At 43.7% G+C, this 574066-nt stretch overlaps 15 protein-coding genes and 1 non-coding gene across 42 annotated transcripts; 9 read left to right on the plus strand and 7 right to left on the minus strand.

Moving 5' to 3' along the window:
* Window positions 1-216: 216 nt before the first annotated feature.
* PTGR2 (prostaglandin reductase 2) lies at window positions 217-20506 on the plus strand. 3 transcript variants are annotated; one of them, XM_014559050.2, is made up of 10 exons: window positions 218-372; window positions 4982-5066; window positions 6059-6177; window positions 12398-12589; window positions 14773-14943; window positions 15698-15907; window positions 16702-16823; window positions 17652-17739; window positions 18516-18555; window positions 19496-20506. In XM_014559050.2, the coding sequence occupies exons 2-10, from the start codon at window positions 5030-5032 to the stop codon at window positions 19570-19572; spliced, it is 1056 nt and encodes a 351-aa protein (XP_014414536.1). In that variant the 5' UTR covers window positions 218-372; window positions 4982-5029; the 3' UTR covers window positions 19573-20506. The 3 variants fall into 3 exon arrangements, with proteins under 3 accessions (XP_032338244.1, XP_014414536.1, XP_006184556.1); XM_006184494.3 differs by having other exon boundaries at window positions 228-316; XM_032482353.1 differs by lacking the exons at window positions 16702-16823; window positions 17652-17739; window positions 18516-18555; window positions 19496-20506 and adding an exon at window positions 16093-16674 and having other exon boundaries at window positions 217-372.
* A 1043-nt stretch (window positions 20507-21549) lies between these two features.
* Window positions 21550-54906, plus strand: ZNF410 (zinc finger protein 410). 3 transcript variants are annotated; one of them, XR_004320826.1, is made up of 12 exons: window positions 21550-21711; window positions 30359-30544; window positions 31523-31658; window positions 34480-34698; window positions 35921-36112; window positions 39012-39162; window positions 39661-39842; window positions 44304-44393; window positions 46772-46897; window positions 47638-47778; window positions 48075-48279; window positions 49225-49355. XR_004320826.1 is itself a non-coding variant. In XM_032482342.1 (12 exons), exons 2-12 carry the CDS (start codon window positions 30512-30514, stop codon window positions 54173-54175), a joined length of 1437 nt encoding a protein of 478 aa, XP_032338233.1. In that variant the 5' UTR covers window positions 21550-21711; window positions 30359-30511; the 3' UTR covers window positions 54176-54906. The 3 variants fall into 3 exon arrangements, 2 of the variants coding, with proteins under 2 accessions (XP_032338233.1, XP_032338234.1); XM_032482342.1 differs by lacking the exon at window positions 48075-48279 and adding an exon at window positions 54137-54906 and having other exon boundaries at window positions 49225-49352; XM_032482343.1 differs by lacking the exons at window positions 34480-34698; window positions 48075-48279 and adding an exon at window positions 54137-54906 and having other exon boundaries at window positions 49225-49352.
* FAM161B (FAM161 centrosomal protein B) lies at window positions 47764-66930 on the minus strand. 2 transcript variants are annotated; one of them, XM_032482339.1, is made up of 9 exons: window positions 66776-66930; window positions 64305-64624; window positions 63032-63582; window positions 61116-61462; window positions 60508-60635; window positions 58963-59127; window positions 58625-58724; window positions 57085-57227; window positions 47764-47945 (listed from the first exon to the last, which is right to left on the minus strand). In XM_032482339.1, the coding sequence occupies exons 1-9, from the start codon at window positions 66827-66829 to the stop codon at window positions 47873-47875; spliced, it is 1881 nt and encodes a 626-aa protein (XP_032338230.1). In that variant the 5' UTR covers window positions 66830-66930; the 3' UTR covers window positions 47764-47872. The 2 variants fall into 2 exon arrangements, with proteins under 2 accessions (XP_032338230.1, XP_006184657.2); XM_006184595.3 differs by lacking the exon at window positions 47764-47945 and adding an exon at window positions 54484-56379.
* A 142-nt stretch (window positions 66931-67072) lies between these two features.
* COQ6 (coenzyme Q6, monooxygenase) lies at window positions 67073-79926 on the plus strand. 2 transcript variants are annotated; one of them, XM_032482346.1, is made up of 13 exons: window positions 67185-67323; window positions 69595-69710; window positions 71345-71479; window positions 72491-72549; window positions 72854-72977; window positions 74832-74962; window positions 75652-75759; window positions 75846-75908; window positions 76097-76204; window positions 78457-78659; window positions 78738-78853; window positions 79020-79186; window positions 79638-79926. In XM_032482346.1, the coding sequence occupies exons 2-13, from the start codon at window positions 69596-69598 to the stop codon at window positions 79665-79667; spliced, it is 1359 nt and encodes a 452-aa protein (XP_032338237.1). In that variant the 5' UTR covers window positions 67185-67323; window position 69595; the 3' UTR covers window positions 79668-79926. The 2 variants fall into 2 exon arrangements, with proteins under 2 accessions (XP_032338236.1, XP_032338237.1); XM_032482345.1 differs by lacking the exon at window positions 69595-69710 and having other exon boundaries at window positions 67073-67323.
* ENTPD5 (ectonucleoside triphosphate diphosphohydrolase 5 (inactive)) lies at window positions 77040-113560 on the minus strand. Of its 5 annotated transcripts, XM_032482348.1 has the most exons (18): window positions 113495-113560; window positions 111541-111619; window positions 107463-107527; window positions 99099-99160; window positions 97386-97671; window positions 96655-96734; window positions 94888-95031; window positions 92358-92433; window positions 92049-92084; window positions 91613-91701; window positions 91230-91309; window positions 90464-90525; window positions 89441-89542; window positions 88329-88472; window positions 87346-87402; window positions 86531-86646; window positions 77646-77783; window positions 77040-77288 (listed from the first exon to the last, which is right to left on the minus strand). In XM_032482348.1, the coding sequence occupies exons 5-17, from the start codon at window positions 97600-97602 to the stop codon at window positions 77685-77687; spliced, it is 1302 nt and encodes a 433-aa protein (XP_032338239.1). In that variant the 5' UTR covers window positions 97603-97671; window positions 99099-99160; window positions 107463-107527; window positions 111541-111619; window positions 113495-113560; the 3' UTR covers window positions 77040-77288; window positions 77646-77684. The 5 variants fall into 5 exon arrangements, with proteins under 5 accessions (XP_032338239.1, XP_032338242.1, XP_032338238.1 ...); XM_032482351.1 differs by lacking the exon at window positions 77646-77783 and having other exon boundaries at window positions 77042-77288; window positions 113495-113559; XM_032482347.1 differs by lacking the exon at window positions 77040-77288 and having other exon boundaries at window positions 77382-77783.
* Window positions 113561-113603: 43 nt separating this feature from the next.
* On the plus strand, window positions 113604-147162 carry BBOF1 (basal body orientation factor 1). 2 transcript variants are annotated; one of them, XM_032482340.1, is made up of 12 exons: window positions 113604-113821; window positions 117196-117424; window positions 123327-123392; window positions 124831-124974; window positions 132129-132209; window positions 133472-133542; window positions 134300-134444; window positions 135527-136020; window positions 138048-138149; window positions 141408-141482; window positions 141651-141765; window positions 146209-147162. In XM_032482340.1, the coding sequence occupies exons 1-12, from the start codon at window positions 113748-113750 to the stop codon at window positions 146218-146220; spliced, it is 1608 nt and encodes a 535-aa protein (XP_032338231.1). In that variant the 5' UTR covers window positions 113604-113747; the 3' UTR covers window positions 146221-147162. The 2 variants fall into 2 exon arrangements, with proteins under 2 accessions (XP_032338231.1, XP_032338232.1); XM_032482341.1 differs by lacking the exon at window positions 141408-141482.
* Window positions 142180-159366, minus strand: ALDH6A1 (aldehyde dehydrogenase 6 family member A1). Its single transcript, XM_006184487.3, has 12 exons — window positions 159216-159366; window positions 154026-154085; window positions 152918-152992; window positions 152591-152752; window positions 152284-152362; window positions 151578-151880; window positions 150464-150585; window positions 148930-149119; window positions 148537-148718; window positions 146843-147022; window positions 146348-146446; window positions 142180-144209 (listed from the first exon to the last, which is right to left on the minus strand). Exons 1-12 carry the CDS (start codon window positions 159264-159266, stop codon window positions 144105-144107), a joined length of 1608 nt encoding a protein of 535 aa, XP_006184549.2. The 5' UTR covers window positions 159267-159366; the 3' UTR covers window positions 142180-144104.
* A 335-nt stretch (window positions 159367-159701) lies between these two features.
* Window positions 159702-251662, plus strand: LIN52 (lin-52 DREAM MuvB core complex component). 7 transcript variants are annotated; one of them, XR_001366011.2, is made up of 7 exons: window positions 159717-159872; window positions 164625-164699; window positions 165877-165914; window positions 169737-169803; window positions 171463-171546; window positions 248904-248974; window positions 249417-249546. XR_001366011.2 is itself a non-coding variant. In XM_032482355.1 (7 exons), exons 1-6 carry the CDS (start codon window positions 159842-159844, stop codon window positions 173680-173682), a joined length of 324 nt encoding a protein of 107 aa, XP_032338246.1. In that variant the 5' UTR covers window positions 159718-159841; the 3' UTR covers window position 173683; window positions 249417-249515. The 7 variants fall into 7 exon arrangements, 5 of the variants coding, with proteins under 5 accessions (XP_032338245.1, XP_014414656.1, XP_032338246.1 ...); XR_004320827.1 differs by lacking the exon at window positions 248904-248974 and adding an exon at window positions 232318-232501 and having other exon boundaries at window positions 159718-159872; window positions 249417-249539; XM_032482355.1 differs by lacking the exon at window positions 248904-248974 and adding an exon at window positions 173654-173683 and having other exon boundaries at window positions 159718-159872; window positions 249417-249515.
* Window positions 177235-177341, plus strand: LOC116664634. The gene has a single exon (XR_004321152.1). It is a non-coding gene; the product is annotated as a U6 spliceosomal RNA (small nuclear RNA).
* Window positions 251663-282387: 30725 nt separating the features above from the next.
* Window positions 282388-301676, plus strand: VSX2 (visual system homeobox 2). The gene is made up of 5 exons (XM_032482924.1): window positions 282388-282797; window positions 284074-284158; window positions 288099-288222; window positions 298739-298919; window positions 299735-301676. Exons 1-5 carry the CDS (start codon window positions 282428-282430, stop codon window positions 300058-300060), a joined length of 1086 nt encoding a protein of 361 aa, XP_032338815.1. The 5' UTR covers window positions 282388-282427; the 3' UTR covers window positions 300061-301676.
* Window positions 301677-321100: 19424 nt separating this feature from the next.
* ABCD4 (ATP binding cassette subfamily D member 4) lies at window positions 321101-335590 on the minus strand. 6 transcript variants are annotated; one of them, XM_032482357.1, is made up of 20 exons: window positions 335391-335581; window positions 333149-333267; window positions 332865-332992; window positions 331470-331609; window positions 330131-330247; window positions 329505-329630; window positions 328771-328821; window positions 327130-327303; window positions 326781-326832; window positions 326611-326702; window positions 326347-326436; window positions 325875-325937; window positions 324586-324794; window positions 324344-324435; window positions 323890-323926; window positions 323437-323486; window positions 322934-322986; window positions 322541-322617; window positions 321784-321899; window positions 321101-321608 (listed from the first exon to the last, which is right to left on the minus strand). In XM_032482357.1, the coding sequence occupies exons 1-20, from the start codon at window positions 335438-335440 to the stop codon at window positions 321540-321542; spliced, it is 1905 nt and encodes a 634-aa protein (XP_032338248.1). In that variant the 5' UTR covers window positions 335441-335581; the 3' UTR covers window positions 321101-321539. The 6 variants fall into 6 exon arrangements, 5 of the variants coding, with proteins under 5 accessions (XP_032338248.1, XP_032338249.1, XP_032338251.1 ...); XM_032482358.1 differs by having other exon boundaries at window positions 326781-326902; window positions 327130-327224; window positions 335391-335576; XM_032482360.1 differs by lacking the exon at window positions 325875-325937 and having other exon boundaries at window positions 335391-335582.
* A 27565-nt stretch (window positions 335591-363155) lies between these two features.
* VRTN (vertebrae development associated) lies at window positions 363156-365297 on the plus strand. The gene has a single exon (XM_032482925.1). The coding sequence runs from the start codon at window positions 363156-363158 to the stop codon at window positions 365295-365297; it is 2142 nt and encodes a 713-aa protein (XP_032338816.1).
* A 20945-nt stretch (window positions 365298-386242) lies between these two features.
* Window positions 386243-404532, minus strand: SYNDIG1L (synapse differentiation inducing 1 like). Of its 2 annotated transcripts, none has more exons than XM_014559060.2 (5): window positions 404355-404532; window positions 390374-390546; window positions 389675-390168; window positions 388089-388229; window positions 386243-387949 (listed from the first exon to the last, which is right to left on the minus strand). In XM_014559060.2, the coding sequence occupies exons 3-5, from the start codon at window positions 390089-390091 to the stop codon at window positions 387791-387793; spliced, it is 717 nt and encodes a 238-aa protein (XP_014414546.1). In that variant the 5' UTR covers window positions 390092-390168; window positions 390374-390546; window positions 404355-404532; the 3' UTR covers window positions 386243-387790. The 2 variants fall into 2 exon arrangements, with proteins under 2 accessions (XP_014414546.1, XP_014414545.1); XM_014559059.2 differs by having other exon boundaries at window positions 389675-390171.
* A 39290-nt stretch (window positions 404533-443822) lies between these two features.
* Window positions 443823-451881, minus strand: NPC2 (NPC intracellular cholesterol transporter 2). The gene is made up of 5 exons (XM_032482362.1): window positions 451700-451881; window positions 448479-448586; window positions 446702-446874; window positions 444597-444714; window positions 443823-444136 (listed from the first exon to the last, which is right to left on the minus strand). Exons 1-4 carry the CDS (start codon window positions 451779-451781, stop codon window positions 444628-444630), a joined length of 450 nt encoding a protein of 149 aa, XP_032338253.1. The 5' UTR covers window positions 451782-451881; the 3' UTR covers window positions 443823-444136; window positions 444597-444627.
* Window positions 451882-452161: 280 nt separating this feature from the next.
* On the plus strand, window positions 452162-454847 carry ISCA2 (iron-sulfur cluster assembly 2). Of its 4 annotated transcripts, none has more exons than XM_032482363.1 (4): window positions 452162-452296; window positions 452496-452598; window positions 452736-452866; window positions 453278-454847. In XM_032482363.1, the coding sequence occupies exons 1-4, from the start codon at window positions 452226-452228 to the stop codon at window positions 453450-453452; spliced, it is 480 nt and encodes a 159-aa protein (XP_032338254.1). In that variant the 5' UTR covers window positions 452162-452225; the 3' UTR covers window positions 453453-454847. The 4 variants fall into 4 exon arrangements, with proteins under 4 accessions (XP_032338254.1, XP_014414538.1, XP_014414537.1 ...); XM_014559052.2 differs by having other exon boundaries at window positions 452736-452851; XM_014559051.2 differs by having other exon boundaries at window positions 452165-452296; window positions 452499-452598.
* Window positions 454848-457255: 2408 nt separating this feature from the next.
* LTBP2 (latent transforming growth factor beta binding protein 2) lies at window positions 457256-557855 on the minus strand. The gene is given in 36 exon segments (XM_014558981.2): window positions 457256-459505; window positions 459956-460105; window positions 461092-461373; window positions 461669-461836; window positions 461919-462056; window positions 462387-462515; window positions 463190-463273; window positions 463391-463582; window positions 464493-464636; window positions 465081-465206; window positions 466282-466404; window positions 466805-466930; window positions 467036-467158; window positions 467917-468042; window positions 468479-468604; window positions 468809-468931; window positions 470007-470126; window positions 475655-475774; window positions 479767-479895; window positions 480635-480763; window positions 482935-483048; window positions 483949-483988; window positions 485207-485226; window positions 486232-486462; window positions 486716-486880; window positions 489781-489903; window positions 493018-493092; window positions 506078-506180; window positions 507232-507518; window positions 508323-508371; window positions 508373-508530; window positions 509022-509192; window positions 511374-511564; window positions 536735-536981; window positions 550413-550483; window positions 557127-557855. Coding segments are annotated over 36 exon segments (5328 nt in total). The 5' UTR covers window positions 557606-557855; the 3' UTR covers window positions 457256-459359.
* Window positions 557856-574066: the final 16211 nt, after the last annotated feature.

Consider the following 574066-nt stretch of genomic DNA (forward strand, 5'->3'; position numbering starts at 1 on the left):
GTCAAGGTTAAACAATTTGCTATTTGGGTACAAGCAATAGGGGCGGCCATCGGGCAGCAATCCTGGTTAACTTATTAATACACTTTGCCGAGACAGGTGACCAGTCTTTAAAGCTCCGCACCTTCCTAGCCTCTCACGGAAACGTGGTGACCGCGAGATCCAGCGTGAACTTCAAAAGCTCATTCGTGGGAGGGAGGGGGTGAGGAGCAGATGTATAGTTGTGCGCCTGCGTACTGCGGTCGGAGGGCCGAGGCGGAGCGCGAGCCCTTCGCAAGCGCCGCAAACCGCGCGAGACTTCTTCCGGAGCTCCTCGGCGGTGAGTGAAGCGCGAGGGAGCGCCGTCTCCGGCTGTTGTTGCTGGGGAATCCGGAGGTGGGTCGGGCCTTCCGGGTAAGGGAGGGTCAAGGAACAGGGTGACCTCGAAGCTTCCTCCCGGAGCTACCGGAGACGCTGGCGTCATTGTCTAGGTCACTACGATAGGGAAGGCTCGAGAAGCAGTAGAAGCAGGGCCTTTCTTAAAAAAGAATTATTGGTAGTAAGCAACCTCAAGTTTGGACATAGTTGTGTTTGGAACGTTCATTTAACACCTATTTAATGGCACATTTTATGTGCCGGGCATAGAGGATGACTATAAATCATTGAACAAAACAGGCACGAGTCCCTGTCCTCTTGGTGCCTGCAGTCTGGGAAGTCAGTTTGAAATTCTGGGCTGTAGACGCAGAACTTTAGTAATTTATATATGAGTGGTGAGTAGTGGGAGCCATAGAGGAAGGTGAAGTCACTGAGAAGGGGAGAGCCAGGCAGGAATACCCACACACTAGACTTGGGGAAAGGAAGGAGGAAACTAGAAGTCTCAAAAGAGAGAAGAGCGAAGCCGTCCAGAAAAAGTGGAGGAAATCCCAGAGATTTGCATGTTTTGTAACGAGGCAGTGGTTAACAGTCATTTGTGGCAGAATAATTGAGCAAGATCAGGATAGAGAATTTTTTTTTTTTTTTAACTTATAAGGAAGCTCATATTAAGGCAGTGGTGTGTGTGTGCTGTTTGCCTGTGGGTTCTAGTGTCACCAGTTCTGCGACCATGGGCAGGTTATTAAGCTTCTCTGCCTCCTTTTCCTCTGTATGCCTCTAGCCTCTCGTGGAAACGTGGGGACCCCGAAAAGGGGGGCAATGACAAGTACCACCATCCTCATAGGGTTGTTGGGTGGAGGGGTTAGGAGACAATGACTATTAAGTCGTAGGCTGAGTTCCTGGCACTTAGGAACATTCAGGCAACAGGCTGAGAGAAGGAACTTTCCAAGATCCCACGTGATTAGAAGCAGGACTGTACTCTGCTCTTCTTAGTTGGGTGCCCTTTCCCTTACATTAGGCTGCAAAGTACACATTCAGGTAACACACTCTTTTGACCGGCACTAGAGTTTTTTGGTTAATCATTGATCTTGTATTATTTTGGAATATTGCTTACACCAATTAGGAACACAGTATACCAGACAAATGTGGTTTGCTTAATACCAGTCAATAAAGACTTGAGGTTTTTAATCCCACTTGGGATGAATTTAACACATCACCACCTCTCCTTTTCAAATTCAGACTGGTGTATCGTATTTTAGATTTTAATTTTCTGGTTAAATTAAGTTCCTTACATTTTAAATGTGTTTGTTGTGCTATAGAGGGATATTGGGTGATTATCCTACAGTAGTTAATTGTAGGGTATGATACTTAAAACTTTCTAATTTAATACAGAGGGAGAAAACTTTAATAGTGTACTTTTCATGCTGATAAGCAGTATTTGGACAGATTTACAGTTTGCATAATTTAAAGAATTAAAGCACACATTGAAAGTAATTAGAGAAAAGGGCAAATATGAAACTTCATTTGGAAAGACTCCTTTCATTGAAAATTTAGCCATCCCGTGATGCTGTTAATCACCACTTAAGATCCATTATCTTTGGATCTGGCATCAATTTGGAAAACTTTGCTTTTTAACCCTTATGTAATTTATACACAAGGTAATTCAATAAAAATTTTTCTTTAAAAATTATATTTACTCCTACAAGGCATTATGGATTTCTTGATATGATGAAATAGGATGCACACAGCACCACTTTTAAAGATTCTTGCCTAAAAAAATTGAACGTGCATCTAACCAAATCTTTAGATCTAACTACCAACCAAGGATAAGAGGAGAAATAGAAGAATGAGGTAAATGAAAGTAGGAAGAAGCGATCAAAGGACAGTCTAGACAAAAGAATGAAGAAACAAATGTTCAACAGTCAATGGAATGAAATAAAAAAGAAGAGACTCAAAATATAGTATATAGACTTTGATTCTGATCATTTTTTTAAAAGTTATTTTTATATTTCTCTTGAGGGTAATTGGGTTTATTTATTTATTTATTTTAATGGAGGTATTGGAGATTGAACCCAGGACTTTGTGCATGCTTAGCATGCACTCTACCATTGAGCTATACCCTCCCCCCCAATAGACTTTGATTCTAATGAACCAACTGTAAACGACATATCTGAGATAATCAAGGAGTTTGAATATGCACTAGGTATTAGATAATGTTAAGGAATTACCTAGACTTAATTCTGTTAGATTAACAGCATAGTGTTTATGTTTAAAGCAATTTGTTATTAAAGGTATGTAACTGAGGGATTTTGGGGTGAAATAGGGTAATGTCTGGGATTTGTTTTAAGGGGAAGCTGAGAAATGCAATCTTTAACTGGGCAACATGGTGTCCAGAAGGAGAGAGTAGATACTGAGGGCAACTATCCATAATGTCATAACCAGTGAGATTGTAAGTGTACACATTATAAAAAGTAAGGAAGCAAATAGGATGAATATCCATAGTCTCCTATTTTACAGAATGTCAATAAGTCAGACATTTAGTCCTAAATTAGGAGCGAATTCCCCTCCTTTAGGAAAGGGTACCTACAGGAGAGTTGTACATTATTATATGGCTGAATATGTAAAAACCCTGTTTGGAGGAGATTATGGGGCAATAGTGGAAAGAGTGAGGACAGGTAAGATCTGGGATGAGATTTACATTTCAGTCCCAACTCCTCTGCTTACCTGCTGTATGATCTTGGGTACAAACTGGACCTCAATTTCCTTTGTAAAATGAGGATAGTAATACATTTGTCTATATACTTTGTTTTAAGAAATAAGTAATGGAAATTGTGTGGAAGTTCTCCATAAATTATCTCCATATAAATACTATATTAAGCAAGATTTGAAAAATACCCCATGATAATTATGTAACATTTTCCTGAGCATTATGTACAAATCTCAGGTATATATAGGATATGCAGATACTATAAGGGATACAGAGATAAATGAAGAAATTCAAGGATCTTGCACATTTAGAAACTAGATTAAGAGTAGAGTCATGTGTAAATGAAATTACTCAGTGTTGCAGGGAAGGATTATTAAATACCAGGTCGATTTACAGATGGTTGTCAAATGTCTAAGTGTGCTGCTGCTGTATTAACTTGGAAATGATGCTAAGAACTAAATACGGTGCATTTGTCAATAAGCAATGAGGATATATTGTATAGCACAGGAAATTATAGCCATTATCTTGTAGTAACTTTTGATGGCATATAGGCTGTAAAAAATACTGAATCACTATGCTGTACACCTGAAACTAATATAATAATGTAAATCAACTATACCTTAATAAAAATAAATTTTAAAATGTTGTAATTGTCATAAAAAGTAAATAATATAATTGTTTTTCTTGGACTTCTCAATGTTATTAGGTACTGAAGATGATGAAACAAAGTAATGAGAGAAGACAGAAGTAGTAAATAAATATATTAATTTTAAAAAGGATAATATTAGTATCTTAAAAATCAAACAACTTAGACATAATAGGATGAAAATTTTTGTGTAATAGTTAAGAGATTGGCTCTGGAGTGTCAGCTTGGGTTTGAATCTCAACTCCACTACTGTAGGAAAGTGCTTAAACCCTTTAAGGCTGTTTCCTCATCTATAAAATGAGGATAATAATATATATATATTTCATAGCACTCACAACTGCTAGGCACAGAGTAATGCTAATGGTCTGTTTTCATTTTTAGTGATGGACAAAGTAAGCAGGCCCAAATCAGATAGTGCCAGCAGTGGAACTTCATTTTGCTGGTTTCATTAGCTCAGATTGTAAACCAGAATAAATTAATCCTTTATTTATTTGTTTTTTTAACATTTTTTTATTGAGTAATAGTCATTTTACAATGATGTGTCAAATTCCAGTGTAGAACACAATTTTTCAGTTATACATGAACATACGTATATTCATTGTCACATTTTTTTTTTTGCTGTGAGCTACCATAAGATCTTGTATATATTTCCCTGTGCTATACAGTATAATCTTGTTTATCTGTTCTACATTTTGAAATCTCTGTCTGTCCCTTCCCACCCCCCGCCCCAATTAATCCTTTATTTGGCCATTCTTTATTACATAAATTCCTAGAAAGTGAGGATTTAAAAATGCTTTTGATGTATTACTTTTATAATCAACAAAACTATTAAGAAATTTCCATTTTGATAAATGAATAAAAAGGAACTTTTGAAAATTTTGTTGCATCTCAATTTAGCAGCTCATGTTTTATTTTGCTACTAGATTAGCTGGCTAGCTCTGGAGGAATATATCATGTTGTTTTCTTTTAATCAAGCCACAGTAGGAAGCTTAATCATGATGGCATAAAGTTGAATGTGCTTGAATTATGAGGCCAGAAACATTTTTTCCCATTCAGTCTTCAATAAATTTTTTTCCTATTAGCCAAAAATTCTAATTAGATTTAGTCTTTCTTCATATATTTGCTTTAGGAGACAAGCTCTGACAGGAGACTGTCTTTTTTAGATCCTAAATATGATTTTTCCTCTCCTTGTTCAGAAACACAAGGGCACCTTTTAAAAAAATTTAAATTGTTGAATATCTTATAACTTAATTGTGATTAAACTTTTTTTCTGTTTATAGGAATTATTTTATACAGAAGTCTTGTGAAACCACTGTGCAAACAAGGTGATGATTGTGCAGAGAGTAGTGTTGAATTCCCGACCTGGTATGTATTTGTGATGAGTGAATAGCTGTGGTCTTTGATAATTATTAATGCATATAAAGGAACAAGAAGCGATGTGATGTCAATGTGGTAAATTAAAGTAGAAAGATATTAACACTAGTAGAGATTTTAGAAGCAACTCTAAACAATATAATATTCAAATTTTTAGATGATAACTTGTCAAGGCCATCTATTGAAGAAGTAAGTTATTTTAAAATTACTGTAATATTAAGAAGGTATATTACAAATATATGTGGCTTTTGTTTTTTCTTTATAGTGTATATCATTGATTCTTAAAATTTGCTCTTCTGTTTTATGTGAAAAGCACTGCCCTGTGTCATCATAGGTCATCAAACCTGAATCATAGAAGCTTAGGTATGGAAGTAGCTTGAGAGCTTTGGACCCATGTTGCCTTGGTTTTGATACTTACCAACTGTGTGGCCTGGGGAAGTCACTTAGCTTTTCTCAGTTTTAGTAAAGTGAGCAGTTGGATTAAAATGCCTACATTCTATTTTCACTTTAGAAATTTGATGATTCAACAAATAGGAAGTTTTAATTACATTCATTTAAGTTTCTGTTTTCATCTTAAAATGAGGAAGGATAGTTTACCAATTTACTTTGGCTAATGTGGTGTTTCTGCTACCTTGTAAATTTTAACTTTCATGGTTTAAAAAAAAGCTGGCTGTGATTTTTCACTTTTTGAAATCTTCCTATAATTTTAAAACAGATGAGTTGATTTACTTGTAATCATCATAAAAAAGAAATGTTGATGTTGACAGCAATTTGCCAGAGAAACTTCTTGGAGAAAAACAAAAGCATTTGAAACTATTTGAAGAATTTATGCTGAGTTACAGAGAAATTACAAGACAATACAGATTTATTTATGCCTGTCTTAAAAGGGAGTACTCTGAATCCTAGAGTGACCTTTTAAAGAATAATAAATAATTCTATGGGAACGTAACTCTCTGATTTTATATTTTTGCCTAATACTTTAGGAAAAAATGGTAATCCAGTGGCAGAAAATTTCCGAGTTGAAGAGGTAAACTTACCAGATAACATCAATGAAGGACAAGTACAAGTCAGAACTCTTTATCTTTCTGTGGATCCTTACATGGTAAGAGTCAGGATTTTGTGATTTAGTCAAAGTAATTTTATTTTCATATTTTTCGTGTTGCTTCTAAATTTTATTGTTCAATCTTCATGATTAATAAATATTTGAGCAATTATATCTTGATACCTGTGAATTATGGATTGCCTTTGCTTTTATTCACTGTTACTAAGGAATGTTATGGAAGGAATGTATTGCAATTAGTGCATATGGTTAGTCAGGTTCCTCCAAAAGTCCAGATCTCTTCCCAGTAGTAAGTAGAGCTTGAAGACAGTAAATTAAGATTGGAAACCTCAGATTGATCTAGTTTACAAGGCAGACCCCGTACAACACCTTTATTCTAGTTGGTCTCTTTTAAAGGAACAGACTCACTTACGCTATTTCTAGATGAAGGAGATTTATTTAAAAGAAGGTATATGTTGCCTGGGTCTGCAGCTGAGAAGTCGTCAGGCACATGGACTTAGGCTCCATAAACACAAGTAGTTTTACCTCTTCCTTTCCTATGCGGATGCTTTTTATTTCATTTTCTTGCCTGTTATCCTGACTAGAACCTCGAGTAAAATGTTATACAGAAGTGTCAAGAGCAGACATCCTTGTCTTATTTCTGATCTTGGGGGAAAGCATTCAGTCTTTCACCATTAAGTGTGATGTTAGCTGTGGGATTTTTCTAGATGCCCTTTATCTTCATTGAGGAGATTTCCTTCTATTCCTGGTTTGTTGATTGTTTTTATCATCAAGGGGTGTTGGATTTTTAAAATTGTGGTTAAATACATATAACATAAAATATGCCACTTTAACCATTTTTAAGTGTACAATTAAGGACATTCATAGTGTTGTACAGCCATTACCACTTTCCATTTCCAGAACTTTTTCATCATCTTAAACAGAAACTGTGCCCATTAAGCAGTGAAATCTCCATTAACCCCTCCCCTCAGAAGGGGTTTTGGATTTTGTAAAGCATTTTTTCTGCTTCTATTGAGATGATTATATAGTTTTTGTTTTTTAATCCATGGATATGATTCATTATATTAATTGATTTTTAGACATTAAATCTTGCACTCTTAGAATAAATCCCACTTGGTCCAGGTGTGTGATTGCTTTGATATGTTGCTAGATTTGGTTTGCTACAATTTTGGGGGGGATTTTTGCATCCATAAGATTGTAAGACCATATTCATTGTTTTCTTGTGATGTGTTTGCCTGGTTTTGGTAATACTGCCTCATAGAATGAGTTGGAAAGTGTTCCCTCCTCTTCTGTTTTTGGAAGAGTTTGTTAAGAATTGATATTAATTCTTCTTTAAAAGATTTGTAGACTTCACCAATGAAGGCATCTGGCCTGGGCTTTTCTTTTGGGGAAGTTTTAAAATTACTAATTCAATATCTTTATGTGTTACAGGTCTCTTAAGATTGTGTATTTCTTCTTGAGTCAGCTTCAGTAATTTGTGTTTTTCTAGGAATTTGTGCATTTCATCTAAGTTGTATACTTTATTGGCATACAGTTATTCTTAGTATTCCCTTATAATCCTTTCTTATTTCTAAAAGTTTGGTAGTAGTAATGTCCCTTTTTTCATTCCTGATTTTAATGATTTAAGTCTTATCTATTTTTTTCTTAGTCAGTTTAGCTAAAACTGTCGATTTTGTTAATCTTTCCAAGGACCAACTTTTGATTTTATTGATTTTCTGTATTGTTTTCTATTGCGTATTTCATTAATTTCTGTTCTTCTTTGTACTAGTTTTATAGTACAAAATGAGTACCTGTGAGTCTTTATTTATTAAAATAAAAAGTTAAGAGAAGATCAGGATGGCTTATTCAGTAAGCTGTGTTGGATCAGTTGACTATATACTTCTGGGAAAAGAATTGTATCTTTGGCTCAACCCCTGCACCAGAATAAATTCCAACAGATAATAAAAAGTTAAAGAAAAAAAGAAACTATAAATAATTTTAGAAAAAATATGGCTGAACAATTGAATGGTGTTGGGGAATTAAAGACTTTCTAAGAGTAACAGCAAACCCAGATAATATGAAGGAACATGATTAATAAATGTGACTATTTAAAAAAAAATACTGTCTTTTGTAAAACACAATAAAATAGCATGTACAAAATGAAAAAATAAATGGCAAGCTTAGAAAACCTTAGAATACAAATAACAAGAAAAAAGATAACGTCTAATATGTGGAAAGCTCCTATACATTAATCTGTGAAAAGTAGAAGTTGGGCAAAGACTACTAATAAGCAATTTATAATCTCTCTGGATTACTGTTTCTGTGTATATTCTTATCGTCTCTTTGGCTTCTAGAGCCTCCTTGTGGGAGATAAATAGAACCCTGCTCTATCTCTCCTTAGGCTGCACTTAACAATGGAGACCCAATGGGCAGTACCACTTTCTGCCAGGACAGTTGTAGCCTTGGGAGGGCCCCTCTTCTTTCTGATCCATGATTACAGTTCAGGCTCTGTCTTCCAGTGAGACCAGTCACACTTGATTACACTTACAGTGGAATGCAACTTGATGACTTCATTCAAAATTCTTCCCAGGGGTAGCAAGTTTTTCTTTATGGGTGAGGGAAATGAGGTGGTGCTTGGTCTGAAACATACTAAATGGGCAAAATTTCAAGTTGACACAGAGGGGTAAAATGGGTCACTGATTACCCACAGACCTGAAGATTCTTCTGCTTTCAGCCAAGGCAAGCTCATTCAAGCCATGGGCCTTATCACTCTAGACGGTGCTGAGCAGATCATGTAAGGAGAATAATTATCACAAATTCAGGAGAAAAATGACTGTGAACTATTTAGTATTCAGAATTAATTCTTGATGGTGACTGGTTTGGATTTCTTAAGACTTTGACACTTCAATGTATAAAAACCTAGCTCAGGGTATCTAAGGATTACACATGCCCTAATGAGTGCGATATTAAAAATATCACTTAAACCCAGGATAATAAATACAAAGTAAATTAAGAGAACAAAATTTATCAAAATAAAGCCAAGATTCAAGGTTAGAAGTGTTTTAAAAATCAAACAGAGTAGACAAAAGGAACACGGTTGAACTTTGAGCAACTTGGGTTTGAACTACAGGGGTCTACTTACATGGACATTTTTTTCACTAAATACATAATATAATACTACATGATCTGAGGTTTGTTGAATTTGAAGATGCAAAACCACAGGTAGAGAGGGCTGACTCTTAAGTTATACCCAGAATTTACATGGATTTTCGACATAAAGTTGGTATCCCTAACCTCCTGTGTTGTTTGAGTCAGCTGTAGATGAAAACAAGCAAAAAAAAAAAAAGATATGTTCTTTATAGAATTCTTTAAGTTGGAACAAACTTCCCCATTCAGCAGAATTCCCTCTGAGAGTCTTACAATAAGAGAAATTTATGACCCAAAGATTTTAGGAGTGGAGAAATGATGAAACAATGAGATTGTGACATGAATTGGATTCATGGCCTTTACTTCTAAACACCCCTAAGCTCAAAACAACAAAAAATTTAAAAACCCTTTTTCCTCCAGGGAAGCAAATAGCTCCTCCATTCACTCATTTCTTGCTGGGAAGCACTCAGCCTTTCTTGAGCATTTTGTCTCTTCATTCTCTATATTCTGTCCTTCCATCATCAGATACCGTGGACCCCGCTTCCTAAGTACTTCTCAATCCAGTCCATTTCTCAGTTAACTCTGAGGACATCTACCTAGTCTGAATCACCATTGTTTCTCTCCTAATGGGGTATCCTTGTATACACTCTTTGTCCCCTTAATCCATCTTTCACACTGTAGCCAGAGTGATCTTCTTATAATAGCAACTAATCATGTCACCTTGCTTAAAATCCTTTAATGGCTTCCCATTAGTCTTGGAAGATTAAGATTAACATTCTGGATGTGGTCTAAAGTAGTCTGGCCTGTTTGCTTGCCCAGCCTCACTATACTCTGGTTTACCTCTTAACCTTGTACCCTGGCCTCAATAGACCTCTTTCTTTTGTAACAAACCAATGTCCCTTTTTGCTCAAGCCTTGTATAATCGTGTCTTTTATTTTCTGTGTTTTATAATGCTTTGATATTTTAGGAGCGGTTGCTAATTCAGGAGAGCTGCCCCTCCTAGTGCTAGCTGACTTGGAGATAACAAATCTTTTCCTTGGACACACCTTTCATATGTAAACTAATCTACCTAAAGCCCATATTTCCAATCACCTCCTTTATCTAACTTTTGCATACCAGGCAAATATTTCCCCTGCCCTAAACCACGCCAGGGCTAGGTACCAGACAACTAGGGAACACGTCCATAAACCAGAGCCCACCGAAATTATTCAATCAATCCAATCCTAAATTTACTCAAGTTTGCCTACTCTGCCTTGCCCATTTCTTTTCCTGGAAACCACAATAAAGGCTCTGGGCCATGCTCTCCTTTTGCTGCTTTTGCCCCCTGACTAATTTCCCCATGTGGCTCTGTGTCGTATGGTGTACCTTTCCTTTTGGGAACTGTAATAAACTATTCTTTCAAAGCAGTTGTCTCTTTGTCTGTCCTGTTACCATACTTGATTAAAACAAAATCCTGGGTACAAATTAAAACAAAGCTTCATATCTGAAAACTTCCTTTCCCTTTACTTGTTTTTCCCTAGAAGCCTGCTTTAAAGAGATTTGCTTTGGTAAGTCACCCTGAACCTTCAGACTAGTCCTCTTTGTTCTATTTTCTCAAAACAGTACCTTGACCTTCAGCATATATCCCAATTGTAATTAATAATTATTTGTATAGTTATTAGATAGTTGTCTTCCATAATAAAAAGTAAACTTATGAAGACAAAGGTCTTATTTATCCCTGTATCTCCAGTGATTAGCATAAGTACTTATTAAGTATTTAAGGAAGGAAGAAAATCACCTTGGTTGCTTCCACTAGACATTTTTGTTTTTTAAAGCAACTTCAAAAGGAAAAAAAAAGAATCTGATGAACATTAAATGACTGAAATTTTAGTATCATTCCAAGCTCACAACTAATTTAATCACTATGCATATACTGTATTTTATAAGCTTATATTTAATGTGTATGCATTATTTGGATTTCATATTTGTGACTTCATATGAAAAATAAGTGCAAATACTATTATTTTGGTGGTTATATGACATTTTATTGTGTTATACAACATCATTTGCTTACCTATAGGGCATTACTTATTCCTACTTCTCCTTCTAGCCCTAAGCATCAGGTTTGGTCTGGCCAGTATTCAGTGGCTGCTGCACTTGCTTTTCAAGAATACATGGGAAGGGCACACAGCAGAAATGTAGTATATTCCCATAGAAGCTTCTGCCTCAGTTCCCTACGTGGTCTTTTCCCCTGGTAAACTGAACTAGACCATGTGGGGCCCCTTAACCAAGCAGCCAGATCTCTTCCATCTTCTGGACTACACTGTAGGCTTATACACCATGGCCTTTCATGAGAGAGGAGGCAACAGTGAGCCACAGAGAAGAGACCCTTGATTACTTCACAGAGAGGTCTTTAGCCCTATAGTCCTATGGAAGGGTGTGGTGCTATTGTGACATTTTGTCTTTGCAGAATAAAGAGAACATCCACGTGAGGTTATGGGATATGATGTAATGCTTGGTCTGAAGTTGTGATGAAAAAATGTATAAAAATTGTTTCATTTCTCTTTTGGGTTATTTCTATTGAGGAAGCAGTATTTCTAGGCTGAAGAAATGAGTAATATTATGGTCTATGTGTTGCTGGTTTGTTCTCTATTAAAAAATGGACACTTTTATAATACCAGCGGTACGTAAGTGTACCTAATTTGCTACAGTCCATTGAAACCATTAACACAATATCTTGTATTTTTGCTAGCATAATTTGTGCAATATTACATACATTTCTTTAAGTAATTATTTAAAATTTTTAACAGCTTTATTGAGCTGTAATTCACATATTGTACAATTCAAACATTTAAAGTGTACAATTCAGTGGTTTTTAGTCTATTCACAAAGTTGTGGAACTATCACCACAGTCTAATTTTGGAACATACTTAAATTTCATTTTAATTTCACTTCTTTACTTGTTAGAGAGGGGATGCATTTTTTTCAGGATAAAAAATAACTGAAAGGAAGAGAGAAATTAAGATAAACTTTATTTGTTTGGCTAACTGTATGTAACATTACTTATTATATACTTTCTTTCAGTCACTGGGTAAATTAGTAAACTGGCTCAGTATCATCAGTCAGAAGTATCCTAATCCATGTTTTCTTTTTTTAGCGTTGTAGAATGAATGAAGACACTGGCACTGATTATATAACACCTTGGCAGCTGTCTCAGGTGGTTGATGGTGGAGGTATTGGGATTATAGAAGAAAGCAAACACGCAAATTTTACTAAAGGCGATTTTGTGATTTCTTTTTATTGGCCTTGGCAAACCAAAGTTATTCTGGATGGAAATATCCTTGAAAAGGTGATATATAATATAAAGTATTTGATTTTTCCCCCTATAATTCTTTCTTTTTGCATTTGGCATTCAGTTCTGTTTGTTATCAGGGAAAAAATAAAAGCATACTTTTTCTAAGGTATTTGTTAGAATGTGGAAGAACCTTTATTCCTTTTCCACTGTTTGGCTATAACTTTATATGACAGTTCTTAGCTTGCCAAAGAATGGTGTTGTTTTCCATATTTACTTCTCATATTTTACATATATAAAATAAAACCTGAGCTATAAGCATAAAAAAATGTTTTATTCTAAGAACTAGAAGGCCCCTTATAGTTGTATGCTTTAAAGTTTCCTGAGAAATTACCACTTGACTTAAGAAATTCATTTCGTTTATGCTTGAAATTCCATCTTGTGTCAGAGAAAACAATAGCTATCTCACAAGTGAATGTGAAAATTAAATGCTATGGTAAATGTGACTAAGGCTTTGTAAAAAGCTTTATAAAATTTTAGTATTTTTTGTGATTATAAATTCTGAAAAAGATACAAGTGATAGGCAGGGGACATTATGCAGTCATTTGTCATCTTAATGGTACTAGTAAAATATATTTAACTAGTAATTGCTTAGCAGGAAGTGAAAAAAACATTCAGCAGTTTCTGGTTTTCCCTGTCATTGTGCTGTAGTGGGAAATGGAGCAGTTGGGGAGAGTTTAGAAATGTTTGAGGAGTAGATATTAGAAATGAGGAAGAGGAAATTCAGAAGGGATGGAAAAATGATATTTACTGAACACAAACTTATCTCACAATGTTTTTATATTGGCTTTACTAATGAGTAACTATTACCTGCAGGATACATTTCTGTGTAGTGTGCTTTAGACCTTTCTGTGTACTGTAGACTTACCTTTAACCACACAGCAGATTTAACTGACAGCCATTTAAAAGTGATGATTACAAACTGCCATTTTCTTTCTTTGTGGCAGTTTAACTACGAATCAAAACAAGGTGGTAAATTTTGATTACTTTTGGTGGTTTATTAAATTTTTCCCAAAATTATTCAATTCCTTAAAATTATTAATTTTTTTTGATTCACCCTATGTTACAGATAAGAAAACAGACACAGAAAATATAAGAGAAGTATAGTTAACTATTGCTTGGGCCTGGTAAACATATAAATAGAAAATGCTAAAAAGCTGAGAGAGACTTCATTAAATTAAACTAGAAGAAATTGTATCACACCTTCCTTACATTTCTATGGAACATTTTAAGGACAGGAATGAGAACTATTAGAGTTTAAGCTGATTTTTATATAGATAAATATTTACTTTGGAATTGCTCAGAGATTTTAAAACCTTTTAACTTCACCTAGTGTTTTCCTATTAAATAGTTCCTCTCTTTTGATATATTTGGGGCACTGACAGAGAATAGTGTCTTATGTGGCAAATCTTTTTTAACAGTTTTGGGTTTTTTTTTAATAACTATAATGAGAAGTAATATTCATTTGTTTTTACTTTGTACAATTAAATTATAGAATTTTAACAAGACTCAAGAATGGTTTACTGTTTAGAAACCATATTGGGTTGTTTATTAGTCTGCTTGAACTGCCATTACAAAATACCATAGACTGAAATTTATTATTACAACAGAAATTTATTTTCTCACAATTCTGGAGGCTAGAAATCTGAGATCAAAGTGCTAGAAAGTTTGGTTTCTGGTGAAGCCTCTCTTCCTGGCTTGCAGATGGCTACATTCTCACTGTATCCTTACAAGGCATCCAGCCTTTCCTCTGTGCACTTGCAGAGAAAGATTGATCTCTGGTGTCTCTTCCTCTTTTAAGGACACAAGCCCTGTCAGAGTAGGGCCCCACCCTTATGACCTCATTTAATCTTAATTATCTCCTTAAAGGCCCTATCTCCAAACATAGTCACACTAAGGGCTAGGTCTTCAATATATGAATTCTGGGGGGACACAATACAGTCCTTAACAGGCTGTGTCTATCCTCTTGACTTAAAACAGAACTTTCTAATACTGTTTTAATTTTTTTTTTTTAAGTTAGTTTTTTTTTAGGGGGGAGATACTTAGGTTTATTTATTTATTTACTTTTTAGAGGAGGTGCTGGGAATTGAACCCAGGACCTCATGCATGCTAAGCATGCGCTCTACCACTTTGAGCTATACCCTCCCTGCTCTAGTATTATTTTTAAAATTTTATTTTAGGCAGACCCACAACTTGTGGATGGACACCTTTCCTATCTTCTTGGAGCTGTAGGGATGCCTGGTTTGACTTCCTTGATTGGGATACAAGAAAAAGGTCATATAATTGCTGGATCTAATCAGACAATGGTTGTTAGTGGGGCTGCTGGTGCTTGTGGATCCTTGGCTGGACAGGTAAACTTTCTGAGAATTATTTGACTTTCTGAAAAACTAACCATAATTGAATCTCTGGATATGTGTATGTAATTTAAAATATACTATTGAACAAATTTATAATGTTATTTTACACATCTGGTAGAAATGGTGTTATTATCTGATCAGGTAATAACAATATGAAAAATGTTACAGATTTTTGTATTTTGTTCTTTTTTAGCCAAAAATGACATGGTAAATGCTGGAGCACTGCTCTAATCAATATGTGGAAGAAAATCGTAGAGTACCTACGTCTATAATTCCATGAATTTGAAGATTTTTTAAAAATCTTCAAATAAGAAAGCATTTATTAGGTTTTAGAAATACAGTAAATACAGAATTTTATAAAGCACGTTATTTTATGAATAACAGCCTTTATAGTATGAAACCCTTGAAACAAAACATTTTATCCTAGTAGTAACTTTAGTTCCTCACAGCCCTCAAAAATTGCGAGATAGAGATGTTTTGGGTCTGACTATTCCTTTTATGAAGTCAGCTTTGATTGTGAGATTTTAACATTTAAACTAAGTCTAATTTTATTCTAATTTAAAGAATGACATTATATCTGTTCTCAATTCTCTTGGTTTCAAATAACTTTTAGCTGAAAACCCTATAATCTAACCTGAATTGTGATCAGCACTTTCATATACTTGTATTATCTTGCATACTTTTACATTTTTACATTTAAATTGTGATAATAGAAAGCTGTTTAATTTTCAAAAATTTCCCTCCCTAGATTGGCCATTTGATGGGCTGTTCCAGAGTGGTGGGAATTTGTGGAACACATGAGAAGTGCCTCCTCTTGACCTCAGAACTAGGCTTTGATGCTGCAATTAATTATAAAAAGGGGAATGTGGCAGAACAGCTCCGTGAATTATGCCCAGCTGGAGTGGATGTTTACTTTGACAATGTCGGTGGTGACATCAGTGATGCAGTGATAAGTCAGGTTGTTTGCCGATTTGTTTGTTTTAAATTTGAATACTACATTTTATCTGATGTGATATCTTTTTACCTCATAGTAAGAAGGAAAAATACTTTATAAAATTGTAGGGTTTGTGAAAAACATGATGGTCAGTATTATAATTAAGTGATACAGAAGAGCTTGCTGAATCTACTTCCATTTCTTTGCAGATTTGCACTATGAGCATCAATTTCAGTTCTTCGCTGGCAGTGTTATATTTTCACCTGCAGTTTATTTTTGTGAAAAATTACATTTGTATTGTTCAAATGAAGTTCTAACCTCTAACTCACTTCTAACCAACAACCAATTCATGGCTATGGCCCTCTGACTTTGGGTAGGAAAAGGATTTTCATAGATTGAAGGTATTTGCATATTTTAATTGACAGTATTATAATTTATCAACATTAGCTATTAACGCTGCATTGCCCTTTTATATATGTAAAATAATTTGCAACTGAGGTTAAATTATTTAAACCTAAAAAATTTGGATTTTAGAGTTATCATTAATAATAAAAGTAGCAACAATGATGACAGTGACAACTAATGCAGTTCTTTTGCTGATTACCACCAAACTCTACCTCTATGTTCCTTTGTAGTAGACTTATTTTCTAGCTAATTGAAACTAATACATATAATGGGTAAGTCTTCAAAGCAAAATCAATTTGGCACAAAGGATTAAATACCATAGTCAAGGAGGCTTTCATTGAGGCAGCCATAAAATCAATAAACATAGAAAAGGTATATATCTTAGGGTATATTCATAAGTTTTCTCTGAACAGATGAATCAGAACAGCCACATCATCCTGTGTGGTCAAATTTCTCAGTACAACAAAGATGTGCCTTATCCTCCTCCACTATCCCTGGCTGTAGAAGCAATCCGGAAAGAAAGAAACATCACAAGGTGTGTTCTACCCTTTCCCCTAATTACCAGATTCAAAGGGTTTAAAGATCATAGATGTATAAGAAATACATTATTCTGCATATATAATTTTTTTTATTAAGTAAAACTTGAAAATGTACATTTTAAGGTGGTCCAATATTTAGGTTTTGGTTCACTAGCTCCCTGGCAGAAAACTTTAAAAAATGCCCCTCTACTATCAATCTTCTGCAAGTCTTTTTTTGCAAGTGACAGAAACTCAACTTACATTGGCTTAAGTGCAAAGGAAATTTATTAGCTCATATATTTGAGAAGTTCAATATTAGTACTGACTTAGATTTGGCTGGATAAAAGGTTTGCATAGTGGTGTCACAAATCAGTTTTTCTTCACCCCTGGGCTGTTCTTTCTTCTGGGTTGGCTGGGCTCCCTTGCAGGCTCTCCTCTTGCAACAGCAAGAGGATGACTGCTCTCTTTACTCTTATATTTTACTAAGTTAGCAATCCAAGCAAAAAGAGAACAGCTCCCTTGAAGTTAATTATTAAGACCCATGGCTGATACTTACTGGCTCAGACTGGCCTGGCTTTGGTGGTGGGGAATGGATGCTACCCACAAAGTAAAATCACAGTGTTTTTACCAAATGACATAGATGCTGAGAGACAAAACAATAGAAGTCCACTTAAATTAGAAATGTACATTGTAGCTATACCTAAAGCTATATCTGACCAGACTCTGTGTGTTTAAGTCCTAATGTTTGAAAGATTAACAGATATTAGAGTTCTGGAATGATTTGATTTGGGCTCTCTCCCTCCCTCCCTAGTCTCTGATCGTTACCCTTTTCTTCCCCACTACAGAGAAAGATTTCTGGTGTTAAATTACAAGGACAAATTTGAGTCTGGTATTCTACAGCTGAGTCAGTGGTTTAAAGAAGGAAAGCTAAAGGTAGAACTTGCTTCTATTCTTTATCAATATCATTCTTCCTGCTACTTGATACACTTTTGTATTATTTGAATTTAATATTAAAGTTTCATAATAAAAATTCTTACGAGAGAAAAATGTACTGAATATTACAAATTAACTTTACCTCCCAGGTGAGTATAACCTCCTGATTGAGAAGCCCTCTCTTATTATTCCCTTTATCTAAAATTTGATTAATCTTTACTTTTCTTAGATTATAAGATCAATAGGTTTTTGTTTTTCCAAATTATAATATTCATTAACAAAAATTTATGGGATGTTACTATGTGTAAGAAGCTGTGCTTTCTCAAAAATCTTATACACACCTCCTAGTACCCCTACCTCTCCACCGCCATACATCTTTCCTGCCCTCCCTGGACATTCTTATAGATCTCATGGTTGTGGTTGCAAATCAGGAGTTACGAGTCTGGGGGCCGGAGACCCTGACCTAGGATGTTCTTGAAACCTGCAAATGATAGGCAAAGTTGTATGTGTGTGTGCTTATATACTTTGTTTTCTGAAAGAGGGTGCATAGCATGTGATGTTACCAATTGAATTTTAGACCATGGGAAAGTAGGATTTTATTTTAAAAAACAAATTTGTAGCAAACTTTTTTGAGTTACCTACAGGAAATGAAGAATATCTATTTTTAGACAGAAAGTGCTAAATAGTATTGCTGCCTTTTGCAAAATTGAAAACTATTAAATAATTTGAAACATTGAAGTCTGAAGAGTATGAAATATACTTATTTTAATTTACAGATCAAAGAGACTATGATAAATGGACTGGAAAACATGGGAGGTAAGATGAACGTCAATTTATTATATATGTGAGTTCAGCACAAATATTCTCTTTTTTCTTTTGTTTCTACTTATCTATTGTTTTTTTCTTTTTAAATCATTTCTTTTTGTAAAAGCATCCTACAGGTGTCCATAAATATCTTAATCACATTCCATGACAGTTCAATTTAGTGGTATTTAAGAGGTATTGTTTTCACATTTCAAATCATAAGTGGGTTTTTTTTGTTTTGTAAACTTATGAAAAAAATTAAGAATTATGAAAGTCAAAAAAAAAAGAATTATGAAAGTCATTTAGCTTCTAAGTAACTTTTTCAGATTGAATGGTTCTAAGGTATCATGAGATTACATTAAGCAAATTTTTAATATTTAGGGGGTTTTTTCCCCTAACATACACAGGTTTCAGCATTGTTTTTTGTTGGTTTCAAATGAACAGGATTAAATCAAACTGATAATTTTTCCTTTTTGAGGAAAAAATTTAATGTATTTTGTTAATGTCTACTAAACAGAAATATAAATTTCACTTGCCTAACAGATATGTATTTCACTTAGTAAAACTTTATGATTAGATTTTTAATATTTTAAGTTATTTAAAATTTGTTTTTGCTGATTTAGCCTCATTTTTAAAAACCTGTAGTCCATTTTTCCTTCTCATACTTATTTGCCTCTAGTCTCAGACTCTGTAACAGTGAATGTTGATGTTGACACCAATGAAACATTTCTAGTTTGGGTAAAAACAAATTTTTAAGATGTTAATTGGGTTGGTTTGTCCTGTAACTTTGCCAGAGTTATACTTGAGGTTTCTTTTCATGACAGTTTCCTTCTGTAATTAATATTAAAATCATTGAAGAAATTATTCAAATTAATTGTACATGCCTGACCTACTGACAATGTTTGACAGTGACATTTATGCTTTCAGATAATCTAGTTTTTTTTCTTTCCAGCTGCATTCCAGTCCATGATGACAGGAGGTAACATTGGAAAGCAGATAGTTTGCATTTCAGAAGATACCTCTTTGTAATCTCCTCATCAAGGAAATACACAGATTTCTTTCTATTTTGCACAAAGATTTTCAAGATACATTAGTACAGATACCTTTTGATTTAAATGGGCTCATAGGTGATATTTTCTTAGTTGCACAAGATAATTCTTTCCTATGTCTTCTTTATCATATATATACTCTACATCTAACATGATTATTTATAATTATAGAAATAATATTTTTCTGTCTTTTGCTAAAACTAAAATTACATGATATTTATACCAGGTATTCTGAAACCACTGGAAATTTGATACAGCTGTTTAATGGATCATACAAAATAATTTTTTTAAATTAGTTACTTTTATTGAAAATAGAATGCATGAGAAGGCACTTAGTAAATATATATTTAACTAGAAATACTTTAGATAATTCTTGAACTGAACCTTGGTGTAAGAATAGAATTGGGATGGTCTCTCCATATTGTAGATGGAAAGGGGGCTTAATGGCAGAATGTGTGTATAGGGCCTTGGAGGAATTCAGAGCTTGTGGAAGTTTTTGGGATAGGAGAGCAGAGGCTTTGTGTTGGGAGTAGTATGAAAACTTAAGTAACTGAGGTTGGTTGGGTTGATGAAGGGGCTAGATTTACTACAGAAGATGATCTATTTGTGTTTTGCCAAATAGTTCACTGTATAGCCTCAAAACGCAAATATACATTGATAAAACCATATTTATTTTGTTAGCAGGCATATACTGTCAAATAGTTATAAAGATTTTGAGGGCAAATAGACATCACTTGGAGTTTTAGATGAAGAAAAAGATTTAAACAAGTACAGCTTAAGGTAATGACAGGACTCGGCAAATTAAAAAACAGTTGTAAACACAAATGTTCAAGATCTACTAATGTACCTCTATATAAAAGAGTTTGTTTTGTTAATTGTAATCAACTCTTTAATACAGTATAATTGGGTCTATTTCTCTTGAGTGTTGGCTGATTTATGGTTAGCTGTTTACACATTGCAATATACTTTTGTGTAGATTCGAACTGTTAGTAGTCAGTCACTACAGTTGACCTCAGTAATCTTCACTTATTATTTTATATTATTTTTCCTGGACCATTTCATTTTCAGAGAGGGCTTCATCTTTTGTATGTATGTTGGTAACTTTCAAATCGGTATCTTACTTCTGACCTCTGGAGCTAGGGAGCTTTACTTCCAAGTAAATACCCCGTAGGCACCTGGGATTGATAAACTCTGCTTATCTAAAGAGGAATTATCTTCCCCTGAAACGTGTTTCTTGTTTTTTAAATCACCATCCTTTGTGCCCCCTAGTTTCTTCAACCTTGTCTTTAACCTTGAAAATGCTCTTTTTAGAGAACTCCTTTAATTCCCACTGCCACTATCTTAGTTGAGTCCCTCCCTTTGGCGCCCAGCAAGTGTTCAAAAATTAGTAATTTCAAAAAGTCAAAACACATAAAGCTCTAATACGTTGTGGCACCCAGCCTGAATCTCAAGTGTTCTAGCCCGTCCATACACCCTAGAGTATATTACATCGTAATATACTGACGGAACGCATACTCAAGGTAATTCATATTCCCCAGAAAAGTTCCATCACTGAGCCTCAGTTCTTAATCTGCCCCGTGTGTAGTGCAGAATTGGATTCTGCAAGTTCCCTTCTCGGGCAGTGAAGCTTTGAGGTCCTCTTCACTGAGAACTCTGATAAATGTTTCAGTAGTCATCTTTTTCTTTCTCGCTCGCCTCCACTGCAACTTGTACCGATCTCCTCAGCTGAGAGGAAAAACTACCCCATCCTCTGCAGCAGGGAAGCAGTGACGTCACGGCTAGAATTCACTGACACCGTTTTTCGGGCTTCGCAGACCACGGAGCTCCAAAGGCCGGGAGTGAGTGGGAGGAGGGAGCCCGCGGTTCCTTCCCTCCCGGAGCCAAGCCCTGCGCCACCAGCCCAGCCCCCGCTGGCTAGTGGCCCCTGGGGCTGAATCCCCACGAGAAGCGACCGCCGCCCGGCTCGGAGGCGAGCGAGTGGGTGTGTGCGTGGGGGGGGGGGGCGGCGGCCAAACTTCCTGTCCCGCGCTCGAGCTGCTTCCGGCGGGAGCCGGAAGACGCTGTGTGCGGACGGAATTCGGGACCGACAGACGGACGGACGGCTGCCCGGGACGGGAAGGTGAGCTCTGTGGGTGGACCAGACCACACCCGCTCGGCTCGGTGGTCCTCGAAGGGCAGGGAGCCAGTGTCGGCTCCTCGGGAGCTCGGACCGAATTCGCCCCCGGAGAGGACAGGGAAACCGCCCACCCCCCCTGGGGGGGGGGAAGCACTCCACCCGTATCTGGCGCGTCCGGGAGCGGCCGGTCTGAAGCCCCAGGGTTTGGGCTCGTCACCCTCGCAGAGTTTTGCGGCCGATGTTTCGGCTCCTTTGCTTGGTTTTGGGGGCAGGGGCATGGGAAGACCGAACTGAGAAAGCTGGAGTCAGCGAGTCCCAGGTGGGGGCTCCCGGACTGCACCCGCAGCGGGGCCTGCCTGTGGACCTTGGGGCCTTTTCCTCCAAGGCCCTTGTCATGGGGGAACGAGGGTGCCAAGAGGATTCTGCCTTGGACATTTCAGCCCTGATCTACCCTCTTCTTTCATACGTCCACTTTCTGCGTCTAGAAAAAGGAAGGTTGCCGACTCGGAGGGGCTGGGTTTCTCCTTCGCCTGTCATTTCAAGGCGAGGGTGTGGGCTGTGAGTGTTTACAGCCTGTATGCATTTCGTGGGTTGAATTTATCTTCTAAAGTTTCTTCAGAGAAAAGAATACAGTTAGTTTATTAAAGTTTACCCCACTTGTTCATGAGACTGTGAAATGCACTGAGGAACCATTTGAAAGTTAAATATTAACTTGAAATTTAAGAATTTATACTTCTTCACTTTGGCACAAGGGTCAATGCAACATTTACAAAGAGAATAAAAAACCATTTTGAAATAAAACTAGGGGTATTTTGTTGTCGTTAGGGAATGAGAAATTACACTTTGTGTTATCTTCACGCAGGACAAAGTCAGGTCAGCAAACTAGCAGTCAGAAGATTTAGGTTCTGATTTTTTTGCATGTAAGTAGATGTCTAATTTCTGGTAAGTTACTTAATCTCTAGCTTTGTTTGTCTTCCTCTGTAAATGAAGGGGCTTACCTATTTTGGGCAAATATTTCCTGAATACTTAGTTTATGCAAAAGCATCATGCTGAGTTAATGGGAGAAGGATGAATAAATTCAACGAACCTTAATCAGTAAGACTGTGCAGGTAGACAACCAACACCCAAGGCAGGATGAAATAACTGTTAAAGAAAGGTTAAACTGTGTTGTGAGAACACTAGGGAAGGAAAGATTTATTCTGACTGGAGGGAAGGGATCAGAGTCTTCATCGAGGATGGCATTTGAATTGGATTTTAAAGGCTGGAAAATATTTCAAAAGATGACAGCTGGACTTGGGGGGCGGTATTACTGATTGAAGAGCTACTCCAAGCAAAGGCCTTGAGCGCTGAAATAGATTGGAGCGTTCATTTAGTAGCCAATCCAGTGTGGAGTGAAGGGTTCATGGAAGAATATAGTGGATGCTGCAACAGGGACAGTGTTTGAGGACATACTGTTGAATATTTAAGATGCCATGCTGAGGGATTTGACTGTTGCTCTGAGGCACTGAACTTTGAGTAAGGGAGGTGACATAAGCATTTCTGTGTTTTGGAAACATAACTCGAATGACTGCATATAAGATGGATTGGAAAGGAGAATTTTAAGGGTAGTGTGGCAATTAGAAGGCAACTTTAATGGTCTAGTTGAAAGATAATGAAAAACCTAAACAGGACATTATGGTAAGAATAAACTTGGGGGAATCTACTAGGATTATTTAAATATGGAGGACAAGAGAGATTGTTTAAGACCTAGAATTTGCAGCTGAGTGAAAGGAAAATTGGGCAATAATTGAAATGGATAATACAGGAAGGAGAACAGGTTTGGTAGGGGAGATAACAATCTGGATTTTGGACATTGTTAAATTTGAGATGGATATCCACATGGAGATACCTAACATGCAGTTAGAAATGAAAGTTTGGAGTTCAGAAGAGAGGTCAGGAATAGAGACAAAAATTTGCAGTGCCATTCATTCATCATACAAATATTTATCGAGTGCCTACTGGCTGCTTACAGGGAATCTTGTATAAAAGCTCTTTAAGCTCATAGTAGAGACCATCTCAGAGCTTCACAGTAACAGAAGAGACTCTTGGAGAACCAAGTTCCTTATGAATTACATACAGTACTTTGCCAGGTGACGGGTTCTTCTGGGAGGGACAGTAGTGAACAAGGTAGACTACTTCTTGGCCTTGTTTATGGAGCTTGCAATTTAGGGGGTAGCCAGACAAAAAGTTAATATTATATAAAAACAGAAGAATTAGAAATTGTGATAAGTGCTATAATGGAGATAGTAGAGATAGAAAATAAAAGTGAGAGTATGGGGAACCTTCCTTGGATAAGGTGACTGGGCAAAGCCTTTCTATATGAGTTAATAGTTAAACAGAGCCCTGAAGGATAAAAAAGAGCTAACCAGTGGAAAAGAAAGCCTTCCTCGGTAGAGGAAATATGCATGCAAATCCCTGACATAAGAAAGAGCTCAGTATGTTCAAGTAACTAAGGGATATTCATCTAGCTGGAACTTAGTGAGCAAGTAAGGGAGAACAACTCTGGACTGTTTTTGGAGAGGCAAGAATGGATTGCGTATGTTCTTGTAGGCCAGGATAAGGAGTTTAGATTTTTCTAAATACATTGGGAAGCCACATGAAGAGTTTTAAGCAGGAGAGTGATATAATAGGATTCACATTTTAGGATGATCTTTGCTGCTGTGAAGAGAATAGAATGGAGGGAGGTAAAGAGTAGAAGCAGGGAGACAAGTTAGGAGGCAGTAACAGTACTTTAAGGTAAGAGGTGATGGTGGCCTGGAGTAGGGTAGTGGCAGTAGAGATAGAAATAGGTGGATTTGCAGTCTCTTCTGAAGATGAATCTATAAGACTTGCAGCTGGACTGGATACTGGGAGCAAAGGAAAGAAAGGAGTAAGAATGACTCATAAATGGGTGAATGGTGGTCCTCCCTTGAGTAATAGGTTGTGGTGAGAGGGGCTGGCAGGGAAAGATGGGAAAGAGGCTTGGGAGGGAATTCATTTTGAACATGTTAAATTTGAGATATCAAAAAATTAGATAGGAAAATAAAATTAGAGATGTCAAATAAGCAATTATATATATAACAAATCTACAGTTCAGAGGAGATATCTGGGCTATAGATAAAAATTTTGGAGACAGTATCATTTAAAGCCATGAGTTCACACTAGGAAGAGAATACAGCAAGAGGAGAGGACCTGCAAACTATACTGAGGAACATTAATATTTAGAGGGTGAGTGGAAAGGAATATAGAAGATACCAAAGGAGACTGGAGGAATGGCCAATGAGGTAGGATTAAAATAAGGAACATTTATCTTGGAAGCAAAGAGAGTAAGTAAAATGTTTGAGAAAGGAGTCAGTGCTTCTAAGGGAAAATACCAGTTACGATTCTGGTTACAAGTGACCAGTTTACTTGAGAAGACGAATTTATTACAGGGATGTGAGCAGCTTACAGAATCCAAGGAAATGCTGAAGGCGCTGGCTTCATAGAAGACAGGAATCGGAGCAGCCCCAGAGGGAGGCTGCTAACTGCAGTACTGGAGTGAATGGGCTGCTACAGCAGTTTTCACCTTAGTACTTCTTTTCGAATTCACATTCTGAGGAAGAGTATCTGATTTGTTCATTATGAGTTGAGTTTCCAACAGTTGGTCAGGGTAGGAAAGAACACCTTAATCTACAGTCCCACCAAGAATGTATCCGGGGGGGAGTGTTAGATCCCCAAATTGTGGATCCTGTCACCCAAGCAGGGAGAATGAATGTGGGACAATCAAAAACAGTAGTTGTCCCTGCAAAAGTCAAGTAAGATGAGGACAGCAAAGTATCCATTGGATTTGGCAACATGAAGATCAGTGGCTTCAAATTTGTCTCTGAAGAATTGCAGAGAAATGGAGAGGTAACTAATAAAAGGAGGCTGTGGGAATGGAGCACCCTAGACAATCCTGGGAAGAGAAGAGGGAAGGGCCAGGATGAATGCTACGGTTTCTGAGATTCTGGCTTCACAGTTCTGTATTCCAAATTTCATTGATATCTGTTACCACTTTATCATTAGAATTTAATCAACTCTCATGCTTTATCATATGCTAGGTATGATATGAAATGAAAAGTTACTTGGCTTTTCTGTCCCTTGTACTACCATTTTATACCAAAACTTAAACCTGCTCTTTTAAAAATTTTAATTTTTTGGTCTTTGTAATTCACTTAACATTAGTGGAATTTTTGTTTTTGTTTTTTAAGCATTATTGAGTATTGTTTGGGTCTGTATCTGTGATCAGCCGCAGGCAGAGGTGGAGAGAGCTAAGAAGCAGATGGGCCCACAGTCAGAGAAACTAGTCCTCTCAGTTGAGATTATGTGCTTTATTTTAACCTTTGTGAATAGTGACCAATTGGAGGAGCACAATGTTTTGCAATTTCTTCCCTCTTTTTTCTCAACCTCCCTCCCCACTTCACCTTCTTTCCAAAACTGTGTCAAGGTCAAGGCACTTTCTACCTCCCTCAAGTAAAAGCAATCCTGGTATTCTGGGCTTTGTATTCTAGGTTGGAATCACATTGCTTTTCAGAGGTTGACACAGTGATTGATGTTCTCTTTCATGAGATGGCCCATGGTATCTTTCTGTTTGGAATGTACTCCCTTTGGTGTAGTTAGGACTAGGGCAAGAGACCTGTATCAGCTCTGTTCCCCTATTGTTTGTTTACTTTGGATTGGTTTTTCCTCCCAGTATTTCTCTATGTAGCCTGCATTGATTTTAGGCCTTATCTACTCTAAGGAAATGGTGTTACTGCTAATTCCTGTGTAGTATGTGAGAGTTCTATATGGTGGTGTGGAACCAAAGTCTAGTTAATTATTAGAGATTACTTTGCCTTTCTTTGCTGGTAGGTGCCTAGTGTGTAATATTTTACTCTGCAGATCTCAAGGAAGAGCTTCAGGACAAGATTCAAGTAATCTCAGCTTCACCAAGATTTCTATCAATGATAACTGCTGATTGTAATATATATTTATAGCAGGTTTATATCTATGGCTTTATATTTAATGGCTGATTCTGTGTTAAACATGCATTATTTTAGACATTTAAAGATACTTCATAGTGGTTTTCAGTCTATGGGCCATAACCTGTTAATAGCCTTTGAGATCAGTTTAGTGGATCTTATTTAAAAAAGAATTCAGAGTGCGTAAGATTAGCATAAGTTACTGTTCTGTTTTATGAAAATATGTTGTTTGTGTGCATCTCTGTGCATTACATTCTCTGGGTTATGATGGAAAATGTATGTTATGTTACTGTGGGTTGCCATCAAAAAAGTTTGAAAACCACTGCTCTGTAGGAAATTTGGACTTAGTAACAAAAAGCAGAGATCTTAACTTTTCATAGTGTACTAAGTGATAGATTTACTAGTTTCTTAGGCACTTAGGCAGAACTTTGTTTATGAAGAATTTTGTAATTATTTCTATTGACTGATATATAAATAATCTTAGGGTAGATTTATTTCATTTCTGTATTTCAGATGAGTTTCCCAGGGCCAACAAGATGAGTAGCTTGCCCAGGTCGCAACCAACAAATCAGAGGCAGAATTTAGATTCCTGCTTTAGAGACCTTGGGATTGTTGTTGTTTCAAATATAGCTCAGCTTCTTTATTTGACTTGTTCAGCCCACTTAGTGTTAATGCATAATTTGCTGGATGATGTTGAGTGTACTGTAGAAAAAGAATAGTTTATCAAACTTCAGTTCACAGGGTTTGTTTATTTGGCTAAGAACTAAAGGAGTGTTGTTCTCAGGATGGTCCTGATCACAGAGATCACTGTTGTCCTAAATCTGCTTTGCTATTGTTATGAGTTCTCTCATTACTTATTCCCAGAACTTTTCAGGGCTTCTTGTGTTCTTTGCTTTGGTTCATGCAAAGGTTTGTGTTGCCTGCATTCTTTTTAACCTGTAGACTGACTGTGGGATCATATATTCAATAATAACAGTGTCAGCATCAGTGGATTTCTAAAAAATACAATATTTGCTGGACCAAGATTGTTTTCTTTAAGCAGTATAATATGCTTTGATGGCCACAGGGAACCATGCACACAGTAAAATTCAGTTTTTGCCGAGGGAAGAGGAAGAAAAGGGTCTGAACAGTGAGGAAAAATGTTACTAGACCAATTCTTAGGTTTCTGATATCAGTTTGTTTTGTTATGAACTCTATCTAGAGCCAAGATTCCATTTTTATGATTTGTGTAAAATATGATTTGATTGGCTTGACCTTTGTTGCTGATAGTTAAATATCATTTTCTCTTTTATTCTTTATGGAGCTAAATTAGTACTTTTTCTATTTAAAAGGAAATAAGGATATAAATTTTGCCTGTCCACCAGCTAAAGATACAAAATAAAAATGAACAAGTATTACTGTCTGCATTAAAGGACTTTTGGTGATATAGGTGACTTTTCTGTATTGTGTCTCTAATCTCTTATCTCAATTAATAGCATAAGAAAACCTGGGAAGAAATTTCCTCTGAGATCTATAATTATCTTGAAAACAGCTTTTCTTTGAGTAAGAGCAGTACCTTTCGCTGTAGTGTCATGTAAATTGCATTTGAAGGAAAAACATTGCATTGGACACCCCTACTCCAACTCTGGCAAATTATTTTTATTGTAATTGCTCTAAATATACTCAAATATAAAGCTAGGCAATACTACAATGAACCCCTCCTACAACGAACCCCTACAACTCTTAATCAACTATAAAATCACACTTCCAGCGATGTACGTATAGCAAGTTGCTGTGTTAAAGATAAGATCCACCTAGTACACTTGATATGGTACTGAGTGCTCCAATATAGATTCTTTTGAGGTCATCCTACCTTTTCGGCATCCCACCAGTCTCTTTTTTGTTCATGCAGCACACATACACAAACCACAAACTGGGCACCAAAATTGTATGGCAGAACTAAGTTGTTATATGGATACCCATTTGTTTCATAAGATGCATGTGTTAATTTTTTAAAAGTGAAATGAAAACACTAAAATAAAAAGATACCATAGATAACCATGAACTTTTGAGAAATAGTGATCTAGAGGTGGCTCTAAACTATAAAAGAGATGGCAGTTCCCGTCTCTAAATTTTTCTTACAGCTTTGCAAAAATGTCTAAAATCTAGTGTATCTATTTTCCCCCTTGTTCCATGCACAAATTCATGTACTTAATTTTGTTCATTTTTCATTAGGTAAGGCTAACAGAAATGGAGCCAGCGCCATTAGTTTCTAAGAAACCTAACAAATACAAAGGACAGAAGATAGTTGTCTAGTTTCTTAAAGATTTTACAGTCCTGGAATCTCAAAGTTGGAGGAACCTTAAGGATAACCTAAACAAACATTTGGTGATTTCTTGGCTTCTTGAAATGAGCTTGAATTGGGGAAAAGGAATTTAAAACCCTGATAATTCAAGATCAAACCTAGAGAGAGATAATCACTATTCAGGCTAACCTTTGTTGGATGGGAATGCTGGCTCTGCAGCTTAATAACTTGGGCAAGTTATTGTACTGAGCTTTGGTTCCTTCTTCTGTGAAAGAGGGATGGATAAACCACATTGAGCTATTACAGTGCTTGAATAAGAAAAATGAATGTGAAAGGAAAAATCAGAGATTTATAATACTTTATTTTATGTGATAAACTTAAAATTAGATGAGCATTTCATTTATATCTTGTAATTTTTTTTTTGTGATGAAAATGAGGGTTTCTGGAAGCTAGCAAGGGGAGAGGGTTGAACCAACAGGACAATAAACATTTATTCACATACTTCTAAATGCCCTTTTTAAAAAGTCTATCTGATTCTAACTTTCCATTCTACCGTGGTATTAATTTAAAAATCCCATCTTGAGTACGCTTTACACTGTATGCTTTTTATATAATAGTGCTCCCAATTTTAGCAATAATTGTACAAAATAAAGTAGACTCACTTGCCAAAATCCTGAAAGAACAGTTAAGCTTTAAGAAAGTAAGAATTTAAATTAAGGGGGGAAAATAGCTTCATCAGGGTCCCAGGAGTACTACTTTTGGGAAACACTGTTCAAATTTTGACTGTATAACTACCTTTGTAAAAAATTGGGCAATCAAGAAACGAAAAATGTTACACCAGCCTACCACCCAGTATAGCTACTATCAGTAGCTATTGTGAACTTCCTTTTACCTTTCCTATGCATATCTTAACTAGTTTGATAACAGCAAGGATATAATTTTGTATTTTGTTTCTCTAGTTGAACATCATTAGTATTTTTTGTTGTTGCAATCTTTTCATAACTTTTTAAGTGACAATGCTGTGATCTAATCAATCATTCTCTAATTGTTGAATACATATGTGTACTTATATGTTGCTTACAGTTGTTTTTTTATCACAGATGAAAAGATGAAATTCTTTGGGCATACAGCTTTTTTCATATTTAAGGCCTTTTCTTAGAATAGATTGTTAGAAGTAGAAATTCTACATCAAAGTACAACTTTTTGTGGGTGTTGGTATGTATTGGGCTTTTTCTATTTTAAAACAGGTGTTTGGGGCTGAATTTTTCATTTGCTTTCTTGGTGTGATTTTTGGATATGTAAAGAAGTACCTTTGTTTATTTAGCTACATTTTCCTATTGCTTTAATTCTCTCTTTTTTCCTTTTTTAGGCTAAATTGATTATCCACTCAGCCCGGCATCTTTCGGGAAAAGCATAGCACTTCCTAGAGGAATATGAAAGAATATGAAAGAGGGTGTCACTGACTCTGAATTAAATTTTTAACCTGTCCTCTGAACAGCTACAGGATTTGGAAGCTGAATCAATGTTATCAGATGAGTTAGAATCCAAACCAGAGGTGAGCCCAGGCATCTTGTTTTCTTTTCTTTTGGTGGCCTATTTACTCCAGAGTTTGTTCTTAGTTCAGAAATCAGCAAACTTTTTCTGTAATGGGTCAGATAGTAAATATTTTAGGTTTTGTGGGTCATATGGTTTTGGTTGTAACTACAAGATTATTGTTTTCTTTATTACTAAGTACTTTCTCAGAGATTTTAAGGTTCAGTTTTTACCTTTTATGGCTTTTTATATTTGTTATCTAAATAAATCTAGCTTATTATACATTTAAATAATCATATAATGATGAAGTTGTATTTTATATATGGCATATGTGTGTATACATATATAAATATTAACTACCATAAACTGCTTTTTTAATTAATTTTGTATATATATGAAAGTTTTCTTTCTAAATGTGGTGAGAGTATTTACACATTTTAACTTTTTATTCATTTTTCTCACTTTAATTTTAGAACATCTGTGTCGCTTAGTGGAAAGATCACTGGATTTGGAATCATGTTACTTAAGTTTGAAGACCAACACTGATTGTAACTAGTGATGTGACCTTAGACTAATCATTTAGTGTCTTCAAATTGATTCCTTATCTTTAAAACACATGTTCAGTCTTACTGAGTTACAGTGAGGATTACAAAAGCCAATACATGGAATAGTGCTTTGTAAAATGTAACCAGTACAATGTAGTTGAATTTGTAATAGCCACCATTTAAAAATATGATTTTTTAAATTGTTTCTCTGTTTTATGGAAGGTGATAGAAGTTAATTATATAACTAATTTTAAAATCTAGAACAGAGCACTTGATAAAAATAATATAAAATACTATTTTATACTTAATCTAGTTTTTCTGTGAATAAGACTGAGACTAGTGAGCAGTCAAGACTTAATTACATCACCATCTTTGGTAAATTCAGAAGTATAGATTCATTCCTAACTACTGTATTATTTATTGTCTCCACACACACCCCGCCCCTTTCTCTCTAGCTCCTGGTACAGTTTGTTCAGAATACATCCATCCCATTGGGACAGGGGCTAGTAGAATCAGAAGCTAAAGACATTACTTGCTTGTCCCTTCTTCCTGTGACTGAGGCTTCAGAATGCAGTCGGCTAATGTTACCAGGTAAAAATTAAGATCACCAGAGATAAGATAAACAAGTCTTAAGAGTTTAGCCTACTCTATAGTACTGGTGGAATGGGATAACTGACTTTTTATAACTGACTGGTGGAAATCAAAAATTAGGAATAATGGAGAAAGAGCAACCATGGGACTCAGAAATGCTTAGGAATGGATATAAACACATGTAGAGAGTGAGAAGAAAAGGAGGCCAAGACAGAACTCCATGGAACTCCCCATTCAGGGTACAGGGTAAGGCAGGAGAGCCTGTGAAGGAGGGAAGGAGGAAAGGATAGAGGAACAGGAGGAATACTGTCATAGAGTGCAGGCAAGGGACCCAAGGGAATAGTCTGTGTGATAGATGCTTCTACAAGGCACAATGAGATACTGACTGTCCTAGTGAGATGGGTCACCAAGGTCATTGTTGACCTGTGCAGGACCTGTTCTTGGAGAGGGAGTGGGAAGCCAGGCTACAGTGGGTTGAGATATCAGTGCAAGGTGAGTATAGTTGAGGAAGTAACTAATTATACTTTCTAAAGGCTCTCTTACTATGAAGAAGGAAAAAGAGAAGGACATAAAGTAGGTGAAAGAGTTCTTTTATAAGATCTGAAAAATTAGAGAGTTGTTTTATGCTAAGAGAAGCTGCAAACAAAAAGAGTAGATAATAGCAGAGGAGGGTCCAGGAGAGCTAGGAGGAAGTAGAGTGCCAAGCATGGGTAGTGAGATGAGCTTTGGATGGTAAGAAGGAGATCCTATCGCTTGACTATTAGCAAGGAGAACATTATTTTTAGATGCAGTGAATTCTTTATTTTCTGGAAATTGAAATATTTAAAATTTAGATTATCAATGTTAAATCAGGGGAGGGTCACCTGTTGGTGACAACTTGTTTGTTATAAAGTTTTCTGGTTACTGTCTTCTAGTGGTGGTCTTTTTTCATTGGTTTTTGAAGTGACTTAAGGGTAGATATACTCAACCAACCAATATAGATTTAAGATTTCTTTACCTATCTCCTGACTTTCTGACATCTTCCATCTCTTAACTCCCATTTTTCTATTGGTATATTGGGAGTTTTTCCAAATGCTCATGGATTTTCCATATGTGAAAATTCCCATGTGCTGATAAATTTTGATCTTCGGTAGGTGTTTTTTCCCCTGAATTTTCTTTTCCTATTTTAATTTATTGAATAAATATTTTAATAATAGTAAAGGAAGTGAAAACAGAAACAAAAGAATCCATCTTCTTTTCTACATTATCTTCTTTTAGTTTTAATTTTGATTTAAAATATTTTAAACAACCAGTTATAGGCAATAGTAAATTAAACCCCATGTACTCCCCTCCCAACTCATGAAGCATGTATTACAAACAGAAACGTATCTTCATATAGCTGACTTCATTCCCCTCCCTCCTAGATATGTGTGTATCATTTCCTGCATGGCCTGCAAGTTTTCTTTTTAGTTGGGATATATGATAGATAGAGAAAAGTACAAAACCATGTGAGTATACATTTTGAAGAATTATTATAAAGGAGATATCCACTAACCAATCGAGATAGAACATTGCTGGTTCCTAGGCCCTCCATGGGTTTCTGATAAGGACAACTTCTGTTCTTCCATAAGTTAACATTGTCTTCAATTTTTTGACAATTATTTCTTTATTTTCCAAGTTTAGCCACCCAAGTCTAAGTAGTACAGTTTAATTTTAACTGGACTTTAGATGAATGGAATCATTTGAATGTATGTGGTACCTTTCTTCTTTTCCTTTTTATTAGATTCATTCTTGTTGTGTGTAGCTGTGGTTTGGTTTCATTGCTGTATGTATAGCATTCTGTTATATGAGTGTACCACAACTTCTTTATCCATGCCACTGATGATGAATGTGTGTTTTCCAGTGTGGTATTTAACAAACAGTGCTGCCTGAACTTTCTTTGAGAACATTGTGTGTGTGTGTGTGTGTGTGTGTGGTAAAATGTATGTAACCGGTTAAATATATCATTTAATGAGTTCTATGGCATTAAGTACATCTACATTGTTGTACAACTTCATTAGACTTTGGAATGGCAGTACCATCCCTAGGCTTCTACTTTATTCCTATAATCTTAACTTGTTTTCTCCTTAAAAGAAGAAAAAAAACATAACCTGCCTTTTATGAAGATGAATAAGACCCCTGAAAATATTGGATGCTTCAGCACTGTAGTGCAATTCATCATTATATTCCAACTAAAACCTTTGGTAATTCATCCCCTCCCTTAGAATAAAGTTCTTGAGAGCAAGGCTTCTGAATTATTTCTTTATATCCAATGTAAACCCAGAACTGAAATAGTGAATAATGAAACATAATGATGATTCTATAAAATTCCAGTTATTTCCCAGGCTATGATTTTTTTTCCTAATGACTCACCAGAAATGTCACATACATGTTATAAAAATTAAAGGAAGGCATTTTTTTCCCCAAGAAAAATAATTTAAAATTTAGAACCTATTCTTGAGTTAATATTCATTGTATAACTATATTTTTCAAGGGAAAGATACTGATTTTTGCCTTAGAAGGACAGAGGTCTATAATGCCCAAATGTGGATGGTTTGTCCTTGGTTACTGCCAAGTGTCAAAGGAGTCTGCCCTTCACATTTTGGTTGACTCTCTTTGAAGCTTTAGCTCGCTTCAACTCTTCTTTTCTGAGGCAGATTTTGTATTTGTAAAAAATACTGTCTGCTTCTATGAGGGTATTAGATACTAAGGGATGTTACAAGGATATTAGGTGCTATGTATCAAAAGGTGAACTCCTTGGAGATAGGTGCTACATAAAGCTGTGGTATTTTCCCTTTACTAGATGATTCTCCGAATCATACTAACTCCTCCAAGGAGGTCCCTTCCTCGGCTGTGTTGAGAAGCCTTCAGGTGAATGTGGGCCCAGACGGAGAGGAGACAAGGGCACAGACTGTACAGAAGTCCCCGGAGTTTCTGTCCACTCCAGAGTCTCCTAGCTTGTTGCAAGATCTACAGCCAAGTGATAGCACTTCTTTTATTCTTCTTAACCTAACAAGAGCAGGTATCCTTTTATCTTTTTCTGAACTCTGCTCATGCTTAAAAAAAAAAAAAGAAAACTGGGGGTGAGGAATCATTAATTCAGTCATACTAAAATGGAAAGAAACTTTGTTTTATTATTTTGGAGAATTGGTGTAGTTTGGTGATCAACTGAATGTATAGAGAGAGATTGTATGATGACTCAGAAGTTTCTTGTTTGGGAAATTAGGTGGTGTCATTGACTAAGATAGTGCACGCAGGAAGAACAGGGCTGGAGGAGGATGGTAGGTCTAGTTTGTGCCTGTTGATGTTGAGGTTTCACAGGGACATTTAGGTGGATGTGTCCTTTAGAGAATTAGAAACAGGAATCCAGGATTCTAGAGATATTTGGTGTGAAATACGTAGTTTTAGTCCTTATCAGCATTCAGGAAATATATAAAACAATGGGCATGGATTCTTTGATTCAAGAGTAGTCTGGAGCATAAACAGAAAAGAAGGCAAATCTAGGACCCTGAAAAAAAAATTTAAGAGGGTAACAATGAGAAGGAGCTACTGGAGAAAGAAAAACAGTGAGGGTGGTGGGGAGCCAAGGGAGGAAACATTTTTAAAGAAGAGAAGTTACTAAATCATGCCAAATCCCACACAATGGGCCAGTGAGGTGAGGACTGAGAAGTATATGTTTGGTGAACTAGCAAGAGCAACTGTTATTGAGGTACTAGAGATAGAGCCCAGGGTTTAAGAGACGGGGAGTGGATGGCAGGTGAGAAGATATATACACAAGTTAGAAGTTAAGAAACTTCAAGAAATGTGACTTTGAAGGAACAGATGAGAAGGTGATATTTAGAGGAGTACTTGGGATTTTCTACTCTTTTAAAAAATAAAGATGGAAGAGAATTGAGTTTAGACAGATTTAAATGCTGAAAGGGAGGCAGTAAGGTGGCGGCTAGGGAGGAATAGGTTGAAGATGGGAGAGAGGAGATAAAGGATTGGACTGGAATCCTAGAGCTGAGGGTTGGCCTGGTTGCTAGGAAAGACGCTTTGCCTCTGAAACAGGAGAGGGTAAGCTAAAGACCAGCCTATCAGCTGGGAGTGGAAAGGTGATAACCTAATCTTCTATGAGAACAGAAGCTTGAGGTGAGAGGTGAAAGTCTGGAATAGCTGATTCAGGACACGGAGAGTTTCTGAGCCAGGGTGGATCAAAGGATTACTTGATAGCTAATTTTCATATATTCTCTTGCTTCTTCCAGGTCTGGGCTCTTCAGCCGAACACTTAGTATTTGTACAAGATGAGGCAGAGGATTCAGGGAATGATTTCCTCTCCAGTGAGAGCACGGACAGTAGCATTCCATGGTTCCTCCGGGTTCAGGAGTTGGCCCATGACAGTTTGATTGCTGCTACTCGTGCACAGCTGGCAAAGAACGCAAAAACCAGCAGCAATGGTGAGACTCTTGTGGCATTTTCCTTTCCACTGTTGTGTGCAGAGATTTTGGTAATAAAACGGCTGTATTTTGAGTTGCATATAATCTGAATTACTTTACTGGGGAGAGCAAAAGCTAGAAATGTGTAAATTGTCTTAGTTTCCATAGAGTAACTCAGCTGTGCCAGATTCACGTGCAGAACCAACTAAACTAGCATTCTCAATTGTCAGCTTTAAATAATGTACTGAGCCCCTTTTGAAGGAAAAATTTTTTTGCGGATTTCAGTGTTATCTTGAATTGTTTTTATTGTAATGTTCTATACCTAGAGCTTTTACAGCATTATGAAATTATAACAGTTTTATCAATTAATAGAAATAAAGCTACAGAACCCATGAGAATAAAATTGTCAGCATGGCAAGTGATGATGTTTTGCTGAAATTAAATTGCTGCTCATGGCAGTTTAGCAATTAGCAGCTACCATAGTTCTCCTTTTTTTGTGAGGGGTTGTGAGGAGGAACCAATTCATTAGAAGACCTCTAAATATCCAAGTAGGGTATAATATGGTTTCTTTTGAGTTCAGCATGCCTGTACTACTTACTCTGTGCCACTTTTTCTTTTCTTTTTCTGTATAATTTTTAATATTATTTTTTTTTTAATGAAAGTACTGGGGATTGAACCCAGGACCTCACACATGTTAAGCATGGGCTCTACCACTGAGCTATACCCTTCCCCTGTGCCACTTTTTCTTTATTCAGTAATTTTCAGTGTGGTCCCTGGATCATTAGCATCAACGGTAATTTAGAAATGTAAATTCTTAGACATCATCTTACTGAAGCAGAAATTTGGAATTTTTTAGTAAGCCCTCTTTATGGTTATGAGCATGTTAAATCTTAAGGACTGTGGCTCTATTCAAACCACTCCCACACCATTGCAAAACCTTTGCTTGTGTAGCATGCCATAATACTTTTTGTTTTAGATCTGCCTCTGTATTTCTTCATTTAATCTGTGACAATTAAGGTTATACCACAAATTATTAAGGTAAGGTACATACTGTCATCCCCACAAATGATCACTTCCATCTAAGTTGGTTGAGATACAGAAATATTTTAATTTTGTATGTGATGCTGTATATCAGGGGTCAATAAAGGGCCAAATAACCACCTGTTTTGTTAACAAAGTTTTATCAGAACATAGGCATGCCCATTAATTACACATTGTCTATGGCTGTTACTGTGGCAAAGTTGAGTAATTGTGACAGAGACCATATGGCCCTCAAAGCCAAAAATATCTGCTGTCTGACCCCTGCTCTATACAGTGCTCTCACTGGAAATTTTATCCCAAATGCAAAGACGTTACCCACATAACTGTAGGATCTTTAAAGTGTTTACAGTATTATCCAACAGGTAGAAATATGAGGTATGGAATTTCTTTGTCTAGCTCACTCATTTTTTTTTTGGAGCAAGTTCATCAGATGACCTCTAAATATCCAAATCTGTCATTGACTGAGGTCATTTTAAGCTAATCTATCTTCTGCAAACAGTGCTTTGGGTTTTTTTTTTTAGGTGACTTAGGGAACACTCCTTTGAGAGATTTTATAAGGACTCAAATACAAGGCAGCTCACTCTTTTCTGAGGGATTTTTTTTTTTTCTGTTTTATGGTTATATCAGTGTTCTCATTGTATCTACAAAATTGAATGTAGAAAGCTCCAGCTGTCACTGGTTTAAATCTTGGATTAGCGTGGGGTTTCTACAGACCTTTCATTAGAAATTAATTAGCTGAGCTCTGGAGTTGGTGGGAAATTTCTTTTACAATATATGCACTTCTGTGCTGTTTAAATTTTACCCCCTTCAATTAAACAAATAAAAACTATGTGGAACAATATTAAAAAAGAACAAGTTAATTAATATTAACAGTGGGAGAACATAGGGCAGGAAGAGAATAAGATTAATAGATGGGACAGAAACTGCCTTTTATCAACTGTCAGTTTCCAAGGAGTGTGTAGGTATAACATATTATCTTACTCTTGGCTTTTGAGAGGGATTTATATTTGGAAATATCAATCTTATTCCTGGTGTATGTGAAGTGAAAAAATAAACTCCATATGCTTATAGTGGATTTAAGTGGTTGTGAATATTTTTCTCTAGTGATGTCCAACTGTGTCCTGAAGAAAATGAAAGGATGCACCACCTACTAATCTGGAATTTATTTAAAGTTTTAGTTAATTGATGTCATTTAACTTTAAGGGAGGCACTGCGCTGTATGCTCCTCTCCTCCCCTTGTTTTAGTCTATTGGACAAAAAATTTGAGCAAGTATTATCTCTGACTTTTAAAAATATGGTTAGAAATTTTAAAATCATCTGAGGTTTTGCATTCTTAAATATTTTGTAACAAAGGAGGGTTAGAAATTAGAAGGTTATTCTTATTTTTTAGAATGATAGAAACCTGTAAATTGCCTTCAGAAGATAGAAATCTAAGAATGGCCATCTGCAAAAGAAATGACTACTGTAAGTTCACTACTAAGCCAGACTAGCTGCTCCTCCTTAAAATACAAGTTTTTATTACCTAGAACTTTAAGTCATCTTGTGTAGCACCTCACTCTGGGTGTTGGTATACCTACTTTCTCACTAATTTGTACTGTAAAATAGGTTTAACTGTGCTTTTTGGTATGAAACCATTTTGGACATTTCTTACACTTGCCAAAGAGTTGTAGTCTCGTGAAACAAAGCAAGGTGGCTTTTGGTAGTTCTCTGGAGTAAGAAGATGGGGATGTGGAGCACTCTCACTTCTGTTGTTAAATGGGTACAGAGAGACCTGGGGAAGATTAAGATAGATATCTGATTAATGAGTGGCTTTATTGTTTGAACCAAAGTATCTGAGTGGAATCTTTCCCTAGATTACAAATATGTGACTCTGTTACAGGAGAAAATGTCCACCTTGGTTCTGGTGATGGGCAGCCCAAAGATTCTGGGCCCCTTCCTCAAGTGGAGAAGAAGCTCAAGTGCACAGTTGAAGGTTGTGACCGGACATTTGTGTGGCCAGCTCACTTCAAGTATCACCTCAAAACTCATCGGTGAGCAAATCCTAGATTCCATACTTGGAGCTCAGGAACATTAATGCTTCCAGAGGAACTTGTCCCCCAGCTTCACAAATTAAAAGAAAGCAGGGGCTCCAGATCACTTGTGGTTAAGATGTTTTTGTTCTTTAATAGAAAACATTTGCATTATGTCATTTACCCCATTCTTGACAAATACTTAATAAGACATCTGGCACCTAAATGTCTTAGAGCAAGAGTTCTCAAATCTCATTATAAAGCATAATTTCTTGGAGAACTTAAAAAAAATAATACATAAGCTTAGACTCCACTCTAAACCTATGAAATCAGCATTTCAAGAAGTGGGGCATCTGTAATTTTAACAAAGTTCAAGTGATTCTGTTACATCCAGTTTGGTATTTGTTGTCTGTCTTGAGACTAATAGGAGCTTTGACTTGTCCTCTCTAGTAGAGAGCATTTTCAGGTATTGTTGCATATGTGATTCTTTTTTTTTTCTTTTCTTTTTTTTTTCCCCAGAAATGACCGCTCCTTCATCTGCCCTGCAGAAGGTTGTGGGAAGAGCTTCTATGTACTGCAGAGGCTGAAGGTGCACATGAGGACCCACAATGGAGAGAAGCCCTTTATGTGCCCCGAGTCCAGCTGTGGTAAGCAGTTCACTACAGCTGGAAACCTGAAGAACCACCTGCGCATCCACACAGGTGTGTGCAACCCCAGCATTCCTGCAGGCAGTCTACTGCTTGGCTCAGCGCATGCTGGTTGTCCTTAGGAAAGGCTCTGAGGTGTGACTAGACTTGAAGGTTGGGGTTGTTCCTAGAACTCTGAAGATGGAATTTCCTTTCTTCAAATGCCTCATGGCACTTTTCAGTTCTTCCAATAACATTTGTCACCTCTGTGTTGGACAGTGTTGATTTCTGCCTCTAGGAAAGGAATATAAGACCTTCTCTGATAACAATGATATGATGAGATACAGACAAAAATGAGTCTTTCTAGAGATCTTTGAACATTGCACAGTTGTAATTTTAGTCATTAACATTGACTCATACAAACTGCACAGACCCTGTTCCAGGCACTAAATGGGGTAAGGTGAGGGGAAATACAAAAACTAAGATTAATCCCTGGCTTAGAGTTTACTTTCTTGTTAGAGTCTCACAACCTGAGAAACAGAATGGGTAAGTCACTTGTTCTGGGTCAAACAACATATTAATATTAAAGGAGCAAAGTAAAGATACCTGACTTTAATCTAAAAGTTTAAAGGTGACTTTCCAAGCCACTGGGCTGAGCTGTGCTAAGTTTCTTGCTGGAGCTTAATCACTGAACCCAGACTACTACCTTAGGATATATAATTATTCTTCCCCACTTTCTTGCCACTTTCTCTTTCTCTTCTTTGTTTATTCATGCATTGCTAAAATGACAGAAAGTACAATTAAATGGCATTTAAAAAGTGAAACCTAAGCAGAAGCACATTTGTTTCAGGCATGTCCGTATGATTACTTCTAGATTGACATTACCACTGGATGTGTTTTAGAGCAGAATAGCTCTGTTCTCAGCTCTTTCTTTAAAGAGTAAATTGTATTGGTCCAAGAGAGCAGTTTGAATAAGAGAATAGGAAAACCACGTATCTGAATAGATAAGGAAAGTAGTAGAGGTCACTATGCCTTATTAAATTCAGTAACCTCTTCATTTTTGTGCTGCTCGTTATCTTTGTAGCATTTGATAAAACTGAACATCTTTTTCAAATGCTTTCTTTTATTCAGAGTATGATGTCATTTTCTCTCTTCATTCTGACTCTTGCTCTCTCTCTCCCTTGTTAATCTCCTAATTGTTGACCAATTTCAGAATTTCAGGTTTCTCCGATTTTACCCAGTGTGCTGTTTCATTGCAATCTAGGCGTCAATTTAATCATTTTTCCTGGATGCCTCACAGATCTGAATCTCAATATTAATATAATAGTAAAAGTTAGCATTTATTGAGGTAATTTAATATGTGCCAGGCACATGTACGTTGCTTTTCATTTAATCTTCAAGATATCTTTCTCCTTTAGATACTGTGTTTATTGACAGAGAAACAAAGATTAGAGAGTTCAGTAACTTGCCCAACGTTATGCTGCTAGGAAATGGCAGAGCTGGGATTTTTTTTTTAAACTTTTTTATTGATTTATAATCATTTTACAATGTTGTGTGTCAAATTAGAGCTGGGATTTTAATTCTGATCTGACTCCAGAGCTCTTCTAAGGATTTTATTTTCAAATGCCTACAACTCATTTTATCTCAAGTGTCAAAACTGACCTCACATCTTTATTAGTAGTAACAATAGTAATTCAGTTTTACTGCCAATTTTAGTGGCTTCCTATGAGGACTTACTGTGTGCCAGGCACAATGCTTAATATATTTAACCTGTATTATTTCATTTAATCCTCAAAGTAATCTTTTGAGGTTGTATTACATTAATTTTATAGATTAAAAAGCTGATTCTCAGATTAAATATCTTTCCTATACTAATAAGTGGTAGTGCCAAGATTTGAACTCAGGGTTAACTGGCTTGTGCTCTTAACTATTATGCAGCATTGCCTCTTGAACCTCCTCTTCTTCTGTCCTTTTATTTCAGCAAAATCAGCATCCTCTCTATTTCCAAATAGAAAGTCAGCTTGATGGAGAGGTTCATGCTGCTAGATTCTGATGCATATTTTTGGAAAGCCCCTTTTTCTAAGATTCTCAAGTTCATCTTGCTAAACATTTAACCTTGTTTATTAACTGGAATTTTCTGTTTTCCTAACATTTATTCTGTCATGTACATGAGTATATTGTTCATTCATTTGGTAACTTTTTGAGTGCCTAGTCAGTGTGAGTATACAGATATCTTTCAAAAGTTACAGACCACTGGAAAATCAGAAACATTAGACTGTGTGGTACAGTCTGAAAGAACAGTATCATCTAGAGCTGTGCTGCTCCCTCCTTCAAGGCCCAGCTCCCGTGTCGTCACCATGCCAACCTTACTTGCTGAATTTCTTGTTTCTGTTTTACTCTCTCACACTATGACACTCATAACAGTTCTGACACCAGATGTGTTTTTCCCGACACCAAGCAATTCTGTGCAGCACCAGCTGGGTGTCTCCAGTGTAACTCAGTTCTGACAGTGTCTGGAGATAGCATCAGATCCCAAGGTTAAGAACTCAGTCCACAATACTGCCACCCACTTCAGATACCAGTTGTAATAGCAGGTCTCCAAGTTATACACAGCTTCTGTCTGACTTGGCTACCAACTGGAGGTTCCCACAACCCTCCCTTTTGGATTTGATTATTTCCTAGAACAGCTCACAGAACTCAGGGAAAAGCTTACTGTTTACTAGTTTATTATGTGATAAAGGATACAGATGAACAGCCAGGCGAAGAGATACATAGGGTGACGTTTGGAAGAGGCACAAGTGCAGGAGCTTCTGTCCCTGTGGAGTTGGGGTGTGCCACTCTACCGGCACGTGGACGTGTTCACCAATCCAGGAGCTCTCTGAACCCTGTACTTTTGGGATTTTTATGAGGGTTTCATCACATAGACATGATTGATCATTAACTCCCATTTCCAGCCCCTCTCTCCTCTCTGGAGAATGAGGGGTAGAGCTGAAAATCCCAAGCTTCTAATCCTGATTTGGCATTCTGGTGGCCAGCCCCCATCGAGGAGCCCAGCAAGAGTCACCTCATTAGAGCAAAAGACACTGCTGTCACCTAGGAAATTCCAAGGGGTTTAGGAACTCTGTCAGAAATCACGGTCCAAGACCAAATACCAGAACAAAAAATGATCCTAATGCTCTTATCACTTAAAAAATTACAAAAGTTTTAAGAGCTTTGCATCAGGAACTGGTATCTAAGAGCAAATGTTAGAACAAAAAAAATTCTCCTAGCATCCCTATTTACTAGGATTTACTAGGGTTTCCTGTGTCAAGAACCACAGACAAAGACCAAAATGCATACTTATTATTTCACAGTTGTCATTTTCTGAACTTGCTCTTGGCACTCTCAGTTTCAAGGCTGTGCTCATATTAGTCCTTGTGCCTGAAATTTCCTTTCCTTGTCATCTTGTAAGTTCAGCTTAAATTCAGCTTCTTTTAAAAATTATCACAATAATAATTCCTCCCCTTTTTAAATGCCACTTTTTTTTTGTACAGGAATTTGTATTAAAGTTACTTATGAATACATTTATCTTTTACTACATTGTGACCCTTGGAAGATAGGAACTTCATGTCTGATTTTTTTCACTTTTTAATAATTATGGACTCATGAGAAGTTGCAAAAAGAGTACAGAGAGTTCTGTATGTGCTTTACCCAGCTTCCCCACAAAGTGCCGTCTCGCGTAGTCATAGTACAACATCAAAATTGAAAAGTCAGCAGTACTGTCAGTCTACAGGCCTTATTCAGTTTTTAGCATGCATCTTTGATTTTTAAAATGACAAAGTAATACTGTAGAAAATCAAAATTACAGAAAAACACAAAAAAGAAACTGAATCATCCTTAATACCACTGTCTGGATATAACTACTGTTAACACATTGTTACAGATTTTTTTCTGCGTGCCTCTGACTAAACACCTGTTTTTGTTTGCTTTATAAAATGGAACTATGTAATATCTATTTTATAACTTCTAAAAATCTGCATTTTATTATTTTGTTGTTGTTGTTGGGGGAGGTAATTAGGTTTTCATTTGTTTATTTTAATGGAGGTACTGGGGATCAAACCCAGGACCTTGCGCATGCTAGGCACTGAGCTATACCCACCCCCCTGTACTTTAAATGAATCTAGAAACTGAATCTTAAAGAGAATTGATGTAAAAATCCTAAGAGCATATGCAGTGTTAATCTTGATATCCCCCAAAGGGATGAGATCACTGCAGAAGGTAGTTCAGTGTAGCTGGGGCTCAGCACTTAGTCAGGAGAGAGAAGGAAATATGATGCTCAGAGGCAGCCACTCTAAAGAAAAGAGCAGGGTTGTCTGGAGGGCTGTGTACCAGGCGATCACTGAGAGGTGACACCTGCTAGATACCCTGGTTGAAATTACGTAGCATGAATTCAAGAAATCAGAGTAAGCCATTGGAAACAGGAAAAGATTGATGGGAAAAGAGAATGATAGTTAATTCATCAGAAGACTGACTTTTTATCTCATTTTCTGTCTCTAGGAGAGAAGCCTTTCCTCTGTGAAGCCCAAGGATGTGGCCGTTCCTTTGCTGAGTATTCTAGCCTTCGAAAACATTTGGTGGTTCACTCAGGTACTAGAACCTGTTCCATTCATAAATTTCAGGGAAGGTGGAGAGCCAAAGGAGTAAAAGGTTAGGATAGTGGTATAAAGAAATCTAAAAAGAAAGAAACTGTTCATTGTAAAGTTTCCTCCTCATCTTGACAGAATCAGAAATCAAGGCCCTTGATACTTGTATTCAAAGGCTTGTATAGTGAGGGAGGGTGGAATCTAATTGTTATTATTTTCAACTGAGCCATTGAACTGCTTTCTAATCCAGACCTTTTTTTGAGGAGATCAACAAATTTATTTGGCACTACTCTGGGTGCTTTATAAGTTACTTCAGATATGGCCCATGGAGGTTATTCAGAGCAGAGACTTGCCAAGGCAGGGGTGAACTCAAAGTGGAGAGATTCTAGAATGGAATCAGGTAATTGTTCAAGTGGCTAGCCATGGAAAGCAAAGGGAAACCAGAAAGGGAGGAGCAGAGAGAAGGAACTGGAAGTTATATATGATGAAGACAGCAAAGCAGTTCTGTGGGAGCAAGGGAGTTGGAGAGGTGTAATCAGTCAGGGATGAGGAATTTCAGAGCTGAGATCCTAGGGTGGAGCAACTTTTTTTTTTTGTGATGGTGATTCTAAGCAGAAGTGACAAACTGATAGCCTGTGGATTAGATGTGGACTTCCCGGTGTGTTTTGCTTGGCTTGTAGAGTGTTTTTATTTTCTTTATTTTACTATGTAAAATTATGTCAAATGTAGTAAAAGTAGAGGAAAAAATGCTTTTTTTACGTAATAATAATACTATTACTGTACCTGTCAAAATTAACAATAACTCCTTGGCTTTATCTCAGACCTGGTCTATGTTTAAATTCTTTCCAGTTGACTCAGAATGTCTGTTCAAGTGGGTTTATTTAAATCAGGATCCAACAGGGTCCTGTTGTTGTATTTGTTAGTAAGTCTTCTTGAATCTAGATCTGTCTACACTTAAATTTTTTTTTCATGCTGTAGACTTACTGCACAACAGAGTAACAGATGAACTGTAGTTCATCCCATGTTTCATGTCATTTAACTTGTTCCCCTATATTTCCTATAAATAGAAGTAAGCCCTAAAAGCCTCTGCTTTTGGCAATGATTTAATGTCACATTAGGAGGTACACGGTGTTTGGTTGTCAAAACTGATCTGTTGGTTCAGGTGGTAATACCCTTGAACACCATTGTAAAGTTCCCTAGCAACCTTTTGCCTTATGGTTTCATCTCTGAATGATGCCTGAATTCATTATTTCATTAGAATTGTGAAATGGTGATTTTTCTAATTCTATTATTCATCCACATTCATTAGCTGGAATTCTTCTCTATAATGAGTCTCACTAGGGCTGTTTGGTAATTTGCACAGGAAAGGCAGGATAAATGTGTAATTCTTTCAGTTGTGTTTTCAGAATAAGATATTGTGTTCTGGTTACTTCTAGTAGTGTCAGATAAGTGGCATTTTCATTGCTTTTTTCCTCTCTCTCAGTATTGTATTGAATTCATGGATTTCTGTATATTCACTGTATTTCAATCCATTGCAGTTATTTTTCAACAGCTTTTGGACCTATAATGCATATACTTTAAAATTCACCCATTGTAAGTATACACATCAGTGATTTTTAGAAAGTGTATAGAAATGGACAGTCATCACCACAATTCAGTTTTAGAACACTTGTGTCACACCACAAAGTTCCTTTGTGCCCCTTTGCTGTCAATTCCTCCTCCCACCCCAGATCCAGGCAGTCATTGGCCAGCTTTCTGTCTCTATAGATTTTGCCTCTTCTGTGAATTTTCTGGCCATTTCACCTAATTTTTGCTGCCTACTAGTCCCCTGTAGGCATGCATTTTTTACCCTCCTTTGGGTGTGGCTGTCTTAAGTAGGTGGAATGGAGATTGAGGGTTTCAGACTTCAGGACTTAGGGGATAGTTCAGATCATTGTATAAAAGAACCACCATTGCGAATGTTGAAGACTGAGAGTTGTGGCAGGATTGGAATCCAGTGTTGGAATCCTTGAGGATAGTACATGTCCTAGAGGTCATGGAAAACTATCTGAAAAGGTAAGTCAGTATTCTGTGTGGCTGCCATGATCTTATACCAAAGAGACTGTTTTGTGAAAGCAGCACTACAGTGGGTCTGGAAAGAGCTGGAGGCTGGGAGTAGTGAGTGTTCTAAGCCTTCTTGGTGTACTCTTCTGGCCTTCTCCCGTGTGCTGAAGGTTGAGAGAGAGGCTGAGGGGAGGTGCACAATGGGAGAAGGACCAGCCTCTTAATGTTTAGTTTAACATTCTCTGGGCTTCTTCATGTAGGGCTTGAATCCATTCTCTTGCTGTCAGAAATATACCCTGTCTTTTTGGTTACCCTGTCTTAACCTGGTGCATGTTTCAGGAGAGAAGCCTCATCAGTGTCAAGTCTGTGGGAAGACCTTCTCTCAGAGTGGGAGCAGGAATGTGCACATGAGAAAGCATCACTTGCAGATGGGAGCAGCTGGGAGTCAAGAGCAGGAACAAACTGGTAAGGAGAAGAGGGTGTAGTGGAGGACTATATTTTGGGGGTTCAAAAGCCAAATAACTGGCCTGTCTGATAGGGAAATTTTCTGTCTTTTGGGTAGAGAGACTGGTCTCATGTAGCCGACTAGTGGTTTCCAAGTGTAGCTGTACAGTAAAATCGTTTGCAAGCTTTAAAACATGTATTTTGTATTGCTTGTCCACCACCCTCCCCCCACCACCACCCCATCCTGCTGAGCAAAACAGCCAATAAAGGAGATTACTTGGGAGCAAAATCCAGAGTCTATAGTTTTAAAAGTTCTCCTAGTGAGTTTGATGGTAACTAGTGCTGATCTATGAACCAGCATTTGAGTATCACCGTGATTAAGATTTTTGTATGACAAGGAAGTTTTTTACTTTCATGACTCCTTTTTTTCACCCTAACTTAATACATTTTTATTATTCCTTTCCATGTCTTTCCTTAATCAGTTATTCTATTCCAAATATTCCTTTCTAAGGATGCATCCATCCCATTTCATATGTTAATTATCCAGATGCTGATCACAAGCAAGGATATTTATCCATGAGGCTCAACTCTCCCTTCTAGGTTTATTTTTGTTTTCCAAAAGTAAGTGAAATAGGAGGTGGCATCCAAGATACAGGTTAACTTCTAGTTCTGAAAGAAAAAGCCAGCTTCCTGTGAAGGAAAACGGGGACCAGGCATAGCCTTGACTGCTGTATGTCTTTCACATCCTATTCTCTGTGCAGCTGAGCCACTAATGGGCAGTAGTTTGCTTGAAGAGGCTTCAGTAACCAGTAAAAACCTGGTGTCTATGAATTCCCAGCCCAGCCTTGGTGGAGAGCCCTTGAACCTACCAAATACCAATTCTATCTTAGGAGTTGATGATGGTAAGACTTTCAACTCTCCTTTATTTGGGGAAAATGGACTGCAACCAGGGACTAAGAAATGGGATTGTCTCTGAAATGGAGGTTTTAATTAATTTCATTTCTTGTGAGTAGCAGTAGTATGATTGAGTAGCATTTGTGTTCTTTGTCTCTGGGGTGGGTAAGTGAATCTGTAAAAAAAAACAAAAAAATTTTTTTTCATTGAAAATGTAACAAAAAAATAAAGAGAAAAAAAAATTAAGAAAATTATCCGTAATCCTAGCATCCTAGCCCAACTATTTCTATCTTTCCTATTGCAGTTATGGAAGAACTTAACTTTTAAAACATTTATACAGACCATAACCAGGTTTTACAGAGGAGAATTAAGGCAATTTCTCCATACCTTCAAAAGCCATATCTTCTGGAGAAAAGAAAGGGCTCTCTAGGAAACAGTTGCTCCTCTCTGGTATAGAAATTTCACCCAAGTTACACAGGCCAGGCCCTCTTCTCTGAAAAACTTAACAGGTGAGGTCAGCATGCATTTATTCAGTGCCTACTGTGTACCTGGCACCATGGGAAAGATAAAAGTAGAGGACAGGGACCTTAAAAATCTAGCTGAGAGGTCAAAGCTTACATGTGGGAAATGGCATCTAGGGAGTAGGAGATAGTACATAAGCCGATGTTGTTATGTGGTATAGTCTGGAAGGGCAGCAGCGTAAGCTAGAAGGCCCCTTAGAAGATACTCTTTGAGAGCTAAGTGGTATATGTGTGAACTATTTCCAGAAGATTTTCCTGGTGATCCCACTGATGAACACTTAATAAGTCTGAGGTCCTATGTTTTAGTTACTTACATCCCACTCAGTCAGTTTTGGGTGGAATGGCCATGTTTTTGTAGCTAATATATAGAGCCCACGAGGCCCAGAGTGTGCTTCCACAATAAGCCTCCTCTGTTTCATAAATGGTACTAGCGGATAACTAAAGCCCGAGGCACAGAAATTGCATGGAGCTACTTAGCCATAAGGAAGAAAGGGAGGAAAGGATAGTGAGTAGGAACTTTAAAGCCAAGTTTAAGGTCTTGACCTGCACGTATTGCACTCTTTGTATCACTGGTGACTGCTTTTAGCATTGGCTCTGGTTCCCTCATTTGCCTGCCTGAGAAGCTTTTGACCTGTTTCATGTGCAATTTTAATCCAGTGGATAGTGCTAAAGCCGTATTACTTAAATTGGTATAGTGAAAAATGGGCAACTCTTATATCAAAATTTTTTGCCTTTTCTTCTCATACCAGTTTTGCAATACTTTCCAAATTCACTGATAATGATTATTAGTCAGAAATTAATTTGAAAGAAATACAGGAACGTGGGATTTGGTTTTTTGGGGAACAGTTTTTAGTGTTCTTAATGAGAGACTTGGTAATTCACGTAGGTATATCTGGATTCACTTTGCATTGAAACATTTTTCTGCTGTTTCAGAGGTGCTTGCTGAAGGATCCCCACGTCCCCTGTCTTCAGTGCCTGATGTGACACATCACTTGGTGACCATGCAGTCAGGGAGGCAGTCATACGAGGTTTCTGTCCTAACTGCCGTAAATCCACAGGAGGTAAATCTGTCTGTTGCTGTTACTTTGTTTCTGTGGAGATTAATGTGGAGAATGATTGAGAATCTAGTTTAGAGGCGCTGAAGAAAATTCTCCAATTTCCCTTTCCTGGAAACTTTGACTAGAATATCTTCCCTTAAGCTAAGCATGAGTCCAGCTTTGAAAGGAGCCCTAGTGTTAGGGTCTCCTGAATTGGGAGCTTGATCAGTCACAGCTGGGACCCTCAACTCTAATTTCCTTTATACACATTCCTTAATTAAATGAGATCAGCTCCTACTGCTCTCTGCCTCCCTTGCGATGAGGATGCTGCTTTATAGAGAAAATAACATCTTGAGACAGAGTGCTCCTTGAGTAAAAAAGGTAGTGACAAAATCATTAATAATTATCATTCATTTTACTAGGGTCATGTATTTGGGAGATATCGGGCTGAACTAACTGGGCATATAGGAATGTGTTTACTTGCTTGTTGTTGAGTAAGAAACATCATTTAAATCTAAGAGGGCTTTAGGTTGATTCTGAGCACTCCTAACCCTATGGTTTTGGCTCTGACCCAGAAAACAGAATGAAAACCAGTCAGGCTTCTAAAATCTTAGGATATTTCATTGGCCCACATCACGGAGACAGATGACTTCATCACCTGCTTGTTTCTTAGGCACAGGCTTTTGCCAAAAACTTGTGTAGCCTGGATCCTTTCAGTATTATAGTATCTTTCAGGGTGCATGTCTGTCTTTTCCCTTTTCCTTTCATTATAACCTTCAGACCACAGTTAGCTGTGGCTGACTATAGCATTCAAATGACTCTGCATCCTATATTGAATATTCTCAATTTTTCTGTGATATTCCTGAGGATACCCAGGATCACAAGGCTCTGGGTATGCATGTTAATGTGTCTACCAGGACCTGTCCTTGTATTCATCATTGTGACACACTGTCTCACTCTTGCTTGTTATATTGAAAGTTTTTGTTATTGGTATCATTGGTTCTTTCCTATGTTGCCTTCTCTAAGTGCTTTGCCTTTATTTTTACCCCTCTTCATTTATCTGTTTAAAAATCTTTATTATGGAAGTTTTCAAAGAGCATATTTAGTGAGAAAGAGAATAGTATAATGGACCCATGTACCTGTCACCCATCGTCAACAATTAACTCTCTATTGCTCTTGTATCTTCCCTCCTACTGTTTTTGTTGCTGTTTTGTTTATGCTGGAGTATTTTAAATCAAATAACAGACATAAAATTTCATCTGTAAATATTTCAATATGTACCTCTAAAAGCTAAAGATTTTTTCATAACTATAGTTGTATCACACCCAACAATATTAACAATAATTTACTGATTGATATCCTCTAATACCTTGCCTTTTCATTTTTTTCTCAAAAGTATCTTTGTATGGTTGGTTGGTTTGAATTAGGATTCAAACAAGGTCTATACATTGCATTTGGTTAATAATTCTCTTTATCTCTAATAGTCCTCCCCCTCTTTTTTCAGTGGCTATCTATTTAAGGAATTAGGTTATTTGTCTTGTAGAATTTCCCACATTCTGGTTTTTGGCTGATTAACTCCTTTTTTATTTGATATATTTCTCTACCCACAGATTTCCTAAAAACTGGTGGTTACATTTAGAGGCTTGATTAGATTCATGATTGTTTTTATCCCTTGGCAAGAGTATTTCATGGGTGGTACTCTTCCTACTACATCCCATCAGGAGACACATGATGTGTCTTACTGATCTCAAGGTTGACAAGTGGGTTATGTTAAAGTTTTGACAACTGTTACTGATCATGGCCTAGATCTGTTTTTTCATTAGGGCTTGCAAATGGTGATATCCTAATTCTCTTACCCACTTGCTTTTATTAACTGTGATTTTTCTATAAAAGAAATACTTTCATTAACTATTGGGTTGCTCTGAAATAGTTCAGAAAAATCATCCCCCTCTCTTTGTACCTAGTACAAATTATCCTGACAAACCAATCCACAACACTCAGCATTTTCTTTTTTTATATTTGAAATCTTGGAGATTTTCTCTCTCAGACTGCTAAATACCTTTTTTTATTGAAGCACTCCATGTTACTCCAAATAAATGCCAGATTTATAAAAACTTAATTCAATGAAAACAAATACATGTATATTCCTAGATGACTGAAGTATTGTGCTGTACACCAGAAATTGACACAACATTGTAAACTAACTGTACTTCAATAAAAATGTATATTAAAAAAAAACTTAATTCATTCAACAGACATTATGTACCTGATGTGTGCAAGGCACCCTCCTGGGTACTAGTTATACAGTAGTAAACAAAATACAATCTCTGCCTCAAAGAGCTTACAGTCAGAGTTAGGACTAACTAACTTCTACCTTTTATAACTCTGTAACTACATAAATGGTGCCGCTGGAGAAGGGCAACAGATCAGTAAACTGGCAATTTTTATACAGGGCAGTAATGCTAGTCTTGGGGGAAATCAGGGAATAAGTTTTAGAGTTTAACTTGAGACCTGAGGGATGACTAGCGATCATCCTGATGGAGAAGTGGGAGGAACTGGAAGAAATTCAACCAGCATATAGGTAGCAGTGTATACAAAGGCAGAAGTTAAGAGGGAGCAGGGCATGACTGTGGAATCACTAAGGGTTGAGTGTGATGGACATGGAATGGAGAGATGGGTGTGGAATGGGAAAATGAGAACAGGAAAGACAAGCTGGTCCCTCTCTTGAAGGGCCTTACAGGACATGACTTAATCCTGGGGCATTTGGGAGCCACTGCCTGGTTTTAAACGGGGTATGACATTGTCAGGTTTGTGTATACAGAAAGTCCAGTAATAGTGCATTTATTCTCTTGAACCTAGAATTGGCTTCAGAGTGTCCTTGTCTAGGTGATGCTCACTCACAGCCTCAGGCAGACACAGTAACACAGGCTACCTAAGAAAAAGTAAACAAAAGAAAACTTGGTCTTCACCCTAGAAGGATACAAAGGGCCTCAGACATTTAATAGAAAAAATATTTAACAACCCAGAGAGGAAAGTGCTGCCCTTAGATGTAGCTGAAAATCCTGCACTATCACTTCTTCCTCTTGGGTCCCTGTGTATTTACAAATACAGCTTCTCTCAGCCTCACTCCTTTTGTGTTTCCTTTACTATTACCATTATTATCTTCCTCTTATCAAGGCATTTCCACTGCTCATCTCCTCCTTTTCCTTCTCAAGGTAGGCTTATCACATCCTCCAGTACCTTCACTTTTTTCAAACTCTAAGCCACTGAAGGCTCCAGGCTTTGTTTCCTCATCCAGGGTCTAGGTACTAACAGACCATTCCTTCAGTGGGTGAGGAATGTTGATTCCTTAGGGTTTCTCAGATACCAGAGAAGGAGAAGGCAGTAGCATCCCTGAAGATGCCACATGCCCATTCAGAATTGTTGTTTAAAGATCACCAGGCATTGTAGGTCAGACCTGTAAGAATCTGCTGATGCACTTCTAATTGGACTCCTATAAATACGCTCTAAAAGTAAAAATAACTTATTAAGAATATCAGAGAACGAAAAATCAAGTATCAGAAAATATGGAAAATACATGAAAAACTGCAAGGTGACTCTCTCTCAGATGGCTCAGACTGGACAGTTATGATTTCCCCTCAGTGTGGCTGGTCTTCTGAGAATCAGAGGACTCACTGTGCAGGCCCAGCTGAGACTCTGGGGCTTTTGGATCTCCTGTGGACTGAAGGTCATCCCAAATAGGGTTCCATAGCCACACCGAGTTCACATTCTTAAACTCAGGAACCAATATAAGTGATTGCCAGGTAGCTTTGACTGTACCATAGAATATTTCCCAAATAAAACAAGGAGGAAAACAGAAATGACAAATTCTTTAACAGTTCTCATAGAGTGCCATTGCTAAGTTTGAGTGCAAACATCTGGATCTTGGTCTAGATTAAAAACATTCCATTCTTACATCTTTACCACGCAGCATCAGATGAAATCTGTGGTTTAAGTTTTAAATTTTTCTTTAAATTAAAAAAAAATCTGTATCATTAAATTCTACTATATAAATTACCTTCATCTAAATTAAGATCACCAAGTAAATACATCTCAGCACAAGAATTTATCAGATTAGATTTTAACCTATGTCATTTTTATGTTTACACTGTATTATTCCCATCTCATTTTCTTTTCATAATAAAATGGAACCAAATTTCATCAATTAGTATGCAAAACCACCTTTCAGCAGGAACCCTGAGTGTAAAGTAGAATGTCCATGGTAGCTACCACCCTGTTGGAGACTCTCAGGCTTGTCTTGCCTCATCACGGGAAAAGTTTTTTTTAAGCCCAGGGAACCCCTGAATTTTTTTTATTTATATTTTTTTCTCTCATAGAGAACTCATTGAGAGTAGCCTTCCATTCCTTTTACTTCTCCTTGAGCCTTCAGCTAACACAGACTGATGAAAGTTTTTTGGTTCCACCATTTCTGATTTCCCTGTGAGTTACAGATTCCTCCATCACTGACTAGTGAGGATGTGATTACACAAACAGTAGTTTGGCTTATAGACTCAGGATATTTTTATTGCCCTAGTGGAAATGCCAGCATCGTAAAGTGGCCCAAGTGCTGTCCCAAGGCCAGTATATAAATGAGAGCTGTTAGTTTATGCATGTCTCCTGCTTTGGAAATAGATATCCTTGACTCACCCCTGCAGTGCATTCCTCACTTCTAATTGTAAACCTAATTGTAAACCTTTCATTTTAGTATGACCTATTTTTCTTATTATTCACTGGTAACCTACTCTGGATTTGTTTTTAATCTCTTACAGTTACTAAACCAAGGAGATTTAAGTGAAAGACGGACATGAGCATGGGTGCTGACTGCTGGAAGAGTAGCTCTGTCTGATCCCAGAGTGCATATAGTGGGAACAGGATGCTTATGGCTCACACTATGCCGGAACCAAAATGAATCTGTGAAGGATAGGACCTTGTTTTTGCCTCTGCTCATCTTTCCTGACATAGAAGATGAATGTAGGAGAGCTTCTCTTCAACTACCATTTCATTCAGACAAGGAAGAAAGCAGTGAATATGGGCTGGGTAAATGTACCTACCTCTCCTCCCACTGCAGAATTTTTGGGATGGATTTCTCCCAAAAGTGAATTTGATTACGTGTTGGCTGAAGTTTCCCAGTATGACTGTTGAGGGGTGGTTTTCCTATGAAGAGTTTTCATATGGGTGAACTAAATCCTGCCACCAACCATAAAACTTCACCAAGAAGTTGAGCTTTCAAGATGCCTTGTTGCTTTGGAGAAGGGAGTAATGTCAGTTCTGTTGTGACATTCTCCCTTTAGCAACCTGAGTAAGAAACTCTCCGCCACTGGGCTGCAAAAAAATTAATTACTTGAATCCCTGCTTGGCCCAGGCTGAGGTACTATCTTGTCCTATACACCTCTACTTGGCCATTTTGCTTTCTTTGTTTATGGAACATGGAACATACAGTAGCATGTTAAGAGGTTGTTTGTTTTTTGTTTTTAAGTTAAAAATCAAATGATTCAGAACAATGGTTTTTCCTTTAAATAAACAAAACAGTTGGTCAGTTCTTTGGCTCCTTGTTTTAAACAAAATTTTTCTTAGGAGATTGAGAAAATAGTTCAGTCTTTCCCTTTAATGTAGGGGACTGATTTACCCTTAGGAGTCCATGCGGGTAAAAACTGAGCTCAGGAGTCTTAGGGAACATGGCATGAGCATCTTCATCTCCAACTAGCAAACCCACATGGTAGTTACCGGAGTATCACGCTTGTCATCACCAGAAAGGACCATCTGGTGATTTTTTTTAATATTGCCAGAAAGACAGTTTAAAAAGCATGAGAAAGGTTATTCTGTTAAAGCAGGCACTCTTGCTATCATCCTGCCTTTAGAGTTACTGAGAGAGAATATCTAATTATTGGTGGAAAGAAAAATAAAGATCACTGACTAGTAGAAAATCATGGCTGTTAGAGGTTTCAAATTTATTAAAATAAACCTCATGCTGATACAATACACACATGGACACTGTGGCACATTCTAAACAGATTAACAGCAAAGAATTAATAATTGTTTTAAATAAAATAATTATAGTTCTTAATTTGTTAATGACATGTATTATCATCCTGTCCTACATAGACTGAGTTCATATCAATTACTTATATTCTTAAAATGCCAGTTTTGGCTTTCAGTAACCTTATTTTATACTAGAATAGTGGTTTTCAACCGAGAACATTTTGTTACCCAGGGGACTTATGGCAATATCTGCAGACATTTTTGGTTGTCACAAGTGGGGAGGGGGTGCTACTGGCATCTAGTGAGTAGAGGCCAGGGGTGCTGCAAACCATCCTACAGTGTATAGCTCCGTCTCCCAACACCCAACAAAGGCTCCTCTGGCCCAAAATGTCAACAGTGCTGAGGCTGAGAAATCCTGTATTAGGGGCTGCAAACTTGTCATCCCCCATGGGCTAAACCTGATATATAAATGTTTTGTTTTGCCCACACATTATTTTCAAGTAATTTATAAATTAGTTGCCAACATGCAGATTTCTGGTTCTGTTGAAAATGTGGTTTATCTGGCAATTCTGGGTCTGTATTCCAGCAGGGTTGATAGTCTCCAGTCTCTGCTATCTCCTGCTGTCTTACAGCCAGCTGTTTCGACCCATCTGTTTCTTGACCAGCCCCTGTAGGTACTGGGCTTGTGCCCTTTTTTCTGGACCTCTACGCTTAAGTGTGAGGCACAAAGCAAAAACCCTTAGTCAGCTCTGATTCTTTCACTGAGCTGCTTCACTTTGATTTACTTGAACCATTCTCTGTTATCTACTTTTCTTTTCCCCATTCTCCAAAAGTAACCATGACTCAAAACCCAAGTTTTGCCTGCCTTGACTCAACCCCAAGTTAGCTACTTGATATTATTCAAAAGCGGAGATTATCTGGTAAGTCCTAAGACAGCTCCTCCAGTTCTTTCTTGGGGTTTGTAGGCGGTTCTAGAGATTCTTCTAAATCCTGCTGTGGATTCCTGATGCTGAGTTTTGTAGTTTCATTAATGCTGCAGAATAAATTAGAGCATTATAAAACTTAAAAATTTTAAGAAAGCATTATGTCAGGCTTAAGGATGGTTTCAACATTATCATTATTTTGTATGGGGTATAAAGGCGAATTTCTAGGAGGAAAACAGACAGGAATTAGGGGAAGGGCTATTAGGACTTAAAAAGAAAAAGAAATTGAGAATAATAGAGATACTGTACTTTTCTCCTTTTGCCTTATAAGACACCAGTGGAGGGGGTGGTGCTAATGAGTTAACTTTTAAAAAGTGCTTGATTTTAACAAGCCATGGTGACCAAGCTGAAGGGAAAAGGAAGACTTTGTTCAGGATATTCGAGCTTTTATTGTGGCTCTATAGAGAGTTTTGTCTTTACTTACCCAATAAATAAATAAAGTGTACCATTTTAGAGGAAGTAAAATATATACACGATTTTTCTTCAAAGGTGAAGTGGAAGTACTTTTGACTGATGGCATTGGACTGGAATTGGAAAAATGATCTGTTTCAAACCGAAGGAATCTAAACCTAACATCCAGTGGTTATATTTTATTCACCAACTTTAAATGTGTTACTTAGAGATCTCTTGATCAGTACTCAGTACTATAGGATTGTGACCTCAAAATATGAGTGACTGTTCTAAAGCTTCCTCCCAGTGGCATTACTAGAGATGCAGTTTAAGAGCTGCAGGATGACCACAGTATCTGCAGTTACCTGGGACAATCATGGACTTCTGACTGCTCCCTCCGTTGTAAAGCCCGGTGACCCTGACCCTTGTTCCTCACAAAGTCTTCGTCCAGCCCAGCCTGCTTCAGGGTGTCTCGATACCGCTGTTCTGCTTCCTTCCTGGCAAGGTCCTGAGGAATGGAAGTTAATTTGCCATAGGTGAATTACCAGATAATTCTAAATTGCTTGCTTAACAATACTGGTTTCCCACCCCACCCCAACCCCCATTAGTGCTGGGCACAGATTTGCATGAAAATTACTTGGAGCCTTATTTTCAAGCTTTAGAGTACAAAGGAACTACCTGAAGATCGGGTTAAAATTAGATTCTCATTTGGTAGGTCTCAGATGGGGCCTGGAATTCTGTGTTTCTAGTACTCCCAGGAGATGCCAACTGTTGATTTGGGAGCCACACCTTTGAAAGGCAAGTATTTAGATTTCTGGAAGACCAAGTGAGACCCAAATGAAAAAGATGGACTAAAAGCATTTTAAGATTTAGAAGCAACCACACCATCATTAGGAACATTAAAATATAACAAATTGAAAATACAAAAATAACACTGCACTAGTGACATTAACAGGATGGATGGTCTGCATGGTAGACCAAAAAAGTTTGTTTAAAGTGTTCAAGAGCAAAGTCACATAGAGTACTTTGTATTTTTCCTAGAGTAGTGAGATATCTGTTGAGATCTGAGAGTGAGCTTGCTTTAAAAAAGCTAACATAAAGAGCAAAGGTTAGTATGAGAGAGTGCAAGTTGCTAAGTAAATCCAAGACAGTCCAGCATGTGTGTGAGTGTGTTGGGGAGGACTGGACCCAGGAAATGCCTAAACAATGCACTGGCTATAAGACAGATAATGCCCAGCATTTGGAACCAGGTCACTAGGGAATCCTAACTTTTTTCTGAAACTCTGGACAGGAGAGAGATCTACAGAGCCTGATGCAGCCCAAAGCTGCCTTGAGATGGTGGCCTTTCTAAGGCTGTTCAAGTAGTCCCTAGCTTCTGTAGGGATGTCAGCTGAGTCCGACTTCCCTAAAAGTCTAGGGAATATCTTAAAGGAATTCTTCCAGCCTGAAAGCCACTTATTCTGGAAAAGGCCTTGTTGGGTGCTTGTGAGCACCCCAACCCCTGGAGACATATATGTGTGCCACAGCTGTAGAGGCTGGGGATGCCCAGGGCACCAGCACTGCAGAAGAGAGATGACATTAGCAAGTTAAAGATACTCTTAACACAGCCAAACTGTCAATTGTGTTTCTGGGATCTAACCTCCACTCTGATTCAAACTGAAAGCTAGGCTATAGTGAAAACCCCAGGAAGTAAATTATCCCTTTATAGATGCCTTTGGAATCCAGTCTCGGATAAAATCAGTCCAAACAACGTTTGGGGATAGACGGTAGTAATAAAATGAACCAGATTTAGAATCTTTCTGAAACTAAAGGAAATCTCTAATATCCAGATATTAAACTGTTTCAAAATTTCTAAGAGCCCTTTCATCCAAGACAGAAAGAAAATGAATGATGGTTTAGATTTACCTTGGTAACTTGTTCGAAGAGATAGGGCCTTACTTGTATTCTCTTCCTCATTTCCTCCAATTCTTTCTTATACTCTTTTGCTCTTTTATGGTCATTGTTCCTGGAATTAGCAAGATTTTTAGAACAAATTCTGGCTTTTGCCAATCCAGAATGCCCTTCATTCCAGTTAAGCAGAATAACTCCCACAGACATTGTACATTCCTAACTGTGCCTGGAAAAATCCTTGGTTCTGTGAGATTACAGGAGCCTGATGTAATAATCCCATTTTGCCATTTTCAAGGCCAATGACCTGTTGGCTCCCAAGACAGTTATCCCTTTGACACATGGAGGACACTGACCGATTCTCTTTCAGCTTTGCTTTGAACACCTCCTCCAGACTTTTATGGGGATCCATGGCTTTTGCACGCAAGGTCACGGATTTAGATATTGATTGACACTTCTTTTTGTGCATCTCCAACCAGTGAGTACTCTCATTTGCTTTGTCCTTTTTTTCAAGTGAAATTCTAATGGGAAGAGGTCGGGAAAAAAAAAAAGAATACAGATGACCAACTTGAGCATACCCAAAAGCAATGTAAGTTACCTCTCTGGAAAGTCAGTTGGTGTTTTCTATGAAAGAGTGAGTAATTTACCACACTGGCATTTCAGAAAGAATTAAGATTCTGGGATTATATGCACTGGTAGATGAAGCCTTCCCAGCACTAAAGACTGAGTTTTTACCCCAGGAGAAGTTCATTAATTGAACTGAAAAACATGTAACTTAAAATATTCTTACACGCATTTGGGTGTTTATATTCAAATGGACCTACTGGGAAGGAGGGCACAAAAGTTTAATCTGCTAATATGTCAAACTCCCTATCGCTAGGATGTGGGTGTGGATATCCTCTGTAGGTGGGCCAACTTCTGGTTCATGAAACCTATCTTAGTGGGACCTCTGAATACTGATGCATTTAGCCTTGATTTAGAGCTCTGGCTATGAAATTTGAGGAAGAAGGGAGTATCCCTTGGATTCTAAATTCATTTCTAAAATCCCTGTTGTGGGTCTTAAAGAGCCAAGTAGATTCTGTGTACTCCTCTGTGAGCCCCATAGGAAGGCACTGAGACGCTAGTCATCTCTCAGGGCCAAGCCGCTTGTTACACCATGACCTCTTCTTCTGACTTCAGCTTAGAGGCCTAGTGGAGGAACTCTTGTTGGAAAGCTGGCTGGATAAGAACACCAGTATGAGAGTTAGGTCAGTTAAAGAGTTAAAAATAAGGAGGCTCCTGCTTCCCAATCAACTTCTAATAGTTCCCCAAGATGAATATCAAGAGAATCTCAAATATATGCAATGGATGCCTCGCCTTCTTTGTAGCAGGGTCAGCCCTCTGCCGTTGTGCTTGCTCTGAATTCCTGTTCCTAATGGCTTCCTTCCTCTTTCACCTATGGGTCTTCACCCATGTTATTCTGTTTGGAAATTTCTTTCTTTCCAGCCTTTGGCTGACTCCTTATTCTTCAGGTTTCAACTTAGACATCTATTACAAAAGACTGCTGCCCTAGGCTGCCCAATGCCCCCATGGTTCCCTGTGTTGCCCCATCGTTGTACTACTCACAAGATATGATATTGCTTTTTTGCTTTTCTGTATTTCAGACTAGGTATTAAACTATAGGTTCCATAAGGTATCATCTCCAGCCTTAAAACTGTGCCTGGCACAAAGAATATTTGCTGAGTGATGGCTAGGTGTCCTCCAGCACTGAGCGTGGAAGGTCATGTACATTCCTGATCAGAGAATCCCCTTCACCCTTTTGGTCTCTCTGATAACAGGAGAGGAGGTCCAGCAGCGGAGTGCTTTCCAGTATTTGGGTCAAGATCCGAGCATTGTGAGTCTCTTGCAGCCTGACCACTCACCTGACTGCAGATTCCCTCCTCCTGGTGGCGTCTGTGATGTGCACAGGAAGGGTGTTAGCAGAGAGGGAAGCAAGGCCACTCAGAGAATGACTCCTTGGCAGGGGTGTGGCAGGTGGCTGTGGAGATTCCTAGAAGAAATGAAGGCTGATATTGGTGGGACAGCCTGGGCAATTAGTTTCTATCTTAACTAGAATTTAATTTCAGTGAAGGACTAGGCAGACAGAATCTTCATTTTTTTCTTGGGATTAAGGCAAAGGCAGTGTGATCTTGAATTTAGTAACAGGGCCAAGACTTGGATATCAGTCTCAGAGTTTTTGATCAAATGAGAAGAGTTCTTTGGAATTGGTATTGGGACATGGCAACTCCCTACTCCCAGACTTGCTTGGATTTATTTCTGAAAAATCCCTCTTTAGAGAGGGAAGGAAGGGAAGTATTCTTGTGGTCTTAAATTTTTAGGAACTGTGAATCTGCTTACAGCTGAGCCAGTGTTTTTTAAAAAAAATTAAGACAGAAAATATCATGAGAAGTGCCCTCTACCCTGGCCCATCCTGTATCAGCCTGTGTCTCAGCCTCAGCCCTGACCCTCCCACAGCGGCCTGGCCTCTCACCCTCCTTCCTTCAGAGGCAGCGGCATCACAGGGCCTCTGAGTGCGACGCGGGCTGGCGGTTCTCAGCAAGAAGGGCTTGTTGCGAGTCACCTCCCGGGTGTCTCTTCTCTTGGCAGCTCTTTTCTGGAAGGCCTTGTAAAGGCCCTCATAGTCAGGAACAGCAGGATTCACCCGAGGCTGGAATCCAAAGTCAGTATGCAGAAAGCCAAGCTTTTCCTCCTGGGTTCGGGAGGCTGTTCGAGGCCGTGGGTCAGTCCGGCTCCTGGAGGAGGCAATGGGGGAGGAGGCTGTCTGGAGCATGTCCAGGGCTCTCATTTGGATGCGAATTTTCCTCAAGAGCTCAGCTTCTGTGGAGAAGAAGTTGTAGTGATGGTGGGTGAGCGGGGACCAATCCTCATACCAGAAGGTTTAGAGAACTTTTCCTCTTTTAAACACTCGCAGTTAGTGTGCTGGCTGGAGCCAATCAATCACTTTTCAGGAATTTTGTGAGCCAGTTGGCATCATGTTGGAAGCTTGAAATTGGCCAGGATAGGAGTATTTATACCACAGAAAATGGCAAACATTACAAATCAGCTTGCTTTGTTTTTCTTTCTGGAGAGCTCCTTAATGAATGACCAGGACACCACTGCTATGTGCCAATCAGGCTGCAGAAGCAGCTACTATTTACACTTACTGAGTGCCCTCCATAGTTCTTTCTTCAGAGACAAAGCAGGAGAGATGGGCCAGTCACCTGGTCCTTTCCCAGGTCTCTCCATCTCAGGCAGAGGCCCTACCATACACCCAATTGCCCAAGCCCACTGCCCACATCATTCTTGGCTCCTCTCTCTCTCATCTCATCAGTCACAGGTTCCTCTTTAACCTCTCTCTGGCCCAGGCTCTTTTCATCCTCTCTGCTACTAATTTCATAATTTCTCAATTGAATTACTGAAATAGATCACCATGCTTCCCATTGTGCCCATCCCCCTTGAATTATCTCCACAGCAATCAGAGTGAGCTTTCTGAACTGCATATCTGATTATGAGCCACTCTACTTAAAACCCTTCAGTGACTCCGCACTGCCCTTGGGATGAAGTCCAAACTCCCTCCCATGGCCTACAAGGCCCCAGGTCTGGCCTGTGCCAGTCTCTCCCTCCCTACACTCTCCTTATTTCTACCCTCTCCTTTTTGTGCCTTGAATATGCTCAGCTTTCTCTTCATGCTATTACCCCTGCCTGATATACTCTGCCTCCCTCTTCACCGAATTCACCACAGCTCATCCTTCAGGGTCAGCCTTAGTGCTCACTTTCCCTGGGGACCTTCCCTAACCGTTTCCACGCCACACCACACTAAGTCAGGTCCCTGTTACATGCTCCATAGGATCCCTAGGCTTCCCCCTTTAATCCCTTTAATCCCTGCAAGCGACTTACCACATTTGTAATTAGTTGTCTATCACCTGTCTCCCTCCCATGTCTGTTTATTCACCCCTGGAGGGTAGCACATTTTACTGAATGAGTGAATAGAGCCTGAGCCCTTTAACTGAGCTATACTTTTTGAAATGAGTACCTCACAGGATGGGGGAGGGGCTTTTCCTGGGGGCAGCTGGCTGGTGGTGGCACTGGCCTACGCTGGCCCTCGGATGTCTCATTGGTTCTCTGCTCTGGCACCTGTGCTGCCAGAGGCCTTTCATCCACTCTGAGACAGAGGTCACAGGATGAACTGGGGGTGCTGTAGGACCTCTCACTCCTCTCTCCTGACTAGGTGCCCCCACTGTACAGAGACCCCAACCCTAGCCTGTGGTCTGCACTGAGTGTAGCCTTTAGCGGGTCCACCTGAACAGCTCATCTCTAAGTCACGTTGACCCAGAGCCTGACTAAATCTCCACAGCACTGCTTGGTACCCCCAGAGAGTAGGCAGTGGGGCAGGAAGGATGTCTTTACCCTGGAGTTTGTCCCCGAGGGCTGGCTCCAGAATGGACTTGGGGATCCTTCTGGTGGCCTTCTGCCTGGGGACTTTGGCCTTAGCTGTGGTGGCCAAGTCCCTCTGTTGAGCGACTTTCTTTCGCTGCTCCTCCTTCTCCAGGAAACTGAAGGGCCTCAATGAAGAGAGAAGCAGCTCCTTCCTCTTCTGGATCCCTGCCTGCCTTCGGGCCTCGCTGCGCTCCATGATCTCCTTGTAGAGGGGCAGGTAGACGTGCGCAGGCACAGGCTGTGCCCGGAACTGCCGGTGGCACTCGGCCTCCTCCTGGCCCTGCTTCTGGGCTTGCTGCCTCTCATGCTCAAAGGAGGCAGGAGAGGCCAGCCACTGGGCCTTCTTCCTGGCCTCACGCAGCGTCATGCGGAACGGTTGAGGGACGGTGATGGATGAGGCCCAGGAACTGATGCTTCTGTGCTGGGAGGGAGGCCTGGAGCCCAAGGGTGGCTGAGCCTGAACCTTGGGAACGTTGGAGGGCAGGTTGCTCAAGGAGCTGCAGCGCCTCATGGAGCCAGACCTGGGGGGAGAAGGCAGCTCTGTGCATGGAGGACAGGGCAGCCAGGCCCGGCTCTTCCCAGATCCTTCTCCCTGCTCCTTCCTTCCAGTAGATCACAGTTACTTTCTCATCACAGCCCCACAGGCCTCTAGGCCTGCATGTTTTTCAACTGGGCCTCCCTCTCTCCCACAGGCCATCCTAGCCGCCCTAGTAGGAAGTCTCTTCTCAGAATTGATCCAAGAATTCCCACATACACTCTAATATTTTTAACTGGTAGAGAGAAGAGAGCAATAATGCAGAGGAGGGCTTTAGAGTCAGGCCCAAGTTCAAATCTCACTTCAAACAATTACCAGCTGTGTAACCTTGAGCAAGGTTCTTTTGGAACCTCAATTTCCTCAACTGTAGAATGGCAAAAATAATATTAAATGAGATAAAGTATACATGCATATAGCAGGGCTTGGCCAAGGAAAATGGACCTGGTTACCATTCTCAGGGAGAGACTTGGGAAGGGCATCTCTTAAATCGATTCCAAAGCTTCAGGTGACTAAGCGTTACCCAAAGTGATTTAGGACTGCTGGGTAGGCATCAGAACACATGTTTGGCTGATTCTGAGCTGGAGCCTGGGTAGGTGGCAACTTTTAGAAGTGGTCTTTGTTTTACTGAGGAAGAAGATGAGGCCCAGAGTCACGACATGACTTGGCCAGAGTAGTACACAGTGAGGCAGCTGAACTGCAGCGCCTTACCTTGGAGACGGAGGGCACTGCACCTGCGGCTTCCCCCTGCCTTTGTCTTGGAAGAAACTCTCCAGGTCCTCATCATCTTCAGAGAGGCTCTCACCACTGCCTGGGTCAGATGGACAAAGGGATTCCAAAAGGCACCACCTGCCCTTTTGCCTTAGAGCCTGCAGGGTCTCGTAAAAGCTCCCACTTGAGTCAGAAGTAGAATCTGTTTCCTCCTCTGAGCTGAGGAACTCACTGAGCTTGCCAGCCCTGGGCAAAACCAGCCCATCCCCAGACAGCTCCTCTTCTGCCTCTGTGTCTGAGGAGGATTTGGGGGGAAATATCTAAAATGAAATAGAATAGACTGTGAGTCAAACAATAGTTTCAAAACATAACCATTAATTTCACTTTAAATAAGCCTCTGTATATTAGGGACTGGGGAGAAACAAAGAAAAATGTGTTCCCTGCTTTAAAGAAATTTCACATATTGGGATGTGCCTGGTGGAAGGACAGGAAAGGGAAGCAGAGAGCTAAAGCTGGTTCATGCAGTGTGGTGAGCATTTACAGAGTACCTTCTTTCACCATGCACCCCTGCACTCCAGGAATCCTACCTGTGACCTTGGCCAGGTCTGGGACCGGCCCTACTTGGGTTTTACCTACTTGTTGCCAATCTTCCTTTTCCCCCTTTCGCTGTCTACACCTCTGCTTTCCTCATAATCTGGCTAATTTCCACTGTTACTATGAATGAGTAATTAATAGGAGAGACAATGTGGTATAGCCGAAAGAGTCCTAGAAAGTGGGAAACCCAACAGAGTTTAAATGCTCCATTCATTCAGAAAATATTGGGTGCCTAATGTGAATTAGGGCATTAGGCTGAGAACAAGACAAAGAAAGTTCTTACTCTCATGAAGCTTACATCCTAGTGAAGGGAGACAGACAATATAAAATGATAATAAATTCAATGGAAGCTATAAAACTGTGAGATTATGTAGTGATGGAGTGGCTATGAGAAGCCTTTCTGTTGATAGAAGCACATCACATAAAGACCACTAGGAATGTATCTGTAATGTATACATTATACAGTACACCACAGGAAATTATATATAGGGAATATATATAGGGAATTTGGTGGGGAATGGGGGCTTTTTTCTAGGGTTGGAGGTTTTTTCCCAGGGTTGGCTTGTCCTGAATGATTCTAAGGAGTGTTAGGGGAAGCAGGGATCAACTCTGGATGGACACTGTCATGAAGAGGGCACAATTTAGTAAGTGGGTGACTGAGCAATTTTTATTTGAAAGGTGACAAGAACAAAGTAGGTCTGGGTAAATAACTGATAGGTAAATACAATTATTTAAAAGGAAGGGGTATTATATTGCAGATACCTTGTGGCCCTGTGAGAAACACTTTTCTGCTGATCTTGCTGCTGGCCTCATCTGGGTCTATTACAGTCTGAGTTGTACTTCTGCAGTCCTGGTATGATTTTTACTTTCTCACTGTGGAGGAGTTTTAGACTGACGTCTGATGAAAAAGCCAACCTTACTAAGATCTGGGCCAAGAGGATTTTGGGTTCAAAGAAAAGCAAATGTGAAGGCCTTGAGGCAGGGACCTGAGGCCGGAACAAATCTGACTCATGGAGAAACAGAAAGAGGGCCAGTGTGGTTGGAGGACAGTAGTGAGAGATATCCTTAGAGAAGCAGGCTGAGGCCAGATGGGACTTCACAGGATGACTGGTTGCAGCTGGAAACCAGTTGGGGGCAGACCACTGCAGGCCTCCAAGTGACCTATGATGATGGTTTAACTGGGTTCTTTAAGGTCCAGCTCTAATACTGAAAAGAGCACTGGATTCTGAGTCAAAGATATGTATGTACTCTAGCCCTTACTCTGCTACTGAAGAGTGTGATTTTAGGGGAAAAAAATTTAAACGACTTTATTGATATGATTCACACACACCATATAATTCACTTAAAGCGTACAATTCATTGTGTTCCAGTATATTCAAAGTTGTGCAAGCATCACTACAATCAATGTTGAATAATTTTAATCACCCCCAAATGAGACCCACTTTCAGTTAGCAGTCACTCCCTATTTTCCCCAACCCTCCTAACGCTTACTCCCTTCGCCCCCGGCCCTAAACAACCACCAATCTACTTTCTGTCTCTATGGATTTGAGAGCAAATTTCTTAATCTCTCTGTGCCTCAGTTTTCTCTTCTACAAAATGGAGACAACAATCGTGCTGTTAGTCCTGGGGTGGCTGAGAGGACAAGTGAACACTGAGGGCCATCGCTATGGTTCTATGAAGAGCCTGACGTAAGGCCCTAGCGGTTCAGGTGCCAGAGTTGAGTCCACCTCTGCGCCCATAAAGGCTGTTAGTTTCAATCCCACACCCCTGTGACACGCCCGCCCGTCTGTCTCCAAGGCAACGTCAAACAGTTTCCTTTCGTAGGGATTCCTTTCCGGGCGCAGACCTGATTGCTCCCCTTCTTTTTCTCTCCTCACCTGACGGCTCCACTGAGCGCCGTCGGAGGCTCCCGCAGGCCTCCCCACGGTCATCTTCTCAGCCAGGCAGAGACAGAATTGGCGGAGATTGCAGCAGTGACTGCCGCTGTTGCGGCGCTGGCTACGCGAGTCAGGTTCCACCCCTTTCTAGCTTGGGCCTCTGATTGGCTCCCAGGGGATACATGAAGTCTCCTTCCCAGACAGCCTCTAATCCAGCCCGCCCAAGCAGGCAAGGATCGTTTTCTGATTGGCCTACTCGCTTGCATGTTCTACTTCCGGTTTTGAGGCGGTGGCTCAAGCGGTGGGGACTGGAGGGTTCTGCTCCGGAAGAGCGACCGGAGGCGGGCCTAATCAGGTCCGAACTACAGCTCAGGTCAACTCCATGGCGGCCTGGCTGGCTGGGAGCCGGTGGGGGGCTGCCCCTGCTGCTGCCCGGAGAGACCTGCTGGTCTCCTGCCGGAGATGGGCCGGCACCTCGGCAGACACCGTGTATGATGTCGTGGTGTCGGGGGGAGGCCTGGTGGGCGCCGCCATGGCCTGTGCCTTGGGTAAGCGCATCTCCACGCTGGTAGTGGCGGGGAGCGGGGCCGTGGAGGAATGATGAGGGCCGTGGGAATCCTGGCACTGTTTGCCTAATGTTCGAGCGTTTCGGATCTTGTGGTCCATTCCCTAACCCACAGGAGCCCCGGGGCAAGCGTTTGTTCCTTCAGAATTCTGAAGGGTCAAAAGTGGGAGGGACCTTAGGAGTCCTTCCAACACGTGGGAAAACAGACCCGCCCAGGGCTGTTTAGTTATGGGCACCATTGGAACGAATTTTGAGCTAGGTGGTGCTGGTGGTTTTTTAAACAGCTTTATTGAGACATAATTTGCATACCATAACGTTCATCCATTTAAAGCATATAACTTAATGGTTTTTAGTTTATTCAGAGTTGTGCCGCCATCACCACAATACATATTAGAACATTTTTGTCACCCCCCAAGAGAAACTCAAACCCATTAATAGTCACTGCCCATGTACCCTCAATCCCTCAACCCTAGGCAACCACTCATGTACTTTCTATTTCTATAGATTTGCCTTTTCTGGACTTTTCCATATGCATGGAATCTATAATGTTTTCAAGGTTCAGCCAGGTTGTAGCATGGGCCAGTAATTCATTCCTTTTTATGGCTGAATAATATTTTGTATGACTATAGCATATTTTGTTTATTCATTCATCAGGTGATGGACATTTCGGTTGTTTTCACTTTGGGGTTAGAACAAACAATGCTACTGTTATTTTGTGTATAAGCTTTTATGTAAACATATACTTTTGGTTATCTTGATAAATTTCTAGGATTGGATTTGCTGGGTCATATGGTAACTCAGTATTTAAAATTTTGAAGAACTGCGGGTGTTCCAAAGTGGCTGCACCATTTATCATTCCCACCTGCCATATATGAGGGATCCAATTTCTCCACATCCTGGACAGCACTGTTACTGTCTTTTTGTTGTCATCCTGGTGGTCGTGCAGTAGTATCTCCTAGTTTGTATTTCCCTAATGACTAATGATGTTGAATATTCTTTCATACACATATTGGTCACTTGTATATCTTCTTTGGGGAAGGTTCTTTTCAGAACCTCAGCCCATTTTTAAATTGAGCTATTTGTCTTTTTATTCTTGAGTTGTAGGAGGTGTTTTGTTTTGTTTTGTTTTAATATACTCTGGATATAAGCTCCTTATCAGATAAATGATTTACAGATATTTTCTCCCATTTTATGGGTTGCTTTTTCACTTTCTTGATGGTATCCTTTGAAGCACAGAAGTTTTTAATTTTCGTAAAGTCCAACTTATCAGTCTTATAACCATTTTGGTAGTACCTGTTAGTAAGTGGACTAATGTAGTGGTTCTCAAGCTTGAATGCATTTAAGAATCACCTGGGTTTTTTGGTTTTGTTTTGGTTTGGGGTTTTACATAACTAAGACAGCTACATAACACATAGAAAGAATTTTGAAATACAAAGTGGTTAGGGTATATTGTGTAGAGTATATAAAGTAAGATTTCCATTTTTGATTGTTAGCCACCCAGTTCTCAAAGACAGTCATTGTTACCAGTTTGTGGCGCCTATTTTTAGAATCAGGATCCCAGGTTTCACTTCCAGTGACTCTGATTTGGTTTGCCCACAGTGGGCCCAAGAGCCTGTATTTTTAACAAATACCTCCAGAGATGTATGCAGGAGAGCTGAAGACCACACTTTGAGAATGAGAAATGCTGGGAAATGAGAGAGCTTAATTGTCTTGTAGTGACTTTACCTCTTAACTTTTTGTACAATTCTGTATGATATGTACCTGAAAATTTTTTTAGTCTTACTAAGACTTTAATGTTAATATGGGTATTTTGCTGTCTTCTTTGTAGTAACTTTTTTTTCTTTCCTGTTTTGTTCTTTTCCTCACCCCTCTACCCACAGCCCAAGGAGGAAAAGCAGCAATTCTTTTATAAACTTAAACAGAAGATTCTGTTTTATAATTGTTTATTTTTCTGTCTTTTCCACAGAAGTATAAATTCTTAAAGTCAAGGCTGACTTTAAGCAGATACTTGTAATACAGAATTCTCTGTAAGTTTACCAAAGAAAGATCATGGGCTGAATACATCAGGTTGTAAGAATCACTGCCTCTAAGTCAGTCAAAACTACCAAGAGTGGGTTAAAAAAAAAAAGTCACACACCAGCTAATTTCCTTGAGGGGGAAAAATGCTCAGAGAACATACTGAATGTTAAAACATGAGGTTTGGATATTTTTCATGCAATTTATCCACTAAGCAAGCCTCTGCTTTTCCCCATAGAATGGATGGGACTGAACAATGTGAGGAGACTCTCTCCCTGGACAAGTCCCTGTTGAGTCAAGTAAACTACCTGCTTGGGATTTTGTATATGCTAATGTCTCCCCTTGATCATCATGGTGTGTATCCCAAAGAATATTCCTTGTCAATAGTTTATATGCCGATTGACCTTTATATTTCAACATCGACTAAATTTTTGACAGCTGCTTTAAATGTGAAAAATTTCCAGTGGGCTCTTCATACTTCCCCATAAGTTAGTTTATGTTCTCCTTGATTATTTTCGCCTTCAAAATCACATTACTTTATGTTTTAGACTTGAAATAATCCGTATTTCCCTCCCACATTGTTATTTGTAAATGATACTCTCTAGTATTTTTCTCTTGAGTTTCCTAAAACATTATATTAAATAGCTAAAAAGTAAAATATTGAACCTGGCTATATTTTATGTGTTTGGAAATCTGACTCTTTTCCTCTTAATTTTCTGGTCTCTCATTTAACAAAAATGTCTGTTAAAACGTGAGTATATACTTTATGGATGAGGAGGTAATAGCATGTGGTTTTGGGGATAGATAGCCATAAGGAAAGAAGTGATTCCTGGCCCCCAAAGAATTCAGAAATCTAGCAAAGGAGGAAGATTTATAAATAACTATTAGAAAAAAGAATGAAATGAAAGCTACCGTAGAGGAAGGAGCAGCGGATCCATCCCGGGGGTGGAGGTGCGCCGGCGTGCTGTGAAGAACCCTGCCGCGGGGTGAGGCTTGAGCGAGCAGGACCCGTAGGGAGGAGGTGGCAGGGGACACTCGGCTGGAGCCGGGACCGTCAGTTCCAGGCCTGGAGGTGTGATGGACCACAAGGCAGTCCTCTGCGGGGCTGTTCTGATCTGGTGGGTTCAGCGCCTCTCGCTGCCTCTCCGCCTGGAGCCAGCCTTGATCTTCATACTTTGTTGTGTGTTAGTAGTGACTTTCTTCTCGTTTAGATGCCAAAATAGAAAGAGGGGTCAGGATTTGTGGGGTTTCTCTCACCATGACTAATTAAAACCTGCCGTGTTTCTACTTTCTGGTAATCCCTGTTGTTTTCTTTTTTCTTGGCAGTAGCAACAGTAGCAACTCTCTGCTTATCTTTTCCCTCACCGCTGTCTTCCTCTGAGACTCTGTGGGAACTTGTGTCTGTGCTGTGGTCACACAATAACAAAGTCCCCAAGTCCCCTTCTTACTTTCCTATACAGGTGTTTTAGGACCAGATTTATAGACACAATTGATGTGGGTTTTTTTGGCCCCCTTTTCATTTACAAACTCTTCTGATTTAATTTTGAGACAATGAATTTTGCTTATTAAGTCCATTTTTCTATTGAACAGGATTTTTAATTTTTAGTGACTTTATACTTCGCAGATTATATGTATCTAGTATCTAACTACTGCAGCCTTCCTTTCTTCATTCTTCCTTTCTGGGGCATTCTGTTCACTCATTATGAGTTTGGCCATTATTTGCTTCTTTGCACATGTGATGGGTGTTGGACTGTGGGAAGAGGCCCTTACAGCCGAGGGTGCAGTGGTTTGTGTGGCTGAAATGGTGATATCCGTTACTGCTTAGGACTCCACACAGTGTTTCCTTTTTGTGTGTTCTGTAGGAAATTTGTATCCTAAGATCTAAGGAATTAATCTGTTGCTTCTCTTGTAAATGTGAAAGAGAATAAATTCTGATTTTCCTGAAATGATGTAACATTTTGCTTCTGCCTTTTTTTTTTTTTTTTCAGGGTATGATACTCACTTTTGTGACAAAAAAGTCCTGTTGCTAGAAGCTGGTCCAAAGAAAGTATTGGGGAAATTGCCAGAAACTTACAGCAATAGGGTCAGCTCCATTTCCCCTGGCTCTGCAACCCTTCTCAGTAGTGAGTAGAAGATCCTTTGTCAAAGAACCAATCTCCTGTCTCTCCTGACTTTCCATTGTGTCCCATAGGGCTGAGTCACCAGAGCATTTGGTGAGGAGGGGGCTCACTGAGGTTGGTGGGGCAAGAGGGTGGGTTTGATAGTCTAGTGCATAGTTGAAGATGGGGACCCCAGGAATTGTTCATTTGTCAACTCCCAGTCTGAGGAAGACATCCTTGGGACATGTGGGTCCATGTGGACTTATGATGTTGGGTCATTATGAAATGGTGGAATATGGGAACTAATTAGGATTTCTAGGAGCGGCACTCTCTTCATTCCCTTAGGGTGCCGAGGAGCCTGAGTACTGAATGCTTTTAGGGTATAGACGGGTGTGTGCACACGAACCAGTTAGCAGATTATCTCTGCCAAATGTTATTCCTGCAGGCCACCTTATCTCGAACTACCCCATCTAAAATTAGACTCTTGCATCACTCTCTAGCCCCTAGTACTGCTTTGTTTTTCTTCATAACACTCACTACCTGATATTTTATTATGTGATTTTTTTTTATTGTCTGTCTCTTCAACTAGGATGTCAGTTGCTGAATGGCAGGGGGTTGTCTGTTTGGTTCCCACTATGTACTCAGTACCTAGAAGTGTATCTGGTACATAGTTGGTGCTTAATAAATGAATCTGTTTAGTGCTGTGGACAAAAAAAATAGTCTTTATCCAGGGAGTTTGTAACCTCAATAGGATGATGAAGAAAAGGACACTATGGTTTGGTTTCCTATTTTATTTCCCCCACTTTAGTGTGATTTGACCTTTGATCGTGAAAGCTGGGTCTTTTTTGTGCTGTATTATCTGAACTGGGGAACAGAGTGATTTAGCTCCTAGCATCAGACAGGATAGAAGTGGAGAGTATTCTTCTATTTTTGGAGAACACTTACTTAATAGGAAGGAGGGACAAAGAGGAACCCAGGAGAGACGCAGGTCCTTTGAGGTTGCTCTGGTCTATATATAGATCTTTTCTTTTGTAGGTTTTGGTGCCTGGGACCACATCTGCAACATGAGATACAGAGCCTTTCGGCGAATGCAGGTGCCTTCTTTATCAGTTTTGGCAAGACATCTCGGTGTGTCTTATGTTAAAATATTTGAAGTCCACATTCTCCAGGTTTTCTGTAAATGTGGGAAGAATTCAGACAGAGTTTACACTCAGTCTAAGGAAGTTGGGGGGAGCATTCCCAAGAGAATTTTCTTCTCACTTTGTGTCTCCTGCTAGGGGGACTGACAAATTGTGATTTTTCTGCTGCAGTCACTTGGAAAAGCAGTACTCAGTTTCTGAATGCAGTAATGTTTTCTTTTCGTTAGGTTATAATGCATACTTTCCCTGTGGTTTCCAGGTGTGGGATGGCTGCTCAGAGGCCCTGATAATGTTCGATAAGGACAATTTAGACGACATGGGCTATGTAGTGGAGAACGATGTCGTCCTGCATGCTCTCACCAGGCAGCTGGAGGCTGTGTCAGGTGAGGCTCCTGTCCCTTCCATCTTCCCTTCACTCCCTGGATGGTGAACTGCTTTAGAATTATTCTGGGGCTTAGTGGAATGGTCCCTTCCTTCTACAGATGGTAATGTACACCGTAAGTAAACTCTCTGATGGTTATCTCAGGGTTATTCTTTCTCTCTTTTTTGTAAAGAATGGCTTTATTCAGGTATAGTCTACATACCATGTAATTCACCCATTTTAAGTATACAGTTCGGTGATTTTCAGTATGTTTATAGGGCTGTGCCACCATCACCACAGTATCATTTTAGAACACTCCTATCACTCAGAAGGAAACCTCGTGCTCATTTACACTCGTCCCCCCCGCCGCCACCACTAATCCACTTCCTGTCTTTCAAGATTTGCCTATTCTGGACATTTCGTATAGCTAGAATCACTCAAAATGTATTTTTTTGTGTCTGACTTCTCTCACTGAATGTATTTTTGAGATTCATTCATGTTGTAGCAGGTATCAGTACTCCAGTCTTTTTTTAAGGCCCAGTAGTATTTCACTGGATATGTCACATTTGGTTTATCCATTCATCAGTTGATGGGCATTTGGGTTGTTTCCACTTTTTGGTGATTATGAATAATGCTGTGAACATTTGTGTATAAGTTTTTGTGCGAACATATGTTTCATTTCTTCTGGGTGAACACTTAGTAGAATTGCTGGGTCATGTAATAGGTTTATGTTTAAATTTTCATAAACTGCCAAACTTTAAAGAGGCTGCACTGTGTCACTTTCCCACCAACAATATATAAGGGTTCCAGTTTCTCCACACCCTCGCCGACACTTATTTCCTCCCAACCCTTTTTTTTAATAGCCACCCTAGAGACTGAAATGGTATCTCATTGTAGTTTTGATTGCATTTACCTGGTGACTAATAATGTTGTCTTTTCATGTGCTTGTTGGCTGTTTGTATATCTTTGAAGAAATGTCTATTCAAAATCTTTTGCCCATTTTAAAACTAGATTATTTGCCTTTATTTTTTAGTTATAAGAGTTCTTTATATGCTCTGGATTCCATGTGTATATGATCTGTAAATATTTTAGGGTTCTGGAGAGAAAAATCGGAAGCAAGTGAAATGCTTTTTGATATGGGATAATAGTTCTTCATCCATGGAATGAACTTCCATGTAGCTTTTAAAGATAATGTAGATCTAATAATCACTTAGAGACGTGTCCCATAATATATTGGTGAAACAAAGTATGTGTCATATGATCTCACTTGTGTGTGTGAGTATGTGCCGGGGGTGTGTACGTGTGCATATACACATGTAGAAGATTGTCTGGAAAGCTGTACAACAAAGCTTCACTGTATTTGTCTCTGAGTGGTGTGATTAAAGGTGATTTTTCCCTCCTTTTAAACATTTCTTCTTGGTTCAGACTTTTACAGTAAGCATATAATTTTTATGATCAGAAAAGTAAAGTGACTTCCAGTGGGAAGAAAAGTCTTGTGAAACCGAGAACTTGTTTGAGCCTGTGGTGTCCCTGCCCTGTTTGCTCTGAAAGCACGTGTAGGGTTAGGCTGTAGAGTGAATCTCAGGAGCAGGAGCATGAAGACGGGAAGAAAGTTCCTGTGCAGGTGAGAGTTCAGGGAGAGCTTTCTCCTTTTTTTGACACTGATTCATCCCTGTGGCCTCTGTCATTTATCAGCTCTTAGACTGTAGCATTGATCACATGAGTTACTTTTTAGATCTTGACTTTCCTTATTTAGGAGTAAATGATAAGACCATGATAAGCTGTCCTGGGGCCTTGCTTTATTCAATTTTTTCCCTCAGCCTGTATGGGCCAACTGTCTGATGTTTTGTTTTTTTTTTTCTTCTGACCTCCCTAGACCGTGTGACCGTTCTCTACAGGAGCAAAGCAGTCGGCTACACCTGGCCTTATCCATTTTCCATGGCAGACTCCAGCCCTTGGGTTCATATTACCCTAGGTGATGGCAGCACCCTCCAGACCAAATTGTTGGTAGTTGAAGATTCTTATTTTGCCAGGGGTCTTGCATATCCACATCTCATTAGATTCTGGGGTCTCTAGTTTTAGATATATACTGTAATTCAAGTTAATTTTAGGTAAAGCTTTTGGTTATTAGGACTGGTACCCACTCCAACCAGCTCAAGTTAAGATGGTCCTGTTGTAAATCCTGTACAGGAAGCAATCTCCTGGACCATTGTAGATCTTGAAATAAAAGATAGCTGGCCTTACAGGGACAAGAACCAGTGTCAGAAATTGAGGCTGTTCTTTCCCTCACAGGAGTCCTGTAGGCACTTGTCTTCTTGCAGCTCCCATTTTTTTCTCTCTCTGCTCATCAGCTGCCCCTTTTTAGATGGCAGCCATTCCCAACCTTACATCAGGACTGTTCAGCTCCAGTGCCTGCCTTATTGCTTTCTAGTTCAAATATCGAGAGACTTTGGCTGAGTTTAACCTCTGGCTGGCACCTCTTGGGTCAGATGCCCAGCTTTGGTCTGTTAGCTGAAGCAGGGATCACATATGTAGGCTACCCCTCTAGGGGCTGTGAGTGAGGCAGGCATGGTAAAGAGTTGCCTGCCACAGATGGGCTTGCCAAGAGAAAGCTTTTAGGAGGCAGAGACAAACTTATGGAAGAGTTTCTTTTATTAAGAAGTTATAAGACTTAGTAGGCGCTTGTCTCCATGCAGATCGGTGCAGATGGTCACAACTCGGGAGTGCGGCAGGCTGCTGGAATCCAGAATGTTAGCTGGAACTATGACCAGTCTGCTGTTGTGGCTACTCTGCATTTATCGGAGGTGAGAACCTGAGCCCACCAGCTAGAGGCCCTGCTCGTGTTTTATCGGCTAGGTACTTCTCACAAGAACTCCTCTCTCTACTGTAGGCCACAGAGAACAATGTAGCTTGGCAGAGATTTCTTCCCTCTGGGCCCATTGCTCTGCTCCCGGTAAGTCCTTCTGCCTAGGCTGCTTCAACGTGTCCAGCTTTCCTCTTTTAGAACTTCACTTTCTCTCAGCCCTTTTCTGGTTTTGAGGGAATGTGCCTTTGTTTCCCCTCCTTATCTTCCTTAATGCTTGGGAGCTCATAAGAACAGAGGTTTTAGTTAGCGTTTGGTATCAATGTCTTTTGACACAGCTCTCAGACACTTTGAGTTCCTTGGTTTGGTCCACGTCCCATGAACATGCAGCAGAGCTGGTCAGCATGGATGAGGAAAAGTTTGTGGATGCCATTAACTCTGCTTTTGTGAGTATCACCAGCTAATGATTTGTTGCAGGGGTAGATACAGAAAGGTGGTTTTGAGTAAGAAAAAAGGAATAACCAACCAGCTGCCCCTTTGAATTTATAACACTTGATCTGGATTATGTGGAGGAGGAGGTTCAGGGAAATTGTAACAATAGGAATTAATTTTGTGTACTCTCCTGAGGGTTGTGGGCTGCTGTTACGCTGACTTGAAAGTGGTAGTTACTTGGATAAGAAACTTTTTTAGGTTAGGGTACTTGAATAATTTTGAACAACTCTACTAGATTCTAAGTACCTGAACCTTTGAGGCCTGATTCTTTTATTTTATTTTTTTAATTGAAGTATGGTCAGTTATAATGTGTCAATTTCTGGTGTACAGCACAATGTCCTAGTCATGCATATATACACATATATTCATTTTCATCATCTTTTTCATTAAAGGCTATTACAAGATACTGAATATAGTTCCCTGTGCTATACAGAAGAAATTTTTTAAAATCTTTTTATGTATAGTGGCTAACATTTGCAAATCTCAGACTCCCAAATTTATCACTTCCCACCCCTTTCCCCTAGTAACCACAAGATTGTTTACTATATCTGCAAGTCTGTTTCTGTTTTGTAGATGAGTTCATTAGAGTCCTATTTTTTTTTTTTTTAGATCCCACATATGAGTGATATCATATAGTATTTTTCTTTATCTTTCTGGGTTACTTCACTTAGAATGACAATCTCTAGGTCCATCCATGTTGCTGTAAATGGCATTATTTTATTCTTTTTTATGGCTGAGTAGTGTTCCATTGTATAAATATATCACAACTTCTTTATCCAGTCATCTATTGATAGACATTTAGGTTGTTTCCATGTCTTGACTATTTAAGTAGTGCTGCTGTGAACATTGGGGTGCATGTATCTTTTCGAATTTGAGTACCCTCAGGATATATGCCCAGGAGTAGGATTGCTTGAGGCCTGATTCTTCAGAAGTCTTCCCAGGGAGGGGCTGAGCACATTTCAGTGCGGGGGCGGGGGGATGCTTAAGACTAAGCTTTGTAGACAGACGGGTTCAGCATTGGTTCTACTTGTTAATCTCCTGAAAAATAGAAGTAGTTATCACTAACCTCTCAGGGTTTAAAAACAGTAAAAGTCTAAAAACTTAAAATGAGAGAATTTATGTAAAAGGCTTGGAACATACCTAGTACATTATAGGTACTCAACAAATGGTAATTATTCTGGAGTAGACACAGCCTGTAGATAATATACACACCAGTATTTTTGGAGCTCAAATGCCACGTTATTTAAATTCACTAATAATAATAATTGGTAACATTTATCAAGCACTTACTGCGTGCCAGGTACAGGTGAAGAGTTTTACATGTTTTTATATGTTTAATTCAGTGAACCATTGAGGTCAGTACTATTATTCTGCTCCTTTAGAGAGGTAACTTGCCTGAGGTCACATAACTGGTGGCAAAGCTGGGTTCTGAAATCAGGCTGGCGCTCTAGCCTGTGCTTTTAACCACCGAACTCTACTGCCTTCCTGATGACTTCCCACCGGTTTACAGTGAAGAACGTAGGCTCCAGTGCTCTACAGTGACAACAAGAATAAAAGGAATTGAACATACTGAGGTAGCTTCCAAGATAAATGATGACCCATTCTGGGTCATTTAGTATATGTTCATTCAGCAAGTTGCTAGTGCTTCTATGTAGAAGGCTCTGGAGATAGACAGATGAGACACAGTCCCTGCTTCCAGAAAGCTCATAGTCAAGTGAGGGAGAAAAGTAGACATGACAGTTTTGGTACAGTGATAGAAGTATGCATGGGATGCTGTGGGAGCATGGAGGAGGAAGACACATGAAGGAAGGTTTGGAGGGAGGTTTGCAGAAAGAGGTGACAGCTTCTGGATGCTATGAGGTGTTATCCTGGTGAACTAGAAGTGGAAGGGCATCCTAAGCAGAGACAGCGTGGAGGCAAGAGGATGTTGTAGAGCTACTTTGTGACTGGCACGTGCTTTTTGAGGGTAGGAGTAGTGAAAGGTGAAGCTCAGTGGTAGACGGGGCAGCTCATGAGCAGTTTGGCTTGATCCTAAAGCCTGTGTAGAGTGACGGGAAGTTGCATTTTGCATTTGAGGGACTTGTCGCGTGTGGTCTGGATCAGTTTAGGCATGTTAGATACCATTACCCGTGGCTGTGGTTATAGAGGGTTGCCTTGTTGAGTCACTTATGAAATTTCACTTTGTTTTGTGGCTGATGCTACTCAGTGGAGTGATGCTAACCACACGGACTTCATCGACTCGGCTGGCTCCATGCTGCAATATGCAGTTGCCTTTCTGAAGCCCACTAAGGCCTCAGCTCGCCAGCTGCCCCCAAGTGTAGCCAGAGTGGACGCCAAAAGCCGAGTACTGTTTCCTCTTGGATTGGGACATGCTGTGGAGTATGTCCGGCCTCGGCTGGCACTCATTGGGTAAGACTGTAACAGAGCGGGGCAGCTCCCTTTTCACTCTGTACTGGAGGCCACACCTGAACTCTGCTTTATTCTTAGGGATGCAGCCCACAGAGTCCATCCACTTGCAGGACAAGGTGTCAACATGGGCTTTGGGGATATCTCTAGCTTGGTCCATCACCTCAGTACTGCAGCCTTCAATGGAAGAGACTTAGGTAAGGATTCAGGTAACTGAGAAGGGAATCCTGAGGTCATGTAATTAGGGGCGATCAGGAAAATGGCCCGCAGTAGCCAGATGTGGTGGACGTAAATGAACCTGGTTTGCTAGGAAAGAAAACTTCACTACTGGATTAGGGATTTAACCTTTCTTCTTTCCTCCAGGCTCCATGAGCCACCTCACAAGTTATGAGACAGACCGACAGCGTCACAACACTGCTCTTCTAGCTGCTACTGACCTACTGAAAAGGCTCTATTCCACCAGGGCCACTCCGCTCGTGCTGCTCAGGACGTGGGGCTTGCAGGCTACAAATGCAGTGTCTCCACTCAAAGTAAGAGATTGCTCCCAGCTTTCCAAGAGTCTTGCTCACTGAGGAATGACTTTTGTCAATAAGTCTTATAATTTCTTTGAATTAATTTTCTTGGCTGTAAAATTATCATCTTTATCTGAGTACTTTCCCCAGTTATTATGAGCAAAAATGGCCCTGCTGGACTTGTTGGTACTAGGGCCACTTTTAAGCAGTAACTGTACATAAGAAGGGCTTATAATAGTGAATAGGGACTTTTAAAGATAAGGAATGCTTAAACTCCTTTTGCTGCTTGGCCAGCTTCATTCCTGAGAAACTTCCATTTAAAGACAGTTTGGAGAGACTCTTGGGAGGAGAATCTATCTGGGACTTAATGCTAAATTTTTGCTTTAATTTTATTTTAAAGTATTATCCTTACCCATCCTCATGCCTTACAGTGTCAGAGTAGCACTCCCTTTGTTTGATTTTCCTCCAGGAACAGATTATGGCTTTTGCAAGCAAGTGAATGCTCCTCTTCTGCAGATTATGTTGATGAAAAGTCAACATATTTCCCCAAGACCGTCACATATTTTCAAGATTTAATTTAATAAATTTACTTTACACTAGAATTCTGCAGTCTCTTTTTCTTCTCTGCTTAGTGGACCTGTGGAGCCCAAATGATGAGTGATAGATAATTTGCTGTAAAGAGGGCATATCAACTAAGCCAAGAAAAAACTCCAAATGAAGACTATGATTTGACTGAAAAGAGCTTTTTATTACTAAAACAAAAATTGCTAAGGTGCTGTCTCATTCATTTTTACTTGTTAGCAATCCTTTCTAAAGAGAGGATTTATACAATTAAAAAAAAATGCTGGTTGTAAATTTATATAATTTTTAGATAAAGAATTAGAAATAATCAATTGATGCATTTTTGTTAGAACTGCTGTTTTAAAATGTATAACATTAGAGTGCAGAATCAAACAGAAATTGCTTTAACCTTTGTTATAGGTATACTAGACTTTCTGAAAAGAAAACCGGATCTTAAAATGCTAGTTATTACTTCCCCATCACAGCACCATAGTTCAATTTTATTTTTGTTTCCTCTGTGGGACACCATTGTCTGTTCAGTAATAAGACAATAAATAATTTCATTGCACAGGTTTAAAGACCTCAGGAACCAGGTCAAAAGGAAAAACATGATTAGCAGCAGAATTTGTTCATGTTTGGTTGCAGATTGGTGGCTGACCTGGCTGGGAGGTGGGGGTTGGGTGGTTTTGCTGTGCATTTTTGAAGCGCTTACCTCACAGTACCAGAGATGCCTCTTGAAGAGCTTTTTGGATCCATTAGATTTGTCTACTATAAAGAACATCTTGCCCAGAAGTCTGATTTGAAGATAAAAGGAGAAGATAACAGTATGCTTTTGAACCAAGCTAAGCTACTCTTGGGAAATATTTTTGAAGGAATGGGAAATTTTGTTAATTTTCAGGTAAATGCAGAAAATTCATGATACTAGAGTAAAAAAGGTGTGGGTGTGACAAACTTCCCTGGAATCTCAGGAAAATTGTGCCCAGAATGAAAGATGGCAGCTACAGGGAAAAGCTGTTTGACTGCTGGCAGAGTCCAGGAAGGTCACTGTAGTGAAAAAAAGGCCATCTTTCACAGAAAATGAGAAAGTAGCCCAGACAAGGAGAACATGGACTTCAAAAGTATGCCAGCAAAATCAGACAAGACATGAATTTTTAAGGCACACCTTGCAAGGACAACCAGAACCCACAGAGGATGTTCTTCATATGGTGACAACAAACATACAACATCCACTACGTGTCAGGCCATGTCCTAAGTATTTGAAATATATAACATTTACAGAAAGGAAATGTAACCACCATCATGAGACCCTGTAGGACTGTAGGACCCTTTAATAAGAGGCCCAAAAGGCATACCAAGGGATAGAAAGGATATTGTAGACAAATTGTTTTTTCTAAGAAATAAACATTCTCATTACAAACTGCTCCTAAAAATGGATAAATTGGTTAATTCTCCAGTTGGTCTAATCAAGATTATCAGAAAATATGTAGATATATTTCTGAAGTTACAACGCAGCTACCCAAGTTCTGAAAGTATCTGGGGTGACTGCTGAACAATATGTGGCCTTTATTTACAAGGAAATCTTCAGAGATGTGCTGTGGTGATGAATACCAGGGAGTCTCACCTCTCTGGAGCCATCAAGCTGGAGGAGTGTTCAGTGAACACGGCTAATCTATCTTTTGGGACAACAACTTGGTTTCTAATAAGAAATGGTCTCTCTCTAATCACGTGGAACAACATTTAGTGTGTGATGACTGGCTCTAACACCCTACTTTTCTGACAAAGATGGGAAGGGGTCCAAAAGCCATGTGGTTATGTTAAAGAGGAGACTGAAAGTCTTGGGAGTTTTCCTCAAAAGACTGAAAGTCTGTGGAAGGAGGGATTAGAGCAGAACTAAGACCACTGAGAAGATTGGTAGATTTCAGCTCAACAGAGGGAGGGATTTTTAAACATCAGTGCAATCCCAAAGTAGAATGAGTAATGTTTGAAAACATCCCTAAATGGAAGCTGAATGACAACCAGCTGGAAATGTTAAGGGAATTCTGCAATGGGTAGAAGACTGGATTATATATCTGGGCTGTTTCCAACTGTGAAGATTCTATTTCATTATGTATTAGCATTTTTCAAGGAAAAGACAATAGGTTTAAAGGTGACTTCAGTATAATTAAAAATCAGTGTGTGTTGCGGGGAGGGTATAGCTCAGTGGTAGAGCACATGCTTAGCATGCACAAGGTTCTAGGTTCAATCCCCAGTACCTCCATTTAAACAAAGGTGTGAAGAATGAAAAAAATTTCACATTGAATTGAAAAACTAAAATTTGGGGGATGAGGATATAGAAATTTGCCTAGTTACTTGTACACATCAGATGTTAAATACAGACCCAATGGAATACCTTTAAAAATAAGGTTCCCCAGGAACTGGTGTGAGGGCTGGGTGTATTTTGTACCTTTTGTGAAAAAGCTGAGAGAGTCCACTGTGAAAGCTACAAGTCTGGGGAGATATATTCTGCTGGGAAGAAGCTGAAGGTAAAGAAAAAAGGCAAAGGAGCCAGACTACAGGAAGATCTTTCACATCCAAGAGCACTTGAATGGGCAGACAAGAAGCAAATGATGGTCATGTGGAAAGTACAAGGTAGTGAGTTTTGGGGGAAAGAATTCACAAAATCAAGAGCTCTGAACATTCAAACTCAAAGTGAGAATCCATTGTACTGATGTGGGCCAAAATGGCCAACCAAATCCACTGTCAGGTATCCTCCAAAGGGTCTCAGAAACCCTGGACCTAGACAAATAACTTAGATGATGGTAGTTAAAATGATCAGGGGCCAGGGAAGAAACAGAATAAAAGGGCAAACTGAAAAGGGCTATTACCAAAATCTAGATCCCTGACCAGCACAGCCACAGGCCTCTCTCTACAGACCAAAAGTTAAGGTATAGATGCATTTCTTAGAAATACAAAGCAAACAAGCTTAGGATGACAAATTACTATAAACACATTAGCCTGGGAGGAGGTACTGGCACTGAACACACACATTCCTATAAGGCTGGATATGTTCACTAATCCCAGGGTTGACTGATAGAAAGTTGATTAAAAGAAGGTGGTCTACACAAGGCAGCCACACACTCCCAAAATATGTCCCTAGAAACTGGATGTCCTCCTATCTTAAGGCTGGGATCTGCCCCGTTAGGAGTTGTTCTCCACCCCGCTAAGATCTGGGATGGCTCTCCGCTGGCTGATTGGAGCTAACACAAAGCAGGGTCACAACTTCAGATATGGTACCTTTTTTTTTTCTCTTTAAATTACACATGGAAAGCAAAACCATGTATTTTTTCTTTCTTTTTTAGGGCAGATGAGTGTAGATAAAAGTGGGACAGGGCAAAGATTCTGGAAGAAAGAAATACTGGTGTTGATAGGTCATGGGATTGTAGTCAATCAGCTTAATTTAATGTGTAAGGGGAAAATAAAAACGTTCAAAGGAATGAGGCACTAAAAGAGTTGAAGTGAGATTTTTCTTTGGTTCCCAGGTTTCTGTCCCTGGGTTCTCCAAGGTTAGGTTCCAAAGCTATTCCTTTTGGCTCTTGTGAAACACAAGGAATCTCAAAGATGTAGACACTGGTACCAGCTGTGCACGAAGAGTGGTTAGGAAAACAGTTCACATTAGATGTGTAAAATTAATTAAACCCAACTCTAGACTCTACAAAAGCCCCTTCCTCCTGATGAAACCAGCTGCTGGGCTTCAGTCTAGGCTGTCCCTAGCCCAGCTCAGAACATGACTGAGTCCTCTCCTTTCTCGTTCTTTCTTTAACAAGGTTGTTGGCAAATGCAGGCCTCAGAGGAAGGGCGTGGCCTCAGTGGGAGATGCCTAGAGACTGCAGCAGGTGAAATGTGGCCCCCAAGGCCCAGCCCGTCTCTATGTTGTTCACTTTTTTTGTGAGCTGTTGGGAAGGAGAAAAAAAAGTCTTCACATTTTCATTCAATTTTCAACTCTAGCAAGTACAACATGGGCAGAGAATACCTGCCAAGATCATCCATGAGGCCAAAACCAAGTCTCTGGAGGCTTCCCCAGCCCTCTCTATAAGCTTCCCTCCTGCCACTGCCTATTGCTCCTCCACCTGCCAATCTGATCCCTGAATCTTCTGCCCCAGGAAGTGGTCTCAGACAAGACTTCTAGAAGGACCTATGAGACAGGTTTCTGAATGCTTTCCCTAATCCTGAAACTAAATATAGCAGGTGTCAGGAACAGATTTGGGGTAGGAAAGAACATACTAAGCTTCCTGTTTTATACTTTGTAAGCAACTGCATCTTCTTAAGCACCAGCAATCAACCGAGGCATCTGAGGCATTCTAGGCCGGGTCGTGCTTCGATTGATTCAGTTAGTTCAGTGACCTTGGGCAAAAGTTTAAACTCAATGTCCTCAACTATATAACAAGGGGATTAGATTAGTGTTTATCAAATTGTTTTCTTCAGAATCCTAGGGGTTCCTTAGAAGTGATTCAAAGGAGAAAAGAGGGGGAGGGTATAGCTCAGTGGTAGAGCTAGTCCTGGGTCCAATCCCCAGTACTTCTGTTAAATAAATAAACCTAATTCACACCCTTCCCTCCCCAACAAAAAAAATACAAAGGAGAAAAGGAGACAAAAATTGTGAAGGAGTTTCAGGCCCCTTACCTCTGCTTCAACCAGGTAGCTCCATTTGTATCATTTTACTGGCATTCTGCATAAGCTATTGTTGAATAAAGACACCACCATCATCCCCCACCCCCACACAAAGGTTTCGAAATCCGTGGACGGGGTTTAGTCTTTCCGTCTAGTACTAACTTCCTGTGACACAATACTTCTGTGTTGACCTGATGAAATCTGGTCTATAGTCACTGTGTTAAAAACTGGGAAGAACGGCATGGGAATAATTATCCTGAGATTTCAGTCTGTGACACCTGAGTCAAACCAGGTGTCCCCATCCCCATCCCCAAACGCTCCTCCTCTGTCCTCAGGACTTGAGCTGACAACCTAGGGGTGAAGTGATCTCTGGAAAAGGGGATTGCCCACCCCTGATTCAAATTCTGCTGCCACTGAAATAAAGACTAAAAGGATGCTAGAAATGGAAATAGGAGAAAATTGTCCTTATATGACTTGGTTATTGTTGATGCCTAAGCAGAGGAAGTTGTTAACTTAGTATGTTTTGAGGGCTTAGGATGACCTCTCTTATCCACAAATCCGTCAATGTGAAATGCCTACACTAACAATCATACCAATATTAATAATTTACCATGTGCCAGGCATTGTGTTTTATCTCAATTTTCACAACAGCCCTATGAAATAGGCACTCTAATGTGTTTTGAATGAGGAACCTAAAAGTTAGAGAGGGGAAGTAGATCATCTAAGGTCACAGAGCTAGTAAGCTTGCAGAACCAGAACTTGAATCCACATCTGATGGACAACAGAGCCCATGCTTTAAACACTATGCTACACACTCTACTGGCAAGTAACTCAAATTCTCAGCAGGTGTAACAACACACTAAATCCAAATACCTTTGTAGAAATGAATTTATGAAATCTGTGTAACAAGAAATGGGGCAATATAATATAAACTCATCTGAAAATCAGGACCCAGGAAGGGGAAGTGGCAAGAAAGAAGGAGGAGGCTTTGTAAACAAGGTACAGTCTACTTACTGGACCCACGTTCAAAGATGCCTTGTGCCATAGCTATGTTTTTGTCACATCTCCTCTAATAAAGTGTATGCTATTTGAGGACAAAGATTACATCTTAATCATCTTGATAACTATAGTGTACAATTATTCAATTATGCTATAGAAGATAAGAAAGTGTATGGGATGGATGAAACTCAAAATGTGTTTGGAATAGATAAATAAATTACTATAGAAAAGGCTGGAAGACAAAGGGGGACCTAAGACCCAAGAGGCACCAAATATATGAGGCACACATAAAATACACATGACACATGGCATTCAATACTCACAAGGTCTTAAATAAGCACTCGCTGGTGATACCCTTCTGGTCCCTCATGTCCTCTGCCAAACAAAACCATCTAACGGGCTAAGGAGTGAGCTAACGCTACTGGCCAGTGTACTCGTGCCTGTGCTGCTCCAGACAGAGCAAGTCTGTGTGATGGCCCCAGGCACCTCTGTCCTCGTTCCCCCTCAAGCAAACTGCAGTACTTGTAATGTACTATCAGCAGTGGAGAAGAGGCAGGACATACGAACCCAGGATTTGGGAACTAACGCACTGCTGTCCTGCTCGCTCCCTACCCTGTGCGTTCACCTATCCATTTCTTTTCCCTTGCTCCTCAACTGAGTTTTGAAATTGATTTAATAAACCACGTGGCCTGGGGATCTTAATTTGGGCTGCAAGCCTTTCTGCTCAGTGACCTCTGGGATAGCTTGCCTGGTAATATACAGTATATTAACAACTTGAACAACTCAGGGGGTTATGGGTACAACCCCCAAGCACCTGAAAACTGGCATATAACTTTACAGTCATGTCTCTATATCCACAGATTCAAGCAGCCGCTGACTGTGTAGCACTGTAGTATTACTACCGAAAAGAATCCACGTATCAGTAGACCCAGTTCAAGCCCATGTTGTGCAAGGGCCAAGTGTACTTTGAGGCTGCCATTCCAACAAGGTAATTTCCCACATCATGGTGACTTGTACAGTGCCTTGTCCATAGCCTGAATAAAAATACCTCATAATTCCACCTATAGCCACTCTGATTACCAAACAAGTTTTTAACTCTTTCTTTCCAACTCCCAAATAAAAAGACTGTTATGTGACTCTGGTGTCCTCTCTTACCTGTAAGATAGTGCTTCCTGCAAAGCCAAAGCCATCCTTCAACAAGGCTGTGATGTAACTAAGATCCATGCACAGGAAAGGACTGCCTGAGGTGAAGTTTTCCAAGTTATCACATACTGGAGGAGAGAGAGAGTGAAGAATGGCATTCAAGTCTGCAGCCAACTGAGAGGTATATGATTTTCTCTAAATACAGACTGAGAATAAGCAAAGCAGAATGCTCCAATCTCCTGCTCCCAGATGCCTGGGAGTCTCGGAGGTAGAAATGTGCACTGACAGCCTCTGCAGGACCCCAGTTTCTCAAGAACTTGCATATTTATGATGTGACATCTTATCTACTCAAAGGTAGACAGGTTCTAGGTTATTTGCTAAATTTCTATGACCTATTGTTAGGGCTTACTTCAATTAAGTCCCTTAGATATTATTAATGCTGGGGCCCAGAAAACAGGGAAATACCAGTTAGCCCTACTTCGGAGCCAGAGGATGAGATCATTTATTTTTATTTTTGATGGACTCTTTCAAGGAAGCCTCTGTGGCTATTTCCCATATATTTTGGTGCTCAGTGTTTCAGTAACACTGATAACATTCTATTTCAATTTTAAAAAAAGGAAGAAAGAAATGAAGAAAGAAGAAAAGGTCTTCACCATTTCTCCAAAGCCCCTCGTATTCTCATATTTTTATTTGCCACTTAATGCTTTTAACTCCTGGCAAAGACAGGAAAGCAGCCTTCTGGGAGGCTTTCAGCTGGCTGAGACACGTCAGATGACTCTGGGCGCAGTCTCGCAGGCTCGCCTTCAAGGGTTTCCACTGACACTTACCTTCCCTTGCTTTTCTTTCAAAATCTTCAACTTTTAAAACACCTCCTTTTTCATAATCTGAAATGAAACAAAACAGTAGTTGACGTCAAAAAACCTTCAAGGAGGGGGAAGGGTATAGCTCAAATGGTAGAGCGCATGCTTAGCATGCACGAGGTCCTGGATTCAATCCCCGGTACCTCCATAAAAAAACTAACTAAATAAATAAAACCTAATTACCTCCCCCTGCAAAAAACAAAACAAAACAAAACAAAACAAAACAAAACAAACCTTCAAGGAAACATAAGAAAATTATCCTAGAAATGTTTATAGTCTATTTTATATTATGTATATTTAACCACAGTTTAAAAATTGGCCCACTGAAAAAACACATTAGAAAATATCTCAGGTCATGACAGCTGACATATATACATTCTCACAGCTAAACAAAATGTATGATTATGATTAAGAAAAAAGTTATAAAGGGGGAAGAGGAAACTTTCTGGGGTGATGAGTATGTTCATTATCTCGAATTTCACAATGGTTTCATGGGTGTATATATATGTCAAAACTTACCAAACTACACTTTTTTTAAATTAAAAAATTATTATTTTATTTATTTGGGGGGTGGTGGTAATTAGGTTTATTTATTTATTTATTTAATGGAGGTACTGGGGTTTGAACCCAGGACCTTGTGCATGTTAAGCATGCATTCTACCACTGAGCTATACCCTCCCCTCTTGTACACTTTAAATGTGCATTTTATATCAGTTATGCCTCCATAAAAATGTTAAAAAAAAAAGAAAAGACTGCACGTATATTTGTTTAGGCTATCTTCCAGCCCCCAGAGATTCTCAGTCATGTTCACTCTCACTTAGGTGACTAGTGTCACTCAACTAGGGTGACACACAATCAACAAAGCATGTCCAACACTCCTTTTGTCCCATTCCCTTTCCCACCACAGCTTGCCCAGTTTCCTCCCTGGACGACACCTGGAGTGAACTTACCAATCATGTCTGTGTCAACAGCTCGGTCATAATAGTAAGAGAAGGCATAGAAGGAGCTTCTCTGGACCTCATCTGGCTGATGAAGCTTTCCTTGCACCACCCTCAGCACTTCAGCGTAGCAGGGCTCAAAGCCCACCGCCCCTGCTGGGGCAAAGGTGCACAGGAACAAGGTGAGAACGTGAGATGCAAGCTGCTGAAGCCAAAGAAGAAACAGCAGGAGGATCAAGGCGAGCTGAGGCTCAGGACAAAGGGCTCACAGACAAAGCTGGGCAAACTTCTGCAGCCTCATCACCCTGGAGGAAAGGACCCTGCTTCTCCACAGCGGCTCTGTCTCTAAACTGTGTTCACCAAAACCAGCCACAGCCGACCTCAAGCTGCTGCCAAGCACTACGTGTCACAGTATTCATGAGAACGGTAGGCAGAGGTCCGTCTGCTTCCTTCGCTAGAAACATCAAGTTCTTTCTGTGAGTTTAGGTCTATGCCTTTCTTAATACCTAACATCAATTATTCTTCCTGTCATCTTAATTTCCAGTTTTACTATAATTGAAATAGCTAAACATTAATTGAACCCGGAACAGTTTCACCCTGCTGAGGGGCAGGGACTCTGAATACATCAGACTAGGGTGAGAAAAGGTTTCTAAGGGATCTACGATACAGGCAAGGGAAGAGCTGAATGCAGAATGACGGCTGCCTGTTCGCAGTCACCTCACATCACTCCTCAGGGGTATACCAAGATCTATTAGAATTAGTTCCTGCAAAAGACAAGCTTCCCGGGGGTGGAGGGTGGGAAGGGGTAGATGGGATTTCAAAATTGTAGAATAGATAAACAAGATTATACTGTATAGCACAGGGATATATACACAAGATCTTATGGTAGCTCACAGAGAAAAAAATATGACAATGAATATATATATGTTTGTGTATGACTGAAAAATTGTGCTCTACGCTGGAATTTGGCACAACATTGTAAAATGATTACACATCAAAAAAAAAAAAAAAAAAAAAAAAAAAAAAAGACAAGCTTCCCTTGAGCTCTGGAAAAAGTTTCCCATGGGACTTTTCCAGACTTGTACTGTAAAAGTAACTTCAACCAGTGAAAAAATATCACTTGCCTTCTTGGTTGCCACCATACTGGTATTTCACGCCCCCAAAGATCCACTCTGCTTCCAACCATCTCGGTAGACAGGCACTCCGGAAAGTGTGTCCATCGATTCCTGAAAGAAATCAGACCACAAAGAGGCAAGGGTGGGAGAGAGAAAAAGAGGAAGGCAAGCAAGAAGCCAATAAGGTTGACAGGAATTATCAAGGTGGCAGGAATTCTTAACTCAGGGTTTGTAGATGGGTTCTGTGGGGTTGGTGGACCCCCTGAAACTACAGATAAATTTCTGTGCATATGTGCATTTGGCAGAAGGGTTGATGATTTTCATCACATCTCAAAGAAATCTAAAACCAACAATGGGAATAAGTTACTGCCTTTCTAAAAAAAGGAAAAAATACTGTCCTACTTTTCCCATTGGTTGTTGTGAGATTTAAAGAAAATACACTTGAAAATGTAAACTCTGAAATACTATACAATTATCATCACAATAATACCTTATTGTGAACCATGCACCACACAAAGTACATTAAATGCAAAATCTCTTTTATTTTAAGGTAAAGAAAGGGGCACAGAAAAGTGAGCTAGCTGGCTCCAAATCTCAAGACTGGAACTGACCCTAGTTCTGCCTGACCCCAGAAGCTGAGCTCTTAACCCTTTTACCACCAGTGACGAGAGGAATGGAATTGTTCAGTTATTTCACTTTGTAAATGAACTGCTGCTGCCTGTACCTCCCAGGTAAAACGAAGGGCTTGAGCAAGCTCCTGAGCCTTGAATTTCTACAGATACTTCAGCCTCCTGGCTACAGACCGTTCCTCTATACAAACAGACTTCATGTTGTAAAAGGCTAATAATATATACCCAAACATCTGAACCCATTAAGTAGAAAAGGAATTTGTTATTATTGTGCTCATTATACAATGTTTATTTCCTACTTCTGCATAACCCTTTCTTCCACAGAATCACAGCAGAGGACGGGTAAAGGCAAGCTGAGCACTGGTGTCACTCTCACCCAACCAGCACCGGTACCCAGACGAACCTTCCGTCTCCAGGGCTCCCAGGGTTGCTAGTCTTGCAGCTTTCAATCCAAATCCCAAGTAACTGTAAAATATAGGATTGACTAATTTTATGCTGGTCCTGAATTCTCCAGCCTAAAGGTCCTTCATCCAAAAGTAACATGGTTTCTCTGTCTCCCTCTGGAGGGAGGGAGCCCTCTGTGACCTATTCATTTCATGTGGACAACAAGCAGTAACTTCTGCACAATTCAGATCAAGGCCATGCATGAACTTTCCACTGTTATGATTTAAAGGCCAGAGATAGTGACACTTCCTAGGGTCCCACCCTGGGAACCATCCCCAGGAAATCTCTTATTATCTTACCGCCCAGCCCCACTCTGATCAAATTCTAGGCTGGATTTTGAACGTCTGAAAGTCAGCTTAAAAGGAGCTGATACAGAACTTTGGCCAAACCTTCTCCAAGCATCTCCTTTCTGGAGAAAACCTGACTTACATTGCTTTTACTCCTATATTATTTATCTTTTACTTTTACATTACCTTTTAAAAATTCTTACATTACTTTTTGCTATATCATTGTTAACTATATACTTTTGAGGCCAAGAATGGAGAAATCTCTTGGGTCCCTTGGGCTTTGGTAAGTGGTTTGGGTTTCAGTTAACAGGCCTTCAGGGATTGGCAAAGACTTTGTAAGACTGGTCAGATGCAATAACAGATGTGCAAATGCATTGAAAAGTTAGGAGAATCATACAATGTGAAGTATTATTATTTTTCCCTTGTCCCCCTCCTCACCTATGTGTATAGAGCTTATAAGTGCTGTTAAACATCTCAAAGGAAGTGAGGTAGTCTCTAGGGGTTTGTTCCAGGGTTTTCTGCAAATCAGAAAAAGCAAAAAACTATTCAGGATCGCAATTATCTGAAGATGTTATCACCACTATCTGCATTCCTCCCCCCAAAAAATCAGAGATGAAGGAGACATTAAATTGCTAAACTCACAAAGCTCGAGGAATCAAAGGAACTCTGAACAGTGAGGGGAAGTTCACTCAGTCATTAATTGACTCTACTCAGCCTTTTTGTGGTGGAGCTGCTATCTGAAATGGGCTACCATTTTCTTAGCACCTTGATACACCTGCCAAGTGGGTTGCTAACCAGATCTTCATATGTATATGACTCACCTCAAACTGGGGCAGGAATGTGATTTGGGTAGAGGCCCCCCCCAGGTCCAGGGTCCCCACAGTCTCCTGGCTGTGGCTATGCAGCTGACCTGTGAATGAGAGCCAACTCTGAACATCTTTGCCTCCTAGACAGCCCAACGCTCCTCTGTTTCCGATTTCTCCTGCTTTTGTCATATATTGGAGGAATTCTGTAAATATTCCACTGTTCCCCAGCCCCAAACGCTGCAGGCAAATGCTAAACTACAAGGACTCTTGCTGCAGCTGAGGCCTTGAAGGCAGGTAATAAACATTAACTTCCTGTCTTTCCTCCCGCACCACTTTTTTGTTTCTTAAAAACAAAAGAAAGAATACAGGGGAAAAATTAAAGAGGTATTTTTGTTCCCTGATCATGTGTGAAACCCAGTTAAGGTCTTAGATAAACTTAAGAATGTATTACCTGTCAGAAAATTCACAGTAACCCAAGCTAATATGCCTAAAAAAGAAAGACAACGATCACATCCAGAGCATTTTCCCCTCTTCCCTGGCCCTATCTTTGTTCTTTTTCTCTCTAAATTTCATGTCTAAAGCACACATTTCCCTATCCTCATCCTTCCATTCCTGCTACCCCGTTTCTCCTTGCTTATTTGTTCTCCTTACTTAGTTCCTTTTTCTTCAGCCCCTCCATCTCTGTTCCTGGTTCCTTTAATCAGATCTTTTATTAACCCTGGCCCTCCCCTGCTGGAATATATAACAACACCTCTCCCACCTTCATAGGATCCATCCATGATGCTAACACTGTCATCTGGTACCAGGAAAGGTGACTTCTTGAAGATCTCTTTTACCTAGAGAGAAAGGAAAAAATCTGGATTCCCTAAGGCAATAGAACGGATCTCCATATTCTGGCTGTATCCTATAATGCTTAGAAAATTACACTCTTCATTTTTCCTAGATAAAAGTTTAGCAGAACTCATTCCTTTTCCCTACAAAACTAGAGAAGGAACTAGGCAAGCCATTATTGGTTTCTTGTAAAAATAAAAACACAGGGATTCTTTAGATTTTCAAATAAATCTCAACCAAACCACCTACATTTATAGGTGAACTGGACCTAGAGCACACATTTGACCTTGTCAACTCAGAATCAGGACTCTGTAATTTTTTTTAAACACCTGATTAATTTTACTTGAACACATACTGGAGGCTATTGAGGACCTTTTCCCACTCCATCTCTTAGATGAACAGATAAATTGGGATTGTAGAGAAGCCTGGCCTGGGTGGCTCCTGAGGATACAGGAAAGTTTCTGCTGCTCTCCTATCAAATTCTACAGGTCTCTGCCCTCCTAGTAAAGGAACTCATGCCCATGAGCTGAGGTACTCTGCTGTCAGCCAGACAGAGCCTAGCATGTGGCTGGGGCCTCAGGAGTCTAGAAAGACCCCAGGTCTAGATCTGTTTATCCTATTTTAGGAGCTGGGAATGAGATCCTACACAAATGCTTTTGACTCTCCATAAGTATAGGCCAATGATATGGGTGTTATCTCTTCTTTTTATATGAGTATCATGGCAGGTGGGAGGATTTACAGCTAGGAATAGGAGGAATTCTAGTCTTATCTGCTTACATTTCTGATGGGATGAACACTTCATGCAGGGACCTCTGGACCTTGTTTCTATGAGGAAAAGTCAGTTAAGTGATTCAAAAACAATCTTTTAAGAAGAGGATAGAGAAGCACATGGGGCTAAATACAGAAGGACTTTCTGCTCTGGCTCCCTTCACCCTTCACCTCTCTCCCCTGCCCACAAGTTTACTCAGTTTACTCTCAACATAGCAGCCAGAGTGGTGCTTCTGAAACAGACGTCAGATCATGTCTCTCCTTAGCTCAAAATCCTCCAGTGGTTTCCTCCTTAGAGAAAAAGCCAAAGTCCTAACACCCGCCCTCATGTGTCTCCGACCTCACCTCTTACCTCCCTCCCACCACTCACTCCCCTCCGGCCGCGCTGACCTCCTGGATGCCGTTCCTTGAACACATCAAGATCGTTCCTGCTTTAGGTTTTTGCACCAGCTGCTTCTTTAGCCTGGAATATTCATCCTCCAAATGTCTTGTATAGCTTGCTCCCCATTCCCCTCAATCTCTGATCAAATGAATCTTACCAATGAGGTCTTTCCTGACCACCGTATTAAACAGCATCTCCACTGGCCACCAGCACCAGCATTCCCCATCGGCCTTGCCCTGCTTTATTTCTCTCCATAGCGTCTATAGTACCTGACATACTTTGTATTCACTCATTTTCTGTCTCCTTCAACTAGAATCTAAGGTCCATGAGGATGGGGTCAGTGACCCTTTTGTTTCCTGTTCTCTGTCCCCAGTAACTTCACCAGTGTCTAGTACATAGTAAGCACTCATATGCTGAATAAATGAATGAATGAGTACATGAATGAATGATTAATCAGGACTCGGACTCTCTTGTAGACACGTTAGGCAGTTTGTCCGTGAACAAGGGACTGAAGGCCTCTGTGCGGACAAAACAATGGATTTGGAAGACTGAATTAGCATACTTGTAAAACAGAATCCGTTTCTGCTGTGACATTTTTGTTATAACAAAATTTTGCCTATAAACATTCTTCATAATATTAAATCTTATTAATTTACATGTTCTTTGCATAATAAAAATGTACCATAAAGTCAAAAAAAGTCCTAAAAAATTCTCTGTAAAGTTTCGGTCAGAGAATTGAAGTAGGCAATCTTTATAAATATTTCACTTTTAAATTCCATTATTCTTTTCAAAAACTTTATGCTGAGAGGAAAGTGTCACACAAAAAAGACAATATAAACTATATGATTCCATTTATATGAAACGTAAGAAAAGCAAAACGAATCTATAATGACAGCAGATCAGTGGTCACCTGGTTTCGGGGAGGGGGAAATTCAATGCAAAGGGGCATAAGGAAAGTCCTACATTTGTAAACACTCATTTAACTGGACACTTAAAATGGATACATTGAATTGTATGTAAGTTATTCCTCAATAAAGCTGATAAAAACAACTTCTATAATTCTGCTTTAACAAGTTGGAGAATTAAGAATATCATGGACAGGAAGTACTTTCAACTTTTTAGGAAAAACTCAAGCATTTTTTAAATGTAAATAACCAGCTATAACAAGAGCCCAGAGTCACCACAGTGCTTTAGCAATGGTGCAATACTGAAGGTGGCAGTAACACTCCAAAGGGCTAAATACCCATAAAGAAAATATTCATATAGGGAAAAAGAATTATTCAAGATGCAGAAGATTTCCAAAAATTACCTCAAAGAGCAGAGCCTGGGCTTTCTCTTCTGGCAGTAAGCGCAGTCCCGCTGTTGCCTTCAGGACCACCGGGGTCCTCTTCCAGTGACTTCGGGGGATGGAGTCTTTGGCCACTTCTAAGAGTTCTTGAACAGACTCCGCACCCTTCAAAAGAGATGACCCACGTGTCCAGTGGACAGTCCATTCAGTGGAGCTTGTCTACCCCTCAACATGCCCTCTGTTCCAACCCTCCTCTGCTCTGAAGAGGAGAGACTGAGAGAAGTGGATTCTTTGAAGAAGGAGAAGCCATTTCATTTTAAGTAATAATAAAAATGATTCTTTTGTAGTCTGGTCACTTTAATTGTTATTTTGTGTCTCATACAAAAACTAGCTTCAGGCCAGAAAGTTGGTGTAGCGAAGGGAACGAGGTTTGGAGTTAGAAGACTTGGTCGCTAGTCCTGTGGGCTAACATAGGTCACATGGCCTTCCTGGGGCCTGGCTTCCTCAGCTGGGAGATGGAGGTATGCCTCGTACCATTACACAAGACTGCTGTGTGCACACGATGAGGCGGACCTTGCAGAGCTGCTACACAGATGCTAGCTGCAGCTGTTATTACGCTACACCTTTTATGATCTCCGTAAGGACAAAACAAGTCAGGTTCATTTTTGCATTACCAGCATGTACATGCGTGGTACACAGCAGATGCTCAAATTATGATAAATTAAAAATTATTATTTTAAATCCATTGTTTCTCTTAAGTAAACATCTGTTCTGACAATACACTGCCTCTTAATCATTATAATTATTAGCAACCACAACACAATTTTATTCTCCAAATGTCAAGTCAGTTTCTAATAATGTAGTTATGTTCAACAGCTCCTAATTTTCTAGCACATTTGCCACTTGTCAATGGTGAGCTGAGAAAACAAACATCCTCTCGATTTTTCAAGTTTAAGCCATTAAAATTTTTTTTTTCTTTTTTCTTCTTGTTTTGGGGGGGGTAGTTTGATTGATTGATTGAGTGATTTTAATGGAGGTGGTGGGGATTGAACCCAGGACCTCATGCATGCTAAGCATGCACTCTACCCATGAGCTATATCCTTCTCTCCAAGTTCAAGTCATTTTTACCATCAGGTTTTCCTTTGGTTAATGATTACACTTGTGACACTGAACAATACCTTCATGTCTGCTACCAAAGTTCAACATTCCACCCTATTCTATTTGATTTTGGTGTGGCCTGTGACACCCTGGGTGCTGCAGGTTGTGAGAGCTCAAATGTGAAATACAGTCACGACAGAACTGTACATTTGTCCTCTATTACTGAAGATTTCCGTTGTCATGGATTCTTGCCTAATTGCTAGAATATGGTCCTGCCCTGTGTCAGGGCACTCTGAAATGGAGTTTATTGGGTTTACACTCCCTCAACTGCCATGTGTAAACCTCCTGCTTTATAGAGAACTTCATATCCATCTTCTGCATCTATATTAATTGATGCAGTTGATAGCTTCAGCTCAAAATCTTTAACAGTATATACAAAGTGGGTAATCTCTTTAAAGATGGTGTTATCCCTGCATGGCCACAATCTACTTTCATACCTCCTTCCACCCAAGCCCTGATCAGCCCAGGGTGTACAATTACTGTGATTCAGGAGATTAGATGAGGACAGAAAACTGACTTCATACACAACCTCAATATCACTAGTGAACGGCATGAGATATTTAACAGCAGGGGTGTGATAGACTTAACAAGGCATTCGTGAATCTAAGCATCTAATTGTAAAAAACTCACCTGCTTAGGTTGATCTACAAAAGCAGAAAGTCCTGGCTTCACATAATCAAAAATTTCCCCTTCCAGAAATGGAAGCTGTCCTATTTTGTCCATGGAACAAAACAGAAAGAGATGGCTGAGTACCAAAAATTAGGCTGTTTCGGATACTGGGCTCTGTACGATATGACTATACTAGATTAACCTGCTGTTTCCTCAAGCTATTCCAAGTTATTCCACCTGTGAGGAGTGGCTTGCAGGAGTACTGGGTAGGGAGATAGAGGATGAAAAGTAATCACTGATGGTCCTTCTGCCATTTCTCTGCTGGACACCTAGCTTCTACTCCTTTCCCTAGACTTGTGAGTAACCTGAGGATAGAACACTGAAAATTCAGAAAAAGTTAATCTTTAGGATCCCCTCACTCCTTCTCCAAGGATGGTAGTGATCTTTCTTTCAAGACCACTCTCAATATTTTGGACCTTGGAGTATTAACCACCCTTATAGAAAAGGAAAGATAAATTACAGCTATACTTCTTGGACACATGAGTTTCAGACTACAGGCAGTCCAGATCTCTCTTAATTTCACAATGAATTAAATCATCTGTGTTCAGTTATAGTCCAAAGTGTTCTCTGAAGAAAGACATTCAGTAGCCATAAGACTCCGTAATTGACATCACACACTCTCAGCACGTTTCTGGGAGGAGATGCTAAAGTGTGGATTTATAGGGTCTGGTAAGTGTACCACTTGCACTTACCTGGTATCTTCTGCACAAATGTGTAAACATGAATTCGAGTTCCAGTGCTCCCTGCATCAAACATAATTCCATACAAGGTGCTGGCGCTGACATTGACAGGACACATGGAAGACAGGAAGACACCCTCAAACCAAGTCTGCTGGTCTCTGTGGAAGACAGTGCTGCAAACACAGGATGCCACCAGCACGAAGAAGGCTGCCCCCCAGGAAGTGGCCATTCTCTTCCCAAGATGTGGTGAGTGTAGGCTTTTGTTACAGAAGCAGTGCTGTGCATACACCTGCAGTGGCTTATAGGACAGAGGTACACAAGGTTAGACCAACTGGCTTTTTTGTTTACACCTGTAAAAGAAGAAACACCCATTACAGAAATCCCACCCTCTTCCCCAAGGTGCTCATTCTCTATTCCTAATAACCAGCACAACAAGCTGGACAAGGGAGGCATATGCTCTTAGCACCTTTTCTGAAGGATATCTGGTTGCAAAAGGAAACTGGGATTGAAAATGTATTTTCCCATACTCTGCTTTTAACTGTAGGGTGGATCTCACTTATTCAAAGGCTCTCTCTGCTACCTTGCTCCCAATGTTGAGCCTAATTTTCTTCTTATTTTTACAATTTTGTCTTTAGATCATATACTGACACTCCTTCTCTTTTTTCTTTCTGATTAATAGGTAAGAAGCTTCAATTCCTGAATTAAAGTATAGTTAAAAAAAAGTTATAAAGTCCCTAACATGGGGTGTTCACAGACTTTAAAAATCAGGCCACTGGACTGCCACCTGTGACCAACAATATCGCCAGTGGCTTGCACATTCAATGACATTTTAAGGGAATAAATCAACTTAATTCAAAAAAACTTAAACAAACCATTATGGTTTCTAAAACATCCTTCACAGGTTTCAGGCCATGCTGTCCCCGTAAGAACTTAGAGCAGATGGGGAAATTAAGACAGAAAGCCTCAATGACTTGCTGAAAGTCATCAAGCAGGTCAGCGGAGAGTTATGGCAAATTACTGCTTGTATTTCTTAAAGTGCCCTCAGCAAAGACAAAAACCTTGTAAGTGCTTAGCATTATTTGCTTTGGATTTATATATTACGGGAGGTTGGAGACAAATGATGCAGAAAGCCTAGAGTAAGGTTACATGGAAAAATGTCTCCTGGATAGGCTGTATTTTCTCCTGGTATTAATGAAGAATGCCATGTCTGTTCTCTAACATTTAATTGATGTTTTGCACTTTGGTCAAAACAGTTTTGGGTGTTCTGACCCAGCTTTCACCTCTGGACTTCAGTGTAAGTCATAGTTACTTGTTAAACAAGATCTAACTCTAAAGTCCCCACTTCCCAGTCCCCTTATCTCTAATAGATACTTGGTGTATTTGGAGTATAGAATGAGAATCCTTAATCATTCTCAAGTTTGTTGATCTCTCGGGGTTCCTTTTATCAGAATGTCTCCCTCCCCCATATTACATAAAATAAAGCAAATTACAGTTAATTGCATTCGTAATGTAAGACTATTTAAAATAACAAGTTGTTCTGAGGTAGTACGAAGGCAGAGTTAGAATTATCTGTCTGAACACTATTCAAGGCTGAACTTCTACCCTGTAGTTAAGAACGAGAGCTACTGGCTAGGAAATGAAAACTTAGAACCTCAAACAAAGGAAAGTCATCCCAGAAAATCAACCACAGCAACAGGGCAGCTGCCTGGCCAGATTCATACTCACATCTTAAATCACTCCTTTTGGCTGATTCTTTTGCAGCAACCAGGTTGGTCATGTAGATTAACCTAAATAATTGAAAACAAAAACCACCTTTTCAGATTCTGAGTATTAACAAATCATTGCCTTCTCCAGAGCTCAAGCCGTACTCCACACTCAGTCCCTTCTCTCCCTGAGGAAGGGTATTATGGCCCCCCAGTCACCGGCCTGCTTCCATCGCAGTGATTGATTCCACAGCAGCCTCTTCAGGGCTCACTCATATTTTCTCTATTATTGTGGCTTCTGAAAAAACCTCTCCAGCTTCTACTTCCTTTAAGCAAATATTTGTTTTTCTTCCAAAAAAAATTTCAAGGGAAAAAAATGTGTACTAGGTATCTGTTTTCATGAGGTGAAAACTGCAGAGTCATACCAGGTGTTCCATGTAAAACTAAACAGTAGATTTTAGAGAAAGCAAAGGAACACAGAAAACGCCCCTTCTGCTCTCAACCTCTACCTCCTAACCCCACTTCCAACCTCATTTTTCTTCAAGATTAAGTATTTTAAGAATGCTATTAGAAAGGCTACAACTTAGAGCATATAGAATGGCGCCCTATTTCATGACACCAGCCTACACTGCTTAGTCTTTGCTCAAATATCACCTCAGTGAGACCTTCCTTGTCTACTATATTTAAAATCGAAACCCACCTGGTCACATACACGTCTTCTGCCTTCCTTCCCTGTTTTTTTCCACAGCACTTCTCACCTTCTAGTACACTATTTAATTTACTACTTCTGTTTTTTTTTCATATTCCCTGTTCCAACTCCCCTCCCTCTTGTGAGCTATACATGTATGAGCAGGTATTTTTCTGTTTTGTTCACTGATGTGTTCCTGGCATACTGCACGTGTTTGAGTATGTTAAATCCTTCTGGAGGGATGAACAGTGATCTAGTGACTCAGGGACTGGATCTCACCCATTTAATAAGAATATAAAGTTGACTTCTTTTCAAAAGGAAGTTAATTACCTACCCATTGAAGCGAAGTTTTACACTGAACATCCAGTATGACTGTGCAGTTTTTACTTCATGAAGAACATGATTTCAAACTTCCAAGGAAGCATTGTTTCTCCAGTGTGTCAATTATATAAAAAGCTTTCTATGCTATTCAAAATAACATACATAGTTTTACTTTCTACAGACTGGAGAGTATACATACCAGTATGTTAAAATCCACTCCCTTCAGAATTGGTCTCCTCAGTATCTCTCATTCACTACCTCCTTATTCACTCAACAAAGCCCCCTCTATAATTCTTTAGAGACTTTGGTGCCAGCTAGTGTTTGTCACTATGCCCGTCTCCTTCCAAGGTCTTTTCAGTGTATCTTTGTCTCCGCAGTAAACACTAATCCTCCCCACTTAGCCGTCCCAGAACTGCACACTCTGGATTCCCTCCCTCCTTGTCATCCAGAGCCTGGGAGGCCACAATCCCACAGGACCTGGGCCCCATCTGGGTGCTCACCTGCTTGTGTCTGCCCGATCCCTGTGAAAGCTTGCTTTCACTATTGATGTCTTTTGCTCTTTGCTCCTGTTTCAACCCTTCTGAATCAAACTGGCTTCATGAACCACATTCACCTTTGTGCTAGTTTGCAACTAATTGTGTAGCATTTTGCTAACTCACTCCCTTCTTTATCCTTCACTCCTCCCGTACCAACCTTTTTTCTAAGTACACATGATTATCTGGTTCATCTACTTTCATGTTAGTTAACTAACTGTCAACTAGTAGAATTATTGCTTATTGGGCTGAAGTTGCTCAGGAACTGAATTCTGTGTTGTTTTTACACAGGAGATTATAGTGAACAGCACTCCTTGATAGCTTCTTCCATCCTTGAGATGAATGCAGAAAGCTGGCATTGAATTGTCTAGTAAGCACTACTGAGTGGCTAATATATACCAGACACTATGCTGGCTTCTACATACAAAAGAAAAATCAGATATAGTCCCAGCTATTGGGGAGATTTCAGCTTACTAGAAGAAACAAACAAATAAATCAACAGCTATAGTGTACTGTGGCAAGTTCTCTGACAGAGCTATGCACAGGGTGTGACAGGAATGGACGTTAAGAGTACATAACTCATCTTAGAAGGGGAAGGCAGGAGGTGCGAAAAGACTGAGAGGCTTTCCAAGGGATGAGAGGCATAAGCGGGTCCTGAATCAGAGGCAGGAATTACACAGGGGAAGGGACAGGAGAATTCTGAGGACTTCAAATATTACAAGTTCTGTATGGGTGGACTACAGAGATGTACCAGAATAGAGGTAGGTGTGGGAAAGAATGGTTCTGGAGGCATCAAATCAGATTTCAAAATGTATGGACTTGCTTTCCTTATACAGTTCCATGGTGACACCTGACTGTTACTCATATCTTTCTATTCCTCCCAAAGCAAACAAACATAAACATTGATTGACTTGAATAAAATGACAGTATTTTCCTACAGTGTAAAATAATGGAGTGGGAGAGGTGCCTAGAAAGGTCTACCAGAAAGTCTGAAAACAGTGAAACGTAAAAGCTCCCACTGCCGGTTCTTCTGAGTTCCATGGCAAAGCTGGCTTTAACAAAGTTAAAAATTAAACACAACGCAAGTTTAAAATGTAACTAGAATGAAAATTTTAAAGAACAAGCTGAACCATGGGAATAGATTAGTCAAACCACCTACAACATAAGTTAGTCAAGCAAAGTAAAACTAAGGTGGGTCCAATAAGGTAAGTCTGAGGCAGATTTCAGCATAGTGAGCAACACCTTATTTGAGGATGTAACTTAAGACCTACATATCCAATACTGAGAGCCAGAGCCCCGGAACACCTTGTTATTTGAAGAGCATCTAAGGTGAAGGTACAAGGTATCTTTTGTATTCCCAAAGCTAAGTACTGAGCCTGGAACATGTCAAACATCAGTAAATGTGTCCTGAATAGACTTGGTGCAGCTGGGCTAAGGGTATCTACAGACAGGAGCACTGGGCAGGGAGTACCTGTTTTCCTAGTGTCTTACTATGGCCAGGTATCACATCCCCAATTCCCCACTGCCCCTCCAAACCAGCCCAGAGGAGTGCTATTCTAGGAAGTCTACTTAATCACATCATTCATTTATCCCATTCTAGAAATTATCAGTTGTCTAACGTTACTCATAAATGCAGCATGAAAAGATGAATCATCTTAGACCTGCCCTTTAAGAGACTGCAGGAAAACAGGAAAAAGACACATGCCCATTTAATTACCCCTGTAAAGTTAAAATGTGACAAGTAGCACAGTTCTATGCTCTGAGAGTAAAAGCAAGGAGAGATTACGTCCAGCTGGATGATCAGAGAAGGCTATGTGAAAGGTGGCATTTGAGGAGGGTAGTAAGGAGGAGAATTAAAGAGGAGTGATTTCCAGGAAAAAGAAATAATATGAACCAAGATATGGGCATAGAAAAGGGATGGGGGCCCTTGGGGAATAGTGAACAGATCAGTTTAACTGTAGTAGGAAATAAAGTTGGAAAGCAAACCTGAGATCAGATAGCAGAACACACCAAATACTAAGGAATTTAGACTTCACTTTGCAGGCAATGGGAAGCTATTCAGAAATCTGAGTAAGAGAGTGTCAAAAATATGAATCTAGCAGTTACATGTAAGAAGGATTGGGGTGGGGCACCTTGGTAGGCTCCACCCACTTGTCTAATTCTACAAATGTTTACTGACGCCTACTAAGAACCAGCTGCCTGAGAATTAAAGGTGAATTAACAGACTTTTTAAATTCAAGATGCTCAGAGTCTGGCAGAGGTGACAGATATACATACAAATAACCACATCTTTTAAGTTAATCATAAAAGTGCTAAATGAGCCCAAAGCACAGATGATTAGCCCTATCTAGAGGATTAAGAAAGGCATGAGATGACATTTGAACTGATCTGAAAAATGAACAGAAGTAACTACATAAATAACAGAGACACATAAACAAAGACCAGAGGGACCATAAAAAGATGAAGACAGGCAGTAGGGAATTATGGATAGTTTGATTTCATTTTTAAATTTCTTCAAAATGAAAACAAAAAGGAGAAGATTAGAGTGAAAGAGGGTATAGGAAGGTTAGCATTTAATGCAGAGGGAAGACTGTGGCCATAGGAACATAAATCTGAGCTAATAACAATAATATCAGCTAATATTTATTGAGACCTTAATAAATAAGTGTGTGAAGTATTTTACATGAATTCTCATTTTATCTCACAATACCACTCTGTGAGGTAGGTTCTATTATTAACATCCCCATTCTAGAAATAAGAAAACAGGCCTAAGTAATTTAAGAGCACACAGTAGTTAAGTGAAGAAAGTCAGAAGTCAAACCCAGATGGTCTAAGTCCAGAGTCCTACAGTTTTAACTGCTAGGTCACAGGAAGAGTCACCAGTATGGACTAGGGAAGGTTGAATATGGGGGTGGGGAGGAGAGTGTAGAGCCGAGAGGGATGGTTAGAGATGACGCTGGAAAGTTAGACTGGCATCAGGATGTGAAAGTCTTAGTGGTTTGAGCTCCTTTCTGTGCATGACCAAGAGGTTTTGATCTGTTTCCTGCCGGTCTACCTTCACTGCATTTCCAGAATCTGACCATTTCCATCACTACCACCTTGGCCTGAGCCACCACCATCTCTCATGTGATTTACTCTAATATTGTCCTAACAGATGTCTGCTTTTACCCTCACTCCTCTAGATTCTGTTTTTAACAAGCAACTAACATCATCCTTTTAAAACCTTCGTTAGAATAAGTCGCTCCTCTGCAAATCCAGCAATGGTTTCTCATTTCCCTCTGGGTAGAAAGTCCCAACAACAGCCGTCATGGATCCACCTGTTCTGCCTCCCACCCCATTACCTCTCTAATAGTTTTCACCTCTCTTGCTCCACCCACATCGACGTTTGTGCTGAAATGTCACACGTGTTCCTGCCTTAGGCCTTTGCTCTAGCTGTCCCCAATGTCTGGTACAATCTCTTCCCATACATCCACTTGATCAATTCCTGTAACTCCTTCAAATCATTGTTCAAATGACACTTCCTTATTGAGGCCTCTCTTTAATACCATAACCTCCCTCCTCATGTGTCCCCTATCTGTCTGCTTTCTCAATATCCCTTTTTTTGATCTACTTTTTTTCTCCGTACTACTTACCAATTCTAATATTCTAGACAGCTTATTTACTATACTTATTATCTGTGTTTCTCTGATAGAATATAAACTCCTTGAGAGCAGAAATCTTGTTTTGATGCCAAAGCACTTAGAAGACTCTCCAAGAAGATGCTCAATACAAAGTGACAATAGGAATAAACTGCAAAGTGACATAAAAAGGGAGAATACTTTAATAAGTAAACAAAATGTTAAGAGAGAATGTAATTAATTAATATCTAATCTAGTCAAACTAATTTGTTTTAGGAGAAACTGTAATTTTATTTTTCTGAATCTACTGGTTCTATAGCTAAACTGAATTTCTTTAACCAAACACATTCAAATTGTTAAAACTATGATAAAGTAACTTTCCAAAAAAAAAAAAAAAAAAAACCTAAAGGGTACTAAACATTGTTTACATTGTCCAAATTCTCTTCTGTATATCAAACCAATAAATATTATAATATGCTGTACATTAGTTATCTATTGCTACACAACAAATAACCCCAAAACTTAGTTCCTTAAGAGGACAATAAATATTATCTCATAGTTTCTATAGTTCAGGAAACTGGGATTGACTTAATTGGACAGTTCTGGTTCAGGGTCTCTCATGATACTGTAGGCCAGGGCTGCAGTCATCTGAAGGCTTGACTGAGGCTGAGGCTCCACCTCTAAGCTCCCTCACTCAGTGGCTGGCAAGCTGATCTTGGCTGTTGGAAAAAAGCCTCAGTTGCTTCCCACTTGTGCTCTCCACAGGGCTTTGAATGCCTTCACAACATGGTGGCTGGCTTCCTCCGGAGTGCAATTCCAGAGAGCAAGGCAGAGGCAGCAATGCTTTGTGTGACTTAGCTCTGCAGATCATACACTATTACTTTCCCCATGTTTCACTGGTCGTACTGACTAACTCTGACACAATGTGCAAGGGGACTGAATATTAGGAGGCATAAATATTAGGAGGTGAGGCTCACTGAGAGCCATCTTGGAGGCTGGTTGCTGCAAGTTATAACCAGTGTTTGTATAATATTTTGTGTTCAGCTTCCCCCCCCCCAGCTTATACATATTTCTATTAACACAACTTATATATTCCTTGTTTTAGAAACTATGTTATTCCAATATTAACTCTTAAAAATTAAAAATATAATGCACTTTAAAACTCTCTGAAAATATCATATCCCACCACTGAAGCCTTCCATTTTTTTCTGTTACAGTCCCAACATTTTACTTAAGGAAAAGAATTAAAGTCAGAAAAATAACTCACACAATGTCCTGCTTGTTCCTAAGGATGACAATGAATTTAAGCACTTTAAATAAAAGTCAGATAATTTCAGGAAAGAGTGGGAAGAAAAGTAATGAGTCATTACTTTTAAGACTACAGACATCAGTTAATAATTGAATAATAAAAGTTAATGTGGTTGGCTGAAATCTGACCACTTTGTCCAAAGTGATGAACTAGTAGTGCATCAATTCTAATTCCTTTATTGATTAATAAAAATTAAATACTAAATCAAGGAAGATATAGAGTGAAAATATGTATATTAACAAAATAGCAAAAATGTAAAAAATGTAAAAGAAGAAAACAGAATAGCAACTTTCTTCATGCTAAATGCAGGAAAAAATTTCTAATCATACAATGGTTACTGAAGAGATATTTGGTAGAAAGGGATTAAGACTGACAACTGGCACAGGTTTGAAAATCACTGAAAAGCTTTATAACAAGCATTTTTCAAATATTAACTAGACAAAAAAGGTTTATTAAAAAATCAATTTTTATGAGATCGTTGCCAAAGAGCCATAAGATCTGTGAGCACGGACACTACAAGGGAGCAACTGAACAGGAAGAAGAATTTCCCAACAATATGAGCTGTCTCATAGTGGTGGGGAGAGAAGAATTCTTGCCCCAAGGGCTCAGCTGAAATATGATCACATTGTCCAAAGTGGACACAATCACAATTCGGACAGCTGGTTTAAGGTCCCTCCAACACTAACATCAAATACTCTGACTCTCAATAAAGGAATTAGAACTGATGCACTGGTAGTTGCCAACAAAAATAAAATTATTTCCTATAAATAGATGACTTCTTTCTGTACTTTTCTCCATTTTAATCAAAACAGCATTAGACATGTGTCAAAAGGCCCATTCTGAACAATGAAACCATCTGAGTCTTATTCCGACATGAGCTCAGGCGGTGCATGATTTCATCCTTCATTGTTTCAGGCTTGACTTAGCTACAATAATCACTGCACAGGAAAAGCTTTTGCTATTGCTGCCTCTCCTCAGAAGTCACAAGGCCTCTTCTTACTTATTCATTAAGGGAAGAAAGTCCTTTAGGGAAGAAGATACTATTAATCAGGAGGGGATTAATACTGCCCCAATGAGCAAATGTAATGAAAAAACAATGATAAACTCTCTCTGCCTCCAAATCCACATTCACTGTGGGAGGCACTTATTTGCAGAAGAGTAATTGCAAGGATCAGTGCCATTTGTCACTGTTTATACTGGAGTTTGTGGGAAGAGAAGTGGAAACATATTTTCCCTTTCTTGTTATCAACTGAAAAACAGCTACTCCTTCAAACATGTTGAATTAAAATGAAAAACATGAGAAAGGCAAATATTATAATCATACCCCATGTATAAAGCAAAGAATAGTGACTCCAGATAAGTACTGGTCCTCAAATATGTCTTTAAAATGCTTCCTCTCTAAATACCATGACATTTTAATTTTAAAAGTGTTTGGTAACAATGTTTCTAAAGTGACATATTTTATTTATGGTTCATGGTTATGATTATGATCATAAGTTAAACGTTTTTTTCCTGTAAACTTGGGATTCCTCCAGGGACTACAGGTCTACAGGACTGTTTGCCCTTCTGCCACCCAGTCATCCCAGAGCTATGCTTTCTGAGACAGTTTTCCTCAACATGATGCTATCTATTGTCACTGATCAGGGTTGTCACATGCCTGACTTGTTCCATAAGCTGCCACCATCTAATTAAAAATCTTTTGTGGGATGTGAATCAGAGAGCCATAATCATTAGACTTTTATGTCAACTTACACAAATGAGGGCCTCTCCAACAGAATAAGGATAGTGGATACTGGGATAGCTTTTAGCAGCTCATTGATCCCTTTCAATTTACTATGAGCTCTCAGCTAGCAACAAGAAAGCAGTATTTGCAGAAATCTGACTGTAAATGGGGTATTACTTTATATGGGTTACTTACCAATTTTTCCTTTTTCTTATGGGCTCTCCCCTTTTTTTCTTTCAATTAATGTGTCACTTTTCAACCTGCAGAAGATGGACATGGATACTCATAAGAGCTAGGTTCTCTTTTCTCTCTTTTGTCAGTATGCCTATTTTGATGCAATTATCTCTTTTCACATTCCTGTTTCCAATCTACTCAGTCTTTGGAAAGCAGATCACCAAGCTTATCTCCTAACTTGCTGTGTAGAACTCTTGGGTTCTTTCTCCTCTTCCACATTTTCTTTTCATTCAAACTACAACCACAGCCATTCTTCATCACTTGTTTACAAAATCAGCAATAACAAAGGGAGGCATGTCACACTCCCTCTAAAAGGCAGTGTATGTTTTTGTGTAAATGTATGTGTGCAAATGTATTGGGGTGGGGAGCAATGACTAATGTATAAACAAAGGGCATAAGTTTATGCATTTTGTGAAGTCCTTTTTTGGCTGTGAAAAACTCAAATACCAGTTGTATGTTCTACAGTGTGACCAAGAGTGGCCATTTCCTATTACATGTATGAATATGTGATTAAAATGGACCAAGTTAATCCCAGTCCTAGGTACACAGCCACAGGAATTAAAAACAGGGACTCAAACAGATATTTCTACACCAGTGTTCATTACAGCATTATTCACAACAGCTAGAGGTGGAAAAAATCCAAGTGCTCTATCTGTATATATAGAAAATAGGATACATACACACACAATGCAATAATATTTAGCTAAAAAAAATCAAACAAGCTACATGCTACAACATGGATGAACCTTGAAAATGCTATGCTAAGTTAAAGAAGCCAGACACAAAAAGACAGATATTATATGACATTATATTTCACTTATATGAAATACCTAGAATTGGCAAATTCATACAGACAGAAAGCAGAGTTAACAGGGGTTGGAGGGAGGGGAGAATGGAAGTTACTGCTTACAGGTCTAGAGTTTGTGTTTGGGGTGATGAAAAAGTTCTGAAAACAATACCGCTGGTTGTACAACACTGTGAATGTAATTAATACTATTGAACTGTACACTTAGAATGGTTAAAATGGCAATTTTATGTTGTAAATATTTTACCATAGTAGAAAAAATTTCTTAAACAGCAGAGGGAACCAAGCACTGCTAACATATGATCATAACAGGAAAACCTTTGGCTACTGTCTTAACAGAGCAACAGTTGTGATAACATTTCTCCCTCGGCTACTTCATGAGCACACAGCCAATTATGACTTAAATTCTGGATGGTAATGCTGATACTCAGAAAGTGTCTTTAAATATTTGAATTTATATAGTATCTTAGATTCTCCTAGAAAAAGTTAAACTTACCAATGCAACATAAACCTGAAAATTATACACTCAAGAGAGGATTTGAACAATGCTATAAATTTTAACTAGAGGGCCTCCAAAGCAAACATCTTCAAGAAAAGTCTTCCTAAATCTTGTTGACTATAACTTAAACACTTCTCCAAATATTCCCTTGGTATCCTAGGATGGAATGAGTGGTATCTACCCCAAGCATGCAATCTTGATGACATTTCTATTGTTTTCCTTTCAAAAAACACTCATATTGTGTATATGCCAATACAATAAGCTCAAAACAGGAGACATCTCCAAACGTCCCTCTTCCTCAATGTCCCTGCACCAGAGAGTTAAATGGATTCTCTTTCTAATTTCCTGTTTCTGTTAATGGCATCATAAATTTCCTAATTCACAACTCAAAATCTTCATCCTTGAATTCTCTCTCATGCCTTCTATACAGTCCAATCTCTTATAAAGGACTGATGGTTTTTGCTTTGCAGCATCTTTCCCAACTTTTTCTCTTTTTCGCCTCCTAGTCCCCTGCTGATATCCACAGTATGGCCTTTATTACTTCAGGATTGGACTGTTATAGCCTCTTAACTGGTCTTCCAGTCCTCAATGTCTCTCTCCTCAACTCCATACACTACCATCCTCCTAAAATGCAATTTTCATCATTTTCCCACTAGATTGTAACCCACATCATGGAAGGTGTCCATTCATCTTTGAACACTGTACAACCTGGCATATATGTTCAATTAATCAATGTTTGTTGAGTGAATTAATGAATATATAAGTCACATCATTTTCCTTCTGAAAACTTTCATCGATTTTCCACTGTCCATAACAGAAGTTACAAACTCAAATACTGAAATGCCTACCTGGGCCAGGCAGAAAATGTAACACCTGAGTAAACATGTGTGTAAAATAACAGGAAGTGGTGGGGACTGTGCAAACTGGGAAGCACATGTCCCACCTAAAAGGTCAGTTGCTTGCTGTTCCAGATTGCTACCATCCTGAAATATAGGCCCAGTATTGCCAGGTCTTCTCCTTTTTCAAGATAAGCTAAAAGCACAGATTTCTAAATAGAATCTGGTTTTAAAACAGTGACAACTAATTTCATTAAAAAAACAACTAAAAAAACCCACTGTGCAGAACAAATAAAACATTATTTATGGGTTGAATCCAGCCCTCAAGTGTCCAGTTGCTCACTCTGCTCTGTAGGATAAAAGACAAACTTCTTGCCTATCATTCTGAGTCCTTCACTGTGAATTCCCAGGCTACCTTAACAAAGTTTTTGCCCACTACTTCCATATAAGAACACTCTGCTCTAGTCTAATGCTTCTCAAACTTTAGCATGCACCTAGAGGGTTTGTTAAAACACTGATTGCTGGGCTTCAATGCCAACATTTTGGATTCAATAGGCCCCAAGTGGGGTCTGAGAATTTGCATTTCTAACAAGTTCCCAGGTGATGCTGATATGTGTGGACACTTTGGGAACCACTGCTCTAGTTAAATTTGTCCTTGTCTCAAGCACACGGTGATTTCGCCCATATTGCTCTACCTTTCCAGAAAGCCTTCCTTTTGACTTTTAGACTACCTCATCCTGAAAACATTCTCTACAGCAGTCTTTTCATGCCTCCAAATTCCTGTAGCACTTAGAGTCCATGCCATCTCCCCTTTATCCATCACCACTTGTTGATTTTTATGGTTAACTGTTTGTGCATAGCAGCCAATGAAGTTCTGTATTCTCAGAGATCAGTGTCCAGGTCAGTACCTTATACACCTGACTGTGAGCCACTTGAAGGCAGGGGCCCTGTCTTGTCCCACATTGTACCCTTCAAGCTATCAGTGCCTGGTATACAGTTGATACTCACTAAACATTTCTTAAAAGAATGAACATTTGACAGATCCATGAAATGGAAGTGCAGATAAGTGGGCCTGAAACTGGGTATAAAACTTTTCTTAGAGAACTGACCGTAAGTCCTGTGTGATGGTTTTATCAGAATGGACAACTAACAAAAATTGAATATTCTGCAAATAAATTGCCAGTAAGTAATAATTATCTGTGGCAACACATTTTGTATACAAATAAGTGAAAGCTAAAAAAAAAAAAAAAAAAAAAAAAAAGACTTGAAAATTGGTAAGACTAAATCCTTTATCTCCAGGATTCTTTATCCTCTGTAGGGGTATGAATCAGTCATTATATCACAAGATAATACCTATTTAATAACATTCTATATTTGCACCACATGCAATAAAAATGTAGGATGAAACTAACTTCCCATAATAGTCATAAATACTGATCAGTCCCTTCGGTTATAGTTTGGATGACAGTATCTTTACCCAGGATTCTAAAGGCTGTGTGAAAACAAAACCAAAAACTGTTCACCTAGTCTCTTCTACTCATAGAGTAGCATCTGCTATCGAGTGAGTACCAGGATGATTTAAGAGTAGAAACTTGGTCTCCCGGCCAAATCAGAATAAAGCCACAGATGACTTTACAAACTAAACCCCATTTTGGAACTACTGGAAGAGGAAATCAGAAATGATGTATATCTTGAGATATAGTCCTTATTTGGCTTCTTGAGCAACTCCACACTTGATGGTATTACAATCAATGGGACATCTGGCAAAGATAGAAAATCCAACTCAGGAAAAAACAAAAACAAACAAACCAAAAAAACCAACTCAGGAGCCCATGAAGTACTTTACAGCTTTAAGACAGCAGACATGTTACCTTACATCCAGATACTTGCCCTACCTACCAGGACCATAATGATCTTGTTTGCACGAGGATTCAGCCAATACACTCCACATTTCTATGATGATGAGGAACTATGTAAACTGCACAAAAAAAAGAATTACAAAGTCAAGTCAACAAAACACTAAGTGCTTATGCCAAGTTTTAAAAGTATTAGCTTTTAAAATTCTAAATAATGAAACAAAGCGAATTTATTCAGCAAAATAAGCTTCATAGTAAAACTACCTACCAGAAATTATGGAAGGAAATATTACCAGATGAATTGCTAAACAGGAACTTCATCCTCTACTATCTGTACCATCAGATGTTTCTTACAGAGAGATGACTTAACAATAACACCTAGTTCTTTCACAGAGAACGTGGAGATTCAGAGGACTGTGGATTCTAGAACTACCTCTACTACAGCGTGAACCTGGGTATTTCTCTTAGCCATATTCAAGTTACAAGAGTTTTAACTACAAAGTCAAATTTATAATCAATAAAAATGTTGTATGATAAAATAACTATACAGCACATGTAACTAAACTATTATGCATATATATTAAGAAATAATTTTGTTACAGTTTTTCATGTTTAAGTGAGTCTGTAGGCCTACGTTCAAACAACAAAAGTCTTGGACTGACTTTCATATTATACAGTAACCAATTTTTAGAATGAATTTCAAATATAAAGCCTCTCATAGAAGATTCCCTATCCTCTCTTTTTTGCAAGTTATCAATAGGGTGCATTTCCAGAACCCTAGACGTATAAAATCAATCGTAACTTTATAGATTTCTTTCAAAATAAACCCCTTCAATGTATGGTGATTCCGCCATTGACCCACGGAAACATGACATGCAAATAGAGGGGGAAATGCACTGGGAAACAGAGTAAACCACAACCATGCTAGAAGACAGTATGTCTAAAAAGATTTTCTGTGCTCATTAACAAATCAGCATGTTCCCTCTAACCACAGAATTCAGAAACTACAGAAGTGAAAAAATAAAAGGGGGTGGGGTGGGGATTGCAACAGCGGTCAAAGATCTCTGGAGGGGGTGTGGGGATTAAATCCTCCCTAGAGAAATGGAGAGGGAAGATGGAAAATGAAGTTTTAAAAAGACATTTTAAATTCAGTTTGAAATGGAGGATAACGCACAGCAGGGCTTCAATCACAAGTTTCCTAACTGTTTTCTTGGCAACCAGAATTCCCTATCTTAGGAAGCTCAGTGACTCGAGGACTAACTCACTGAATGAAGACATAATCACAGAGCTCCTCCCTGAAAAGGGGAAACGATTATTTTAAGTAATACCTCTTTTCATAGATGTGCTCAGGGAAGAAAATAAAACAAAAATCCAAGACCGAAAGACATGAGCTTTCAACTTCACGCAACGTGCAGAAAAAAATGGGCTGCGGATGCATGAGGTACTAGCAAATGGGAATCTGGGGCCGGGTCTGGGAAGGGCAGCGCTGGCCACAACAGGACTCCCCTCTCCGAGAACTCTCCCCGAGGCCCCGGAGCCTCTCCCGCCCCAGGTGGCAACACTTTTCTCCTCGCCGAGCTCCCAGACGCCGGCACGCGCTGCCCGCCTCACCCCCAAACATCACTCTCGGAAAAGTCCTCACACTGCCTCATCAAAAAAATGTTTGGCTTGGTAAATCTCCTGACTGCGCCATCCCTTACAGAATTAGCAAGAGTCAGAAGCCAAGAGAGGGAGAAGGAAACCAAAAGAGTCGGGCAGCTTCGGGAGAGGCCGCGGCCACGCTGGCTGCGGCGCGAGGGAAGGGGAGAACTTGAGGGCGAGACGCGAAAGGCTGCAACCCCGCGGGGGGCGGTCGGACCCAGAGGGAAACAAGCCTCCTTAGGCGAGGACGCTCCGACCGTCACCATCACCGCCCGGGGTTGGCCTGCTCCCTGCCGCCTGCCAGCCCAGCTCGGACGCTGGTCAGGCTCTGGCGCCTCCGCCGCTCGCACACTCACCGCGCGCGCGCCGCCCCGGCGCGGCCGCCCGCCGCCCTCTGCGCGATCTCCGCCCCGCCCCCTGCGCCCGGCCGGAGGGCGAGGCTCGCACAGTGGCGTTGGGGCTACGTCCCCGGCGCGTGCGCTCTCTGCGCGCAGAGGACGGCCCGAGCGGAACGTTACCCGCGCAGCGTCCTGGTGTCCTTGGAGACGGAGCCCGGCCCCGGCTGCGGCGAGAGGCCACGACTACAGCGGGGGCCCTGAAAAAGCCAAGATGCCGTCGAAGGAAAAGGACAAAAAGAAAGGCAAGAGCAAAGACAAAGGCAAAGATAAAGACAAGAAGAAGAAGTAAGGAGAAGCACCCTGGGGTCCCTGCTCCCTGCTGGCCGACTGGCACCCTCCCGCTGGTCCTCCTGGACCCTTCTCTCTCTCACTCTTCCTCTCCCTGATTCAGAAAAGGACAGCTCCCATTGTTCAGAAATTTCCAAAATGCATGCCAAGCCATACTGCTTCGATTAAGACAAGAGTATGAGATTTGGAACCCAGAAGTTATTTAGACACAGCCTCTGCCTATGTGTAATGCACTAACGAGGAGACAGATAGTCCTCAAAGAATAGAAGTAACACAAGATAGAACGGAATAGGTGCTAGTGCAAGAACACAGAACTGAGAATGAGGAGAAAGAGTTCTGACACTGGAAATAAAAGTCAGGATAACATGTCTTGGGATGTTGGAGGTCCTCTAGACCTGTGCTGTCCAATAGAGTGGTCACTGGTCATGTGTGGCTATTAAATTAAAATTAGTTAAAATTTGAAATTCAGATCCTCATTTGTACTAGCCACATTACGTGTACTCAATAGGCGTTTGTGCCTTGTGGTGACTGTATTGGACAGCCCAGATATAGAGCATTTTCATCATCACAGGAAGTTCTATTGGACAGCACTGCTCTAGATCAGTGATTCTCAGGCTGGGGCGATTTTGGCTTCCGGGAGACATATGTCAACATCTGGAGACATTTTTGGGTGTCACATCTGGGGATGTGTGCTACTGGCATCTAGTGGCTAGAGACCAAGGATGCTGTTCAATATCCTGCAGTGCACAAGACAACCAAAGATCATGTGGCTCAGAATATCAGCAGTGCCAGGGTTGGGAAAACCTGCTCAAGACTTTAAGCGTCTCTGGAATAGGCACTGAGCATTATTCACCACATTTCCAGCACCTAGCAGAGAGCCTGGATCATAGCAGATGCTTAATATTTGTTAAATAAATTAAGGTGCCTGCTTGTATATGCTTCAACTTGGATCTTTTTTTCCCCCCACAAGAACGGTGCTCTGGGTTTGTTGCTTTATGCTTGTAGCCTGTGAAATTTCTGCTGTGTGGTTGAGATCATCTTGAATATCCAAAGGCTCTCTGGGTAATTGAAGTAGCTCCTTGGGCTTTTTCAGGGACCCTTTTGGTTCAAAGGAAAACCTAAAGGAGTTGACCAAATTGGGTTATTCAGGTTTCCCCAAACTGATAAGAATTTCTGAACTGAGTAGTATTGTTCTAGTACTAAACCTTTGCAGGCTTGGAGTTGCTGCTAGATTGCCACTGAACCTATTGAATGACCCTAGTTGTTCCTAGACACATTGGAATCATACATGGGTCCAACAACACAGTATGTGGGACCGCAGGGGAATCTCCTAAACTTGTAAAGTTTATAAAGTAACTTGTTTAAGAGAGTAATGCATGCTCAGTACAGAAAGTGTAAGAAACATGGAAAGTCAAAGGAGAAAAAAAAAAAATCACCTGTAATCCCATCATCCAAAGATAACCACTGCTATCATTTTGGAATATTCTTTTTCTTCTTTATAAAATGATAGCCCAATATACAGATTTATATTTGTAGCTCCCCTACCCCAGTGTATTATTATAAATGTTCTTCTACAGTGTGATTTAAGAAAAAATTTTTTTAGGCTAACTAGTCTGGCATTTTAATTTTAATTCAAGTATAGTCAGTTACAATGTGTCAATTTCTGGTGAACAGCAGAGTGTCCCAGTTATGCATATACATACATATATTAATTTTCATATTCTTTTTCATTAAAGGTTATTACAAGATATTGAAAATAGTTCCCTGTGTTATACAGAAGAAACTTGTTTTTTTTTAAATCTATTTTTATATATAGTGGCTAACATTTGCAAATCTTAAACTCCCAAATTTATCCCTTCCCACCCTGTTTCCCCGGCAACCATAAGATTGTTTACTATGTCTGTGAGTCTGTTTCTGTTTTGTAAATGAGTTCATAGTGTCCTTTTTTTTTTAAGATTCCACATATGAGTGATATATGGTATTTTTCTTTCTCTTTCTGGCTTACTGAACTTAGAATTACCATCTCTAGGTCCATCCATGTTGCTGCAAATGGCATTATTTTATTCTTTTTTATGGTTGAGTTAGTCTAGCATTTTTTAAAAATGCCAAGGGCTTATCATTCCTGGAACTCCCTGGCATATGTTTTCCATTTTTGACCATGCATCTACAGTGAGAAACACTGAGGGTAACAGACCTTTTATTCCTTGAATTTTCCATGACTCATAGTTTGAGAAATCCTGCTTTGTTTCTGCAATCAGTATTAGTGGTCTTCCTATGACAAATACTATCCAATTTCTTGCATCAGTTACTCTGAGCAGCTTAGACCTGATACTTCCAGAGAGAAATTGGATTTTTGTAGCAAGGCAGTCTGTCATTAATGCCTAAATCATGCTGGAAAGGGAGGTCAAGAGCTATAACCGACTGAGGGGTTGGGGATGGGGCTAGCTTTAATTTGAAGAGAAGAAAAGGTGAGAATGGGACTGGAAAGGAATCAAGAACCAGGAGTTAGGAGGTGGGATGGAGAGTGACAGTATAGAAAGGTCCACACATACGAATGTGTGAAAATATCTAGAATTCAAATATAGGTGAGGTCTTATTTATTATCTAAATATGTATATACCCAGTGCCTGCCATATATGGGGGACAGTGTTTTGTTAATGCTCATATAATAAATCTTTATTTTGGAAAATCTCCCCTTTTATCATTTTAATGTTTAAAACCATCATTATTTTAAAATTTCCTCTCCACTTCTATATAAATGATTATGGTTTCTTTCTCTGCCATCCTTGAAGCCTGGTGTATTGTGGCACCAGCTGGTTAAGTATTTAACATACTTACCCTAGTAACTTAATCTTTTGTTCAGGGTCTAGCCAGCCCATCACTCCCTGCCAAAACAACCTAAAACAAAAACAAAACTGGGATTAGGGGTGAATGGAAGATTACAGAAGTGTGGATTTAAAATTAGTTACACTAAAATACATCATCATGCAGAACGGGAACTAAGGTAATGGATTTGCAGTGGAGAGAACCAAGATCTAAGACTGAGTGAGTAGGCACAGAAAAGACTGCAAATATGAGAGAATCAAAGAAGTAAATGAAAAGATGTGAAAGCTTTATCAAATGAATTTGACTTATCATGCCTGTTTGTTTTTCCAGTCCTCTAGAGTTATGCTCCACAGCTCCCCTCTTCCAGGAAGAGGCACTTAACTCTATTGTCAAGTAAATATTTCTTATTAACTCATTCATACGATAGTATTTGCTCATATGAGCCAGGCAAATACCAAGCAAAACAAATAATAATAAAGAGAAAGGTGTAATACTAATATAATAGAGAAATAGTTATATGCTGTCAATGTCCCCTTCCCGTGCAGGAAGCCAGTAAAAGTTGAGGAATCTGCCGTGGACAGAGCCAAGGCCAATGCGGCCCTTTGGGAGGCCAGGCTGGAAGTCACAGAACTCTCTAGGATTGAGTATCGTGATACTTCCCGGAGACTGGCAAAAAGTAACGAGAACTTAAAGAAACAGCAGTATAGAATGGAGAGAGACACAATGTCTGTATTAAGCTACCTGAAGAAGCAGGATCAGGAGAAAGATAATCTGGTAGGTAGGTAGAAACCTTCCTGAGCCTTAGTAACTACCTCTGTGGTTATATTGGTGTGGTTATATATTTCAAGGATTTTAATTCCTTGAAATCTCATCACATAGTTAAGACACTTCAATTAACCTTAACTCTCCTTGAAGCAACATGTTATTTCAGAATGGCTTTACTGTCAAAATTGGCTCTTTCTTGTTTACAGTCCTTGTCCCATGTTTTCTTGACTGAAACAAAGATTGATGATCCTAAGGGAACATTATGATCAACTTATTTTAAGAACAAGAGCATGGTGTAAGATCTATATATTCTTTTGATATTGACAACTATTTAAGTTTTAATGATTTGTATCATATCAGCATTTCACTGATAATCCATGGTCTCATGATTATGAACCCAGGAAGCTGATTCTCTTCTTTTTGACCTGTTGAGTCTTGAATTTATCTTATTGTACCTTGTTGAAATGTTGGGAGTAGAGCTATTGTTTTAGGTCTGGAAAAAAAAAGGGAAGGGAACTAACATTTTGGGGCCCTTGTTTTGTGCCCAGCACTATGCTAGGTAATATTTACCTCTGCTATCTCATTTTGTCCTTTTAATAACCCATGTAGCTACAAATTGTCATTCCCGTTTAACAGATAAAGAAATTGACTCTCAGACAGGACAGGTATTTGTCCAAAATCTCACAGCTCGTAGGTGTTAACGTGGAATTTAGGTGTGACTTAAATTTGTCTCTTTCCCATCTGCCTCGGTGAGCCCTATGAAGACCCAAGAAAATTTCCACCATGCTTCATTCCTATGTATGTTTTTGTATTTTTATTATTTATGTAGTATATATCCACACATAATACATATTATAGTCCTGTTTTGTTACGGAAACGACAGGCCAGCCAAGAAACAAGCACCACTCGGAATGTTGGAGTACTCAAATGTATTACACCAGTGGGCTCAGAGGGGCTTCTGCTCCGAAGCTCTGAGCACCTCCAAGATGTGCGCATGAGGTTTTATAGGGTAAAGTACAAGCTTGGGGTATTCGGCCAATAGGCATGGAACAGCTTTAGCAGCATCATTATCACAAAAGTGGAGGCAGGGAGGCAGCATACCAACATTCCAAAGCCAGATATATCTCTTTGAAAATCCAGCTGGCTAGCAAAAAAAACATGAACAGCAAACCAACACTAATTAACTTAGATTTACAAGTTAGTCCAGCAGAACTCAGATCGGTATTCCGATACTTAGATTTGTGAGTTATCCTGTTAGCCCAGCCCAGCCTCTCCTTCACATTGCTAGACTTGTGAGTTATCTTGTTAGACCAGCCAGGCTTTTCCTTCACAGTTTTATATTTTACGTTAGTAGTGTCATATTGTATATATCTTTTGCAACTTGTTTTTTAATATAACGTTATTTTTTGTGGTATATTTATAAAAATCACATGATTCAGTTTATTTTACAAAAATTTATAATGAGCATGCTTAATTTTTTTCATTCATTCTTAGCTACCTTATAATATTCCATCAAATAAATAAACCAAAATGTTGTTCACACAACCCTGTGGGTTAGTCAGACTCCATTTTTTCATAATTACAAGTAGACCTTCAGTAAATATTCTTGGGTATGTCTGCTTGTGCCCATGTCTGAGAGTTTCACTAGAGTAGACACTTAGAAGTTAAATTACTGTATTATGAGGTATGCATAGTTTTAACCTTACAAGGGTTTAAATTGAAGTCCAAAGGGGTATACCAGTCTTTACTGTCACAAGCAATGTATTACAGTGAGTTCCTGTTTGTCTACATTTCTGTGAAAACTTGATATCATACTTAGTAACTTTTGCTCAGTTTTATGGGTGGAAATTGGTATGTGGTTTTAATTTGTATTTTCCTGATTATTAGTCACTTGAGCACCTTTTATATGTTCCTTCATCCATTTTTAAAAATATTTTTTATTAAATGTTTGCTTCAGTACACATATTGGAGTGATGCAAAGCATGGCTTCTACGTAAGGATGACATGCAAATTCATGAATCATTCCATAATTTGTTTCAAATGCCACATTTTCGAGGAGACCCTTCCTCACTACCCTCTTAAAAATTAAAACCATCTCCTTTGTCTTATTTTCTTGATAATATTTATTAACTTCTGTCATACTATATGCATGTTACTTATGTATTTGTTTATTTTCTCTTCTCCTGATTAGAATGAAGCCTCACAGAAGTAAAGAATTTGGGGGCCTTTTTAAATTGTTAAATGTTATATCTCCAGCACCTTATTATGGGCTTGGCACATAGTAGGCACTCATTAAAATATTTCTGCATACATGAATGAGTGACTTGTGACTGCACAGATGCTTTGAAAAAGTTAATAGCAATCAAAACAAGTTCAAGATGATATTGGAAGCATATTCGAGAAATCAGACAACTGAACATTAGTGTGGATTTTCTGTGTCTTATTAAATAAAGTGTAATTTTTTGTGCATTTTTTAACCTTCTTTCCAAGGCAACTGCCATTTTAAAAATTACTCTGAATAGTAGGCATTATCAAAATTGTCTGCTATGAAGTATTATTCTAAAATAAGCCTTTAGTCCAATTATACAAATAATTTTCAAAATTCATTACATAGAAGCTTTGTGGTTTGCATTAGCTAATTGATACTGGACTACATTTATTGCTATCATTTGTATTTCCAGATTTTCATCTGCCTTTGTGTATCAAAGGCCAGCATCTGGCTGTAGCAAATACATAATTTTCTCACAATCAAGGATACCCATTAAAACCAAAAAAACTACTTCGGAAGGAAGAAATAAAATAGATTCAATATACCCTGGTTAACTAGCTCTCTTATAGTTTTTTTACGCATTATACTGTATCCTAGAAATGCATTATTTACTTAAACTTTATTTAAACTGTTTATAGTCTTCATGTTAATTATAGAAATATTAGAAATGAAATGTGGGGGGTGGGTATAGCTCAGTAGTAGAGCACATGCCTAGCATGCAGGAGGTCCTGGGTTCAATCTCCAGTATCTCCATTTAAAAAAAAATGAAGTGTGTTTTAAAAATTATTATATCTTGGACAAAATTAGGAGATTTTCCTTAAGAGTGGGTTTTTGTGTTTAAGATTTTGTTCAACCAACACAAAATAAATCTCATATTTTATACCTGTCCTACATGACTTAGGGCTGTCTCAATTTATTTAAAAATTATTTTGGTTTCTTTAAACTATTCTAAGATTATTTACAACAATATTTCACTTCTGTATCTCTGATTCTATAACCATATCAAAGAGTTTTTAGTTTAAAAAGCTACTCAGGCTTCCTACTAAAACATACCTGTATCCTTTGAGAAATTATTGATTCTAAGACTGGAGCAGGGAGAGTAAAAGATGAACTTAGACTATCTTACTGTGCCAGGAAGTAAGTAAAAATAATTAAAGGACACTGGAGGTAGCTTGAAGGGACTCCCACTGGCCAGATCTGGGACAATCAGAATAAAGAATGACAGTAATATATTATAACTCATTGAATAAAATAAGTCCATGAGTGCATACAACTAATAGATAAATATATAGATTAATAAATAAGGGAGAAGGGAAAGCCTTTCCTTACAGTGGAATGCAGTAAATTATTAAATTTCCAAAGAATGATGGAATTAGAAAAATCACCATTTGGCATCAGAGTTGTAATTGATTCAGTCAAGAATCCACAGTGGATGCCAAAACAAGTGGGTGAAAGTTTGATGAGCAGAAGGATATTTGCATAAACTCAAACTATCTTCCCACAGATTACTTAATAATTTCAAAAGGAAAAATAGTAACTTTTAAGTGGAGAAACCTGGCAGACACAATCTTAACCAGTTGATTACAATGAACACCAATCACCTCATGGCATGGTGCAGTGAAAAGGATATTTCATCACCTAGGCAGTGTATGCTTGCCAAAAAGGCATAAACTCAATCATCTCATGAAGAAACATCAGACAAACTGAAACCTGGCCAGTAGTCTTCCAAAATGTTGGTATCATAAAAGAAACTGCTCCAGATTAAAGAGACTAGGATATATGAAAACTAAGAGTATAATATGTAATCAGGGATTATATCCTGGATAAGAAAAAGAAGTTACAATAAAAGGACACCATTGGGACAATTGGTGGCAAAATTTGAATATGTACTGTAGATTAAATAATAGTATTATATTTATGTTAAATTTCCTGATTTTAATCATTGTACTATGATCAAACTCTTTTAAGAGACTGTCCTTTTTCTTAGGAAATACCTACTGAAATATTCAGGGGCAAAGGGATTTGATGTCTTAAGCTTATTCTCACATGGTCCAGAAAAAACAATTTAAAATATCTATCACCTGTGTGCATAAAAATATTTATGTATTTAGATAGACCTATCATATAAGGAAAGCAAATGTGGCAAAATTGGATGTAGTCTATATAGGAATTCTTTGTATTCTTCTTGAAACTTTTCTTTAAAAAATTACTCATTTAAGAGAAATACAAATCAAAACTCTAAATTAATCACTTCACACCCATTAAGATGACTACTATCAGAAAAACAAAAAATAATAAGTGTTGGTGGGGATGCAGAGAAATAGGAATCCTTGTGCACTGTTGATGGGTATGTAAAATGGTGCAACCAATATGGAAAACAGTACAGAGGTTCCTCAAAAAATTAAAGGTAGAATTTCATATGCTCCAACAATCTCACTATTGGGTAGATTTCCAAAAGAATTTAACGCAGGATCTTGAAGAGATAATTGCACATCCATGTTCTTGAAACGTTATTCACATAGTCAAAAGATGGAAACAACCCAAATGTCTGTTGACAGATGAATGAATAAAGAACATGTGGTATATACATACAATGTCATATTACACAGCCTTAAGAAAGAAGGAAATCCTGTCATGTGCTATAACATGGATGAACATTAGGGACATTATGCTAAGTAAAATAAGCCTGTTACAAAAGGCCAAATACTGTGTGATTCCACTCATGTGAAGTATCTGTGGCCAGGGAATGTTAACTGTTTCAGTAAACAAAGAATGTTGCCCAAGATTCTAGCTCTACAAAGATCAAGCCATCAGCCACTGCAGTGGCACTACCTCTGCCTGGACTGCCTCCCCCATGGTGTGTCCTGAGGGGAATTCAGGATGGAAAAAAACAGGATACTGGCCCTCAAGAGTTAGGATGCATCTAAGGAATAATTTCAATGAACCCACATCTTCCCATACATAGAAAAGCACTAAAATCATTAACTTGAGTGTCTGTTCCTTGTGACTAGTCATAATCTTTTGGTGTTTAACTACATGTTTTTCCCAGGAAAAAAGTCATAAATATCTTGTCTCCTCCCTTACCTCTTCTGAGCAGTTACTCAGGGCTATCTGAGAGGCTGTTTCCTGGGATATAGCCCTCAGTTAAGATCCTGGAATAAACTTAATTTGCAACTTTTAGGTTGTGCGGTTTTTCTTCAGTAGATGTATCTGAAGTAGTCAAAATCATAGAAACAATGTAGAAAGCCTGGGGGAGGTAGGAGAAGGAATCAGTGTTTCATGAACAAAGAGTTTCAATTTTGCAAAGTGAAAAAGTTCCAGAGATTTGTTGCACAATAATGTGAATACATACTTAACACTACTGAACTGTACACTTAAAAACGGTTAAGATGGTGAATTTAATGTTTTTTACTATACACAGATAAAAAAAAATTTACGCTGGCAATTCTGATGATAGCCAAGTTTTGAAAACTGGCAATAGCAGATTAACGTATGGATTATATCCTCTCTCCTCTTCTTCCCACCTTACTCTGCCTCTCCACCACTACTGGTTTTAGTATCGTGTCAAAACTAGGCTACTTAATTAAGGTGGGACATAGAGAAATTTCTTTACCTTCCTGACTCTATTTCCATTTTCTACAGATTGAAAAATTGAAACAGCAATTGAATGAAACAAAGGAAAAAGCCCAAGAGGAGAAGGAAAAATTGGTGAGTATGTATACTGTCCCTTCACTTCCTGGTGGTCAGGTTTCTGGCAAGTTCAGATATTTAAGACACAAGGGAAAAAAGTAAATAGGTCTTCTGAGCAGCTCAGTGACCTTAAAACTCACACACTTGATTGTACAGAAGCTCAAAAATAACATAAAATTATGTTACTGTAGAAAACCATCTGTAGTAGTGGCACTTACTTATCTTGGGTTCTACAGCTTTTCAGTGGACAGAGCCAGGAAATATATAATATATAAAAAAATACATTTAAAGATTAAAATATATCATGAGCCCATACTAATACTTTAAATTCAGATGCAGTAGAACAGGATTTTTACTTAACTTTGTCTGTGTCTCCTGTCTCCCTCACCCAAATCCTAATTCTTAATGATACCAGTATAATTGTGTGTTTTCTTCAAACCTCAATACATCAATAGGCATAGAGCACTAATATTAACACTACTAACAACACAAATTAGTGGATACAGTGTAAGATTTTAGGGGCCACTTCCCCCCTTAGGTTATATACCAATAGGGATCTACAATCAAATTAACAAGATTTAAAAACCATTTGACACATTTCCTTTCTGTGAGATTATGCCACCAACTCAGCAACACATTTTGCTTTTGATTTTTAGATGTTGCTTTAAAAAAATTAATTGTGCATGTAAAATCATGTAATTACTTAATTATAATTATGTGAAACATTTATGTGGGTCAAGTCTATCAAACATGGTATATTCTGAGAACTCTAACTTCTGTCTATGTCTTTGCAATATACTATACTGTCAAAATGGATTTTTGTCAACATGATAGGTGAGAAATGGTATTTTAGTGTACTTCAGTTTGCATTTCTCTTACTATGAGCTAGGTTGAGCATTTTTTAAATGAGTTTGAGGGTCAGTTGCATTTCTTTTGATATCTCTTGTTCATTTTTAAATTGTGGTATTGGCCCTTTTTTTCTCTGCTTCCCTCTTTTTTTTTTTTTTCCTCCTTTCCCTCTCCTTCTCTTCCCTTTCTCCTCCTCTTTTTTCTTCTACTCCATCTTCCCCCCTTCCTTCCTCTTTCCCCCACCTTCTTTATTTATTTATTGGAGATATGGGCCCTCCGTTTGTCTTAGTTTACTAATTTTAATTTAGGATTAGGGATTTATTTATCTTTCCTACAGATTAAAGATTTGTTTAGTCTTCTCATACCTCTTTTTAATAAATACCTGCATTTTCTATGAGAGATCAGCTCATTTTAGAATTTCTTCCTTATTCAAGGGACTTGTTATCTTTTAACAAAAATTAAAACTATATACAAAAATAAAAAGGGAACATTTCTTCAAAGAAGATAGACAAATGGCTTAAGGCTTCATATGGAACAGGACTCTGTGTGACCTCTGTTTTTTTCTTAACTCATTTACCTGTTTTGTTTTTTTTTTTTTCATATACAGGAACAAAAATATACTGTGCAAATAAATGAGCTGGAGGGACAGTTCCATCAAAAAGCCAAAGAAATTGGAATGATTCAGACAGAGCTCAAAACAATAAAACAATTCCAGAAGAGAAAAATCCAAGTGGAGAAAGAATTAGATGATGTAAATTTCTTTCTTTCTTTCTTTCTTTCTTTTTTTTTAAAGAAGATTAGTATTAACTACTTATGTTTGCAAAAGCCTTCATAGACATTTACCCCTGTTAGATGGTAAAGGATTCCCTTTGACATTTTAGAGATTATTTGAGAGAAAAGGGGAAGATACATTAGTGTAGGACTGGATGCAGAAAGTCTTGATAGACAACTTTTTCCCCTAAGCATTCATTGATTTCTTTGTGAATTCACCAAATCTTAGCCAACACACCCTCCCACACTTATCAGCAGTTAAACCTTTGGAACTACAGCTGTGGAAAACATTAGGGGCAAAGCAGCAAAGTCCTAAAGGAAAATATGTTTAGACTGATGAATGATAATTTTAGAAAATTTTAAAAGACACTCTGGGTGGGGGTGGATGGGATGAGGAAAACTGAGTTTTTCAGAAAGTTTCTCTGACCTTGCTATGTTCTTTCCATTCCCTCAGTTCAGAATATAGTTTTACTGCATTAATGACAATGCAATAAATGGCACAGAGGAGGGCTGGGCACAAGTAGCTGAAATCAACTTTGTGACTTTGGACAAGTTACTTATCTTCTCTTTATCTAGGTTTCCTCATCAATAAAATGGGGATGATAAAAGCTACTGGTTCATAAGGTTGTTGTAAGATTAAACAGAACTCATATATGTAAAGTGCTTAAAATAGTGTATGCCACATATTGAGAATTAACAGTGGTATGTGTCTGTCTACAAAAAAAAGTCCTGATTTGTAGCATTTGCTGATTTCCTTAGTGTAAATACTTATATTATGGCCAATTTCAAGCTACCAATGTTCTAACAATGTGCTAGCAAAATTCTTAGTCTCAGCCAGCTCTGACACAGAACTGAATACTGCTACTATTATTAGTAATAGTGGTAATAGAAGTAGTATTGCCACCTAAGATAACCATTCACCATGCAATGTAGGGGTTAAAGCTGGTGCTCTGAAGTCAGACTGCTAGAGCATAAATACTGTCTTCACTACTTGGATATTTTGTTATGTTTCTCATCTATAACATGGAGGTGAGAAGAATAGTACCACCTCTGAAGGGTCATTGTGAAGAATAAATGACATACCGTTTTCCCTTGCTATCTGAAAGTAGAGTGCTCCTATGAAACCTTTCCTAAGCCAAGGAAGCAATTACCTTAGGACACACCTTGCCAACAGATGCACAAAATAAATCTAGGTAAAGCACAGATGCTCACAGAGACAGTTCAAAGCTATGGCAGTTTGATGCTGAGTGTAGTTCCTGGGGGGATGAGCTTGGTGGTGCCACTCTCCTCGCTTCTGAGGGTGCCCACTGCCTCTATAACATGGCTCACTGCTGAACACTATTTTTGCTTCTCACCTTTTTTTCCATAAAAATGAAAATTTTCTTCAGATTATTTTCAGTTAGCGAAAACAGGTACTGATGTAGATTTTTTGTGAAACAGAGTGGTGTAAGCGAACTTTCAAAAAATGGGGATACCTGTAGTCTGTTTTAAATGCTTAGCCTTGTGTGATAAATATTACCTGCTACTGTTATTACTCCTGCTAATATTATGGTTATTACAATTAGTATTATTTAAGGCCCTTCCACTATCCCTTTCAGTGCCTCTCACTCACAGTCACAGCACGTCTTCCAAGCTTGCAGTATCTCTCAAGCTCTCCTCTGGCTACCCTGGGCCCTACTTAGCAAGAATAAACTTTGATGGGAAACTAGAGTTCCTGCATCCTATTTCTGTTTACCTTTAGCTAACTGCCAAATTGAAAAAAAAAAAGAATAAGGTATATAGGACACAGGGAATCAGCCATATTTTATAACTATAAATGAAGTATAACCTTTAAAAATTGTGAATCTTTATATTGTACACCTTAACTTATGTGATATTGTACATCAATTATACTTCAATTAAAAAAAGAGTGTCTTATTTAGCAACACTTAATGGAGTATAACTGTAAAAATACTGAATCACTATATTGTACACCTGAAACTAATATAATATTGTAAATCAGCTATACTTCAGTAAAAAAAATAGGAAAAAAAAAAAGAAAAGAAAAAGAAATGAATAAGGTAGATAATAAGATAATGTAGTGGTTGGGATCATGGACTTCATGTCCTGGCTCTGTAGCTGATACCTGTGTGGCTTTGGATAGTCTGATACCTTCTCTGAGTCTCAGATTTCTCATTTGTAAAATGTAGCTGTAACACCTGCTATCTCTTAGGGATGTTGTATGGATTAAATAATGTAATGTGTGTAAAATACTTAGCACATTTGCTCCTACTAATGCCTAGTAAGAGTAGTACCATAGTAGTTATTGACGTTTTGATTATTGTTATGATTATATAACTTTTGAAATCTTAATAGAGGAGTCTTAAAAACTCTAATTAAAGGAATGACTTGGCACATTTCAGGCAAGGTGGGGATTGGGAAGACACTTTCTTAAACTGGAAGGAATGTGTTTTAACTCTTCTGATCATAATTGCACAGTTACAGCAAAACCTTCCCATGAGGCTGACTTTGTTCACAAGCATGATTACTCATTGCTTTACAACTGTTCTTACAACTGTTTTAACATTATTCTTAATTCCTGTAGCTCACCATTATATAAACAGTATTTTCTGGGGGATTCTTTCTTCCTATGAGTTTTAAGGCCTTTAAAGTCCTCAAAATACTAGTTATGTAACTATCTTCCCTAGTTATTTTTTATTTGGGTTGTTATGTAATCTTTGTAAACTAAGAATAGAAAAGAGCCAAATCACCTACTTTGTATGTACTTGTCACTCCTCACTAGTCCCTAGACTAGTATTTAATAATAAAACTTGCTAAATGAGTGATATAAGACAACCATAAAATTAAAACCTCCCATGGAATTTATAGAATCTTAGAGCTGGAAGAAACTTTAGGGCCCATTTAAGCCATTCTACAGATGAGGAAGACAGAGACAAAGGTGTTAAGTGACTTACACGGAAAGCTGTAGAGCTGGTAGCAAAATCCCTGTGTCCCGAATCCCTGTCCAGTAGCTTTAGTCTTGATCCTTCTAACTACTTTTTCACCTGTATTAGTTACCCATTACTGAAGAACAAATTACCCCCCAATCTACTGGCTTAAAACAACAATAAACATTTGTTAAAAGCACAGTTTCCATGGAATTTGGGAATTCAGGAGTGGTTTAGCTGGCGGTTCTGGCCTAGGGTCTCTCATGAAGTTGCAGTCAAGATATCTATCAGCCAGGGTTGCAGTCACACAAAGGCTTGATTAGAGCTTGAGGATCTGCTTCTAAGGTGCCAACTCACATAGCTATCAAGTCGGTGTGATAATTACTTGGAGGCCTCAGCTTCTTCCCACATGGACTTCTTAAGCTGCTTGAGTGTCTTAACAACTTGGTTGTGGAGATGACTTTACCCAGAGTGAGTAGTAATCCAAGAGAAAGCCTGACTGAAGCTATCCTTTTCTTGACCTAGCCTTGGAAATCATATAGCATTACTTCTGACATACTCTATTAGTTAGAAGTGAATCCCTAAGTCTGACCCACATTCTAAGGGTGGGTTCCATCATTTGAAGGGAGGGCTGTCAAAGAAGATATGGACATATTTTAAATCCACCACACCACTACAGTCCTAATTACACACTATTGCAGGAATAATCTGAAAATATCAGTTCTGATGATGTTCTGCTCACCTCCCTCAAGAAATGTCTTTAGTATTTCTCTAAACAGAATATTGTCCAGACACCTTAGGGTGAAAATCAAGACGCTACGCCTGCTTTGGAATATAGTATTTCCTTTTCCTATACTTTCCCTTACATAACCCCTTTAATCCACCCAACCTGGATGCTCCCTGAAGTCTTTTCTGCCTTTTTCATGTTTACACTGTTTCTTCTATCTGGAATATACTCCTGATAGAATGCTGTCCATTAAATTTTACTTTTTCTTCAAAGCCTTGGCACAAATTCATGTTATCCATGAGGACTTCCCCACAGTCCTGTTTAAAAGTAATAATTTTCTTCCTGCTATTTGTGACAACTCAGATGAAACTTAACGGCATTATACTAAGTGAAATAAGTCAGAGAGAGAAAAACAAATACTGTATGATATAATTTACATGTAGCATCTTAAAAAAAACTGAACTCAGAGTGGTGGTTACCTGAGCTGGGGGGAGGGGGGAAATGGGGAAATGTAGGTCAAAGGGTACAAACTTCCAGTTAGAAGATTGACAAGTTCTTAGGAATCTAATGTACAGTATGGTGATTATAACTGATAATACTGTATTATATACTTGAAAGTTGCTCAGAGAGTAGCTCTTAAATGTTCTCACCACAAAAAAGAAATGGTAATTTTGTGACATGATGGAAGTGTTAGCTAATGCTACAGTAGTAATCATTTTGCAATATTTAGGTGTATCAAATCAACACACTGTACACAATATCAGATATCAATTATATTCAATTAAGCTGGAAAAAAGTGAAAAAAATTTTAAAGATTATTAGCAAAAAAAGTAATAATTTTCTTTTTTGTGTATTTCCATGGAATTTAGTATTTCTTTTATACCACTTAGCCCATTCTATCTTGATATTATATTTATAATTTGTCTTATCTCCCCTGCTAGACAGTAAATTCTTTGAGGTATCTACAGTACTGTCCTTTGTATTCATCAAAATACAAATACACAATAATGCTCAATAAATCTTTGTTAAATGCTGAGCAAATCTTTTATTTAAAATGTAATTGAAGGAATATCAAGTTTTCTACTAACTATATGGGGAGAATCCTTTTACAATGTATACATATATCAAATCATCATGATGTACACCTGAAATATACATTTTGTCAGCAATTCCTCAATAAAACCAGAAAGTTTTCTAGAAAGAATATCTAGTTTTGTTTTATATGAAAATGCTACAGATTGAATCAAGTTAAGTTCCTTAACTTTTCAGGAACTCTCAAAATAGCCATCCTAGGTGTAGGTATACAGTCTGAAAGTGAATTAGTAGCTAATTATTTCTATTGGGCCTTAGTGTGATTTTTTTTTAAAGGACAATGTTGCCACCTAGTGGAGAAATAGATTTCAGACCTTTCAAAGAGGGCTAATGGTCCAGGAAGACTTAAAATGCAAAGGTAAAAGACACCGGCTTTATGGGAAAAAATAAGGTGGTTCTGTAGAATCTCAAATATGGAAGAATTAAGGCATGTGTAGGGCCCATGAACTTGGAAAAAGGGAAGAAAATTTATTATACTGTGCATATAGAATTTATTCAACAAATTGAAAAGAGGCTAATTAAATTTAGATTATCCAAAGGTATTAAAAGCATAAATTCAAAGAAAAAATGATTTCCATCTACCTGATTAACAGAAGTAGGATACATTGGTAGGTTGCGGTTAGTATTTTTAAAATAAGTTTTTTTAGTCTTTCTTGTTTTGACAAAGTGATAATACACGTTTCATCAAATTTAGCTGATAAAGAAGAAAATGAAAAGCCTCCCAACAACTACACTCCCGTGAGGTAACCATGGTTAATATTTTGCTGTATTGTCTTTCCTTTTCTCCCCTCTGCTATGCATAAACATATTTTAAAGTATCTATATGCTATTTTTACAAAAATGAGGTCGTTATGTACAAATTGTTTGTTAACCTGATTTTTTCACTTTATATATTGTGAACACTTTTCAATGCCATTACGTATTTTTCTGTAAAACCTTTTGACTAGATGAATGGAATTCCATCGGTTAGATGTGTCATGATTTATTAATTGGTCCCTTTTTGTTGGACATTTGGACTTTCTAATTTTTTACTACTATAAACTGAGGAACATCTAAGTAACAGAGTATTTTTTCTGTATTTTAATTAGTTTTTAGGATAAATTCTTAGAAGTTATAGTGGAATTTATAGGTTAAATTAGAACATGAACTTTTGAAGTTTTTGATAAGCATTGCATAATTACCTTTCAAAAGATTTATTTATTAACTTATAGATTTTTGAGGGAGCCCAATGGAAAATGAAAGGTCCACCCCCCCCCCCCACTGGGATGGTAGACTTTTCCATAAATTTGTGTATTGATATTAATTTTAAACATCTTTGACAATGTAAGAGGCCATTTTTTAAAACTGTGTAAGAAATACATGGATAAAGAAGATCATCTGAAAGAGCTCATATGATATGGATCAAATGGAGATTTAATACAGTTAGAACAGAGATCACAGTAAGGAAAAGTGTTAAGTACAAGGGAAGACAATATTAGACATAATAATAACTAACCTTTATGTTACATGGTTACTCTTCTAAGTACTTTACATGTATCACTTGTTATTTAATCCTTGCCACACCCCTGTGAGATAGCTACTATTATTATCCTCTTTTTACCCTGGAGAACTGAGACTTGGAGAAGATATTTGCCCAAACAGCTGGTAGCTGAGAGAGGTAATAGTTGAACTCTGGTCTGTCTGATGGAAAGCCCTTCTCTACTGTCTTATTTGTGGCATGAATGTTAGATTGAGCATGCCTATTTCAATATGATCGGTTCTTGCTAGTAAGTATAGCCTTCAGGATCATAGCTTTAACTTTCTTTGCTTAGAAGATTTTTATGTCCTTTTTATTTGATATAGTTTTAGAGGCTAGAAGAATCCATCTGTAGGAATCATGGGGAGATATTTTTTAAATTAATACTAGGAAGAATTTTCTAAAAATGGAAGCTCTTAAAGGGCAGCTTAGTGAATCATTAAGATCTGAATTAGTGATACTTTTGTCTCTAGATATTTTTCTCATAGAAGAGAGTCCTATATTAGGTGGGAGATTTGTATAGTCTGACTCCTAAGTTCCTTTCAATTCTTAATATTATGTTTCCGTGAGTCCACATGTTTAAAATGAAGATATTTGGAAAATATGATTATGATAATAACTTATCTGAATGTTCTAAGAACTGTTATTCAGGAAAACCTTTTAAGAAAGGTTTTCTGATCTTGCAAACCTATAGCCAGTTGTGAGAAATATGGTACTCAGAGGGAGGGACATGGAATTTTCTTGTGTGTTCAGGATTAAGAGGTAATGCACAACAGAAAATATTTCTTGATTGAGAATTTTCTAGGAATATGCTCCAACCTCCGCCCCTTTCCTATTGACCATTTTTGGTTTTTATGTTATTTTAATTTTAGCTGAAGGAGGATTTAAGGAACACAGAGCAGAAACATCAGGAGACTCTTAGAAGATTGGAAGGCAAATTTTTTGAAGAAAAGGTACGGCATATTTGCACTAACTGATAAATATTTTGTGTACTAGAACAAAGTGTATTTATCTGTATTCCAAGACATCAACTTTCCATTGTTTTTCTAGTCACTGGTAGAAGTTGGGAAGGAAAAAGGAGGATGAGAATGAGTGTTGGGCTGGCCAGCCACCGTGGTATCTGCCTCTCCATGTTAGGTACAAACTTCATGGTTAGACAGAAATTCCTACTCTGGTTTGAGCCCCAGTGCTGCTGGTCCATGGCAGTGAGCTTTCCAGTAAGCCCTGTTCATTCATCTCATACCTCAGCATATTCCACCTGATTATATAAAGAACTTTCCTCAGGTTACTGGTATTTTGTTTTCCCATGTAACCCTTTCCCACCCGGGTATTTTTGTGCTTGCTCTTCCCTCTTCCTGAAGTATTCTTCCTCTAGCTCGGGCGTATCCTCATTCTTACTCTTCAGAGCTCAAATGTCATTCCTTCAAAGAGATAGTCCCTAAGCCCCAATCTAAAATTACCTCCCTCAGTTACTATCTCATTTCCCCATTTATTTCATTTATAGACTTATTACAGTCTACTCATTCTCTTATTTGTTTACTTGTTAAGGAGGCTGTATAGCATCAAATTGCCTGCATATGAATCCCTTCTCTGCCATCTACTAGCTATATGATTTTGGGCAAGTCACTAACCTCTTTCCCTCAGTTTCCTCAGGCCTTGTCTTTGGGGATAACAGTAAGTACCTAATTCATAGGTATCTAATTACATTGTTGTGAGAAGTAAATAATACATGTGAAGAACCATGCCTGGCACATAGTAAATGCTCTATACATTTTAATTATTATTATTATTTGGATCTCATCCTAGAATATAAGCTCCATGAGAACAGGAACCTTATCTGTTTTATTCACTACAGGATTTCTAGTATCTAAAACATCTGGTACACTATTAGTGCTCAATAGGAATTTATTGAATGAATAAATAAATGATTCTCATCATATTGTATTTAGCAGAAATTTCCAATACTGATGTAGATTTTATTTCTATATATATGTCATTTTCCTTCTTTAATGGGGAAACTGGGAGGTACCCGTAGGTTCCTATTTTCACACTATCCTCTTTGCTGGCTCCTCCGCTAGTACATAGAGTACTTCGCCTTGGGTCATGTGAACAGGAGTGTTTTATTTGACATTATAAGATACATACTTAACTTTTGATATGTAAAATTTGTGGTTAGAAATGTAACTCTCTATTAAAACAGCCTATTTTTTTTTAGCACCGTCTAGAACAAGAGGCTGAAAAGAAGATAATAATGCTGGCAGATAGAGCCCACCATGAAGCTGTTGTGTAAGAGATTGCTGCCTCCTTTTTCTTTCTAATAGCCTTTCTCACCTCTTTGCTAGTCTGTTTTGTTCTTATGGTGTCTACCCCCTTCTCTCCTGGTTTGATTTCTTCAAGTTTTCTGGTTTACTTTTCTTCACTATTTCTTTCTGTTCATGTCCCACCCCTTTTCCATTCACCCTTTTGGTAGCAGCATGGTGTGGAGGAAGAACCTGGGCTTTGAAGTTACACTTTGGATCTCAACATGCATATGAATTGACTATAGGAAGATTTCTTAACTTTTTTGAAATTAAATTTCTTCATCTAAAAATGGTGTTAATGATAGCCACCATGCAGTGTTGCCATGAGGTATATCAATGAAAGTAACACTAATCTGTGTTGTGTTACTAAATAAACTAAGTCTCAATGGCTTATTTCTTTCTTATGTAACAATCCAGTAAGAGTCTGGCAGCTCGACTCCAGTTACAATTCAGGAACCTGGGCTGCTTCCATCCTGTTCTTCACATCCGGTCACATGGGCAGAGAGAGCATGGGAAACTCATGCCTGCTCTTAATTGCCTTGGACTGGAAGTAACACAGTACTTTTTACTTTCCCGTTGGTGAGAACATAGTTCTTAAGATCCATACCTAATGACTGAATACCCACCATAGGCTGAGTAAGTGGTGGTCATTATTATTAATGTCAGGGATAAAGCAGTCTTTATTCCAGTTTGGTAATGTCTAAAACTCAGATCTGTGTTTTGGGATCTTATACCTATTTCAGGCAATTGAACAATGCTGGAAGAACTGTTTTTAAAGAGAATGTTTATCTCCAGAAAGCTCTTGCATACCACCTGAAGGAAGCCGATGCTCTACAGAAAAACTCCCAGAAGTTGCAAGAGACTCAGACTTTCCTTTTACAGCAAAAGGTTCGCATTCTCATTTAGATCTTCTTTCCTAACTTTTTAAAAAAGAATGGGTTGGTGAATACTAAGAACTGAGTATAGTAATGTTACATAAGGACAATAGGACCTTTTTTCTTCTGTCTGGGTGATGTATTTTTTCTTGTCTGAGAAGTTAATACTGAATGGTTTGTAAGAAACTTTCAACTTGGCTTTATAAATAATATACCAGAACTTTAAATTAACTCCTGTCCTCTACTACCTTGCTATTTATTTTACTTTCCCTAGAGTTGGTCCCTGAATCACTCAGGAATAGGTTCTCAGCTGTGAGTAGAAGCCCTGCCCACAATGGCTTTACTACGTAAGGGTTTATTCTCTCCCCTAAAGGAAGTCTGGAGGTAAGCAATTCAGAGCTGGAATGGTGGTGCCACAAAGTCAACAGAGACGCAGGTTCCTTTACTTTGTTCTGCAACATATGGCTTATATCCTTGGATATAATGCCTCATGGCCCCCAGCAGCTGCTGGAGCTCTAGCCATTACTCAAACAATAGGAAGGAAGAAGGACAAGAAGGAAAACAATATGCCCCTTCCTTTAGAGGTCTTCCTGGATGTCCTGCACAGTTTCTATTTGCATCCCTTTGATCAGAACTTAGTCACATGGCTTTGCTGAACTACAAGGGAAACTGGGATTTTTCAGTTGCTTACTGCCTTTCTGAATAAAGTTGGGGTTTTATTAGTAAGGAGGAAATGGAAAATGGACATTGCAATAGGCAGCTAGCAGACTGCTACAGCTTCCAGTCTGTAGTTGTTAATGTTTTACTGTATAGTCTTACTGATTTTAAAATATCCTATTGATAATATAAAATATTGAATAATTTCAGGATTTTAGAGGAAGGATGCTTTCTTAATTAGCAAAATCCATGGCCTTTGTAAGTCCAGACAGTGACTCTTGATGTTTCTTACTCTTTATGCACAGAATACGAAAAATCACCATTTCAAGCTGGCATCAAACTCAAATCTCATGAAATAATGGAAATTAGGAACTTTTAAGTTCTGAAATTGATCAAAAAAAAAAAAAATCTCTCACTTCTCTCATCTTTCTGTTTTAGGAGATCAATGATCTGTTGGTTAAGGAAAAGATAATGCAACTTACCCAGCAGAGATCACAAATCCAAACTCTTCAGAAGAAGGTGGTGAACTTGGAGAATGCCCTGAGTTGTATGACCAAAGAGTTTGAGACTGAAGTTTTAAAACTGCAGCAGCAGTCAATGATACAGAACCAAGCGGGTCAGGTTGAAATTTTCAAGCTGCAGCAACTTCTTCAGATGAAGAACAGGGAAATGAATCGAGTGAAGAAGCTGGCCAAGAACATACTAGACGAGAGAACAGAAGTGGAAAGATTCTTTTTAGATGCTCTACACCAAGTAAAGCAACAGATCCTATTTAGCAGGAAGCATTATAAACAGGTAGCACAAGCTGCTTTCAACTTTAAAATGAGAGAGGCATGTGCAGGGAGAACAGAATACCCCAAAATCCGAACATTTGATGGCAGAGAGCACAGCACCAATAGTGTGAACCAGGATCTTATGGAGGCCAATAAATGGTACTAATACTGCTTTAAAATTTTATCTTCTGTACTGCTGTTTTTGTGCTCTTTAGAGAAATAAAAACCCTGAAAAGTTCAGTTTGATAATGTCTAAGTACTGAATAGATTACTCAGTAAGTTACTTGAGAAGAGGAATTACCTTACTTATCTTTGTAACCCCTATGCTTAGCATAGTGTGTGGGGCTTAGTAGGTATTCTTAAGATGCCCCCCCCCCACTTTTTGTGTGACAGACTTGTTAAAAGGACTAGATTACTTGTTCCATTTTGAATGTCATTGTAATATCTTTTAACATGTTCCTTTGTTTCCTATATATTCATTATAAAAGTTTGATTAGATTCAAGTTAAACATTTTTGATAAACACACTTCCACAAATATTTTGTAGTGTTCCTTTTACTATTCTGAGATAAAATTCATAGGTAATAATATCTAATTAAACCTATAATTTAAAAAATCAAAAAATGAAAGAGGACAACTTTCTTTGTAACAACTCTATTGTACAGAACTGTCCTATGGATTGGAGGACAGCCAGTAGTGCCCCTTCATCACTGTATTAACCAAAAGTCCCCAACAGGGTTCTGAAATACACTGTATAGATCTACTGCCACTATGATAAAGTAGAATTATTGAGGCAGTTGTAGACTATATACAATGATTTTTCTTGTTAGCATTTTTATCTGTTAAAATACCTTTCCCCCTGTAAACCATGGATTAAATTATAGTGCATTTTAAACGTTATTCTTAAAAAATTTTTTATATCCCAACACAATTAGATTCTTCAAAGGCCTTAAGAAACTTAAAAGGACTCCCTACTACTATGTACTTAACATTTTATTAAGAGGGCTTCCAAATGTGCTTTCTGCTTTAAATTATTTTGTAATGGACTAATTTGTGGGTTCTTTAAAGTTATATAGCTGTTGCGAAGGTTGGACATGGTCAGTGGCTTTTGAAAGATAAGACTCTTCTTCAAAAAATGTCCATATTATAATTTTTTTACTTTCTTGCCATATTCAGAAGTCTGTAATAACACTTCTATTACCAAGAGAGTCACTGTAATTTTCTTTTTTATTTAATAAGTCAAGCAAGTTGAGTCCCTACCATACATAAGGCAGTTTCTTTTATGTTTTTAAATGTACTGTATATTAAGTGGTATATAAATTTTCAGAGGAAGGTTCATAAAATGATTCTCCACATTGTTATTCCTATTCTGCCTTCTGAGCAACTTATCACCTTAACCCCAGTGTCCTATTGGCTCTACCAGGAAGGCAGAAATGGTAGTTAAAATATTACATTATCTGCTTAGGAGGCAGATTGGGGAAGGACAACCAAAGCGCATGGTGATCATAAGGCAAAACCTAAACTTAAGGAAAACCCAAATGACCCAAATGCAAAAGTATTTCTTACATTGTACAATGTTAGTACTCTATCTGCATGTCAGTCAGCTTTTGTAAATTAGCAAGTAGACTTATCTATACCATAACTTTTCTAAGGGATTCAGTCTGTACCTGCCTGGGAGGCTTAGATGCAGCCTTATTTGGAGATAAGAAATAGACTAGATAAGTTACATGCTACTTTATAAATTTACCTCTTATCACTCTGTTTTCATAGCAAAATATCTAATGCTAAAGAAGTGCTAAAAGGAATTTATCAATAATTTCACCAAACAAATGTTTTTTTCTTGTTCCTTTTGTCTTTGTGTGTATTTGGGTAGATAACGTTGCATTACAACTTTCTACTTTGCTTATTTGCTTAATGTTTGAGCGCAGATTTTTTTCATGTTGTTATAGTTTTTCTTACTTTCATTTTGATGACTACACAACACTTCAGATTGGCCAACATATTGATATCCTTTTTAACTTTGTGATTTTGTAATGAAGATAGTTTGCTTTGGAGTCATTACATTTGGAAACCTCTTAATATTCAGTTATGGTTTGGAATTTCTCTTTTCTCATGTTTGAATATTTTATATTTTTAAAAAAGAAGAGATGCTTACTTTGACCATATTTTTTCTTTGAAATTCTTTAGGACAGATATTCAAGGAAATGTGGATATTGGAGATTTGACCTGGGAGCAGAAGGAGAAAGTCTTGAGGTTGCTGTTTGCAAAAATGAATGGCTTTGTTCCTAGGTAACTCCCTATTTCAGTAGTGAAATACCAAGTAGTTATCAAACCTACAACCACATAGGAACAATGAACATATTCTCACTTAGAATTAAGGGAATGGGAAAGGACCAGAAAATATAAAATGGTCATACTGCTTAGCTACTGCAACTCCCAGAGAGAAAGAATGGGAAATGTGTAAGTGAGCACAAAAATGCAAGAGGAATTAAAATTAAAGGGGGGAAGATCCATTAATCTTAGATGTTTAAGGTAATGCTTGCTAAGAAGGTATAGCATTGCTCAGCTGAAGGAGTGGTAACTAAAGAGAAGCATAACAATTGTTAAGGTTTTGTACTGGCCTGCAAAGATAAATAAATGATTTTAAAGCTGATTATTAATCAAGGGAATCTCTAATATGAAGAAAAAGACCTAGAAAGGAAAACTGAAATCCATGGGTATTCCCAATAATTCTTTTTAATGATGAGTTTCACTCTCTCTTTTCACTATGTTTTATCAGTGACTATAACCTTGGTAATGAACTATAAAGTGGCTAAAATAAATCAACCACCTATGGATTGCTTGTTAAACACATGGCACCATGGTACCGTGGGGATTTAAAAGAATTAAGAGACATTGCCCTTGGTCTCAAAGAGCTTACAATTTGGTTGCCCAAACAAAACCAAGCATAACAAGGAAAAAATTAGGTGGCAAAATAAAGTATAATTGGAGTTCAGACAATGTCAGTGGGCTAAAGTAGTCAGGGAAGACTGAAAAAGGGTGGCTCTGTGGGGTACCCTGTAGGATGGTGGTATAGTAGAGAAAGCAGGAAGGGCACATTATGCAAGGGGCTTAGCAGACAGAGAAAAAGCCCAGAGGTAGAAATGGGTGTGGGGTATTTAGGGAACATTAGGAAAAACTGCCTGGTTTGAGGAAATTTGGTGATGCTAGAGAGTAATTAGTAGTTAGAAATAAGGTTTAATCTATAGATTAAATTATGATGAGTTTAAAAAACTATGCAGAAAATCCTAAACTTACGCTATTATAGATTCTAGAGTAAAGTAACACACTTTTCTTCTCTGCCTTGAAGGAATACCAAGAGCAGTAAGCTTTACTCTCATACTCTCATTGGAAGGGTTCACAGAGTGAACCTCACACAGTGAAACGTATGATGGACTGGAGGACAGAAATAGATTTGGGACCAGCAGAAGCTGCTGCACTACTCTGGGCATGCAGTGGTGAGGGGTTTAGGCAAGAGTCGGGGCAGTTAGAGTAAAGGTGAGAAACTGAAGGACACTATGGAATGAGAAACAGGACTTGGTGATAAAGGACAAAAGGAATAAAGAAAAGGAAGAGTAAATGTTCAAGTTTTTTAGCTTAAGAAATGAAGGAATGGTGGTATGAAAGGCAAATGAAAAATCTGGAAAGCCAGGATGAGGGAAGTGTTTAAATTTCATTTAATCCATCTATTAATTCATTTAACACACACATATATATATATATATACTGAGTGCCAACTATTTATTGAGGATATAGTGTTGAGCAAATAAAGACATGCTTGATTTCAGGGAGTTTATGGTCTACGTGGGAAGAAAAATATTCAAATCATCATACAACTGTGACATAGGTTCTAAGTAGTGGTATATAGAGATAAGAGAGCCTAGATTAGGGGAGTCTGACCTAACGGGGAAGATCAGGAAAGTTTCTGAGTAAGTAAAAGCTTGAGCTGATTTCTATAAGGTAGACTGGAACAAAAGAGGGAAGGAAAAAACATTCTAGACAGAAGAAACACGAAGTTGTATTTTCAGTGTTGACCCAGGAATGATAGCAATGTACTGAAGTGAAAAATACTTAAGGCATTTGTAAACAGTGATTTTACATGAGAGGTTACGGAGGGAGTTTGAGAATGTTTAGTGAAAATTGGTAGTGGAGTCTAGGAGAGCAGATGAAGGTACAAGAATAGAGGCTGAGGCTAGAACCTTTAGGAATAACCACAACTTATGAACAGGAGAACAAAAAGAAGAGTACAACCAAAAAAGGAGAGTTTAAAGAATTACAGAGTAACTGGAAGATGGAGCATTTTGAAATGGTCTTTGTGTCTCTGGTAGCCTTTCAAAGAGTTTTATTAAAGAGATGGGGTGGAATCCAGACTGTAGGTACTGAATGTGTGTCTCATTGTGAGTTGACTTTTCTGTACCCCAGGAAATACAGCTAGGGTACCAGGCCTCAAGTTCCACACTGTTGTTTTCAACTCTGGAGAAACAAAGGAATTTGGGTGAAATCTTTCATACAAGAGCAATGAACTTGGACCTGGCTGTAATGGGATGATGGCTAAGTCTGTTGAATGAAGGAAAACTAAGATAGGAATAGGATGGTGAAATGTTGGGATGGAGATGAGATTAAATGAGAAAACTCAAACCAGATGGGGAAGAATTAGATGATAAAAGGTCTTCCAAGGCAAATGGAATAATTAAGAGGTTGATAAGATTTCAGTTGGTTGTATATGACTGTGACTACAACAGTACAATATTTTTCTTTGTGATTGAACTAAGTCAAAGGAGTGTAACCAATAACCTGTCCCCTTCAATGCATTGGCAATCACTCTGGCTATACTCAGGCACCAGCATTATCTATAAAGTACATTTTTTTGTTTCATGTCCTTGTCATTGTCAAATTAGTCATTATGTTTGGACTATTTAATATAGCCAGATTTTGAATGGGTTATGCTGCTTTCTTGTGCACCTAATTGAGGACAAGTTTTAGAAGTGGGGTGTGTCTTTATCTGCTGGCAAATCAACTAACTATACATTTTGTAACTCTGTTAAGCTCACTTTCAAATTCGAGAATTGTGTTAATGATGTTTAGTTCCTGTTCTTAAACTAGACTTTCCAAAGTATAAGGGAAAATTTTCATACTGGGTCTATCTCCATTGGGCAAGTTTCCTGTGTTTTGAGATTTTTTTTTGTGGGAAAGGGATTTTTTGGCTTTGCTTTTGGTCAGTACTGATTCAACCTTGCCTCTCACCATTAACAGCTATTGTGTGAGTATCATCATGATTATCTTCATAAATATTTCCATTTCTTAAGTTCAACATATCTCAACTTTAAGAGAATATAAGTTTAAATTAACTTGCCTAATATTATACTACCTCTATGTGTGTGTAAAAGTTCATTTTTGAAAATAAGATGCCCATCCAACTGAGGCATTTCCATTTAGCAGTTTTAAAATGCAGCTGAAGTACAGGGCATAAGGAGACACTGCCTCATTGTTAACTTACACCCACCACAGGAAATACAGCCAGAGTTCTAGACCTCCAGTTCCAGACTACGTTGTTCCTGATGATGGAAAAACACAGGAGTCTGGGTAAGCTCTCTTGACAAAGCAATGAACGTGAGCCTGATCACAGTGGTTGTTGTTGGCATCATATGCACACCAGAACTGAGTGAGAGTAATATAACAAGTCTGTTGTTCTGAACCAAGTTCCATGTGTGTATAGTTGTTGATAAGTCTGTTACTTTGTCATTATTGCAGGGATGAAAGTAAGCCTCAAGATCAAACCTTCATCACCCAGCAAGTGCCAGTCTTCGACTCCTCTGGTGAACTGGTGTTACCCAGTATTCAGGAAGGATCACAAGAGTCTGACATAGTAAGGCGTCTGTAATCTAACCAAACAATACACATAACTGTTCCCCTTCCCCATGCGGTTTCTTGCTAAGTCCCAGTTCTTTTCTCTATTAGCCAGGAGCTCTGAGGGATCCAGTGAAATTGTAATAACATTAGTATGAGATCATGGACATTTTAATAACAATATCCACACTAAGGAAGGCATATTATACTTAATGCAAATGCACAAGTGTGCCTCTTTTAGTGTGGAAAACCTATAAATTGCCTTTTGAAATATATAGCCTAGCCAAAATATATACTATCCTTTATGTAAGAATAAATATAATGACCATGTAACTCTTGGCTTTGGACAGAGATGGGAAGTCTGAGAAACTATAAGCTAGCAGACAAAGGCATTATAAGGAAGTATGGTGCCATAAAAAAAAAAAAAGCCAGGTTTTCTTTTTATGAGCGTTTTATTTGTAATTTATTATACATGATCAGTTAGTACAATATAGAATCTGAGAAATTTCAAATGAGGCCACATCAGAGCAAAAAGAAAATAAAATATTGAATTTTTAATCTGCTACTAGCATGAACATAATTGTACAGATTTTTTCCATCTAAGAAATACGAAATTCTTCTGAGTAGCAAGTAGCCAAATAAATTGATTCTAATTACAGCAACACAATTCTGATTAGTTTTTATTTCTTAAGAGTGATTTCCCTTAAATATAAGGAAAACTTAGACGTCTCTGTGATTATATTTAATTCCATTTGGAATTTAGACAATATGACCTTTTATTCAACCCAGCCTGTAACTGTTGGATTGGATTAAACATCACTACCAGTTGCTAACTGATAAGAGATAAAACAAAGGGCATTCTATCAAGAAATTATGAATTTCTATTGCCTCATCTTTAGGAAGGCAGATCCAAAAAAAAAACGGTGTCTGTGTTGGGGGTGGGTGGCCAGTAGGGTCGTAAGTGTATTTTATCAAAGTTCAATCACCTTAAGTGATCGAAGATTTTGACATTCTATCTGGCAGGTGGTAGTAATAAGCCTAAAATCTATAGAGTGCACAAACATTTTCAAGGTTTTTACCACCCTTAATTAATTGAACACCCCCGCCCCCACCGTTGGAACAGGTTAGCATTATCCACGTGACCAATGAGGAAGCAGAAAAATAAATGACCTATGTCATCTGGCTGAAGACCAGCAATTACTCTATCACATCCAGAAGCCTTCTCCTAGTTCACTGGGTGAAGGTCATATCAGAAACACAAGATTCAACTGGGATGGTACAGCAGAGAGACAGAATCTATTCTGTTTAGCACAGAAATTTCTGTTCTGACTATATCAAAGAAACAAAAAACATACAGACAGGTGAATTAATGGTACCAGAAAAAACTGTCAAAGCATTTCTTTTACTACTTCACATATAGAAAGCTTTGAAATTTCTTAGGTCCCAATCAATTACTTTAAGGTTTCTTTCATGAAAAAGTGTCACAAATGAGAAATGCAGGCAAAAGGAAAAAAACAACATAAAAAATTTGGCAAATAATACCAGGTTAGACTTACTTTAGGCACTTACTTTTGCCCACTTTCACGGCTGGAACATCCCTTAATTTCTGGGCCTAAAATAACTATTTATATAGTTTCGTAAAAAAAAAACAAAAAACAAAACAACTTATTGGCATCTGAATTAGTGACTGAAGCATTAATGATTGCTGAAGAAATCCCTGAAATTTAACACTTGGCACATATAACAGAAAGTTGATTTATCCGGTGTCTACTGAGGGATCCTCGAGAAGTGGTTTTAAGAAGCAGGAACAGTGACAATGATAAAATTAGTGGTCAAAAATCACTAAGACAAACTGGCATTCAGCAGGAAACAAAGAAACAGTTGTCCCAACTGTGGGACAAGTAGAAATGGATTGTATCTTGTGTAGTGTGGGATAAATGAGAGGCTCAGGAGAGCTTGGCAGAGGGATCTCACCCACTGCCATTTACGTAGGGCTGTGTTTGAGGATCAACAAAAGGGTGAATTATTTTTGACTTATTTCCCCATCTAAGGGAGCCTCCCCCAAAAAGGGAAGAACTTTTAGAAAACAGGTCTAAGCTCTTATTCCAGATAAGCATTTCACAGTTAAAACAGTTACCTCAAAAACAAAATTACGAAGAGCAAATGAAAATCTGATTTCAGAGTTACACTAGGAGTTTCCCTATTGGCATCTTTGCAGGCGCTAACAGTCCTGAGACAGATTTTAGTTACAAAGTATTCCAATCCCAGGGATCTGATCTGAGCAAAGTTGGCAGCTGGAGTTGTTCAAGAATAAAGGGAGATTACTCAGGACGGACTGAGTCTGCAACAAATTTGTTTCTAACGGCCCATGGTAGGCATGACTACAGCAGGTGAGAAAAGAGTAGCATCTTCTTCTTTCCACTGAGAAGTGATAGTTTTTAGCTGAGTGTAGAATTGGATGCCCTAAAGAGAATAAAGGAAACAAACAAACAAAAAAACAGAGTTAGCATATATTCCTGGGGGGGTCTCACGATTCCTCTTCTAATCAACTTTTGAAGGAGGTGCTGTGAAATGTTATTCACAATCCTACTTGAAGAATAGTGCAACCAAAACTCAATATATTGTTCATGAGATTATCTATGTAAAACATTTAGCATGTTACCTGGCACATAGTAAATAGTCAAATCTTACCTATCGATGTGCTGTAACTAGCCAAGATCATCTAAATGCAAAAACTAAACAATGGAAACTGTTAAAATTGTGACATAATGCGCAGCTCATAGCAATGTTGCGAGGGGAAAACAAAACGACACACAGACATTCCTGCAAAGCAACTGCTGTTCAGTAATTGTTATTTTGTTGTTTCTTCTCTCCTTCGCATGGAGAAGAAAAAGGAATAAAGGAATGAAATTTATATTAGGCTGTTTCTGATATTTGTCAGTGATAAACAGCTCTATACTGAAATAGTAAAATCCGTAATATCTTACAAATTCAAAGTAAAATTTCTGATATTATTTATACACATTCATTAAATCACCTATAATACATGAGTCAAAAAAATTCAGCATATTTAAGGCTTTATACATAGTTTATAAGAATAGGCTTGAGCAAAAGAAAATAGACTGCACAGATCTAACACATAAAATCACTAGCAAGCTAGAAAGATATTGTTAGGAAAAGAAAAACACCAGCTTGATTAAAATACTCTTCTAGAACTATTTGACAAAATCTGGGCCATATTAATATATTGAAAACAACTTTAGAGATTATTACATACTTTCAATATAAGATGCAACTAAAGTTTACACTTTATTACGTGAGAATGATTCTTTCATCTCTTCTTTCCAAAATGCAAAATAGCAATTTAATTACCTAGGGATTTAAGACTTCAAACTGCATATAAGGTCAGTCTTTTACTCCGAGAAGCCTCATTTAGCAGAGTAACTTATAGTAATTAAACAAAGACATAGGAGAAAAATAAAAACAAAAACAAATCCCAACAAACTATTTTAAGCAATTGTTTTACTCTGCTTCCTTTGAAAGAAATTTTTAGTAATATCAAACTAGTCAGTTTTACAAAAACCATGACTAATGCACAAACTGGATGATCCACCTCCAAAAAACCAAAGTGTTTCTTAACCCGTTGGCCACACTGTTATATTCTGCTATGCAATCCCACTGTTAATTTATTATTAACCTATAAAAGGGAGACGTATATAGAAAACAAGTCATTTATTACTAAAGGTTCTAAAATGGTGTGTTTCTATGGGACTACAAAGAACTTCCACTACCCCATCTGTCCAGCACACATTTGGGTACTTGCTCTGTGCCAGGTACTGAAGATAAGTAATAATTACAGTGTGATGAGGGCTTAATTTGGCTTAAATAGTCCTACATGACTTTCCTCCACCTAACCTCTCTAACCTCATCTCTTACCACTCTCTTCCTCATTCACTTACTGTGCTCCAGCCCATTTCTGCTGTTTGAACATGCCGAGCCTATTCTTGCTTTAGGATATATGCACTAGTTGAAGGATGTGGTAATAATGGTAATCTGGTTTCAGATCTACTTTTTGTTGTTCAGTGCTGTATTTATAGCACTTATATTATAGAACAGTGTTTGATACACAGAAGGTGCTTAATACAATATTGAGTAAATGAGTAACTATTACAGGAGAAATGTGTGCAGTGGAAGCACATGAGGATATATTCAACCCAGTCCTAAAGGGGATCGTGGTGGTCAGAGGTGATTTTCTGGAGGAGTTCCTGCTTTAAACTGGTGGTTAAGAGTTAGATAAAAGGGGGAGAGAGGGGAGTCAGGAAGAGAGGGTAGCAGGCAGAGGAAAGGGCATTTACCAAGGCATGGACTTATTCATGCTCTTTCCCCAAAATTCTGTTGCCTTGAGTGATTCAGGAAGAAACAGCTTCGGCAAAATTCTGTTAGCTTTTACATTTTTTTCTAGGGGACCTACTGACAAGCACTGCTGAACAACATGTGACCTCCCAGAAGCTTCTGGCAGACTCTTCCTTGCAGAATCCTTGTTCCTGTATGTTCAAGAAGGTCTCTTAGAGGAGAAGATATTTTTTTAAACTTGAAGTTACCTGTTTGCCATAGAAATTGGTGTCTCCCCTGAAGGAAGATCGAGAACCGGTGAATGAGAACATTGGCAAAGGCACTGGAATGGGGACATTCACCCCCACCTAAAGCAGAACAGATACACATCAAATACTAAGAAAAAGACTCAAATGAAGGAGCTCTCCATTTAGAAGCACAAATGCTTGGCATCAGAGAGACCAATCTTTTTTTTTTTCCTTCTACTTTCTTAAAGCCTTTACTTTTGAGACATGACAGGAAAATGTCTTACAGGAACACATGGAAAAGTAGTACATGATCACAGTTGAAAGTGAAGACAAGAGAGACCAATCTTAACTACCCACCTTCCACCCCATCCTCCATCACATGAGCTTTTATTCCTAAGGAAGAAATGGGGCATTGAGGGACATGATGGGGCAGTGACTGATCACTATTTACCTTTTCCCCTTACACAGGAAACAGTAAATCACTACAAGAATCTCCTAGAAATTCTGTTCACAGACCTGTCCGACATCCACCAGGTGGGAATATTTCCGAGCAGTGGCTCCATTGGTGGTGAAGATGGCAGTTCCATTTCCATATGGGTTGTTGTTCACAATCTTGATGGCTTCATCCAAAGTGCCTGTTTCCAGAACCACAAGAACTGGGCCAAAAATCTCCTCTTTGTAACAGGTCATATTTGGCTGCCAGGAATGACGCATTCAAAAAAGAAGTCAGTATTTTATGCTTATTTGGTACTTTATTATCCACTGCTTACATGAACAGCTTTAATGTTAGTAATCTCTTTTCATTTTAAACCACCTATTAAAAAAAGTCATTTCTTGCTGTGTTCTATCTTTCAAGCTACCAGTCATACATATAACTTGAAATTCCTAGTAAGTATAACTATACTCCTTTCGTTTAAGCACTGTATTTTTAGGTCTCTTGACTCATCACTAGCTTCCTCTTTTAGGCCTGTATTACTTGTTTATACAATTGTTATGTTATTGAAAATAACATATTTAAAGAAACTCTGTGCTAAGTTTTCTGTAACATAAACAATCCATTTTCATTCATTCCTTTGCCCCCCCAAATGAGTCTGTTTTTTATATTGATATCAGGTCACATTAAACATTCAAAACATCCTTCACCACTGTAGCGGGTCAGCTGTGTTAGTTGCTGATAAGTGGATGTTTCCTTAATGATTCTGTGGCAAGAAATTTCATAATTTCTACTACACTTACATTCAACTCTTGATCATTCAGGATTATAGTAGGATTAGTGGAGATGTATGAATTAAAAAAAAATTAAAAAGCCTCCTAACCTCAATTTGGTCATTAAATTTAGCTGAGTGACTTAAGTTTTGATAAATAAAAAGCAACACCAATTCTTTTTCTTTTGTCACTTTCTGGTGAAGATAGAGGTATTCAATAAATATTGGGTGGTTGATACTGATGGAGACACTGCAGTAGCTATAAGGTCAGCAGCAAGAAGGAGAGGGAAGAAAATTAACATTAAAAAAGTAACAAGTATTGGAGGAGAGGGGATAGCTCAGTGGTAGAGTCCTGTGCTTAGCATGCACGAGGTCCTGAATTCAATCCCCAGTACCTCCATTAAAAAAAAAATAAAACCTAATTACCTCCCCTCCACTCCCCCAAATAATAATAAAAAATAAAGTAAAAAAATTTTTTTTAATAAGTAACAAGTATAATGTACGATAGGGATTGACAAAATAATGGCCCATGGGCTGGATGTGGCTTGCTGCCTGTTTTTGTACAGCCCACAAGAATGGTTTCTACAGTTTTTAAATGGTTGAAAAAAATCAATCATGACATATAAAACTATATGAAATTCAAATTCCATTGTCCATAAATAAAGTTTCACTGGAATATAACCACACAATGTTAATGGCTGCTTTAGCAGTAAAATGTCAGAGTTGAGTAGTTGTGACAGATTATTTATCCCTGCAAAGCCAAACATATTTACTCTTTAGCCCTTAATGGAAAGTTTTCCAGCTACTGGAATAGTTGGAAGAGGTTGGGAGTCAAGAGGGGAGACTCATTCAGACTTGAGATAAAATAACTGAGTAATCTTGGCAAGAGATGAGGTCTCTAGTCATTAAATATCTTCATTTATAAATTGAAGGGATGAGATTCCATTGCCTCCAATGGTGCCTTAGCTCTCATATTTGTGAAATAAATAATCTAGAGTTGTTCACCGTGACATTTGAGATGATGGTTGGTCCAACAAAGTTCCCATTTTCATAACCTTTGACTTTAATATTTCGACCGTCAAGAAGGATAGAAGCTCCCTCCTTTGTTCCACTATCAATCAGATTACAGACTCGCTCTTTTGCCTGGGGGGTGATCAAAGGGCCAAGATCAGCTCCAGGCTGGTCTCCTGTAAAACAACACAGAAGTATGTAAGGTCTTCACTAACATAAATTATGACTGCTAACTAAAGATGAACCCAAATGACAAGCAGTACAGTACAAAGAGAGGCAATGGTAAGAATAAACATGCTTGCTCCCAATGGGCAAGGCCAATGCAAAAACCAAGAGCTTAGTGCTACAGACACACAGGCTAAAGGAGCTAGGCAGATAACAGGTTACCTGCATTGACTCTCAGGTTTTTGGCATGCTCTACCAGCTCTGGGAGCCACTTCTTAGATTCTCCCACAAGGATCACTGTTGAAAGAGCCATGCAGCGCTGACCAGCAGCTCCAAATGCTGCCCCAACCAGCTGGTTCAGAGTATTTTCCTTATTGGCATCTGGCATGACTACTCCATGGTTCTTGGCTCCCTAAGACAATACAGAAAGTACATGAATCTTCCTTGGCAAATACAATTAGGCTAAGAAACAAAAGAATCTGAGATTCAAATGAGAATTTCAGGAAAGGATTAGAGAGTTTATCTTTTGTTACTTTGAAAACAGATTTATTATCATTTTGATACTGCTGAAGTCTTGGTAACATTAAGCAAGTCTCCAGGTAACTTCACTTTCTTAGCGGAAAAGTTGATAGATGTTTATTTACAACAAAACCATTATCAAAACCAAACAACACTGCCCCAGTCACATTCAGTCCAACTGACAGGCTAAACTTCATCTAGGAACCAAGGAGAACTCCCTTCTCTTTCCCAAGTTAGATAGGAAAGCATGTGTTGTCTGTCAGGGTTTCCAGTTATATGAAGAGCAATGTAAACCAATAGCTGCTAGTAGCCAGCTGAAAGGCAAAACCTCCTGATACATAATTTCTGGAAAGAGGTTCCCCCAATTGGCTTGCTTCTGGATATACAGCCTCATAAACTTCTATATAGGATGACAAGTGGTCATTTCCACATGTTTCCAGATACAACTATAGCTAAGTACATGAATATAGACCATGTCTGCTACTTAATTGTATCCTATTACATGTAGTGTAATGTTAGACACAGAATACATTCAAGAAATATGAAGTGAACTGGGATGGGAGAGGTATAATTCAAACGAGTCAAAACACATTCAGCCATGAAAATAAATAAGTGGACATATTATAAGCAGTTTCTAAGCCTGTGTATAGATGGCTATCATTTATGCAACATTAGTGGAATGGTAAGAAAATGGCAACTGGATATTATATTTAGTATCAAAGAATTGCAAAGTATTTGGCAAGGAACTGGTTAGTAAGGAACAGCAAAACTATGCAACCAAGTAAATCACACTCATTTATCATATGCGGTATTTGGCTCTTTTCAGTGCCTTAAATAGCCTTGACTTTTAGGGAAGATCATATATTTAACAGTAGTGGTTAGGATATGCCTTACAAGAAGGAAAGATAAAGGGCTAAAAGCATGGTATGAAGGAAGCAACAGGGCCAGAAACAGAATTTGGCTGTTATTGCTGAAGCCCAAGGAATTTGAATAACATTCTTAAGGAGAAATGTGACTTCTGTCACCAAGATTACCCGGATAAGATAAGAGGTAATTAAAGTGACTGAGAATAAAACTCATCACAAGGTTCGTGCTTAAAGGGAAGACAATCAGGATGAATTGTGAATAAACAAACATTGACATTAGAGTGGGAAGCATGGCCACTTTGCTGAAAGGCTTTTTCAAGGTAATTTTAATATACATAACAGACTTTTGGGGAAAAAGAATAAGAAGTCACCATATTGGCTTGAACTCTCTTGCCATGTCTTGACCCTCTCTCGAAGATGTACTCTCCTGCCTGGTTGGAGCCAACAAAGCTGATTGCTTTGATATCCGGATGATCGCAAATGAAGTTCACAGCTTTAAGAAGAAAATAAATGATTACCACAAAGGAACAAAGGGTTATGGGCTTCTCAACACAGCAAATGCCCCCTTTTCCCACTGTTGTGAGTGAGAGGTTTCATACTTTTGTTTTTCTACCCTGGATTCCCATTTTGGAGTCCTGTCCTTGTTCTCTTAAGTTCTTAAAGCTACAGATTCTATTTAGCCTCTCTTTATTTTTCTGATTTGCTAGTCTAGAATTTCCACTTCTAACTCTGAAGGCTACAATTGCTATTTTCCAGCAAAACAACAGCCTTTCAATACTCGACTCTTCCTTTTGTTGTTTAAGAACGTGATATTTCCTCAATTGTCACTATATCCCGGGGCTCCCAGATACTATTGTGCCCTCATGTGAGAGGCAATATAGCATAATCTTTAAAATCCAAGGTCAGCCTTCCTAGGTATACATATCCTAGCTTTGACAGTTTCTAGCAGCAAATCACTTAATTTCATTCTGCCTCAATTTTCTTTTATCTGTAAAATGGGAAACTAATAGAACCTACCTCAAAGGGCTGTTTAAATGAGATAATATATAAAGATTAAATGAGATAATATATAAAGGCAATAGGAACAGTGCCTGAAACACAGAAGCACTTTTTAAGCGTTAGTATTATATGAATTAGAAGGACTTCAGTACCACTGAGGTCTATAAAATCTGAGTTAAATATCCTTATAAATTCTCTCAATACTGAAGTGAAAACTTCCTCTTTAGTCTTAACTGTGTCTTGCCCTAATCATATTACTTTGTTCTAATGTATTCTGTAGGGCAAGAACCACAGCTACTCCCTAGAGAGTTACCTTAGCACCCAGAGATGGCAAAACAGTCAACAAACATTACCTTCAAACATGGAGGTTACTATTAGTAAATCCTTTCCTCCCTAGACTCTTCATCCTAAAACACCCCATCACTGACTCAACACCCTGACCTTTTTGGTAGCTGGATTAAGTGTCACGTGCAGAGGGGCAGTTACCTTCATGTTGTCCATGGATGATATTCAGTGTTCCGTCAGGGGCACCAGAGTCCTGGAGCAACTTGGCGAGAAGCATGGTTGCTCCAGGGACTCGCTCTGATGGTTTCATTAGGAAGGTATTTCCACACACCATGGCTACGGGAAACATCCAAAGGGGGATCATGGCAGGAAAATTGAAGGGAGCAATGCCTGCACACACCCCCAGAGGCAAACGGTAGGAATAAAGGTCCATGTCTTTGGTGATAGATGGCATGGTCTCTCCCAGCATGAGGGATGTCACACTGCAGGCATGCTCAACCACCTCTGGAACAGAAAAGAAGCAGTCAGGCCACCAGCCCTGCACACTGTGCACTACTAAGCTTCATCATGCTCTAGTTAGCTCTGCGTGGCGAGGCCAATGCAGAGGGAAGAAATACTAACTTGCTATGTAAAGGGGCTGTGTAAAATGAGATTCTCTGGGGAAAAAGACAGTGAAATGTATATACCAACTGGAAGATCATCTGAGTAAAATAAAGAATGAAGTAAACCAATCGCACAGATATCTGAGAAGTATTGTCATTTTCCACAAGTATTAAAAAAGATATCATGGGATAGCAAAATATACATCAAGGAAGGAGCAACCCCTCATTCTGGGATCTTTGCCTCTAATATTCCTTTGCTCCCTCCCAAAGGTCCCTGCACTCCCGACGAGGGACTCTCAGCTTACGAAGGCCTCGAAATACATCTCCTTCGGCATCAGCTAGGGTCTTCCCTTGTTCCAGCGTGATTATCCTGGCAATTTCTTTCTAGAGAGAAAACCCATAAATAGAAACCAATGCAAGAATGTGCCTCCTTTTAGTCCTCAGGCAGCCAAAAAAGAATAAAGCTGGCGGAGAAGTAGTATAAGGGAGAGAGCCATGCTCTCTGTCTCTCTGGATTGTAGAGTCAGGGAAGGCTGCTATAAGGGCCTCTGAGGGAGTGACAAGTCTCCCCTAGGCAACAGTTTAGAAAATTATACCATTCAGATTTCTTACCAAGTTTTCTTTAATAAGTTGTTGATAGCGGAGCAGGACCTGCTGACGGCTTAATATTGAAGTGTCTGCCCATGCGGGAAAAGCACGTTTGCAGGAAGAGACTGCTGCATCCATTTCAGCCTTGGTGGCATGAGGGACCCGACCAATGACCTCATTGGTGGCCTGATGGGAAAAAGCAGCACATCACCCTTTGCCCCTGCCTCACTTTCTCCATTTTTCACACAGGCACCAGGGCAGACAGGTGTGCTTCATAATAGACACCCAGATCCCGATTTTCCCACCATGTTCCCAGAATTCTAGGCTAAGTCCCAACGCAGCTTAGCTTACTGGATTGTGGATGTCGATCCATTTGTCACTTTTGGATTCTACAAATTTCCCATCAATGAAGAGCTTTACAGTTGGCTGTGGGGAAAAATAACCCACAAAACTTTGTGTTAGTTAATTGTTTTACTTCTCTCTTTCTTTTCAAAAAGAAGGAATTGGGGTTGATACCTGAACCTTCTGCTCTTCAGAAATGTTACCACTAGGAAAGAGATACACAGTACACTTGTCTATAGTGCTTATTAAGATGTGGCAGAGCCCCTCAATACCATGATCGCTCTGTAAATGGGAAATGCTCTGCTAATCACACAGCAGAACTTCATAAGTAAACACATATCACTGAGAAGCTTGTGCTGAAAAGCAGCAGACTCTGTGAACAAAGATTAGCTACTGTGACTCATTGGCCCAGCTGACTTTCTGTCACATTACTATGAGCATACATTACCTTTATGATCAAAGGATTTTTTAAAATGTTTCTATCTGTGTAGTTTTTCTGAGAAGTAGCTTGCTTTCATTAAAATTGCAAAAAAGGTGAAGGACTACTATGTTACAGCATGTGTGTACTTTCACATAAAAAGGATTTTGAGCACCAGTCATTATTTAGTAGATTTTAGTTACTGCAAAAAGCTGACAGATAAGTCTGTAAAAACAATCCTAAAGGTCTGAAAGAAGAAGACTGTCAGGATCAACAAAACCTCCAGAAGCCATGAAAATCTTTGTATCTTTTCACACAGTAACCCTATTTCAGAATGGAAATAATAGAAAAGAAGGAAAAAGACTATATAAATAAACATTTGCTTTATAATATTGAAAAATGGAATCAATGTAAATGTTATTTGGGAAAATTATTAGTTAATTCAGGCTGCATCTACTTGATGGAATATTATATAGGCATTAAAAACCATAGTTACAAAGACCATCATATAACACTGGAAATGCTTGCAACAAAATAGGCATAATGCTTGCAACAAAATAGGCATAATATGAGATTAAAAAACCAAGAAAATTTCACATAAACTCTGACCACAATTATGTAAAAAAGATAAATGGGAATACCCCAAAATTACACTGAATTCCTTCTCAGAAGTCAACCTTTACTGCCAAATAAACTCACCACTGAAGAAGAAGAAGAGGAGGATACTAGATGCCACCTGGAGTATACCCCAGAAGAAACCTGTGAGGAAAAGAATGATTATTTTGATAAATGAGAGCAGAAAATTATTAAAAATTTAGTAAATGGCTACTAAATGTTTAACATACTAGTTATTGTGAGTATATGAAAAAGGACTTGGTGAGTCTTTAAAGAGAAAAGTTGGGAGACTATGACATAGCAAACTATGGGAGAACAATAAACCATAATGATCATGTGCTCAATTTCCAGGACTATCCTGATTTAAAAAAAAATTTTTTGTCATTAGACCATATTTTCCTAATGTTTGGCCTGGTAAGGTAATCACCATAAATCTAATAATATGAAAACAGTTAGATAGTATATAATTAAGTGTCAAATGTATGTATAATATGCCCACATAAAAACCTAAACATGAAAATGTTCACAGTAGCTTTATAACAGACCCAAACTTGGAAATAAACTAAATATCCACAATTGGATGGATGAGTAGGGAAACTAATATAGTATAGCCAAATATTGGAATACTTCTCAATAATAAAAAGGAACAGACTATTGATACATGTAACATCACGGATAATTATAATTATACTGAGTGAAAGAAATCAGACATAAAAAAGAGTTTATACTGCATAACTGCATTTATAAAAAACCCAGAAAATGTAAACTAATCTGTAGTGTCAGAAAGTAGATCAGTGGTTGCTTAGAGACGTGGGGGAAGGGGATAAAATGGAAATTTTTAGGGGGGTGGTTATGTTCATAGTCCTGATTGTGATGTTTTCACAAGTGTATACAAATGTTAAAACATCAAACTGTATACTTTAAAATATGTAGTTTATTTTATGTCAATTTTATTTCAACAAAACAATTTTAAAAAAATGCTACATGTACCTAACAGGAAAAGAATGTGTTGTATAGATAATATTTGAAAGGGTAGAATCAACAAATGGCAGGGGATGGGGTTATAATAGTCTCTTAGAGTCACTCTCTCAAAAAAACAGTTTGCATATATGCTATGGAAATTGTTTTAAGAAATACTGAAGTCTAATCAAAGTGAGCAAACTGAAATACTCAGGACTGCAATATAAAAGGAACCTGCAATCTAATAATCTATTACCTTGTCTGAAGAGATGCTGTGTTAACCAAAGGGTACAGGGCTGTATGAAGTACAAGAATCTGTGTGCCAACCGCATTGCCCAGAGGAAAGGGTGCTGGTCCTTTGGGCCAGCAGACAATCCTTCCAAATGCCTAGTCCGCTTCCCCACCCATGCCCCACAAAGGCTATTTCAAACTATCAACTCTCCTGGAGACCACCGTTATCTTATTAATAGTCATGTTCCCAATACCAACAGAGTACCTGGTACACAGTAGGTGTTCAATAAATATCTACTTGGGCCACTTTTTCTCTGCCTTCTTTGCTGGTTCATTCTCCTCTACCTGGCCTCTAACTGCTCAAGTTCCTGAACAAGGAGCATTCCCAGCTCTCCTTGGGTTATTCCATCAACTCCAGTGGCTTAAATATTTAGATCTCAATGATGCCCAAATCTATAATTCACCAGAATCATCCTCTTCAGGTAATACTCACAAAACATCTTCACCACATTTCTAGTTGGATGTTATTTAGAGACATGTTGAAAAAGCTGACCACCTCATCTTCCTTCCACCAACTGGCTCTGCTTCCTATAGGCCGCTTTTCAGGGAATGGGGCTCCTATCCACCTAGTTGCCCAATCAGAAACCTGAATGTCACCCCAACTCCTCCTCCCCAAGGAGAAAGAGCTCCTCAGTGAATCAAATAAGTCCTGGCAATCTGTCCTCCCCAAAGTCTTTGGAATGTACTCCCTTTTCTCTACCCCTCCTACCATCATCCTAGTCTACACCATCATTGACTCTCACCTGGACTTCAATAATAGTTTCCTAACAGGTCTCCCAGCCTCCAATCTTAAACCTTCTGAATCTAGTTTCTGTCCCATTGACAGAGGGTCTTTGTAAAACACAAACCTGGTCAGATCACTCTTTTGTTTAAAACCCTTCAATGGCTTTCCACTGTCCTTGGGATAAAGCTCTTAATGTTGCTTAGAAGACTACATAATATCTTGACTTTTCTAGTTTCCTAGCCTGCTGCTTTCCTCCTTGCTCTCTCTATGCTATAGCCATTCGGAGCATGTTCTGTGCTCACACTGCCCTTGCACATGCTGCCCCCTCTTGCCTGGAACTGTTTCATCCAAGCTGCTTGGCTCGCATCTATTCCTTAGCTCTCTCTCTTTGGGTGCAGGTGCAGGTCAGTTCTGTAGGCTTCCTAGCAGGAAGTTGAGGAAGTTCTCATCTGATAGTTTTTGTTTTCTCTGAAGTAAGAAAAACAAGGTTAACTCCTGAGAGTGAGAGGGGAAGTAGCTGAGTTGGAAGTTCTTAAATCTCAATCTCAGACCTAGGCTAAGTACTTGATTATGGAGTTCATAAAACACCTGAATTCCTCTAGTTTTCATATCATATTAGGAATAATAGCTTGTTTAAGTCTCTCTCCCCTTAGATCACTAGACAGTTGTGTTCTTAGGCCCTCATACCATTCCTGGACTAGACTAAGTGCTCAGTAATATTTTGTAAAATGAAAGAATGAGCGCTCACCAAGCAATTGCTTGATATTAATTTTGTTTCATGTAAATTTTCTTATAGGGCAGAAAATGCATGGATCAGCCAACTTGAACATTCTAGGCTACTTAGTTTTATTCTGTCCCTTGCACATAGGCTCTCTGCTGTCAAGAAGGCATAAAAGGCACTGCATCTGGTATAATAAAACATTATCATATAGTTTTGACAGGTTAGATCTCCTCTCTTTTCTTCATTTCCTGAGAAACACTCATTAGCACTGTTGCTGAAAAAGCTATCCTATGTCCAGTTCCACAAACTTCTCACTCTTTAGATGTTTATTTTGTACTTGCCATTTCCTTTACCAGGAACTCCCTTCTCTGGCTAAAGCCTCCTGGTCTTATAAGACTCAAAACCAGATCATCCCCTTTGGGAAGCTTTTCTTGAATTGCACAGGTTTCCCAATGTTCCTACAACACCCTGTGCACACCTATTGTTTAGCATTTATCATTGCATTACAACAGGGGAGCTTTCAAAGAGTATTTTATTTATCTCTCCTTTCCCAAAGTTTGGGACAATGCCTGACACAGAAAGAGATTCCAAGACTTAAATCCTGAAACCTCAGCCCCATCAGTTACTAGTTGGGAGACTTTGAATATCTTTAGTATCAGGTAATTTACTTCAAGAACATTCATTAATTCTAATCTTCACAAATATTCTTAAAATTAGGGAGTGGTGGAGCTGGGATTGAATCCAAGGACGACAGTGATGCCTGTGCTCTTTTTACCACATCACGGAGGAAAGTCATTGAGTCACTTTCAGACCAGTTTTCTTATCTCCAGGTAAGAGTGACAATATCACAAGGAGCAGAAGTTTTAGGTAAGTTCTACCAGCCACCATAAAAGATGCTGAATAATTAAAATAATTGAAAACATGAATTCTCTCCTTTACAGATCCTTAAGAATTCTCCAAAATTCATGACCGCCAGAATCTAGTCTACTCTTTATCAGAGTGTCATGTTACAGCAACTTCTAGTTGGCTAAGAATGACTATTTCTGTTCTTTTCCAGGTCAACTCAGAGTTTCTTCAAATGAATCAGAAGATAGTGCCTATTTCCAAAATAAAGTACTTGGGAAGGCAGATTCTTCTCCTTGATGCAAAGGACAAAATACCTTCTTAAGGCTCTCAATGATGCATGATGGCAGCAGGGAGTCAAAGGAAAAAAGTCAGTTTCAGTAAAAGATTTTGAGAAGTTGGTAATGGAAAATATAGGGTGGAAACTGTTTCCCTACTACTGCAAAAAAAAAAAATTAGATAAACAAAACTAGGATCACATCAAGAAATATACGAGTAAAGCCAGATCATTTGACAAAACTTCCAACCCATTCTCCCCACTGTCCCATGAAATAGCACATTTAAACAGGAAGCTTTGCTGACTCTACTAGGAATCTTAAAAATGCGGTCTCTGCATTAGAACTCACTGAAACCTGGTAAATATTAATATTATCTACAAGTCTGGCAATATAGAAGTTCCCAGGCTGGATATAATGAGTAAGATAAGCAAAGTTGTTTCTTGCAGGTTCGAGAATGTAGCCTGCAGTCAATCTTGCCTCATAATCTAAGTCCTTGCTAGGCTGTGAACAACAGGAGAAAGAGTATGAGCAGAGTTGGAAAGCACATGCTTCAGGCATGCAGCTCTTGTAGCTAGACCACCTATCCTTAGGCCTTTCAGAGAAGACCTAATACTTCCACCCCCACCCCCACCCCGGTGGGCAGAGTTGAGTCACACTATGAGCTGACTTTGGAGTGGGAACGTGGAACTTATGCTTCTTGTCTTCCTTGGCTCCCATTTTCTATCACTTGTTTTAGAGACCTTTAGTCCTTTGCATGTGCTTGGAGCAAACTGGTCACATTAATATGTGTCCTTATTCATGGCCGACATAAACACTGTAACTTTGCTGAGAGAAAGTTAAACTGGAAGTCTTGGCAAGCAAGGGGACAATCAACAGCCTGTGGAAAATACAAAGAGCCACAGCTGGGAAAAATAGCTCAGCAATTTTCAGCAAATGGCTGCTTTGGGGGAAAACCTAGTGTACACTTCCAGAAGGAGATTCAAAGTTCATTTACTGACCCTCGCCCCTCGTGTGCCTCCTCCTCCCACCTTTACCTCCGATAGTAGACAGTGAAGTAGGGTGGGGGAAGGGAACAATTTGGAAACTTCTATCAGATAAAGAACGCTAAGAAAGGTGACGAGGAGAGTTTCTGGGTAGAGAGGTGGCTGGTGCAGAGGTGAAAGGGAAAGACAGTGGGCAGACCAAGAGAGGTGAGGGCAAGAAAGTGACAGCAGGGACAGGGCAGGGCTGGAGGAGGAGAGTGGGCCAAAGCCAGAAAAGGGGAGGCTCAAGAAAAAAAGGGTCAGGGGTGATAGTCCCCGGTTGGATCCAACGAAGGTGGATACTGTGAGTAGTGGGCTAGGGCCGCACAGGTCCGATGGGAACAGGAAGGTCGGCCAAGGAGGGGTTGGCTCAGAGAGTGGACGCAAAGGACCCAATTCCTAGTTTCGCGACCCCTCAGCGCCATCCTCACTCGCCTGCAGGATCCGGGCCCGCACTGCCGCCGCCGCCACCACCACCGCCGCCATGGTTCTCGGGTCCCTCTTCTCAGCCCCTCACGCCTCTCCTGCCGGAATGCGTCCAGAAGCGCTACTATTGCCAGGCCTCGCCCCTGCATCCTGCCGCACCTCCTCATTGGTGCAGAGGACTACTTCTCCTAGCCAATCACTCGCCCTGACACCTGACTCCACCCTCTCAGTCCCAGTCCTGGTGTATACGATTGGCCAGAAGTGATAGAGCTCTCGCCCCCTCCCACTTCAACAAATTCTGTTGGCGGAAGTAGGGACGACGCCCCTGACTTGGGTACTCTATATTGAGCACACGGGAAGACGCCCCCGCACCCGGAACTCCGATTGGCCACAAGCAACTGCGGCCCCACCCACTCACTGAGGAAAGTAAATAAGACCCTCCAAGAATTTTGCAGTAGCTCCACCTCATCCACTGTGCGAGGGGGTGTGGCTAGCCTTAGAGGCGGGGCTAAGGAAAGATTGCCCTATAGGACGGGGAAACCAGACGCGGCAGCGGATGGGGGATAGGGTTTCTCCTTGGGGGCGTGGCTTGTGGATCCTAGCTTTCCCGCCGACGGTTGGCCACGTCACGTGACATGGGTTGGAAGATGGCGTCTCCCACAGACGGTAAGAGCCGGCTTAGAGAGCCTTCGCCTGCAACCTCCTTCTATGCTCTCCTGGGAACTTCCACTCTCCGTCTGCCCCTAGGACTTATACTTCTTTCTTGGGCTCCTCTCCTTCCCCTTCCACTTCCACTTCTTCTCCATAGGATGCGGGTATGTCTTCAGCCCTCCGGTTTTTCACAGCGGTTCCGGAGGTGCCCAGTTTCTCTGCAGTGTACAGGAGGGTAGAGGAGGGTACCCGCTTGGGACCCATTCTGGGCAAAAGGAGGAGGGTCGCCCTGGCCCTCCTTTAGCCCCATTTGGGTGAGGTTGAGGGCCGAGAAGGAGATACTCCTGGGGGAAAAGAGATGCCTTAGTGTAGCGTTCTCCTTCTCAGAGGGCCCCATTGAAGGGTCGATTCCCTTCTCTTTGAGCATCTGGAACGATTCTCTTAAACCCTAGCTAGGGTTGGTAGCTGACTAAATCCTGGGACTGAACTGCAAGAGAAACGTGATTCTCTCCTGTACTTAGATTGAGACCGTTGCCTAGGAAGCAAGAGAAGCAGGAGACCCTCTCGGTCCCTTGCAATGAGAGTCCCGAGAAAAATGAGAATTGAGCTTTTTAACGTAGTCGTGCACACGTCTCAGCCTATTTTGCTTCATGTGTTGTTTCCTAAGGCTGAGTGGATTAACGATATCTTCTTATATGTTGTCTAAGATGCAAGTCATCTCAGATAGCAATTGAATGGTTTTGATATACCCACAGGGTTTTGCGCTCGGTTCTGCTTTAGGTTTCGGGTCTTGCAGTCATTTCTGAACTCACTTAATTTTTGCTTTGACCACCTCCATCCCCATGTACATTTCACTAATAGGTAATTTACTGTCAAACAAAGGCATTTTGTGTTTGGGAGGAATCTTAGAAGTTCATTTCAGGAATGAGGAAATTGAGACCAGGAAAGCTATACTGAGTTTCTACTATATGAAAGGCATTATATTAGATGCTTTGGGAGAGGAAAAGATTAGTCAAACAAGTAAACACTTGCAGTTTCAGGCCTCATTTAAATGTCACCTCCCAGAGAGGCTTTCCCAGAACACAGTGTCTGGAGTTGCCCCTCTTCACCATTATTTAAGAAAGTCACCATATTTAAGATAGACACCATTAAAATTGCCTATCTCAGTACCTTCATTGACAGCGTAGGTATTCTGTTAACTTTGCCCCTTTCACAAAAGATTATAAATTCTAAGTCTATCTTTTTCATAGTTGGATCATAGGGCTTAACCGAGTGCTTGGGAAGCAATAGGCCTTTGATTCACATTTACTGAAAGAATTATTAGCTATATACATAAATTGCATATTAGTCTAATTTTAACCGAGTCTTAAGTGTTTTGAGTACAGGTACATACTGTATAAGAAATGGGTGTTGGAAAAAAAATTATGGGGCTTGAGCATCAAAAGCGATTCTTTCTTCTACTTGGATGCTCTCGTTTAAAATGTGCTTTTCTTGCCAGAAAAAAAAGCATTGAAGATGTCAGCCAAGGGAATGGGGAGTTATTGTTTAATGGGTACAGACCTTCAGTTTAGGAAGGTGAAAAAGTTCTGGCAATGGATGGTGATGATGGTTGCACAACAATGTGAGTGTACTTAATGTCACTGAACTGTACACTTAAAACTAGTTAACAAGGTAAATTTTATGTTATGTGTAGAAGTAGAAGTAATTACTATTAAAATTTTTAGTTTATTACTAAGTTGTTTTTAAGTTTTGTCCCTTATGTTTGATTTTCGCTGCCTTCTCTCAATTTCTTTTCTTCATCTAGGAAGAATATTGGAAATATATATTTTTTCCTTTGGCTTTCTAACCATCTCCACTGTCATTCTACTTACACACTTGATTTTTGAAAATTTTCATGCTAATCTTTAACAGAACTTCACTTTTCTCTCCTTAGTCTTTTTAATCAGAGAAAATTGAGTTGAGCACTTTGAACGTAAATTTAGCTTCTAAATAAGTATCTCAAAGTATCTCATCCTAAAATATCCCACTGCCTAGCTCTTGCACTTCTATTTTTAGTGTTCCACCTGTTTCTGTCTTTAAGATTTAATTCAAATTATCTTGGTATAAAAATAAATTTAGGTCATTTACTATTTGTCTGTTTAATGCCAAATTTGCTGGGATTTCTTTGAAAAGGAGAAAATGGAAATCTAAGTAAAGCCATTAATTACTTAATGTATGAGAATAACACTATAAGCAGAGTCTGAGTAATGCCCCAGACTGTGGTATCATAAGGCCATGCCTGTTGGTTGTTTCATCCTACCCTTGATAAGTTTATTTTTGTTATGATTGAATTTCCAATCAGTAATATTCCATGGGAATTTGAAAATTGGCATTTTGTGTTTTACACAGCTTTTTATTTTTTTTAAACCATTTTTGGATGTTTTAGTTAAGGCAGTTTATTAGAGTTGAGTTCTTCACCAATTAGAATGCCATTGGAAATTCCCTTAGAATAAATACATAGATTCAGCTAACATCCATCTTCTCAGAGAGGTACAATAAAAAGAAAAGAAAGAACAAAAGAAAAAAAATATTTTTCTCAATTTTAATGAGGACTTTTAGGATTTACTCTTTTAACTTTACTATATATCATACAGCAGCGTTAGCTCTAGCTGTCATGCTGTACGTTACATCCCTAGTACTTACTTATCTTGTAACTGGAAGTTTGTACCTTTTGACCACTGTCCTCCAGTTCACCCTCTTCTCACTCCCTACTTCTGGTAACCACAAGTGTCATCTCTTTTTCTGTAAGTTTCTTGTTTTTTAGATTGCACATATAAGTGAGATCATACAGTATTTGTCTTTCTCTGATTTATTTCACTTAGCATAATGCCTTCAAGGTCGCAAATGGTAGAATTTTCTGATTTACTTATGATTGAATACTGTTCTGTTGTGTGTGTTGTGTATGTGTGTGCATATATATATTTTTTACAATTTTTTCATCCATCAGTGGACACTTAGATTGTTCCCATGTCTTGACTATTGTAAATAATCCTGCTATGACCATAGGGGTCCCTTAGAGTATGTGGAAAAAAAATTCAGCTTAATGAAAAACACATGTTGAAAAATTTTATAAATATGTACATTTTCTGGGGAGTGACTCCATAGCCTTTTTTTCCCCAGATTTTCAAACATGTGACTTATCCAGAAAATGTTAAGAACTATCATCTATATCATTAAATAACCTAATTAATTCAACTAATTAGTATACTGAGCACACAATATGTAGTCAACAAATGTTAACTGTTGTTAATATTGAGCATGTACTGTGTGCCAGAGCAAGAGTGGAGAGGAAATGGTGTCAAAGAATTAGGCAGGGGCTGGATCATGTAGGATTTTATAGGTCGCATTAGATATACATTCATGAATTTAGCTGGGAAGAAGTCCTTTCAGCTGGAGAGTGACATGAACCGGTTGACATTAAAAAAAACTGTTCTGGCTACTTCGTGGTGAATACACTTAGGGGTAAGAAGGGGAAGAGGTAAGAATGGGAGCAGAGAGACCTGTTAAGAGGTTGTTGGAGTAGTCCAGGAGAGACATGATGGTTCCTTGGTTAATTAATGTGATTTCAGGGTGTGTTTTGGAGATAGAAACTACTGGATTTACTAATAGATTGGTTATGGAAGGGTGAAGGAATGGGAGACAGATGGGTGAAGGATGACCTGAGTTTTTGGGTTGAGAACTGAGGTTGATGGTGTGTTATTTCTTGGGATGGAGAGGACTGGGAGAATATGGTTTTTCATACATGTAAATAGAGAGAGATGTCAAGTAGCCACTTAGATATATAACCCTGAAGTTTGGGGAAAGATTGGGGCTGGAAAGAGAAGTATGGGGTCATTGGCTTATAAATGATGGTAAAGGCTGTGGGACTAGATGAGATGTCCTTACGAGACTTTGGGTAGAGAGTGAAGCCAGTCTAAGGTGGGCCCTGAGTGGAAAAGGAGACTGCAGGCGTCAGTGAGGAAGGAGGGAAACCAGCATAGTGGAAGTGGAGTGTCCGAAGGAGAGTGATCAGTGTGTGAGTGCTGCAAAGAGGTCACATAAGAAAACAGAGAAGTGACCACTGGATTTAGCAAAATAGGTCATAGATGATCTTGACAACAGCCACTTTCATGTATGTAGGGACAGAAACCTGTTTGTTGTTGGTTAAGGAGAGACTGAGGTGAGAAAATGGGGACAGCAGGATAGACAACTCAAGAACTTTTGCAGTGAAGGAGTGAGGAGGTCATGGGGTCAAGGAAGAGTTTCTTCAAAGAAGGGAAATTCTAGAGCAGGGTTACTTGCTGTGGAGTATGAGCCAGTAGAGAAGGTAGAAACTGGTTGTGCAAGAGATTATTCAAGATGCTGTCTTTGACAGAGCAAAACAAGATGGAATTCAGAGCCCTAGCAGAGGAGTTTGTCTTTCTTGGGAGCAGGGAGACTTAATTGATTGTAACTAGAGGAAAGTCTAAGGGTATGAATAAAGATACAGTTGGGTTTGTTGACATTCATTTTTTCTAACACCTCACTAAAATATTGTTCCCATTTTAGAGATGGGAAAAGTGAGGTTTGATGAGGGAAATGATTTATTTGTATAACATCATGATCCAGTAGCATCATTAGTATTAGAACTCAGTCTCTAAATTTCCAGGTGAGTGTTCCAGCTTATTATGTTCTTTGAGAGTGATGTGTCATAAAATATAAATTAATGTGTTTTGTGTCTTCTTGGCTCATTTGGGTGTTTTGTTCTAGGGACAGATCTGGAAGCATCTTTGCTAAGTTTTGAAAAGCTTGACCGTGCTTCACCAGACCTTTGGCCAGAACAATGTAAGTTTTTGGTTTCTTTATATCAAAATTGATGCAGGAAAACCACTTCAGGTAGATTTTTGAAGAGTTATCATTTAACTGAAATGATTACGATTTTAATTTTACTTCAAGAAGAAGAGACTGAATTCTGTGTTCTGGTGTTAAGAATAGCTGTCTGGTTGTTAAATTTTTTCTGAGCAGAGTGTGATTCTCGAAATGATAGGGAGTCTTTAAAACTTGCTTTTAAAAACCCCAACTGTAATAAGCCAGACAATACAAGGTACATAAAGTAATTCGTTACCTCCTTTAAGTACTCTGATAAAAGTTAACTGCTGTTACAGTTTAGTACAGGTATTTTGGACATTTTTTATGCTTATACAGATGGGTGAATACATATTTTTGAGTTTTTTGTTTTGTTATGATGGAGTCAGATGTACAGCAATCTACAGCTTAACTTAATCCACCTAGTAATCTTTTAATGGATCTTTCCATATTGATAGGCATAGATATGGATCTTCATATCTTTTAAAGTATTTTATTGTGTAGATATAGTTTATTCATAATTCATTTGGAAACCTAAATTATATCCACGTTTTGATATTACAAACAATTTAGCAATGTATATACTTGTACATTTATCTTTGTGCACACGGAAGAGGATGACTGGATGAGAGTGCCCATTTCCTTACATACTAGCCATTATTTGATGTTACTGATCTTTGTTTTTAATTTGTATTTCTTTGTTAGTGAGATAGAACTTTATTTTTAAATATCTGATTTTTATTCTTCTGTTTTTTTTAATATGATTCTTTCTGTGAGATATTTAAATAAACAATTAGATTGACAGAATAACATACATACCTAAAAAGGAAATTTAAACTTTTTGGTAAAAGATATTGTATCTCACCACCCTCTCATTCACCTAACTCCTGATCCTTCAAATTCAGTTTAGGCTTTATTTTCTCTCAGCAGCTTTCCCTGCCTCCTCAGTCTGATTAAGATTTCTAATTTGTGTCCTCCCATAGAACCTGGTGTTTTTCTTGAAGCTCTTAAAAAATGTTATAATTATTAATTTACTCCTTCTCTTCTTCCAGATTGTAAGCTCCTTGGAGATAAGGCTGTTTTCTTGCTTGAGTCCTCCACGTAAGGGAAACTAAAATGTTTATTACCTGACTAATATTGTATTTCTTCTTTTTAGTACCAGGTGTTGCTGAATTTGCAGCTTCTTTCAAAAGCGTAAGTAATATCTTACTTACCTAATGAAGTTTTCCCAACATTTTGCTCTTGGGTGAAATCTCAAATATCTCTTATTTCTTTACTTTCAAGAATAATGTCATAGCCTTCAAAATATTTTGTAACTACAGCTCAGGACATCTGTTTATGGTATCATTATGTTAATGATGTTAATGCTCTATTTTGGTATTTTTGACCTTTGACTATTAGCCTCTTCTCTCAGCTTAAAAGATTTTAAAGTAAGGCAGTTGAAATATTTAATGTAACACCAGTATTCTTTTTTGCCCAAACTATTATTTTGAAGCTTTTGTTTATGTGATGCATTATGACTTTAACTTATACCTACCTAGAGGATTTTGAAATTTCTCAGTGGCTCGTCATAAACTGAAGGAAGACATCCATTAGAGCCACAACTTTCCTACTTCCAGGGCAGCAGGCATTGTACTAGATGCTCTAAATATGTTCTCTTATGTATTCCCACAACAGGAAAATATGATTATAATACTAACTAGCACATACATAATGCATAACATATGCCAGGCACTATTCTAAGCACTTTATGTGTATTATTTAATCTTCACAAAACCATATGAAGTATAGTTGCTGTTATTATTTCTATTTTACAGACAAGGAAATAGGCACAGAGAGGTTAAGTAGGTTACTCAAAGTTATAGGCTATAAATATATGACAGAAACAGTCTTTGAACTCATTGGTCTAATTACTAGTGTCCATACTCTTTTTTTTTTTAAGTAGATTTACAATGTTGTGTTAGTTTCTGGTGTATAACAAAGTGATTCAGTTATACATATATTCTTTTTCATATTCTTTTACATTGTAGTTTATTGTAGGATATTGAATGTAGTTGCTTGTGCTATACAGTAGGACCTTGTTGTTTATCTGTTTTATGTATAGTAGTTTGTATTTGCTAATCCCAAACTCCTAATTTAGCCTTCCCCCATCCCCTTTCCTCTTTGGTAACCGTAAGTTTGTTTTCTATGTCTGTGAGTCTGTTTCTGTTTTGTAAATAGTTCATTTGTGTCATATTTAGATTTCACATATAAGTAATACATACGGTATTTGTCTTTCTCTTTCTGACTTACTTTACTTAGTATGATAATCTCTAGGTCCATCTATGTTGCTGCAAATGGCATTACTTCATTGTTTTTTAGGCTGAGTAGTATTCCATTGTACAAATATACCACATCATCTTTATTCAGTCATCTGTCAATGGACACTTAGGTTGCTTCCATGTCTTGGCTATTGTAAATAGTGCTGCTGTGAACATTGGGGTATATGTCTTATATTTAAGTCTTTAAGCCATTTTGAGTTTATTTTTGTGTATGGTCGAGAGTGTGTTCTGTGCCCACACTCTTTGTACCATACTTAGCAGCATTTGAGCCCAATGTTGAAAGCACTGACTGACAGAGAAACTTGGAAGTTACTTCCCAAGCCCTAGTGAGTGATAGGCCAGAATCTGAAACAGAATTGTCTGATTCAAAAGCTTATGTTCTTTCTATTAACAAATTGGGTAGTTGTAATATAACTCTCTCAGTACCTTACTATATGCTTAGCACTCTGTACTCGTTGTTCAGGTTAAAGATGCTGAGTTAAATATTAAGGCCTTTCTGAGCCTGTGGCTTTCAGGTCCTATGAAAGTATTTGTTCAGAGGGAGTCTGACTTTGTAGCCTCTTTCAGTTTTTCAGGAGCTAGGGTTGTATGAAAGCTGGGCTGCATTCGTTTAGCATTGGGAAGGACTAAGCGTGAGGGATGCAGGAGAGTGTAGGGCTTTGGAGTCAGACATACTCAGATTTGAGTTCTGAATCTGCTACTTCACTGTCTCTGACCTGAGCAAGTTTCCTAACATTTTTGAGCCTCAGTTTTCTCATTTGAAACCACCTCATAGAATTCTTAGTGTAAAATGCCATAATGCATGTGAAATACTTTGCATAGAGCCAAGGACTAGTAAACAATACACGGTAGCTATTATTACTAGATCAGCATTTGCCTAGTAGATTGAATAGAAAGTATCTGATTTAATGTTACATTCTCATTCATACTGAGTTTTTAGTTTAGTTAATTATATTTGGTTTCAACTAATTACTTTAAGTTGTAAATATAAATAAGTGATTAAAAAAAACTTTTATTAGAGTATTGTGTTTTTTAAAAATCTGAGGAAATATCTATACCTTTTCCCTAGAAGTATGCACATACATATTGAGTTTTGTTTCTAAGGGTTCAGGGCCACCCCAGGGCCCCAGTGAAGATCGCCTGGTACAGTCTGATTCCCTACTAGGGGGTAGAAGTGGTGAATTTGAATCTAGAGCCTTCTAGGAGAGGTAGTATAGAGCAGTGGTTTCTGAACTCAGACTTCATGGGTTTTGAATCCTGGCTCCAATAGTTGTGTAACCCAAAGCAAGTGATTTATAACCTTCCTTTACATCTTTTTTTTTCATTTGTAAAATGAAGAGGACATAATACCTTCTTCATAGGGTTGATTTGGACATTAAATGACATGATGCATGTAAAGTGTTTTGCTTGTCACATAGTGCCAAATAAATGTTAATTTGCAAAAAAGGAAAAGGAATAAACATGTCCTGGGATGTAAGGTACAGCATGGTGACTATAGTTAATAATACTGTATTGCATATGTGAAAGTTGCTAAGAGAATAGATCTTAAAAATTCGCATTACAAGAAAAAAAATTTGTAACCATGTATGGTGATGGATGTTAACTAGATTTATCGTGGCAATCATTTCACAATATATACAATTATAGTATTATGTTGTACACCTGAAACTAATAATAATGTCAGTTATACCTCAGTTTTTTAAAAAAGGGAAGGAAAGGGGCTCAAAGTTGAAGCAATGTTTCTTAATTGTACTGCTACCTGTTCAACAGAATCCTTAGTGTGCAGCTGTGGAGCTTTTAAAAAATACATATGTAATGCCCTTGCTCTGTTCTCTCCACTGGACCCTCTCCCAACCCCTGATGTTCTAAATTAGTACATCTGGGTTATGGTTGGGTCATTTTTTTTTTTTAACGTTACATGGATGATTCTCATGTGCAGCCAGGATTGAAAACTTGTTACCGCAATGCTATTTCAGGAATGGGTTCTCTTTCATATTTTGTAAGCTCACTTTCAGAAATGAGAAGATAACTTATAATTCTGAAGTTTTTCTAAAATGTTTACAATAAGATAAAATTTTAAGTGGTGATCGTTCTAGCCTTCTCTTGTTGAAGTTGAAGATTTTCTCATTCTTGGTTCTTCTTTGAATCTTCTCTGTCAGAGAATGTTACTTCCTTATTATTGTTTCAGACAGTTCAGTTGGAGGCTTTCACCAGTATTGAATTTCAAGTAACTTCTTTCACATTTATACTAGCCTGTTATACATAACAGCAGTAACAGTAGTCAGACCTAATTCTTCCAAAATAATTTCTTTGAAGCCAGCTATTATTTTTTAATTAAAAAAAATTTTTTTTTTGTTGAGGGGGGAGGTAATTAGGCTTGTTTGTTTGTTTATTTTTAGAGGAGGTACAGGGAATTGAATCCAGGACCTCATGCATGCAAAGCACATGCTCTATCATTTGAGCTAACCCTTTCACCAAAACCAGCTTTTAAAGATGAATAGTAGTATTTTGTAAGTCTCCCATTTGTTGGCCATATCTGAACCTGGAGAAATCTGAGTCTTTGAAATTATAATTTGCCAGTATTTTCAAACAACCTGAAGGCTATGTGACAAACTCCTTTTCTTATAAGAAGGAAGAGTAGGGTCTCTTCATACTCTGCTTGTATCTGAATGGATATGTTCTTATATTCTGACAGCCTATTACTAGTTCTCCACCCAAATGGATGGCTGAAATAGAACGTGATGACATCGACATGTTGAAAGGTAAACAGTGCTAGTGATCTCTGACCTTTAACCTGACATTTATGCTCCTCCACAAACCACCTTTCCAGTTTTTCTCTCACTATTCCCATACAAGTATTCTTGGCTTCAAACTGCCTATTTAACTGTCCTTATTCATAGTTCTTCATGTCTAAATGTCTTTTTCTCCTTTTCCATGTGTAGAAATCATTCCAGTTTAAGACTCAATCATAATGATTTCTTTGCTGCTAAATTCCTTTAATATTAACTTTATTTTGTATAATGTTTAGAGTTAACAAAGAACTCTCACATAAATTTTCTCACTTAATTCTTATAAAAGTCCTGTGAGTTAGGTATGATAATAATAAGGTTCACAGGTTAACCTAACCAAGATTTGTTAGAAAGAGTTAAAATTTAAACTCTGATCTCTTAAGACTAGTCTCTTACTGCTATAACACAAGTGCCTTATTTAGGATTTACTGCTATATATTGTTGTCAGTACTATTAATTGACAACCCCTTAGTGGGTTAAGACCTGTCTTTTAGTTCTTTCTATCTCATCAATTTCTCCCATAAAGAGTACTGTAGGTAGTGAATATTGTTGTTTGATAAATGACTTGAAACTCAACCACAAAGTAGAAATTTAAATTAAAAAACATTAATTTTCCTTGATTTTGCCCTACTTTATTTATTTAATTTTCTTTATCCTTCTGCTGATGATTCATGATGGTTATGAAGCAATAAACTGAAATTAAGGTAAAAATCTGGGATTCTTAAGCTATTTAAGCAGCTGAACAGATCAAGAAAGTCTCCTTATGCCAGATAGAGATAATAAGTGTGGCATGATAAGTGGGAGAAAATAACACCTTTATTTGATTTCAGAAGTAATTCGTTGTTCTGCATGAAATCTTAAAAGCAGATCCCCTCCTCCAACCACGGAAAAATTAAGTCTCAAGGGCATCTCGAGTTCATTTTTCTAATGTTCCAATATCCCATCAGCATGTATTTTCTAAGGAAACTTTAAAGTTTTAATAAGAGATCAGAGCATTATGTTCCGTTCAAATTGACCTGTGTCTTAAACCTGAAAGGAATTGGGTGTTATTTAAATGGAAATCTAGGAAAGTAAGTTTTTAAATATACTGTCTTTTTATCTGGTAAATTTAAAATTTTTTTATAGGAATCTGATTTGAAGGTAAAGTTTGAATTAGTATTTAATCTTTGTTTTCTAAACCTAGGGAAATGAGAAACAGTAAGTGTTTTGTTGCTTTTTAATTGTTAATTAGCATAATAAGGATATATAAATGACAGGGGAGATAATGTCTGTTTTGTAAGGCAGTGATCTGTCTGCTGTCTGTAGGCTTTCTCAATGCGATATCAGATTACAAGTTTTCATATTTTATTGGTGTATTCATTTTGTATGATAGGCAAAATAAATGCTATAAAAGGATCCTCAGGATAAATTACATAATTTGCTATTATATTTCTGCTAACTGTATTCTCATTAAGTGGGTGTGTGTGTATGTGTGTAGAGGGAATGACTGGATGAGAAGAGATATGGATCCATTTTCTACTTATTTTATAGGAATTAAACTTGAAAACTGTATAACAAGGATTCACAACCAAATGGGTTGTTACTAGAAAGCAGTGAAAAGGCATGGTATTGAAATAAATGATTCTGTTTCAGAACTGGGGAGCCTCACCACAGCTAATTTGATGGAGAAAGTACGAGGCCTTCAGAACCTGGCCTATCAGTTGGGGCTGGATGAGTGTGAGTACCCAGATCACATTTATTCAGGGTTGCGTGTTCTATATTTTATGATGAGTTCTGCATAATTCAGAAAGTATGTTTATTAGACATTCTAAAGGTAAAAAACCACTGTAATCTAAAATGTGCCTTTTATGATACAGTGTGCCAGAATTGTTACTGAGTTTATTACTAGGTTATAAGTTATTTTTCTCTGTACAGTGGAAGTATATTGGAAACTCTTAGAGTTTTAGGTGATAGAATGTCAAATCAAATTAGCTTAAGCAAAAGAAGGACTGTATTCACATTAATCAAAATTCTAGGAGTAGAAATAGCTTTGAGCATATCTAGATCCATGACTCTTAATGATGTCTTTGGAATATGCTCTTGTTCTTGCTTTTGTTTTTCATTTCAAGGCTCTGCTTCACTCATGCAATAATCTTATTCTTTGATCTAGCACTGGGGAAGGTAGCCAAAAGGATCTCTAGTTTATATGTCTTTAAATCTCATAGTCCCAAAAGAAAGAACATCTTTTCTGAGCTTTCCGAAAGAGGGGTCCTGAGAAGGATTCTTGACTGTTCCATTTTGTGTCACATACCTATCCTGGAACCAGGCCTTTAGCCTAGTAGCACAGAGCACTGAGATGGGCCAGGCCTGGGCCCTGGGTGCAGACTCAGATTGGAATGGTTAGTCCAACTCAAATCACATGGAATGCAGTTGGGGAGGATTGGTTCCCCAAAGGAAGGGATATGTAGCAGACAAGAATGTGATCTGTCACTCTGAGTAATGCTTTTAAAATTCTCATTTATTCCTGTCTGCTCTCCATTCTTTTAGTTTAAAATTATTTCTTTATAAACTCTATCTCTTTTCATACTATAACCATTCTAAAACTGGAAAAGGAATTGTAGAATTGTAATTGAAATAAATAAATAAATAAATAAATAAATAAATAAATAAATAAATAAATGAATAAATACAGTGGTTAGAGCTTTGTTCTCAGTGGGTAGGTACCTCCTCAGACCTTCATAAATCCACAATTTTGGGAAGCTACTATAGCTTATAATTTTCTTCAAAAATGCAAATTTTTCACTGATTAGTGCAATCCCAACAAGAGTTTGATAAATTGTTTTTCTTGTTTATAGAACACATGGTGGATTTGTTCATATCATTGATTTTACTGCCGAATTCAATATTTCACTTTAAAATTTAATCTAAAACTTTGTTTTTTGACTAATAATCAACACGTCCTTAGTCCTCTTTATCTTTTCTTTATTTCCATTACTGTCATTAGCAGTTGATGTTCTTTTTTCAAGAAAACATTTTTTAACTCACTTCGTGAATCAAGGAGCAGAGATATGGTTGCTGGGTGGTCTGCTAGGTTCACTCACTGTTACCTAACTCCTCTGTGTCCTAGTCGTTTATTTCCTGTAGTTAAAGTTTATGTCTTGGCAAAATTACTAATTCCATGTATGTCATTGACCTCAAGGGTTTACAATGAAAAGGCAAATCTGTGATTATTAAATTCATGAATGCGAGGCTGGTATAGTATAGAACTTGATTCTATTTCTAGCTCTGGATAATACAAGCTGTAATGATCATAGTGATTAATGCTTTATCTCTCTGGTCAGTTTTTCTTATGAAATAAAAGTTTATGCTCATTGTGTTAAGAGGATGCTATATTACCAAATGTACTTATCAACAATATTGTCTCTAGTTAGTTGTAGATTACTATATTCCTTCTGATTTGTTTTTCTTTTTCTGCTTTCCTACTGAGAAAGATAATGAAGCACTCCCCCCCCACTTTTTATTATGGAAAAAAATTTAAAATATACTGAAGGAGAGAGAGTAGAATATTGACCTCATATAATCATGACTCAGCTTCAATAGTCAACATGTGACCAATGTGTTTCACTTATACCAACATCCATAATTATCTTAGTCATTGTATTATCTCACTACCAAATAACTTCATATATGAGTCCAAAAGACAAGGACTCTCTCTCTCTTCTTTTTTTTTTTTTTTAATGTAACTGCAATTTCATTGTTATGCCTAAAAATTTTTGCTTAATATTATCAAATAGCCAATCACAATTCAGGTTTCCCTAGTTGACTTATAATTGTCTTTTTACAGTTCGTTTGTTTGAATCAGGATTTAAATAAGGTACTGTATTTGATTGATATGACTCTTAAGTCTCCTTTAATCTGTCATAGTTCTACCTCCTTTTTATTTTCTCTTATCATTTATTAAATCTAGTAGTTTGTTCTATAGAATTTTCCACATTCTGGATTTTGTTGCTTACATCCCTGGGGAAGCACTTGATATGTTCATCTATTCCTTTTTATTTCCTGGAATTTAGATATAGAAGCTTGCACAGATATAGGGTTGATTTTTATTTTTATTTTGGCAAAAGTATCTCATAAATGATATTGCATACATTCATTAGAAGGGTTCATCGTATCTGCTTGTCTCTCTTTGTAATACTAAGATTAATTCATTGATAATGTATTGTTAGCCTGATCTATTATTCATTGTAAAATTCTCCATCAGTCTTACACCCAGAGTTTTAGCAGCCTTTAAAAACTGCCTAGATTCACTATTTTATTATAGGTTGCAAAATGGTAATATACTAATCCTGTCATTCCTTCTTATTAGCTAGAATTTTTCTGTGAATATCTTATCAACTATTTGTTATTTATTACCTTGAAAGCTGTTCTCACTGAATAAATGATTCTTTTTGTTTATCAGTTTTTAGAATAATGAGTCAGTTCTGTGAGCATCAATAAATCTGTTTTAATGGTTTTTCACAGAATCAGAAACTTGGTATGGTTTGTTTTAGTTTTTAATCCACACAGTTAAAATCATTATTACTATTAAGTTTTTATATTTCTAAAACTTAAGGCTTTGAAGGTAAGGATTTAAAGTCACCTAAGTCAGTGACCTTAAGCATGGAACCAAAATTCTGCAGTAGAAACGCTTGTTTCTGCCAATGAGTCCCATGATCACAGCTGAGATTTTTCAAAATTATTTTATAGTTTAAAATTCAGGCTTATTTCAACTTCTGTAGCAGTGCTTTGCCACTGATTGTCATTTTCCTTGATTGTAACAATTAGCTGACATATAGACAATAGTTTTTAAATTTAGAATTGGAAAGAATTACATTGATATGTATTAGACTTCTTGGATATGGTCTCTCTTTGTTTTATTGTGTATAGTGTATTTGCATAAAAACAAGATCTTTTTTTTGTCCTTACAGATTATTCATCTACTCTAGGGGTTGACATTTACTTGACACCCTAATCTGGTGTTTCGATGTCTCAATCCTCTTTCCTGCATTAATTGAGAGGATGACATGGATGAAAAATAAGCAATAGGAACTGATGAATCCCCAAGGACCAGTGATCCTGTTTTCATGCAAATACCTGCTCTGATAAAGATGATGGGAAGAAAAAAAATGCAAAAAATATTTGTCCTCACAAACATGATTGTTTGCCACTTCCCTAGAGCATTGTTAAATGTTATTATAGAAATAATGTGAACCTTCTAGGGTTGATAGCAACTAGATTGTGTCTTTTGGAAGCCGAACCCTGCCCGTTGATTTGGTATGTGATTATGTCTCAGATAACCCTTGTGGTGTGCAGATTTTGGAATGCAGTGATTTTTTGTATAGGTATTTATAGCATTTCATGATTGGGGCCCTTTTGCTTGATTTGGGCAGTTAATTTATATGAAATTCCCATGAAACATATAGAAATATAAAAAACTACTTAACCTTATAAAGTCCATTTCTGTTACTTCCACTTGAGTTCAGTGTCCTTCCTGTTTTACTGGAGCTATTGTAGTCACATTCTAACTGGTCTCCCTGCCTCTCAACTACTTCGTATTAGTCCATCTTGTTTACCACTTACCAGGCTAATTTTTCTTAAGTACCATTTGCTTCTGTTTGTCCTTTGTCCTTAAGTCATTAGTAATACTTCATTATTCATACGCTAAAATTCAGATTCCTTAGTATGGTATTCAGAATCCTCTGCACTTGGCCCTAGTGTAATGTCTAGCCTTTTTACTTCTCCCCTACCCAAACACCATGCATTGTCCCCATTTGAAATATACTTCCGGAACACTTCCCCATCTTCTTAAATTCTATTCATGCTATTCCTTTTTCTCAGAAACCCCTCCCTGACCTATTAGAACTTTTATTTGTCCATCATTATTTAGTCAGAATCTACCTCTTTTATCAATGTTTCCTTTTTATACCTGATCTGAAAAGTGAACTCTACGTCCTGGCCTCCTAGATTGCTCCTAGAGCAATTTGATTGTTTCATTTGTATGGCACTTTTACCCATTCTGGGAGATTTGGGGTATATGTTTTCTCTCTTGCATTGATTGTTAACTCTTTAAGATAAGAATCATATTTTTGAACTGTTTTTGTAGCCCACATTTACCTGGCATATGGTAAATGTGCAGTGTGTATTTGCTGATTGAATGAGTGATCAGCTGCTGATGCCTTTAGATGAAATGACAGATTATTTTAAATGAAATCTGTGGACTTTAAACTGAAAAGGTAGAAGCTTCTGGAAATTGTTCTTTTTCTAGGTAGTTTGTATTTTAGTGATGAGAAGTAACATTTGAAGGTCTCATAATGTCTGGAATTTTTCTCTTACAACAGTGGATGATCAACCACACATAGTAAAGATAATGTGAAGATTATTGATAATAGTTTGGTTTTATCATTTACCTACCCTATTCCATCGCTACTATGACCTGGGCATGATCTTGATTTAGTCTTGTAATTTGCAACAATTCATAGCTTGCTTTATTCCTAAGACCCATTGAACTATTATAAATCCTACTGAGTACTGATTCTCAACAATATTTATGCTTTAAAAAAAAATTCTCCCCCTGTCTCTGGAAGCTACAAACCTTTTAGTGGTCATTCAGATGCCTACTTACTGGCTATATTCAAAATATTTTTAAGTAGAATGGAGATTGGGAAAGCAGCAGGTCATGCCGTTTGAAACCAAGGGTAGAGACTGGGGTTCTGATGCATTTCTTCTTTTTCCTTTTTTATAACAGCTATATTGAGATGTGATTCATGTACCCTGTAATTCACTTATTTATAGGATGCAATTCAGTGATTTCTAGTATATTCGGAGTTGTGCAACCATCACAATCAATCTTAGAACATTTTCATTACCCTAAAAGAAACTCTGTACCCATTACCAGTCACTCTGCATGACTCCCCAAACTTCACAGGCCTAGGGCACCACAAATATGCTTTCTGTCTCTGAATTTCTAGTCTGGGCATTTCATTATAAACGGAATCATATAATATGTGGTCTTTTGTGACTGGTTTCTTTCGTGTTTCCAGTGTTCAGTTATTTTGTAGGATGTATCAATACTTCATTTCTTTTTATGGTCTAATAATATATTTATCCATCAGTTATCCACATGATATTTAACCACTCATTGATGGACAATTGGGATTTACTTTATTTGGCTAGTATGAATAATACTACTCTAAACATTCATGTACAGTTTCTGTGTGGACATATGTGTTCATTCTCTTGAGTTTATAACTAGTAGTGTAATTTCTAGGTCATGTGGAAACTCTACAATTAACCTTTTGAGGAATTGTCAGACTATTTTCCATACTGGCTGCACCATTTTACATTCCCACCAGCAGTGTATGAGGAGTCCAGTTTCTCTACATCCTTGCTAATTATTTGTTTTTACATATACTAACATTGGAATGATACAGTGAAGATTAGCATGGTCCCTGTGCAAGGATGACATGCAAATTTGTGAAGATTCCATTAAGTTAACTAAAGAATAAACTTGAATATAAAAGCTCAAAAAAAAATTATCACACGTATACCTGGAACTAACACAGCATTGTAAATACTTCAATTTTTTTTAATGTACAGTAAATAAATAAATAAATAATTATATAATCCATTCTAGTAGATATGAAGTGGAATGGGTACGTGGTTTGGACTTGCATTTGCCTGATAACTAATGATATGAAACATGTTTTCATGTGCTTATTGGCTAGTTGTATATCTTTTTTAGGGAACTATATTCAGATCCCTTGCCCATTAAAAAATTGGCTTATTTGTGTTTTTATTATTAAGTTGTAAGAGTTCTTTATATATTCTACAAACAGGTCACTTATTAGATACATGATTTTCATGAAGTTTTCTTGCATTCTGTGTGTTGTCTTTTTACTTTCTTGATGATATTCTTTGAGACACAAAAGTTTTTAATTTTTATGCAGTCCAATTTATCAGTTGTTTCTTTTGTTGCTTGTATTTTGATGTCATACCATAGAAACCATTGCCTAATCCAAGGTCCTGAAGATTTATGCCTATGTTTTCTTCTTAGAGTTTTATAGTTTAGCTCTTATAGTTAGGTATTTGATACATTTTAAATTAATTTTTGTATATGGTGTGAAGTAGGGATCCATATTCATTCTTTTGTATATAGATAGCCAGTTGTTTCAGTACCATTTGTGGAAAAGGCTTTTCCCATTGAACTGTCAGCATATTTGTCAAAAATCAATTGATCATAATGGGGGTGGGTATAGCTCAGTCATATAGCACATGCTTAGTGTGCATGAGGTCCTGGGTTCAGTCCCCAGTACCTCCATTAAAAAGAATCAATTGATCATAAACATGAGGGTTTATTTCTGGACTCTTGGTTCTATTCCACTGACCTGTATTTCTATGCTCTTACCTCACTGTCTTGATGACTGTAGCTTTGTAGTAAGTTTTGAGATTGGGATGTATGAGTTTTTCAACTTTGTTCTTTTTAAAGTGTTTTTGGTTATTCTGGTTCCTATGAATTTCCATAGGAATTTTAACTTGTCAATTGTTGCATAGAAGTCACCTGGGATTTTAGTAGGGATTGCATTAAATCTGTAGATCAGTTTGGGGAATATTGCCATTTAAATAAAATTAAAATGATTCATGAATGTGGTTTGTCTTTCTGTTTATTCAGATCTTCTTTAATTTCTTTGAACAATGTTTTGTAGTTCTCAAAGTATAAGTTTTACACTTCATTTGTCAAAATTTATTCCTAAGTATTTTTATTTTATGATGCTATTGTAAATGGAATTACTTTCTTAATTTCATTTTCAGTTTGCTCATTGGTACTATAGAGAAGTACAATTAATTTTTATATATTGATCTTACATCTTGCAACTTTACTGAACTCATTTATTAGTTCTAATTGTGTTTTAGTAGATTACTTAAGAATTTCTATATATAGAGCCATTTCATCTGCAAATAGTTTTACTTCTTCATTTCCAATCTGGATGCCTTTCCTTCCTTCCTTCCTTTCTCACTTCCTTCCTTCGTTTCTTTCTTCCTCCCTTCCTCCCTCTTTCTCTCCTTTCCTTTCTTTCTCCTAATTGCCTTAGCTAGAAACTCCAGTACAGTGTTGAATAGAAGTGGCAAGGGTGGACATTCTTGTCTTCCTCCTGATCTTAGAGAGAAAACATTAAGTACAATGTTAGGGTTTTTGTAGATGCCCTTTGTCAGATTGAGGATGTTATCTTTTATTCTTAGTTTGTTGAGTGTTTTTATCATGAAGAAGTTGAATTTGATGCCTTTGTTCTTGATTACACTTCACCATATACCATATAATAAAAATCTCAATTTGATTTCTATTTATATACTTAAAACTGGTTTGAAATTACCTTTGCACTATATAAAAAATGATTAACTAGAAAGTTATTAGTAAATAAGATCAGACTGAGAATATTATTGTCTAAAAAAGCTTTAAGAAATTTAGCTTATTTTGATATGAGTAGTTGCTTCTGAAATGGAGTAGAACCACTGTGGACACTCCTAGGTACAAATCCTTTCTGTGTCCCCTGTTTCTTATTTGTAGGAAATATGCTTCATTCAGCCTCCTTGACCTTCCCTGAGTTCCAAAGGGCAGATTGCTTATCAGGGAAGGGAGGGAATGCAGAAACAGTGGAGGAGCAGTCAAGAAACAATAATGCAGCCTATGACAGGGTCTCGGTTCCTCCTTAAGGAATATCCAAAAGAGAATACCTTTGAGTTCTTCTGCAGAAACTAAGTCCCTCAACCAGGTGGAGGATGGTAACTTCACGCTGAGCACAAGATTCCTGTAACACCACCCTGTTACCTCACCACCAATGAATTAGAAGAAAGCCATAAACACCCTGCAGCCCTCACCCCAAATTTTGCCTATAAAAACTCCCTGAAAATCAGGGAGTTTGAGGTTTTTGAGCATGAGCCACCCATTCTCCTTGCTTGGCCCTGGAATACACCCTTCTCTGCTTCAAACTCCAATGTTCGGGTGGGGAGGGTTAGCTCAAGTAGTAGAGTGTGTGCTTAGAGTGCATGAGATCCTGGGTTCAATCCCCAGTACCTCTTCTAAAATTAAACCTAATTACCTCTCCTACCCCCACCAAAATAAAATACTACTAATAATTAAGTAATAAACATACAACCTCCAGTGTTTGGTTTGTTTGGCCTCACTGCATATCAGGCATGTGAACTTGGGTTTGGTAACACTTCTGCTGATTTATAGTCTTTCTAATCCTGTATGTTCATGTAGCTATTTTAGTAGAACTGTTATTTGGCTAAATTTAATCACTAGTTTTTTAAAAGGAACATTTTGTTATAAAAAGATTGAGATGTCCCCGTTTAGACCTGATGTTTCATCCTGGTAGTCTACATTGATAAAGTTGTCTGCACAAGAACCTATTTGGTATAACTGTCTTTGGCGGTGGTACCAAAGGAAAACTTCTGCTTCCAAGCTAGCCTGTGGTAAAGAGGACTTTTTCACCCTCTAGGTATGTGATTTTTGAAAAAGTGGCCATTTGTATTTAGAAATGGTTTTTCATCTAGATAAAATTCTGAAGAACAGTTAGTTCTGTTAATTTCTTCTTTTAGTCTAGGAAGGAGGGCAGGGAGAGAATAACTGGAACTCTTACACCCTGGATAGTCTTCATTGTGGCCTGACATCAGACTTCTTTGACTGGCTTACTTTGTAAGACCTGTACCTCTGTCTATAATAGTTAAAAGTTAAATTAACTGTACCTGATCAGTCAAGGAGAAAAATGATTTTTCACCAGCCTTTAACCTCTAGGTGGCAGCATGAGTCTTACTGTATTTCTGGCTTCTTTTCTACCCAAATCTCTTGAACTGGGTTTCTGATATAGTTACAAATTCCTGTGACTTTACCATACTACTTACCTAACTTTGTTGATGCCTTACTTGATCTTTAGCTTTTTGCTTTATCTTTTCATCTCTCCATCTTTTTTAAAAAATTTCTTTCTTAACCGATATATATTGTTGATGCTCAGAGTCCTTCAGTTTCTCTAGTGTCAGAAATAACATTTTGCTTTTGATAAAGGAGATTGCTACAAAACCCCAAAAGTGTGGTGGTTTGAATTCAGTAGCTTCCATACTTGGATGTAAGACCATGTGAATGGGTTCAGCTCTCTAATCTCATTTTATCTTTTTTTTTTTTTCAAGGTATTGTCTGTTTATCTTGTTCTATCTTTTGACTCTCCTGGTTATCAAGTGATAACAGACAATGCCTTATTAAATTAAAGTAGGAATGTTAGCTAGAATTGATGAAATAAACTTAGATTTTCAAGAAGAATTTCATTGTTTTAGCATGAAGCTTTCAATATTTAGCCGTTTTGACTAATAAGATAATAGCAAAAGAACAAGTGTTCAATTCAGCAATTGTTTTGAGTGCCTACTTCCTACAAGGCTCTGTAGGGGATGTGAAGATGAATAAGATATAACCACTGCCCCTGTGCAGATTAAAATCTAGTAGGAAAGGGAGATTCGACAATTAAATAAGTCATTCTTTTAAATTTTTTCTTGGGTTTTTTTTTTGTGGGGGAGTAATTAGGTGTGTTTGTTTATTTAAATGGAAACATTGGGGATTGAATCCAGGACCTCATGCATGCTAGGCATGCACTCTACCACTGAGCTGTACCCTCCCTCCAAATAAGTGAGTCTTGATAGAAGGCTGAGGAGATAAGTTCCATAAAGAGTACAAAGAACTTTGGGAGTAGGGGAGAAGAGGCAATTACATTAGATTGTTACAGGAATGGCAGATAAGTTTCATTTTGTATGTCAACGTGGATTGATTAGTAAAGATTGCCTTGGGCCGTTGAATTGAGGATTTTGAGACAGAGTCTGGATTCAAATAGTGTTGTCTGTTGTGGACCAGGGAAAGGGGTGTGGTAGTGTTTGCTATTTCTGGATTATTGAAAATAGACCTTAAAGAACACATAGGTTTTTGATGGGTGGAAATGGGAAAGGACCATATTCCAGATGAAGTGAACATTTGGAACAAGCAGAGTTTGAAAGTACAGCTATGCTCAAGGAACAGTGTGAGTGATCTAATCTGGTCCTTAAGGAACCCAGGTTATATTAAGGGACTAGGAGAGAGAAGCTGGACTGAGTAGGGCCTTTAACTCTAGAAGATGAGGAATTAGACTCATAGGTAATGGGGAACATGTGAAATGTTCTTTAAAAAGTATTCTAATGACTATAACATTGTCTATACGTTCATTTTAGAGGGTTTATAGATATACTTTATTTACTAAAAGAGATTTTACCACATTGTAAAGATAAAAAAGAAAGTAAAAATGACCATAGTCTTACCACTAAGAGATAACCACTGTTTACATTTGATGTGTTTCCTGGCCCTCCCTTTTCCCTTTATGTAGGGATATATCTGTGTACATTTCTGCATGTGCCCATACGTATACACAGACATGCTTTTTAACATAACTGAGGCTATAGTATATGTATGTAGTTTTAGCTTGTGCTTTTTTTTTCATTAATTCTATTTTATTTTTCTATGTCATTAAAAATTCTACCACTGAACATTTCTGAGTAGGAAAGTCACATACCTTTAAGAGATATTCATGCATAGGATGGGTTAGAATAGTAGAGACAGGAGGCTGGAAGCTAGCAAGGAGTGTGAGTCCAACAAGAAGGACTGAGGACTTGAGTGAATAGTGTCAGTGAAAATGGAAAGAAGCATACTGACAATAGATGTTTCAGGTGTATCATTTTCAGGATAGGGTGGGCCCATCTCTCTGGATGGGCCGTAGTGGGTAAATTGTAATTAGTTTACCTAATTACCTGTTTTGAGCCTGCTTCATGACAGGGAATTCAAAAAGAGGAGAGAGACTTGGTAAAACTAAAAAATCACCTAACTCACATGTCCCTTAGTAGGCAGGCATGTTAATTATTTTAGAAATAAGTAAAATTCATTTGCATAGATTGGTGTTATTAATAGAATTAAAGTCTAGTTCAGTCATATCACCTAGGTAATAAGTAATGTTTTAGATAGTTGTTTTCTCAGGAAAATGAATGTGTGAAACAGGATATCCATAACTTCAGAAGTGGGTTTTTTGCTGTAGTGACCTATAGTGAAAAAGAATATGAAAATGAATATATGTATGTATATGTATGACTGAACTTTTATGCTGTACATCAGAACTTAACACAACATTATAAACTGACTATATGTCAATAAAAATAAAATAAAATAAATGAAAAAAATTTTTTGGGGTCCCTATAAGCTTTGGCAGATCATTAAACCTCTTAGCTGAATAAATTACTTTTGTTTAGTTTTCTTGCATAGGAGTGCTTTTTCATTCAGTTAGCGATGTATTACTATTCAGGAAATTGTTATAGCCTTTGTATATGGTAGACATCCAAATCTTCATTAACTGCAAAAAATTTCAAAAGTTTAAATTTGAAAAACAGTAATTGGCACAAAATATTTGATGATGATACATCTATTAATTAATAGCAATATTTGGATTATATGTGCACCAGAGTTAAGTCTTCCTTTGAAGGCTTAACTACATTACAGGACTATATTTTACATAAAGTTGGAGATTTGTGGGATCTCTAATTAAGAGAGAAATATACTGCCAAACTATCTTCCAGAAAGGCACTTCCTACCCAAACATCCTTGTTAACACCAAGTATTGTAATTTTTTAAAGTCATTCTCAACTTTATAGGCAAAATGTTAATATCTTGTTTTAATGTTCATTTCTTCACTTATAAAAATGAACTTCTTCATGTTTCTTGATCATCTCTGTTAACAAGAACTGGAAATTCAAGAAAATATAAATTTAAATTATTTTAACTCAAAAAATAAAGCCAGCAACCTTGATTCAAAAGCACCATACAGTGTTGTAATCTGCATTTCTCAAGTACCAAATGAAACTCTTTGTTTTGTTTTATGCATTACCATATCATCTCACCATAGTCATTAGCATGGCATCCTATTTAAGTGGTAATACAGTATAAAATCTAGAAATCCCACTTTAAAGGGATCAAGAATATTCCTCATAATTAGAAATTGTCAATTTAGCCTTAAGTATTTTGTTTTTAAAAATGTATTACGATAATGGGGAAAAAACATGCCATTATTTCTCATTTTTCCCTTGGTTAACAAATTAGGATACACAAAGCCTCAAATTACCTTTAAGGCTTATAAGCATTCATATCTTTCATCCATTAGTTAAGTTATTTCATAAACCCAACATTGCCTCTCAAATGGTTTTACACACAAAGAGGATTTTACCATAAAATGCTTGCGGTGTTTCATTCTCTTTTGATTTTTGGGTTGGGAGGGGAAGAATAGAGGTAAGCAGGCAGAGCATAAATTAATTTATTTGGGGTTGGTTTCAAAGTAGCATCCTGCATAATTCTACAAAGTGTGTGATAGGTAAGAAGATGTACATAGTGAAAGAATTTAAAGTTTGGCATTGAATAACTAAGTGAAATATAATATATATAGTGGAAGACAATGTATCCATTAAAATCATGCTAAAGCAGTAAAGAGCATTTAATGACAGGAAAATACTCATTATATGTAAGGATAATTGCAAGTGAAAATGGAAGTGAAAAATTGCAGAACACAAAGTCATCAGGTTTTTTTCCTTTTCCTTTTTTGTTTTGTTTTGAGAGCATGGGCATAGACAAATGACTGGAAGGAAATACACCAGTATGTTTTAATGGCTGTCTTGAGTGATTTCTTTTTTTAATTTTCTGAAGTTGCCAAATAGTCAACAATGGACACATTGTATTCTGTTGCATAGGGAAAAAACTATCTAAAAAAAAGAAGAAAAATTATATACCATTCTAGACACAAAATTATAATTACTTGAAAGTCTAATTTCCTGCACAGTTAAAATTATGAACTCTTTTGTGGATTATTTCTAAATAAAAATGACTAGACCCATTAATAATAACTGATCATTTTAAGCAAGTGATGAAGAACAAAGGGAAAGTTAATGATATTTCATTTCCTGAAGTAGAAATTTGGAAACAGAAGGGAGTGGTAAGCTGTTGGGTCAGGGGCAAGAGATGATTTAGTTGGCAAAAGAGGCATCTTTTCATAAGCAAACATTGGCCAAGATTTTGTCCAGCTTTCTGTTTTCAGCCTTTCTTCCCTGTAGCTAGAGAACTGGACGCTAATGTTAACTACTCAGGAGGAGCAAAGATCCATTTATAGAATGTATGTTAGTCTTAAATGGAACTGCAGCTGTTTGGTTAAGAAGTAAAATGGACCCGGTAATTTTTTGCCTCTTTGGCTTGGAATATAGTTTTGTTATGACAAAGAGGAGAAGAAAACTGCATAATTTCAGTAGGTGTGTACAGGAGTTGAGTTTCTTTCCAGGCTTTCAGTATAAGAATAACTCTTTCCATTCTTGGGGAAGTAGTCTGACATTTTCTGATTTTTTTGGTTTGTTTATCTATTCATTTAATTTTCGATACTCTAGAGACTTCAACAAAATGAAACATTTTTTTTTTGTTGTTTTAAAAGTAATGTCAGTTCCTTTTCTCCACTGGTTCACATTGGAAATATGATCTGGGAAGGTAGAGATACTGCATGGGAGTTTATAGGTGATGACAACATAGTTTGCTGTAGGAAATCTGGAAAAATAATGACTTTTGGTAGGTACAAGAAAAGTATCTCTAACTATTAAGTCTAAACTAAAAGCTTGATAAAAGCTACCAATGTTTAGTTTACCTGAAAAATATTTGAGAAATGTAATAGAAGAAAAGAATATTTTTAAAGGAAGAACTGTTACATTTGATTGGCTTTATTATAGGAGGATACATTTTAAATTGGTTAGATAATAGTGAAGGAGTCCTTTGAGAGGATAGTTGAATTTGACAGGTTGAAGTTTTAGATAGAGACTACAAAGGGAAAAGAACTAAAATGAGACAGATTCAGGATATAAAAATATTCCACTGTTCCATCATGCTTTGTTCTTTAATAAATTATTTTAAATGGAAGTATAATGTACATAGAAAAAAGTACACAAATTATAATGTACAGGTCAGTGAATTTTCATACAATCAACACTCCCATATAACCACAACCCAGAACAGATCAAGAAATAGAACCTTTCCGAGATATAAAGCCTCCTTCATGCTTCTCTCAGTCACTACCTGCCCTTCCCCTAAAGGCAAGCACTACTGTGACCCATAATATCATAAAAGAATTTTGCTTGTTTTTGAACTTTACATAAATGGAATCACAAACTGTTTGCTCATCTGTGTCTGGCTTCTTTTTCTCAACATTTTGTTTACGATGTTCATCCATGTCATTGTCCATAGCCGTCATTTGCTTATTTTCATTGCTGTGTAGTATATCATTATAAGAATATGACATGGTTAATTTTTCAATCTGCTAACAATGGACTTTTGAATTGTTTCCAGTTTTTGGCTATTATGAATAAATACTATGAGCATTCTTGCTGTATGTCTTTTTTTGGTACATGCATTTTTGTTGTATACATAAATATGAGTAGAATTGCTAGGTTGTGGGTATATATATATTTAACTTTGGTAGATAGTTTCAGTTTTCCAAAATGGTTATACCATTTTACAAGCCCATGAGCAATTTCAGTTGTTCCAAGCTGTTACCAACAGGTATATTCTCAGTCTTTTTATATCTAGCTATGATAATACAATGGTAGAATGGTATCTCAATGCAGTTTTAATTTACATTTCCCTAATGATTGATAAGATTGAGCACCTTTTCATATGTTTACTGAACATTTGAATAACACCTTTTGTGAAGTGCTTTTTTATATCTCTTGCCCATCTTTAAAAGCTGGGTTGTTGATTTAAAAATTGATTTGCAAGTATTCTTTATATATTCCTGATATGCTTCCTTTGTCCTTTACATAAATTGCAAATATCTTATCCCACTCTGTGGCTTGCCTTTTCACTTTTTTAAATAAACCAAAGTTTGTTTTTTTCCTTAAATTTTTATTTTGTCAAGTGTCAAATCTCTTTAAAAAGTTTCAAGAATGGTACAGTAAATAGTACTCATATGCCCTTAACCTGTTCACCAGTTGTTAACATTTGTCACATTTGCTTTATCTCTGTTTGTATAATTTTTAATTTTATTGTTTTATTCTTGAGCTATTTGAGAACTAGCTGCAGACACCATGACACCTCATAAAGACTTTAGCATTATTTCTCCTTTTTTTTTTTTTAGCATAATTTCTTAAGTACGGGACATTATCCTACACATCTGCAATATGGTTAACACACTCAAGAAATTTAACGTAATACAATTATCTGATGAGCAATCCATATTCAGATTTCCCTAATTTAAATATTAAGTTTTACATTTTAGTGTAGTTCAGATTGGCAGTATTTTCCTTTTTTGTTAATGCCATCTCTGTAATTTTAATTTGGGTTGTGATAATGTCAAAGCTGTAGTAAGTCAGAAATAAATGGTAAATTACTAGTGTGACTTAGGCTGGCTGAATTCTTTTCTTCCTTCACTTCTCCATGGTAGTATCAGAATATCATCGATGGTTACATACAGAGAAAAAATTCAAATGGAGAAAGTGAAGGTTGTTTTCCTTAACTCACTCTTTTCCTGGTTTGATATATAAGTTCTCTGACAACCTTGTTGAGTGATATATTTTTATATGTGTTACCACTTGTCATTTGAAAATTCATGGGAAACCACTTTTCTTGAAAACCCTGTTTATTTGTTGACTAACTTTGGCACTACATGAGAAAAGAACCTGCATTAATGAACTAACAGCCCAGTTGATGCATGTAATTATTTTAGAATTGAAAAAGAAAGAATAGGAAAATTTTAGTCTCACATTAGTAATTGAAACTTGCATCACTTAATTACAAAAATAGAAGACAGATCTTTTTGTATGTATTTGGAAACCATTATGGCTAGTGGTGTAAGAAATACAGAGTGAATTGGTAATATAAAATCAAAACAGCAGATCTAAGCAATGGAGATTTGTTAGACTAGAGAAAAATTATTTGGATGGGATGGGCAAACCACAGGGAAAATTACACCAAGCCATTGATTTCAGTTGGATTATTAATAACTTAGGTAAGTGCTGTGCTTGTAAGACCGAACAGCTTGACTCAGATTGGGAAATCCACCCTGTGCAGTGGATTATTTTTAGAAACAGTTGGGCCTGCTAGATAGTTTTCTTTGGAGGAATACTTTTAAACATTAAAAAAAAAGCAACTTCGTGGGGATTGGAGCTACATACATCTTGTGAAAATAAATCTGTGTCCAATTCCCCAGTCAACTAGAAAGAAAAGCCAGCATGAAGAAGAAAATTGCCAAGGGGAAAGAGCTTGTTGGGGCATCTTTGTTGTGAAGGTTTAGGGAATCCCTTTAGCACTGTGCATGATCTTTAGTGGCTTGCTGTCCAGTATAGTTTTTCTTTTTCAGTTCATAGACCCTTTGTAGAAATGTGTACATTGTAACCAGTGTGAAACATGGGAGCAATGACTTTAAGTCCCTATTGCATAGATCCAAAACATGTCCACTGGAAGATTAGTATGGTTGTTGGTGTCACTGTAGACCTTTCGGGAGATTTGTTTCTAAGAAGAGACTCTTAAGAGACCAGAACCAAGAAATTATATCTTATCTATAACTGATAGGTTGAAAAGCTTAAGTTTGTTTGGTTTAAAGAAAGCTTTGAGAAATATACCATCTTAAAGTAGTGATCAACTTGTAGGAATTACATTTTCAAAATATAGCCTAAGAAATACTTCTGTTTGCAGAAACTAAGGCTAGTGAGAGAAGTGATGACCTGAATATAACATAAGGGAAAGAACAGTTACCTAAAGAAAAGTGAGTAGGATCCAGATGATAAATAGCTATTAGGAAAGGACAATACAGTGATTAAGAGCCTGGGTTCTGCTACTGTATAGCACAGGGAACAATATTTAATTTCTTGTAATAACATATAGCGGAAAAGAATCTGAAAAGAAAATGTGTAGATGTATGTATGTATATAACTGAATTGCTTTGCTGTATACCTGAAACTAACATTGTACATCGACTACACTTCAATAAAAAATAAGAATTATTTATTAAAATACAGTATAAAAAAAGTGTCTGTTTTAACATCATTTGGATTATTCTGCATATGCAATATTATATCCTGATTTTTCTACTTAATGTTGTGTCTTATATATAAATGGAAGTAAGTGGTGTTTATGAGGTATAATTATACATTAACAGTGAAGCTAAACATTTATAACATTTATTATGTGCTTATTGATTATTTTTAAATTTGTGTTTATTTTTGCATCCTTTATAAAATAAGGAGAGTATCACTTTGCCTGTATTATTTGTTGCAGATAATTTTTTCTAGTTTGATTGTTTGTCTTTTAACCTTTTATGATGTTGTTGATGAGCAGAAGTTTATAATTTTGACTTAGCATTCTGTCATTCTTTTCTTAAAAAAAAAGAGAGCCTGGGTTCTGGAGTCATAGAGCTTTATTATGAATCTCACTCTACCACTTAGGCAAATTACTTTATTTTCTAAGTCCTAGTTTCTTCATTTGTTTCACATTTTTCTTCATGGAGATGAAAACCTTAGAACAGTAGTTCTCAAACTTTTTAAGTCAGGACTTCTTTACATTCTTAAAAATTAATGGTGACCCCAAAGAGCTCTTGTTTATGTGGGTTATATCAATGTGTGCTTTTTAGAAGTTAAAACTGAGAAAAATTCTAAATATTTATTAATTAACTTAAAGATAGGAATAAACCCATTGCATATTAACAGTTAACATATTTTTGTGAAGAATAACTGTTTTACAAACGAAGAAAATTGAGAAGAGTGGCATTTTTTACATTCAAATTTCTTTAATGTCTGGATTGATAAAAAGTTAGATTTTCACATCAACTTCTTTGAGTATATTACAATATCTTTTACTAAGTAGTCTCTAGAAAACTTTACTGTTCAGTTGTAAGAGAATGAGTGGAAAAGGCGTCTTAGTATCATATGTACAGTTTTGAAGTTATGGACTCTGTAAGGGGCTTACCAATCCCTAGGATCCCCTTGAGTTTCCTGACCACATTCACTTTGAGATCTGTTACCATAGAACTTATTTTGATGATCTGATACAATATTATTTATAAAACCTTAGCATAGTGTTAGCACTTAACAAGTGCTCAAAAACCATTAGCATTCTTATCATCATGGGCAGCATATGAGAAATTTTAAGCATAGCAGGCATGTAATCATATTTACTTTCTTAAAAGGCTCACTTTGCCAACATGGTAGAAGATGGATTGGTAATAAAAGGAATAAAGAAAGGTGATGACAGGAGGACAAGTTAGGGTTCTTCTAAATTCTCAGTGGACATGAAGAATAAGGGATGGGTTCTGGAAATCTGAGTGGTAGAATGGAAAGGCTTCATGATTGATTGGATGCATTGGAGTAGGGAGTTCTGGCTAGTAATGAGAAATCTGGGTAGTAAGAATTAAGTTTTTGGCTTGGGCAAATATATTAAGAAGAGAACCTATGAGAAGAAAGATTGAGGAGTTCAGTTGTAAGTGCAGTGTAGGCTATCTAAGTGGATATACCCAGGAGAATATTGAATGGATGGATCTATTGCATAGGAAGCAGAGTTTTGGACATCATCAGTTTATAGGTTGTAGTTAAAGCTACAAGTGGGAAGGAGATCAGCCTGGAAGGATGTGTAACATTAAAACAGAACTCTAGTATGGTAGACAGCCTTTAAGATGGTCCCCTATGACCCCTGCTACTGGTATTTATGCCCTTGTGTGATCATCTCCTCTTGAATGTGGGCTCGATCAGTGACAGCAAAAGCAGTGGAATGCTACTTCTGAGATTAAGTTACGAAAAGACCGTGACTTCTGTTTTGTTCCCCCTCATGCCACTTTCGGAGAAGAAAGCTGCCATGTTGTGAGTATGCAGAGAAAAACTGGCTTGAAAATTATAGGATCCTGGTCATCGGAAACAGACCTGTTCTTGTATATACTACCTTGACAAGTTACCTCTCTCTTGAGTCTCATTTTCCTTGTCTGTAAAATGAAGGTAATAATAATACTTATCTTATTGGATTGTTGAAAGGTTTAAATTGGATGATGATTATAAAATGCCTAGGATGAATCTTCATGACCTTGGATTTAGCCATGGATTCCTACATATGATGCCAAAAACACAAGCAACAAAATAAAGAAATAGGTAAATTGGACTTCATTAAAGTTAAAAACTTTTGTGCATCAAAGGACATTGTCAAGACAGTGGAAAGACAACCACTGAATTGAGATATAATTGACAATCCTTTAACTGAGATATAATTGACATATAACATTATATTAGTTTCAGGCCTACAACATAATAGTCACAACAGTAAGTTTGTTATCACACATTGTTACAAATGTTTGTTTTCCTTGTGATGAGAACTTAAGATCAACTCTCTTAGCAGCTTTCAAATATACAATCCAGTATTGGGAAAAATTGTATGCAAATCATCTATCTGGTAAGGGTCTAGTATCCAGAATACATAGAGAACTCTTGTAAATTAACAACAAAATGGCAAACAACCCAATTTAAAAATAGGCAAAGGGCTTGAGTGGACATTTCTCCAAAGAAGGTATACAGATGGCCGATAAGCACATAAAAAGATGCTAAATGTCATTAGTCACTAAGGAAATATAAATCAAAACCACAATGGGATGCCACTTCACACCCACTAAGATGGCAATAATGATAATAATAATGGAAAATAACAAGTATTTTTAAGGATGTGGTGAAACTGAAACTCATAGATAGCTGATGGGAATGTAAACGGTGTGAAGGCAGTTTGGCAGTTCCTCAAAAGTTTAAACAGAATTACCTCACAACCCAATAATTCCACTACTAGGTATGCACCCCCCAAAACTGAAGGCAGATACTCAACAGATACTTACGCACAAACGTTCGTTTCAGTACTATTCATGATAGTCAAAAAGATGGAAACAACTCAAATGTCCATTAACAGATGAATGGATTAAAAAATATGGTACATACACACAATGGAATATTATTCAGTCATAAAAATGAAGTACTGACACATGCTAACATGCAGGCAAATCTCAAAAGCATTGTACTAAATAAAAGAAGACAGACAAAAAAGATCACTTATTGTATTATTCCATTTATATCAACATCCTGGGTAGATAAATCCATAGAGACAGAAAGCAGGTTGATGGTTGTTGGGGACGAGAGAGGGGCAAATGGGGAGTGACTGCTTAATGGGTATAGGATTTTGTGGGGGTGGGTGATGAAAATGTTTTGTAACTTGATATAGGTGGTGATTCACTTTTAAATATTCTTTTAATCCAGGATAGCAACCAAAAATTTCAACATGATTTAGGAGTTAAGTTTTTTATTCTTAAGTACTCTGGTTTCTTGTTTGCCTAACCAGGCCATCCTGCAACAAATAACCAACCCAAATCTCACCCCTCATCATCCAGTGTGCTTTGCTAAATACCACAGTGGTACTGTGCTTGGGTTTCAGCAATCTTGAGTATATTCTGAGTGTCAGTTTAGGATTCTTAAATGCAGGACTGCTTCTAATTGAGATTTAAAGGATAACCAAAAATAAAATTTGTTTGTATTTACAAAGTGACTTTTTTTTAAAACAGTAAATAGTTTCCTGCCCTTGAAAATCTCAGTTTGGGGTTTCGTACTCTTTTCAAAATGGCATCTAGTGTGAGGAAAAACAGCTTCTAAAATGTAGAAGCTCTCCTGGGTTTTCTTTAGAACAAAAATGGTCTTATAGCATTGTAGAGATGATTAGAAGTGATGTGTGTGAAGTACTGAGCATAGGTCTAGGTAAAGCAAGTAAAATTGTGCAAATGATGCAACTATATACATGGTTTGTATTGCTTATCTAACTGAAAAGAATAGGGAAAGTCATAGAATCTTTTTTGTAATATATATTTTAAAAATTAAATGTGAGCTTTTTTTTTTTTTTTGCTAATACAGAACAATATATATTCATTGTAGAAAATAAAAAGAAAGCAAAAACTACCCCAAATCATAGCATCCCCAAATAGTAATCACTTTTAACATTTTGGTAAACGCTTCTCCTAATTCTTCAAACATTTCTTTCTAAGAGATACACACACACACACACACACACACACACACACACACACGCATATATATTTTACATACATGGCATCATGCTATTTCTGTTCTATGACCTGCTTTGTTGACTCAATGAACTGTGAATATCTTATAGTACCCATGAAAACACAGGAAAATCACCAGTTTTATGACTATGCAGAATACCATTGTATGATTATTTATAATGTATTTCATTAATTTTCTCTTAATGGACATTTAAGTTGTTTCCAGTGTTTTACTAAAGTAAATCATGCTGTGATAAGCATCTTTACTCTAGATCAAAGTGAATGGCACATTTAAAATTTTTTATACACTTTGCCAAAGTGACTTCCAGAAAGACTTGTGCAAATTATATTTCTAACAGCAGTAAATAAAGTACTTATATACCTGCATCTTACAGCCAACTCTAGATACTGTGAAATTTTTTTAGTATTTACCCATTTTATAGGTCAAAAATTATGTTTCAGTGTTTTTTGTAAGTATTTCTTTGATTGCTGATAAATTTATGATTACTGGCCACTTGTTTTTCCTCCTTTTATGAATTTCCCATTATAGTCCTTATCTACTTTTCCATTGGTTCGGCTTCCAGTATTTAAAGGTGAAGAAACTTGAGGTCCAAAATAATGAAGTGACTTAGACCTCAGTCACCCAGTAATTTAGTGACAGAATTGGTTAATCATATAGATCATCATGTAGAGCTGGAAGGGAATCTTAGAGATCATCGAGTCCCAACCCTCTAATGTTACAGATGCAGAAACAGAGGCCTAAAGATATTAGGTGACTTGCCTAAGGACAGCCACACAGCTCATTAGTGACAGAACCAGGAATGTGAGTCATGTCTGATGAAGAGGGAAAGGCAAGTAACATTTTTGAGCCTACTATGTTTCTTACGTATCTTTTCTCATTCTCACTACTCTTCTGCTGTTAGTCCCCTTTGAACAGATGAGGTAACTGAGGTTTGAAGAACTTCAGTGATTTGCCCAGTGAAACACCTAGTTATTTGCAAAACTGGGATTAGAATCCACGTCCTCTGATTCTTAATCCAGGGGTATCATTGCCTCTTAGAATAGTAACAGTAGGTATGTTTCCTGGCTTCATTCAAATACTCAGTTGATAAAATATGATTTGCCTCTTAGGAGCTTATAAATAAAACTCTGCCTCTATTTAATAGTTCTTATTTGATACTGGACACCAATCTGACAATGAGGTAAAAGAACTTTTCATTATAAGCAAAAGCTGATCAGAAACCATGTCTTACGGTTATTGAGTGAATAGACTTGAGATTCATGAGCTAGATATGACCTAAAATTTGTACAGTAGTAATGTCTGAGTTGAAACTTAGTATTATCTTAGAACTATTTTTATTCCATAGAGAATAACAACTTAATATATAAATTGAAAATGACATTTGGGTTCTCTGAAGTGTAAAATGGATCTCAGATCATCAAGGGGTCAAATAGGAACAAAATCGAAATCATGTCAATTGCATCCTCCACATCTCTAAAAAAGAGCCTATTATCCTTCATTTTTTGACAGGGCTCACATTTTCAAAATCATGTTAGCACTAATTTAGTTGAGGCTCCATCCTATATAGATGCACAAAGATTACTATTGACTTGTTTATAACTTTATTGACACTCTTGGTTCATTCATTTGTGTGGAAGTTAGTTGGTAAAATTTGTGTTCTTCATTTCTGCTTTGCAGACAGATCTTATAAGTGTTTGGGTTGATGTTTTTTAAACCTGCCAGTTTTATGTAAATAAGTTGAGGAAAGTGGAAGTGTGCACATGTGACAGCATCTTTTTTTTCCTTCACAGAGAATTTTCTAGGCTTATTGAATAGAGGGGCCAAAAATTAACTCACATTATTCTAGTCTTCAGTAGTATGGATCTGTTAAACTTTATTATTTAAAAAACAGACATTCTTATCTGGTATTTTTCTGATTTACTTTATTAGAACAAAATTACATGCTAATTAATACATCTAGATTCTGGTAAAGTTTGGGGTTTGGTTTTGTTTTACTTTTTTCTTTTTTGTTTTTCCCTCCTCTCCTACAGCCTTTGTCACTAGAAGAAGGTAAAAGATAAAGAGTTGGGCAGTTGAGGGAAGTGGTATAGCTCAAGCCATACCACTTTAAAGCTCATGCAGAGGTGGTTACATAAGACTATAGAGCATTCATTCAGCCCACTATCAACAAACAAGCAACACGAGAAGTAATTCTTATTCTAGTATCAAATATAATAGTCCTTTAAAATCTCCTTTGGAATGTTGAAAAGAGATCAAATGAAACTTTCTGAGTGGTTATTTATAGGGGCAGAAGAAACCTCCAGTTTCATTCATCCATTGTAGCTCCACTTTCTCATTTTAATGCTCAGTCCACAGTGGTGATGGTAAAAGATGTCCTGCACCTACAGAGATGGCAGTGGGAGAGGGGCCATCACCTTTCCATTTATTGCTTGTTGCAGTTTGGCCTGTTTACAGACCGAATTGCGGTGTGGGTGCTTCTAGTGGAGAGTGAAGGAAATCAAGGTAGCAGCAAGAAATCAGCATTTACACATGACCAATGAATTGGCTAATTTTTAACATGCAGTTAGTTAAGAAATGATTACAGCCGGAGGAGTCATGACCTCAACTTTTCATCAGCTCCATTGGATTGTGCCTCAGTTTGGAAATGAAGGAGGTATGCAGGAAGTTTTAATTGTACCTGTGTGATTTATCCCTAGTCAGCTCTTTAATTTCTTCTGGCTGTCTGAGGTTTCCGACATGCTGTAAATTTCCCCAACTTTTTCATTATCTGCAATTTCTTTATGACTCGTGAATCGGAGTGGAGAGAGAGTGTGGATTTACAGCGGAGATAAACATGTCCATAAAGTCTGTATCTGTGTCAGTAATTGTACTGCTGTCAGTGACTGTCCTGTTTTACAGGCCTCTCTTGGGAAAGGAACCAGCCTCACTACCAGCAGCACTGAAGTGCTTGCTTTGATTTGCATTAACTTGCTGGGAGATTGGGTAGGAATGATGGGATAGGAATTGATACTGGACCTTGGCCTCTCGTTTGTTTGTTTGTTTGTTGTTTGTTTAAGGTCAAGTGGCTTCGTGTTGGAAATAGAATATGGACAATGTTCATTTCCTAAGTAACCATGCAACATATATTGATTTGGTGGGTGTGAAAAATCCTTTCTAACTTCACATTATACAATGCATTTACGATGATTTTCCTTTTCTATTGCTATTGATAATTAAACTTGGATCTTTTTTCATCTTTCCGTTTTCATTTTCTTAGAATTAAAACACAGGATTTTTCTTTTAGAACATTAATTTCTCTTCAAGAATGGAGGCCAGCCAGAGTTTTGATGATGACTACATCTGCCATGTCTTAATTCTTGTCTCTTTCCTGATGGCTTGAAGTGGTGTGCCCTCAACCGTTTGCCATGAGAAAGGAAGTCTTAAAATGGAGAGAACTTCTTCATATTCCTGTCTTTAAAGATGCTTCAGGAATTCTCTAGTGCTTGCTTTTTTTTTTAATAGCAGTTGTGAAAGAAATGAAGTTAAGAGAAGCCCTTTTAAAATAGATGGAGAAGCAAACACATACTTTTCTTCTAGTACATTTGATATTTGAGCAGATCCTTCAAAAATCAGAACTGTCTTTGCATTTCCTGAACCTTCTGCAAGGTAGTTTAAAAGAGTAGTAGGTGGCAGTACAGTTTAACAAAGAGAGGATAAGATGCATGATAAATCTCAACCTTTAGTCAGGCCATGAGTCCAAATAATATAGACAGTTATCTAGATAACTTTTAACACCTTTTAACTTCTCTTCCTTCTTCGGCTTGCATTCCTTTTGCCATCTTTCTACCAGTAGATGGGAGAGGAAAGATTAAAGGAGATGATATTGTTTGGCTTTTTTTCCAGAAGCTATGGTGAAAAGTATGGTTAGAGAAAATTATGGCTAAAATGAAATTTGAAATTATCTGTGGTTTTAATTCTTTCTCTCTTCTATTGCCATGGTAGGAGAAATTGCCATGATTACTCAACAGGGGATAAACTACTTTCTTTGGGTGAGAGTAATAAACTACTCAGACCCCTTTATTTGTCAATGAACTTGCCCTTTTTTAGAAAAGGGACACTTTTTCACTCATTTTTTTTCTTTGCCATCATGCAAAGCAGTGTTCTTCAGGGAGTAAGCTTATGAAGTTACTTTGTTACCTAATTCTAGCTTGGGAAAACTTATAGTATGTGCCTTACTAGGTCTGATTTAACAAATATATACAATGACCTAAAACAACCAAACAGACAAAACTTCAAATTATCTTCTTAACTTGGTGCCATAAAATCCTATTTTGTTTTATGAACTTATACAATTATTTTCTTTAGTGAATGCCATATTGGAAGTGCTTGTCATCCATTTTGATGCAGACCTTTATTTTTTTCTTTTGTCATTTATCCATTTTATACAATATAATTATAAGTGCTTATAAGTTTAGACTAAGATAAGGAGTTTCATCTGTATGCCTGCTCAGTTAGTCAAAGGAAGAGTGAGATGTCTACCTAGTTCTGACTATAGAAATGAGCTTTCTGGTTGCTCACGTTGAAATGCTTGTTCTTACTAAGACTGTCTCCTCCCCAAAAATAGTTTTACAGGTGGGGAAATTATAGTGTTCTAGCTTTGCAGGGGAAGCATTTTTCTCCTGGTTGAAGAGAAAATAGTTTATGGTTGTCTGCTTCTGTTTCTGCTGCTGTCAGCTGTCAAATTCAGTAAAAACAGGGGTTTAATTAGCCAACAGTCTCACAGTGTTGGAAGATAATAGCATTAATAAAGAAAAGAGCAACACAATAAAAGATTATTTGAATACCAATTTGTCTACCTGCTATTCTCTGAAATGGCTCCCTGGCAGGATTGGTGACTTTGTATTAAAGGTTTAATAAACGTAGGCACTGGAGAATGATTCAGTAACATGTCTCCCAATGGAAAAAGCACAGGCTTTTTCTTCTGCCTTCTCCTTAATCAGGCTGAGAATGGAATCCAGGAGTAGCCAGGCTTGAAACTTAAGGGAGGGCTGGAGTATTGATCTGTTAACTATTTGTAGGAAGGATAATTCTTGGGTGAAAATCCTATAGTGGTTTATATTTTTTAGGATCCCTGACTCCCTTGGAGTTGTAAATTTAAAATAACTTATTTCAAATTATCAAGTAAATGAATATCAATGCCACGAATACATCAGGGAAGAAGACCTCTCCACCAACTTAAGGTGAAATCCCATGGTCCATTTTCCTCCAGAAGTTCATTATGAAAAAATTTTAAACATCCAAGGAGCTCCCCAGATAGGTAGGTAGATAGGTATGAAATATTTATATTTATTTATTAATTATATAAATTTATTTATTTATTTTCTCCTTGAACTATTTTGAAGTAAGTTTCTGACATCAGGCACTTTACCCCTAAATACTTTAGGACAGTTCTTCTTCCTAAGAATAAGGATAGCTTCCTATATAATAATACTATTGTTACATGAAAAATCAACTATAATTGCAAAATACCTAATATCCTTCCATATTCAAAATTTCTTAGTTGTCCCTAAAAATCTTGTATAGCTTTCTTTACTTTTTTTTTTAACCAAAATTCAAAGTTCAGGCAGTGTAAATGCCGATACATTCTTGATAGAACATTTATTACTAAATTCTGCACACCAACTCTTTTAATAAATATTTACCAGTGTTTTCATATGGTGAACATATATTTACTGAGATGACTATCATTTTCCTGTAGAGTTTCAAGTTTTCCCTCTACACCAAGCCTGCTTTATCCAGCTTCGTTCGTCTATTTGTAGTATTCGCTCCTTCTCCTAGCAGAATTAGCTATAGAATTGATCTTTTCTCCAATAACTACTCCACTCGGTAAACAGAGTAATATTTTTGAAACACAAATTGATGTGTGACCTTATTCCCTTCTTAAAACCCATCAATGTCTTCCCATAGCTCTTAGGATAAAATAAAAAAACCTTTCACTTGGCCTTACAGCTCTGCATGATCTGGCCTTTCTCACACCATGTTCATATCACATCATGCTTCCCTTTCTGAGCATTGGCTCTACAAACTCCTAAAAAGAAATAAGTGAGGTAAGAATTCAAGGCATACTTTGTGGAAGAGGTGAAGCTTAAGTAGAAGTTAATGAGTAATATTTGCATATGGGAGGAAAGAAGACACTTCAGACTGGGAAGCAATTTGGGGGTATGAATTGGTTAGAGTACTGGAAAATGTGGTTCGAAAAATGAGGAGGAACCAAATTGTAGAAAGCCTGAAGGACCAGGCTGAGGGATCATTTTCAAAAGTCTGGTAGCCACTCCCAAAGAAAATTGAAGAGTGTGGTGATGGATCCAAGAGACTAGCTAGGAAGCTGTAGCTATCCAAGAATGCAGTAACTGCTTGTACTAGACAGGACGCTATGAATGCAAAGGAGGGGACAATTGAGAGATATTTGCAGGAGGAAATAGATATGAAATTTTAATAGACTGAAGAGACACAAGAGTCAAAATGATTTCAAGACTTTAAGCCCCTGTGATTAGGAGGATTCAGATTAGGATGGAAGTGGGGGTATACATTATAAAACTTCAGTTTTGTTTGCTAAAGTATTGTTAAGGCATTATTGAAATGGATAACTTAAACAAATATCAGGGTTATAGGCTAAAAGATTGTGGATATCGGGTCTGTTAGTTAGGATGAAGTTCAAGTACATATATTAAGAAATCCAAAATAGTTGTGGCTTACACAAAGTAGAATTTTTTCCCCCACACCGAAAGGAAGGCTGCAGGTAGACAGGCCCAGGCTGGAAGGGCAACTCCACATAAAGAACTGAGGCTTCTGTCTTTCCATTCCACTTTCTTAGTGCCTGGTTTCCATCCTAAAGGATACCTCCTGGTCTAAGATGACTGCTAGAGATCTAGCCATTAGGCCTGCCTTGTAGGCCAGAAGAAGGTGGTAAGGGAGAAGTACAAAAGCAGTGCCCACAACTGACTTCTTTTCCTTTGAGCAGTCTCCCTGGGAATCCCACAGAATTTAGTCATCTGGACTGACTGACCTAGTTGCAAAGAAGGTAATCTTTTATCCTGAGCTATAATTTTGCTGGGTAAGAACTGAGGTTCTGTTAATGAGGAAAGGGGAGAATAGGTATTGGGATAAGCAACCAGCATCCTCTGCCACAGGAAACAAGGGACCTATGCAAGAGCAATGATTGGTCAGTAGAAGTAGATAGAAGAATGTAAGGTGATGGTTATGTTGAGAAAGCTCAGAATTAGTGATTTTTGAGGCATGTGTATGGATGTTAATCTGTGAATTTGGACTTCATTCTTATAATTTATTGATTATCTTGTGTGAATTATAAACAAAGGGTAGGGACTGATTCTGTTTTCTTCCTGCACTCTATGTTTGGTATTTCAAAAATGGGTGAACACATGCCCAACAAGTCCTTTTAAGACACTTTGCAGGGTGAGGGGGTATAGCTCAGTTGTAGAGTGCATGCTCCTTGGTTCAATCCCCAATACCTCCATTAACAAAAAAAGAGAGAGAGAGAGAGAGAGACCTTGTAGACTTTGAAGTGGTCAGCTTTTAATATTGACCATTTCTAACAGACAGCTTATTAATATTTATATCTACTCAGCAGATTCTGAGTAGATATTTCTAATTATAAAGAGAAATACTTTGTTCTCTGATTTCTGTATATTTACCAAAATTCTAAGATACCAAAAAAAAAAAAAAAGATTGTTTAAGTAAAATTTTCTTTTGTGCAATTACCCTGGGCTAGGGAATCCAAGGGCTAATTTTTATTTTCACTATGTCTCATAGCCTTGATTCTAAATAGGCTGTCAAGATTGTTGAATGAATGACTGAATTATTTCTAGAGCCCCAAATTACATAGGTTCTTGTGATATTTAGAAGTTAAAGGCAGTCTTTACTGTTTGACATAATAAAATTTGTTTCATAGCCATTGAAAAACTAAAATATCCTATATTAATGTATAATATATAATTAATATAATAAGCTATTTTTATAATGGCTTTATTGCTAATTTTTAAAAATCTAGCTCCTAAGAATACTTTTCAGCAAAATATGATTCATTTGGAAGCATTTTTTGAAAACTTAGCCCAAAATGTCAGATAAAGCTATCAGATTTATGCTGCTTAAAATCAGCATTTTACTCTTCATATTTAGAGAGTTCTTACTTTCCCTGTAGCACTTTGCTGCAGAATGTGCATGATTTTGCCCTACTTCTGGTGTCTGGGTTCTCATCCTCTCAACAGCATCAGTATTAAGCCAGCCTTCTTTACCTCCTCGATCCATATTAAACCTATCTTGGAAAGAGTCTGTTTATTGGATAATATAGCTACACTGGGGCTCTATGACAATATCTTTTGCTGCCTCATTAACTCTGGAGCATTAGAACAAGATAAAAATGCCCTAAAGCCTCTTATCTGATGTCTGGTGTAACCTGCTGAAAGCAGGAGTGCCATTAGTTTATGTTAGAAATCAAATGGCCCTCTCCAGTGCAGGAAGTACTGATTAAAGCTGAAGTGTCCCTGGAGGACTCTACAGCTGTCACAGGGGTGGTGGCTGTCCCTCACCAAAAGGGAAATCTGGGCCAGAGGTCCCAATGGGGTGGTGCTTTGAGAACTCGCACGTGGCTGCCCCAGCTGTTCTGTTTTGCCTAATGAATTGTTTTACAAGAAGAGGCTGGGTATTGTCATCACAAGCTGCCTTCCTTAGGGACTGGAGCAGGCCAAATAATAAGTAATGTTAGTGATGGTAATTGAAATGTGATGGCTCTCCTGGGATCTTTATAGCCTGAAGCTGGTTGGCACTGTGGATTGTCTATGCCTACCAAGGTCCTATTTGAAGTGGGCCTTTTTTTTTTTTTTCCTTCAGTTTCATAATAATGTTGTGTGAATTTATTTTTCTCCTCCCCACTATAGATATTTATTGACAGAGTCAGTCTTACGAACATTATGGTGGATTTAAGTACAAAAGGAACAGCTTTGGCTTTTTCATTTAAATTATCAACAATGCAACAATAAAGAACTTAGTCTCTTGGGGGACCACTGTAGCGATCTCTCTAGGCTTTTAAAAGAGCATTTTAAACTTATACAAGTAATACAAGCTGTTGATTTAAATTTTTTTTAAGTAGTATGGAAAGATAAAGTAAAAACCTTACCTGCTGAACTTACCAGAGGTAACCACCAACCGTTTCTCCATGAACACTTCCAGACATTTTCTATGTGTTAATGAAGTTTATATATGTTACCACATACAGATGAAATCATAAAATGTATACATACTATTTTGTGACTTGTTTTTCCCACCCCACAATATATCTTGGGTATCTTTCCACAGCAGTATGGATAGATATACCTCATTGTTTCTCAGCTGCTACATAGAATTTCATAGTATGGATATACCAATGCTAGACTCTTTGTAGATAGTTTGACTTGGACCTATGAGTGAATACTTACTGTACCAACTGGTTGCACTCAGTGATTTATGTTCCATGGTTCAACCTATGATTTTACATGAAGTGATTTCTGCTCTTTAGGAATATTGCCTTTAGTTTCAGGACTGTTGTGAAATAGGAAACACTGGAGGTAAAAGTTTCTGGAGGGCTGGTGTGAGTGTTGTCATGGATCAGCAGCTGGACACTTGTAGTAATATACACCCTGCTGTGTGTTTTAAATTCTTTGCTTAGTTAAATGAGAAGTACTCTGTCCTAGATAGGTGCAGAAAACAAATAGCCTTTAATGGGTGTTGTCTAAAGCATTGACTGGAGGCTTCCTCTAAAGTTGAATAAGTGTTTTCTCCCCTAATTTTCTACTTCACAAGTTCCAAGAATCAAGTTATGAATGCATTAATGGACTTGGAAAATGATTTGTCAGCACGTGAAAATGAGGACTTGGGTTTCTTGTGTAACAGCTTGGCTCACAAAGCAAGTTTGTGCCTCATGAACTTTAGGGCCCTTGCTGGGAGTAGCTGTGTGGTGAATGAAGCAAAGTAATTTTCCAGGAGCATTTCAGGTCAGTGATGTTCTCTTCTCAGGCAAACAGAAACCTAATTTTATTTTATTTTTTTAACCTTTTTCTTTTTATTGCCAGCTGCTTTTTAAACTTGCTTTTAGGTAGAACCAAAGGTGATTATCTTCTAATGCCAGTAAAATTCAATGAGAAAATACTAATACATATTATTGAGGAAGATATGTCCAATGAAAAACCTAATTTTATTTGTATCTGTCTTCAATAGAATCTATACAAATTGAGTGGTAGAAATTTTCACTTCCATTGCAAATAACGTTGTAGAAGGGGGAGGATGTAGCTCAGTGGTAGAGCGAGTACTTAGCATGCATGAGGTCCTGGTTCGATCCCTAGTACCTCCATTAAAAACAAACAAGCAAACAAACAAAGCTAATTACCTCCCCCCTTAAAAAAAAATAACACTGTAGGTCTTTTTTAACTCAAAGTCCTACAGACTTATTTTCTCATACTTCAAAGTTCTGATTTGCCCAAGCATTGTTGAAGAGATGTCATTTTAATGAATTGTGAAATGCCAACTAGTTTGGTTTCGAGTTTCCTATGCAGTGTTTTCCCTCTCCTTGATGTTAGTCATTTGAATTGATATACAATGCTTAACTTAATATTTGGAGGCCATTATTAATAGCAGTTACTATTTATACGCAATTTATTTCTTGTTCAAGCCTTCAGTGGATTCTTGGGAGATACAGGTATACAGAAATTTCAGGGGCTTTTGTGGGCTATTGGAGGTCCTCTAGACCTGGGCTGTTCAAAAATGGTAGTCACTAGCTGCATGTAGCTGTTTGAAGTTAATTAAAATTAAATAAAATTTAGAATTTAGCTCTTCAATTGCACTAGTAAATGCTCAGTAGCCACATGTGGCTGGTGTCTACCATATTGGACAGTACAGACACAGAATACTTCCATTGGATGGCACTACACTAAAGTTTGGCAAACTATGGCTCACAGCCCATTTTTGTGTTCCCTGTGAACTCGGAATGGTTTTTACATTTTTAAAGGGTTGTAAAAATAAAAACCCAAAGAGACCGAATGTGGCCCACAAAGCCTGACATTTACTATCTAGCATTTTACAGGAAAAGTTTGCTGACCCTTGGACCTATGCCCACATCTCTTGATGACATTTCAGCTTTCTGATCAAGTTAGGTTAGGGGTTTCCCTAAGCCACTGAAGACTGTGAATTTATTAAGCAAAACAGGCAAATTTAAAGCAGAGTTTCCTTGCTATAGATAGACTGTGGAATGAGTCCAGAACTCATGCAAATCAGTTCCCTGGAGCTAGCACAAGTGGGAGGAGCTTTGAAATGGGTGAAATTCTTTGTAGTATAAATGATCAACTTGCAACAGCTCTGTGAATAATACCTACAGTGTAACAGAACCTTATTCTGGTTTTGTACACTATTTTGTCTCTTAAGTGCTGTATTCTCTCATCTTAGTCTGAAGGAAATAAAATGAATACGTTTCCTCAGACGTGCTTGACCTTTCAACAAAGAATTTACCATGAAGATTTTTAACTGTTCAATTTATCTTTGGCTGTCAAGTTATTTCAGTCAATCTTTCCTAGGACAAATGAAGCAAAAAGATTCTTCTTCTGATATTCTCAACATCTGAGAGATAATCTTCCTTTGCTCTAACAATTTCTCATTAAATATAAAGCTTACGGAATCTGCCTATAAAATGAGCATCTGGCATTTCTGTGGTAAATTAGAAAGTCAACTTGTTGCTTTTAAGATAGGACCTTGACATTCATGAGGGAACTTTGTGAATTCCCAAGTTTGTGATAATCTATAGCATATCATTTTTGCCCTAAAAAGCAGTAACATGTGGGTGAAAAAGTTCAATTTACCCTTTTGGGCTCTTGATGTAAATTATTCCGTAATTAGAAGTAACTAAAGTAATTCTCCCACTGAAACAAATGTTACACTACAAGATACTGAATTATTAGTAGTAACATTATTTTGAACTTGTCTGAATTTTCATATTCAAGATAGTGATGGCAGATAATTATGGACTATGGAGTGAGACCATGAAATGTACTGAACTACAGAAAAAGTTATACTTCAACATTAGCTTTGAAGAAAGAGGCAAGTGGTAGAGGAAATAAGGGAGATAATTGTGCAACAGTATTCTGAGAGGGAACCTTCATGAAGTGATAGCTTCTTTCTAAAGGACACAATGAATTGTATCTATATTGGTTTTATTTCCTAGTACAGAATCAGTGCAGATTTTATTACTTAAGGCTCTATTCACTGATCATAACTTGTTTTGGTGTCAATTAGCTGTTTTCCATGTTAGAGCTTTGAATAAATTTATGAAAACCGCCAAATTTCTTCTAAATCTTCAGTGTCATCCTCTTTGTCATTCTTTGCCAAATCGTCTCCAAATCTCCTGGCTCTTTTAATTCTTTTATGTCACTTTTAGTTGTGCCCTCCAAACCCTCTTATCTTGCCAATATTAATGGTATACTCCTCTTAATTACCTTGATCTCCTTGAAGTCATACACTGCCTTCTTTCGTAAGGCATGCCAATAAGCATCTACCCTCTTGGATCACCCAGTCTCCAGTAGGAGATTCCATAATATATTTTATGTAATCAAGGATGTACCTCTTCTAAAGCTGGTGGTTACCAAGTTTGAAATTTTTGTCCACAGCACTTTATGATACCAGTGAAACTATGGTAAAGTTATATATCTTGAGCTTGTGTTTTACACTTCATTTGAAAAGTCAGAAACATTAAGGGAAAGGAACATCGCCTTGACTTAGAGTTGCAAACCATAGCCTTTGAGGATGGCCTTGCATATTGTCCATAATGGGGGAGAACCTGAAGTTCAAGCTTTGGAGAAATTAGATGTTTCTCTATTTCTGGCATAAAGAATTTAAAAAAGCAGTCCAAAAAACACTGCCCTGTATCTGAGATTTTTTATTGGCCTGGCAGTAGTTGGAAAAGAATTCTTTTTATGTCCTAAGATTCTCAAATTAGTAAGGCAACCTTAATTTTTTCATAAAGTCTACATATTACTATAAAGTAGATAAGTCAATCTGATCTTTAACTCTATAAGCTATATAAGGATATGTGAACATCTGGGTTTTTTACCACTGAATTCCCAACACTTACTATGATTTGTACATGACAAATATTTAATTGTTTTGTCTAATAGGTGCTTACCTTTTCTCTTTCATGATTATGTTTACAAAGACATCTTTCTTTTAGTGTAAACCAGTTTAATATATGTTAAACAATTTCTTGTTATAACTTATAACCTTTCCTTTTTATGAACCCTTTAATTTCGTATTTTCTCCCAAATCACATTGTGGTCATGAGTCCATGTCTTCTCTATCATTCTCACTGCCTTTTCAGCTTTCATTGAAGGTTTTTTTTTTTTTTTTTCTTTTTTTTTTTTTCTCTGTCTCTCTCTATTGATGAATGTTTTGATAAAAGCTGGAACCCTTGCTAAAACATTCCCACACACTGTTGGATGTGTAGTGGAACTATTCACATCACAGATCTGAGCCGGCCACAAGAAAATATTCCACCCATCCTTTATTCCAAATATATAGAAACTTTTAGTCCTTTCCATTTTTCATAGTGTTATTTTTACTATGTAAATGAGTATCACTAAGGAATATCACAGCCACAGTGAGATGCAGGTGGTGAGTGGACTGCTAGGCTCATTCACTAGCTGAATGACTTGCTCCTTCAGTGTGTGTTGTTGAGATTAGTTCCTCAGCAAAATTGCAAGTAAGCTCCTGTGTTATATTGACTTTCGTGCTTTCATGGTTAAATCCCACGGATATTAAAGACCTGAATGATAAATTTATGAGTTGTTCAGAATAACTTGTTTTCTTTCTTAAGTATAAAGTATAGGCAAAGTCTTTTGTAATGGCATAATTTAGCAGTCTAATTTTCTCTGGAATATTTTGTGACACAGTTAGAAGAAGAATAAATGATTTTTTTTTTTACCACAAATGAGATCTAATAATTATTTTCTTCAAATTAAGAATCCTAACCTTAGAAATTACATTGGATTCTGTTTTTTTATTGTTCAGCACCACTGGGAAAAATGAGCATTTGCAAATATGGGCTGTTCCCACCTACATTTGCTTTGGTGTTTGGTGGATGCAAGTGGTGAGAAGATCCCAGTTTGCATGATTAACCTTGTAAGGACTACGGATCCTCTTATATGTAGGAACTACCCCTCTACTTTTTTTTTTTTTAATGGAGGTACTGGGGATTGAACCCAGGACCTAGCGCATGCTAAGCATCTCCTCTGCTATTCCATTTAGATCAGAAATGAAGCTGGTTTTGCAGAAATTAACAAGCAAATCATAAAATTCACATGGAAATACAAGAGACCCACAATAGCTAAACAGTCTTGAAAGAGAACAAAGGCGAGTTCTCACACTTCCCAGTCTCAAAGCTTAATACCAAGCTGCAGTAATCAAGTGATACTGGCATAAGGATAGCCATATAGATCAATGGAATAGAATTGAGAATCCCTCACATTTACAGTCAATAATTTTTTGAGGTGGGTGCCAGATCATTCAGTGGGGGAAGATACGTAGTCTTTTTAACAAATGGTGCTGGAAAGAGGGGAGGGTATAGCTCAAGCTGTAGAGCACATGCTTAGCATGCACAAGGTCCTGGGTTCAATCCCCAGCACCTCCTCCAAATATAAATAAATAAACCCAATTACCTCCCCCTCATAAAAAAAAAAAAAAAGAGGGAAAAAATGGTGCTGGAAAAATGAAATATCTGCATGCAAAACCCCAAAATTAAACTCTCTACCTCATACCATATACAAATACTAATTCAAAATGAATTATAAACCTAACTGTAAGAGCTAAAACTGTAATACTCTTAGAAGAAAATATAGGCATAAATCTTTGTGGTCTTAGATTAGGCATTGTTTCTTAGATATGATACCAAAAGCACAAGCAGAAAAAGAGAATAATAAATTGGACTTCATCAAAATGTAAAACTTTTATCTTTCAAAGACACCATCAAGAAAGTAAAAAGACAACCCACAGAATGGAGAAAACTTTTGCAAGTCATTTCTGTATTGTTTGATAATGGGCTTATATCCAGAATATATAAAGAACAATTACAACTCAACAACAGAAAGACAGCCCCCTTTTTAAAGTGGGCAAAGGATTTGAATAGACACTTCTCCAAAGAAGATACACAGATGGCCAATAAGCAGATGCAGAGATGCGCAGCATCATTAATCATTGGGGAAATGCAAATCAAAACCATGAGATACTACTTCACACCACTAGGTGAGTGTAATAAAAAAGATGGACAGTAACAAGTACTGGGAAGGATCTGGAGAATTGGAATCCTTGTACACTATTGGTGGGAATGTAAAAATGGTGCAGCCATTATGGAAAACAGTATGGTGGTTCCTCAAAAAATTAAAAATAGAATTATTGTATGATCCAATTATTCCACTTCTGGGCATATACCTGAAAGAATTGAAAATGGGGACTAAAAGAGATATTTGTATACCCATGTTCACAGCAGCACTATTTGTAATTGCCAAAAAGTGGAAACAACCCAGGTGTCTATTGATAGATGGATGGATAAACAAAATGTGGTGTATTCATGCAGTGGAATATTATTCAGCCTTAAAAAGGAAGGAAAATTTGACACAAGCTGTAACAGAGGAGTTTGAGGATACGCTAAGTGAAATGTGAGTCACAAAAAGCCAAATACTGTATGATTCCACTTATATGAGGTGCCTAGGGTAGTTAAATTCATGGAGAGAGAAAGCAGGGGCTGGGGCAGGGGAGAATGGGGAGTTATTATTTATTGGGTACAGAGTTTCAGTTTTGCAAGATGGAAGGAGGTAAGGACATTGGTTGCACAACAGTATGAATATGCTTAATGCCACTGAAATGTACACTTAAAAATGGTTAGGATGGTGTGTATTTTACCACAATGTAAGAGGACATAGATTTTATGGTATATAAATTATAGATCAATTTTAAAATAAATTATATAAGAAAAAGAAGAAAACAAATGAAACCAGTCTAGGAAACCCAAAAGTATTTGAAGAAGTCCATTTTAGGCCTGCTTCTATGTAAAGGCTCATTTTTGATGTACAGTTGACCCTTGAACAACACAGGGGTTTTTTTGGTTACTTTTTAATTCTTATTTTTTATTGAAGTGTAGTATATTTACAATGTTAGTTTCAGGTATACAGCAAAGCAATTCAGTTATACATATACATACATATGTATATATTTTCAGATTCTTTTCTATTACAGCTTATTATAAAAACTTGAATACAATTCCCTGTGCTATACAGTAGGTCCTTGTTTAGCTGTTTTATATATAGTAATGTGTATCTGTTAATCGCACACTCCTAATCTGTCCCTCCACCACCTTTCCCCCCAGGTAACCACAGTTTGTTTTCTATATCTGTGAGTCTATTTCTGTAAACAACGCAGGTTTGAATTACACAGATCCACTTATATGTGAATTTCTTTTCCAATAAATACATACTGCTGTACTACACAACCCATAGTTGATTAAATGAAAATATGGAATGGTGGATACTGATGGCCAACTGTAGTTGTACAGTGATTTTCAATAGTGCAGGATGTCAGCGCCCCTAACCCCCACGTTGTTCAAGGGTCAGTGGTATACTGATTTTTTATTCCATTTCCTTTAATTCATGAATAAGTCCCTTCTACCTCTCCTCTTCTCTTTATTCTTTCCCAAAGTAGTTTTGGAATAATCTGATCATCCTTGGTACTTATTTTAACATCTGACCCTATGAAGGGTTCACATCTATTTCTTAAGGTTTAGATATTATAATAAATAAACTACGGCCAACTATGAAAAGCAGTGTCCTAGACCTTGGGTATCCAAAAAAAAAAAACCACAAACTCCTGGCAAGGCACTTATAATCTGATTAGGATGACAAAGCAAATATGTAAAAAGAGCACAGTAAAAGAGAGCTAGTTGAGTACCACAGGAGTTCAGAAATGAGAGATCATAGTGGACTGAAGGTGGTTTGGTAGAGTCCTTTAAAAAGTGGTATTTAAACTGGAGTGAAAAAAGTAAATACTCTATATTATCACTGGCAAATTGGTTTCCTTCTCACTCTAAGATTTCATGTAAAATGTAGCATTCCATGTAGCAGTTACTATTTGATTGACCTGCACAAATTCTTTTTTCTCATGGATATGATTTCCCTTGCTGGCAACCCAGTTTGCTAGTACAGTAAAAGGTATCGCTTGTTTGTCTATTTGTCCAGTAATTAAGTGCTTAGGGAGGCAGAGTGACCTTACATCATAATTTAGCCTCCAAGCCATGTAGCAGCCTCTCTGGGTTTATACTGTTAAGGCTATAAGTGGCAACAAAGATAAGAAAATAGGCACCATCAAGCATTTCTGGCATGGGGTGAATACGACCTGCACCTTGATGATGATTTTCACTATTTCTGCTTTCTATGCTGGATGGATTTACTACTCATTAGAATCTCAGAGATCCTTAATTTTAAAAATATAATGATTTTTTTTTTAGTCTTCTACGTGTTAGTTGTTAACCTCCTTATGACATGCAGTGATGATTTCTGAATTTTCACTATTCATTAGGCACAACTCATTGTGGAAGCACTGAAACAGTTGGTTACTACTGCATCTAATACTTATTTAAATAAACAAGTAAGAGTCCTTTAAAAAGATTAGCCAGAACAGTTTTAAAAATTCACAGCAGCACTGATGTACATCAGCTCTGGCTTGGCAGACTGTGACCCAGGGCTGTGCAGTGTTTTATTACCCTCAGCTGCATAAGGGTACATCCTTATAGCACCACTTTTGTAGCAGATATTTTTATAACTCTACAAAATGATTAGACTGACGTAGAGCAATTCTCTAAATTCATAGGTATTAAAATATTCTGGCAGCTGTCTCCTTTTTGCCTTTAAGTTGAGACATCATGATGAGATAAGACTGCACCAGGCCTGATCGGTACATAAATGAAGTTAGGCATGGATTTCTCACATTATTGACAAGTGTCTTTGTGACTATAAATAGGAGAAATCTTGGAGGAGGGATTCCCATTATAGTAATTCCAATTCAATTCCAATAATATTCCTGTTTTTTTGTTTGTTTGTTTATTTTAAGAAGCCTCTTTACTTCAAAATACATTTCATGTAATCATAAGAAGGAAAAATGTCTCTGAATTCTAACTAAAACAACTTAGCTTGTGTGCAAAAACTCTACCATATCTTTATCTGTTTGAGATATTGATTAGGGTTTAGAGAGTGTTTTGGAGAACCTGGATGGAAGAATGCTGGTGATAAATTAGTATTGCGATATAGTGACATGGGAGACACTCTTCTCTTTCCAAAATAGGCTTCTGGCAACTCATGAACTCTGGCTCATAGTCCTCAAGAGGAAACCAAGAGTCTGGGAAGGTCTCAGGTTATGGTCTCAGCAACTGTCTGACCTCTCTTCCCCTAAGTACTCCCTGTGTAGCTCCAAGTGTCTCAAATGCTTCTGATAACAGTTTAAAATTGAAAGATTAGTGCTTGGCTGAGAAATATATGAGACTTTAAATAGAATGTGGCTATTCATACAACCATTTTGGAAAACTGTTAGGTAGTATCTACTAAGCTGATCGTACTTATAACCTATGACCTAATAATTCCAGTGGTAGATATATATCCTAGAAATAGAGTTGCAAACATTTGTACACCAAAAGACACATAGAAAATATTCAGAATGGCACTATTCATAATAGACCCAAACTAGAACAGTCTAAAAGTTCATTGATGGTAGAATGAGTAAATGAAATTATGGTATATTAATATAACAGAATACTGTATAACCATGAAAATGAACAAACCAATGCTACATGCAACAACATGCGTGAGTCTCTGGAACATAACCTCTGACAGATGAAACCAGACACAAAAAAGTACATATTATACTACATCATTTGTATAAAATTCAAAAACAAGTAAAGCTAATCAATCTGTGGTGATGAAAATAGTAGTTGCATTGTGAGTATAGTGGTGGCTGGGAAGGGGCATAAGAAGGGGTCTTCTAGGATGCTGGCAATGGTTCTCTATATAGATGTATGTGGTTGTTACACAGATGTGTTCATCTTGTGAAATTCCTCACATGTATACTTATGATTTGTGCTTTTTTCTGTATATATGATATACTTTAAAGCGTTAATTAAAAAAAATTTTTTTATAGACAGTGACTGAGATAAACATTGAAACTAATTCACTCTAAAGTCTAATTGCCAGCCCGTCCTTAAATTGAAATGATAGCTCTTACAGCCTTTCTGGTTTCATATGGGATGCTGACGAAAGAAGGTTATCAAGCATTAGTAATTTTCCAGCCAGTTAAGAAAGAGAATGTTGAAGAGGAAGAGAATCAACCCCCTAGATTTCAAAATATTGCTTAGAGCAGGCTTGATATGTTGGATAAGAATAACAAGAATTGTTTTCTAGGGTATTTTTGTCATGAGTGGCTGTTGAATGTATACAACTTTTTGTGCCTTAAAAGTTTGCTTTTAGTGTAAACATCCTTCGTATTAACATTGTTGTTCTCAGAGAGTCATTAAATGAGGTTATCACTGTAATAAAAAGAGAATGGTGATGAATGTGATTCAGTAGATGGCAGTGTTCCCTTTGAAGTTTTTAGTTAAAATGTGGGTACATGGGGGGGTAACTCTTAGCAACTTCTTTCAGTAGGACTGATAAAGGGTCACATGCTAGGACAAGCAGACCAGAAAGAACATTTTAATTTTTTTTTCCATTTGTTCTTTCATATTATTACTATTTTGAATGAACCAACAAGATTTACAGTCCACAAATCCAGCGGACTTATTTTCCCACATAAAAATCCTAGAGTGATAGCCTGCAAGAGGAAGTTTGTTTAATGCAGTAATGCTTTAAGTGGGTGTTAATGGATAGAATATTCAGGAAGGATTTAAGTCATGTCTTTTTTTCCTTTTCTCTCTGGTATTTAGGAGTATGTATCTGTCAAGAGTGAGATAATAACAAACTGCTTTGGACAAAGATGTCAATGAAATTTATTGATGAGGAAGTTAGGTTGTACTTGAGCATGAATTAAAAGAAAAATTAAAGTGATTGACCACTCTTTTTGTTGGTAAATTTAATACAAATCAAATGCTATTTGAATAGTCTCTCTTTTCATATTGAAATTTCCTTAAAATGGTAGTGCCTGAAGAAAGCTTTAGGCTTCAGAAATCTTGTGGCATTGTAGGGGTTTTTGTTATAAGGAACTTGACATGGATTAGAGAATAATATGCCAGAGAAGTCAAGAGTTATCAGCCAGGGACAAAACACGCCTATCGTGCCGAATAGAAGACCAATGCAGTTGGAATCAGAAGAACTATTCAAGCCCTGACTTTACTCATTATTAACTATTGACCTTGGGTGAATCACTTAACCTGCCTAATTTTTCTTTTTCTCATCTGTGAAATATTAGGTGACAAATACCTGCTTTGCCTTCCGTATAGGGGTGTTGAGTGGATCAGATAGGAGCATTGTCTTCAAGGGTGCTGTGTTAATGGATTTGACAGATGGACTCTGTTATTTTTGTTTTGTTTTGTTTTTATTGAAGTATAGTCAGTCTACAACATTGTGTCAATTTCTGGTGTACAGCACATTGCTTCAGTCATACATGCATATGCATATATTCATTTACATATTCCTTTTCACCAGAAGCTACTATAAGATATCGAATACAGTTCCCTGTGCTATACAGTATAAACTTGTTTATCTATGACTCTATGTTGTTTTTATACTGTTTAATTAACTTTTTGTTTCCTCAGGTTTTCTGCCTATAGTCATCAGCTACCTGCTGAGAAACATTGTTAAACATAGTTTCAACAGCCATAATTATATAAGTACCTACTAATAGGTACTGTGCTAAGTGCTTTAAGGGCATAGTTTCTAAAGCCTCAAAACTGCACTTGAGTAAGTTGGACCATTGACTGCATTTTATAGTTCACAAAGGTCTGGCTGGCCTAGCCCAGGAGCTGTGACTCAAATCTTCTGACCCTATAGCAGTTTCTTATAATATGTTATTGCTATTCCTGCCATGATGCATTTCATTTTTCACTATTCCACAGCTAGTGTTGTAGAAGCCAGAGCCATACATAGTATTTTTATGTATTGGGCAGTTCAAATAAAGACATTGAGTCTTCAAAGCAAATGTTATTATGTTTTACTTTGAAATTATTAACAGAATTCTAATGCATGCAGTTATTTATTTGAGAGTGGGGAGAGTTGGTGCTCCTGACTTCACTCTGTGTTTCCTCTTTAACCAGAGCACATGCAAGTTGTTTCTTGGTGATTCAGACTCAAGGAGAGGAATAGTCATTAACACAATCTAAAGAGTGTTAATATTGGTTTGAGGACATATTGATTTTCTTTACAAATACTCCTCTCAATTATATTTTATTTTAACATTACAACTGGTTTACCTTTTTTCTTTTTTGTATATATTTATGTGTGTGTGTGTATTTTAGGGGTTCCCATTTATTGTAATTACAACAGTCATTAACATGCATGGAGATGACATTTTCTGAAGAATACATTTAAAACTGATAAGTCAATAAATACTAATAACTAAATATATTTTTGCTATTTTTGTCAGGTAGAAACAAAGATATATGAAATTTTTCATTTACTAATGTTTCAGTATTTTTTAAATGTTAATGAAAAATGATTTTTCAAAAGTATATCTCTAACTTTCTCTTGTAAAAATATAAAAATTACTTATTCATGTTTTGGCCACTTTCTAGTTTAGTCTGTAAATCATCACTTTCTGCTTTTTAAATTAATTTTTAATTTTAGAACAGTTTATAGACATTCACAGGAAGATTATGAAAGAGAGTTATCATATAACCCACACCTAGTTTCCCCTATTATTATGATTATGATACATTTGTTTTAATTAGTGGACTTTACTTTTTTTTTTCCTTTTCACTTTTTTTCCATACTTTATTTAGATTGCCCTAGTTTTCCCCTAATGTTCTTTTTCTGATCCAGGGTCCCCTCCAGGATAGCATAATTACATTTAGTGGTCATATCTTCTCACAGTCTCCTCTTGGCTATGAGTTTCTCAGACTTTTGGTTGTTGATGACCTTAACAGTTAAAAGAGTACTGGTCAGGTACATTGTAGAATGTTCCTCAATTGGGATTTGATGTTTTTCTCACAATTATGGTTTGTCTTTCACTTCATACAGTAGGTTATGTGCAGGGAAGGCTGCTCTTAATCATAGTGAACTATATGAGGAAGACAGATTAGGATTTGAAAATACTGGCTGTGGATAACCCATACAAAGATAGCATTAACAGCATTCTTTGTGGCATTGAAACATTGGCTACATTAAAAAAATTTTTTTATATGTTATTATTTTTCAGAAGAAGCCAGTCCTAATTCTAGCTGGAAGCAAGAGTCTAGGTTATGTGATCTGCTCATGTCTCTAAAACAGTGTCTTTTTCTCATTGCACCTATTGGGGCAGTTAGCGTGGGTTTTAATGCTACTCTTAAGAGCTTTATTTAATTTGTATTGGCCTTTTAATTAGTAATGGGCAATTTTGGATGAATTATTATTGATTGGAATTGTAAAAATTACACACAAAGCTGTTTTGTCACTGCAGCCTAGAACACTGTAAGATTAAAACGGGGTCTGGTTTAGTTACTAATCTAAAATGAATGCTCGAAAAGTATTTTAGTGGTTTTGGTTTGTATTCCAGTCTGGTGCTGGTTTTAACTCTGCTAAGAATGATTGTCTTTTAACTCACTGAGGGCCTCAATTCTACTCCATTAAGCGCCACTTTTCTGCCAATCAAAAAGCAGCATCCCCGAGACTGATTTTTGTTACAGTGGATAGTAATGGCTGCCTAGTGACAACATTTCAAACTCTTTTATGTAAACAGAAAGCAATCAAATAAGTACTAATCCAAGGATTATGTGGACCCAAATCCCATGGTCAAGAGAAGATTTTCTGCAGTGTATGTCCCTGGCTGTGTGCCTTCTGGTGGCAGCAGCCCCTCTTCTTCCTGGAAAGCTTGTCTGCTGCTTGTGCTGCCTGTTAGATTGCAGTATGCTAAGACCACAGCACCCCTGCAGCTCCTGAAAGGAATTCAAAAAGACACTTACATTTCCATAAATAAATTAGGAATTCAGTGGTTTCTTCGGGCTAATCAGGGCAGGCTGATAAACCTTGCTTGCTGTTTAATAAATGAATTGTGACTGATTACCTATTAATATGGACGCCTCAGGAATTCACCCAGGGGGAAGCAGAGCAGTGAAATAGAGAGGGGCATGGCCCCTTGGGAAATCAGGGCTTCATGTTTGCAGCTTAAATATCTCTGTGAAGTATCAATAAGGAGGTAATTGAATTTTGAACACAAACATGAGCGCCGGATGGATGAAAGGGGGAGGGGGGATCTGATCATCTCTTTTCTGCCCCTTCATTCTCCCCTCCCCTTTTCCTTAGAGACCACTCTAGTAAAGATAGATGCTAAATCCATTAAATAAAGATTAGACCCTGTCGTAGTAGAAAATGGCAGCTTAGCTAGATCCCTGGGCAAATTGGGGCCTTTTGCAATACAGAAAATTAAAATATACATTTTTAACAAGTGTGCTATCTTCCTAGCAATAATGCTGGACTAGCTTGTGGGTTTGCTCCTCCTTCAGATTGGATTTTGTTTGGGCAGATCACTTTCTCTTGTATTAATGCCAATCTTTTCTGTATTCCTGGAGCAGAAGGGGCTGGGTTTATTTATTTATTTTTAAAGCTTCTGTTGAGGCCTTTCCTCTAGCATCCTGCTTGCTTGTAATCAGAGAAGTGGGAAGGAGATTAGTGTCCCATGAATTGACGGTAGATAAATGTTCCCTCCCCTTAACTGGTGGGTCCAGAAGAGCCCAATCGCTTGTATTTCAGGGATGATTGGAGACTGTACAGCCAAGCAAGAAAAGGGCTTACAGACTGAAATAAACATTGATGTTTTAGATGCAATTTTACTTGGCTTTATTTCCTCTAGATAAGGTTATTGATTTGCTTTGTCCTCCTGTTTTAAGCCAGATAAAGTCATATTAATGTAGAAAAAGAAGAATTGGCATCATTTGGTTACAGATCATAATACTTTACCCCTTTTGAACAATAACAAAAAACAAGCATTAAGCCCTAAATACTGTTGTTTCTTTATGTGAACACCCAGGATTGGCTTTTTGGACTAACCCTTGTTTATACGTCAATCTACAGTTCTGATAACCCTTTCCCAAGACGTCAGTCAATTAACAAGTATTAATTGAGCATCTGTTAGATGTGTGGCCTTGTTAGTTGCCATGGCCAATGGTGAAAAAAGTCTATCCTCTGCTACCGCAGATACTTATTAAAAAACAAACCTAATTATGTCATACTTCTACTTATTAAAGTTCTTCGGCTCCTTGGGTTCTATAAGATAAAATTCGCATTCCTCAGGCCTTCACCAAAGGACTTTCCTAATGTTGAGCTAGCCTTTCCCTTTCTCTCTGATTTTGTCTGGAAAACTTCTGCTTATCCTTCAAGGCTGTTTCAAATCCCACCCTCTCCTTGTAATGTCTCCCTATTCCTCCAGGCGGAGTTAAATTTTTGTTATCACTCAGTGTGAGTTATGTACTTTGAGGATTTCCCATGGAAAAAAAAGTGTAAAACTTCTTAGTCTCAGAATTTTGTGCATCATTTACCAGATGGTTTTGCAAATGTTCCCAATTCGTTGTTTCAACTTCAGAGGTATCTTGATGATCAAACTAAGAAGCTTGATTATACGTATGAGCCACGGTGTTGTCTGAAGGCTGTGTGGCCACTGAAAAACAGTAAGCAGGGAGGTGACATTGACTGACCTCTTAGGAAGAGCACCCTGACAGTTGAGAACAGGGGCTGTTGACTTGTTTGTCACTGTATTTCTCTCTCTCTCTCTTTAGTGTCTGGCACATTACAGGTGGACCACTGGTGGACCGCTAGAGGCAGAGAGACCAGTTTTAGAAGATGTAGTGATGTCAGAGTTACAAATGACTGTCAGTTTCTAATTTGAGTAGTTTTTAATTTTATTAACCAGAATAGAGAATGTAAGAAAAAGTACTGCTTGTCTGGAAGATACTCCTTTTCTTTTTTTTTCTTTTTCTTTTTTTTATAATAACATAAAAGAGTTTATGGGTTTTTAAAATTTTTTATTGATTTATAATCATTTTACAATGTTGTATCAAATTCCAGTGTAGAGCACAATTTTTCAGTTATACATGAACATATATATATTCATTGTCACATTTTTTTCTCAATGAGAGATACTCCTTTTCAACTTGTATCCTGTTTGCCTGTGGGAAATTCTAAGACATCACTTTAACTTAGCTACATATGGGCTTAATAAACAATTTAGGTATGTGCAAATTAACATGTATACACTCCTTCAGATCCTGATAGGTATGGTCCATCAAATTCTTGTTTTTTATTAACATTCACAGCTAACATATCCTGGTATGTGTGTGGCGCTGTGCCCAGATCCTTAGCCATATCCTGGTTCCACTCCTGTGGGGGCTTAGCTACTGTTATTATTCTCATTGTACGGATGGAGAAAAAAGGGATCACTTGCCCAAGGTATTGAATGACAGAGCTGGGACTAGAACTCAGGCCTGTGTGGTTCCAAAGCCTCTGCTCCTAAACTTGCTTACTGAGCGTGGCCTAAGTCCCCTGACCATGACAACTGAGGAAGTTGTTCCTGGCCCTTGTTGCTCTCCTGAGGCCTGCTTAGCGCTGCCATGTAGTCACTTAAGGTCAGTGCTTGTCTTCCCCTTACGCAGCTAACTACTAGAACGAAGCATGAAGCACAGGATAGCTGTCTGGGTATGGGTGGGGAAGGAGCTTAATCCAGCCCTTTCCTAGCTAAATTGTGACTTGCTAGCATTTTTAGAGCCCTGAATTTCTTAAGGAAAAATGCCAGGACCCCTTTGGACTGGATGAAGGCAATTTGAGGACAAGCCCCAGACCGTCTTCTGTCTCATAGCAAGAAATTACCGTTGAAAATTCATTCCCTTAAGAAGGAGCACACACAGGGACTAGAACAAACTCCAGACTTAGCTTAAATGTCAGTTTTTTTGGAAGGCTACACCTGACCCCTAGACTAGATAATTCCTACCTTCACTCCCTTCCCCTGACGTATGCTCGACCAGCACCGTCTACTTCCTCCTCTCCTAAATCAGTATTGCAATTACTTGTTAAAGTGTCTGCTTTGTTCTCCACTGGGTCCTCAGTGTCCGACACACATGTAGGTGCTCAGAAGATGCAGAAGAGGGAAGAGGCCAGATAACTTCTGGGTTTAGGCAATCTCTTTATTGAGGCATAAGTGATATCTTTATCTCCAAAAATTCAAGTTTGGCTGTTCGTGTTACTGCAGCTTTTGCTTGTCCTGTTTTGTCTCTGCTTCTATGTGTTTGTAAATGTACAAATCCACATGAAAAGGAAATTCTAGCATTAACTCAACCACTGTATGATGTAGCTGTACAAAGGATTATTTAGAGACCCATACACTTTTCTCTCTCGGAGTTTATAATCTCTATAGGCTGAAAGGAATTAGGTCCCCAGAGGTGGCTGCTCTTCTTAGATAACCCAGATGAAAACCTTTGATTTTTCCCTGTCAACTTTATGTAGTCTATATGTATATGGGGGTCTTGAGATCACTAGGTAAAATTTACTTTTTACATTAATTATTCATAGTAAAAAGAAAGAGAGTTTACCTTTTTTACGTCTTTCTTACTTTTCTAAATCTTTTATACTTTAGACCATACTGGTTTTCACAAATCCCTTCTAGCTAATGTCTACTAAACAGTAATTACCTTACCCTTTACTTTCCCAAGCACTAATGGAAATACTGGATTATAACCAATCTAATACTGTCTGGACATTCTACCAGACACTTTCCTCAGGTGATTTAAGGCAGTTTATAATCACTTCTTGCAGTCTTGAGGCCAGTTTTCAATTCATGAGACTCATATATCCTGGCTAGTTTTAATTAATTTTGCAAGGAAGATGCCAGGAGAAGCAGTATTAAAAGCTTTCTTATAATCAGGTTCTTTCATCTATTGGGTTCTTGTCAGCCACTAATCTTGTAATTTTATCACAGCAAAATCCGAAAGTTTCCCTGCAATAGTTTATTCTTTACTCTTTTTCTTTAGTACTTAGTACTCATGTGGGTTTGAGTAACCTTTTATTTGTGGTTGTCTTATTCAGAATTGATGTTGGGAAATTTCTCTAGATTTATAACAGCAATTGCTAGAATTCATTTTTTAATGGTAGGACTAGGGAATCAGCTTTACTTGTTATCACATGTGTTCGGTGTATCACATGTGTTTGGTCTTTTGTGGTGATTGTATCAGCCAGAATCCAGTCAGGGGTAATTTGGAACAGGGAAATTTTTAAATAGAGAATTAACTAAATGAAATGTGATTAACTTATAACAGAGTTTTTAAAAAAAAAAAAAGACTGAGGTGAACTGCAGAAAGCTGCTACCCACCATCACTCCCCCCACTCCCCTGACAGGAGACTTAACTACAGAGGGACTTAGAAACTTAGAGAGATCTTCACAAGGGAGAGACCCAGCGCTCTGAAGAGAGGACATACTGCCTACTTCGAGAGGGTACTCTGCTGGTGAACTATAGGAGCAGCTGCCCATGGGGTGGTGAAGAATTGCAGCCGGAGGGGAGGGGGGCACTGAACTGAGGGCAGCTGTTGGCAAGGTGAACATTTCTGGTACCCCCACGTGCCAACCTGGTGCTTGTCACTGCACCGAAAAACCATGCATTGTAAGAAGGAAGAAAAATCCCTTCTTCCTGCTTTAGCCTTACAGTCCCCCATCAGTGCCCTCTCTGTTGGCAAGTTAACATCGAGCCACTTGACAGAGGAAAAATGTAGCCTACTACAGGGTCCAGTGCCAGTACCACAAAGCAGGGCAGAGAAGGGGAGTTAGGAGCTGAGAGGCAATAAATAAATAACTAGCATAGGGAGTAAAAACTTTGTGAAAAGTTAAATCTTACAAAGTAAATAATTTCACTTTGCATAGTTTTTGTTTCATTTTGTTAATGCATGTTTATTTCTCTCAAAGCAGGGTACTCCTGTAACCTTCGCAGTTGCCTGGGTAGCATTCACCACCTAGCATTCACCATCTAAGCCAATGTTTGACTTAGCTGTAACTGCCCCTCAAAATTCTGTTGGCTACCTTTCACCAGGGGTTTAATAAATACTATGTAATCAATAGATTTTAACAAATTTTCAAAATTAAAAAAAAGTCTGATAGTAATTGGAAGACAAAGCATGAATGTGAATAGAAGGTGGCTCTCCCAACCTCTTAACCTCATTAAATTCTCCTGATTTCTTTTCTAACCATTTCATTTTTCTTGAACTGGTATTATTCTCTCCCAATTATTTTTAGCCACATTGAGCCCTCCTGTTCCTGACTTCCTTTAGCACCCAATTGTTATAGATGCTTGTCTTCTCAATTTTAAGAGCCTTGCTGTCTGGGGCCATGATTTATACTACTGTTGTATATTACGGAACAGTATTGTCTAAATGTCTGTTGAATAGATGGAATCATATTTACAGAATGAGAAGTAGAAACATAGTCTTCAAAGCAATCAGAGAACAGATAGGTATTTACACGTTTTTCCTTCATTGCTACTTTTTCAGAAGCTATCCAGTCTCTTGCTCTTTAGAAAGACTATAACTAACATTAGGAATGTAAAGACAAAGCCAAGGTAGGAGTGGGGAGCATGACAGAATAGTTAGTCATGGAGAAAGCTGGAAGTATCTGTTAGTGGAAAATAAACTGGGGAAGAGAATGCTTACAGGTTGATGATGGTTTTAATGCACACATTTGCTTTCCCTTACCAATCCCTACTAAAACAAGTTTTGTTTTTTTTTTTTAAAAAGATAAAAGTCCTCAAGGAGAAAATAGGAAAAAGGTCAACAACAGCAAAATTTTGGAAGCTGGTAGGCATGTGAATTTAGGAGACCTAAGAAAAAACAATACTAAAGTGAGGAAAGCCAAAAGTCTGGATAATGGGAATTCCAGAGAGAAAAAGGGAAACAGAATGGAAATCATAAATTAAGTACTTCAAAAAAAAACTTCCCAAAATTGAAGGAAATACATTTCCAGTCTGAAAAGTCCTGACAGGTACCACCAAAACACATGAAAATAGACCTAATCCTAGGCACATCATTTCATGATTTCAGAACTCTGAGGAAAAAGAGAAAATCCTGGGAGCTTCTAGAGAAGACAAAAAGCAAATTTCATACAAAGGATGGAAATCAGAATGTCTTCAACATTGGAGACCATTGGAACAATATCTTCAAACTAATGAGGGAAAATTATTTTCAATTTAGAATGCCAAATCAAGTGAAGATGAAATGAAGACATTTTTAGACATGGAAGATCTCAAAAAGTCGGCCTCCCATAAACTCTCTTGTACTAGCAGAAGTCATGCATCATCAGGTGAGGGAATAAGCTAAGAAAGATGAAATGGGATACAGAGCACAAGTGAGAGAGGAGGAATCCAGGGTGATTACTGTGCACAGAGGACAGACCATCTTGGAGACTTCTTCAGGAAGATGAAATTGATAAATTACAAGATACATCTCAATATCTTAAGATTTAGACAACAGGTAGATATAGACTCTATGGCTGACTTAGAAATAAATACATAGAAAACTAAGTAACCTAAAAAACTCAGAAAAAATAAAAAAAATATATGCAAGGAAGGAAAGGTAATCATAGTTTATTACATGGCTTAGCTGTAAATAGTGTATATAATCATACTAATGTAAAAAGTGGATATTGATCTAGGTGAAGTTATAATATATAACGCTGAGAAGATAAGAGATGGGATGCTTGCATATGTATTGTGAGGAATTAAGGCAGAGGGATGGGAAAAGGAGCTAACTCATCACTTTCTACATTGGGGGAAGTCAAGAGATAATGCCTCAAATTGAAACATCGAAAAATAGTAATACAAGCATGTTATTTAGTCACTTGGAGATGTAGAGGGATATAAAATAATCAGCTAAACAGAGTGAGAATGGTTGCCACTGAGAAGGACTTAAAGGTGAATTGCAGTTTTTCATAACAAACCTTATAGAATTATTTGATTTTTGAAACATGTTCATGAATGACTTTTAATTTTTTTAAAAAATTTATTAAAAATAGATAAAATAGGTAGTAAAAAGACAGAGACTGGATGTTGTAACATTTAGAGAAGCAAAGTTAAATAATGTTTAATAGGAAAATAAATGGAAGCCAAAAGAATAAATATATGAATAGGACAAAAATAAAAGATGTATATATCTCTTTGTTGATGAAAAGGAAGCTAATTACTTGAAATGAAAATGTGATTGGTTACATACTTTCAGTTTTTATGGTGTAAAATCTGCATGCCCAAACTTACTATAATCCAAAATAAGTGATTCACAGTTTTGGAGTCGGAAGCAACTATATTTCTACCCCATGATGAGAAGTAGAACCTGAAACACAAACCCTTAGCAGTATGTTGCTGACACGACTTGATTAAAGAATTTCATTCACTGCTTCCCATCTTTCCACCCTTGATATAAGCGGTACTTTTCTGAGTATTTTGTTGGATTACAGTACAATTGGGGAAAAAATTAAATTTAAATTTTATGCTAATTTCCACTATTAGAGTCTTCTAAATATTGATCTCTGGTAACTGGTAGGTTTTGGTGGATGGAATTTTACTTTTTAACATGACATTGAACTGTACATTTAACACTAGGTCTAGGTGATCTCTCTAGGGAGAATGGAATTGATGGATCCTTTTTCTGCCAGTCCCAGGTGGCCTGTCAGGAGAGCAGGTGTTGCTGGGATAGCTCATGCATTCAGGAGTCATAGTGCAAATCTGATCAAGGCTTGTATTCCCCAGACCACTCAGGCTAGTGTCTCTCATGGGGAAGAAGCCAACATTGGCGTCCTATGCTTTAAAAAAAAAATGAAAAAGGAAGAAAGAAAAACTAATTATCAACCTACAGCAAATGTCATTCAACTCAAATCCCTAAAGGATAAAGGCATAGGTGACAAATGTTCCTGGAGAGAGGGTTGAGCTGTCACTTGTCTTTTTAATGGATCGTCCATGTTTGGCTTTGGAATCACATGCTATTTCTCCTTATTGTGTGTTTCATCTGAAGAAATACTGAATATCTGTAAGTTAAAAAAAAACATAAATTTTATAAACCCCTTGGGTTTGAACAGAATCCTAGTGTCAAGAAAGATGATAAGGGGTTAGTTTTATTGCTCTTAAAGTATTCAGGGGACAACTGTCTATTGACTTAGTTGTCCCTAATACCTCACATATTTTTCCTTACTTTTGATTAGATTCATTACATCTCATTTGGTCTGAATAATTTGGATGACTAACCATGGGTATTTATCCATGTTCTATTCCAGAGGACAGAGTTAGGAACTACGCGGAGGAGTTAGAAAGAGGTTTATTTGTTTTGGTTTTGTTTGTTTGGGTTTTACCACAGTATTAAGGATGAACTTTCCAAATGTCCAGATTAAATGGACTCTCAAAAAATACCAAATTTTCCATCCCAGAGAACTCTTAGGCAGAACTCTGTGACCAGCACTAGAAAGTTACCAGATACTGTTTAAGATTAGGAGGGAGTTTTAAAATAGGTGATCTCTATTCTTTTCAACTGTTAAGAATTAAGGATTCTATTCTTTTTGCTTTCAACAGAAGATCTATAAAATAAACTAGTCTCCATGTTGAATTGTTCCATTTTTAAGTATTTCTGTCCTCCCTGTTGTAACAGTTGCTATTTATTAATAGGTGTAGCAATGCTATTTGTACCTGCCTTAAACTAGTAAATATTCTGATAGAAAAATTAATTAGTTTTTCAAACATGATTTAGAGTAAAAGGAAATGTACTTCACTCAAAATCTGAATGACTTGGGTTAGGTAATAGGAAGAATTTCTGGACAGAGAGGGATGTTAAAATTTGAACAGAAATATAAAATTGCCTATTTTACTGACCCTTGAAAGTAAAACAGATGTTAATGTCTGGGATGTCTCATTGACTTAAGCCTTACCTCAGTGACTGATTCTAAAATATCTTCCTACATTCTCAGGATAATTTTTTTTCTCTCCTTTCAAGAGAAGTTCCTATTTTACCAGGAATACCTAGATTATCTTAAATGAACCTTCTTCTCTGCCTTTCTCTTAGTACCTATGTTCTTTATCTGTTTTCTCATCCTTTTTCCTAATTCCAAGAAGTATCCTTATCCAAGGATTGTCCCCTCTTTTCTCTGTATTCTAATTTCTATTTTCTGGTTGCTTTCTAAGGAACCTGCAACCTTTTTTATGTTTGTTTCCTCTCTCTCCAGCATCAGTAGTCTGATCTCCTCCAGCATCCAATTCAACATGTCCAGTGGTAGGAAATTCATTTCCACTGTTGGACAATTAAAGTTATCCCACAGAATTCTCCTCTTTCTCCTACTTCTCTTAATTTGTAACCATACAAATGTAGTTGTTACTTAAGATGTCAGAGGTAACATTTAAAAAGTGAAAATTTCTCTCATATATAAATAGTTCAGTGTATTTGAAGAAATCTATCATAGTACCCTTTTAATAAACTCATTCATGTAACCAATCATGTAATTCAATTGTTTTGCAGTTATTAATTGAGCTTATACTATGCCTTGCACACTATTAGATTCTAGGACCTTAAAAATAAGTAAGACATTTGTGAATAAGTCATCACCCAGTGAGAGACATACATGTAACAAATAAGTGTAAATGAAGTTTGTGTGTGGTTCATGGCTGACATAAAGAAGGGAATAATCAACTCTGCCTGAGTGAGGGTTTCAGGAAAGGCTTCGTAGAAGAGATACCTGAAACTCAGTCTTGAAGAGTACGTAAAAATTTGCCAGGTGGCTATATAGCAGTGTAGGAACACAGAAGAGGGGAAGAATGCAGAAGAAACTGTGGGCCAGTCTAAGTAATTTGAATCATATGCAGAAGCACAGAAGTGTGAATTCAGATGGTACATTTGAGGAAATGCTAGTTGTTCCTGTGTAGCTGGAGCACTGAGAGAATAGCAGGCGATAAAGTTGTCTGTTAGTAAGCTCCGTGAGTGACAGTACCTTGTCTGGCTTTTTCATCATTGTATCCACATGACCTAGCACATAATAAATGCTTAGTTAATATCTGATGAACAAAGAAATAAAGAGGCAGGCAGAGGCCTTGTAAATATGAAAAGGGATTTCAACATTGCTCTGAAGATTATTGGAAGTAATTGAAGATTTCTTTTTAATCCAGGGAGTAATATGGTTAGATTTAGCTGTAGAAAAATCGCTTTGGCTGTCATGTGGAGAGTGGTTTTGTAAGAGACTGGGAGATCAGTTAGGTTATCAGTAATAATCCAGAGATGAGATGGAGGGGACCTAAACTAAAGCAGTGGTGAGGCAGTAAGTGTGACTGACTTGGGACGTTTGAGTTAGAGAATCAACAAGATTTTGCAACCAATTTGAAGATGGGAGTGAAAGAGAAGGACCCAGCATGATCTTCCCAGGTTTCTAACATGGGTGACTTGGTAGATTTGCTCCCATTGCCTAGAATTGGAATATAGAAGATAAAGGAGGGTGGAAGGGGAAAGATAAAAGTAAATAAAACCAGTCTTTAACTTCCTGCTCTGGCAGTTTTGAGATTCAAGTTCTCTCTTTGGTTATAGATTCTGGTTCATCAACATTTTTCTTAAAATATGTCAATGAAAATTGAATACAGCACTCTAGTTGTGGACTGATCCTTGAGCAATCCAATATTGCTTCCTTTGAGCTGGAAACTGCTTCTAATAATAGTAACTAGGATTTTTGTGTGTTAGCACTTGCATCTCCCAGAGTTAGCTCATAATGAACTTGAAAATCAACTAAAACCCCAAGGTTTTCAGTTATCAAATCATGTGCACCCTCCTATCCTGTAGTTTTTAAAAATTAAATATCAGATTTTACATTTATCTAATAGCCTTTTCTAGCCTCATTACTCTTTGCACACTCCTCTGACTGGGAACCTGTACTTCCAGGCTGTATGCTTTCTTTTGAATCTTTAGCTGTGAGTATTTCTAAAGATTATATCTCATTTCTCTTCCCAAAGCACCACCCTATGTCTTTGTCCTTTTCATAAATGCCATCTGGAATGCCTTGGCCCCTCCTTCCCACTTGTCCACATCTCATTCACATTTGAGGCCCAATTCAAGCTTCATGCCGTGCATTTTCTAGTCCTTACTGGCTAGAGTACTTATTCTTTACTTGTATTATGGCCCTTATTATATTTGTCTTAATGGTGTTTAACTTAATGATTGTTTTGTTCTACTATAAACATTCTTATAATATATTCTCTGTTATCAAAATATAGTCCTTGAAGGAGAGAATCAAGGTTTTTTGTTATAGGTTATTTGCCTTGATAACTTAATAAGCTCTTGTAAAGTAAGTGAATGAGTACAGAACCTCATGAAATCTTTATCAGCTGTGTTTGTAAGGTTTTTATAGATTGCCCTGATAATTATATAATAGCTTAAAATTCCATCATACCTTTCAAATAGGATTTTCATTACGCTAGAAAGCGTCTTGCTGCCCTCTTGTGAAAAGCTTGGTGATACTGCCAATTAACAATGCTCAGAAAAGTTAAGTAATTTTCATCTAAATTCCACTAAGATCAGCCTTTTTTTACACTTTTAGAATTTTTATATCTTCTACAGATTCTCAAGCATAATTACTGGTGAGCATTTCTTCCCTTTTTGTGTATATCTCAGGTGAATATGAAACTGTGAAAGCAAATGCTGGGAAGATAAGTGAAACAACCGGAATACATGCATTGCTAATGGGACAGCCCCTCTGGGAAAGTTTGGCAATTTATTACAATGTTAGACATACATTTACCACATAACCTACCAATTCCACTCCTAATTTTTTTGCTCAAGATAAATAAAAACATACATCTGCATAAAGACTATACAAAATGTTTATGACAATTTTATTCATAAAAACCATTAGTTGGACACATCCCAAACATCTGTCAACCAGTGAATGAATAAACAAACAATTTGTGGTATACCCATGCAGTGGAATACTGCTCAGTGCTAAAAAGGAACAGGCTACTGATACAGGTAGCAGTATGGTTGGATATCAGTATGTTATGCTGAGGAGTACCTAGTATATGATATTCATATGAAATTCAAGAAAAGGCAGATCCAATCCATAGTGACAAAGTAGAATAGTGGTAACCTAGGACTAGGGTAATATTGGAGTTGATTGCAAAAGGGCACAAGGGAACAATTTGGGTTGATGGAAATATTCTATATCTTAATTATGATGGCAGTTACACAATTTTAGACATCTGTGAAAACTCGTTAAACTGTGATCGAAAATGGTGCAATTTATTGTATGTAAAATATATCAAGGCAGTTGCTTCTCAAAGATTTGAGATTTGGTTTAGATTTTAGGAGGAGGATTTTGGATTTTATAGGGAGGCACCACACATCTCTTGAAGGGACATGTTTCATAGAAACAGTACTTGAATACACTAATCTTTGTGTTGTCCTTAATGTGTTTCTGGGAAATTCTGCCATTAAATGAAAACGATTTTTATTAATTTATTAATTTATTTATTAGGGGAGGCACTGGAGATTGAACACAGGACCTTGTACATGCTAAGCATTCACTGAGCTAGACAACCCCTCCGATTTTTATTATTTTTAGTAGGAGAAACTATGATGCATCCATCCCAACCTAAGGTATCCAAACAAATTTCATAGGTAGAAAAATATATCAACTGACAAGGAAATTAAGTTTTAGTAATTAACAAATTGGAAGTAAATAAATACAGATTGTATAACAAACATAATGTAGTGAAACTTTATTGTGTTTATCAAAGGAAGAAGGGAGGGTGTGAGTGGGTGGTAGCTGTGGAATGTGAGAGAGTCGTTTTTTGAAAGGAGCATTCTTGCCGCACTTTTTTCTTCACTAATTTTTCAGCCTTTAGGGGGCTTAAATTATCTTACACTCAAACTGCACTTAAAAGTCAAGTCATAGCGTAAACATGAGAGCATTTTCAATCATGTGGAAGTTTTGAAGAATTTCGGTTGGTGTTTTCCCTTTATCCCTCTTGGTTGGTGTACATCCATAAAGCAAATGTTCAGAGTTCATTTAAACACGACACACAATACACATTTGGTCCACGTGGTGCTCTCTGATTGGAGAATGGTAGTGTTGAACACACTGCACCAATGTTGTAATAGCACCTTTTATAAAACCATTATATAAAAACAAAAGCCTATTGTATCTTATACACCAGAAACAATTAAAATATAACAAGTTTTAAGAACATAACCTTCCCCATGGTACTTAAGGGTTTAAACACAAAAATTTTGCGAGATCTTTATGGAAAAAACTGTAAACTTTATTGACAGACATTAAAGAAAATCTAAGTAATTGTCACAAATTAGAAAGAAAACAAAAGCCATTATACAAAAAAAAAACTTTTTAAAAAATGTTATCTAAAAGGTAACGAACAGTCATTGTGGGAGTGAAGTTTCTATTTACATAGACCTGGAATTTGGAAAGTGAATTTAGATTCAGTATTCTAGTGTGTCTTTCATTTTAATTCTTAAAACAAACTACATTTCTTGGGAAGTTTATACCTGGAATGTTTGTAATACAGAATGCTGTTTCTTCTCCCTGGAAAGCTTTGTCCATTACCTTAAGCCCTTTTTCTGTGCTCCTGTCACATTCCTCTATTACAGCCACTATCAAATTATGTTATAAATGAGACATATATCTCTAGTCTGTGAGCTCCCTTAGGTCAGGGACTGTGGGGTGATAACTGTAGTTAAGAGCACAGGCTCTGGAGTTAAGGCCACCTGGGTTCTAATCCTGCCTCCACCACTTATTAGCTGTATAAACTTGAGCGAATGATGGAACCTCTCTGCCTCATTTGTAAAATGCGGATGATAAATGATACCTGTCTATAGTGTGTTGTGAGGATTTTAAATGATAACGTGTTAAGTGCTTTGAATAGTACACATAATCACCATTCAGAAATGTTAGCATTGTGATTCTTAGCCATTCAGCAGCAGGCTCTTCCCTGGGTGTGCTCTAAATTTTGAACAATGTGTAATGGATGTGTTAACATTACAGTGATACCAGTTAGGTGGAATTTAGGACTGAGCAGTTTTTATGTAATGTGTGGAGCAGGGTTCAGTTTCTTTTGAGTAAGAGGTGAGAAGCATAATGTCAAATCAGCACCAAGGAAAGATGGCACTAATTAGTGTAGTTGAGAACTTTGCTTCACAAGTATATCAAGAACGTAAGAATGTGTTCAAATCAGATAGCGATCCTACTCAAATAGCCACACAGGGCTGAAGGACAACCAAGTAACTAGTGTGACAGTTATGGAGGCTCTTATGGCACCTGTGAGAAATTATACCATATGAATAACTGTGTTAACTTGCATAGTGATTTTCTGAACCTTTTAGTCTCTTCAAAATGTGAATGCAAAATCACATCCTATATGAAGTTGTGTTCAATAAACACGTGTTGAATGAACCAGTTTTTTAAAAAGAAAACTGTCAGTGTTGTTCTTCTTAGTATCTTCAAAGCACAGCACAATAGTGAGCACATGGAAAGTCAACAATTAAATGCTTTTGTGTAAATGAAGTTACCTACATTGCTCGTGATCTGAGTTGGGATTGCTAATTCAATTATTACGTTTAACCAATTATATACATGTACTGAGGATTACTTAGTTTTCATAGCAACTTTAATCTTTTATTTCATAGATTTTGATATGTTTAAATATATAGCTTTAAGTGTTTTTGCATTAGTACATTTGCATTAGTCTAATCTACTTCTATTAAATTTAATTGCATTCTGACTTCCTGGGATGAAAATTTAGTCATTAAACAAAAGGAACATTTCTCATGTAATTATTCATAGTGACTAAATGATCTAAGTACTATAATTACTTTAATTCAAAATATAGTATCTTTGCTTTCAAAATGTATATCATAAATACAAATTCTGGTATTAATCTGAATTTAAACAATTGAATTTATGAAGTGTATTTTCTCTTGAAGCATATTGGCAGTAATATCCGAACACCCAGATTTTTTATCAGGAACATTGATTGGTTAGATTTTCAGTTTTTTAGCAAGAACAAAGCCAGAAGGGGAGGGCTGTTTTTTCTTTGTGCCTCAGGATAGAGATAAGAACTGGATGCCTGTGCTTTTAATGGAGAAACCCAGATTCTGTTACCTTGGATCTTCCCTGTGTGAAGTCTCTTTATCAGGGTTTTATTTGAGTCCAGTGGGCTTTTTTATACTTCTGCATTTAATTTTTGCACATCTCTACACATCACTCATTTTTATAAAAACAGCATTATTGAGATATTTACACATACTATAAAATTCACCCATTTAAAGTATACAGTGAATTTTTAGTATATTCACAGAAATATGCAATTGCCATGACTGTCCAATTTTAGAATATTTTTATCACCCCAAAAAGAAACCCCATGCTCATTAGCAGTCTCCCATTCCCCTGACTCCATTCCCCTCTCCAACCAACCTTAAGTAATCACTGACCTACTTTTTGTCCCTATGTATTTCATTCCTTTTTATTGCCAAATAATATTCCATTATATGGATATACCATATTATTCATCAGTTGATGGACATTTGAGTATTTCTACCTTTTGGCTATTAGGAAAATGCTGCTGTGAAGATTCGTGTAGAAGTTTTTGTGTCATGATCATTAAGCTTTCTTTTGATGTTAGGGTGTATTTGTATATTATAAGTTTTGTGGTAGAATACCTTGGATATAGTTTTAACTTAGTATCAATGCAATATATATTACCCAATGATCTAAATACATTTTCCTAAACTAATAGATAACTTAAGCATTTATTAGTCTCCCCTTTGTCTTTTTGAGTCACTCAGAAACTGACTGGATAAGCAAAAACACAACCCTTTTTGCTTTCTTCACTCTCAGAGTTGGATTCCATTTCAAAGGACTCTACAGTTTGATATTTCATATCTTGAGCTAGAATGGAAAAGAATGGCTTATTGTGAATCTATTTACAGTTGACTGGCTATCATGGCTGAATGACAACTGTGGGTCATATCCTCGGTTTTGTTATTTTTAATCTCAGTCAAATATTCTTGTTTTGTTTTTGCATAGAATAAAACTTTGAAAGAAAGAATCTATACACCTGGAATGCTGAACAGCTTCTGCATATAGAAATTCATTTCTGTATTGACATTAACCTCACATCATTGATTGTACAGATGAAGTAAATGTACCCAGCAACTCAAACTGAACCTGGGCAATCATCAAGAAAGTAGTTCAAAGAATGTGATTAATGGTAGGAATATTTAAGTGTTTTATTCACATTGTCTTTTGGCCTTTGACTCAACTCTGGATTTATTAGAAATAGGACCCCTTAATCAAATCAGAGCTAGGTTACTAGGGACTTAATAAATTGTTTTCATTTAAAATAAACTTTTTAGCAAATTATGAAAACTAGCTTTTATAATCTCTCTACCTTCCAAAAAACTGAGCGTTTGTCAGCTAACAGGAATGCTAGTTTATTAGAATCAACATGAACATAGACAAAAAAAATGATTTAAAATGTGACTTTTTGATGGAATTAGTTCAGGTTGATTTTACAAGCACAGGATTTTTAACTCATTAAGATAGCATCTTCTACCCTGGACTTCATAAATTATTTATTTATTTTGAATAAGAAATAAAAACATTGAAATAAAATTTAAGGTAAAAGCATGGTAGATGTCTCCATTAAAAAAAAAACTTTTGAAAACTTCAATCTTGAAAAGAAACTAGACTCAAGAGCAAACCACTTGACCTGTGGTTTGGTTGTTCACTGTCTCAGCTTTTTACTTAACAAAATATGGTAAATAGTTGTAATTGGTTTAGTTTCTGCCAAATTTTGGATAGATCAAATTCATTATTTGTGGTTTGATTTCTTAAAAGTAGGACCATGTCTTATACTACTTTGATAGCCCCAAGAAATCCCAAACAGTGCTGGGAATTAAGAGGGTACCCGTGGCTTATTTTAAGATCTATTTCATAATGTTCATTTGCATTTTATACCAGTGGCCTAGTGGAAAGCATTTAAAAAGGAGCTGTTCTTAGCTTGCCAGGTGTTCCTAGATAGTACGTTCCTAAAATGTCAGTTCAAATATCGCTCCTTTTCCAAAGCTTTTCCTGTCCATCCATACATTCTGCAAAATTAATTATCCCAATTTCTGTCCTCATAATGTATTGTATACCTTCTTATAGCTTGGATGACATTGCTTGGTAATTATTTACTTTATAGTGTGCCTCTGACAGATTCTCAAGGTTAAGGACTGTATTGTAACCTTAACACTAAACACAATGCATGGCACTAGAGATAGAGCTAAAATTTTGGTAGAAATTCTAATCCTTGGCTGAATTATAATTTCTCCCTTTGTTGCTCATAGAGAAGGTAGTCTCTCTTCTACTTTTAGTTTCATGGTAAGAAATAGGCTATATGTTCATAATTTTAATAAAATAAACCCAACCCAATCTTTTAGTAATAAATTAGAACTACAGAGAATGGGAGACAAAATCAAAGTTCCCGGGTAATATAGGTTAGTGGCTCTCAAACTTTTAGCATGCATCATAATCACCTCAAGGGCTGCTAAAGCATGGATTCATGGGCCCAACCTCTAGAGTTTCTGATTCAATAGATCTGGGATGGGGACCTGAGAATGTGTATGTCTAACATGTTCCCAAAGTGATGCTAATGTGGTTGGTCCGGGGACCACACCTTGAGAACCACTGATATAGGTAATAAATTCTAACTAACCTACCTAAAAACCTCTACCATGCTGAAATAGGATCTGTTCCTGATTTCCCCACCTAGCTCTCTCTTTAAGGTCTTGAGGGAAAAGTATGTACTCCATAATTGCAAAGGTCTCTACAAGTAACTACATGGAACACAATTAAGCTATCGATGAGCACACCTTAGTGCCCAAAGGAGCTGGGAGAAAGGAGCTTACTTTTTAAGGAAGATTGGTTAAATTCTCTGGGTGTCATTATCTGCAAATATAAGAGTATGTAATGGGCATGCAATAAGAGTTTGCTGACTAGCTGATAAAACTAGTTTAGAATTCTGACCTTCTGATTTTGAGGCCAGTGGTCTAGCATCTATAAAATACTTCTTTTCACTTTCCCATCTTTATTGGTTTGAATGCAAATAAAATTAATTTAAAAATATATTTTAAAAGTAATTATTAAGCATTATAGTAAATGTTTATATAGAATCTAACCAGATTTCCTCCTTTATTATAGTTTGCCATATTGATCACCCATAAGTTGTTTTTAAGATCCTAAATTTTGACCTGTAGTGTCAGTGAAAAAGTATTTTTTCATTCAATACTTATTATATGTTAACTATGTACAGGTTAAACTCTGGAGTTTCAGTGATGCAGATATCACACAGGGTATAATATAATTTTCTGGCTGAAGATATTTTTGTGTTCTACTTCTTTTAAATTAATAATTGATGAATGTTACAGATAAGATTATTCAAAAACATCAAAACTGGATATTTGTGGAGAAAAAAAGGTTAACTAGCTGTTATTTCTACTCACAAGGAAAATAACCACTACCATACAGTTACCGACTGGGGCCCTTGGACTCTAATCAATAGAAATTGATAAGAGGCCAGACGAGAATTCCAGGCAAGGCTTTACTGGGGCTCGTACTGCAGCATGAGGAAGTGAAAACAAGAAACAGATACCCTTGCTCTCCCACGGAAAGGAGCTGCTTGTCTCCTTAAAAGGGGTAACAACAGGCACAGGTCTGTGGGTTGGGCAGAAGACGTAGATTAGATGGTCTGCCCACCCCCTTGCTGGTGCTGTGTGCAGGGATCTTGTGCAATACCCTGCTTTTGCTCCCAGCACCTCAGAAATGGCAGTTGGTTTGTGGCCTTTTTGTATCGCGTTTTTCATAATTGCCCCAGCTGTGCATGCATGCAGTTATTTTTAGTTCCTTATAGTTTCCTTGTATTCTGTTGCTCAAGGAGACCTTAGTCCAGGTGCAGACACTCCAGTAAAGGGTCCCAGGTCCCAGCCTATCTCAATATGACTTCCTAAGTGGACTCGTCATACAGTCAAATCTTTACCTTGATGTGATGTGGTTTTAAAAGAAATTCACAATCAAATGAAGACAGTAATTGTTGTAGCTTTGTACTACTACATGATTTTAGAGGAAAAAGACTTTAAAGTTAAGTGTTACTGGATAACTACTATATATTGGGCATTTTTTCCCAAGTCTGTTAGGTAAATTATCTTTAAAAGTCTCTTCCGTTGAATGAATTTATTGTCTGGTCAAGTTGAGAACATGAACCATGCATACATGAAACCACAATACAAACAACTGAAAATCAAATTATCAGATAGGACAAGTAAGTTGTCTTACATTGGATAAGTCATCATCTATAAAGTAAAAGAGTGATCAAAATGAAGGAGGGGTACTCACTATGTCGTCAGCACCCAAATACTGCTACCACTGTGGGAATGTGGCAGCCATCTTGGAGCTGGATGAGCATCTCCAGAAAGATTTCATCATCTTTGAGGCTGCTCCCAAGAGACATGGGGCCTCCCCTCCAAAAAAGCCCATGGCTGACTACTTCCTGTGACCTCCTTGGCCCCTGCCGCCCTCCAGCCCCTCTGGCCCTGGACCGCTGTTGACTCTGCCCTCTTCTCCAGATGGAGGCTTGGTGTTGGGGGGGGGGTTGTTCCTGGCTTTGCTGTCCCTCAGAAGAGGGCACTTCGAGGGTGAGGAGTTTTCTAGACAGGACTTTTCAAAGCCTCAGCTCCATGTGCCTTCTCCCCTGTCTCCCCACATGAACCATGAAGTTTCCATTAATTTTGTTTTTCTTTGTTTTCTTTTGTTTGTTTGTCTTTAGATTAAAATTTTGAGAAAAACAAACAAAAAAAGGCAAAATTCTAATAAAAGAAGAAAAATAGTCAAAAAAGTGAAGTAGGGTCATCATTTATATACAGTTGTTGATAGTGTGAGGGCAGACTAGCTGAAGTTCAGCTACACTAGTGAATGTTTAGATTAAGCTGTTCCTTTCTGTATCTTGTTAGCTACTGGACTGTCCTAGACCTTAAAGTTAGTCTTGCTACTGACTAAAGCTTTTCCTGAGAAGATTCAATAAAGGAGTTACCAAGGACTCATTCTCTCCATCTCCCAAAGAATTTTGTAGAAGCAAAGTTGAGCCAGAGAGCTTCCTCATAGCTGTTTTACAAATAAATTGAAAATTGTACTCTTAGATTTGTCAGTGTGATTTCTTAAATAATTAAGAGAGAAAGGTTGGAAGGCAGCAGCTCCTTATTATTAGGCTTAACCTGAGTTAGATTTGGTAAACTTTAAAAAATATGTAATCTGCTTTTGATTGTTTGGTCATGTGTAATTTGTTCCTTATCCAAAGAATTTAACGACGGAAATAAACATTCATGACATGAGAAGTCACCCACTTTCTACAGCTCTTCCTGTCCATCTATTTCCAAGCCCTCTGCAGAATTAATTATCCCCATCTCTGTGCCCTGGCCTACTCTTCATTGTATTATGATATGTAGTGATAATGAGAAAAAGCTATATTTCCAGAGAAGCATTTGGTGAGGTTTTCTTTTTATTATGGAGATTTTTCAAGCATGTACTAACTAGAGAGAATGCTATAATGAACCCCATGTCCCCCTCTGCAGCTTCAGTAAGTCAACTTTCTACCATTCTTGTTTCATCTCCACCCCCTTGTATCATACTTTTCTTTTGATTGTGTTGTTGGCTAGTGTATTTTAAAGCAAATCCTAATACCATTTCATTCATAAATATTTTAGTATGTATCTCTAATGGAAAGGCCTTTAAACACACACACACACACACACAATTATTACACTGAATTTAAAAAGTCATATTTCCTTAATAACATAGTCCATGTCCAGTTTGGCTCAAAATTATGTTTTTCACAGTTGGTTTGTATGAGTAGGATCTGGCCAAGGTCCACACATTGATTTGGTTGATACAACGTTCAGTCTCTTAATCTTCTCTATAAGCACACTCTCTTCTTCCTCTAGGGAAATACCGCATGGTATTTAATTGTTGAAGAAACTAGGTTGTTTGTCCTGGAGGATCTCCCACATTTTAAATTTGGATGATTTTATCCTGGTAGCATCCCCACATGTTCCTCTCCCCACCCCACCCCCAAATTTCCTGTAATCTGATAGAGTTAGAGAATAAAGTGGGTTTGGAGTCCATCTTTTTGGTAAGAATGTTTCGTGCGTGGTACTGCATACTTGCTGTTGCTGCATATCAGGAAGTATATGACCTTCATTTGTTCCAGTTTCAGTGAAGATCAGTGGGCTTAGGTGGTATCAGTCTGAACCATTAGCAACTATTTGGTTTCCTGGAAATATAGTCCAAAGAGGAAAGGCAGAAGAAATGCTAGATTTTTTTCCTCTTTTACTTACCAATTTTCAGAACGTGAAATGAGTTGAAGTGACTGAAGTCTTTTAAATAATAATATAGGTGTCCATACTTCATGTATAATCATTCTTTTTGACACTCAAAAGTGACCCATCTTTACTAATCTTTGGTAACTTCCTTGCTTTCAGCATGTCTCCATATTCCTGGTTCATTTTTACTTCTCATGCATTTCTCCAGGGAATCCTGGTCCTTTTACTAGAAACCTAGGTACTAATAGTGCTCATTGGTACTAGACATTTTCTATGGACAGGGTTAGTAAATAAATTGTTGTGATTTTTTTTTTAGGAGAAAAAGAAATTGTGTTCCTACCAATATACCCAGTTCAAATTAAAAATGTTAAAGGGCTGTGTTTGGGGGGGGCAGTAATTAGATTTATTTATGTATTTTTAATGGAGGTACTGGGGATTGAACCCAGGACCTCATGCCTGCTAAGCACGCACTGAGCTACACCCTCCCCCACTAAAGGGTTTTAATTTAATATATTTGATTTTATAATGGTATCTCTTTTCTCTTGTACTGGAAATCTTGGTTCCTAGTAACTAACAAGGTTGTTTGACTTACAGTAAAACTAGCGTCAAAGAACTAACTACATGTAACAACAGGACTGCTGAATGCAATTTAAGATTTCTCTGTGCTTCTTTTATATCCTCAGGATATATATACTTGTAAGGATATATAATCAGAATGTGTCTTTTAGAATTATCTTAACTTTTGTACTGTGTTGTTAAACCAAATTTTGGTGATTCAAGTTATTTTCAATTTATTTCTATTTAATACATTTTATTTTTTAATATATAAAATATTTATATGGTATCCCAAAGTAAAACATAAAATAAGATACATTCAAAGTGTCTATGTGGAATCTTAAAAAAAGACACAAATGAACTTATTACAAAACAGAAACAGACTCATAGACATAGAAAACAAACTTATGGTTACCAGGGGTAAAAGGGGTGGGAAGGGATAAACTGGGAGTTCGAGATTTGCAGATGCTAACTACTATATATAAAATAGATAAACAACAAGTTTTTACTGTATAGCACAGTGAACTATATTCAGTATCTTGTAGTAACCTGTAATGAAAAAGTATATGAAAAGAAATATATGTATGTATTTCCCCATGTCCTAATTTTCCGCTATCATAATGTACTATACATACATCTACACCTTGCTTTTTTCCCACTTAACAGTATGTTCTAGAGATCACTCTATAGCAATATATAGGTCACCTTCATTCCTCTTTACAGCTGAGCAGTACAGTATAAGGAGTCCCCTCCCTATAAAAATGGATATTTGGGTTGTTTCCAATCTTCAGCTATTACAGATAGTGCTGAAATTAATAGGCATGTGAGTACCCTATTTAATATTTTTGCTGGGGTGTATTTGGGATAGCTTCCTGGAAGTAAAATTGCTAGCTAGGTCAAAGGGTAAAAACAGATAATTTTACAAGGACAATAATTTCTTATGCACGGTGTTGAATTAAGAATTGACAAGGAAGCAGAGTTCCTCTTTCCTTATCTATGAATAAATCGTTTCAGTAGATATATAATTGACCACCTACCATGTACCTGGTATTGTTCTAATTGCTGGGGATAGAGCAGGAGTTTCTGAAGAACTTCATGGAGCATGAAGGTAAAGTTAATTTTAGATTTTGCTAAGTTCTGTGAAGGAGGTAAGTAGGTTGACATGAAAGAGAGTAACCAGGAGGACTCACTTCGGATAGGGTGTTCAGGGAAGGCCTCTCTGAAAAGGTAACATTTGAGCTGAGATATGACAGATTAGAAACTGATTAACACTGCCATTTATAGACTTCCCTACTATATGCCAGGCGGTATGAAGGATTTTCATACCTTATTTTATCTCACAAGACTCTGCAAAGTCTGTTTTCTAATTCCCATTTTATGAATAAGAAAACTGATGCTCAGAAAAATAAATTTTATGCTCAAGGTCTTAAAACCTGTAAATGGGGGCTGGGATTTGAATCAAGGCTAGACTTGTGTAATTCCAAAGACATATAAGAGGAATCCTTTTTTTTTTTTACTGTATACAGTGCCTCTCTTAACCAGAAAGAAAGCAGAGGATACTGAGTAATGTAATAAATGATTTAAACTCTGGTTTTAACCTGACAGAAATATGGTGGGTTTTTTTCCTTTTAAAATACTGTTTAAATTTACTGCTGAATGATTACAACTTTAGAATGCATAATATGCTTGTTTTCTTTGGGAATATTTGTTATATAAGAAAATAGAAAAACAAGGCTCCCTGTCCAAGCTAAATAAAATAATTTCAATATCTGTTTTTATTGTTTTTGATTTAATGGTGGCTCTATGTTTAAAATATCATAGCAAAAATATTCCCCAGATATTTCTAGCCTATTAAAACGGTGCACCTTCTAAGTATCCTATTTATTTATTTATTTCACAAATATTTGTTGAAATCTATATTCAAGGTACTTTACAGTGCTTGTTTAAAATAACTTCATTAAATGAAATAACTAATTGTTCAAGGTTCTGTAAATAGCCATAAAATTAACCTTAGGGGGAAATTTTTTTCTTGCATCAGCACTTACTGAGCACTTAAATGTATTTCATCTCATAACAATCCATTCAGGTAGGTACTGATCCCCCATTTTACAGATGAAGGAACTGAGGCACAGAGAGACTACATAATTTACCTGAGATCACCATCTAATACATGATAGATTCAGACCTAAAGTTTTTCTGTTATATATATTTAAAAGGTCATATCAAACAACAAGAAAGTAGGGAAATATATTCTTCCTTCCTAGTGAGTTAAGTCCATACTACTGTCCAATGAACCATGCATGAAGATTCATAGACATTTTCTTTAGTGCCTTAAACTAGAACTACCTGCAGTTAAAAACCAGATTCTAATTTTACAAACAAGGCCACCTCTAACAATATTAAAATGAAATGATACTATTCCCTGGCTTAAAGAAAAATTCTCCAGTAACCATGGGAGTGCTTGTGGTAGGAAGACAGCATCTTAAATCTCTATGTAAGTCATACACAAAGTGTTACTGCAACGAAAAAATAGTGGCGTGAGTAATACCTGCTCACAGCCCAAGACACTTGATGTATCTTGGGCCTTAGTGTTTGTTGGGTTTTGCAATTTCATGAGCAAGATTTGTATTTTTTTTCAGTTTTATATTTCTGTGTGTTCCACTTGATGTCAAATCTGTATTCTTAGATTGTAGTATCCCATTAAAAAAATAATCTCAGCCCCTCCTTCCCTCCCCTCTCCCTCCCCCCTCCACACTCATTTTGTATAATATGGTAATGATATCACCGTAGAAGTAATTACGGGTCATCTTCATTTCTTTCATCTCTGCCTGTTCTGATGGCTTCATTCCTTTGACGGAAAAGATTTGGCTCTGGGTGCTATGATTATTTTGTTAAGCGTTATTCGAATAGACAGGAGTGAGAGAAATTAATCAATCCAAATGCAATTAGCATCATGTTTAACCCAGTGATGGACGTCTCAAGGTGAAACAGCCAGGGGAGTTTCAGACATTATTATTCAATCCTGTGGTTCTTATCTAAATTATAATCAAGAGAGGTTTTTATTGGCCTCGCAGTGTGAGGATGTAACTCTTTCCCTGCCCTGGGGGGTCAAGAAGACTGGGCCTGCATCCTCTGTAGACTTTAGCTACTTCCAGCACTTTGGGGTGGAGATGTTCCAAGCAGGAAAGTTGTCTTAATGTCCAGGTCTTTTGAAATTCATCTATACTGTGATGTTGGTCTGATTTTCCCGAGAGTGGAATATTGCCTATGAATATATTACTCTGTCTAACTTGGGGCAAAAATATTTTGTGTACTGATGAAGTCACTTTGACTAGTTGTTATTCTTTCTTAACCTTACGTGATAGATTATTATTGCTGTACTCATTTTATGGATGAGGAAATTAAGACTGTGTGAAGCTACTAGCCTTTGGTCATAATAAGTGTTTCACCACGATGTATTACTGTGTAAAGGCCCTGAAGTGTGAATGTTCTGCAACAATTTATGAGCATTTATTAAAAGTTTGCTCCAAGAGTATTAATCCCTTGCTTTGTTCTCAGTGCCTTGCATTCACTTGAGTTTACCCTTGGAAAGAGAAGCAAGTGAAACTATGAAATAGGCCTGTGAAGCCCTCTGAAGAGGAAACAAAATACAAATAAGAAGTTATTAGCTCTCATTTTTAAACACAATTCTTTACTGTTTGTTTTTGTTTTGGTTTGTTTTTTAGTAGGGAGAAGGATGATGAAAAGGATTGAATATTTGAAATCTAGTCTTGTTTTGCTGTTAAAAGTGGGCAGAGCAAGGAGAGTTGATGCAAAAACACAGGCTTTCCTTTCACCTGAACACAACATTTTTCAAATGCCTGACAATTAAGATTCTTCTACTTCTGCTTTCAATCTTCAGGCATCATGGCTGACACTTCCCATATTTTATGTTCCTGCTTGATGTTTTATATTCTGAGAATAAATCTGTTGGCTGGATATTTCTGTCCTTTTTTCTCCCCCTGTTGTGAAAAGCCATTAAAATTATTTTCCATATTGGAACTGTCCAAATGCGTTTACCTGTACCTTGAGTCCTGGTTTTTCTTTTTTATATCACTTCTTGGATAACACATTCTCTGGAAATGGGCCTTACTATAACTTGAAGAAAAAAACGTTTGATATAAAATTATCTCTCTGAATTCACTGGAGGGAACGCTGTTCTTACCCAACGCTTTTGGAAGAAGAAGTCCTGTTAGAGAGACAAGACACCCAATAGAAGGAGAATCTGAAAAGTGTGCCCCAACAAGGAGTTTTTGAGAATTCTTAGGATGAAGATTTTCATAGTCAATGATTTTAGTTTGGTCACAGATGTAGCATCCAGACTGTTCTTTTCCTCAGATGTGTATTTCATTCTCCTTTTTTAAATGTTTATGCCCAAAAGATTTTGGGCAAAAGCCTCAAGGCTCTTCTGCCTGTATTCAAATGCTCCTTTTATATGTTTTAGAGAAAAGTGAAATTTCTACCAAAGACTTTTACTTGGGTGAACTCCCCCACAAGAATTGATTGAAAATGTTCAGGAGACCTTATTGCAATTACACCACCTTCTGAGGGCCACCAAGTATTCTGATGAGATCCTAAGAGAGCCTTTTTCATCCAGAGACACCATGATCAGTTCATAGCACCTACTGCTCTTGACAATTGCCCCAGCCCCAGCTGCTCTTATGTTAGAGGCATTACAAAGTGCTTAGTCCTTGACTTGAGTCATCGATCACTTAGCCATACATTTTGTGCGGAGATCTGAGCTGGAGCACGGTGAAGAATCTCAGTCTGGCAGACTGCCTGGAACTGCTCTGCTGTATGCCGGCTCTGTGCCAGAGTGACAGGAAAACTTCCACATTCCTGGGAGAGAGAACTCAGCATTATAAACCACATTGGTTTCCTTTGTTCTCCCCTAATGTAGCAAGATACCTGTGAACAGCTAGCTCACTCCATCTCAAAGGCCACTTCTAATTTATTTGAATTTTCCCTAATACCTATTACATAGTAAGCTCTCATGTGACTAACAACTATTCATCCACCCACTTCATGCTTCTCCTGCACAGCACACACTGATGCTGGGAGATCCCTTGTTATTAGAACGCATTCAGCATTTCAAGGACCAAAGAATAATTTTTAAGGAAAAGTCAAAACCACTGTTATAACAAATGGTATCATTTCTACAAAACATCTTCTATAAAGCTAATTAAATAAATAACCTTTTTTAGCCCATTGATTAAAACCAAACTAACTGTGGTTTTATGTGTTCCTTTTTGCCAGAAGCAGCTACTGGTATGGTTAAGGAAGGTGGCTGCCTTTAACTAATACCCAAGTTTGATCCTCCAGAGTATCTGTGTTACACAGATGCAAGTCATTCACGTTTCCTTCTGTTTTGCATTTGAGATCTTTTAAGAAAAAATAAATAGTTCGTCCCCTTTTTGCCACTCTTGGTGCTGCTTGTATGATCGTTTGGTACTAACCTGGTACTTCTCCTCAGTGGCAGCTGAGGAGACTCTGTTGTTTTTCATGGCAGATGAAAAACCCCAGGAAGGTGTCAAGACTAAAAACAATCATTAATTTGAAGGTGGCCAGGCAGGACGGTTCCGTGGCGCACAGATTAAGATTAGGAGGCGTACACCACTTAGTAACCTAATGAGAGCTTCCTGTGAAGCGTAGGGTTTGTCAGTGAGGCAGATCAGATTCCAGTTTAATGGGCAGCCAATTCAGGAAACCGACACACTCGCACAGTTGGAAATGGAGTTTAAAGACAGTCAGCATGTTCTAGCAGCAAATAGGAGGTGTCTGCTACGAAGGGAATTTGCTGGTTACTCCAGAACTCAGTTCCCACAGACCAAGAAAACATGTACAGAAAACTGCAAATTGGCCCTCCCACATCCAGACTACCACAGAATGGATTTCTCTATTCTTTCATGTACCCCTTCCTCACTCCTTAGTTTTACTTAGAGTAACTGGCAGTATACGCAAGCATATTGCCTTTTTTTTTTTTTAAATGAATGACCAATGCTATGTTTTGGTCAACAATGAATGGGTCAGGAATCTGGTTCCGTGACAGCACCCCCTTTCTACATTAGTGGCATGCTCATTCAGCTCTTGTCTTTCATATTCCAGTAGGTTATTTTGCTCTCACTGTTTAACAGAAAACACACACAAAAAAATCCTGGCGTATCTTGTTCAATTGGAGAATTTTAATGTTTTTCACCAAGGCAATTTTACAACTTTTCTGTACATAGCTGTTATGTGTAGGGCAGTCTGTCTTTAAGCAGGGATAAATTACTCTAAAAGAAATAAATCCTAGATAATTTTCCCATCAGATATCTTGTTGCTTAAATAAACTTCTTGTTTGACATGAAAGAAAGAGGAATACAGTAGCTAGCATTTCTAGGATGCCAGTGTGGCCCTTGCATTCATCCCACCTTGAACAGATGAAGAGACTGAACAGAGAGGTGACTTGGTGACTTGTGGTCCAGGGTCAGTGTAGGAGCTGGGGTTTAAATCCAAGCCTGTGTGATGCTCAAAGCCCTGCCCTTTTCACAGCATTGTGCTATCTCCTTAGTTTCCTGGCCACTCATATTAGAGTCTTCTAAACAGCCTGTTGTTGCTTTTCAGGATGGGAGAGAACCAGTGGAAAGTAACTCTTCTCTACCTTGCTAATGTTTTTAATTATATTGAGGAACAGAAATATTTAAAGTAGTTTGCATTGGAATTGAAAACCAAACATTATGAGTTTCTTCCATTTCATTAAAAGTTACTTAATCTTTAACATCGTTCCCTATATTAAAGCCAAGCAGAGTTTTATCAGGCAATTGCCTCAAAGTTATAATCTGGAAAATCTTTCTGTAATGAAACCCATATGTCATGGACAAAAGGTGCAAAGCCCTGGCAGAGAGGGCTGGTCTTGTGAGAGATTCTGCACCCAATCTCGTTAACCAGGGTGCCTCTGGTAATCCCTCATCCCCTCACCGGTGAGAAATCAATCTGTACCACTGAATCTTTTTCAACCAGCCACCAGAAAATTTACTGCATTGAAGGCAGTTTGGGGATAGTCATTGTGGAAAGGGAGCCAGAGGCAAGGCTAAATGTAGGCCGGAGGATTCAGAGAGTCTAAAGAAGAGATTATATTAAAGCATACACCACCTTCACAGCAAGCAGGATGGAGTCCTCCCTTCAGCCCTGACCTCTCTGAAGTGTACCCAGGTATTTACAGCTACCATGAACCTGACAGCCCGAGAGAAACTATGAAGAGGGTAATAGAAACTGCATAAAAACTGCATAAACCTGGAAGCTGATTATAGTTTATCCATTTGCTATCTATAAATGTGTACATGTTGCCCCTGCCCCACACACTCTGCAGCAGTTCACATGTTCACTGGTGACAGTCTTGATTGTGACTTTCTCAGTTTATGGTCTGTGCCCAGCATGGGAGGGCCTGAAAACCATGACTTGACGTGGAGGTCATGCTTCTCTTCTACTCAGCATGCACTGTGCTGGCTGAAGACCAGTGATTGGCATAGTGATTGGAAAGTGGTGGCAATGTTGCCTTCCCATTGAATCTTATAATCCTAGAGAATTAATCCAGAATTAGAATACAGTTAAGAAGTGTTGTTGACTCCAGATAAAACTCTCTCTAGCAATCTTAATGTCTCTAGGATGGTCTTCTAACACATTGTGGAAAAAAAGAACCAGGAGAGAAGGCAGGGATTGGAAGTGCCAAACTGAGGAGCATGTAATCTCACCCCGGCCATTAATGCGAGAATTATACCAAGCTGTAACTACTGGGAAGAAAGAGGGATGGAACTAGGCAGAGGGAATAGAAATACCCTCCTCTCCTCTGTAAGCAAGCCGTGGCCTTCTCTAAAGGCTTTTTCCCCAAAGAGATTTGAAGTCCTTGATGGGAGTTTTTTAGTAAAATACATTTGCATATAAAACCCTACTGGAAGGTGTGTGTATGTGTGTGTTTGTGGAAGAGGAATACAGAATAGTAGCAGAAGGCTGTCTCCCTACTCCTAATGGGATTTTGTAGCAGCATGTGCGAGTTTGTTTCAGAAGTCAAAAATGAACAGATGTTGGTATAAATTACCTCTGTGTCTGATGTCTTGCAAATTAAAAGCGCGGTTGGCATCACTAAACAATTTCACTAGGTTTAGGGGGGTGCAGTTAGCGGGCGGTGATTACTGTAGCAGGTCGGTAAGAATCTTCACACTGCAGTAGAACAGGAAAGCAAGGATAAAGAAATAAGGAATAAAATAAGGGGTATGTGAATTAATCAGAGATGTTAACATCTTTGATGACAAGTGAACAGGAGGGCACGTGCTCTGGAGCAGCCCCTGACCCACAGCAATTTCTCTGTGCACAAAAAGGGGTTGGTGCTTAGGATGTGATTTATAGGGCACAGCCCTCTTTTAGGGAGCAGCTATGTCACCAATTCGTATATCTCCTATATGGACCGGTGAGTAGGAAAACTTTCTCCCCTCCCATGTAGAAGATGATGTCTTTTGAATTACTTCTACTTTTACGGTGGTTTGCTGCAGCTCTGTGTACTTAGATTAGGTTGAAGGGGGAGGAATGATTGAGTGGAAAGGGGGTTGTTAAAAAAGGATTGGTTAAATTCAAGGAGAGCTTGCCACTGAGAGACTTTGGAATATCCATTATTTTTCCTTTTAAATCCTTTTCATCCCTTCAATAGATTGGGTCTTTTAAATTTTTAAGTCTCAATATATTGGTCATTCTCCCATTTGAGGACAAAACAGTAAAGAATTGGGGGAACCGAAGGGCAGCAGGCAGAAATAATTAGTAAGATCAGTACAGTGCTCCTGGCCCAGGATTTGGGGAACAAGGGTCTGTTCTACCCAGCAGAGTTTTGAATTACCCAAGTCTGATTTCCAGAGCACCTGCTTCTAGCCATGTTGCAGGATCATTTGATACTGTGTTTAAATGCCTTAATAAGCACTGGAGAGTAGGCAGAAAACCTAACCAGTAGAAATAAATGATGAGACCCACTCTGGCCAGAAGCATACGTCAGTGGCTATAGGATCAAGCTGAGGGAAAGATTCCAAGGAATGGGATTTTTGAAATTGCTAGCCTCCCTTATTACAATTCATTCATTTATTCACTCGTGAAATACTGCATGCAAAAGAAGCAGTAGACTACTTACCTTCCTCTGAAAAGTGCTGTGTTAATAATACCACTACACCAAGCATGAGCAGGGCCAAATACCCAGGAGGGCAAGACAGGTGGTTTAATATGCTACTCATTTTACAGATGAAGAAACTGAGGCTCAGAGATCTTACCCAACTCACAGTGTCACCTGGCTGCTAAATACTAGAGTTCAGCTTAAACTGAGTTCAGATTCTATGTTCTCTGAAGAAATGCATGCTATTTCTCATGGGCAAGAAAATACTCGTTTGGATTTCCTCTAGAGTAATTAGTCCTTGTCCCTGGATCTTTCCATTAATCTGATACTACTTCCATCAAGGGAAATGATTTTTCTTGCCAAATGATCAAGATAAATTTAAAAAGAATCCCACAATGTAGAGAATGGAGCAACAGGGCCACTAACAAGTCTTCTTGTTTGTCTATGGAAGGGAAGGAAAGTAACTTTATTGTATTTCTACTTGGTTCTAGTTCCTTTGTCTATTATCACTCATCCAGCCAACATTTATTCAGCAGATACCAGGTCCCTCACTGAACTAGGGCCTGGTGATATAACAAATAATAAAACACTACCTCTGCCCTCAGTTCTTACACTTGCATGGAGGAAGACAAGTATATCTACAAGTAACTGCAAGTCTTATAGGAACTTTGTATGTATGGGATTTGGGGTAAATCCACCAAGGAAGGAATGGTCAGTTTGATTCAGGCCAGCGTAGGGTTGTGGGCACATGAGACAAGACCCAACACTGGGGCTTCCATTCCTAGTTAATGGGGTTTCCTTTCCCTTTGTTGGAGCTCTGGAACTTGTGAAAGATGGAGAGTGCAAGACTGCAGTTACCAGAAGCTTTCCTATGGTTACAAAGTTTGTATTGTTTTATTTTTCCCTTGTACAAATAAACCAAGAACTGTTAAATGTAGTTGGTGGGGGTGGAGAGTGGAAACCCATTCATGTAGAACCATTTGCTCTATACTTGGGAAAGGGAGCGAGGAGGCTCGGGTGAAGGTCCTTCTCATCCCTGCAGGTGCCTCCCTAGCCACCTCACTCCTTTGGCCAAGATGGAGACATGTCGTTGGGAGACCAACCACAGGGCACCACAGCCTGCTGTGTGTCCTCTGCATGGTTCCAGAAGACTTCTGGCCCCCAGGGTCAGCCATCAGAAGCTTTCAGCACTCTTACATCCATTTAAGAGACGTAAAAAGATGATCTTGTGGGGATGTGGATGAAGGGGGTGTTATGCTGTGTACGATTTTTGAGGATTTGCTTGACAGAGCTAAAATGGGGGGTTTTGGAGTGGGTCTTGTAATTGAGAAATGTTTAACTTTCATTTCAGAGCTTCATATGTAGGAAAGTAGCTGTATAAACCCTCTTGTAACTACAGCATTCAAAGATTGATGGTGCTGAAAGTCAGAGAAAGATACATAAACCTTGCCTGGCTATATTAAATATCTAAGGACTGACAATGCCAAGAGAGAGAAGACCAAAGCTCTATAAACCCTACTTTATTACTCTATCCACAGATGAACTGCACTGAGGGAATATAAACCCTGTTACATTACAGTATCCAGGGACCGCACTGCTGAGAGATGGGGTAAATGATCTCTAATTTTGATTTGAGATTCTAAATGTCCAGAGACCAACAACCCAGAGAAGACTCTTATCTTCGTTGGATTTTAGCCTCCAAGAGCAAACCTCCTGAGATAGTGAACATGAGTATTAGGTTACATTCTTGAGAGAGAAAGAGGTTTTGGAGGAATTCCCTGGTGATTTTTTTTTCCTTAAGGGTAAATGATAAAGTTCCCCAGTTGCCCTGCACCTTATAGTAATTACCAACTTCAGAACAGTTTTGTATGGTTTTAGTTATCAATAGTGGTTTGTTTTTCCCCTTTTATGGAGATTAGTAGTGATTGAATCTGTTATGGTAGCAACTTTGTATACAATTTAAATCAATCTGCATTTTAAAATTGTTTCCCTGTGAACCCTCTTTCAGATTTTAGGTCTTCATTGATCTTTCATTTGCTTTGTGATTCCAGCCAGAGAGATGACACGGGGGAAATTCCTCAACATTCTAGAGAAGCCCAAGAAGTAGTAGCTGCTTATGGACAGGATGTCCTGGGGACTGGAGCCACGCTCTCCTCCCAGTGCAGCTCTGATGACGCGCACCTCTCTGCCTCCTGGCCAGAGGCCGGAGGGTGCACCTCCAGGACTGAGCCTCTCCCCTGCTCCTGGCACTCTGCGCCTCTGAGGACACTTCAGCGGCAAGAGAAGAATCTGCTCTACCCAAGGATCAGTGCAGTTACTCAGTCAGCTTCCAGACTTTGACTGTCTCATCCTCTGCTGTTGGTAACACCAGAGGGCATATCACTCTTAAAGGTCAAAGTTCTGCTTTCCGGCAGTGACTCAGGAGCTCCAGGATCTTACAGTTGATTTGATTCAACGATGGCAAGTCAGTTGCACATGTTGACTGGACGAGTTCTTTTGAACTGTGCTTGATCTCTTAGGAATATTTATGATGCGAGGAGACCAGAGACCAATTCAATTCCGGACCAGACCATGCAGCTTGACCTGTAAACTCGCCAGTGCATGCTAGGTTCCAGGAATCCCCGGCTGGAGAAATGCTTTTAAAATTCTGCACCTCTCATGATAGTTCCATTCCGCACCTCCCAACCCCCACCGTAAAGGGGATCCCAGTGTGTCAAGTCCTTCCAGGGATTAGCTTGTAGAGTAAAAGGCACATGCAAGGTTGCTTTGAGTTCTAGACCTCACGACCAACCTAAAGGTGATGGAAAGGACTTCTGAGTTCTAGTTAATCTGTTACAGATTCAATTAAGAAAGTCAGTACAGCCTGAAAGATAGGAGAAAGGGACTGATTGCAGGAGTTCCCATTTGATTGAAAACTAGAAACTCTAACTGACCTTAAAGAAATGTGCTGTGGAATGGTGGCAATGTTTTGCCCCCCTTGTCCCATCTCACAGCACCCATAGGATAGAAATATACACACACAAAAGAAAAAGAGGATTTCCTGACTTTACAACTCTTATGAAGCTCTTGGCCAGTTATCTGCCTCTGTGTTAAAACCTGAAAATCTAGCCCATGGGTAAAATTAATATATGTGTTCTTATTTTGTTTTAGAAGCCAGCCCCCAGCCTCTGATATTTTGAGAAGTACATGGGGTTTCCTAAGCTTTATGAAAAGAACATCCATATAGCAATAGTGTGTTGGTGTTTGGATGCAAAGAAAGTTGTGGTCAAGGTTTTGGTCCTGATTGTCTGCTAGGGTACAGCACTGCTCAGTTTAGTAGTTCGTCCATTAACCATTTTCTGATACTTCTGCCTTGTTTCCCATGCTAGAATTAATGTTGGCTTTTTCTCTCATTTGTGCCATTTGACCATCCATGCAACTTAAATTATTGACAAGGGGAGTGGAATTTAACGCAAGACACAAAGGAGAGTATGAGAAGGAAAACATTCTGCTTGGATGCTATATGGAAGGTTAGGCTATAGATGCTTTGATCTTAAGCAAAGCTTATTATTGACATTCCTTTATCTTAAATGCGGTTGAAGAGTGTGAAAGATGGGGCGGGAGAGAGAGAAAGGGTGGGGAGGCTGTACAAAAAAATAGTGCCATAATATCATATTCTTCCTTTGCTCTGTTTTTGAGAGTTGATGGGTAGCAGGCACTTCTAAGTGCTTGGGGAAATTGAGAAGTATATGGAGAACATTGGGGTACCTCCCCCAAACCAACTCCTGTCTGTAAACTGAAGCTATAGTAGTTGGTTTTTTGGTCTGCTTTGGCCTCTTCCTTTTACTGTCATCTTATTCACCAGCACTTAATGTAAGTAGATGTTTTAGAATTGCAATATTTATTGGTTTTGTATTTGTCGTCCTTAGAAATGTTAATGATGTATTTTTATATTAATAATATAAATTTATGTACAATGTGTGCATGTATGTATTTCAGGGTGTTAGAGGATTGTACTTTGTATATGATGGTTTCTGTGTCATCATAATAAATACGTCTCTTTTATAGGAGAGTGAGTTTTTCTCAAAGGGAAAAACTTTGCATATTTAAAGCATAGACCTTATCAGAAAGCACAACTATAACGGCAAATGACCTACTGTCTTCCCCTTAATATCACAGTGGGTGGGCGGTCATCTACTGAGTGGTCTCCAGCTGCCAGTCTGTCCTACCAGCCGACCAGCTCATTACTACTCAACTCTCTAAAGTGGTATTTAAAAATCTTTAATAAAGTCTAGATCTCTCATCCTGGCCTGTAAAACTGTCTCCATGTAATCCTAATCAACCCTCCAGTTTGATTTCCTTTCTCTCCGGTATATGAAGTCTCTGTTCCAGTTAATCTGAACAATTCCCAGTTCCTCACTTATATAACTTTTCTCATGCCATTGAGTTCCTAGAAAGTCTTGCATCCTTTTCATACACATCAACCTGTCCTTCCTGTAAACTCCTGATGATCCAGTTGGAGATACTCCTTCCCCCTGCATTCCTATAGCATTTATGTATACCATCCTTACGACTCTTATTACCACACTCCATCTTATTTGTAAGTGATCTGGCTTTGTATCTTATCGCCCCCCCTGATTATATGCTCCCCGAGATTGTGGCTGTCTCCCACACATCTAGTTGTTCAGTGTCTTCTTTGAACTGGGGGTTCAAGACCTGTATCTATTTGCAAGCTTCCAGTTAAACACGATGAATCAAAAACAAATATTTCTCTGCCACCTACTAAATCCTATAGTGTGAGTGCCTTTACAACTCTGTTCAAGAACTAGAGAAGAGGAGGTATTAATCCGTACTACTGCTGTCACCCATCGACAGTGTATCTGCTCCAGACCAGAGGTGCCCTTTTAGAGAAAGCATTTCATTTTAAGGAAAGCAAATTGCTTGGCATCGTTGATTCATCATTGATTTTCAAGAAAACATCTGGGTGGACAGTAGATTTCTGTGATCTAGAAAAACATGGCTGGTTGACTGACTAAAAAGGTACAGCGTTACAAATACTATGCTCTGACTCCTTACAGATTATTTTTCTAGTAAGTAATGACTTCTTATTTGCCTACAGATTTGAGTTCCCTTTCCATTTGCCATTCCAAATACCATCTTTGGAATGTATCTGTTGGCTATGAGCAGCACCATTTTGAAAAGCATAGCAGTGGTGCCTGGAGGCACATTTTCAAATTCTTGTTCCGATCTTTCCTCACCAACAGTCTCGTTGCTTCTTGCTGTCTGCAGTCTCTCAGGTTTTAGGCCTCAGCTTTGGGATCTGCTTGGCTTTCCTTTCACTGTTGGAGCAGTAGAAGTTCACAGGCTGTCAATTGCATTGATATGAAAATGCTATCATTAATTTTTCTTTATCTTTTTGCTACCCATTTGTTGTGTTTCTTTAATGGACACTTGCTAACTGCTTCTTGTTTTTGGTCCTCTAGCTGCAGGTTATTGTAGCTCCTCTGTCTTCTGGACTCACCTGAAACAGAGCAGTGAAAACGGAGCTGGTGCAAGTCATTCCATTGCCCCTGTGGCTTCTGAAGGATGTTTGGACTTCCATGGGGGCTTTGTAATTCATTTCCAATGGGATGCTCTGGTCCCTTCTGTTTCCTCCAGGATTAAGGCATCACAGGAAGGTAAATGCAGAGCAGGAAGGGAGGAAATGGGCAGTGGGCCAAGGTGAACGGTCCCAGGGATCCAATAACATAGTTTCTTAACCTGCTCTCAGCCTCTGCACAAACTCCATCTCCAAGGATTTGTGTGTTCTCCAGTTTGTTTTCTTCATCCTTTGAGAGCTACAGGACTACCTACCCCTGCATGGGCTTCATTTCACCAGAGGGCCTTGTACCCCCCACCCCCAAAGAATGGGCAGTCATGGGCTCTCCCAGTGCGTGAAGTTCCGACTGGCCTGTAACTGACTTTTCCTATCTCTTTAGGCTTTGGGGCACTTTGGGGATGTGTTCCTGACTGCTTATAGAGGCCACTGTCCTTCCCACCCTTTGCCCAACACTTGTCTTCATGCGCAGGGGTGGTTGGGGGCTACAGGTGGCACCAGGTGCACCGTGAGGCTCCCGGTTGGTGAGTGCTGGCAGAGCCTGTTAATTAGCACATGAACACCCCAATGCTCCATTAGCCAGGCCAGGCATTCGGAACCTTCCCCTCCTGTGGGCCCCTTCCTCCTAATGAGAGCTGGAAGAAGGGCCCTCACAAAACACTGCCTCAGAATAATATTCCGCTTTGTCCCCACCAGTAACCAGGGCTGACAGGATCACTCTGTCCATTTCTCTTCTAATTAGCACAATTCCAGCATAGCCTGAGCCAGCAAATGGAGAAAAGCGATCAAAAGCGATCGGACAACCGTACCGAATCACAAACACAAAGAGGGCCATTCCCTGTAATTAGGTGAGACAATTCCTCAGTCTTTTCTCGGCTGGAGTTTGCCGCTAAGACTCTTGCTGTTTGGGTCCCAGCAACACAAGTTACATGTCTCCCTGGGACACTAATAAGCCCCAAATTGCCTTCCGCTTCACACAACTCTAACCAGAAGACAGATGCAGGGGGGAGGGGGCACAGCGAGGGGACAGGGTCTCTAAACAAGCAGCTGCTGCAATGTTTCCCCAACTCCAAGGAGCAGACACTGGGGCTGAAGGCAGTTGGCTTGAGAGAACCGCCCTGGGTGCAGCCTGGTCCTGTCACCTGAGCTGGGGTCTGAAGCACTGAGAATTCCTGACCCTCAGGAGATGCCCCCTCTGCCCTATTCATGCCCCACCTTCTGTCTGTTGTCCCCATTTGATCTCTTCCTCCCTCCCCCTGCCTGTCCTCAATGGTGGCATCATCCCTGGAACTACATCGGAGCCCTGTTCCACTGTAGTTATGATCTCAAGGATAGCAGACATGCAACGGACATGCAAATTCTGCTCTCAAAGAGCTCGTGACCTGGAAGGGGCCCTTCCTTCCAGCATCCATCACCTCTGTATGTCTGTCTCTTCCCCACCCCCTCCTGCAATCCCCATTCTCACTTCCTAGAAGATTCCTGGTTTTTAAAACAGAAAAGTGGCCCATCAGCTGCCAGGGCAAGAAGCTACAACTGGCCATACTCAATGTGGCTCAGAGGCTGGCCATTTAATAAACAGAAACAGCTCCCTGAGGACTGCAGCCCATTACAGGGATTACTGGGGGTGGTATAGCCATGAACTTGGTCAGGGACAAAGGAATGCAGGGGAGAGTGGCAGCTGGAATCACAATTAAACTCAAGCTCTGAGCTGAGTTGGGCTCACAAATTTTTATCTTTATCCTGCCCTCTACTTTCTGTTTTGATCTATTCTTGATGCTTCTGAAAGTGACCTCCAATACCAGAAAACACTCAATTGTCTAGAATCCAAGGAGCCAGAAAACTCAAGTAATCAGAGTTGCTTTGTTGTTCTGTCTTCTCTATCTGAGACATGGAGAAGTAATGATAAGATTTGACTTTGTAAATAACTTGAGAGATGTCAGAGAACTGATTCAAATTTGTTCAGTCTCCTATAGTTTCTTTGGTTATAAACAGAACTTAGACTAGTACCTGGCACATAATAGGTGCTTAATAAGAATTTGTTGAAAGAATGAACTGCCGTAATACTCAGTGTTCATAGCCCTGCTGCTGGTCTAAGATGTAAGTGAGAGCTTGGATCTGAGAGAGAGGCAGGGATGGGCTTGTGTAAGTCTCTTCTCTCTGAGCCTCAGTGTCCTCGAGGCCTCTTCCATTTTACGTTTTGTTTGTTTGCTTATTTCCCTTAACAGAGGCACTGGGGATTGAACCCAGGACCTCGTACGTGCCAAGCATGGGCTCCACCACTGAGCTATATCCCCCACCCCCTGGGATGGACCTCTTCCATTTTAAAGAGGCAGCCTAGCATTATGGATAAGGGCACAGACCCTGATGTTGGGCTGCGTGGGTCCAAATCTTGTTTCTGCTATCTACTAGCTATGTGACTTTGGGTAAATTATTTAACCTCTCTGTGCCTTAGTTTACTCATTGATGGAATGGGTCCAAGGCTCCTAACTCAACATTATTGTGGCGATTAAATTAGTACTTGCTGGTGTTTTAGAACAGTGCATGGCATATCGTATCCACTGTGTTATTTAATTTTTTATTATACTCACAGTTGTTAAAAATTGATAACCTTTACAGGGAAAATATGATAACTTTTGGTTACCTTGAATAGTCAGTTAAGCAGAAAACCCACTTCTCTAACTCTTTAGAAGAACGGACAGTTTACTGAATACTTCTCCTGCCCTCATTGTTCTGCCCCCTGAGGCAGCCTGTGTCAGTGTGGACACAGTAAATCCCACTGTTGACTGCACAGACAATGGCATTGAAGACCGTTTGTTGGTGAAGAAGGGAGGAAAGGGTATCCTTTGTGACACTGGCAGGTTTCTGGGCTGATATTGAGCTTGACGTAAGGCTTGAGTCATCGTGTTTTACTAGTCTTGGTGGTCCTAATGTATTCTAAGCATCCAGGGTATTCTAGTCACTGTACAGGGATGCTCTTCCCTGTTTTGCTCTGTCCTTCCCACCCCTGCCCCCATCCCTCTTCCAGATGCTCTGTTTCCAGGGCTGAACAAGGTCCACTTGGGCCTGGGGCTCCCCAGGCAGCCTCTTAGCTTTTTCCTCTCTGGGAGCGAATGGAGAACAGCCAGGTCTGATTCTGCAGCCTGAGGCCTCAGGGTCAAGCAGGGCCAAAGGTCACATCCCAGGGCCTTTCCGGATGCAGCCAAGCCAGCCCAGGCCAGCGGCTCCACACAAAGGAGCAGCTGAGAAGAGTCAAGTTGGAAAAGTCATTGACTTGAGACTGAGGGAAAATGAGAAGCAGTGGCTGCAGCCGGCCGCTGGCAAAGCCCCAGGAAGGGCCAGGAGTGATGCGCGGGGGCCAGGAATGGTCTCAGGAGTGGGGTGGCTTGTGGGAAAGCAAGCTCCCATGAGCTTCTTCCTTGGCCTCCTGATCCCCTCCGTCTATCTCTGCTGCCGCCGCCGCCTCTGTCTTCTTACCCTGACCCTCATCCCTTGCTGTCCTCATGGCCCTGCTCATCCAAACCAACTGTCCCCAAGGTCCTTCAAGCCTGTAACGATCGAGGATATTAAGGTACGTTCACGTAGTAAACTGTTATGCAACCATGCAGTAGGTTTGCAAAGAGCTTACAGCATCACAGAAGAAATGGTTTGTCATAAGGGTAAGTGAAATAGCAGGATGTGAAGTTATAAACGCAGCGTGATCTCCAATATGTGGGGGGAAGCAAACAGACCAAGTAGTAATAGTGCCTGCTGCCTGGTTGGAGGGTTATGGGTAATTTTCATTTTCCTCTACAGTTTCCAAACTCCCTATAGAAACATGTATTGCTTCCATAGTGCAGGGAGAAAAAAGTCTCTGGATGTAGAGCTTAAAATGTCCTATCAGCCCAGTCTGTTAACATGCACGGGAGCGCGCGCGCGCGCACACACACACACACACACACACACACACACACACACACACACACACAGAGTTCATCAATGACATTGTTTATAGTAATGACATTAGTTCTTGTGTTTGAAAATGTCATCTGTAAACCTCTAAGTATTTACTGGGCACCGACTAAGCGTCTAGCCCTGCCCTAGACTCTCCACTCCATCACATGTAATGCAGATAAAACGACTTGTTCCCCAACCATACCCAGGCCCATGGCCCACCCCTCCTCATTACTCCACAGAGCCTTTGCTCTGGAACAGAAAAATTTTCACTTGGTAGATGTTCAGTCATAATTGCAAAATAACGTTTTCCTCTGTTCATCCCTACACCGAGGAAAACATATCTAATTTGGCTGTAAACTCTTTAGGCTGAATTTCCCCATCCCTGGGGCACACAAAACGTTACTACAGATGCTGTGTTTGTGAGAGTTTTGTTCGCTGCTTTCTTCCTGCTCACTTTCCCCTTCCCAACTGGGAGAGAAGGAAAAAAAAAAAGATGACTTAGGGGTCAGAGGATTAGGCATGGGTCAGGGCGGAGTCTGGAGTGATACCTGTATTTTCAGCACAGACAGCCAGACGAACGCACTGCACCATCAGGAAAGGGAATGCAAGCTGGGACCTGAGGGACACAAGGGATGTGCAGGAGGTTTCTCTGCAAGATGAGATGCAGAGTCATGGAATTAATAAAGAAGGGATGAAAGCAGCAGGGCTAGAGGACACACAAAAATCATAGAGAAGAATGGACTCTGTCCCTGAGGAATGACCCATTCACCCCCGCCTCGGGCGGCCGGAATATACAAGCCCAGACATCTGACTTGGCCTTGGTGGGCCCAAAGGGGACTTGCTCCTCATTTTCCTTCAGCAGAAATAGATGTCATGATGAGTAAGAAAAATTCTGTGCCTGCCACACCCACTCCCTCCTCCACTTCACCAGTACCTACACTTGTCCATCCTGTTTCCCAAAGAGGTGCTATTTCTGTCCAGCTCAGGACCAAAAACAAAGGGAAAATGTTAGCCCCATGCAGCCCTGAATCCTGCCTGGCCGTCCTGTTAGCCCCGGGGCTTTCAGCCAGAGGAGCTGGGTGGGCCAGATCTGATCTGGATCTGGTGAGCTCTGGAACAGACAGCTGAAGCAATTGTTACAACAGGAGGGTTGCAGGGCAGGCGACACTTCACAACATCACCAAAGATTGATGCAAATTGGTTTGGTTCTGACCCTGTCACACCAGGAAGGATAATGATTCCAGCGGTGCCCGGCCTGGGCGGGGGCACTGAGTGGGGGCCGTGAGGATTGGTGTCTCACTTTGCATCTTCATTAATGATCTGAAAGACAGGGGTAAACAGCATGTTAATGAAACCTGCAGATGATTGGTGTTATAAACCCCAGAGAGGACAGAGAAATAGCACAGCGAGACCCAGAGAGCTTAGAAATATGGTCAGGAGATTGTCAAAGGAGACTTCCCATAGGAAAACGGAAGTCAACATGTCAGGAGAGGGTGATGAAGGTGCCTCTGGGGGGACCCACAAGCCTGGAAAGCAGAGATGGGTGGCAGGGTCAGGAGGCTGAGTGAGGGGATCAGGTTTGGGGTGTGCTGGGGAGCCAGAGGAACTGGCCTTGAGGACCCAGGGGACACATACCCTTGTGCATTTCTGGCAGGACTGACTGCAGCAAGAAGACTGGGGCCAACAGTGTGTGCATCCTGGGGGCCAAGCAGGTTGCATGGGTCCGCTGACCTGTGTCAGCTCCTGTGCCTTCTGCAAGGCTGGGCCCTGACTTCACAGCCACCAACTGTGTCCATTTATGCTCATCCCTGAGCTAAAAGTGCCATTTTGACCTGAATGACCAAAATGAAACAAGTCAAAACACATTTTTAAACTTTGCCCAAAATTATTGGGAATAAGATATTCAAGAGCAGCAGAAAGAAAAATTTCCCCCATCCTCAGTGGTTTCCCATTCAGTAAACACGGCTTGGAGCTATAACTCACTTGCATTAAGTGCAAATATCTTAAGGATACACATGGTTCAATGATTTTTTTCCCCTTAAGCAAATCACTTAACCTCCCCAAGCCTTAATTTCCGGTCTCAAATGGGTATAACTTCAGTATATATCTCATAGTTGTACTGTGAAGATTAAATGAGATAGACTGTGTAAGGCCTGTAAGACCACAGTAAGCACTCAGATGTGGGTGATTAGTATTACTGTTTATTACCCTCTAATTTCATTTCCCAAGCTTTACTCTTAATTTCCCAAGTAAATTATTAACTTCTTGAAGTCAGCGACTGTCTTAAAATTCTTTTTCAGTGCATGGATGCTGGGAGAAACAAACAAACAAACAAACAAACAAACAAACAAACAAACAAAAAAACCTTGTTTGGTGGCTTGATATGCCAGAATTCCCTTTTAACATGAATAATTTTGTCATTACTCAACTCAGATCTACCTCCAATGACATCTCTTTTCTCAAAATGGAACAAAAGCAAAGAAACACACAAAACCAAGTAAAATCCGGATATCAGAGAGGATTTTTTTTTTTTGAAACAAAACATTCCCCATGAGATTGTGTTAACAACGTATTTCCTGTCTGATGAAACTTAAGCCAAAAGGAGCCCAGCCTAATGATTAAGAGGCCAGTTGGGTTTGGGGAGGGTATAACTCAGTGGTAGAGTGCATGCCTAGCATGCACGAAGCCCTGGGTTCGATCCCCAGTACCTCCATTAAAGAGTCCAGTTGGGTTTGAACTAGGGCGCTAATTGTCCAGTTCACCTGGGACTCAGGAATTTCCCAGAACAAGGGACAGTCCAGCTAATGTGCTGGTCGGTCATCCTAGTTTGAATCTAGGCTCTGCTACTTGATAGTTTTGTGGCCTCGGGTAGGATTCTTAGCCTTGTTGATCTTGTTTTTCTCTTCAGTTAAATGGGGAACATACTGAATTGAAAGAGGTACCATTTGATGGTATTAGCAATGTGTTTGACACATAATAAATGCCCAGTAAATGTTGACATACACTGTCAGAATCCAGGTAAGTAAAGTTTAAAAACAGTCACAAACTAGTTTATGGTGATAGAAATCAGAGGAATGGTTACTCATGTCAGGAGACTGGCTAGGAAGGAACTGGAGGGAGTTTTCTGCAGGGCTGGAAATGTCCTAGTAGGCAAATAAAACCCCACCCTTTAGTTGTTCCTTATATATGCTCCACCCTACAAAACAAAGGCTTCTGTTTTCCTCTGCTTACCTGTTCTCCCAGCCTCCATTCATGTAGACACACTTTTGATGTCATTGTCATATGGCCTTGATTTGAAAACCCATGTCGTGGTTCTTTGCTTGGCGCTCTCTCTGCAGCTTTCTTTTCTGATATGAGCTGCACTCCCTCTGCAGCCAGTGGGGGCATTTGGTTGAGGACTCTCAAAACTGGCTCCCCACCCCTACCTCAAAGCCTCAGTGCTGGGAAGGTGCAGTCACCAAGTCCTCGTGACCTTCAGAAATACACAGCCTTTTTTAATTCCACTCCCAGGTACATGCCCAACAGAAGTGAGTGCTGATGTCCACCAAAAGATGTGCAAGAGTGTTAGCAACTTTATTCATGTGAGTCAAAAATTGGCAAAAATCCAAATGTCCATCAACAGCAGAATGAGTAAATAAATTGTCATATATTCCTACAATGGAATGCCACTGACAATAAAGAACAAACTACTCTTCTGCCTTACACGAGAACATGGATGAATCTCACAAACAACAATGAGGAGAGAGGGGATTAGTATAGCTCAGTGGTAAAACCATGCTTAGCGTGCACAAGGTCCTGGCTTCAATCCCCCAGCACTTCTGTAAAAATAAAATTAACTCTGTGTGTTCAAAACAAAACAAAACAAAAAAAATGAGGCAGACACAGAACTGCATCCTGTATGATTCTACTTATATGAAATTCTAGGACAGGTAAAACTAATCCAGGGTGGGAGAGGTCAAAATAGTGGTGACCTTGGGTATTGACTGGGCAGGAGCACGAGGAGCCTTCTAGAATGCTGGAAATATTCTCTCTTGATCTGAGTAGTGGTGACACAGGAGTAGACTGTGTGTGTGTGTGTAAACATTCATCAAGCTGTACATTTAATGTGCTTTACTGTGTGTAAACTATGCCTCAATTAAAACAAATGAATTCAGGGTCCTCTGAGCCTCTAAAAGGAAACTGATGAAAGCTACCACAGCCTCATGGAGGTGATCTGGGGCAATAGCACAGGAGAATCATCCTGGCTCCCGGGCTCTGAAGTCAGAAGGAAGGACAGAGGATGGGCAACATGTTCCTTTGGCAGCGACTGTCCACGCTCCCCCAGCAACTGAGCATAAAGGCCTTGGGGCTGTGGTCTGTGCCCTTGCTCTGTGACTTTGATGTGGAGGAGAGCTGTCAGTCAAGCTCCCAGGGTCCCCAGCACCTTGGTGCTTGGGCTGTCTTGTGAGGAAGCATCATTCTCTACACCCCACTCTCTGAATCCAGTCCCAAGACTGTGGGCAGCTCCAGGGCCAGGACCTTGTCTGTGCTTCCCTGTTGCTGACATTTCGTGGGCTCTGAGTGCACAGTTGCCAAATGGATGCCTGAATCCATGGCCTTCAGTCACCTGAGGTATTATTAAATTCTTCGCATTGATCTCAAAGCCAAAGATATGCTTTTTGACTCATGGATTATTCAGGTGATCTTTTCTGAAAGAATTGGAGTTCCAGGTAATCTACTGGCATCCCTGACTTTCTTCCATCCAGTGTAGTTTCAATTCTGCTAGAAAAGACCTCCATTCTCTCTATAATCAAGTTTCCCAGGACTATCATAAGGTTCCAGCATTACCCACTCCTAGCAAAGAGGCTATATCTACACTGTAGGTAACTGGACTTATCAGTGGTGCTGACAGTAATCTCTCTGGGTTTGGTATTCCCTTAGATGGAGGCTGGAAAAGCTGCATTGTTTGTTTCCTTGAAGAGATTTCTGTGCTATCCAAATAGGTAGCCACTAGCCACATGTAGCTCTTCTATTTAAATTAAAAATCAATAAAATTTAAAATTCAGTTTATTACACTAGCCACATTTCAAGAGCTCCGTAGCCACATATGGCTACTGACTACCATACTGGATGGTGCGGAACTACATACATTTACATCATCACAGAAATTTCTATTGGACAATACTAGACTCTAGATAATTTTCAAACCCTCTTGGAAACTTTGAAGGAGGGAAGGAAGAAACTAAGTGGTTAGAACTGGACCCCAACCCCAGTGCAACCAGAACCACTCTGCCTATGAATTCAAGTTTCAACTTAGAATTTATTTGGAAAAAAAAGCTCTACTGCTTTTTAACTTTACAATACTTTTTGAAAAGATAATAAATACAAACCGTATTTAAAACAAGCAGATTGTGAAAAATGCATCTCTTTCCCATCCTCTGACCCTCAGCTACTTGTTACCAGCTTGCGGGAGCTACAGCTTGTCCTGCATCTTGTTTTCCCACTTAATTTATCTTGAATCTTCTTGGTACTGGTATGTACAGATTTCACAGCTATGTATTATCCCACTGTATGGATGTACCATAATAATTTATTTAACCAGTACCCGTGATGGACATTTAGATCATTTCCAATCATCTGCTACTACAAACTATGTTGTATTTAAATCTTTGTGCAGTACAAATATATCCTTAGAACAGATGCCTAGTGAGGGAATTGCTTGCTCAAAGGCCACGTGCATTTTTAATTTTAATATTTAATATATGTATAAAAAGTAACATATATTGCTGAATTGCACCCCCCTAAAGTAGTCATGACAAAGGTTTTCCCCCACCCTCTCAACAGTGCTGCTCTCAGGTGTTCAGGTTTCCTGCAGAATAACAGTGGCTCCTCTTAGGAGGGAGCTCCATTGCCTCCCCACAACCCAACCCACCCACTTACCTTCCCTTCTTGTCACTCCTTCCTGCAACCAAGAGTGGCTAATATTTGCTTGAGCATCACCAGTCCCCCGGGTACTGGCCTAAATCCTTTCCTTCAGTTTCTCATACCTCATCAACTCTTCACAACACTCTCAAGAGGGACATACTATTATTATTCCAGTTTTACAGATGAGAAGCCTAAGACTTAGAGATTAACTAACTTGTTCACGGTCACCTAGCTGGTTCGTAGCAGAGCTGGGATTTAACCCCAGATCTGTCTCATTCCAAAGCCTGTGCATTCTGGGGAATCGATGGGCTTCCCCACACACCTCCTCCCCTGCCCCTCCTCCTTGCATGGACTCTAGGTGTTCCCCTCTCCCTGTTAATAGCCACCCATCTCTCTTCAGTGCCTTTGCCTCTGTGCTCGTGAGCCCCCCATTCCTGCTCACCCCGTCCTTCCCTGGGTCAAGGCACACACATCTATCTGTGACCCTTCCTCCTTCACCAGGAAACCAGCGCCTTGTTCCCTCTATTCTTGGCCTTGGGATGGCATCACCTGAACTGCTGGGTCCGTCCAGCCCTCTCCCAGGTGATCACCTCTGCCTATGGGGCCCGGGAGGGAGAAAGAAACGGCTTCCGTCACCTGACCCTACTCAGCCAATTCACGAAGACAAGATGTCAAGTTAATGAGCCTGTGGGCCTCTAATTAGCTGTCAATTACCTCAAATTAATCAACTCCTCGCCTAATTAAGCATTATCGGCAGGTGGGCACAAAGCAGACCATTGTGTGGGAGCCCTGAGAAAAGCTGGGCTGGCAAACTTGGTTAGGATCAGCGCTGTGCACTGCAACCGCCTCCCCACCCTGTCCCCAGGCACCAGGGACCCTGGGACCGCCTGGGCAGTGGGGTGGACTGCGCCTCGTGAGAGGGAGATGCAGAGCTTGGAGGCAGGTGGGATGTCTGTGGGGAAGTGGGGCAGCGGGAGCTGTCAAAACAGGCAGAGGAAGGCCAGGGCGAAGGGGAGGGCAGCAGGTCAGAATGACCAGCTCCGGGCGCTTGTTGGACCTGGGGCCAGTGCTCAGAGCTGGACAAGGTGGAGGATAGGTCATGGCCGGGAGTTCAGGCAGGCAGCCTGGCTTCTGATCCTGGCCCTGCCACTGTGAGCCCTGTGACCCCAGGAAGTGACTTCACTTCTTTGAGCCACAGTTTTCATCTCTGGAAAAAAAAAAAAAAATGAGAATAATTTTTTAAGAGACCTTATGGGGTCTTTGTGAGGATTAAATGAGATTGTGCCTGTGAAGCAGCTGCCACATGGGTCTGTTCAGGAACTTAAGTAGCAGTGGCAGTGGAGGTGGGGGGTGCCCAGGGGTGCCTCACCTAAGAGCTGCTCAGGCTATGTAATATGTCACCAGATTTGGAGCTGCAGTGCACCCCTGGTAGATGTGAGTGGGCTAACTAGGACATGCTGGGTGCTAGATGCTGGGGTGTCCTGGCTGCAACCTCCTCTCCACCCCTCCCCATCTCCCAGCACCTTGGGGCACATACAAAGAGCCCTGGGTGCCATATGGAGCTCAGATGAGGTAACCCCAGGTCTCTAACTAGCGACCAGGAAGACGAGAGTGTGTAAGGGCCTCTCCCCTCTTGGATCTTGGGGCTGCAGAGCCTAGAGAAGAGAGTGTCTCCAGGCAGCCCCCGGGGCACTGAGCTTACACCACACCATGGTGCTGGAGGCTGAAGTGGGACCCGCTCTGCTTAGCACAGGGCAGAGTGAGGCTGGGGGCTGGCTGGGTAGATCTCTGAGCCCACAAACTGTCAAATGCCAGCACACCCATGCCAGTTCTGTCCCCTCTTGCACTCCAACAATTCCTTGTAATCAACCCATCGGATTTCTCATCTGTACCCTGTAGTTTGATCCTGGCACAAGACATCCTCTCCCTGCCTCCTGGGGCAACAGAGGTCCTCAGCCTCACCTCCAAAAAACTTGGAATTATCTTCCCTCTCCCTGTTTAAATCACTCAGTCATTTAGCAAACATTTGTTGTGCCTCTTAATTAAAGCTCTCAGTGCAAAGGGGAGATGGTAGGGTAAACAGATCATTAATGCACACACCGGAGATGTAAGGAACAAAAGGGAGCCAGGATTTATTATATACCTACTGTATGCTGGCAGGAATGGCAAAGCCAGATGTGGATGCTCATACTTTTGTCGCCTGTCCACCATGAGAGACCAGGTCTGTGCCCAGGGGTTAGGGTGAGGACAGAGGTTGAGGACAGAGGGTGATCAGGTGGATGCTACCTCCACCTGGGCCTGGGCAGGTGAGGGCTCCCAGGGAAAGGGAAACTGGAGCTGAGCCTTGAAAGGGGCGATATATTCCAGATGAACGGAACAGCATATGCAAAGGCCTAGAGGCTCGCAAAGGACATGAAGAGTTCAGCAAATAAAGATTTCCTGAGTTCTCGAGACCAACCACAGTAGATGCTCACTGCACAGGGAGCAAGAGCAGGGTCTCAGAAGGCCTTCAAATAGGGCCTTTCTATTAGGGATTTGAAGAACCCTGGGAAGACTTGCCTAAACTCTGACCGCTCCTAGGGGAGCTGAATTCCACAGGGTCGCATCCATAATTCAACCAAATGAAGCTGCCAGGTTGGCTCAGAGGAGAGGGAACTTTCTGGGGGAGTGGGCCTTCCTAAAACCTGTGAGGTCATACCATTCTGTGTTTCTCTCTCTTCTCTCTCTTCTGTACCCCAAAGCACCTAGACTGGTGCAATTGCCCAGCAAGTGGTAGTGAAATATACTGTCCTGCAACTTTCTTTTCATACTAATATTGTCTTAGAAATTGTTCCAGATCAGAGTGTGTAATAACAGCCCCACAGTATTCCACTGCATGAATATATACTTAAAAAAAAAAAAGTTATACAAAATTATCACAGCCAAGAGCAGGCTAAGATGACATGATGACTGGATGTCTATGATCTTCTGGGTGGGATCCTGGAGCAGAAAAAAAAGACATAAAGTGAAAGTTAAGCAAATATGAATAAAGCACAAATTTTAGTGATGTATCAATCTTGGTTCATTAAAAGTATACCACACTAATATCAGATGTTGGTAATGGGAGAATTTGGGTGTGGGGTTTATGAGAAGTCTGTACAATCTTGACAAATTTTATGCACATTTAAAACTGTTCTAAAAATAGTGTTTATTTTAAAATAATGTTAAAACTTACAAAGATGTTGAGATTAATAGAGTATCATTTCATGTAAAAGCACTGAGTGCCTAACAGTGCTGGGTCATTATGTAGGTTCCTTAGTCAAATGAGGGAAGTAAAAGTACTACTTTGAGGGACTCTGAATTGTTTTATTTTTTCAAACGGTTGTTCCCCATTGAAATGGTGGAACCACTGAACTAGTCCCACCCTGCCAGTTTACCACGGGGAAACTGAAGCTAGAAAAGGTGGTGACTCGTGCCTGCTTACAACAGATTATCACCTCAGGGTCTTCCAATCCCACGCAGGCACTGGGCTGGCTGGCCCTCGCTGCCCACCGTGGGCGAATGCCTTCCCGGTCTGCTGGGTTAAGCAACGGGTAAGACATCCCACGGTGACCTCTCCCCGGAGGTAATTTCATTTTACCAGGCTGACATACAAGCTGAAAGGAAGACGCTCTAAAGATGGGTGTCAGGCACTGATTAGCAGGGCAGCCTCTTAGGATCCTTGGCATCCCTCCCCTTGATTCCGTCGTGGAGGGAGAACTGGGCTCGGGCTCCCGGGACCCCTGCGGCCCCAGCCCTACCTCCCGTGTCAGAGCCCTTCCTAGGGGGGCTATCCGCGCCTTCACCACTAGAGGGAGCCGCGAGCAGCCCCCACGGCTCCCAGTGGCTCCTTCCATGCCCGGCCCTTCGCCGCAGTTCAGACTTCGCGAGATGAGGCTCCGGGAAGTCTAGGCTCCCTCCAGGCGATAGACCTCAGGCCCGCTGCCCTCTGCGGCCCCGACCTAGGAGGGGTGCCAGCACCCTGAACTCCACCGAGGGCCTCACTCTGCGCCCCTCTGCCCAACCCTCTCCTCCGAAAACCCTCCCGTGCTTTGGCTCCCGTTTTATAAATTAAGACGCAGAGGGTACCAGTCATGCCCAGGGTCGCACAGCTAACGTTGGCAGAACCAGCAGCCCAGGGGGCCTGGTTCTGACCTCAGAGTCCCATGGGTTCTCCCGCAGAGAATCTCAGGCATCCTCCCTGTAACCTTCTACCCAGATGGGGAAACTGAGGCACAGGTCAATGGTAGGTAGGGTATACTGTGTGGGTGGCCCAGTCTGTCAAGGGTAGGCAGGAGGCTAAGGCTGGGAGGCCAAGGCTAGGAGGCCAGCCCCTTGACAGATGATCACAGCAGGAGAGCCTATAAGGGACAGAGGGTGCCAGCCTGCTTCCAGGTTGGGGTGGGGGAGATGCTGGTGACTCTCTCCTGTGGATGGGTGACAGCTGCAGCCTCGGGTGGGAGGCCAGAGGCCCCACACGCTAATAACTTTCACTCACTGCCTGAGGGCTAATCCCATTACTCTCCTGGACCCTCTGGGACCACCCTCCCTCACCCTCCCTAATCCCCTCCCTCCCTCTGGGAATGGACCAAGGCCTTACCACGGGCCCCTGCCAACCCGTCACATGCAGACCTCACCCACCCCCGCAGGCCCTATCAGCCACCTGTGCCCACCCGAGTCCAATTCCTGTGGAGGTCCAACCTTCTCCACCTGCCTTCCCTTCCAGCCCTGTTTCCTGCTTGCCAATCCCCAAGGCACCTTCCCAAAATGGCCTCCAGCTGGGCTCCAGGTTTCTAAGCAGCCTGCTGTCTTAGATTCTGTTGAAGGAATTATCAGGAGAGAGCTTGGGTCCACAGGATTTTCATGTGTAAAATGGAGACAGTAGTGCCCACTTCATGCTGCCGTTCTGATGATACGGTGAGATGCTGTATAGCAAGTGTTTAGTGTAGCACCTGGCACAAGGGGAACCTGCAAGGTGTCAGTTGCTGATGTAATTACTATCAGTGGGAAGGATATGTCAAATACACAAGGGGAATAGATGTATTCTGTTACTGGAAGGCAGCTCCATGGCCTAGGGGCAGATGTTAGAGGGAGGCAGGTTTGACTCACAAGGTCCTCACACTAGTGACGGGAGCTGCTATGGACACTAGGTGTTGGGTTCTTCTTTTGCGCCGGATTCTTAAGCCTCAATGTCCCCTCATGAGGTAGGTACTATCGATACCCGCATTTTCCAGATTGGAAACTAAGGTTAAGAGACAGCTATGAAGTGGTGGAGCCGGAATCAAACACGGTTCTGACTCCAGAATTCTCTGGGGCATTCTCCTGCTTCTCAGGATCCACTTCTAATGAGAGCTGATGGCTGAGACTACCAAAAAAGTAGCGGGCTCCCCATTTGCCAGAAGCATTCAGGTGATGTTGAGGGACAACCAGTCAGGAACCCTGAGGTCCCATGACAGGACTCAATCCCCCCAACATCTCTAGCCACCTATTTCCAGGCCAGGCCAGGCCAGGTCACTGCTCCCTCCCCAGTCTGGGCACAGGGTGGGGCCCCCTTTGGCCCTCAGCCTCCCTCTCCCCTACCTTCTGCTGTTCCTCATTTACATAAATTATCTCTCCCCAATTATCCATCCAGCTGTCCCAACTCTGATCTGTGAATGAATTAAAAACGGAATATAATTTAATAATGGCTGATTAGAAGGAGATTAGTTGTTATATAAAAGCCAAGAGCCAGCTAGTTGCCCTTAATCTGAGCCAATACCATCGTTATTTGGGAAAGGCTACCCTGGCCACCATCAGGCAGGGCAGGCATAGGGATGAGGGTTAGGGGAGAGCCCAGGTGGGGCCAGACCACCCCAGAGAGAAGATCAGGGTGCTGGGAGTTGGGAATTTGAGTCCCAGGCAGCTCCTTTTACTTCCCCTGTCCCTTGCTCCTTCCAAGTGGGCTTGCGCGGTTTCTGGGGTCCCTTCTTGCTCTAAATTCTAGGTGCCCTCAAATAAAACCTCTGGGTTTTCCCACGGCAGCCACTGCCCAGCCCCTGCTGGCCATAGACCAGGGGTTCAGGAGTCTCGTGCTCAAGCCCTGCCTCCCAGGAACACACAGGAGCTGGGGATGCAGACCTCCCCAGGAGGGGACCTGCCTGTCTGGGGTAGGTAGTCAGAGAAGGGACTGGAGTTGGTTGCACCAGGAAAACTCCATGGAGGAGAGACTGGCTCAGACAGAGTGGTGTGAGTGCCTGACGGGATCCCTGGGCCCCCTTGTCCTTGGCTTAATGACTGGACGTAGCTGGGGGAACATGTCTCTGAGATTCCCATTCATCCTTTCAGTCTCAGCTCATGTGCCCCTCCCCCAGGAAGTCTTCCCTGATCTCCTCTGCTTTGAGGTCTCCCCAGTGTTTCCATAATGCCTTGTGCTTTCTCCATCAGTGCCTTTAGCATATCTACTGATGGGGCATTTGTGTCCCCATTTGTGTGTCCCTCTAGGGTAAGGACCATGGCTTTTCATCTCTACATCACCAATGCCAAGTACACAACTGTTGCTCAGTAACATCACTGAATAAATAAAGATACCTTCTCCAGAAAGCCTCCTGTGATTGCCCTAGTGTGAGTTCTGTGCTCCCAAAACACACAGTGATTATACCTTTAAAAATAAGACTGGGACATTGTGCTGTACACCAGAAATTGACACATTGTAACTGACTGTATCCCAATAAAAAAAATAATAAGGCAGGTCACATATGGAGAAATAACATACATAGACAAATAGTTATAGACAAAAAGCTTGGAATCAGACTGCCTATGTATGAATTCCAGGTCCACCACTTACGACTGTGTAACCTTAGGCATGTTATTAATCTCTCTGGGCCTCAGTTTCCTCATGTAAAAAATGGATGTGTTTACTATTTCCTACCTCATAGGGTTTGTGTGAGGATGATATGGCTGAACAGATAAAAGCACTTGGAACTGTGCCAAGTACACAGTGAGTGCTTAATAAGCACTTGTGGGTATACAGTGCTTGTCACACTGGTTTTTTCCCCAGCTGTGGGATCTCTGAGAATAGAGGACTGGACTTCTCATCTCTGTTGACAGGCTTGGTTGGACAGGGGCCATCTCAGCAGTCCTGGCGCTGCTTCCACACTGAAGTCCCCAAGGAGGCACACGCCGGGCAGGACCAGCACATTTCACCCAGTATTGGTGGAGGGTCTGCTCAGTGTCAGACCCGGAGTCCCAGGCCTTCCCGAAGAGGCTCACAGCTTCGTGGGGCAGCCACATGCCCATGATCAGAGTCTGAGCCCCGTGGCTCCAGTCTGGACCACGTGTCCTGTGTGGTTGACATCAGAGGATGTCTGCCAGGCCCCCCAGAGGGAGGAAATGGGGGTGCTGACCAGGGAGGGAAGGCTAATGTGACCTCTGCAGCGGGACTCTGGCGTCTGGGGCCATCAAAGAGTAGACAGCAAAGGAGCACGGTTTGTAGAGCCTGCCGAAGGCTGGGAACGGATAGGGTGGGCACCGGAAGAGGCTGATTTTCTCAGGACATGAGGAGGTGCAAAGTGTATGCCCAGTAAGTGTTTGCCGATTGGCTAACTGAGCTGCTCCAGAATTTTTCGGACATTTCCAGTCATGAAAATCTTGATTTCTTAGGTTTGGGGAGGGGCCTGGGAATCTATATTTGACCAGAACTTAGGTAATTCTGGTCAACAGGCGGTTTCCTCCCCTATTCCATCCTCCAGGCCTTGGAGCTGCAGTGCCCTCCGAGAACGGGGGCTGACCGGAACCTCCCCTTCCCCAGTACCCTCAGACACCCCTCGAGCCCCTACTCCACACACGCCCAATCTAGCCGCAGCCTCAGTCTCTCCCAGAACAACCTTTCTAGTGGAGCCCAGAGCATATCTGTCCATATTGCAGCAGGAGGCCTCCCTGGCCAGCCTGGGCTGTGGGATAATTTGATATTCAAATCCTGGCAAAGACCTGCTTCAAATTGCTGCAAATTAAGCTGATTTTGTCCCTCCGAATGAGGGATTTGCTCCTGTGGATCAACCCTTCCCAGGACTTGATGAGGTCAGGATTAGAGCCGCAGGGCTGGGGAGAAAAGCCCGAGGCAGGAGGCCGGAGGGCTGGAGAGTTGATGGGAGGGGGAGCCCAGCCCCTGAGTGTCTCTCCCGAACCCCAGAGTTAGGGAAGTTTCCCAGGGTCTCAAAAGTCAGCTCTTCCTAGTGATTTGGGTCTTCTGGGCCCCTGATGAGCAGACCTCACCCCCCAGGCCCTCAGGATAGCCCAGCTCTGTACATTCCCGAAGGTGTTTGTGGACTGCATCTCATCTTTCCAAGCTCCTGTGAGCCAGAGCCCAACTGATCGCCCCATTTCACTGATGAGGAAACGGAGGCTCCTAGAGGTAAGATGAGGCTCTGCTGGGCAAAGGCAACCTGGATTCAACCTCTGCCATCATCTTGCTGTGTGACCTTGAGCAAAGGGCCTCTCTGAACCTCCTCTTAAGGATTATTGATAATGTGCGCGCAGCACGAGGCACACAGCAAGCCCTCCACCAAGCATCGCGAGGCTACTCCCCACATAGTGAGCACTGCCCAAGGCCCCGAAGCTGGGAAGTGGCAGAATAAGGATTGGGACCTGGGTCTTTCTGGGCCTCAGGCAGAGTCATTCCCTGCCTTCTCCAGCTCTCTGCCAGCTCCTGACTCTACCCCTCCTGACAGACTCCCCTCCCTGGCAGAACCTCATTTCCATCTGTTTTATCAAGACCTGTACTGTATACTGCAGCCATTTCGAATTGCACCATTAAAGATTTTATGCTGGAGACGTTAAAATTAAAAAGATCTATGTGCAAAGAGTCACAACGAATTTAATCAACTTGATTTAATAGAAAACAGCAAATGGAATTTATGATGCTCCAAAAGACAAGGGAATTTTTTTTTCAACAAAAAAATAATAAAAAGCACTTTGTGGAAAACAGAAAGTGGAGTGGGGGGGGCCTCCCCATCTGAGAGTTTATCAGAACCTAATCCGTGGCGAACAAACCCAGTCAGGGCTGTTTGCCTGCTAATCCCAGCTGCCATTAAAATATTAAAGATAAATCTAATCGTCTCTTTATCCAAAATAAGCGACTTTTGTGTGGGGAGAAAACATCTAACCCTTTGGGAGGAGAATTAGTCCTAATGCATCAAGTGGAATTCGGTCCAGGCTGGGGCGAAATAGGGTTTAGAGGCAAATGAGATGGTAATAGAAATAAAACCCAGAATAACAAATTAAAAACCCTCATTTACACGAATTAAAAGGGCTCACAAAAGGGCTGGAAGCCCAGGCCTCCCCTCCTCATCCCCTAGGCCCACTTCCCCCTCCCCTGGTCTCACCCGCCTGGTCACCTACCCGCAGGCCCGCAGGAGAGGAGCCAAGGCCTGACAGCACCCTCTCAACTTGTGCTGTGAGACTCCCCAGCTTTCCTCTTCCAACCCAAGCCGAGCTGGTTTCCTGAAGGCTCTGACTGAGCCTTTAGACATCTTTCCACACCCCTGGGGTGTGCTCTGGGGTTAGACAGAACTGGGCTCCTGTCCCAGGACCGTCCCTCACTATGTGAGGTCTTGGTTTAATTTCTTAAACTCCCCAGGCCCCAGTTCACTTCGCAGGAAAATAATCCTAGTCCCCATCTTTACACAGCCCCTCCCCACGGCCTTGACCTCATTGCTGCCCCTGCCCTAGCTCCTGCTGCATTCAACAAGATGACATCAGGACAGCCCCCAGCTCTGTCCTGACCCCTGGTGACCACTCAATAGTAAACTGTTGTCAAGCTCCACCTCAAGGCTGCACAGGCAGCTTGGCCAGTAATGGGCTCTGGGGAGGTCAGGCCAGCGCCCCCAAAAGGAGGGAAAGCTAGCAGCAGGTCAGCCTGGAAGGCTGGGGTCTGCCAGCAGCCATTCTGAGTACCTCCAAGGCGTCGCCCCTGAGTTGTGACTCGAGGGGGCTGAGGCCACTTCAGATCTTCAAGCTTCTCACTAATCAGCCCTCTGTCCCTTAAGGTTGCCCCAGGGTTGACCTGTGGCTCCTCCTTCATGGTAAGATTTCAGGGGTTCTGACACATACCTCCCCCCACCCAGGAACTCCCCCACCTTTGGGTCCAGGTCTGAATCCCACATGTTAAAATCACACTCTACCTTAGTGGCAGGATGCTTATCAAAGGAGACACACTCCCCTCCAGGGGTTTGGCGGGCCTCTCCATGAGCCATCACGAGTTGACGGGCACAGACAAGTATGACAACCCCCCTCCTGAGAGCCTGTTTGGACTGCAAAGAGAGGGCAAGGAGGGGGCTCTCATGCCTGAAGCACCCCTACACACACGTAGGAGGGCCGGAATCCACCTCTGACCTCCCCAGCCTTCTTAACAAATCCACTTGAACAGGAAACTCATGTTGACAGCATTTTATTATGGGATATTAAGTGGAATTGGATTGTGGGGTAAAACCTTTCCCTGGCTGACTTGCTGTGTCCTGTTGGCTTCCTCCCCCTGTGCCCAGGGAGTACTGGGAGGCGGATCTCTCCTCCTTCCAACTTACCTCCCCCGACCCTCACCCATGGACTCTACCAAGTGGTGATTCTACTAAGAGGAAATTGGGATGGGCTGGCCATGGAGGAGTGGGTGACCTTCTTCCCAGATTGACTGAAGGGAAATAGGAGGAGGTGCTGGGTGGGATAGGTTTTTCCAGATATGCGTCCTAAGCCTGAGGTTTGATGGGCAAGTGTTGAGAGAAGAGGTCACAGGTAAAGGAGTTGGGGGGTCCATTGCTGGAAGCTGTCTTAGCACATGGGGAAGGGGGGGGTTCCCAGAATAACACAGTCTGGGTTAGCAAACAGCATCATTACACAGAGTGGTTGTAAGGATTAGAAGTAAATATAGAGGGAAGGGTATAGCTCAGTGGTTAGAGTACATGCTTAGCATGCATGAGGTCCTGGGTTCAATCCCCATTATCTCCATTAAAATAACTAATTAAATAAATAAACCTAATTACCTTTGGTGCCAGATGTCTGGCCAGATAGTATACATGTTTGTCCACAATTCTTCCTTCCCTCTCCCTGGTAGGGGGAGTTTATTTCTCCACTCCGTTGCCTTTGGTCTTGGCTATGTGACTAGCTTCTGCCAATGGGATGTGAGAAGATATGACCCAAGCAGAGCCTTTAAGTGGGTTTGTGTGGTTTGGCTGCCTCTGCTCATCCTGACCTCTGCCGGAAGAGCACGCTGTGGTAGCCAAGTTCCCAAAATGAGATGTATGAAGCAGACCTGGAACAAACCCACAGCTGTTCCTGGGCCCTGGGACCCAGAGCAAGAGATAAGCCATCTAAGATGTGGAGGAGGATGCTATGCCTTATGTGTAGAAGTTATGGAGTTGCCCTGCTTGAATATTCCTTCAAGAAAGAACTTGCTGTTCAGATGCAAGAGTGCAGTTAGCAGAGGGCCTCCAGCTGCACCTTCTTCAAGATCCACTGCAGTGTTGTTTGGTTTTTCCCCCAGTCTTATTGACACGTAACATTGTGTATGTTTAAGGTGTATAGCATGTTGATTTGATACATTTATAAACTGGAAAATGATTACCACCACAGTATTAGCTACCACCTCCATTCCATCACATAGTTACCACTTCTTTTTTATGATGAGATTATTTAAGATCTACTCTCTTAATAATGTTCAATTATATGATCTAGAATTACTAGTTATAATCACTTGCCACAGTGTTTGGGCATGGTGGGGTACTAGGGCCTGGCCATTTCTGCTCAACTCAAGGCTGCTTTAATGTGCAATATCTGTTCCAGAGCTCCCTGTTAGATTGACTGAGGCTTGGTGAGGTCTGCATTGTGGTTTGAGGCTCTCCCTTTCCAATCCTGCTCCCTCTCATCTTTACCTTTCACAGATGTTACCCCCCTCCAATAAACCACTTGCATTCCTAATCCTGTCTCAGCACCTGCACAAAACCTAATTCACTTGGGTTCAAATACTGAGTACACAACTCACTAGTGACCTGACTGTAACCACACTATGACTCAGTTTCCTCATCTGTAAAAAGAAGATAACAGAAACACCCATCTCAAAGTTTTTTTGTGAGTACTAAATAACCATTGGATAACCCATGTACAGTGCTGAGCACTCAATAAATGTTAACTGAGATTGCCAGAGGTAGTTGTAAATCTCGATGAATAAATGCTAGCTATATATGAATGATACATGGTAAAATATCAAGTCAACAGATATAAATCTAGGATGGATTCTAAAAGACTGAAGAGTGAGAAAGGTGGGCAGATGAGTTGCAATTGTAGACAAGGATAAAGTAGAAAAAATAACGAAAGCTTGCAAATAAGATGGTCGATATATTCTGAGCCATCATTTGCAACCAGAAAAAAAGCTGACCAGACTTCCATACGATCCTTCACCATCGTCTAAACACTTTCTTGCATATTTTCCTCTGAGAGCTCTCCAAGAAAGCCAAGGCAGGCATCACCATCTCCATTATACAGGTAAAAGACCTGAGGCACAGAGAAGCTAAAAGACTCACCCTGCAGCACACAAGGAGTTACTGGAGGCAGAGGTAGAACCATGGTTGCAGCGCTCCCTCGGCAGAGAATACAGGGCATCATGGAAAAGCACCAGAACAAAAAAAAAACCTAAGGGGCTTCCCTGCAGCGAAGTCAAGCAGGTGGTACCTAAACCACTACAAATGCTATTCTAGGGGAGACCACTCAAGACAAGGCAGAAGATCCTCTAGACAGCATGGAAAAGAAGGCACTCAAGTGAGTACCAAAGACTATGAGGTTGGCGTGGAGAGGCAGAGCCAAGAGAGCTTTCTAGCTGTCGGGACCTGGGATAAGCTGGATCGCTACTGTGATGGCAAGCCCGTCAACTTTCCCCCAGGTCAAACCATTTGACTTCAAATGCTTCTCCATGGTATCAGTGAAGAATCGCTTATGGCTTCTGATAACAGGACCAGAGGCCAGTGGTTTAGACACTGGTAGAAGACAGAAATTTATTTTTTGCGTGTTTAAAAAAAAAAAAAAAAAAAAGCTCATTGGGGCAGTCCAGGGCAGATACGGTAGCTCGTGGGTCTTCAGGTACCCAGACACCTATTTTTCACTCCACTTACCTAATGTTGGCTTCCATCCTCAAGGTCACCTCATAGCCTAAAACAACTGCTGAAGCATTAGCCATCAAGTCTGTGTTCTAGACGGAAGCTGGAGGACAGGCAAAAAGAATGTGTGCTAAATGTCTTAAGATATGTGCTCATGTTTCATTGGCTAGAACTTTATCAAATGAACATTTTTTGTTGAAAAAGAGGTTGGGAAATGAAGTCTTTTATCTATGGATATCACACTCTGAATAAAATTAGGTTCTGATACTAAGGCAGAAGGAGAGAACAGAAATTGAGTGGCCAACCATCAGTCTCAGCTACACCTATAGACTTAAGTTTTATGACGAGATCTCTCTCCAAGCTCTCCTCTTCATAACCTCATATTAATCATAGCTCACATTTGGCCCAAATTAGTTTATTAAGGGAAAATAAGATTCCCAGTTTGGATTATGTTGGGGAGTGGAGCTAAGTACAATACCCACAATTTTAATAGTTTGCTTTATGGGTTATAAATAGCTCTGTCTAATTTGACCCAAAAAAGAATTTACTGGAACAATATTGAGTAGCTCAAAGACTCTCCAGGAGGTTTGGAGACTAGAATCAATGCCCAAAAGCTTGTCACAGTTCTGATCTGGTGAAGAAGCCACTGCAGTTACTGTCCTCTCTACTGGATCCTAGGTGCTGGAGCTCCCTCCGCTGCCACCACCAACACTGGGCAAGGAATTCTGCTGCTAACCTGTCACCCTGCGACTTGGGTCTTGCTGCAACCACACTGCTACTATAGGAGGTTCTCTCAGTTTTTATTCTTTTGTCACGAGTTCCTGATTCAAAGTCCAGGGTGTTTGCTTCTGACTGGTAGAGCCCAGGTCACATGGCCATGTTCTAGCTGTAAGGGAAGCTGGGAAAGCAGGTGTCTAGCATCTCCAGTTTCCCTGTGGAACTGGGGCTCTGTCTTCTGCTAGGACTCATAATTTGGAGAATTCTCCCAAATAGGAATCAGGTTCAGATGTTGGACAGCCCACAAAATGATAAATGTCTGTTATAGGACCTTGTAGATGTTTCATGTGAACCTCACAACAACTCATTTATGCATGATAAAACTGCAGCTCAGAGAAGTGAAGTAAATTCAGAATGGCTGTTATTAAAAAGTCCACGAACGATAATGGTTAAAGAGGGTATGGAGAAAAGGGAACTCTCCTACACTGTTGATGGGAATGCAGTTTGGTGCAGTTGTTATGGAAAACAGTATGGAGATTCCTCAAAAAACTGCAAATAGACTTATCATATGATCCAGCAATCCCACTTCCGTGCATATATCTGGAGGGAACTCTAATTTGAAAAGATAGGGGGGAGTAGCTCAAGTGGTAGAGTACATGCTTAGCATGCGTGAGGCTCTGGGTTCAATCCCCAGTACCTCCCTCAAAAAAAGAATTAAATAAATAAACCTAATTACCTCCAACTAACTGTGCCCCAAAACTAAATTAATCAAAAAGATACATGCACCCCAATGTTCACAGCAGCACTATAGACAATAACAAAGACATGGATATAACCTAAATGTCCATTTACAGATGACTAGATAAAGAAACTATAGTATACTTATACAATGGAATACTACTCAGCCATAAAAAAAGAATAAAATAATGCCATTTGCAGCAACATGGATGGACCTGGAGATCATCATTCTAAATAAAGTGAGCCAGAAAGAGAAAGAAAAACACCATATGATATCACTCATATATGGAATCTGAAAAAAGAAAAAAGAAGACGACACTAATGAACTTATTTACAAAGCAGAAACAGACTTACATAGTAAACAATCTTTTGGTTATGAGTGGGGAAAGGGGATGGTGGAAAGGGATAAACTAAGAGTTCGAGATTTGTGTATAGTAGCTAGTACATATAAAATAAACAACAAGTTTCTTCTGTATAGCACAGGGAACTATATTCAATATCTTGCAGTAACCTATAATAAAAAAGAATATGAAAACAAATAGATGTATGTATATGTATGACTGAAACATTATGTTGTACACCAGAAATAATCGATACACCTGGAACTCCTACCTGGAGACAAGGTCTTCTACAAGGCTAGCTCTAAGGCAGTGAGTGCCAAGAGTCTATTCCTTCTTTCCCACTCCCTGGGGCATTCCAAGAAAGCTCCAAAGGGTATAGACTATTCCTTGGAGAATTAGGAGAAGGAAATTGGTCCAGATGTTTGAGATAAGATGCTGTTGGTAGCCCAAGGTTCTGGGGATTCACAAGCCTTAACCTCTGTAGCCCTTCTCAGCCCCTTCTGGTGTCCCTTCCTTTCCTCTCCAGTGTTCTCGGTGGGGCAGGATGGCAGCTCAAGCATTGCAGGGGCATCATTTGCCTCCCTATCCTCAAGTTCCCTTCCTCTGCTTGAGGCTTTCATTCCATCTTCAAGAAAACAAGAATGCAGTGTGTTTGGAATCTGAGTGGCTCTTGGCAGCAGCATGTTCCTGGGCAGGTCAACTAGACTGTCTGAGGTTGCTTCCTCATTTGAAAATGAGACACAACTTTCAGGATAGTTGGAAGGGTTCATTGAGACAGTGTGAAAAAGTCCAGACTTATTAATAAATGTTCATTGTATATAAGTTAAATGTGAGTCAAAATCGCTCTTGTTTTTCTACTAGCATCAGCCCCTTACTGAACAGAGGGAATGGGATATCTGGTCCAACATCTGATGACAGGAGGATAAAGGAGCTGGAGCTCTGGGACTCCGTCAGAACACTCTCTCAGGACAACTGTCCAGCACAACAGAAGACAAGGTTCACTCTCAAGGGGTAAGCCCAAAATACACAAGAGCTTTAGAAAAAGTGAAACACATTCATGGGTGACAGATTCATAATGGGATTATTGATTCAAACACAGATCCTTTCTCTTCCTTGCATTTTCCATCCTCCTCCCTCCAAAAATTGTTGCTGACGGCTGGGTAGTGACTCAGGGAAGCAGCTAGCAAAGGACAATGACTTGGCTGCACCTGGAGCTAAAAATGACCAGCACCAGGGCAAAGGAGGGAGATGGCATCATCCCTCATCCCTAATCTCCCTCCCTGAGCCTTAGTATCTTATTTGTAAAAAAGGGGACAGAACTGGAGAAGCTGGGTGGATTAAATGCCATAAGGGGCCTGGTACCCATTAATAATAATAGTAAGAACCATGATGTATTGAGTCCCCAGAGCCAGACACCAGGCTAAGTGCTTTAAAAATAGCAGCTCCTTCAATTGCTGGCCTAAACTCCATGAAGGCCAGGACTAAGTCTGTCTTGTTCCCCACCATATTGTCTGTCTCAAGTATAGTATCCTCTTGCGTGATGACAGTAATAACCAACACTCACAGGAACCTTACTTGTAGCCTTATTTTGTATACTCATGGTATAGACTTATTCACCATTTTCAGCACCATGCATTTCTAATCTTTATGCCAATTGTAAGGGATAGGTACTACCATTATCCCCATTTTATGGATGAAGAAACTGAGGGATGGAAAGCAGAGAGAAGCTAGGTAACTTTACCAATATCAACAAGCAAGTGATATAGAGCAGGAATCTGAACCTAGGAAGTCTGGTTCTAGAGCCCATGCCCTTGACCCCTGTGCTAACTCAGGGGGTCAGGGGATGCTCACAAGCCCAATGTCAGGCTGTTTGATAAGTAAAGCTAAGAGGGAAGTTAAATGATTGGCTCAAAGCTACAGAACTATTAGGCAGCAGACCCAGGATATGAATCCTGTGTGACTAAGCTAAATGCCTCTGAAAGTGTACATTTTACTCTCCACGCCCCTAGCCCAAGCTCTGGAGGCAAGTCTTTCCCTGTAGAGCTCCCCCTAGAGTCCACAAATGTCCCAAGTCTGGGTCTAGCCTAAGTTGGACAGCTCAGAGACAGCCCTGCAGGAGTACAGTTCTGAGGGTGGGACTGGCTGCAGGCTGATGCTGGGCCCTCCCTTTACCTTAGTTTCTGGCAAGTGCGTCTCTCAGAGGACCTGGGGTTGTCCCTGTTCCCAACTTGCTAGGGCAGGATGGAGACTGACTCCCTGGGAGTAGGAGCTGGCAGATTCAGATATAGGGTTTGGTCAAGAGATTTTTCATACTCATCTCCTGGCAAAGGCCAAGGTTCCATCACTCACACACTTGTTTCCATCACTCATATCCTTGCCCATTGGCTGGCATCCCGCTCATCATGGATGTCCCGTGATAAGTCAGGAATATGACAGCTGCCATTAACAAAACATCCCCATTCATCCTCCCAGGGTAGGCTGGCATGGAGTAGAGGCTGAGAGAGGGATGGGGTCAAAAGAAAACAGCTTTTGACACCAGAATCATTTGAGGTTGATTCCAGCCTCTGCTGCTTACTAGCTTGGTAGCTTGGGACAGACAAGTCAGCTAACCTAAGTTTCCATATTGATAAAATTAGAATAGAAATTCTTATCTGGAAGGCAAAAACCACTGCTTAGCACAACTCCAGGGGGGCACCATTCACATAGTTGTCTATGTCAGTGGTGCCACATGGAACCCAACTCCATACAATATAAGGTGAAGGGTGTCTTGAGATTGTATATCCCTTGAGTCTGCACCTTGCAAGTAAGAATAGCTAGGCCAACTTTCAGATGTGGAACCAAGGTGCTAACAGGGTTCTTGTGAGGACCTGAGACTATGCCGAGTAAAGGGGCTGGGGCAATGTCGATGCATAGTAGGCATGGTATTATTATGGGATAAGGAGGCAGCCCTTGGAGTGAACAGTACTCCTCTCCAGACACCTTCTGCTCTGAGGGATGCCCCTACCTCATTCCAGCTCCTGTGGGACCAGGCCAGAGCAGATAAAGACCTGCCTCACAATAACCATGACCACAGAGGGTACTAGATACCCTGGCAGTGGGCTGGGATACTTACGAGTTTCAGTCTATTTGGGGGTTTGCAGTTACTGGCCCAGAAATCCTGAATGGAATTTCTCCCCTAGCCTGGTTTTCCAGTCTCTGCCTAAAGCAATCTGTCTTTATTCCCCTCATAGGATGTCTTCAAGCCAAGAAACCCTTATTAAAAACCCACTGTCTAGTAGGCACAGTGGAGAGGGAAGTGGCAAGGAAGATAAGATAGTCCCCAGCCCCAAGAAGGTCACAGAGGAGTTAGCTGAGGCGGCAGAGTACAGGGACTTAGGGGTCTATGGTGCACATAATTGTGCGTGTGGAGAATCATCTCCACTTGACACTTGGACCCAAGGGAGTCATACTTCCTGCAGAGCCCTTAAGCAAGAAACCAATAGCTCCCCTGCCCACCTTTGGTTTTTCTCTTTTCTCCAGGTGAGGATCCTGCCTGCCTAAAGCAGTTTCTGGCTGCCTCTTACCACTTTTCAACTGGCCCAATTGGCTACAATTCTGCAGCTTCCAACACAGGAGTTAGTCCAACGAGCTCCATCAACTGGAGACAGAAGCTTACTTTTTAATTGCCTCTCATGCCCTCCCTCCTCTCTCCTCCTTCCCCTCCACATCAACAGTGCCATTCTCTTCATTTGTTTGCTTGGTGACTTTTGAGGTATAGTAGACCCCTTGACTTGTCTATCTGATTTACTTGGGAACCCCCAGCTCCTAGCTCAGAGCTGGTAAAGTCTCAATATTTACTAGCTGAGTGAATGGATAGAAGAGATGAAATCTTTCCATGGAAGTTGGGCACACTTCATGCTTATTCTAAGAAGATGTTCAGATGTCCACAGTTGTCCTCCAAAAGAAGCCACCACCACTCTTCTTTCCCACCAGGGACCCCTACTCCTGACCCCTTATTATTCATTCATTCACTGGACGATATTTTTTGAGTAGCTCTTCTGAACTAGGCATAGTATCCTGTGCTGGGGAAACAAGCCTTGAGCTCCCCAACCCCCCACATCTCCCTCTTCAAACCCTGGCCCCTTCTTTCTCCCCACTGCCACCACACACCCTGGCCAGGGTGCTTGTGCCCTCCCTTGTTCTGCCTCTTACACAGGGGTCCCATATTTGGCTTCTTTGACCCTGCCAAACCTGTATAGGAGTTAAGGGAGGGAGGGATCAGGACTCCCAGTTTCTAGCACCTGCCTTCAGCCAATCTTCTACCCAACCCCACCCCAGGCACAGTCCCAGCCAGCTCTGTCCTGAACCCCTGGCCACACAGCCTCCTGGAACAGCCTTGAACCTGGTTGTCTCATCTCAGCCTCTGGGGTCCCTGCCCAGGGGCATCCTGCAGACCCCACCCAATGCCCGGGCCCCCAGCGCCCTGGCCCCTCAGTGCTGCCTGAGGCGGGAGCTGCCAGCTTTTTGGAATTCCTAATCACTCCTGGCCCCGGTGATTGGCTGCTCAGCTCTGACCCCACTTGGGCTGCCGCATGGTTGGATAAAAGGGGAATCTCCTTGGGGCTCCAGAGCATTACACACCGGAGGGGCACCTGGGACCAACTTCGTGAAGCAGGGAGCCCGCGGGGGGGGCGGGGGGGAGCAAAAGACTTGCGGCCTCAGCCCCTCCAAAGAGCCGAGAGATGACGGGGAAAGCAGGGGAAGCGCTGAGCAAGCCCAAAGCCGAGACAGTGGCCAAGAACACCTCGGGGGGAACCCCGGCCAGGTGCACCGGGTTTGGCATCCAGGAGATCCTGGGCTTGAACAAGGAGCCCCCCAGCTCCCACCCGCGGGCTGCCCTCGACGGCCTGGCCCCCGGGCACTTGCTGGCTGCGCGCTCAGTGCTCAGTCCCGCAGGAGTGGGCGGCATGGGGCTGCTGGGGCCCGGGGGGCTCCCCGGCTTCTACGCACAGCCCACCTTCCTGGAAGTGCTATCCGACCCGCAGAGCGTCCACTTGCAGCCGCTGGGCAGAGCATCGGGGCCGCTGGACACCAGCCAGACGGCCAGCTCGGGTAGGTGAGGGCGAGGCTGCGTGGCTGCCTGACAGGGGTAACACCCTGGAACCCAATGTAGTCGGCTCTCGCTTGCACCGCAAGGCCTCCTCTGGGTGCAAAAGTTCGTGTCAGGCCGAGGGGTCACAGCCCGGGCCTGGGGCCGGCGTGCCCGGGGTGGGGGCCTGGAGGATGTTCCAGGCGCCGGCCGGGTTTTAATGCCCGTTTGCGGTAGCCGAGCTGTTCTCCCGTTCCCGAGTCGGGTCCGGCTCTGCCGCGGCGCTGGGTTGGGGCCCCACTGGCAACTGGGCTTAGGATGTCGGAGCCCGGGGTCAGGGGTTCCCCCTACGCTTTTCCACTGCGGCCCCGGCCTCTCGGAGGACCCGCGCTCCCAGAACTCGATTCTGTTCCGGGCATTGGCGCCCCAGGAAGAGAGTGCCAGCTTCGGGCCCCATCCCGGGTGTCCAAAGTTGGCTTTTCCTTCCTCCTTTTCTCCCTTCCGAACCCCCCGTATTGGTCGGCTGGGTTTTATTTTTACCCCACGAATTTAGACAACCCAGCCACCGCCGCGGCCCAAGCGGTCGAAATCCGAGATCCCACCTAAGCACCACATCTTGGATACCCGCTCATCGCGGGCTCGGGACCCCGGGCTGACCCAGCCGTGCCCTCCCCGGGCCGCTTTTCCGGCGGTGTGTCTCCGCCCGCTCGGCCCTCTAGCACTGGTTCGCTCTCGGCGATTCCTCCGATTTTTCGTTATCGTTTTATTTTTATTTGGAGGGACAACGAAAGTGGCGTTTCGCAGTCTCTCCAGACCCGAGCGGGGGCGCATGGTGCGGGCACTGAAAAGGGGGCTGTGCGCGGGAGCCCCCGGCCCTAATCGGAGTCCAGCTCCCCTGGCCCCGGCTCCGCTCCTGGGGGCCACCTTCTGGGCCCTCGGCGCCGGAGCTGCAAGCGCAGGGCAGGGCGCCGAGTCCAGAGCACCGCCGGGGGCCCCTGCGACCGGCGGAGGCTGTCTCGCTCCTCTGCAGTCCCTGCCCCAGGGATGTCGGGGCCTTTGCATCTCCTACAACGAAATCTGTTCACAATCCCCGGATTCCGGCGCCAGCGTGCGTAGAAATAGCCGGGGCTTAGGGATGGGGTCGACCTAGTGGAGGGCTTCCCGGGGAGACAGAGCAGGCCCGGTTGCTTCCGGAGGCCTCCGGGGGTGGGGCCCTTGCGGGATCCGGGAGCCTGGCGCGCCGGTGTACTGCCGAGCGCGCCCCCCATTCTGCCGCATGTGCCTCTGCCTGCTTTTCAGATTCTGAAGATGTTTCCTCCAGCGACCGAAAAATGTCCAAGTCGGCTTTAAACCAGACCAAGAAACGGAAGAAGCGGCGACACAGGTAAGGCCCCTGCAACGCTTTCCGTCTCCTTTCTGTTCACCCATCCCTTGCCGTCCTCTGTTCGGGGGTCGGGCCACTTGGACCTAATTTCACCGACTCCAGATCTGATATCCGCGGCTGTGTCAGGACAGGGAGACCAAGCGTTGTCTGGAGACACCCACCTGGGGCCCTGGCGTCTGGCCGGGCCGGGTGAGGATCATGAGCGGCCGCCGGGGAAGCGGCACCATTTGAGGCTTTTTCCTGCTTCTTCGGGAAAAAGGAAGAGGCCCCAACTAGGGCTAAACCCAAGACATAGAGGGGCTGGCGGCCTCCAGATGCGATCCCTGCATCTGCACCGAGAGCCATGCACACCCTGCGGCGGTCAGGTCGGCTCTCTCCTGCCCGAGCCTGTTCCTCCGCCCTCTGCCCCCGGCCCATTCCTCTCCCGCGGTTCCTGGCAGCGTCGCCGACCCTCTATATCTTTTTGCTCCCACCGTTAGCAAAATTTCGAGAATAACATCTGCATTAATGGAAATTATTCTTTTGGGATCTGTAAGCCTCAGTTTCCTGGTCTGTAAAATGGGAAAGGAGGAGTGTGTGGACTGGATGACCCCACCAGCCCTAGCTGTGGGATGCATTGCGATACAGACTGAAGACAGGTCTTTTTGTTTGTTTTTTGTTTGTTTGTTTTTTTTTCCTTTAAATATGTCTTTAAGTAGACATTACTTGCACAAAGTTAAAAATTCAATAGGTGCCAAGAGGTATATCCTGAAAAGTAATTCCCCTACTCCAAACTTGCATTCTCCTCCGAAGCCGCATCACTGTTACCAATTCCTTGAGTAAATTTATGAGGAGGTTTTCAGGAAATAAAGGAGTGAGAACCAAAAATCAACTCGACTTTCTGCCAGTGCTGCTTGTAGGCACTCTCCCTGCGCTCACCCTTGGTCTGTTTCCCCAAATCTCTCTCTCTGCCCGAGTATAGGTGGGGCGCCCGAAGCGCCCGGCTGGCTCTCTGGACATTTCTCCCTGGGGTGCTCTCCGGCCCCCCTCCCCCACTTCATCCACTTCTCAATTTGTTCTCAGCCTCTTTGCACCCTTGTCTCTGGGTTGCTTTGCTGTGTATCTCTCATCCTCAACCCCCGGAAACTACACTAGTGACCCCCACGTTTTAAAACCGCCCTTCCTGACCTCTCAGTCCCCATCAGGTTTGAGCTTGAGTGAGGGTGAACTTTGATTTGGTTTCTCGGTGACCTTCGCTTGTTCCCTAAAGGCAACTGTTTGTTTTTGTTTTGTTTGTTTTGTTTTATTTTAAATGGAAATGTTGTTTTTAGTCCTGATCCTGGGTCGTTTTTTACATTCATCCCTCCAACAAATATTCATTAAAACACCTTTTGCTGGTCCCAGAGAGGGGATAATCCTGTCAGCCTCTGGGGCAGGGACAGGGACTGGGAGGGCAGATCAGAGTCCCACTGACCGGCTTCTGTGCTTCTGCCTGAATTAGGGCAGGGGAAGGATTCCCATATCAAGGAGAGCCCTGGACAAAGCACCCCCAGGAACAGTGTGTTTCTGCATCGGGACATCTCCTTGTGCGGCACTGGGAGCTGGCTGACCCACAGCCCAAAGGCCATGCTTAAGATCCCTGATCCTCTATCCTCACCCAATACCTTCTCCACCAGGGGCAACTCTGTGCTTTTGAGGATTCCCCGGGAGACAGAACGACAACTAGCCACCTGCCCTCAGTTCCTGGTTATTTCTGGTGTATGAAGGGAACAGATAATTGGAGAGAGAAGAATGGCTGGTGCAGTTTTTAGTTAGTTAAAACAACAACAACAACAACAAAAAGTGGTTTTCTGAGCTTCTCTCATTTGAGGATTTCAGGTAAAAGACCCTGGAATCTGGTGATGCGAGATGAGCATCTCTTTATCTCCCAGAAAGCTACCAGGTACTTAGCCTTAGCTGGGGTTGGAGAGGAGAGTGGGGATGGAGCTGCAGCCTTTGGAGTCCCTTGGGTTTTGCTCTTCTCTACCTGGAAAGCTCAGCTTAGGTAGACAAGATACGATGGGACTATGAAGGGCTGGGATTCTGTGTAGAGCCCGGAGCCAGAGCTGGGTTTGGGTCACATTTTGGAGGCGCAGTGTGGCTCCCTGGAGAGCATGTCAGCATAAACACTTGCATTAGCTCTGAGGTGGGAATGAGGGGAAATCTGGGGGATTTGAGGTACTGTTCCATTTCTTTCTTCCTTTCTTTTTTGTTTTGTTTTGTTTTTTGAATGAGAGCTCTCCCAAGCAGAGGCTGGCACTTGAAATGTCCTGAGTGGCCTGCCATCATCTCTCCTCTTTGGCTCTGGACACACCACAATAGCCGTGTGCCTCAGTTTTCCTAGTTTCGAAAAAGACTTGCATGTTTTGATTGTTTATTTTGACTGTCTGTTCAGGGGACCTTCAGTAAGTGGCAGGAAAGAAATAGAAAGCAGCAGATCTTCAAAATTTGAGAGAATTAACTCTGTATTTGTAAGCATTCCGTTGGGGGAGAACAGGAGAAACGATCTAGAATCAAACCAGTCATTTTTGATAAAAAGCAGAATCTTTCCTCCCCACACACCCCCTACATCATCCTCCAAGATGTTAAAGCCGACGCCGGCACAGAGAGGGTATGGTTCTTACACCTATACTTTTCCCTTGTGTTGGGTGAGGATGGGGCCGGAGCAGTAGTGAGGGATCCCAACCCCAGGCTGGTCCCAGGGTTCAAATCCCAGCAGCTCAAGCAAGGAATGTACCATTTTACAAGTTGAGTTTGTGAAGTCTGGACTCTATTGTTCCCCAGTTTGTTGATGAGGGTGCAGGACCACAGTCACCTAGAACTTAGTGAAATTCAGGTCTGAAAAGAGAATTTATATCTGTAAGTGGGAATGTAGTGTGTTTATTCAAGAAAAGAGGACTATGAACCTCCTAATATTGGAGGCAAAAAATGTCACGTATTGGACCAGCATATCCATTTGCTAGGGTGAGAGGATGTAGCCTTTCCTGGATCCTTAAAGCAGTTTATGACTCAAAATAGGTCAATGTGAACTGCTCTGTGGAGGGTGGGGGGCTGTGTAGGGAGGCTCTCTCAGGGTGACCTGAATGGCACTCCCCTGAATGGGGCTCCTGCTGGGTGAGTGGCTGAGCCTGTGTGTGTGGGATGCTGAGGAGACAGCCCTTGCCTTCTGAGTGCAGGAAGGGACAGAGCACCCCTTCCCCCTCTCCCTGCCCCCAAGACTCTGAGGGCAGCTCTAAGGAGCCAGTAGGTCTGGGCAGGTGAGGGCGGGGCACTGGGGTGGGTTGAGGGGGTGGGAGAGTCAATCCATTCTCCGCTGTAGGAACCGTGGGGTTGCTGCTGCATTGACCTTCTGGTGAATCTTTGAACTTTGAGTACAATTTAAAAGATCAGCTCTACTGTCTGCGAGAGGAGCCGGGGATGCCAGTCCCAGTGGGGCTGAGACATTTATTTACCTGGTGAGCCCTTCACTCTGTGCCTGGGAGGAGAAAGACAGGCTTTCTGCAGTTTCCTAAAGTTTCTGTCTTAACACCCTTTCCCCCAAAGAAGCACTTCCAGGAAGATTCCCAGTATGAAGTGTCACCGAGGGCTGAAATAAGACCCCCAGCCACCAGGAGGGTAGTGTGGGTCCTCAGACTTCAATGAAGAAGAGTCCAGAGGGTTAAACTGTGTGTGTGTGTCTGTGTGTGTGTGTTTGTGTGTATGTGTATGTGTATGTGTATGTGTATGTGTATGTGTATGTGTATGTGTATGTGTATGTTTGTGTATGAGAGATAGAGAGAGAGAGAGAGAGGTTGCCTCAGTTTGTGCTGGCCCAGCCTGGGTTTGGGGTCTGTCCAGCAGCTGTAGTGGGGGCTGTCCTACCCTCTGGGACAGGCTTCTTTCCATTTTCAGGCTCTTGACTGTCTGGTTTTGCTTCCCTCAGGACAATCTTTACGTCCTACCAGCTAGAGGAGCTGGAGAAGGCGTTCAATGAGGCCCACTACCCAGACGTCTATGCCCGGGAGATGCTGGCCATGAAAACGGAGCTGCCCGAAGACAGGATACAGGTAACAGCCTTGAGTCCCTCCCTCCCACACTATCCTCACTCCTGGGGACATTGACTACCCCAGGCTCCCCGATGCCCGTCTCCCACCCCGCTGCTATGCCCGTGCACTTGTCTGTGGTCGCGTCCTCATGAAGAACAGCTCATTGATGCACACAGGTATTTGCTGAATACCTACATGTGAGGTGGGCACTGCTGGGGGACAGGAGATTTAGTAGATGTGGCCTGGCCTGCTGCTCTAGACTGTAGGCTTCCTGACAAGTGTATTAGACAGATCGTGAGGGCGCCTGTGGTGGGAGAAGGAGTTCTGAGCAGGGTCTCTGTTGCAGCAGATGTCTCCCAGGTAGTAAATGTCTGCTTGAAGGCCTGAGGTGGCCCCAGGCATCGCTGAGTGCCTGGGGATGGGGGAAAGTGGCTTCCAGCCCTGACCCCGGACTGTTTCCCTTCCCTCCACTCCCCACCCCAGGAGGAAGAGGGTGCCCCTCCCTTCCTACCTACTCTCCACCGCTTTCATTCAGCTGAGGCTCCTTCCTTCTCACAGCCAAATAGCAGGCCCTGCCCAGAGCTTCTGCTCCTTGACATCTCCCAGGTCTGGCCCAGGAGGTGCTCATGAGCTCCTGTCCCTCACTGGCGAGTTCCGTGGTGTAACCAGTCCTGCCCGGGACTGGGCTGTCCTCCCTCAGCTGGGCCAGGCACAGGGTCTCCTTTTGGCAGTGGCAGGATCCTCCCAAGTCCAGGGCACCCCTAGCTGGGCAGGAGTGGGCTGCTGAATCATTTCTCCGGGAAAAGATGAAGTCTGATGATTTTCCAAATAAAGCCTCCATGAGAAGGAAGAAGTGATGGTGTGCAGGAAAATTTCCAGAAGATTTGGGGTTGCCTTAGTGGGATCAAGATCTTGAATCAAAGCTGCTCCTATCTGGACACCTGAGGGATCCAGGGCAGTTGACTACTCACGCTGGGAAAGGGCAGGGAGGGTCCCATCTTCCCAAAACCCCTTCTGCCCCGAATCTCCTCCTCCTCTGTGTCGCCAGGTGTGATGTGTGTTGAGGGGTAGAAGGCAGGCCCAGAGAAGGAACGAAATAAGGTGTGTGGGTTCTTTGTGCTCTCTCACTGGAGAACCAGAGAATGGGAAATGAGGTATGAGCTGCTCTTCCAGAAGAGCCTTCTTCGCCCCTGGAAGTCTATGGGGAATTTCAGCCAATGGCTTTAGACAGTGACACTAACAATAAGCTCAATTATTCATAAGCAGATTATCTCTTTGGTGCATTATCCATAGTGGCCTGGATCCATCACCCCCACCCAACTGGGTTCCAGTGGGGAAAGGCTGGGTGTTTCTGAATCGTGTGTGTGTGTGTGTGTGTGTGTGTGTGTGTGTGTGTGTGTGTGTGTGTGTTTAAGCCAAGGCCCAATCCAGTTGCTGCGTGGTGGTAACCCCTGCCTGGCCTTCATCAGCAGAGTTGGCCATTACAAACAGCTGGGGTGAGGTGAGACTGAAAGATTTCCCCTCTTGTTCAGCCCTACATTTACACTATTTACACCAGTAGGAGGAAACAGCTTGTCTCTTGCAATGAGTTGTCCTAAAATCTGTTTGGCTGTTGTGGTGGCGGCAGTGGTGGTGGACGAGAGCGTCTGAAGGATTTGGGGAAGGCTCGACCTTGGCTGTAACTGCATTGCTACAGATGTCTGGCTGGCAGACTCTAGGCTTTTAAAAATCATCTGCAGAATGTCTCCAGGGTGGTGTCTGAAGCCAGCAGAACCAGCACGGAGGAGCCAAGTGTATGGAATAGTTGATTGCCCTGGGACTGGGAAGACTGGCTGTGGAAATTGTGGCTATGGGAGAACCAGGGCAAGAATCTCTCCAACTCTTAGAGCAACACATACTTCTTTGACTAAATGTTGCCCCCAAAAGGTGTTTGTGAGTTGTCAGAAAGCCCTGCGCCCAAATGTTTTACTGAGTGGCCTGGGAAAGGTCTTAACATTTTATAACGACAGTCACAGCCGTAACCCATAGAGAAGTTCCCATGTGCCAGGTGTTCGAAATATAGGATGTGCCCGGGAGAGGCAGGGACACGCAGTGGTTAGGGACACCGCCTCCGGAGCCAGACTCATCCTGGCTTCACCAGTTACCAGCTTAGTGGCAGCGGACAAGTTATGGCCCCAGCCCGAGCCTCCGATTGCTTGTCTGTGAAACGGGGATGAACGCAGCAGCTGCAGATGTGATGAGCTGTATGTGTAGAGTGTTCCAAGCAAGGCCTGCCCTGCCCAGGGCTCACTCACTTGGTTTCAGCTCTGATCTCATTAAATCCTGGTGATGACCAGTGGGGTAGAGACCACTAACCTCCTTTTATAACTGAGGAAACAGAGGCACAGCAACTTGCCCAAGGCCACGCAGCTGGTACATGGAGGACACAGGGACCCACCTAAGGTTTCTTTAGGCTGCACCTAAAGCCCACATGTTTACCACCTGCCTCTTGGGTTTGAAGCCTTTGCTTTGACTCGAAGCTGGGGGAACAGAGATGATTTGAGGTTGAATGGGAGGACTGTTTCAAGTCTTCTTTATAAAAATAACCAATATTTTGAGTACCAGGTACTGTCCTAAAAAAACCCAAACCTCACTCATAAAACATTTATTTTTTGAGTGGGCAAATCATGTACAGGAATTCAAAAGAGTGGAACATAAGTCTCCCTCCCCACTACCCACCAGCAGCCCCTCCAGGGGTAACCAGTTTCCTTTGGTTCTTCCCAGAGATAGTTTATGTATATCCTATTCCCAGAGACTCCGCAGAGCACCCAGTGAGCTAGGTACTATTACTATGCCCATTTCACAGAAGGGAAACCTAAGGCCCAGAGGCCAGCATTCGGACCTGAGTCCCTTTAGACCCCAGAGCACTTGCTTCACGACACTGCCACCCTTCTTCCTCCTTTCTTCTCAGCATGTTGATTTAGGCGGGACCAGTCATCTAAGGATGGAAAACTACTGCTCCAGAGCTGGCCCTCCCCCCTCCCCCAGCTTTCAGGGAGAGGCCTTTGTGTGTGTGTTGGGGGTGAGGGTGGGGGGAAGGGGGTAGTTACTGAAGGCTCGGGATCTGGAGTTAGACATTCTCAAGTGGAGAGGAAAGGTTACTGGACTGGACATCAGGGACCTGGACCTTAGTTCTGGTTCTGACACCCACCAGGCACAGCAGAGGCCAAGTCACTTCCCATCTCAACTTCCTCATCTGCAAAAGGAAGACTTAGGGATCCCTCCCAGAGAGCAGCCTCTCCAGGATCACCTCTCACGAGACCCCTGGGCTGCCACTGGTGAAATGAAGGAGCAGGACAGCCCCAGGTGACACCTGGGACACACACTTTTACTGGGCCAACCCGAGTAAGGCCCTGGATGTGTCTGAGACCTACTGTCTAATGTCTAGTGAGAACCTGGTGTGGATGTGAAAAATCAGACACACCTATTCTCATCTTTGATTCACTGCCAGTGAGCCAGACTCTGAGCCCCAGATTACTCATTTGTGAATAATCATAAAAATTCTCCAAAATAATTTAATAAAAGTATTGTTATTATTGGCATTATTACTACATAGCTTTGTCCCAGATGTTAGGGGCTTTCCATGCCTTTTTCATTACACCCTCACAATAACGAGATAAATTGGATAATATTCTTATCCCCCTTTTCTGGATGAGGAGACTGAGGGGCTGAGAGGTGAGTAAGTGGTGGACTAGGATTCAAACCCAGTACTCAACTACTGTCTCAGGACAGCAGCTGAGGGAAACAGGGGCACCCACCTAGGGAAGCTGGAATAATTAATGCAAAGGGCGGTGATGAGGGGTCAGCTTCCTCAGCAGCTACCGGTTTCCTCTGCCTTTGTGCTCTAAGGGCAAGCACTTCCTCACTCTACATCTCTCTGGGTTGGGGTGAAGGGATACGGGGCAAGAAGAGATTTCCAGTCTCCATATCAGACTCAGATACGAAGTCCTTTTTGTGTCTCCAAGAAATGCTGGGATATGGCATTCTGGAAGCCCCCACCAGATGTCAGCCCTGGGGAAGAGGAAATGGCGTTCCAGACGGACTATTTCCTCTGTGGGGTCACTCATTCCCAGAGATGTAAGATAGGGGTATATATATGTATTCACTTATGTGTTTACTGTATTTTTTTGGGCAAAAGTTGTACTTATAATGTAGGCATTTGCCTACGTTAGAGAGCTGGAAATGCCAAGTGAGCAGAACATTCTCACCTCCACTCTTAGCAGCTTGGTGTGTTTGGAAGGATGAGGCTTGGATTCTCTGACTAGCGCTGTTAGTCTGCCTCTTTTAAAGTGGTCCCCGCCCAAGGGTAGGGAACGAAGTTTCGGGGATTATATTCCAGAAGTTAGGAGATAGCTGCCTAGATGGGAAAGAGTTGCAGTGTGTCTCAGCCCTGGACGTTTATTAGAATCACAGAGCAGATGTTTAAAATACCCATGCCAGCCTCCCACACCCAGCAATGCTGGTTTCATTGGTTTGATGTGGAGTCTTGACACCTGTATGTTTTTAAAGCTTTCCAGGTGACTGTGTACAACCAATGTAAAAATGCTGGGTTGGAGGCTCAGGAAAGGAGTTTCTGTTTTTTAAGAGGGTCAATATGAGTAGAAGAAAGTGGAGTATTAGGTGGCAGGGTGGGATGAGAAACGAGATGGCCTGTTGGGATTGCAGGGAAGGATGCTGCCTGGTGCCACCGGAAATGTGGGCAGAGCTGCCCCCTAGTGGACATTGGCAGCTGCAGCAAGGCCAGGCTTCTCAGAGCCTGAAGCTGGGGCTGGAAAGGATGTGCTGAAATATGTTGTCAGAAGTGCTGAGTGGATGTGGAGTGTGAAGTCGTTAAATCACGCCAGCAATGAGCCCAAATTAATCAGCTTCCAGTCAGAGGAGAGGAGAGAAGCAGGGTGAATATAACGGAAACTGCCTCGTGGCTGGATAAAGCCAGGCCTGGTGACCTGGGGCAAGATTGGAGGGCAGGGCCTGGGGTAGCCAAGGGGCCAGAATGTTCAGAACATCTCCTGTAAGATGTCGCCTTTGATGTGGAGCTGGGGCGGTCCTGGAGGGACTGCAGAGTGTCTCCTGAGAGATCTTTGAGGGGACGAGCCCGAGCATGGAGTCCTGTGTGGATATGGGGATGGGAGCTTGTGAGGACAAGAGAAGCCCTGGGCACGGCCACAGCAGCTCATGCTGGTTGCCCACAGAGTGAGAGAAAGAGCTCTTAGAGTTGCCTGGTCTGCTCGATGGGTGCCCTATAGCAGAAGAGCACCCATTTGGAAAGAAGCCCTTTCCTGGGTCCAGTCCACCCTTGGAAGCACGAGCCCTTGGGACTCTGTCCTTCAGGTGTGGAGGCACCTGCCAGGCCAGCTGTCAACAGTCAGAGGCATCCCACCTAGGCCCTCAAAGCGCTGCTGGGGCACTACCTGTGAGGGGAAATGCATCAGGAAACCCATGATCTTTCCTGAGCTGGAAGATCTTCTCCACTCTCCTTTGCCTGGGATTCCCAAGCTGGTGACCCTTGCTGTCACTTGTGTGTCCATTCTCAGGCACTGAGAGGCCTGAAATGAATGGCAGGGCTCTGGTCCTTGCTGAGGCCTGGACGCAGGCTCTCCTGAAGAGTACTGGACCTGAATTCCTTGTGAGTGGAGCAGGGTCTTCTAGAAAGTAGGCAGTCAGGAAAGTGAGAGAGGGATTGAAGGAATATTGTGGGCTTGCCAGACCAAGAGATCAAACAGGAAAAGGGATCTAAATGCTGAGAAGGGATCTCAAAGGTGGGAAATGGGAGGACCCGGCTTTAGATACAAAGTGTCACTGAGCATTTGCTGGAAAGCAAATCCTCGTCTCTTTGCATACTTGTCCACAGAATTCATCCAGCATCAGGCCAATGTGTTTTAGTTCTTGCCACATGCCAGGCATTTCTCATGCACTATTTTATTTAATTTTTATAACAAACCTGCAAGGAAGTGGCATCACAGCACAGAGGAAGAATCAGAAGTTCAGGAAGGTTAAGAAATGTACCCAAGATCACAGAGGCAGGTGGAGGCAGAGCAAGGATCTCCAGCCCAGGTCTTCTAGTTCCAAATCATAGCCAACTGCATGGGTGTTCCCTTGCATTTGGGCCTCAAGGGTATGGAATACATTAGAAATGCAGGGAGTTACAGTAGCACCTGTTTGGCCCCTTGGATGCCTAGAGGGGAACTGGAGGTTGATTGTATTAAAATCTTACAGCCTGAAGGTTAGTTCTGTCCCCCTCATCCCACTTCTTGGAGTTGTTACTGCTATTGTTAGTAGTATTTGTCAGTCCAGCCTTGCTAAAGGGCATGCGGAGGAAGCCAGAGGGCCAAGTAATGCTAACCGATTAACCTGCCCCCTGGGCAGACTCCCACTCTCTCTGTGCCTCCATGGAAACAATAAGTAGTAGCTATTGAGCACCTTCTGTGTGATAAACATTGATTTTAGGCACTTTTGCTTATTTCATTGATCCACAAAACAACTCAGAAAAGTAGGTTTTCTTATTTTATGTTGGAAGAGACTGAGACTGAGAGAGGGCAAGTAACTTGCCCAAGATCACACAGCAGTTTTTGTCACAGCTGGGAATTCCAGTTCAGGACTGGCTGATTTCCTGATTGCAATGCTTCCTGCAAATGTTTAAGTTCTGCATGTATGCTGGTTGCTTCCAGGAATGTTTAGGAGAAAGGCAAATACAAAGAGTGGTCAGGGTTAATTCTAATTCCTTATCCACTTCCCTCCAAGGCACCATTGCCACAGGTTCCCTGCCAACTGTCCTAAAAAGAAATCGTTTTGGCTGTCCAGGTTTCCTCCGTAAATTGGAGCAGCATCTGGTCTTCAAAGAGAGCCAGGCATTCCAGGAGCCCATAACTGAGGGTCCGGATGACTCCTGGTTTAAGCGACCAGCTGGCACCAGGTCCTCTGGGAGTGTCTGTGGGCAAAGTCTGATCTGCAGACCAGTTATTCATTTGTCCAAATTAGGAAGCCGAGGAAAATGGTTCTGTTTACAGACTCCAGAGATGATCTGAATCCCAAGTCTGCACCCCCTCCTTTAGTGTTCCAGTCAAAATGCTGTTTCCATCTGAGAGCGCTGCCCCCCATCTCAAGCGCATGGAATCCTGGGGAAGCCAGGGCTATGTACCTTTCCAGGCATCCACACTGGGGTGGGGGTGGAGGTTCTATGTATCTCTGCCTTTGTTTAATCCACAATCCCTTCTCCAGAATATCTAAATATAAACCATGCTCTAAACAGACACGTCTTTTATCTGTTTGCCATCAAAACTCATTCTTGGCAAAGCCAGATCTGACCTTATGCTCTTTGTTTGTCCCTTATGAGTATGTGTACATTTTGTTGGAGAAATTAGAACTGATGGGTTTGACTATGGGGTGCTGCTGCTGCAGGATGTTACGTAACGTGTAACATGCATCACATATTTTCCCCCAAATCCAAAACATTCTGGAGTCTAGCCCCAACGTGTTCCAGTTAAGGGCTCTGTTGTTTTATAACTCACTGCATTCAAGCAGGAAGGTCATCTGCCTAAGAAGCAGGTGGCTTACTTAGATTCATAAAGAGAGCCTTCCCAACACTCTGTGGTCAGACTTGGAATCCCACCTTGGAATTCATCGCCAGGGGTTCATTCTTTGCTGTCTTCTCTGTGAAACCAGAAGTCATACCTTTATATGGGTTAGTCCTTTTAGGTTTTTCCTCTGTGGGAGAAGGCAGAGAGTAAGTGGGTACTTGCAGAGGGCGACCAAGTGCTAATGGGACAGAGGTCTCAGATAAACCGTAGGCTCTGGTTAGGGCAGAGGGTCTGCAGGACAGGCAGTGGCCACTGGGGAGGGCTTTAAACAGCGCAGCAGAGCCAGGCCAGGCAGGTGGCCGAGTTAACCCGAACTCGCATTGCGCACGGCTTTCTAGTGCACGGAGTGGAGCCATCCTGTAGCCTTCAAATTACATAAACCCTTTCCTTGACCAGTACCACTCAGCGTGGTCTGGGTCCACACCAGGGGAAGGCCTTGCACCTTGGCTCCGCAGCTCTCCAGGAGGGCCGAGCAGGGACAGGCAGGTGCCAAACCCTGCGGTGGCAAAGGCGCGGCTCTCCGAAGGCGGGACAAGAGATCGTTTTTCTCAATGGCCGCGGGCCGGTATGGGGATGGAGAGGCCCTGGGCGACTGAGGCTGTATCTCTTCTATTTTTAGAGGTTCCTGGTTATTTAGAAATGAAGAAAGGCCAAAGCAGGGTTACACACATTTGGGTCAACTTAACGGCGTGCGTGGACCTTGCAGTCTTTCCGCAGCCCCGCACGACGCGTGTGTGACCGCGGGGCTCTTTGGGAGCGGTGAGGGTGCGAGGAGGGGCGGTGCGGGCGCCCCCTGCTGGGTGTGGCCAGCCGCACTCCGCTGCAGACACTAGGCTGCCGCGGGCGGCCGGGGCACTCACTCCGCCATCTGGCGGCAGCGGCGGGAACCGCGGGGGCGCGCGAAGTCCGAGCCCCTGCATGGGCCCCCCGGCTGCCGAGGCAGCAAAGGGTTAAGCTGTCAGCAACGCGATGTTAAACAGGTGTCAAAGGCCCCCCATATATCTGCGGATTGAAATCAAATTCTTTGCCGTATAAAAAGATAAATTACCCAGGCGCTGCCGCGCGTCCCACTCATCACGCCAGCGCCAGACGGCAAGCAATTTTTTTTTTTAATGTGCTAACGACCTAATCAAGCAATCAAGTCGGAGAAGATTGCAGAGTGACCGGGGCAGCCATCTGCCGGCGAGCCCCGCATTCATTTCCCGCGCCCCCGCGTGGGGCGGTGGCTGGGGAGGGAGCTGCCGGGGGGAAGAGGGGAAAAAATCCTAAACAAATTAACACCCAATTTTCCCCGTCTAATTAGTTAAATGAGAAGTGTTTGGGGTCCCCCGGGGAGGGGGAGCAGCTCGCCGCGCGGTTCGCGCTGCCTCCCCAGCATTAATTAGTGCGGGTCAATGCCGCGGCTCCCGAGAGAGCAGCCGCTTTAATTTCCCGTGATATTTCAGTGCCTGAGGCCCATCGATTCAAACAGAAATTAACTTATTTTTCAATCAGCCCAGGGCTGCCCCTGGGGGTGACTCTTCTTTTGCCGCCTCTTGAATAGAGCTGGAGCAATTTTTCATCAAAAGCTGAAACCTCTGCTGACGCCCGGGGTGGGGGAGGGGGCCCGGAGGGAAAGGGCGGGGACTTGGCCGGGGCGACGGAATGGAAATCCGCCGAGGAAACTAATAGATTTCTCCCCCCGACCAACACGCCTCTGCCGTCCCCTTACCCCCCCGACTATCCGGAGCGCTTGGGCGTCTCGCCGCCCGCGGGGGTCAGAGCGTAGAGGGGCTGTGCGGGGACAACAGAAGGCCGGCGGGCCTGGGGTCCTGCCAGCGCCCACCAGTCTCCCACGGGCCTCTCATCTGCTTGAAGGACAGTGCAGCTGCCCCTGGCTCTGACTCCTGTCAGCTGCTGAAAGTCCAAGGAAAGCTGCTTGGCGGGGACCAAGAAATTCCCCCTCCTCCAAGCATGGCAGAGACCCTGGGATTGCCTCCAAAAGCCGAGCTGGAGTGCTGCAGATACGCCCAGGGCACCCCATACTCATTCAGACCCAGCACTGGTGAGCTTTGGGGCATCCTCTAGAGTGTCCCCCACACCACTCTCCTAGGTCCCCACCTCCACCTGCTCCTCACACCAGGAGAATTTCTCTTCCCTCCCTGACTGAAGGATGGCTGCCTAGCTCCCCCAAATATCATTTAGAGTCAGGTCCAAAAATTGTGGTGTGCAGGTGAATGGAGGGCACTGTGGCCTGGCCTGGCTTAGCCAAGACAGAGCAGAGAAGAAGGCTGACTCAGGCTTCCTGGGAGGGTCCCCTGCTTGCTTTGGGGTAGTTTCCAGGCTCCCTGATATCTGGATGAAATTCTATTTGCTGCCTGAGTCCACACTCACTGCTCCTACTCGGCACTGCTCTGGCCTCTGGTGTTCTGGTGGAGAGGGAACCCTGAACCAAAGGCACTGCTAGTCCAGTGGAGAGGACTTTGTTCTTCTGCAAGTCAGAAAATGCATTCTGTTCATATGCTGGAGGTGTACATACGAACACTACAAAGTGTAGGTCAGAATTCTCAGCTGCAAACTGAGGACCACATGGGAACTACCTACATGCAAGACCTTGTCCAAGAGGAGTCCCTATCCCATCACCCTAAACTGCTTTGATCCAAAAAAAAAAAAAAAACAAACAAACAAAACCATTTTGCCCATTGTATTCTCAGGACTTGTGTCTCATTCTGGACACCCTGAGCCTGGAGGAACCCCAGGGCAACCACAGGGTGGGTGAGCTTAAATAAGGACGCCCTGCTGGAGAAAATGAAAGTCACAAGGGAATGAGGCTGTTGGCCATCAAAGGCGTGGGGACCTTAACTCCAGGAAGACATGGGGGTAAGGGCCTGGCCTCGGTGCCTCCTAGAGCATGCCCCTGACCTGTTCGCCTACACTTGTAGGTCTGGTTCCAGAACCGCAGAGCCAAGTGGAGGAAGCGGGAGAAGTGCTGGGGCCGGAGCAGTGTGATGGCGGAGTACGGGCTCTATGGGGCCATGGTGCGCCACTCCATCCCCCTGCCAGAGTCCATCCTCAAGTCTGCCAAGGATGGCATCATGGACTCCTGTGCCCCGTGGCTGCTGGGTAAGAGCCCGCACCCTCCCTGGGGCCCTGCCCCTGTGGTGAGGGGCGCGGGCTCCCTGGAGGAGGGGACAGCCCTGGAGCAAGAACATCTGGCCACAACAGCGTGGCAGGAGAGAGGCTCTCCAAAGCAGGCCTCCCAGTCTCCTCTGGGGGGTTCGAGGGCAGGCTACACCCAGGGTTGGGTGTCTGTCCCTTGCACTCACCTACTGGGTGCCTGGACTTTTGCCCCTGTCTTTGGGTTCTTTTATCCTGTGGGAAGGGTGTGGCTCTTGCCCCAGGGTCTGTATCCTCTTCCCTTGGCTGGAGCTCAGGTTGTGGTAAATGAAACAGCCCCCTTTGGGGGCTGAGGAGACCCCTAGGTCCCTTTGGTCACAATTCTGGCTTTGCCCAAAGGACTTCTTCCCCCTAAATCTCTCCACCTGCCATCCTCCCTCACCTGCCATCTGGACCTGTGTTTGACAGCAGTACCAACTCGTGTTGGGGTTCTAAGATCGGGAATCCCAGGAGGGAGGGATGGGCGACCAAGTGCTGTGCTTGGGAAGGCACAGACAGGGTACCCGGGGGCCAGGCGCACAGGGACTTGGCTTGGAGAAGCCCTCTGCCAGCCTGGTGCCCCTCTTGCTGGTCTGCAGCCTCATCCCCTGGCCACCTTCCCACTGCCCCGGCCCCAGCCCTGGGACTCGCGTGACTGCGGTGTATGCAGTAAGGCTCTCTGCTCGTCCTTAATTCTGGCCTCTCTCTATCTTTGCCGTTTTCAGTTCAAGATGGCTTTCCCAGGCGCTTTTCTAAACCCGAATACCAACAATTCTTTTTAGGGATGCACAAAAAGTCGCTGGAGGCGGCAGCTGAGTCGGGGAGGAAGCCCGAGGTGGAGCGCCAGGCCCTGCCCAAGCTCGACAAGATGGAGCAGGAGGAGCGGGGCCCTGACCCCCCGGCCGCCATGTCCCAGGAGGAACTGAGGGAGAACAGCATCGCAGCGCTCCGAGCCAGAGCGCAGGAGCACAGCACCAAAGTGCTGGGGACTGTGTCTGGGCCCGACAGCCTGGCCAGGAACGCCGAGGAGCCGGAGGAGGAGGAGGCCACAGATGAAGACAGGCCAGCGGAGAAGCTGAGTCCACCGCAGCTCGAGGACATGGCTTAGGTCAAGGGTTTGCAGACACCGGAACCCCAGGACTCTGCTCTCCTTGAGGCCTGCGGTGTTGGGAGGTGTCCTCTGAGGCGGGACCCAGGCCTGGCCTCTGCCACTCTCCCCTGGCCCCACAGGCTCTCCATGACCCTGGATGACTTCAGGCACAACTCAGTTCTGGCCAAGGCACTGGGCCATGCTGAGACATCCCTGCCTAGTCTTAACCTGTCCAGCATCCTCCTCCTCATTCTAACGGCCCTGCCTCAGAAGCCTTCTTGCTGCCCCAAACCACCCCCTCAAGTTGCTTTCACTCAATCCCTTGGCAATCCTCACTATCCAAAGCCACCGCTCACTCTCGGTTCTCCTGCTCAAAAAGCCCTTCTTCCCAGCTCAGCACCCCTGTGGATTTTGCTCTGTCCAGACCCAAAGCCGCTGCCGCAAACACACTGCCTGCCACAGTGGTGACAGGGATGGAGGACCTGCACTCCAGCACCAATGTCCTGTGTGCCCTGGCCCTCAGCAAAACTCTCCTCCCCTGCCTGTGCCTGCTACTGTGTGGATGTACTGTCCTGTGGGCCCAGACACAGCCTCTGCATTTCTGGGGCCCAGATTCCAGATTCAATTCGGAGAATCCCAGCCTGGGCCTCTGGGCCACCCTCCATGTCATGCCCTCCATGGTCAGCCTCAGGAACCTGCCCTCTCCACACCCAGCCTGTCCTACTCCTCCCAGCACAGGTGCCAGCACCACAGGTGGGGTGTACAGTACCTGGGGCGAGTCCAGGGCCTGTGCCCTGCAGCCAGGGGGCACCTCACAGGTGCTGCGGCTCACTGCACTGTCGGGCCTGGGTTCTGAAGCATCCTGAGCTCTGATACGCTGCCTGTGACCCTGACTTGCTTGGCATCCTTTCCCTAGAGCTTCTCACAAATTACTGATTCGCACATGCCCTGCCTCGGAGCAACCCAGTCTAGCTGTAAAATGAACACGCAGGAAATCACTGATCTTGACTCAGCTTGATCCAGGCCATTCCCAGGAGGCAAAGACCCGTGTGGGCCTGGGGCTATAAACAGGCAACAAGGGTTGGTCACAAGAAGGGTATAAGAAAAGGCCTGAAGGAGAGCAAGGGAGGAGCCAGTGTTAAGACCCAAACTAGGCTGCAGGCACACATACCTTCATGCCAGGTATATGCCCTGGTGCATGTCCACCAGCGTAAGACCGCAATCATTCCGGAAAAGGGGGTAGGGGCTTCTTCCTGTCTGCTGGTGGGAGGATCTGTTGTACCAATGGCCTCTCTGCTGCTGCCCCTTCCGCTCCCAGGCCAGGCACATGTCTCCCTCACCCTCCCCAAGGCATCTTCCTCTACCTTCCCACACACCTTTGCAGGGCGTCCCTTGCAAGAGAAAGGCCCGAGGGACAGCAAGTTGGGGTTTTAATTCCATATCAGAAGTTGATTTCTTCTTCAGTCCATTCATGGACTGTCCCCCATTCTTGTCTTTGTCTCCCATTGGTTTGAAGTGTTAGACTGTAGCCCCTGGTGTGTAAATAATGTACATAGAGTGAGAAGAAAGAGACTTGATATTGAGGTGTTTGAAATATGGAACTGTAATAACTTCTAGGTATTTGAAACCTGTGATTTCTGTGCCATTTTCTGTAAAGATACAAGTAAGAATAAAGTTGATGTAAAAACAGCAGGGGAGGGATCCAGGGGTCCTCTTAGGGTGAGCATGGTGTGTATTTGTGTGTTTGGGTAGCATGAAAAGTAAACCCCTGAATTCATTTTTAGGTCAAATCACTAGATTCCTCTTTTACAATTACTCCAACTATACAGGCACAGCAGCCTGCCATTTTCCACTGAGCTGACATCACCTTTCAATGACATATGTCACTGTCACATGGGACCCTCCATTGCAGGCACAACTGAAATATTCCAGCCATTGAACCACTAAGTTATTACCTCTGACTCCCTCCTGCACCCTACACAACAGATTGCATTCACCTTTCCCTCTGGTCCTTGCTTATAAACAACCCAGTTACTTCACATCTCAGGTGAAGCCCACAGCCCACCTTGGCCCCCAAGAATACTGACTCCCTTTTGTGTACACATGTACACTCGAATCTCACCTACAACTCAAACACAACAGCAAATGGAAAAGGCAGAGGCATTTAGAACTGAATCAGAGAAACCTGTGCTAAGTTTCTGGGGCAGAGAAGGAGACAGCACGAGGGAGACAGCCTGAGATTGCTTACAGACAGCTGTACCCCACCGCCACCGACTTGATGTGATGGATGGAATCACAAGATTAGAGAGTGGAGGGAGCAACTAGATAGGTTAGAGTTGAGCTTTTGGTTCAAGAAATCTCAAGATTGTTTCAGATTGGCTCAGATGTGGAGCCTGTCATCAAATGAGAAAGACAAGATCGGCAATCCCTGCATCCTGGACTGGGCCCAGGAGCAATCTTCCCGGGCCTGGAACCTGGGGGCACACACGTGGGAGATCTCTGAATTCCATGTGGTGAAGGGAAAGACCCAAGAGCCTGGTTTCTGGTTCTGCCCACCCAGGGCTCCCCACTAGGCCTCCCCCCAGCATGTCAGGTCCCTGCAGGATTCACTGTCACCTCTTGGTCAAGGAGTGCCCTGTCCTTACCCTGCCCCCCGCCCCCCAGCAAATGCACTGCCTCTCATTGTTCACACTGCCTCCTCCCTGGAGCCTCCTGACCCTGCAGGCAGATTCTATCACCTTTATTCTCATACAGCACTTGGGACATCCTCCATTATGGCATTTTATGCATTGTGTTGTAATATTTTATTTGCAAATGTATCTTCCCCAGGAGAATGATTTCTTCAAGGATTGAGATCATATCTTGTATTTATTCCCAGGACTCATCAAAGAAGAGTTACTCCACTCATTGAATGAATGTTCTTTTGCTAAGTCATCCATTTATTTAATAATTTAAAAACATTTATTGAGCATCTACTGTGTACCAGGCAGTGGGGCACAGCACTGGGATATAGTGGTGGGCACAGCAGTGCCATTTGGAGGGAAAGACAGAATTCAAGTAAGATAACACTGCAAATGTCCTAAAGCCTCAGGGCCTGGAGATGAGGGACCACAACAGCATATCCCTGAGACTTGGGTCAAGGTGTTTAACCTCTGAGCCTCTCCTGTGTTCTAAGTTAGAATAATGACATTCCCTCCTCCAGGCTCATCCTGTTCAAGGAAGAAGTAAGGACAATGGCAAAGGTGTCACAGGAGCATGAGGAAAGGGTGGCCACACTATGAGCTGAGGGTGGTGGGGGCGGTGTCCTTGGCAGCTGCCCCACCCTGTGTTAGCTCTTGGGGACAAGAGGGACACTCAGAGCTGCCATAAATCCTCCTGGACACCACCCAGGGAACACAGCACTGGGGATATAGGCCCAGTGGGAAGAAGCCCACAGCTCTGCAGAGGGACACGCAAATAGGCCTGTGGGTAATCAATGAGGGGAGAGGCTGTGACACAACAAAGGGAAGAAACTGGACAGGAGAGGAAGGGCCTGAGCAGCCAGGGCCCGAAGGCTTAGGACTGAGAGAAAAGCTGCTGGGTGCTGACCGCACTGCAGGAGGGCCTTCTGCCAGAGGATACTGGAGAGCCTGGGAGGGAGGTTTTATTCCAGGCTCTGCAGGCCCAACAGGCTGCCGATAGATGGCTGCATGTACCAAGGAGAGCCAGAGAGTGATCAAAGGGCAGGAGGGGCTGATTTATGAGGGCTGCCTCGAGCTGAGCTGCGGAGCAGGCCTGGCAGGGACAGGAGAGGAGGCTGGCTCAGGCCTGAGAGTGGCAAGTAGCGGATGGGAGCTTCTGAGGCTCTGCCCTTCGTCCTACAAGAAAGGGGCCATGATCTGAGGGCTTTCTGGGACCTGGTCCATCCAGCCTCCTGCACCCCCAGCTCACTGAGGGCCTTAGAGCCTTCCCCCTGCCCCCATCAGAGCTGCAATGCCTTCTCCCCTCAGACTCCCCTCAGGGTGTGGCACCCTGCTTCATCTGTTGTAGCAAAGGTACCATCCTAACACAGGAGCTCATCCTAGGGGAAACTGGGTGAGGGGGTTACAAGAACTCTCTGTGATATTGTTGAGATTGGAGGGGAGGCAGAGGGCAGGGTACAACCACTGAAGGAGTGACACAGCAGCTGAGGACAGGACAAACTGGTTAAAATCAAGATGGCAGAAGCTTTGACTTCCAGTAGACCTTGAGCCTCCTGGCACACCCACAGGCACCATGACGGTTCCTAGGCTGACTACAAAAGGTAAAAAAAGTGGGTGGGGCCCAATTCCTGGAAATCCCTGCCCCTTCCCTATCACAGTTGGAATAATCCTCCTACTTGTTAGCATAGGAAATAACCAAGCCCATAAAACCTAACAACTCCCCATCTCGCGGTGGCTCTCTTGCTTTCTGAGAGGGCCTGAGCTCTATCTATGGAGCGTGTACCTACTTTTGCTTTAAACTAAACACCTCCACGTCTCTTGGTCTCTCTCCCTCTCACCTCTGGGCCTACCTTCTGCCCATGGAATGTGTATCTCCTAAGCCGCTATCCCTTCTACAGTGAGACGACCCCATTCTGGCCGTGGAGTGTGTATCTCTCGGAATAAACTTGCTTTCACTTTACTATGCCTTGCTCGTGAATTCTTTCCTGCACAAGGCAAGAACCTATTCTCTGGCAACATCCTCATTGTTTTTCTGTAAATCTAAAATTGTTGTATAAATCATTTATTTAAAAAAAAATTACTAGTTTGTTTTCTAGAGGGAACGCAACAGATGGTTCCTTTGGGTCAGAGCAAGCCTGGGAGCCCCGACGGGCTGCTCCTTTTCTTGACTTTAACCCAGGGCTCTGCTTACTGAGTGTCACAGTTCAAGGCTCCCCAGGATCACCCAGGCACCCAAGACTCACCCTCTGGGGAGCTAAGACTGGGTCAAGAGAGCTGGCCTCAACTGGTTCTATTTCCTGGTGTTTCCTTGCTGCCTGTTTCTCTTTTGGGTCTTCCGCATGTCCCTTCCTCCTGCCTGGCTGCTCCTGACTCAGGCTGCAATACAGTCTCTGCTTAGTCACAGCCAAGTGGGCCCAGCATGGTCTGCTCCATTAATTCCCATTCAGACCAGTCCCTAGCAGTGCTAACTCTTCTGCTCCCAATGTGAACTTCAGGGAGCCTGTCACAAGAAGGGGCTGGGGAAGATGAGCTGGCCTTCCACTGAGCCGCAGAATGGTACGAGCTGTCCTATGTGCCCATGGGGCTGATACTCACCTCCCAGCCTCACTTGGGGCTCAGAGGCTAGAGAAAAGGTGGTTGACCACGATGCCCATGGTGGGTTCAGAGGTGAGAGGGAAGAAGACAAAAAGTCCTCCTGTTTCCTCCACCCAGCCCCAGTGAGGGTAGACATATTAAGACAAATTCTGAGCTGAACAGCAACAGACACAGGAGAATGCTCAGAAGACAAGTGCAGCCTTTAACAAGAGAGCCTCTTTCTCCTCCTCCGTGTTTTTGTCTTCCACAACGCCTCTGTTTAGGAGTCAGTCCAGCTGTGGTTGCCATGCAGGAGGAGCAAGAGCCCAGGAAGGGAGGGGCGGAGCAGCACAAAAGGGGAACAGACTCAGGAGCCAGGCAGACGGCTGGGGATCTCCATCTGGGGACCACTCCTGTCTGACTGAAAGGACCCCTCACCCAGGCATGAAAATTCCTGATGAGAAGAGTGTAACCAAAAACTGGCAAGAACAGCAAAGTGGATCCAGAAGACCCGAGTTTAAGTGCAGATTCTACTACTTTTTTAACTTCCTCAAGTGTCGGTACATTTACCTGCACAACCGCAGCCGTAATACCGCACAGGGATGCTCGGAAGAGCCAAGGAGGTGATGAGATGGCTTGCACTAAACTCTAGTTCTTCTTGAGTCAGTTTTATTAATTTTTTACTGTTGTTCATTTTTAATCTTTCTTCTTTGCTGATACTTAAAATACTTAATATGCTTAAGTATACTTAACACCTAAAATACTTTACTTAAAATCATATATTTCTAAATTTTACTACAGTTGAATTCCAAAAGCCTTCCATGTAGAGTTTAAGTTTATTTTTAGTTTTGCATATTTACTAAATCCCATTTTTTTCACTCCTGAATATTTTAAGTGTTAAAAAGTTTCCAACAATATGGGATTTTAGTGGGGGAAGAAATTATCCCTGTTATTGACTTCTAATTTTACTATATTGTGATCAGAGATCATTATTTTCATCCTCCTGATCTTCTGATACATACTGAGACTTGGCTTAGCTAGTAATATGTGGCTAATTTTTGTAAATATTCCAAATATGGTTAAACATAATGCATTTTCTCTAATTTTGGAGTGCAGTGTTCTATGTAACTACTAGTTGAGCTGTTCAAGTATTTTGGCCCTTCTTTTATTTATGGAGACAGATGTGTTAAAAAAAAACCCACCTACTCTGGTTGTAGATTTGCCAGTTTCTCCTTGAAATTCTCCCTTCTGCTTTTGCATTTGCTGACTCATGGTATTTTGTGAGTTAATATGACAAGCTTCTCTCTCTTTTTTCTGTGAAAATACTTGGATTTCTTAAGTGTTCTTCCCAGTCCTCACCTTGGGCCTGGTCTTCTGTCCCTGCCTGGGCGTTTAAAATGCAACTTCCTAGTCAACATCCCGTTGCTATTCGGGCTCTCTCACCTGGGATCTCTCTTTCTGGCTTCCTAGTTCCGTCCTGCATTAAACCTGTCTTCATTGTATTTGATTCACCTGTAGGTGTTCTTAATCAGAATTTTTTCACCAGCCTAGTCCACTATTTTCTCAGGAGTTCTCTGTAAACACTGAAGGGCTGTAAAATGTGAATAATGTGATTACCTCTCCAGTCTCTGGCTTTTGTGTGTCCTTCCCCACTGCTTGTGGTCCCTGCCCCACCCAGCTCTCCACTAGGATACTTCCCCCAACCTGACATCAGGTTATCCGCTTGGGTTTGTTTCACTTGGCTCGTGTCAACCCCCTCCTGTCACCAGTACCTTCTTCTCCACTTCTGTGCTCTCTTTCCAGAAACGTCAAGCAAGCAGTGGAGGAGGGAACGATAGGTGGTAAGCATTCGGCTAGGCAGAGAAACCATGGGAACATTGAATGTATGTTCTTCTAGTCTTTTGTCCTGGTTGGCTGCAGTTATGGCTGGAAGAATGGAGCTCTCTTGAGCGCACGCAGGCCGTGTATCTACTAGTCAGGCAGCAGTGGGAAGGACTTACTCTTTTAGAACTTACTTTTACTACTTTTTCTTAACTGTTAATTTTCAACTGTTAATTGTGATTTTTAAATGTTTAAATGAAGAGTTTAAAAACATTCTCTGACATAAATCGTAGCAATGTTTTCTAGGTCAGTCTACCAAGGCAACAGAAATAACAGCAAAAATAAACAAAAGGGACCTAATTAAACCTATGAGATTTTGCACAGCAAAGGGAACCATAAACAAAATGAAAAGACAACCTACAGAATGGGAGAAAATATTTTCAGACGATATGACTGACAAGGGCTTAACTTCCAGAATATACAAATGGCTTGTACAACTCAATAACAAAAAACCAAACAACCCAGTCAAAAAAGGGGCAGAAGACCTAAACAGACATTTCTCCAATGAAGACATACAGACAGCAAATAAGCACATGAAAAGATGCTCAATATCGCTAATTATCAGAGAAATGTAAATCAAAACTACAATGATATATCACCTCACACCAGTCAGAATTGCCATCCTTGAAAAGCCCACAAATGATAAGTCCTGGAGAGGGTATGGAGAAAAGGGAACCCTCCTGCTGGTGGGAATGTGATTTGGTGCAGCCGCTATAGAAAACAGTGTGGAGTTTCCTTAAAAAACTAAAAATATAGTTACCATGGAAGCAACCTAAATGTCCATCGACAGATAATTGGATAAAAAAGTTGTCCAATAGAATACTACTCAGCCATAAAAAAGAATGAAATAATGCAATCTGCAACAACATGGATGGACATAGAAATTATCATACTAAGAGAAGTAAATCAGACAAAGAAAGACAAATATCATATGATATCACTTATATGTGGAATCTAAAAACAAAAGATACAAATGAACTTATTTACAAAACAGAAACAGACTCACAGACACAGAAAACAAATTTAGGGTTACCAAAGAGGAAAGAGGGGGAGGAATACATCAGGAGTCTGAGATTAGCAGATACAACCTACCATATACAAAATAGATAACAAGGTCCTATTGTATAGCACAGGGAATTATATTCAATAGCATATAAAATCTATAATGAAAAAGAATCTGAAAAAGAATATATATCTTTATAACTAAATCACTATGCTGTACACCAGAAACTAACAAAACATTGTAAATAACCATACTTCAATTTAAAAAAAGTTTACCATATTGCCTTATTATTCTTTTTCCCTCTCTCTACATATATACATATATATATATATATATATTTTTGCATTTTTTTCTAAATCACTTGAGAGCAACTTGAGGATATGATGCCCCATTACTCATTAATAATATTTCAATGATTATTTTTTAAAAATGAGGATACTCTCCCTTATAACCACTATGTAACCAAAAAAATCAAGAAACTGACATTGATTCAATACTTTCATCTAATCCACAGAATGCTGGTTGTGAATTGAAAAAAAACCACACACAACCTAAAGGTTGAGAGTTATGTTTTAGTCGGTGACCTTACTGAGGACTACAGACCAGGAGACAGATAGCTCTCGGGAACTGTTCCAAAGAGGTAAGCGAGGAGCTGGGATATATAGGAGTATTTGCTGAAAAAAGCAAACAAACATGTAGTTGTATAGTTGAACATGAAAAGATTACTGCTAATCACAAAAACAGACATCTCAAATTAATGATTTTAGTGATTTTCTGTGTATGGAAGATGCAACAATCTGGGCTCATTGAAATTATTCCTTTGATATGCATCTTAACTATTTAGAGCCTGTTTTTCCTAATTCTGAATTTCCCTCAGGGCACCATGCGGAGTGCAGATGCTGCACTGGTGGACTGCTTAATGGTGGGCAATATTTTTTGTTTACTGAAATCGCAGGCAACATTCTTTGTCCACGGTGCCTCCTCTTAGTCATAAATTCAATCAAGGTTTGGGAGGCATTTCATGACCAGTTTGTCCCATGGGTCAAGAAAGGTTCATTCCTAGATCAGGTGAGGATTCTGTTCACAGGCCACTCAATGTGTTAATTTTGGGATTAGGTCCTGTTGATAATCTAAAATTCTCTGGATCACCTGTTTTTCTAGTCTATTATAATCCGGAAAATGTTTTTCCCTTGCCGCTACTTTCTGTACCTAGAGCTGCACTGTTACAATTAGTCTATGTAGAGTTACATAAGTGATCAATTGCCTCAAGACATTTAGCCATCATTAATTTTGCCAGAGGCCTGGTTACACATTGGGTAACGTAAGAGACAATAATCTTATAAAATGGACTGGATATAAGTAACACAGCTAGTATCATTAATAAAGTCATAATACAGCAGAGGGAGGCACAAGGCGTAGATAATTTGAAAACAACGAGATAACACATTTAAACAATAATTAGCGTGACTAATTGTAATCTGGCCTCAATAGGCCATCAAGTCCATGCGGCAGCCAGCTGGAGAAGCCAAATTCTGGCTGGATCAGGTAGAAAAAAAAGACGAATGTTTCATCTTTGTTCACAAAGGCATATGTTATCGACTTGTAGGTCATAGCTTGTGTAAGAGGAAAGGTTTTCTGAAAAGCAAAATTAAAAGCTAGTATATTTTAGAAAAAAGTCATAAAATTATAAATCATATTTATAATTCAGTCCCATGTAACTGATCCCTGTTAATTTGGATGAAGTCATAAGGCTTTCCATTAGAGTTTTGTAATCTCTTACTCAGCTCAGCTCAGTGGTATGATCTAAAAGGCATTAGACGCTTACGTTTGTTAAAAAGTCCTTTTTATGAATCTTTAAGATCTTTGTTTTAAAAAGCATCAGAGTAAAACGACTGTCTATAAATGACAAAAGACTTAACATGTCATGGTTAAAGATCTGATTATAGTGCAATTGACAAGAAACTTGGATATTTCTGTGATACACAACATTTTAAGATAACTAGAATTATGACTGATAACATTAAAGCAGGACATATTAGATTTTTAGGAATCCTATATAAATTTTGGAAATGTCTATATTAATGACATTTACCCATACCATATAACCTAAGAAGGTTACAGTCACTTATTTGACAATGTTTCCCATGTAATTTAACATAACAAATAAGCCTAATAAACTTAATGTTTCTCTTCAGAATGTTTCGGGGGCCCTTTGAAGCATCCCAAGTTAGCAAGAAATCAAACAAATTTCATTTAGCATTTGACTTGGGGAAGCTTATCAAAGATATCAAAAGTTTTCACATTTTAAAAATTTATTTTTAAAATTTTAAAATATTTGTTATTTATGGGGGGGCGTAATTAGGCTTATTTACTTATTTTAATAGAGGTCCTGGGGATTGAATCCAGGACTTCATGCATGCTAAGTGGGAACTCTGCCAGTGAGCTATACCCTCCCCCACTCAAAAGGTTTTAAAATACTTGGTCAATTAGGATCCTCGGCCACTGTGAAACAATACTCACTCATTCAACCAAAATGACAGTAAAAGATTTTTAAGGCAGATACAGATAATTTAGAAGACAAAGAAATTCACAATCTGTTATCAAAAGTGGCTCAACATTCCAAGAAAACTTTGTTCTCTTAGCACTGAGAAAACCCAACTCCATTCCTCTACCAGCCCACCCTCAATAACAAAATTCATTTACCTAATAAAATTGAATCCAATCCCAGCCTGATGATGCACAAAACTCTTTTCTCAGGGGTCTCTTTTTACATACTGTCCACAGCTTTCCATATCTGTATTATTTTTATCCCTTATTTTTCTTTCCTATTTAGAAATAACCAGCTTTGAGACAAAATCACTTTCTTTCCCCTTAACAAAATGCATTTCCATTCCTCATACCGTTCTTTTGCTGAAAACACATATCCTACTTTCCTTGTATACTGAAATGTGTCCCCTTATTATCCCAGTAGCTTTAATTACATATATCACAATTTTAACCCTTAAAAACCTTAATCTCTAGGGAAAACTGAGAAGGAAGTAATTGGGAACTGTTTGTCATACCAGCATTTCCTGATTGGCAAATTTAGGAACATTCTGTAACCTCTAGAAACACATCTTCTCATAGCATAATTTCTTTCCTCAATGTGGTACAAGACATGTGTCTAATAAACCCAAACATCTTTAGTTTTCCTCTCATAAGAAGACAAAAGTAGGTAAAGTTAGACTTGTTTAGCAGTCAACATTCCAGTACTTTATCCTATTTGAAATGATGTGGATATTCAATGAATTCCATAATTTAACTTAACTTAGCAAAACTCACAGGTTTCAAGTTACCAAAAATCTGGAGAAACTATTTTAGATAGACATACTCAAAACATAATTATTCCTAAAGAATTCACCTGAAAATTCTTATTTCATTTACCTTTATTTTATAACTTATGAAAATATCATCGCACCAAGTTAATTTTTCTTGCTGACAAACTCTGCAACAGAAATAACAGGAATTTATCGACTTTCAATAAACCTAGGTACAATAAGGGTACCATACTCAATGTTGATGACTCCAGACATATCCACACCAATTAAATAAATAAGCCTAACCTAACTTTAATATCAAGTTATTAATTTAATACTGAATATTTCCCAGATTGTGTTGAGACAGGAGGGAAAGGGGGCAGGGCACAGCCTTGAAGGACTGATACAGCAATTGAGGACAAGGACAAACTTGTTAGAACCAAGATGGCAGAAACTTTGACTTCCAGTAGACTTTCAGCCCCATGGTACACCCACAGGCACCATGACAGTTCCTAGGCTGACTGTAAAAGGCCAAAAGGTGGGCGGGGGGCCCAATTCCTGGAAATCCCGGCGCGCGCCCACCCCCCGCCCCGCCATCAAAGTTGGAATAATCCTCTTACTTGTTAGCATATTAAATTACTCAGCCCATAAAAACTAACAAAACCTCACCTCATGGTTGCGCTCCCTCTTGCCTTCTGAGTCTGTGGAGTGTCTGTCTCTCCAGACAGTCTATGGAGTGTGTCCCTCTCTAAATAAACTTACCTTCACTATACTATGCCTCACTCTTGAATTTTCTCTTGCACGAGACAAGAACTTCCGGTAACGATGTGAACCTAAAATTAATTCTGGCAGTCTCCTTTATATTTAGAAATATTTAATTTGAAAGCACTTGCTTTTAAGTCAGTTAGATAGAGCTCTTTTGTAATTTAATTTTCATGATGCTTCTGGAGGTATAGATGTACCACATACATAATGTACACATACACATACAAACAGAAATAGAGATTTCATAGCTCTACTTTAAAACTTGGTTATGAATCAGTTTATTACAATATAAACTTACCAGTTTATGGATAACAGTTGGAATAAGTTAAATGGATTTGCTCAGATGACTAAAGCTTTACTATTTGTGGAAAAGACTTAAGATTTGTATTTGTCCTTGATAAATCCTTAAGGAGACTATGAATTAGATTTTGGGTGAGGGAGCCCTTCTGGTGGTTTGAGTTTAAAAAGGCCTTTAATTCCCCTCCTTTGGTTTAAGGTTCTCCGGGATAGAACTAACTAGGCTCAGTCTCAGGTCATCGTGGGCTGTATTTCTAATTTGTAATCTCCTAAATTCTAATTTGTAGAGATTTGCAAGACAAAAACAGTTGCTTTTAATTCCCCGAAGAACTGGTATGTCCTTAAATGATATTAAAAGATGGATTTGCCCAACTACATTTTCTTTTAATTCACTTTTTTTTTTTTTTCAAATATCCGTGAGATTTCCAACTAAACTGAAAATCAAGAGTTCTATGCTCTAGAATGTTAGGGGTCAATTTATAATGCTTTCAAAAGTCTGCACAAGGCATTTAACAAAGCCCTTCTTTCTGAGGGTACAACTTAAACTCAGAGCAAAAAAAATCTCTATTATTGTTTTTATTAGCACCTGAATATTAGCTCCCAGTTTTTATTTCATATTGTGTGGGCTCAAGTAACCTTATTGGTTTCTTACAGTATATTTAATATTGCCTGAAGAGTGGATTTACACACCCTGTTTTACAATACCAGGCAGGGGTAAGCCATTAACGTCTGTTTTTTAAATCCATTTCTTAAGAACCATCTAAAGATATCTATCCTGTTGGGATGGGTCCCTTTAAAATTTCCATCTTGCTGGGAAAATTTCCATCTTGACTTTCCCCTCAGCTTTTTTTCTTCCTGTTAATCAACCTAATTAACATTAATTAACCTGATGTTTTTTTAAAGCATATGTAAGACCCACTGAGAGGAAGCCAAGACCACAAATAAGGATTCCTAAACCTTCTTTTGTTTGTCCGTTATTTCCTCATGATTAGGTTGTATAACCTGAATCTAATCATGAGGAAATATCTGACTCACCATAGTCCCTTCCCAGCTCTGCTTGTCCCCCTACCCCCTTCACAGTGGGCAGGGGAGTCGGTCCCAGAACAGGAGGTGGGGTGGGCCACCTGCTTACAAGTAGAATCTGCCTCGAACTTCACTCATGCATGCCCAGCTACACGTGGGCCTAGGGCAGGCTGCACCCTTGCCCTTCAGGTATGCAGTGTCATTGGGAAGACGTGACCACATGGGTTATGCAGAGAGTAAGGCAGCACCTCAGTGCACAAGCTACAGATTGAGGTGCCACGAGTGCCCTGGGAAGACTGAGGTGGGAGGACAGACTCCCTCATCCATCGGATATTTATGGAGCACCTACTATGTGCCAGCTCTGTGTAATGAACAGTGCAGACACAACCCCTCCCTGCCCTCATGGAATTTACATGCTAGTGGGCAGGGGGGCCAGGGAAGACAATTATGTCAGGCTTTCCTGAAGAAGGGGAGAATTGGTCAGACAGTTATTAAGAGCACGCTATAACTGAGGCTCTTTGCCAGCCCTCTGCTTGATGACCAAGCCTGCTACTGCCAGAGTAGCTGGAGCAGGGTTCGGGATGGGATGGGGCAGGTCTTTGGAAGGGCAGGGCCAGGTATAGGAGCTCAACTCCCTGCAGAGGTGCCACAGGAGCAGTGTGGGAGGAAAGGCCAGGGCTCTGACTCTGCTGCCTGCCTCCTACCCCAGTGCTGTCTCCTCCATCTTGGGCACCTGGCTGGAATGTACTCAGAGGACTCGTTTCAGCCTCCAGAATCTTCCTGCCTGAAGCAGCTGGTGGCCTCTGTGCATCATCTCAATACATTCAGCTTGGACCTGGAGTGCGGTGCCCAATTTCTCCAGAGCCAGCTCCAGTACCAGCTCCAGAGCTACATTCAAATTTGGTGCCAGCTCTAGAGTTAGAGCTGGCTCCAGCTCCAGTGCCACCTCCAGAGCTAGAGTCAGCTCCAATGCCAGCTTCAAAACCTGCACCAGCTCCAGTACCAGCCCTAGCATCAGTCCCAGTTCCAGAGCTAGAACCAACTCTGGTACCTACTCCAGCACCAGCTCTAGAGGTAGAGCTAGTGCCAGCTCCAGAGCGAGAGCTAGATCCTGCATTAGCTCTAGCACCTTCCCTCAAGTGAAAGACATATTGAGTGCCAGCTTCAGAGCTGGTGCATCTCTAGCACCAGAGCCAGAGTTAGAACCGGCTCTAGGACTAGAGCCAGCTCCAGAGCTAGGGCGAGTACAAGCCCTAGCTCTACCACAAGCTCCACAGCCAGAGACAATGAGAGCACTATGGGCAAGTCCAGAGCTAGTGCCAACTCCAGCCCCAGCTCTAACACCAGAGCTAGAGCTAGAGCCAGCTACAGGGCTACTGCTAGCTTCAGAGGTACAGTCAGTTCCTGGACCAGCGCTAACCCTGGGCTACAACCAGCTGTAGCTCCAGCTCCGGCACCAGTGCCAGTTACAGATCTAGAGCTAGTGCCAGGTCCAGAGCTAGCTGCCAGCTCTAGCATCAGAGCCAGGTCTAGAATCAGCTCCTTTCCTTTAGGTATCTGAGCATATTTAAGACAGTGGGTTTAAAGCCTTTGTCTAGTAAGTCCAACGTATGGGCTTTCTCAGGATGGTTTCTGTCGATTTTTTCCCCTTTGAATGGACCATAATCCTAGTACTTTGTCTTTTTTTTAATTGAAAACTGAACATTTGACTATTAAAATACGACAACTCTGGAAATCAGTTTCTCCCCCTTCCCCAGAGTTTGCTATTTTTGATTATTGAAGACTGCAGTCATCTGTTTGATACCTTTCCCAAACTATTTTTGTAAAGACTGTCATCCTTGCTATGTGTGCTTGTTTGAAGTCTCTGTTCAATTAGTATTTTCAGAGAGATTTCCTTGAATACTAGGAACTAAAAACAAACACCTCATCTTATCCAGTCTTTCAACTGGCTCTATGCCAGGCACTCTGCTAACACTTAGCCAGCCAGTTTCTAACTCTGCCTTAGCCTTTACTTCCTGCTTGGACCGAGCTTAGAGACCTGACAGAGGTGAAAGCTTAGGGTTTTCTCAGGTCTTTTCTAAACATACACCCTGTCCTGGCCATGTATGTAACTTTCTAAATTCCCTAGTACACAGGGTCACTTTAGAATACCCCAATTTCCCAGGGAAACTCCCCAGCATTTCTTACCAGGCTTTAGGTGGTCTGTTGCAAGTCTTAACCATAATCTTTGCTTCAGGTGGCTATAGATTTTTGTTCACTTTACAAAGTTTGTAAGAAATGCTTGCTACTTTCCTGCCCTGAGTGAGTTCTGAGTCAGGCAAAACAAAGAGCACCCGTGTCAGTCTTTCTAGCCTCTGACAGATTAGAACAAACAATAATTTATGCATAAGGTCGGTTCTGATTTCTCTGGAACCACTCTAGGAACATGCGCTGCCTTTGTAAAGACTGCCACCAAGCTAGGGAGGAGATGAGGTAAGGGCAAGAAAAATACCACACAGCTTTCCCACCATTTTGTTGTCTTGATGCAGTGTTTGCTTGGTTGCTGTAAATCTATGACTGTTTTCCAGTTTGGATGAAGTTGGTTCTGACAGTTTCTGTTTGTCTTTCAATGTTTCTTGGGTGGGGTGGGTGTTTGGAGCTGCCTACTTCACTATTTTGCTCTAACTCCCTTGACAGTGTCCTTTAATGCAAAAAAGGTCTAATTTTGATGAAGTCCAACATATCTATTTTTCTTTTGTTGCTTGTGCTTTTGGCATCATATTTAAGAAACCATTGCCAAATTTAAGATCTGTCTTATGTTTTCTTCTAAGAGTTGTTTAGTTTCGCTCTTAAATTTACTTCTTCCACTCACTTTTGAGTTAATTTTTGTATCTGGTGTGTGAGGTAAGGGTCCATTTGCTGAAGAGACTATTTATCCCAATTGAATGGTCCTGGCACCACTGACAAAAATTATTTGACCATAGACGTATGGGTTTATTTTTTGACTCTCAATTCTATTCCATAGATCTTTATGCTAGTACTAAACTGTTTTGATTATTGAAACTTTGAAGTAAAATTTGAAATCTGGAAGTGAGAGTCCTTCACCTTTGTTCTTCTTTTTCAAGATTTTGCCTATTTGTGATCCTTTGCAATTCCATACGAATTTTACGATTAGCTTCTCCATTCTTGCGTGCGCGCGCGCGCACACACACACACACACACACCATTGGAATTGCATTTAATCTGTAGATCGCTTTAGGAAATATTGCCATTTTGTCAACATTAAGTTTTCCAATCCATAAATATGGGATCTTTCCATTTATTTAGGTCTTCTTTAATTTCCTTCAGTAATGTTTTGTATTTTCAGAGTACAAGTCCTGCATTTCCTTGATGCATTTTATTTTTTCTGATGTTATTGTAAATAGAATTATTTTCTTGATTCCTTTTCACTTTGCCCATTGTCATTGTATAGAAATACAACTCATTTTTGCATATGTATCCTGCAACTTTGTTGACTTTGTTATATTTTGTTCCTTTTTTCTTTAGGATTTTCTAGATATGATCACGTCACCTGCTAATAGTTTTACTTCTTCTTTTCCAATTTTGATGCCTTTTCTTTCTTTTTCTAGACTAACTGCTCTGGCCAGAACTTCCGGTACAATGTTGAATAAAAATGGTAGAAGTGGGCATCCTCATCTTGTTTCTGATTAGCAGGAAAGCTTTGTCTTTCACCACTGAGTATATTAGCTGTAGGGTTTTAATATGTCTTTTATCGCATTGAGGAGATGTCCTTTCCTTCTAGTCTTAGTTTATTGAGTGCTTTTATCATGAAAGGAGGTTGGATTTTGTCAAATGCTTTTTCTGCATTGAGATGATCATGTGGTTTTTCCCCTTCATTCTACAAAAGTTTATTACATTGAAGGATTTTCTTATGTTGAGCTACCCTTGCATTCCTGGGCCAAATCTCACTTGATTATGATGTATTATCTTTTCAATATACTGCTAGATTCTGTTCATTAGTATTCTGCTGAGAATCTTTACATCTGTATTCGTAAAGGCTATCTGCCTGCAGTTTTCTTGTAATGTCTTTATATGGCTTTGGGAGCAGTGTGATGCTAACCTAATAGAATGAGTTAGGAAGTGCTCCTCTGCTTCTATTTTCTGGAATATTTTGAGAAGGATTGATGTGAAATATTTTTTAAATGTTTGGTAGAACTCACTAGTGAAGCCAATAATACTGAGATCATTGGTTGGGAGGTTTTTGATTACTGATTCAAACACGTGTTATAGATCTACTCAGATTTTCTGTTTCTCTTTTAGACAGTTTTGGTAGTTTGTGTGCTTCCAAGAATACATGAGGAACAAGGCTCTCAGCAAGACCAACCTGGTCCATCCCTGAAGGCGGAGAAGATCAGTGGGCTTGAGGAGAGGGATGTGGATGCAGCCTGGCAGGCCCAGTATTTTGGACTTTAGTGCAGTGAACAGCTAACCTGCATTTTTAAGGTCCTTCAGGCTGCTTTGCAAAGGATGTAGGGGATGGGAGAAGCACAGAGACCAGGGACGAGGCTGCCACAGTTGTCCAGGTGGGCTTGGTGGTGGCCTCAAAGGAGGGTAGGGGTGGACTTCAGATGTATTTTGGAAGCAGAACCCGTGGGATGTAGTGGTAGATTGAATGGGGAATGGAGGTCCTGAGGGTCTCAGGTCTCTGGCCTGAACTCATGGTGGACAGTGGAAATGCCATTCCCTGAGATGGGCAAGGTGAATGCAGCAGGTGGGGGTGGACCAGGGGCTCAGGAGTTCTGCTTTGAACTTGAGATTCCTAAGTAAGTCATTTCAGGTCCTGAGGCTCAGACTCAACCTTGGGTAAAAAAGAAAGGAAAGGAAGCATCTTCTTCACAGGATTCTTTGAAAAATGTGGCAGGAGATTGGCTTCCCTTAAGCATGTAAGCTCTGCACAAGCCACAAATCTCTTCCTCAGTTTGACTCTGGGACTTGCTCTTGTTCCCCTCTTCACCCATGTGGTCTGGCAGTTCTGGGCCTGGGGGCAGGGATGATTTCATGCTAGGTAAAGGTCTCTGCCCTGTCTTTGGACTTTCCCAAGGAAACCTCCCCCAGAGGTATCTGACCCTCAGAACTCTTAACTACCTACAGACAGGCAAATCTGCTGGCCCGCTGTCTAGCCTGACCCTGCCAAGGCTTGAGACCAGTGCCCCCCAGCACATGTCCCCTGTTTGATGCCTGTCCACACTTCACCCTACCTCCTGGGAGGATGGTCACTGCCGCCTCCCAGTCCTGGGCTCCCTTTCAGCTGTCTTGTTCTCCAGACACCGGTTCTCCTGACAACTCCCTGTCTCCAGGGGTTCCTCCCTGACCCAGGATTTAGCCCAGGGCCACCCATCATCCTAACACCTAGATAAGATGTCAGGAGTTCTTGGCAATGAGACAATGTTTCTGGGAAGCCAGTCTTTACGGAGGGCAGCTGGCATTGCTCTTCCCTGGCTCCCTAGGAGACTGGTCCAGTTCTGTCCTGGATGTAGAACACAGCACAGCTCCCTGCAGACTGGGGCAGAACAGAGACTAGTTTGTTGCCTCCCACCCCTAAATGACTGGGGTGCTACAAGTAGATATGGTAAGCTGACACTTGATGGAGATGACAAAAAATTGCTTTTCTGCCCTGTTCCACAGCCCCAGGACTCCTCAGAAGAGTGATGAGGTGGACATAAAGAAAGCATTTCTATGTATCATCTATGTGGGTCTGTATAGATCCCTGGGTGGCAGAATGAGACTTAAGTTTAGGAACTTATTTGCCTGGCTGATTTAAAAATATTTAAAATAAACATTGTTGTCCTTATCATATACTAAGGACACACAACCTGACTTTTCCTCACGCAGGTTTGTATCCATTCACTTGAAACTCTCAGTAGCCTTCATCTCTGAGATGAGTGAAGGATAAGGGTATACCTTCCCTCTAAGAACAGCTTTCTTTTGGCAGAGTTTCTGCAAGGAAGAATGCTGAGTATTTGAGTACTAAGAAGAGAAACAGCACTGGGAACAAGTTCAAGGCAGAGGAAATAGCAAATGCAAAGACCCTGAGTTAGGAACTAACTTGGTCTCTAAATTAATTGTCAGCAGATGCAATTGTGAAAAAGGTTTCGGAGATGAAGGAGCTTGTAAGGATGAAGCAAATCAGTGAGGCAATGCAGTCACCAAAAAGGCTCAGGGAGCTTCAGCTATATTGACAAAAGGACAGAAATTAAACCAGAGAGGGAGTCCTTCCACACCCGAACCCCACAATTTAAAATACCCCCAAGGAGTGGGAGTCAGGGGGATCCTCAGGAAGACAGATATCCCCTTAGCCTAAGGAAGAGCTTTCTTCAGTTAGAGAGGTCTGAGGATGGGCGGTCCTGATGGCTAGAGGTGTCTGAACAGAGGCCAGAAGACCTCTTGGCAGGATATGGTTGGGTAGATTCAAGTATGGGAAGGTTTCTGAAGCAGATGACAACCCTGACAGTCTGTTTAAGCCCCATGAGAAGGGCTGCCACAGGCCTTCCAAATGCTGACATCCTGTAGGTCCCTAGGGAGGCTTCTCTGGGGACTGCACATGCCATTCAACCTAGTTGGGTGCCCACTAGAGTTCTCTCAGCTCGGCGCCTGGACATGCTGCTTTAGCACCCCTACTCAGCAGAGCTAAGAACAGGCTCGAGGCCTCCATGCCAGCCAAGCCATGGAGGGAGGGCGGAAGACTTCAGTCACCCAGGGACTCCCACCCCCCCACATCTGTGATCATTTTCAGCGGTACCAATAGGCATTAAATAACCTTGTCTTATAGAGAAAATCATTTCCTTTCTGGTTCCCATTCCAGCTCTCCAAATCTACTACGGGGAAGATTCTTGGTTGGGTGCTAGCATGTCTAACTCCTCTGTAACATCCCTTAACAGGAGAGCAAGCCTCAGGCTCAGTCTTTGCAGGCAAGGTATCGATCGTGCTACTATTTCATAATGCTGTTAATATTCTTTTGTGCAGTTACTTTCTACTTATATTAAGTGTAAACTTTCCTTTAAAAATGCATTTAAAGTAAAGAAATGAATTAACTTAAAAATACTAAGTAACTAACAGTACAAGTACGGGGATCTGGCAAAAATCATGAAGGTGATGCCTGACAATTGAACTTTAGGGAACATTGTTCTGGATTAAGGGCTACAGGCTCTATAACTTTCCATCTAATGCTTTTGTGATTCTGGAGTTTTGTCTGCTGAACTTGTTTTTCCCTAATATAGATTATTAAAAAAAAATCAACTTATTTTATTTAGCTGACTGATGAGAAAGGGAATTATTTTCATCTGGGCTAATAAAGAAAAACAGAAGGGCCCTCAAGGTCAATGGCTCAGGGACAACTGGCAATTGTGAAGTGGGGAAACGCAAGTGAAGTGAAGAACCCTGGGCAGAAGGTTCCAGCACAGTGGAGAGTGCTGCTCCCTCCCCTCAGGCTCTCAAGTATAAGTCAGAGAGCCAATTAAAAAGATCACCTTGTGATGGAGAAGAAAGAGAAAGAGGGAAGGTTTCAAGTTTTTTAAAAAAAGTTTATCTTTTCTTTTTCAAAAAGTTATAAAATTTAAACAATCGATTAAAGTTAAAAACCTACGGTTGCAAAACTGAACTGATCTAAAAGATTTCTGGGTCTCTTGACTCCAAGTCCAATACTGTCTCCATTTTGACCCTTCATTTCTTGTAGCTCCCATACTTTCAGGTTTTTCTTTAGTGTAATCAGCATTTCAAGTGTGCAAAGCTCTGGCTGAAGCAGCAGGAGGAGCCCTGGCAGGACTGTGTCCCACGAAGGTTGCATGTGGGCTGAGCCCACTGCTGCCAGAGCTCCCCACACAGGACCCATGATGCAAACCTGGGCCTCATTCCTCACCCCATCAGCCCTCCTGGTCTCTCCTGGGGACTCAACCTCCAAGAGCTTGGCTCTCCTTCTGGTGGCCAGCCACATCCTTGGCTTCATTCCATTTTGATTCTGGTCAGCTCCCACCTTCCTTCTCCACAGAGTTTCAGAACCAAGGAGTGAAACTACAAGAGACCATCACCACACAGAAATCAGGCTGCCCGGGCTGTGACAATAGGAGGTCAAAGATCCCTGCCCTCTCTCCCACCCCCATTCCCTGTTTTGAGGGGCTTCTGGCCTTGGCCAGGCCTAGCCTTTGGGTTCTTCCTCCTCCTGAAGCCATCCCATGGGCACGGGTACCTTCTCAAGGCTGCGCCGATGCCCCACGCTGACAAATGTCATGCCCAGCTGCTGGCCGACGCGGTAGAGCTCGCTCTCCACCTCCTCAGTCAGGGCACTGGTGGCTTCATCAAGCACTGAGGGCAGAACCCAGTGGGAAGAGATGGGAGTCCTGTTCCAGACCCACCTCTGCTTCTCCCCAACCCACAGCCACCTCCAGTTGGGACCTGGGGGGGGTGCTGAAAGCTGCTCTGGCTTACAGGAGCCCTGCCTTAGGGAAAGCATGGGCCAAAGGCACGGAGGATAAGGCTTTGTCTGGGAAGCCTTCAGCCAGTGGCAGGACAAAATCCCTCAGCTTTCTAGAGATAAGCACCAACCACTGCCTAGGATCACTCAAGCCAGGGAATCCTAGTTCCCCCAAGGATGTCAGTTCTTGGAAAAGTCCACACCTGCCACCCTCTGCCAGGCATAGTTGGGAGGAATGGCCACTCACGGATGGCAGAGCCTGAGGAACATAAAATCAGAAGCCCTCTCAAGGCTGGCTCCAGCTGCTGCACTGGCTTAAGAATCAGCAGTTTAACATTTATCTGAGGATGCCAAGCACCGCTGCCTCGTGGGCAGAGCCCTGCCGTCCACTCCTGCATGGACAGAGATGCCCAGCCATGCACAGGTATGCTCTCCTCCCCGTACAAATGCCTCCCCAGGTATACACACGCTGCTACACCAGTGAGCACGCACAGTACCTGGCTGGAACATGCACCTACAGGGTGAACCTCACCTGCATACTTTGGCTGCAGGTAGAAGAGCCGGGCAAAGGAGAGCCTCTGCATCTCTCCCGGGGACAGAACATCATACCTGAGGAAAGGGAGCGAGAGGCCTTCTGGAGGAAGGAGGATATAGCTTGGCTTTTGCACACAATAGGTCTGGGCAGGAAGAGGGTCTCACTGCAGACAGGCTGCCCCAGGATGGACGTCACTCCCCTTTCCACCACAGCCCTGCTGCCCACACAAGGCAAGGCCAAAACTCTGCACCCAAGGACAAGAACCATGCCCCTGATGGACAAGCAAACCCTGGAATTTGGTGTCAGGAGGCATTCTGTCCCTTGACTGGGCCCTTGGAACCCACCGTCTTTGGGGAAGCTGGCTCTAGAGCACCCCGACCTCCTTCTTACCAGTTCCAATCAACCTGCTGGTCCAGACCCTCTGTCCTGGCCACCAAGGTGGACTGTAACACATCCAGAGGGAACAATGTCCGTGAAAGGGTCCATCCTCCATCCGTTTTCTGCCATCCTGAGGCACCTCCTCAGTCCCACCACGCACACCCAAGACAGATCTACCCCCGGTGGTGTACACAGTGGGGGCTGGGGGAGCAATCTGCCCCAAGCAGAGAGGAGCAGTCCATTGATTACACTGTTAAGATTTGCTGGAATGTGGTGACAATAAAAAGCAGGCTAACATAGTTTTATTATTGTTTTAAAATTTGCTAGATAGTGGACACTGCTTGTTACCTGTACCTGGCCGATAGCTTCCACTGCTACTTTACACGCCCACTCCCCCACCCCAGGTTCATACTTCCAGGCCTGGGCCAGGGACAGTAGAGCTGGCTCTGTGGCCCAGCACCTGCGGTCTGTGCTACCAGGTGAGCTTGGACCTTAGGGTCCCTGCCCTCACTTACCAGGCCTGCCAACTCCAAGAACCTCATGATCCTTTCATCATCTGTAGAACCTACAAAACACAGAAACCTTCTTCAAGAAGTCAGCTCCTCTGGGTAGCCACAATAAATGGGGCATATCATAGCAGAAGGGCAGGGGTGGGGGCCCCAGAATGTGGGCCAAGGCTCTGAAGTGACAGGTTACGGCATTAATAAACAAGACAAAGGTCAGGTGAAGGAAGTAATCCCTTCCTTTCCTCCAATGGGGGGGGGGTCCTCTCTCTTCTAGGAGGGGAAGACAGAACAAGATGAGGTCAGCGTACAGACCCCAAAATAGAAAACAAAGGAGGAGAAGGAGATCCAACCTGAAACCAGCAGCCTGGCTGGGGCCCCTCCCAAAAGGCACAGGTGAGGCCACAGTCAAGCAGAGAAGGGACAATGGGACAGGAGGATATGCTCCGAGGAGGCCCAGCTCACCTGAATCCGGGTAGATCTCCTTCAAGGGATATATCACCTGATAAAACAAAAATCACACGGACCTAGGACAAGGGCCAAGGAGAGGTGGGGCTGCACACCCTCCCTCAGAAACAGTCCCAGGAACTGTCCGAGGAGAGTAAGCAGCACCCTGGCTGAGGGTCTGGTGGGAGAGGCTGGGCTGGCAGACAGCAGGGCAGAGCCCCCAGGACCCAAGCTGGTGCTCAGCAAACGTGTGTGATATTTGGCTTTTGGCCCCCAAAGGTTAACCTGCCCCCAAGAGTTGCTCTGAGTACATGGCCTGATCCATAGATATGAAGAAAACGTCCTTAGAGCCAGGGAGTTCCTGGGCACGCGCCAATTTATACCCTGCCTGCTGTCCCACGACTCTCTAGGCCGAGACCTAGCATACCACCAGGAGTCCCAGTGGGGTGGGAGGAGTGGGCCCTGGGCTGACCTGTTCTCGAAGGGTCCCGTCAGTGAAGAAGGGCTTTTGTGGCAGGAACAGCACCCCATGTGGTCCAAAGTCTGTCAGTATCTGCACTGAGCCTGCCGAACTCAGAGAAAACTCTATTTTGAGATCTCCAAGAAAAGGTAACTGCCCCTTAACTCCCTTTCCCCACCAAAAAAGGCTTGATTCTTACACACATACCCTCATAGGACAAGGCTGGCTCAGAGGCAGGGAAGGCTGGTTCTCACCTCGTGTGCTTGCCCAGAGGCCGCCCAGAACCCGGAGCAAAGAGGTCTTGCCCGTGCCTGTGTTGCCGGTGATAAGCAGGCTCTGCCCCTCGGAGATTTTCAGGCTCAGATCCTTGATTAAGGGTTTGTTAGACGAGGGGGCGGAGATGCAGACCCGCTCAAGGAGAAAAGCAGTGTCTGTTGGCTCTGCTTCTGGCCATCCTGGGCCTCTGGGGTCAGAGAAGGGAGAAGTGGAGAAGATGGTAGGGTCAGTATTGCTGGCGGTGGTGTGGGGGGTGTCCTTCTCCTTGGGGGGGCACCACCTCTGGACTGGGGGGTTGCTATGGGCTGAACTATGGCCTCAAAATCATATGTTAAAGTTCCAACCCCTAGTACCTTAGAATGGAACTGCATTTGGAGAGTCTTTAGAGGCAATTACATCAAAATGAGGCCCTTGGGGGTAGGGCCCAAATCCAGTATGACTGGTGTCCTTTTAAGAAGAGGGAGAGACACCAGGGGTGCACAAGCACAGAGAAAAGGCCACGTAAGGTCACCGTGAGAAGACAGCCATCTACAAGCCAAGGAGTAAGGCCTCAGGAGAAACCAACCCTGCTGACACCTTGATCCTGGACTTCCAGCCTCCAGAACTGTGGGAAAATAAACCTCTGTTCTTTAAGCTACCCAGTCTGTGGTGCTTTGTTATGGCAGCCTTAGCCAATGGAGATGGAGTTGGACACCTGTTCTGTGGCAGGCTGGGCAAAGTCCTGCCCATGACTGATCTTAATCAGCCTTAACAGCCACGAACCACAGCTAGTATCCTCACTTGGCGGGTGAGGAAACTGAGTGAGGAGGCTAAGTAACTTGCTCAAGGGTACAGAGCTGCGTCTGTTGAATTCTAACGCTGGTGGGTTTTCATGGCATCAGTGTGATTCCTGGTAAAAATGGGAGTGGAAATACTTAATACTTCTTGGAGTGTCTGGCTTTCCATAGATGCCCATCTGCCCCACAGAACAGCAACTCTGGATTCCTACAGTCCTCATAACCCCACCCCACCCCCACTTCCGGGCTCACAGTACATGAAGCTTTAATTGTGAATAGGGGCAACAGTTAAGGCATTAGCTCCTAAGAAGAGAGTTGAGTGTAGGCCCTGAAATTCAGCCTGTTTGCATTTTTGAAAGCTTACTCTGTGGCCACCATCCAAACACTTTACACAAATGATTTCTGACCTTCACAACAACCTTTAGAGGAAGGTTTCATTAATGCCTCCTTAATAGGGATGAAGAAACTCGGACACAGAACAGTTAATTTACCCAAAACAAGGAGGACAGGAAACAATTCCTTGATGCACAGAAAGGTCAGAAACATCACAGAACCTGCAAAATATACAAATAAAGATACCTCTGGGTCTGAGTGAGGCATGGGGGACAAAGAGCAGACACGCCCCAGGGAAAGGGGCAGGCGGCAGGGCTCAGGGGGAGGAGGAGGGAGCAAAGGCAGAGGAGGGATACTATTCTGATTCTTGTTTTATCTCAGGCCCAGGCAGTGTGTGTGCTTTGCTTCCATCAACTGGGGGTTGGCGTAAATTAACACAGATGCCAGAACAACAACACTGACTGTGAACGTTTACAATGTACCTGGCACAAGACAGAGATTTCTTTCATTTACTCTGTACAACTCTGCTGCCCAGCTAGGAAAGGGCCAGGCTCCTGGGTGAACCCAGGTCGGGCGTTTCCACAGCCTGAAATCTCAACCACTGCACTGAACGGCCAGCCCAGCGCTCACCTGTCCAAGTTCCACTCACTCTCATCCAGGATCTCATCATCCTTCGATTTCAGGGACATGTCCAGCAGGGTCTCCTGAAGCTCCCCGATCCTGGGCAAGAAGTGAAACCTGAGGAGGGTCTGGGGGCCCAGGTGAAGGTGTTACACCTTTTTCTCTCTCATGCCCACTAGTGTATGGTGACTTTTTCTGCTCCTTTTTCACTCAGCTACTTCTCCCAGTAGCACATGCTCTGCTCAGGACCTGAGGGGTCAGATGCAGCCTCACCTGTGTGTGTAACCAGCCACGTCGGAGAGTGTGGTTGAGAGGTCGATGAGCCGGGTGAAGCAGTTGGTGAGGTACAGGCACACAAAGGCATTCTGGACAGGACGGAGGGCAGTGAGTGCAGGGCTTGACTCTGAGACCCTGGCACGTGGGTTCCCAGGAGGGGTTCTCACCTTGCTGACCAGGCTGCTGAGCTCCGTGGGGCTCAGGTCTCCATAGACGCCACTAAAAATGGGGATTGCGATCACGACGTAACTCAGGATGCCGCCCAGATAGTCAAACATGTTGATGCCGACTGGGGAAGACAGAGAGACCCAGGATAGGAGACCCCGGAACCATTTAAGTGCTCTGAGGGGAATGGGAAGCCAAGCAGGGTCAAGCTGTTCCCTAGATCCTCACTCACCTGAGGTTGCCTCACGGCAAAGGCAAACTGATCAGCACAGAGAGGAGAGGGAGGTGTAGGGAGGGAAGTAGACTGTCCCCACCCTGTGGGTCCTGCCTCCCAGGGCTCCCTCCACCTACTGTACAGCCAGAGCTCCTTGGATATCAGCTCCCTCTGGGTCTGAAGGAGTCTCTGCAGCCTGCGGTCTGTCCTCATGTGCTCCACGTGCCCAGCTCTGATGAGAAAGGCTGGGGTGTCCATGGGGCCTGGAGAGCCTCAGCCCGGCTAGGGGGCCCCCGTGCCTCCTCATGCTCCTGTAGAGACCAAGCCCACCCAAGTGATCTTCCCCTCAGACCCTTTTGGCACTAGCAGCCAGTCATTGCTTCAACCATTCAACATGGTATTGTCTGTGGAAAGAACAGGAATTCTAGACTGAGCAGATCTGGCTCAAATCCTGGCTCTGGCCAGTTACTAGCACTGACAGGTTACTTAAGCCTCTGAGTCTCAGTTTGCTCATCTATAAAATGGAGCTTACAATACCTACATAATAGGTTAGAGTGCGAATTCCTGAATTCAAGGTGCCAGGCACATGAGGGGCTCCCGGTAAATAATAGCTGATATTATTAAACAAATATACACGGAGCAGTCACTAGGTGGCAGGCTCGGTGCTGGTCAGCCAGTGAGACAGGCGGATAAAACAGTCCCTGTCCTTCAGGAGCAACCAGTTCAAGGGTCAGGCAGATGCACTGCATTCTTTCCCTGGAATGCGGAAGGCATTACGCAAGCAGTGTCTTCAGGGCTATGGAAGCAAACAAGCTTGACCCCAGGGGAGGCTGGGAAAGCACCCAGAGAAGGTGACTTGGAACTTCAAGATGGGCAGAAATTCTCCAGGTAAAAAAGATGGGGGGAGGACAGGAAACATTTCAGATTTTGCATCAAAAAGGACAGCAAGGCTGCAGAAGAACAAACTCAGGGCCCCAGGAACCAACCTGTTTTCTCCAGAGGCCAGAGTTTCATGAGCCAAGGCTGCAGAATCTAAGAACAACTTAGCACACCCTTCTCTACCTGCCCCACAGAACCAATCCTTCTCAAAGATTCCTGGTATTCTTGGTGCCTCCAAGTGGTGGCAGCTGCAAACCGCAGTGGAGAGGGACAGAAGAGCAAAGTCCCAGGGCTATTAGATCCAGGTCATCCAAGGAGTAACTGCCACTCCTTAAACACAAACCCCTGGGCCCGTCCAAACACTGAGTCCAGAGTCCTTACAAGAGGCAGAGCCCAGGGACCTGCCCTGGCCCGGAGTGGGGAAGGAATGGGATTTCACAACACTGCTGTCAGGAGATCCCTATGCTCCACTTGGAGTGTCTGTAGGGAGCAGGTCTCCCGATCTGAGAGGCTCCATCCCCTCCCATGCTACAGAGACAAAGGATCAGCCTTGGACATTAGGTACTCGCAGAAAGTCATTTTAGAGACAGAAAAGCAGAGGCAGAAGCAATGCTTTACAGTCATTAGCAAGATTCAATCATTTCACTCTCACAACAAATTTAGGCCCAATGCTAGGCCACTAAAAAGGAACGACCGTTTCAGAAGCAAAGCCATGGACCTCAGGACAAGGCAGACACGGACAGTGAGAGATAATGCGGAGAGGGTCACAGCCAAGTGTGAGGAGGCTGGCCCCCGGGCTCAGTGATGGTAGGAGGCTAGTACAATTCATCTTTCCTTCTCCGCCAGCTCCACAACCAGCTCTGACAAGGCAGAACGGGAACTATCCCCACTAGACTCACCTGAAAAAGGCAGCAGGCTCAGCATTCACTCGGATCTGCATGTGCTTGAACCTGGGCAGACCACAAGGAAATGTGTGCTGACAATAGGCAGGACTGGTCCCTCTCCTTTCAGAGTCCTGATCAAGACCTCCATGCAAAGAGGGGCCTGGCTCCACCTAGAAACTGTGGCTGCCTCAGCTCAACCCTACCCTGGACTGTCACATGGTAGGAGATTCCAGGCCAGGGTCGGGTGGTGGGAACCCTGCAGACAGGGCACCCCTCGCCCTCTCCAAAGAGGACAGGTACATGCCTACCATAGCACCTCCTCCTCCCAGGGCCAGGTCTGAAGGAGGGGGCCAAGAAGTGCAGAGTAAGGACTGGATCCACTGGCTGACCTGAATCAGGGTGGCTGGGACAGAAGCAAGTGAGAAGGCCAAGGGATAATGATCATGATGGCCAACCAGACACCGTTCTCAGTGCTTCTCACAAAGCACTGTATAATCTCATAAATCCTCCACTGTATAATCTCATAAATCTTCAGTGTATAATCTTATAAATCCTCACAATTCTCTCCCTTGGTAACAGTACCATCCCCATTTCTGAGATGGGAAAACTGATATTTAGAGAAGCTAAAGACCTCGCCCAAGAGCATGTGACTAGTGCCTGGTATAACTGGAATATGAACTTAGACAGTCTTTCTCCTGGTCCCTTAACCACTGTGCACAGCCCAGAAACTTCAAGCAAGGGAGACACACCTGAAATCCCCTTCCAGCTTCTCTTGCTGCATCAGCTTCGCCACAATGGGACCCATCAACATTTTGTTCATCATGGTTCCCAGGATGAAATACCCGAAGATGCTCACAGGACCAAGCCAGCCTGTGCTGAAAGGCAGAGAGGAGAGTGTGGGAAGCTACATATTCCCGCAGGCCTCAGCCCTGACTCCAGCCTCCTTTTGTGCAGCCGTTGTCCTATCTCAGACCCCTGGGGGACCTCTGGTACCTTGTCTAAGCTGTCAGGGGGCCTCGAATCCCTGTGACTTTGACACAACACAGGATCAAAGGGAGGGCAGGGGCTCAAGCATGCCGGGTAGACTTCTTGGGGTACAGGTGGGAAGGAGGGAAGACTAGCCTCTGTTTTTTTTGGGGGGGTGGGTAATTAGGTTTATTTATTTATTTATTTTAATGGAGGTACTGGGGATTGAACCCAGGACCTAGTGCATGCTAAGCACGCACTCTACCACTGAGCTATACCCTCCCCCTCATCTAAGACTATCCTCTCTTAGACCCTGACCTAGGAGAGCTGACTCCCACCCAATGTGTGAGGGACTTTGCAGAACTGCCAGGCAGGGGAGGAGAAGGGACTCTGGCAAGAGAAGCATCACCTTTGGAAGCACTGATAGGTGTAGTAGATGAGGGTGAAGGGGGAGATGATCAGCTTGCTGGCCATGCTGCTGAGCTGCCGGCAGAACCGTTCCACGTCCTGGCTGATGCGCTGGTCCCTGGAGGCAACGACACAGTGACTGGACCCAGGGAGCTGGGCTCAAGGGTTGAGAAAGATAAGACAGTTCCATGTTACCTTGTTTTCAGACCTTGCCTTTCAGTGTTGCCAGCAACGACCCCATGAGAAGATGGGACCCAGACAAAGGCTGGTTTTCTAGAGGCAGTGAAACCTTTAGCATCTTCAAACAGGGTTCTGGAGAGTTGCTTCTTATAGTGCTTCAGTTTACCCCTCAGAAAAAGTGGCAACTGAAAGGTTCAGCACCCAAGGGTCCTGAGCCAGTTGAGCAGAGCCAAAGAAAGACCTGAGTCTCTGAATGATCAGGAAAGCTATCCCATTTATCTCCCTCCTCCAGTCTCTCTCTTCCAATCCTGAGCCTGCCCCCATTTCAGCTATTAGGCTGTGGAAGCTCTGTGCAGGTTAAGCCAGAGAAGAGGCCTAGAAGTTAAGAAGCAGCAGAGTCTCCCAAGAATCTATGCTTCAAAACTCAGCTTGAGCTGAGGAAAGGTTACCTCAGGCAACAAAGTGCTTGGGAGGGTGGGGAGTGAGAGTGAAGAGAGACTCCATACATCCTATCACACCACCAGGGCCACAATGACTCCAATTCCCAGAGAGATGTGACCTTGGGCAAGTTACTTGCATTCTCTGGGCCTCAGTCTCCTCACCTGCAAGATAGCAATGGCTAACTTACATCAGCCCCCTTGCTATGTGCCAGGCACTGTATGTGTGCATTACAGGCACACGGACGTGAATTGTACCATTTCATCCTCATTACATCCTTTGAGACAGGAACTATTATTATCCTCATTTTACAGAAAGGGAACCTGGGGCTTAATGAGCTGAGATGACAGAATGGGGATTGGAATCTCAGAGTGAGTCCTAGAGAGCAGTAATTTTTTACTGCTGAAAACCAGAAACCTGGTTTTCTAGCTTTTTCTACCAAAGACACTTCCTTCAGACGGTGCCTTTGCTGGAAGCCCAGGATATGAAATGGACAAAAGGGAGCTACTCTTGGCTTCTTCTTCTTAGTTCCCTGTCCTCAGACCTGCAGCCCCTCCAGGGTCCTCTGCAGAACACCCTCCCACCCCTGCCCATGGCTCTGGGCAGCAACATTTGTAGGTAACTGTAGATGATCTCATGGGGTCTGCCACGGCGACTCTCCAGGACTGAGCCAGTTGGAAGAACCATGCAGAGGGTAGCAAGGACCGAGAGGGGGCGCCTACGGGTTATCGATGTTGTCCTGCAGCACGTTGAGGGTGTAGTACACGCGGCCCCGGAAGTAGAGGCGGTGGAGGTGCTCCGTGAGGCCCTTCCTCCAGCTCACATACAGCAGGTTGCAGGTGAACTGGTCAAAACTCTTCAGCTGTGCAGTGGGGGAGGCAAGGGGAAGGGAGAGATGCAAGTCTTCCTGTGAGTCTCAGAGCCAAGCTCAGGCTGGCGGAAAGCCTGTTGACCGGGTCCCAGCCCACTCGACTGTGTACTCAGCACTTAGGCCTGCTAAAGCATGAAGCCATGGGATTCCTCATTCACTCATGTGTTCATTCCTTCTCCAAACACTGAAAAGCTTACCAAAAGCAAGGCCCTCTAGCTGCCCCCCATACATTGTACTCTTACTCTGAGAGCAGATGAGCTTCTGGAGATTAGAGGACAACATCTTCTTCTTTATTTTATTTTATTTTATTAACATTTTTTATTGAGTTATAGTCATTTTACAATGTTGTGTCAAATAGGGGACAATATCTTCTATTCCACTTAAGGTCTTACTTTTCTGTCCCCTAAAACTTGGAATAGGGTTCTATATACACAGGTGCTTACTGACCAAAGACCCATCAAAAGTTGTCAAAATGTGATGAGATGTGGCTTCCTCAAGAAAACAGGTAGTGCAGCCTGACAGAGAACATTAGGCTGAGTCCTAGCAGAGCCCTGACTCTCACCATTCCATTTATGGAACATCTATATGCTAAGCACACAGGAAATAACAAGGAGCTCACAGTCTAGCAAGGAAACAATCACAAGGGTGTAAGGAATGTCAGAGCAGAGGTAAACTCAAAGTATTAGTATTTGAAGGGAGAGAGTTTGGTGGAGGAAATATGAAAGAGAAAGTTGAAGAGGACTTGAAGGAGATGACAGTGGAGGAAACATGAAAAGTGAGCAGATGTAAAGCAAGTGAACAAGGGGTGGGGAAACGAGGCCATTATGCAAGAAAGCAACAGGTGCAAAGGCTGGGAGATGTGACATGTGCCAGGGTCAGTCACAGCTTCGGCCACCCCCAACCCGGGACAGCAGTAGCTCTGGCTGCTGAGCCCAATTTTTCTGAGCTCTCTGAAGCAAGGGTTCTGTGAATGGAAGGGACAATGATCAATGATCGTTTCCACTAATGCTGAATTAAATCAGAACCCTGTGGTCTAGCCCTAAGAGCTTAAAATACTTGGGGAATTGGTCTCATGTGGGCCATCAGCAAGATCAATGCCCTGCCTAGAATTCTGACCCCACGTTCCCAGAAAAGGGAGGGAATATACACCCACAGCTTGGTTCCTGCTTCCTGGTGGCCAAGCCCCACTGGGCATTCCACCCATTCTAGGCTGGAGACGAACAGAGACACAGGCAGAAGCCCTTACCATGGACTCGAGGACGATGAGCATGACAGCCAGGAATGTCAGGGTCTTAAACCCATCCAAGTCTTTGTTTCCTAGGACCCCAAAGTACTGACTGGGAATCAAGCCAACCTGGTAGATCACCAGTTGTTCTGGGGGGAGGGAGAGGAGTCAGGAATCAGTGATGAGGGGTGATAAAAGACAACTGGGGGCGTGCTCTTGAGTCCTTGCCCTCTCAATACCCCACAAAGGACAAGGACCCCACATCAGGGCTGCCCTCCCCCCATTAGCCTCGTTCAACCACTCACCCAGTAGGGCCACACACAAAAGGGTCAGGAATATCAAGGAATTCTGTGATGACCAAGAGGGAAACAACACTTTCTGTATCTGCAGGAACCGCTGGAGAAATTGCAGGTCTAACCTGGGCCTGAAGAAGAGAAGCAGGAGAAGCAGAGACAAGCCTAAGAAAACAACTGAGTCTTAGAGAGCAGTTACCTACCAAGTTCATCTGCGTTGTTCTGTGGGGGAAGTCCAGGCCATGCAGAAAGAATGGTTTACAAAAAGTGAAGATGATAGGCTAAAAACCCAAAGCTCCATTGTAGGTTGTGAAAGAAGACTTAAATAGAGCTTGCACGACGATGTCAGTGTAACACACCACTTAAAACTAGGAGTTCTCTGAGTAACTTTATATGGAAATATAAAGGTCCATGAATGGCTTAGGGCAATTGTGAGAAACAGTAAAGAAGAAGGAAGACCTAAATCATCAAGTTATTAAGACATATCCTATTACAGGGCTGGAGTAATAACAATGTGTGGTATTAATACATGAACAAAAAGATGAATGAAACAGAGAGACCAAAACCAAAAAAATCACCTATGTTTACAGGCACATAATAGAGGAAAACTCAAATAGTTTATAGAGGTAGATGTAATAGATAGATACAATAGATATGATGGAGGTTATATCACAAGAATGGACATATTAAACACATATTATGTGCCAACACCACATACTGTGTGCCCAGTAGGTCTACACATGTTCTACATGTATTAATTGATTTACTCACTGCAACCTTAAAAGATGGAGACTATATCCTACTTTACAGATGAGGAACTGAGGCTAAGGAAGTTGCCCTGTCAGCCATCTGGTAAGTGGCAGCCTTAGGGTTTGAACGCAGGCAGCCTGGCTCCGAGAATCTGTGCTCTTAACAACAGTACATGGCTTCTCTAATTTTTAATTATTAATGAAGTTATTATTAATTGAAAATGGTGGAGGAAAATTTAGGTCACTACTTCAAACTATTTACAAAAATAAACTCTAAAAACTTCAAATGGACTAAAAATCTAAGTGTGAAAAGTAACACTAGTTAGTTAGTAAAATGTAGAATATCTTGAGGGAAATAGAGGTTTTTCACAATTATAAGACCCTAAACCAGAAACTAAAAAGGGAGAAAACAAATACATTTAACGTAGAATTAAATATTTTTGTTCAACACATTGCCACAGATTAAGTTAAAAGATGTGGAGAAGGTATTTTTAGAGTGGAAAACAAGGCAATACAATCTAGAGCATAAAGGAATTCCTGCAAGTCTGGAAGACAGGAAATCCACAGAAAAGGATAAAAATAGACAGTTCAGAAAAGAGGAAACACAAATGCTTAACACATGAAAATTAACACAATGGGATACCACCTTACACTCATTAGATTGATAAATATTAGAAAACCAAACAATACCAAGTGTTGGAAGGGGATAAGGTGGGTGAAACAGGAAACTTTATGCAATCTGTTGGGAAGTCGAGTGTGACCATTCCAGAGAAACAATTTAGTAGAATTAAATGTGCCCGAGCATCCTACCCTCGGGTGGACAAGCCAAAGTAAATCACACATATCCACAAAAGAGACAAGTGGTTAAAAACTGGAAGCAATCTAGGTGTCCTTCACTAGGGGAATGTGTAAGTAAAACGGGGTCTAATGCACTTAGGTAGCACCATGCAGCACTCAGAAGTGAAAACCAGATTACTATGGCAAGGATAATCTCAAAAACACAATATTGAGTAAAAAGGTTTTGTTTTGTTTTGTTTTGTTTTAAATGACAGCGTATTATCATTTATACGAATTCAAAACCACTGTATATTTTTTATGGTAACATATACGCAAACTTCTGTGGGTGACTGAGAAGGGGAGTGAAATGGATTGAGAATAAGGAACGAAAGTAGGAAGATAAAATAAAACACAAGAGGGGCCTTGCACTGGCCCACAGTGGGCCAAGCACTGAGGATGTCCCTCTCGATTCCGTGCACTTGAGATTCTTTAAAAAACAAAACAAAGAAAAAAGCCAGATCCGAGGGACAGGACCTCACACCCAGAGAGCAGGGGCCGGCGGCCTCGAGTCTAAGGGGAGGTGGGGCCCCTTCGGGAGCTCGTCTTTCGCCGGGGCCGGGCTCTTGAGGCGGCGCGGACAAGGGCGGAAGGCAGCTGAATCCCTTCCCCACACGGCCCCGAGTAGGACGCCCCGAGGCCCGGCCCTCCTCCCCAGCCGCCCCGCTCACCTGGCGCCAGCCCCAGGAGCGGGCCTCCGGACCGCCATGACCCGGGACATCCGACAGACGCGGGAGCCCAGCAGCCCGGGGTCCGCTCCGGGTAGAGTCCGAAGGGCTCGCAGCCAGCCGAAGAGGGGCGGAGCCCCGGCCGCCGGCTACCACAGAGACAGACGGATAGAGAGGAAGGCCCCGGGCGACGCAGCCGCTCCCAGAAGCCACCGACTTCTGTAAAAAATCGAGTGCAGTCTGTCGACCCGGCACCTAGAGCGCCCCTTCTGGGTCTGGGAGGTTTCACCTTTGACGAGACGTAGCTGAGAATGTGACTGCTGTATTTCATGACAAGTGTTTTAAACTCTCAATATCCATGTTTCACACGTTCTCCCAAGGAAGCCAGAGTGATCTTTTAACAACATAAATCAGGCTTCCGACTGCAGTTAGAATAAAATCCAAACGTTTCCATGGCACGAATGACCCGGCCCTCTCCACTGGGTCTTCATTGAATGGCCACTTTATTTTGGGCTCAGGGTCTTTGCCTGGATCGCTCTTCTCCCTAACTTAGAGCTTTCCATGGCTGACTCACTCTCATCATTAGATCAAATGTCAGCTGCTCATCCTACCTAGAATATGCTGTCCTTGCCCCATCATTCACTATTGCTTTACACCTTTATTTTCTTCATAATATTTATCACTGTCTGAAATCATCTTGTTTCTTTGCTTGTTGTATGTCTTCCTCTATAAGAATAAATTTCATTGAGCAGGACTATGTCTTGCTCATCGCTGTGTTCTCAGTATCTCAAACATTGCTAGTACGTAGTAAGTGCTTACTAAATATTTGTTAAATGAATGAAATGCCTATCATCTGGCTGATTACAAGCAGCATGATCTCACAGCATGATTCTCTAAGTTTGAATCTGGATGTACCTTCCCACCTTCTTTCAATCCTTGTTAAGTGTCGACTATGTTCTAAACGTGCAACAAGATACATACATCACCTGTCTTCATGGAGTTGACAGTCTAGCTGGGAAGGCCAACCAGTTGACAATTACAGTTGTCTTTATGAAGTGCTATGATAAAGGTACCATAAAGCAGGGTTTCTCAACCTTGGCACTATTAACTTTTGGGGCCTGATAATTCTTTCTTGGGGGAATGGAGAGACTGTCCTGTGTATTGCAGGATGCTGAGCAGTATCCCTGGCTGCTGCCCACTAGATTCCTGCAGCCCTACCCCAGACCCTGTTGTGCCAACCAGAAATGTCTCCAGACATTGCCAGATGTCCCTTGTGGGGTTGGGCTGGGGAGGAGCAAAATTCCAGCCTTGCCCCACTCCCACCCTCACCCATCACCGAAAACCAATGTCCCGGAGCCACAGAGAGGGCCATCCAACTCAGAATGGGGAAAAAAGGAGTCCAGATTTTGTGGAAGAGGAGATAACGGAGTGATTCTTAAACATGGCAAGAGTTTAACTTATTCCCAGGTATGATTTCCTAAGTATGTCTTTGTTACTTTGCAAATCAAACAAATAAATATGTCAGGATACAATTTCTGAAAAATTAATATGGCAATCAAGTATCAAGGCAAGCAACCTCAGCTTGCTAGGGCAATCCAGGTTCGCAGCTCTTTTACTCTCGCAGCTCTTTTACTCTCAAAAGTGTCCTACTTTGGTGTTTGGTGACATTACTTTTCAGGGCCCCTTAACACTGTATATTACTTTAAACTTTAAAAAGTATCACTCCAATATTAAACTGGACTTGAAGTATAATTTCAGCTGTAAAAATAGAGATGCAAATATCTGTACAGGAAAAACTATAATGAAATATAACAAAATGCTGTATATATCATATCATTCATCAATACTTCAGTTTATATTTCTAAATTATCTTTTAGTTAATTTCCAATACTTCAATCCTGAAGCGGGGCTTATGGGAAACCTAATGAAACACTTAATATTTAAAAAAATAATTTCTTAATATCAAATATCCTGTGTTTAAATTTCCAGTTGTAACTGTGATATTTCCTTTTTTTTTTTTACATTTTTTAAAAAAATCAGGATCCAAATAAGATCCATGCATTGTAGTCAATTGATACGTATTTTGAAATCTTATGGTTACCAGGAAAAGGGAGTGGGAAGGGATAAATTTGGGAGTTTGAGATTTACAAATGTTAGCCACTATATATAAAAACAGATTTAAAAAAAAGCTTTTTCTGTATAGCACAGGGAACTATGTTCAATATCTTGTAATAACCTTTAATGAAAAAGAATTTGAAAATGAATACATGTATGTATATGTGTGACTGGGACGTTGTACTGTACACCAGAAATTGACACATTGTAACTGACTGTACTTCAATTAAAAAAAAATACATATTTTGAGACTCTTAATCTATAGTTTCATCCTCCATCACCTTAGACTAACTGCTATAATCTCTCTCCTATCTTGCAAAAACCTCCTCACTGATTCCCCCACTTGAATTCTTGCTACTGTTCTAATCCAGTTCCTACACAACAGTCAAGGGAGTCTGCAAAAATCAGATCAATGGCTCGCTTAAAACCCTTCAGTTATACGAAAGGCTCTGACTTCACCGACTACGCCAACCTTTGTGGGGGCTGGGAAGCAACCTTGTTCCCCTCTACTCTTTTATTTATTTCTACTTTTCCTTTTGTCCCTCCCCCTCAAATCCTCTCCTGATCACCTTCTCTGAAGGACTCTATTAGTCCTTCCCAAAGCCCCCAATCTTTAATCCTTATGGCACTTATCAAAGCTTGTTATTATATTTTCATTTTGTGTGTTAACTTCATTAGTGCCTCTCCCTCCACAGCTCCAAAAGGGCAGGGACTAAGTCCATTGTGTTCACCACTGCTGTGTCCCTGTTGTTCAGAAACACTTAGAAAGGGCACAATAAATGTTTGTTGAACCTGCTTTACCACGATGGAGAGGTTGTCAAACAAAGCACAATTCTTTCCCATTCTGATACAATGCTGTATGGATAAGCTGGCATTTGTTCATTTCTTGGCTGGGAATTGCATCACAAGCCTCAACAGAACAAGGAGAAATGTTAAGAAAATAAAAATTCAACTTGATGAGCCAGACAATCCCTGACCTCACGAAACACACAGGCCACTCTCTCTGCCCATACTGTTTACTACTAGGACTGAAATTCCCCCTTTCCAGCTACCAGACTTGGGGCTACTTCCTTGTTCTCATACACAGACAAAGGGAGAACAAATTGGTTAAAAAAAAAAGGAAAGTAATTTAGTAGTAACTATCAAGCTTTAGATGACACAGTAGTTTCACTTCCAGGAGTTCTCTTATAAATGTATTTCCCCAAAAGCACAGAGGATTAATCACGAGGATGTTTCTGCAGTGTGGTAGGTAACAGCAAAACCCTAGAAACAAACAACCAGAGTTCCTATCAAAGGAGCAGTGGGTAAAAAAGTACGACACAATCACTTTATGGAATACAGTTTGCAGCCCTTACTAAGAATGAGGGAAGCTACATTGCTGTGGTGGTCCGGAGCATGGACCTCAGAGCCAGATTGCATGGATTCAAATCCCTGCTCTACCACCTAGTATCTGTGTGACCTGGGGCAAGTTGCCTGTTTCCTTCTCTGTAAAGTGGAGTAATATCACTCCTACCTCAGAGAGCTGTGGGGAAGTATCTAAATAGCACCTGGCAATGATCAGAGCTAAATGCTGTATTACATAGTTAATAGTTGCCAATGCTGCATGGTTTTGTTCATTTTTAATTAATTAGTTTAATTGAAAATTTAAAAACACACATCCTCAAAAAATTGACAAAGGATGATAGGGCATATAATGGAAAATACTACTTCTGTCTCCCACTGCAGATGCAACTATGGTTCACGGTTTCTTAGGAATCTTTACAGAAATGTTGAATGTATATGCAAACGTATATGTGTGATTATTTTTCACACACATGCACCCCTATTTTTTCCTTTTAAGTACTGTCTTGAAGCTTGCTTTTTAGATTTTATAATATATCTTGGAAGTGCTTCCGTGTCATACAGACCTACCTCATTTTTTCCCACTGCATAGTATTCTACTGTATAGAAGAATCATTTATCCAAGTCCTTGTTGCTGGATATTTTAGTGGTTTAAAATCTCTTGCTATTACACTGAATGTTACAATGAATATCCTTGGATATAGCAAAAATATGATTAAGTTTAAAAGAAGGCATAATCTATATTTTGTTTAGAAAAAAAGCATGTTTGTGTGCATGAGTATACACTCATTTAAAATGATTGGAATCTGTAGGAATTACGAATGCAAGAAATGGAGATAGCAAAAGACAATTTGAACAAAAGAGTCATGTTTGAAGTGGGTTGTTTTTTTCTTTTTTAAATGTGACCTGCACAGTACAATCTTCCCAGAGGTTGTCTCTCAATACAGAAGCAATCGCCTCATCTTCTGGTCTCCCAGCTCCTAGTTCACACCTCAGTAACAGACAGAGTTGTTCCTTCCTGTCTCCCCTGCTAGCCTGCCTCCCCTGCTAGCCTGTCTAGTCATCCTCGCCTCCTGTAATACTCAGCCCAGCGCCTGGCATGTAGAAGGTGTTAATTAAACACTTCCGGAATGACTCAAGCTACTCCTCTGACCCTGGTTACCCTGTATATAAAATAAGGACGGTACAGTGGACCCACAGCTCACACCATCATGAGAAATTACTGAACAATGTGAATGTTCTTGAAAAAGATGAAATGGTGTGATACTCAAGAATACTTAAGAATAACCACTTAATCTGAAATTTATCTTTTGGGCTGCAGTGTAGTTGGTTCAAAGGCCAGTGGCAGCTTCCCCATGAGACTAGCCTGTTAAATGTGTTTCCAGACAAAAGGAAGATGGAGCAGGAGGGATAAAGTTGGTAGCTGAGCAGAGCCCTGTTGTCAAGTCTTTTAGATCTGAAACATCTGGGCTTGTTCCCATTCTAGAAGTAAATCATTTTGGAAAGATTTGCTCCCTGAGCTGCATCTCTGTTAAAAAGTTGAAGCCTTCATATTAGAAATCACCCAAGGACTCTCTGAGCATAGGGTAATCTTAGAGGAGTGAGGAGCTGAGGCTGTTGAGAATGGTGATTCATTCAACAGTCAATGAAAGTGTACTGAGCCGCTCTCTGTGTGTGCCTGGCATTGTTCTGGATGCTGGAGATACAGCAGTTTCAAAGCAAAGTCCCTGCCTTCAAGATCTTAAGCAGATACATCTAATAAACCAAAAAATTATATTAAATTATAAGTCAGAGTGCTAAAAAAACTATAGAGGGTGTTGAGTCCTGTGGGACATTCACTCTGAGATGTTCAGCACCTTGATATTGACAGAGAAATGCTCTTGGATCACATCTGTGGAAGGGAGGGGCAGGAAGCAGGACTGGGCAGAGGGAGAAATCAAGCTGAGACGCAGGTCCAGTGACAGCCTCAGCTGACTCCATGGGGAGCTCCAGAATGGGAACGGCCCATCTGAGTTGCCTCCTTTCTGCTTGGCCCCACTCCATTCTTGGATGTGAGCTACCTAGGGAAGGTCGTGGCCTTGGGCAAGTCCCCTCTGTGGCTGAGGCAATATTTGAAGGGACTGGCAGTTGAAGGCCGTCTGCTGACTGCACTCCCAGCAGCTGGGGCGACAAGTCTTTCCTCCAGGAAGGAGCTCTGGGCTGCACATCTCCATGTCTGTCACACAGGGTGTGGGTTGAGAGAGGGATCGGGGCAGCAGTGCTCCTTGAGATGGAGTGGTCAAGCAAGGCCTCTCTGAGCAGCAACCCTGAGTGAAGTGAGGAAAGATCATTCTAAACGAAGGGAACCGCAAATGCAGATGCCCTGAGAAGGGAATGCTCTTGACATATTCAAGGAACAGCGAAGAAGTCAGCAGCCTGGAGTGCAATGAGCAAGGGGAGAGTGGCTGGAAATGATGAGGGCTAGATCGTGCGGAGTCTCATAAACCTGTCATAAGGACTTTGGATTTTATGTTCGGTGTTATAAGAAGCCACTGGAAGGTTGAAAACAGAAGAGTGACAAGATTTGGTTTATTATTTAAAAGGATCACTCTGCTTGCTGTCGTATGGAGAAGGGGGCGCTGGAATGGATGGAGGGAAACCAGTTAGGAGGCAAGTCTGGTATTTCAGGTAAGAGGTAATACTTGTTGGGATTACGGAGTGAAAGCTGCAGGAGAAGAGTTTTTCAACCAGGGTGATTTTGCCCCACCCTCTCCACCCCCCACCACCCAGGCCAGGGATATTTGGCAATATTTGGAGACATTTTTGGTTGTCACAACCAGGAGATGCTACTGGCACCTACTGGGGGCAGGAGGGTATAGCTCAAGTGGTAGAGCACATGCTTAGCATGCATAAAGTTCAACCTCCAGTACCTCCAGTTTAAAAATAATTAAATAAATAAACCTAACTACCTCCAAGGCCCTCTCACCCCTACCTCAAAAAAAAAACAAACAAAAAAAAAAAAAACAAAAAAAAAACCAACAAAAAACAACAAACTACTGGCATCTACTGGGTAGAGGCCAGGGATTTTGGTAAGCATTCTACAATAATGCACAGGACAGCTCCTCCAACAAAGAATTACCTGCTCCAAAACATCCAAAGTGCCAAAGCTGAGAAATCTTGCTTCAGAGAAAGTAAGAAGTATTGAATTTGGGATGTATTTTGAAAGTAGAGCCAACAGGGTTTGAGTTTGGATGTGAGGAATGAGAGAAAGAAAGAGAATCAAGAGTACTTCTAAGGCTTTTGGTCTCAGCAACTGAGTAAATGATGTGAGCATTTACTGAGATGGGGACTCTGGAGAAGAACAGATTCTGGGTGGGGAGCAGGTGGTGGGCCAAGAGTTTGTTCATGGACAGGTTAAATCTGAGATGCCCGTTGGATACACAATGGTGATGTTACTTAGGCAATTGGCTGTTTGAGTCTGGAGCTCAGGGGAGATGTCTGAGTTTGAGCTGCAAGTGTGAGGATCATCAGAAGGAAAGTGGGATTTTAAATCAGTAGATTTTGAGATCAAGGAGTGACTATAGATAGACAGAAGAGGTCAGAGGACTGAGCCCTGAGGGAATCCAACATCTAGTAGTAGAACCCGGAGAGGAGGAGGGAGAGCCAGCAAAGGAGATGGAAAGGAGCAGCAGGAAGGTAGAAGGAGAACCAGGTGAGTGTGGTGTCCTGGAAGCCAAGGAAAGCAAGCACTTCAAGAAGCATGGCCAGGTCAGCTGAGTCGAATACTGCTGAGGGGCTGCAGGTGAGACAGAATTGCCTGCTGGGATTGTATCATGGAGCCCATCAGTAACCTTAAAAAGAGTGGGCTCCTTGGAGTGGATTCAGAAGGTAAGAAAGCAGAAGTGGAGGTTATAGGTAACTCTTTCAAAGAGTTGCGCCATAAAAGAGGAATGGATAATAGGCCAGTAGTTAGAGACATGGGGTCAAAGAAAGATACTACAACACATTCGTAGGCTGACGGGATGTAGAAGCAGCAAATTGTCGATGTTAATCTCCATTGTATACTTCCTGCAGCTCAGGAGCTGCATTAGGCATTTAATATGGATTATTTAATTTAACCTGCGCACCAAACCAATGAAGTAGATAATACTGTTTTCCCCACTTCACAGAAGTCAAAACTGAGGCATGGAAATGATCGGTTGGTTACATGGCCATGGTCGGATGGCTAGTGTGTTGGGGGCGAACGACTTGAATGTTACCAGGTTGTCTGGCTCTTGAGTCCATGTTCTCACTTTCTTCTTCATCTGAATTCATCTCTTATTGCAAATTGTAACCGCTGGCTAAAGTTTATATCTATTATCATCTGTTCCCCCCCTTCAGAGGAAAAATATTGACCTTTCAATATTCAGCTGAAGCTAATCTCCTAGGATTTGTGTCTGAGTGCCCCCACCCTGAGCCCCTCTGCTTCTGGAAGCCTCTACCACAGCCCACCAACCTATCACCCACCTAAACGTGTATGTTTATGGAGCTCCTCAAGGGCAGGGGCTGTGCCTAATTTGCCTAATTCATCTTTCTTTCCCTGGCTGGCAGGACAAGCCCTCCTATAATAAATATTTGTCAAGGAGTTGAATGGATGGATGATTGAATGAATGTGAAGACTTCCTAGGAATATTGGAAGCATAAGACACCTGAATATGGGCATCTAAATTTACAAGCTGGATACATACAGAAGTGCTCTAAAACTTCCGAGTGCAAAGGAATCCCTGAGGAGCACGGGTTTGATGGTGAGGATGCTTGTTAAGAAGGCTCCACATCCACACTTGTCAGTGTGTCAAGATGGAGTCCAGGAGTTAGTACCGGAGGGTTCTTCTTTTTCCAGAGAATTCCATATTCTTACTCCTGGAAGGCCAGAGAATCAGGAAACTTGGATTCCAGTCCGCATTTCCCGTCACCATCTGGATGGAGTTGCCAGACAAAATATTGCATGCAATGTTTGAGATATGCTATACTAAAAAATTATTCACTACTTATATGAAATCCAAATTCAGCTGAGCTCCTGTATGTTTATGTACTCAATCTGGCAAACTTCCAACTGGTGACCTTGGCCAAGCTTCATGATAACCCCTTGAGCTTCAGTCTCTGTATCTATAAAACAGAGAAATTTGAGCTTTCCTTATTGTCATGAAGATTATTTATAAGTTCTTTGAGTAGAGTATTTAACATAGCACATGGCATGTGGTAAGTGCCCAAGAAATGAGCTAGTTGGCCTCACAACATTTATTTTCATTTCCTTCTCTTCTAGAGCATTAAAATATAATCTATCAAATTAGACTTACACACAACTTTTCAGAAATGCATCAGTTAAGTGATCAGTTAATGTGAGTTTGGGAAGCTGGCTGGGTTGTTGAGGTATGGAGAGTTCAAGACTCAGTTCTGGGCCCCAGTGAAGGTTAATAGAGGACATCCAGATTCTCATTTAGCCGCTAATTTCTCAGTCAGATCTTGGAGTTTCCCCATTATCAGTGCACCAGTAAAAGAAAGGTGTGATCCTTCCAGAAACCAGTAGAGGGGGAGTGTGTGCATTCTGGGACGGAACTGGGGATACAGCAGGAGGAGTCAAACAGCACAAGCTGCAGGTTTTCACATTCATTTGGAGGACAATGGAGGGTCTGGGAGAGCGCTGGGGAGGGTGCTGGCCCAGGGGAGAGTCAGTGAGGCCCCCAGACCAGTAAATCAGCCTACAGAGGACCAGTCCCTAAGGGCAGAGATGGACATACACTGTGTAGAACGAAAAAGAGACTGTACGTTGAAAGACATCAAAAAGCCAAAAGCAGGTGACAGACCCAGAGGAAAAAACTGCAGATTGTATAACAAAGAATTCCAGAATATATAGAGGACACCCACTGTCATTAATCCAAAGACAAGAAAAAAAAAGAAAAAGAAAAAGAAAAATGGATAACAGATACAAACAGACAATTCACATAAGAAATACAAACGGCCAATAAACATGAAAAAGATAAATCTTCTTAGCAACAGGGACAAACAAATTGAAACAATATTGCAGGGAGTTTCTGCCTTATTTTCCTAGGGTGCTTAAGGGGAATAACCTAATACTCATTGAGTACCTATTCTGTGCCAGGCATTGTGCTAAACATCACGTTGTGCTAAACATTCCTAAACATCAACTCAGCGTTTAATCTGTACAGAAAGGTTGAGAAGTAGAAACAAACAGTATTGCTATTTTACTGATAGAAAACTGCAGCTCTGAAAGGTTAGTAACTTGCCTGGAATTCACTCAGCTGGGAAGGGCAGAGCAGGGTTCCGACCCAGGTTTGCGTGGTTCCAAGTCCTTCCTCTCCCCACCCTGTTTTTCCTAGGACTCCAGCTGGACGAACTTCTAATGCTTGAATACAGTGCTTTGGAGAAGGCCCTGGAAGCTATGAACCCCAAGCAGCCAAAGAGGAACGGAAAAGCAAAAATAAACAAAAACCTCAGAAAATCCAACAGCCTTGGGAGTAGGCCTGGGGAAGCAGAGTGGAAAGCGGGGATTTGGGGGACTGATGAGATGGGAGTTCAGAAGGCCAGCTGGGGGAGCGGGGAACCAGTTCGCGGCCGCAGTCCTAAGCAGGATGGAGTCTGGCTGGCCCGAACGTTCACAGCCTTAGAGGCTGGAACCCAAGGAATCTGTTTTTCGTCCACTGCATGCTGAGTTGTAAATTCTCATTTCTAAACCTTCCAGGCCGGAGTCCGCGACTCCCTCCCCCATTCTCGCACCTGCTGGCAGCGGGGGCGCCAATGAATGGACAAGTTCCATGAATTCTTGCCCCTTCCCCCACCTTTTACATAGCCAAGCCCTGGGACAAAAGGCGCCCGAGGTCTGGGGCTCCTTCCTCGGGCTCCTGCCAGCTCCGGGGAGTGCGAGACAGCTGGAGCCACTCCACACCGCACCATTTACATTTTTTACAGTCTCCCTCCCACCCCCTCCCCTCTCCCTCAGGGCCATGGCCAGGGCCACAGGTCTGCTAGGCCACAGAGTTCCCTGGAGGTTGAGGGTAGATGGCCATGAAACACACAGCCAGGGCAGCAGGAATATGGATGGGGCTTCATGCTGGGTCCACATCCTAGAATCCTGTCCTTTTGTTCAGGACAATTTTATCCCACCCACCTAACAGCAGCAACCGGAATTTGCTTCCCCGTTCCTTGTAATTCTGATTCTGGGCTCCACATGGTGACTTCCCTGTAGGATATTGGTCCCTATCTTTCTAGGGTGGCTCTCTAATCCACTGATAAATGCAGCTACTTTTTATTGAACACCTACTGTGTACCAGAGACAGTGCAAAATGCCCTTGCAGCTTCTGTCCCCTCAGTTAATTCTCACAACCACCCAAGCTGAAATAAGTGTGGACCCTATTTTCCAGATGAGGAAAGAGGTTCAGAGAGGAAAGGCTCACCCCAGGCCTCCACACAGTCAGCCAAACAGCTGTCAGCAGCAGTGCCAGGATGTGAGTCCCTCACTTTGACTGAGTCTGAGGACCAACTGGACAACTCCTTCCTCAAAGTCTCTTGCACAATTCCTCAGTCCCTGCTGTTTACCTGTTTACATTTTCCACATTTTGTCTGAAACAGTAGTTCAGTAGGGCAGGCCAGGAAAAGGGACAGTCATTCCTCACTTCTGTGAAAAGCTTGTTTAAGATTGAGGCTTGGCTCGGATTTGCTGCTCCTTGACCCTCCTCCATCTCTTGGCAGGCCCTGCCCATGTGGACTGAGCTAAGCTTCAGACAAAATGGGTGCTGGTTGATTCTAACTGGCATGTTTCACCTCTTCTGATAGCCCCCGCCAAAGCGCCTCCAACTTCCTAGGTGATAGGCCAGCACATCAAAAGGCACCCTGCAGGGAGGGGAATGGAAACTCTGTACCCTGGCTGCCTCCTGCCTTAGAGAGAAAAGCCAAACTACAGCCATGGAGGCTCTCATGGTTCCGGTCAGGCCAGCCAGTCCTAGACCTCAAAGAACCCAGTGATCCTGTCCTTTGAAGGGACTCAGAAGCTACTTCATCCACAGTGATTCCGTGGACATACCCAGAAAATGACAACACAAAGTGCTTTTTTCATTCATTTACCAAAACACAAAAATATATAAGTATATAAATACCCATCTACATATTATGTTCTTTATGCAATTCCACTTTGTGAATCTTATAGAAATGTTTGCACAATATGTGCAAATATGTCTCCTGCATGTTGTTTGTAATAGTGGAAACTGGAAACAACCTAAATGTCCAATTGCAAGGGGCTGATTAAATACATTATTATACATTGCTACAATAAAATATTCTGTTGCTGCTGTTAAAGGTGTCAGTTAATTTTATATGTACCAGCAAAGAACATGACCCATGACACATTGTTGGATGAAGAGAAGTAGAACAGAATATAAATGGCATTCTATTTTTGTTTAAAAAATTATTTATTATGGTAGAAGGTAAATAGATAATTTTTTAACCTGAGTATTTAAGGCAGTGGGTCTCACCTTAACTGCACATTGGAATACCTGGGAATTAAAGACATCCAGAAGCCCAGGCCCACTCCAGACCAATTATATCACGATCTCTTGGGGTGGGAGGCAGGCATTTTTTTTTTTTAACCTCCCCAGGTGATTCCAATGAGCAGCCGATGTAGGAAACACTACCTTAAAGAACCAGAAGGAAGGAAATGTTGACTCAGAAAGGAAAATGAAATTGTAACCTCTTTATGTGAAATCTAAATAGACTTTATTGGCCCTGCTCTTTCTGGGGAAAACAAAGAGGCTGGGTTGCCTGGAATTATCACTAGCCTTCTATAAGCACTGAATTAGTTGAGTATAACCCTGAGCAATACCAAACTTCCTGACTATACTTGACCACATGACTTCAGGAGATGAAGTCTTCAAGAGTAAATGAGAGGTTAGGAGCCTGTATTGCTGTGCTTTCTGAGGGACATGGGCCACCACCTCATTAGTAGGCGGGGAACACGACTGAAGCACTTTGCACTGTTCCTGACAGTAGAGGTGCTTAATACGTGGTAGCTTTATTTTCAGAAATGGAAAGAGCTCAGAGATGATCTTAGTGCCTGCTGAGTTCCAGATGTATATACATTGTATCCTGTAATCCTTCCTCCCAAACAAGATGCTGAAGCCAACACTGATACCTCCATTTGACAGATGAGGAACCCGGGGCTTACTGGAGTTAGGATCTTGTCAGAAACTAGAATTAAAAGCCAGTTCTCTCCACCTCTATATTTTGTACTTTGCTTACCATGCTCTGTCACTCCTTAGGGACCTTTGGGCAGGGAGTTAACTCTGATTACGCCTCTCATTTTTAGACTCACTCTTCCTATATCTCAAAAGGAAGGGAGTGTGTGGCTGAAGTTACCTGGGATGATTCTGCTTAGAGATAATAGGACACCTTAAAGGACCGTGCCCCAAAGTGGTTCTGGAAGGCCTGAAGATGAAGCCATGATAGACAGGGCAAGTTCTAGCTCTGAGCCCAAAGGGAAATGTTAGGGACTTTGGGCATTTGTTCTCTACCGCAGATGGATCTGGGCAGAGGACCCCTCCCATCTCCCATCCAAATCTTCCATTCCCTCCTCCCTCAAAGCAACCGCTGCTAGCCTGGTTTTCACACCTGTGTTTCCTGGCCTGGCAGGCACGTTCGTTCGTCTTCCCACCTCAGAGGATTTGGTTCTGCTCCTGTTTTCTTTCACTTTCCTTGTAAAGGGGAGGTGCTCTTGGGCTTTGTCCTGTTCTCTCTTCCTACCCCTTTTCACGCCACTTGAATCAAATAGTCAAAAACAGGGATTTATTGAGTATCCAACCATGACCAGCAGTGTGGGGAGCACATCAGTCCTGGAGAGTCTGTCTTAGATCATCCAGTGCTCCTCCACTTGGAATCTCTGCTCCATCATCCTTGTCTCCTGGGCAGCACAGCTCCCATGCCACCTTCTCCAAGAAGCCTTCATGGATTGCAGCTGCTCCATGTCCTCATGGCACTTGGACACCTCTACTGCATGGCTTCTCATATTCTGTACTTGGTTTATGGCTATTTGTGTGTATAGTGGGGAGCCCACTAGACTGAGCATTTCCTTGAAGAAACAATCCAGAAACAATCTCTTCTTTATTTTTGTATTCTCCAAACACTTAACACAGTGCCTGGCTTATTAAACAGTATATATATATATGTGTGTGTATGTGTGTATATATATGTATATTTTTGTTTGCTTATACTCTTTCCAAAAAAGGATCTTAAGTATCTTACTGAAACACACAAAGAGTAGCAGAAATGGGGCTGAAGAAAATCAAGGATAAAGAAATCATAGAGGGGAGGGAATGGCTCAGTGGTAGAGTACGTGCTTAACATGCACAAGGCCCTGGGTTCAATCCTCAATACCTCCATTAAAAAATTAAAAAAAAAAGTAAATAAATCTAATTACCTCCCCTCCCCACCAAAAAGTGATGGAACAAGACTAATAACCACCAATGCTGAGCACCGTTCTAATTGCTTTACATGAATCATCTCATTTGTAATATATGTAATATATAATCTTTATCATAATCCTATGAAGTAATGACCATTATAATTACTTTACATTTGAGGAAACTGAGGCACAGAGAGGTTAAGTCACTTGTCCAAGTTCACACAGTGGGTTTTGAACACAGGCAATGTGATTCCAGAAACTGTGCTTATAACCACAGCCCTCAGGATACCAACCATAGGCATTCTGTACACAGAGCTGGGTTACGAATTTGGCTCTGAGATTTCTAGCAGACAAAGCCAAGAAGGAAAGGCATTCAATGACGGAAGGGATTGTATTCATTAGAAAGAACAAACCAATTCCTTGGGAGAAATGCAGCTTTTTGTAACCTTGAGTCTGAGAGAACTTATCGAGAACACCTTGCTTTCCAAACTTTATAAGTTAACATTCCATGAGTAAAAATTGTTTAACTCCCCAGTATGAGTCATTTGCTTATACATCTGCATTGATGAGCTAATATATCATGTGCATTGTGAAACACAAAAATAAAAATTGAAAAGAATGAGGGAAAACATAAAAAAGTATGAAAATTCTGCTGAAGATCATCTTGTACGCTCCCTGGGAAGACACAGTCCCCTTCTGTATCCCCTGGTACAGTAGGTGGTTCTATGGGATGCATCCTGGCAATAGATAACAGTAGCTGACTTAACATCACCGTTTCTCGTAACGACCCTCAGTGGTGGCCCAAAGCATGACACAGAAAATGCATTTCAGACAGCAGTTTTAGAGGGACCAAAATAATGTGGTCCAAGTTAGCATATCTCTGATCGGCTGGTTTGATCTAGTAATAACTATTTTATTAATTATATATAACTGATATTAATTGAGTCTTTTCTGTGTGACAGTCATTGTACTAGATGCATTACTCATGTTTCCCCATTTAATCCTTACCACAGTCCTTTGAGGTAATTATCACTATAATCACCATTTTACAGATGAGGAAACTGAGGCTCTGAGAGGTTAATTTGTTAACCTCTCTGGGGTTTAAACTCCTGTTTATTAGATTCTGAAGCCAATTCTCTGAATCACCTTCTCTCCAGCCTCAGAAAATTTGAATATAGACGGTTTTAAACAGTATTTTCTCCCTTTTACAAGTCTTTTTTTATTTACCAAAAGAATGCATTTTTGTGGTAAAAAATGCAAACAAAACTTAAGTGTGCGAAGTAAAAAAGCCACCTCTTCCCACAAACAAGCTTACCAGGTTTCGCCTGTTAGTTTGTTCTTAAAATCTTCCAGACTTCTTTCTACTTGCTGAACATGTGTATGTACATATCAAGTTTGCAAAAATGGGATCATAACATATATTTCACTCTGAACTTCCTCTTTTATGTGGCTATATTTCCAGGTTGGTTCATGCAGATCTATTCATATCTTAGGAGCAGGTATCACAGTTGACTGCTCCCCTCTTCTTAAAATATTTTCCCTGGGTTTTTCCTTCTGCCTCTGTTTTCCTTCCTCCAGCTGAATCTAAAGGGTAGTCCCTTTTCTTTCTTCCCTCTTCTTCCCCCTCTTCTTCCTCTGTTATCTCTCCCACTCCCTTGGCTTTAGAGCTTATCTATACACTAACAACTCCCAGACTTACTTCACTCTTTACCTGGAACACTGCAATTTTCTCTATTTTCAGTTTGCTTTGTTGTTAATTGTAAGTCTACAGGAAAATGTATATTTGCATGTACTTATACTTACAAAAAGAAACTCTAGAAGGAAACTAATAAAAGGAGCTAACTGTGTGTGGAGTGGAGGGAATTAGGAATAAATTTACCAAGATCAAGGGCACCAAGCCTGAGATTACAAACAGAGTGACTGGGTGACCTTGGATTTGGTCTGTGGTCTTGCCTCCTCTTTATGGCTGAAATCAATTGAGGTGACAGAAGAAATGCAATGAACTTGGGAGGAGAGGACCACAAGCCCTTTAATTCTTGTCAGAGGACTAGCTGTTCCAGTGGAGTACCTGTGCCAGTTTCCTTGGGATAGGGGAGGGATTAGTTATCCACAAGCCTTCGTCCCTGTCCAGGTAAATTGCCTGAGGACAACTGCTGCTGTCCATCACCCCAAGGGCACCTAACAAAGGCTCTGTAAATAAAGTAGGTGTCAGTCCAATGACTTTTCCCACCCTCTGCATGCTGTCTTCCTGGCTAAGGACAGGGCTGCCTGCTCTCGGACTAAGTGGAATGCTGTTTGCAGGTAAGTTTCCCTCCCCTTTATTTCCATAAAGTGATACTCCTATTCATCAAAAATAGGTATTCAAGGTGGGGAGAGGATAGCTTAGTGGTAGGGTGTGTGTTTAGCATGCACGAGGTCTTGGGTTCAACCCCCAGGACTTCCATTAAAAAAATAAATAAAGTCAATAAATAAATAAACCTAATTACCTCCCCTCCCCACAAATAAAAAATAACTTAAAAAATAGATATTCAGACTTCCAATTATAAAGCTTATTACACACACATTAAACTGAGAAAATGGCATAATGAACCACCCTGAATGAATGGTAAAATGAAGCCCCGATTCAATAATTACTGACATTTTGCAGTATACACTTTACCCTTTGTTCTTTTTCTCTGATTTTTAAAGAGCAAATACCTGAGGTCTTACCATTTTAACCCTAAGTTCTTACAAATACATTTGAAAATTTAGAACATTTTCTTACTCTATCACCTCTAACAAATTTAACATTAATTACTTAGAATATACTCATACCCAGTCTATATTCAAATCAAAATGAAATGACTTTAAAGCCATAAATAATGCCAGATTGGTGTTGCACATGAAACCAGAGAAGCCAGCATCAACCTGACAGTCCTCTCAGCACAGGTCTCTGAGGAATGTCAGTGTCCAGGAGTGAGAGGCTCAAGAAATACTTGTTCTTTTTTTGGTAAAAGCAAGTTCTTTTTGACCACTTACTATGGACACACCTGACTACATTACTCTTTGTGTGTCTTCACAGAACTGAACATAATGACTATGTAGAGTAGATGCTCAACTAATGTGATTTGAATTGATCATCATTTCTCCCTGGTATTGAATGTTTCTTGACAGCCAAGGAGTGATGTCACTGTTTAATTCAATCATTTGAATAGAGTGGATATTGAATAGAGTGGATATATTTTACAAATGAGGAAAGTGAGAGCCACATCTAAGTTCCCTTAACTAGGAAGTAGAGGACAGGTTGGTCCAATTCCAGAATCTGAGTGGTCATCTGTCTTGGTAATTGTCAAGGATAGAGAGTCCTGGGCAAAGACAGGGTAAAAGGGAAGAGTGGAGGAGGAGAGAAAAGGAGAAAAGAGAGAAAGGAACAAAGAAAGGAAATTAGGAGGTTATGATGTCATGGAATTAAAACTAGCAGCCACTGGACAAAGAGCCTTCGTGTACAGTGAATACGGGTGTTTGTTGTGCTGTGGAATGAATGGGAAGCCTTTTGAACATCAACTCTCAGACTCTAGAATCAGGTCCATAGATAACACTGTGGCCACAGGGCTACACCCAGGACTAGGCCCCTATTAGGAGCTCAAATATCCGCTAAATGAATGTCAGTTGAGTGAATGACAGTGAATGTGTGAGTAAATGAATCACTAAATAAGTGACTGAATGAATGATAGACTAATTATATCAATTATTTAATAAAGCATTTAGTAGCTGAATTCATTGAATGACAGATGGATGAATTCTTTAAATCTCCATAGAAAGAGAATGAGTAAGGAAGACAGCTAAATCTAATAGCAGTGTCATTTTCTGAGCATTTTATCATTAGGCCTGTGCTAAGAACTTCATAAGCAGTTTTTCATTTAATCTCCATAGCAAACTCTTCAGTATTATTATCATCATTTTTAAAGTAAGGAATTAGGTCTGGAGATGTGAGAAAACTTGTTCAAGGGCACATAGAGGGCAGAGCTGGAACTTCAACCCTGTTGTTACACTGCAAAGCTCAGGCTTTTCACTATACAGTCAGTGTTCAATAAGTAATACTTCACTCAATACAGGACTTGTTTTCTGTAGCTGATGCAAATACAGGTGAACCCCCACTTACACAACCCCTGGAAAGCTGGTAAATTACTTAGCTCATTATGCAAAGGAGGCTTTTCTATTGTATGTCCTTTTATAAGTGAAGGATTACCCTGAACTCATCTGCTTCCTAAATCTGAATTTTGTTCAAAGCAAGGTATATATTAACTAAAGATGTCTACTTGTAGGAGTTGGCTTAATTATTGCTGGGAATCTGGGATCTTAAGACCAGGCCCTTAATTTTGACACTCCATCATAACGGTTTAAATTAAATGTACAAAATCCAGTAAAGAAAAGACAACATAAGTTCAATATACGTAAAAATAAAAAGATTTCTTCAGAATAAAAACCACCATAAGCCAAGTCCAATTACAAACCACAAACTAAGAGAAAAATATTTCTAGTTCCTATCGTAGACCAAGGGTTGTCTTTATAGAAAACTCTCATTAATCAATAAGTAAAGGATGATAACCCAATAGCAAAATAGGCAAAGGATAGTCACAGAAAAGCAACGTAAATGTAGGAAAAAGGCTTTCCTTTACTCACAATGAAAAAAGTGTAAATTAAAACCATACTGAGGGATGAATTTTTCACCTATTAGATTGGCAGAGATTTAAAAAAAAAAGATAACACACTTAGGGGTAGGGCGACTATACTCTCAGACTTTGTTTTTGGGGAAATAAACTGGTACAACCTCTACAGAGGGAAAATTGGTAAAACCCATATAAATTACTATATACATACACTTTTAAGGTATAGGTATACCTACATGTGCAAAATTTTGTATATGCAAGTCACCCACTGTAGCATGGTTTAAGAGAAAAAGAAAATGACTTTAAATTCCATCAGCAGAGGACTGGGTAGTTAGTACATTATATTCATTTATAAAATAGAGTTTATGCTACAGCTAGGTATGTGCTAAAATATTTGCTGCCATCCACATGAGGCTATAGAACATTTGAAATGTGTCTAGTTCTTTCTTTCTTTCTTTCTTTTTTTTAAATTGAAGTACAGTTGATTTACAATGTGTTAGCTTCTGGTGTACAGCATAGTGATTCAGTTATACACATATACGTTCTTTTTCATTATAGGTTATTACAAGCTACTGAATATAGTTCCTTGTGCTATACAGGAAATGTGTCTAGTTTTAGTTGAGATATGCTGTAAGTGGAAAATGCATACAAGATTTTGAAGACTTGGTACGAAAAAAGGAACATGAGATATCTCATTAACAATTTTTTACACTGATTTTCTGTCAAAATGATAGTATTTCTGATATATTGGTTTAAATAAAATCTATTGTTAAAATTAATTTCACCTGTTCCTTTTAACTTTTCGAATATGGTTACTAGAAAGTGTAAAAGTAATGTGTGTCTGTCATTACATTTTATTGAACAGTGGTGGCTGTGGGTAAAAAACTGAAGTGCAAAAAGCAACGTGCATAAGTCTTCAGTGTACTACCATTTGTGCTTTAAAGAAAGGACAAAAGTGCTCTCTGAGCGATTTGCTTGTTTAAACATATTTCTGGAATGATACCCTAGAAACAATATTGTTTGCTTCTGTGGAGAGAAACTAGATAGGGAGCAGGGCTGAAATTTGAACCCTGAATCCTTTAGTAAATTCCTGAACTAAAGCATTTTTACAAGCATTTTAAATAATAAACAGTGGCTCCCCCTTACCCACTGGGACCCCTGTTCTGAGACCCCCAGTGGATGCCTGAAACCCCAGGTAGTATTGAATCCTATAAATACTATGTTTTTCCTTATACTAACTAGGTGGGTAGTGTATACAGCATGGATAAAATGAACAAAGGGATGATTCACTTACTTCCCAGGTGGCACAGAGCAGGACAACTGAAAGATTTCCTCATGCTACTTAGAACAGCATACAATTTAAAACTCATGAATGTTTATTTCTGGAATTTTTCATGTAATATTTTTGCACTGCAGTTGATCGTAAGTAACTGAAACCAAAGAAAGCAAAACTGCAGATGAGGGACTATTATTATTTAGATATCATTTATGTATATCTATATATACATAATATATATTAGTCAGAGTAGTTTAAAATGTTTAACATAGGATAAAAATATTCAGAGCAACTAGAAATATACACATGTGTATGTGCACAGAAAAAGGAACCGGCCAGATAAACACATGAAGAGAATGGGTTGGATACTGAAAGCGAGGATTTGCTCAATGTGCTCAATTTTTTACTCTGTACTGTTTGAGTCTTTTGTAAAGAGAAAGTTTAATTTGTGTAACTCTAATAAAAGAAACTAGATTAGAAAGAAATGTACCAAGATGTTCACAATAGCTGTCTTTAGATCATGAGATTATAGGTAATTTTCCCTTCCTACTAATTTACTTTAAAATTTTTCCCAATTATTCTACATTTTCCTAATTAGTCTATAAATAAGACTCTTTAGTAATGGAAGCACCAAAAACCTTTTTATCACTATAGTTCTTTTTTTTTCATAGTTTCTTTTAAAAAAATACTTTTAAAGACTCCATTAGCCTCTTAAGGAATTTTAAATTATTTTTGTTGCTTTTTTAAATGATAGCAAGTAATGTGGGCTCTTTATAAATTGTCAAATAACAGAAGGATCATGGGGAAAGACAAAGTATCTTGTAATCCCATCTCCTCTACAAAGTAACGACCATTCTCTGAAACTTTTTAAGTACTGCTTTTATATTAAGAACTTAATTTCGAATTAACTGGAGAGATTGAGAACTGGAATATACTTGCATTGTGCCAAGCACAGTCCTAAATGCTTTAAATTTATCTTATTAAATCTACCCAACAAATCTAGGGGGTAAATGAACTCTCTAGGGTAAATGTTTTGCGCCAGTAACCACTCTATCAGGGCTAGGAGGGTTTAAACAGTTTGCCTAAGGCCGTACTCTAGTATTGGACTGGGGCTGGCATTCAAATCCAAGTCCAGGAGGAGTCTAAACCACTGCCTCAGGCGACTGCCATCATGGTGGGTGGGGCTGGTATGACTAAGATCCAGGGACTGGACTTGAGTTCAATCTGGCGGCCCCCTCATTCCAGCGTTCCCGAGAATGGGTGTTTGATAAAGGATTTTTGACTTAGGTGATAAGTGTAGGGTTCATGATTGGCAGAAAGAAAATGGCAATAGTGGAGCTGGGGCACAGCTGTCACTGGGGGGCATTTTACAGTGGTAGCAAAGGATAAGGTGATACAGGAGAGGTGGGTGGGCTCAGGAGAAGCGGCTAGCCCCAGCACTCCAAAGGGTTAAGGCTGGGCAGGAAAGCCCCTGGGGGAGCTACCACCAAAGGCTGCAATCTGGCAGCTCTCACCTCCCCCACCAGCAGGGACTGGACGGGCGGATAGGACTGGTTCCTCCAGGATGATCAGAGGCCTCTGGGCTGAGGTGAGCTGTGGGGAGGGACGGAAGCCCCAGGTGCCACACGCCCCTACCTTCCTGTGGGGTTCAGAAAACCAGGTGTCCTGGATAGGTGCCCTGGGCCCAGACTGAAGCATCTTTGGCACAGGCACACTTTGGGAGTGAGAGGTGTTGAACCTCAAGGCTGGGGGATGCTCAGAGAAAGGTGGGGATGGAAGCCTTTCTGAAAGGGAAGAGGGCCTGTACCAAGGTGGGGGCAGTGAGTTCTCCAGCCTCCTGTCTTGCAGGGCCAGGGATGGGGGAGTTGCCTCCGGAAGAGATGCAGCTTTTGGGTTCAGGGAGCCTCCAGTTCTCTGACCAATCATCCAAGGGTAGTTTCCCGGCTTCAGTTTTGCTCCCTGCCCCGCCCCCCACCCGCAGCCTGTCCACAGACTTTCTTTTCTTAGGTCTTTCTATCTAAACCTTCTCCTCCCCTCCCCCCAAACTCTTTGCAAATCTTTCAGCTTTCTTTCAAGTTTTCCCTGGGCAGTTTGGGGTCTGTTTCAGAGCTAGGTCAGGGCGCTTTAACACCCCCAGCTGTGTAGAGTGGACGAGACAATAGCTGCTATCACTTTACCATTGGAAGTGACCCCCGAATTTGCACTTCTTTCATCTTGGGACCGAAGCACTTGAGGGTGGGCGATTTCCTGGGGGGAGTGGCCTAAGCCGCTTCTTCACCGGCCAGTTGGCTGTAGACGATCCATGCTCAATGGTCCACCACAGATACGAAACCTGTTCTGGAGTGAGAGTGGTGCTTAGTTGGGGACGCTGCCCGCAGGGTGACTTAAATGTCCCAAGCTGGAAGGTGGAGAGAGAAGTGGATGCCCCCTGGGCTCTGGGCCACCCTCGAGGTCAGTAAACTAAGACGTTTCCTCAAAATTTGGAAGGGTGGGTGCCTCATGCAGCTTGGAGGCCCCCGGGGTGTGAGGGGGTAGACTTGGGACACCAGTGGGCCCAAAGACTAAGGAGTGACTCTGAAGATGCTGCAAGAGTGCATGTGTGCGGGTGCACGTGTGCGGGTGAGGGTGTGTAGAGGAAGGTGAGGCTTTGTTTCAAGTTCTCTCTCCCCACCCCCACCTCCAGGCCCTTCCCCACCCCCACCGGCCTGCCTATCTCCCCTCCCCACCCAGCACAATGATCTGGCCTCGGCCCCTCCCCAGACTCCCAGTGGTTCCCGAGTTGGGTCCCTTGTTTCAGATGGCCCCAGCCAGCCAGCTCTTTTGCCAGCCGCCCATGGCCTCCTGGTGGCCTGCACTGCTTCCCCTCATGGGCCACACTCCCCATTCTCCTTCCCTTCCAGACACGTGGTCCTCTAGAGCTACTGAACTTGGTAACTCCCAAGGTGTGATTGACTCGGCGACCTCAGACCTATCTCAGTGCCCTCAGGCGCTCCCGCTGCCCTTGGTGGTGGGAGGTTCCTTGGGAAGTCACAGCCATGGGATTCTCCTGCCACCTAGCCCAGTGGCCGTCCATGCCCTGTGGGGCCTCCTGGCCACCGGGGAAAAAGCCAAGATGGCTGGCGCTCCCTTGAGCCAGGGGCGCAGCCCAGGGGCCAGGCCAGTGTAACTGGGGAACTGGAGGGCAGGCCAGAGAGGCACAGAGCCAGGTGGGGTGAGAGGCCAGCTGGCCTACCACGGTCTTAGCCAGCCTTCCTGAGACCTGTGTGGCCCTCCCTCATGCTAGTAGGGCCTGACTGGCTGTAGACTACAGAGCCACTATATGAGGGATGAAAAGAGGGGGGCTGAGGAGAACACGGGGTCCTTGGTGAGTGGATGCAGAGCCCAGGATGAGGCTGGCAGGGAAGGTGTTTGTTCTAGAGGCCAGAGACTTTAACCAGCATTGTGTCAGCAGATCCCTTGGCCCATTCTTCCCTTGCCCTGCCAGAGCCCTGGCTCACCCCTTTTAAAATGCAAGGGACAGAGGCCAAACCTGGGCTCTGAGACCCCATCTGCTTGAAATGAGAGTGGGGGAGGAGGAAAGGGGGCCTTGGTGAAGGTGAGGCTTTGAGTCGCCTGCAGAGTTGCCTGTGTCCGTTCATTCATTCCTTGGCTTCAGAGTCCTTAGGTGCTAAGGTGCTGGCTGGACGCTTTTTGGATGTCCTGTTTTCTCCCTTCCAACCTCAAGCCAGGGGAGCCTGCAGAGTCTGAGGAGCCCTGCCTCCTTGGTTTCATGTCTTTTTAGATCCCTTCCAAGAATTGTGGGGCCAGGGGAGGCCAGCTGGGCAAAGCCCCTAGATTAACTTTTTTTCTGCTCCTTTTCCATGAAGGCACCTGGTAATCTCTAGATCGGCTCTGCCATCACGGAAAAGACTGTTCCACCTGAACCCCATCAACCAATTGTCTACTTAAGTATGGTTAGCTTCCCCATAGCGCCTCTGGCCTTTCCCCGCTGCCCCAGTCTCTTCTGGTCCAGACCCACCTTTGTTGACGCGAGGTGCAGAGTGTGTCCAGGGAGCTACGTTTCCTCAGCAAGCTCTTGAGGATAAAAAGAAGTAGGGTATTACCTACTCATATCTTCTCTTACCTCTTTGGGGAAGAGGAAGGAATGAGATAGGGTGGAGTGGGGTGGGACTGGGACCAGGAAGAGTAGGTAGGGTGGGACAGGGGAGGGGAGGGAGGGGGGTGGGGTTTGCACAGGAAGAAATGTGGTATATCTGGACATGTTGGAAGGTGTCTGGATACTGCTGCGTGAATTCAGGCAAGTCATCTTTACCTTTCTGGACCTCTATTTCCTTATCTGTAAAATGACCAGGTTTGTCTCAAAGCCCCAAGAATCCATGTGTTTCTGCATTCTGTGCATGATGAGCATTTGGGGCCATGTATTTCCCTGGGTGGTGGAATTTTAGGGGTTAGGAAGGTAGCTGTGGCATCAGATTGCTTAGGTTTTGTGGCTTCAATAGCTATGTGGTCTTGGAAAGGTTACTTAACTCTCAAGCCTCCGTTTCTCCAGGTGTGAACTAGGAGTTGCCATCCTAGTGGAAGTGCAGGTGTGATGGAGTTGTAGGTTCATGTGGAAGAAAAGTGAGAACCACGTATAAATAAAATTACCTCAGAAAAGCATCCAAATGCTCACTCAATGTTAAGCCCACAGAAATTTGTAATCACTCAAGGGAATGTTATGCTCTGCTCACGGAGTGGAAGGGCAGGAGGAATCCCCCACACAATTTATATTAATTGTCCCCTCTTAATTTTTTTTCTGTGAAATTTTGGTTGAATCACCTAAGTTAAATGCATATAGTGAGCAGCAGGTGAATGGTGGCTATTTTCATAATTTTGTTTGCAAAATATCTAGCAGAGCAGAGCGCTCATTTATATGCAGCTGTAGAACAGCGTTCAACAAGTGACATGCAAGAAAAACAAAAAAGCCCAGCATCTTTGTTGTTTGCCAGAATGAAAAAGCTCTTCTGTGTGTACAGTGTGTTCCTCAGGGCTTAGTTTTTTATCGTGTATGGAAGTGCTCCCAGTGAAGTTTATCTCCTGAGTCCAAAAAAAACTTAACAATTAAAAAAAAAGTAAATATAAAGTATATAAAAGACAAACAGATTAAAAGCCCAATTCTAGGGTCAAATAATGTGATGCAAATAGAAATTTGGTGAGAGGTTAGACGAGATTTGTTACAATAAACCCATTAAAAAAAAAAAACTACAGGCAAGGAATTTTATCTAAAGGTGATTCTGATTACTAGTTTTTAAAAAGCTTTCTTTTTTATGATTATCAAGTAAAATTATGGTGGTACAGCTTTGGTTCTTTAAAACTTTTTTCAAGTTTGCTGAACCATAATTTACACTCAAACACCTCCCTTGAAAGAATTCAAAACATCCCTTTTAAGTGTGCAGTTCAATGAGTTGACAAATATATACACCCAAACAATTTTTAAACCTAAGGCTAATCTAAAGGAATTTAATGAACTCTGAGAACAAAGATCTGAGAAAGGATAATGGTCTCCTTTTTAATTTAAAAACAGTGCCCACAGAGGAATGTAACTCTGCTTTGCAATACAACACTGAAAACCTACGAGTAATTAGGATGATTAGTTTGTATTGAAAGGTGGCTGGCATGTTAAACTGCAGTAGATGAATCACAGGCCTTAAAGAGCATCTGGTTTCAACTCCTGGCTACACCACTTAGGTGAGGACTTTGGGCAAATTGGGCAAATGAGCCTAAATTTGATTGTCTCAGTTTTTTCACCTGTAAATTGGCGCTAATGGTAGTATCCATCTTAAAGTTCAGCTGCCAGGATTAGGACAGTGCAATGGCAAATAGTAAATCTTAGTTATTAGATCTGTGTCAACACAGTGGCTAGGCTGCTGCTACCCCTTTGAAAAGACTTTGTTCCAGGGCAGCAGTTCTCAAACTTTTTGCTCTCAGAACTCCTGTGAGCTCTTAAAAATGAAAGACTCTGAAGAGCTTTTGTTTCTATAGGTTACGTCTGGTCAATGTATGTTACATTCAAAATGAAAATTAAGACATTTAGAAAAGACTTATTTATTAAAAAAGAAAAAACCTGTCACACAGTAACAAATAATAGTTTTTGTTAAAAAAAAAACAACAAAACTTTTCCAGGGCAAAAAATTTAGTGAGGGCAGTATATTCTTTTAAATTTTTCAAATCTTTGTACTTACCTGGTTTGACAAGAGATAGATTCCCACCTGCCTCTACATTCAATCTGTTGTGATACGTTATTTTGGTAGAAGTATAAGGAGAAAATCCAACTTCATCCAGACATGTAGATGGACAGAAGAAGAGTATTTTGATAGCTTTTCCAGTGGATATCTTTTTTTTTTCTTGGTGGTGAAGGGAAAGTGCAGCCTTTTCTGTAAAGGCACCAATATAAGGAGGGCGCGTGGCTCGTGCTCTGAAACCCCAAACTCAGTGGATATTCTTTGATAACTACACCAAAACTTGACAAGTGGTGGTTCCTCAAAGCTTTGTCATAATACAGAATCTGAAACAGTATCCAGCAACTTTTGTACACTATTAAAATCCATTGTTTTCTTTTCTCTTTTGAATGGATCTTTTACCCATGCACCACCCATGGGTTATTTGTGAAATATGATTCATTTAAGTGATGCAGATCTCCAAATGTTGACCATCACATTAAGTAATATAAAGTTACATTTGTTAGTGTCACAACTGATCCCATCAGAAAAATCTTTAGGTATTGGGAAGCTGTCAAGCTCACTGTAGTGGATATAGTATTTCCAAAATTCTGATTTTCAAATGAAAGCTCAAAAATTTTCACTGGCCATAAATAGTAGTTTTCCTTGAAGTGACAGGCTCATGCTACTCATTTTTGAGAACATCCCTGCCAAATGTACCCAAGTCCAAATGACTAATGCCTCTCAATCTTTCCTTCAAGTAAGAATGGTATTCCATGAAAAAGCAGCCAGTTTCATTATACAACCCAGACAGTTGTTACTCATGTATTATGCTTCAGTGCACAGCAGATGCTCTGGGTACCCCTGTCTTGTCACTCCCAATATTGAAAAGCCAAGTATTTAAGAGTTGTGATTAGAAAATAGTAATAATCTTTGTTGCTTCATCAAGGACATTTTTGAGTGAAGTAGCTTTCTTTTTCCTAACTGCAACTACACCGTGGTGAAGAACAATGCTTTCTAGTTCGATTCATGCTAAGGTACTACAGTTTTACTCAAATGTTAAAACAATGAAAAAGGCAAATCACAGTGTTGTTATCTTAGTATATCTTAGTATTTTAATGAAAATGGTTTAACTTGCAACCCCCTCTGAATAAGTCTCAGGGAACCCCAATGGTCCATGGAACATACTTTGAGAATCACTGTTCTAGGGAAAGGCAGACCAATTTTGGCTGTATGTGATTGTCAGTCTTTAACAGGTAGAGTTACAGCTTTTATACCTGTACTCTATAATGTGTACGGTACTAGATGATACTCTAATGTATAATAGCTACCACTTCTATAATACTTTACTATGTACCCCAGGTACTTTTCTAAGGATGGATGGAGATATATATATACCCGTTTATCTCCATTGTTTACTTTCATTGTCTCATTTATATCCACAGCAATCCACAGCAATCCTATAAAGTAGACACTTTTATTATTGTCCTCATTTTAACAGAAGCATAGAGTGGTTGAGTGACTTGTTCAAGCTAATGTGAGAACCAGAATTCAAAGCCAGGCTCCAAGACCAAGCTCTTCCTTAGCACCACTGAGTAATTAAGCCCCAGGAGGCACCAGCCATTATCTGCTGTGGGGGAATGGGAGTAGATGGGCATTATATTGAGGGAGAAGGCACAGGAGTGGATGAGGCACCATTGCTGGGTATCATATGGGGACCTCGTCTCGTCTTGACCTCTGCCCTCCCTTCTTTGCCTCGGCAGGATGACATCTCGAGAGCAGCTGGTGCAGCAGGTGCTGCAGGAGCTGCAGGAGGCAGTGGAGTCCGAGGGCCTGGAGGGTCTTGTTGGTGCTGCTCTGGAGGCCAAGGAGGTCCTGTCTTCCTTTGCTCTCCCCACCTGCCGGGAAGGAGGCCCCGGCCCCCAGGTGCTGGAGGTGGACTCAGTGGCCCTGAGCCTGTATCCAGAGGATGCTCCCCGGAACATGTTGCCGCTGGTGTGCAAGGGTGAGGGCAGCCTGCTGTTTGAGGCGGCCAGCATGCTGCTGTGGGGCGACGCAGGTCTCAGCCTGGAGCTGCGGGCCCGCACCGTGGTGGAGATGCTGTTGCACAGGCACTACTACCTCCAAGGCATGATCGACTCCAAGGTGATGCTGCAGGCTGTGCGCTATTCCCTGTGCTCTGAGGAGTCTCCCGAGATGACCAGCCTGCCGTCTGCCACGCTAGAGGCCATCTTTGATGCAGACGTCAAAGCCACCTGCTTTCCTAGCAGCTTCTCCAACGTGTGGCACTTGTACGCCCTCGCCTCTGTCCTTCAGCGCAACATCTACTCCATCTATCCCATGCGCAACCTCAAGATCCGGCCCTACTTTAACCGCGTCATTCGGCCCCGCCGCTGTGACCACATGCCCGCCACGCTGCACATCATGTGGGCTGGCCAGCCCCTCACCAGCCACCTCTTCCGCCACCAGTACTTTGCCCCCGTGGTGGGGCTGGAGGAGGTTGAGGTTGAAAGTGCCACCACTGGGCTGGCCCCGACTCCTCCAGCCCTGGCCTCGCTGCCCCCGCCTGCCAAGACCCTGGAGCTGCTCAACCGGGAACCCGGCCTCAGCTATTCCCACCTCTGTGAACGCTACAGTGTCACCAAGAGCACCTTCTACCGCTGGCGGCGGCAGTCCCAGGAGCACCGGCAGAAGGTAGCCACCCGCTTCTCAGCCAAGCACTTCCTGCAGGACAGCTTCCATCACGGGGGCGTCGTGCCACTGCAGCAGTTCCTCCAGAGGTTCCCTGAGATCTCCCGCTCCACCTATTATGCCTGGAAGCATGAGCTCGTGGGCTCTGGCGCCTGCCAGGCCCTGGCCTCCAAGGAGGCTCTGGCGATGGAGGAGCTGGAGAAGCTGCCGGAGGAGCAGGTTACCGAGGAGCTGGGATGCTCCTCGCCGGCAGCGTCAAGCCCTGGAATGGTCTTAATGCAGCGGGCCAAGTTGTACCTGGAGCACTGCATCTCCCTGAATACACTGGTACCCTATCGCTGCTTCAAACGCAGGTTCCCTGGCATCTCCCGGTCCACCTACTACAACTGGCGCCGAAAGGCCCTCCGAAGGAACCCCAGCTTCAAGCCAGCACCAGCCCTCTCAGCAGCCGGGGTGCCTCAGCCAGCGTCTGTTGGTGAGAAGGCCTTACCCCCTTGCAAGGATGAGGCAGGAGAGGGGGCAGGGAAAGCAACAGGTGGGGGACCACCAGCTCCCCGGGAGTTCCTGCCTCTGAGGATGCCCCTGTCCCGCTGGCAGAGGCGTCTGCGCAGGGCGGCCCGCAGGCAGGTGCTGAGTGGGCACCTCCCCTTCTGTCGCTTCCGTCTCCGCTATCCGAGCCTGTCACCCTCCACCTTTTGGGTCTGGAAGAGTCTTGCCCGGGGTTGTCCCAGAGGCCTGTCCAAGCTCCATATACAGGCCCCCACTTTGGGCAAAGGGGGCATGCAGGAGGCAGAGGAGAAGCAGGAGAAAGAAGCTGGCAGGAATGTGACAGCTGTCATGGCCCCACCTGCAGGGACCCCACAGGTGGCAGCTTCTTCAGGAGAGGATCCTGCGAAGGCCCTGGGAGGGCCTTCCAGAGAGGGGGCCCTGCAAGAAGGGGCTGCAGCCCAGGGCCGGCCCCCCAGTGGGTCCCTGACCAGCCATCCTGTGGTGGCAGAGGCAGTGGGTGGTGGAGACGGCCAGGTGCTGGTGATGGACATGCTCGCCACCACAAAGTTCAAGGCCCAGGCCAAGCTGTTCCTGCAGAAGCGCTTTCAGTCCAAGAGCTTCCCCTCCTACAAGGAGTTCAGTGCCCTCTTTCCCCTCACTGCCCGCTCTACCTACTACATGTGGAAGCGTGCCCTCTATGATGGCCTCACCCTGGTCGATGGCTGACAGGGAGGTGTGATGGCTGGGAGGAAGGGGACCACTTTGGAGGGGGTCAGGGACCTGAGTTGCCCACTGGCTTGGCCAGGATCCCTTTTGCTCCTACAGTGTCTACCCTGAATCCAAGGGCAGATTTGTGTTTTTTCCTGGCTCCAGGGCAGAGAGAACCAGAGGTCAGCCATCTGGCCTCCTGCAGAGACTACAGGGCCGGAGATGTTCTCTTCAGTTGTTTACTGTTCTTATTTTTATTGTTGTGTCTTGGTTTTAGTTTTTGTTTTGATTTGAGTGGGTTGGCTGGGCCCCCTTGCTGATGTTGGAAGCTGTATGTGTGGGGATCTGAGGCGGGGGTTGGTTAGCTAAAACTGCTTTCAGCTTTTCCTGGGGACAAAAGGAGTATTGTAGCCTGGCCATTGGTCCGATTGGGCAGAATATGTCTTCAGTTCCTTTTGGGGGTTGGCACCCTCCTGACTCAAAGAGGTTTCCCAAAAGAACATTAGAAATCAAGTGTGGAGCAGGTCAGCGGCTTCTGCCTGGCGCCCCTAAGGGAGAGGGTGTCAGGCTCAGTGTGAGTGGGAGCAGGGACCTGTCTGTACAGGAAGAACCAAGACTGGCCTCCAAGGAAAGGCCCTGAGCCAGATTGCTGAGGGCTGGCCCATCTCCTGGCTGGGAGAGAGGGCCTCGGGTCTCTGCTTGCTGGTGCTTGGCCCATCTGCATGGACCCTGCAGTCCTCAGCCAGCCTGGCTGGCTCTTGGGGACCCCTGTCTTTCTGTTGAGCCTCTCCTTAAAGCCTGTGCTCCATCTGCAGTGATGGACCACACAGGGCCAGGCAGGAGAGAGACTGAGTTTGCGTTGTCCAAGAATGAAGTTGGAAAACCAAAGAAATAAAGTGATATGGTGCTCACAGCTCTTGGTTTCTGGTATTTGTTTTGCCATAGGTGACTGCCTGTTCCCACGTTCCCCTTTGGTTTAAGGGTACTGAGAGTGATCAAGTCTCTCCCTTGTTGCTCCCAGTTCCAAGGCTTGGAGGATGGAGGTGATTACTCTGGGGATTCTGCTTAGAATTGGATGTTGACCTTGAGTGTTCTTCCAGCTGGGGGCAGGACAATGGCTGCCTGGAAAGATACTTCCCAACACTGGGAGAAAACTGTCCAACTCTGTGGGCTCAGAGGCCAGGACAGCATGAGGGTCCATCTGTGTCAGGCTTCTGTTTAGTCCTTGCAATGCACCAGGCAGGCGAGACCCAGCCATAGGTAAGGAAACTGAGCCTCATCATGGTTCACCTGCACGGCCCCTCCAGCAGGGCTGAGTGTTAAGGCCAGGCCTTTGCTTATTGGGATGCGACATCCTTGAGGAAGGGCCATCCTTAGGCCCTTTTTCCCTGTGTCTAGGTATCCTGTCATCCTCCTGGCCTTGGGGAGTCATTCTTGGTTCTGCTATTTTTTCACCCCCACGTCCAATCCATCAGCAAGTCCTGTTGACTCTGACTCTAAGTATGCCCTCTGTCCTCCCCTTCACGCTGCTGCCATCACCCTCTCTCCTGGCTCACATCTCAGTTTCCTACCTGCCTCTTCTCTTGCCCCATACTATCCATTCTCCAGAGGGCAGCCTGAGAATCTTTAAGTGAAATCTGATTGTCACTTTTCCTGTCTAAAATGTGTCAGTGGCTTCCTTTCACTCTTAGAATTCTTTGTGCTGCCTTACAAAGTCCTTTGTAAACTGGCCCCTGACTTCCTATTTCCTGCCTCTCTTGCCTTTACCCACCACATCCAGCCACACTGGCTGCCCCTGAATCTTGAACGTGCTACACTGACTCTTGCTTTTGTGTTTGTTCCTTTGGCCTAGACAGTGTCTTTCCCTGTCATCTTCACAGGGAAGGCTCTGTACCATTCAGATCTGAGTCACTACCACATATCCCTTCTGTGTTCTCTACGTGTGCTTAGTCCCATCTGTTTTTGTTGTTTATTTGCTTATTTGATTGTCCTCTCTCCCTTTCCCCGTTTCAGTCATAAACTCCATGAAAAGCAGGGCTCTCCCCTGACTGGCTTACACCACTGTATTCTCAGCAGGTAGATGAGTTTCTGACACACAGTAGGTGATACATTTTGTTGAAAGAAGGAAGGAATGAATGGGACCACTATGATTTTCTGCTGTTACCCTCTGGCATTTGTTTTTATCAAGTCTAATCCTAAATATTCCTCATGGGTCAGTTTTCTCCATCCCTGCAGCTACTGTCTAATCTAGGCCAGCGGCTCCTCTCATCTGTAATATTTGAGTGGTTTCCAAATGGACTCTGCCTCCACTCAAACTATTCCAGACAAAGGCTAGAATGACCTCATGAAAACCTAAATCTGACTCATTGCCAGATTTCCTATTGCCTTTAGCACAAAATCCAAACTCTTAAGGCCTACCAATCTGATCCCTACCAACCTCTACATTTATTTTTCTCCACTGACCCCTCTCGCAGTAGCCCTTATCCAGACTAACCTTGCCCCTACCTGCTTTTCCTCTCCCATAGTGTAACCAAGCAGCAGTGTCATGGCATTGTCATTGCTTGTCTTTCTCAGGTCTCCACTGAAACCCTCCACCCCCGCCCCCTGCCCAATGTGGTCTCTTGGTAGTCCCTTATTGTTTAGTGAAGGGGTTGCAGGAGTGATTTTTCTGCCTGGTCTGCGATGGCCACCTATGGCCAGCAGGTGGCAATGTGGTGCAACAAGAGACAGTCTGTGGGTTCCCAGTAGGCATAGCCCTATCTGGCTGTTTTCAACCCCAGCATACCCGCCTTACTCCATTAGCTGTCAGAGGGTGGCATCAACCTCCCTCCTGAGAACTGGATGGGGCTCTGGATTCTCCTGTTTGCTCCCTGTACCCTCAGAACCAAAGCAGATCTGATGCCTAGAGCAGTGTCTGACGATGGGGTTTAAAAAACACCTGGATCTCAGTCCCTGGGGGAGTGAGGAATTAAAAGTGTGGACTCCTACTGATTCTTAGACATTGGAGAGGCAGTATATGCCCATGAGTGAGTTACTCAACCTTGCTGTGCCTCACTTTCTCCACCTATAAAATGGGGATTTATAGTAATGCCTATAGTATAGTACCTTGCACATAGCAAGTGCTAAGTGAGCATTTGCCATTGGTAACAATGATGTCCAGTTTGGGAACCCCTGGGAATCCAATTCTTGTTTCCTAGGAGGAAGCTAACGCCTGAGGAGACTCTTGCTTGAGGTTACCCTCTAAAGACACTTTTGTCCCAAGACTGAAAAGGCCCTTTGGCCAGAGGCCAGGACTGAACCCAAATCCCTAGGGAGATATTTTAGCTTCTGTTGGAAAAAATTAAGAAAAATGGTATGTCAATATTTATTGATTTGGAGAAGGTTTTATAAGTATAGTTAAATTATTGTTCTGTAGAAAAGCTCTTTTCTTTATAATCTGCTTAGAAAGGCAGAAATACCTAAGCAGTGACCATATTTCTAGTATGATTTCCCCTCCCCAACCCCTACTTCATGCTGATTTTGAAGTTGACATTTGTTGAAATTATTTGTATTTTTTGGGTACCATTTTCTATCTCAGATGCAAATGTGGAAAGAAATGAACAATGTTTGAATAAAGGGGGAAAACATTTTATGAGATTAGCTTTTCACATTCTGTACTGTTATAAGCTAACAATAGGCTCTAAAATTTTGAATATAAAATCTTCACCCTAAAAAAGAAATCAAGTGAAACATGAATAATTAAAAAAATTTAAATATCCATGTATTTATCCCCTGGGGGTAGGGGTCCTGTATTTTGGTTTTTTGTTTGTTTGGGGGGCATGATTAGGTTTATTTATTTTTAATGGAGGTACTGGGGATTGAACCCAGGACCTTGTGCATGCCTAGCATGTACTTTACCACTGAGCTATACCTTCCCCACCAGGGGTCCTGTATTTTGGTGGAGAGTATCTTGCCTACCTTGATGTATGAAGTTGCTCCTCAAATATTTCTGAAGTCCAGTACTCGGGCCCTTGGGTGGCTCTTGGGCTCTGAGCATTCATCTCATATTTCAATTGCTCCTACTGAATACTCTATCCTCACCTTAATGTCACCAAACACCCATCTGGGCTCATTCCCCTCTTCTCTACCAACCTGCTCTTCTCTCAGTATTTTTCACCCTGGTTGCTGCCAGAGCCAGTATCAGATGAACTGGCCATAAAGCTAGATGTCATCCTAGAGTTTTCTCCACCCCCACCCCCATCTCCATCTCAGCAGGACTCTAGGAACATTGCAGGTTTCACATGGTTCCACACTGCTGGATTACCACAGGGAAGAGAATTTGATTGGTACAGGCCATCCTCATCCTTTCCTCTGAACACAGCTCTCATGCCAGGTCACATCTGAGGCTGCTCAAGTCTGGTCCAATCGTCTGTGGCTGAGGTGCTGGATCAGCCTTGCTCACCAAAGGGGTCTGGCAGATGTCACAGGCTTCTATCCAGCAACCCAGGAAGGCTGAGTCTTGTGCTGTAAGCAAAGGACACAGAGCCATTTGGCCTCAACGTTTGTCCTTGCAAAGGTCTCAGTTTATGGGCAGCTGTGGTCTCACATAATATGCTAGAGGCTTTAATAAGGAATGCACAAGAAGTGCAGAGGGGTCAGAAGGAAGCATATGCTGACTTTGGTATCTCATAGCTCATCCTGACCCCCTCCCAGCTTGTAGCTTCCGAGGGCTGCCTCTTCTCTAAGAAATGTAGGCTGCTGAGGGTCTCGGAAATGCCTCAGTTCCTCATTAGATAATGCTGGTCGCTGGTTGTAAAACACATCAGTTTGGTGGTTGTCACGGGAGGATGGGAAGCTGAGGGACAGGGGCCCTGACACAAGGCAGTTGTTAAGGAAGGCAGAGAAGCAATGCTTGGGGAGTGTGGGCCTTGGGAGTCTGCTGTGGCTCTGGGCGCTTTCTGCTCACCTCACTGGCCAGACTTCTAGCAGGAAGATTCTAGTATGATTTCCCCTCCCCAACCCAGGGTGCATATATTGTGTCACTAGTAGGTTCCTAAATATTCCCATTATAGGTTTATCTCATGAAAGGGGAGGAGGAAGCTTTCAGGGAGATGAGAAGCAGCAGAAAGTAGGTTTAACAGTATAAAAAATTTTTTTCCTGTGGAAAATGACTTTGAAAATAGCATGAAATCCGCTTAACTCTAGTGGCTCCTCCCTGCCAGGCAGAGAGAGCTGGAAGGGGACCTAGATCGGAGGGCAGCCAGGAGGAGGTGGGGCAGACAGCTGCTCACGTATGGCCCTCCACCTGAGGGGCCACCGGGGTGTCCAAGGACAGGAGGCTGCAGGTGGTCCTCCCTGATGCTTCACCGATGCCAGACGGCAGCCCCAGGATGCAGGCTGGTGGGAGGCCAGAGTCTGGGAGGAGGGAAAGCACAGAATGTGGGGAGTAGGGAGGCCTCTGGAGAGCACCTGAGTGCCTTTGTGTTCTGCCTGCCCCCAGCCCAGCCAGGCTCTGAGGGGTCACTGCCGTTCTGTGGCTTGTGTGTTGACAGTCAGCCAAGCTCAGTTTCAATGCCTCCTGACTTTGGGCAGAATTATCTGTTGTCATTTAAGACAGAATTGGGGATAGTGAGGGGGTAAAACTAGGCTGCACTGCAGTACCCAGGACAGGTGCTGGTGGCTGTGGAGTCCAGACCTCACCCTCGTAGGGGCAGGAGGGAGGCTGGTATCTTTTGGATATTCAGTACCTCATTTATTTATTCATTCATTCATTCAGTCCACATTTGTTGAGGCCTGGAGGTGAAGGAGAGGAAGGATACAAAGCTCGGTAAGACCTAGTGCCCCTTGGAGTTGTTTAGAAACATTGACTATATAACTGGTTCTGAATCCTAGGTTCAAAGAGTCTTTGGGCCCCAGTAAGTGTAGTTTGCAATTGTGTGTCTTCCTTCAGAATCTTAGATGATAATTCTAATTCATTTCATTAGGGAGATGAGGATAGAGCCCTTTTACAATGATAATTTGCCATTGAAAGACATCTCGATGCAATAAGGCTCTGGTTTTTAAAGTCAGTCTCTCCAACCAGGGGCTTGTTATAAGCTATAAGCTGTAACAGAGGGAGGCAATGATGCGAATAGGGCACCAGGAAGCAGCCTACCTCTGCTTGAGGACTGGAGAAGGGTTTCTGGAAAAGCCTCTTAAAAGGCTCATAGGAGCACCCTGCGAGGGTGAGGAGGAAAGGAAGGAACTGAGGATAATGAAAGGCCTGGAGCTGGGAAAACCCCCAAGAGAGCAGGATTTTTGACACAACCACTTGGCCCCGGCACTTTGATGAGGCCCCAAACCAGATAAAATATCTGCTTCCTGAAAATTACTATGTCACATTGGTAGCTTGAAATTGGCCATGATGGAGTATTTCCACCAAAAAAACTGGCAAATCCTAGAAATCAGCCAGAAGGGGTGGCGCACCCCTAACTCTCTGTGACATCCCTGTGGTCTTTCCTCTCCCTGGAACACGCTTCCCTAGATCTTTACAAAACTGGCTCTTGTCAAAGCTCTTCAAGTCAAAGTCATGTCACCTGTTCAGAAAGGCCCTCCTGGAACCCTTCCCTCATGTGGGCCCCGGTCACTATTACCACGTTCCTTCACAGCTGTCAGTCACCATCTGAAATAGTTGTTTTCTGGATCATTGTCTGTCTCCCCCACTGAATGCAAGCCCCCAGAGAGCAGGAACTCATCTGTCTTTTCACTGCTTTATCCCTCTGACCAGAACAGGGCCTGGCACATAGTCGGTGCACACAAATATTTATTGAATTAAGAAATGAGTGGGTTTGGAGTGGGAGGCTGAGTGTTTCCTCCTGGGCCCTGTGCCAGGGACCCCCTCTGTAAGTTGCAGTGGAAAGGCTGGTGTCAGGTACTGGTCTACTCTTGGCCAGACCACTCTGGGAACGAGAGGGAAGAGGAGGAGGAGGAAGAGGAGGAAGGCCCCTGTTGGTCTGGACGCTACTGCACTAGATGGGAATGGGCCAAACACATCAGTTCCCTGTCTTGAGGATAGGAGTGCCAGATTTAACAAATAAAAATCAGATATCCAATTAAAATTTAATTTCAGATAAACAAATAGTGTTTTAGCATAAGTATGTTCTATCCAATATTTGAGACATATTCTAAAAAAATTATTCATTGTTTATCTGAAATTCAAATTGAACTGAGTGTCCTGTAGGTTTTCTGGCAACCCTACTTGGAGAGTCAGCCATGATGTGCTGGTGAGTGCTCCCTCAGCCCTCTGGTCTCATTAATGTCCTCTCTCCTCCCAGCCAAGAGCTGTTGTCAGCTCTCTCAGGCTGTGGGAGGTGGCAGGAACCCCCTCTTTCTGGCTTGCCTTCTTGCTGTATCTTCACTTGGCAGAGAGAGGAGAGAGAGCTTTCCCAGGTTTCTTCTTATAGGGGCACTGATCCCATCCTGAAGGCTCATTTTCATGATCTAATTACTTCCCAGAGGCCCCACCTTCAAATACCATCACAGTGATGGTGAGGCTTCACCATATGAATTTTGGGAAGACACAATTCAGTCCATAGCACCACACGACCCAGAAAATTCACTCTTAGGTATATATACCCCCAAATTGAAAACATTCTAAAACAGATACTTGTATGTGAATATTCAAAGCAGTATTATTCACAACAGCCCAAAGGTGGAAGCAACCCAAGTATCTAGCAACAGATGAATGGATAAACACAATGTGGTACATCTATACAGTAGAATATTGTTCACCCATAAAAATGGATGAAGTTCTGATACATCAAACAACATGGTTGACCTTGAAAGCATGCTAAGTGAAATAAGCCAGTCACAAAAGGACAAGCATTCTGTGACCCCACTTATGTGAGGTATCTAGAATAGGTAAACTCACAGAGACAGAAAGTAAATTAGAAGTTAGCAGGGCTGGGGTAGGTGGGGATAATGCAGGGGAGTTAGTTATTGCTTAATGGTGCCTGAGTTTCTGTTTGGGGTGCTGGGTTTGGAAATAGGGGTGATGTTTTCACATCACTGTGAGTGTAATTAATGCCATTGAATTGTACACTTAAAATGATTAAAATGGAAAATATTACATTATATGTACATTTTACTACTAATAAATATTTGTTGAAGATATTATGTACTGACACATGTTACAATTTGAATGTACCCCAAAAATATTCTAAATGACAGAAGCCATACACAAAAGGTTATCTATTGTATGATTCTTTTTATATAATATATCTAAAATAGGGACATAGGGACAAAAATGTAGGTTGATGGTTACCAGGGAAAGGGAGGAAGGGGAAACAGGGAGTGATTGCTTAATGGGTTCTGGGTATTCTTCTAGAGAGATGAAAAAGTTTTGAAGCTAGGGTGAGGTGGTGAACACTGTGAGTGCACTACATGCCACTCGACTGGACATTTTAAAACGGCCGTTTGCAGTGTGAGTTTCACCTCAACTTAAAAGGATATTGGGCAACCCTGTATGGGGCCCCTCCCCAACCCTGTGCCTCATCCTCCCCTGATCTACAGGTTGGGACTTCTATCCAGGAACTATAGAATCAGATTCAGTTCTTATTTCTAAGAACATGGCCCATCACCAACAGTAGCCCCTAAAAACCCTTCTCTGGGTCCTCAGGAGCTGCTGGGAAACAGGACCTCCTGACTGTCTCTTCCCTACTTCAGTGATACTTGGATTCATTCATTTATTATGTATCAACTGTGGATCAGATTAGGTCATGGCCTTTAGGTTGCACAAAACCTGCGTAGGTGAGGAGATGGGAACAGATCAGGTATACAGACAATAATGGCATGCAACATTTACCCTGGAAGTCTGTGCTAAGTGGAAGGTGTGATTAAAAGTGCCTGGAGGGGAGAGGCGGCTTCTGAATGGTGAGGAGGAAGAGGAGGGTGGGAGAGTTCCTGAGAGAGGAAAGGGTATCCTAGGAGCAAAATCACCTGGAATGAAGGGCTGTTGCCCAGTGCCCTTGGAAATGGAGTGATGTGGGCAGAGGATAAGACCAGAGCAGATGAGAGGCCAGGCTGTGGAGGGCAGGCAGGTGGGGGATTTGGGCACATCTCGTAGACCACAGTGGACTGTGATCTGGGGTGTCCCTCAGGGGCTGTGGGCCTGCCTTGAGGTTGTGTATAAAATTGCTTGTGCAGGTCTGCATTTTTCTGGGGTGGGTCCTCAACTGTCATCATATTCTCAAAGGGGTCTGTGTCCCCAAGGAGGTTAAGAAGTTAACTGTTAGCCGAGCTGATTATTGTTGCTCTCCTCCGGCCCCCCTGCTTCTAGCCAGGTCTGATTCCTCTGCACTCCCCAGCCTGGTGCTGGTTCCAGGCTCCGGCTTACGGCCTGAACCACCTGTCCTCCCCCACCTCCTATCACCCCTCTCCATCTGTGGCTTCCAGGAGCCGTTCCCAACAGGCTTCACCTTGGGCATATGGGCAAGGAATTCTTTAGTGTGAATTCCTAAGAGCAGATTCACTAAGCGATTGTTCTTGTTGTACTGTTGATGGCTACCTCTGTGTGCGTACTGCAGCGCCCAGGCCAGTACATGGTGGACTATTCGTTGAATAGAAATCTTAGATGTGGAGTTCTGAGCTGGAAAGGGCCTCAGGGGTCACTAGTTACTATTTCACATGTCTATGGTGGGTTCACAGATGCGCAAATGGGGTTCTCTGCCCTTGAGGCACTCACAGAGGAATAAGGAGGCATGTGTGCAAATGGTTTCAGCCAGCCAGGTGCTTTAATGAGGGCACATGTGAAATGCAGTAGGAGCATTTTATAGGCGTTGAAACTGAAGCTCACAAGCCTAAGTGATCTTACCGTGGCCACCAGTGTGGACTGTGGGTCTCTTTCCCCCTTTAGACTACACGTTTTTGGGGAGTCAGGTTCTGTCACATCTGTTTTACATCTGTTGTGAGCCTGAGCTCCCCTCCCCCTGCAGTCAATCTGTACTAGTCATTATGACATACCAGCCTTGAAATTTGCATTTTTATACCTAATCTCATTTAAATATCCCAACAGCCCTTAGGGTAGGTTGTTGCCACTTGACAGCAATGTTCCCCTGTCCCCCTCCTCCAGCCCTGCTGCCTCCTTGCGGAACCCACGTTGGCTCCACTCTGGCCCCTGGCTGGCAGTACTGCTTGGTGAGGTGTGACCAAGAAGGCCACCTCAGTGCCCCGGGCAGACAGTGTACCAGGTGGCTAAGGGTTTGACCTCTGGACCCAGGATCAAAGCTCAGATGCCAATGCCACCACTATTACCTATGTGACCGTGAGCAGTGAATTTTGCCTCATCTGAATGCATCATAGTGATAGTCTCTACTGCAGACAGCTTGAGGGTGAGAGTGAAAGATAAAGTCATCCAATGCCTAGACGGGTGCCTGGCCCACTGTGAGTGTCCAGAGATGGAGGCTGTGTTTGTGGGCCCAGCTACATTACTTTATGCAGAATCATGGGATCAGGGCCTGGAACCTGCAAGCGCCTCTTTTGCTGTACTGTCCATATCTTTTTTTTATCTTAAAACTTTTTTCTTTTCATATGATTTTTAAAGGTTACTTTCCATTTACAGTTATTATAAAATATTGGTTATATTCCCTGCGTTGTACAATACATCCTTGAGTCATCTTACACACAGTGGCTTGTACCTCTCATTCCCTCACTGCTATGTTGTCCCTCTTCCCTTCCCCACTGATAATCACTAGTTTGTTCTCTATAACTGTGAGTCTGCTTCTTTTTTTGTTTTGTTCACTAGGTTCCACATATAAGTGATATCATACAGTATTTGTCTGTCTCTGAATTATTTCACTTAACATAATGGCCTCCAAGGCCATCCATGTTGCTGCAAACGGCAAATTTTCATTTTGTTTCATGGCTGAGTAGTATTCCATTGTGTGTGTGTGTGTGTGTGTGTGTGTGTGTGTGTGTGTACACCACATCTTTATTCATTCATATATTGATGAACACTTAGGTTGCTTCCATATTTTGGCAATTGTAAATAATGCTTTTATGAACATTGGGGTGTATGTATCTTTTCCAATTAGTATTTTTGTTTTTGTTTTGGATATATACCTAGGAGTGGAATTCCTGAGTCAAATGAAAATTCTGTTTTCAGTTTTTTGAGAATCTTCTATATTGTTTTCCATAGTGGCTGCACCAATTTACATTCCCACCAACAGTGTACTAGGGTTCCGTTTTCTCCACATCCTTGCTAACATTTGTTATTTGTGTTCTTTTTGATCATGGCCATTCTGACAGGTGTGAGGTGATATCTCATTGTGGTTTTGATTTGCATTTCCCTGATGATTTGTGATGCTGAGCATCTTTTCATGTGCCAGTTGGCCATCTGCATTTCCTCTGGAAAAATATCTTCAGTTCTTCTGCCCATTTTTCACTTGGGTTGTTTGTGTTTTGATGTTGAGTTGTCTGAGCTGTTTATATAAATTGGATATTAATCCCTTATTGGTCATATCATTTGCAAATATTTTCTTCCATTCAGTAGGTTGTCTGTACTGTCCATATTTTATAGGCTTTTGTCTACCAAACATATTTTAGTCAGATAGTATGGTCTTATCATAGATTTGGAAGAGCTTTTAAAAATAGCTCATGGTATCAATGGACAAATGGATAAACAGATGTTGGTATATCCACATGATGGAATATTATTCAGCCATAAAAAGAAATAAGCACTGCTAAATGCTGCAGTGTGGATGCATCTTGAAAACTTCATGCTAACTGAAAGAAGCCAGACACAAATGGTCACATATTGTATGATTCCATTTATATGAAATGTTCATAATAGGTAAATCCTTAGGGAAAGAACTCAGCTTGGTGGTTGCCAGGGGCAGGAGGGGCAGGAGTGGAGAGCAGCTACTTAATGAGTATGGGGTTCATTTTGGGGGTGATGACAATGTTTTGGAACTAGATAGAGGTGGTGGTTGCACAACATTATAAAGCACTATTTGCCCCTGAATTATTCAGTTAAAATGGTTAATTTTATGTAATGAGAATTTCACCTCAATAAAAAAATAGCTCATGGCCCCCCACCCCTCTGATGCTGTTAGGAACTCCAATTAAGACCCCAGTTAGAAACCAGCAATCCTTTCAAGTTCACAAAGAAGAAGCCTTGGGAGGTGGGATGGAGAGAGGCTCTCCGAGGGTGACAGAGCTAGTCCCAGCTGGAATAGAGCCAGAATGCAAGTCCCTCTCACAGAGCAGATCTTTATTGAGAACCAGTCCCTGTTCTAAGCACTGAGGCTTCAGTCAGCCATGAATAAGACCTAAAGTCCGTTTTCATGGAGTTCGCATTCTGATGGGGGAAGGCTGACAAACACACAGGTAATAAAATGCAGGGAGAGAGTAGGAAGGAAGACAAAGCAGATAAACGGTAGGGGTGAGGCAGCTAGGAAGGGCCTCTAGGATAAAGTGACATTTGAGCAAGCAATGTAGAGCAAGTATCTGGAGAGCTTCTGGTGGAAGGACCAGGACCAGCAGGTGCAGAGGTTTGGTGTTTTCAAGGACCAGGAAGGAGGCGGTCTCTGTTTGCCTCACTTCTGAAGAAGAGACTCATTCTGCTCTGGGGAACATGGTAGACTGTTCTATGCTTAATAGATACTCAGCCAATATTGAACTGATGCTCAATATTGGAAGTTGGGAGGCTGAGCAGAGTCTGGGGCAGGGGTTGGAGCTACACAGGTTTCTGGCTGGTGGAGAGGTCAGGGCAGTTGCCATCTGCCCAACCTGGTGCCTGGCCCATGACCCCTGCAAGGGGAGCTCCTGGCAGGCGGCTCCCTGAGGCTTCCTGAGTGAACTCCTGGTGGGTGGGGGAGTGGTGGTGTTCAAGCAGCTCTGAGTCAGGCAGCTCTGCCAGGATGATGGTCTTTAATTGGCTTCTCTGTGTGTGGAATCCTCCATGTGCCACCCCAGGGAGGTGGTGCAGCTGGAGAGAACTGCTCATCACCTCTCCGCCTGCAGGCTTTGGTGGGGCGTGGAAGGAGCGGGGCTGGAGCTGGTAGGGGGGTTGGAGGGGGCTCTGAGTTAAGGTGGGGCTCCCCTGCTGAGCAAAGGGCTGGTACGTTCTGAGGTGATTTCTTGCTCGAACATCTAGACACAGCTCCTGTCCAAGTTGGGGTAGAGAATAAAATAAGAATTGTTTCAGGCTAGAGTGGAGGCTGTTCCCTGATCCCTCATCATTATTTTACTTTCTGAATCACCCTTGCTGGGTCAGTGGGGTTTGGGGTCCAGACGGTTATTTAAAGACTGAAAACTTGGCAATTAATTGTAAGGCTCCCCAGTTTCCCAGCTAGTTAGGCGATTTACTTTATCTCTTTGAGCCTCGGTTTTCCATCTGTAAAATATGGGTTACACAAAAAGAATGAGCCCAGTAACCGGCACATGGGGGCACTCGGCAGTCCAAGCCTAAACCCTGAATTTGCCTTTCAATTTCTATCTGAGGTTGAGAACATCCCTGCTTCACCCCACCTGAGCAAGCAGCTCTCCATGGGGACTTCTGACTCCAGTGCCATTTCTCCTAGCTCCCTTTGGCAACACACAGGTCACCTGCTTGGGCAGGGTGGCAGCTGACCTGTCCCCCAGGCATGGGGCAGCATTTTGGGGAAAGGTATAGAAGCAAGGACTTGCCTTCGTGCCACAGAGGCATGCTTCCTGTGTCTCTAGCTGGATACCTGCCACCACCCCAACCCCATGCATGAACCCCTCCCCAGGTCCCGGTGGTCTTGTTTTCCAAGATTCCTGCTCCCTCTCTAGGGACCTGAGTAAGCTGTGGATTCCTATGGCTCTGCCCTCACCCCTCATAGGCCACGCAGAAGAGGGCCAGAGACTATTCCGGTCTTCTCCATCCACCAGGTGGCTTGAAAGTTGCTGGGCATGTTTACTGGGCTTCTTGGGTTACAGGGAGCAAATATTCCTTAAAATATGTTGATGGTTAAACATGTGGTCCTCTCTCCATGACCCTAAACCCTGCCCAGTATCATTTAGGGAAGGGAAAAGGAAAGAATCAATGGGAAAATTTGGGGGGCAGAAATGTGACTCTGGTGACATCAGACTTGGGCAAGATAGGGTAATGATCCAGGCATTTTGGGGGGAACCTCCATACTGTTTTCCATAGTGGATGCACCAATTTACATTCCTACCAACAGTGTCCTAGGCTTCTGTTTTCTCCACATCCTCGCTAACATTTGTTATTTGTGGTCTTTTTGATGATAGCCATTCTGACAGGTGTGAGGTGATATAGCATTGTGGTTTTGATTTGCATGACAGTGAATTTGTTTTTGTTTGCTTAAGTTGTCATCTACCTGGGCATTGGGGTTACAGTGGAGGGAGACAGATATTAATCTACTACTCAGAGAAATAAATATACAATTGCAATGGGGATCTGGGCTTTGAAAAAAGGGAACGTGGGGCTTGGGGAATGCACAGTTTTGGGAATAGACCCAGCCAGGCTGGTGACAGAGGGCTTCCTGGAGAAAGTGATTTCAGAACCGAGATTTAGAGGGTGAATAGGAGTTAATTAGTCCAAGAAAGGAGGAAGCATTTCAAGTAGAGGGACTAGCAGAGACCCTGCAAGTGTGAAGGGCTGACTCTACCAGATTTGCCTTCAGAAAATTCACTTTCGATAAAGAGAGGTCATTTGGGAGGCTTTTTTTTCCCCATTAAAATCATCTTTGAAAAGAGACTGAACAGATTTATAATAGTATTAGAGTATTTCTTTAGCATAGTAATTATTACTTTTCCCAATCTTTTAAAAAATTATGGTAAAAAAGCCACATAACATAAAATTTACCATTTTTCCATTTTTAAGTGTACAGTTCAATAGTGTTAAGTATATTCACAGTGTAGTACAACTGATCTCCAGAACATTTTCATCTTGCAAAACTGAACCTCTGTCCCATTAACTAATAACTCCCCATTTCCACTTCTCCACAGACCCTGGCAACCACCACTCTGCTTTCTGTTTCTGTGAATTTGTTCTAGGTACCTCCCAGAAGTGGAATCATATGGGATTTGTCTCTTTGTGACTGGCTTTTTTCACTTAGCATAATATCCTCAAGTTGTAGCAGGTGACAAGACATCTAGGAGGCTTTTGCAGGACCCTGAGTGAGAGCTGATGGGGGCTGGGACTAGGGCTTGGCAACGAAGAGGCGAGAAGTGGATGGGATCACGGAGATTGAGGAGAGGTAGAGTCACAGGATTCTGTGAAGGTTGGGAAGGTGGTAAGGTCAGGTGAGGTGGTGCTCCTGCTTTTGGCCTTGGACTTCAGAGGGGGCTGTGGCCAGTCCAGTGGCACTCAGACTTGTGGGCTTCTTTGGAGGATGGGGGTGGGGTGTGATGCAGGGGCTGAGTTGTGAGCAGAGGAAACTGAGAAAGAATCTCTTTACTGTCCTCAGCCCAGAGCCTCGTGGGGACCAGAGGGGACAAGGAACCAGCAACCACTCTGGCTTCTTGGCCACCTTATTTATATCTTCCTACAGAGCACAGATCTTGCTGCATCGGAAGGATGGGTCTCTATGGCATCCCAGATGGAAGGCAGGAGGACACATCTAAGAGTTCTGCCCTCTGTCCCTCCCTACTCATAAACCATGAGGCTGAGCACCGCAAGGGTCCACCCTGCTGTCCCTGGTTTGTTTCGTTCTCCTTGGAATGGTATAGCCCTTCTGGCGCAGAGACCCCCCTCGCTACTCCCATCTCCCCCAAGAAGTGGTTGTTCTCCCCTCTGAGAGATAAATTGCCTAGGAAAGAATCTTGACCCTGACCCTCTCCAGCTCTGTAGCAAGTCATTTTTTCCCCCAGTGATATGCTCGGAGAGCCCAGGTTGAACGTTTACAGAGAGCAGGCCGGGCACCAGACCCAGCGAGGCCGAGACAGAAGCAGGCACCCCCTCGGAGGAGCAAAGGGCTGTAGATGTGGCCATGATATCAGTGTAAACAGGTGTGGTGGTGGCTCATGAAAAAAGGTGGTTAGTTCCACTTGGTTTTGGTGTGAGGCAGTGGGAAAGAGTTGTCAGAAAGCGCTAGAGAAGATGTGATTTTCTAGGACTGTGTCTTGGAAGATTTCTATCAGCTTGGATGAAAAATTCAGGAAGTGGATCAGACATGGGAATTCCCAGCAGGGAGACACCCGAAACAGGCTCGTGCATTCAGCTTGTTATCAGCAGGCATCTGCCGAGAGAAGTCAGCTGGGTCTCCACACACCACGATGTGGCTTTAGTCTCTCTGGCTGTGGAAGGGGTGGGGGTGGAGGGAGGTGAGGAACTTCCAGCAGAGAAGCCATTAGGGTGGTGGTCAACTGGAGATAAGTAAAAATATTTTCCATATAACACTTACTTGACCCCCAGGGCTGTTGTAGAAGCCATACATGTATGAATTTATGTAATAATAACATGAACCCTACACAGTAGTCACCACCATGGTGTCCATTTTCCAGGTGGGAAAACACCCAGAGTTGCACAGAGCAGGGGATAGGATTTGAACCAGGCAGTCTGGCTCTAGACTCTGTGCTTTCAACCACTGTGTTAGGCTGTGCCTCCCAGCCAGCTCTGAGCAGAAGCATTAGGAGACCAAGGAGGGAAAATGGCCTGGAGCGGGCCTCAGATGAGATGTGGGTGGAAGCTAGGGTGAAGCCATGACAGGTGCCCAGATGCTGCGGTACCATTCACTGAGCTGCCTTCACTGAACTGTGGAACCAGGAAGAAAGAGAGCCTTGCTGGCCTCGTTCTCTCTATCTGTAAAATGGGGACAGGAATACCCGTCTCAATGGTATAGAGCCTGCATGGAGGTCATTTATATGCACTAAAGGTGCTCTGTCAACATAGCTTGCCTCTGCCGCCTCACTCCTGGCCCTGCCCACTATTGCAAATGTGCCTGTTGTCCCCTCTGTCCCCTTCCTGGCCACCTCTGGGGGCACCCTGCCCTCTGGGAATTTCTTTTTCTATCATTTTCTCATGGAGCTAGAAGTGGCTTTGAAGCCTGCCCGGCTCTTTAGAGAGAGAGAGGTAAGAGTAGTTCAAGGGATGTAGGTTGGAAGTATTTGAAAATGCAGATGGGCCGCACGAGTACCTTTTATTTCTGTTCAGAACATCTGCGTGTCTCTGTGGTCCCCCCACGCCCCAGAGTAATACCTCCCCTCACCCCTGCTGCAGAGAGGATGTGAGAGCGCCCACAGTGGGAGGGGGGCTGCTGTGAGCTCAGGGCAAGGGAGGCTAGGCAAATCTGTCACCCACCCGCCCCACCCTGCCATTCCACCAAAATAGAAGGGCCAAGGGGTCAGCCCCAGGGAGGGGCTGGCCGGGAGAGCCTCTGACGCAGGAAACAGCCTGGGAGGGAGGCTGAGGGAAGCAGTTTGTTAATATTCACAGCGGAGGCAGCAGTCTTCTCTAGGTTTTCAGTGTTTCTGCAGCAGGCAGAGACATCAGCAACCTCACTCAGCAACGCCAGGGCCTGGGAGGCGAGGCCTGGGTTTGGCTCATAAATCCCTGGGTGACATTGGGCATCTCACCTCCATCTCTGGGCCTTGGTTGTCTTTTCTGTAGCATCAGGGACTGTGATTAGATCACCTTCCAGGTTCCTTCCTTCTGTAGCATTTGGGATTCACATCCTCAACAACTTGGCCACTGACCCCTGCCTCGGCAAACCCCCTTCCCATCCTCTGCGTGGCACTCAGGCTTGGCTAGACCCAGGAAATGTGCTAGGAATGTCTCTGGACCAGCAGGGATGCAAAGGCAGACTGAGGAATGGTGGGCTTGACTAGAGCCCGCTCCCCGGGAGCATCCTTAGGAGAGGGGCTGTGGGCACACATATGATGTCTTTGTGGGACATCTGAGGTATTTAACAGTCAGGGCAGCTCAGGCGGGGACTGATGCACTTGGGGGAGGGGGCAGCTATGTGCTGTTAACCCTTTGGTTCCTGGGGGATGGCTGAGTGTCCCGGGGGGAGTGGCCAGGGAGGTAGGAAAGGAAAATAATTGGGGGGCTTGGGGCAGGGCCTGTTTATCAACTGTTAGGAAAATGTTTCAGCATTTTGACAACCCGTGTGACTGTATCAATGACCCACTGTCTCTCAACCCTGTCTGTGGGGAGGGAGGGACACGGAAGACTGCTGGGCCCCTGGGAGCCGATTTCTAGCCATTTCCACCACTCAGTGTAGATGGCGGGTTACTGTTCCCACTTGGCCCTGTGTCCCAAACCCCCCTGGCCTGCCACCTCAAGGGTACCCCCTCTCCTCCTGCCCTTGGGTACAGTGAAGGGGGTCTTCCACTCCCAACTCTTTCCACCCAGCATTTTAGCCCAGCAGCTGCCCTGGACCACTCGGCTTCTGCTTCTTTTCTGTCTGCCTCACTCAGCCATCCTCCCTCCCTGACTCAGGGCCTGTTTGGTCCCCACCCTCATATCCCCCATCCCCCAGGTGATGACCTTTCCCATCTCATTCTGCCTGGCCAATGGGGGAGAAAGTTGAGCTGGGGTTGCAGGCTGGGGGTAGGGGGAGCAGGTACAATTTAAGGGCAGCTGGTGGAGGAAGATCCCGGATTCCTGGTAGAGGGCCCCAGCTCTACCCACTGCCCCAACTTCCCTATGCAGCAATTTCGGTTTCTATTTTAAACAGTTTGGGTTGGTTGCTTCCCTGCCTTCCTGCTGGGTGTTTATAGTGAGGAAAATAATTGGTAATATCTGCACAGATGTGCTGGCACTGCAGCTCATCACAGGCACCTATACCCAGGGGACCCTCCCTGCCCCAGCTTCTCTCTGCCAGCCCGAGGAACCAGCAGAAGCGGGGAATCCGCAAGCCCCCTGCCTCCCTGGAGCCTCAGGCAGTGAGGCACAGGCAGAGCTGGGAAGCAGGAGGCCTAAAAGTGCCCCAGGCATGCCCAGAGGCAGGCCTCAGCATGACAGGGAGGGGGCCCTTCCCGAGTGGCAGGGACTGATCAGGACAAGCCCAGGCTCCACAGGCTGGGCCCTTCTGAGGGGGCTGGGGAGGGAAGCCCCTAGGAGCTCCGTTTCTGATTCCATTTTCTCCTGCAGAGCCTCAATTTGCAGCTCGGGGTAGGGGAGGCAGGTGAGGAGCGTGAGGAGCAGGATGAGGGTTGAACATAGGAAGCCATTTGGGCTTTCTCCCTCCTCTCAAGGCCTTGAGCAGCATTCTGGAGGGCTGGAGAGGGAATGGGAGCTGTGGGGGCTGTGAGGCATCCTGCCTAGCCTGAGCAGGGCCTGGACTGGAGTGCGTGCTGCCCACGGCCCACTCCAGGGCACAGACAGGCTGGGGATCGGGAGACTGCAATGCAGTCGGGGCTGGGTGGGGCTCCTCAGCCACCGTGTCTCCTGTTTCACCCCGGCGCGTGCATGTACTGCATGTGTGGACACATGCAAGTGTGTGCACGCAGCATTTGTGCATGTGTGCATGGAGTGCGTGGCTGTGTGCCTGTGCCCGTGTGTATGTGTGTAGGTGCGGGCAGGTATATACTGCATAGACATGTACACGTGTGCGTGTCTGTGTCTTGGTTTGGGTTCCCCCAGAAGCCGACTCTGAGACAAGGGTTCCATTGTAGGTGGTTTATTGGGAGCTGATCCCAGGAAGCATGGCGGGGAAGTGAAAAAGAAAATTGGGAGAGAAAGGCAGCCAGTGAGAGACATGCTTTTAAGCAAATCACCACTGCAGGCAACTGAAGCTGTCTCACTGGGGAACCCCGAGAGTGTGTCAAACATGACTAGTGTCCTCCCATCCAGAGGGGCAGGGAATCTGGGTATTTGTCCACCAGCTCCCATCCATCAGTGGTTGAAGGCACTTTTGGCTTGTACTGCCTGTGGGCCAAGGGTCACAGAGTTCCCAGGAAGCAGCCTTCAGTGTGGGGTGGTAATGCAGAGGGGATCTAGGTGGCACCACTGAGTCTGCGCTTCTGCTGCTGCGCGGTGGGTGCTGTGCTGTGCTGCTCAGGCCCCCGCAGGAAACGACGGGCTGAGTTCTGCAGTTGTTGCAGGTGCTGTCAGTAAACAGTCCTTCTGGGCAAACCTACCTTGGAAACTGTCCCATCTGAAGAAAGCCACCTTGCCTGACGTCACACTCCTTTTCTGAGTGGCCCACATCCAGTGACTGATTGATAAACAGGTATAAAAGCCTGACCCTTTGTCCCCACTTAGGTTAACTCTGAAGGGCATCTTGGTGCTAGTCCCCACCTTGGGTTGGCCCAGACTGTCATTTGGGCCTGCATCACAGCCTGGCCTCCCCGCTGTTGAGCTCTGCCTTCTGTTCCCTTCCTTAAATGTTATCCCAAGAGCAGCCTTAATGTACCGCACTAATCTCTCTGAGTGGTACCCAGCCCACGCAGTATGTGTGTGTGTGCGTAGTTCTGTCTTACAAGTAGGCACATATGGGTGTGGGTGTGTTAAGGCCCTCCATGCAGTGACCTAGAGGCCGGGCTGGTCCCTCTGCCAGCCCAGGCAGGCTCCTGGGGGCCCGGGACCGAGAGGCTATTGGGGATTTCATGTTGAGGCTAGGGGTCTGAGGCAGGCAGAGATGGTTTCCTCCCCACACCACCTGTGAGCAGCCCCCAGTAGGGAGATATGAGGGACTCGAGAGAGGCCATCAGGGGATTGGGGCTCCTTGGTGCTCCAGGCAGCTCAGTAAAGCCTCAGTCACCCTGGCTCACGTTCCTTCCTCCTGACCTCCAAGGCTCTCAAGTCTAGAAGGGCTCTTTCTTCAGCATGGACCTTGCCTTGCCTTGCAGAATCAAATAGATGCCATCACCCTGCATCCAGGCTACTCCAAGCAGAGAAGTCCTCCAAGCCAGAGTGGCTACTCCTCCTCCTAAGACCTGGATGTGGGCGTGTCCTCTCAAGAAGGCTCCTGGGGGCCAGGAGGGCTTGAGGATGGAGGTCAGCCTTGCGGAAAGAATGGAACACAGTTGAGGTGGAGGCAGGCAAAGGACAGTAAGAGGCCCAGCGGGCACCAGGTGTTACATAAATGTTTATTACAAGGATAAATATATACAATAATGGGACATTAAAACTGCTGATCCTGGGCCTGTGAGACCAAGGGGTGCAGGGAGTGGAGGGCTGGGTAACTCCTAGGGTTGGGGAGATGGTGGGACAAGATGGTGGATCCATAGCTCCAAGCTCTGGATGGGGCCTGGGAATGACCAGATCCCCAGATTGTGCACAATGAAATCCTATAGCTTGAACCCCAATGAACCTGCCCTCCCAATGCGCTTCCCTCTTGCCTGCCTGGATGTTCCCTAGTGGCTGAGGATGTTGAGTGCAGCTCTGAGCAGGGGTGCCAGTGAAGAAGCTTCAAGGCTGACCAGGAGTCCACTGCTGACCTCCGAGGAATCAGAGGTCAGAAACCTCATTGGCCTTTCAGAGGAAGGCCTGACCTTCTTCTCCTTTGAGTTTGGCTCCAGCCTGCATGCTGTAGGCATAATCCAAATAGTGTGGAATGCCCCTCCTTGGGAGGTTTCTGCCATATCCCTACCCACGAATACTAAGAGTTATCCCTTAGTATCCCTTAGATACATTCTCCTCACTCTTGCTCACCTCCTCTAGGAAGCCTTCCTGGGCTGCTCAGCTGCCATGCCAAGCCTGCGTCCCTCCCCTCATCTACGCTCACTGCTTAGGATGAGAGCTGCATTCCCACAGGGCTGGACTGAGGGCCCTGCTCTTAGTGGCTGCTGGGCTGATGGCACTCTCTCGCTATCTACTTGGGATGGTGCCAGCTCAGAGACCCCCAGGAGGAGCCCAGGAAAAGATGATGGGGGCAGGGAACAGGGGCAGAGTGGGGAGCTCTGTGTGGTCCAGCAATATTTCAGGGCTCTCCTGGCTCTCTATCACGTCTACCTTTCGTCCCTGCACAGAGAAGCTCCAAGAACCTATCCTTGGTGCAAAGTTTACATGCCTGAGACACCCCTTCTTTACCTAGAATCTACACTGTCTTACAAGCCCACAGGAGATATGAGCCCCCTCCAGAATCAGAAAGACCAAAGGGTCCCTATGTTTCTGTGTATTTCCCTCTTGGCTGGCCGAGGCCAGCCAAGAGTTGGGGAAGTTCAGGTGCTCCCCTGGTGGAGACTCCTCTGGGCTGAAAGGGCTGGGTCAGGTCCTCTGCCCCCTATGCAGCCCTTTCTTTCCCTGTAATCTGTTCTTTCTCTGAGGAGAGGTTAGGTAGTGGGCTGCCTGTAGGGCAGACCCTTTAGGGAATGAGCAGAATGGGGTGAGCTCCCAGCCAGAGGCAGGGTCTGCTTGAAGGGCCTGGTGGGCAGCCTACCCTCTCCTGCTTCCCAACATGGCCTGGCCTGGAGAGGGTGCCCTTGGCCCTGCTCTGGGCTGGTTGCAATGGGTAAGAATTGAAGGTTGTGCCCCACAGGCTGCAGCCTGGGAGGCCTCCTCCTGACAAGACACCCTCATCAGTTGTCTGCAGGGGCCAGGGCTTCCCAGAGAGTCTGCAACCCCGAGCCCCCTACCTCCTCGGGCAGAGCGGTGGGGTCAGGATGCCAGGCCTTCCTGGCCACTAGCTATGGCCATTCTGGGACATGTAAGCTGCCAGAGCCACCACCACGGCCACATAAAGACCAGTTCCTACAGCGATGGAGAGTGTGGCCAGGAAGAGGGCCCGGCGGGAGGTGGTGCTGGCCAAGCGGAAGTCCCCCTTAGAGATGGCCTTGCTGGTCTAGGGAGAGAGAGACACTGATGAAAGGGAGCATCACCACGGCCAGCAAAACAGCCCCAGCCCGCCAGGCCCCTGGCCCCAGGCCCCTCAGGGGAGGGGAGAGGCCAGAGCAGAAGCCCTGGGCCCCACTGGCTCTTACCCCCTGGGAAAAGTAGAAGGCGGCAATGCCCAGTGGCCAGAAGCAGCAGAGCATGGAGAAGATAGTGAGACCCAAGTGGTCCCTGGGAGGCAGCGTAAGGAAGTTGTCTTCACTTTCACTCTCTGTCGAGGTTGCATCACTCTGTAAAACATGAGTGGGCTTCTGTGACCTGGCCTAGGATCACCCACTGGCAGCGAGTCTCATCTGCCATTGGTGGGAGTGTGGGTTGGACCCAGCACTCTCTGCCAAAAGCCTTGACAATGGCCCAGTGCTTCCACCCTTAGGAATTTACTACCAGGAAAGAATACAAGTATACACATACAGGAATGTTCATCTTAGGAGAGTAATTGTGAAGGATTAGAAAAAAATCTCAGTGCCGAATGACTAGGAGATTGAGTTAGTAAGTGATAGAAGAATTTACAGTGGGATACTATGTAACCCTTAAAAACCACCTTGAAGAAAAAAGTTACGTGGAGCAATACGGAAATTTGCTGCTTAAAGAGGAGCATTTGGTAATAGAACTATGTATAGCAACATCTCTTTTGGAGAGTAGGGTAGGAAAAAAAATATGAATAAAAAGGGCTAGAGGATCATCCACTGAAATAATAGTGATCTCTGAGTGGTTTTCTGTATTGAGTTTAAATTACTTATATAATTAAAAAACAAAGAACAACGTGAATTTCCTCAAAGACTAAATGTCCATCGATGGATGGATGAATGGATAAAGACAATGTGACCGATGTATCTACATCTATATGCACAATGGAATATTATTCAGCCATAAAAAGAAAGAAAGCCTGCCATTTGTGACAACATGATTCTTGCTGCTTTATGCTAAACAAGTCAGACAGAGAACAACAAATGCCATATGATTTCACTTATATGTGGGATCTAAAGAAGCTGAACTCATTGAAACAGAGAGTAGATTGGTGGTTGCTAGGGGCTGGGGAGTGGGGGAAATAAGGAGATGTTAATGAGTACAAACTTCGAGTTATAAGAGGAATAAGTTCTGGGGATCTAATGTACAGCATGGTGTCTGTTAACAATAATGTATTGCATACTTGAAAGTTTCTAAGAGAGTCAATCTTAAATGTTTTCACTGTAACAACAACAGCAAAATGGTAATTTTGTGAGGTGAAGGACGTGTTAACTAACCTTATCGTGGTAAACTTTTTGCAATATGTACGTGAATCAAATCATCACATTATATACCTTAAACTTACAAGTTACATATCAATTGTATCTCAATAAAGCTGGAGAAAAACAAGAACAAAAATGCTATTAAAATTAAAGAGTCATAATCTTTGAAAATTGTGAATCACTATGTTGTACACCTGAAACTTATATAATATTGTAAATCAATTATACTTCAATAGAAAGATACTCTAAAAAAAGTCCTAATGCAATAAACATTAAAAAAAAAATTAGTCAGCCCAAGCTAGTGTTTCTCGAAGCGTGGACAGCAGCCTGTGTCAGAAGTGCCTTTTCTTTGATGACATGCAGATTCATGGGCCTGAGCCAGGCCTATGGAATCTCAACACCCAGAGGCGGGCCTGAGAATCTGCATTTTAAACACATGGACTCACCTCCTCCTCCTCCTGGTCATCCTCTTGGCCTTGCAACTCCTCTTGAACCCCATAGGACACAGTCTGGATGGTGACATCCTCTTCTGCTGGGCCAGCTTCTGTGGACTGCTCCGTAGGCCCAGCCTGGGGCTCCCTGCTCTCTGTGAAGCTGGTCTCACAGCTGCCTGCCCTGGGCTCCTTGACCTTGTCCCTCCCTAGGAGGCAGCTGGGCCTGTACCAGGCCTCCACAGCCAGCTGCAGGGACCCTGGGTCCAGGAGCTGGTGGGCATGAGCAGGGCCAGCACTGCCCAGGAGGTAGGAGTAGATCTTCTCCTGGCACGGCCAGTGGGGAGAAGCCTCGGGATAGGGGTAGGAGCCGGGGAGGTGCGCGGGGTTCCGAGGCAGCAGTGGATTCTGTAGCTCACTCAGACTCTCCATGGTTCTGGGGGCAGTTCCGGGGAGGGGAACCCCAGAGCCCTGAGACTTGATGGCCAGCTGAGCAGTCCTCAGAGAGCCTGCTGGGAGAGCAAGACAGACTGACACTGAGGCCAGGATGCTGGAGGCAGGGCTGGAAGTGGTCAAGAGCACAGGCTCTGTGGTCTGACCTGCCTCAGACCCCGCCTTTACCACCAGCCTAACCGCGGGGCCTCAAGCTGGCTGCTCAACTTCTCAGAGCCTCCGTTTCTTTGTCTGTGAATCAGGGAGAGCAGCAGTACTTACCTCATAGAGCTGCTTCATTCATTTATCCACGCAACACAGTTATGGAGCATTAGTGATGGTCAGGTACTGTGCAGATGCTGGGGATGCGATGGTCAGAAAGGCAGGAAGTGAGGAGAGGAAGAAGGATGCAGACTTGTCTTCCCGGAGCTTACAGTCTGGTGAAGACACCTGCCCTGAAGAAGTATAGCAGAGGGTGTAAGAATGGACAATGGATAGAACTGACATAGAGGCGCAGGGGAGGGTTTGGAGCTGGGATCTGAGGGAAGAAGACGAGTTGACAAGATGAGGGGGGAAGGAACATATTTCCTGAAGAGGCCGGACAAAGGATGGTAGGTCTGGGAGCCTAGGGGAAGGCTGGTGTGGCTCAGGGTACAGAGATGTGAGACGGAGCGTGGGGTCAGACCGTGCAGCCCTGTTTAGGCCTAAGGGGCCTTCAGGGTTCTTGGCAGGGGTGATAGGATGAGATCTGGGTCCTGAAGCTTTATCCCATGACTGTGTGTGGGGAGTGCCCTGGAGAGGGCTGACCATGACGCCACGCTTTGCCATGGCTTCAGGTAAGCTGAGGACAACTAAGACTCAACAAGTAAGGCAGATGGAGAAAAGAGGGGGAGAATGTCTTGGGAGATATTAACAGGACTTGGTAGCAGGTGGGATTTTGGGTTGAGGGAAGATCTGTTTTAAGGTTGGATGGGATCACGCTTAGCTCATAGCACGGCACAGGCCACATGGTCACAGAAGTCAGCTCTTCCTGGGTGAGGATGCTTCTCCCCAGGTATGGCCTTAGAGGGATGCACTTTGGCTAATCTCACTTCTAAGGCAAATTGTGGGAAATGGGGCAAGTCCTCCTGGGTACTGAGGTCTGGACTTGCACATGCCAACTGGAAGTGTAGACACACCCAAGGGCTGCCTCTTCCTCCTTCAGCCAGCCCTGAGCACCCACTATGTGCCCTTCCCAAGAGTATAGCAGATGCCCAGGGCTGGCTGAAGGAGGAAAAGTCAGCCTTTGAATGTGTCTACAACAAATCCACAGTCGGGGCGTGGCAGGTAGAAGTGGGGTCTGCAGAAAGAGTAGGGGCAGGCCAGGTGGCTTGAGAAGCCCTGATCTCCAGGAACATCATCTGTAAAGTGCAGTCGACAATCCCTGCCCACAAGGTGTTTTGTATTTTGTTTTAAATGGAGAAGTACTGGGGATTGAACCCAGGACCTCATGCATGCATGCACACTACCACTGAGCTATATCCCCTCTCCCCTACTAGATTGTTTTGAGGGTCGAAAGAGATGGCTGAGACGCAAGTATGTTGTAGATTGTAAGTGGGAGGGGCTGCTGTGCTTATTTCTGGGCTTCATAACTTGTCTTCACCCCGTCCCTGACCAGGGCCATTTCTGGCCTTCTATCAGGTGCTCTGCTAACAGTAAAAGGAAAACTGGGGGAGATATTTCGGTCCTCAGGGTTGGGTTTATCCTCCCCAGTCTTACTCTCCACCAAGAATTCACAGCCAAAGCCCGGCAAAGGTCATTTCTACTTCTGCCCCAAAAGGAGTGGCTGGATTTTCGAAAGCTGGTTCTTAGGGAAACTAAAGACAGAGCATAGCCCCAGAAATAATGTCCAGGGAGTGGGACAAAGCAAGGGGAGGAGGAGGGCCAGGCAAGCCTGGGGGAGGGCGGCGAGGGGGTGTCTGTGGCGGGGCTGGGCTCCCCTGGCTGGGCTGCTAGAAGGGTGGAAGTGGGCTGTTGCCTGCTTGGGGGCAAAGAAGCGAGGAGCAAGAAGAGGCTGCCCTTGTCTCAGAGGCTCTGAGCCCCTCAGAGGTGTGGCCCTGGGGCTGGGGCTCCAAGAATGTCTAACAAAGACTCCTGGAAGGGTGTAAAGAAGAGCATGTGGTCCAAGTGCCCAACTCTTCACCAGGGAGGGCACAGATGGTGCTGGAGGTACTGGACTGCCATGTGTCTGGAGGCTCTGTTGCCAAGTTAACCAGCTATGGCAGAAGCTTCTCCACATGCAGAGAGGAGGGCTGAGAAATGGCAGAGCTTAGGTCACTACTCTCCAGTGCTGACAAATACAGGGGCCTCACTACTTCTCCCTCCTCCTTCCTCTTCAGGGGTCAAACATGCAGGGAGCCCCTGAGTGACGTGGAGGGGCTCTTCCCTCCAGGCGAGGAGTGCCCAAGGCAGAGGCCTCACTGGGCCAAGCTCATGCCCGGGCTCCTCTGGGTAGATTCCCAGCAGCACTGGGCTCTCTAATCCCCGAAGGCATCTTCTGAGCCCCTGTCACAGCCTCCCCCACCACCAGCAGATGTGACCCACAGATGTGGAGCTGAAGGACATGTGACGATAGGCTCATAGGTCTGAGAGTTGGGTGCACTGAGTTTCCACTCTGGATCCATCCCCCATTAGCTTTTTGACCTGGCACAGTTACAGTCAGTTTCCCATCTGTAACAAGAGGGATTGGATTAAATGATCACTGATGTCGATGGTGACACTAACATTCCATGATCCCATAGCTTCAAGAAGCACTTCTATTTCACAGAAATGACATCCCCCTACTCACCGCCCTCTTTCAGTAGTCAGGAAAAGATGAGCACACTCAGAGCCCAGTGAGCTCAGTTGCCACCTTCCCTACCATGGCCCCTCCAGCTGGTTGAGGGAGGCAGAAGAAATGCATGACGTCTGTTTGCCAGACGAACTGTGGGGCCATGGAGTCTTTGCCTGATTTCTCAACTCCCCCTGGGCTGCCCTTCTCCGAGCCATGTCCCTCCACCTGCCCCCTGCTGTCACTCATCTTGCCCACCCTCTGGGCTTCCATTCATGTAGGCATAGGCACACAGGTGACTTTCTGAGGGGGTAGGGTTGGGGGGACCAGCCCCAGGGCCCTCAGAACAAATGAATGCATCAAACTCACCCCTGCCCCGTGCCCTGCCTCGCCAGGAGGCCAAGCTCTAATCCTCCAGAAGGAAAGGAGGGAATCAGGCTTCGGAGCTCTGGAGACTGCAGGAGCATTTGCAGGGCATTTGTCCAGGGCAGGTAGGAGTGGTTGTGTCCCAACTCACCCCTCTGCTCCTACCAGCCACCCTTTCTTGGTCAAAGTACACCCAGCTGAGCCTCTGAAACCCAAGCCACACAGCCTTTCCTGGATCACCCCCTACCCCACCATGCACATACCCTAATCATGCCTTTAGGCAGAACTTCTCAGCACTTCAGGCACAAAGATGTATGATCTTGGATTTTCCACAATAAGGACAAACTGGAAAGCACCTGAATATCCAACAATCGTGGACAAGTTAAGTGAATTATGGTGCAAAAACACAGCAGTACAAGGCCTTCGAACAGGTTTGCAAAGAGGAATAATGTGAGAAAATGCTTTCTGCAGATTCAGTGAGAAGGAAGAAAAGAACACTGTATGCACGTGTAATCTCAACTCTGCCAAAATGTCAACAGTGATTATCTCCAGGGGTGGGAGCACAGGTGCTTTTCTTTTCTTTTTTTTTTTACACCATGTTTTTTTTCTGTTTTCCACATTTATTTTTTCCAATGAGTGTGCACTACTTTTGAACCAGAAAGAAATTAATAGATTTCTCCTGAGCCAAATTATCTAAAATCAGTTTAAATGCCCCAGGCTGGGCCGTTCCTTCTGGGTTTGGAGGCCAAGCACAGGATCGAAACCTGCCCCACCCTCACCTTAATATGCACAGACAGGCACACAACACATGCACACACACACACCTCCACTTCCGTAAAGCAACCAAGTTAGGGGCTGCAGCACCCACCTGCTCGCAGTCCAGCCAAGGGTCACAGTTCTCTAATGGGTCGTATTCTTCCCATAACCTGCTAAGGCCACCCAGGAGTTCAATGAGCTGACCCTAGGGGCCAGCCCTGAGTCCTGGTCAGAAGTCCTGGCCTGATCCTTTGGCCTGTTGCTTAGGGCTGCTTCTCTCTGCTCCCTGGAATAAGGGACCAGAATTCAAAGCAGAGCAATTTTCATCTCCACCTCTGCTGCCTGGTCTGACCTAGACTGTGCGTCCTTCCAGGCTGTGTGTGGTACTGTGTGTGGTACTGGGCACAAACACTTGCTGGTGAGCATGCCTCTGTGAGTGTGTGTGCGCACATGTGCACTCTGTTCCATGAGATGTCTGGGATTCTGAATGTAAAAAGATTGTTCCAAACTTGTGGTTGTGGCTGGGGATCTGGGCCCCACAAGAGGAGAGGGAGACAGGTGGATCTGTGAGGCCACAGTCCCTGGCTTTTTCCCTTTTGAGCTGAGAACAGGTTTTCCATAACCTGATTTAGGGAATGAGACCACACTGCCACCTCCCAGACTAGGACAGAAAGCCATCCAGGAATCCACTGGAGTCCAAGTGCAGCTTCCCACTGGAATCTAGTCATGCAGTGTAATATCAGTTGGCTTATCTATAAAATGTGTGGAAAGGGTAGGAGGAGTCGATTTTTAACAGCTCAGCTCAATACGACCCTGGGATTCTACTGGGAGAAGAAGAACTTCCATTTATTGAGCTTTTTGTCACATGTCAGGAATTGAACTGTTCTAAATGCTCACTTTGACTCTATAATTCTAGTGGGAGAATAGCCATAGGACGGAGGGCTTCCTTTTCAGAAATTACAGACCAACTTGCGCTACACCAAACCTGCCAATGAGAGCTAGAAAAGCCAGGGAAAAACACGAAGGCATTGAAGAATCACCAAGGAAGCAAGAACTTGAGGGGCCAAAGCACCAAGATTCCAGGGGGAAGAGAACACAGACAGGTGAGCCTGACTTTGGCACCACTGGCTCCTTCTAGCAGTATCAGGGGCCAGGAGAAAAACCAGAGTTTGGGGCCTGTTCAAGACGAAGGGCCCCGGTGAGAAGATTCATCAGCATCACCCAGAGGACTTGTTAAACCCAGACTGCTGGCTCCCACTCTCACAGTTTCTGATTCTGGGATGGGGCTGGAGAATTTTCATTTCTAGCAAGTTCCTAGGTGATGTTGAATCTGCTGGTCCAGGGACCCACTTCAAGAACCACTGCTCCGATAATCCCTGAAAGAAGAGTAAAAGAATGTACAACCAGGAAGCTAATAGATGGGGGAATATGAAAGAACGAAATACTTATTTATCCAAAATGAGGCAAGAAAAGATAGAAAAAATGGAATATAGAACTGACCAAGACAAATAGAAAACAAACAAGATGTTGGATATACACCCAACTATATCAGTAATTATACTGAATGTGAATAGAATAAAATTGCCCCAAAAAGACAAAGATAGTCACATAGTATGTTATTACATTTATAAGAAATTCTAGAAAAGCTAAAACTATAGTGACAGAAAGCAAATCAGTGGTTGTTGAGGGCCAGGGTTAAGGGATACACTGTAAAGGAGCATGAGGACCTTTTGGAGTGATGGAACTGTTCTATACCTTGATTGTGGTAGTGGTTACATGACTGTATGTATTTTTACAAAACTCACTGAATTGTACCCTTAAAATTAGTGATTTTTTTGTATGTGTATTGTATCTCAAAACTCATTAAAAAAAAAGACAAAGACTAGATTTTTAAAACAGCAAAATCCAACTGTATGCTGCTTATAAGCAATGTACCTTAAATTTAAAAATACAAAAATGTTTAAAGTAAAAGTATGAAATAATAATAAAATCTCACACTAAGTTCTTACTGTGTTCCAGGCACCGTTCTAAATGCTATATATTATCTCAGTTAATCCTTACAGTAACCCTATGAAACATTCTCTCCATTTTATAGATAAAGATACTGAGGCATAAGAAATAAACGCCCACAGGCACACAGCTGGTGAGTGGTGAGCTGGACACAAGCCCTGGAAGTCTGACTCCAGAGTCACTGTGCTCTGGTGTCACTCTGTGTTGGCTGCCATCTATTGAGTGCTTTCTTTGTTCTGAACACCAAGCCAGGTGCTTCAAATGCAGTATCTCAATCCTTCCTCTTTCACATGGTGGGCAACTGCAGCTCAGAGAGGTTAAATAGGGTTTCTGAGATCACACAGCTGGAGAGTGGCAGAGCCCCAGTTGACCCAGGTCTGTCTGATCAGAGCTCATGCTGGCCCAGACAACATCCAGTTCTCTGGGATCAGTTGCAGGGGGTGGCTTAGAGATTTGTTGTGTGCCCTACCTGGTGGACTCTGAAATGCCTGGGAAGAGGCACCACGAACACTGTTAAAAAGAGACCACAGGGAGGGACAGTGTGATGTGGGACAAGGAGGTGGGTCATTATCCTTGGGATGGGGCCAGTAAAATTATAGTGGTTATTATTTACTGCATCCTTACATGAGCCCCATGTTTCACACACTTTATCTCAAAACTGTACAACCACTGATGAAGTTGGCTGTTAATATTTCCCATTTTTCAGACGAGGAAACTGAGGCTCAGAAAGGTTAAGTAACATGCACAAGATTAAACAGTAATAGACCCTGGATTTGAACCTAGGTTTAATTGAGTCCAAAGCCTGGGCTGTCATTTACTACTCCTTTCAGAGCCTACCTTTCATAATGTGTAGAGGAGTATGGTAAACGGTGTGGGTGTGAGAGTGGTGAGGACTTGGCTTTGAAAGGGTTAAAACCAGACGCTCAGTGAAGGGAGTGGGAAATGGGAGTTTTAGGAAGAGATTAAGAGATTTGGGGTGATTTGGCAGCCCAGGGGTGGCTACATAGATAACCTTAAGATCTGGCTTCAAATAAATATAGAGCCATTGTGAAGAAGCTCAATCGCTGACCACTGTTTCTCAGTGCAACAAGAGAGATTGCTTCTAATCTGATAGATAAAAGCCAGAACTTCCTAGCAGGGCAGGAGATTAAATAGAATTGATTACAATCCAGGGAAGAGGTGCCTTCTTTAAGAATAGGCGCTAGACCATCCTCTAGGCAGATAATATGTAAACTGCTCTGTAAATTGTGAAGTGCTATAACTTTGATGGCTGTTGGCAGATAGCTTGGGGCTGGGCTTGATGATTTCTGGCCTGGAAGCTTGGAATCATGGTTGCAGCTTGTATCTGATAGTAGAGAGAGAAAGAGTCCAGGGTCAGGGGTGGGTAGAGGAGGTGAGGCTGGCAGAAGCAAGGGAAAATGGAGAATTTAGCTTTCTTTTCTTCAGTTTGCTTCCTCAGGAAGCAAACACAGTTGATTATCCTTTCTCTCTCTTCCGTCTCCAAATGCTCCTAACTCTTGACCCTTCCTAATGGCACTTAAACATATTGTAGTTTCTCTGGTTTAAAAAAAGAAATTGTGATGACTATAAAACCTGACAGCCTGACATTTCTCCCCATTGAGAGGTAGGGGTCTATGTCCCTCCTCTCTAATCTGAGTGAGCTTGTGACTGCTTCAACCACAGAGCACAGCAAAAGTGATGCTATGTGACTTCGGAGGCCACATTATAAAAGGCCATGCATCTTTCACCTTGCTTGCTGGAACACTCACTCTTGGAGCCTTGAGTCCGCCATGCTGGATAGGCCATGTGTGTGATGCTGTGGTCAATGGAGCCTGCTGAGCCCAGCCTTCTGGTCATCCCCAAGATGACAGACATGTGAGTGAAGCCATCTTAGATTGTTTGAACCAGCCCATCTGTTTGCTGAGTACCACTGGGTGACCTCTGTCCATGTCACACAGAGTGGAATAATTACACAGCTCAACCCTGCATGAATTTCTGACCCCCAAATTCATGAGATATAATAAACTGTCCACTGTTTTAGCTGCCAAATTTTGAGGTAGTTAGGCAGAAACATATAACTGGAACATCTGTCCTCTCTGCCATTTTCCCCCTTTGGCTCCTGTCCTCTCTCTCTCCTTTACTTCACGGTCATGCTTCTCAGAAGCATTGTTTCCACACACGTCACAATACTTCAGCTCTCAGCTCAAAATTCACTTTCTCAGGAAGGTCATCCCTACATCCTCAGCCTAGATTTAGCTTGCTTGGTTATCTGCTCTCCAAGCTCCAGCTCTTCCTCTCAAGGAGTTTATCACAGTCTCTATTTATATACGTGTGATTCGTTGATTAGTCTTTCTTCCTCATCAGATCTTGTGAGCTTCAAGAGGGTGGGAATTGTGTCTACTTCCTCATACTTGCAGCCTCTTGTCTGACATATAGTAGGCACTCCATAAACAGTTGATCTCATGAATGAATGAGTGAAATAGTGAATGGGTGAGCTAGATGTGCTGAGGCTCCTCCTTAAGAAAGTACTTTCCAGGATCTGGGATGGATGGAGCACATCTGGCTGGGGCACATTTAGTTCTGCACAACAAACATTTCAAACTGGTTCAGACCAGTTCTTGGAATGCAAAAATAAACAAGAAGTGGTATCTTCTCTGAGGAGGGATGGGAAACACAGACTATCAAATACAAAGTTTCCTTGCCATGGTGTAAGTTGTGCTAGCAGGACATGGAGTGTTAGGGTTGAATTGGTAAGGGACTCCTATCCTGAGATGAGAGTGAAGGTGACGGTGGGAAGTAGGAAGAGGCTTTTAGAGTAGGGGACATCTGAACTGAGTCTTGAAGGAAGAAGATTGGTCATTATGTGAGACAATGAGAAAAGAGCATTTCCAGCAGAGAAAACAGCACAGAAGCCTGGGGAAGTGGTACAGAGGGGAAGCCAGGTGGCCTGGTATTGATGGAAGGAGGCAAGAGAGGTGGGAAGGCCTCCTACTCCTTACAGAGAAGCTTTTTTCTTTGGGCAGTGGGGAGCCAAAGATGGTTGTAGCAAGGAAGTGATATGGTCATATTTGTGTTTTAGGCAGAGCACTCTGGTTGGCAGCAGTGGATAGAAAGGATTTGAGGAGTGTGAAAATGGAAGCTAGGAATCCTGTTAAGAGACCATTGTAAAAATGCAGGCAGGAGAGGATGAGGAGCTGAACCTGATCTATGACAAAATGGATTGAGGTGTAGTTAGGGGGCTAAATGAATAGGACTTTGCAGTTAACTAAGAGTAAGGGAGAGGGAGGAGCAAGAACGACTTCCAGGTTTCTGGTTTTATCAGCTATGTAGAAGGTGATGCCACCAAGTTAGACAAAAAGTCTATGGGGAAGTTGCTGGTTCAAGCAGGCAGCCTGAACACAAATGACCACCTCTGCTCCATCTTAAGCTTCCATTAAAATGATAGGACATATATTTTCAAAAGAACAAAATCACAACAAAACCGGAAAACAGAGAAGAATATCAGTGGACCAGAAACACAGAGGCATTTCTAGAAGATAAAAAGCAGATGAGATTTCTTATTGAATAAATCAGTACAGAGAAACTTTCAAATACAAACATCAGAGGTAAGAACAATTCTCATTTAAAGGAGAAACCTATTAGGGAAACAAACTTATCCAACTTCAGAGGAAATCCACACCAGCTGCCTATGCTAGTGAACACCTTCTTTATTCATTAATTCTGAGTGAACAACAAAAGATAATGAAAAATAGCTATATAAAAATAAAAGAAAGATTAAATAAACAAACAGAAAATTGACCCATAAGATTCCTAAGTCATTCAAGTTATAGAAAAGACCTTTAACTTTTTTTTCAATTCATATCCTCAGAGAGATGTAAGAGGACATTGCATCCATAAAACAAGAACAAGCTGCTATGAAAGAGGAACAATAAAAGAACAAAAAAGTGTTTTGGAAATTGAAAATAATTGTCTAAATTTTCAAAAATTCAGTGGGGTAAGTACAGTGGTAGAGCACACGTTTAACATGCACAAGGTCCTGGATTCAATCCCCAGTACCTCCATTAAAAAAAAAATCACCCCCCCCCAAAAAAAATTCAGTGGAGAAACTGGATAATAGAATGGACACAAAGACTAACTTTTTAATATAAAAGAAAAAGTTAATGAAATTTCCCAAGACAGAGCAAAAAGACAAAAAGATGGAAGATACAAAAGTTAAAAGACATGGAGGAGAGTCCCAGGAGGCCCAACATCCACCTAATAGGAGTGTCATAAAGATACAATAGAAAGATTCGAGGAGAAAAATAATAAAGAAGTGAAAGCAAAAAGTATTTCCTGAGCTGAAAAAAAAAAAAGAATATTTAGATTGAAAAGGGCTACCAAGTACTAACTGGGAAAAATCACACACACACACACACACACACACACACACACACACACACAGAAGAGCAGAATGGGAAGGAGAAATCGATAAGTTTGGTTTTGAAGTGCTTTTGGGATACGAGGTTAGAAACTCCCCTGGCAATTGGATGTATGGAGTTGAAGTCCCGGGTAGTGGTCAGGGCTGGAGAGAGATCTGAGAATGACTGAAGGACCTACAGAGAGTGAGAAGAAGAGGGCAGAGAGAGAAACCCAGGAAAGAGAGGTAAACAGCTGGAGCACTTCCCAACTCCCATGAGAGTCTTCTTAATTGCTGTTTTCCTGGGAACATCAGTCTACCCTCTTTTTAATCCATTGCCACCCTGGGCTCCTGTGGGCTGGACTGGTCTCTCTTAGAACATAATCCACTTGCCTAGGGGTTGGGTTTGGGGCTGAGAAAGGTGAAAATTGCTGGGAGGATTAAACTGGTGACACCACTACTCAAATTAGTTTGTTTTCAGGTGGAAATCAGATCTTTATTCTTGCTGAAACAACCTGTCTCTCCACTGAAGCAGCTCATTCCCGACCACTTATAAGCAAACAGCGGATCTAATGGTGGAAGATAACACATCTAATGGAGAAGTGGAGCATCAGGCTCTCATTCCCTGCTTGGTTTGCTTGGGGCAGAGGGGTGAGACTGGTGGGGAGGGGATAGAGTGGTTGGTGGCAGCTGCAGGGAGAATGGAGAAGAGAGGATAAGGGAAGAGGCAAGAGAAGAGAGGACCTCAATACAAAGAGCAGAGATGAGATCAGTCTTTAGTGTCCCCTGGCTTGCAGCAGAGGGGACCTTGCTCCAGGCAGGCTGTCCACCAAACCCCTGAGAAAGGAAAGGAGTTGTAAAGTGCCAAAAGTTTAGAGCTCTGGGATGTTTCTTCTTCCTAAATTGTAGCCTGTTCCTTCTGCTTTTTTCTCCCTGGAGTGGTGTACTTTAGGGTTGAAAGTCCCTCTAGGATGCAAAGATGAACTGACCTTTTGAATTGGAAAGTAATTAATAATGTACAGATTTCTCCAGATATTCTCTGCCATTTTGTGTGTGCCACAAGGGGAAGGGGCCTGCATGTCTGTATTTCAGTTTCAATCTCTTTCTTACACACACACACACACACACACACACACCATTTCTTAATGACCATGTCACACTGATCTCTCTTCCTCAGATCTCCCTGCCACCCACCCCACCTCGCCACCAGCCCCAGGTAACCTGAAATCAACCAATCATGTGCCAGGGTTGACTCTCTTCTTCCCTTGGAGGCCTTGCAAAGGTGGTCAGAGTAGAAGCCTCAATAGGGAGGGGTCTGGAGAGCCAGATAAGAAGTAGCCAGGGGGTAGTATTCCTGGTTGGGAGAGGAGCCAGATGTGTCTGCCTCGGTGACCAGAGGTGCCCTGAGCCCTGACAGTTCTGGGGGTGGGGTGTCCACCCAGACAGCTGCAGAAAGAGGGGTGGTACATTGTTTTAGCCCCAGCAGCAGACCAGTCTTGCAGAAAATAAAGCCCCTTTCTATGCTTTCGGCTGCCACTGTTGTCGTCACTTTGTTATGAGGGTTAGTGACTGTCCATTAACTCCAGAGAGCTGATTCTCGCTAGTGCTGCACCAACAGCTGGGAGCCAGAAAGTGCTGACATGGGGGAGGGGTTGATTCCCCCACCCTGGCTGGACGCTTGCAGGGTAAGTCAGGGAGGTCACTGGCATGGCTTACTCAGCTCTACCCAAGTGCCAATTAGCTAAGGTTTTTCTGAACATAGCCAGGCCTGCCACAGTTGAGAAAAATTATTGTCAGAGAGGCTCATTTTGTTTTTGTATATAAAAAAAACCTCCCCACCAGGGATAGATCTATCCTGACTCTCCCCTCCTCTAGTCTTAGGAGGAGGATCCAAGCCAGGCAGGGTCCCTGGGAGGAGATGGCCAAGGACTGGCTACTTGCATGGGATGTTGTGGGGGGAGTGCTTTCCTGGCCTCTTGGCTTGGATGCAGAGGCCCTCCCAGCTCAGCAACTCTGTACACCCTCATGGCTTTCTCAGGGAAATAAGGAACAAGGGAGATCTTAAGAAAATACCAAAAACATAAATAGCCTTTTCTGTTTCCTTTGCTCCTTTCCACTCCATTAATAAAATCCCATTCTTCACAGAAAGGACATTAACTTCCTTTTCCAACCAGGTTAATGAAGCTGGTACTCTGTGTTCAAGGAGAACTGGGGATTTGTAAGCTCAGGACAGCCCTCAGAGAGCCCCATAGGACATCAGGGCTTGGAATCTTAACATTCAGCTAGTCCAACCTTCTTCTTTTACAGATGACAAAATTGAAGCCCACAGAGGGGAAGGGAGCTGCCTGCGACAGTCTGTGGCAGATCTGGGACCAGAACACAGGGCTCCTGACTTCCAGTCAAATGCTTTTATTCTGAGCTATTTTAAAACTTCATTCTCTTATTTTACACCCAATTACTGAGTCCTTACTATCTTGCAGGTGCTATGGGGGTGGGGAGGTGTGGAGGAAAGCAAAGAGATGAAAACAACACAATCCTTGCCTTCAAGGAGCTGTTTCCCTAGATCTGTGATTCTTGGAAAAAAAAAAACAAAAACAAACTGTGAGTCAGACTCTCACCCTATATTGTCCTCTATAGGTGATGATGGAAGAAGAGAAGGGGAGAGAACCCTTTTGTCAACTCAGGATTTATAAGCTGGGCTTCACTGACTCTGGAACCCCAGGAAGGCCAAGGACAAAGAGAGCCACGGCCAGGCTGGGAGAAAAGAGGGTAAGGGTGGCAATGATCAGGTCACAGCCAGCAGGCCTGGTAGGTGGATGGAAATAGTGACAGCAGCTCACACTGGTATGGTGACATACAGTTGACAAGCCTTCAACCCCAGACATTCTTTCATTGATTCCTAAGGCAGCTCCCTGAGGTGAACAGAGCAGCTACCTTATCCCCACTTTAGGTGTGAGGAAACTGAGGTTCAGAGAGCTCAGGTAACTGGCCTATAGCTGGTAAATGCCAAATGCCAGCACCCAGCCAGGAACTCCTAGTCTAGTGCTCTTTCTACAACTGGCAGTGGAGAAGTTGTGCTGGGTTGAGAGGATGAGGGTAAAGCAGTGGTCAACCACAGGGACAGGCCAATCTTCCTCTACGCAGTTTTATTTTGATCGCCACATTCTGCTACTCGGAGAACTCTGTTCCGAAGAACTGGAAGCACTTTGCAAGCCTGAATGAGCTCATTCAGCACACTCTTGCCAGAAAGAGGGAGGACTCCAAATGGAGATTCTGTCTAAGGTCACCAGTATTCAGTCACATAATGGAAAACAGGACTCAGGTTCCCCAACTCTGCCCTCATGCACCAAGCAGTGTGATGCAAAACTAGCCTCCTTCCATGAGAGTCAAGAGGGCCACAGAAGAAAATTGAGATATCTCCTGGTAACTCCTTCTTTCTCTGGAGAAATGGGTCTGGCCCATCCCTTGACCCACCGGCCATTTCTGGGGCAAAGAAATCTTGAGGCATCCACAGCCATCCCAGTTACCCTGATGAGCGGGCTTGAAGGAGGAGAAGGGAACTTAGTGAGGCTGGCTCAGATTTCCCTAGTGTCCCAGAACCTTGGTGGGGACTGGGGTACCAGGAGCCCGGGAGACTCATAAATTCCTTGTGGGCAGGGTGTCTCAGAGCTGCCTGAGTTCGGAGTCAAGGCCTGGTGGCGTAGGGTCAGGGTACCCAGGTGCCTGTCTGGGCCCCAGTCCCTCAGGGTCCTCCCAGCATCTCCAGCATGTAGGGAGAGGGGGAGGGTTGGACTTGGCGCGATCTCGGGCTGCCAGCAGGAAGTAAGAGCCCCCATCCCCGAGAGGGGTCCCTCTGCCCTCCCCAGTTCAATCCCGGCTTGGTGCCTAGCTCTGCGCTCCCACTGCGCCCCCAGACGGCTCCTTACCTGTCCCGCGGAGAACAGTCCCACCTCCTCTTCGGGGCTTGGGGGCTCGGCATGAGCTGGTGAGCGACGGTGCCCCCGCCTCGCGGCCGCGGTGAAGCTCCTAGAAGGGCGCCTGTTCTCCCGGCCCCGGGTCCCTGCCGCCGCCGCCGCCGCCACTGCTTCAGCACCGCGGACAGCTCCCGCTCGCCACCCGCCGCCGCTGCCGCCACCCGCCCAGCCCGGCGCGGTCCCGGGAGCCCCGCATCATGACCCGGCCCCGCCGCCGCCGCGCAGCCCTCAGCCCAGCCCGAGGCGGCTCCGCGCAGACTTGGGAGAGCTGCGAGGAGGGTCCCCCGCCTCCCTGCCTCCCTCCGCCGCCGCCGCCTCCCTCTCGCCTCCGTGCTCCTTTCTACGCTCCGGAATCAGCCCACCAGGCACTCCGGACCCGCTCCGGGGCGGGGCGGGGCGGGGCGGGAAGTCGGGGGAGCCCAGAGGAGGCGGTGGAGCGAGGGGCGCGCAGCTGGAACTGGTTTCTCTGGTTCCTGGAGCTGAGACCCCTTTCCCAGCCCTTTTCCTCACCCTGTACCCGCATTCCCCCAGAAGCGATGGGCGGTGCTCCGTCTTATTGAAGCATTTTGGAGCCCCTAGGCTCCCAAGCCCTGAGTTTTAACATTATCTGCCCTAAAAAGAAAAACAAGCAAACAAAAAGCACTTATTGAGCTCCACTACATACCAGACACCCTGCTGGCTTTTAATGTTTTAAACAAATATAATCTCATGTAATTTTCTTAAAAACTCTATGAGGCAGCATTTTTTTTTTTCTATTTTACACTTAAAGATGCCAGGCTTATAGGGATTAAATTTCTTGATTTAGAGATAACAGTGCTGTGCTGGGAAGTGCATAGGCTTTAAAGACTGTGGGCCTAAGATTTAGTCCTAGAGTCTCTCTTATTAACTACATAACTTTGAATAAGTTACTTAACCTCTCAAAGGCTTAGGTTTCTCCTTAGCAAAATGGGGGAGCTGAATCACCTCATAGGGGTCATATGAGGACAAAGTGAGGTAGCATATGTGACACATTGGCCCCAAATAGGCCCTCAGTGGGTGAGTGTTCCCCTCAGTTCTCCCATAGGGGTACCTGGTATTCTCAGATATCAGCCAGGGTTTCCAGCTGCTTTGTCTCCCTGACTGTGCTGCTTTTTATCCAATCCCCCACCTCTGTTCCTTTTTTGAGCATGGGGATATCCTCATCTTGAATGTTATGAGTGGATGAGGATTTTTTTTTTTTTTTAACAAGGTCTTGGGTCTCACCTTAGTACCAGGAAGTTGGGAGAGGAGAGGATTCTCATTTTCTGAAGGTAAATAAGGGCCTGCAATGTAAACCCAAGAGAAAGCTAAAGTTGGGGCTGGGGATGGAAGGAGGCACTGAGAACCAGGCTCTGGCAGTGGGAGTCCTCCCTCCCTGAGCTAAGGATACCATAACACAATTAATGACGGGCTCCAGAACCCCCTCACTCTCGCATGAAGTGGAGTATCTGGACCAGTTTCATTTAGCTCCTAGCATGCACTGTAGGAACTAGGAGCCCCCATCATGGAGCTTGGATTTCCTTCTCTTCAGAGATGGGCAGAGAACTCCCTAAGCCTTGTGGTCTGTCTCAGGGCTGGTAGTAGTGTTTAACCTGTTGAGTGTTAAATATATTCTTGCTATTCTTGCCCCCGCCCCATTAGAGTGGAAGCCCCAAGACTGGGAAGGCTCCTGGACCACTCATCCTGAGGCCAATACAGCCGCTGCACTGACCCCTCTCCCCACAACACACACACAAGACACTGTCCCTTGAGTCTATGTGCCCTCTTGCACCTTTGCTCCCATCTGGCCTCCCTTTCACAGGGGTTCATGGCCCCTACTTGGCCTTGGCCTTCCTCTGTTTCTCCCCTCCCTACACTGGCTTGCTCCATGGCTGGGCTGCATACAGAATTACTAATCAAAAGGATAATAAAAAAACCAGTGAAGCAAAAGCTGCATATAAATTCTAAATACTAATGTTGATAATTATATGCTGTTGCCTGGTGGGAAAACTTGAAGAAAGGCTATTGGCCTGGGCACCAAGAGACCCAAGTTCTAGTCTGATCTTTGCCATGAATTGGCTATGAGACCTTAGGCAGTCACCTAATCTCCCTGGGCCTTTGCTTCCTTGGGATTCCAAGCCTCTTCCACAGCTTTGAAGAAACTGTATGGGCAGTCAGCACCTTGTGAAACTTGTGATAGAGAATGGTGGACCAACACAGTAGTAGAAGTTTCTTTTAGGGAAATTACCTTTAATCCTTCACAAGATATAGGGGGTGGCTCAGGAACTGAAAAATCTATAACTATGCAAAGTTTCCATTCCATTTTCCATTCCCTTCTTTTCTCGACTGAGCATTTCCTGCTCTGTAATCATGGTCAGCTTCCCTGCTAGACCCTGAAAATACAAAATATAAGACATTGTCCAGGACCTTGAAGGAGTTGCCATGAAGGGGTGAGGTAGATAGACATGTTAACCAATAATTCGAACACACTGAAATAAATGCTATCATAGAGTAAGTAAAAAGAGCACAGAGAAGGAAACTGTCTGGGGTAGTCCCAGGAGGCTTCCTGGAGGAGGTGACATTTGAACTGAATTTTATTAAAGGATGAGATACTCATCAGGCAGGCCAGGAGAGGATGCAATTCTGGGTAGAAAGGCTGGAGTGAAGAGATGAGGCCGGAGAACTGATGAGGAAGCTACAGCAGAGTCCAGGAAAGAAATGGTGAGAATGTGAAAAAGGCAGACTCAGCAGGATGGGGAGCAAGGAATGGGTTTGAGACACTTCTGGAAGAGAACAGAGTGGAGAGGTTGGTTGTGGGGAAAGGGGCAAGGCATCAAGGGTAACACTGGGGCCTCCTGCTCCTGGAAAGCTGATGTTACCTACGAGAGAGTATTGGGAGGGAAGCAGAGATCTCTGCTTACCCTGGGTAAGGCTGCTGAGTGCCATAAACCCCTCAGTTTCTAGGCTTTTACACTGTTTGTTTTAATTTTATTCTTTCTCTAGTGCCTAAGAAATGTCCCCCTACCCACCCCCCCAAATCCCATCTTATCATGATTGTCTCAGGCTTGGAACAGGAGAGCTCAGTGGGACAGAGCAGCCCTGGAAGCCTTCCTGGAGGAGGCAGTAGGTAGCCTAGCTGGGACCAGGGCAAAATCCATAGATAAGGGATGGAGTAGGCACTGGGTGAAAACCTTGGAAGAAAGTCCTTCATTTCTGTTCTGTTTCCCACCTCTCTGACATTCCCAAAACAGAATAACATGATGGGCTCTGTTTCTGTTGGAATCAGCTCTGGTTGCTAATCTCTTTCCACCTGGGGACTGCTCTTCATAAGCTCTTTCATACACAGACTCTTAGCTCTTTCTACAAGGGGTTGATTTCCTCACAGCATTCCCTAAGGAATGTAAATCAGCACCAAGTGTGGGGAGATCTGCTTTACTCACTACATCAATAGGCCACATATTGGAAGAGATGCTCCTCATAAGGGGAAGACAAGCCCCATCCCCATCCCAGTGAGCTCAGTACCACCAAGTCAAGCTCATGGCCAAGGCTACATGGGGTGGGGTGGGGGACCCACAAAGCCCTGGGTGATGGGGTGGGTTGGGTGGTGGTGGAGAGATAGGAAGGCAGAGTGCAGGGACAAGGAGGCCTTTGAGCTGCCCAGCAGCCAAATCCTGCTCCCATGGATATGGCTCCAAGGAGGGGTTCATTTCTGGGCATAAGCATGACTCTGGACGCAAGAAAGAACACTGGAGATCTTCACTGCTTCTAAGTCAGGCCTTTTGGTTAGAGGCAGACCTTCCCCCACTCCTCTACCAGCAACGGGGTCTGTAGTCTATTTCTTAAACTTCTTTGGGGGGTTTTGAAAGTTCATTACCACTGCTGCCCACTTCTCACTATAGGAGATTGTAAAACTGAATTGTAACACACCAATTCATGCCAGGGAAAGAAGATGAAGACAATTCTCAGCACCACTCCTGTGGAACACCCTGCTCTCCCTCCAGGCACAGGCTCACTCAAGCCTGGGAAGGAGAATGGGTGACTTACTGCAACTTCGAGAGGCATAACCAGAGCAGGAGGTGGAGGAATACAGAAACCGCGGACTGCCCCGCTCAGAACTCCATCAGCATCAACTCTGGCATCCGCAGGCTGTCTCGGGGGATGTGAGCATTGGCTCATTGGCAGAGGAACCTGCACTGTTGGCATTTCCCCACTTTTGCAGAGCGGGGATGTGTGGGTGTATATGTATGAGGGTCTGGGGTGGGGGTGGGGGTGGGAATTAGCAACAGTGACAAGCACACTGACCAGGTTTTTCACCTGATGCAATAATGAAAATAAAAATGAGTGCAAGAATAAGAATCCATGGTATTTGCCTTGCACTCTGTAGCTTCTGAAGCATCTGCTCAGCTGTTATCTCATTTGTTCTTCAAAAACATGTATCATTCCCAGGTTACAGATGAGAAAAAGGAGTCCCAGAGAAGTCAAGCAACTTCCAATTTGGAAAAAGCAGTCAGAGTTCAATAGCAGGCCAGAGGAAGAAAGACACAAGACTGATGCATGATTCTGCCTTCCCCTGGAAGCTACAGCCAGCCAGGGGTCTGCAGCGGGGAGGCCTTCTATGCCTTTACCCTGAGCTGAAAAGGTACAGAATGGGCCCCAAACTCCTGCCAGGTCCTGCCTTCAAGGAGTCCTCTGAAGAGCGACATCCAGGACCCGGGACTGCTCGTGTGTGTGTGTGTGTGTGTGTGTGTGTGTGTGTGTGTGTGTGTGTGTGTGTGCTTGCCCCAGGGGTGAATTTCTAAGCTGGGAAAGGAAAGACTTTTCTTCCTCTGTGTGTAGGAAAACACTTTCTTGTGCCTCCCTGCTGCATGTGTCTGTGTGTCTAATGTACTGATGAGAGAAATGACCCTTCACCCCTCGCCAGATCAGGGTCTGGGGAGGCAGGAAGCTGAAAGGCAAAAGAGCTACTGATGCTAAGAAAATGTTCTTAGAGAAGCTGGAGTACTTGTTATATCCTTCAGCTCAGGGTAAGCGAGAGAGACCCATTCTGGGTCCTTGTTCTGTGTGCTTTTACCTTTTAATCCTCAAAATAATTTTAATCAAGGCTCATGAAGGTTAACTTAGTGTGCCAGATTCATATGTTCTGCAAATGACAGGCAAGATTTGAAGCCAGATCTGTCTGATGTCAAAGCTGAGCCTTTAACCCTCTCCTCCCCAGCAGCCCTACTCATCTCCAACATCGTCTGAGGGATTGGGACATTTAATGAGGGAGCAGAAAAAGAAACAAGAGGAAACAACCTCAAAATGTAAAAAGAGCCTCTCCGGTGGAATTAGGATGGCCCATTCTCTGCTAGGTCAGAAACCTGTACTTACCAAACTTGAAGGCCAAGGATTTCCATGTGCTTTTTTCAGTTTGTTTCCTTTTTGTTTTGCCTTGATTTTTCTGATGTTCCTTTTGAAGATCCTGGCCTGACTCAGACGGGCTAAGGGGACCCAGAAGGGAATGGGTGGGGGAAGGAGGAACAGTGGCAATGTAACCCTGGGGGTGAGCAGGGTGTGTCAGCAGAGAGGAAAGTGACAAATTTTAGAATGAAACACTCCAGCTGCTGTTTTCCTCTTCCAGAACACCCACTCCCAAGCGCTCTTCTCTTCTGTTTTGGAAGGGGTGTGTGTGTGTGTGTGTGTGTGTGTGTGTGAGAGAGAGAGAGAGAGAGAGAGAGAGAGAGAGAGAGAGAGAGAGAGAAAGGGAAAGGGACAAAAGATAGGTCCTCAGAGACCAAGCTACTTGCAGTTGTCAGCTTCTTGATCCACCCATGGTCCCAGCAGCATTTGGGGCACCCACATGATCCCTGTCTCTTAGTGAGCACATGTTTGGCTCCATTGTAGCCTCTGTCCCATCTCTTATCCAGTCTTGATACTCGATCCTCTCCCTCTGGCTCCCAAGCCTGTTGTTCCCTGACTACCCCAACACAAGAGCATTCTGCTGTGTCAGTAAGAATGCTTAACAGTGAGGCCAGTGAAGGCACACCTTGCCAGGTTTAGCACTGGAGAACTAAGGAGAGAGAAGTACAACAGATGACAGAAAGAGAGATGGACAGATGGATAGATGAAGAGATTGCTGATAGACTTTACTGAGTGCCTACCATGTGCCAGGAACTGGACTAAGAGCTTAATGAGTATTCTTTCAATGAATCATCTATTAAATCTATGAAGTAGGCATTCACTATACAGTATAAATTGTATCCATTCTCAAATAATTTAATGGGTGCCAAGCACTGTGCTAGATGATTTACTTAGTCTTAACAATAATCCATTTCTTTTGCATTAAGAGAACAATTAACACAGGATTCCTAGCCTTTGCCTGACGGGGGGGGGGGGGGGGGCGGGCTAGTAGAAAAAACAGAAGTCTTGGCATTAGGCAGGTCCAAATGTAAATCATGATAGGTTTGTCAATACAAGTGTGTTCTTTTTTGGAAATCAATTTGGTGCTGTGTATCAGGGGCTAAATTAAATGCACTACTAGGAATTTATCCTAAAGCAATACTAATAGGTAACATTTATTGAGTAAATATTCACACCAGGCATTGTTATAATTGCTTTAGATGAATCATCTTATTTAATTCTAACAACAACCCCACGAAGAAGGTACTTTTATCATCCCTATTGTACAGATGTGAAAACTGAGACATGTAGTTTACCCCAGGATATGTAGCTTGTAGGGGTAGAGCCCAGATTCCAAGCTAGGCAGCCAGCCTCACTCTTCAACTCTACGTCATACTGACTGTATAAACTTTGCACTGCACATAAAACTGGCTATCACAGTACTGATCATTGTTACAGAAAATTTGGAACACAAATAAATGTCCAAAAAACAGGGCACAGGGTAAGCAAATTTAAATACGGGGTAGGCAAATTTAAACAATGTTTTTTAAAAGTTTACAAGACCATGAGGGAAATGCTTATGTTACAATATGAAACAGAAAAAAGTAGGTTACAAAATTGTACATAGAATATAACCACAAGTATGCAAAAAGGCCTAGAAGAGTATCCTAGGAGGAATTAAAGCAAAGTGCTATTAAAGGTTATTTCTGGATGGAGGCAACCATGTGGTTCATTTAAATGTTCCTCTTTTTTCTTTTCTGCATTTTCTAAATTCTCTGCAAAGTACATGCATGACCTTAAAGTTACTTAAAAACTTAAATAAAAACAGATATTTACTGAATTGTATGATTGGTATGTTGGGTGCCCTTTGAAGACCATCTCTCTCTATTTCATCACTCCCAGCAGGGATAATGGTGGGATTGGTGGTGGTGGGGTGACCTCTCCCCCTGGCCTGCGCAGTGGGAGAATTATAGTAAATGAGGTCACATTTCTAAAGGGTTATGTTCTCCTTATAGCTGGGTGGACTGAAGCCCTAGTGATCCTCACAGAAAAAAAAGAAGGCAAAGAAGAAAGCAGCAGGGAGAATGCAGAGAGTGAGAAACATAAGGTCAGGAGGGAAGGAGGGGACAGAGGAGACAGCCTGGGGAGGAAAGGGGAAGTGAGGAAGCAGAGATGGAGCCCCAAAAGGGTCAGGGAGCTGGTGGGGTGAGTGAATGAGTGATGAGGCAAGATAAAGAGTGAGCAGAAAGGAGGATGAGAGAGAGACATAGAGAGAGAGAGAGAAAGAGAGAGAGAAAGGGAGAGAGAAACAGCAACCTGTAAGAGACTGAATTCTTCTCAATGCCAAAGCTCCTGTTAAGCTGCAGTGGGTTGCTCCAATGTTACACAAACACATCCTGCAGTTAAATGATGCTTGCGTCTAAAGAAAGTCTTTCCCTGGGCTTGCAACTTGAATCTCTCTCCCAGCTGCCTGGCTACTCCCCAGTCCTCAAGTCTCCAGGCAAGGAAGCACCTTTCTGGGCTGTAGCCACTGCAGTTTGCCAGGGACAACTAGACCTATCCCTGCTGAAATTCATCCAGCCAGAGCTGGGAGCCTTGGTACAAATGGACATGAGTTATGATATGAACACGGCATTAACACCCAGCTGTCCCAGAACACAGTTTGCAAAGGCTGCCTAAGGCTTTTAGTTTATAGGCACTTAAAAAAAAATCATGGAACATTGTGAGAGCTGCAAGGGTCATCTGTAGAATCCACTGCAGGGAAAGAAATGAGGCCCAGAGAGAAAAGAAGAATTGGCTAAGACCAACAGCTGGCTGGCAGCAGGGGAGTCTGGGCTTCCTGATTCTTTATAAGTAGAAGAATTGTTCATAATATGAGTGAGTGATGTTTTGTGTTTTCACAGGGCTTGCTGTGAATCTAACTACCATTCTTTTACCCTCATAATATGCTCCTGAGATAGGTAACCCAGGAATAAGCTTGACATTTGTGGGTAGAAAAGCAGCTCGGAGGGGCCATGGAATTCTCCCAGTGTCCGTGGGCTGATAAATAAGGTGCTGGGGCTTAAAACTAAATCTTCTCAAGAACGTGAGTGTGGACCACACACTTTCCTCAGGAACCTTCAGCCCCAGGAAGACAGGAGCAATGTCAATCTCTGCAGTTTGCTGGAGCCCTCAGGCAAAATTTCCTGCTTGGGGCAGCCCATCAAGTGTTAGAGGCAGAGAGTGAGTATGTTCAAGTTTCTACTGTAACATTCTGGTTTCTACTGTGAAATCATCTGCATGGCTACAATTCTGATGTGTGAGACCTTAAACCCATTATCACTGATCATCATTGTTGGAGCATTTATTGTTTATAGGGAACAGAGTAGGTTCTGGGGATACACAGAGATGTAAGACTTGGTCCCTGGTCATCAGAAACAAGATGATTTTAACTGTGGACTAAGGCCAAATACATACAAATACAAAAAGGTACTGAGTCTGAGTTCTCAGACAGTGCCTCGCCTCTGCATGTGCTGTTCTAATGCCTTGAAATCCTCTGCGGCACCCACCTGCACATCCCTAAAATCTCAGCTCAAGTGTTTCCTCCTCAAGCATCTTTCCCCAGAATCCTCAACATGGATTGCATTGCCCTTTTCTGGCTTCTTGTAAGATTCTCTATGTTCCTCTGCTACAGCTCTCAGCACACTGTACTTTTTAATCTTACTTGTTTCTTGCTTCCACTTGACTCTGAGCTTCAGGGAGGAGGATAGGGCTATATTTTTCATCCCTGGTAACTAGGCTGTACCTGACATAAGTAGACAATTAATAGATATTTGTCGACTAAACAAAAACAACCATTCTGCTTCTACTGCCTCTAGCATATAAGCTCTAAGGGTCCCTTGCAGCTCTAACATACTGTGACTTTTTACTTGCTGGCGGAGGCATTGTTTTCTTTGAGGCTGGATGTGCCAGCACTTAGTAGTGATGGAAACCAACTCACCACTGCCCCTCTTCTCTTCCACAGGGGCCTAATGATAATCCAAGCATGGACAACATTGGGAGCTGTGACTTACTGCACCTCCTTTTTATTAGAATGACCAGGGCTGGCAGGAGTCCACTGGGAACTTCCTGTCCACGTCTACCAAAGTCTTTGCCTAGTTACCTGGTTGCTGTGCAGATGAGGCTGGGAAAATCCAGTGGCTAGGCAACACAGAACACTCAGGAAAGGAAACCAGCCAGAAGTATTTGCAGATTAGAAAGGCAAGGAAACTTGATGGAAACAAACATTCAAAGTACCTGCCAGGCTTTTAATAATGTCAGAGAAGAGCCAGGAACCAGCTGGAGGAAAAAGATAAGAAACACATTTATTTCCTCTGCCCAGACCACATTAACTACCTCCCCACCCCCACTCCTATACCTTGTGTTTTACTATTAGAAAACAATGGTTGCATTTCTCAGGCATGCTGCATGGGTGACAATCTCTCTCTACATGCAGGAAAACCGAGTCTAAGATGTTACCGAATTTGTTTGGCAGCCACCTTGAGGTGTGTTACTGTCCGTGGTGCTGAGTTTCCGATAGGGCCCGGAGGCCTCTGAGTCTTAGCCAGGTTTGTCTGGCCTCACAGATGACCCAGCCAATGAATGATAGGAAGCAGTGGGACTGTGGACAAGGAAGACTTGAGAGCCTGTCTGGAAAGACAGGCCCTCAATATATTATCTGAAACTCTTGGAGGCAGATGTTTTTCAGAATTCAGAATTTTTCAGACTTTAACAAGGTAATATGATGCATCTACTACATGTTATGTAAAGTCCTTAGTGAGATTTGGGGCAGCACCACTTAATCGAGCACGTTGATATTTTCTTAGAAAAATGTATGACTAATCGTCACAAGTGTGATCAATGAAGATGTTAAATAGCCTCATGGCAGTTCAAGGGCTTCCTTCAAATGAGTCTGTTTGCCTTGGACTCACAAAAAGCTTTTGGTCTTATAGTGTTTTGAATTTCAGAATTTTGGTTAAGGGATTTTGATCCCACAGTGGTTCCAGCCTTGGATTTCATCTTGGGTCAAACTGACCTGCAAAACTTCCTATGGTTGACTAAACTTTCTAAGCTTATACATTTCTTGACTGAGGGTTGGAAGCAGGGGATAGATAAGGAATGAAACTAAACCAAAGAAAAGCAGTTTGAAGTATCTAGTCCTCAAACCTCCCTACCTACAAAAATTCACAAGTGTAATTTTCTTCTCAGGATAAATAGCTAATAATTCTTAAAGTATAGCTGGAGATCCTGGAAGCCTCATGGATGGCACACAGATTGAAAAAATTAAAGGCCATTAGCTCTTCTTTCCACCCACTAGCCTGCTTGTTCCTTGACTCTGGGCAGCCTCACAACTCCTATCACACAAGCATGAGCATAGCTGGAATACCTGTGATGGGGGAAGAATGCTTTGTTATCAGTGTATAAAAGTGGCTACCAGCCCTATTGACTGCTGACTATCTGCCAAGCTCAGTACTAAGTGATTAAACATTCATTATCTCTCTTATCCTTACCACTGTCTGGTAAGGCAGGATTATCCCCATTTCACAGATGAGGAAACTGAGGTTCACAGAGGTCAAATAACCCACCTGGAATCATAAGCAGGTAAATGGTGGAATTAGGGATTTGAACCCTGATCAGATTCCAGGACCTACATTGCTTTACTGCTCTTACTTTGCCTTCATCATCATGTTGGTTTGAATGTGAAAAGGAGGATTAAATTGCTGCTAGTATAGAATCAGTTTTGTTTCTGGTGGGTTTTTAGTTAATCATACTACACAAGTAATAATAGCTCATGAAGTAGAAGAGTAAAGAGTGAAAGGCTGTTTCCTGCTTATGGCCTCCCAGGCCCACATCCAATAGATTAATGGGTTACTGTGTATCCTTCCAAGAGTGTATATGTATTTTTAGTACATGTAGGAGATTATACATAGTCTACTGTGGCTTTTTTTTTACCTTAATAATATATCTTTTCATATCTGAACATACAAAATACCTCATGCTTATTTTATTAAACTAGTTTTTAAAATAAACTGATAAAGGGGGAGGGTATAGCTCAGTAGTAGAATGCTTGCCTAGCATGAACAAGGTCCTGAGTTCAATCCCTAGTAACTCTATCAAAAATAAATAAATTAATTAATTAACAAACAAACCTAATTACCCACCCCCCAAAACCTGATAAAGGTGCTAGGCAAATAGTAGTGAAAGGAATGAATTTCCAATTACTAGACTTTGAAACATGTATGCATGGCTGTTTGTTTTTAAAGGAGCTTAGCATGGTGGTTAAGAGCCTAGGCCTGGAGCATTTGGATTCAAGTCCCCACTCTGTCCTTCAAAATCTCTGTAAATTTGAGTAAATCTTTCTAAACTTCAATTTCTTTATCTGTAAAGTGGGCTTTATCGTGGTAGCTCCCTCATGGAGTTGGATACAGTAGAAGAAATAATGTAGTTATTGAGTTTAGCAGTTTAGTACAGTGTCTGGGACAGAACAAGTCATGTAGTTCAAATCTGAAGCAGCCACACTCCTGTTGCTAGAGCAGATGTCTAGGGATTCCCTCACATTTGCTTGTAGGATAGTTCCTAATTAATAGCACCGAGTTCTTTTATCTTGGAAATTGAGAGTAGGTGGATTCAGGGATCTCTTGCTTTCTGTTCTCTTCTTCCCAATCACAACTTGACCACAGTCAAAAAAGTTTGGAGACCATTGGTCTTGGCAGATGGAATTCTGAACCTTGAACACTAAGCTCCTGCTCTGGGAAAGGAGGCAGGGTTTGTATACAGAATCCAGGATGTAAAGCACTGAGTCTGCAGTTATAAATTCTAACCTTAAATCTGACACCGCTTTGCCCATAAATTTGGAAAGATAGCTTTCTTCTCACCAGAGGATTTCTAAATCCCACCCATCTCCAGGATTCTAGGATTCTGCTCTAGTTTGCAGGATCCTGCTTTTGATTTTCAGGACTATGCAGATGTGGCTGCAGGGAACTGGTGTCCTTAGCAAGCTGGTGGTTGGTCTGGTTTTGGTGTTTGGTCCACTTGGGAAAGCAGAGTGCTGCTTAAGCATTGCAGGCCCTGGAATCAGAAAGGCAGGCTCAAATTTTAACTCAGCTACTTCTTAGCTGCATAATGTACTTAACCTATCTAAGCCTCAATTTCTTCATTGCATAACACAGGGTTAATAATAGTGCCTATCTTTTAAAAAGTACCTACTTTTTTGATTTTTCTTCCTACAAATATTTGTTGAGGGCTCACTGTGAGCCAGGCACACAGTGGGATACAATTATGAGAAACACTAGATGGAACCTACAGTCTAGTGTGGAACACAGAAAATGATTGAATAATAGTACTAATGAATATGAAATTGCAACTGTGAAAAGTGCAGCTAAGAATGGCAACAATTATAAAAACCTATAACAGAGGGAGCTGATGTGATAAGGAATTCTGGGTAGTTCTTCTGGGAAGGTACTTGCATTGAGCACTTACAAATGAGGCTAGCTAACTGGATAAAAGGGGAAATAGAATGTGCAAAAGTCCTGCAGTAGTAGATAAGGAAGAAGACTAGTAAGGTTTTAGGGAAAGGAATAAAAGGGAACCAAGTGAGGGTGAAGAGATAAGCAGAGTCTCACAGTGTTTTGTTTTCATCCAAAATCAGTGGGAGGCCATTGAGGGGTTAAGTAGGGGATTGCTATTATCATTTTCCTTTAGAAGAGATCAGATAACTAAGAATAGGTTTGGAGGAAGATGGTAAAATAAGTTTAGGTACACCAGCTAAGAGGCCACTACTGTGGTCTGGGTGAAATAAGATGGTAGCTTAGAAAGAGGTGGGAGTAGAGGGAGTTAGAGAAAATTAAGCAGATTAGAGAGCTATTTAGGAGACAAAATAAACAGGATGTGGTAATAGATTAGATGGGATGGGGTAGGAGGGGGTAGTGTGGGAGAGGAATTTGTCACAGATGATGCCCAGGTTTCTGATTTGGATGGCTAATGGTGCCACTCTCTAGGAAAGGTACTCCCAATGGAGTGGCAGGTGTTGGGGAAAGAGCCTGTGTGATTTTGGACTTGTTTTATGGTGCCCTTGAGACATTCAAGTTTCGTTGTTCAGCAGCCAGCTGGATCTGTGGGTCTGAACTGGAAATACAAATTTGGGGAAAATTAGCAGAGACAGCAATCGAAGCTGTGCATATGAATGAGATGCCCCAGGAACCAAGTATAGTGTAAAGAGAAGAGCAGGGTCTCAACTTCAAGGAAACTCAACACTTAATTTTGGGTAAGAAGAATGAGCCTGAAAAAGTGACAAGCGGGTGGGGGAAGTGAAACCAAGCCTAGAAATCATGGGTCACAGAAGTGAAGGCACGAATGATTCATGAGAGAAGGAGTGCTCAGCCATGTGGAAAGATGATGAAAGGTCAAGTAAAATAGGAGCGAAAGATGCTCATTGCATTTAACAACACAGAAATCATTGGTGACCTTAGCCAGAGATGTAGATGTGGAGTGACGGGATGGAAGCCAGGGTGGGGGAGAGAGTGGGAAGTGAGGAAATGATCACAGTGAATATAGAACAATGTTTCACAACTGTGAAGGGGAGGAAAGAGATTGGACAGTAGCCTGAGATTCTTGGAAGGTATAAATTATATGATGGGTATAAAATACTTAGGACAGTGTTTTGCCCAGAGTAAACTGGGACTGAGGGTGTTCTCTTTAGAGAAAAAGATATGAGTAGTTTGAAAGACCCAGGTCCCTGACTTTAGTGCTTCCATGTGTCATTAGTGAAGCTTACATTCTAGAACTACAAAGTGGACTCAGGCCTCTTGAAAGGGAGACCTGGAGGACAGCTGGGAAAGGAAGAGATTAAAGCTACTTTCTTCAGGAATCACATGGTCCCAGGGTCAGGGAGGGCAAGCAGAGTCAATAACTGTGGTTAGGGGTGAGGCGTGGGAGAGACAATTTCCCTCTGAAGGTCCAAACCCCCAAAGCAATATCTTTCAGTGTAATTCAGTCAAAATCCATGAAGCTTTCATCAACTACTTTCACTCACTGATGTCCCTTAACTCCTGTAGCACTTAGGGCCCTATATAATTTATTGTTTATGTGAGTCTCTAACAAATCAAACAGATAAAATGATATTTATTAGAAGGAGCTTATTTTATAAGTTCAATGTTTATTTATTATAAGATCAATAAATGAGAAAAAAGAAGCTGTTCTAATAATGTTAAAAAAAAAAAAAGGAAAGAAAGGAAATCAGGAGTTCTATTGGCTTCAGAAGCCAACTTTTTCCTTTATTTTGTTTTGACTATAATTCGACCTTCAAATTCTGATTCATTTAGACCAGTAGCTGCAAATAATAACAGTTTTACCCAACAATGTTAGGAGGTTCTCTAGTTAATCAGAGATGATAGAAGGACATTTATTCTAAAGTTTGCACAAAAATGAGCTAGTCCAGAGAACAAGAGGCTTTTAATGTTTTTTATATATATATATGACAAACTATTTTTGAATATTGTATTAACTCCTTTATTTTATTTACATATTTTATTTGTTCCTCAAAACAACCCTACCAGGTGATTGTTATTATTATTCTCTTTTAATGTGCAAGAAAATTGAGGCTCAGAGAGATTAGGCAGACACAATTGTGTTTATGGAAATGTGAAAGTTTAGATGCACTAAACAAGTCTTCCACTGAAAACAACTAAATATCCTGGATAAAATTTTTTAATACCTCGATGATTTGGCATTAAGAGAGGAAGTAAGAAACCTATGGAGTGAAAGAAGAAATTCAAATAATTGAGAAGACTACTGAAGCTGGCTATAATCCTGAGGATGATAAACTTAGGCTTGAGATTTTATAGTCTCCCAGGGCTCAGAAGACAGGGCCCAAGTGTTTCCAGATTCTTGTAATGTTTGAGAAGAGGGTGAAAAATACTAATTTACATTAGACTTCAATAATTTAAGCATATAGACTTTTTCTAAGATAATCACCAAAAGAATGATAGAGAACATCTTTTCCAAACCAGTACCAGAAACAAAGAGAGTGAAAAAAAAAAATCAATTAATGTGAAAGAAACCAAGAAAAGGCGGTGGTGGTGGGTACTATGAAAGGATGAGACAAATAAAATGTATAGAGAATGATGTGGAAATTAATCCAAATATTGTTATTGCAAGTAAAAGAAATACATGTGGGTTAAATCTCAGCCTAGATTAAAAAACAAAATCTAGCTATATGCTATTTAAAAGAGATATATCCAAAACATAAAAATACAAAAACAAATGGAAAATAATATACTAGGCAAACACAAACATGAAAAACTCTGTTATAGCTCTATTAATAATAGTCAAAATAAAATTTAAGGCAAAAAGAAAAATATGTAATTATAAAAAGTTAGTCATAATGATTAAAAGTTTAACTTGCTAGTCAAACAACAGCAAAAATTCCAAACTTGTATGTTTCTAATTACATAGCCTCAAAAAAGAAAAAAATCACAAAATTGCAAGGAAAACTAGAAAAATCAACTATCATAGTGGGAGATTTTAACACTTTTTTTCAATAATTGAAAAATTAAGCAGACAGAAAGTTCAAGAGAATGTAGGAAATTTGAAAAACAGAAGTAATAATCTTGGTCTAATGGTAAAATGCAGAAGATTTCATCCAAAAATGGGGAATACACCCATAATAAAGCCATATTGTATGATTTGTAACATAGATATCAATAAAATGTATGACAATAATAGTACAGAAGCCAGGAGTTGGTAAACACAAGTATATTTATATATACTACATATTGCAAGGTTCTTATACTCCATGTGAAGTGGTATAATATCACTTGGAGATAGACTATGACAAGTTTAAAATGTAAAGTATAAACCCTAAAGCAAGCACTAAAGTAACAAAACAACTGTTTAGAGTGAATAAGCCAATAAATAGAAAAAATAGAATCATAAAAGTACTCAATTACTCTGAAAAAAGACAGAAAAGAGTTTCTGGAGAACTTCTGGACACATAGAAAAGATGGGACAAATAGAAAATGAATACTAATATATTAAACCTAATCATATCAGTAATCATATAAATGTAAACGATCTAAACACTCCAATTAAAAGGTAGAGATAGTCAGATTGGACTGAAAACAAAAACCAGAAAAACCAAAACCCAGCTAAATGATGCTTACCAGATTACAGTTAAAATATAAAGGTACATATAAATTAAAAGCAAAAGGATGGAAAAAGATATATCATGGTATCATTAGTCAAAAGAAAGCTGGAATGGCCATATTAAGTGGATTTCAAAACAAAATGTATTTCCAGCAGTAAAGAAAGTTATCCCATAATAATAAACGGAGTAATTCATCAGGAGGATATAACAATCCTAGACATTTATACACTTGATAATAGTTGCATTCAGTAGGTGCTTCAAAACACATGAGATAAAAACTGATAGAATCTCCATAATTGTAGTTGGAAATTTTAATACCCTTTTCTATATCCATTCTTTTTAAGTACATGCAGACCATTTATCAAGAAAGATCAACTTCTGGCCATAAAGTGGTCTCAAAAAATTTTAAAGGATTCAAATCATATGAAGTATGTTCTCTGACCATAATGGAATTGTTATTATGGAATGGAATAAAGAAATCAACAACAGAAACATATCTGAAAAACCATCAAACATTTGAAAACTTAACACACTTCTAATAATCCATGGGTGAAAAAAATTTTTGATTTAAAGAAGAAATCAGAAGGGAAATTATAAAATATTTCGAACTGAATGAAAATGACAACACAACATATCAAAACTTGCGGGTGCCATTAAACAGTACTTAGAAGCAAATTTTAGCACTAAACACCTGTATTAGGAATGAACAAAGGTCTTGAAATAATGACCTCAGCTTCCACCTAGAAAAGGAAGGGCAAATCAAACACAAAATAAGTGAAAGAAAGGAAATAATAAAGATCAGAGCAGAAATCAGTGAAATAGAAAGCAGGAAAAAAAAAAAAAAGAAATCAATGAAACCCAATGCTTGTTCTTTGAGAACATCGATAAAAGTGATAAACTTCTAGCCAGACTGATCAGGAAAAAAAGAGAGAAGACACAAATGACCAATATTAGGAATGAAAGAGGTGACATTACTACAAATTTTGCAGATATTAAAAGGATAGCGAAGAAATATGAAAAATGTTGTGCCAATAATTTTGACATCTTAGATGAAATGGGTAATTTCCTTAAAATATACAACTACCAAAGCTCATGTGAGAAGAAACAGATAAAATGAATATCCTTATATCCATTACAGAAATTTAATTTCCAGTTAAAAACCTTCTCACAAAGAAAACTTCAGGCCCAGAAGGCTTTACTAGTGAAGTTTATCAAATATTTAACAAAGAAACAATACTGATTCTACACAAACTCTTCCAGAAAATAGAAGAGGAGGAAATTTTACCTATTCATTTTATAAGGCCATCATTACCCTGATGCCAAAATCAGACAAAGATATTATAAGAAAAAAAAACTAAAGATCAATGTCCTACATGAACACAGATGCAAAAATTTTAAATATAATTTTGGCAAATCAAATCCAGCAATATATAAACAGGATAATACATCATCAAACCAAGTAGAGTTTATTCTACAAATACAAAATTGGTTTACCTTTCAAAGATCAACCAATGTAATCCATCATATTAATAATCTAAAAAAGAAAAACCATAAGGTGTTCGTAATAAATGCAGAGAAAAACATTTAACAAAATCCAACATCCATTCCTGATAAAAACTCTCAACAAACTAGGAATAGAAGGGAACTCCCCAGACTGGAGGGGAAAAAAACCCATCTATGAAAAAAAATCTATGGCAATATCACACTTAGTCAAAGAGTGAATCTTTTCCTCCAAAGATGAGGAAGATCCCTCAAAGAGGAAAATGTCTGCTTTTACCACTTCCATTCAACATTGTCCTAAGCTTCTAACCAGTGCAATATGGCAAGAAAAAGAAGACGTAAAACTGTATTTACAGACAATATGACTACATAGATAATCTGATGGAATCTACAAAAATGTACATTCAAGTGATCTCAGCAAGATTACAAGATATAAGATATAAAAAGCAATGGTATTTCTACATACCATCAGTGAACAATTAGAAGCTGAAATTTTAAAAAACCTATACCATTTATAATGGCATCAAAATACAAAGTTCTTAGGGGTAAATCTGGCAAAAGATGTGCAAGTCCTGTATGATAGAAACTATAAAATGTTACTTAAAGAAATTTTAAAAGGCCTAAATAAATGGAAAGTTATCTCATTCATGGGTCAGAGACTGAGTGTTTAGATGTCAGTTCCCCCCACATTGATCTGCAGTTTCATGGGCATTCCAATGAAAATCTCTGCCTGTTTTTTCCTTTTGTTAATATTTCAGAAATCAACATATGATCTAGCCATTCTACGCGTGGGTATTTACCCATGGGAAAAGAAAGTGTAAGCCCACACAAAGATTTGTATATTGATGTTCAAAGCAGCTTTCTTAAACCAGAAACAACTCAAAATTCATCAACTGATGAATGGATGAATAAAATGTGTATATCTATACAATGGAATACTACCCAGCAATAAAATGGAATGAAGTACAGATACACATGCATGAATTTCAAAATAATTATGCTGAGTAAAAGAACCAGGAAAAAAAAGAGTATAAACTGTTTTACTCCATTTATGTAAAACTCTAGAGAATGCAAACTAATCTACAGTGACAGGAAGCAGATCAGTTGTTGCCTGGGTAGAGACGGAAGAGTGGGGAAAAACAGAAAGGAGGGTTTACAAAGGAATAGGAGGCAACTTTTAGTAGTGATGGTTTGAATATGGTGATAGTCCCATGGATTATATGTATAAATTGATATATATATCCATATGTCAAAAATATCAAATTTTACACTTTAATTATATATAGTTTATGTATGTCAATTATAACTCAATAAAATTCTTTTAAAAAGAAGTTAGAAAAAGAACTGAATAAAAACACAAAGAAAACAGAACATAACAAACAAGTTAATGAAATAAAATAAGTAATTTATCCAAGATTATACAGAGGATGGCAAAATTGGTCCCAATTCAGATTTGTGTGACTCCAGAACTTGTGTTCTTAACATAAGTAGAACATCACCATCGCTTTCCCAATTTTGGTCATGAGGTATCACCTTCATTATTTTTGTCCTATCAAGTATCACCTACTATTGTTTACTTAATACTTTTCTTTAAATTGACTCACTTTTAAAACTTAGCCTCATTCTAGGCAGTAACAGCTGTGAAATCAAGATTTTCACAAGCAGTTGGAATTTTCTTATTATACATTAAAATAAATACTTGTCAATTCAGAGGAAAAAAGCTCACCCATTGTGATGATTTGTTTTATATGTCAAAGTAGCAAGGCTATAGTATCCAGTTAATCAAACATTAACCTATGTGTTTCTGTGAAGGTATTTTGTATTTGCGATTAACATCCACAATCAGTTGATGTTAAGTAAAGATTATCTTTGATAATGTGGGTAAGACCCATCTCATCAGTAGGAAGGCCTTAAAAGCAAAACTGAGGTTTGAGGAGGAAAAAATTCTCTCTAGAGACTACAGCATCACCTCCTGCCTGAGAATTTCCAGCCTGTGGACCTTCCCAACAGATTTCAGACTTGTCAGTTTCCAATGAATTCCTTGAAATAAATCTCTTAACATATATTGTGTCCTCCTGTTCTGTTTCTTTGGAGGACCCTGACTGATACACCCGCACGTCACCCATTTCTTCCACTCTTCTAAAAGCAAGCTAAGAAGGAAGCAAGTGGGGGTAGGGTATAGCTTAAGTGGTGGAGCGCATGCTTAGCATGCACAAGGTCCTGGGTTCAATCCCTGGTACCACAACTGAAAATAAGTAAATAAAATTAGTCCCCCCCACCAAGGAAACAAGTGGATAGGGGAAGAGGGGAATGAGAGGTGGTGGGTCAAGTGGAGCCAAATGAAGACCCCTCCCTCTTTGATGTAGGGAATGAAAATGCAGGGGACAGCATGGGCAAGCCTCTCCACCTGTCTGGGACTCACATATCAACTTGGAGGGGTGGGTACAGGAAGGGGAAGTAACGCCATCCCCATGAGGTGGATGGCTCTTAGAATCACAGCCACAGCCAAGAATGGTCCAAGGCCAGGGCCTTTGGGAATCGTCCCCCTGATCTACCCCCTCTTGAAGTAGATGAAACCTGAGCACCAGTGTTACTCGCCTAAGGACTACAGAGCCCACTGATTCCCAGTCAACTGCGAATCTCCTCTGCGGGGATACTGGAGCAGCCCACAGGGACACTCCATCCACTCTTGTGGTCCCTGTGGAAGGCCACAGGGACTGAGAGACATAAAGGTCCCATCTGTCCCCTACATCCTCTCTCAGCTCTGGCTGTACATTAGAATCCTCTGGGGAGTTTTAAAAAAATTCCAGTATCTGAGGCCTACCCCAGACCACTTCTATCAGGATCTCCGGGAGGACCGGCTTGAGCATCAGAGTTTTTGAAAGCTCCCCCAGGTGATTCTAATGTGCAGCTGGGCTGAGAGCTGCTGATCTAGACGGAGCACAAGGATCATCCAGCTGCTGCATTTCACTCCACATTTTTCACCTCACATTTTATTCCGCCTCCATCCCCACTCGAGGGCTGTCCATTCTCATTATTTTCTGTGCTCTGCCTCAATGGGAAGGACGAGGGAGAAGAGCACCTTCTCTGTCCCTGTGCTGCCCTAGAGCCTGGCACACCTCACCTGCTCACCACCGTCCCATTTGGAGCTGCTGCCCCACTGAAGCAGAATTGCTAGTATCCCTCCATCTTCCCCAATCTGATAGAATTTCTAATGGAACTGGGGAGAAAGGAGGGCGGGAATGGGATGTGGGGAAAAATGAATATTAGTACCTATGCTGTGCCAGGCGAAAGTTATCTTCTCATGTGATCACCAAACTCCATATAGAAGATATCATTTTTCCCATCATATAGATGAAGCAACTCAGGTGAACAAGGTTAAATAACTTGCCGAAAGTTATATAGCTATTAAGGGACAAAGTACTGCTGCCACACTAGACAGTCAGATCCCCTCTCTGGGCCTTGGTTTTCTTACATATAAAGTGAGGAAGGTAGGGTAGGTAACTTTAAAGATCCTTTTCAGCTCTGTGATTTTCTTGATTCCATTTTCTTTTCCCAGGCAGTTATATATTCATTTCGCTTCCATCTTAAAAGAAGGGTCACTGGAGCTCAGGGGAGGGGAGGGTCACACAGTCAATTTCTTGCCAAGTTGGAGCTGGAACCCACGGTCCAGCAGCCTGGCACATTGCCGTGGTCATCAGTCAGGGCTGGATGTGTACAATTAGACTTCCCGGGGAGGCACTGAAAGTGCCAGCACAGGATTCCGGGAGCCAGGGCTGTGCCCCAGCAGAAGCCACCGAGAGGGACCGCTCAGTCCATGGACTTGGGCTGAGGGGGAGGGAGGACAGCCCAGAACCAGTCACTGTGAAGTCTCCCCAGGCATTTCACGCTCTTGAAAATGGCCCAGAGAGAGATGCTATCAGGAAGCGTATATAATGGGTTTTGGAAATTGGCTAATTTTGTCGCAATCATCTGCATGTTGTCCAATGCATGCTAAGCATCTAGGACCAGCGTGGGCTTGTGAGTAGGGCCAGGGTGTCCAAGGCCTTCAGGGAGATGTGGCATGGGGAGGGGAGGGCAGAGTTGCTGGTCAGTTCTAGTTGCCTGAAAGACCCCAGCTGACCTCAGACCACCAAGTTGGATGTTGGGTCAATGCCCTCTCTTGCCCCACAAAGAGTCATCCCCACCCACCTCTTCCACCCTCTGTCTTTACATACTCTCTCTTCTTTCTCCTCGGGCCTCCCTTCCCACCCTTGCCCATAGCCCTGTCTCCCCACTGCCTCCCGGCCATCCCTGAGCAGAATTCTTCCTGCCCTCAGGTCAATAAGCCATCAATATCCTGCACTGAGAAGGAACACACAGCCCCTTGCACGCCTGAGTCACCAAGAACTGCTCTCCCAGCCCCTCCCCGGGCCTCTGGCACGCTCCCTCCATCCTCTGGGCCCTGCTTCTCCCACCCCAGAGACATTGCTATCCATCAGCTCTCTGCCTCGCTGGTCACAGTCACTTTCTCTGGCTGTCTTCAGCTTGGTTGTTTATTTTCCTCCTCTCCCCTCCTCCTACTCCCTCTTCCTCCACTTGTTCCTGGATTCAGCTTTGCTGTAAGTTGCTTCTCAGGGCCGTCCTGCAGAATGGGCCAGAAAAGACGCCCAAGGCAGTGCGCTCATGTCCCCTCCCAGGTGACCCTCTCCCCTCTCCAAAGTTTAGGATCTTTGAGGAAAAAGGGCTAACGTCTCCTGCAGAGGCATGTAATGCCGTTTAAAGTGCCCAAGATTTGGAATCAGAGGACTCCAGTTTCGGAACTAATTCTGAGAGAACTTCGGGTAGATTCGTTAACCTCTCTAAGCCTCAGTTCTCTCATTTATGAAATGAAGCTGTGAGAAAATAATAGCTTTCATTTACTGAGTAAATTCTATATGTCAGCCTCCCTGCTAGGCACTTTTGAACACAACTGCGTTTGCACACGTTTGTGAAAGTGCTTTGTAAATCAGAAAGTGCTGTGCAAATGCCTCATTATAGAGAAACCCAGAAAGCCACTACTGGCATCTACATAGCTCTCCTTTGCACCCAGAAAAAGAATTCAATGGACACTTTTGACCAATTCTGTTAACAAAAAATTTCATGCATACATCATCTCATTGACCTGCATGTGGCTGCTCTGAAGTAAGTAAGCAAATATGACTGGCCCCACTCTGTGGGTAAGGAGGCCAAGACCCAGAAAACGGAGCCTGGGGAACTCTGCTTGTTTTCTCCACTTCCACCCATGCACTCCTGCCCTCCCTGCCGTCCACCCCTCTGCGGTGGGCTGGGAAGTATACCTATTCCATTTTATCTGATGGTAAGCAGGGGTGTGGGGTGTGTGGGCAGTGTGTAAGTGTGCCTTTGGCATAAGCAGCATCTAGAAAGGTGGAATGAAATGCCAGGCGGAGAAGTTACTTGGAACAGTCAGGGTGGAGCTCTGAGAGCAGCAAAGTGCCCCAGGTGGTCCAGGTGGCGCAAGCGGCACTGTCTCCAGAGGGAAAGGTGCGTGGTGGGGAAAGCTTCTGGAGCCAGAAACCAGGAGGAAATTGGGCCGCCTAAGTGAAGGTATGGTGTCACATGTTGGGTCATGTGATCAAGATTCTGAACATGGGGCTCTGAGCCCAAGAGTCTAGCAAGGACTTATCCTCACTCTCTGCTAACCTTGGGCCAATCAGATCACCTCCCAAACTATACCTGGTATCTCAGGCCAGACTCTGGTCCAGGAGCTTGTGTCTGAGCCAGCAGCCCTTCCTGGAGACCAGTGTAATCATCCAGGCCTCGACCACCTCTTTACCTCCAGCCACCAAAGGACACAGCTAATTCCTGCACAGGCTGAGTCATGGCACTGGCCTGCACACGTGGACCAGAGCTCCCTGGTCACAATGGACTAGGTTGGGGTCCACATATCCCTCCTAAGAATTTAAGCTAAGTCTCTTCAAGTGCTTTAGACCCTCACCCTTTCTACCTCCTTCTGAAATCTCATTTGATTGGTTTTCTGTGCACTTCTCTCTTATCTTGTATTTCTTCCTCTCCACCGGCTCCTTATTAGCATTTAAACATGTTTGAGATTCACTCTTTAAAAAAAAAACGAAACAAATTCCTCTCCCTTATCCCCACATTCTTATCTCAATAGTCCTGTATTCATTCTTGCTTATGTAACAGTTTTCACCTCTACATTTTGAAGCTTAAAACAACCAACACAAAACAATAAACATTTATTATTATCACATTCAGTTTCTGAGGGTCTGGAATCTGGCTGGTTCATCTAAGACTTGTGCATCTCATGGGGCTGCAGTCAGAATTAGGTGGCAATTATGTGAAGGTTCGACCAGGGCTGGAGGATCAATCTGCTCCCACTATGACTCACATATGGCTGTTGGCAGGTGGCCTCCGTGTCTCACCACGTCCGCCTCATGATGGGGCAGCCATCTTCCCCTAGAGTGAGTGATCCAAGAAAAAGTGGCTAAAATAAAAGTTGTGATATCATTTGGGAAAGGAAAATCAAAATGGTGATGGTATTGCTAACAGAGCTCTCTAAAATGGAGCCAGGAGACCAGTGAGGAAGTGTGACTCATACACATCTCAGCCTGGATGGAATCTGAACTTTTGACTTATTGTCCTAACAAAGACATCCAGGACATCTGCCAGAAACTCAAGATACTTATCAGACTCTTTCCCTAAAGTAACTCATGATAGCCTATCTACTTATCAGACACTTCCCCTAAAACAACTCATGAGAGCCCATCCCTTAAGGACAAATAATTCTTTTCTTGTATCAGAGTACAGACTCGTGGCTTTTGCCTTGTTATAAGCCCCTGACTCTTCCTCTTCTCTGGAACACTCTTTTAGCTTTACCTGAATCTGTCTCCTGAATTACAGTTCATAAGACTCCAAGTTAAGCTCTTTGTTCTTTATAGCCTCGATACTGATTATTGTTTGGCACTTTTGTACTAATATCTTGGAAGTGACATTCCATCACTTCTGCTAAATTCCTTTGGTCTCACAAAACAACCCTGATATGGTATGGGAGGTGAGAACGCCAGGAGGTGGGGGTCATTGGGGGCCATCTTGGAGGCTGGCTACCACACCCTACTTCATAGGCAGACCTGTTCAAAGAGCTGTGCACCTTGGCTGTCTCCACATTCTGCTCTTCTCTCAGACTGCTCTCACTGAGTCCCCAGTGACTTCCTTATTTCGAAATCCAAAGGCTACTTCTCAGTCCTTATCTTACGTACGTGGCCCCTCTGCAGCATTCCATCCTGTTGAGTCCTTCCTCCTTCACAAACACTTCCTTCCTTGGTGCCTGTGATATCACAGGCTCCTGGATTCCCTTTACCTTTTGGCCTCTCCTTGGTTGCAGTCACAGCCTTCTTTTCTCCCATCTGTCTATCTATTAAGGTTGCTGCACCTCAGGGTTCTGCTGGGGTTCCCGCCTGTGAACATCACCTGGCCTCTGCTGACCTCATCTTCTGGTGCTCCCTGCACCCCTGCAGAATGTCTCACTGCTCCTGCCCTCCTCCTATCGTCATCAGTTCAGATCAGCACATCAAGGGTACTCTTTGTCTAGTCTTGAGTTCCTCAACTAAAGGAGGAGGAAGAGTCCTGAAGGCAGTAAGGATAAAGGCATAAATTAATGGGGGGGAGTAATTGAAATTTATCGATCTCAGATGGAGAAGCCTGCAGGGTGGTTTGATCATTATTTTCAAGTCTACAGAGGCCCCTTTCTTTGAGAAATACGACCAACTGCCCTGCCTCTTCCAAAGACCAAATAGAGAAAGGTAATGTTTTAGTAATGACAGAAATGACAGATCCGGGTTAAAACAGAGAAACATTAAATGCCAGGAATTAGCTAGAGCAATGTGGAGTCTGATCAGCAGATTCTTTTTTAAAAAAGTAGGTTAGGTTTTTGCACATCTGAGATAATTCCTGGTAGACTGAGCTAAGGGTGGGAAGTATATTGGATAACTGGCCACATCCCAGGATCCACATCTTCCATGGCTGCATGAAGGGAAGTCCATGGTGGCACTGAGCTCAGAATCCAATCTCTTGTCCATTTTCAGCAGTGGAGTGTGATTGTGGTAACCCCTGGGCTGCAGAATAGGTTCCTTCTGGCCTGCAGGGTCAGGGCAGTCTAGCAACTGCCATTTGGTTGCACCAGTCCCAAAACTGGCCAGAGCTTGGAGTTACAGGTAGGGAGGAGTGGAGTGAATACAGCATTGATTGGTACTGAGAAGAGGAGCACAATCAGAGATTGGCTAAGGAGAATTGGCTAAGGAGCTGGTTGGTGCATCACCTCCTCCAGGAAGCCCTCTCTGATATCACCAAAATGGCTTAGGGCTCCACCTCTGTGCTCCCACAATGCTCTTTGCTACCTTGGTCCTTAAATGAACCTTGTGGCACTGAAATGGTCTAAGGATTTGTCTCTCTACTCATCAAACTGTGAACTCCTTGATTGCAAGAACCAAGTTTTGTTGATGGCTGTGTCTGGAAACTGGCACAGGGTGTAGGCCATGTGAAGAGCTGGGTAAATCAGTCTTAACTAGTTGACCTAGATGACAAAGCCTTGGAGGACTCTGTGACACATCGTCCCCAGAGGTGACTTCAGTATAGCCCAGCAGAAGGCCCTGGCTTTTTGGAACCACATTCCAATGGGACGGCTGAAGGGATGACCCAAAGAAATGGGGTTCTGGCCCCTGCTCAGCCACTTATTAGCAGAACGACCTGACTAGCACCTGACAATCCCTTCCCCATGCCTCAGCTTCCTCATCTATCAGATGGAGGTGATGACCCCATAGATTCAGAGTTGCCTTGAAAATCAAATGAGATAATGAGTGTGCAGGCGGTGAAAACATTTCGAGAAAGGTCTGTAAGACTTATACAGAGGTAAGAAGTTATTAATAGCTTCATTATTATTCTTACCCAGAATGCCCATGGAAAAGCAGTAAGTGGCAGCCCCAGCCCCCGCACCCCACCCTCCCATACTATTTCTGTCCCTGGAAAGCAGGTTCTTGGAGTGGTAGTCCCTGCTCTGCCACTGTCGGGGGAGGGGGTGGATGTCGGGTAGAGATCCCCCCTCCCCAGCTCTCCAGCCTGCCTCTCCTTGGGGGCTCTCACCAAACACTTTGATTTAGAAAGCATGGCTGACACCAGCACACCAGCCAGCTGGAGGACAGCAGGCAGCATCTTGTCTCTGTCATGTCACTTGATGCTGCGGTGGTGCTGGTGCGATGCTGAGGTGACCCCTCGAGTCAGGCCTAGGAACAAGGGGAAGCAGCTTTCACTCCTCTTCTGCATTTCTGAGAAAGAGGGAGCTGCTCCAGGTGGCTGGTCCTCTCTCTCTTCTAGCTTTTCTCCCCATGGCTCCTCTGCTGCCTACAGCCCCCCGGGCCTGCAGAGTGGAGAGCTGTGGCCGGGAGTGGGAACAAAGCCAGGGTTTTCTCCTCCCCAACGCTGCTCACCTCCCTGCCGTGCGCATGTGCTGCTTGTGGGCATCAGCTGGCCCATTACTAGGGAGCAGCAAAGAGAAGCAGGTGGCCCCAAGACAGGAAGAGGAAATCCAGATGGGTGGGGTATGATGGTGACCTGTCCTCAGGAAAGTTCTGGAGACAACATCGAGGCTCTGCCAACCAGCAGAATCCCCTGGGATGTAAGCCCTGCGGGCTCCCGGCAGAACACCTGACCTCTCTATCCCTGGACCTCATCTCCTGGTTTCCCCGGGGCCAAAATTGCTAACCTGTGAACAACAGCATAAGGGCAGAACAGCCCTGTAGATGTAGGGTTTTCACTGGCTTTGGGAATAATCGAAGCCCAGGGTCAGCAAAATAGTAGATACAGAAGAGAGAAAGTCTGGAGTATAAAACTGAAGTCCAAGAAAGGCTGGCACCTGGAGTGAGGTGTCAGCCAGAGGCTCCGCCAGCCCCGCCCCAGGGCTCCGTCCGCAGTGGGAGGTTGTTGCCAGTCTCCTGGGAATAGGCCACTATCAGAGAAATGCAGCCCAGCCTGGCTGCTCAGAGGAGGACTCCTACCTTGGCCTAGCTCCCCCTCCCCACTCGGCCAGCCAGGTCTGCTGCTGCTGACTTAAAACGGTGCCCTCAATTCTATCTTTAGCGCTGGCTGCTGGGAGCCTGAGTGACAGGAAGGATGGGGGCTTGTGCTGGGGTGGGAAAATTTTGCAGCTACCTGGCTTGCTGAGAAGGTGGCACAATTGCAAGGAGCAGGGCCCGTGTGGTATTCATTGCTGCATCCATGGCCAGTGCAGTGGCGGGCACTGAGCTTCACTGATACTGGTTGAATGGATGGGTGGATGCAGCCAAGCATGGGTGGAGCAGAGTCCCCCAGAGGAGAATGAAAGCATGACCAACTGGTCGGTCCATAGACCAAGTCTTGGACCCAGAAGGAACTCTGCCTGGTCTTGGGCAAACGACTTCTTCTCCTGGCCTCAGTTTCTTCATTTGTAAAAGGGAACTAGATAAGCAGTTTTCAGACCACCTCCATGGACCACCACCACCACATCCACCACCACCTCTAACCTCCCCCTCTCCCTCCATAAACAAGGCGCTGTTGCTAGGTGCTTGAGTTGAAAAGAAGGGAGATGATGGATTGACAGGGCTCTCCTACCTCTACTATTGGGGTTGAGTCATTTTTATCAATTCTGGATATTGAGCTTCCTGGAAACAATTCTTTTAGACAAAGGGCAGCTCAGTTCCCCAAGCAAATCCAGACTTGAGAAGCCAGAATGAAACTGCCTCTTGCAGCAGGTGGCAAGAAAAGCCCCTCCGCTGTCTTTCATCAGGACTGATATGAAAACCCCTTATCTGAGCAATAAAACACCGGCAAGTGTCCATCCAGCCAATTATCTTTTCCAGTAAGAGAAAGTGAATGCAGTGCCCAAGAAAGGATGATGAGGGGCTGAGGAGAGGCCCCTGCAGGGCAGTAGGAGGGTGGGTTGGGAGGGGCTGATCAGGGGATGATCCAAACCCACAGCTGGACCTCAAGGAGGCTTAAGGAGGCAAGAGTTCAGAGGAAAGAGCCAGGAGAGGGATGTGGAGTCAGGATCCATCCTCCCCTGACTGTCCTGAGGTGGGAAGGCACACAGACCTTTGAGGTCCCAAGTGTGATCTAGTGGCCTGGTGTCCTGGGAGCTGCATGCCAGCTTGGAGTGCTGACCCAGCGGGGCCCAGAGAACAAGGTTACTGGCAAGGCAGGAAGGCCCTGGTTCTGGAAAGGGAAGCCTGGCCCCTAGGCCTGCCTTATGAAAGGAATGAGGTATGACTGGGACCTCAGGAAAGTTATTTTAATCATGTGTGCCTCCATGTCTTCCCTTGTTATAGGGAGGTGACTTCAGACCCTGCCTATCTCACAGAGATATTCTGATCAAAACAGATTATAGATGTGAAATTTTCTCTTTTTAAATATTAAAACTGCTTTACAGGTATTATCCAGTGACCAGCATGCTGAGGTCTAGCTGGCAGGACCCTGCTTCTTCTAGGCTTTTCTTCCTCCTGCTCTTGTAAACTTACTTGGGTGAAACCCAGGCCCTAGTTTTCTTTCTCTTTTGAACTTCCTTTGCCTTCCTCTCATAAGTGTTCCCCTGCCATCCCTTTCTTTCCCCAGCTTTTACCCTGGTCCAGCCTCTGGTGCTGAGCTCCCAATAAGACAAAGTTCCTGTTTGGACCCCTTTCTTCAACCTCCCAGTTTCTGCTCATCCCACATACCTGGAGCATTATTATCCATCCCTACTTGGAAACCTGCTGTGTGTTCAGGTGTGCATCCCACACTGGGCCAGAGCTATTCACCAAGCGAGCCACCTTAGCTGCCTGCTTCTTACTGACCCAACCCCTCCAGGTACCACCTGACATGGGCCCCTTCAGATAGTCAACTTTCTGCTTCCTCCTGCCTCCAGACCATCCCCTTGCCTACTACTTGAAAGGCCTTCCCATTTCTCTCTGCTAAATCAAGAAGAAAATATCCTTTGAATAGTTGGTCAAACATCTCCTCCCCTTCAGGAATCCTTTCCCAAATCACCTCACTGAATTCTTGACCCCTCCTTCACTTGGATACGTTCTTGAATAGACCAGGATTGGCATCTCTGCAGTGTGTGCATCTGTGAGGTATGTGTCTGTGGATTCTGGTAAGTCCTGTGATGATCATCCTTCCCACAGGCTCCACACCCACTGGTTCCCCCTGGTGTGATTGGTACAGACAGCTGACCGACTGGCAGACTCATTACATGGGAAGATGACCAGGTCAGGTCTGGTGTTGGGGAAAATGGAGGGACAGCGTCAAGAGCAGAGGCTGCAGTGACCTTTATGACAGTGAGGCTCCCCAGAGGCTTTTCACTAAGACGTGGCCAGAGGGTGTCCTCCTCTAATGCCATTCTGCAGCACTCATCACCTACAAGCTATGGCAGGGATTATGGATGAGGTGCAGACATCGTCACCCGTGCCCGGGTTGGCAGGCTGGTTTGTTCTGGCTGCCTGCACATTGCTAACGGATGAAGGCTCAGGGGCTACTTCTGTGCTGACATCAGGCTCAGCACATAGTCCTGGCCTATTTTGTAGTTTTAAATCCAGAGATGCCAAGGACAGTGCGTGTTTGCTGCACAGGCTGGTGACTTAACCCAGAATACCCTTTAGGTTCTTTCCAACCCTGCGGTCTCTTTTTGTATCATTCGGGTTGGAAAATGAAAAGCCCTCTCTGCCAGCAATTAATTTACCAAAATAAACAAGAATTCTGCTTTTCGTGACAAAGACAGTCCCTGAAAGCAAATCTTAGGGCTGCCAGATTGCAATTTCAAGTGGGTGCAGCTTGTGTGGTTACAATTTACAGGTGATTTACCACGGAGGTTATGAGAAAAGGAGAAAACACAGTCAGGAGGGAGTAGAGAAAAGTGTTGCCCAGCTCTTGTCCTCAAATCCAACTTCTCTGGCAACAAGTCTTGTGTCCTTGACTCTAGCTTCCCCCCGTTTTTTTTTAAACCACAGATGATTCTTGTTTTTCCATTCTGTTCTATTTGGCGTATTTCCAGCCCTTTCCTGACAAGGGTGCAGCCTGGCCCACTGCGTCTAAACCACATCACTGGCTGCTGGCACCTCCCATGCACCCCCATCCAGGACCCTTGGCTTGATACATATCACCAGAGGGTCTGGTCCCGTCATCAGAGAGCTGCTTCTGGGGTAGTTCATTTAATCTGCTCTAGAAACAGTATCCAGGCTGCAGAGATGCAACTTCGCTCCTTGGCCTTCCCTGAACGCTGAATGAATAGGGGCAGGGACGCGATGCATTGGAAAGGGAGAGGCAGACGTGGATCTGAGATACAGAGTTGCTGAGAAGCTGGGAAGAATTTGCTCAGGTAGACAGAGTTGGGGGTCTGGGGGTGGAGGCTCTGAGTGGCACCAACCAGGGACCATTAGAGATTATGTTGGGGGAGTTAAAAGCAATGATTAAGTCTGAGAACACTGACTCCTTCATCTCAGCCCCTGCTGAGAATCAATCCCAGTAATCATCACTCCCATCACCACTTCTGCTCTCTGAGGCTCAGCTCACTCCTAAGGACCCACCAGCCTTCCTCACACACCTACTCTACCAACTTCCTGCTTCCTACTACCTACCTTTGAGAACTTTGCTCTTTGTGACTTTGAAATTTGGTTATCTTTGCCAAGATTATATCAACTCTGACCCCGGGGGTTCCCTAGGCCAGACAGTGGACAAGTATTTCTGTGCATGGTTCCCAGGTCCCTCTTGTTAAAAACAGACACAGCCCTGATTTCAAAAAGCTCAGTTTCTCCTGGAGTCAAGGTAAACACAGAAAACAATGGAAATACGTAAAGAAACTAGAGAATAATTTCCTTATAGGCAACGGCAGGAAGTTGTGTTCTCTTCGCTCTTTCTGCTTTCATCTCTCTCTTGCTACCCTCCCCATTGTTCCCCCCACAATTCTGTCCTGGAGTAGTTTGGATACAATACCCCCTGGACCCTCTTTATTTAGCTCCTCTCCAGAGAGACATAGACATGGCCCCAGCTCTCTCCAGGGGAGTGGGTAGGCAGAACAATCTTGATAATAAAATCCAGTGACTAATTTACAGACCAGACTAAGAGTGAGTGGTTTGCTCCGGATTCAGTTCAACATTTCACACACAACTACTGTTGTGTTAGGTCTTGGAGGGAGTGGTGAGCGGTACAAAAATGAACAAGAAAAATCCTGCCTCGAAAGAGCAGATTCTTCATGTATTTATAACATTTTTTGATTTATAAAACTTCAATCACACAGAATCCTTTGGAATACAGTACTTTGAGGTATTAATGCTTTTCAGACTCTTTCACTGAACTACCGCTAAAGTCATAGCATTAAAGTCTTTAAAATCTCATGAGTTTTTATAAGCATATGAAATTTACATTCTACTCCATATCAGTATTGGCTTTAATATAAAATGATCCTCCTCTCCCGTAATCCCACACTCCTCAAAGTCTAATTGTAACTCAAGCAGTAGGAAAATGGGACAGTTACCCTGTCTTTTGTCCCCCAGTACATTATCTCACACCCAGGGGACCCAAGTACCCCTTGAGAATCAGGGTAATAGCTCAATACCTACTTACTGATGCTTCCTCCTTCCTAGCCCACCTCCTAGGTCTGACCTTGTCAGGGGGCTCCAGTCTCTCCATTTTTCTTACCTTGGCCCTCCACACCTGCAAGCCAGGAGCCTCCGAGTTCTGGGACATCCCGCCCCTGGTTTACCTTCTTTATATGCCTCTCTTAGGGGAGGCTCCCTGTTCAGTTCTGGTCTTTGTTTTTATGTTTGGTATTGTTTTTGGTTTTGGACATACAGCCATTTAGGCCCAAAGCCAACAGTGGCAAAAAAAAAAAAAAAAAAAAAAAGAGGTCATTCATCATTCCATTAATTAATTCTTTCAAAATTATTTATTGGCCACCTGCTCCTCTGACGAAGAGCTGTGCTAGACACTGCAAATGGAGCGGTGAACAAAACGGTAATGTTTTCTACCCAGATGATGGCTGCAAGTTATTGGGAGAGATGACATTAATCAAATAATCCTACCAGCATGTAATTTGGAATTGTGTTGTGAAGGGAGAAGATAGGGGCTAGGAGAAGGTTGAGCAAAGTACATACTTGATCTTATCTAGGGGAGGTGAAGTTAGGGAAGGCTTCCTTAGGAAGAGACATTACAGCAGAAATGCGGAGGATAAAGAGGAATTAACACAATGAAAGTTAACAAGTGACGGGGAGCATCCCAGGCAGTGGGAACAGCATGTGTACGAGTCCCGTGGCTGGGGGAAGGGAGCACCGCCAGCTTGAGGAACTGAGAGGAGACCAGTAAGGCTGGAGCATAAACAGAGAAAGGAGAAGTGGATCCAATGGGGCCAGAATTCTACAATCCAAATAGATAATTTTAGCTGGAGACAGACCTACACACACTGGGTGCACAGTCAAGATATAACCAATATGCTTACTTCATTCCAGCATAAATAGAGTAGGAGGAACTTGAAGTAAAAACAAATTAACCAAGACCAGAGGTTCAGGAAAAGGTAAATTCCCTACAATAAATATTCCAAAGCCTCAGAAGACAAAGGGCAGGGATATTTTTGTTTAATGAATTAATGAAGGATAAATGAGGGTGAATACAGATCGAATACTGAAGTAGACATCTCTGTTTCCAGCCATGCTCCCAGCAGAAGCCTGACTTGGCTCTGCCTCTTCCAGGCCTGTCACCACACTGCTCTTCCCTCTGGATGCTATGGTGTCCTGTACCTGTGACTGTCACAGCATTGTCCCTCTATATCACCGTGATGGTTTGCCACTTGGCTCTCCCACTGGAGTCTGAGCTCCTTGAAGGCAGGGATGTTGCCCTACTCATTTTTTCATCCCCAGGGACGAGCAGAGTGTCTGGCACATAATAGATGCTCAGTAAGTGTGGGCTGAAGGAACGTACAGTGTCCTGCTCATATAAATACTGCGATAGAATCAGGATGACAGAAGTGAGCAGGTGCCTAAGCCACCTGTACCCTCAGGACTAACAGCAAACATTTCAGGAGAGCCAGCTGTATTAGACATCTGTTTTGTGGTGAAATCTTAAACGTGTTCCTCAAGTGATCACATTCAGGATGTGGTTTTTCTTCTGGTTTTTTCTGTGGGTATGTGCAGCTCCTCAAGTCAACAGGAACTAAGCAAGAAAATCCACAAGATGAACTGCCAATTCTCTCCACTAGCCTAGGACATTAATATTCTGAGTATGAGTAGCCTTCATATTCCCAAGCTACATGTGCACACCCATTGTTTCCTTTTGTCCATTCAATGCCTCTGTGAAGTATTTGTAAAGAGGTTGAATGATTCGTCCAAGGTCCTACAGCAAATTGGTCCAGCCTAGAAGCTTTTCTCCTCCATTCGTTCCACTGCCTTACTCCCTACCCCAGCGCTTTGCTTTACCCACCTTGAAAGGAGATGGTTCTCAGCAGCCAGTCTAGGAGATGCTCTGGATAGCTCTGTGGGCCTTCCTCCTGCCAAGCAGAGCACTTGGAGCTCTGGAGGAAAGCCAAGGGGCTGCAGAGATTCAGCATACCAGAGCCGGGAGAGAGTTGGATAAGCCTGATCCACTTTCTCTTGCTCTCCCAGAGGCAACCTGACGCAACAAGCAGCTACAGAGCCAGCATCACGACCCAGACGGGAGCAGTCAAGAGCAGCCGGGAGGCTTCTTGCTGAACAGAACTGAAGACAGACAGCTGCCAGAAGGGGAGGGGGAGCCATTTCCTCCTGAGCCCAGGGCCAGGGAGCCTGCAGGCTGGAGACAAGCTAGTGTTATCAATGAGCCCACTGATGACAGCCAGCTTCCACAGGATGGGAGCCCTGCTCTAAAGAGCTACCCACTCAGTATGGGACACTACCACGCCCTTCTTCAGGAGATTGAAACCAAATCAACTATTACTCTTCTTACCTCTTTGGAGACCAACACTATTGTATGGTTAAATGATCAGAATCAAAAACTGAAAAATCGTGACTTTTTTTTCCACATTAAAAAAAAACTTGCTGAATAATTGCTGAGTGCTGAGTTTTAGGCATTTACTTAAAGAGGAAAAGGCAGTCTCGATTCTCAAGATGTTTACAGTCTAGTAGCAAGGTAGGCTGACACAAAAAATTACACATGGAAAAGAATGTGGTTAAGTGTCATAAAGAGAGGATTAGAATCTGCCTTAATGAAGCCAAGCCACAGGGAGGCCGTCAGGGAGGCCACTGGTCTTGAATGCCACCTGGAATTTAATCTGGAAGACAAATCCATGGCAAATGCCTATGATTGAGCAGTTTCCATGGATGCAACTTCTTTTCTTGGCTAGGAGGATAATAACAATCTGGTACCTATTAGAGTCAGTGCTGCACTGAGCGTTTTGCATACCCCACCACAGGTCATCATTAGAACCACCTCGAGGTGGGTACACTTAGCCTCCTATTTTACATCTTTCATAACTCATCCAAAGTCAATCAGCTAGAAAGAATTGGAAGTGGCATAGAAACTCAACATGTATTTAAAAATTTAAACATTACAGAAATCTGGCAACAACTGTGTTCCAGAAGTGATAACCTCCCCACAGATCCTGGTGAAATGCTCAGAGGTCCTGTGGAACAGTTCAGACTATGGTGGCATCTCTCTCTGGTGTCAGGCTCCTAGACTCTAAATCTCCCCAGGAGACCAGCAACTCCATGCAGGAGAAGGAAAGATAAGGGGAGAAAATGAAGACCATACATTTCAGAATTCTGCAGAATCAGGTGAAAATCCTCTGGGCCAAACCTATCTGAGATGATCTCTAAATTAAATGTCTTGGCCTTAGTCTCTGTCCTAAGCTCTCTGGACTCTGGACCCTGGGAATTGGCCTTGCTCTCGTAGGTATGACTAGTCTGAACCTGTTTGCCCATGGTGGTCAAATTTCCCTTCAGTCCTCAATGAATCACCAGCTGTTAGTTCTGACAGAGACGTTAGAGATGATCTAGCCCAATGTCTTCCATTTTTATATCACACATTGACAGTAATTAATGGCAGAGCCCCTAGGATGTTTCTTCTTTGTTTCAGTAAACAGTCATCTTACCACTCAACACTGATGTAAGTTATTCCCCTTGATTGCAAAACCCAGAAAAGGGTCTTGTAACTGTTGTACGCATCCACTGAGAACCTCTGTGAAACCCCATCTGTAATATTTTGCTCCATCTGCGGTACCCCTTTTCTGTGGTAGAGCCCTTTCTCTGATGATGAGAGTAGAGACTGCTGTTGCCAGCCTGCCCTTCTGTTTCCTCACTGGAACCCCCAGCATCTCTGCCATGTTCAAGGCCCGCAGCCATCCATTCTGTCTGCCAGATGCCTTATCGGCTTGACCCACTGGCAGGCAAAGCTAAGCTCATCCTTTCACCTGCTGGCTGCTTATCTGGGACACATGATGTGTGGAGAACAGCCTGCCAGGCAATGAGGAGCTGAGACGGTTCCTCTCCAAGACCCAGCAGATGAGGGGCGCAGCACTGACAAGCTAGGTCTGCCCCGGGACCTCATGCCTTTACTCTCCATTTGGGACAGCAAACATCTGTGCTCTCTGGCACCATGGGGCGAGGAGCAGAGAACAGGGTGGAAGGCCTGCAGCCAGTGGAAGACACCACGGCTCTTCTTTCCCCCATTGTAAAGGGCAGCCATGCCTGCTCACCACTTTGCTCATCTTCTCCTAGGACCCTCAAGCCACCTATGCAGCCCAGCTCCTGTGCCCCACCCTCCACCCTCCACACCACTCCTTTTTAGGAACCCAACCCCCAGTTTGGAGAGCATGGTAGGTTCCCATAGCGATAGGCCTTTTAGCTGTTTCCATGGCAACCAACACCCAGACCATTTAGTTGCTAGTCAACTGACAGCTGTAGGTGAATAGGATTCAGTTTAGAATCTGACAGGTAGGCCGGGGGATTCTCTTCTTGGAAGAAAACACAACCATCCAAAATGACTCAACTCTTCTAAAGACTTTCTTAGGCAACTACTGTGGAAATCCAGCGCCACTTTTTACCTCAGGTCACGTAACACTGCCTCTCCAATTCCCAACACACACACACACACACACACACACACACACACACACACACACACACACACACACACACACACACACCTCTCAGCAGAATGTCTCAGGCCTTTAAATTCTCCAAGCTCTATTTCCTGTTCTGTCTCCTTCCCAGAGAGCCCTCGGGAAAAACACTTGTTAAAGGTAACTATAACCTGGGTGACATTTTTCACACATAACCCTTTCCTCCGTGTCAGTGCTCTTCCTCTGTACCATGACCCTGTCCTTATACCAACTCAGTCATTTAAGCAATGTTTGCTTTTTGGATTGTCTGATGTGAATGGCTAATTCCAGATCACCTTTCCGTAGCCTGGACATCACCTATGTCAAGCCACCCTTCATACGTCTGTGGGTGTTCTCAGGGAACAGACTGTTTTATCAACCTTCATGAAGTATAATTAGGATCAATCATCTGTTTCTTTTAAAAAGTCAACTAAACTTTCAAAACCAAGCATAGGGGATTAGAAATTACTCCATGCTTATTGCTTTTCATTAGCCTGGAGATTTGACTGAATGCCAGGGCTCCCACCTAATACTCTCCCAGACTGGGGATACCAGGTGTTGGGTTTCCTTTATTCTGTAAGCAGGGGGTCCCCTTGTGTTTTTTTAACCACTGGAGTCTGGGGTTTCTCTACCCTGCAATTCATGTGAGAAGGGAGCTGTTGTCAGTCTCTGTGGCTTGCTCAGTGGACTAGAAAAATGTAAGACCGTCACTGCCAAGAGCATGACCTTTTTGAGAGGGGCGCCTGTGAACCATGTGTATCAAAGACGACCTTTCAGACTAATCCCTTCATGGGAGCGCTACCTAGCTCACTGCTGCAGGCTCCATGTAGCCTCACAATGGCTGGTAAACAGTCATAAGCTGTCGTGTGACCCTTCTGCTCTGACTGAAGGGTAATGCTAGTGAAACTGCTTTTCTTCTGTCTTCTTTCAACATATGAGGACAGAAGTGCAAGATGCAGGGCAGGTAGCCGTTAGCCTCAAAGGAGCTCAATGTCATGAGAGTCTTCTGGGAATTGGGAGAGAGTGGACACAAATGAGAACTGAGATTTTTCCTGGCACATGAAAAAGTGGCCATGCACAGAGGATTGCCTCATTTTTCTGAAGTGACATACCGTCATATATTGAGTTGAACCTTCTGATTTCCTGCTATACTTAGATGAGGAACAATGTCTGTCTCCTAGAATAACAGCTAACATTGTGTACTAGGTGCCAGGGGTCATCCTAAATGTTTTACAGGCATCATCTCATTTAATCCTCACAGCCCTACTGCTATTATCCCCATTTAACAGATAAGGAGACTGAAGCAGAGAAGTTAAGGGGTTTAAAGACCACACTGCCAGTCTTACTGATTGGTGAAGCCAGGATTCAATTACCAGCAGTCTGAAGCCAGAAACCAGAGCAGATAACCACCTTTGGAATTCACACAAGTCTGATATACCTAGTGTGGGCTGTTCCTCTAGACACAATGTGATAGAATACACAAAACATCTTAGCTACAGTAGCGGCTGAATGGCTCCGGGAATTAACTGGGAAATCTTGGCTGTTGATAAATTCATTCCCAATCTATGGCTGTCCCCTGGTGGTTTTCCTGGGAATCTCACAAGCCAAAAAGTTCTAGTGAAATTAGTGGGATGAAAAGAACTGGACCAAAGGACTTATTTGGTGCAGAAGCACCCCAGCTAAAAGAGATGACCTTCCAAGGTCCAAGTTGCCCAACTCCTTTGTGAATAGGGTTATAATTTCTATGAGAGCTAAAAGCTGATTGGTAGTACATCGATTCAAAACAGACAGCAAAGTGTATGCCCCGTGATTACACTTGTACTTCAAGAGTAGGACACTCCAAGATTGAAATAATTTAGACCTTACTTGCTGCAACTTCACATTTCATCTTTGAGCTTCTAGGCTTTCTTCATGGCAGAAGGTTCCCAAAGATTACTATGCTTATGCCAACTTGTAACTGAGCTCCCACCCCCACCCCAAATTCAGTTCCCTCCACTTTGCAGATGTTGTTACTCAACTAGGTGATGTCTGCTTTCACTGCTTCTTTCAAGCACACTCGGGGGTATAAGACTGTGCAAAAAAAGCAAACAAGAAAGGCATTTCCTATAAGACAGAGAGGTGAGGCCTAACTGGGCACAAGGGAGAAAGGCCAATTCCTGAAAGTCATGTCTTTACTGTGATCTGGGACCAGAGGACTGGGTGTTCACCTTCCTCGGATCTGGGGGAAGATACTCTGTGTGAAAGAAGCAGGTGTCCACAGCCCAAATGCAGAAGAAAAGATTGCCAAGTTTTTATTTATTCAAAGGGGTATTTCTGGGTGCATAAAGAGGCCACAAGTTAATGTTGTTAAAAAAAAAGTCAAACACCTGCTAATCAAGTGCTGCATTTAATGAAAACCACCTAAGATAGAAAAGGAGACATGAGATACCCGCAGAGAACCAGCCATCTGGAGTTGAATTTCTGTTGTAGAACGCCTCCCCTCCAATGCAACGCAGAACACCACTGCAGAGAGGTCACTGCCGTTGAAGCAGCGGAGCTGGACGTGCTTTCAAAGGTCAGGAGGCTTGCTAGCTGGACTCACTGAACTCAATGAGACACGTGGAGATGAGGAACTTGCAGATATAATATCCCAACTAGACGGAGGTGGTTTGGAACCCGTCCTCTGCTGCAAGGGTGGTAACCCCAGGGCAAGTTATCTAATATCCTCAAGCAGACTCATTTGAATCCTGTCTGGTTGGACCCTCCTTATTCCAACAGCAAACAAACAAACAAACAAAAAACCAAAAATAAAACCAAAAACTCAACAAAACCTGAAGACAATGAAATCAATTCCTATAGTCTCACTCTCTCTTCTTTCCTTCAACCGTTTTACAAAGGCTAGTACAAGGGCAACGGTTCTGAGCTCTCAGGAAATAGGGTCAGAGATGCTTTTGGAGGCTGAGAGGCATGAAACAGCCATCTAGAAATTCCTTTCATCTTATGGCACTGATTTAGTTTAGACTTGATTTCTCCTCCCCTCCCTCCACCTGTGCTCTCTCACCCCCAGATGGACATATTGGCATCAGACAGCTCTAGCTTTCAATCTGTACTGGGATTTGCCAGCAGAAGAGACGTTGGTCTTTGTCATCCTGAAGTTCCCACTGCACCACCAGTTTTATCTAGAGAAAGAGAAAACGAATTGGGAAAAATGAAGCTAGGACCTTGCCTCAATCCAGAATTGGTTTAATTATGAATCCTACATATAAATTGTAACAAACTGCCTAATTCCTCATACTTTTCTTCTTAAATCACACCATCACGAAGGCTGCTTGGGACGTGGGCACAGCCTGTGGACTTAAGCTCAGAAGGGCAAACCTATGATTTGGTGTTAGCAGTACCATGTCCTAGCCTAGTTAGCTTATCAAGTAACAGCTTCTAAAGTGTTCTTTTCCCTTTTAGATCAGTGGTACATAAATGAAGCCTTACATGAAAAATAATTTTACATTTAAACAATTTCACATGTATTTTGGCAGTTTGTTCCAGCTTTTTCCAACTGTAACTATGAAGAGCAGATAGTAAAAAGTTAGATTCTTAGGTCCCAGGAAACCTACTTGTTAGCTAGAAAAGGAAATGTCAAAGCACAAAGGATGCCCAAAGAAGTTTAGGGTTGTATGAATAATTTCAGGGACAATGACCCTTTGTGGCAATATAGTTTTGATTAATGCCCTTGAACTGTTTTTTTGATAATATAACTCCTTAGAGATCTCTGCCTTGACTTGCTGCACTCATACTATGACCTTTCTCTTCTGATTCTTTTTTTTTTTTTAACATTGATTTATTTATTGGTTTATTTATTTATTTACTACTAACGGAGGTACTGGGGATTGAACCCAGGACCTTATTCATGCTAGACAGGCACTCAACCACTGAGCTGTACATTTCCCCTCTGACTCTTAATAGTAAAGCACTTTGCCAGTCTTTTCTTATGTGGACATTAGCCTACTTGCTATTAGTTACAACCTTTCTTTCATACTCACGATGTTTCTTTGCAATGCAACATTTGAGTGACTGTGATACCCAGCTTCTCAAAACTTGTTTGGTAAGTTTTTCAAGACTAGTACATGTTAACTACTGTTCCACTTACTCTTGCACAAATTAACATAGTTTAAGTTGGTTTTCAGATGAAATGTAATTCACTTAACAATAACTACCATATATTAAGTGCCTAGTCTATATCAGGCCCTAACTAGAGACTCTGTATAAGTCACTAAGGCTCAGAAACACCTGTGATTATATGAATGTTCTTCAGGTTAATCTATAAATCTGCTTGTGACCTTTAGGGTCTCTGATAAGCCCTAAGAACAGACTCCCTATATTAGAGTCTCTTTAGAATGTTATTTAATTTCTTGCTGTTTTTAGGAACTAAATGGCCAGATTGCTCCTGGGTTCTACTTGATCTCCTTTTAAGAAATGCAGCTCTTTTTCTTGGTGGAAAAAAGTAATCCCCTTACTTCCTCCATTCTTACCAAGATTCCTATCTTTCACACAGGCCCATTGCTGCAGGCGCTATCTCACACGTGTTTGGCAGAAAAAGCAGCTGGTGGAGGAGAAAGGAGAGGGAAAAGCCACCTCTCTGCTATGAACTGAACAAATGACTGCTCTTTTGTTAAGAGATTAACGGAGAAACCAGGTTTTTCTGATGAAAATGCTATGACAACTTGAAATCCTGAACCGTTTGATATACCTGGCTGAAATCCTATAATACTCCACAGGTCTGGGAGTCACAAGCCCTGGCTCTAAATCTAGGCTGTAATATTTCTCAGCAGAGTGGACTCTGTTCATATTACATAGCATCGGAGGCTGAAATCTCTTGACCTGTAAAACGGGAATAATACCTCTATAGAGGGTGGTCCTGAGAATCCAGTGAAATACTGTATATAAAAGAGGCACCCTGAGGCCCAGGCTAACCATTAGGCCGTAGACAATGGACAAAGGGACAGAATGAAAACTGCTCCATCTCAGGATTCCTACACTCAGACTTATCTCCTTTCCCACAGGCGTCTGCCTCTTCCTCATACTCCTACTCCATTTTCTCCCTGCCCTCTCTTCTCTGATTTCTAACTCAGTCACAAGGCCTTTGGCATCCTCAACCACAAGGTCACTTACAGAGGGGTATTCATTCTTCACCGGCAGTTTATTCAGGTAGCTATAGGTCTTGTCTTTTTGGATGGGGCAGTTGATCCCACTCTTACAACCATCGGGCTCAGGAATGGGAAAGGGAATTGAGACGCCCAGCACAATGCCATGCACCACGGCTTTGCTACTTTGCGACTGAGTACCTAAAAGGAAGAAAAGAGAATCAGACAGTGAAGGAAATACCGATTTCCAAACTCGAAGTCAAAAATCCAGCTATAGTCTCAAGCAAAGGCATTGCTGTGATGGCAAATCAAAGGCTGTACCTCTTAACTCCTCAGGTCTGTTTCCCTCTGTAGTTATGCTTAGTGCCTCTGTCGATGCTACAGAGCGAGTATTCACTCTGAAACTTGAAAAACTACTGAGGCATAAAAAAAAAAGCAATCGGTGGGGGCTGTTTTCCGTACTCTTAACCCTGCCTTGCTCTTCACTGTCTTTCATAGTTTCTCAGGAGAATCAGAGCTACCTGGATAAATAATCTTATCCAATAAGCAAATTGATTTTTGGCAGTCAACTTTCTGTTTACTCTTTACATCAGCTTCTGTCAAAGTGTATTGTGTATCTTAAAGAGTGTGAGGAGACTGGTCCCTGAATTCACAAATACCCCACCCAGAGGATTCCATTAGAAATTAAGAATAAAATGGAAGACAATATGGAGAGAGGGAACAGAAGTCTCTGGAGAAGTGCTATGGGCTGTAACAGGAATGAAGGAGTAACTCATTAGAAATGGGGTAAATTAGGAAGAGGTACATTTCTCGCTAACCTCTACCTACCAGACTACAAGATGGGTATGAGGAATAAATATATTAAAATTGGGGCAATTGGAGTTATGAGTTATTTGATTATTCTGGAGATCCAGGGAATTGGCTCTGTTTCTTTCCGTCTGGGTTGGGGATTACTTTGTTTAGAAGGTACTTTTTTGGTTTGGAACAATAAGAAGGGACAGAGTATCACCCAGGAGAGAAAGCAACTCTAGTACATTGAGCTGTTGTTAGGCTTAAGAACAAGAGATGATAGGAATTTTGAGATTTCTTATCAGTCTGTGTAGTCTAGTTCCATAGGATAGAAAATGAGGGAAAGATTCAAGGTAGATACCCATTCTAGAAATAGAGATTTCACATTTGTCTAGATTTCTGGGAATCTGAAGGAGATGACTGTGGTACCAGGAGGCAACAAGTTCCAATGCTATTTCTTCAAGCTGAGGAATAATGCTTAGATTGTTAAACTTCTTGATTGTTTCCTGGGTCCCCAGTGAGTTCCTTAAACCTTACAGAGGCTGAATATTAATTGTTCCTCTATTTTCAGGCAGAAAATATTTAATAGCTGGAAGATGTATTGAAGTAATATTTTGGAGGAGTTCCAAAGTCTACAGAATTGGAGTCTGCACTACACTCTGCAGTCTGTAGCTAAACAGAGTTGAAACATTCCCAAAAAATCTGCTGTGCAAATTGGACTAAAACAGGACAGAGAGAAGCCAAGCTGTCTTCTCCAACCTGTGAACCCATGGAAATCCCCCGTTTGCTTGAAGGGAGTCTGGCAACTTGAGTCTGTGTCCTTAGGGCAACAGGCATATGGGAACCCAGTATGAGAAGGTAAGGGCATAGTGAATCCAAGATTTGCCCAGTGGGAAGGGAGGTCCCAGAATTCCTGACTGCAATTCCCCTCCCTCACATTCCCATGCTCATCCCAACAGCTGAGACTGATGTGATGTTTTAAGATGAATTTGAAGGTAAGAGCCACTTTTACTTACTACTGGCGAAGGTGACATTGACACCGTAAGATTGTCCTTTGTGCAGTTTGCAGGGCTGGGTGGGGCATGGGTTGACATTCACTTCCTTTATAACTCCGACCACAGAACCTACAAAAGAAGAAAAATGAATTGGAACAGGAGGGAAAACAAATCACCAAGGCTGTCCCGTACCTAATGGGAAGGAGCTCCGCACCCTCAGTGAGGGTGAGCTCGTTCTCCTCTGGCCATCAGGGGTCTCCGGGAAACTGTTCATATTTGCTGGGCGAAGTAGAATTAAAGAAATTAATGAGTATATATAGCCAGCTCCCCTGCTCTATATCCTGGGAGAGCTATACCAGGGAAAAACCATTCCACCCCTCCTTCTACCCCAACACAGGATTTTAAAGCAGCACACACATAGCATGAGCAATGGCTCAAGTCACAAGGTTGCCGTTTCTTTTTGGAATCTTGAGACTGGCTGCTCCCAACCTGCCCCTCCCCATCATCTTTCAGTCCTGTCCTGGGATCTCTCCAAATCAGAGGTCTCCGAGCTTCATATACCCTTACTGATGAGAACAATTTTAAGCACACATCAGTAATGCATATTAACACTCTACTCTGGAACCTGTGTTCTTCAAAATAAGTTTGGGGCAAAGTGTGTGTCCTTTTTTTTTTCCCCTCCAGTGTAAACAAGGAAAAAAGTACTGTTTGTTCACAATAAATGCTGACCAAAAAAGCTTAAGTACAAATCTTTAGAAATCCCCTTACTTCATTCAGGCCCCTGAAACCAAACAGTTGAATAGGAGAGGATGCAAGTAAACTGCCTGTTAACCCTGCCTGTAACAGGGTGAGCTTAAGCTTAACTTACCACTTACCTATCATTGCTGAGAGCTAGACTCCCATTTGAAATCTCACTGGCTCCATCACTTACTGTGGAACCTCAGGGCAAGATACTTAACTTCTCTAGACATAATAACAGTACCCTCACAGGGTAGGTGAGCTAATACACATATACAGCTCTTAGGTAAGTGCTTGGAATATAGTAATGCTATCTGAGTGTTTACTAATACTATTATCATACTGGGATTCAGTCCATGAATTCAATCTAGAGTAGCTGTTCCTGGTTAGCAAGTTCCCCTTTAACACAAAAGGTGAGACTCTCACCTCAAATATACCTTCTGGGTAGAAATGATGGATCTAGACAATAGAAAGGACTCTTTGTCTCAAAGTAGAATGTATGAGGTCAGAAATGAAATAGCAGGTTGAGAACTCATTATCGGCCTGTTCTTGGGTGGAACAGTTTCACCATATCGACCAACACTGCTCCAGCAAGGTCTCTAAATAATACTTTGCAGCCCCCTATCCCCAGCTTGCTTCTCCATCATGGCAAAGTTCTCAAACAATACACAAGGTTCTCTTCTCTAAGCACTCTCTTCCACTGTGTCCTATCTTCTATGTCACGGCTAGGCGGAAGAATACCTGGAACTTTAATCAACAAATTACTGAAAATCAGTGCTTATGCTAAAGCTTTCAACTTCCAGTTTCTACCTACTTCTTTCAAGGCTGGGTCATATGATCTGGTAGGAACTGAGTAAAGGGCAGTACTTGTAGCTCCTTCATCCAGTTTTTTTGCTGACAAGAGGGTCTTGGATTCCAGTGTCAATAGAACAAACTTCTCAGTCCTAACCTGCAAAAATTGCAAAACTAGTTTGCTTGGCCCCATTTCTCACTTGAGGAAATACTACTCCAAGGGAAACGGGGCATAGAGTGGAACTCAAAAAACCTTTTGATGTGGGTGAGCACTGAGATTTTTTACACCGTTATTTCCCAACTCAAAAGTAAATTGGAAAAAAAAAAGTAAATTGAAAGTCTATAGCTGAAACCCTCCTACCCTTAAGAAGTTTTTGCCATAGGTGTACACTTGCTTCTTTTTTTTTTTTTTTCCTTCCAAATGAGCAGAACAATGTCAGGATTTAGTTTCCTTATTTTTTTTTTTCTTTTAAATGTTACAGTTAAAACCTAAAGTGACTCACAAACACCCACTAGTTTCCTACTGCTTACTACCTGTAAGAACGTGGGCAAGTTACTTTTTATGTGCCTGTCTCCTCATCTATAAAACAAATCATGAGAGTTGAATGAGTTAATAAAGTTAGTGCAGTGTCTTCATCCAAATGTCAGCCATTAACTTTAATGGAGATGATAATAGCATCTTTCAAGTGCCAGTCTCTAGCTCAGTGGAACAGCATTTGTTAAGTATTAATATACCAGCAGTCTTTATTCCCTGATCAATCCTCTCCTGTAGCCCCCAAGTTTGCTTTTGCCTCAACATGAATTTTGATGACATAGTTTAAGAGTATTTACTCTCTCATTTACTTTTCCAACAAATATTAATTGAGCAGTTACTATTACCTGGGTACTGGATATAAAGAAGCAAATTTATTCTGGTCATCATGTCTGCTTTGTGACTGGGTAAGTTACCTAACATCTCTGGAATTCAAGATTGACTCTAAGATCTTCAAGTTTCCTTCCAGCTCACAAATTTTATAAAATCAGTTTCATGCCTTTTTAGTTTACCATTACACCTCTCCACTTCAGAAAAGTCCTGCTCAAACAATTAATTCCACAGGCTTCACTGAAGGAACTCACAATTTCTATCCGCTGTTGTATTTCTCAACAAAGATTCCAACCACATTGGTAAGAGAGGGTCATGTGTCACAAGTTGTGACCAGAAACATGAATTTTATAAATAGGAGGAAAAAACTGGTAAGAGTCACAAAATTCCACAGCTCAAAGGAAGCCCTAAAGGAACAAATAATCATGAAAAGGAGAATTGACTTTTTACTTGTCAGCAAAAAGGAAATTGAAAAGAAAAGCAACGGAGTGGGGTTAGGAGAGGTCATCCAAGATACAAGGCATAAATAAAAAGTTTTGAGCCGCATCCCTTACCCCTCAGGCCGCACATGAACCTTCGGTAGTTTGCCCTATAAACTTTAGGAAACTTCAGCAAAGGGCCCACCTCCAGGAATGTCCTGGAGCCCCAAACACGCGTTCCAAGGAAAAAGGCGAAGTTATGAGTGGTCAGGTTTCATAGAGGTCAGTATCTTGTCCTCCACCCTAGCCCATTCCCCGATGGGTACGAGGCTGAGCTTGGCCGCCCGCGGGACCCGCCCAACCTAGCCCAGGGGTCTTAGCACTAGGTTCCCGCAGAAGGCGTGGGAACCTCGAGGTGGCCCAGGGCTCACCGCAGTCCTTGAAATGCACCGGCTCGGCCAGGGCGGAGGCGCTAAGCGCCAGGAGCAGGAACGTGGGAGCCAAGAAACGCATCGCAGCTGAGGAGGTTCCAAGCTTAAGGAAGGAAGACCAACTAACGCGGTCACAAGATAAACCTGCTAGGGCGGGCCGGGGGAGGAGCCCAGTCAGGCTACCGGTCACCAGCAACCAGGGCCGAGGCCCGCCTGCGCCCCGCCCCTGGCTTCAGGGAGCCAGACAAGGCTCGGTCCCTCCCAGACCCCCGCTATCTCCGCCCAACTGGCCCGCTGCGCGGTGGGGCATGCGGAATCCATCACCGCCCAGCGCCTCTCCTCCTTCCAGCTCTCCGCCCGGCCTTTGTGGGTGCGTCTCTGGGTCTGCATTCCTAGCCAATCAAACCTCTTCCTCCCGCACCACCCAATAGTGCGCTAGGAGGCGGGGTCTCCGAGGATCCCGCCTCCCGAGGCCCAGGAGAGAAGGGGATTGGAGCAATGCGAGGGGCGGGGTTTGTGGAGGAAAATGGCTGCCGCTTGGGGCTTGTCCCTAACCGCTGCGGCTCTGAGAGCGGTCACTCCCTGGCCAAGGGGCAGGTACCAAGCTTAGAAAGGCACCTGGGACGGGTGTTTGGTTCTGCGCCTGAGGACAAAGGGGAAACTAAGGCTCTCGGGGGAGGTGAAGGTTTGGAGTGAGGCTGTCCAGGTGGAGGACGTCAGGCTTGGCGTGAGGCTGTCCAGGTGGAGGTCACCAGGTGCCCTTCTGCTCCGAGGCTCACCCTCCTCCCTTGCGCAGCAGGCTCCTCGCGGCCTCCCGCGGACGTCGGGCTCTTCGGGAAGTGTCCTCCAGCCCCGAAGCTGGCGAAGGGCAGATCCACCTCACCGACAGCTGCGTCCGGGTAAGAGGTCGGACGCAGGGCGGGGGTGGCGGGTGAGGGCCAGGAGTTGCGGGAGCCTTTCCTTGGCCCAGCCTTCTTTCTCCCCTTGCTTGGCATCCTTGACCTCCCCCCGCCCCCGCCCCCTTTCTGCATTTCAGAGGCTTCTGGAAATCACCGAAGGGTCAGAATTCCTCAGGCTGGAGGTGGAGGGAGGTGGATGCTCCGGATTCCAATACAAATTTTCACTGGATACAGTTATCAACCCTGACGACAGGCAAGGAGAAGAGGGGTGGGTCCTCAGAGAATGTGCGGGAGGAATAAAAATGTATCCAGTTTAAGGTGCACTTTTATTCCAAATTTAATAGATTCGCTAAGGATGCTTAACACCACCCTTCTCACTCAGTGGGGATACAATGATTTGTTGTCTTGGTTCGAAATAACTAAGTTATAGGAAAATTGGCTTGCCTAGATCCATAGGGTAGTTGCTGGAGAGGCTGGACTAGATTCCAGGCCTAAATCTTTATAAACATTTTCTAGTATTCATTCCTTTGACACTGCTGCAAAGAAAATCAGCACCTGTTAGGGACAGGGAATCTTCCTCTGTATTGCAGAAAACAGAGGATGTACACCTTTGGGCTCAGAGGGTGTTATGTTTTTGGGGTTTATGATATTCATTAATGCCTTCCTCCTGTCTTTTCAGGGTATTTGAACAGGGTGGGGCAAGAGTGGTGGTTGACTCTGATAGCTTGGCCTTCGTAAAAGGGGCCCAGGTGGACTTCAGCCAAGAACTGATCCGAAGCTCATTTCAAGTGTTGAACAACCCTCAAGCTCAACAAGGCTGCTCCTGTGGGTCATCCTTCTCTGTCAAACTTTGATGGGATGATAGGTGACCCAGAGATTGCTACCATTTGTACCAATTTGAGGAACCTGGGATTAGAAGAATTCTAGAGGTTTCCTTCCAATCATGTCCCTCTCTCAATTTTATTTCCCTCAATCCAGGAGTCCTGTATTTTGCCACTATTTATTTTCAGAATATGAAGCTTTTACTCTTGAGTTAATTTCTCCAACCACAATTGTAAGGCCAGGCCTCTAGATGCCGTTACCTAAGACTTACTAACTGGTTGAAACCCAGTATAATCTGTAGAACCTGCAAGGTTCCAGAATTTGAAGTTACTTTTCTGGCCTTCAGAGCTGCTTGTACATATGTGTAGGGCTTCATTTTAAATAAAGTCCTTATTTACTTGTGTGGTTGGTCAGGGTCACAGATTGGGTAGCTTGAACGTTGGTTACTAGGCCAGAGAGGAGGAGAAAGCAAACGAAATGTCCTCTTCTTCTTCTTCATCTCACCCTTCCTGAACGTGCTAGTTGACCCTTACCCTTATTTTCTATGCAGCCCATTCTCTGCTTCCCATTTGTTACAGCAGATACTCTTTCCTCTCATACTCGTGAATCTGCTAGATTCACAAAATTGATAGCCCATCACCCAGAAAATTGGACCTAACCCCCACTGATACCTGAATCATTTGAAAAATAGCCTCCATACTCACAGAGACATATCAAGATTCTGTGATCATTAGAGACTGAATCTTTTTATGACTGTTGCTTCTCTTACCTTATGATATAAAATATCTCTGGTCTCATGCATAGCAGGAAGTGGTGCCTTTGTACCTGGTATAGATAATGGATACTTGGAGATTTTTTTTTTCAATTTGGACTACCAGATAAAATGCAGAATGCCCATTTAAATTTGAATTTCAGATAAACGGCCCAAAATTTTTAGTATATGTATGTCTCAGTGAATACTAAAAATTATTTATTGTTTATCTGAAATTCAAACTTGACTGGGTATCCTGTGTTTTAATTTGTTAAACTTGGTGACCTTACTTTAGAGTCACTGAAAGAAAAGATGTTTAAGCCACAAATTCTAATGAATTGTAAAGTACTTGTTTATGTATGGCACTTAAATAGGCCATAGAGCTAGAAATAGTCACAGTATGTGTGTGTGGAAGTGCTGGGGGAGCCAGAACTATTGGACAGACAACCAAAAGAAGATAAAAGCACCACCGCCACGACAGATGATTAATGATCACTAATGTTGGGGAAACCACACCCAAGTTGATTCTGGAAGAATTATTGGTTAAACCCACCTATTCTTCGAGAGCCTTAAAGTTCATAACAGCAAATCTTGCATTTCTGGACTGGACTGAAACATTTCTACACTGGATTGGAATTAAGGTCTTTCAATAAAAGGATTTACCATTAAAAAAATAGATACAGAGTTTAGAGAAAGTATCTGAGATAGAAACTTACATATTTACATTTTCAATATGGGAAAACCTAGGGCTTAGAGAAAACAAAGCTATCATTTGTGTGCAGTGTGTACAAAGAGGAAAGAAGGGGCACTTAGAAACCTGAGCAGATTTTCTTAGCATATGTCCATGGAAGGAGGCAGAAGGCATCATACAGTGGAAGTGTCTGTATGTAACTTTACTAAGCTGTTGAAAATTGCTGCCAGTACCTGGGCTTAATAAGGTTTTCAGCTCAGATTGAGTCCTTGATTTTGCTACATTTTAAGTGTTAAACCTGTTCCTCCAGGATATTTTTGTGGGTTATTTATTGATTTGATGATTTTAACACAAGTATAACAGCTCTAGTTGCCCAATAAACCATTAAATTCCAGTGGTCAACTAGGCAGGAACCAGGGTCCCTTTGAATGCTTATGTCTAAGTATATCCTGTTAATGGAGGAATTGGAATTTTGTGTTTAGAAAGGGTGGACTTGGGAGAAATCACCTTAACTTCATCACCCTTAGAAAACTTCATGGGGAAACCTGAAGTGGTGACAAGAATTCTCTGTTGGAGGAGGTGGTGTAGAAATTTGAAGACCACAGGGCATGGGGAGATGACAGCATCAAGGGCTAGTGGGCAGTTGGCTTGGAATAAACATTAAGTGTGGTAAATAGGTTTAGGAGCTCCTGCAGGCCTTTCTGACCAGACACCCTCTTCCTGCAGGCCATACAAGCCAGTAGACATTTTCACAAGTTTTGCTCACTGTGCAATTCATTTAGGAAAACTTTATACTCTTCCAGTATCAATTGGAAGATATTTTTGCCTCTCCATTACTTTGAGGGGAGGTTATTAAGGGCTCCTTCCCCCTCCTTTTCTTTTGCAGAATTGGTTTTATGTAACTTTACAAGCTAGTGACTTCTTGGGGCAGCATGCTCCACCTTTGCTGTAGCCAAACATAATTGTGCAAGGACCGAAGGCAAGGGAGCCCTGCCTCTGCTTTATGTTGTGAGTCATTACGTTGTTTGCTCAAAAGAGGGGGCCTGTTGGTCAGCTTCCGGATCTTTCCTTGTGGAATCATACTCTTTAGTTTTGTGATTGATAGTGACCAAGTGGTATGTAAACTCTAAGTGTCCCACCCACCCTTAGCTTCTTTGTGTGGGAATGTTGACCAATTACAAGGGACTAGGAGAAAACATGTTCAAAAGTGAGAGATTAGGAAAGACTGCTAAAATGAGTATCCAAGAAGGTGCTCTTCTTTCTCTAACTTCCTTCTGAGACTTGAGCCCCATTCTTTTGGTCTTTTGTTATAAAGCTCGTGAGCGGAGGGTCGCCATTTGGCAGCAACATCCTATATAGAGAATTGGGTAGTGGTGACCGTTGTGGCATCGCCCTCCCGTGAACTCTGGCCCTCAACTGATTCTGTGCAGCTGGCAGTGGGCAGAGCCTAACACTGTCCACTCAGCATTATTATGGCTCACATGTTTGTCTCAAAAGCAGGAAACTCCTCTATTTTTCTAGGTATCTAGCATTGATGTTTATGATTGCTTTTTAAAAATCCCTGCTTGCCATTTCTCCACAGAAATGCCATGGGGCTCCTTAAAGGAAGTTTGCTTTAAGAAGTTTTGAAATAATTATCATCTGGCTTTAAATGTAAAATACATAAAAAGAGGGAGCATTTAAGTAGTGTTATGTCCAGCAGTTATATTTAAAAATATTTTATTTTTTTGAATAGGTAATACATAAGGTACAAAATTCAAAGAGTCACAAAAGGGGATACAGTGAAAAGTCTCCCAATCCTGTACTCATCCGCCCCATTCCCTCCCCACAAACCACCGTTGTTTCTGAGAATTTACCCCACAGGTATAATCCCATAGATATAATGTGACATAACATATACACAAGAATATTCATTACAGCATTACTGATAATAGCAAAAGATAGGAAACAATGGAAATGTCCATCAATGGGGGACTGATTAAATAAATTATGATTTATCCATTCAGTGGAGTAGTATACAGTTATAAAATAGAATGAGACAGCCCTTTATGTGCAAGTATGAAGTGAAAAAAGCAGAGTGCAGAACAGCATGCATAGTATGATATTTGTGTTTCTAACACAAGGCAGTGGGTGTATGTGCGTGAAATCTCTCTGGAAGGGCGCACAGGAGGGCAAGGGGTGGGAGGAGGGGCAGTGGGAATAGCATTTAAGAGGGCACAGTGCCCGCAGGGTCTACTGAGGAATGGTAAGGATTTCTCTGAAGTACAGGGTGTGAGGTGGAGTGTCAAGTTTGAGGTTAGCAGATACCCAATTCTTTTCCCCCTTCCTTTAGACAAATAGCAATAGCAGCATCTGTTACACTGTTGTACAACCTTTCTTTTTCCCTTAGTCTATTTTGGGTGTCTTCTCTAGGCATTTAGAGCCACTTTTTTTTTTTTTTTCTTTTTAGGGCTTCATAGCCAATTGTTTCTAATCTTTTGCTATTACAAATAATGCTGTGATAAATAACCTCTTAACATATGTCTTTCACATTTAGGGAGAATATGTCTGAAGGTTAAATTTAACTTCCTAGAAGTGGAATCACTGATTTAAAGAGTAAGTGCTTTTATAATTTTGAAAGACATTACCATATTATTCTGTTTAGGAGTTGTGCCACTATATACTGTTGGCAGCAATGTGTGTGAATGCCTCTTTCCCCAGATGCTTGCCAAATAGGAGTTTTAACAGATTTTTTAATCTTTGCCAATCAGTTAAAAAAAGTGTCTCAGTGTAGTTTTAACTTGCATTTCTTTTTATTATGATTGAAGGTCAGGACATTTTCATATGTTTAAGAACTATATACTTCTGTCTGCTGAAAACATTGCAACTAGTATAGTGACCTAGAGCAAATTATTTAAGCTTTGTAAGTCCAGTTTCCTCATTGGTAAATCGGGAATAAAAATAGTAAGCAGGATTGTTGGATGATCAAATGAAATTTGTGTTCAGCACTCAACACAGTGCCTGGCACATAGCAAGCATTCAATAAGTTATTATTGGATGGCTGACAATTAGAGCAGCAGGTAGGACAGGTCAGATAAATTAAGAAACTAGCATTCATCTCTGTCTTCAGGCATGTGGAGCCTTGTTCATTTACATTGCCATTCATCAGAGAAATGCAAAGTCAGAGCTTTCCTTGTCTTAGAAGAGTAAAGAACCTTTTCCTATTGGAACCCAATCATAGGCTGTTGGCAGAGCTGGTGAGGGGGTAGCACAGCCTCATCTCTAATATTTAGACTCAGCCAACATGGTAAAGAAATTTGGCTTAATGTGAAATAAAAACAAAAACAGAAGAGCCCAGGAGTACATTTCTTTATTCCACCATGGTTTTAAAGTCCCAGCTAGCCAAGACTGGAGTGAGTCTCTACTTGTAAACTCAGTGGGATGCCAGCCATCCATTTTATGAAGGGGGAGAGGGCAGAGGCTTCTGAGTTGAGAGAAGAAACAACATAGGAAATCTGGCTCCCCCTAAACAAGACTGCACTGTGTTTCACAAGCTAGAAAATCGACCGCTTTATTTTTAGCACATCAAACTGGTGTCCACAAAAGGAGAGCCCAGGAGAGATTTGTCTCCTGTAAGAAGCAGTGTGTATTTAATACAGGTCTTCAGAGATGGGCACCCTGGCTTGTGGCAGCCCTTGCTGTGGTGCCCAGGAGCTATCTCTGGGTAGATTTTGAATGTTTATTTACCCAAAGTTACTGAATATTTTCTTTAGACTTGTACAAAGCCCTGGCTCCCTCTTTCTTATCAACTCCCCATGATCTTTTATATTGTCCTCTTGCTGCTTTCTCATTTGTGTCTCATACACCCAGCAAGTTAGTATCACTCTTCTCTGAGATGAGGGCATCTCCTGCCCCTCCGGGGGGCCACAGCACTGGCAACAGGGTGGAAATGTGGCCAGATCTGGCCCAGACCAGACTGGCTGAGTGGCAGTGGTGGTTCTTGGGAGGACGCATTGGAGTCACTCCCCAAACTTCCCCTGATCCTTTTTTGCTCGATAGATTCTGAAGGACCATCCCAGGGCAGATGGAGCCTCTGACCCAGGTGTGGAAGCATCAGGATGATATGTGGATTATGGCTGGAAAAGGGTGTGTGCAGTGTGAGGCTGAAGGACCTTGCATGGTTGCACAGCTTGAGGGGCTGCTTGAGGGCCACCCATTGGTAAGTGTCCCGCAGCAAGGCCAGGACAGATGGCAGACAGGGCCTCGTGGCCTGTGGCTGAAGCGTTAAAGCATTTGGTGGTGTTTGAGCCAAGCAAGGGCATGGCGGTGTGGAGGCGGTGACAGAGCTCACAGCCAGAGCCTAAGCTGGGGGAGATGAGAAGCAGGCGAGGCTGGCTGGGAGCTGGGCTGCAGGGCCTCCTGCCCGATGTCTTCACAGGTCTCCCCAGCGAGGAAAGCTTCCTTCAAGCCTGTGGCCGGGCCCATTTCCAGGTAACTTCCCACACTGACCCCTTGCTGCTACTCCTTGGCAGTGCAGTGTGGGGGGCCTGCCCCGGCCACATAACCTGGGGAGCAGTGGCAGCGGTAGGAGCCCTCCGTGTTCTCGCAGTGACCGTGGACACAGAGTGCAGCAGGTCCGTTCAGGTCATCACACTCATTCACATCTGAGAGGAAGGGAGAAGGAGAGAGCTGTAGGATCCCCAGGCACCTCTGGCCTGCTGCCTCTGCCCCTCTGGTCGCTAAGCCCCGGCGCCTGCCCTGCAGTAGAATCCTAGGTATTGCAGCCAGAGGATGAAGTCACTGCCCCAAACTAAGCTACTCACAGACACAAAGCTGGTGATAGTGAGGCCATACTGTGCCCATGCTGTCTTGTCCCTGCCTTTCTTCTGTCTAGGAACCTCCATGGAAGGGCTTTCTAAACACAGCATTAGGCCTTTGGAACTCTCACCACTTGGCCTGGCACCTGGTAGGCCCACTAGGGGGCAGCAGTGGATTTCCCAGCTAGGCTAAGTCGTGCATCCCTAAGTGAGCAGTGGGGCCAGTCTGACTTTTCCACGTGGAGCCATCAGGGCCGTCCTGCTCCTGCAGCATTGCCACTCTGATTCTAAACTTACCCACACAGGCCATGTGCGCCGTGTCCAGCTGGAAGCCCTCAAAGCAGTCACAGGTGTAGCCCTCCCGCACGCGCACACAGCGGCCGTTCTCACAGCCGTTCAGGATGCCACACTCCTCTGCCTGGAGCCCTTCAAAGCCGGCCTGGTGCTCTGGTAGGAGGGAGTCAGAGAAGGAGGCTGAGGCCTTGTACCCCACCCTGGGGCCCTCACCCTCTGCTCAGAGGATTACCACTAATGAACTCTTGGGGTCAGGGCAGGGAGAGTCATAACACTCTCACAAAGATGCTGAAACAGAAGGCAGTACTCTTCATAAGTATGTGTCACTTTAGATGGGGAGATGTGCTGGACTTTAAATGAGGGCCCCAGGAAGGCTGGGACACACTGCTTTCACAACGCCAGGGCTTCTGAGCATTTGGGTGTCTCTGTATAGTTTTGATTTTGTTGTAGTTGGTGTCAGGGTGTTCTGTTAAAATTTTGACAGTTTTTTGGAGTGTAGAGGATTGGTAGCAAAAGGGGATTACCCTCACCACAAAGAAAGGCTTCTACAAAGGGTTCTGCCTAACCTTCTTTCTCTAAGCAAACCCCCTCCCCTGGAAAAGGCCCTGTCCCTAATCTCAGCGCAGTTTTGATCAGTTTGACGTGGTGCCTTGCCTGTGGTAAGTGCTTCGTCCATTGCACAGATGCCAGACCTGATTTCCTCAGAATCCGAGTCCTGAGTGCTGGAATCATTGCCACTTACAAACCAGGTACCATGGTCTGTAGACCTTTAAAGTGATTAGAAATCCTTAATTCCCATTTCAGGGCACACGTTTGAACTTGTGAAGCAGGTGGTTCTGCATACCGTAAGTGGTGTGGGAGAGATGGAGAACCGCATCCCCCTCTTTCAACTCCCACAGGCAGCTTCTGAGGTTGGGATGTTGTCCTGTACCTCTGTGTGTCCCCTGTGCTAGTCCGTCACGGGGAGTTGTTAGGGTGTGGGCCGGGCATTTGGAGGTGGCCCTTGAGTGACCTGTTGAGAGGGCTTGATCTTTTCCCTTCCCTGTCCTCACCTTGCTGACAGTGATTAGCACGTGAAGGAGATGGAAGTGAAACAGCTTCAGAGCCCACCTCTTCCCCATTTTTGCAGCAACACAGACCTGGGTGGCTGGCAACGTAGCGGGGCTGGAGTTCTGAGGGCGGCAGGGGAGGCTCAAGGACGGGTATGCGGTCCCCTCGATGGCTGGCCGTGTTGGGGAAGGGTGGCTCAGGGATGGCATCCTCAGGGCCCAGGTAGTTGTAGAAGGGGGCCCCGTCTGGGCCATAGAGGCTGTAGTGCAGGTCCTCGGGCCCGGGGCCATACTCATAGCCGGGCCGGAAGTGGACCCCAGCCTCTCGCTCAGCTTCAATCCGAGCCACGTTGCACAGCTGAGCGTAGACCTCTGTCAGGGAGGAGGGAGAGAGGAAGCTGGGCCCTGCTCCTGGTAGCTAAAGCCTGCAGTGCTATTCCCCCGCCCCGAGGAGAGAGGGAGCGTGTGGAGACTGGTGCCCTCTTGAGTTCCTGGCAGTGCTCCTCTCCCCACCCCGCCGCCTGCCCCACCTTGTCCTCACAACAGGGACGAAGACAGCCACGACTTGCCCTACTCCTTTCTAAATCCCCGCTTCCAGGGTGAGGACATTCCCCACCCCGGGGCCCAGCGCAGCTCTGCCGATGTCTCCTCTGCCCTCCGTGCTCACCAGAGCTCCTGGGGGGGCACAGAGCACACTGCTGGCTCCAGGCTTCGCCGTCCTGGCAGCAGCACTCGGTGTAGGTGGTGCGGCGCCCATGCAGGGGATGGCTGCACACATAATTGGTGACTTTTTTCCAGCAGATGTCCATGTGGATGTCGTGGTCAGGCAGGTCCTCTGGTGGCACAGGGCAAGGAAGGATGTGAGCCCCCAGCCCAGGTCCACTCCCCCCGCTGCCCCATCCCCCTGGCCCACTGACCCATGCCACTGGTGCTGTTCACACAGCGTTGCTGGCTGAGGTCCAGGGTAAGTGGGGGGCTGCAGAAGCAGTGGAAGGAGCCTTCTGTGTTCACACACTCGCCATCCTCACAGGCCATGTCCTGGCATTCGTCATGATCTAGGAGGCAGGAAGACGGGAGGAACGTGGGGGGCTGTGCTAATGCAGCCCTCCCGCGGACCACCTTCAGAGAAAGGGGTTTTCTTGTAACTGATAATCAAGAGGTAGCACCCCACTTCCCCCTCCCCACCCCCAGTCTGGGGGCTTCCCTTTCCATCTGGTCCTGGCACACAATCCCTGACAGCCCCAGAGCTCCTCTCACCTCAGACCTGCCTGCCATAGTGGGCCTCTTCCCCAGGAAGGGGAACCCCCAGCAGGAACTGGGCTGGCTGGCAGGGGAGGGTGAGCATTCAGCTGTGGGCCCCGGGGTGGGGATGGGGGTGTCCTCACCCTCACACTTCCTGCGGGCGGCATTGTAGTGATAGCCGGGGTTGCACAGGCAGATGTAGCCAGGCACCGTGTTGAGGCACCGACCATTCCGGCAGAGACCAGGCCCGAATATCACACACTCGTCGGCATCTGTGGGAGGGCAGAGCTGAGGTGAGGGGAAGGCGAGAAGCAGTTTGAGGTGGTTCCTAGGATGAGGGGCTCCAAAGGCAGACTTGCTGGGGTTGAATCCCGGCCTTGCCACTTGCCAGTCGGGTGACTTCAGGCAAGTTACTTAAGTTCTCCTTGCCTCAGTTTCCTGCCTAAAAATGTGGATACTACTCCTTATCCTCTCATGGTCGTTACAAGGGTAAAAAGGTTAATATATGTAAGGTGCTTCAAATAGTGCTTGGCATGTAGCAAGCACTCAAAGGGAACTACAGCAGTTTCTATTATTTCCTTTTCCAGTTTCAGGTATGAGCCCGTACCTTGGCCACCCTCGCCAAAGTTTCTGGCTTTGTAAGTGGGGCCAGGGAGATCAGCAGCCACCTCTGGCCTCTGTCCCTGTGCCCTGTGACTAGGTTAGTCAAGGCATCATAGCTTGTTCCTGGAAGATTCAGCCTCAGAGGAGCGGAGAAACCGTGGTGGGGCTGAATGGATGCTCCAGGAGAGCTCCAGTGAGAACTCCCAGCTAAAGATCTGCAGCCCTGGGGCAGGAAGGTTGGAAGCAACCTGAGAGGTCTGAGCTGCATGCAGAGCTTCCCTAGGGCCTCCTGGGCCCACACAGGTGAGCGGTGCTTGGGGAGGAAGGTCTGTAGGGAGGTTACCTGTGTACGTGGTCTGTCCAAACATCCAGGCTCCTTCCACAGGGACGTAGCCTTTCCCACTAGGGCAGATCTCGTTGAATTCGACTGCAGGGAGGCATCCAAGCTGAGAGAGAGAAGGGCTCTGCCCGCTTCCTCCCTCCCCTTCTAGTGTCATCCTGCAGAGCTGACCCTGAGAGGATCTGGGACACCTGGCAGCCTTACCTGAGTCCTCAGCTGGGCACAGGTCACAGGCGTCTCCCCAGCCAGTGCCCTGTGTGCAGCAGCACTCGGCCTGCGTGGTGTTCCGGCCCAGAAGGCTGGAGCAGGGTGGCTGGCCCGTCTGCCCGGAGTAGCATTCCATGCGGATGGGGCCCGGGGGGTGGTCCTCTGGCGAGGCCTCAGGGATACTCTGACCTACATGTGATAGATGCTAGCATTGTTTGTTCATGGCCTCCTGGGGCACACTAGCCTTTGAATTTATTTTGAAATGTTAACATTTATATAGCATGTCACAGTGGATGAAATGCTTTATCTATCTCACTAGACGCTCAATAACCTTATGAGGTGGGTATTATCATCAGCTCTCTTTTATAGACGAGGCAGTTGAGGCTTAGAGAAGCTAGATGACTTGCCACAGTCACCTAGTGGCATAGCAGGGAATTGATCCTAGTTCCTTTGGTGCCAAGCCCTGCTCTTCCCAGTGTACCATCCTGCCTTCCTCCACTGTAGTGGGGCGCCCCCAGTCCTTGGTATACCATATGTCAACCCTCTGCCCATTCCTCTGCTTCACACTGTATCCCAGCCCCTCTCATCCTTCCTTATGTTGGGTCCTGCTTGCTTTCTCCCAAGTCAGAGAAGGCCAGATGAGTTCTATTTCAGCCTGGGCTGAGGCTGAACCCAGCTGCTCTGGGGGGTGGAATGGAGCAGGGGGAATTGAGCTTAGCTCAGCTTCAGGGCCTCCCTCACCTGGACAGCTGCCTGGGGTTGGACTGAAGGTCCCTCCAAGGCTCAATCTGAGATCCTTGGGGCTCCCCTATGTTGGGCTTGGGGTTTCCAGAGCCTCCTGTAGGGTCGTCACAGCCCTGCAGCCTTCTGGAAATTCCCTGGCCTGGAGCAGACTCCCTTCTTGTCTTGACCAAACTCTCAGACTCCTCACCCCTCTGCACTCTATTCCTGAGCTGAACCACTGCCCACACTGCCCCAGTCCCAGCCTGAGATCCCTCTCAAGAACTGGAGCAGTGGGGGCGCTCTGGAAGCCATCCGCAGGCGGCAGTGCCATGAGCGGTGGTGCATAACGACGGGGTGGAGTAGGGGTCATGCTCACCTCCAGCCACCCGCGGGCGGCAGTGCCCCTCCTGGGCATCGTACTCCTCCAGGTCGCTGGCACAGAGGCACAGGAAGGAGCCCTCCACGTTCTCGCAGAGCGCAGCCCCGCACACCGCCAGCATCAGCTCACATTCGTTCACATCTGCCAGGCAGAAGGACAGGCTTGTGGGCGGAGAAGAGGCGGCCCAGGGCCCCAGACCAGTGGGCAGATCCTCACCTCATCCCCCAAAAGAAACAGGCTAGGCCTTGCGGGGAGAGCAGAAGTGAGTATGAGTTAGCAGGAAGGAGGAACAGGTGAACAGAGGACATGGGAAGGGAGAGAAAGAAGGGTGGCAGAAAGGGGTCACCAAATGGACAAAGAGAAAGGGTTTCCTGGCCAAGGTGCCAGCTACAGGGTGGAGCTGAAATCTCCCTTCCTTGCCCACTCTATGAGGACCTGTTTTGGAGCTGGTGACCATGAACATTTCAGGAGCAGGGCCCTAGGGCCACTCTATCCAGAACAGCCAAGATCTGTGGAGATGGGATCAAGGGCCCAAGAACCCTCCCTTCCCTGGCTCAAAGCCTGGCTAACCCACAGGCTTCTCACCAATGCAGTCCCAGCCGGAGGGCGAGGTCTCGAAGCCCTGGTCACAGAGGCAGCGGAAGGAGCCGTCGGTGTTGTCACAGAAGCCGTGGTTCCCACACACGGTGTCGTTGGCACACTCGTCTATGTCTGTGGGACAGTTGGGGCAAGAGTGTAGGGTGTGCTCTCCATTTGCTGGGAATACTTATTTACGTGGTCTGTTAACACCAAGATCTGTGAAAACTAACTTCTGAACATAGGACAGGAAAACTCTAACATTAACATTCCTCTTCAATTTTTGTGTAAGCACTGCTGAATGGAAAATACACAAATTCCGAACAGCTGCGAAAAGTTTTTAGCTGGATCCACAAAAACTAGGTGTCCTCAGCCCTCTCACCCTGGACTCCCCTGCCCTACTCACCAATGCAATCTCTAGTCGGGGCCACGTGGAAGCCAGGCTGGCAGCCCAGGACACAGCGGTAGGGGCCAGGGCTGTTCTCACAGCTCCAGGCCCCACATACCGTGTCTCTGAAGTCCTCACACTCGTCAGTGTCTGTCCCCAGAGCCATGAGAGGGGACAGAGTGGCCAGGTCACTGCTCTAACATCACCTCTCCATCATTACAAGGTCATGCCCCACAGCCTCTGGGGTCCTTGATCTGTTCCAAATTGCTGTGCTCATCTCAGCCCCAAAACAGCAAGCTCAGGATCACCTCCCCTGACCCGGCAGGGCTGAACGTCTAGGAGGAGAGTTCTCTGCTGTTTGGGAAAGCACTGAGCTCTCAGCCTTCTGTGACACTCCCTTCCCCCACACCCCTCCCTGCAGCAGAGCACTTTCTACTTCTCTTTATATAAAACCTTCACCAAAGTGTATTACGAAGATTTGTCTTCATATCTGCCTCTCTTGCTCAATATCAAGATTGTCCATAACTGTCTGACATTGAACCCAGCTGGCGTTTAATAAACGTCTGTTGCATCAATTTGGCTTTATAAACTTGATTGTGTGCTCTGCTAGCACATGGACCTCATTGTCTTCATTTTGTCTTCCTTGGACAGTCCCTGAGTCAACAGAGGCTCAATAAATGCATTATTCATTGGATGATTAATCTGTGGAAAGTGCTCTGCTTCCCGGAAGCTGCCATTCCTGGTCCCAGGGAGCTGAGGACCAGGCAGGGTGGAGGTGGCGGATGTGGGCAGAGCCCTGTCCGCTCTCCCTGGAGCTCTTACCTACACACGCCCCGCTCTCTGGGGAGGGCTGGAAGCCAGTCTCACACAGACAATTGAAGGAGCCCTCAGTGTTGACACACTGCCCCCCGAGGCACCGGTCAGTGACTTCACACTCGTCCACATCTAGAATAGAGACGTCTGTCAGCAGACCCAGGCATGGGTCCCCAGGGCCCTGGACAGCTTCCTCTAGGCCCTGAGGGGCCCAAAGGAGGGCCAGGGAGTGGATTGGAGTGGGAAAGGATGGAAGATCCAAGGGAGAGTCCAAAGTTGGAAGCCAGAGGCCAGGCTGGGGGGTGGAGCCCAGGAACCGGGGTCATGGGGATCAGGGTGACACTAAAGAGTTCTGGGGGCACCTGCTATAGACATCATGGGGAGGCCCTGGTGGAAGACTCCGAGTCCCTCCCTGACACTTGGCTCCCATCTCATCGCTCAGCCTCCATCTTCCCATCCAGGGTGGGGCCTGAGCATTTTATTTCAGGACTCTAGACCTAGCCTCTAGCGCCCCCTGCTGCTGGCTTCTCACCCTGGCAGCTGGTGCCCCCTTCCGCGCTGGCAAAGCCCGGGGCGCAGAGACAGAAAAAGGACCCGTGGCTGTTGAGACACTCGCCGCGTGGCGCGCAGTACTCCTCTCCCGCGCACTCGTTTATGTCTGCAGGGAGAAGAAGGGCAGTGCTGTCTCCCAGGGATGTTCCCAGCTTTGCAAGCACTCCGACACCATTTTGGGGTGGTGGGGGTGGAGACCAGAGCCACTCACCCTCACACACGCTGCCATTGGCCAGCTGGAAGCCCTGGGGACAGAGGCACTGGTAGGAGCCAGCTGTGTTCTTGCACTCGCCTCCCAGGCAGCTGCTCTGGAGGTCTTCACACTCATCCACATCTGCAGGGTCACACAGGGAGCAAGGCAGCTGATGGCAGCGCCTCCCAAGGACAGGGGCCAACAGGAAACTGGACCCATAGGGGCACTGTCCCTTTACAAAGCAGCACAGCTGCGGGAAGCTGGCGATGGAGCTCTTGAGGGCAGGCTGATTGCAGCTCCCTCCACTTCTGTCCCAGCCCAGCAGGCTCCCCTGCCTCTGGCCAGGATTCTCTGGCTACCCATCCAGTGTCCACCCTGAGGACACTTGGCCTCTCCCAGCAACCCTGGCATGGGGTGGCCAGACCCCACTGCCCTCATCATGGCTGAGATTTTACTAAGAAGCCATGGGAAGGAAAATGAGAAATAAGCCAATGAAAGTTGAAAGAAACTTCTTCCAGTTGGCCTACAGATGGCCTGGTACAGGCTGAAGTTTTTCAGAATATGGTCCCGGCACCCACCCTTACAAGGAACCCTTGAGGAGCTTGTTAGATAACAGATCCCAAGGCCCCCTCAACAGAGGCTGATTTAGAAGATCTGGGCCAAGGCCCAGGAATCTGTGTGTTGAACAGACTCCCCCAGTGCTTCTGATGCATGCTGAAGCTCGTGACCCAGTGGCTCATCAGCCCCCAGATCTGCAGTCTTTCTGACTCCTGTTGGGGGAGGGGTGGGAATAGGTGTCCCCAGCTAGCCCACCATCCGAGGTTAATTCCCTGCTCTAAGGGTGATGGGTTAGTCTCCTGCATCCTGTCTGTGCTCTTCTCCCCCATGGGGCCTCTCACCTTCACAAGTGTGGCCCAGGGCGCTGGGCTGGTAGCCCTCCTCACAGTCCCTGCAGGAGAAGGAGCCAGCGGTGTTGGTGCAGACTCCCGAGGGGCAGACTCCCGGAAAGGCGCACTCATCTAGGTCTGGGGCAGACAGCCAGCCAGTCACCTGGGGGTCTGGGAGGCCTCCCTCCACCTGGTGAGGCAGAAACCACCCCACCACCTCTGGCCTCCCTCTCTGAGCTTGTCAGGCCCTCTGCAGGCCCCTGGGGAAGGGCAGGCCCTCACCTTGGGCCTTTTATAGAGCAACCCCAGGACCCTCTCCCCAGCATGCTCCTGGGGCAGCTCTGCCACCAGCTTTCCTCTTGTCCCTGAGACTCCCTTTCCCTCCTGTCCTCCTGTCCTTGTTGATCATGACAATAGAGGCTCTCCTTGGGGCCAAGTCCATTCATAGTGTCCTCCAGCCTAGCCTGGAGACCCTCAGCTTCAGCCCCAAGCTGAGGGACAGATGGCATGTTGTCTGGGAGGATAGAAGGCCAGTATTCTCGGTCCCCCTCTACCACCCTCTCCCCAGGGTTACCTTCACAGGCGGTGCCGTCCTCATTTACCCAGTACCCGCTCTCACAGGCTGAGCAGGTGAAGGAGCCTTCGGTGTTGAGGCAGAGGCCCGTGGGGCACGAGGTCCGGCTGGCACACTCGTCGACATCTGAAACAGGCCATTGAACTCTGTGTGGAGCTCTGCAGGACAGACATGCCAGGCTAGCCAGGGATGGACAGGGAGAGGCCGGGTAGGAGAAGGGACAGGTCATGGCAGCAACTTGTCGGGTCAGCACGCCTAGGGATGCCAGCCCCGAGGGAAGGAGTGGCAGGCTGATTTGCTGAGGACAAAGGGTGCTTCAGATCTCTGTACCTTGGCAGCCCTTCTCGTCTGAGGTGACCTCATAGCCCTTCTCACAAGAGCATCTAAAGGAGCCCTCCAGGTTGGTGCATGTTCCGTGGGCACAGACCCCAGGAGCCAGACACTCATTCACATCTGCGGGAGAGAATTCCAAGATAGTGGCTGGCCTCCTCTCCTTCATACAACCTTCATCATCAGGATGAGAGCATCTCACTTACGAGGCTAGGGAATCAGCAGTCAAAGGGGCCACAGGCACCCTGAGACGCACATGAGGTCTCTTGCTCCTGTCCCCACCCACCTGGGCAAGGCAGGGTGCCCTTCCCCTCTGAGCTCCCTTTAGATCTATAGAGTGACATGGAGCAACCTGCATACATCCTAGCTAAGGGGGCCAGGTCCCCCAGCCCTGGTTTGGCCCATCTGAGGATACCTAGAGTGAAGTGTCCAAGACCCCTGAGTGAACCCCTGAGAGGTTCAGTGGGTCTGAACCTGTCTGGTCTCCTACCTGCCAACTAAACTGGTATGTTCCCATGTTCCCAGCCCAACAACCAGCTTTAAGAGGTGAGTTGAGAGAGGCCGAGCTATGCCTGGGGAGATGAGTGGCTGTCTCAAGGGCCTGGGAAGTGCCTGCCCTCTCCAGAGCCTCAAAGCATCTATTCACAACTCAATCCCTCCTGGCATTCTGAACCCTGGGCCTTTCTTCCTGCGGGGGCTGAGGGGAAAGAGCATTCCTCCTACAGCTGACATGCAGCCCCCTCCGGAGGGAGAGGAGCACCCACTGTTTGGTTAGGCGTTGCTGCTCAGACATTGCCCTTGAGCTGCAGAAGAGCAGACCCCTCCTCCCCGGGCGGCTCAGCAGGGCCTGGCTGCCAGCGCACACCACCAGCGTCAGCCTCTTCAGAGATGCTTGACACTCACTCTGCTTAGCAGGATCCAGCCACAGAAGCTTCTGGGACCTTGGACTATAGCTGCTGATGGATATGGCCAAGGAGCGAAAGGGGCCCCCACCCTAGCTGATTCAGAGGGCAGAGCACTAGTAACTGAAGCACACCCATCTCATACCCAACGTCATCTGGGAACCCAGCCGGGTCATGGAGGACAATGGCCTCCAAGCCCCTTCCCTCTGCCCACTCCTTCCCCTCCCTGTGTGTGGGCTCAACCGGGGGTCCCAAGGCCAAGCAGCCCTCTCAGTGCCTTGGCAAGCAGCCCTCACCTACACAGCTCCCGCTCTGGCCCCTGTAGCCCTCCTCACAGGCCAGGCAAGTGTAAGAGCCGGGGGAGTTGACGCATCTCCCATCAGGGCAGGTGCCAGGGTGATGGCATTCGTTGATATCTGCAAAACAACAGCCCCTCCCTCGGTCATCTCTGGGAACCACAGCCATGGGTAGGCTGTGAAGAAGCAAGCCCTTGACCCTGCCCTCAGTCGGGGAGAAGGAGGGATGTCAATTTCTGAAAGGGTGGAAACTAGGAAAAATTGAGCGTTGTCCTGTGTTCCCAACTCCACCTCCCACCCACTGTCCTGGACATAAGAGAGATGGAAGAAATTTAGAAAGGGTGACTCCCTGGTGCAGGAGGCTGTGCTTTCCACTAGCTGGGGGTGGGGGTGGGGGTGGGGATGGTGAGAGGCTCAACTTCCTGAGCCTTGCGCAGGGCCTTTGTATCTCTCTTGTTCCTTTATAAGTGGTGATGAGGACTGGATTGGATGTGCTTGGCACAGCGGGCCCCAGGGCCCCAGAATAGATCACAGCTGGTCAATGAAGGCAAAATGGGCTTCCCTGAACCAGGAAATGAGCACTGAGGATGACCCCCCAATCTTGGACGTGGCCAAGAACAGCCCTGAGGATGCTGCAGAGTGAACGGTGGAAGCTGGCAAGGCTTCTCTGCTGGAGAGGAGACTCTTCTTCCAGCCGAGAACCACACAGGGCTGCAGCACCCACTCTGGTGAGATCCAGGAAAGTCAGCCAGAAAGGATGAGTCTGAGCATCAACTGGACAAGCAGAGGAAGAGGTGACCCACGGAGGGAGGGGAGCAGCCAGTGCTGGGAGAGTGACAATAAGGAGGAGAAGGGAGAGCTTGCTCCCAGGAACTGCACACAAGGTTCTTCCTGATGTGACCTGGTGTAATGGGGGGGGAGGGTCCATCATCCAAGGCACCCAGGTGACCTGGGCTGAATTAGGGAGGTAATAACACAGGGACTGAACTCTGGGTCAGGGCTGCAGGGAGACATTAAGCTCCTCTGGCCCAGTGTCGAGGCTCCCAGTCACTATTCCTGACAGACAGATTGACCAAGCTCCAGAGGGAACAGGAGAATTTACCCTCCCTACATGGATAACTGTCATCCTCCTGCAGGAAGTCCACCAGTTCATGCAGATTCAGAGGCTCTCCTGCCCAGGAGGAAGCCCTACTCAGCACCCTTGGTGGAAATGCAGGAGGCAGGGTCAAGGGTCAGAATGCAGGCTTTCTGCAAACGGACCCAGGCCAGTAGCTGTCGTTATAGAACAGGACATGGGCCCGGAAGTGGAGGGTAAAAATGAACCTCCTCTGAGGTGGTTTGGTCCGCAGAAGACCGGTCACATCAAAGCCCTCTGTCCCAGGGAACTGGGTGCCTCTCAAGGCCAAAAATTCACTCTGAGAGTCCAGAAGAGCAAGACATATCCAGGGCAGGTGGTTATTCAGATGGTGTGTGCAAGGAGGTGCCCAGAACTCCTGGGTCATCTTGGGGACACTGAGATAAGGCTCATCTCTGGAAAGAGGGCGGCCAAGAGCCCCTAGTTGGGCTGTGGTGATGCCAGGGTAAACTGTCCTAAGGGTTTCTGTAAAGACAGAGGGAATGAGAAAGAGGTGGAGTGAATGAAGGCTCTAGGACCACCATCTTTGGCCAGCACCACAGCCTGCTGGTCTTGGCTGAGATACCAGGGGGATGGGCAAAGCCAGTGGGAATGATACTCAGTCCCTGCTTCAGGGATGTAAGACTCAGGGATGAGGAGAAAGGGAACAAGGCAAGGATCTTCCTCTAAGGCCACACTGAGGAAAAAAGGAAGTCTTCGGGCCTCTCCTGCAGGGATCAGGCAGTATAGGAAGGAGATTAGCCCCACCAGGAGCAAAGGGCCCTGAGTTCTGTCCATTCCCAAATGTTCTGGGCACATCTGTGGAGATGGTGCCCAAAGTGTTTCATGTTGGGCGTTAGAAGACCTGTGGGACTAATGCTGTTCACCAAATATTCCAGCTCTCCCTTTCTGGGCCGTGACAGGCTTGTGCTTCCTGTTCCTTGTAGTTGGGTGGAGCCAGGGAACTAGTGCTGGCCAATGGCTATGAGTGGATATGACGAGTGTAATTTATGGACCCAAACATTTATTTGTGTGGAACCCTGTGGAGTGACCTTTCTTTCTTCCATTGACACTGGCCACACTCAAGGTGCTGTTTATTCCTGTAGCCTGGTTCTAGGGTGAGGAAATGTTGGGCAGGACCCCTAGATGACCCATGATGGACACGTGGCCTTGGTCTGATATCAAGTTTGCTGTGTTCTAAGTCACCAAGATTGGAGTTGCTTGTTAACACAGCATAACCTGGTCTATCCTGGCACAACACTGCTTGCTTCCTTCTTCAGACCAGAGCCCCAGCCAGCGATAATCATGGGTAGGAAGTCTGTCAGCAGCTGGGAGAGGGAGGGCAGAGGATTACAGCAGCCCCTAGTCTCCCCCTGAGTCAGGACAGTCCTCTTCTAAATGGGGGTGGCTATAACAGAGCCACTGAGCCAAGTCAATTAAAGGATCCAGATAAAGATTCTGGACACAATATTCATAGCAGCACTATTTACAATAGCCAAGACATGGAAGCAACCTAAATGTCCATCAACAGATGACTGGATAAAGAAGTTGTGGTTTATACATAATGGAATACTACTCAGCCATAAAAAAGAATGAAATAATGCCATTTACAACAACATGGATGGACCTAGGGATTATCATATGAAGTGAGGGAAGCCAGAGGGAGACAAATATCATAAGATATCACTTATATATGAAATTTAAAAATAATTGGCACATATGAACTTATTTACAAAACGGAAACAGACTCACAGACATAGAAAACAAACTAATGGTTTCCAGAGGGGAAAGGGACAGGAAGGGATAAATTAGGCATTTGGGATTAGCAGATACACACTACTATATACAGAATAGATAAAATACAAGGCCCTACTGTGTAGCACAGGGAACTATAGTCCATAGCTTGTAATAATCTATAATTAAAAAGAATCTCTCTCTATCTATATATCTATATATCTATATCTATATACATCTGAATCGCTATGCTATACACCAGAAACTAACGCAACATTGTAAATCAACTATACTTCAATAAAAATTTTTAAAAAAGATTCTGAATGAAGTGGATTTTGTGTTAAAGGCACAGGCACTGATGTCACCAGATATCCTGAGGCTGGTCCACCAAGCTCTTAGTGCCTGGATTGAAGCTAGATTTTTCTGCCTAGTCTAGGGTTCGAGTTTCAATCTAAGGTTATGGTATGTTTTGGTAGGTCTTATCCTGGTCATCAGGGGCAGGAGCTATCTTTTTTAACGCTATATTCCTAGCCCACGGCTGGGGCACAGCTGGCACACAATAAATGTTTGCTGACAAAGAGTGAGACTGTGTGACTAACTAAACCTTCACATCCTCTTGGCGTGAGGCCCTGGGAAACAGTCATCCCAGGGCCCAGCATGCCAGCCTGCTGTCTGTGCCCTGGGAGGATCCTGGAGCTTCTCTAAGCAGCGCTGCAGTTTCCGCACGAGGAAATGTAAGGGTGTGGCCTCTGTTCTTTGTGAGAGCACATGGGGGGTGCTCAGTCAGGGGCCAGAAATCCAGGTGACCTTGGATGTGGGTGGGGGACAGCACAGCCCTGGCAATTTGCAGGGGAAGCTAACCCCTTTCCGTGGGAACCCAGAGTCCCGGTACGACGGAAATGCCATCGAGACTTTGGATGGGCTGCTGTCCAGACCACTCGGGCCTCTCACCAGAGACTTTGAGTTTAAGTGGAGAGAGTGGTTTCTTAGTTGGAGGAAGAAGAAAGAGGGAGAGGAAATTGACTGGGCTCCCGGGGTGATGGGCCGAGTCTGTGGTTACGGATGGAAACCTGGAGAAGTGTGCAGGCTACATCAGTCTTTCTTTCAACAGACTCAGAGTGCCTGCCTGGAGCCAGGAACTCAGCCTGACCTCCCAGCTGAGGTGTGTGTCTGGAACCTTTCCCCTGGAAGGGAAGGTGACAATCCGGAGGCATGGACCAGGGCGTGAGGGGAGTCTGGAAGTGAGAGAGGGTCTCACGGTGACCTTACTCTCTGAGGGTCTGCACTTTGTACGCAGTGCGTTATTTCGTCCTCACAAGAGCCTCTGCCATGGGCATTATGGTTTCCATTTTCAGACATTGAAACAAGAGCCAAACCCAGGCCTGTCTCCACCGCAGCCTGTGCCCTTAGCATGGACTGGCTAGAATAAATCTGATCTTTTACATGCTTCGGTATTTTCTTAGTTCATTTCCTTTAGTTTTGCTTTACTTCTTAATAAAGTCTCATGCCAGATTAATCATGTTTGATGCTTAAATGAGACAATCTACCAAGTTCCTAGCCCAGCCCCTAGCACGTGGCAGGCACCCATCAAATGCTAACTCCCTTCACTCTCCTTTCTCCTGGAAATTTCTAGGCTGTCTGCCTCCAGCATGCTAATGAGGACAGAGGGAGTGGGTTCTGCCTTTGATCACATGTAGACCTGAGTTTAGAGGGGGAAGCATCGAGTGGGGACGGTGACAGGCTGTGGGGGCAGGCAGAGAGCTGTCTGTCCTCCCCTAGCAACCTCTTCCCTTTGCCAAGATCTGCCAGGACTCTACTTACATGGGAGAGGCGTTGGGAAGGGGGGCTCTCCCTTCACCAGACACACAAGCTCATCCCTCACCCCTGGGACCGTCTGAATTCAGGCAAGTCCTGGCCAGGGGAAACTGGGAGGCAGGGAGGAGTCTGGGCCTAACCTTGGATCTAGGGCAGGACTTCTTTCCAGAGAGCATGTTGATTTACCCACCTATTCCTGTCTCAGCCAGTCTTGGGAGCACATGACCCAGGCCTCTTGCAAAAATTTGACATCCCGGCTTGGCAGGGAGGTGGAAGTGGCAGGGCTGCCAAGAGCTGGCCTGATGGTGGCAAGTTCAAGCCAGTCTGAGGATGTCAGTTGGCAATGTCACAGCACTTTGTGGCAGGGCCCGGGAAAGGGGGCCGGGATGAGTGCTCGCTCATTCATTTATCTTTTTTTTGTTTTAGTTTGTTTCTTCTAATTAAATTTTTTAAAACTTTTTTTCTTTGCTTTGCCTTTTTTTTTTTTTCACTCATTCATTTATTCAGCTAGCATTTGTTGGGGTGTCCAACACATGGACATTTGTCAGGTGTCCATGCATGGTCATCTAAGGATGTGGTCCCGCTCTGAGGAGCTCACAGCCTAACAAGCTTCAGCAAGCAGGCCAAGCCCGAGGCCCCAGTTACCTCCCGGATAGACCAATTCTCCCTCTGCTGTGTGAGGAGAGCAGAGGGACTCAGGGTGAGAGGCAGAGGTGCACAGAGGGGTGCTTCCAGGATCTCATGCATATAAAGTTACTGTGCTCCCTCACTGCAGGGGCTGGCAGGATGCCAAAATATCCCTGCAGGGACAAAAGGGCTCTGAAACCCCCAGACAGGTCTCTCCATGCACGGGAGTGGGCTCTGCATCCAGGGACCCCGTCGAGGATAAGCTGAAAGGGGAGCTGGTGGTGGGCAGTGTGTGGGGAAGGACCAAGGGACAGTGGGGAGGGATCAGGAGGTGGTGGGGCAGCATCCCATTCCTTACCTTGGCAATGTCCCTTCCGGACCATGACGTAGCCCTGGTTACACTCGCAGTGGTAGGAACCCTCTGTGTTGGTGCACCGCCCATCACTGCACACTCCTGGCTGCTCACATTCGTCTATATCTGCAAACACACAGAAAAGTTCTAAGTGGGAGCCAGCCCTGTGGGGGCGTCCTGGGGCATCCTTTCAGAGGCTGAAGCCAAGGCCAAGGCTGTCCATGATGAGGCCCAGGCAGGCAAGGCGTCCTGGGCTGCAGACATGAATGGCAGGGGGCTTCTATGCCAGGTCTGAGACTGACCCAGCTCAGGACCCTGCAAGCTCCTAAATTCTTTTCTCCTGGTTGGGGGGGGGTGGCTAATTTAGGGGCTCTTGGGGACCCTCGCAGCTGTCTCCTCACCCTGATGCAAGGGCTTGTCTAAGGTCAGGTGGAGTGCACATGGCAACAAAGAAGGCCAACAAAGTCCCCCTCCTGACACCAATACAACCCCCAGAGCTCTGCTCTTAGAGTTCTTAGTGGCCTTCTTAAAGGTTAGGGATTAAGCAGCCAGTGAGAGACAGCATCTTAGGCAGCTGTGGATCTGTCCATGTGGTTTTTTTCCCATTGTCCCAAAGCAAAATGGCGCCCGGTGATGGCTCAAAAGCCCAACTGTGGTCATGCCCCTCCCCTGCCTAAGGCGTCCTGCCAGGGTTCCCTGCTGCTCAGCCTTCCTTGCAAGCCTCTGCCACCTGTCCCCAGCTGTGCTGTGTTTGCTGATCCCCACTGGTCCAGCCTCCAAGCCTTCATTCACACAAATGCCTCTGCTTGGTCTGATGGCCAGCAGAGCCCTACTCCCCTCTCAAGGACTGGTTCAATTTGTCACCTCTAGGTCACTCTGGCTACTCCCCCTTCCTTGTTCCCCACAGTCAAATTAATGGAGGGCTCACCTTTTCCCCCTACCCCAAGCACTGGTTCAGACACTTTCCAGAGGATTTGTGCAGATTAAATGAGAAAATCCAGGTGAAGGGCTTAGCACAGTGCCTGCCTAGCACAAAGTAAATGCTGAAGAAGAGTTAGCTATTTTTATTTTATTCTTGCATTAAACCTACCCCATACCATCCCAGCTCCTCAGCCTGGCATGTGAGACCTTCCACGATCTGGCCCCTGCCAGGTTCTCTCACTTTGGTTCCTGCCTCCCACATGCCTCCCAGCCTTAGGCACACAGAATCTGCTTCTGAGCTTTTGTACCTGCTGTTCCCTTGCCTGGAGTGGCTTCCCAACCACCAGCTTGGCTTTCTCTTCATCTCTCAGTGAGGTTGCCCTCTCCCCTCCAACCCATGTGGCGCTTCCCAGGGTTCCCTTAGGAATCAGACCTTATAGTAACTGACCATTCACCTGTTCTTTCCTCCCTGACTGCTGGGAATGTGCCTTATTATCCTGGTGTCCCTAGTGCCAAGCACAGAATCCTTAAAAGTACTTACTGCATTTGTTTAAGGACAGTGTTTTCATCTGAGCAATACTTCCTAACACTTAAGTGCATGGTGGAGTCGCTGGCAGAAGATACAAAATGTACACTCCCAAGCACACGTCCAGAGGTTCTGACCCAGCAGCAGTGGGTGGGCCCAGAAGCTTGCACTTCAATAACTCGCCAGACAATTCCGAAATAACTGATCATCACTTTAAGAAGCTCTAATCCCAATGAAAGAGAAAAGGGAACCTGATAAAGGACCCACAAAATGGTGGGGCGGGGATGACTGCCTGATAGATGAGGCTGGGGAAACGGACTTGTTCTAAGGATCAAATGAGAAGAATTTAACACCCATACAAAGATGGACTCCCGATGGATTAAAGTATGTGAAAGGCAAATCTGTAACTTTAGTGAAAGAAGGTATAGGAGACTATCTTTGTGACTAAAGAGGCTAGGAAAATATCTTTGTGACTTAAAGCCCCAAAAGCATAAAAAATAGGTGAGTTTTGATCCATCAGAATTAAGGATTTCTGTTAAAAGAAGGACATGTAGATAAAGTCAATGGACAGAGGACAAGATGGAAGAGTTATAATATCTAAACCCAGGCAAGTATCTAGAATACACAAGGATCTTCAAAAGAGCCACAAGAAAAACCAGCAACAACCATTGGAAAACTAAGTAAAAGGCAGGAACAAGAAATTTCTACATAAGGAAACTCAATGGCTAACAGATGAAGAGATGTTCATACTAACTAGTAAAGTGAATGTTATTTTAAATATTTAATATTCAAATAATGTATATTAATCAATTGTATTTATATTAACTTCCATTCTAGAATTTGTAATGCTTTATATTCATTCATTATATAAATTAATGAGGTAATTTATAAATAAAAATAAATATTTAAAATAAGGAGATACTGTTTTACTAGAGGAAAAAATTTAGAAAGTGGATTTTATCCTAGATGAGGCCTCATCACGCGGCAGCCAAGCCCCACCGAGAGAAGCTGACAGCTGACCCGGAGCTACCTGCCTCCTCCCCCAGCTGTCAGGCTGGCAGAGACATCAGGACACCCAGGCTGCACAGCCCCTTGTCTGGGCCGGTCCTGGTGACACCCTTCCCTGCAGCAGCCTCTGCTTATTCCAGGCCAGCACCGCAGGCTGGGCCTGCAGGGAGCCGAGCCTCTGGCCAACGATATTTGCCAAGGCTGTGAAGCCCAGAGAAGCTCAGGCCCCTGGCCTCTGCCCTCGCTAACTCCGGACCATTCCCAGCACTGCAGCCAGAGTCACCTCCCCGCAAGCCGGCTGACCGCATCACTACCCTCTGCTTACAAACCTCTACTGGCTGCCACTGTCTGAGGGACGGCGTCCAAGCACTACAGACTGGCGCTCAAGACACTTTGCAAACTGGCGTGGGCTCCTGCCACTTCCTCCACACACCCTGTGCTCTGGTTACACGTTTTTAACATCGTCAGAGCACGCCAGGCTTGTTCATTGCTCTGCTCTCTGCAGAAATGGTTCCCTTTCCCCGGAATACTTTCTGCTCCCTCCAGTCCTTCATCATGTGTGTGAGGGAGGGAGTTGTTGGAAGCAAATCATGCTTGGGGGCCGGGATGACTCTGATTCTGTTTCCAGCTCGGCCACAGCTCTAGGTGTGAGGTTCCTGGGTTTTTTAATTCACCTGTCTAAGCCTCAGTCTGCTAACGTATAAAATGGGGGTAAGGATTTCTACTGCTTGGGGTTGGGATGATGCGCTTCATAAAATAAAGTGCTGAGGATGGTGCTGGCATAGGAGAAGCGCTCATTCAGTGGTAGCTATTATTCTGTCCCCATTCTGACACCCCTTCGGGACACCTTCCCACGTTGTTCCACACAGAACCAGTTGGTTCCTCCTCCCAGAGTGCCACCATTCACACCGTACTCATTGCAGTATCCCCAGAACTTACACAGTGCTCAGGCCAGAACGAGCCATGTCACCCCAAGAATGGCAGTGCCATTCTGCAGGTGAAGGAGTCCAACTGGGTCATGAATCTTACAGCACTACTTGGAAAGTGTTGCATCTTATTCTCTATAAACTTATTCACAAAAAAAAAGTATGTGGAGTGTTTTGTATCTGGTATAAAACACTGAGTGTTAAAGGGTTTTTGTTGGAAGCACCTTTGTCCAGTGGCCCCATGCAAAGCTTCCCAGGGACACTTGAAGCCTTGCAGGTGTCTCTGAGCAGCTGGGGACCCACACTCCTCTTACAAAGGCACACCTGCTCCCCAGGCTGCCCAGAGTCCAGTCAGGGTCCTCATGGGTTGCACTCCTTAGCTAATAGGAAAGAAGCTCCTTGTGACTCAGAATCTGGGGACTTTCCATCTTCATGTCTAGCCATGACCCCGGACTCCCTCACACTATGGCTCCAGGCACAGTTCCTTGGAGTGTTTGTGAATGTTGCTGCCTTTCAGATTCATACCTTTCCATCTGGTCTCAGCGATCTCAGCGCCAGCGTAAGGTCTGCTTCCTCCCAGGTCCAGGTCAGAAACCTGGTCTCAGTTCCCACAACCCCCGCGCTCCCCACACTGCAGCACTGTAGCTGGGTGCTGCGGATGCCTGGATCCTCTTCCACCCTAGAGCTACCGTGGGGTCCTGTACCCCTGTCATGGGGGCAAGGGCAGCTCAGCTTACCTTGGCATTCCTGCGTGGTCCCTGAGGTGGCCAGCGTGTACCCAGGGTAGCAGAAACAGGAGTAGGAGCCCACGTGATTGACACAGCGTCCTCTTCCCTTGCAGGGGTCCCTCAGACACTCATTGTCATCTGAGCAGAAGGAGGTGGGGAGGGAAGTCAGGGATGCCTTCCTTTTGGCACCTGCCAGCAATCTGCCATGCTAAAGGCTGGACAGGGATTGGTGCTGTGGGGCAAAGAGGGGATGAGGGAGCAGAGGAAGCTGGGGAGATGAAAAATCTCTAAGGCTGGGAGCCACAAAGTCAGTCTGTTGGGCTCATTCAGGAACCAAAGGCCTGGGGCAGTAGTCTCACACCTCCTCCCTGCCCCATGTCCCTCTTCCCCAGTGGCCCCATGATCATTTCCTTTCTCCTTAAAGTCCCAATGGATGTGTCTTCCTTGTATAAAAATATTGGGGGGTGGATCAGGCCCACACTGGGTGATTTATTTACTGTACCTCCAAACCTCTCCCCCAGGGATGGCCATGGTGGAGACATTTACAACTAGGGTAGGCCTTCATCTGCTCTGCAGGCAGCAAGGTGGACAGTTTGAGGGTGGGCTGATCTCAGAGCTGAGGGCTTCAAGTACCAGTCGGGGGGGCCCTGGGATGGCTTCCTACTCTCCTGGAGTCCTGGAGACTCATCAGATGGTACTCCCAGAGACTGATCTCCCCAAGGTTAAGGTTAGCTTTGTCCAGAGGAACTGTGCTCCTCAGCCCATTAACCACACAGCACTGCTTGGACCTTCTTCTGCCTGGACTCCTGACTCCTTCCCTAGCCCTGCTCCCACCCACCCCAGCCACTGAGTGAGCCCAGTTGGCCTGAGGGGATACCTGTGCAGTAGGCCTGGCTGGGGTGCAGCCGGTAGCCGGGGCTGCAGATGCATCTGTATCCATCAGGGAGGTTCACACAGGTTCCAGGGCCGCAGATGTTGGTGGCTCCAGTGGCACATCTGTCAATGGCTGTGGGAGACAGAGCAAAGCTGAGGTTATGGCAGGCGGGGGATGGGCGAAGGCAGTGGAGTAGGGTGGGGGGAAGTGTTGGGGCAGGGCACAGGGGCCTTGGAGGACCCACAGAAGCCTCACCCCAGGCTTAGCTGGACCCTCTCACATCCATGTATAGCATGGCTTTGCATAAGACCCCACAGCACCTCCTCCCGGGGCACAGAGCCCTACCCTACTGGAGCTTGCAGCAGTGTATCCCTCTGACTGAGACCCTGTGGGTTCCAGTGATCTGTGTCCCAGGTCCCAGCAAAGGGCATCCCCTGCTGAGGCCTCTAGCCTGAACTTACCCTGAATACGGGGCAGCTCTCACCCACAGTGAGTGCTTCCACCCCCTGGCAATATTTCCTAGACAGACAGATCTGGTGAACAGGGTCTTGGGAGAACTGCCAGGGGAAAAGGGGAGAAGTGGGCTGGAGCCAACTGAGCAGGGCCTTGAATGCCATGTTGAGACAAGCCTGTAAGCAAGGGGGTCATGGGAGGTGGGGTGTGATCAGAGCTCTCTCAGAAAGACCATGCATCTTGCATGCCAACCTGCTCAGAAAGGCAGCGAGGTGGCAGATAGACTGGCGGGGGGTGGTGAGGGAACAGGAGGCCCCTACAAACCTAGAAATAAATTAAACAAGGACTGCCTTGGGTGGTGGTAAGGGGGTAAAAGATGAGAGACAGATACTGAATTCAGAAACAGTCTAGAGACTCACCAGGATTCAGGGCTGAGGCTGCATAGAGAGACTACAGCTCTTCTGAACTACGTCTTTAATACTAGAAAAGTATCTGGTGCTTAGGACACACTGAATGAACAAACGACTGAATGAATGAATGATGTTTTTGCCCTAGGTCTTAGCTGGAAGCCCACAACCCAAGGATCCCCGCCCTGCCCCACAGCACTGAGGAAACCCTAGAGACCCAGTGGGGTTGGGACACGGCCTGTGTGGGTGCATGCAGCTTCTGCTGTATTGGACTGAACTGAATGCAAATGATGGCCTTTTGTAAAGCTGCCCTGTCCCTGGCCTGGCTCCAAGTTTATGTCAGCCTGGGGGCTCATGGGGACCTCCAGCCAGGTTCCAAATGTCCTCCCAGAGGGGTGAGACTGGGGGAGGGCAAAGGGGGAAAAGGGATCAGGCCAAAGGCTGGAGGTTGTGGGGGATTCTGTCTCCACATAGCTGAGAGCTTTTGCCAAGCCTGGCCTGGGCCCCTGCTAATCCCCCATCCCCACCCTTACCCTCAGGCCCATTTTCCTTGTCAGAGACTCAGAATCCCCAGCTGAGCCCCTTGACCCAGCTCATCTTGCCTGTAGAGTAGAGGGGCCTTGGACACTCCCTGGAGCTGTGCACTGAGCCCCGAGAAGAGGGGCCCTGGTTCAGGCCTGGGAAGACCAAACTCCCCCACCCCACACTCTCCGGACTGTTCCACTAGCCTGCAGGGTCTCTCCTTTGCTGGAGGAAATCTGGAAATGCCCCTCACCCCAAGGTGACCTCAGTGTATGAGGTTAAGCACAGCAAGGCCCTGAGGAGGGCACTCGTGAGGCACACACGTGCACACACACCAGCACACACGTGAGCAGGGAGCAGCTGCGGCAACACCGGCCCTGCTTCTCTTGAACCAAGTCCCCAGACAACGAGCCTTTGAGGAGGGCACATTCCAGAGCAAGGTGGATTTGCCAGGGATCTCCCCCACACCACACCCCCCCACCACGGCAGCTGCCAGAGAGGCGGGGGGGGGGGGGAACGCAGGCTCCCGGGCAGCTAAACAACCTTGAGAAATAGAACCATTTTCCTTCCCAAAAGTCAGCCCTCCCTGTGGGCAGGAGGCTGCCCACTGCCAGGGCACTCAGCTGACTCAGGGTCAACAGCCTGAAGGAGCCAGGCTCCCGGAGGCCCCACGTGCTCCCCTGCCTTGAGTGGGCCCCCTCTGAGTGACCCTCCCCTAAGACATCCCTTCTCTTTCTCCTGCCTGGCTTGACCAGTGCTCCAGACAGACTCCTCTGTTCACTAGGGGCACCATGTGCTTTCTGTGGGATGCGGCCAGGGGCGCTGAGCCCGGCGCAAGTTCACTGGATGCTGTTCATCTGGCGGGAGAGGCCCTGGAGCTGGCTCTGGCCAGCCTCACCCTGCAGGGCTGGCTGCAAGTACCTGAGGGGGTCGGGGTCACCAGCACATCCATGGGGGTGGTCACTTGCTCTTCTTCCTGGGCCTCCAGGATCCCCTGTCCAGGCAGTGGCGGTGTTGGTCTTCCTACAGCATCTCCTGCAGAGGAGGGAGGGGAGGGGATAGCTGGTAGGTGGTGGCCCTTGGCTGCCTGCCTTCCCACCCCTGGACAGCGTTCCCTCCAGAGATGCAGACAGTGGCCTTCCCTCCTCCCTGCTGTTCTGACTCTGAGAACCAGGGGTGAAGTCTAGGGCGGGTCACTCCTTCTGCCTCCTACTCTCCTGAAACTTAACCTAGCCCCCAACAGAGTCAAAGAACCTGAGAGCCCTAAAGGGTGTCAGGGTGCATCCAGCTTCACCCTCCACTTCACAGGCGAGGAGACAGAGGCTCGCAGAAACGGCCACTTGTTCAAGGCCGCTAGGTTTTAGAGATGGAGCCGAAGCCCAGGTCTCCTGATTCCCACTTCAGCGTTCTCCTGTTTACTAAGCACTTTACAGTTTACAGAGCTCTGCCTCTAACACCAACACCTCATCTGCCTTAAGAGGCAGCAAGGCAGGCATTGGTGTCCACATCACAGTGGAGGAATCTTGCTTCTCAGCTCTCTGACTTCTGAACAGTATCCAGTCCCCAACCCCAGGGACCACCAAGTTGGGCTCTGTGGTGCTCTATCCACTTCCTGAGGGAAGACAGGCAGGTCCCCAGAGCCCTGCCCCACCCCTGCTTCAGCCCACACTTCCTCTTTGGTCTCGTTTATATGCTGAACGGCTCGTGAAGTGCAGAAAGACTGCTGTGGCTGGGGAGGTATTTACAAGGCATCACGGTGTCCTTCTATAGCACCTTAGGTATACAGAGCTCCCAGAGAAGGTGTTCACCCATCACATCATCCACAACCTCATCTGATTTGAGCCTCGTGCATCAGTGTACTAACTCCACTCCTAGATTAAGGTCTCTCCTTCCTCCTCATCTGTTTCCTGGGAACCGCTAGGAGGAGAGACTCACCTGGGACCCAGGCAGGTAGTTGGGTAATGCTGGCTGTGACCTGCACAGAAATGGGAGAAGGTCAATCTTGGCTTCTCTGTCCCCCCTTCCCCTGCCACGATGCACTTCCTTCTGCCGCACTCACCCCTGCCTCCAGGCTCCCTGTCCAACTAACTCTCTCATTCACTTTTCATTCATTCCAAGTATTGATGAGTTCTTACTACATGCCTGGCATTCTGCTAGGCACTGTCTTAATCTTCTCCACTATCCTATGATGGTAGGCTATAATGATTAATTGAGCTGATGTATGTAATACGCCAGCTTAGTGTTGTATCAACACATCATGTCAATGCTATAATCTCCACATGTCAGCTACAGCAACAGAAACCCTGCAGTTAACTGGTCTACCTAGGGTCACAGGGCCAGTATGGTGAGGCTGGGACCCCAGGCCGCACTGGTGTCCCTCACCATAGCCCATGGACAGAGGCAGATAAGCACTGGGGAGCCGGGGGAAAAGAAGGGACTGGGAAGGCAGAGGGCCAGGAGCATGGCTGGGGGCTGTGAGGACGCAGAAGTAGAACCGTGGTCTGGGAGGACGACTAGTGCTTCTCCGAGGAGAGAAGACACTCACTGGAGAAACAGTGTTTGGAGACAGTCAGGGATGCAGGCTGGAAGGGCAGGGGACAGGACTGCGACTGGCAGACTGACAAGGGAAGAAGCAGCTTCACTCCTCTGGAATGTTTTTCTAGGAGGACACGCAGTTCTTTACAGGGAAATCCTGGGCTCAGGAAAGGGGGCGGGATGCCCCTTTCTCAGTGAAGGGGTTTGAGGCTGTTCACAGCTCTGCCTATGCTTCCCTGTGAGCCCCTCACAGAGGAGACCTTGAGGCTTAAGCAAATCAGTCTCAGAAAATGCCGAATCTGGAGTTAATCTGGAACCAGTTCTAGACCTCATCTGCTGTTCTTAAAGCTTGAGTGACAGCCAGGACTAACAGCACACATTCCTACTTCCTTTCTGAAGGGGGCCCCAGACCATCCCAAATGAGAGAACTCGCACAGTAGCTTCTGGAAAAACAGGAGCCGTCATTATTACTTGCGTTAGCGTAGAATTCGGTCTTTGGACCAACTCTTGCACTTTGGCTTCCCTGCAAGTCAAATTCTACATACAATCCATCCTTCTCCCTTCCCTCTCTCCTGGGACTCTTCCCTGCAGCCTCAGTGCTCCCAGGTCCTGCTCTCGGCCACCCTTGCCCGACTCCCTGGTGGGAGGATTCACTTACCTGGCCAGCCTGAGAGTCACCTGGGAAGGAAAGGTGAGACCATGAGCTGAGAGGAGAGTCTGGCTGCCTCCTCCCTTTCACCCAGCCAGGGCTGGTTCAGTCTGTCACCTCTTGATCTTGTCCCCAGCAGGGTCAGCAGCAGAGAGAACTCAGACCCTTCTTACCTGCCTCTGCCCCTCCCACTCTTCTGGGACTGGCCAGAACACAGCCCAGAATCCCAGGTCTGGAGGGCCTACAAGGTGGGTCACTTGGTGAGAGGAAACCTCCGGCTTTCCTTTAATGCCTCTGGTGGCAGGAGTCCCACCCACTCTGGGCCAGTGCACCCCATCGGTCCTAGCCTCCCAGCCACACCAGGTCACTTCAGCCTTGCCCTGGACTACCTATGGGCCAGGGGAACAGTTCTAGGACGCGGGGAGGTTGCTCCTGACTTGGCTAGTGTCCAGTTACCATGATGACTGGGGCTCTGTCCTGACTTCCCTGTCTGTTCTAGTTTCCTGGAGTACTAGTGGCCCTCACATAGTTCTCCTGGCAGTCTGCACTCTGTGCTACCAGTAACCTGGGTGTGCCTTCTGTGTGGTTTCCCAGGGCACCTGCCAGGCATGCCTCAAGCCCAGTCTCTTTCCAGCCCCGTACCTCCTGGGCCCGAGGCAGCTGAGCTGGAGCCAGTGCTCTGACTCTAAGGCCAGGGGAGGGGATCTAAAGCCCCCCGACTCCTCAGGATCTGCCTGCCAGTTTTCCAGATTTGCAGAGAGCACCAGGCCCAGAAGCTCATGGCTGGGGGCAGGGGTGCGGGATGCTGCTGACCCCTCCCATTTCCACCAGTAACTCCCTTGGACATAGCCATATGGGAGAAGAAGGAGGGAAGGCCTTTCCATCACGCCTGCCCGTGAGAGCAGGTTCCCAGGGCTGTGCTGCTGCTCCAAAGTCCCGTTCTAAGGCCCCAGAGAAAGGATGCCATGGGTCCAGGACAAACACCCAGTGGCTCTTTGAGGTGCTGTGGCTTGCTTCTCCCCCATCCCAGATACCCTTGTCAGGGATGGTCCCGGCCTCAAGCCAGGTGCTGGTGGCCGCCCGGAGGGGCTGCCTCTCCACTGGCCGCCTCTCCACTGGCCTGGACAGTGTCCCATTGCTCTTCTGCTCGCGCTCCCTCGAGGGCCTGGCCAGCTCTTCCTCCTCGGCTTTCCTCATGGAGAGGCGGATGTCGGAGCTCGAGTAGGTGTAGCCGTGGCCAGCAGGGCATATCTCCCTGAAGGCCTCTGCAAATCCAGTGGTCAGAGGACAAGATGAGAGTGCTGTTCCCACAGGAACCCAAGGCCCACCTTCCCTCCCTTTGGGGACAAGGCAATTGTGGCAGCAAGGAGGGAGGGACCCCAGGTTGGATTAAGGGGTTGAACAGGAAGGAAGACTCAGGGTCTTCTGGCCTGAGGTTAGGCCCAGGTGGGGGTAAACAGCCACTGGGTCGGAGGAAGGCCCTTGGTGGCCAGGGCTGAGATGGGGACAGAGTGTTACCTGTGCCAGGCAGGGGGCATTTCTCACACTTGCTGCCCCATGCTTTGCCCACTCGGCTGCAGCAGCATATCTGCTTGGTGATCCGCTGGGCCAAAGGCAGGGCGCAGGTGCCGGGCCCCAGCAACCGGTAGCAGAGCCCCTGCTGCATGGAGATGGCCTTGTCCGCTGCAACAGACAGGGCAGGTGGGGATGGGCAGGTGGCCAGTGGGAGGGGAAAGCGTGGTGGGAGGGCAGTGGAGGGAGGGGCGGCTGGCCATGTGCATGCAGATTGGCCCGGCCTGTGTCTCAGTCTGGAAGTTGGGGCCCTGCAAATGCTCACAGAACATTAGGAAGAGTAGCTTCAGGGATGTGTTAGCACCTCTTCATGTCATCTGTTTGAGAGGACCCTTGACTCCCAACCCCATGTGGGGAAGCCGAGAGCAGGAAATGGGGATGTCCCTGCTCATCTCCAGGTGCTGAGTCTACAAATGTTTACAAAAGCTGATGGTCAGGAGCACAAGTGGGGAGCAGTGTGCTCTGAGGGCCACGGTCTCCCTGGGAAGATGAGACGTGATGAGAGCCTAGAGCTGACGGGGATTTTTGAGGACAGAGGACCTGCCTTGGTCATCTTTGCAGCCCTGAGCGGTGTCTGGTGCATGTGGATATTCAGTAAATGCTTGTTGGATCAATGGATGGACAACTAGATCCATGAATCAGAATCCTGTGGGCTGCAGCGAGTGTGAGCCGCGCTAGGTTTAGATAATGACAAGAGCACCACCTTGTTCCCTTTCTTGTGCTTTCAGAGTAAATATTAGAGACTGTGCTCTTGTAAATTATCTCAGTGGAAAATGAGGAGGCCATGCCACGCTGAAAGAGAGTGAGGTCCTTAGAGGGCTGAACAAGAAGATGAAGGGTAGGGTGAAGAGAACAACACTCAAAGCTGAGGGCCCAGGACTGGGCAGAACAAGTTCAAATCCCTGCTCCACCAAGAGCTACGTAGCCTCCCTGGGCTTCATCTTCTTTTGCATAAAATAAGGATGATGATGATAATGGCATAGGTAGTGGACACCTGTATTTCTGCCTATTTGGCATCTATGCCCCTATATTCTGGTAACAACATCATGATTTTCCTATGGGATCCACCCATTCTCTGACTTTTGGTCCATGCGGAGTAGAGGCGGACCCCACTTCCTCGGTTGAAGGAGTGTAGTTCATATCTCTGGTCACAGTGGTTGGGTCAGGGATGCGCAGTTGACCAAGTAGGCCTAATGATAATAATCAGCTTTGAGACTTTTCCTGGATTATTAGAAAAGAGGTGCTTTTTATTTTCCTATTTTCTTGTTGAGTTTGCAAGGCTGGGAGGATGTTGGCCTGGAGAATCTGATGGCCACTTTTTAAGGAACGATGGAATCATCACAGAGGAAACAGAGCAAGAGACATCCTAAAGACACTGTGGGTGCCTGGATCCAACCGAGCCTGAGGCTCACTTACTCCTGGACTTCCTAGTTGTGTGGACCAATTAGTTATTTTTGCTTAAGGTAGTTTGAGTTGGGTTTCTGACACTTGCTACCCAAAGGCTTCTGACAAATAAACCTTCATGGTAATGTATATGAAAGTGCCTTGTCAAAGGTCACATGCCCTGCACATTATCAGTCAGTCCATACGCTTGAGTCTCCAGGTGCCATCTCTGCTTCCAGCAGCTGCTTCCCTTGGAATACAGTAGGGAAGGGTCCCATTGAGCCCCATAATGGAAGTGACCTGACTGGGAATATCAGGAGGCTGCCCTAGCATGGAAGAGCTGCTCTTCTGGCCTTTGTCAGGGGGCAGGGAGGGAGGCAAAGCTCAGAAATGAAGGGAAGAGAAACCTCGTGCCTACCCCCCACCCACAGGGAGGTGAATCATTGCAAGAGGGTGGAGAGGGGAACACTAGGGAGGGAAGGAACAAAGAACACCCAAAGGCCACTCTGCCTTCCTGCCTGCAGGGTCTTTTTCCAGCACTAATAAATAAAAGTCACATCAGATGTTAAACACGCCTGCCTGATAAGGAATCTCAAGGGAGGAAGGAGAAGGGAGCATTGTTTGCCCCTCAAAGCCTTGATTACACATCTCTGTCACCATGAAGTCTTCCTGAGAGTGGCCTGATGTGTTCTCCCCACTCTGGGACTCTCAATCTCTGGTGTCCCTTCTTAAGTCTCTTCCTGTCTCCTTGCCTTGGACACTGGGTTCAGTCTCTCCCATTATGAGTGTGCTCCCTCTGGATGGTTCTGGAGTCTTGTTCATCCCATGGCCTCCCCAGACCCAGTACCTGGCGGTTTACAGACTGAGGGCTTGGCTGGCCACAGGGAGCTCTCCTGAGCCTTGGGTGGCCAAACTGACCTGGGCTGGTAGTTTGCAGGCTCAGAGGGGAGTGGTTTAATTAGTTCTGGTCAGGCCTCCCTGATCTGGGCTGTGGTATCACAGGCCCCAGGGGGAGGGAGGGTGCCAACGTGGGCCTCTCCCAGCGGGAAACCACAGAGGTCACTGGGAACAGCTGACTGGGTCGACACAGACACAGACACAGACACCATGCTGATATGACTAGTGACATGTATGTGCTCATAGATGCAGAGAACATTCAGAAGCACAGGGACCACAGGGTCATGGAAAAGCCCTGGGGCCAGGAGCCCTGCTGTTTCTGCCCCTCAAGAAAGGTCTGCAGCTAAGGGATCAGGCTGCTAAGCTGAGGCGCTGGAAGAGGCAGCTACAGCTCAGCCAGACGTCACAGCAGAGGCAACACACATCCTCCTGAAGTAAATGAGGTAACAGATGGGACAGTAGTGATTAGAGAAGAAACATAAGTAGAAAACCCCAAACTGCAAAGCCCCCAAAGAAATGCCTAAAGCCCAAAGAGAAGCTGTGAGTGTCTCTGTCCCAGCAGGAGGGGGCAGATCAGGTTCGGTACGTTGGGCCCAATTCCAGGTCCAGTAGCAGCCCCTGGGCCCTGAGATGGGGCCTAGAGGGCATTTCTGCTCTTGGCCTGGCCCATGGACCCTGAGGATTCCATCTCGCCTCCTGGCCTCCGCACCCTGGTCCCCGCCAGCACTCACACACACAGCGGCTCCTCGACGGATCCAGCATAAGGCCAGGTCTGCAGGTGCACAGGTAGCTGCCCCTGGTGTTCACGCACTCCGAGTCCTCGCACAGGCCCAGGGTCAAGCACTCGTTGACATCTGCAGGGTAGGGGGAGATGACCAAGTGCCCGCCCCACTGAGGCTTGATAGAAGGGAGGGGCTGGGGCAGAGCTCCTCAACGACTTTTTCCAAATAGAAAAACCACAATAAGAGAGCTGCCATTTACTGAGTGTGATTCCTCTTTCTGTGCCTCAGTTTCCTATTTGTAAAGTGAGGATAATAAATAGTAACTCCCATGTAGTACTGTTAGGGGGATAAAATAAGATAAAAATTGCAAATCACTAGGTCCAGTAACTGGTCATAATGGTCATAATATTAAGAGCTAATGTTTATTGAGTCCCTAGAATGTGCCAGGTGGTTTACATACAATACCTCATTTAATTCTCATAATGTTATCAAGTAGGTCCACATGGCCTCATTTTATAGGTGAGGAAACTGAGTTTCCAGGTAGCTTGCCCAGAGTCACTCAGCTAGTAAGTAGCATGCTGGGAAGTAACAGGAGGAGACAGTGAGGGGAAAGTTTGAGTTGGAGGGTGGAGAATGGGCTGCCAAGTCCCCCCTATTCAGCCTTCCTTGAGAGAACCTGAAGCATCTCAGATGCTGAACCCAAGGTCCAGGGACCAGGTCCGCAGTGAGAAGCTGCAGGATGAAGGGACCCGGGTAAGGACCAGAAGGCAGGAGGCTGGAGGTAGGTGCTGGGGGAGGGGGAGAGGGTTAGGAAGGCATGTCTCCAGGTTCTCTGAAGACCCCAGCCTCAGGCAGGCCACCCCCTCACCCCCAGGCCAATAGATGCTTGTGCTACGCTTCAAACAAGGGAAACATTAGCTTCCTTTGTAACCTCAGAAACGTTTCATGATGGAAATTTCTTCATGCCAAGGGGAAATCCCAACCCTCACACTCTAAGCTCCAAGAAGTCAGGGGCTCCCTTGGTGATAGCACCTGTGCTGATGACGGTGATGGCAGCAGTGATGGTGAGCAGGGAGGGACACCCACCTCTGGGGCCAGGAGACAGCACATGGCAGCCCAGTATCAGCAGAGCCATCTGCTCAGGCTTTGGGGAAGTTGGCACTGAGCACAGGAATAAAGGGGCTGAAAGATGATCCAGCTTGGGCACCAAAGGGAACTGCTCCTTGGCAGGATGCCCTATTGGGAGGGAGAGCTGGGAAGGGGAACTGATCCATTTGCTTCCAGACTGTGACCAGAATGATGTCTAAACACAAATCTGACTTGGCTCCCGTCTGCTTGAGAAGCCTCTGGCCTCCCCATTACCTCTTAGAGGGAGCTCCTAAAACCCTACCTGGTATCCAAGGCCCTCCACCATTTCTCAAGGCCTGTGGGTGAGCGGGTGGCTCTGATAAGACATTGGGATGCCCGTGTTGTTTCCTGTGGGTACACAGGCTGTACTTCAGCCAGTCCAGACTGCTCCTTTGCTTATGCTGTTCTCTCGGCCTGGAATGCCAACATCCCCTTTAGTGGTCCAAGTCTATTTTTTTTTAAGTTTAGGCCAGGTATCACCTGAAGCCTTCCCCGATCCTCCAGTCTGAGAAGGGGCCCCACCATGGGATCCCATAGCAGTGCCTCTTTCCATTGAGAGCACTTCTCTCATTGTAATTGTTTGTAATTGTAATTGTTTAGGTATCTGTCTTCACCATCACTGCGCGCTAACACCTAGCACAATGCACGCAGCTCACAGCAATACCCCAAATTACTCTGTGGAAGTAGGAGAGAAAGATGGAGAGAGAGGAGAGATGGTGCATGTGGGTGCAGACATGAGCAGGTCCCAGCCCAGACATGGGGACCACAACTGCAGACATGGGAAAGGGGAGGTTTCAGGGGCAGGGCCTCCTGGGGACCCTTGGCATCCTGTATCCAGGGAGGCTTAGTGGAGTAAGGATGGAGAGCTCATTTGAGATCCTGGGAATAACTTGAACCCTACAGACTGGGAAACCTGCCAAGAGGAGAGGCCACTGGGGACAGTATAGGTATGAAGAGCCCTATTGTGCTCTCTAAGGGCAAAAATACAGACTTCTCTCCACACCCACTGTCTGCTAGGTCCTTGGTTCACTGCACCTGAGAGGCCGACCCCAGGCTGGGCTGGGTCAGAGGCCTGCCCTTTTGTCTGGTCCAACCACCTTTTTTAATCCAGGTGCCAGAAATTCCCTCTGCGGCCTGGGACCCCACAGGCAGATAGCCCAGCCATCCCAGGGCTTCCCCAGACTCCTTTCTCCTGAAGAAGCCTCTGGGGGACGGGACCTAGGAGGCCATCTCAGTCACTCCCTGTCTCTAACAGAGCTTCATAGCCATTCAGATAGTGATTTGTCCGGTTCTCAAAGCTTGTCATAGCGGGGAGCTGGCTCAGCCCCAGTAGCCTCTCACTGGCTGGAAGGCCCAGCTTATATCACACCTATTGCCAGGTCCACGGCCAACAAGGGCCCCAACTCAGAACCATAGCTGAATCCACTTCCCACTCCTTTGTCCCAAGGTGCCCCTGGGCCTTGCCTCCCTGAGGGTTCTCTAATGCAGAACACCCAGGCCTCAGCTGGCCTTACAGAGACTGCCAGCCAGGCCAGCAAGGCCAGGGACTGTGCTTTAAGGTCACCCCCCAATCCCTGCCCGCTGCCCCCACCTCCATCCTTTCCATCTGTGCCCTCCCCTCCCACTTCCTGTCTGTGGGAAGGAGGCCTAAACAGCTGAAGGTGCTTTGTTGGGAAAAGTCCACAAAGGTCCCCAACTCAGGCTGACTTGATCTCCCACCCTGGAGTCAAAAGTCCTCCCACTCCAGGGAGAGGAGCAGCCCATGCGGTGAATGGATATGCGGGGGCTGGGGTGGCACCTTGAGACAGCGTCACACAGCCCCAGAGCTGCAACAACCAGCCCAGATCTGGGTGGGAGGCGGGTGGAGATGGGGACGAGGGAGTGGGATTGGCTCCCAGGCCCTTTCTCTGCTTGCACAATCACTAGCCCCTGAATTCCTTAGGGCCCTGGAACCAGCAGCCACCACAGCTCCCCAGGGTGGAGCTCAGAGGTGCCCAGAGGAGACCCTTCAGAGAGTGACAGCCATTCCTTCTATCTGGGATAGGGGTGTCTCCCTGCATCATCAAGCCTCCGTCCTTACCCCTCCCCAAGCCCAGCCCTGGCCCTGCGCATCCTTACCTTGGCAGTGAGTGAGGTTCAGTCTCTTGTACCCCTGGGGACACTGCAACTGGCCATTTTCAATCACCGGGGAGGCTAAGGAGTGAAGATACAGACAGGGCTCACTGCAGGCCCCTTGGGCTCCTCTGTCACCCATGGTGGGAAGTGGGGTGCAGTCTGGAGTCCAGCCCTCTCTGCAGCTGTGAGGCCCCACCCCCAAGCCATCACCCTGGGTAGCTGTGCCTCCTTGACCAAAATTCCTTCCCTGGCTCTCACAGGGCCACTCTCAGCCCACCTTACTGTTACTGAAAGCGATACTAAGTGACGATACATCTCGTATACAGTTATAATATTAGCTACAGTATATATTATATGATATGCATGTTATATAATACAACATGAGATTGAACAAGTTTTATTTATTTTTACTTTTTTTTTAAGTAATCATAGATTTGCAGGAAGTTGTAAAAAATAGTACAGAGATGGTCCCCTGCATCCATCATCCACTTTCTCCTAATGGTTGCCTCTTACACAACTATAGTTTTTTTTAGTCATTTTAAAATTTATTTATGTATTTTACAACATCATATTTTAAAAATTGAAGTGTAGTTGATGTACAATATGATATATTACAGGTATACAATATAGCGTATATTTTTAAAGGTTTTATTCCATTTATAGTTATTATAAAATGTTGGCTAAATTCCCCACGGTGTACAATACATCCTTGTAGCTTATTTTATACCTAATGGTTTGTACCTCTTAATCCTCCACCTCCATCTTGCCCCTCCCCCTTCCCTCTTCCCACTGGTAACCACTAGTTCCTTCTCTACATCTATGAGTCTGCTTCTTTTCTGTTATATTCACTAGCTTGTTGTATTTTTTTTAGAGTCACTAGCTTGTTGTATTTTTTTTAGAGTCCACATGTAAGTGATAATCTTACAGTATTTGTCTTTGTCTGACTTATTTCACTTAGCATAATGCCTTCCAAGTCCATCCATGCTGTACATTAGAAACTAATGCAACATTTTAAATCAACTATACTTCAATTGAAAAGCAAACAAGCAACCAACCAACCCATTTAAAATATGGGCAGAAGAACTGAACAGACATTCTTCTAAAAGAGGAAACACAGATGGCCAACAGGAACATGAAAAGTTGCTCAACATCACTAATATCAGGGAAACACAAATCAAAATCACAATGAGATATCATCTCACACCTGTCAGAATGGCCATCATAAAAAGAACACAAATAACAAATGTTGGCAAGGATGTGGAGAAAAAGGAACACTTGTACACTGTTTGTGGGAATGTAAATGGGTGCAGCCACTACTGGAAAACAATATGGAGGTTTCTCAAAAACCTAAAAATAAACCACCATATGGCCTGGCAATTTCATTCCTGGGCATATATTGAACAAAAACAAAAACATTAATCCAAAAAGATACATACACCCCACTATTAATGACAACATTATTTATAATTGCCAAGATATGGAAGCATCCTAAGTGCACATCAATAGATAAATGGATAAAGAAGCTGTAACATATATATGCAGTGGAATACAATCTACTCATAAAAAAGAAGGACATTTTGCCATTTGTGGCCCTTCATTCACTTTTTTTTTTTTCACTTCAAAACCCAGAATTTTATAACTGGCATAAACATTTCCATTGCATCAAAAACCAAATTTCTAGAAATAAACTTAACCAAGGAGGTTACCTATACTCTGAAATTTGTAAAACATTCATGAAGAAATTGAGGATGATACAAAGAAATAGACATCTTGTGCTCTTCGGCAAATGGCTTTACTACCCAAAGCAATCTACAGATCCAGTGCAACCCCTGTCAAAATATGACATTTTTCACAGAACTAGAACAAACAATTGCAAAATTTATATGGAACCATAAAAGACCCTGAATTGCCAAAGCAATATTTTGTAGGTCTCTTTTTTTCCCCCTCTTTCTTCTTTTTGTTCTCTTTTCTTATGGCTCGATGATTAGAGAAATTCCTTTAACATTTGTTGTAAAGCTAGTTTGGTGGTGCTGAATTCTTTCAGCTTTTGTTTATCTGTGAAGCTTTTGATTTCTCCATCAAATCTGAATGAGAGCCTTGCTGGATAGAGTATTCTTGGTTTTAAGTTTTCCCCTTTCATCACTTTAAATATATCATGCCACTCCCTTCTGGCCTGTAGAGTTTCTGCTGATAAATCAGCTGATAACCTTATGGGAATTCCCTTGTATGTTATTTGTTACTCTTTTCTTGCTAATTTTAATATTTTCTCCTTATCCTTAATTGTTGTCAATTTGATCATTATGTGCCTCTGTGTGTTCCTCTTTGGGTTGATTCTGTGTGGAACTCTGCACTTCCCGGACTTGGGTCACTGTTTCCTTTCCCAACTGGGGAAGTTTATGGTTATTATCTCTTCAAAAAATTTCTCAGGTCCTTTCTCTCTCTCTTCTCTTTCTGGGACCCCTATAATGTGAATATTAGTGTGCTTCATGTCCCAGAGTTCTCTTAAACTACAACTATAGTTGTTTTATTTGTTTTTAAACATCTGGATATGACAATTCACAGTCTGGTTCTAAGTTCAGTTTATTTTGATACTTGGGTTTTTTTTTTCTTTTTGCAGATTATGAGATATTTGGTTTTAATGCTACCATAGCTAACAAAGAATCCAAGACTGAGATGGAAGAAGCCCATGGTTGGTCGCACTTATAAAACCATGATATTCATTCACTCACACTCACTAACCATGTGGTGCTGCTGTTGAAATTTGGTTAGTGGATTCCCATGTTCCCTGAGGTTAGTTAGTTGTTCTTACAAATTCAAAAAAGTTAGAAAATCCCAGTTTTCAAGCTTTTCAAGTATGCAAGTGAAGAGGATCTACAGCAACAAATCACACAATGGTGGGACTGTTTCCAAACACCCGTTTTCAAAAGGCTCTCTCCAAATCACAACTTTCTTGAAAAGCAGCCCTGCTTCAAGTTCATAGTGAACACAACTGGGCAGTGGCCCGAGTCCAGGTGGACCAACAAGGCAATAATTCTCAGTATTTTGGTGCTGATACATGTCCTACTTTGATTTTACAACATTCCCCCTGACTTTAAAAAGAAAAAAGAGTACGCTTAAAAAAATTGACACTCAATAAAAACAGAGAAAACAGCTCCATTACCCTAGATGGACAGATTAGTATGTCAACCTACAAAGAAGTGATTTGAAAGCAGTTCTTTTTGTTTGTTTTGAAGGTTTTGGGTTTTTTTTCTTGAAAGGTGCTAGCAGGTAGTATATGCTGACAGCTGCCTGTCATTACAGGAAAAGGCAGCAAATGTGGAACACCCATCTTTTTGTTTAAAAAGTAAAGAAGAACTCATCTTTCAGTTTAATGATTCCTTTGCCAAGACATAGCAATTCTCAAGAGGTACTGGGATTTTCACAGACACTATTTCAGAGCGAAGTTCCATAAAGTTACCCTTATGCTTCAAAGGTCTTGTTTTACAAAGTTAACTGCATGATGACTTCCTGTAGCAATATGTACTCTCCTGGCTTTGACTTGTTTGTGGCAATAGCTTGCCTATGAACTCTGTGGTGAGGGTACTTTGCATACAGCGTTCTCCAGCTCCGTTACCTTTCCAGTCCTAACATCAGCCGCTGCCCTTACAGAGCTGTTGGGTAAACCTTATTTTTATTCAAGAAATCATTTACTGTTGAGAACACATGTCTTCTGGTTCAGCATTCGGGGCTTACACAATAGATAGTTCTTCATGTATTTTATTGTTGAAATAGATTCTTGCAAGTACCAAGAGACATCTTAGGAATACCTGTACCTTTATCCAATTGTACAGCAAAATGTGAGTGCCCCAGTGTTTTAAAATATTTTTCTAGTCAAGATAGCTTTCACTCTCTCATTAGCTGTTATCTCTGGGCACATTATACACTTCAGGCAAGGTTTGGTACTAATGATAGTATAGCTATAAACTGTATTTCATATAGCCTTCGTTTTTTGGAGGGGGTGGGTAATTAGGTTTTTATTTGTTTATTTTAATGGAGGTACTGGGAATTGAACCCAGGACCTTCTGCATGCTAGGCATGCACTCTACCGCTGAGCTATACCCTCCCCTCATATAGCCTTCTTGATCATTTGGATACTGGGGTCCATTTTGGGTCCCATCTGAGAGTGCATCATTATTCTTACCTTGTCGTACAGCTGATTACCTGTCAGAGGAGAAGCGTGGGCATTGCATTTTTAAATGAGTGCTCGCGATTAGTCATATTATTTTAAATGTTTCTCTGCAAGGAATTTTTTAGAGTCACTTCTCCACCTGGTGAAGGCTAATTTAGTTAATACTAGACGACCCAGTTGAAAAGCCCCACAAACCGAGCATTGTCAGGCATTACATGTTGTGATACCGCAAGACCAACAGGTGCCGCGTTTCCCTGGAAGTCCCACTCCTCCCTAGGACGCTTGTGTGCCAAACACAACACGTGACAGTCTGACATACAGACCAAGTGAGGACATAAATTAGTAAAGCTGAAAATTTTTTTAAGGTTGAAGAATTGTAAATTGAAGTTGTAACAGTTTTTCCTACCATGGATGGTCTTCCTCAGGGTTTGCATGTGGGAACTAGGCTCCAGCCTAAAAGGCCGCCGTGTGCAGATAAATGAGGATTCTGAAAACACCGACACTGAGGAGAAGGGTGGGGATGAGGCTGGGAACTGTGAGTGCCTGGCAAGGGGCCTGGTGGCATGAACTGAGGACAGGGAGGAGGGAAGAAAGCGAGGAAGCTGTTTTTTGGAGAAACTCAGAAAGCAAGCTGATTAGCTGCAGCCTGAGAACATTCCGTACAAGGAGCAGAAGGTGGGAAAAAGTAACGTGAGGCTGATGCCAGGGGGCCGGGGAACAGTGACAAGGGGACATTTGGACAGCACTTTGGAGGCACAAGGCCTTTGGTGTTTATCTGTTTTTCACAGTAACCCTGCAAGGCAGGGGATCACTATCCCCATTTTACAGATTAGGAAGGTGAAGCTTAAAGGGGGCTGAGTCTGGGTTGAACCCAAGCCTCTGGCCACGAAGGGCACATCCCTCCCACACCCAGAGAGGAAGGGGTCCAGGAGGCCAGGGCAGCAAGGTGGTGTCAGGATGGAGAAGGTTAGGCAGAAGGACCTTACTCCTTTAATGAGCAGGAGATGGGTGGCAGACAGTTGGGATCAGAGCCGGGGTAAGGGTGGAACCCACTGTGGCCCCTGCAGGAGACCTGGAGGACGCGAGGATGTGTAAACTCAGAGGGGCTGGGCTCAGTTGTTAGTCTGGAAACATGTGCTTTCTTTCTATAAAGTGATTTCCTCCCAAGAGGACGCTGCCCTCTCACCAGCTTCGAGAAAAACTGTTGGCTGGACAACCCTTCATGAAGGCAGGCTTCTAGAGAGAAAGAAATGTCAAAGCCAGTCTTCCTGGTGAAACGCCCCTTTTTGCCAGCCACCCCCACCCCACCCTGAACCGGGGCCCCCGGTGCCCTTCCCCACACCTCACAGAAGCCGTCTCTAAGGGGCTGGTTTCTAGCTTCTGTAAGACCAAGTGCACATCCAATCCAGAAAAATCAGTTTATATCTCTTTGGGGGAAAGAAAACTAAAGTTTAGATGCATGTAGAAAGGAGAAACCCTGGCTTGAGTGAGAACTCAGCACCCGCCCACGGCCCTGGCTGAGATTTCGGCAGTGATGGGGAAGAGGGCGGGTATCACCAGATGCGCCTCTCAAGTCCTCCCAACACCTGCTGGCCTTCCCTTGTCGTAGCGCTTTATGTGCTGTGCTGTTTGCTTGTCCCTCTCCCTGCTAAAGTGGGAGCTCTGTGAGGACAGGGACCTTGCCTTCTTTGTCAATGTTTGCCTCTAGAGCCAAGCTCAGAGCACGCAATAGTACAGGCACTCAATCAACATGAAATGAATAATAACAGCCAACATGACAATGGCATTCACTAAGGGCCAGGCCCTATTATAAAGCCTTTACATGTAGTAACTTATTTAATCCTCATAACAGCCCTTGGAGGTACTTACTACTATTACCCCCAATTTACAGATGAACAAATGGAGGTGCAGAGAGGTTAGGAAACATGCCCAAGGTCAGCCAGATGGTGGATGGAGCTTGGATTGTAATAGGGAAGATCAAATCTGATTCCATATTAGATCTGTTCCTTTAGCTCATTCTCAAGGCTCTGCCCTTAAAGAATATAACACTTTCCCATTCATATAAAGATAAAAAATTGGAGAATAGAAAATAGGATTTATCTTGTTGGAGGTTTATAGGGACACCATGACCTGACCTACGTGGACAGCTGCAAGAAGAAAGGATTCTGACACCAAGAAGTTTGCAACAACCAACCGCACCCACTCCCCTTTTTAGTATAAAAGGAGCCTGAATTCTGACTTGGGCAGATGGTTCTCTGGGACATTAGTCTGTCATCTTCTCCGTCTGCCAGCTTTCCAAATAAAGTCGCTATTCCTTGCCCCAAAACCTAATCTCCTGATTTATTGGCCTGTCGTGCAATGAGCAGAACGAGTTTGAACTCGGTAACAGGATTATGAATCTGCCTCCCAAGGATAAATTCTGAATCGTGCCTCTCTACTGCCTACAAATAAATAAACGAATGAATGAATTCACGACAAGTCTTAGGAGTTGTCTAGGCCAAAGATCCTAGGGTCCAGAGGCCACAAAGAGATGCCTGCCCAGCGGGAAGCATATCACCCTTCCTGGGAACTCCCCTCTCCCTTTTTTAAACAAGGGATCAGGAGAGTGAATGGGAAAAAACAGCAGGGATACCCAGAAGGAGGTCAGAGGAATTCCTCAGCTGCTGCGTAAAGGCTCCACTGTGTACAAGCGCAGCACTACGCAGAATCGCTAAAGGAAACAGTGAGGCGCCTGTGCCCCCGCCACGCCCCCCAGCCTAGATCAGGGATAGAACAAGGGTCGGAGAGCAGAGGACTTGTGAGATCTGGAAGGAGAGAGTGGCTGAGCTGGGATTCCCGTGGGTGCTTCAAAGAGACTCTTGGCAGGTGGCCGGCGTCCTCACAGGTGCAACTCTAACCTGAGGAAGCCAAAGCAGCTTCTGAGGCATCAGCCCGAACTCCAAGGAGTCTGAAGATGACAAAATGCCCATGAAGCACGTAGGACAGACGAGCATGACTTTCCCAGTAAGGAAACCTGGACAGTGCGGGCCTGGAACTCAGGTCTTCCACCCCACCCCCTGGCCCTGTCCACTCACTGCTGCACTTTGGCCTGTCCACAGGCTGGGAAGGAAGCAGATGGGCCCCTGGCTGCAGCCTGCCCCCAGCCTGATGATTCTCACCCTTGGCCGCAGGAATTCCCACGGAGGCCTCAACAAGCGCAAGCTAATTGCTGGAGACAATTTTGGCCCTGACTGTGACAGAGCTCAGGGAGGAGATGGTGGAGACATATGTCTGGCCACAGGGCTGTTTATAAACCATGCTGATCTCAGTCTGTGATGACAGATGGCTGCTGCAGGGAGATGGGGAGGGGCCCCCACCACACACCCTTCTGCCCAGGAAACAGATACACACACAGAGACACACACACACTGGACAAGGCTAACTTTGATGCACAGGGGCACGTGAGCAGGCTGGAGCTGAACGCCTGATTTGCAAACCTCAGGCAGGAAACCTGGTAAGAAACTTCTACTCCCCTGGAGCAGTGGAAAGAATGTATTCAGGGTGCTGGGGCAGCCAGACCCACATCTAATTCCTGGCTCCACTCTGACTAGGTGTGTGACCTGAGGCACATTTCTTAACCTCTTTCAGTCTTAATGTTTTCATCTATAGAAATGGGGACAGAAACTCAGTTCGTGGGTTGTTGTGAGGATTAACCTTACCGAAACCATCAGTGTCAGACTGATGTTAGCACAATGCCTGGCACGGCCTCTGTAGATGTTCCCCAAGGCTTCCTTCCTACCTTCCTTCCTTCCTTCCTTCCTTCCTGTAACACAGTTTTGAGGACAGCAAGCTGCCCCTCACTGGCTGAAGAGACTCAACCTCTCTGAGCCTCAACTTTCTCTTATATTATTTTTTTTGAAGTGTAGTCAATTTACAATGTTAGTTTCAGGTGTGTAGCAAATCAGTTTGGTTATACATATACACAACTATATATTTTTCAGATTCTTTTCCACTACAGCTCAATACAAGAAATTGAATGTAGTTCCCTGTGTTATACAGTCGGTCCTTTCTTACAGTAGGATGCGGATGACAATTCCTTTCTCGGGGTTATTGTGAACATTAAAGAAGCATGCAAAACTCTGAGCATGATGTTTGTCACTTATTGATAATTATCATATGTCCTTCATTCCAGATTTTCCTCCTTGATAAAGTCCTAATGGAGCCTCCCAATGATTGAAGAAATTCCACCCAAAGATGGGCTCTGACTGCTTCCTTAGGGCGGCACTAGAGCCTAAGTGGGTGTCTCTGTCACCACCAACAGTGATATGGAGAGGGGTCTTGTCAGACCCTGGGCTCAGACAGGTGCCACTCCAGCCACCCCAACCCCATCCCTCCCTGGGGCGCTCCAGGCCAGACATGCCATGTATCAGCATCACCCCTGCTCTGGTAGGGAGGGCAGTAACTTGAGCTGAGGCACAATTCCCACGAGGCCACAAGTCCCTTGGAAGAGGCTCTCAGAACATCCCGGAGCCAAACAGTCATGACTTTTTTTAACCCAACAACTGGAATTCTGAAAATCCCATTTCAGGAGACTGGGCGTCTGACCCAGAGTCGCAGGGAACAGGAGCCCCGCCCCAGCACAGCTGTTCCCCCTGCCGGGGTCCTCCAGTTTAGCCAATGCCCAAGCCAAGTGCACAAGAAGCAGGCGAGGGAGATTACAGAGTGATTACAAGCAGGGGTCTGGGGCCACACAGACCTGGGGTTTCAGGACTAATTTCCTCATCTGTAAAATGAAGATAGTAACACCTAGAGATATTGCTGGGATGCAGTGGAGTGAGAACGCACTCAGCTTGGTGCCTGGTGCTTATTATGTGCTCTGAATAAAGAGCTGCAAACAAGGACTTAATGAGAGTGATGTAGCTGCTGTGACTTGCTCTAAGCTTCTCTGCTCCAGCCTCTGAACATCACCTCTGCACCATCACATGGTCACCCTTCCCGGGGGCTGGCATCACAGACCTGCTCTTGGAACACTCCTCGTGGTCAAGGGCCATGGCAAAACCAAGCCAAACCAAGTCTTTCCTTCTATTGACAGTTTCAAATAACTTTTCAGATGTATATATGAACCTCCATTCCCTTCAAACATCAATTTGTTTCCCCAACTCCCTCCACACCTTTTCTAGGTACGCGCATTTCTCTAGGTGGGGAGATCAGTATTTCTGGAAACACCTCGTTATACTGCTGGGCAGCTGCAGTTTTTAATAAGTTGTCCTGTGTGCTCAGTTTGGAGTTGAGCTCCACCTACTAGAAACATCTACACATCAGCTTTTGCCCCGCCCCCAAGCCACAGGGTACAAACCTACCTGCTTTCCCGCAGCTAATTCTTTCCACACATCTCTGTTAACTCTCAGGCCTGGGCTGCAGGTGCTGCTCTACCTGTCTGTTCAGCCCAGTCTTCTTGAGGGATGTTGTCCTTCATGTATACATGGAATAGGGTCCTGGGCTGCACTCTCCTGACTGTGAAACCCTAGTCCAGCACCCTGATCTTTGTTGTCTTCAGGCAGCCCCAAGCCTCCCCCAGAATGATTAGGGAAATCTTCGTCAGCCGAGAGTCAGACACACTGTGATCTGAATCCTGGCTCCCCCGTCCTAGCTGTGCAACTTTGGACAACTTCCTCAGCCCTCCCTGCACTTCATTATTCTCACCTGTCAAATGGGGATAAAGATCTTAGTTTGCAGATGGTTGTGACAATGAAGTGAGATAACGTAGGTGACAAGCCCAGCAGAGGTAAAAGTTCAGTAACTGGCGGCTGTTACTATTTTTAAAAGCGAAGATGCAGAATTCCTTAAAGGCGCAGACCAAGGGAATCAGGTCTCTGTGAAGATACAGGGAAGGGTGTGGGTTCTGAGGTGAACTCACCCCACACCCGGCAGACAGAGATAGTCTCATGGCACCAGCTGGGGCCCACCACTGCAGGCCACGCGTCGTGTGCCAGCCCTGCCTGCCCCAGCAAAGGGGCCTTGGGGTTGACACAGCCAGTGCCAAGCCAGATGGGGCAGCGGCCAACTTTCCAGTCGACCCAGATGTCTGTCTTTCTCAGATGAAAACTCAAAAATGTGGCCTCAATCAAAGTGGCTTTTGAGAGCTGTGTGCTCTCCAGACCCTGGCAGGGGGACTGCAGAAGCTGAGACCTTTGATAACTCCCTAAGGGTCAGGAAGACGTGGCTCAGGCCAAGGTCCTGTCAGGTCAGCTAACAGCTGTCACTCAGAGTGAACAGAAAAGGGTGGGGGGACCAGAGGCTGCCCTAGGTTGACTCCCTGAGAAAGAAGGCACTGAGGAATTTTTCTGGAAGAAAAGGGATTTGTCTGGGCCATGTAACTAAGACTGCAAGGCAGTCCTTTTCCATGTCAGAAATAGCAGCACTCTGCAGGGACCGTCGAAGAAGGTCCAGCCCTGAGCCTCAGAAACCAAGGTGACTTAGGGGAAGCCATGAAGTCATGGCTCCCCCACCCCCGCTGTTGGCTTTATTACTCCTCTGACCCCATGACTCTACTAGACCAGTGTACCGGGGATGACAAAGCCCTTCCCTGAGGGGCATAGCCCTGTTTTATCAGAAGAGGAATAGAGGCTCAGAGGGGCAAAGCCACCAGGGCTGAGAGTGTTCTGGAACTCGAGGCCTGCCTGTCTTGCCAACCATTCCCAAACCCACCCCAGCAGCTCGCCTTTTCTTCCTCTGATTCTTGCACAGTAGCTTGCCTATCCTGCCTACTTAAAGAAAGATACGCCACCCTGGCCCCAGGCTCGGGTGTGGAGCTGGGTATCTGGCACCTTATCAACACAAACAAGGTTCCCCAGCCTCTTGCCCCTTCTCTACAAAGCCCAGCTGCCCTTGAATGAATTTTAAATGTTTACATTGCCCTGTCTTTGTAATTTCTTGCTCAATGTTCTGGAATGCTTAACATTCCAGGGTCTGCATCCTGGTGCCCAGCTTGCTGAGCTGTGCTGAACACAGTGAGGGAGTGGTGGGAGGAGGCACCACCTGGAACAGGGAGGGGGTGAGGGCTCCAGGAAATGTTGTCACTCTCTTGATTTCACCTGCCTATGCAATTTCCCTGGGTTGTTAAATTAAGCTCTTCTCCATCTCTTTCGCTTTCTCTAGTAATGCTTCAGATCTCATCCTGGATGTTACTTCCTGCAAGCAGCTTTTCTTGACTACCAGTTTGAGCTAGGATCTCCTGCCCCACAGTGTACAGATGTGCAGGTTGTGCACTGCACAAAAGGACCACATCTAAGAGAATCATTGGCCTCCTAGATTTGTCTATTTATAAAGACTGCTTTGAACACACCGAAGGGGCACCTTTCTCTAATTTGCACACAGATGCTACAGAACCTATCAGTGGACCTGGTGCTGTCTGTGTCCCCTTCTTCACCAGACTGTAGGCTTGGAGAGGGGAGGCACTGTTTCTACCTCATTCCCCGTTGTTTGTTCAGGGCTGCACACTATGGGCACTTCAAATGAGTACTTCATCAATATAAATATTTGTTGATTCAATGGAGTGTGGGATGTAAAATTCTCAAGGGTAGGTTTGACCAAGAGGAAGGAAAACAAGGAAAGAAGTGGTAAAAACATCTCTGGCCTGCAGCGGAAGATGCTGAGCAGTCCAACACACTCCTGTCCATGGGGCAATGGGTCCAGTCTCTTTTCCCTTCTTGGAGGGAAACTTTCTAGTAATAATTATAACAGCTACCACTTATCAATCTAATGCTACATGCACCATCTCACCGATTCTCCGCAGCAGCCCTTCGAGATTGGCACTATTACTGTCTCCATTTCACAGATCGGAGATGGGGCAGAGAGACGTCAGCAGGTCGAGCTGGGACAGGTACCTGCCATGTGTTGGATGATCCAAGCCTGCAAGCTTAATATCACCCTTTGCTGCTTCACCAAAAATTCTATCACACTGTGAAACTGTCCACAATTATTTTCAATATGGAAAATATGGTCACTGCTCCACTGCCGAGTGTGAAGCTAGAACAGCCTTGCCCCACCCACCTTCGGGCTCTGGGCCAGGCCCCCCACAAAGCTGACTTACTGAGTTGACTGCCTACAGGCAAAAGAAATACATGCCAGGCCCAGGCCCAGGCCCCTGCCCGGGAGTGAGGCCAGCAGGAGGAAGACAGGCTGAGCTGGCAGAAGCCATACTTAAGCACAGGCACCTTATTCCCCGTCTCCTACTTCAAGATCAATGCCTATGAGAGTGGCATTTCACTCACTCCTGAATTCTCAGTGCTCAGTACACATGAGGCACCTGGTGAGTATTTGATGAATGAATGAGTGAATGAATGAATGAATGAATACATTAGATGTTCCCACTAATCAGAAGAGGGCTGGAAACTGGGTTTCCCATACTCCAAGGCCAAAGACATTCTGGGGCAGATGCTCAATCCTGAGTCAAAGACTGGGAGGCAGTAAATAAGAGACAAAGAGGAGGCGTGGGGGCCTCTCCAGGGAGAGAATGAGGGGAATACTGAGTCACTAAATCAAGACCTCTGGGCCCTTGGTACCTGGGCACGGGATATGTGGAAGTGGGTTGAGAAGTAGAAGAGGGCCCAGCATGGGATGGGATCCCTAAAATTTGGTCAGGAACAACTGGCAAAAGGGAGTAAGTCCTCCCAGGCAATCCTGTAGAGCAGGCAGGCCATACTGCACCTGGCAGAGGGTCTGAGCCATCAGGAGCCTCTGCCACCAGCCAAAAGCACACTTAAGGTAGATCTGGAAAAGCTCCTCAGTTTACCAACCTGTTCTACTTGCCTGGCCTCTGAGATCCTGGTGGGAGATGCAGTGGAGTGCCGGCAGCAAAGGCCAGGCCCTGGGGAGCTTTGCTCACAACCCTGGACCCTGGTACCCAGCACTCACCTGGTCTGGGTGGGCACGGGGCACATGAGGTCACCCCCCAGAAGGCTCCCACACTGCCACAGCAGTCCTCTTGGGCAGTCAGCTCCAGCAGGGGGTTGGCACACTGGAAAAAAGGCCATGGACACCTGTCACCTGCTTCCCTCCCCTGCTGTGCACAGAGATGTTCCAAGAAAGCCTGAGACATGAGCTCATCTCCCACATCATGCCAGAGGATGCCCTCCCCACAAGGGAGGGGAGGGGAGAGTTAGCTGTGGTCCTGGAAGGAAGCAGAGAAATCTGAGGTCCACTTTGCCAGACTCAAAACTTAGAGGAGTGGCAGGGACACCTCCAAACAAGATCTTCTCTGTGAAGTCTGCAAACTGCCCCCATTAGTGTCCCTAGCCCACAGACAGAGGGGTCCCAAAGGATGGGTTTTCCTCCATCAAACTCCAGAGAAGTCCAGGACCACCTCCCATGGGCAAGGCCTATGCTCAGCAACACCACAGCTGAGAGGCAGGGAGGATCTGGGGACTCAGAGTCCCTATCCCTTGGCTGCTGCCACCTCCAGTTCCCTAATCTCAAGAGGGGTTTCTGGAAACACCAACCCTAAGAAAAGCCAACCTGAGTCTGGCTTAGCCCCTATTCTTAGGCACCTGGACTCAGAAAAGCTCACTTGATTTCCCATCAGTGACTGCAGATGCCACCGGGGGCAGGGGGAATGGAGTGTCTTTTATCTTTGCACCCCCAAGGCCTTGGGGTTTAACTTGCATTTGCTAATTCCACATCTCTGTGACTCAACTCTCAACTAAAGACCAAACTCCTTTTCACCAGATCTAATAGCTCCACTGTCCACACAACCAGAGGGATCCTACATTCAGCTCCAGGAGAGCCCAGGATTTGTTGGGACCCAAGTCCCCTCATTCCCCTCCACAGGGAACCTCTTGGGCCCTCTTCTGTATGCCTGGCACTGACAGGCACCCAATGGAGCAGCAGGTAGGAGGCCCAGACTCTTCACACTCAGGTGATGTTATGCCCTGAATTTTTCCAGCTGGGGATTGGGAGAACCCGCAGACACTCAAATTTCATAAGAACAAGGAGGAGAAAGAGAAGGAGGAGGGGCAGCTCAGGGAGAAGTTGCTGTCTGGGAAGCCCCCAGCAGGAGGCTTCATTCTCACCTGTCCATTCACAGCGCTCAGGTAGCACCGGCCCAGGAGTCCCTGAGGCCTGGGCACCATGAGGGGCGGGGGCCGAGGGGCCTCTCTGGACCGAGCGGGGATGCTGTTGCTGTCCCAGTGGCCGTGGCCTGGGCTGGCTGGGAGCCGGGGGGAGGGTCTGGTCTCCACGCTGTTCTCCTCCGGGGCCTCCTCGGCCTCGCCCCGCACCCGCGCCACCTGGTGGACCTGCACGGAGGCCTCAGGCGGGTGGTGGATGTGCACCTTCACCAAGGAGGGATTCACAGAGGCTGGGCATAGGGGCTGCAGTCAGCGGTGGGAAACAGGGCCCCACCCACTGGCTGTGTGTCTCCCCAAAATTCTCCTTCCATATCTCCACTGTCTACCCAAAGCCCAGAACAACTTCCCAGGGAGGACAGGATGAAGCACAAATTCCTTCACTCCCCACCTTTCCATGAAGAACCTTCATCACCAACTTCTGAACTACCTTTCTGACTCCACCTCCCCCACGATCCTGCAGAACCCCCAAGCTCAGCCCAACCGACCCTGCATGGTCCCAACTCCGTGCCTTTGTTCACACCAGCCCCTCCGCCAGGAGCCCCTCCCGCTCTCCTCTGCTTAACCAAAGCCTACCCATTGTTTAAGGCCTAACTGAAGTCCACCTCCTCCATGCAGCCTTCCCTGAACACCCTGGGCTTGGGGCTGTCTATCCCCTGACCATCTATAGAATTCTGTATCTTTTGTGCCCTTTATTTGACACCTAATAATGGAAGGTATAGAAAAGGAAATGTTTTATGATGTGATTCTCTTTCTCATCCATCCCCTCTCTACTGTCTAGGACCATGGGTCTTCTGAGGTCAGAACGTTGCCCTCATACCCTTCTGTCTCACCCATAGCACCCAGTAGGGAGTAAGGAAGGAAAAAAAGGATGAATTCATAGGAGAGAGCAGGGAACCAGGGAACTTCAGGGACTGAAACTGAACCCTGAGGGTAGAGGAGAAGGAAGTGCTGGCAACAGCTTCCTGCCCCCTCCATCAAGACTCCAGCACCTACCCTATGTGGTTATGCAGGGGGCCTCCCAGCCCCACACTCACCCAGCTGGTTGGAGAGAGGCAGTGTGAAGGTGGACTGCTTCAAGGGGCTTCTCTGGTGGGGCCCTGTGGCGGGGGCCCCTCTCTGGAGGCTCTCTGTCCAGCCTGGGGGTGGGCAGGTGACAGAACTTCCCGGTGGAGTTGGCAGGACACCAGCATTCATCTCTGCCAATGCAGCGGCCTCCATTCAGACAGGGGATCTGGCAGAAATCTACAACATCGACCTCAGGGTGACTGGCGGTGGAAGAACACAGCAGCACCTACTATGGGGCCAGTGAGTAACAATAAGGAGGTAGGGGAAGCAGGACCCCAAATCTGGATGGCTTGGGGAACCCAGCACCCCTAAATGCAAGGACTTTCTAGGAGCCTGGAAGTGAAGGAGGATGGATAATAACCAGGCCTTTACCCCAAAATAACCTGGGGGGTGAGGGAGTGGCACTATTAACTTCCTCACTTTTCCCTGGAGGAAAGCTGGACTCAGAGAGGTTATGCGACTTGCTCAGAGTCACAAGTGACAGAGCTGGGTGAGGATCCAGCATTGTGTGACTGAGGACAACTCACAGGAGTTTGGGGGCACTGGGCTTCCTTCCTGCAGAAGAGCTGGGCTCCAGCCCCAGGCCGACCTGTCCCTCTGGTCACCCCCACACCCACTCCCAGGGTCAGCTGGGGACCCTCTAAAGGGGACAGTGGGAGTGGACTCACAGATGCGGAAGCCAGACTTGGGGTCATGCCCGTGGCCTCCCTGGCTGTACAGGGTGGTGGTGTCACCGCGCTCACAGCTGTTGGCACAGTGCCCGCGGGCACAGGTCTGTTTGCAGATGGTAGGAGTGAAGATGATCTTGATCTTCTTGATTTTCTCCGTGAGGTTCAGCCCTGCAGAGAGAGGGCTTGGGTCCAGGGGGCAGGGCTGAGAGGCACAGCTGTGACCTCCAGAGGCTGGTTAGAAAGGCCCATGGGACTGGGTTGAATCCATCCCAAGGGTATTTGCTAAGTTCCTACTGAAAGTAAGTCTCATTATGGGGGCAGAGTAATATCTCAGAAAGTAATAGCCCGTGGCCCACTGTCTATTGAGGGATGTCAACCAGCCAGCAACTAAGCTTGTGCTTCATGTACAGTAACTCTCAACCCTCTTGAGCATAATTTTAGGTTGAAGTATTAGAAATTGCCATTTTTAAGGTTAAAATGTTTGCTTATTGGCAATGTTCCTATATCCAAGTTAGTATTTCCATTTGACAGTTAAGGAAACTGAGGCTCAGAGAAGGATGGGCTGCAGCCCAAGTCACAGAGCTGGTAAGGACTGCAGCTGGGCTTTGAACCAAAGAGCAGAGAACAGACTGTAACTCAGACTTGCCAGAGTAGGTTTTCCAAGAGAAGCGGAGGAATAGAAAGCCTGAAAGAATGATTAGAGTCAGGGTTGGCGTCCCTGATGGCCAGACAAGGATAGGACACTATTTGGTTCACGGTGGGAAGTCATTCAAAATTTTCAGTAAGAGATCAGAGAGGGAGTATGGGGGGTTCATGCCCTACCGGCTGGGGTGTGCAGGTGGATGGGGAGCAGGGTGATCGGTTGGGAGGTCATTGCCGCCATGTGCACTGAGGTTGCTTCATTTAACACAGTGGTGGCAGTGGAGATACAAAGGAGGGGAAGAGGGGTTTTTATTCAGTACAGAAGGCCCAGGGAGGGAAGCCGGGAGGCAGAGGGGTTGAGAAGGGAAGTATAAGAAGTCTCTGTAGCCTTGACTGTGAAGGGAGGAGAGATAGAAAGGAAGCCAGAGGAAAGTGTAGAAATAACCGTGTGTGTGTATGTGTGTGTGTGTGTGTGTGTGTGTGTGTGTGTGTGTGAGAATGGGAGAGCTGTAAGCAACTGCATATGCTGTAGGGAAATGTCTGAGAGAGGGGGACAGGAGAAGGCGGAGGGGAGACGGGGAAGCGGGAGGGCAAGTGGCAGCTTAGTGTTCCAGAGGAGTCAAGAAACAGTGGGGGTGTGCCTTAGACAAGAAGAGGGGCACCTCCTTTTCAAGATGACAAGAAAGGTCACCAGCTATAAAAAGGAATGAAGCACTGATGTGTGCAGTCCCGAACATGGACAAACCTCGAAAACATCACACTAAGTGAAAGAGCCAGACACGGAAGTGCACATAGTGGATGACTCTGTGTATATGAAATGTTCAGGATATACAAATCTGTAAGGACAGGAAGAAGATTAGTGGGGCTGGGGGCCATGGCAGGGTCGGGGTGGGAAAGGGAGTGACTGCTTAATGGGCATGGGGTTCTTTCTGGAGTGATGACAACATTCTGTAATTAGTGGCGGTAGCTGCATAAAATTGTGGATATACTAAACAGCACTGATGCGTACACTTTAAAATGGTTAATTTTACGTTATATGAATTTTACCTTAATTTCTAAAATGGAAAACAGAGAAAAAATAAATAAAACCAAAATAAACAACAAAGAAAGAAAAAACAAAAAAAAGAAGGAAAACAAAGAAAGGCAGTCAGCCAGGGCATGGGTTTAGGTAAGGGAATGATTGCTGTGCGTGGGGGAGCAGATGGACAGGAAGGCGAGGTGCTCTGGGGAGCCGCTGAGATTGTTGGGGAACAACCAAGAACATGCAGAGGCATGAATCTGCAGGGAAGCTTGGCTGTCTCCTCTGGGAAGCAGAGGCCCCACTCTAGTTGCTAAGGAAGGAACTGGTCAATTTGGTTGAGGAGGGTTGGGGTTTGCAGGAAGGATGAAGAGGAAGGACGAGGGCCAGGGAGGTAAGAGTCACAGCTGGATATGAAGGAAGCAAAGGCAGGACGGGTGACAGGTGGGGCAGAAGTAGAGCAATCCAGGTCTAGGTGTCTCAAAGGGGCAAAGTCCCCATTAGCTGGTTTGGAACCCTTGGAGCCTGGCACAAAGCAGGTGCTTGACACCTGCTTGTTTATTGGCTGAAAGGATGAGGGTGACAACTCAGCCCTTCTGAGAGAGAAAGAGGGAAGCAAAGGTGGGGAGAAGAAAGTCAGAGATTTAGATGCCCCACTCTTCTAGGACCTGAAGACAGGGTGTCCTTACCCCAGGGGGATGAGAGGTGGTCCAGATATGCTGCCTGCTGGGCACCATCCCTCCGCTCAGAGCCTGGCCCCACAGGGAGGGCATTGGAAGTCAGCTGACCACTGGCCACAGTAGCTGGAGAAAGTCGGACGGTCTGGGACAGCCCCACGTGCTGCTGGGAGGGGTGGGTCTGGCTGAGCCCACTCAGGGTCCTGTGGAGACAATCAGGGCATAGGGTTTGCATCCTGGCAGCAGTGTCTCTGTACCCTTCCAGTTCAGGATGCCCACCCCTTACCCCTGCACTAGAAGAGTGTTCTCTATTTGGCTGCTTTCTTGCCAACTCCAGGAAAATGGAAGTGCTCTGAGATGGGGGACTGAGCTAAAGCCAGCTGGCTAGTTGGGTGGGAGTGCCTAACCCTACGTGGAATTGGCTTTGGCTGGGTATTCGGGGCAAGTCACTTAGCCTCCCTGGGCCTTAGGGCAAAATGAAGGTGCCCATGTAGCTCTGACATTCTCAGAGTCTTTGAGATTCTTATGGACAAGCCCCTGCCCTAAAACTGAATCCTGTGCCTACCCTTTGCCATTTTTTAATACAACCTTTCATACAAGTTGCCTGTGGAAGAGGTTCCCAACAAATACACATTCACAGATTGATTCAGGGGCAGAGCCTCAAATATCCCTCTCATTAATTTTATTGTAAAAATAATATAGCAACAATAGTCAAGGAGAAAAAGATGAATCCATGAATTCACCATCTTCCCACTCTAACACAGCAAATACTTTGTCATATTTCCTTTTAACCTTTGCTCAAGTATATGCTCTTACACTATTGTCATCACCTGTAGGTAGAATTTAAATTCTGATTTTTCACTTACCATCAGATTGTGCTTTATACAATTCAACAGTTTTCATATTTATCATCTTAATTGCTACATGATAGTGTATCTGAAGATGAATTACAATTTATTCAGACATTCTCCTGTTACATATTAAGATTGTTTTAAATTTTTATCTGTGGACATCCTGACTCATACAGCTTTTTTTCTTCTGTTAAAATATTCCTGGCGGGGGATGGAAATAGCTCAGTGGCAGAGCATATGTTTAGCATGCCTGAGGTCCTGGGTTCAATCCCCAGTACCTCCATTAAAAAAAATTTTCGTTTAGTATAGGGGGATTCATTAAACTATTCTTTATTTTGTACATTTGAAAAATCCTTATAAGAAACATTTTGAAAAGATTATTACTTTAGGATTAAGTCCATGGACTAGAATGACTGTATCATAGATTTCAAACACTTTTATGGCTCTAGATGTACTGGAGTATTGCTCTCTGAAAAGGTTGCTTCAAAACATATCAACATACCATGCAGAGTGCAGCCTCACCAGCATAGTGTATTGTTAATTTTCATAAATCAATAATAATCATCACAAATGATACTTCAGTGTTGCATTATCTCCTTCTTTTATTATTTCTGAATTTGAATTTTTTCCACACATCTATTTACCAGCTGTGAAATTTTTCTGCTCATGTGCTTTAATATCTTAACTATTTGAGCTGTTGTTTGTCTCGTAAATTTGAACTCATTCTTTGCATGTTCATTATTAAGCAGGCTGTTCTACAAGGCAGCCTCTGCTGTAAATATTCTGTCTCTGTCACAATGTATATGAACCATTGTCTACATGACAGTGTCTGGACTGCGGTGAGTGTGAGCACGTTGTAGACACTGAAGCTGAAATAGTAATTACTTGCTCAAAGTTATACAACAGGTAAATCAGGGCCCCAGGATTCCAACCCAGGGTAGTCTGACTCCTGTGCTATCCACCCAGCCCAGATCATGTCAGAAGCTCAGCCTAGAAGCCTCTGCTCAGACCTGGGTGGGGGTGCCTCTTCCTCTAGTAGGTCCCAACCCTAGCCTCTCCACTGGATTGTCCAAGTGAGGTGAGGTCCTGGGACCCTCTCCTTGCACCGTACCTACTCCAGTTCCATTGGTCCTTGGTGCCCAAGCCAGAATCAATCTCCCTGTTATCCTTTCCTGGCAGAAGCCAAACCTGGAGAGATATCAGAGTCCGGCACCCTCCGGCCCTTCCCCAGCGCTGTTGTCCCAGGACTTGGCTCCCATGAGCTACATGCTGCTCTCCTTCTGGTGCTACGAGCAGCAAATCCTCACCCTGACGGCCCCAACCACGCCTCGATCTGCTTCCCAAGTTTGAGGGCTGGAGTGGGAGAGGGGCCCCGTTAGCCACCCCAGAAGCTCTAGTAGCTGTAATGGACCAGAATGGGGAGCCCAGCCCTCAGGGACTTGCCCCTCATTCCCAGGAGAAGGTCAGCACAATCAGCTGCAGCAGAAAACACAATCCTTTCAATGGCTTCCAAGAGTGCGCCTAGGAGTGAGAGGTAAATGAGCTGGTGAGTTGGCAGGAGTCTCTTCCTGGTGATACCTGGCTGGTACCATGGTTTAGCTTAGTGTCAGCATCACAGAGAGGTGAAGAGGGCCGATCAGGTTCTGCCCAGACCAACTGGGACATTTCTGAACTTGACATTGACAAAGAGCTCTCCAATCTAGTTAAGATGGCAGCTCAAAGGGTCCTGTGCTGGCAGTTTATTGTCACTGTTGTTATAGTTACTGTCTCTTGCTTCTCTAATTGGAACTCAATGTTAATGGTCCCAAGATTCCTGAGTTCAAATTCCTGAAGAACCAATGTTTTAACTTTGCAGAGAAGAAAAAAAAATGTACTCCTTAGTTGTCAAATGGACCTGTCTGTACAGAGGAGTGAGGACAGGATTTGGGCCAGGCAGATGTCAGTTCTGCCTCCTAATAGCAGTACGGCCTTGAGCCGCCACTGAGCTCCCCTGAGCCTCAGATTCCTCATCAGTGAAACAGGAATAGTGACAGCCACCTCACTGGGCTATGGTGAGGATGAAGAGAAACAGAAAGACCATGTGATTGTTTTGAAAGTATAAATAAGCAGTCACAAGTTGAAAACTATGCCAGAATTCAAAAAATTCAAAGAAAGAAAAAATGTTCAGACAAAGTACCTCTCCCCAAGCCACTGAGAACTCTTCTGTATCTAAGCGGAATAAAAGACAACCCAAATATCTTTTACACTGTCCAAGCATCCTTATATATAAAGGGCCAAGTGCCTAATCTAGTATCAGTATATTTTTAAAAACCAGAGCCTTCCGAGCCCAACGCATTGTCATCTACTGCTGTGATGAGGATTTGAGGTTAAATGACAAGTCAAAAAGTCCTGCCTTCTGAGAGGCTCACAGCCAAGTAAGGGAAGAAGCCCTTGTTCTTTGATAGGTCTTATGTCTTATGCTGAAAGCGCCCCATAAGGAGACTGCTATCTCCCTTTATAAGCCCCAGCTCAGTCCTTGGAGTTGGGCAGGGAGGGAGTCCCCCCATGAGTGGAGGGCTGTGGGCTCTCAGCTCGAATCTGGCTCCCAGAGAGTGGTGGCAACAGAGAAGTGAGAGATTCACTGAGAAGGTGACTTTCTTGGACTCCAGTTCCCAAGGGATGTTCTGTACACTATCAGCCTTGGAAGAGCTGCTGTGATTTCATCAAAGGATAGCGGTTCTCAGACTCGCGTGGCACAAAATTATCTCTCAGGGATTGTTTCAGGGAAGTCCTGGCAAATCTGCCACGATGGGCCAGAACAGCCGTCTCTAGACTTCAGGATTTCACGGATCAGTAAAATTTTGAAACAAATTCAGGGGATCAACATAAAGTTGCCAACTTTTTATTTAGTTAAGACAGTAAAACACACACACACACAACAACAACCAATTATTACTGCCATAATTTCATGAAAGAAAAGATATTTCAATGCCAATAGGAAACATTTGAATAAGCTTAACTATATGGAAATCTCACCTCACTGACTTTATTTTCTTCACTTCTTTATAGACCAATGAAAACTCCATCACAGACCAGCATGGTGCCAAGGGGAAGACACTGGACTACATAATCCATCAAGATTTGCTCTGGCCTGAGGCCTCTCGGGCTCTTACAACCAATTTGGGAAGAAAACCTTCCCACCTCAGCTCGCTGGGATTTTCAGACCTAAGTGAAAACTTTCTGGACAGTGCATACTATAATAATGCCACTCAGTTAAATGTGATGTGCCCACAACCCACCCAAAACACTAAGGTTTTCAAACAGTGACGGGGAGACAAGTACAGGAGGGGCTTTGTACCCTCCACTCCACCCACTTTTACCCCAGCCTGGAGGCTCCACTCTGCCTAATTTATAAATGGGCTTCTACATACTATTTTGTTTGATAAGTGTTCTGCTGCCAAAAGAAAGTTTAAAAATGTCTCTATAAGGTGTATAGAATAATTATAGCTCCCAAGGATTGAGCACTGAGCCAGGTGCTTTAAATGCATCATCTTATTCACATTATTTTATTGGATAAAAAAAAATTAGTTGCAGAATAATATGGACAGTATACTTCTAGTTTTGTATTTTGAGAAAAACCTCTCTCTCTTCCCTCTAGATATTTCTATAGACATAGGAAAGTTCTGGAAGGACCTGTAAACAATGGCTGGTCCTTGACAATGAGAGTGCCTGTATATGTGTAACTACCATCTTAAAATTTATGTTTCCACATTTTTGGAATTTTCTCAGTAAAAATGTTTTACAGTAAATGTAAATATGCGTTATTTTATAATAAAAATAAATGTCTATTTTTTTCCTGGCATCTCCAATTTATAGATAAGGAATCTGAGGCTCAGGAGGGATGGCCTTGGCTTGATTTTCCCAGGACCAATCTTTGTGTGGCTCTTTCCACCTTCCCATTCTGCTTCCCTCCTCCTCTTAGCCCTCCCCTAATAAATCATACACTCAACATCATGTCCCAGCTCCACCTCTAGGAGACTCTAACCTAAGACCCTTGTAAATGTCCAAAATGATGGATGAACAAGATTATTCATAGCAGCACTATTTTGAAATAGCAAAATATTTTACAAAGAACTGAAACAACTTAAGTGTCACTTCACAGGGGATTGGTTAAACAAACTAAGAGACATCCACAGGATGGAGTCCTATGCGCTCAAAATAGAAAGACAGCTGTTTTATATCCATAGGGAAAGCTCTCCAAAGGATGTAGAAAAGTGAAAAAACAGCCCAAATCTGGCCCACTATTTTTTGTATAGACTATGACCTAACAATGTTCTTTTTTATATTTTTAAGTAGTTGGAAAAAATCAAAAGAAGAATATTTCATGACATGAGAAAACAATATGAAATTCAAATTTAAGTTTCCATAAATACAGTTTAATTGGAACACAGCCACACTCATTGTCTACAACTGCTTTTGCACTACAGTGGCAGAGCTGAGTAGCTGCAGAAACCATATGTCATACAAAGCCTAAAATATTTACTATCTGGCCTTTTATGGAAAGAGTTTGCTGACTCTTGTTGTGGGGAATGTAAATTTTGGTGTAAAAATAGAGAAAATAAGGATACATGTTGAATTTATTCGCATATTCATAAAGCAATCTTGGAAGGATACCCTGGGAATTAACAAGTGGTTTCCTATGTGTGTGTATGTGGCAGGGTAGGAGAGTAGGAAGTGGGTGGGAATGAACTGGTGCTACCATTTAATGAATGGCTTACTCTGTGCCAACAATGCACATCACATTCATCATTTCATGAAAGCCTCGCCATAAACATAAAAGTTAGATACACAGCATCCCCATTTTACAGTCAAGAAAACAGAGGGTAGGGAGGCTCTATGCCTTGCTGAAGGTTGCAGAACTCCTAAGTGCAGAAGCCAGGTTACCAAGCAAGGTAAGTTCAGCCTCACACCACCCCACCATTGTCATTTCTCTATTGCTATTTCACTGAGGTTTTGAGGGATTAAAAGAGCTATAGGTTCAGGTCCATATAATGGAGGGTCTGAAACATCAGGGAGGTGTCTGGACTGTACTGAAGGGTAAGGGGGCAGCCCTGGAGATGTTGGAGCAGCCCACCCTCTTCACTCATTCAACAAACACTACCACATGCCAGACGCTGAGGTTCAAGGATGGCAAAGAACTTCTCACCCACTCCGCTCCAATGGAGGCTAGGCAAAGGAACCAGCCTCCAACAAAGTTGTGGGGGCCCAGAAGGAGCCACGTATTAGCCTTGAGAGGCTCATGGTCTTCAAGCCAGTCTAGGACATGATGGGATGGGTCTTTTCAAATGCTTATTACTCTGGTGAAAGATTACCCACTGGTGGATAGACCAGAAAGGGGAGGGTTGGAGGCAAGGCTTTGGCTGTGGCCTAGGCTAGCAGGGACCAAGGATGGAACTAAGAAGAAGGTATGGATTCAAGGGATATTTAACACATAGGTAGTTCCCAGCTGTGGCTTAGACACATGGGTGGAGAGGGTTCTAAGAGCCAAGAATCTCAACTAGGGATCCAAGAAGTGGCTCGGTTTGGGACATGATGAGTGCTGGTGCCTCAGGATGGGTCTCCAGGGGGAAATACCCAGGAGGCAGCACTCAAGAGTGAGGCTGGGGCTTCGGACACAGTCAAGGGAGTTATGATGGAGAGGTAGGGGCTGCGGGGATGATATCACCAGGGGAGAGTATGAGTAACAAACCACTATTCAGAGTTCCACTGCTGGACTGAGGTGTTAACCCTGCTAACACTTTCCAGTTCCAAAGGAGGAAATGCATTAATCAACATATTGGTCTCAGTTTTAGGTTTTGCTCTCATAAATTTGTCTCCAACCTTTGGCACTTGCTACTGCTCTTCTGCTTACACACGATAAAGCAAATGAACAAGCAGTAAAGGAATATTGATGGAAAAATGTGGCAACAGCTCATCCCTTCACTTGACGGCTTGCTCTTTTCAGGGATACATGCGTGTGCCTATAGCAGGTTTTATTTTGCCCACACAGACGACTGTCATAGTTTCTGCTAATAAAACTGTTCCCAGCTCTAATCATGGAATTAATTACACTGATAGTTTCTGGTATTTCTTATGACTTCCAGGTGCTCTGACACCTAAACACTTTGGGAAAAACAGGAATAAAGAGAGAATAAATAAGGGCAGAGGAGAAGCTCTGGGGAGCAACAGTGCTTGAGGGGCAGACAGAGGAAGAGGCTGTGGAGATGTCAGAGAGGTAGGAGGGGACGAGGGAGAGCTTGAAGACAGGAGGGCATTCACTCCATCTCTGCTTCTGGACTCGCTGTGACTGCAGCTCATTACAGTTGAACATGCCCTGGCACCTCCCGAGTGGCTCAATCTCCCCTGAGAATCTGGGTCCTGGCGAGGCAGGCAGAAGCCCTCACAGAGCTCTGCTCCCTCTCTCCTCCTCATTGACTAGACAGGTCTCATGCCCAGGCATGGTCAGACGGCCCTTGTGCTGAACCCCCAGGGATCTAGTGTTTCCAGACCTCATGCCCCAGCCCCCACTGCAAACCTGCCCTGCCCTGGCAGGGAACAAGTGGGCACTCATCCCTGGAGGGTGAAGAGGAGGGAACACTGTGGCCTTGGCACAGAGCCAGGAGCCTGCTGATTCTAGGTAATATATTGTTTGGGGGCCGAGCAGGTGAGGCCCATGCTGGGCTAAAATAGTAGCCACCAATCCCCAGCCTCTTGTTATCCTATGTGCTAAGTTGATGGGTTCCCTTCCCACTGTAAGGAAGGGAGGACTTGAACTCTGTCCCGCTTGTCTTAGACAATAATAATGAACATTTATTGAGCACTAATTCTGTGTTGTGTATTAACTGCTTTTTTTTTGTAGGGGGTAATTAAGTTTATTATTAATTATTAATTATTTTTAATTGAGGTACTGGGGATTGAACCCAGGACCTCGTGCATGCTAAGCACGCACTCTACCACTGAGTTATACCGTCCCCTGTATTAATTGTTATATTTGCATTATGTTATCTAATCTTCACAATCACCTTGGGGGCTAGGTACTGTTATTAACTCCATAAGAAAAGGAAACTGAGGCACAGAGAGGTTAAGGAACTTGTCCAAGTTCATTCATCTAGAATCTCAATGTCCAATAGAACTTTCTGTGATGAGGGAAATGCTCTCTAGTCTGTGCTATCCAATGTGCCAGCTACTAGCCACTAGCCACTTGTGGCTCTTAAGCACTTGGAAATGCAGGTGATATGACTGAGTTCTATGTTAAATTAAATTTAAATAGCTCTTTGTAACTGATGGCTACCGTACTGAACAGCCCAGTATAGAAAATGGAGGGATTGGGATTTGAACCCCTAAAGTCTATCTTGGCTTGTAGCCATGAAGTTAGAAGGTTCCCCTGCCTACTCTCACTGCATTCTTCATCCCCAGGCACTTGGGTTCCCTGACTGTCCTGGCCTGAGGGAATCTGCACCCTCCTCAACTTCTCTGTCCTGCCCCCACACTGCAATATGTATCATCAGATGTCAGGAGGGTGTAGCAGGAAAGAGAATGAATTTCCAGAAGACCTGGACCCAGGCCCATGTCACAGGGGATCAGGTTCCAGCACAGCAGGAGGAAAGACTTCTACAAAGCCAGGGTTGCCCAGTGACATGGCGGTCCCTGGAGAGGCAGGAGCACCACGTCCCTGGAATCACGGAGCTGGTCTCTGCCCATGCCTGAAAGGAAGCAGCAGGCATTCCTGCTCAGGGTGGGGCTCTGGGCCCATGGCTTCTGAGAGACCCAGCCCCTGCCTGCTGCCTGGCCCAGGATGCGGCATTGCCAACCCCTGCACCCTCACTCCCTGGTGCCCTCCCGAAAGGGCAGAGAGCTTGCCTCCCCCATCTGGGTCAAGACCTCTCCTACTGCTGGTCCTCTGTGCCCACTCGCCTGACCCCTTTGGCCTCACTGGTCAGCCCAAGACCCCCACCCAGCCCCACCTGGCCACCTGTGAGTCACATCCCCCTGCTCTGAGATCTGTGCCTTTAGCTTTTTCTTGGCCACACCCAGGTCTGAGAAGAGCTCAGGCACACAGACTCCAGGGGATGGTCCTGGCAGGCTGAGGGGTGGGGAGGGGTCAGAACCCGTGGGAGCCTCTGCTGCCCAGAACTGCACCCTGTTCTGCTCGCCCAGTAGCTTGGGAGAGAACACAGCACCCTGCTTCCTTGCAGGAAAATGAGAGGCAGAGGCTGGCAGAGCCTTGCACATCCCGGAGACACTGAGCCTGGGCCTCAGGCCTAGTTCCTGCCTCTGTAGCAGCCTTACATAAGTACTGCCTCAGTCTCCCAAGGGTCCAGAGAGCCCCCTGAGCCTCGTCGCTCTCCTGCACCCTCCAGACTCCTCATGCCTCAGTCATTAGAATGCTTTTCCACTGAGTAGCCTGTCTCACAGGCTGCCAAGCGCCTGCCCCTTGAGACTCAGTATCCCTTTTTTCTCTCCAGGATGGGCCAGGGAGCTGGATAGGAAGCTCAGCTTCCTGGGGTCACATCTGGGACACCTCAGGGGGCAAAGAAAGGAGAAGAAGGTGCCTGGACGGGCTGCCTCAGGGCCCAAGGAAATGTCCCTCATTTTCTACACACGTGTCATTTTGCCCCAGTGTCAAACTGCCCAGCAATCCATCTCTTCCACCAAGAAGGGAATAAAGAAAGGGCCTCTCCAAGAGCTCCTTTGCCTCCTTCAGGACCACCAAAATAGCTGCAGCTTGGCCAGAAACACAGACCCCCCAGAGGAGGAAGGAGGGACCAGATCTTACCCTCTTTATACCCTCCATGGAGACATCACAGTTCTGGGCACACAGCTGCCGCCCCCCAAACAGTCATCACATTGAACTCTGACCTCCTCTGTGGCTCCCATCTCTCCAGCACAGGCTGGGCCCCACACACAGGCAGCCCGGGGGCAGTCAGCAGTCTGAAGCCTTTGGCTCCAGGTTCCCCCAGGAAGACTTGTCAGCTCGTGGGGACCCTGGAAGTCACAAATTCATCATCTAACCAGTTCCAAGGTGCCCTTATGAACACCTCAGAAGGTGTATGGACCCATGTGGGCAATGAGGGAAAAGCACCAGCCTCTGAGAGTTTACGATTCAGGCATGGAGGTGGGAGGCGGGGGAGGGCTAGCATACCTGGTGCCTTTGTGGGGATTAGAAAAGGGGCTCGAGTGCAGCCAGTTTAGAGGTTGCTCTGCTCTCTTCAGGCGGATGAGGCACTGTGTGAGGACTGGGCGATCAAAATGCAGGCTAGATTTTTAGCCCCATTCACACCCTGACCTTTGTGTGGGGTGCAACACACACACCCCCATGCACAGAGGCCCTGGGACAATACCCTGTACTTGAGTGGTACATACCATCTAACAGTGGAAAAGCAGCAGTTGCTAGGAGTCTCATGTCTAGGTAAGCTGCCTGGCCAAGATGCTTCAGGCCTCCCTAGACTGGTGCCTGGGTCTGGGTGCCTGGGGAAGACTTTCTAGAGGTTGTGTGATGTTCTAGAGGAAAGGGTGGAGAGGGCAGAGTCCACTGAAGGCAGAGAGAACCATGAGCAGTAAGGGACAGATCCAGAAATGTGCTAGTGATGGTGTTCAAGGGGGGTAAGGAGGCCTGTTTGGTTAAAGGGAAAATGGGAGGGGCCAATGTTTGGTTAAAGGGAAAATGGGAGGGGCCAAGGATGATGATAAATAATAGCAAATAGCGACCTAGTGTTTATTATGTGCCACGTACTATTCTAAGCATTTTATATGTATTAACTAGTTTAATCATCACTAAAATTAGGGAGGAATTCCTAATTTTACAGATGATGCACAGAGTAGCTAGGTAACTTGCCCAAGATCACACAGCTAATGATGAACAGAGCTGGGGATCAAACACAGATGGCCTACATCTGCATCTGGTTCCTGAGCCTGTTCTCTAAACCTCTCTACTATATCATGGCTTGAGAGTTAAGCTTTGGGACTGTGCTGTAGAGCCAAAAGTCTGAGTCTTATCCTTTGGATCTCATGTATAAAAGGGAAGCCTTGAAGGAAGATGTTTTTACTAGGAAGGAACAAGATTAAAAATGGTCTGTTAGGAAGGCAATCACAGGCATCTCCCCCCCGGGGTCCCTGCCAGCCCCTACCACCCACACAGCCTAACCAAGAGCGCACTCCTCCCCACCCTCACCTCCCAGAAGACTTCTCAGGGCATTTATGATCCCCAGGGGGTGGCAGGGGTGAGCCGGTGAAGTTTCTGGAGCCCCAGGACTCCACACACACCCACCTGGGTCAAGTAACAGCTCTGCTGACTGAGCCCCAGGCACGGAACAAACATCAGCTTAGAAAGGTCCCCAGTGCCCTGAGAGGTGGGTCTCACTCTCCCCATGTGTGACATCTGCAGTGCGGAGAAGGTAAGTCTCTGGCCCTAGCTCACATGTCTCATGAACGACAAAACCCAGAATTCGAACCAGGTCTGTCGGACTCCAAAGCTCATCACGCACCTCCCACCACCGCACCCTAACTAGCTCATGTTTTGTGATTTCCAAAGAAACACATGAAAAAAGGAAGTGGTTAGGGAGGTGAAGAGGTGAAGGGAAAGAAAACACGAGTCAGGGCCTATGGGGACCTGGCAAGTGCTACAAATCAGTGGAGGGGGAGGCGGGGGATTGAGCTAGGATCCCTTCCCAAAGCCACGAAGAACTTGGTATACGGACTTCTCACCACCACCAAACTGGCTGTGAGATGCCCACCTCCTGAACTCTGAGTTCCAAGCCTGTGGTCTTTGGGACCCTCAACCGTCCATATATGCTGCTCACTGCACCACCCACCCCGAGAGCTTAGCAGGCCTGCCTTATCAGAGAGCAAACACAGGCCACTGACTTCAGATGAGTTTACCCCACTTCTGGACCTGCCTGGACAGGCCCATTGTAGACAAAAGCAGCTGGTACCTGGGTCAAGGATATACTTCTCAGGGGCTGGCCAAAGTCTTGGTAGCCTGTAGCCAGCCTGCTTTTCCAGGGCCTGGAACTCTACACCAGGACCCTAAACAAAAGGAGATTTCTAAAAGACCTGGGAGCCCAACCTGAAAAGCTTTCATTCAGCCCAAACCTACCAACTGATTATGTGCCAGACATCTGCTACAGGCACTTCATTTTAAAAATTTTATTAGGCTCTGTATGCTTGGGAGCTAATTGATTAGTGTAATCCTATGCTCTAAGAACTATCACCCCCTTTTTACAGAAGAGAAAACTGAGGCACAGAGAAGCTGTTTACCTGCCCACTATCACCTGGGGTGGGGTCACAAGCCTGAGCTCTGTACCTTTGGTGGATGACATCCCCCAACCTGCTGTTCACCCTTGGCTACGACAGGAAACCTCACCAGGACCAGAAACACCTTACGAGTGGCCTGGGCGAACTCTCAGAGTTTCCAGTTACCACTGTTGCTGTAAAGAAAAGACTCAGGTAACCCCAGAGTCTAGGGACAAAGAGTGAGTGCCATTTATAGGACACCTAAAAGGTGCCAGGTGCATTTACATATATTAGTAAATCTTCCTGACATTTCTACAAGGTAGTGGTGGGCAGCCCCATCTTACAGATGAGAACATTGAGGTTCGTGAGGCTAAATCACTTGCTCTAGGCAACATAAGTGTTAGGTGGCAGAGCTGAGATTCAAACCCAGACTTATCTAACCATAAGACAAAAATTACATCACAATTCCTCCCTCACACGCTATTGCCTGCTGTAGGGGCTCTGACCTTGACCCAAGAACCTCAAGAAAAAGAAAGAAATGTAGAATCAGTTTGTTCCCTAAGGGTGTGGCTTGGCTGGGGTCTCAAGAGAATACCCCCAGAACAGTACCAGATTCCCTCAAGAGGCTCTGATGTAGCCCCCACCCTCGCTGGCTGGGTGCACACTTGGGTGGACATGTTAGGTAGCGGTGAAGGGCTGAGGCTCTGGGAGGAAACTGTGGTGTAGGCGGCTGTCTGGAAGCAGAAATGTGGTAGCTCCAGAGGTTTTGCTTTGCAATCTTCATTTTGCAAGAAATGGGGATTTTTTTTTCTTTTCAAAAAGCCCTGGACTTCCTTGAATTTTAGACCTTTCACAAATATTTTTTTAGGAGAAAAAAGAAGAAAAAAAAAAAACCCACAAAATGCCTGTCGCAACTACTCACTTCCACAATGAATCACGGACACAAAACCACAGCTATGTGGCTAACAAAGGAACTATGTGTTTTCACATTTTGTTATTGGAAATCATTTAGCAATCTTCACTATGTCATCTGCAGACAGACAGACAGACACGCAGACACACCCCTCTGGGTCCCAAGCTGCCAGTCTTACAACCACAGTCATCAGATGACTTTGCATTTCACCCATTTTCCCTTTCTAATCCTTTTCTGGAAAGTTACCCTGCAAGGCTTAAACCTTCCTCCTTAGCCCCTCTCCAGAGGTGGGGGGTGCGTGTGCACGTGTGTGCATGCCAGTGATTGGAGGAGGAATGCTGAGACACTGATTCAGTTAATTCCACAAGTGGAAACAAGTAGACATTTCAGAGTCCCTTTTTTATTACTGTTATCATAATAGCACTTTACTTTGGTAAAGTGATTTTCACCTGGGAAGCTGACAGTGCCTTTTCTGACAGTGGCAAATTAATTAACTGATGGCAGATTTACAGATTGCATAACTGGAAAAACTACTGGACCCATAAATCAGAAACTTCCTCTATGTTCTGGACCGGGGTGAAACCTGATATATATTTGAAAACCTTGAGCTCAAAAGGAGAATTCAGAGCCTAAAAAATCTCCATTATGATTTTTGAGGCATGTTCTCTCAGCACAGCTTTCCACCCACACCCTGTCTCACACACACACACACACACGCACAAACACACACACACACACACACACACACACACACACATACACACCCCACTCCAGAGGGCAGTGTTCACTGAGCAGCCACAAGTTCCATACAAAGCAGCCACCGGATGGGATGAACATTCCCCCGGGGCATCTGAAAAAGAACATGACTGTCTTTCTGTTCCCTTCCGGCTTCATCTCTCCCTAACCTTTCCTTTCAAACAAAAGTCCTAGGGGACTTAGGTCAGTTAAATGCTATGAGTACAGCCATAAGCTTGAAATGTTTGTTGCGACTATTTTTTTTTAAGTCAGATGCTGGAAACTGCATAAATTATTGTTTTAATGGGAGCCCAATAAGCTCCCTGGCCTCCCCATAGGAGGCCTGGGCATGGGGGATGCCACTCCAGGCTCTTGCCATCTTTCTAGATTTTTCTGAAAAGATCCCAGATGCCTTGCCTGACCTGGTCCCCGTCAGCTCCCACACCAAGCTTGCTGCTCTGCACTTGCCTAAGCCTTCCTGCTCTCAGAGCTGTTCAGTAAACTGGCTATGAGCATGGATTCCAGAGTCTTGAGTGGAGCTGGGCTGGAATGGCCCTTCATGTCAGTTTCCACCTCTTAGAGAATCCTCTTCATAGGGTCATTGTGAGGACTGGTTAAGGTGCTGAAGACATTCTACTTGCCCCTGTGGGCCTCTCTCCACCCAACTCTGGGCCCTGGGAGGCTCCTTCATCCTCTACTTTTGAGTCCTGTTCTGCCCACGTGGGACCCCAGCAAGAGGGCAGAGGACAGATGAGGGAGCGGAGGTATTCATCCTCCAGCTCCCTCCTGATGGGCCACTGTGGGCGGGTGGTGGCTCTATTCCTTTCCTGAAGGCCACAGCCCTGTTGTGGCCCTCTCCTGTGGCTGGAGCTACTCTGGGTCCCAGTAACATCTGACCCCTTGCCCCTTAGATCTGCAGGGCTAAGAGATTCCCTGCATAGTTACCCCCAGGACACTCTGCTTCCCTTGTTGTTTCTTCTGACCATGTCCATATCTTTGCAAATAGACCGTTTGTCAAAATGTTCTCATTGAGCGTGCCATCTGTTTCCTGCTGGAATCCTGACTGATACCAATAAGAAGGAGTCTCAACGATCAAGTATTGAGCACTTAGCTATGTGACTCAGCACTTTATCCCCTTTGACTAATGGAGGTGAAGAGACAACATCAAACAGCTGGCGAGCAGTAGAATCAGATGAAACTGAGGTCTAGCTCATGATCACTGCTCTTAACCACTGTGCTGTAGGGGCCCCAATACTAAAAGAGATGGTGCCCATAAAGTGCTTTGCACAGTAGGGCTAGCTGATTCAATAAGGCTCCATAAATGGTAGGTTAAAATCACAACCATACCACACTCAAAAAATCCAAAGTCTTAAATTCTACTCCAGCATAACACTAGCCCAACCCTAACCACAACGCTAAGGTTGAAGCCTCATTCTAATACCACACTAAAGTGATACTCTAATCCTACCCTAACCACCACCTTACTGTGAACTAGAATGCCACCTCAACCACAATCTTAGTCCCATCAATCCTAACCCAAACATGTATCACTGTAACCACAAAGCTCGACACCCTCCCAGGGTGAGGCTGGGATCAGGGCTGAGGGGAGCGCTAGGAGTCTCTCTGCCCCTCTGCACCTAGGTGCTTGCCCCTACCCCAGTGGCAAATGCACCTGCACGCAAATCCATCTCTTTACCCTCTTTGTCAGACTCTACACAATTGGCCAAGAGATATTTATGCAACATTTACTTCCCTGGGGAGAACCAGGAGAGGAGGGTAGAGCATCTAGCACTGTTAGACAGGCATTGTTGCCTGGAACAGAACACAGTGCAATAAATCCTGTGGGTGGTGATGATGATGAAGGAGAGTTAGAAGGGGAAGACGCTCTGTAGCTTTCTCCATCATTTGGATGCAGGCTCTGGGCAAATAGGAGGTGAACACTGCCTATCTTAGAGCTCTATAGAGGGCTGGGGCCAGGGCTGGGCTGGGAAGGAGTCCCTCTTGGAAGCAAACCCAGGGGAGGGCCCTATAATCCATAACTCTGGGATAATCTTAGAAAAGGGAGTCATGCAGGCTTCATCAGAGATTGGGGGCTGACTCGGGCCACCTCAGGCCAGATGTCCACCTTCAAGCTTCAATATGAGAGGAAGGAAGGTAAGAAGAAGTGTGCAAGAAGCAGACACCATTTCCCTTGAATCTGCCCACATGCCTGGGGTGGGAAACTGGAGACGTGTTTTGAGGCCCCAGGGCCCCCTTCTCCCTTGAGCACTGAGAGGCCTGAGCTCAGTGGCCTCTTCATCAACCCAGACGTGTCTGCCCTGGGCCAAGCATGGCGGAAGGAGGAGGCCGCAGGCTCTGCTGCCCGGAAAGGAGGCACATGGGACCCACCCTCCTCAGGACCTCTGTTGGGCCCCCTTAGCCAAGACTGAAAGCACAGCAAGACCGCATCCACCCAGAGCCTATGTCTTTTTGTTTTCACACACAGGTACCCCAAGGCCAGCCATGGCCCTGACCAAGCCCTGAGCCCTGTGGCCCTCAGGTATTTGTGTGGGTTGGAGCGGTGCATGTTAACCCTCTACAAAGCCCAGAGGCCCACCTCCCTTTCAGAGAAACCTGGAGAGGACTACCTTGAAGGAACATGCTTTGTGGGGGAAATGGAAAACACTTCCCTCCTGGGGAGAAGCCAGGTCCAGGGTCACCACGTACAGCTGCACAGGCCACACAATTCTTAGAGTACCTGTCAGAAAGACTATGATGGAACAACATCTCCTGGTTCTGTGTCCAGGGACTCAAAGGTCTAGCACACACAGCCTGCCTCCCTCCTGTCCTTAATGGAAATGAAGTGTTTCAGACCCACCTCATTACCCCAAGCAGCTTCCGCAGGGCAGGGATGAGTGGGACCGGCAGGGGCTGAGTGCCAAGGGACCATGCACAAACCTTAATGTGGCCCATTTACACTTTCAGAACCCTCTGCAAGCAGTGGGGAGACAGGGCATGGGTGATGAAGGAAGTTCTCAGCTGAGACACAGGTCTCTTTTACTCTCTTTGAAAAGCAGCAGCAGGGCTTCTGTGACTTCAGACTTGGGAAAATAAAACCCCTTCCATTTGTTCTGGCTGGAGGCCCACGAGTAAGCAACCTCCTCTGACTACTCCCCTCTGAGCCCTCCCTCTTCCAAACCCACAGCCCTAGGGAAGAAGGTTCATGGGACTTTTCTAAGGCCCAAGAAATGGAAGAAAGTGGGAGGAGATCCCTTTATAGCTGCCGCCGCCCCTGCCCAACCCCTGGCACTTCTAAGGGCCTGCTAAGCCCTGCTCTGGCCATTCTCTCATCACCCTTAGAAGAGAATCATTGCCCTCGGCCTGCCCTGGCTCCAGATCCCTAAGGCCAAGGGGCACAGGGTAAGCAGGTACCCACCTGTTGGGAGGATTGGGAGAGCCCCTTCCTGGTAACAGCATGCCTGGGCATAAGCTGAGTGTCAGCTCAGAAGGGAAGGGATCCGAGACCAGCTATCTTTGCTCCAGGCAGCAACAGAGGATACGTGGTGACAGGGATGTTCATTAAGTAGCTAATTATTTACTTACTGAGTACTTATTATATGCCAGGCACTGTTCTAGGAGGGGGGGGTGGAGGGTGGGGGGAGGGGGATATATCAGCAAACAAAACAAAGATCCCTGCCCTCGAGCAGCTCACACTGTAGTTGGGGAAAAACAGATAATATACAATAAACATAATAAGTAAATTAGATGTTATGTCAGAAAGTGGAAAATAAAAAAGCACTGTGGAAATAAAAAAGTGAACCGAGATGAAGGGACTCTCAAATTAGGGGTTTACAATATTAAATAATAGGAAAATAGGTGACATCCTCCTCCTGGGAAAGAGCCAGGTTCAGGGTCACCACATACAGCTGTACAGGTTGTGCACTGCACAACCATAGGGTACCTGTCACAGAGACTATGATGTGAAGCACATCCCCTGGTGGTATGTCCAGTGGCTAAGGCTAACCTTATATTTAAAAGCCTTAAAAGGCGGTCAGGGAGGTCCTCAGGGTGGAGCTGCTCCTGAAAGTGACCCAGGCATGTATAGGAGGCATAAATAAGCACTCCAGCCCACTGTCAGGACTGCTAAATACCAGCAAGAACCAGCATTTACAAGGCCCAATTACAGTTCAGAAAGCAATCTTCCACCCACATTGTTTTAGTTCATCCTGACAACCTCCCTGTGAGGGAAGAATGATCCTTCCTGTTTCACAGATAGAGACATTAAGGCTTAATGAAGTTAAGTGGCTTGCCCAAGGCCACAAGTCTAGTGAGTGGCCCAGCCTGGAAGCAAATTTGGGCATCCTGACTCTAAGTCTTTTCAAAATAGTATAGCCAAAGTCCTAAGGGTTGGGGAATTCCAGAAAAACCCCAGGGGGCAAGCTTGGGGCTCAGAGTTATAAAAACAAGTCAGGAAATAAAAGGAATAAAAAAAGAAAGAAAAGAAAGAGAAGGAAGGTATTCATCCCCTGGAGGTCCCAAAATCTTGACTCAGTCAGATTTGTGGGGTTGAGTCAACCCAGCAGAGAGGCACCACTCAGTGGCCCTGAGGAAGCAGATGATGCAGCGCAAAAGATGCAGACTGATTAACTCAGCCTTGCCAAGGAGGACTTGAGGCTCACTGTCAGGGAGAGCCAAGGTCTGCCCCTGTGAAAGGCATCACGTGTCCTTGTCATGACCTTGGAAATGAGTAAAGAGGAGAGTAAGCACAGTTCACCATCAGGGATGGAAAATGACCAAGCTGGAGGCCAGAGTCTGAGACCATTAATTCTTGACCTCAGAGAAGACCTACTTGTCACTTTGATTTACAAATATGGAAACTGAGGCTCAGGGAGGACAAGGGACTCTTCCAAGTTTTCCTAGCTCGAGTTGACCTCTGGTCAGATTCCAGGTGTACTGGAGAACAGTCTTGGGTCCAAGGGACTAGAAAGAGGAGGAAAGAGGACAAACAGGGGTCACTTTGCCCAGAGGAGAGAGCAGAGGCACGTGGCAGCATGCTGAAGCCCAGAGCAGAGGAATGGAGTGGGATGGAGTTGGCGGCAGCTGGAGCTGGGCTCAGAGGACCCCGATGAGCCTTCAGACTTGCCCAGTGTCAGGATCTCCTGGGTTCCCAGGACAGGCCCACAACCTTTGTTGCCAACCTTTGTCTTGCCTCAGTTTCCCCACCTAGAAACTAGACAGTGGGTTGGAGAAAAACCCCTCCTGGCAAACAGAGTGTCTCACTGATTTGTCACAGGCATGGGGAGTAGGTAGGTACCCTAAGAGATTTCACAGTTTTTGGAGCCACTGTGTGCCAGACACCCCACTAATCCCTCTACATGCATTATTTCAATGAATTATCTCAACCACCCTATGAGACAGGCATCAATTTTCCCACTTCAAAGAGTCTGAGTTGCAGTGAGGTGAAGTGACTTGCATAACTAGTTTGTGAGGGTGCTGCCTGACTCCAAAGTCCAGTGCTTTCCCGGCACACACACCAGGGTTGCCTCCTTACACCTGCTGCCCTCTCCTCAGGTACCTGGTTTGATTCTAGATCGCCGATCTCCTGGGAAAATCCCTTGCCATTCTGACAGGAGGGATGCCTGGGTGCCCCCTGTAGCAGCTTCTGGGTCAGTGGTCTCCTGAGGGGTTGCTCTGCTCCCCTAGACTGGCAGAGATCATCTGTGGGGGCAGAGTCCCCGCACCCCCAACAGAGGCCTGGCAAGACCTGGGGGTGAAGGAAGGCACTCCTGTGGGAAACCTGTGGGCTCACTCTCAGCAGGTTAAAGGTCACGTGTCAGGAAGTGCCACGAGGGCCCTAGTGGAGACGTGGGGCACAATGATGCCAGGGTTCTGCTCTGAGGCGGCGAGTTCTACGCCCTGCCGCAAGCAGGCACCCACGGCCACGTGTGCTCCTGACAGCGGCACTAGTGCCCCTGCCCTTCCTCCCTCTCCCCACAGACAAAAGCCCCGAAATGCCTGGCACCCCCAGCCAGGGCTGTGGGAGTGGACACACCCCTGAGTGGCCTCACTGCTGGGCCTCATCAGTAGACTACACGGAAACCCGCTGCAGGGGTTGGGAGATGTGAAGGAGAGACTGCGGGGGGAGAGCCAAGCTGACTGGTCCACTCTGCTCTGTGCCAGTTGTGTTGGGGGTGCTGGAGCAGAGAAAACAGATAAAACGTGGTCCTCCTGGGCCTGACATTTTACTGAGGTGAGAAAGAAAGTCAAATAAATGAGCGATATACGTGCTATGGAGAAAAACAGCTAGGCAAGGGGTAGGGAGTGTTAGGAGGTGTGTAGTTTAAAATCAGGTGAACATGGGAGCCCCACTGAAAAGAAAAGACCTGGAAGGGGAAGGAAGGATCCATGTGCATATCTGGGAAGAGGGTTTGATGTAGGTTGAATTGTGTCCCCCAAGATACATAGAAGTCCTAACCGCCAATCCGTGAATGTGAACTTATTTGGACATAGGGTCTTTGCAGATGTAATTAGTTAGGGTTAGATGAGATTATACTGAATTATGGTGGACCTTAAATCCAATGACCAGTGTCCTTATAAGAAGAATATAACACACACAAACACACACACACACACACACATGCACAAACAGGCACACAAAAGGAAGCCATGTGATGGCAGAGGCAGAGATTAGGGTGATGCAGCTACTAGCAAAGGGACACCAAGGATTGCCAGGAGCCTTCAGATGCTAGGGGAGAGGCATGGAACAGACCTTCCCTCAGGGTTTCCAGAAGGAACAACCCTACTAAGGCTTTAATTTTGGGCATCTGCCCTCCTGAACTGTGAGAAGATGCATTTCTGCTTGCTTTCAACCATTCTGTTTGTGGTCATTTGTTACAGCAGACCTAGGAAGCAAACACAGTGTTCCAGGGAGGGAGATACCAAGGGCAAAGGCCCTGGAGTGGGGTCTCTGGCATGTTTGAGGTAAAACAAGTCGGCTGGTGTGGCAGAGGCACAGTGAATGAGGGGTGAGAGCTGATGTTGGAGACGTCAGAAAGGTTTGGGGGCCAGATCATTCATGGAGGGCTGCCTTTCGTAAGCGGAGCTGTTATACTTCAGATGGAGGGTCCTAGCTGGAATGGGCTGCAGTGTATGGGTGTAGTTGGCCCCATGATCTTTGTTTCCTGGTGTTAACGCCTTTCAATATGTTACATTAAATGGCAAAAGGAAATTAAGATTGCAGATGGAATTAAGGTTGCTAATCAGCTGACCCTAAAATAGGGAGAGTGTCCTGGATTATCGGGGGAAACAAGGCATGTAATCATATTGGCCCTTAAAAGTCGAAGAAGGCAGAAGAGTCAGTGACAGATTCAGCTGTAGAGGGAGGCAGAGGGGAGAGTTAACACACAAAGATTTCACCTGCTGTCGCTGGCTTTGACAATGGGAAAGTGGCCACAAGCAAGGAATGTGGGCGGCTTCTATATGGAATGGCCCTCAGGTGACAGCCAGCAAGGAAGCAAGGACTTCAGTCCTACAGCTGCAAGGAAGTGAATTCTGCCAACAAACAACTTGAATGAGCAAGAAAAGAGATTCTCCCTGGAGCCTCCGGGAACTCAGCCCTGCTGACACCTTGACTTCAGCCCAGTGAGACCCGTGCCAGTTGTTTGACCTAAAGAACTGTAGGATAATACACGTGCATTGTTTTAAGTGGCTAAATTTGTGGCAATTTGTAATGGAAGCCATAGAAAATGAATACAGTGGCAAAGAGGTGGAGTGTACAGAGGGGAGGAGATCCAGGAGAGGGAGAGACTGACTGGGATGGTAAAAAGAAGGCTGACCCCAGCTGCCCTCTGGGGGAACAGCCTGGGGAAGAGCCACCACCATGGGGCCCACAGCTTCCAGTAGCCCCCTGCCACCCTCACTTGTCCTGCTCAACACTGTCTTCCAGGCCCCTTGTTGCCCAAGTGCCGACCAAACCCACTGAGGATGTCCCCAGGGCCCTGCCTCTAGGTCCTGACCCAAGGAGGTCCCCCCAGTTCTGAGAAATGTCCTGATACCTCCCCTTATGCTGTCTCCTTTAGGGCTTGTGGGATGGTCTTGGTGGAACAGCCAAACCAGCCAAAAACCACTCCTAGTGCTATTGCTGGATCACACCTTCCCTGAGGCTGGGTCTGGGCTCTGACTTCAGAGCAGGTGTGCATACGCACACACACGCACGCACACACACACACACACACACACACACAGAGGGACCACAGTTTTTTGTCTGCTTTTTGGCACCCAAGCCCCTATGCCTCCTCTCCACCCAAGTCCCCATGGCAAAGAGAACCAGCCCACTGATGGCTAACATGTATTGAGCACTAAGCCGTACCTGGCGCCATACTAAGTTTTCTAATCACATGGTCTCATGGTCTATTTCATCTGCTCTGCAATACTATCAGGTGGAGACTGTTGACTCACAGAGGTTAGGGCATTTGCCTCTAAGTCCAGAATTGGAACCCAGGATTATCTGAATCCAAAGCCCGAGCTCAGACCCTCACTCCTCAAGGGGTGGTCCATGGACCAGCAGCATCAGCATCAGCTGAGCCCGTGTTAGAGATGCTCACCCCAGACCTGCCAAATCAGGAGCTGCATGCTGACCTGCAATCAGCCCCCAGGTGATTCACATGCTCCTTGCAGTCTGAGAAGCATATGTGTAAAGCATGTTTTCCAAGGCCTGCTGGTCCTTGGTTGTTGTAACCTCCTCCTCCCCTAGTCCCTCATGGCCCTTCCCCAGCTGCCTGCCTCTTGCTCCCCAGGTGGAGAGGCTCTCTGCCAAGTTTGGGGAAGAAGCCTGGACCTGGGGCTCAGAGGCAGTCTCCAGGACCCTGCAGCCAGCCCAGGCCACAGCTGGACAACATCATTCCACATCTGGCTCACTGTAGGGCTTGCTGCCTCCTGCCTGAGACTCTTCTGGCTCCTCCCTCTTGTCTTCCTTTTGAGACACAAGTCTCTTGGCCTCTGTTGAGTGCTCTCCTGAAGGTGGCCTCTGGCCATCAACAGTCCCTGCCGTGTCTCCCCTCCCTGGACACTTTGCACCCTCCTTTTGCTCCTAGAATGCCCTCTGCATAATGTCACTCCCTTTATCTGGACACCAAGGGCCTGTCCAACTTGCCATTAGGAGAGAGGCCAGTGGCTGCTTGGGAAAGCTGGCCAAGCTCACAGGAAATGTCTGACACCACCAGGCAAGCAGGATTTGGCCTCCCAAAGCAAAACACAGCTGGGCCGACTGAGGGCCGCTCGGACTTTCCCAGATTTCATGGCACTGAGGCGCCAGGGCAGAGAGAGAGAGAGGCTGGGCTGGCCTGGAGGCTGCAGCTCATTAAAAACATCACAGTAGCCCCTGGCCAGGGAGCCTGTGAAGCTCAAAGAGGACAGCCCTGCTGTGGGCCGGAGACCTCACCCTGGGCCTTTGTCCTCCATTGCTTCTTGCACACGTGAAGCCTTCCCTGGGGGCCCGAAGCCTCACATAACTCCTCTCCTCCTCCCAGCTTCCTTCTCTGCCTAGCATTGAGTCTCATCCATTTATTCATTCAATTTGTGTGGATTGAGCACCTCCAGGATGCCAGGCACAGTGTTAGGCACCAGGGACACGTTCAAGAAAAAGTAGGACGCAGTAGTCCCTGCTCTCAGGGAGCTCCTGGTCCAGTGAGAATATGCACAGACGGCCCTGAGGCAGAGTGGAAAGTGCAGCACTGGGGACATGGAGCCTCACCTCCTCTCCTTCTCTGTGCAGCATTGGCGGGGGTGCCCTTGGCTCCAGGTATGGGATGACGGTCCAGGACCACGTGGGCCCTTTGTTGGGTAACTCTTCAGTTGGGACCAAGTAACAGAAAGCAATGCAGTTTGAGCACTTTCTTCAATCTAGGACTGCAGGAGGAGCTGTGGGGAAATCCACATTGTATGAAAAGGAGTTGCTGCCTTCCAGGGCGCAGGCCACACAGTCTGGTTGCAGGCGCGGGGCACAGACCCACAGGGATGTGTGTCAAGTGTGCATTGCAGGCGGTCATAGCTTGGTGGAAGTGATGGAGGGCGTGGTTTGGAAGAAGTGGGCCTGGGCCTTGAAGAATAGCGGGAGCGGGATAGGCTAAGAAGATGGGGCAGGGGATGTAAACAGCTCTACTCAAGGGTGCAAAGGACAGGATGACCTGCCAAGCAACCACCCCAGCACTCACTTGTGCACGCACACAGAGGATAAATACACTGTAAGATGAATGTATCCCACAAGCCAAGAAAGAGCTTGCAGGGGGAAAGCCAGGCTGGAAGGGCTCTGCTCCCACCTTGCCCCAGGCTGGCCCTGGAGCTGCCACCTCTGGGGCGTCTCCAGGTGCCTTCTCAACAGGCCTACCCACTTCCAAGACCAATCAGAACAAGTCTCAGGTCCGGTCCACCTGCTCACAGCCAATCACAGGCAGTTCGCCCAGCCCCCGCATTGTCCACCTGGCTCTTAATTCTGCCCCTCTCTCTGCCCCAGCATCCCAAGGCCTTGGCCAAAGGGTTTGGCTCTTCTGGTTTTGACCTTAGAGCTCCTAGGCCTTGACCCGAATTCATCCTTCTGCTTTCTCTGATCCTGGCTGCCCTTGGAAAGCACCTGCTTGCGTGGTCCGGGCCCTGGAAACCACCTTACCAAGACCTTGGTCTGCTCTTGTCCCGACCTCACCTCTTCCCCTTTGGAGTTGCTGGACGACCTCAAGCTCCTTTCCTTTCTCTCCTGAGCTCTCCCTCTGGGAATCTGACCTCGAGGTCAGCCTTCTCTCCCTGGTTCTCCCAGCCTCATCCAGGAGAGCAAATCCTTTTTCCCCTGAGTTCAGCAAGACAAAGTTCAAACATTTCATAAAGAACTTCCTAAGTAGGAAGCAAATGGAAAAACTAACGTGAAAAATCAAAAGGAAAACACAGCCCCTAGAAATGGACCAGTTTATAAAGTTCAGATTTCTTGTCCTGAGTGAGGAAAAAGTCTAGCCAGGTTTGCTGGCAAGCAGGCTGGGGAATCCTGCCTGTGAACACCCCACTTCCCACTTCCTTTCCTACCCTTTGCCCCCATATGCCTTCTTGCCCTTCCAAGGAGAGAGGTTAGTGCTAGTAGTGAGTGAACTGAAGGGGTCTTTTCTGGCAGAGGAGTCTTTCCTGCATCACAGGGACCACAGGCAGAGAAGGAAGAGGAGAAACACTTATAGAGTTTACCGTGTGCCAGGCACTGCTCTAAGAGCTTTCCTCATACTAACTAATCTAATTCTTGCATTCTTGCAACAGTTCTGTGAGTATGACTGTCATCATTGTCCTCACCTTACTGATGAGGAATCAGAGAGATAAGTCACTTGCCCAAGGTCACCCACCTAGGAAGTGACAACACCAGGATATGGAGCAAGAGAGCCTGATTCCAGGTATGTGCCCTCCTCCGCTTTCTCCCAGGACTTCCCACCTCTGCTGTGCACCCCAGCCCACCAGAGCCTGTGCCAACCCCAGCACCTGCTCCACTGCTTGCCGTCCCCGGAAGGAAGGACCTTCTGGCCTTCTCCACCAAGGTCTTCACCAAATAGGCCTAAGGAAGAAGCCCCTCTAGAGAGGCTGCACCCCAGACCCAAGGTCCCACTGAGGAGGGGACTTACCTGGCCGCCGCCGGCTGTGGCACTGGTGGCCGTGTTCTGGGCGTGGTGCTTTCTCTGGCCACACTGCTCCTGCGCAGGTTGGGGGACCCCTCAGCTGAGCGTCGGGGTGCCGGCCTGGCGTTCTGGGGGTCGAATTCCTCCTCGGGAATGACCTCTTCGCAGCGGGCTCCTCGGAAGCCGGAGCGGCACACGCAGAGCTGGGGCCGGCTGCAGGAGCCCCTGTTCTGGCAGGGCGGCTGACACACGGCTGGGGAGACAGGGAGATGGTGGGGTTCACCTGTCAGCATCAGATGAGCAATCAGAGGCTGAGTGACCAATCCCACCAGCATTCCCAGCAAAACTCCCTGACATCACGTTATGCATCCACTCGAAGGCTCCCTTTTTGTTTGTCTGTCCCGCTGAGGACCCGGCTTGCTGTTATGGCTCCCTCTTCTCTCTGCCTTTGTGTGTGCTATGTCCCCTCCCTGGAACTCTTTCCCACTCCTCGCCACTTACCTAAGTCCTACTGTTCCCTCAAGCCCCCCTCCCCATCCCTGATGACCTGTCTCCAGCAGCTGCTCCCTCCCCTGAACAACTAGGAGCCCTCACCATGCACAGCAGGCGTACTCGCTATGCCATCATCAGCATGATGGGTTTTTTATGTCTGTGTTTCAGCTCCCTAGCTAATATGGTCAGCACCTCCAAGTGTAGTGACTGTCCCTTACACTTCTTTGCCTCCTTAGCTCCTAACATATGCCTACCAATGACACAATCATTATTGTTTTTATTACGGCAGCTAATATCTATTCAGTACTTACAATATGCCAGGCACTACGATTTGCATACACTGTCTCATTCAAGCCTAAAACAATCCTATGGAGCAAATGTGATTATGATTCTCATCTCAATGCCTCTGAAGCTCAGAGAGGTTAAAAGACATGCCTGGGGTCAATGGTGGATCAAGGATTCGAATCCAGGTCTGTTTGACTGAAAAGCTCAGGCTCTTTCCACCCCACTGCCTCCCAGCAAGGCTCAACCATCTCTGAACCTTGGCCTGGAGCTGATAATAAAACAAAAGGGATCTGTTGGCTTCAAGTCAGCCACCTAATGCACCCTTGTGTGGGAAGCTGCACATCACAGGTTGGCTTTGGTGGTGGAGATCTCAGGATCCCATCCCTCCCAAAGCCCAGTCAGTCTCAGACTGTGGGAGGATGTTTACTAGCTCATGCATTCATTCAGTGAATATTCACTGAGCACTCACTACATGTGAGGCTTGTGGTAAAAAGCATCCCACTCTCAAGAAGTGTACTGTCTCACATAGAAGCCAGGACATAAGTCATGTGATAAGTGTCAGCCAGAGCCTCTAACCAAGGCTGCAGCAAGGAGAAGGGAAAATCACAGAGGGCTTCCTGGAGGAGGTGGTGCCGACCAGAGACACAAAGGGTAAGTAGATTGGGCATCATGTCAACCAAGGGTAACCTGCGTACTCAGGGGAGAGTGGGGCAATGACAGGTCTCACTGTAGGATTCCAACCATGAGCTGGATCCTAATGCCAGAGCATTTTCTTTAGTGCCTGGTTCCAAGGATGTGGTGGTGGCAGACTCCCAGACTCCAGATGAACAGATCATGTCAGAGAATTGTAACCCTAAACACGTACCCAAACAATAAACTGCCACCATGGCAGGATTCTGGCCTATCACCTGGCTGACACTCCACCTGTGCAGGCAGAGTTAGCCCCTCAACTGCCTGCCAAGCCCCTATCATCACAATTATCACCACTGGAGACATGGTCTGCTGGGACCAGCCTAGCAGCCAAATGAGGGCCAGAGAACACTGGGGAAGCAGGTTTGCCAGGATAGGTGTCTGCCCTGGTTTATCTCAGACAGGGAGTAAAAAGGGAAGGCCTGAGTGGTTTCCAATGCAGACCACAGACGCTGCCTCATTCCTAGCCTCTTGGACCTACACCTCTCTGCTGGCCAAGCCTGGCATGGGTGAGGGGAAGGTCACACATCCTCTCCTGGTCTCCATCTCACTTCCACCTTGGTCCTTGCCTTTAAGATGGCCTTTCAAAACCAGTCTAGCTTCTGTCCTTCCCCTCCTGGGCCCAAGAATGGCCCATCCCTGACTTTAACAATAAGGGCTTTCACTCTCTAGAAACCCAAGACCCCACATCTTTCAGGCCGAGCCCTGTGCCGTCCTATGACTCATTTACTTCTGGTTCTCCCTTATTTGCTAATACCTCTGCACACATTTAGTGAGCACCTTTTCTTGGTCAGATTGGGTGCCAAGGGTACAAAGATAGCAAGACTGGTTACCATGTGGAGGAAGCTCTGCCCAGTGGTGGGTTCTCAGAACCATGGAAGCCCTTCGTCACCAGGTAGTTAGGTCCTCAGTGAGGACCAGGGTTGGCAAACTTCGGTTGCTAGAACAAATAGCTCATGGAAAGTAGGTGGGTGGGGGGAAACTATACAATTGGCATTTAAATATGCATATAATATCGTGGTCCATAAAAGTTCTAAAAGGCTTCCAAACCAGCCAGATCTGTTGGCAGGAAAAACCTGCTTGGGAAGATAACCTTTCTGGACCAACCATTTATGAAACTGCACAGAGGCCAAATCTGCTAAGAGAGGTCCTCCAACAAGTGTCAGGATTTCAGAGGTTTTGAGCCAGCTCTCACCACTTCATTTGCATCCTCTCCTGGGTTGTCTTCACACATCTCAGCAGGAAGCGATTTTCTCACTAAAGTGTTCGAGCATTTTGTTCTGAGCTGAGCATCTGCATGGTGGAATTGTAGTATAAACTCCTCTCTTCTCTCTCCAGTCCTTCAAAAGCCACCCCCAAGAAGCCCCAGATGGTGGCTCCAAGTATGTATCTATGAAAGGGGACATTCTTAGGACAGTTTTTACTGGTCTGCCATAAAACCAGGAAAATAAAGTTCCTGTGACTCTTGTAATGGTATTTTATTTTGCATTTAAAAAGTGTCCTTTATTTTGAGATTATGTCTTTCCTACTTTTTTGGTGTTAGAATGTTCTTTTTTAATTAAAGATGACAGCAAATGGTAGTTTGCTTTTCTAATATCTCCACTTGGCAAAATGAAAAGCTGGCTACTGTACTTTGGTACCTAAGATGTTTTCGGATATTTACTGGTGCATGAAATCCAAACGTTCGGAAGGAACCCTTTGGGAGAGAGGGGGCAACAGTGGTCATGTGCCTTTTGTTTAAAGGAGAACTGAAGCAAAACATTCCTAAGTCAAATGAGCAAAGATTTCAAGACTGAAGTATCAGAAAGGAGATCAGCCATGGCAGAATCGCCTGTGGCAGGGGCTGCTGCATAAAGCAAGGGAGGAAATGCCAGGAGACCCTGGAGAGGCAGTTTCTGCAGTGCTGTGGGAATTTTAGGAGAGAAAATTCCCAACCATGGCGGGCTGGGCAGTCTCTGTGTTTTGCTCTTGGAACCTCATTCTTCCCGTTTTCCCACAAGAGCAGAGGTCATGCCTGATACTTGAGAAATCAACCCAGGATGGGTCTATGGCTTTAATGAGTCTTCGTTGATTGACTGATTATTGGTGAAGGGTTATCAAGCATGATGCCAAGATGCCCACGTTTAGCCATCGAGGATGCACTCGACCCCTCCCTTTCAGAGGCCAGCATCCTCAGAGACCAGAAGGTGATGCTGTTCCCAGCCTCCCTGTGCCCACTTGCCAATGCCAGTCTTCAGCCATTCATAATTTGGGCTCCTCCTGAACCCTGGCTTTTCCACACTTCCCTGGCACTCTCTTTCTCACTGAGGATTGGACATGTGGAAATTTTCAGCTTTGGGAGTTCAGCTCTGTGGAGTGAGCAGGATGCCAAAAGAGAGGGGAATAAAAAGAAAACTCCCGAAATTGCATGGAAAGTAAGAAATAGAAGGCATCGTTCTCCCCAGCCCCCACCTCCTGGCTGTGCCCCCTCTACCTTCACTCTGCTCCAAAACAGTTGAGCAGAAGTTAGCTCAGATTTTCCACACAAAACTCCTACCTTTGAGAGGAGACCAAACTCAGAATGGGCAGGCCTGGGGGAGATTCTGGAAACAGCCCCCACCATGCAGGCTGCTCCTACCATCCACTGGGAGACTCTGTGACCAGCTTCTTGGTAGCAAAAAGAAGATGAGGTTGGGAGTTAGAAGGATGTGGTTTGACCCCAGCTCAGCCACGTTCCAGCTGTGTGACCTTGGGCAAGTCTCATCTCACTGGGATGTCTCAACCAGTACCTCAGTTATCTCACCCGTAAAATGAGTCTGACAATTCCTGCCTCAAAGAGTTGTGTGTCTCAACAGAGATCATGAATGTGAAGTACGCTGTACTCTGTGCTATCCAATACAGTCTGATGCTGTAGCCATGAGTTATATTTAAATTTAAATTGATTAACTTAAATTAAATTTAAAATTCACTTTCTCAGGTGCACTAACCACATTTCAAGGACTCAGAGCCACATGTGGCTCGTGGATACCGTGTTGGATGGCAAAATACAGAACATTTCCACAGAAAGTTGTATTAGACAGCATTGCAAAGCTTAAAGAAGAGAACAAAACAAAACAAAACAAATCACACCTCCAGTGGCAGAAGCAAGAAGGCTTCTGAACTTCTCTGCCATGACATTTTTCCCAGGGAAGGGCAATGACAGTGCAGGCCCTGGTCAGAGAGATGGACCAAGCACTGTGGGGCGGAGGCAAGGCTGTTCTTCAGGTGTTAAATACAGCCAGTCCCCTCTCCACCTCCTCCCACCCCCACCAGGCAGAGCTTTTTCTCTCTCCTGGGACCTAGAGATGCCTTCTCCCTCCATCAGCTATCCATTAGATGAGGCACTGACTTCAGGGCAGGCCCCTTAAGCCTGTGCCCTCCTCCGAGGCCTCCAGCACCATGCCCTGGTGTCTGGCAGATGAACCTAGATTCCACATTAGACTCTGGGCCCAGAACCCTCACACCTGAAGCTCAGCTGCTCCTCAGATTAAACCTCCATCTTTCCTAAACTCTGTGTCAGTGGGACACTAAGAACCTCCCCACTGAGCTACTCGGTACCCACCTCAGGACCAGCCTTCCATACCTAGAGGCCTTTGCAGGCAGGACAGGCTCCTACCACCTTCAGTACTGATCACAGCCCTTCCCTGAGCACCCCACCTTAGATCCCTACCTGGAGGCCTCAGTTTGCCCCTGGAATTCACTTAACTGGGGTCTATCTCTGGCCCTGAGCTGTTTCTCCACAGCCTTGACCTTTGATTTCCACGGAGAAGGAACCCTGATGTCAGAGCTCTCCAAGGCCAGGAAATCCCTGCCTGTCCCCCACACACCCTCAGAATCCACCAGCGAACTGGTCTTTTCACCCCCAAGCTCTGTGCAGAGGCTGTGTTCCCCAGGCCCCAACTTCAGCCCTGAGCCTCCAGGCTGTGAGAGAAGTCAGGTCCTCAAGGGCTCACCCTGCTCCCACCACAGCTGTGCTGGGGCTACAGCTCAGGACGGCTGGAAACAGCACTGGGGCTCAGGGGCCAGCCAAGCACCGGTCTCCAAAATAGCAGTTGTGTTCACATAAAAGCCTCTAATGAGAGAAAGATGCCGTTCTTGGCCCCTTGCGCACACTCTGCAGACACCGTCTGGCAGGCCGAGTGGGCCTCTACCGTTTGGCGGCCGGAGGGGAGGAAAGGGAGGTGTGAGTCAGACCTTGGCCCGCAGCCCCTCTGCATGGACCGCCCTGCTAATTGCATTAACAAACGCCGAGATGCTGGGCCAGTCGGGGGCCAGGGGCCAGGGGCTGGGGCAGAGAGCAGCCCCAATTCCCACAGCTCCAGCAGGCACGAGGAGGGAGAACACTGAGCAGGGCTGAGGCCTGGGTTTGCCTTAGCTCCTGCCGTAAAGCAGAAATCACCTGTCCTTCCCCATTGCAGCTCCAAGGGCTTTGTTTGGGAGGAGGCAGGGATGTAAAAGCCAGAGTGCCAGAGAGGTCCCTGGAGATGAGAGAAGGATGGGGTGGGGTCTTGGAGCAGACCCCTTCAGGAAGAAGCCCCTGGGACCCAGTCTTTGCCAGGGGAGCAGCTCCAGGGCATGGAAGACAGTTCTGTGGCTGACAGGGAGCCATCCAAGCCCTTCTGCAGCTGCACCAGCTCCATGCCCAGGACCCAGGAAAGTCAAGAGGGAAGAAACACACCCTTCCCACTTACAACTCAGCCAAGGCCAGGGCAGAAGTGAGGAAGAGAGAGCAGCCTTACAGTCAAAGAGACCTGCATTTGAATTCCAACCCCGTGTGACCTCAGGCAAGGTTCTTCACCTCTGCGAGCCTCAGTGCCCTCATCTAGGAAATGATCGTGCATCCAACATTTACTGTTTGTCTAGGATGGTAAGCAAGACAGATACTGTCCTTTTATTCCTGGAGCCTCCCTCCAGTTTAGTCAGAGAGACTCACAGAGCAAGTAACCAAAACAAGCACAGGGACAGAAATTGGGATATGAATGATGGAGGAAACAATCAAGGGCTGAGACCCAGAATAACAAGGCTGGTGGGGACAACTCTAGACAGAGTGGTTAGGGGAGCTTGAAATGAAGACTGCAAAGAGGACAGGAGCCAGCCACCCAAAGAGATGAGGAAAAGCAAACACAGGGAGAGCGGCATATGCAAAAGCCCAGGGGCAGCACATTCCAGGAACACAGGCTGGATTTGGTGAGTGAGAGGCTGAGAGAAGAGGCTGGACACCATTGCCACAGAAAGATTTAAACAGGGATGTGTTATGACCTAATTTATAGAGAAAGAACTGGAGAGTAAAGCGGGGGCAGTGGGAGCAGTCATTCGGCTGCAGCAGTCACCAAGGAGAGTGTGCTGGTGCCCAAGACAAGAGAAGCAACAGGGGGGCGGGGAAAAGCAGACAGACCCCCAAGAGATTTAGGAAGTAAAGCAAACCGGGCTCAGTGATGGACTGGATAAAAGCCTGAGTGAAAGGAGGGTGTCCCGGATGGTCCCCAGGTGCCGGCTCGAGCATTCCAGTGGTGATGACTTTTAACAGGGTGGGTAAGACCTGGGCAGGGGAGCTGGCCCAGAGGGAAGAGAACCACGAGCTCGCTTTGGACAAGCTGGGATGGGGATATCTGGGAGGCATCAAGAGCAGATGTCGAGGAGGCAGTGGGACGAAAGAAGTCTGGAGGTCGGAGGAGAGGTCTGGCTGAAGATGTATATAAATCTGGGCGTCGTCAACCCAGAGACAATGTTTACATCCATGGGAATGCATTAGATCATTCCAGGAGCAGCACAGTGAGAAAGAAAAGAAGAGGACACAGAACTCAGTCCTGGGAAACCCGACGTTTAGTTGCTGGGTAGAGGAGAAGCACAGCCAGGGACACAGGAGGGGCCAGGATGGACAGTGACGTGGTGGCCACTCACATGAAGGGGGTTGAAGTGTTTAGCGTGGTCCCTGACACAGAGCGAGCATTGTCACTCATTATTGTTGCGTGTTAATAGTCTGGCACAGTGCCTACTGGTGCTCAATACCGGGGGGGGGGGCAACTAATGCTGGGCTTGCTTCCCATGACCCTCCTCCTTGTGTGGGGGATTTGGAAGATCTGGAGAAAGACCAGAGGCAGCCCGACATTAAGATGTTGGGTAGAAAAGGAGAAGCTAGCCAAGGAGGTGAGAAGAGGCCGTGGGAGATGGTGGGAGGAAACTACCAGCTCACCTGTGTGGTCATTTACCTGCTCAGTCCTTTAACAAACATGTACCATGTAGGCACTCCACCGGGATGAATAGGACACAGCCCGGCTTCAGGACCCGCTGGGTAAGAGCATCTCCTAAATTCTCCTTTGAGAAAAAAAACTTGGGGGCACACACTACTCACCAGGAAGATCTAAGGTGCCCCTACATGGTGTCGGGAGAAATGGGCAGCATCTCTTGCTAGGACTGTACTTTTCATGTTAGTTGGGTCTCCACTGAGGTCATGTGATTATTCCCCTTAGTGTCTTCCACTTTCCTCTCCACCACTCCCGCCAACTACTGAGTCTCATAGGATGGTTCATCCAGAGATGAGCCACATGCAGGCTCAAGCCTCTGGCTCCTAGCAGTTCCTAACCAGTCAGTAAAGAATCTGCAAATCCTACTTCTGTCCTGACCCTTTTCCCTAACATTCGTTCAGCACTTACCATTATGAGGCCCTGGGGCTGATTTCCCTACATATATCTCCTCTGAAGAGTCTTATAACATACATGTACTAGTCTGATCTGCACTGGACATATGGAGAAACTGAGGCTCAGAGCACTCCAGCAGCTTGCTGGAGATCACCATGCTAGTAAATGATGGAGCAGGGTTTGAACTTGGAGTCTGGTTCCAAAGTTGGGGCTCTTCCCTACCTGGTCATAGTCTTGCCCTGTGGGATGGAGTCATTTATAGGTCTGGGATGGGTGGGCCAAGGGAACCCCCTCAGGGAGGACAAGAAGAAGCTCAGGTCAGGAGGAATGGGGTCCTCACAGCACTGAGACGTGGACCTGAAGCCACGTTGTTCTAATGGCTCCATGTGCACAGAGGCTCAGGACCAAAGGCAAGAGCAAATGCCCAGGCCATTCCAAGGTCTCCTGAGCACCATGGGGAGTTTTCTGAAAGAGTCGATGGACCCGGGGCAGCAGAAGGGCATCTCTCAGCACAGACCTGGGAAAGGCCCTGTGTAATTCAGTACGTACTTGTTCAGCCTTTTCCTCATATCCAACGAACACTTGCCATCAAGCTGCATGCTGGGGGCCGTGAGACACAGTCCCTGCCTTCAACATTGAGGCCAGACGTGTGTAGATCACACAGAACACGCCAGGCCTTGAGCTAAACCTTTATCCTAAGTTATTTCATCGATTCCTTACTATTCTGTGAGGCAGGGACTAGTATTAGTCACCTTGTACAGAAAAGGAAACTGAGGTACAGAGAGCTTAAGCATCTTGCTCAGGGTCTCATAACTAAGTGATGGAGCCGGGATTTAAACCCAGGCAGGTAGCACAGTCTCTTGGATCTAGATTAAAATCACAGCTAAGCTCACCATGTGCCAGGCTCTCTATACACACTTGCTCGTTTCCCAGGAGCATGGTGTTAAGCCCTGTCCTCTGGAACAGGCTACCTGGATTCACACCCAGACTCTGCTGATTCTCAGCTACATGACTTGGACAGTTGGTTAACTTCATCTGTAAATGGGGATAAAGATCAAATCTAGTTTGTAGGGTTGTGAGGACTAAAAGTTAATAACAAAGTTCTGACCCACAGTAAGAGCTACAGTGTTTTATTATTATTAATCCTCAAAAACAGCTCTATAGAGATTGTTATACCCACTTAATGGATGAAGCTCTGTGGCTGGAAGAGAGCCAGGCACTTGCCTGAGAACACAGAGCTGGGATTCAAATCCACAACTCCTTAAATCTGGCACCAGACTCTAAAGCACATGCTCTTAATTTTGAACCTTACTGCTGGGGTAGGGGGTGGGAGGAACAGTAAGCCACATAGCCCCCTCCTCAATAGCCTTCTGCCTTCCCCCAGACAGCCTCAGCCCCTGTGCATCTAGCCTGAGATAAAATGAGAAGCCAAATGATTCTTCACATCCTCTTCCCCAGTGTGAGCTTTCAGAAGCCCCCCAAGGGTTGTGTGTCTGTGTGTATTGGGGCGAGCCAGTCTGGGAAGACTGGACAGTCTTCCAAAACCCCTAACTATAACCCCACACCCTACAGTCCTTCCCCTCAGCTGAGTGGCCAGCAGGCCCCAGTCAGCTGCCTCCACAGATACATAAACACACAAATCGTGTAACAGAGCTGGCAAAGCCGCAGAAGGCAAGGCAGGTACAAGACCGGAGGAGGAGAGGAGGCCCCGCTCCAGACCCCGTCAGGGTGCAGGCAGGAGCTGGGCTTCCAGCAATGGACACCTGCAGACACAGTGGCTCCCTGAGGTCCAGTGACTGGACAGGTATGAAGAAAGGGGCTGCCAGGGAGATGGCAGGTGTGTCCCAACAACCAAGGATTCTGTGAGAGGAGGCAAGGGGGATCAGGGGGTGGCCCAGGGGACAAAGGCCATCAGTCCCTGTGCGTAGGCAGTGGGTCAGACCTACAGATACCTGGGAGAGACTGAGTCCCCACACTGTTCTGGGACTAGACTTCATTCTTGGTAGGTGAGGGGGTGTCACACTCCACTCCCTGTCAGGTCCCCCTCTCCTGCCAGACCAGGGGAGGCCCCTCGCATGTGGGAAACCACTAGGCCAGAGCCATGAGCATTTCTCTGCTTTGGCAGTCTCAGCCCTAGGCAGAAGGGCAGCTGTGGGGAGGGGACAGGGCAATGTAAACCACAGGGGACACGGGAGAGCCAGCTGACAGGGTGTGGAACCAAGAGCCCCAGACTTGACAGAGCTCCGGACCTAGTCATCCAGGGCCAACACCCTACCGCCCACGTGGTTCTTGTTAGGTTTATTAGCAGCAAAATAGCAACAAGCAAACAGCACTGGGGCCAGCTAATTAGCACACAGACCTTCAGTGGGCAAGCTGACTTCAAGTGGGAAATGCTAACGCCCACTGGCAATTCCTCCAGGATCTCCGCCAGATTGCACGCCAGGGTCACGGGGACGACTGGGGAGCCGCGGGTGAGAGAGCCAGGGAGAGAAACCACGGGGCCGAGGACCCTCCGGGTGGTGTGGGTACTGACAGCAGGCTGGAGCAGCTCCCACTCGGGGCACAGGGGTGCATATACACTTCGGTTCGTCAATCTGCAGACTCATCCAATCTTGAGTTTCCAGTGTTGAAACTCCAATTTGGCAGAGAATGATGCTGGAAAGTCATGAGCCATTTAGGAAACCGAAAACCTTCAGGGATGGAGGGCCGGAGTGAGGCCCATGCCCAGACCCCTTGGGCAGCTGGGGAGAAGCCCCACCCCTCTGAAGCCACCCTCTCCAGCTTCAATTTAAACCTCAGCAACACTCTGTGCTGAGCTCACTAGAACTTATGAACCCTCCTCCTCATCCCCAGCCCCAAATCCCTTCCAAAGCCTCCAGAGGCACCCCCAATCCTCAGACCCTGCTACTCAAAGTATGGTATAGGGACTAGCAGCATCAGCAGCCTGTGGGAGCTTGTTAGAAACATACTCTCCAGCCCTGCCACAGACCTGCTGAATCACAATCTGCACTTTAATAAGATCCCAGAGGATTCATGGGAACATTCAAATTTGAGTAGGGACCCCCAAGGTGGATCCTCCTATGACTGACCCCAAACTCTGCTCAGTGGTCTTCAGCCCTGGTTAGCATCACCCACGGTGCTTTACAAACATACCACTGCCCAGCTCCCAGCCTCCAAGCTTCTCCTGAGCATAAACTCACTTGGCTACCCACATCCCTGGCTTCTCTGCCCAGAGGAGTCATGATCACAAGTCCCAGATCCTCCTCTAATGAGCTGTGTGATCTTGGGCAAGTCATCTGAGGCTCACTGTTCTCCAACTTTAAAATGATGAAGAGGGATCTTTCCCCTAACTCTGCCTCCAGCCACAGAGCACCTGTCCTCTCAGAGTGCCCACTAATCTGGGTTCCCTGAAAAGAAAGAATTTTTAGGCAGAAATCTGATTTGCTGTTTGTTGATGAGTCTGGGGTTTTGGTTTCTTTATCTGGAGACCCTGAGACCTAAGTCTGTCAGCCCTTCATCATCAGACTGGGAGACAGCAGGGCCATGAGGCCTGAGGTAGAACCAGAGGCTTGGTGAGCCAGCATCCCCTGCCCCGCAGGAATGAGAGCATCCTCATCACGTCTCCATCTTATCCCCAACTCAGGAGGCATTAGGAGAACTAGAAATGAGGGCATCCTTCAGGGATGGGAATACAGGTTTTGTCATGCACCTGGATCATTTGCTGTCAAACCCTCACACTGAAAAGGGTTTGTCCTTGGACAGGAAGAGGTGCTGGCAAGACTGAGGCTTTACAGCTAGGCTTAGGGCAGAGGGTAGTGGCAGCTCCAGGAGGAACAGCTGGGCAGAGCTTCTGGCACTGCCATAAAGACCTGGGGGCTGATGAAGGCTTGAGAGGGGCCCTGGGGTGTGAGAGAGAAAGACGCAAAGGGCTCCATGAAGCCCTCCTCCAATCTGTCATCCCCTGTAGGGATCCCAGACTCCAAAAGGCCCAACCTCAGTTGGTGCTGGGAGGGAACAAAGCCCCATAGATAAGAATATGAGGTTTGGGGTCAGACAGCCTAGATCCAGCCTCAGTTCCAGTACTCAGAGGACTGTCTCCTTGGCTGTGTTTCCTAACCAACCTGAGCCTCAGTTTCCTCGATTGTAAGTGGGATGATCAGTAATATAGGATTATTGAGAGGCTTAATTAAGATGATGTATGTGAAGAGCTTTAGCACAGTGTTGGGCATATAATAAATCCTCAGCTGTTAGTTAGTTGTAGTAGTAGTAGTGGTTGTAGTAGTAATGGTGGTGGCGGCAGCAGCAGCAGCAGCAGTAGTAGTAGTAGTGATGGTGGTGGTAGCAGTAGTAGTACTGATGGTGGTAGTAGTAGTACTGATGGTAGTAGCAGTAGTAGTAGTGATGTTGGCAGCAGTAGCAGTCATAATGGTGGTAGTAGAAGTAATAGTAGTAGTGGTAGTAGTAGTAGTAGTGATGGTAGTAGTAGTACTGATGGTAGTAGTAGTAGTGATGTGGTAGAGGTGGTAGTAGTAGTACCGATGGTGGTATCAGCAGTAGTAGTAGTAGTAGCAGCAGTAGTAGTAGTGATGGTAGTAGTAGAAGTAACAGTAGCAATGGTAGTAGTAGTGGTACCGATGGTAGTAGTAGTAGTGATGGTGGTAGCAGTAGTAATGGTGGTGGTAGTAGTAGTAGTGATGGTAGCAGGAGGAGGAGTAATAATGGTAATGTACTACCATACACTGCCACCCCCAACTCACAGATGTAGAAAGTGAGGCCCACAAAGACAAGGTAAGATATCTGGCAGCAGGATGTAGTAATTAGGAAGAGGGACACTGGAGTCAGGTTACCTGAGTTCAAACCTGCCATTTCCTGGCTGTGTGATCTTGAGCAAGTAGCCAGTCTGTACCTGTTTCCTCACCTGCCAAACAGTGGCTCTCCCCGCCCACAGGACGTGTGAGGTGCACCTTGCACAGAGTCAGTGGCTCTTGTGCTACTGTTACCACCTCCGATGACGCCATCAGTGGAGGCTTGGGCACAGAGAGACCTGGCTCCTCCTGCCTTGCTCCTTGGTCCCCATGTAACTAACATGACATCTCTCTTTTTCCTCATTCGGGCCAGCCTGCCAGGCTTCAGAGCCATCCTGAGGAAGACTGCTCCAGACACGGGCTCAGAGCCTGATCAGACCATCCCGGCAGATGCCATGCATGCACTATTGAGTGGGGTCCCCCTGAACCCTGGAATGTGCAATGCAGAGGCTCTGGGCCAGGCATGTTCTACAGACCACTGAGTGCATGGGCACCACGGGGCAAGTTGGGGATGAGCCCCAACACAGCAAGGCAGCAGGAAGCTTGACAAACCTGCAGGGGGATTTTACGTGAGAAGATGTTTTCATTTGGGGGCATTTGAAAATCTCCCTTCCACAGCACGTTGCCTCTACCCTGGAGAGGGGCTGCCTCCTCAGGAGGCAGACTGGGGAAGACACTTGGGCTCCAGGGTTCTAGAGTCACAGTACCTGGCCCACCTCGAGGGAGGGAGAGGGAGGATGGGGCAGAGGCACTCACGTTTGATACAGTGGTTGGTACTGTTAGCCGTGGTCCATCCCGGGCAGCACTGTCCCCCGCAGACATTCCTCCTGTGGGGCCACCAAAACAGAGTCAGCAGAGGGTGCTCAGAGTGGGACTATTCACAGAGCCGCTTTGATGGTCCTGCCCTCCACAGGCAGGACCTGGAGGAAAACTGCCAGGCCGGGCACTGTCCCCCATCCCTAGGGAGGCCGCGTGGCCCAGGGGCGGGCACCTTGGGATCCTTCACATCTAAGATTGAATCCTGACTCTGCCATTCTCTGCGTGACCTTGGGAAACCTGAGCCATCTGTGCAAATGGAAATAATAATACCTGCCTAATGGGGTTGCACTGAGGATTAAACGAGATAGGGACATAGAGCCCTTGACATGAAGAAGGCACTCCACTGGGACAGGGATCACGAAGATGATCAAAAAGCAAGTCCAGAGTGGTTCAGTCACTTGCCAAGGCTGAACAAAGCTGAACAATAAGTAAGTGCCAGAGCCAGACTCAAACCTGAGCTGGCCCAACTCTAAGTCAGGCTCCAACTCCACGTGGCCTCTCACCAAAAAATAATCACCACAGCCCTTGCCAACAAATGCTGATAATCCAAGAGAAGCTGGAAAACACACAGAATAGACTTAAGGACGTACAGAGGCATCGCCTGCCAACAAATGCTGGGAGGAGCCTGAGCCCTCAGGCAGGTTGGTGCATGGTGAGACTGAGCACTGAGTGGGAGATGGAAAGAACCAGGGCTCCAGAATCTCTTTTTCAGAGGTGTTTTAGAAGGTTGCAAGCTGGTAGGAAGATGGGGCTGGGAACTTGGGTTAAGCTGCCTCTGCAGGGCAACACACTTTTTATTTGGGTGGGCTGATGGAACTTTGTTGATGTCACCCAACTCACCCAAACTCTGCCCTCAGGTGTCCAGTAAGGTCCCTGCAGCACCAGTAGCTTTCACCTATACTGACTCTCAATCTAAAGACCCAAATGCCCAGAACAGGGGACTTCCCAAGAAGGGCTTGTCTTGGAGAAGACGTCTGGGGCCCTGACTCCTTGGCTCATGCTGGACCTGTCTCTAGCATCACAGACCTCATCATTACCATCAGAAATTGTCTACCAAGCACACACTGAAACTTGGGGTGAGTGGGGTGGCAGAGGCACAGAGCCAGAGAATGGGAGCAAAGGACATGCCAGGGGGCCATTCCTGTGACATCTGTGGCCAGCATGTGAGCATCTGGTCCTGCTTAGGAGTTTATTTGACATTTGTGTGGACCCCAAAGCTTGTGTGGTTTTTGAAACCTTCGAAACATTCAAAATAAATTCCTGCAGCTTGAAAAAGCTGAGACCCATTCCTGGTCCTTTGGCCCAAAGCTGTGGGGAGCTGCCTCCCAAGGAGCTCCCAGAATGTTCTCCCAGCCAAGGGCTGTTCCATTCCAGCCCCCTTGAAGCCTGTCTGGACTGCTGCCTTCAGCAGCTTCCTTGGTTCCATGAAGCCCTCCTCTCCATCAGGGCCCAGGTCACTGGATTCTGGGGAAGGGGCTGGTCCTCATGCCCAGGACTTCTGAGTGTGTGCCCTGGTGGGAGGAAGAAACTACCCACCCATTTGTAAGTCATCACCCCTTGTGGTGCTGACAATGACTCTTAGAGGGCTGGGAGGTCTTTGAGAGGAAACACTGCTCCCTGGGAGTTTTCTAAGAACTGGGGTCTGTGGTAGCCTAGATAGCACAGACTGATGGGCCTGCCTGGCTGATAGGTCATGGTGTGGAGCCCAGCTCAAGGAGGCCCTGAGCCAGCTGTCACCCTAGGTGCTCTTAGGATGGTGATGGAGCTGACCGTAGGAGGGCAGCAGCTTGGTCTGCCCTGTCTGCCCTTTCTGCCTATGGTAGAGCCCTCGAGGCCATTGGGGCCACAGTGAGAACCTCAGAATCAAAGGCTGCCGGGCAGAGGGGTGCCAGATTTGGGCTAAGAGGGTACTCAAGAGAGATGCAGGTACCCAGTGGAGGCCCAATTAGAGTCTTGAGTACAGGCCTGCGGAGGTGTCTAGCTGGGAGATGACTATTCACTGTGCTCTGGCTAGCTGGAGAGAGCAAATGAGCCTAACTAGCCTAACTATCGGGGCAAATGACTCAGTGGTTCTGGCTCTCTGGAAGATACCACTCAGAGATTATATAAGTCCAACCTTCCAGGCAACACCACTCAGCAAACATTAGCCCAATATCCGGCATCATTGCCCAACCCTTGGGGACACATCTGGCTAACAGCCCAGGACAGCTGCTGTTCCACCTGGAACAAATCTGATCATACTGGTCCTTTGTTAAGAACTTTTCAAGGCGGGGCAGGGGTTGGGGGGTGGGGGTGGGAGGGTGTAGTTCAGTGGTAGAGAGCATGCTTAGCAAGCATGAGGTCCTGGGTTCAATCCCCAGTACCTCCATTAAAATAAACAAACAAACAAACCTAATTACCTTCCCCCTCCACACACATACACACACACACACACACACACACACACACACACACACACACAAACCTCTTAAGGCTCTCCATTGGCCTCTACAAAGCCAATCAGACCCCACCTGCCTGTGTAGTCTAATTGCCCCCATCTCCTCTCCCTTATCTCTATGACCATCCACAACCAAAGCTATGATCCTCCAAGAACAGAGGGTATACATGGGCACATTTTGATGCCTTTGCTTAAACTGCTCTCTCTGCCTAGAATGTCTTTCCTCTCCTCTTTGCCAACTGAAATCCTTGGCACACTCCAAGACTTCCAGATCAAATGTCACCTCCTTCATGTAAAACCTCCCCTGACACCTACCCAGCCCTCCCAATTCTCCATGTGCCACACCATTTAGTACTTGTTGATGTATGCACCTCCATCTTGAGTATCTTAAAGGTTCTTTCTTATTCCCCTTTGTGCCCTTAGCGTCTAACACAGTACCTGACGTGTAGTATACATTCAACACTTCTTTGTTTCACTTAATTCAGTGTTTCCAAAAAAGTGGATGAATGACACTGAGGGTAGGAAAGAGGGTTTTAGGTTTCCATAATCACAACATGCAACAATGCCGAATCACACAGTGAGAAAGTGATTCCTTTTTAAGTAATCTTTCTAGTCTGATTAGATCAGTGGGGGAGAATCTCTGTCCAAGGTTGGGTCTTCATGCCAGGTCCCTACTCCAACACTTGCCAATCTCCCTTTCCAATGGAGAGAACAGACCACAGGGTTGAGCTTCCTACAATAATGGTATCTGACTAGACTTTAAGAACTTTTAGTTTCCATTTCAGTTTTCCTACAGTTACCTTCTCTTTATGACAAGTGGTGCTATTTTCAACTTAGGATAGTGATACAGAGTGTCCTTGAAATTGAATTTATTTGTGTAGAAAAATGAGTCAAGCACTGTTTGTAAAACCAAAATATGTAACTCATCTAAAGGTCCAAAATCAGAAGGATGGATAAATAAACTGGGGTATGTTCAGACAATGGCATAATAGCCAACAGTTTAAATGAATAAACTTGGGCTGATTATATCAACATAGTTAAATCTCAAAAATCTAATGAGAGGAGAAAGCAAATTGTAGAAGGATAATGCAGTATGGTATCACTTATCTAAGTTTAAAATATGCAAAACAATATTGTGTATGTTATGGGTGCATGCATCTGTAGTAATAGTATAAAAACATAGATTGGAATCATGGGTAAATTCAAGGTAGTGATTAACTCGAGGGAGAAAGGAAGACAAATTTATAGAGGATATTTCAACTAAAAAAAATTAGAAGCAAAATATTAAGGTTTGAAAAAGCTGGATTGTTGATTGTATTACTTTCATAACTTTTGTAGGTTTGTATAAAATTTTATATAAAATCTTGTTACTTTAATAGTTTATAAATGTAAAGAGAAATAATAGAACAAGAAGGAAAAGATAAAGAAAAATAATTATGAAAGTGGTATGCTGTGAGGCTGGGAAAAAAATGCCTTAAAAACTCCCCTGTGTGCTGTACACCAGAAACTGACACATTGTAAACTGACTATACTTCAATTAAAAAAAAAAAGGTTAAAAAAAAAAAAACTCCCCTGTGGACTGTAAATTTCAAAAGAGTAGAAATTGTTTCTGCTCTGGTTACGCTGAGTCCCAGACACCTAGCACGGTGCCCAGCACATACTTAAAATCCTCATTGTGTGCAATAAATCCCCGCTACATTGCAAGTTCCTGGAAGACAGAGGACTGTCTTGGCCACTGCTGTATCCCCAGGGTCCAGCAGAGTGCCTGGCATAGACGAGGCCTTCCAAATATTTGTTGAATGAGTGAAGAATCCTCCGTAGTCGTGATGCAATTCCAAGCTCCACCAGCAGGTGGCACTTAGTCATTGCCCCTGTGCAATCCACAAGGCAATTGCCAGAGAGGTCAGCCTGGCCAGGAGCCATCATCACACAGAAAGGACTTGGGTAGAGGAGGCCAATGGACAAACCCATTCCCTCTTCAGCTGACTTGAAGTGGCTAGCTGGAGTGCCAGAGGAACCCACTTTTACCAAAGCTGCAGAAAATAATCTGGGGGAGGAGCCAAACCCAGGACATATGATGTGTTCACCTGTGCATGGCAAGTGCTTGTGGGTGGCACCAACGCTGGGTCCTTACACACCTGTGCACACCTACCAGCCTTATCGTGGTGAAAATCTGCTTTGCTCGTCACCACCTCACCTCACAACTTCTAACAGTGCACCCTCCCACCCCTACTCCACTATCCTGCCTTCCCCTAACTCCCATCTGAACGCTGACAGCATAAGCTCCTCCATGATCTGGTCCAACTGATGCCTCCAGCCTCAGCCCCATGGCTCCCTTACACCAGGGTGCAGTCCTGCTGCTGGGCCAGTGCCAACAGTGAAAAGCCCTTCTCCTTGGACACCACTACATCTTTGGGCCCCACTCCTGCCACCTCCCCTCTGCTTCCTCATATGCTGCCCATTGAACCCCAGGGTCTCCAGCTCACAGAACCTCCTTTTCCTCTGGGCTCGTCAACCACAACTGTCCATGCCTTTATGCTTAACATAAAGCTTCTGGTACTAGAAAGCATGTTCACAGGTTTGTATCTGTTCAATTCTCCAACTCAATTTGAGGTAACTGAGTTGCTCTCCTGCCAGGAACAGTGCCTCTGTCTGGGGCCACGTCCCCTATCCCATGCTCTACACACTGCTCTGAGGAAGCACGTATTCACTTGCACCAGGCAGGACAGGAAAAAAACTGAAACCTGGCAGATGCTCCATTACCACTTGCTGACTGATCCTTTGGGTAAGAGACTTTGCAGTGCGTGGCTCTACTCTCCGTCTTAAGCCGGGCCCTCCATGGTCAATGGGGAGTTCATGCATTCATTCAACAGATACTTAACAAGCATCAACTGTATGCAGGCACTGTTCTAGGCACTGGTAACACAGCAGTGCACAAAACAAGGCCTCTCTTTTCAGAGAGCTTACATTAGTGTGGGCTGGGAGACCAGACCATAACTCAGAAACAGAAACATGTCAAATGGGAATAAGTGCTATGAAGAAACATAAAGCAGGGTGAAGGGAGAGAGAGAGTGGGGTAGGAGTAGTTACAGAAAGCCTCTTAAAGCAGAGATTTGAATGAAGGGAGGGAATCCTGCTGAAATATAGAAGAGTGGAGGAGGGGTAAGAACGTCCTCTGGAGAAGAACTGGGGGTGCAGTGTCCTTCATACAGTGCACAGGGGGACTGAACCCAACTGGCAAAATGGCCTGGCCAAGGGCTGCCAGGTTCCTTCCCAGCCTCCTGGATGGTTCCTCCACCCAGCGCCCCACTGCCTGGGGCTCCAGTGCCCTCCAATCTGGAGACACCTGTCATAAGCAAGACCAAGTGGCCCTGATGCCATAAGGATTCTTAACTGGGGATGAAGGTTGCTGGGAAGCCTCCCCATGCTGCGAGAGCTCCCCTGGTAAGCAGTGAGTGGTGCCCAAGGAGAGGAGAAAAAAGGCAAATCGCAGGGTTGGGGGAGACATAGCCCTGCAAAGTGTGCCAGTCGCGCTGACACCTAGCTGCAAGGGCGCACACACAGACCCACTCCCCCAGGTACCCACAGTGATGCAGCCACATCGCGGGCAGGCTTCCTGCCCAAAGTGCCCCCAAGCCCACGCTCATTTCCGCGTCCAGCCATCCGCGGGCCCAGACCAACCTGTGCCCCAACCCATGCACTTGTCTCCACGCTCAGGCTTCGCTTCCAGCCCCCTTCCTGGAGATGCATCTGTTTTCGCACTCTGGAGCCTCCCACATCCTCCACCTACTGGCGCTTTAATTCCGCTCAACTGCCCCTGGGCCTCCAGCGCCTGGAACGCCCACCCTGCTGCTCCCAGGTCCCTTTCGGATCCCAGCAGCTCTGCGGGCGTCTGCGAGCGCCGGTCAGAGGCGGGCTGGTTGAGGGAGGGCGAAAGCACTGGCACCTTGGGAAAGGATTTAACGTCGGGTCTCAGAGAGCTGGTACAAAAGGGTATCGATGGTGTTTCTCTTTTCTCTCAACTCTTTGAAAGCGGATCAGATTGAACCCCAGCTTCAGGACCTCGGTCTGTTTCCTCGCAGTACTGAGGGCAGAGGGACGAAGGGCAGAGCCCGGCGCCCTCTCCTCTCGGCTGCACATCCCTCCACGTACGAGCGCACGGGAGACCGGCCCTCGCACTCCTCAACCCCCATGCTTCCCTCACGAATGCTCACCCAGTAAGCCGTCCTCGCGCAGCCCGCGGCCGCTGCACGGTCCCAAGGCGCGGGAGAGCCGGGGCCGCCTGGGCCCGGGGTGCAGGCTGCTGCTGGCCCAAGGGCCGGCTTCTCCAAGTCTGCGCAGGTGGCTGGACTCGCCGCGGCTGCTGCGCGCGGGGCGGCCTCCTGGCCTCCGCCTCGGCTGGCCTCCTGGGGCTCCCCCAGCCGGGTTGGGCCCGCTCTGAGGGCGGCAAATTCGGGACGGGCGCTTCCTGCTCCCGGAACAGGCTGTACACCTTGGCTGCAGCCGCTGCAGGATAGCTGACCCCTGGGCGCCTCAGCCGATTCACGTCCCTGACAGCCGGCTCGTATCTTCCCACCGGGTCCCTCTGAGCATGACCCATCCCCACGAAGAGAGCCAGTGTGAGCGGCAGGAAGCTCCTCCAGGGGTTCCGCAGGGCGCGCACAGGGCAGCGGGCGGTGGTCGGAGGCCCCATGGCTCCGGGGCGACTGGAGGGCGGTGCGTGCGGGGAACTGCCCGGAGGCTCGCAGTCGGTGCGCCTGGCTGCCCGCGGGCTGCGCTTGGGTCCCTCCCAGTGGCGCGCCTCTCCCCGTCTAGGGGGCCCCAAGTCAGACTGCGGGCCGGGCTCTCCCTGGAGCTAGGGCCTGGCGGCGGGAGCTGCACGGGGCTGTGCGCCCTGAGCCCGGCGGCAGCGCTCCGTCTCCAGCCGGGCGCTCACCGCTGTTGCACCTTCCCGCCTTCTCCCCGTCACTGTAGCCTTCTTAAGGGGAACCGGAGGGTTTTATTTTTGGAAACCTCCCCCTGATTTTTCGTCTCTTTTATCCACACCATGCCCCCTCCTCGGAGGGACAGCTCAGCCCCCTTATTACAGGAGAGCGAGAGAGGAATTCCAGCAACACCCACTTTGGCACTGGGAAGCGAGCGGGCGGCTAGGGGGGTTAACCCGTGAGGAGCTGGGGGCGGCGCGGGGCCGACCCGAGGGCTGGCAGGGGAGATGCTGCCTGCTGGGACAGGGACACCTAAACCACCTTTCTCCTGTCCTGGGCAAGCTGAACAGCTGACCTGTCCCAAACTTATCTCCTGCTCCTGACCTCAGGGACAAACTCCCGGCTGGATGACCAAGGCTGCAGCCTCGAAGGTCTGAAGAAAGTCAGAAGAGGTACCAAGAACGGCGTGACAGAAACAGGACCCGAAGGACTGTCGCCCGGACCCTTCGCTTCCCGCCTGGGCCACTGGGGACAACTGCCCGGGGTGCGGGCTACAGCTGGGGCAGCGCGGGGCTCCTCGCCTCCCTCCGCGGGGGTGCGACGCGGGAGCGCTGGAAAGCTGCCTGTGGGCGCGCGCCCTCTAGTGGATTTGGCCCCGTCCTTGGCCAATCCGCGACTTGTGGAGACCTGCCGCCGCCAGCCGCCTTCGCTCCTTGATCCTACTCCCTTTCATGGTGCGTCAGGGTCGCGCCTAGGCCTGAGGCGTGATGGCGGATCCTGGAAGCGGTGTTCTCTTTTTCGCAGAGGAATAATGTGACCCAGCGTCACCCAAGCAGACAGCGTGTGCCCAAGAGGTGAATGAAATCTAACTATCCAGCCTGGGGCTCAGATGTATTCCTTAGACTCTCATCCCAGCCCCCGACTCCCTCGGGAATTTAACCGAGGGGCATTCGATGAGCGTCTGATTGGTGCGTGACTGTGTGTGCTCACAGTCTCTTGTGTTGGCAGGGAGGGGGCAGGGGTTCTAGAATACTAATGGCCACCCATCTTAGTACCCCCAACCGTCAGCTCATCACTCACACCCATGGTCCCCCGCCCTAAAGTCGAAAGGTCAGAAAACGATGGCCCCTGCTGCTCTGCATTTCTTCAGCCTACTGCTTTTTAGAAAGGCAGAGGGACCTAGCAGGCAGGAAGGCACCATAACTTCCCATACCACACAAAGGACAGAGACCTAATGTTGGAATACAGCTTCAGCTCCTGACCTTCGCCCCCAAAGCCCTGCAGGACTGGCCCCCTCTCTGGTCTGTCTCACCTCTTGCTGGGGCACTCACCACACTGCAGCTGCTTTGGCCTCCTCTCTGCTCCTTGAACAAGCTAAGTTAATGCCCACTTTCCTCTCTCCGGATCACTCATCTCTCTGATGTTTTACAGGACTAGCTCCTCACCATTTCATCTCTCTAATCAAACATCACCTCCCCGAGTGGCCATCCCTGACCCCTCGATCTAGACCAGCCTTCCACTTCCAAGTCATTACTTTCTATTACATCACCCTGTGTCACCTTCATTGCTCTAGACTGGTTGAAATTATCTTATATTTTTTCACCTGTGTAATTGATTTATTGAATGGGCTGAACCTGAAGAAGGCAATCTGGAAACAGCTCTATTTTTCCCCCCTCACTGCCTTCAACTATAATATGGTGAATTTCTCTTCTCCATCCTTACTGACATCTTCAAGCACAGTCCTTGGCTTCCCCATCCCCACCAGCCACAAGAACAGTTTCATTTCTATAATTAAGACCAATTTTCAGGCACTCAAAAGTCTGGTCCTGTCCAAATCAAACGTCATTCAATTTAATCAATCTTGTATCCAATTTAATATTTCTCCTCTCCCTCCACAGGCCTGTAATGTACCCTGGCTCAAGATCCTGTAGTGGGGAGAGTAGGGTGTAGTCTGGTTTTCTGACCTTCCTTTTCTGGAGTGGCTCTTCTGTCTCAGGGTTGGGGGACACATGTTAGAGGGAAAATGGCAAAGTCCTATATGACAGGTGCCATGGCTGGCTGAGTGCAGGTTCTTTCATGGGCGTATTTGTGGGTTCTTAGGAGGCTCTGTGCAGGCTCTCCACCCTGCACTCCTGTAGCAAAGCACTCTCTGGACAACTTCTTGCAGACCCCCATGTTCCCTGTCCCCCCACAGGACTTTCCTGTCCACACCAACAACCCAGTGGTGAGTTAGCTCATCTCACCCTGCTATAAGAACCACTCCAGCCAAGCTCCACAATCAGAATTCTCCAGACAGGAAAAGTACACGAGTCTCTTCATTTAAGTACATCTTCAATTCCTAAAGACATAGGCTGGGTTCTCCCAAGAACTTTCTTGCTGTGCTTTGGGGCATTGGGGTGCTTGCAGCTTCCAGCATCTCAGCTAGCATCAGTGGAGGCAGAGTTATGGGGTGTCATGCTAGTTTCCTCTTCTTTGGAGGCCCTCAGTCCCTATGATTTAGGATTTAGTTGGATGCTTAGTTTTCTTAGGATCCCGTTCACTTGGTTTGCATTGGAGAGTACCCTCAGGAAAAATCTCAGCCTTGCCTACTAATGCAATAGTTCTCTAACTCAAGACTTTCTCCAGTCCTTTTCATTTGTGGACTGGAATCCCAGGATTTGGCTTGATAATTGTTGAACTGGTTCTGCCATTAGTAAGATGCCTAGTACTTCTCTTTGGAATGTGTGACTATTTAGTCTTTATGGTTCTAGCCTTTGCAGCTTTAGCAGAAATTCAAAGACCACAGGAAAGATCCTGTTCAACAACCTATAGAATCATTATTGTCTGACTTCCCAAGCCACAGTGTTAGCTCTAAAGGAATAGATATCTTGCCTACTGTTTCCCAGAACCTAGAAGAGTGCTGGCCTCTAGTAGACAGCCAAGAAATATGTGTTCAGTTGATGGCTAACAGAATGAACAACAGAATAATCCCATCAAGCAGGTAGGGCTGGTATCATTAGACCCATTTTCAAAGAGAAAAACTGAGTTCCTGGTGGTAGTTACTGGTCCAAGTTCATGTGCTTGCTACCTTTAGGACTAGCCCTAAGGACATCCTTGAATCCTGCACCTTGCATTTTGGGATGAATGCCATCTCAGTTCCCAGAATGCTCAGTTCTCTCCCTGAGACACTGCTCCTTCACGCCTCAGTTCCACACTTCCTTCTCCTTGCCCTGTCATCCACCCAACTCTTTAGTTCCAGGCTCCCTTCCTCACCCCACTACCTGTCCAGATCCTTCAGGACCTCTCCTCTTCATCCCTCGATGCTCACCTCAGATCCCTGTGAGCCTCCCAAGGCCAGAAACCTTGGCATCATCTTCGTCCCTGAGCTATTTTTTCCTCCCATGTGTCCAAGTCATTATTACTGCTCCGTCTCCTCTGTCTGCACGTCTGGAAGTCTGCCGCCCATTCAGCCTCTCACTGCTCCACCTCAGCCAAAATCCTCAAGCGGACACGCTTCCCTCACCACTAGGCACCCCTCCCACTTCTTGGTGAGTACAAGTGGTCCTCGCAAATTCCCACCCTAATCTCCTGGGGACCCACACCCAGGCTAATCCACTATAAAGACTGGCATCTCCTGCCTCCCATCCCAGCGCCATCCTCCTGTGCTGCCTCCCACTTACTGCCCATCACTCCCTTTCCCTGTAACTGTTAGGATCAGTTGTTGCAGCTCTTCAGATCCTCCAATTCCATAAACAGTTGAGTTTTTTGTTTGTTTTTCCTGCCAAAATTTATGGAGTGTCTTATGATCTAAGCACTGTGCTAAGCATGGTTCATTTAGAGGGGAGGGTACAGCTCAGTGGCAGAGTGCACACTTAGTGTGCATGAGGTCCTGGGTTCAATCCCCAGTACCTCCATTAAAAAAAAAAAAAAGAAAAGAAAAAAGAAAAAAAGAAATCGGCTTATTTAACCAAATAAAGGAGGTGTTGTGATTTCTACATGCACAAAGGAGGAGACTGAGGCTGGGAATAGCTACTCACTTGCCCAAGATCACACAGCTCAGTAACAGGCAGGATTCAAACATTGATCATCTCCCACCTGAGCCCAAGCTTTTAGAACTGCACTATCTTGCCTTTCCCTTGCACTTGAGCCTCAGTAGCCCTCCTCACAACTGAAATGATACCTTTCCCAGCCATCTCTGCAGCTATCACCACCAAAACCCTCCAGTGCACATTCCCCAGCTGCTTCCCTGCCAGCTAGCCCACCACTCAAGTCCCTGGGAAAGTGGAGTTGTCAGAACTTTCTTTCCCTCTCTATGCTCCCTGATCAGTGAAAGAAGGGGAGCTGTTCTCAGCATGGCCCCTGACTCACCATATGTCACTTCCTTACCCCTGATCCCGGCTTCCTCTCTGAAGAGGCACAAAATATTGCTAAGCCTACTAACCCATCTTTTGGGTCTGGGGATGGAAATCATGTCTGAAAAGTCCTGCAGAGAGAGTCCCGAGGGGTTGATAAAAAGATTCCAGTGGGGAAAGTTTTGCCGGGACCCAGTACCACGAGAGGCGATGGCAGTCTGTTGGACACTGAGGGCAATCTAATTGCTTTCCCATGTCTTGATGGAATAATGCTGGCAGCCAGAGAGCCCCCAGAACCTGAACTAATTTGGTAAATAAGGACCAAAAACAAGGACTGCATTTCTTTTCCCTTTGCTGAGACCCAGACTCCCGACAGAATTCCAGGGATTTTTCTTCCTTGGAAGTGCCTGGACCTCCAGCCCCAAATTCCTCTCCCCAGGAGAGCTTGTTCCCCTGCTCAGAACAAATAACACATTTCCTGGTTAATCAGTGGGCGGAACAGCTGAAGGAAGGTTGATTGGGCCCTCAGCCTTCCAGATTGGAGCAGCTCAGATGTCCTTGTCTGTCCGGAGACTGGGCAGCCAGGACCCTGCAACGTGCAGCCTCCAGTTGGGAAGGTGGAGGCTGTATGAAAAGGCCCCAGCTCCCTCCTGCATGAAGCCTCCAAGGCCCATAGAGGCTGCCAACACCACTCCATCTCAGACACCGTGGCCTGGCATCCCCCCAGAACTCATAACCACCCTGCCCTGGTCTGCCAGTGCTGTCCCCTCTGAGTACACATGAATGTTTCTGTCTTCTGTGAACTCAGTTCTCAGCTATGCTTGGCTTCTATTTTCTCATCTGAAAATAGAGATAATGATGCTTTTCTTGCCACCCCCACCTTCAGAGCAAATTAGATAACCGGCCCTATCTAGCCTGTGATGGGAGGGGATCAGTTACTGCTACTTCATGTGCCAGCTGATATTTCTTGAGCGTTTAAAAGGTACCAGGCACTGCGCTAAGTGTTTTCCAGACATTTATCCTTTAATCCTTGTAATAATCTTATGAAGGAAGTACTATTAGTTCATCATGTAGCAGATGGGGAAATGCAGGCTCAGAGAAGTAAAATGACTTAGCACAATCACAGAGTTAGTAAGTGACACTAAACAAACGCCAGCTTCCAGAGCAGCATTTCTCTGGAATCATACCTCCTGCTGTGATTCTCTGGGAACTGGAAGCTGTCTGCGGTGTGGCAGAGGGTGCTGATGACCACTTGAAATCGAGGTCACAATTTAGCCCTCACCAAGCTCACCCCACCCTATTTACAGCTGGAGTCTCTTTTGGGTCAAGGGCAGACAAAAGTCACCGTGGTGTGTTTCAATATATCTGATTCCCACTCACCAGAGAGAAAGAAGGAAATCAAACTGACCCTGCATCAGGTTGTTTTCAATTGCTGAGTAAGGCTCGTCTCAACCCTCAGCTTTTCTCTGTGGAAAAGCTCATCCACGTGGCCCTGTGTAGTAGGCATTGTGAATCCCATTTTACAAACCCAGAGGGGTGAAGTCTCTCGTTCAAGGTCATACAGCTAGGAGTTGAGCCAGGATTCAACTAAATAGTCTGACTGGCTCCAAAGTCCGTGCTGTTTCCACTACAGCACACTGCACTCGCTCCAGGATGTCCTGCAATGATGTGAAATGGGCAGCTCTTCAAAATAACTGATTTCACTCTGTTTCCCTTCATTTCCAGTCCCTGATACAAGGGTGGGCTGATCTGAAAGCTCTGTTCATTTCACAAAAGCTCAGACCATATTTCCTATTTACCTGCATAAATCCCTTCAGCCTCTGTCAGGAGTGGAATTTTCTAGAGCTCCTGGGAGCTGAAGTATAATTTCTCCCCAAGCAAGTCTCTGAAGACCTGAGCAGGAAAACGATGTGAGCAGCCTGGAAGGCCTCCTTCTTTTAATTCTGCTGAGTAAGACCACAGGGGTTCCAAGTGTTCTCCTGGGGGTGAAGGGATTATTCGGCTGAGGCGAGATCACACACTGTATTCTCCTTTCCAAAACCTCAGGGAGAAAGCCCTGTGAGCTGAAGGGCAATGCTGACCTATCCTGGATTCTAGAATGGCTGGGCAGGAATCTGAGGACAAGGTGACCAGGAAGCAACTTCTCTTGGCTGTCATTGGGGTCTCCCAGCCTGTCCCCAGTTTGGCTTCCTGCTGGGACACAGTGGCATCCCTTGCACCCCAAGGGATAGAGGTTTTGGGGGACAGAGAACAGGGACTGTTTAGGGTCTTTCTCAGAACGAGCCCATAAGCAGCCTCTGGCTCACTCTTCATCATCAAGACAAAGAAAGGGAAGACACCTTCTGCCATCATCTTCTGATGTCTGTTTTCCCCTGGATTCTATGTTGAAAATGGAGATACTCAATGAGGTTCTCCCTTGTTCTCCTCACACTCTCTCTAGGACCCCAAACCCTTAGGGACAGGCCCAAACCCCCAAACTCCCCAGGACAGGGTACAGACACCAGACTGGGAGGGTAGGGGGAGGTGCAGCCGGATCCCAGTGGGCCCCAGCCGGTCTGCATGACTCATTCCTTGTTTCCGTCCACTCTGGTCTGAATGCCTTGGCCCAGGGGCCTCTGGGAGGTTGTAACACAGGCTGGCCCCCTGCCCATCGGGACTCAGCAGACAAAAATTAAAGATCTCACTCCTCAGGAACTCACACAGACAGCAGCGGCATGCTCTGTGCTCTGCCTCACCAGGCCAGACCTCAGGCTGAAGGAGGCTGATGGCCAAGGGAGGAAGGAAAGGCGTCTCCAGCTCCTCCCTGTCCTCTTCGCCCTCCACCTCCAGTTGTCAAGCCCTGGCCACGGCCCACTCTCTTCTCACTTATGCTCGGGTCACCGTCTGAAGATGGTGGTACCACCACCTGAAGATGGTGGTGCCATCAGCGCCTCCTCAGCTCCACTCCACCCCTCCCCACTTCCAACTGAAGACAACAGTGAGGGAGAAACAGACTTGTAAACAACTAATCATATATTTTCTGGTAGCACAGGTCTGATTAGGCTACTAACCTGTTCAACAATCTTCAGTGGCTCCCTACTACCTCACAGATCAAGCCCAAATGTCTTAGTGGGCCCCACACACAAGCTTGTTTCATACCCTTCCCCTCCTATATGCTGCTACTCAACACAGTCCCGCTCATTCGGAATTCCCAGTTTTCCCCACCTACGTCCCATCACCCAAATTCCTCAGCTCACACCGTTTTCTTCACCTGGAATGTTCTTCCCACCCCTGCCTGCCTGTCCTTTAACTTCCATCTCAAAGCTTCTGCTTCCTCCAAGATTTCCCAGAATGCCCCCCCACCAAGTCTGAAAAGCTTGTTCCCTCCATTGAACCCCTGAATGTCACTCTGCCCTGTATGACTAGCCCACAGCTGTCGGTCCCAGAGCAGTGGGAAGTACACGGGACTCTAGAGTTCCACTCAGCATGATCATTTACCAGCTCTGTGTCCTTGGCTAAAGTGACTTAACGTCTTTGAGCCGGTTTCCTCACCAATAAGAGGCTGTAATAGAAGTCCTTTGAAGCACAGCACCTAAATAAAGCAACTATTTATCAACAACACTCCAGGCCACATCTGATTGGACCAGGGATGAGCACATGACCCAAGGGCAGCCCTTTCATTTGCTGGTCAGTAACCTAAGACTTCTGCGGTCTGATATGAATGTAGACGACGTTGGTTACTAGACAAATCAGATTCTCTCCTGAAAATGTGAACTAAGCAACTTTGCTTGGAAAGCCACACCAGTGGGATTAAAACCGAACAGATAACTCCTCATTCCAGAGAGCTCACAGTCCAAGTGGGTACATATAACCATAGAACAGTAAAGCCAGAGAGGTATAGTGACTTGCCTGGGGTCACACAGCTGGCCAGTAACACAGAGAGGGCTGGAGCTCAATTCTCTGGACCTGAGTTTGTTCCAGGGTGGTTGGCATCTGACAAGCTCAAAAAGCAGTGGCCCTGAGCTGACAGCCTGAAGAAGACCAATGCACCATTGTGCCTTGCGTGAATCAGCCTGTTCTGGGTAGCTTTGGAAGAAGGCAGTCATTAAAGGGCAAAGTCAGATCATAGCAGGGAGCACAGCCCCTGGCTCTGGTCTCACATGTGTCCCCAGTGTCTCCTTGTTGTGTCCCTTCCCCTGCCCAGTCTTCAGTTTTCTCATGTAAAAAAAGAGAGGATTTTACTGGATGAACTCAAATTCTCCGTCAACACTAAGATTTTGATTTGAGGAGCAGACAGACAAGGGATGGGCGTGGATCCAAGAACTGCAGGATCCACAGAGTGTGAACCCTGGAGAGGACCTCCCCAAGAGATAAGCCAACCCATTCCTTCAATTTACGGTTGAGGAAACTGAGGTCCAAAGAGACGCTTATCCAAGGTCACATGACCAGCTCCTGGCAGCACCAGCATTGAACCAGGGTCTCCTGACTCCCAGGCCTCTCAGCTCTTTCTCTTTCTACTCCCCCAAGAAGCTGGGAGCTATTTGGCCGTCTGGGTCAGGGAAGCCAAGAGTGGCTGTGCATGTCAGCAGTGAGGCCTCAGAGCCTGGGAACATCTCTGACAGGGGAGGTGCAAGTGCCAAAGCTGTTGGTGGGGAGGGACGCGGCTGGGGGCCAGGGACGGCGTATTGAAGATAAGCTGTCAGCATCTCCCCTCTTCCAGATGGCAAGAAGAAACATGGAAGGGTCCATGATGATTGAAAGGAAACAGTCCCCATTTCTGATTGAGTCACTGCTTCACAGAGGACTGGCCTCTCTGTCTCTCTCTGCCTGTCTGCCTCTCTGCCTCTCTCTCTGTCTCTCTCTCTCTCACACACACACACATACACACACACTGTCTGCCATCTGCAGCCTCCATCTCAAGATGTGTACGATGTTCTCAGGTGGGGTCTGCAATTCCTTTTGCTGCCTGAGCTGCTTCTAAGCTCTTGCCTACCTTTTAATACTTAGCCTGTTTTGGTTGGGATCACGAAGCCCTCCCATTCCGCAATCATTTTTTGAGCACCTAGTGTATGCCAGGCACTGAGTTAGGCACTGGTGGTGGGTATGTCATCCTCGCTGCCTGTGTGATGGGGATTAACAGTCTGGAGGGCTCACTGAAGAAGAACCAGTAACCATGAAGGGTGGGGGTTTGGCTAGGGAGCATTTCTTAGAGAGCCCTGACTTTGGCTTGAATCTTGAAGGTTAAGAGAGAGTTCACTGTGTAGGAGGGGGGATGTGTCCAGGAGAAGCACTGCATAGGTAAAGGCATAGATGTAAGACAAAGCCTGGGCTATTTGGGGAGTGGGGAGGTAGGTGGAATTACAAGCCACTTATGTGTCTGGAGTTTGGATAGGACTGGGCTTAAAGAAGGAGATGAGGCTGGAGGGTTAGGTTTGGGTCAATTAAGAGTGCTTAGCTCTAGTTAGCTCCTTTTCTTAGAAAGATGGACCTGTTCCCCACCAGCTGGCCCTGGAGGGGACAGACTCTTTATCTGGAATTCTGAATTTGATGTCCTCTGGTTAATTGCAAGGAGTCATTTGTGTGGGGAGGAAGTGGCATGCTCACCATCAACCTACCCAAAGTCACTCTGAATAAACACAAATCAGCATAAAGCCGGTGAGCCTGCCATGCTTAAAAACAATCCCCAGGCCTGCTTCCAACCAGCCTGTCCCCCAACATGGCTCCTCTTTTATAGAAATCATGGTGCTGCTAATATGGCGAGTCTAGCCTGGTCCCCAGCTTTCTGATGTCATGACCCACCAACTCGACTGTGTCCCTTCTTTGCCAACTGTTTCCCCAGATACCTCTACTGTCTGAATTCCTTACTCTCTCTGGACCTGGATTTCCCTGGAGACTCATCCCTCCAGTCAGGCTCATGTCCTCCGGTCTCACTCTTCCTCAGCCTCAGGTTCCTCTATAATTCCACAAGCTCATGTTGAAACTGTGTCATGCCTAAGTGTCATTATATACATTTCCAAGCTCACCCATTCTTCAGCCTCCCTCACAGCTTTGCCCCATAGATAGATAAGCCATATGTGCTTGCTGTCAAGCAGACAGCTGGGGAGTGCCCAATTCAATTTAGCCATCATTTATTGAGCATCTTTTTGTCAGGCATCAGCATTGCTAAGAAGAATAAGGAGTAATTTCTATCCTCATGGAAATTCCAGTGTAGTAGGAAAGGCAGCAACATCTATCTATAATGTTAAGTGCTGTGACTGAGATAATCTCAGGGAGCATCGTGAATACGAGGACAGAGCACTCCAGGCTTGGAATATGGGACAATCGGTCAGAGAAGATTCTAGGGAGGATGCTATCTGAGCAGGGTCTGTAAGGCAGGGCAGGTCTCAGCACAGAGAAAGTGGAAAGGATGGTAAGGAAGAGGCACAGCAATGATTACCAGAGCCAAGTTTGTAAAAAATTAAATCACACTGGTGTCTACCCCATTTCCTTTTTCAGTGGGGTTCCTGATGAGAGAAATTTTGCCAGATTTTTGAATGACAGTTCAATGACGCTCAAGTGATATTCAGTGTGGACAAACTGGGAAAATATGAAGCCTACAGTAAAGCTGTCAGATATATGTACAGATGTTTAAACAACCATTTCGCACACTGAAGAATGGCTGTATGTTAATGAGATCTATGGTAGCTCACGAGACAGGGCTGGGACCTGTACAAGATCTCCCACAATTTGGATGAAGTCAAAAGAAGAATTTTTATTAAACATTCACATAACATAGAACTGGAGGAATAAGTGATAAAACAATGATAGAAGCAAAATATATACTGATAAAGAAAAGTTGAAATATAATGGAGATAAGTGAAAAAGTCTTGCATCTTGGTCCAACAAAAGCAATAGTTAAAGGATGAGGGATACTTGCTCTGATAGTAGCTCATGTGAAATGACCCTATTTTGGGGGGATGGGTAGAGACTGTTGAAAAGGAAGATCCTAGTTAAACCAACAATGCAAGGTCTATTGCCATCTTGGGTAGAATCTAGGGCTCAGAACAGGGAGGTTATCAGTGTATTCCAAGCTGTTAAGACACAATTGCAGTTGTGTTTGATTCTGCTGCTGTGTTTTACATGGCTTATTACAACCCCAAAACATAGGTAAAGGTGACCTGAATAAAGATAAATACAGTCAAGGAGGAATAGTTAAGATACTGAAGAAGAGAAATCTTGTTGGAAGAGAGTCTAGCAATCTTCAACTGTTGCAGGATTATTAGGTAAAAGAGGGTTCAGTTGTGCTATGTTTGTATTAGTTATAACAGGTTGATTCCAGTAGCAAACAATCCCCAAACAGTAAGTTTAGTTTTGCTCACATCAAGCAGGGCTCTGATCCACATGGTTATGCAGGGCCCCAGGATCCTTCCATCGTGGGGGCCAATGTAGAGATTCCTCCTCTTTGTCATTCAGCCAATAAATGAAGGGAGAGAAAAAAAAGTGGAGGATTGCGCAGGTTTTCTAAGTGCGATGTCTGGAAGAAGCAAACATCACGCCGCCCACGTTCCATTGACTAGAATTCAGTTACATGGCCATATCTTACAAGGAAGGCTGGAAAATGTAATCTAACTGTGTGCCCAGGAGAAAAAGGCTATGAGTGAGGCTCTAGAGTTGTGGACTTGGAAAAGACTGCCTTAGGAGTAAGAGTTAAGGGTTATAGTGTATCCACACAAAGACTCACACACAAGTAATACAGACTTAGAAGCATTATTCATAAAAACCAAAGGTTAGCTATTGTCTAAATGCCCATAGACTAGTGAATGGACAGACAAAATCTGGTATATTCCTATAAGAAATATTTTTCAGCAATAAAAAAGGGACAAGCTACCAATACATAGATGAATGTCAACTACCACATGGATGAACTTCAGTGTGATGCTCAGTGAAAGAAGCCAGTCACAACACCATATATTGTATGATTGCATTTATATGAAATATCCAAAACGGGCAAAGCTATAGAGATAAAAAGTCAATTCAAGGTACAGGGGTGGTTGTGGGGGAAGGGGCATTAACAGTAAATGAGCACAAGAGGTCTTACTGGGGTAGTAAAATGTTCTAAACCTGATTTATGGTGATGGTTGCACAACTTGGCAAATTTACTAAAAAAATTGAATTGTAAACTTGAAATAGTGAGTTGTATGATTACAAAATATGCCTCAATAACATTCTTTTTAAAGAGTTCTGGGGTATTTTAAGGTTGGGGGAAAGAGAATAATCCTGTAAGGGAAATAATCAAGGAATAGCCAAAGTGGAAGGCAGAAGTGGCACGGAATCCAAGGAAAGAGAAGATTTAAAGAAGGAAAGCATGGCCAGCTCTAGTCAAAGCTACTAAGATGCCACATAACATGGAAAGTTAACAGCCTTGTCCCCATCGCAGTAGGGTTCACACTGTTGTTCCAGATCCAGAATCAGGAATAAGAAAAACTTGGGAACACAGATTTCCATTTATAGTAATGCAACTTCTGGAGTTGTCCCACAACTGAGTAATGAGCTTCCTGACAGTGGAAGTGTTCAGAGAGAGGCTGGATGGCATTGTAGAAAGGATTTCTCCCCAGGAGGAAGATTGCTAAGGAGCGTCTCAGTCTATGAAAGGCCCAGGGTTTTTGTAACCTCTCTTTGTCCAATGTCTCCTCTCCACTCTTGGCCTTGGACTCAGACATTGAGAGTTGACCTTTGGGAAGGCAGAGTGCCTCTGCCTCCTGAAACTCCAGGGACTCCACTGCTGTTGTCCAGGAGTCCTTCAGCCACCAAGAGTTCCCTCAAGCCATGAGCTAGCTCAGGGGTTAGTGCTCACACAACAGCAGGTCTCACCAAAGGCAATGCAGAGAACTGAGTAATCCATGGGAATCCAGGGGAAGTTGGCTGAAGAGCCAGAGAGATGGCACGAGAGGACCAGTGCTCATTTTTAAATATGTGCTAAGCGGAGGTGAGGGGTACAGCTCAGTGGTAGAGCATGTGCTTGGCATGTGTGAGGTCCTGGGTTCAATCTCCAGTGCCTCCATAAAGGGCATAAAGAAATAAATAAATATGTGCCGACAGGCCAATCCCACAGCTGCCTCACGCTCATCCAACCCCTTCAGAGATGAGAGGAACAAGATGAAGTTCATGGTAACTTTGTGGAGGGTTCTGAGTAGGGAGAAGAAGAGGAGGTGAAACACAAATGTATCTGCACATCTCCTGAGGGGAAAAAGAGACCCATCACGTGAGGGGATTTGAGAAGAATTTCTTAATTGGGACTTTGTTGGTTGCCCTGTCTTAGTCACCCACCAGGAATGGCCACCACAGTGTAGAAATAAAACTGGCATCTAGAAGTTGGAAGTGTCTTATTTTCAAGGACTTGGAAAGCTATGTGGAGCTTCTGCACGGTCCCAGTTGCCAATGGTCATGACTGGACTGCTGGTATTGCTCCAGCATGAACTCTGATCCACGGCAAAGGGGAAGGAATGCTTCTTTACAGCCCCTAGAGTGGATCTGACATGCTATGGAGCTGTCTGGTCACCAAAACAGCCACTTAAGAGGTGATTCATTCATCCAGAAAACATTTCTGGGGCATCTTCTACATGCCAGGCTCCCTCACAGAGCCTGCAGTATGTTGGTTCTGAGGTACACAGAGAACTGCCCCAAAGTGCCAAAGAACTGGGATAGTTTTAATATTTTTTCCAGAAGACAGGGGAAGGGTTCGATGGTTTGAGGCAGTCCCAGCAGCCCTAGGAATCATGACCTCTCACCCTAACAAAACCTGCCTGTGGGCTTTCACACTGGTTCCATGTCAGCTGAGGATAGATCTGGGTAGATCTGGGTAGATCTGAGGATCCCCAAGCCAAAAGGCTTCCCCATTTCCAGACCCTGGAAAGAGAGCAAGGCCAGGGAAAACCAGAGAGAGGACCTGCAGGGGTTGGGGAGGGGAGGAGGACTGCACACAGCGTGCCAAGTGTTCCAGACTGGGTGGGAAACCCAGGGCGCAAGGGCAGGAGAGCGGGCAGGGCCCGCCCAAGCAGGAGCAGGAGCCATGAGCTCAGTGTTGGGCAGGATGTAGGTCTGGCTCCTGGCGTACCTGCGCTAATGAGCTGGAAGCAGGCGGAAACGGCCCAGCATGTGAAGGCCAGCAAAGGCAAGGGCCTCCCCATGCCAGCTGGACAGGAGAGGACTGAGCGGGGTGGGCACCGGGCCCGGCCCCTCTCCACACCCTGAATTCTCAAGCTGGATGCTGGAACTTCCAGGAGAAGGGACTGGGGAGGTGAGGGCAAATCAGCTGAGGTTGAAATGAGACCTCCTGAGGGAAAAGGGATTAGAAAGATGCCAAGCAACGGTGGCAGAGGTGGAGAGAGAACCAAGGGGCTGCAGAGGCACCCTGCCAACCCTGGGGAGGGAAAAGGCCCCAGAGAGGTCGTCAGCTGTAGCCGAACAGAGGCAGATCTGGACGGTCAACTGACTTAATAAGGGCGAGCAGGATGGATGAGTCCTCCCAGCACTGCCGGGGCGGCAGAAACGGCCACAAGTATTCACAGACTGTAAACACCAAGAGGGATGGGCCTTGTCTGGGTCTGCGGAGACCTGGCGAGGCCTAGCAGGGGATGGGCAGGGCCAAGACAGAGTCCTGAGCCTGGCATCCTCTTCAGTGGACCGTCCTGAGGCCCTAGAGGAAGGGTCGTTTTGGGAGCCCCAGGGCCATCTCAGAAAGCCCCACTAGAGCCAGGAGCTAGAAACAGCCCAAGGGAGGTCACTCCCACAGGGGTCCAGGATCTGGAGATTTGATGCTGGCATGTCTGTCTGGACCCCGGGCATGGCTCTAGAACTGTAGGGGAGCCAGCTTTGCCTCTCAACACAAGGGTGGGGCCGGGGCAGTTGCACAAATACTTAGGGAGCTCCCACATTAACCTTTCACATGCAGGGTCCTAGGACCCCCTCAATGGCTTCCATAGGGACCTCACTCCTAGTCCACTTCCGGTGTGAAAACCCCTACCAGTGGCAGAGCCTGTGGGTCCAGTCTGACTTTCTGTGCACTCCTCATTCAGTATTGGCTTCAGCATAGAATCCAGGCTGTGACAAGTCATCTCTTGCCTTGGGGCCTCAGTGTATCCACCTGAAACATGGGGAGACTGAGCTTGCTCTGTACTGTGTAATTTTCATTGGTCACAGCCTTTTGCTCAGCCAGTGGTTGCCATGGGAACAGCGGAGGTCAAAGGTGAACCTGGCAGTCAGGGGTGTCACTCTCTAGCCAGTGGCTAAGGAGGGCTTTGTCATTTTGTCTGCCCAGCATACCTCCTCTTTATTATTTTGGTTTCAGCATCTCTTTTCCTTTAGGTAACTGTCCTTCCATTTTCTAGATTATTCTGATAGGGCAGCCAATTACAATACCTGCCACAAGGCACGTGACCCAAACTGGCCAATCAGATTCTCTCCCATGATTTGACCCAGAGACACAATTATAACTGGAGTATCCAATGGTGGTGGCTCCCAAAACAAACATACTCCAAGGAGTTTCTGGGCCTGAGAGCCCCACCACTGTCTCAATTCCTGAACATCTTGATACCTACCTGTTTTATTTCTTATTTCTATTCTGATTGCTTCTAAAATCTTTCTAATAACCTCATTCTTTTTTTATGTACAAATTAGTCAGAGTCTTTGTTGTTGCTTGCAACCAAAGAATCCTAATTTGTGTAGAAACCTAGATAGAGGTGGTTGGATTAGATGGTGGGTCTCTCCTCTCTGTAGTCCTCTCTCCTTTGTGTTCCCAGGGCATTTGGCTCAGCTCTCCAAGAGCACTGGGCTCATGGAGGAGACGTGGTGGGGTCGAGTCTGTGCAACAAGACTGCCAACATCAACAACTAAGCACATCTGTATCCCATGTACAAATGGCTGAGGGTCTTGCACACGGTA

Source organism: Camelus ferus, chromosome 6 (genome assembly GCF_009834535.1).
Source record: "Camelus ferus isolate YT-003-E chromosome 6, BCGSAC_Cfer_1.0, whole genome shotgun sequence".
Lineage (NCBI taxonomy): Eukaryota > Metazoa > Chordata > Mammalia > Artiodactyla > Camelidae > Camelus > Camelus ferus.

Bases quoted from the DNA above. Each gene is read 5' to 3' on its own strand.
- PTGR2 (XM_014559050.2), top strand. From the start codon at position 5,030: ATGATTGTGCAGAGAGTAGTGTTGAATTCCCGACCTG. The intron at 5,067-6,058 runs GTATGTATTTGT...CTAATACTTTAG, and splicing joins AGTGTTGAATTCCCGACCTG to GAAAAAATGGTAATCCAGTG. The intron at 6,178-12,397 runs GTAAGAGTCAGG...TTCTTTTTTTAG, and splicing joins TTTCTGTGGATCCTTACATG to CGTTGTAGAATGAATGAAGA.
- ZNF410 (XM_032482342.1), top strand. From the start codon at position 30,512: ATGTTATCAGATGAGTTAGAATCCAAACCAGAG. The intron at 36,113-39,011 runs GTGAGACTCTTG...ACTCTGTTACAG, and splicing joins CGCAAAAACCAGCAGCAATG to GAGAAAATGTCCACCTTGGT. The intron at 39,163-39,660 runs GTGAGCAAATCC...TTTTTTCCCCAG, and splicing joins TATCACCTCAAAACTCATCG to AAATGACCGCTCCTTCATCT.
- FAM161B (XM_006184595.3), bottom strand. From the start codon at position 66,829: ATGACCGTGGGGAGGCCTGCGGGAGCCTCCGACGGCGCTCAGTGGAGC. The intron at 60,636-61,115 runs GTGAGAGGCCAG...CATTTCTTCTAG, and splicing joins CTGCCTCTGAAGGAAGGAGG to GAATCTCCACAGCCACCTGC. The intron at 59,128-60,507 runs GTGAGTGGTCAG...TCTTCCCATTAG, and splicing joins AGGAGGGAATCTGCAGTCAG to AATTTCACTTGAAAAAAAGG.
- COQ6 (XM_032482345.1), top strand. From the start codon at position 67,158: ATGGCGGCCTGGCTGGCTGGGAGCCGGTGGGGGGCTGCCCCTGCTGCT. The intron at 67,324-71,344 runs GTAAGCGCATCT...TTTTTTTTTCAG, and splicing joins CGCCATGGCCTGTGCCTTGG to GGTATGATACTCACTTTTGT. The intron at 78,854-79,019 runs GTAAGGATTCAG...TCTTTCCTCCAG, and splicing joins CTTCAATGGAAGAGACTTAG to GCTCCATGAGCCACCTCACA.
- ENTPD5 (XM_032482348.1), bottom strand. From the start codon at position 97,602: ATGGCCACTTCCTGGGGGGCAGCCTTCTTCGTGCTGGTGGCATCCTGT. The intron at 92,085-92,357 runs GTGGGAGAGGTG...TTTCTTTTTTAG, and splicing joins CATGGATGGATCCTATGAAG to GCATATTAGCTTGGGTTACT. The intron at 91,310-91,612 runs GTGAGTCATATA...TCTGATTTGCAG, and splicing joins CATTCCTGCCCCAGTTTGAG to AAAACCCTGGAACAAACCCC.
- BBOF1 (XM_032482340.1), top strand. From the start codon at position 113,748: ATGCCGTCGAAGGAAAAGGACAAAAAGAAAGGCAAGAGCAAAGACAAA. The intron at 123,393-124,830 runs GTGAGTATGTAT...TTTCATATACAG, and splicing joins AAGAGGAGAAGGAAAAATTG to GAACAAAAATATACTGTGCA. The intron at 136,021-138,047 runs GTACTAATACTG...GAAATTCTTTAG, and splicing joins CTTATGGAGGCCAATAAATG to GACAGATATTCAAGGAAATG.
- ALDH6A1 (XM_006184487.3), bottom strand. From the start codon at position 159,266: ATGGCGGCGGTGGTGGTGGCGGCGGCGGCAGTGCGGGCCCGGATCCTG. The intron at 151,881-152,283 runs GTAAGCTGAGAG...TTTCTGTTCCAG, and splicing joins AGATGTATTTCGAGGCCTTC to AGGTGGTTGAGCATGCCTGC. The intron at 146,447-146,842 runs GTCTGTGAACAG...GTTCTGCTTTAG, and splicing joins ACCTGGTGGATGTCGGACAG to GTGGGGGTGAATGTCCCCAT.
- LIN52 (XM_032482354.1), top strand. From the start codon at position 159,842: ATGGGTTGGAAGATGGCGTCTCCCACAGACG. The intron at 159,873-164,624 runs GTAAGAGCCGGC...GTTTTGTTCTAG, and splicing joins GATGGCGTCTCCCACAGACG to GGACAGATCTGGAAGCATCT. The intron at 169,804-171,462 runs GTAAACAGTGCT...ATTCTGTTTCAG, and splicing joins TGACATCGACATGTTGAAAG to AACTGGGGAGCCTCACCACA.
- VSX2 (XM_032482924.1), top strand. From the start codon at position 282,428: ATGACGGGGAAAGCAGGGGAAGCGCTGAGCAAGCCCAAAGCCGAGACA. The intron at 284,159-288,098 runs GTAAGGCCCCTG...TGCTTCCCTCAG, and splicing joins CGGAAGAAGCGGCGACACAG to GACAATCTTTACGTCCTACC. The intron at 298,920-299,734 runs GTAAGAGCCCGC...AATTCTTTTTAG, and splicing joins CTGTGCCCCGTGGCTGCTGG to GGATGCACAAAAAGTCGCTG.
- ABCD4 (XM_032482357.1), bottom strand. From the start codon at position 335,440: ATGTCCCGGGTCATGGCGGTCCGGAGGCCCGCTCCTGGGGCTGGCGCC. The intron at 333,268-335,390 runs GTGAGCGGGGCG...TCTCTTCTTCAG, and splicing joins GCTCCTGGGGCTGGCGCCAG to GCCCAGGTTAGACCTGCAAT. The intron at 322,987-323,436 runs GTAAGTGAGGGC...GATGTGTTACAG, and splicing joins TCTTGGAGTTGGCAGGCCTG to TCCACCTTGGTGGCCAGGAC.
- VRTN (XM_032482925.1), top strand. From the start codon at position 363,156: ATGACATCTCGAGAGCAGCTGGTGCAGCAGGTGCTGCAGGAGCTGCAG.
- SYNDIG1L (XM_014559060.2), bottom strand. From the start codon at position 390,091: ATGGAGAGTCTGAGTGAGCTACAGAATCCACTGCTGCCTCGGAACCCC. The intron at 388,230-389,674 runs GTGAGTCCATGT...CATGTTTTACAG, and splicing joins ATGACCAGGAGGAGGAGGAG to AGTGATGCAACCTCGACAGA. The intron at 387,950-388,088 runs GTAAGAGCCAGT...CTCTCTCCCTAG, and splicing joins CCTTCTACTTTTCCCAGGGG to ACCAGCAAGGCCATCTCTAA.
- NPC2 (XM_032482362.1), bottom strand. From the start codon at position 451,781: ATGCGTTTCTTGGCTCCCACGTTCCTGCTCCTGGCGCTTAGCGCCTCC. The intron at 448,587-451,699 runs GTGAGCCCTGGG...CTTCTTTTGTAG, and splicing joins GGTGCATTTCAAGGACTGCG to GTTCTGTGGTCGGAGTTATA. The intron at 446,875-448,478 runs GTAAGTAAAAGT...TCTTCCTTTTAG, and splicing joins CAATGTCACCTTCGCCAGTA to GTACTCAGTCGCAAAGTAGC.
- ISCA2 (XM_032482363.1), top strand. From the start codon at position 452,226: ATGGCTGCCGCTTGGGGCTTGTCCCTAACCGCTGCGGCTCTGAGAGCG. The intron at 452,297-452,495 runs GTACCAAGCTTA...TCCCTTGCGCAG, and splicing joins ACTCCCTGGCCAAGGGGCAG to CAGGCTCCTCGCGGCCTCCC. The intron at 452,867-453,277 runs GTGGGTCCTCAG...CTGTCTTTTCAG, and splicing joins GACAGGCAAGGAGAAGAGGG to GGTATTTGAACAGGGTGGGG.